The 466505-nt window shown below is 43.5% G+C and overlaps 3 protein-coding genes, 2 long non-coding RNA genes and 3 pseudogenes across 17 annotated transcripts; 3 read left to right on the plus strand and 5 right to left on the minus strand.

The window, feature by feature from the left end:
• The first annotated feature begins 37658 nt into the window (after window positions 1-37658).
• On the plus strand, window positions 37659-46976 carry LOC147000148 (uncharacterized). The gene is made up of 3 exons (XR_015046178.1): window positions 37659-37825; window positions 43528-43630; window positions 46773-46976. It is a non-coding gene; the product is annotated as an uncharacterized LOC147000148 (long non-coding RNA).
• Window positions 46977-50923: 3947 nt separating this feature from the next.
• Minpp1 (multiple inositol-polyphosphate phosphatase 1) lies at window positions 50924-82949 on the minus strand. Its single transcript, XM_021152344.3, has 5 exons — window positions 82145-82949; window positions 77689-77886; window positions 75150-75247; window positions 67078-67211; window positions 50924-52295 (listed from the first exon to the last, which is right to left on the minus strand). The coding sequence occupies exons 1-5, from the start codon at window positions 82761-82763 to the stop codon at window positions 51899-51901; spliced, it is 1446 nt and encodes a 481-aa protein (XP_021008003.1). The 5' UTR covers window positions 82764-82949; the 3' UTR covers window positions 50924-51898.
• LOC110286020 (anamorsin-like) lies at window positions 82914-124600 on the plus strand (annotated as a pseudogene).
• A 13775-nt stretch (window positions 124601-138375) lies between these two features.
• On the minus strand, window positions 138376-138766 carry LOC110286019 (nuclear transport factor 2 pseudogene; annotated as a pseudogene).
• A 34402-nt stretch (window positions 138767-173168) lies between these two features.
• LOC115029974 (uncharacterized) lies at window positions 173169-174207 on the minus strand. The gene is made up of 2 exons (XR_003835526.2): window positions 173932-174207; window positions 173169-173602 (listed from the first exon to the last, which is right to left on the minus strand). It is a non-coding gene; the product is annotated as an uncharacterized LOC115029974 (long non-coding RNA).
• Window positions 173555-448125, plus strand: Sgms1 (sphingomyelin synthase 1). Of its 13 annotated transcripts, none has more exons than XM_029472303.2 (11): window positions 174774-175089; window positions 212584-212662; window positions 278005-278093; window positions 333468-333510; window positions 357003-357084; window positions 404943-405087; window positions 408643-409482; window positions 425947-426064; window positions 441374-441527; window positions 445558-445724; window positions 446437-448125. In XM_029472303.2, the coding sequence occupies exons 7-11, from the start codon at window positions 408842-408844 to the stop codon at window positions 446614-446616; spliced, it is 1260 nt and encodes a 419-aa protein (XP_029328163.1). In that variant the 5' UTR covers window positions 174774-175089; window positions 212584-212662; window positions 278005-278093; window positions 333468-333510; window positions 357003-357084; window positions 404943-405087; window positions 408643-408841; the 3' UTR covers window positions 446617-448125. The 13 variants fall into 13 exon arrangements, with proteins under 13 accessions (XP_029328160.1, XP_029328163.1, XP_021006987.1 ...); XM_029472301.2 differs by lacking the exons at window positions 174774-175089; window positions 212584-212662; window positions 404943-405087 and adding exons at window positions 244385-244614; window positions 244740-244874; window positions 247001-247074; XM_029472300.2 differs by lacking the exons at window positions 174774-175089; window positions 404943-405087 and adding an exon at window positions 173555-173756.
• LOC110285284 (large ribosomal subunit protein uL15 pseudogene) lies at window positions 196762-197206 on the minus strand (annotated as a pseudogene).
• On the minus strand, window positions 312975-323771 carry LOC147000149 (uncharacterized). Its single transcript, XM_085834235.1, is given in 5 exon segments — window positions 312975-313068; window positions 315221-315368; window positions 317254-317413; window positions 319206-319721; window positions 319833-323771. Coding segments are annotated over 5 exon segments (4857 nt in total).
• Window positions 448126-466505: the final 18380 nt, after the last annotated feature.

Below are 466505 nucleotides of genomic sequence, written 5' to 3' on the forward strand. Positions count from 1 at the left end.
AGGGCAAGGTGGGCAGAAGTTGCTGGAAGACAACATTTAAAAACTTGATGTGGTCAATGATGGAATGAGATGCATGAGTAAGCTTTCTGCCCATGTTCGCACAAGTGTGCAGAAAACTATGCCTTTGAAAGAATTCTTTTTACTGTTTGGAAAGCTGGGCTAGGTGGACTACTGCTTCCATTTCAGAGAGTTTATCATCCCACTTGCGATGCTCATGCATTGTAAAGGATATGATTCCTCAGATGTTTTTCTTTTATCTCCTTTTCTCAAAAATATAAACAATATATGCAGAGTTTAAGTTTATTTACTGTAACTTAATATTATTAAAATTAGTGTTTTGGCATAAGAGGAATTTTCATTGTTTTACTCATTGCATTCAATATAATATTGGTTAAGCATCTGATAATATCAACAATAATTAATAATAATAGTAAACATATATAGGATTAGGTATCAGTCATTGGTGTCAGAAGATAATAGTTTCAGCCCTGTATGCAAGGTTAAAATACTCTTTCTAATTTACAAATGAGGAAACTGAGTTACTCTGACAGACAGTTAGGTCTCAAACCTGAACAATTTGTATTTTGATTGCCCCTCGCTACAGATATACCAACTCCTTGTTTCACGTAAAAACTTGCTTAGAACTGACTATCCATTTGGTAGGATGTCTACAACCCATGATATTTTTAGGGATATGTCTTAGTTAGGGTGACTGTTGCTGTAATGAGACACCATAATCAAAAACAACTTGGGGAGGAATGGGTTTATTTTACTTACAGGTTCACTTCACAGTCCATCACTAGTGGAAGTTAGGTAAGGGATTCAAGCCAGAACCTGGTGGCAGGAGCTGAGGCAGAAGCCATGGAGGGATGCTGCTTACTGGCTTACTCCTCAGGGCTTGCCCAGCCTGCTTTCTTATGGAACTCAGGACTATCAGTTTATGGGTGACTTCCCCTAATGTTTCCTACAGTCCATTTTCTCAAGGGAGATTCCCTCCTCTCAGATGACTCTAGCTTGTATCGATTTGACATAAAAACTAGCCAGCTTCATTCATTTTATTGCAAATGTCATGATTTTATTTTTTTTTCTCCTAAATTTAAAAGAAATTAAATATTTTGATAGGCCCCACGCTGGCTAGTTTTTATGTCCATAATGAAATCGATTGTTTTGAATAACTGACTTAAAACAAGAAACCTGGGGTTGAAGAAATATTTTTATTTCTTTTTCTTATTCCAGGAAAAAAATCAAAGCAAAACAAACAAACAAACAATCCAATCTTATTATGGTGAAATTCCCTATCAGAGGGACTTTCAAAATGATTTTCTTGGAAAGGGTGGTATTGCAACCAGGCTTCGGGGAGGGGGCAGCTGGTTCATCATTTGAGATGGCAACAAGGGAATGTAATGGTTGACAAGGACATTTCAGAGACAGGCAAAATCACTGTCAACAGCAGCACACAGGAAGATGGGAAAAACTAATCCAACATGGGTGGGAGAGGTGAGTGGTTGGGTCAGGGATTACTACTCTGCTTGCTTGCGGGAGGGATCGGACCTCTAGACAGCAGTGGGGAAAGCAACGTTGAGTCTAGGGAGAAGTGCAAAATCTACTTAGTGCTACAGTGCCGAGTAGACAGCCTTGTCTGGAAATGGAGTAACTCTATGGAGAGCCACCCAGAGGCTTGTGTGTGGAAGATGTCCAACATGGCTGTCAGGGAAATAACATTTGCCCTGGGCTAGTAAGTGCAAAGGGTGGCTGCTTTGTTGCAACATAGAAATTAGACACTTCTCAGAAATGGAAGTATGCGGGTGATGAAGGCACTCTCCTTGGGAAAAGTTGACGTACTAGGTGGAAGACTATTTCAGAAGCAGAATTTACAGGTATGAAAAGCTCCAGACTATCTAATTGAAAAATACGAAAGCTGTTCAGTCTGGGATTCAAACTGGAACCCACTTGAACTCAGGTCCCTTTTCTCTAAGGAGTGTTCTCTGCTCTCTACTCCATGGATGTGAGGTTGACCAGATGTCTCTAGGAAATGCAGCCTCTGTAGCCTGTCTTAGTTCAAGGAGTGTAGCCTGGGAGATGACACTCAAACATGAAGATCTGAGTTGAACTTCAGCAGTCACTTACAGAGTCTGGCATCATAGCTTGCACCTGTAATCTCAGCTCTGGGGAGGCAGAGGCAGGACACATGAGCTTGCTTGCCAGTCAGTCTAGCAAAATTCACAAGCTCCAGGTTTAGTGAGAGACTGTCTGAAAAAGTAAGGTGGATACAATTGAGAGAGACACCTGATGTGTCAACCTCTACCACTGTCATGTGTACAAAACCATGTGCTTGAGCACACACACACACACACACACACACACACACACACACACGAGTGAACTGGATCTTCCCTAGGTTCCTTCATTCATCTAAAATACACTTCGCATAGTTTATATAAAAGTTATTTTTCCAGTCACAGGGCCCCACCCCTAGACAAAGAGCATGGGCCATTGAAATTCTCCCACCTGGGCTGACAATATCGTAGTTAACAAAAATCCAAATTCTCAGCATGAGAAGCTCTTTCAAATTGTTGATGAGGGGAGCTCAAGAGACTTCCTAAACAGGGTATTGCTGTTGCCCTCGGTGGTCTCCCAAAGGTTGAAGGTAAGTTCCTACTGCTGAAGGCACGTGCACTCAGACATACGAGCCAGAGGACCTAAGATGGATCTGACCCGAAAGCTTCCTCTCTGAGGTTTCGCTTTTATGGTACTAGAAGCTTCCAAAGGAGGAAAGCAAGCAACAGTCCTACCCAGCTGTGATGCCTATGAACCACAATATCAAAAAGCACGGCATGATAACCCCAGAGCTGTAATAGTAGCACTCATATCTTGGCAGTAACCAACAGCTATCTAATTGGACTTAAGGCCCTGCTCAATAAGAGGGAAATCATGGTTGATACTGGAAACCTAGCCAACTACCTGGGGCTACCGAGGTCATGAATCTTGGAAGAGAACTTGGTACCATCACTGTACTGGGCCAGCATAATTCCTAACAACATTCTAAATATTTATCCTTACACCCACCAACAAGTGTAGCTCTCAACCCTCATCAACGAAACTTCTCTTTGCTACAGATAGAGGGTGTTACAGAAACCCACACTGATCAAACTGCATTGGACAACTGATGGTAGGGTTCCCAACCTGAACTGATACATCTACAACATATTTCCTGCACCTAAGACTCAGAGAACATTAAGGAAGAAGGGAAAGAAGGATTGTAAGAGCCAGGAGAACAGGAAGTCTACTGTGAGATTGTGTTTCCTAGAAGTGACAGGGAAGCCACATGTATGAAGTCTCAATAATGTGGCTGCCTAGATAAGACCTGAGCACGGACAACCCTGAGTGAGCATGGACAACACAAGTAGGCATGTTAACATGGTAGAAGAAGGCTCATGAAGCATCAACACTAGACAAAGAACTACAGCAGTTAAGGAAGGCTGAGAGTGGGAGAAACAGTGCTCCCCAGGGAGGAGCACACCAGCTGTTTACTGAACACAACTGTTTAGCCCTGAAATCGCGTACATACTAGTAACATTCTACTGACTGAACAGGTTGTCATTAGAGATATTCAAATATATAACAACAGGTAAAGAAAAGGGCCAAGAATAAAACTCAGGTGGCTCTCCATGAGTTCCAGGCCAGCCAGAGCTGTATAATATGGACACCCTATCTCAAAAAAAAAAAATCCTTTAAAGGAAAAATTTTAGTAATTTTTTCATCTACATGTTACAAAGAGAAATAAAAGAAAGAAAGGAAGAAAGAAAGAAAGGCCTTACTATAAGTTCTCAAGGATGGAAATTCAATAATTAGATTTCAGCCAGGCATCTTCTACTTGTGATAGAGAATGACTTTAAAGTTAGACAGCAATGGAATCTTTTGAATTTAGTTCATAAATACCCATAATTTATCTTTCATCCTCAACATATATTAAAAACCAAGTATTTGATGCATAGATGGAGGGATGAGATTGAAAAATCCAAAAATAAACGGGCTCATTTAGCAATCAGCTGTTTTTTTGACATGGGAACAGAACAACCCAATGTAAAGGAAGGGATGTTTTCAATGGCTGAGACAACTGGCTACAATCATTCAAAGAACTGAGCTGAATTCCTGTCATGTACTGCAGGAAAATTAACTCCAATAGATCAAGGACCAAAATATAGCTACAATGCTAAAACTTTCAGCAGAAAATACAGATGCAGTTTTGAACTTCATGATCATGTTTTAGATACATCTAAAAGTAAGATCAACCAAAGAAAAACAAGGAATAAACTGGTCTTCATCAAAGTGGAAAAAAAAATGAGGCTGGGTGTGGTAATACACATCTGTAATTCCAGTATTTACGAAGCTGAGGCAGGAGGATTGCCAGAAGTTAAAAGCCATATAATAAGCTGCAGTATGAGAACCAGGACTAGATAGTAAAACCCTGTCTCAAAAAATATTCCTGAGAATTTCTAAGAAGTGTGGCTGGCGAGATGGCCCAGAGGTTAAGAGCAGTGTTGCTCTTTTAGAGGACCCAGATTCAGTTCCCAACACCTACACAGGAGCTTCCAACCACCTATAACTATAGTTCTAGGAGACCCAATGCCCTCTTCTGGCTTCAGCACATTTGCAGTGCCTAGACATATAAGCAAACAAAATATTTATGCACATAAAGTGAAATAATTTAAAAATTTTTGTGCTTTAAAGATCCACTGTGTAGAAAGTGAAAAGCTGAACAAACCACAGAACAGCATCCATCATGACTGATAAGGTCCAGTATGCAAACTAGAGAAGATATAAAGAACTCCGACTATTCAACAGTAAGAAAACAACTCAACCAAAAATTAGACAACTCTTATGTGTAGGCATCTCTTCAAAGATGCTTAACAAATTTCCAGGCACATGATAAACTTCTCAAGGTCATTTGTGATTAGAGAAATGTACACATTAAACCACCACAAGATGCCACTCACAATCATCAAAATGACTATAATCAAATAAACAGATAATGACAAATGCTGACGTGGATCTGGAGAAACTTGAACCCTCATACACTGCTGAGGAGGGGTTAGGTTATACAAAGTTGCAGCCGCTTAGCAAAAAGTGTGGCAGTTCCTTAAATGCTTAAACATTCAGTTAGGAGATGGGCCAGCCTCCTAATCAGGTCTAAATTGAACCGCTGTGGATGGAGTGTGGTGTCTGCCCACTGCTGTGGATGGAGTGTGGTGTCTGCCCACTGCTGTGGATGGAGTGTGGTGTCTGCCCACTGCTGTGGATGGAGTGTGGTGTCTGCCCACTGCTGTGGATGGAGTGTGGCATCTGCTCACTGTTGTGGACAGAGTGTGGCATCTGCTCACTGTTGTGGACAGAGTGTGATGTCTGCTCACTCCTGTGAATGGAATGGTGTCTGCTCACTGCTGTGGACGGAGTGTGGCACCTGCTCACTGCTGTGGACGGAGTGTGGCATCTGCTCACTGCTGTGGACGGAGTGTGGCGTCTGCTCGGGAGGAGAGGGTTTCACTGATCTGGCTTTTTAACAGTTCAAAGCAATAGGAGCAAAACACCAAGTTGCATATGAATCTGGCATGGTGTCTGATAAACCCTTGTGTGTGCCCCAAATGTGAAGGTTATGGGCTATTCTGTAGATCCATTCCTTGTTTAGCCAGCTCTTGACATTCACCTTGGGAATATGTTTGGTATTCACTTGGAGAGGCAGGGGAATAGCCAGTAATGTAGCACTTCTGTTGTTAGTAATTACAATTTAACTATCTAGTAGTACTTGGCTCTCAGAAGAGGTTACTGCTAAATTTCTTCCCACCTAATGAAATAGTCTGTCAGTTACCTACTTTGTCACTAGAGATGGGTCAGTACACATACTTTATATTGGCATATGACTATGTGATACGATGGCAGTGCCTGGGTTTCTCTCTGTGAATGAATCCCTTTGCCAAACACAGTTCAGACTTGTTCACTACTGACAGGAGTGGAACAGATAATGAGGGATGCTTTCCCAGCTTGACAGCATGTCTTGCAGTTTAGTGGATTAGTGCAGCAGTGTGGGAAGCAGGAGGTGTAGGCCAGTGTCTCCTACCAGACTGTATGCCACCTCTGGGCAATAATGTTGGCATGATCTGAACCATCCAGGAGGAGGTGGGGTGATTAGAGGCTTGATATTCATACCCCAGATACAATTTGCAAAACACAAGAAAATCAAGAAGAAGGAAGACCAACACGTGGATACTTCATTCCTCCTTAGAACAGGGAATAAAACACTCATGGGAGGAGTTACAGAGACAATGTTTGGAGCTAAGATGAAAGTATGGACCATCCAGACACTGCCCCACCCGGGGGGTCCATCCCATAATCAGCCACCAAATGCAGACACTATTGCATATGCCAGCAAGATTTTGCTGAAGGGACCCTGATATAACTGTCTCTTATGAGGCTATGCCAGTGCCTGGCAAACATAGAAGTGGATGCTCACAGTCATCTATAGGATGGAATACAGGGCCCCCAATGGAGAAGCTAGAGAAAGCACCCAAGGAGCTGAAGTGGTCTGCAACCCTATAGGTGGAACAACAATATGAACTAACCAGTACCCCCAGAGCTCATGTCTCTAGCTGCATATGTAGCAGAAGATGGCCTAGTTGGCCATCATTGGGAAGAGAGGCCCCTTGGTCTCGAAAACTTTATATGCCCCAGTACAGGGGAACGCCAGAGCCAAGAAGTGGGAGTGGGTGGGTAGGGGAGCAGGGCAGGGGGAGGGTATAGGGGACTTTCGGAATAGCGTTTGAAATGTAAATGAAGAAAATATCTAATAAAAAAATTAAAAAAAAAAAGAAGCTTGAGCTTCTTAGTTGAACTGAAGACTTCATTTGGGCACCAGAAACCTTAACAAGTAATCTCACACCTTGAGCCACAAAGTGCCCTGAAAGTATGCTTTACTCCAGCTAGACACACATACACAAATTCTGTTTGGGGATATTATTTAAGACGTGAAGAGAGACATGATGAGGTTTGTTTAATGGCACACTGTACTGGAACACTGAGGATGTAAATTCCAAGTCATGTCATAATTTTTTTAAGATTGTGGAATTATCAAAATGCATATGAATCGAGTCTGGGTGGATGAGACTGTCCGTTACACCATTTCTTTCTTTGGGTTCTCAGGCATGGTTCTGGAACTGTCAGAAATTTAACATGAAACAGTAAACCTTTGGGGGTGGGGGTTGGGGAAAGAGATGGGCTAGCAATGCTACTCTTGTGAAAATACATAAAAATAAAACAAACACCCAAAAGCATTGGACATCAATATTCAAACTACAATTACTCTCTTTTTATTTATTTATTCACTTTACATCCTGATTGAAGCTTCCCTCTCCCCTCTCCTCCCATTCTCAAGCTCCCATCCCCCTTTCCCCATTGCCTCTTCCCCTTCTCCCCAGAGAAAGGGAGGCCTGTCCCCTTGGGTACCAACCCTTCTTTGCACATCAGGTCGAATCAGGACTAAACACATCCTCTCCCACTGAGGCCAGAAAAGGCAGCCTAGCTAGGGGAAAGGGATCGAAAGGCAGACAACAGAGTCAGAGACTGCCCCCATTCTAGTTGTTACAAAAGACCCACATGAAGACCAAGCTGCATATCTCCTGCATATGTGTAGGGGACCTATGTCCAGTCCATGCATGCTCTTTGCTTGGCTCAGTCTCTGCGAGCCCCCATGGGCCCAGGTTAGTTGACTCTGCAGGTCTTCTTGTGCTGTCCTTCCTCCCACTCTTCCACAAGACTCCCCGAGCTCTGCCTGCAATTCAGCTGTGGGTCTCTGCATCTGTTTCCATCCACTGGGCGAAGCCTCACAGGAGACAGTTATGCTAGGCTCCTGTCTGCAAGCATAGGAGAGTATCATTAATAACAATTATTCTTAATAGGTCCAAAGTAGAAACAGCCCAAATATCTATCAGTTGATTAAGAGATGAAGAATATGTGACAAATCCATTCAATGGAGCGTTATTTGGCCATGAAAAGAAACGAAGTACTGATACACATGACTACAACACAGATAAATCTTAATATAACATTTAAAAGGCAAGATGCACCCGTATCATTCCACTTACATGGCATGCCCAGGAAGACCATAGGGACAGGAATGGTTACTGGTCCCTAGGGGCTGAAAGTGGATGGCAGTTGAGGGTGACTACCAATGAATGTGGGTTCCTTTTGAGGGTAAGAAAAATGCTATAAAATTAGGCATTGATAATGTTAGTATAACTTTGTGAGTAGAGTAAAAAACCACTAAAATAATACCTTAATGAAATAAAAAAATAGTATTATAATAAGCCAAATTGGTCCAAAACTTTGAATCAAAGATTGAATGTGTTTTGAAGAAGTCTATTTCATATTACTTTTTTGCTAAAGCACAGATGTTTGCGCCGACCCTGATTTAAATGTGCTTGTAAGATACATGTTTATCTTATCCCTTCAATGTAGCCTGCTTTATAGTATACATTAAACAGTGTCATTTTATTTATTTTTTATTTCTATCTATTTTTTTAGACGGGGGTCTCGTGTAGCCCAGGATGGCCACAAACTCACTGCGTAGCTGAGAATGACACTGAAGTTCTGAGTCTCCTGGCTCCATGTCCTGAGCACTATACTTAAAGGTTTGTGCCTCTAATTCATATATAATTTTATACAGTGTTAGGGGCTGAACCCAGGACTTCATGCTTGCTAGGCAAGTACTCTGTGAGCTACACTGAGCTGCCAGTCCCACATCATATATAAAATATCAGTGAAACAGTTTAGCAATATAATTTCCAGGATATGGGAGATGCATGCACAAGGTTTTCTATTGGTGGGAGACAGAGCCATAAAGGATTTGAGAGCATTTTATCAATGTCGTCTTAACTTAGAGGGACGATCTTGGGGAGAGTCACATCAGCAGGACTTAGTGACATACCAGATTTTATCTCATAAATCCCGAGATGACTTACATAGAAATAAATAAAAATAAATCTGAGTGTCTCTATTAGAAATTTTATGTGCACAATTTATTAATTTGTCATGTAATTTAATTCATCCCGTGCTGACAACTTAGTAAATTTCCACTCCGTATTTTCACAGAGGAGGGTCACACCTCACATACCATGCACTAAAATAAATCCTTGGAGAATAATGACGTTACAGTTTTCTTCAGCCATGTCACTGACTGCTAGCCAGGTCCTGGCGCCCTTTCCTAATTCACCCTCCATCATAGACGTCGTTGTCTGGACTGATGTCTGCTTCCTTTCACCAGCTTGCCCTGGAAAAAGACAGTGGTGCCCCTGTAGTCTGTGGTCTGTCTCCTCGAATGTTTGCCTGACCTCGTTATCCAGAACAGTCTGCAAGTGTAGCCTGCCTCACAGTACCGAGTTTTCAAAAGGGGCAGGGTGCTCCCTTGAAAGTGACAAAGCAAAATAGAACCATCTGTCTAGCCGGGCTTGGAAAATACTGGAGCCAGGTTGCTCTGGTTCTAAAGAAAATTCATGAGCTGTGCTCTGGCCACAATCCTGAAACCCTGCTGGGATAACCTTTATACAATACTCAAAAGCCCGGAGGAAAGCCTGCTTCATTGCTGGCTTTCCTGCCTCCTAGATGCTCTGAAAGAAGAGCTTGGTGCTGTATGAGTGGCTCCAGGCTTAGGGCCAGCCACTTAGCCCATAATCACATTTTTATTTATTTGTTTTGTGTTTTGTTTTTGTTTTTGGTCAGGGTGCTGTTGCTGGAAATATGTCCAGAGAACCCCCACTAAAATTCTCTATCCGTGGGCTGGAGAGATGGCTCAGCAGCCAAGAGCACTGGCTGCTCTTCCAGAGGACTCTGAGTTTGATCCCCAGAACCTTCATGTCAATTCACAACTGCCTCTAACTCCAGTCCCAGGCAATTCAAGGGCAGCAGGCACCCACATGGTACACAGACATCCACGCAGACAAAACATCCATACATTACAATTGAAAATAATATAAAAATAGTTCTGAATTTTAAAAAATTGTATCTGTTTCCTGTCCATGGCAAGTCCCTCATTGTTCTGATCTTTGCTGAGCCCATCTCACAGATAGAGGCGATGGGAAGTAGCTGCTGTGTGGCTAACATAAGAGAACACGCTGGACAACAGCACAGAGCTTGGGACATAGTAGGTATTCAATGAATGCCCTATCTGTTGGAAGCCAGAGACATCAGCTCTGAAAGGATGCTCCTTATTATGCATGCCATAAGCAATGACGTATGCACAGCTTAGCAGTGGGTAAACAGCTACCTAGCCTTCCTCTAGGAATGAAACCTGGATTTTATTCACATGGTGTTTGAGCACTGGATTCCCTGAAGGCAGAATCTCAGATAAGACTGGTGTGCTTGTGTTCATTTGCAAGATGACCCAGGGAAAGTCACAGTCACCACTGGGGCCTGAACCCCTTCCTCTCCTCCTCAGGACCTTTCATGAAGTGTGCAAGTGCCTTGACGGCTGAGATGCAGGAGCATCTTCTCATGATTTCCCATCCCACCCTGGGCAAAATTTTCTTTCTGAACTGACCATGTCTACCTGCTGATTCAGCACCCACTGTTGCATGTTGCTTCAGGAAAAGCCAGGGCGAGAAAGCAACTGAGTGGGCTTAGAAAGGGACCAAGAAAAGGTTGGCCAGACCAGCTAAGAGTTTGCTGTGCAGAGTTAAATGCAAACTGAAAAGGTGGGGCTATTTGTCTATAAATGATTAGGAATTCCAAGGCAGCATCAGCAGAATGGCAGTCAAGCAAGCACAGGGTGTCTTAAATGAGGAGTTCTGTGCTCCAAGAAGCCAGCCCTGACTCCAGCCTGGGTCCAGCAGGCTAAGGATCATAAATGCCAGACTCAGGAAGAGATAGATGTATGTGCCCTGGATGGGAGATTGAACTTGAGTGAACTCATTCCTTCCTACAATGATTGGCTGAAGCTAGTCACGCTTTAGTCAGTAAGATGTAACTGAGAAGCCTAGTCAAGGATGCTACGTGCAGAGAGGCAAGCCATATAAAGGTTTTTTGCTTCCTCCTCTCTCTCATGCTGTCCTGGGAGGACATAATGGTAGAGACTATTGTGTAGCCATGAGCTATGACTGCCACACGGAGGACAGCATGGAAAGGAGAGGCTGGAGACCTTGAAGCTGCTGGTCTACCCCAGAGCACTACTTGTATCAGTGAAGACCAATGACTATTATAAGAGCAAAGTGACCAGCAACTAGAGCATTCCTAGCTCATCCACGCCTCCTCACATTGGTGCATCTCCATGCTCGTTGAAGCACTGTCACTCTCTGTATAATCTCTGTCCTTCGCTTCTAGCTACTTCCCTGTGTTCTTCATTGAGAGGACTGGTTAGGAAGGGTGTGTCTGTTGGTTCCCTCTGCCCACCAGAGGGTGACTTAACCTGTAACTGGATGCTATTGTGTAAGACTGAACCATCTAAGTTCTGCAGAGGATACTGGTCTATTTGCTTGCCTTAAGAGACAGAGATTATACAGAGTGACAGTGAATCTAATGTGGCTGTCACTTTGCCAGCTAATGACACTGGCAATGTGCTTCTCTGACTTGTGGCTGCCCTGGCCTAATCAAAGCAGCTCTTCAGGTAGACCTGAGTGCTGTGCTTCAAAGAGCATGGAGATGCAACAACATGAGGAGGCTTGGATGAGCTAGGAATGCTCTAGTTGCTGGCCCCTCCCTCTGTCTGGCCTTGGTGAAACCAACTCAGAGCAATGGAACCTGACTCTCCCTTGGCAAAGGTTGGGGCACCAACCCAGAGGCCAATTGGATTCTCTCTCCAGGAAGCATTAATGCCAATGGCAGAACCCTGAATATTCCATCCATTCTTGATATGTAGATTTGCTTTGCCCTGCGTTCATTAAGGTCAAACTCAAGAGTCTGTGATCTATACCAGTTCTTACCACACACAGACATACATGTACACTCACATGCATGAACACTCACACACATGCACACATGTACATACATGCATACCCATATGCATACATGTACATGCATGCACACTTACACAAACTCATATATACAGAAACATGTAACATGCAAATACACACTCATGCAAAGCATGCACACACACATGCAGGCTCTCTCTCTCTCTCTCTCTGTCTGTCTCTCTGTCTCTGTCTCTGTCTCTGTCTCTATCTCTGTCTCTATCTCTCTCATATCTGCTAGCCACAATTCCACCATATGCCACCAAGGATTCAAAGGGCAAATTCAAATCTGAAATAAAAAGGCAACAGAAAAGGTTGACTTATAAACCAACTTTTTTCATTTCCTCTGTACGCTCATGTTAACGGAGGCACTCATTACAAAACCGGTTCCAACTGCCCAAACTTCTCTTTGTAATGGGACTTTTAGTCCCCACCCACAAAAAAGTGGAATATACCTTTCCTACTCCCTTGAAAATGGGCCAGCCCTAGGATAAGCTGTGTATGACCACACACACACACACACACACACACACACACACAATTTATGAATTCCAAGCTGCTTCAAGTCCATCTCTCAGAGTCTTGTGACTGCCTTGTGAACCAATGCAGGCTGGCCTGCTGAAGGATGAGAGACATGGAACAGAATTGAGTCATTCCAGCCATCCAGAGAGGCTATAATGCTGTGAGTAAGCCCAACCCCAGACCAGAAGTAGAGTACAAATGTACCCCAGATGACTGAAAATTCATGACGGAGTCCAGCCACAGTGAATAGACCCATCCAGCTGTTGATAAACTCTCAAACAATAATTAGTGACTATTTCAAGCCTCTTGAGTTTGGGATAGTTTGCAATGGCTAACAACCTGTAAGATCCAATAGGCACTCAGACTTAACCAGTTACCTTGTAAGGGATTTATCACATACTCTGCATGTATGATTTCCTAGTGGGGCTTTTGTGGTAACCCCAAAAGCTGTTTGGGTTTTCATTTGTTTTATAAATAATGTGTCTCATTTCTACCTGCATGCACATATTGGAGAGACAAAACCTTGCAGGATTGTGCTATCTAAATGGCGTTTGGCAGCTGTATCTAATATAAAAGTGTTTGGTTTTTTTTCTGGCAGTAGCTGAGCCATGAACTAAACCATGTTGAAAGAGGTCACTGTGGACTTTAAGCCAGGACTGTTCCCACTGTGTTTACTGCTTATCCTGTGCTTGATAACATTAAATCAGTTATTCATGTCTGCCAGAACAAGTCTACTGCTTCTATTCAAGACCAGAATAATCTTACATTTATGAGTCAGCCCAAAACACGTCTCCTGCCCAACACATTCAGAAATCTTGAGTCAGTTCTAGGATTACTTGGAAAACTGTGTGAATAACTGTGTATAAAGGGGGTGCTGTTAGAAACAGTGCACTTCAGTAAAGCCACCCATGCCACAGACTGGGACAAGGTTGAGCAACGGGTGAGTTTGATTTTTTTTTTATTCCCCCAACCCCCAGGTCTTATAAATTAAACTTTGAAAAAGCTATACTTTAATCTCATAGAGAAGACCAGTAGTTTCTAGGATGCATTCAATATTTAGCCATCATTTTAATCGCACAGACGTTTCTAATAAAATATAATTCTGAAATGTCATTAATAACTTGACGAGTAGTTTGGGACGTCCTAGAAAAATTTTTTAGTAACTCATCTGAATCATGGATTGCCCCAAAGAGAAAGAAAATCCAGTTGTAAAACAGGTTTTCCAACCAATATATATTCTGCCAGTGCCTCTGGTTATAAGGCTAAACAGGTATCCTGCTTCCTGATAAGTCTGTTTGCTCCTATTGATATCTTGACAGAACAATTTTTCTCAAACCTACAGAGAAATAAATGACTCAGTAAGTTGCTTAAGGCTAACATATAATAATCTATTATTAACAAAGTCCAACCATCACTCAAGAGGTGATGGAGGCTGTAAGCTACTCACACATCTCTAAGTTAAAAAAAACTTTAGAAAACCAAATGGTTCTGTTTTTCTGTCCTTATCCACAGTATTTCAGGATCTCCAGGCAGACACTAATTTATCTATGGTTACTACAAATCTTAAGACAATTTCTACAGAGTAAGCTATCCCCCTGCAGGGCTTAGGGAGAAGTGGAAATAAGGTGAACATGGAGCAAAGGTGGAGGCAGCAGCACATTTTATTTTTCTGACCTTGTCCTGCAGTTGGATGCTTCTCTAGTAGTAAACCTAGATAAACTAGTTGGAGCCAGTTGGACCATGTTTGGTTTTAGTCTGTATTGAGCAACCATCTAGCAAAACCAGGCACTTTTCACTAAGCAGCAAGGCCCAGGTACAGACAGCTGCTCCTAAGGGGAAATGACAGTTAACTCTCTCCCAAAGCAAACACAGCTTACCCTAATTATGGAATTCAGATTTCCAACATCAAACGCCATGTGTACCTTACTTCCTGCAGCTGATGTTGGCTCATTAGTCACCCTTCAGATTAGAACCCTGTGGATGCCGGAAGCCATAGCTTCTGTGAGTCCTGTCTTGTCTACCTGGTCATATTTCATCTCCAAACCTGTGTCTTTTAGTCTCACTGCTAAGGTCTGAAGGGGAGAAAAAAGAAATTAACTTCCCAGCTCTTCTTGAAAGGAATACCATTCTAGTAGATTCTAGGATAGCCGTTCTCAACCTGTGGGTTGCGACCCCTTTTGGGGTCGAATGACCCTTTTACAGGAGTCACGTCAGATATTTACACTATGACTTATAACAGTAGTTGAGGCATGGTTCTAATTCAATGAATTCATAATCAATCCTTTTCTCTTCGATCTCTGCAAATGCTGGCCTGGATGGCCAGTGTCCCCGTAAGGAGATCCAAGGAGTCCTTAAAGTAATATAATCAGGTGGAGGTAAAAGCCAAGAAACAACAGAAAGCTTCGAGTTAAAAAGGATGCCACGACACTAGAAAACTAATAGATGAAATTAGTAGCAGCTCCCACACTGTTGGAGGCTGAATAATTAATTAACTGGCTAGTAAAAAATTAGCTCCTAGAATACAGCTGGAAGGGAATGAAAATACAAACACAGCCGGGCGTGGTGGCGCACGCCTTTAATCCCAGCACTCGGGAGGCAGAGGCAGGCGGATTTCTGAGTTCGAGGCCAGCCTGGTCTACAAAGTGAGTTCCAGGACAGCCAAGGCTACACAGAGAAACCCTGCCTCGAAAAACCAAAAAAAAAAAAAAAAGAAAATACAAACACAAACATAGCCATAGAGGCATCACATCAAATCCCATGTGAGAGAGAAAGCTATGGGAAGGAAAAGGCATACTGAAGAGCAAGAAGAATGCAATTGGCAACCACACTGGAGGCCAAACATCAATGTGCTAAAAGAAAGGACATTTGTATCTAGGACTCTATACCCAGTCATTTGGTCATCCAAAGCACAAAAGATATTTTCAGCTGCACAAATACATAGAACAGTTAGCATCCAAAAATTCTCTCCGAGCCTCTCCACCCAGCAGCTACTGGAAACAGATGTAGAGAGCCACAGCCAAACATTAGATGAAGTTCAGCAACTCTTGTGGAAGAATCGGGGGAAGGATTGAGGAACCCAGAGGGATAGGAACTCCACAAGAAGACCAACGACGTCAACTACCTAGACTGTTGGGGAATCCTAGAGACTGAATCACCAACCAAAGAACAAGCATGGGCTGGACCTAGGGCTTCACCCCCACCCCATAATGTAGCAGATGTGCAGGTGTGTCTTCCATGGGTCCCCCAACAACTAGAGCAGGAGTTGTCCCTGACTCTGTTGCCTTCCCATGAATCCCATTCCCCTAACTGGGCCACCTTGTCTGGCCTCAGTGGGAAAGGATGTGCCTAGTCCTGCAGTGATTTGTGCCAGGGGTGGGTGATACCCAGAATACTCAGAGGAGAAGGGGCTGGGGTGGGGGGAGGAGCTATGTGTGAGAGGGGGTCCAGGGGAGGGTGTGTGTGATGGGGATGTAACGTGAATAGATACACAATTTAATGGGAAAAAAACTCTCTATGGGAGAACTACCTTAGAATATGTTCCAGGAGGGAATGAAATGAATTTAAAGGAAAAGTGCAAACGTCACAGTGAGGAAGTCAGTTATTCATAAGACAGCAGTAAGGGCCAGTGCGGAGGTTCAGCAGCGGTGCCTGCTGCCCTGAGTTCCACCCCCAGGCTGCCCACGGTAGAGAAGCGATGTTTCCTTGGACCCCGCCCGACACATACACCACAGCACATGTGCGCGTACTGATGCTTGCCACCACTTTCTATCTCTTACCAGAGAATAAAACACGGCTTTTCAAAACTTAGAAAGGGAAAGCACATAGCAATAAATAATACACTATTAGCAATTTTGAGTTTAAAAACAAACTGGAACCAGCATTTCAGAAAGCACTAACAGGAGAGCTGGGGAGGAGAGTGTAGTGTGGAGAGTTCTTTACTTCTTGAATAGACATTTAGACATTACTGGATGTCAACATTTAATTCTGTTTTAAACGTTCAAAGGAAAACACCTGCAAACACACATATATAAAACAATGGAAGAAAAAAAGACTATATAAAAGTTAATAATATAAAAAAAAAAAAACACAGCGAAAGTCAGGACAAGGAGAAAAGGGTGCCAGCAAATGACAAAGCTACCGTCCTGGAAACATGTTGGGACCAGTGACAGGCTGGAAAGAGGTGAACGAATGAACGGCAAGCCCCGAGTGTGCTTTGACAGAAGCATCTGGGTCCGTGGAGCCTCACCACCAAGCACCCATACGCTAGCGTAGCTTGTCTCCCTCCTGAGCATCTCCCTCCTGCGCATGCGTGTCTGCGATGTGTTAGGTTTTCTTTTTCAAAACTTCCAGCACATGGATAAAAAGACATCAAAGGGACACTGCTTGCCCTCTGGGCTCTCTCTCACTGCCTTCGACATCCTGACCTTTACTAGGAAACAAAAATCATCAGAAAAAATATGGATGATATCAGTGCAACAATTTGCCTCCGTGGACATGGCTTGTACTAGAGCCGTGCATAAAGTCGCATTCTCAGCTCTGGTTTTCCAAGCTGCATAGCATCTGTAAACCTCAGCTTAGCACTTGAAGAATGCTGTGATTCTGTTTAGAATACCATTAACTAAGCATCCTGGCAGACACCACTTAGCACCACTGGGTCCTAGGATTTCTCCCATTCACCAGTTTGCAAAGTGTATTAGCAAGCTGTGTAACAAATCACCGCAAGTTTTGGAACTTAAAACCTTTTGTTGTCGAAGTCTGTGAATCAGTGATGTGGGCACCGCTTAGCTGACAACCTCAGCACATGAAGCATGTTCATGAAGTACAGCAATGGGCCTCAGAGCTAACAGAGAGTAAGTTCCGTGTGTCCCAAGTGCATTTTTACATTGATTTCCTTCAATCAATACAAAGCTAACAAGATTGACGTTTCAGCTGATAAAATACTATGTCCCACCCACAGGTAATAAATGGCCCAACTGGAATTCAAGCCTAGGCGTGTGTGACTCAGAAGCTTTCCTGGAAACTACTACTGGTGCTCATTTTTAGCAGTTCAGAGTAACTGAAGCAGAGGTCACATGGCTCTGACAGTAACCGGCAAGCCTGTACTCTGGCAAGCTCTGTGGCTTCACACTTGTGTGATGACTGCATTCGTTCTTGCTGCTTTTTTTTTTTTACACTTTATTTTCTTATCTCTTTCATGCATTTTTCTTTATTTCCAGATGAGATTCCCTCCCATTTAAATTGGCGATATTCCTTTTTAAAACGAGTGAAAAGATACCCACAGACTGACAGACAATACTTGCCAGTCCTATATCTGATAAGTTGTTAATATTTACAAGTATAAAGAGCTTATACACTCACCCAAATCAACTCAACTTAAAAGTGGGGGGACACGTTATAGAGACATTTCTCCAAAGGACATATATAAGAAGCGCAACAGTATTAGTGAGCCGGTTATTGTAATTAAGATCTTAATGAGATGCCATTGCTCCTTCCCAAAATAGATGTGATTTTAAAGGTAGGCAATAACAAGTGTTGATGTCACTTCCTGGAGAAGACACAAACAAGGTCTCTCCATTTCTCAAAGGTCCTGTCTCAGTTGGTTTTACTGCTGTGAACAGATACCAGGACCAAGGCAACTCTTCTAAGAGCAACATTTAATTGGGGCTGGCTTACAGGTTCAGCTTGTTATCAAGGCAGGAACATGGCAGCATCTAGGCAGGTCTGGTGCGGAAGGAGCTGAGAGTTCTACATCTTCATCTCAAGTCTGCTGGGAGAAGACTAGCTTCCAGGCAGCAAGGACAAGATTCTTAAAGCCAATGCCCACAATGACATACCTACTCCAACAAGGCCACACCTCCAAATAGTGCCACTTCCTAGGCTAAGCATATTGGGACCACCAAAGGTCCTAAAAACAGACCAAAGTATATGCCACCAAAGTTCAGTTTAGCGTGCCAGTAAGTTTATTGGGCTTATTGCAGTAAACAATGGGTTTACTTACAATAATGTAGGTGAGGAGTTACTTTAAAGAGCATGTCCCCTGCCCCCATAAGAGCTGTACTAAATACCCAGCAGGGATGGCATCTTTTTCATATAGAGAGGACACCCCGACTTCTAGTCCTTCTCCATCGATATGTTCTAGCCCTTTCCCAAGACCCCAGAGGCCAAAAACAATTAGGGCAAAATTATATACAAGTCTTTGAGAGAGGTGGCTAGATACTCATGGTGGGTCCCATGACCCTCTGTGTCCCATCTTTTTTATGAGAGGAGTTCAAAAGCCAATAAGCAGAGCTGGGATGATCTCTTCCAAGCAGGTTCAATTGAACTCTCAAAGGTGGTGGCAGTTTAACTCAGAGGATAATTTTGTTCAATGGTGGGTGGGTATGCAGGGAAATTGGAACTCATACATGGCCGATGGGAAGGTGAAATGGTGCTACCATGTTTGGTCATTCCTCACAAAGTTAGTCATAACTACTATCGGGCTCAGCCTGTTTACCTGGAGTTTACTCAAGCTGAAAGCAGGGACTCAGATATCTGCTTGTACATCAGTGTTCACAGCAGCAATATTCAAGTCAAAGGTGAGAATAACCCAGTGTCTTATCAGCAGATGAATGGACAGGCACAATGAGGTGATCCACACAGCAGAAGGTCACTCATCCATCAAGGAAGGATGCTACAACAAGGATGAACCGTGAAATGCAAGAGTAAAGTAGACACAAAGTGAAGATCTGTGTTGATTTCTCTTACATAAAAATATGAAATATTTAGGTCATGAAAATTAGTGAGGACAGAAAGATTGGGATTTTTTTCAGCAAAAATAGAGAATTGCTGCTTAATGATTAAAATTTCTAAGTTAATGAAAGTTTTTGAAGTCATGGCACGGCTTTAACCCTGGCTATTTAATTGATGCCATCAAACTGTACATTTTAAAATGATTTGAGGCCTAGGGAGATAGCTCCACGAGCAAAAATGCTTGGCATGCAAGCAACAAGGATCTCAGTTTAAATCACAAGAACCCATGTAACAGTGGGATATAAATTACAAGCGTGTGTAATTCCAGTGATCCCATGGGCAAATGGCAGGTGGATACCTGATATACATAGTGGCAAAATAACAAAGTGATCCTTCTGTCTCAAACAAGGTAGAAGGTCAGGATCAGAACTCAGGGTTTCCCTGAGACCATCACATGTGCATCACAGTGCGTGCACTCACACACACAAACACACACACACACACACACGAAATTTCAGAAATGGTTTCAATGGCAAATCAATGTATACGTGTATATGTATGTGCATGTTTGGGGGTGTACATGTGTGTAGTAGTATGCCCCAGTGTGTGCCAGCAGAAGCCAAAGGTCAATGTTGGGTGGTCTTTCTCAATCACTCTCCACCTTATATTTTGAAACAGAGCCTCTTACTGAGCCCAGAGCTCACACTTTCAGCTGGACTGGCTGGCTAGTGAACGCAGGTGTCATCCCACCTCTACCCATCCTACCAAAGGGGTTTACCTAGGCTCAGGATCATGCCAGACTTCTTTTTACATGGGTGCTAAGAATTGGAAACTCGGTTCTAACGCTCATGTAGGAAGCACTTTATCCACTGACCCAAATTCCGTGCCCCATCAATGGTAAATTATATGTCATTCATATTTTACTATAATAAGAAAACAGGAAAGGAAAAAATAAATTCCGAGATGATATTCTTACAAAAGAGAAACTGGGTTAAAATGGCCTATCTTTACTCAAGTCTGAAGTTACTAGAGGAGACAGTTTGGTTTTGTTGGTTCCGGTGTATGTAGGGAACAGGGACACTGGCTGCCTGCTTGTCTTACAATCCTCACAGGGTCCTAGCAATTCATTTCAGCCCTTCCATTTCCTGTGTCAGAAGATCCAAGTAATACCAGAGTCTCTAGCATTCTACAGAGTACTCAACAATGTCACATGTCCATTCTGACTAGTGTTCTCTACCCTGCAGTGTTCTCACACTAGTGCTCCTAGCTGGGGTGAAAGATACAGCCCAGAGATGCTGGCTGACATCTTGGTTCTTTGTTCTGTTGTCAGTGCTGGGGACTAAACCCAGGTCCGGGCACATGCTAGGCAAACACTCTACCACTTAAAGACCCAGCCATAGATAAACACTCTACCACTTAGAGACCCAGCCATAGAAGACTGCTTCTCAAATGGGCTCTCAGATTGCTCAGCTGACCACTTATTAATTAGTAGGGTTTTTTTTTTTGAATCGTCTCCTATTCAGTATCCAGTTGATTTGAATCTTGAAGCCACTAATTTTATATTAACCCATTGCTTTAGAGTTTCTATTGCTGTGAAGAAACACTATGACCAAAAAGCAAGTTGGGGAGGAAAGGGGTTTTATTTGGCTGACACTTCCACATCACTTTCATTACCGAAGGAAACCAGGACAGGAACTCTAGCAGGGCAGGAACCTGAAAGCAGGAGATGATGCAGTGGCCACGGACAAATGCTGTATACTGACTTGCTCCTCATGGCTCACTCATCCAGGACCACCAGCCCAGAGATGGCTCAATTACAATGGGCTGGGCCCTCACCCATCAATCACTAACTTAGAAAATGCTCTCCAGCCAGATCTTATGAAAGCCTTTTCTTAATTAAAGGTACTTCCTTTCAGATAACTCTAGCTTGTGTCAAGATGACTTAAAACTATCCAGAATCCCCATGTTATAAGGCACTTTCCAGCTGGACATGGTAGTGTGCTGGAAAACCCTGCTACTTAAGGTCAAGGTCTGGATTGTTCCTCTGAGTTCTGCAAAAAATAAAATAAAATAAAATAAAAATGGAGGACTCCCCTTTTCCAGCAGGGCTTCCCCTTCTCTGACCTGTCTGGGGAGTCTGACCCCCTAATACCCTCTACCTGAGGAAGGTCACATAAGCCCTTGGGAATCCTAGAGGTTTAATTTCCTCTTTCCCCAATTAAGAACCCATCCAGCAAGTACCTGGGATTCCAGACAAAATGAGGCATTCACAGGACTTAAGCTTCAGCCAACGACTTTTATATTCACCCTGAAATCTCCACTCTCCAAGGTTCATGTGTAGCCCTTGTATACAGTGTATGCACAGCAGCTGTTTTACTGAAGATTCTCTAAAAGAGCTGTTTCATTGAGTATCACCTGCAAGAGCTGTAACACTAACATCCTCAGAGAGAGAAGCTCCCCTCCCCACCCTACCCCAAGCTGGACCAGGATCCCGCAGATCCTATCTGGTCCAGAGTCCATACCACAGTGGTGCATACCCACAACCCCAGCACACACAAAACTGAGGTCAACGGACTACTCAAGTTCAAAGACAGACCGGGTCACATTGAGTACACCAGGCCAGCCTGGGCTACCCACAGCAGGGGACCATGGGTAAGAAACGAAGTATCCTTTCCAGAAAAAACTTCATGTAGTTTCAGGTATTGGTATTTCACATTCACAGATTAAGAAAGAGAAAGACCCTCAAATTCAACTACATGGGAGTTCCATCCTTCCTCCTCCTCACTAATAACTGAGCTGATCCCTGTTTAGCTTGTGTGTGAAATCGGTTGTCCCCTTGTCCTGGTTGGATATTTGCCAACTTGGCCCAACCTATCCTTGTTTGGGAAAAAGAACCTCACGTGAGAAACTGTCTCCATCAGACTGCCTAGAGGCAAGCCTGTGGGCACATGTTCTGAGGTGAGAGGACTGAGAGCATTTTTGGTGGTGTTATCTATCCCTGGGCAGATCATCCTGGGCTGGGTAAGAAAGAAGGCCGGGCAAGTCACGAGGAGCAAGTCAGGAAGCAACATCTCTCTGCTTCCTCCTCTGCCTCCTGGGTCCCATCCTGACTTTCCTTCATGGTGTACGTCAACTATATAAGCTGAGAGAAACTTTTTCCTCCCTAAGTAGTTCTTGGCCTGGTGCTTCTCATAGAGACAGAAAGCAGATGAAAAGACCTTTCTTTTCTTCTATGGTCATGAGGAGGAGAATGGCTCTGACGTCACGGTCTCCTAGCACAAAATTAGAGCCAAAAATCAAACACGGGATGGATGCATGCCATCTATCCAGTCTTTTCACGTCTAGTTTGTCTGAGACAATAGCCTGAGGACAAGGTGATAGTCACAAAGCAAATCTGCTCCAGAGAGCCTGTTTTGTGGGCTCTATATCCCTGCAACGGCCAAGCAAGATGTGCATTATCAGCCTTCCCAGTAAAGGAAAGAACTCAGGTCTGTTTCTTTCTTTCCTCTGAAGCTCCCTGGCCAGGTTCCCCTCCGAGGGTGAAAGCTCTCCTTTTGTGAACTCTGCTGTGCTCTCACAGAACTTCTAACCCTGTGTCCCTTGTGCATGTCTCGCTGTGGCATGGCTGTGAGGTGTCCTATCTCAGTAGATTTTTCTTTTTTTTTTTGTCTTTGTGTGGAAGAGTTATGTCTAATAGAAGTGTCTGTGACTTTAATTTTTTTCAAAGTCTTCTTTTAGTGATGGTTCTTGGACACTTGAACCTCCCCTCTAGCCCACCATCTGCCAGAGGCAATGGAAAAGAAAGGATACGGGAGAAGTGGACCTGTTTAGAAATGGTTTGTTGGAGCAACTCCCATCTGTGTCATCTGGAAATCGATAGTTCAGTTTATAGGTCAGCAGTGGCAGCTCCATCCACTCGTAAACACTTCATGAATATACCAATACTCTAGTTCGGTAGAGTAAACATGAGTCAGCAGTTGGTGGCACTACCCAACAGAGACAGCCAGGCCTAGCCTCGACACAAGTCGCAGGAGGGACCAGGAGAGACACCAAGAGAAGTTCTTGGCTGTGCCTCTCTCGGTGAAGCGAAGATCAGCAAAGATGCTAGACCAATAAGCGTTATAGAGCGAACTCTATAAGCAAACCTAGCGAGTCCTATTTATACTCCCTCCAAGCATCACGTGTCCTCTATGGGTCTCACCTCAGCACGTATCTTGTCTCAGCACAGGAGCCTGTGCCAGCTGACATTGCTCTGTCAATCAGCCCGAGTCTGCAGAAGTGGCAAGAAACTGTAACACATCATCAGAAGTTCTTTGGCAAGCTTCTCTCTAAGGAGTCCCAACAAATGGAGCTCAATTACAAAATATAAGGCCAACCAATATATGCATGTCGTTGGCGAAGAACCCTTCATCACGTGTCCTTTCACGTGCTTGCTTTAGCATAAAGTCCTTTCACCTGTGTCCGCTTCAGGAAAACACTCCTTCACGTGTTTGCCCCAGCAAAACACCATCTAACACAACTGACTTTCCAAAGAACCCTGAAGTTTCCACTTCAGGTGTTTGCCTCAGAGCCTGGCTCGGTGGATATTTGCTATGTGTATGAACTGGGCCACACATTCATGTTTCCATCTACCTTTCTAGCCTCCTTACCTGATTTGCTTCACCCCTCCGAACCTTTCCAGTGTCAACCTGACCCTGCTCTGTGATGAATTATACATTCAAACGGGTTTCGGTCTTCATGGCTGGAGTGCAGCACATCTCTTAGGCAGACTTCTCTAACTGCCCCACCTCTGGTGATCACCTCCTCCTTGGGTTACAGTCACCATTGTCCCTTACCCCATTCTCATTACTCTTCCCGTATCAATGGCTGTCAGAAAGTAACACAGCACTTTTTCAGATTAGAAAGTTGTAGATGCACCTTGCACCTGGACACATGGTTTTCCGGGAGAGAACAGTCTAACCCAGCCCTTGATCACCTGGTAGCTGGGTGCTCTTGAACAGTGAACCATTTCACACCAGATAAGGAAATCCTGATACAGTGTCCCCAGAACCAGACCCTATCTGGGACAGGAATTTTCTTTTGACATCCACCTTCCCACCCTCACTGACAGTCTTTACATCTTGGTTTGTTTCCTTTGCAGTCCATTTTTGGATTCCCATCTTTTCTCCCTCACATCTCCTTTGTGCATGATAATTGCCATTGGCAGTGTTTCTAGACAGGGTCTCTGTGTAGCCCAGCCTGGCCCAAGCTCTCACTGTGCTGGAATGACAGGCACACCGCACCCAGTTTAATTCGTTGATTATTGCTAATTATTGGGTTTCTGATTAAGTGAGATAATTGCGAGAACCACATTACCCGGAAAACTAATAAAATTACTGTGAAATTATCCTGCCTAATTGTTTTTGTATCGACTTTACTGAGCTTTAGTCTTCTAGTATAAAGTTCTTCTTCTGACGTACACAGTTCAGTCAGTGGCTTTAGTACACTTTCCGAGTCGCAGACCCATCATAAAGTTTTAAAAATATTTCCTACCCAGAAAGGAACCTTAAACATTTCTTACCCCATTCCTGGGAGACCTTAGCAACTACTCAACTTCCCGGATCTTTGTATATGAACTTGTCTACTCTGAGCGTTCATATAAATGGAGTCACAGAGTATATGATAGTTTAAGATTACAAAACACCAGGTATGGTGATATATGCTTTACTCAGATTAGTCAGGAGGCTGAGGCAGGAGGATTGTCAGAAGGTCAGCCAGGGAAACATAGTAAGAACCCATTTCAAATACACACACACAACTACACACAAAACACACAACCACCCCCACACAAAATCACCCCCCCACACACACACACACACTAAATTTGACAGTGATTAAGAAAGACACCCAATATCAACCTTTGGTCTTCATATGCATCCACACAAGTATGAACACACACACACACACACACGCACATTCACATGTGCATGAACATGCATGCACACCTACACAATGTAAATGACTTGAGCAGCCTTGGGTCCATATCTCCTCCCCAACGGACACAGTGAGGAACGAGCTGAGGAAGAGTTGGCCAAAGTCAGTGTTCAGGGTCCAGTTCACCACAGACACAATTCTTTATGTTTCCAGATTTCTACAGGTAGAGGAGTCTGAAACCACTGATTTGAGTTCTTTAGATCCCTGTCATTCATCCTCTCTGAAAGAAAATAGACCAAGTAACTTGAACAATAGTTTCAATTCTTGTATCCTTGGTGTCCCACCAAGATGGTGCCCTATCTCCTGTATCTTGATGTCTTGAGAGATAGGGCATCTGTGGGGAACTAGCTTAAGAGGTTCTAAGCCAGAAGCACTTAAATACTGTGGTCATTTAACTATTGAACTCTTGTGTTAAATGTGGGATGTTTACAGGAACTTTGAAAATTCAGGAATATCTGTATTAATTCTCTGTCTTCTGAGCTCCAAGCAGGTGCCGCCTAGTTAGTGGTAGTCAATTCTTTTTGGAGGATCAACATGCCTGGAACCAGCCTGGAACTTCAGCAATTTCATCAGACAGGCTGTTAGGCAGGTGTCCTAAGAAATTCTCATACAAGGTTAAGGCCTTCTATTACTGTTTTACTATAATTGATCTGAAGAATTTTATAATGTTACCCTTGTACCTTGATCAGCCCAACGAAGAAGAGTGACAGACAGTGTGATCTCATGGAAGGAAATCAGAAAGTAGGAAGAATTTCTGAGTACCTAGAAGAAACATTTCGGTTGAGTTTGAGGCCAGCATCCCTGAGGGCAGAAGTCAGGCAGCATGGATCACCCTCCCAGTCTCTCCTAATAAAATCTTGCGAGCTGGGCCCTGTGGCACAGGCCTATAATCACAGCTATTCTGGAGACTGAAAGTTCAAGCCTGCTTTAGTGAGCTCATGGCTTACCTGGGTAACTTGATGAGACCTTGTCTCAAAATAGGAAGTTTTAGAAAGGATAGCTCAGTGGTAATTCATTTGCCTACATTGCATAAGGTTCTAGGTTCAAATCCCAATACCCACCCTACCTGCCCAAAAAAAAAAAAAAAAAAAAAAAACTCACAAAAACAGTGGAAAGACAGGAAATGATAACAGCAGCATAAAATCTAGAAATGCTCTTTAGCCATCTACCATGTGTGAGCCTCCACCATGGGTACTGGAAAATAAATGAGTCCTCTGCAAGAGTGGTATGTGATCTTGTCAGCTGACCCATCTCTCCAGCACACTTTGGGAACTCTTTCTATGTTATTGCCATAAGTAATTACTCACTATATTTACAGATAAAAGTAGATATTTGAAAAATATGGTCTCCTAGTGTTCAGAAGAACTTTCTTTTTTTTTTTTTTAATATTTTTATTAGGTATTTTCCTCATTTACATTTCCAATGCTATCCCAAAAGTCCCCCATACCCTCCCACCCACTCCTCTACCCACCCACTCCCACTTTTTGGACCCGGGGTTCCCCTGTACTGGGGCATATAAAGTTTGCGTGTCCAATGGGCCTCTCTTTCCAGTGATGGCCGACTAGGCCATCTTTTGATACATATGCAGCTAGAGTCAAGAGCTCCGGGGTACTGGTTAGTTCATAATGTTATTCCACCTATAGGGTTGCAGATCCCTTTAGCTCCTTGGGTACTTTCTCTAGCTCCTCCATTGGGGGCCCTGTGATCCATCCAATATCTGACTGTGAGCATCCACTACTGTGTTTGCTAGGCCCTCAGAAGAACTTTCTAAAGTAAAAAATTTTTTAGATTATAAATAATATCCTTATATCATCCCCTCCCTTTTCCTCCTTCTGAACTCACTCATTTATACCCCTACTCTTTTAATTTCTTAATCTCTCTTTCTTTAATTGTTGTTATATGTGTGTGTGTGTTCATTCCTAAACGCATAACTCCACTCCCCCCACCCCCAGTGTGGATAACATTCCTTGGACACGTGTTTTGAGAGATGGCCACTTGGTGTCCTCTGCCCTGGAGACAACCGCTTCTCCCACTCGCAGCATCCCTTAGTTGCCTGGAGCTCTGTGACCAGGGGTTCAGGTCCCATTACCTTTCTTTCATCTGAGTGAGCTTGTCTGTTGGTGTCATGCTTGTTCAGTTCATGTTTTGGCATCCACGTTGATGCGACTTCATAGGTGTAGCTTCTGACATCTCTGGGAGACCCAATCTCACAGAAAACTCCTCTTCCTCTGGCTCTAACAATCTTTCTTTCTTTTTTTTTTTTTAAAGATTTATTTATTATATGTAGGTACACATAGATCTAGTTACAGATGGTTGTGAGTCACCATGTGGTTGCTGGGATTTGAACTCAGGACTTTCAGAAGAGCAGTCAGTGCTCTTAACTGCTGAGCCATCTCTCCAGCCCCCTCTAACAATCTTTCTGCATCCTTTTCCAACCTCATTTCTGGGCCTGAGGTGCAGGAGCTGCTTTGTAGATGCATCCGTTGGGACTGGGCCTCACAACTCTCCATTTTGAACATCTTTAGTTCTGTAATGGTCTCCATCTGTGGCAAACAGCAGTCTCTTTGGTTAGGGGTGAGGACTATGCTTGTCTGTGGTTATAAGGACAAATATTTAGAACGTGGGTATAAGGACAAACATTTAAAATGTAGTTATGGAGTACGCAGCTTTACTAAAGTGGCAGTTGTAGGTTCACCTCCCAGATCCATGACTCGTTAGCCCCGGGGAGTTGCCTAGGTCTCCAGTACCAGTATGGTATGATTTCCCTCTTGTCGAGAGGAATTGGAGCTCAGTTGGAGAAGTGTTGGTTACTACCAAGGTATGCATGCCAGCATTGCACCTTGAGTATTATCCATGCTGGTCATTGTTGCTGGTTTTACGTTCTTCCTTTATTTAGAAGCACCAAATGTGCTTTAAATCTACTTATGTAGCTCATTGTTTTTAGACAAGTAGTGGCATATTATAAACACGACTCTATATGTTTTAAATATTGTAGCACTTGCTTCCCACCAGAGCACAGAGAGCTTCCTTATTTTTTAATGGACACAGATCACTGTATGAACATGACATGGTTTATTCAGCGGATTCCGTATTGACAGACATTCTTAGTTTTTCTCTTTGTTATTACAAATGATATTGCAATGAAGTCTTGAGTGTAGTGCATGCCTTTGATGTCAAGCTACCCGAGTTTCATATGTTTGGCAGTGTGCTTTGGGGGTAGATTTCTAGAAGTGCAAATGCTGGGATAAAGAGTATGTACGGACATAATATTGCCAGTAATTAGTAAATTTCCTTGCTGGCTTATTTTGCATTTTCCGTCAGCAGTGTGTGTCACAGAAGCTATTTTCCAATAAGTTGGCCAATAAAATATGTTGTTAAATTCTTGAAGTTTGACCTCTGATAGATAAGTGATATCTCACTTATACGTGTTATTAAATTCCTACCTCTTACTTTGAATGAGGCAACTTGAGTGCATATGTTTAAGGGCAGTAGAAATCAACTTAAATTCAAATATACTTGCTCCTGCTGGTGGTGTGCTTTTTTTTTTTTTTCAAAGTGGTGCAACTCATCTACACATTGCAGGGAAAGGGTGTGGTCAATGTGTTTCACAGAGAAAACTCCTATAAAGCTTTAGTTGAAAGATTGCAGGCAAGAAAAAAAAATGTCTTTGCGTTGATCACTTCTGCCATTGTTACAAAATGCCTGAACAAATCAATCTGTAGAAGAAAATAACTTATGTTATCTAGTCACTCTAAAGGTGTCGTTCCACAGTGGATGAGACCATTGTTTGTTTGTTTGATTTTTAATTAGATATTTTCTTTATTTACATTTTAAATGTTATCCCCTTTTCTGGTTTCCCCTCTGAAAACCTCTTATCCCGTCTCCCCTCCCCCTGCTCACCAACCCACCCACTCCTGCTTCCTGTCCTGGCATTCTCCTACACTGGGGCATCAAGCCTTCTCAGGATCAAGGGCTTCTCCTCCCATTGATGTCCAAGGCCATCCTCAGCTGGAGCCATGGGTCCCTCCATGTGTACTCTTTGGTTGGTGGTTTAGTCCCTGGGAGCTCTGGGGGTACTGGTTAGTTCATACTGTTGTTCCTCCTATGGGGCTGCAAGCAGATGAGAGCATTGTAATGAACTTGTGATAAGGCAGGGTACCATGGTGGCAGGAGCATTGTGACCGGGAGACTGTTCTCTCACTACAGCCAGGAAGCAGTCAGAGACAAGAAATATCCTCCATAGACATGTTCTATGGCCTGACCCACCTCCTGGCGGCTCATTCAGCTATTAATCCATCAATGGACTAATCTATTGATGAGGCCAGTGCCCTCATGAGCTAATCGCCTCTCAAGAGAACCACCAGCTGAGGAGCAAGCAAGCTTCCAGCACAGACCACTTCAGGCCATTCTATATGCAAACCACAACAGTTATTCTTCAGAGTTCCATAAAGGACTTTAGTGGCTCCTTATAGGGATGTGCGCTCACTGATACTTTCACCTTCGGTGGTGTGTCACACTCAAACACAAACTTGTAAAAGACAAGAAAGAAGAAACAAAGATCCATGCATTTCACAGAAATACTCCAGATATTTGGATCTGGTGTCTGTGGAGTGAGGCCTTCATGGTTGTCTTTCCTGAGATGGTATTTGTATTTGTGTGTGTGTGTGTGTATATATATATATATATGTCTGCTTGTATGTGTGTGTGTGTATGTATATGTGTTTGTATGTATATGTGTGTTTGTATGTATGTGTATGTATGTATATGTGTGTATATGTATGTGGGTATATGTGTGTATCTGCCTGTGTATATATGTGTGTATCTGTGTGTATGTAAATTTGTACATGTCTGTGTGTGTTTGTGTGTATATGTGTGTGCTTGTGTTTGTGTGTATGTGTGCTTATAAGTGTACGTTTGTGTGTGTGTGTGCTTGTGTGTGTATGTGTGTGTGCTTCTGTGTATATGTGTGTATTTGTGCGTTTGTGTGTATGTGTGTTTATGAGTGTATGTTTGTGTATATATGTGTGTGCTTCTGTGTGTATGTGTGTGCTCCTGTGTGTATATGTGTGTGCTTCTGTGTGTGATTGTTGCTTTCCTTTTCTAAAGCTGCAGTGTTCTGTACAGACAGAAAATAAAGTGCATGGCTGATAAACATTGATCGAGTCCTTACTGAGTGCCAGGCGAAAAGCTGGCTGATGGGTGTTGAAAGCACAATAGCTCCTGCACCCCTGGACTGTAGGAAGACAGAGCAGTAATAGTCAATAAATCCACTTTGAGCTGCAGAAGGACAGAGGCTGAGGTAGAGCAGCTGAAGGAGTGCTCTTTGGTAGGCTGACTAAAGAAGTTCTTTGGTAGGCTGACTAAGGAAGCTCTCCCAGAGAAGCTGCTTGTACTGATTTGCAGCATAAAAAATGGGTCTGAGGCTGGCTAGATCTACACTTTTAAGGGCTACTGGAAAGTCTGAGTAGAAGGGCCAGACTCCGTGCCTGGTTCCCAGTAAATGCTGGTGCATTGGTGATAAGGAAGAGGACCATGATTTCCTGCTCAGCCAGATCTTTTCAGGCCCATATTAGGCTGAGTTTCATCAAACCTCTCATGGTGAGCCCAGCCCACTCTGACTCATTCATTTACAAATGACAAATGGACCCTCCTGTTTGCCAGGTACTGGGGATGCTGTGGTGTAACCAACCTACCTCCATGGAACAAGCACATGCTACTGCTTCTTCTCTGGACGGGAGGGGACCTATCCTTCTCTGATCTTCTCTCCAATCTCAGGCACTGACTAAAGCTGCCGGATTTGTAGCAAAATGAACCTGTAGCATCTACCATCAGCCAAGGAATTGAGAGCTGGCTGTGCTATCAGCCAACAACTGTATGCTTTCAGTCTGCTGAAAATTTCTAGGTTCGTGCCATATGTCGGATCCTGCTGCCATGACCTAGTTCTTACAAGTGTGACCTGTTTTTTGTTGGTGGTGGTGCTACCAACCAACTTGAAGAAAGTTCTTTTTAAGATAATATGCCCCTTATTCTTGGAGTAACTTTTGAAATTCTTACACTAATAGGTACCCTTTACATAAGTCCCTTTTATATACATGTTGTGCTGCAAAGCCTGTTCTTTTGTTGAAAACTCTTTTTTACTTAAAGTCAGTACTTCCTAGTCTGAGAATATTGATCATAGCAACTTAAGACAGGGTTCACTTATTGTTATTTAGACAAGTACTACAAGGTACCAGTTAGGTTTGAATTTCAGATAAATAAGAAATAATTATTTGGTAAAGCTACCATGTATTTAGGTCACACTTATGCTTAAAGATTATTTCCTAAAAACAAAATTTAAATGGGTGTCTTGTGTTTTAGTTCCTAACCCTGACTCTTACTTGTTATAGGTCTTTACTTGGTGTGTCTTTTGTTTCTCATAGAAAGCTATACAAAATATTCATTATGTCCTTTTAAAGATTTATTTATATATGTATGTATGTATTTATTTAAGTACACTGTCACTGTCTTCAGACACACCAGAAGAGGGCATCAGATCCCATTACAGATGGTTGTGAGCCACCATGTGGTTGCTGGGAATTGAACTCAGAACCTCTGGAAGAGCAGTCAGTCAGTGCTCTTAAACACTGAGCCATCTCTCCAGCCCTGCTTCCTCTTTAAAAAAAAAAGATTTATTTATTTTATTTATATGAATACACTGTGGCAATGATGTCAAGGATAGATAACTGCTATGCAGAAGAATCAGGAGTCAGAGTGGTCTAACTACAAAAGCAACTGTTTTTATACTTTTTATACATTTTTTTGTTCACAAAACACAGCTCTTTGCCCTGCTGAAACTCAGCACCACATGCTCTTCTCTCCTGGTGACTGACACCTGACCTTTATAGCTCTCTCCTGGTGACCAACCCTTGACCTTTGTAGCTAAGCCCACCAGGTGCCCGTGAAGTGTGCACTGATCACCCCAAGAAGAAAGTTCTCTAAACGCCATCATTACCGCAGCATTTGCACATCATCTACCAATCATCTTCCAAAGTGTCTGAGTCTCTGGAAGGCCATGGGCATTCTGAAAAAGGACCCAGCTCCTAGGTTTGCAGTGCCTTATATGGAAGAGCTCATTGAGGAATGAGCTCTTGGCATCAGATGCTAAATCAGGTAGGTGTGTACTGACTAGGGACAGTGGTTTTCTGTCTATGAAGAACATCCTTAGAGAGCAGGTATTAAAAACTGGCCTTGTTCACAGAAACCATAATCCTTCCATTGTTGAATTTGGGAACGACTTTATGAATTGCATTTTGGTTGCTATTTTTCTGTGACCTTTGACACAGTTGTATTATTGCATCATTACCTCTCTCGAAGCATCTGAAGATGAATCGGCCTTAGTTCACATTCATAAATAACCGAAGGCCAGGATGAAGAAACGAAGAAGCCTGAGCCGTAGCTCAGTAAACTTTGAACAAGCCAGTTTTAAAAGTCAATTTCATGAGGAAGTACAGTAACTCTAACTGCTAAAGATACACGTGCTCGGCCCATAAGGATGCTACTCTTTTCTTGACTTTATTCCAAAAAGTTAAAAAGATCATCTCAAAGTTACTTGTAATTATAATGAATACAGGACTTCTCTCGTCTTCTCTCATTTATGGACGGACAGACCTAATTGGCTAATTAAAAAGAGATACAGGACTCTTGTCCCTTGGCTGAACTGCTTATCATTCTGGACTGAGACTTATTTTTAGGCAGTAAAGCATTTGTTTGCTAAGGAAAGGAACACTCCATTCTCTCTGGCTGTCCTTTGACTTATGTTCTTTGGCTTTCCTTCTAAAACCTTGCAGATAAAAACAATTATTAGGCCAACACCCATTCCAAAAGGAAACATAACATGCCACAAGAGATGGCCATTTGTGCTGATCAATAAATGGTTTAGGAATGATTAAAAATAGTGCCGGATTTAGATGATTTCTATTGGCACAAACAATGGCTAAACCCAGTGGCCCCGCTCTCCTAAGGTAAAATGCAGAATGCGAACCTACCCAGCGGCGTACCCAATGTATCCTGTCACATCTGAGAAATGACTGTTGCAGTTTGCTGGGTCACTGAAGCCCATGCAAAGCTTGGGGGTCAAACAGAAGTCTATCAGTAGAATACCAAACACCAAGCCTCCAGCGTGGTTCTGCTCTCGGAGACAGAGGGATGTCTTTCCATCCCAGAAGCAGGCAGACTGGCCACAGAATGCATACAAGTGCCGGCTGGAGGGACATGCAATGCTTGAAAACAGGCTCCAGTCAGATGGCTGTGATCTGTCTCCTACACCTGACCTTTCTTGATTCCAGACAAGGTCCTTCTCACTCAGCCCCTTTTTCCTCAGCTATAAATGCAAATGACAGGAGTGTGTCTACCTCATAGACTACGGTGAGGACTGATGGGACTGTATAAGAACAGGTCAGCCTACGTACGGACTAGCACACAGGGGGCACCCAATGCACTGGCCCCTCTTGCTTTCTTCTTTGCTTCTCAGTGCTACATAGATGATCAGTAAGTTAACATGTACACAGAGAGCATTTTAGCTTCTGACCACAGCTTTTCCATTGACAGATTTCCGTGAATAATTGAAGTCCTATTAAAAAGGAACAGAGATGAGTAGACAAAAAATAAATGGATGACACGAACTGGAGACTTCAAATGCTTCTGTCTTCTTCTTCCAGTTGTTTTGGACGCCTTCTAACTTGACACTGTTGAGGGAGATAGCAGCAGCAGCAGCAGGAGCAGAGAGACCAGGCAATGCCTGCTGGGAGACTGTGACCCCCCCACCCCAGCTTCTGCCAGCCTGAGGATCTGGGCTGGCCTTGTAGAAGACCTCTTCCCCTTGCGTCCTTTCTCTAGCTCCTCCCTTGGGGACCCTGTGCTCAGTCCAATGGTTGGCTACAAGCATCTACCTCTGTATTTGTCAGGCAAGGATCCAAAGGAGTTTGCAGTCCCCTAGGAGGAACAACAATATGAACCAACCAGTACCCCCAGAACTCCCAGGGAGTAAACCACCAACCAAAGAGTACACATGAAGGGACCCATGGCTCCAGCTGCATAGGCAGCAGAGGATGGCCTTGTTGGACATCAATGGGAGGAGAGGCCCTTGGTCCTGTGAAGGCTCTGTGCCCCAGTGTAGGGGAATGCCAGGGCCAGGAAGCAGTAATGGGTGGGTTGGTGAACAGGGGGAGGGGAGAGGAGATAAGGGGTTTTCGGAGGGGAAACCAGGAAAGGGGATAGCATTTGAAATGTAAAAAAAGAAAATATAATAATAATAATAATAATAATACCTCTTCTCACATGGATAAATGCAGGCATGGGGCTGGATCAACACTTCATCAGCTTCAGCCTTTTGAAGCCACACCTGTCTGTTTGATAATTTTAACAGAAAAAAAAAAAAAAGAACAAAGGTATGTAGGGAACGAGGGAAGGAGGAAGCACTATAAATATATTGATGAACCAACTTATTCCAGGCAACATGTGGGCCTCACTTGGCACTCAGCAGGCATAGGCATTCTCTGGAGATGAATGCAAGCAAGCCACAGGACTGTTAGTCCTAAAGACAGAACCAAGAACAGCCACTTTGTGTGGTGCCGGAATGTAACTCATCCAACTCACCCAGCACATCTCCCTGAGCCTCTGTTATGTGACAGGCCCTTGCACATGTGGAAAGCCTACTCAACTAGAAAGGCAAATTCCCAGAATTCAAGCCTGTGGTTGGTGGTGAGCTCCTTAAATCAGCCCCGTCCTCTGCCAGGACTCCAACTTTCTCTTCTTCTTCAGTTCCTGGCTTTGAACCTGGCCCTGTTTTCTTTGAGGGAAGGTGAGAACTGAAGCCAGGAGAGAAGGCTGTGCTTGGTGTGGCTGGTTGTCCAGTGGCAGCCAGCAGGAGGGAGCCGACCTCTGCTGCCCAGTCCTCTGAACTGGGTTGGAAAGCAGTGATTTTGTTGACTGAGGTCACTACACTACACAACTTCGGCTTTCTAAAGTCCAAGTTCCTGACATTCAGCTGTCATTTGGCCCAGGGTTAAAGAAAAAATAAGAAAGGAAGGAATGAAGGAAGGAACAAAGGAAAGGAAGGAAGAAAATTAGAAGCTAATACCAACTAGGAAATAAAAAAACAAGTCATTTGCACAAAACACTCAGGGGTCAGGTAGCCAGCACCTGTGCGCTCTGCTGTGGGACATGACAAGCTGCCTCCCTTGAGAAACAGGAATGTGTTCAGCATAGGATTATCCAGATTCATAACAATCCACTCTGCCAGGAGCCAGGTGGAGGCCTAGGTGCAGACAAAAGGAGCGCACCAGTCATTTCTTTCCAAACCAACTAAGGTTACCTGTTGTGCCAACATAGAACCCACAACTGGGGGCCAAAGGCATGGTGCGCAGAGGGTTTCTGAGTCATACAAGAGCCCAACCTTGAGCTGTCCCTTTAAATTCCTAACCAGCCACTCCCGACAATCTTTAAAACTTAAATCCGATTATAACGACAGGCGTGCATTTCTTTGGAGCTTGAAATTGAACCAGTTCAATCATCGGGATCTTTTGTGTTCAAACACAAAGGCTAGAATTCAAAGAGAAAAACACATATAGATTTCAGAATTCAAGGGTGTGTGTGTGTGTGCGTGTGTGTGTGTGTGTGCATGCGTGCATGTATGTGTGTTCAAGTCACACGTCTTGTTTCAGGGAACACATGGGACCAATATTCTCCCTTTTGTTCATGACTGGTGTTTTCAGCAGCACTGTGCACTGGTTCTTAGCATGTCATAGCAGAAGCCTGATTTTTTAAATTGACTGAAAAAAAAATAGATCCCACAACTCATCACTTTCTTAAAAGCTTCATGTTTTCTGGATTTTAAAAACTTATTTATTCTGTTGGCTTAATTATTAGACAAAAAAGCAACAGATGTGTTATTTATGTATGTATTTATTTATAACAAGACAAGCTCTTCTTGCTCAATCAGGCAGGCATTGTTTTTTGCTATAAGAATCACCCCAGGAGGTCACCTCTTCTGAGTGAAGGGCAGGCATAGGTTTATCTAATGATTGCTGCTTTCTGACGTCATCATGACCACACTTAAACACATCTTTCCCAGTTTCTACCCTTTGCTCTTTGTGTAAGACTCAACTTCCATATCAAAGAGGTTGTACCCTCAGAATCTTATCTGTCTTTCTGTGTGGCACTTCAGAATATGGGATATGAACCAGCTCTGCTGTGAATGAAGATTAGAGAAATCTCCAAAGCTTTCCAGAACGGGTGTATATGACATGCCAAGGAGTCAATATCTTGATTCTCTGCCAGAAAGCAGAAAGCAGAGGTTCAAAGTCTTCTACCCTCCAAATTAGCCAAGCAGATGTGGCACAGTCATAGGCTATTATAGGGTAAATGCACTTGGGATTAAAAGGCATCAAGCCACATTTTTTTCCAGATGGGTCAACTTGGGTTCATAAAAATTCAATATTGTTTCCTCTCACTTGGAAGGTCATACAATTGAAAATCTATAATGGGATTTTTTTTTTTTTTTTGGCTTAAGATGATACAGTAAGTCAGACATGTAGGCACACATGCAACCCAGCTCTGGGGACCATGGGGGGGAAAGAGTTGCTTGCATCTAGGAGTTTGAGGCCAGCCTGGATAACATCCTCAAAAAGGAAAGTTAAATATAAATAAGGTCGGGGTAAAACTCAGTTGGATAAATGTTAGATAAAATAGTAGTAAGACAATTACTTAGAAACCACCGAACAGAGACAACGGGTTAAAAAGCACAGAAAGGCAGCAAAGAAGCTCGGAGGTCTGACTTGAGATGGGGAAATGGATCAGTCAAAGTCGTCTCCACACAAGAGTGAGGACTGGTGTCTAGAGTTCCAGAGCCCATAAAGGCTACGAGGCTGTATCGGTCCATCAGCACCTCCCATGGATGGAGGCAGACACGGGGATCCCCAGAGTGGGCTGGCTAGCCACATCAGCAAGAGTGATGATCTCTGGGCTCAGTTGGGAGACCCTGCCTCAGTGAATAAGGAAAAGAGAGCAGTAGGAAGCCCTTGAGCGTCAACCTTGGGGTTCTGCATGCATGAGCACAGATACACAAAGACAGATGCGTATGGGGAGGAAAGGTTGGCAAATTGGAAGGATCCAACATATGTCCAAAAGTCACACGAAATGGAAATGTGAGAGATGGTTGAAAAATATTTCATGAAAGAGAAACTGAGAAGTTTCCAGAATTGGAACTTTGAAGCCTGCTCCCCCATTCTAGGCTAACGGCAATGCCATAATCCAGAGTCTCAAGGATAAAGTCTGAAAGTTATAACAGAGGACAAGTCAATACAAAAAGGCAAATAATTAAACTGAAACCAACCAGTTGGCACATCACAAAAGATATTCAATAATAATGCCTGTTGGGAAAGGGTATCAGTTTTATGAGCCATCAAAGACTGCAAATTCAATGGTCTTGAGAGACCTCAGGAAGAATGGTGGAGAGGAAGCAGTAGCGAATGCAGGGAGTGGAGGAAGCCCTGAGTCTGTGAAGTTCTGAGTGGATGTGTATTGCTGTCATAGAGCTCCGGACCTATGGGGAAATGGCAAAGCCTTCCCTTCTGGTGAGTGTCTGTGTGTGAGCAAGAGTGTGTGTGAATTTGTGAGTGAAGGACCCTAGAGGCTCAGGTCAATGGGGAAGTGGCAAAGCCTTTCCTTCATGGGTACGTGGTGTGTGCATGCATGTGTGCGCGCAGACAGGTGTGTACAGAAAATGTCCCTCCTGGCTTTCTCTCCCTGGATCATTATAGCCTGAGCCCTGCTCTCGTAAAGAGCCTGTTCTTTACCAAGATTAGTTAATCCTGTCCCCTTGGTTCAGCTGTATACACAACCCTTGGCTCTTCATCTGTCTGTTCTCACCCTGCCTCCTTTCTCAGCTGTATGTGATAACGCTACCTCTCTGTTCAACTCCGACCTGAACCCAGCTTTCTGTTGGTGTGTGTCCGTCCGTATGTCTGTCTTTTCTTCACTCCATCACCACACCCAGTCAGGTCCATCCTTGGAGCCATGTTGGACACGGCAACCAAATGGTGGTGGAATGGCAGCTAGATGGCACTTTCACAGATTGTTGGTGGCAGTACATAGCAGCTTGTGTGCTCATGCTAACTCTGTTACCCAAGAAACCCATTTACAGTGTCCCACACATAGGCTCCAGGAAGCCTGCCCCCAGTTGGCTCTGATTGTGAAATAAAGCTGCTAATGACCAATGGCTGGGCAGGGAGACAGAATTGGGACTTTTAGGATTCCCCAGGGCAAGAAACACTGAGAAGGAGAAAGGATTTCCCCATGAGAGAGGGTGTAAGACCATGCCATGAAGGAGCAGGGGGTAAAATGGCTGAAATGTGGGTGCAAAAGGAAAGTGGCCCCATGGGAGGACTGCCCAGAAGGAAGCAGGGCAACAAAGATACAGATTTAGAAAGGGTTAATTCACTCTGGAAATCAGTCTGGCGGTTCCTCAGAAAATTGGACATAGTACTACCGGAGGATCCCGCAATACCTCTCCTGGGCATATATCCAGAAGATGTCCCAGCCGGTAAGAAGGACACATGCTCCATCCACTATGTTCATAGCAGCCTTATTTATAATAGCCAGAAGCTGGAAAGAACCCAGATGCCCCTCAACAGAGGAATGGATACAGAAAATGTGGTACATTTACACAATGGAGTACTACTCAGCTATTAAAAAGAATGAATTTATGAAATTCCTAGGCAAATGGATGGACCTGGAGGGCATCATCCTGAGTGAGGTAACCCAATCACAAAGGAACTCACACAATATGTACTCACTGATAAGTGGATATTAGCCCAAATACTTAGGATACCCAAGATATAAGATACAATTTGCTAAATGCATGAAACTCAAGAAGAATGAAGACCAAAGTGTGGACACTAGGCCCCTTCTTAGAAATGGGAACAAAACACCCATGGAAGGAGTTACAGAGACAAAATTTGGAGCTGTGACGAAAGGATGGACCATCTAGTGATTGCCATATCCAGGGATCCATCCCATAATCAGCTTCCAAACGCTGACACCATTGCATACACTAGCAAGATTTTGCTGAAAGGACCCAAATATAGATGTCTCTTGTGAGACTATGCCGGGGCCTAGCAAACACAGAAGTGGATGCTCACAGTCAGCTATTGGATGGATCACAGGGCCCCCAATGGAGGAGCTAGAGAAAGTACTGAAGGAGCTGAAGGGATCCGCAACCCTATAGGTGGAACAACATTATGAACTAACCAGTACCCCGGAGCTCTTGACTCTAGCTGCATATGTATCATGGCCATTTGCAGCCGGCCATTTCCTAGTTGGCCATCACTGGAAAGAGAGGCCCATTGGACTTGCAAACTTTATATGCCCCAGTACAGGGGAACGCCAGGGCCAAAAAGTGGGAGTGGGTGGGTAGGCAAGTGGGGAGGAGAGTATGGGGGACTTTTGGGATAGCATTGGAAATGTAAATGAGGAAAATACCTAATAAAAATATTTTAAAAAAAGAATTACATACTTCCTGCTGAAGAGTTGTCAGTATAAATCAACCACCTCATGTGATAATACTGTAAAAGGAGTGAAAATTGGGAACAGTATATTTAAGACATGGGCTAATGCACTAGGATACATAAGGTATTCTTTTTAATTATTTTTTTTCTTATTGATATTTTATTTGTATGGTGTTTTGCCTGCATGTATGTCTCTGCACCATGTGCATGAAGCACCTGAAGACACCAGAAAGGACTATATAGGTGCTGAAAACTGAACCCAGGTTCATCTAGAAAAGCATCGGGTGCTTTTAACCCATGAGTCATCTCTCTAGCCCCTCATGGGTAGGCTTATCAAAGAATCGTGCTAAGGTTTTCTGACAGTTAGGTCAAAAATGTCAAATGATTGTGATAGTAAATAAAGTGAAATTCTGAAGTATAAAAAAAAAAAAAGAAAGGGTTAACTCAGGAATACCAGACTCTACTCGTGTCAAACAGTGGGGTGGTGGTATGGTGATTACTGCCCCTCACAGAGCTACTGCAACAGGCAGAGAGGCATACTCCATTACATGGGGATGAGGTAGGATGGAGATCATTGCCACGAGGCAGTACAGGCAGCTTATGGCAAGTTGGTGGCAGAGCCCTGACGTTTTCATCCATCTCTCTGTTCAAACCACCTGCTTTATGGAATCAACAGGTTTCAGTAGTGGGACGGTGAGGTCTGGCCTATATAGATGACAGCTGTGTCACTGAGTGAGGACTGAGATGGAGGTCAAACGTAGATATCTTCTTTGAGAATTCTCCTAAGATTGCAGACATATAAAAATGGGGCTAAAACCTAATTAACACATACACAACATGCACATAAAACATATGAGCACACAGCATTTTTTACCTCTGATATGTAATCTCATGCCAGGGTCACAATTATTGCTCTGACAGGTGGTTTTTTTTTTATTTTTATAAAATCAATAAACATATGCTGCAACTTGGCTCTGCATGGAATTACAGCAAGGTATAGATTGCACCTTATTTTAATAACTTCCAACAAGGTGTGAGCTGTGCTGTCTTAGGGTTTCTGCTTCTGCACCATCATCATGATCAAGAAGCAAATTGGGGAGGAAAGGGTTTATTCAGCTTACACTTCCAAATTGCTGTTCATCACCAAAGGAAGTCAGGACTAGAACTCACGCAGGTCAGGAAGCAGGAGCTGATACAGAGGCCACAGAGGGATGTTTTTTACTGGCTTGCTTCCCCTACCTTGCTCTGCTTGCTTTCTTATAGAACCCAAGACTACCAGCCCAGAGATAGCACCACCACAAGGGGCCCTCCCCACTTGATCACTAATTGAGAAAATGCCTTACAGCTGGATCTCATGGAGGCACATCCCCAAGTGAAGCTCCTTTCTCTGTGATACCTCCAACCTGTGTCAAGTTGACACACAAAACCAGCCAGTACATGTGCCTTGCTCTGAAAAACTTCAGGTATAATTCTAGGTTATGGTTTAATCCGAGAATCAATGAACTTGGACCAGCAAGATGGTTCGGAGAGTAAAGGCACTTGCTTCCATGGTCAACAGTGAGCTCCATCCTGGAGACCCACATGTTGGATGGAGAGAACCGATTCCCACAAGTTGTCCTCTGACCTTCACAAGTACACAGCGGCACACACCTCCTACCCCAACAAATAAATAAGTGTAATTAAGAGAAAAGAATCAAGGGGCCTGTCCAACCCCTTAATGAACTTAAAAAAAAAACCTTCTAGACTAAGCATGTGGTTCGATCAGCTGGCATGGGAGACAGGAGAAACTGAAGAGGTTGGGCACGAGGCTCTCAGCCTAAGTTGTTTTTAGCTTCCATTTCTTACAACTTCCTGGTCTCAGCAATTACAGCCAGTGGCCCCAGGGGGCAAAGGGCAGCAGCATCTGGAACACATTTCTATTGCAGGGATGCCGTCAGAGAGTCCAGTAGTTCACAATTAGTCTGCACCATGGAAACAGACTACAAAGCCCCAGATAAACGTGTCCTAATTCCACTGCTAATCCTGAGGGAGCTGAAGCCAATTTAGATGGAGCCTAATGTGTTATAGGAAATATAAAATAGCGCCACTAACTTCCACCATGTTCTCACTGGCCAGATGGGCCTCATAGCACTAACCCCAGTATCAGGATGAAGTGGAAAACGTATCTTCCTGTGCTCCAGCGCTTCTCCGGTGTAGGTATGGTTCCCACCCAGTGCTATTCTATAAAATACAGAACCTATCTATAATCTAACACCACGTCTATTGCTGGGTAGGAGAATTATAGAGTATGTGATACGTTACATGAGATGATTCCCTTAGGACTGGCTCTTGTACACGTGTTTGAGCGAATGCCAATGAACACAGGTATCCATCTAGGAAAGTGCTTATGACATACATACACAGTAATCAGAGGTTTTGGGTGGTGGAAAGAGGTGTCTGAAGCAACTTGGAGGTCCGCTAGACACGCTTTTAGCACTTTTTTTTTTTTTGTAAGAGTGAGACTGCTGTGGAATGCTGTCCTCTGAGCATAGCATGGCCGTTAGCATCTGAATCAGCAGCGTTGAGTACTGGCAGGAAATGGCAGCAAGACTGGGCTACAGTCATTCATAGGAGGAAGGGGGAGCATCAGAGACTTACCAGGGAGGCCAGCCACGCCTTACCTCCTAAGCAGCACTTGTTCCCCCATGCAACCGCGCACAGCTGCACACAGCTACCTCAGGTGACTAGGAGGTAAACAGTTAGGCAAAGGGGTCTCTATCTTTGCAGTTTTTGAGAGGTCTACACTCGAGCTTGGTTGGGACTTCCAGTGATGCTGGTGTTGTAAGGGTCCTCTGTATTCCATTAGGTAAGCCTGATAAACTCACTGGTTCACAAAGCTAGGCACAGTGGAGCCATTCCTTCAGTGCTATATGGGGTAGGATCCTATCTAGGGTGAATACACTCCAGGAAACATTCCCACCACAGAGGCCAACAGCAGTTGGAGCTTGAAAAGGCTTTCCGGATTTTTCTCACCTCCAGCAGGTCGATGTCTGAAGCAAAATTAGAAGCAGGTGGGAGAAGCTCCTGAGTGTGACCCTGGAGACTTCATTCTCTTTATTAGAAAACCTGAAGCCTTGCAACATGGTTAGACAGTGTAGAGTCCACCTACTCCGAGGTCTGTATGCACATCTGTGAGTGTCCTGGATTGGGCTCAGGACCAGGAAAAAGACAACTGTTTCTATCTTGCCTTTTGAACGCCCTGGCTGATGGAGTCCTTTAACTCTGTAGCATGGTACTGAGATCCAGGGATTTCCCTCGGCCTACAGAATTTGGTTAGATTAAGGACACTGCTATTCTACAGCTAAAATAGACCAGTCAGGAAGGCACCCTCCCTCAGCATGATCTCCAACTATCAACAGCTTCTGGGGGCATGCCTACTCTTCCGCATTCTAAGGAAGGTGAGAGAAAGAAAGATCCCCTCAAGGAAGGGAAGCCAGTGGACAGACCCCAAGGATAAGAAAAGCATTCAGAATCAAACAGGCCTGTCCTAGCTGCCCCTGTCTGGTGACAGATTTCACCAATGTATGCTCAGACAGTGCACAGCTTCTTACACTGTGGGCTGCTACACCATATGGAAGTCACATAATTCAATGTGGGGAGAGAGTTGCCAAAAAAAAAAAATCAGCAATAGTAAAAGGTTTCTGAAAGTACAAACAAGATTAATAAACAAATCAATTGTGCAACAAGTCTTGGATGATTCTGGTACTCTTGCCTTTCTTGCCTTTCTGCAGCCCTGGTTCTGAGCACACACAAGGACTGTGTATCATGCGACGCCATCCAACACCAATGGGCACAGCCTGAAACACCTCAGTTCAGACATGAGACAGACGTGCGGTATGAACTGCTCTGTTTTTTTTTTTTTTATATATTTTTATTACATATTTTCCTCAATTACATTTCCAATACTATCCCAAAAGTCCCCCATAGAGCCCCCCACTTCCCTACCCACCCATTCCCATTCTTTTGGCCCTGGCATTCCCCTATATTGGGGCATATAAAGTTTGCAAGTCCAATGGGCCTCTCTTTCCATTAATGGCCGACTAGGCCATCTTTCGATACATATGCAGCTAGAGACAAGAGCTCCAGGGTTCTGGATAGTACATCATGTTGTTCCAACAATAGGGTTGCAGATCCCTTTAGCTCCTTGGGTATTTTCTCTAGCTTCTCCATTGGGAGCCCTGTGATACATCCAATAGCTGACTGTGAACATCCACTCCTGTGTTTGCTAGGCCCCGGCATCGTCTCACAAGAGACAGCTATATTTGGGTCCTTTCAGCAAAATCTTGCTAGTGTATGCAATGGTGTCAGCGTTTAGAAGCTGATTATGGGACGGATCCCTGGATACAGCAGTCTCTAAATGGTCCATCCTTTCATCCCAGCTACGAACTTTGTCTCTGTAACTCCTTCCCTGGGTGTTTTGTTCCCAATTCTAAGAAGGTGCACAGTGTCCACACTTTGGTCTTCATTCTTCTTGAGTTTCATGCGTTTATCAAATTGTATCTTATATCTTGGGTATCCTAAGTTTTGGGCTAATATCCACTTATCAATGAATACATATTGTGTGAGTTCTTTTGTGATTGTGTTACTTCACTCAAGATGATGCCCTCCAGGTCCATCCATTTGGCTAGGAATTTCATAAATTCATTCTTTTTAATAGCTGAGTAGTACTCCATTGTGTAAATGTACCATAATTTCTGTATCCATTCCTCTGTTGAGGGACATCTGGGTTCTTTCCAGCTTCTGGCTATTATAAATAGGGCTGCTATGAACATAGTGGAGCATGTGTCCTTTTTACCGGTTGGGACATCTTCTGGATATATGCCCAGGAACTGCTCTGTTTTTTACTGCACATATAAAGTTTTTACTGCACGCTAATATAGTGGGTTAATGGAAAACAGAGTCTTGGAACATATGCCCATACCATATAAAGTATCAAATTCGTATATCTTTGGATTTTATTGTGTTAGAAAGTTTGATTTTTTTAGTCCTAAAAACCACATGGTATTGGTATACAGAGAGAGAGAGAGAGACAGGTAGTTCAAGGGAATAGAATTAAAGAGCCACAATTGAACTCGCATACCTATGGTCACTTGACCTGTGACAAAGAAGCCAAAACCATCCAGTGGAAAAAAGACAGCATATCAGCCAATGTTGCTGGCTTAAGTGTCAGCTAGTATGTGGAAAAATGCAAATTGATCCATTCTTAAAAAGAAAGAAAGAAAGAAAGTTTGATTTTAAGAATTGCTGTTTTTGAGTTGTTGACCTACATTTCGTAAGAGATAGCTGTGAAGTTTGGCTTGGGATTAGGATAGAAATTCCAATGATTTCTGAAGTTACCTTAAAAATTGCCACTACCATCCTTTGCTATGTATTTATGCAAAGCAGAGTTCTCCATATAGATTACTCAAAGCACTGGTTAGCTCTGAGAGATGTTGAAGATGTCCTACATTCTGCAGTGGCAAGCATTCGACCATGATTTTAATTAAGGAAAAATAAGCACACTTGGGCTGGAGAGATGGCTCAGTGGTTAAGAGCACTGACTGCTCTTCCAGAGGTCCTGAGTTCAATTCCCAGCAAACACATGGTGGCTCAAAACCATCTATAATGAGATTTGCTGCCCTCTTCTGGTGAGCAGGCATACATTTAGGCAGAATACTGTATACATAATAAATAAATCTATCTTTTTTTTTTAAAGTACTGCTGCTCTTTAAAAAAAAAAAAAAGCACACCTATCTTAATAGTATGTAAACTTGTTTTTTTTAAAATAAAATGTAGAATTATATGTTTACCAAACAACTGTTTCTTATCAGCAAATGTTCGATTTGTATACATATATTATAAACTTATATTCTGGGATTGCATAAACATTTCTTGGGCAGAAAGAGGCCTATCATCCTAACACTGAGAGGCTGAGACAGGAGGACTGCTAAGCATCTGAGGCCAACCTAACCACATAATTGTACATGTCTGTTTTATTTCCTCAGTTGAAGTGATGAGATGAGAGCTACACCCAAGCTGTGCAAATCCATGGCTTGGGCTGAGCCCAGAGCATTTCTTCCTCTGTTCTAACTATCCCTAGGCTAGGCCTAGAAGCTCCTAGCCTTCGTATAATCTGATCTACCAAGTTGACTGACTCAATCTGGCTTCTCTCTGTGTCTCCCTGAATTGCTCTGCTTGGCCTCATACAAACATCAGCAATCTGTTCTAATCTTCTGGCTCATTGTCATTCTCTGGCTCATTCTGTTTTCACTTGTGTCTAGCTTGATCTTTGCAGCCTGCCTTTGTAAAACTGTCATACACACACACACACACACACCACCTCTCTCCTCCAGCCCTCCCCTCCCCTCCCCACTGCTCTGCTCTTACGTAGCCTCTCCTGTGCTGGTGCGAGTTGGGCATATCCTACCTCTGACTCATTCTGTCAAATCTTTCTCTGATTTGTCACTTTGTCTGCCCCCCAATTAGACAGGACTTTCAAACATGGCTGCCTCCTTCTACAAACTAACCTTACCTTTATTGTTAGGGATTAAAGGTGTGTACTAAAGTGTGTCTGTATTCCAGCCAGATCACATAGACCTAGAAGCTCTTTGAGTGTGATCCCTTGCCAGAGCAGCCATGTTGCTGGATTAAAAGTTCTCTACACATAAAGAGTATTAGGCTAGCCAGGGATACACAGAAGGACTTTGTTTCAAACAGCAAACAAACAAAAACTCAAACCAAATCAACCAAGTGAATGAACAAGCAAACAGCCCTAATTATTTTTCCAAAATATTTATTGTGTTGAAAGTTTCTCAAAGCATTAGGTGTATGTACAGCTTCGTGTGTGTACCAACTGCATATTCAGGTGTGTAGAAATCAGAGGTTGATATAAAGTGTCTTCCCCAGTTGATTTCCACATTACATTTTGGAGCTCAGAGTGTCAGTGAGGCTAGGTGGTCCTTGAGCTCTGGGGCCTAACCCATCTCTGCCTCTACAGCCCTGGGATTACAGATGTGTGCCACTGTGCCTGGCCTTTCACGTGGATGCCACACATCCAAACGCAGCTCCTCGTGACTGTGCAGCAAGCGCTGTTCAGAATGAGCCATCTCTCCATCTTCAGTTTCTACACTGTTGACATTCAGACAAGACAATCAGTATTGGCTACGGGCCCCACTCTTGTGATTGGCCAGCCTGCCACTCTCTTACAGTGTACTCAATAAACTTTTTTTTTTTTTCAAAAAAAAAAAAAAAAAAGTGAAAAAGGAATGGAAAGGAAAGGAAAGAAAAAGACAACCAGAACTGAGCTTGGTAGAATGAAATTGGAGAAAATAAAAAACTTCCACCCTCCTCTCATTTTCCACAGTGGCTGTTTTACATATAATGTAATAAAATATTCAAACAAGTTTCCCAGTCATACAAGGCTTACCCAAAAAAGGGTAATCCTTGTCATCTTCCCAGCTCTGTGGCCATCCATGACTTCAAACTCATGCTTCATCACAGTTAGGAACCAGGCAACGGTCTTGGAGCGTGGCCTGATAAGGACGTGGCATTTGCCTCAAAGGCAGCCTGGTGGCCACACGGAGAGATGAGGGTGAAGAAAAGTTTGTAGTGTTACGAACTGGCAGGCATGAAAATCTCATCTTGTGGCAGGCCTGCCACTCAAAACAACTGCTCTCAAACATAAATGTTAGCGTTGAATGGGTGTAAGTGGGATGCTTGCAAGTGAAAAAGGCTACCAGGTATACCAGGTGTTCAGAAGAAAAAAATCAGAATAATGGCTAAGAGACAATTCAGTGATCTGTGACACAAATTGAGGGTCATAGCCACAAAGAGCAAATGAATGAATGCTTATTTCCAGCTTAGGTTTGGCAGAGGGCAGCCAAGTTCCACGTGTCACTAGTGAGCTGCCTGAATTACCACCAATTTTCCTACTTAATATTCTGACTCAGCTATTTAACTCCAAAACTTTTTTTTTTTTTTTTTTTTTTTTTTGGTTTTTCGAGACAGGGTTTCTCTGTGTAGCCCTGGCTGTCCTGGAACTCACTCTGTAGACCAGGCTGGCCTCGAACTCAGAAATCCACCTGCCTCTGCCTGCCAAGTGCTAACTCCAAAACTTTAAGGATGTGGATGAACCGGTTCTGGAGTTAAGATGGATTCGTTGGAATTGTGAGCTGGTTATGACTGGAGAGGATGAAGCTTCCCTTCATCCCCATGCTTGTTTCTGCTTGTAGTGTCATAGTTAAGATCAGGATTATATATATAGGTAGTTTCAAGTGAGTGTGGGCAACTTCAAAATGACCACGGAATCAAAAAAACAAAGCATAGCACAAGGCACACATGCAGTTGTGGCTTAGAAGGATGGCTGCTTACCTTCTGTACTGGCTAGTTTTGTGTCAACTTGACACAGCTGGAGTTATCACCGAGAAAGGAGCTTCAGTTGAGGAAATGCCTCCATGAGATCCAACTGTAAGGCATTTTCTCAATTAGTGATCAAGGGGGAAAGGCCCCTTGTGGGTGGAACCATCTCTGGGCTGGTAGTCTTGGTTCTATAAGAGAGCAGGCTGAGCAAGCCAGGGGAAGCAAGCCAGTAAAGAACATCCCTCCATGGCCTGTGCATCAGCTCCTGCTTCCTGATCCAGTCTTTGGTGATGAACAGCAGTATGGAAGTGTAAGCCGAATAAACCCTTTTCCTCCCCAACTTGTTTCTTGGTCATGTTTGTGCAGGAATAGAAACCCTGACTAAGACACCTTCTAACCTCAAATATTTGTGTCATGTGTCTTTATATGGTTGACATTAACTACAGTCCTAGTTAATGATGAAGTCTAACGATTACTGTCACACTTTCATAATCTCTGACATTACACCAAGTGTTCAAAGAATCCCAAGTTATTTAGCCAGCCTAGGACACCAAGAAGACTCGCTTTTCAGATAACACCTTTGGATAAAAAAATAAGGTAGACTTATCTTTATGCGGCCATAGGTTAAATGTAGTACTCAAACAGAGAATCTACTCAGAAGGGATTAGTGAATTAAAAATACCAATTCAGGGTGACAGGATGGACCAATAGGTGAAGGTGGCTACCTTCAAACCTGGCCACCTGTGCTCTATCCCCAGACTTGAGTGTAGCCAAGCCACTGCAGCAAGTTGCCCTTGGATTTTCTTATGTGTGATGGACACACAAGCTGTCTTGGTGCTTGAGTATCTGACAACTTAAAGTTCACCCACAGGGCCTTCCTTACCTTTTTTTCAAACAAGGTGTTACTCCAACAGGGCCATTCCTCCTGATAGTACCATTCCTTATGAATCTATAGGCAGACGTTTTCATTTGAATCACCACAAAGGTACATCCACAAAACAAATGTAAAAAAACACAAAATTCTAATTTGTCCTAAAGATGGGGGAATCAGGAGTCATTCGCTCAAGAACAATACACAATCTATGACTCCTTTTTATGAAATCATTTTCAACTAACTCCCAACGATTTTCAGTTATGCATGGCATGGCGAGTACTCTAGACAGTGAATACGGAAAACTGGACCAGAGCAGCATATAGGTTCTCCAAACTGCTCTTCTCTTGTTGGGATCTGCAGTGTATGTTACGATGTTCGTTTAGGTAAAACAGGATTGGATAGATGTTCATTATTTTATTTTTATATCTACACTATTTAAAGGTGTGAAGAGACACCATGACCAAGGGAGCTTACAAAAAAACAAAAAACAAAAAACATTTCATTGGGTGTTACTCCAAAGTTGGAGACAGAGCTTAGGCGGGTGTAGGTTTTTGAAACCTTAAAAGTCCACCCCCAGAGACACACTTCCTCTACCTGGTAACCAAACATTCAATTATGAGTCTATGGGGACCAGTTTCACTCAAAGCTTCTTTGTAGGATTTGTATCCTCGAGGAAGGGTAACTGATTCTCCATCGTGTCTGCATTGGGCAGGGTCTTCTAGTGAACAGAACGGAGTGTGAGCATCTGTGGTACTATACTAGAATAGCATAGAACCAATATGAACTAGGTAGTTCCAAAAGTGGCTAGAGAGTGAAAATCTTTTTTGTTTTGTTTTGTTTTTCAAGACAAGGTTTCTCTGTGTAGCCCTGGCTGTCCTGGGAACTCACTCTGTAGACCAGGCTGGCCTTTGAACTCAGAAATCCACCTGCCTCTGCCTCCCAAGTGCTGGGATTAAAGGCGTGCGCCACCACTGCCCGGCATGCTGTGCACCCTCTTTTCACAGCATGGATACCACATTTAAAGCTCCCCAGTGTGGGTTTATTGCTTTAATTATTCATCAGTGCTACGTTTTTTAACCTTAGAAAATTCCATTCAAAAAGATTGGCAATGTCATATAATCCAGCGATTAGCTTAATTTTGAACATGCCTCTAGCTATGTATTTAAATTTTACTACTTGAGCGTGTATATGGGTGAGCACACGCATGCATGTGCACATGGGGAGGTCAGAGAGCAGCTTGAGGGAGTCTGTTCTCTCCAACCATGTAAAGCCAGGAGATCAAACTAAAGTGCTCAGGCAGGCATCTTCATCCACTAAGCCATCTTGCTGGCCCCTCTACTTATATTTTACAAAATAGGAGAGAGTATTAAAAATCTCTTAGCTGTATCCCTAAAATCCCTAAATTAGAGCAGTTTTACTGACCAGACCGTTTATCTGATTAAACATTAAAGCAACTAGGAAGCAGTTTAACTGGTATCAAAATGGTAAACATTTTAGCTTTCCTTTAAGGCCTAAAATTCATTTTTTAACCAATGAAAATTTGGCTGAAAATATCCGCATGCACATTACACAATGTTTGTCCAGACATATGCATAGCCTGACTATAGATTTCTTTTCATAAGACTCCTTTCCTCACAAGTAAACTGTAAAACTAATGCAGATTATATTGAGATTTTACTGACATGCTTTGATAAGATTAAGCATACAGTTTCACCCCAAAACCAAATCCTCTCTTTAAAAGGCATCATCTCTGAAGGGAATTCAAATCAGAATGCGATGCATTAAAATAGCCCATTCACTTGAAGAAACGAGGGAAGATTGCCCTAGGTTGCTTAGTCAAGCCAAACACTTAGAATTCCAACCCCCCACTACCAATGACTGACTGAATTTCAATGAGTGCAGAGATGACTTGGTAGTAAAGTCACAAGAATTTTATTTATTGTAGCAAACACTTTTATGGTATTTGAGAGAACTCAAAATTTCTTTGATCACGTTCAAATCTCTACAATTAAATTAGGCAAATAAGGTCTTTATTTAAAAAAAAAAATCCAAACCACCAAAAGGAACACTTTATGTAAGATCGAGATATAAAAAGGGAAGCCATGATGGAATGAAAAAGACAAGCAGGCAAGAGCCAAGGAGCGTCAGCAAGCGTCTGCCAGGCTGGACCTCCTATTATTACTGCTCACCCCAAACACGTCTGATGAAATGAAGACGATTCTGCAAGACCTACTTGGAGGTTAAAGGCAATTATTGACAGTGTTGAAATATTTTTATAAATAACGTCAACAAAAATATCCCACACTTTCAGTTTTGCTTCAACCTGGTTCTTGATAGCGTGTCAATTTCCTGTCTGGATATTATATCAGACCTCCTTCTGCATCAGGATCCATTCTACCACACTTATGACTAAGTGATGTCATTTGTGCCCTGCGTGAAGGAGAAGGAGGGAACCCAACACAGTCACTCAAGTCCTCATCTCTGTCAATCACTACACCTCACCCGGCAGCTACTGTGCTTTGGTATCCAACATTTTTGAAGTGTCATTTTCTAATACCGTTCTACGTCAGTATCTTCTTAGGTCATTAGGAAAATTTCAGCTCTGCCAACACTGGGAGGGACAGCTGTTGGTTTAAGTAGTTTTGTTCTGCAGAGAGCTGCTCCAGGGAGAGCCATGTCTTACCCGTATGTCCAGATCCTAAAAGAAACTATTATTTTCTGTGAAATACAGAAAGACCAGGCTTTATTGCTCTACGTAGTCTTGGCTGGCCTAGGACTCACTATGTAGAACAGGCTGGCCTTGGACTCACAGAGCTCCTCCTGTTGCTGCCTCTAGGGTGGCTACCTCCTGCAAACACAACCACCCCTCAGTATTGCACAGCCGAAGTTCCTCAGAGCTCATCGGACGTGATGTTCGCTTTGGGTAGGCTGCATTCTTTACTAGTTTGGCAGCTCTGAAGAATGTCCCGGTAGTGGGTCTTGAGCTCCTCATACAACCCGACGGGTCTCTGCGAGTGAGCCAGGGGCAGCACCTTCTCATTCAGCAGTAGCTGTATCTGGAATTGCTCCTCGGGGCTCTGCGCGGTTTCACAGTGGTAAAGCACGAAGATTAGGTTTGAGGCGTAAGGTACGATGTGACCACTTCGGAACTTGCGATTGACTTGCTCCTCGAAATTGTAAGCGGTCAGAGGCTCCTTGTCCTTGAAGTAGCCCATGAGGGAGAGGAGAGGCAGGAGCGTCTCTGCGTGTCCAAACTGGAGGATGACTGGAGAGGAGACCGGCTGAGACCTTCAACGAGAAATTGAAGGGGAAACTTAGAGATCTGTGCCATAAAATATAATACCTCTACTTAACAGTCACTCATTCTCTCATTTTAAAGTCTAATCTCATCTTTATTTATTTAAAACTATTACATCCAGTGTGTAAGTTAGGGGAGGCTCACTAGCTCCGCAGCTCTGGTGTGGAGGTCAAAGGCAAATGTCAGGTGTCACCTCTCCTGTTCCAGGAGAGCTCCATGGTCAGCCGTGCCAGGCAGGCACCTCTCCCCACTGAGCCATGGGGATGGCTCCTACCTTAAGAGTTCTTTCTATATGTAATGCAAGCTTATGGCTGAGATTCTGTGGGGGAGATGAACTATCTTCACACTGAGTGTTAACTTCTAGGAATTAGGATATCCAGGGTGCTGTAAATCTACCCCAAATAGAAAATAGATGACCATTCTGTTGACAAACGGCACTGACAAGCTCACAGTAGCACTTACTGTGAGGGTTGGACAAGCTGCCCCTATGAAGACCGATCCACAAAACGCTCCTGAAGGAGACAGAGTGCTTTAAGCGTTGTCTTTTATCTTTTCAAGTTTTCATTTTCCCAATATCTACTTTTTCGTGTGTGTGTGTGTGTGTGTGTGTGTGTGTACACCTCTGCACACGCACAGAGGCTAGAAGATGGTGCTGAGTGTTAGTCTCTATATTTTCCTTTGAGACTGGAGGACTCTCCCCAAACCAAAGGCTGCCATTTTTTGGGTGGAGCCAGAACCCTGCATTCCCCAGTAATGCTGTCCCTGTTCCCACAGGGCTGAAGTAACAGGCATTTGTGAGGATTGATACAATAAGCACACATGCACATGCATGTTGGGAGGAGAGTACAAACAAGGAGTTCAAAGTCCTGCTAAACACATCCAACCACAGAAGACAGTCAATCTCGGATGTGGCCTCGGATGTGGCCCATTTGAATTAGAGTTTGAACTTAAGAACACATGTGCTCTACCACTTTGCTTGCTACAACCCCGGCCCCGACCCAAACTGTAAATCTGAAGATTCTTTAAACTTAAATTAGAAAAAAAAAAAAAGGGCAGTTATCATTTTTTTCTTTTTCTTTTTTGGTTTTTCGAGACAGGGTTTCTCTGATAGCCCTGGCTGTCCTGGAACTCACTTTGTAGACCAGGCTGGCCTCGAACTCAGAAATCCACCTGCCTCTGCCTCCTGAGTGCTGGGATTAAAGGCGTGCACCACCACGCCAGGCTATCATTTTTTTCTTTTGTCTCCCTTGCTGCCAATAATATTATAAAATTAGATTTTTTCAGAAGTTAAGGAGCACCGTGCTTTAAAGTGTATATTGTGGGGCTAGAGAAATGGCTCAGTAGAAGACACATGCTATTCTTGTACAGCCCACATTTGCTTCTCAGCATCCACACCAGGCAGCTCACAACTGCCTGCAACTCCAGTGCCAGGGCATCAGCGCCCTCTTCTGGCCTCTGTGTGTACTGCATGCAGGTGTGTATGCCTACACATATATAGAAATGAAAAGCAATTTTTAAAAAAGATCTTAAGTTTTTAAAAAGCTTATTGGGGATTTTATGAACAATCAAAATGTTTATATGTTAGATTCATAAAGGAAATCATGTAAACCACAAATAAATGATGGTCTTTTGGCATTTGACCAAATATTAAAATAACTTATATTTTAAAATTATTTATTTGTAACTGTGGGCTTTTACCCACACCCCAGTTCCCAAGTAACTCGAAAGCTATTTATTTATGAATAAAGGCCTAGGCCATTAGCTAGGTCTGTTTACCACCTAGCTTGTAACGTATATTAACCTGTTTATACTATTCTACGCCTGCCACATGGCTTGTTATCTCTTCCTTAGAGTCTGGGTAGGGGATCCTTCCCTTGACTTTCCCAGAGTTCCCCCTTCTTTCTGCCAGATGTCCAACCTTCTAATCTTGCCTCAGCTTATTGGTCATCAGGTTTTATTGACAGGTAATGCTTTCACACAGTACATAAGAGATTATCTCTAAAGTATCCTAGATAGTTGGTGGCTAGAGAGCTGGATCAGTTGTTCAGAGCACTGGCTGCTCTTCCAGAGTATCGGGTTCCGTTCCCAGCACCCCATGATGGTTCATAATCATATGTAACCACAGTTCCAGTGACCCTAGCGCCCTCTTCTGGCCTCAGTGGGCACTGCACACATGCAAGCAAAACCTACACATAAATAAATTTAAATTTGAGACCATTTACAACAGAAAGAAAAAGAATAGTTTTTATAAATGCCACCATATCACCCTCTAGTACAGAACAACTTCCACTGTCAAAGTCCATAATATACAGGAAAAAAAGGAAAAACTATGATTATAGCTAAGAGTAAAGACTAAATGAGAATCCTCAATAGCAGTTCGGACATGACTTTGCTAATTAAAGGTGCCTGTAGGAAGTAATAACTATTTCATAGTTATATAGACTATAGTAAAGATGTGTTGTGTTTGTTTGTTTGTTTGTTTGTTTTCGAGACAGGGTTTTTCTGTATAGCCCTGGCTGTCCTCGAACTCAGAAATCTGCCTGCCTCTGCCTCCCAAGTGCTGGGATTAAAGGCGTGCGCCACCACTGCCCGGCTAGTAAAGATGTTTTAAGTTTATGAAATAATGTCAAAAAGGGAAGAATGAGCATGATTGTGTGTGTGTGCATGCAGCTGGAAGCAGATGTTCTCATAACTAAGAACAAGAGAGCATGGTGATGCTGCTCATATTAAAATAAGAGGTACTTAAAAAAATGGCCACATTAAAATCTGCAAGAAGCAATAAGAAGCCTTGCTTCTAATAAGGAGCAATGGAGCCTTTTCAAAGCTCCATTGGCTGATTTGCTAGGCGTGGCATAAGTATTACTCCTTGTCAAGGGCTCAGTGCCATGTTCATTTCTCTTCTCATGTGGGGTGGGGCGTAGAGAAAAGCAGGTAAGATAACAACAAGGAAACGTAATTCTGGCTTGTACAGATAGCAGCAGCATATGAATGTTGAGAAAGCCTCTCATCTCAGGGAGGGACTTGCTAAGAGGCAGTGTCTGGAGAGTCCGTGCACACACTGCTCCCTGCCCTGATAGCTCAGCCAAGTGCAGCAGCTGGCTCACACTGTGAATGCAGGGGCCCATGTGTAAAGATGAAGAGGACACGGCCACCTCGGTCAGCACAGCCACCTAAACTCACTAAAAAATACCATTCACTAAACTTACAAGGGGAGTTCAAGGAAAATAGCCTACCTCTAGAAAACTATTACCCTAAGTCTTATTTAGCTCTTTTTTTCATTTTTTTGAGACAGGGTCTCACTGTGTAGCTCTGGCTGGCCTGAAATTCACTATGTAGACGAGTCCAGCCTCAAACTCATCTGCCTGGCCCCCAACCGCTGCCTTCCAGGTGCCCCCACAGCTGAACACTGAGGGCATAAGAACGCACTCAGCAAGTTATTTGGAAGGAAGATAAGCCACTTCCCTCTGCAGTTGCTGGACTGACCCAGAGCAATAAATTAGCATGAGGCACAGAGCCGCAAACCAATGTGTGAGAGCTGGGGTAGCTCCTGCAGCAGGGGTCAGAGGTCATACTCATTAGTGGTGTAAGGGTTTAGAGTCCAAGAGGCCATTCAGGTTGGTTCTCGTTCTAAAATATAAGTGTGAATACCACACCGAAGGCAAACACCATAGCAAGTAGTACAGTCACTTGACTGAGCAGCGTATTTTAAAAATCACCAGATATTCCAAAGCACCAAACGTAAAGTAAAAGTCCAGGTAGCCTGTGGCTAAGTTTAATAGATACAATCAGAGCCAAAACAAAGGATCATCTAAAATAAGTGATCTGGGAAAAAAAACCAAAACATCCTCGTGTGTAAGAAATTCTTGTATAGAGTAGGACAAGCCATTTAAGATAACAGATAACACTCATTTACTTCCAAACCACTGCTGATTTAAATAATCTCAAGCCAGCTTTCACCTGAGAACAGAACAGTATTCCACCTGAGAGTTCTGCAAGACCGCGCAGTGTGTCAGTGCTACGTCACAAGGCTTCTAGTCTAGGAATCTGGATTCACCAACTTTAAAGGCATGTCCATATCAAATCACAGGGTGTAAGTTTTTTTTTTGGTTTTTCGAGACAGGGTTTCTCTGTGTAGCCCTGGCTGTCCTGGCACTCACTTTGTAGACCAGGCTGGCCTCGAACTCAGAAATCCGCCTGCCTCTGCCTCCCGAGTGCTGGGATTAAAGGCGTGCGCCACCACGCCCGGCAGGGTGTAAGTTCTTTACTTGGCATAAATTCATCCAAGGATATATAAAAGGCAAGGACCATCTACCTAAGATTTGTAGTCAGAAGTGGTATACAGTAAGAAAAAAAAAAGAAAACTGTTAAAATTTCTTGTTTCTCCTGTGTTCGTGGTTAAACCCAGGGCTTTGTGTGCATGGGGCAAGCATTCTACCAGTCCCTATACTTCCAGATCTGTCCTTGCTTTGACTTTAGAGATTGGGTCTCACCACAGAGCCGATATCTCCTGGGATTCACCATTTACCCAGGCTGCTGTCTAATATTTGAAGGTTCTGCTTCCACTTCCCTGGTTCTGGGAATGCAGGCAGGCAGTGCCTTGTATATCCAAAACATACACACACACACACACACATACACACATGTGCGCGCGCGCGCTAACCTCATTCTTGATTTTTTTTTCATTTCAAATACAACACAAAAAGAGTTCAATAGATAACTATGTTGAGGTTGTAAGGGTAAGAAGGCAAACTGAGCCTACTTTCAATTAAGCTGCAACGGGAAGAACATTAAATTAAGGTCAGGGAGAGTTCTCTATGCAGTCTGGTTGGTTCTAACTCCTTCCAAGTTAGCTGCTTGGGTACCTGGGCTGAGTCTGAGACCATGACAGACTGTGTTACATGGTTCTTCCATTAGAAACAGCTCAGAGCATTAACTGCTTAAGTCTCAAACATGCTTTTCTTCATTATGTTGTTTCCCATTGCCTGAATTCAAGTTAGTTATCATTGGGCATTTAAGTTTTACTTAAAGTTTAATTAGAGAAATAACCAGATGACAAAGCAACCTCAACTCGTCAAGGCTTTCCTAAAGAACAGCTTTCTCTCTCGCTCTGGCTGTCTTGGAACTCACTCTGTAGACCAGGCTGGCCTTGAACTCTGAAATCTGCCTGCCTCTGCCTCCCAAGTACTGGGGTTAAAGGCGTGCGCCACCACTGCCCAGCAAGAACAGCTTTATTCTAGAGGCTCCGAGAGTGTAGGAAAAGCATCTGAATTGGTTCTGAGATATGACTCAAATCACCTTAGACAATAATTAAAAATTATTTTAAAATCAGTAAGTTCAAAGTCAAGGGTCCGCTTATAACTAAGAATGCCAGAACGCTCTTCTTCACTTATAAACAAGATGCAGCAGCAGTATGGAAACTGATTTCTACTTTGTTGTTCAAATCTATTGGTAAAATATCAGATATACCTTTGTTCAACGACATCTATGGAAACATGTATGTCAAAAGGGGAACATCTCCTCCGAAAGGTTAATATAGTCCTTAAACATCTGTTCACGTTTACACTTGCCTGCCCTTTCATGAGACTTACTCAAATTTCTGTTTGGGGGCATAGATTTAAAAAATATCACTTTCTCTTCTAAATTACACTGGAACAACAAAAGTGTGTGTGAGTGTGTGTTGGGGGATGGGGTAAGGACCTTCAATTATGGGCAGCTCCGTGAGTTGTGGGGTTTCTCGTGCATTCACTGTGTGCTAGCCATTGTCACCCCCTAGTCTTTTCTCACTCCCTCTAAACCTTTCTTCTTCCCAACAATTTCTCTTCTTGCTTTCATCTTTTTGTTTGTGTTGTTTTTTGTGACCCTCTGAGTTTTACTATTTTGAATTTTTTTGATCAGCTTATATTATAATCACCATTCCAAATACTTCAAACCAAATATACAAGAGTATATGATCAAATCTTTATCAGAAGTCATCAAAAGTATGCTCACAGTTTTGATAAAGGCTCTGACTTTTTGAAGGGGGATATTTATTCTGGCTCATGTTCAGAGGGCTTAGTCACATTCACCCTCCTGACGAGGTAACTGGACAGAGCACTGTGTAGCAGGAGGAACCTGGCTGGGTAGAGCTGTTCACTTCACGGCCGATCAGGAAGAGAGAGAAAAGAGAAACCAGTAACTCCTATAAGGAAGCAATCAGAGTTAATTTCTAGGAACATGCTGCCACTGCTCCAAGCACTAAACTGAATAGGTCCATCAAGTTGTAAGCCAACTCCTGGCTCACGTTCATGCAGGCCCAACCAAGCACTTCATGAAAGTGCCAACTGCCCAGCTTCTGCCTTGACTCTATCCCAAGGACCGCAGAGAGTGCGCCTGGAGTTCACGGTCAACCTTTGCTGAGTCAGCACTCCAGAGCCAAGGTACAATGATGATGATGTGCCAATGAAGTGATGCAAGTGGGAAACAGTGTGCCTGTGTCCTCAATCTCTCCCTCCCCCTCTCCCTCCTTCTTCCCCCCCACCCCCTCTCACACACATCCACACAAATAACATCAGGAGGGCTTGTTGGAAAGAAGGGGTTCAGTGGGAAGGGACAGAACCAGAAAGGGAGATAGATAATTATGCTGAAGCGAGATCATGAACATGTGTGAAATGTACTAAGCTTGCCTGTGTGAGCATGGGCACAGGCAGCATCCAATGGCCACACCACTGAAGAATGAGCCCACTCCCTTCCTCGCCCCAGCACGCGCTAGCTGACTACAGCCTCTCAGCTGCAGTGGAGTCTCATGCTCTACCTTGTTTCTGACATGGGCTCTCTCCTGAATCAGCAGCTGAGCAGCTGGGCTATGCAGCTGGCCAGTGAGCCCTAGGGCTCTGCCTTTCTCTCAGTCTCGGTGCAGGGCTTACAGAAGTGTGCTGTCACATCCTGGTTTTGCATGGGTGCTGGGGATTCAAATTCAGATCTCATGGCTCACACAGTGAACACTTTACGCACTGAGCCACCTCCTTAGTTCCTAAATCAGACCTGAGAAAGGATAAGTCCAGTGTGTCAAGTGAATTACCTAACATTACCCAGGAAGAGGTGGTTTTGTAAATTGCATCCTTGTTTTAATTACATAAATAAATGAGAAGATTTTATTGTCTTCAATTCAAACCAAATTTAATCTGAAGTCTAAAATCACACCAAGAAATGAGACTGTATATGTTCAAAGTAGGTAAATGCCTTAAGCAATTCAAAATGCTCAGTGAGAAGACCTAATAATTGCATGTTTTCCCTTAAGCATATTCGGCTACATCTTTCTAAGCTCTTAATTTATGTTTCACACGCAACTGGCATTACACAAACTGTGCTTTCAAACATGATCTCGGAATATCAGATGGCGCTCCGGACAAATTTCACAACATGCACACTTACGTAAGAGCACAAACAAATGGTTGGAACTGCCAGAGCAATGAGACACTTTGAGAAGAAAATTACAAAAAGTAAATTTTGTTTACAAGTCTTCTACATTTGACTGCAGTTAATCTCTGGAGAAGTACACATTTGGCAATGTAAGCCTGGAATGAAAATGACACAAATGTGCTTTTTACGTAAAAATATGTAGAAATGAAGCTCACAGGATAGAAGAACAGGGATAAAGCTCTATTGTCCTCCCTACTAGCATTAGGAAGCTAGAATTATATGAAACAGTAGTTTCCAGTCAGACAACAGAGTAAGAGAGAAGGCAAATGGGTTGAACCCAGCAGCTGCCCAGGCTGACTGTTTAGCGTCTGCAGGCTGTGGTGGAGGCTGGAGGGCAGAGGCCATGGCAACCCTGAGGTGAGTGAGGTCCAGGGAGGGAACATTGGCGGGAACTCATGGAACAGAGGTACTGTGGGGCAGGGAGCTCTGGAGTCTAGAGGGGCTGCTCTCAACGTCAGCCACTATGTCACACATGGAACCACACATGGGAATCCAGGAGGAAGGCATCGGCAAAATACACTTCCAAGGCTAACAAGCCAAACTGGTGAAAGCTCCGATGCACGGGGAAGAGAGGACTCCTGGTCAGACAGATCAGCTTAGCAAGGATCAGCAAAAGACAAAGAAGAGGGCCGGAAGACGGCTCAACAGTTCAGCTCCTTGCTCTTGCAGAGGATCTGGGTTCTGTTCCCTACACCCATGCTGAATAGCTCACAAATGCATATAACTCCAGCTTCAAGGGATCTGACACCCTCTTCTGCCATGTGCAGGCACACGCACACACATAAAAATAAAATAAATCTTAAAAAGAGACCGAGTGCTAATGCCTTAGGCACACAGGTGAGATCGAGCCAGCTGTACTACTTCTATGCTGAGATGACTTTACGTTAACTGTAGTTCAATGCAGCTGTAAGAACAACACGAGGGGCTGACACATTGAAGCTTAGTAAGAGCACCTCTTTGGTCGTTGATTACCCACAAAGACATCTCTTCCTGTAAAGACTTGCATGTGACCTCACCATTGCAACCCACCTCCCTGAGCATTTTGAGTTTTACATACAGATGCTCTTATAGGAATGTCCTCCCATCTGGAACCTGGATTCTTGCAGACAATTTGAAGGTATGCATCTTTGCATAATCTCTATTGCATGCAAATGAACACCCTTAGTACTCAAAAATAGCATGAGGACTGCTCTGTACTTATGAGACCTGTGGTTCTGCGTCACTTGCCAGTGTTCTGAGAAGAGGGGTACCTGAACGTTACAGCAACACAAATAATAATAATAATAATAATAATAATAATAATAATAATAATAAAGGCCGGGCGGTGGTGGCGCACACCTTTAATTCCAGCACTCGGGAGGCAGAGGTAGGCGGATTTCTGAGTTTGAGGCCAGCCTGGTCTACAAAGTGAGTTCCAGGATAGCCAGGGCTATACAGAGAAACCCTGTCTTGACAAACCAAAAAAAAAAAAAAAAAAAAAAAAAAAAACTGAGCATTTTAAATTAATATCTAGAACACACATTAAGTGCGCTTGTTTTTCTCTGGTCTAGAAAAGGTGCCCACGATTTATTTTGCTATTATTATCCAAGTCAAACCATGAAACCAAGGAGTCACTGATTGGGTATGCACTTGTTGTGAGACACTGGTAAGAGGCAAGTATGTACAAACTCAGGTATATCTGCACACAATGCCTTTTGGTACTCAACCTCCCCCCTGTGTTTTAAGTTGGTTGAGAATATGGTTCTAAAATCAAGAGAGATCCTACCATACTACACTCACTTCACTGAAGGCCAGTTAGCCTTTTCTAGTTACCCTGACCTTGAATTATTCACTTTTCTAATTAATCACAGGATTCTAATCATCCCTAGACTTTGGTCTCAATCACTGTAAGTATCATCTTGACTAGGGTGTGAACAATCAGAACTTTCTTCTTGGTCACTTTTGACAGCATCGCCAACATCTACCATTCTGCCCAGGTCACTGCTGTGCCACAAGAACCTGCTGAACTGAAATGAGCTGAGTCTAGTCACTCAGTGGTTCCCAACCTGAGGGTCCAATGACCCTTTCACAGGGGTCACCTAAGAGCATCAGAAAACACAGATATTTACACTACAATTTAAAACAGTAGCAAAATTACAGCTATAAAGTATCAAGAAAATAGTTTTAGGGTTGGGAGTCACCACAACATGGGGAACAGTATTAAGGGTTCAGTGGGTGGGCGCATGAGGGGGGTGGTTAGGGGGATGGGGTCCCCGCTCAGAGACAAGGGTGAGAAAGCGATGAGGTGAAGAACTCTTGAAGGTGGGGACTGAGAAGGGGGACAACATTTGGCATGTAAATAAATGAAACAATAAAAAAATCTTTGATACACTATAAAAAAAAATAAAAAGGGTCACAGCGTTAGGAAGGGTGAGAGCACTGCCTTAACTGGTAGCAGCATTCCTAGAGGTTCTCAGACATTTATTCAGATTTTGCTAGAATCATTATATGACAGAGGATATGCTTCTTAATAAGCCAGCCAGTTCTGCTGAGCAAGGCATTTAAAGGTTATGGATCTTCTTTCCTTCCTTCCTTCCTTGTTTGTTTATTTTATTTTATTTATATGAGTAATATACTGTGGCTGACTTCAGACCCACCAGAAGAGAGCATTGGATCCCATCAGACCCCATTACAGATGGTTTTGAGCCACCATGTGGTTGCTGGGATTTGAACTCAGGACCTCTGGAGGAGCAGTCAATGCTCTTAACTGCTGAGCCATGTCTCCAGCCCCCCAGCTACGGAACTTCTAAAATAACAACTACAGAACCAGAGCAAAGTAAGTAAAGTATGGCAAAGATCACTATGATGTCATTGGAATTATTAACATGCACAAAGTTAGTTTAAAAACATGTGCCAACAAGGAAATTATTATGCAAATATAATAAAATTAAGAAAGGATTAATACAGTAAGGAGACTAAGCAAACACCAGCAATCCAGTCACATGATCAGCACTGTCCCTTCGGAAGAAGACTATATCGATGTGGAGTTAATAAGACCAAACTCAGGGGAAGCCTTGAAGGCAGTTTCTAAGACCTAGGTGGGAGCTGAGGAGATGCATCAGTCAGTGAGTGCTGCTTAGATCACCAGCACCCACATAAGAAGCTGTGCATGGTGGCAGGTGTCTGTAACTCCAGAGTTGGGGCAGGGATAAAAGAGGGTCCCTGGAGCTCCCTGGCCAACCCATGTAATTCAACCTGTGAACTGGCTTCAGACAAATCCTGTCTCAGAAAGCAGGATGGAGAATAGCAGAGGAAGAGGGTTAACACTGGTGTCTGACCCGCACACACACAGACACATGTGCATACATCTGAGCATGGACACACACACACACACACTCATATAGCTATTACACACATATACATGCAAACTAATTATATTTTTTAGAAAATAGGTATTACCCTAAATTGAGGTGGTAGCAATAAGGATAAAGAAAACGTAAACTGGAAATTTAATATAACTGAAGAGATGGTTCAAATGCCTCCGAGTCTCACAACCTAAGTTTGACCCCTTGATTCTCCATAGTAGGAGAGAACTGACTCCCTCAAGCTATCCTCTGAATTCTGCACACATGCTGTGAGGCACATGCATGTACACACACACACAGAACCCACAAGGCAATGACTAGATACAGAAAGTGAGGAGGACGGAGTTCAGAATGCCAGTGGCCCTGCACTGAGCTGTGTGGGAGGCACGAAGGTAAACAGTACAGGAGAAGCAGCAGCGCTGGAGATAACCCAGGTCTATACCACATACTCCGTCATACACACGTACAGCACCAACTATCCAAGGCACTGCGTTAGTTACTCAAGACAGAGCAGTATATTGAAAATGTCATAAACCCACACAAGATAACAATGAAAACTTGTCCATCCAAAAAACAGTTAGACATATGAATCTGAACTTAGGGAACTAGTCTATCATCTTTAAATATTCAGCACTAAAAAGATCACAGCCCCTGAGTTACACCCCTCAGCCCTGACTTTATAAAACAACCTAAAATCTGAGTAAATTCCTCAGAACTTTAAGAGACCAAGTTGCCCTGCTTTAATGTGCAAACTGACAAAACAGTACACATTTATTGCATCCCTGTACATGGGCGTCGTGGCACAATGGTTCCAATACTGCCATCTAATGTTAAAAGGAAGAATTACACAACTTAAAAAACGATTACAAAATCTGAACTACCCAAGGCATAAGAATCCATCAGAAGATCTCCATCACTGCCGAGTGGCCACACTGGATGGATCTGCTTTGTCACGCAGATGTTTAATGTTAGGAACGGCCAACGTCCTCCAAGGAGGCTCTCCAATTTTACATTCCAGTCAGCCATGAGTGAGGGTGATCCTTTCATTTTCCCCAGCTTAGGAGTGCAAGTGGCATTTCACTGAGACACTGATATCCACGGTGATAGATGATAGAAGATTATGGTGAACATTTTCTCATATGCCATCCATGTTATCTTCTTTAATGATATCTATGCAAATCTTTTGTACTTTTTTGGGAGGAGGGAGAGGAAGGAGACATTGAATACCTATTCAACCAATGAATGAACTTATATACTTTTTAAGTACATATTCTATCACTATACCTGTACGCCCTCTTTTATACCTTAAGGGGTGTGTGTGTGTGCATTTTCTTATTAAGTAAGATAGAATTCTCTGTACATTCTGGATTCAAATTACTATATGTATATAAGTTTTGCAAATATTTTCTATTTCCCAAATAGCATCCTTTGAGAAGAATAGTTTAAAATTTAAAAAATCTATTTAATGAGTTTTTATTAACGGATTATGTTTTGGGTATTACATTTAAGAAAGCCTCACTTAATCCAAGGTTATGACTGAATTTAATCTCTTATAATTAGGTCATTTCTATTATTTTCTCTTTCAGAAGATTTACGGTTTTAGGTTGTACAGTAAGATCTGTACTTCCTTCTTATTTGTAGTATGAGAGGTCTAAGTATCTCATTTTAGCATGGATACCCATGTGTCCTAGCATCATCTGTTACCAACGGCATCCTCTTCATCATATTGCCTTGGCATCTTTTGTTGAAAACCAATTTAACATACATAGTTGTTCTTCAGTATCCCTGGGGAATTGGTCTGCGACTCCCCATGGAAACTCACATATAAAATGAATGTTGTACTTACATAGGACTTACATTTATCCTGCCATGCACTTTCCATGATCCCCAGATTATTTCTAATAGCGATAGAAATGTTTCGCATTATTCAGAGAATATTGACAAGTAAAAGAGTCTATATATTCAGGACCCATGTGAATTTAGATTTGTAGTTAAATAAATACCAAAGTGGGAAACCCATGGATATGGAGGGCCTACTACATATGGGTTTATTTCACAATGTTACTGTACCCTCTATCTATCTGACTAGGACTCTATTATGTCTACGGCTGTCTGCTTGTTTTTGAGGCAGGGTTGTGTTATGTAACCCAGGACGTCCCTCAAACTCCTAATTCTGTCCTAGCCTCCAAAGTGCTAGGATTCCTGGGGCACACCATCACACAAGGCTTCCTGTAAGTTCTCACAGAAGTATGACAAATCTGGATTTTCTGTTCTTTTTCAAAATTATTTTCATTCCTATAGATCCTTTATATTTCTGTGTAAGTTTAGAACTAACTTCTCAATTCCTACAAGAAAACTTGTGAGATTTGATAAGATTTCCACTCATCCATAGCCAAGTGTTACGGTGTACGCCTTTAATCCCAGCCACTTGGGAGGCAGGAACTGTGAGTTCAAGGCCAGCCTGCTCTACGTAGTTCCAGTATAGCCAGAGCTACATAATAAAAAAGAAAGAAAAAAGGGGGGGGGGGAAGAATTCTATTCAACCAATAGCTGGGTCTTTCAATTCTGGGACTGGGGTTATTTGGAATTTCCTCATACTATCCTGATTTTTCAGTATACAGAAATTCTCATTTATTTTAAAACATTACAGATAAGGTTGTTTAAGAGCCTCCTGGCACAATTATAAATGCATCACCCCTTAGACTCAGCACTGAGCAAATGAACAATGGTCAAATGGAAAAGGTCTGTCATCTCGTAAAGTGTAAGAGCTGGAAGCCATGCAGAAAAATCAAACAGGAAGAAGTTAACTCCTATCCTAAGTATTATCTTTATTTGAAATCTCCACCCCCAGAAGCTTCTGGCTGGACCAGGAGACTGGCTTAGCTGATAATAGGACTGGCTGCCAAGCCCCAAGTTTCATAGCTGGAACCCATATGGTAGAAGAGAAAACTCAAGTCCTGCAAGCTGTCCCTTGGCATCCACACAATAAATAAATAAACATATATAAGTTAAAAACTGTTTCTGGTAGCAGAAACCAAATTAATCTAATTGGTGATTTTGTTTTATTAGGTTTGTTTTTTTTTCTCCTCTAACCCCTGTTAAACCCAAGAACATTTTACAAATTAGTGCTGTATGAACAAAACTCAGTACAAACCACACTGAAACATACCATCCCCAGCTTTTGTTGCCCCATTTTGGTCAACGTCTGTCAAATGAAACAGGGTTGAGGTCCCACCAAACATTTCTAACACGAAGCTTTAACTTCTGTTTGCTTGCTTTTGGTGCTGGAGACCTCATACCTGGCATGCACTCTACCAGTGACTGTACCCTCCTGCCATACTGTAAAAGTGAGTTCAAAAGTAGGAATGCTAGCAGAAGATTCTTCTCAAAGGACAGATTCCCTTTTAAAATAAAAGGCTTTTGCATATTCATAGCAGAAGCCATTTTACAACAGAAACTAGAAAGAAGTCACGTGCCACTGCGACAGGAAGCGGATAAAGGCCAGTGCACACTCGCTGCAACCTCCCCCGCCCCCCCCCCGCCCCCCCCCCCCCCCCGCACTACAGTGCACACGCAGCCGCAGCGAGATTGTTACAAAGGGAATGTGAGGGAAAACACCAGCATCAGGAGACAATACCAAGTGTGACTGCAACAAAACTAATATATTGATTGGGTAATATCAATTACCATATCAAGGTTTTATAAAAATATAGTTTTAAAAAAATTATGCATTGTATGGTATTTTCCAGAAGCTTACAAATCGTAAGCTCCAGATGCACCCCACAGTTTTTTTGTTTTGTTTTTCGAGACAGGATTTCTCTGTGTAGCCCTGGCTGTCCTGGAACTCACTCTGTAGACCAGGCTGGCCTCGAACTCAGAAATCCGCCTGCCTCTGCCTCCCAAGTGCTGGGATTAAAGGTGTGCGCCACCATGCCCCGCTTGTACTCCCTGTTTTTAAAGACGCTTTTACCTTTGCTTCTGCTCCACTGCTTTGTCCAGGTGTAGAAAAATGTCCTGAAATAGGTTGCAGCTGGACCGGCTGTTAATGGTGTAGCCATAGCTTCGTTTCCAGTACTGTTTCAGATCATTTAAGTATTCCAGAACCTAAACAGAAACATTTCAGAAGTGATTCTAATACAGTTCCAGAAATGTAACAAAGTCCTGTTAGTAATTCCCACAAAAGTTGCACTAATTCCATTAGAGAGCAGGCAGCAGAGCTTAGCATTCACGGCCTACGACTGCCGCCCCGGGCATCTGAGGACCGGCCTCCACGATCCAGCATCCACCAACACCTGTGGCACCAAAACTTTGCACCAGGGCTAGTGGGAAACGAAGGCCATGGGCTCTGTCCCATTTCTTCTAACTTATATTCAATGTGGATTTGTAAGAATTTTAAGACAAGAGCTCCTAGAAAATCTTGGTGCTAGTCAGAGTTTAGGAACAGAGTTAGACCAGTGTGCTGGATCCCAAACAAAACACCTCAAAGTCAGCAAAAGGGGGAGAGAAGATACAATGCACAGATTTCAAAATAAAGGGAACTAGGTAAAAATATGTTAAGCTACTCAGAGATAACAACACAATAGCATTAGGAATAAAAACAGCGGCAAGTGACCATTACAAATCACTTATGCACACGTATGTCATGTACTAGGCTTGAAGATGCAGATTCAACAACCAGGTATAAGTTACATAACTGACTTAAGAAAATCTGAGTAAGCAAATAACTAGAGTCAAAGATCTAAAGAGAAGTTGATGTTTAAAAGGCTGAGGACAGGTTTACCAGATGGCAGATCTGGATAATGCGAATGACTTTTATGTGAACATCTTAAACACAAAAGTTGGCCACAGAATACGGTACTCTGGGAACATTTGTGACGGGGAGCAGCTGGTCTGCAGTCTCTATAAAGACCTGCCTGACTGCCAACAAACCGCCTTCCGGAGACTTCTGTCTTAACTGTCCCATCACCATAGGCAAGCATATTGTTAGCATCTTTTATTCCATGTGCTTATCTGACATCAGAATCTTCAGTTGTGAGCAAACACCGGACATAAAACACCCACTATAAAAACCATCCAGTGGAAAAAAGACAGCATTTTCAACAAATGGTGCTGGCACAACTGGCGGTTATCATGTAGAAGAATGTGAATTGATCCATTTCTATCTCCTTGTACTAAGGTCAAATCTAAGTGGATTAAGGAACTCCACATAAAACCAGAGACACTGAAACTTATAGAGGAGAAAGTAGGGAAAAGCGTCGAAGATATGGGTACAAGGGAAAAATTCCTGAATAGAACAGCAATGGCTTATGCTGTAAGATCGAGAATTGATAAATGGGACCTCATAAAATTGCAAAGCTTCTGCAAGGCAAAAGACACCGTCAATAAGACAAAAAGACCACCAACGATTGGGAAAGGATCTTTACCTATCCCAAATCAGATAGGGGACTAATATCCAATATATAATAAAGAACTCAAGAAGGTGGACTCCAGAAAATCAAATAACCCCATTAAAAAATGGGGCTCAGAGCTGAACAAAGAATTCTCACCTGAGGAATACCGAATGGCAGAGAAGCACCTGAAAAAATGTTCAACATCCTTAATCATCAGGGAAATGCAAATCAAAACAACCCTGAGATTCCACCTCACACCAGTCAGAATGGCTAAGATCAAAAATTCAGGTGACAGCAGATGCTGGCGAGGATGTGGAGAAAGAGGAACACTCCTTCATTGTTGGTGGGATTGCAAGCTGGTACAACCACTCTGGAAATCAGTTTGGCGGTTCCTCAGAAAATTGGACATAATACTACCAGAGGAGCCAGCAATACCTCTCCTGGGCATATATCCAGAAGATGTTCCAACCGGTAAGAAGGACACATGCTCCACTATGTTCATAGCAGCCTTATTTATAATAGCCAGAAGCTGGAAAGAACCCAGAGGCCCCTCAACAGAGGAATGGATACAGAAAATGTGGTACATTTACACAATGGAGTACTACTCAGCTATTAAAAAGAATGAATTTATGAAATTCCTAGGCAAATGGATGGACCTGGAGGGCATCATCCTGAGTGAGGTAACCCAATCACAAAGGAACTCACACAATATGTACTCACTGATAAGTGGATATTAGCCCAGATACTTAGGATACCCAAGATAGAAGATACAATTTGCTAAACGCATGAAACTCAAGAAGAACGAAGACCAAAGTGTGGACACTTAGCCCCTTCTTAGAAATGGGAACAAAACACCCATGGAAGGAGTTACAGAGACAAAATTTGGAGCTGTGACGAATGGATGGACCATCTAGTGATTGCCATATCCAGGGATCCATCCCATAATCAGCTTCCAAACGCTGACACCATTGCATACACTAGCAAGATTTTGCTGAAAGGACCCAGATATAGATGTCTCTTGTGAGACTATGCCGGGGCCTAGCAAACACAGAAGTGGATGCTCACAGTCAGCTATTGGATGGACCACATGGCCCCCCTTGGAGGAGCTAGAGAAAGTACCCAAGGAGCTAAAGGGATCTGCAACCCTATAGGTAGAACAACATTATGAACTAACCAGTACCCTGGAACTCTTGACTCTTGCTGCATATGTATCAAAAGATGGTCTAGTCGGCCATCACTGGAAAGAGAGGCCCATTGGACTTGCAAACTTTATATGCCCCAGTACAGGGGAACGCGAGGGCCAAAAAGTGGGAGTGGGTGGGTAGGCGAGTGGGGAGGAGAGTATGGGGGACTTTTGGGATAGCATTGGAAATGTAAACGAGGAAAATACCTAAAAACAAAAAAAAAAAAACAAAAAAAAAAAAAAAACAAAAATCACCCACTATAACAACTGTTGGCTAAATAACAGCAGAAAGGGTCCATCTATCCACAAGGCCCCAGATAACCAAAAATCTCCACGGTGCTGAGAACTGTGTAATTGTCTCTTCATTTAAAATGCACGGTACATTTAGTGTGTGTGTGTGCCCATCTTTGTATGGGCAGGTGCATGTCAAGGGCAGAGGGCAGAGGACAACTTCAGCTCAGGCTGTAAGGTTGGGCATCAAGCACCTTTACCAGCTGAGCCATCTCACCAAGCCATCATCTCTAACTTTCAAACATCTCAAACACAAAAATATGCTATAGTAATATAACAATCTCATGTGTACCCATCATCCAACTTCAACAAGAATCGTTTAGTCAATCATGTTTCAACTATGCTCGAGTTAGCAATGAATTAGTCTCAAGTAAATCCCTGGTACAATTTGATTCATCTGTGAATACTTCACCACGTAAACCTACCTCACAGTGTGAGTTCCAAGTGGTAACAGATAAAATTATTTTTAATCAAATCACTGAAAAAAAAACTTTAAGACACAGTTATATAATTTTTTTTTAATTATGAAAAGTATGTGCATGTGTGTGTTCTTGAATGGTGCCTCTGGAGACTGGACAAAGCATTAGGTCTCCCACAGTTAAAGAAGGCTGCGAGCCACAGTGTGGGCGAATCTGCGTCCTCCGTAAGCACTGTAAGTGCTCTTAACCACTGGGCCATTCATGTAGCCACAAGACATATTTAACTAACTGCCTTTTACGTATAAAAGGAAACTCTTAATTTATTTAAACATGTATTTCAAATTGTTAATTCATGGCTGCTTACATAAGTTCTTTGATTACACAAAGCAAAAGGGATAACCCACAATACAGAAACCTGGCAGGCAACATTCTCATCAAGTGATCAGACATATCAAGGATGTGACAAACTGACATAATTCTTTATGATGGGAAACATTTAGAAGGATTTCAAGTAGAATTCTTGTCAAAAATGTTTAATCTGAACTTATGTTAAGTAAAAATTTAGGTATACCCAATATATTCTGCAAAAGAAAAAAAAAAAAGCCTAGATTCCTACGGGATGCCAGTGCACAGCAAATGAAAGAAAGCTGGAGTCCTTTTTCCAAATGGAAGGAGTCTCGACACACCACCAAATGGATCAGAGATCCTTGAAGAGACTCTGAATTTGTACTGGCTATTTTTGTGTCAACTTGACACAGCTGGAGTTATCACAGAGAAAGGAGCTTCAGTTGAGGAAATGCCTCCATGAGATCCAACTGTAAGGCATTTTCTCAATTAGTGATCAAGGGGGAAAGGCCCCTTGTGGGTGGGACCATCCCTGGGCTGGTAGTCTTGGGTTCTATAAGAGAGTAGGCTGAGCAAGCCAGGGGAGGCAAGCCAGTAAAGAACATCCCTCCATGGCCTCTGTATCAGCTCCTGCTCCCTGACCTGTCTGAGTTCCAGTCCTGACTTCCTTTGGTGATGAACAGCAGCATGGAAGTGTAAGCCGAATAAACCCTTTCCTCCCCAACTTGCTTCTTGGTCATGATGTTTGTGCAGGAATAGAAACCCTAACTAAGACAAATTGGTACCAGCAGAGTGGGGTATTCCTGTGACAACCTGACCATGTTTTGGGGAGGACTGTGGAAGGACTTTGGAACTTTGGGCTTGAAGATCCATTCGTTGTTAAGAGCTCTGTCAGATGTTGTGTAGGAGCTTGGAAGATAATGCTGAGAACAGTGCAGAAGATGGAGGCCTGGTTTGTGAAATTTCAGAGGGAAAATTAAAGACTCTCTTCAGGGCCATTGCTGTTTTTATTGTGAAGATTTTGTAGTTCTCGTTAGCTGGGGCTGAAGAATCAGCTGTGATTAACAAGATACTAGAACTACTAAAGCAAAAACTTTGCATTACTGGGACTATTGATGCTGGTTAGCTGGAGCTAAGAAATTAGCGGTGATTAAGAAGAGACCAGCATCTTTGAGGTGACATCTTGTGGGAAGTGTTTTCTGAAAGCACAAAGAGGCTGTGTTCCAGAGATAGGCAAGGTTGTACTCCTTCTGCAGTGGGACTTGGTAATGTGTAAGGGTCACCCAGGTGGTACTGGTTTTGAAGGCATGAAGGGGTCACACAGCAGCTCAGGCTCGGCACTGTGAGAGGTCATGGAAGGCCATTGGTGAAGGTGCAGCCTCAGTTGCAATTGAAGGCCCAGGACTGAAGGGGTCACGCAGTGATTTGGAGATGCCAGTTCCATGAGATGACCACCAAGAGCAGCAGCAGCAGTGGAGTACAGGCATCTGGAGCCCAGAGGACGACGTGTGTGCTACAAAGGGCATGGCTGGAGAAGTGACCCAAGCCCTTGGAGGAGCCCAGAAGATCGTGAGTTGGATCCCAGACGTTGGACGGTTGGAGATTGATTTTTGCTTTGATTGTGACTGTGCCCTGATATTTTCCCTCTTGAAGGAAGAAACTATTTTAGTGGAGCCCACAGTTAAGAGACTTTTAACTGTAAAAAGACTTTGGTTTTTAAAAGAGATGGATATTTTAAAGAGATTGAAAATTTAAGAATATGTAAAGACTGTGGGACTTTTAAAGTTATTAGATCTTGGGGATGAATAAGAATGTAAGGGTTGAGGCTTACTAGTGATGTGTTTGTGTGTCAAGTTGACAAGGGGTCAATTGTACTGGCTATTTTTGTGTCAACTTGACACAGCTGGAGTTATCACAGAGAAAGGAGCTTCAGTTGAGGAAATGCCTCCATGAGATCCAACTGTAAGGCATTTTCTCAATTAGTGATCAAGGGGGAAAGGCCCCTTGTGGGTGGGACCATCCCTGGGCTGGTAGTCTTGGGTTCTATAAGAGAGTAGGCTGAGCAAGCCAGGGGAGGCAAGCCAGTAAAGAACATCCCTCCATGGCCTCTGTATCAGCTCCTGCTCCCTGACCTGTCTGAGTTCCAGTCCTGACTTCCTTTGGTGATGAACAGCAGCATGGAAGTGTAAGCCAAATAAACCCTTTCCTCCCCAACTTGCTTCTTGGTCATGATGTTTGTGCAGGAATAGAAACCCTAACTAAGACAGAATTTAAGAACAGCAACTATAGAGGGCTTTATTAAGATGCCTGTAAAAAATTGTGCTTTGGGATGTTTGTTCTATGGTGTGATTACGATATATACTGTGATGCCTGAAAACATGATATGAATGGTCATCTATCCATGGCATGGAAGAGAATGGTCTTGTTTGGATGCATAAGTGCTCACTCTAGAGGGAGGACTCATAGGAATAAAGAAATACATAATTCTAAAAAGTGATGTCTTTAACATCAAAAGTTCCAGGGGCAGCCTGAGGTGTTTGACAGACGCTGGAAAGGAAAAGATGTACAGAAAGCAAGAATAAAACGTCTGAAAGATAAGGAAGTTAATAAGGGTGGTCGAGGGACGCACACTTGGGTGACAGGCAGGTTATGACCACCTCAAGGAAAGTGGTGTGTGTTCTGGAAGTGGGTGTGGTTGGTCATTACCAGGGGCCACATGGGCAGAGCCACTCAGAACAGGAAGGAAGCAGCCAGCCAACTGAATCACATCCCAAACATTTCCACAACTATGGCAACCTTGGCAATCAAGTTAAATGACATTTCTCTTTTTTCAGAAATTATCATTTCTATAATCTTGAAAGTGATCTCCTTCTGATCACCTGATCACCCCCTGGACCCGTGCAGTAGGAGGAGGGAGGAGAGGAGATGTGCTGACATAGGAACGGTGACCAGAGAGTTCTTTGTACTTACACTGGGAACATTATTAACGGTGTTCTTTACATTTTAAAAGTGTCCAGCCAAAGGTGGAATGAGGGAGAAGAAAGACGTCTAAAGGGAGCACAGGTCCAGAAATGAAAGTGGGAAACAGGGAAAAGAAGACAGGTACCTCGTGCTGTCGCTCAGATACAGAACAGAAACCTGGCTGGGGTGGGCAGAGAGTGGACGGGAGGAGGAACAGAAGAGGGCAGAAGGAAGCGGGGAGCAAGGTTGCTGCCGTCTACGTAGATGTCATAGCCAGACCCATAGACTCAGGTCTGTGGGAAACCGTTCTGAGGTAACTCGGCTTTACACTGGCCTCAACAATCCTTCCTCCCAGAAGCAGGTTTTTACTTGGAATGAGGGGAGGGCACCTGGAAATCACGGCCCTGGGTTCTATCTCCACAAAAACACTCCTGCAGATGAAATACAAGGTTCCAAAGACAAATCCTATGTTCATCCAAAACAGGGCACGTTAAAGGCAGGAAAGCTGGGAAGTTTCTAAGTAATGAGTCCTGAGCCCAGTACAAGAGGTCACTGTGGGCTGGGGAGTAATCACCCAGCACTGACTCAGCACAGAGGGGAAGAAACGACACCCCTGTACCCCGGCACTCAGCACTCAGCACCCTAGAGCGGTCATCCACTGAGATACTTCACTCCCCTCAGCTCTCCCGTGAGCCCCTCCTACTCTGGTACAAGAACCGTGGTGGCGTGACCTTTGACATGTTACTGGTCATCCGAGCCGCTATGAAACACAACAAAGCAGCTCATGGGCTTCAAATCCTGCTCTGTTTGGCAAGGAGTATATTTCTTTAGAATGTGGAAGCAATTCTTGGTTCCCACAGGAAACACTGGCATTTACATATGCGTGAAGGTAACTAAGGCCCAGAGGTCTATAATCCCGGACAATCCAGAACACTGTCGCACCCCTCCCTTTCTACATCGCAGCACTCACGAACCACACAGAATTTAGTCCCTTCAGATCAGAGGTCTTCCTATAGTCCTTAAAAGTCCATAATCAGGTGAAAGCAAGGGGAATGAAAACTGAAGTGAACGATGGCCACCAGCAGGTACAACCAGGTAGCATCTCAGTCACACATGGGAACTAGCTTCTCAGGAAAACTACTTAGGGTGGATCAGGTCTGTGGAAAATGGTTCTCTCTGCAGCTCGCTCAGCTTTGTATTAGCCTGCCACCTCTCCAAGCAGTCAGTTTTTAATTGGGATGAGGGGCACCACTTAGAAATCAAATTACCATTTTTCTGATTATTTACCCACTTAAGCATGTATTCTCCTTACTTAGGAATACCGGGAGTTAGTCCCGGGCAGTTTGTATACCCGAATCCTACCGATTTTCTGAAAAGCTGCTCTAAGTAATAACAAGAAAAAATTCAAATAATGACCAAAAACCATGAGGAAAAATACAAACAAAATACTTACCCTTGCATCATCTACGTCAAACACATCACACCAGGGAGAATGGACACCTTTAATGGCCAGGTCAAATGAACAGGTGAAAAAAGCTACCTGAATTAAGTCTGGGGAAGAGAACAGGTAAAATGTGTGAGTTACTAGTTTCTCTGGTTTTAAAAGGCTATAGACCCATAAAAGGTTATGTGCATAGTTAAACGCACAGCTGAAAAAAAACGGAGTTTCTGGAGAAGAGACGACTGGAGGATTAAAGCCTGGCCTGCACGATGCCAACAGACAGCTGCACCACTAGAGGGACCGTGTGGGAGACACTTCAATCCAATGAGACTATGCAGCCCTCTGGAAATGGAAACTGTTTTAGTTTTTAGAACTAGTTGGTTGCTAAGTGCAGGCTGCCTAGGAAACCCAACAGAGGGTTAGCCCAATGGCTTATTAAATAGAACTTGATATTGATAACTTCAGAGGGAGAAAAGGAGAGCCAAGGTCTTGTTTAGTTCTTAACTTGAACATTAATAACGATAAAATATATTTATTATCAGTTTTTAAGACTACACAATTGTTCACATTATAACTATTAGGTACATAACCAGAGACACCATGGAAGATTGAGATGGAAGAAGAGTGAAGGGGCGGGAGAAAGACGCTGACTCCAAGCAGAACACAGGAAAGGACAACCTCAAACCAGCAAGGAGGGAATGGATGGTAGCTTTTCAAACTTTGCTGCCCAAGAAATCCCAGCAGGTTTCAGAAAAAGGAACCCGGGGTTTTTTTTTAAACTGCTTTACTTAGGCACAAATGGGTACTAAAAGAAGGGATAGGTCATTGAATACTTGGGCTTCAAAAGGAGGCCTTGGTCAACACCAGTCAAGCACTGTGTTCTCTGGTGAACAAGGGGGTAACACTTAATGGTGGAGAGAAGACATGAGGTGCAAACTGCAGGGGTGCTAGCATTACTCCAGCTCATTTTACTGTTTGTTTTTTCTTTCCCAAAGGAAAATGGGACCAACATTAATTAATTGATATTATATGCATTCCGTATCAGTTCAGTTTAAAGAATTTCTGAGCCGGGCGTGGTGGCGCACGCCTTTAATCCCAGCACTCGGGAGGCAGAGGCAGGTGGATTTCTGAGTTCGAGGCCAGCCTGGTCTACAGAGTGAGTTCCAGGACAGCCAGGGCTATACAGAGAAACCCTGTCTCGAAAAACAAAAAAACAAAAACAAAAACAAAAAAAAAAAAAAAAAAAAAAAAAGAATTTCTGAGATAAATCTTTAACAACAACAAATACACTTTGGGGTTAGAAAGATGGACCAGCAATTAAAAACCCTGGCTGCTCTTACAGAAGATCCAAGTTCTACTCCCAGCACCCACACAGCAGCTCAAAATGCTCTGTAACCAGTTCCAGATCTGACCTCCTCCTCTGGGCCCCAGGCCCCGGGCAACACATGTAGTCACATATGTGAGTGCACACACATACAACACACACACACACACACTCAAAACACACATAAAAATCTTTTAAAAGGGAGCTGGAGAGATGGCTTAGTTGTTAAGAGCACTGAGTGCTTTTCCAGATGTCCTGAGTTCAATCCACAACCACATGGTGGCTCACAACCATCTGTAATGGGATCTGATGCCCTCTTCTGGTGTGTCTGAAGACAGCTACAGTGTACTCAATACATAAAAATGTATTTCTCTAGGAATAGACATAAAAGCCATTGGAAATGTTTCCCAACACCTAATAAGTCAGTGTGGCTTGTTGATACTGCGCATGTCTGATGCCATGACATGGCTCATTTAGAGTCTCAGTCTTAGCTCTCAGACTAGGAAGTGGTGTTATCTATATCCAGAAAGGAATGACAAAACAAACAAAAGACAAATCACCAAGGCAGGCCCTGGAGATTTCAACTTTTTCCTCCCTCCAATGCGTTCTAATCTTTTGGAAACTAATCCACAATAGGAGACACAATATCTCTGCTCTACCTACTAGTATTTACCAATATCCAATAAGTTGTAAAGTTCTAGAAAATAAGAAAACACTTCATTTTCTTAATTTTCCATTGTTAGGTGACCATGTTTCCTCTTATGGCCATCTGCTTCCACTCTCTAAAGTGTCCCCTACAGATGGCAAGCTCCAGGCAAGCACTCCACTACAGCAGTTCAACAGAGATCCCTCATGCCCTCAGAATCTCTACAGACAAAGCTACAAACCCACTTGACTTTTCACTTACTAAAACCTACCATTCTCCCACATTAACATGCAGTCCTAAAGTTTCCCAAAACTAAAGGATGTATATGTTTTACTTGTATGATTTTACTAAGAGATAATTCAGAAAAGACAACTTTTACACTATAAGTAATACTTAGAAATGAGGCTCTCATAAAAATAAGTGCCTGGTATATCATTTTCCTGACCCAAGACATACCATTTAGTTAACATAAATTTAACTATGGACCTGAAGAAGAGTAACTTTCTTTTTTGCTTGTTTTACATTTAACACCTCCAAACTACTTAAAACAGAATGTAAGGGAAACACAACATGAATATTACCTGCATTTAAACTGCTCACTGGCACTCGCAGAGTAGCTGCAACTTTCTGTAAGACCTTCTGCATTTCTGGTCCAGTTTTGAAAGCTTCTACATGATAAAGAGCTGTCGCGTTTCTTTCCACATCAGTTAAGAACTTCTCACAATGATCGAAGAACCTCATTAGTTTATCATTAATTCTTGGAGGGTCACACTCCATATCTGAAGTGAAAAGAGCACACATATGTAAGTCACTGGCATAAATTACAATTTCAAGTTACTGAAAATTTAAAGTGTAAAAAGGAAACATTTAACAAATGATTAAGCTTTTGTCTGGGAGGAAAAAACCAAAACCAAAACAAGCATTGATCAAGAGCATGGTACAGTGGCCAGTGGAGCCAGGAGAGGAAGTCAGATTCTGGGGAGCTGGAGTTAGGTGGATGTGAGCTGCCTGACAGGGGTACTGGGACTCAAACTTTCGTCCTCTGTAAAATCAATAATCTCTCTTAACCGCACAGTCATCTCCCCAGCCCCAAAGAGAATCATGTTTTGCTCCATGCATTTTTTTTTTTGGATTGGGGCTCAAACTCAGAGTATGCTAGGCCAACTCTCTACCCACTACATCCCTAGCCCAGCTTCTTCATTTATAACAATTATAATGCACCAGCAGATATGCTAGAAAAGACTTTTAAAAATTAGACTGAAAATAAATGACTTAAAGCAATGCTATACAAGGAAATAATTTACATAAAGTAAATATTTTCTTGCAACAAGAGTAACAGGGAAGCATGAAAATGCAAACCTGTTACTGTGAGACCCCGACTTAGAGCATTTCTCCCTGGAAGGTAAAGCCCCTGGACGTTCCCCAAGCTTGTTTTCCCTGATCTCTAAAAATACAGCCAGAAAGAAGCGCTTTGTTCTCTATAGCCAGCAAAAAGCCTTTTTGTTTCTATACTTTACAACCAGAGATGCCTGCCTTCCTGTGCCGAGGACACGGAGATAAAAATTCAGAAAGAACTCACTCCCCACTCCTGCCTTATAAATTTCACCAAGGACACCCAGAAGAGAAGAACTCTCTTCCCAACTCCTCCCAACTCTTCCCAACTCCTCCCAATTCCTCAGCTAGCTGTTAAAAGCCCCCTACTGTCAACGCTCAGGGTCGAACTCCCCTGCCCTACACAGAGGAGGGACTTCATCCTCAGCTAGCTGATAATAAAACCTCTTGCAGTTTGCATCAGGTGTGGTTTTCTCTCGGGACATTGGGGTGTTGGCCAGCTCATCCCGGGGGCTTGAGCGGAGGCCCAGCATCGGGGGTCTTACATTACTGAGTACTGTTTCAATCCAGCACCGGTCAAGGAAGCAAACTAAAACCAGCACTTTCCAGATTTTGCTGAGCAAAACTCCAAGAAGAGTGTTTCCTTGGCCGGGCAGTGGTGGCGCACGCCTTTAATGCCAGCGATTGGGAGGCAGAGGCAGACAGATTTCTGAGTTCAAGGCCAGCCTGCTCTACAGAGTGAGTTCCAGGACAGTCTGGGCTACACAGTGAAACCCTGTCTCGAAAAACAAACAAAACAAAACAAAACAAAAACAAAAAAAAGAAAAAAAAAAAAGAAGTGTTTCTTTACTTTCCAGATTTCGCTGAGCAAAACTCCAAAAAGAGCATTTCCTTTTCTCGGCTAACTTTTCCAAAGTGCCTTACTTTACAAAATATTCTGTTTTGACATAAACTACAAAACCCAGCAAAGCAACATTAATATTTCGGGTCTGCTGTTTCATTTCAGAAGCCAGAGGCTTGCCTCTGGTAGGCTCACCTGCCTGAAGCTCGCAGCCACCTTCCTAGTTAGCATTTACTAAGTTACACTATTTTCACAAGTTGGCAACAAATACTAACTGGAAAAGCTTTCGTTACCATGCTTCAACTGTTGGGGCCTTTTCCAAAGTAGACTCCAAATGTCGCCATTGTCATTCTTCCAGGAGGAAAAGAACACTATTGTTTCTGTGTCTGAACATGGAAAACCAAGCTAGACCACGTTATGTTGGATATATGTGCAAAAATACAAATATATATGTAAATATATTCCCCCAAATGGTAATTCTGTCTACTCTAATTGACAGTTGTATTTATAGTTCTTATACAAACATCCTAAATAAGAGAATTCTGTCATCTTATTATATGGTCCCCAAAAAACCTACCACTATCAAATCATTGTTCATTTCTACAAAAACCTAAAGCCTGATTCTATGGCCTTTCTCAAAAGCCCATGTACACAGTAGGGAAGCCACCCATCTCAGATGACAAGAGAGTTACTCTGTGACTGAGACAATGAGGGACAGCTTTACCCTGAGCTGTTCTGATCTCTGGCAACACAATCTGAGACAGAAATTCATTTAGCCTACGAGGTCCAATATATATTTACACAGTATACATTGTGCTTTTAGTGCCTGGCAAATACAGAAGTGGATGCTCACAGTCAGCTATTGGATGGATCACAGGGCCCCCAGTGGAGGAGCTAGAGAAAGTACCCAAGGAGCTGAAGGGGTCTGCAACCCTATAGGTGGAACAACAATATGAACTAACCAGTACCCCCAGAGCTCTTGTCTCTAGCTGCATATGTAGCAGAAGATGGCCTAGTTGACCATCATTGGGAAGAGAGGCCCCTTGGTCTTGCAAACTTTATATGCCCCAGTACAAGGGAACACCAGGACAAAGAAGAGGGAGTGAGTGGGTAGGGGAGCAGGGCGGGGGGAGGGTATAAGGGACTTTCCGGATAGCATATGAAATGTAAATGAAGAAAATATCTAATAAAAAAACTGAAAAAAAATTTATTGGTGTTCATTTAGTGTGCAACTAGCATGACTCAGTTCTCCCTTTCACAACATACACCCAGGGATCCGACACAGGGCGTCAGGCGTGGCTGCAAGCCCCTGAACCTGCTGAGCCATCTCAGCAGCCCTGTTGTGCTACTTTAAGTGTTCTAGTTTTGACACTAAAGTTCATTTGAATGGATTTAGGAAGATGTTCACACTAAAGTTCATTTGAATAGATTTAGGAAGATGTTCACTCAATCTAATGAGGAAAAAAAAGTAGCCATAGTTAAAAAGCACACTCAACAAATAAGCATACATACATACATCAGCCAGCTGAGTTATTCAAATTAGTAACACGACACACAACCATGTGGAAATCTCTAAGAGGTTTTTAAGTATTAGGGAAGAAATGGGAAACTGAATTTTTCTCAGTTGTTTGAGTCTTTGATGGCTAATGTCCTAGCTTCAGTCCTCTGACGTTCAAACTGATAAGCAGTTGCTAACACTTATCCACCCCCAACCCCCACGCTATTTTCTTCAAGTTATCTTACAGGGAAGGCATATGCATAGCGTTGAGAGCAAGCTCTATATAAGATTCCCTAGGTCCTTGTCTAACTGTATGAAAATCTGCAAATTATTTGGTACCTTTTGCTTCATTTCTTGTGCGTGAGATTGGCAGGGGACACAATTAGCAACTTCATAAAGCAGTGTTAAATGTCCAGTGTACAGGATGCTCGGCACACAGAAAACGTTACTGTTTGCCGCAACAGCTAAAACATTTTCCGAAGGAAAACTCACCACTCTAGAAAAGCCACAAACCTGGATACTGGGCCTGACTAGTTCACCACTATGTATGGCTTCTTCACCTGTGAAATGAGAATTCCACTACTTGTGCCCAGAGATCCCGAAGCCGTATAATGATGGAATAAGTAGGTGAGGCAATGTGCATGTGACCACGGACCACAGCTACAACAAGGGAAACTACAGCAAACACAAGAACGAAACAGGGTACCCTAACCCTAAGTAAGGCTTAAAGAGGCTTTGAGGAGCAGCTTCCTAAAAATTCCTTGTAAATGTCGAAACACAGAAAAAGATGTTGTTAACAACAACAATAACAACAACAAAAAAGCCAAAAAGTCCTGTGATCCCAGCACTCAGGAGGCAGAGGCAGGTGGATCTCTATGAAGCCAGCATTGTCTACAGAGCGAGTCCAGGACAACTAGGGCTGAGAAACCCTCTGTCAAACAAACAAACAAACAAACAAACAAACAAAACCTCCCAATTCTCACAAGCAGTTTGGGAGGAAGAAAGTTCTATATTATTAAGTGCGCCCAGGTGTTAAAATACTTGCCAGAAAGGGAAAAGAAGCTAGCTAGGGAAAAGAGGGACAGCGCGATTTGGGAATGGGGAATGCAAAACTGGAAGCGAAACTTTCTTTCCCCTCCTTCTAGCTGGGTCTCCAGCGTCCCCTACTGCACTCTTGCGCAGAAAATGCTAGGAATTCAGACCTGATGAGTGAATGAACAAGCGTATTACTAAAACAACAGAGACAACCAAGTCCACATCCTGGGTCCCGAGAACGCAAGCGGGAAAGGGAGGTGACAAAAAAGGGACACGAGGGAGGGCTGGGTGAGGGAGTCCGCAGTCTAGGGAAGGTGGAGCGCGCTGTCACCTGAGACGTCAGGAGGTGGCAGTCCTGGGTGGTGATGCTGCCACAACCCCTGGAGGAAGGCGGCGCTGCTGTCCACACAGCGGTGCTTGGAGCTGGTGATCAGCCGCAGGCGGTCGTAGTTCTCCCGGCTGAAGAGGTCTGGGAAGAGGGCAGCCAGACGCAGGGCCAGCTGTCGCATGTCCTGCCGCCCCTTCTCCACCAGCTGCCCGTCCATCCAGTCACCGTACCACAGCGGCCACTCGGCCAGCGCGGCGGCCACTTGGCTCCCGCCATCCCCGGACTCGCGGGTCTGCAGCAGCCCCTGCAGCTGCTTCAGCTTGCGGATCTGCTTGGTCGTAGGGTAGCGGGTGCCGTGACGGATGAGGGCGACCAGCTGCACCGGGGTGCAGGTCCCCGCCAGCAGCTCCGGGTCCCGCCGCGGCGCCACCGGATCGACCAGCAGCCAGGGGTTGGCATCTTCGTAGCGTGTCTTCGTGCCGAAGTAGGGGCTGAGCACCGAAGCCACCGGGTCGCCGCGCCCGGGGAGAGAGCAGCGCGCGAACGACGAGAGCAGCGCCGCAGCCAGGACCGCGGTGGGCGCTACCGAGGCCGGGAGGTGGCTGCGCGCGCCGCGAAGCATCGTGCCCAGGGGCCCCGAGGAGGGCGGCGAGCCGCTGCCGACCCCCACTTCCGGATCCGCCAGCGGGGGGCGGGAGCAGAGCGCACTTCCGGCCCGGGACCTCAGAAGGCTAGCGTGGTCTCCGGTGCTGCTGCCGAGCGAGTGTGGCCGATGGTCTCGGAGCTCCGGTGTGGACTGGTGGAGAGGCGGAAACTTCCGACGAGCGTGTGGCACCGGGCGCAGGTGGAGCCGGCGTCAGCTGACCCGGAGCGTGGGCGACTGTCGGGCAGCTTGGCGCCTCAGGAACCGATTCAAAGATTCCTGAGCTGTTTAGGTTTTATGGTGGGGTAAAAGAGCACACATGAATCCTTTCCTTTTTCTAGTAGGTAGCCCGGCTTCTACCAAAAGAGAAGCTATAGGAGATGGCTTTTGTCCCTTACGGTGTGTTTTCAACATGTGACCCCTAAACGATCAGTCTCAAGACCCCTCGAGAAAGAACATCTGTGGCCTTTGCTTAGAAGATACCTCCTGAAGCACACGCCCTCCCCCCCGACCCTCTTGTTAAAAGTTTGAAAATAAGCAGGACACCTCAGTGCCATGAATTTAGAAAGGGGCTTATTCCTTCAGAAATTTAAGTCCTGGGCTTCAATTTAAGTATGATTTTAATGTAGACTAGAGCTGACACAACACCTCAAGATTGTAAGCTTGTTTATGCCGAAGGCCATTGAGAGAATAGAAACAGCCGTCCTTATAATTTGGGCACGCTGAATCATGGCCTCACAGATGCACGCCATTATTAAATATGAGCTCATCACAGTATGGAGGAAACACCCATATTCTCCCATGTAGTTAGATATGCAAATCAGTTGAGATTTTAAAATGTGCGTGTGTGAACTAGCATGAGTCTGTACAACATTTGTGAGCCCACGAAGGCTAGAATAAAAGCGTTGGAGTCCCTAGAACAGGAGTTTCAGGCTGTTGTGAGCTGTCATGTGTACTGTGAACTAAACTGGGGTCTTTTTCAAAACCATTAAGCACTCGGTCACTGAGCCAGCCCCAACAGTTGAGTGTCTGTCAGGCCACATAGCTCCGAATCTTGGACTCAAAAATCGTGAATCTAAACATCTTGTTTGGTTTTTTTCCCTACCCAAACAGTATGTATGACAAATAAGGAAGAAGTATTAAATCATAAAATGATCCAAACCCAAGGAGATTTGAACCACATTGGCCACATTGGATCTTTCTCATGAGCACAGTTACTATCTGTACTTAATGGTACAGAAAATTGTACTGTTAAGCACTGACCAAGAAAAAAATTTTATAAAAATTCAGAGTAAATTCCAACTTGAATGCTGAAATTTTAAGGCTCAGGAGTGGGGGAATTCTAACAGAAGTGTGTGTGTGGTTTTTTTTTTTTTTTTTTGATATGTCATTTTGTAGTCTTAAATGACTAAATATTCATGACCAGTCTTACTTGTCACAGGAGGTTACTTAAATTAGTATTCATTGAATTTTAAGCCTTACACCTTATAGACTAAGGTGCTTGTGTTGTTATTTGTTTTCAGTATAATACATTTTTTTCAATTGTACTTTGGTAGTTTACAAAGCAGTAGGTTTCCTTGTGCCCTTTTCATACACACTTAGTTTTTGCTGAACCTCCTCCAGCCCATGTCCCAGCTTGGATCCCCTACTTAAACCCTTTCCCAGTGTCCCTCATTCCTTATCAAACGTGTTCTAGAACCATGCCCACTCCTCACCCTTACAAAGTTTGCTTTGTTCTTCCCGGGCCCCTTTTTAGTTTCCTAGTGTCAACAAGCACTCGCATCTATACACTAAAATCCAAACATGAGAGAGAATGTGGGGTATTTGCTTTCTTAAGCCTGGGTTACCTAAATGTCTTCCAGTTCTATCGCTTTTTCTGAAAATTTCATTTTTCTATATGGGTGAGTAAAATCCCAGTGTATATAGGTACTGTTGTTATTCATCTGTTGATGGAAATATAGGCTGATTTCATTTCCTTCTCATTGTGACTAGAGCTGCTATAAGTATGGCAGAGCAAGCATCTCCACAGTAGGGTGTCGACGCCTTTAGGTGTATACCTGAGTGTACACCTGGGATACACAGTACTTCTGTTTTGCAGCTACACCATAATGGCTACATCAGTTTACACTTCATCCCACCCTGACACGGTTCCTCTTTCGCTTCGCCCTAGCCATCATGTGCTGCCATTTGTTTTCTTGATGCTAGTCATACTTTGATGGAATCTCAAAGTAATTTTCATTTGCATTCTCTGGTCACTAAGGATGTTGAAGACTTTTGAAAATATTCATTGGCCATTTCTATTTCTTCTTTTGAGGCCCCTTGGCCTTTCCCCCATTTTTAATTAAAATGTAATTATATTACTTCCCTCTTTCCTCCCCCCAACGCCTCCCATGTCTTCTATAAGACCCTCAAAAATATATGGCCGCTATATATATATGTGTGTGTGTGTGTGTGTGTGTGTGTGTGTGTGTGTATGTGTGTATACATATATGTGTGTGTGTGTGTGTGTGTGTATACACACATAAATATATAAATACAACCTGCTGAGTCCACTTAGTGTTGCTTGTGCATATATGATTTCAGGGCTGACCATTTTGTATTACATAAGCAATTGGAGGGCTCAGAGCAAGGAGAGTCTGATTCCCCTCTCTCAGCATCATTAGTAGCCTAGTGTTCTTTGTCTAGAAGTGTGGCTCTAGGAGATCTCCTGTGTTAGCCTGTTTATTGGTGTTGTCATTGTTCAGGTCTTATTCAGGCAGCCATATTGTTGAGGTATCAAAGGTGTAGCCTTCTGCCATTTCCAGGAGACAGAGTCTCACTTCAGACTTCCTAGTCATCTGCCTCTTAACAGTCTTTCTGCTCACTGATTCTGCAGTGATCTCTGAGCTTTAGGTACAGAAGCTGTGTGGTAGATATATCCTTTGGTACACCCCTGTGCCAGTTGATCTCGGCATTATAACCAGTTGTAGTTTTCTGTAATGGTCTCTGTTCGCTGCAAAGCAAAGCTTCTTTGATGTAGGCGTGAAAGCTACACTTTATCTATGGGTGCAAGCTTTAGAGTGCAGTTAGGAATTATTAGGAATTAGCTAGGTCTAGTAAAGTAATGGTAGTGGGTTTCCCTCTATGTTCCATGACCTCTCCACTAGCCCAGGTAGGGTACTTGGCTAGGTTTCTATTACCAGGCATATTTCTCTCCTTTTGAGTGGGCAGCCTTAAGCCCAATTAGACAGTCAGGGTTATCACCAAGATATCAGTAACACTATTGCACCAATAGAGATAGCTTGCCAAGCTGGCATGTGTTGTTTCATAGACACTACAGCTGGATATAATTATTTATTGCATCCTTCTGTTGGCATCTCAAATAGTACTTACTGGCCTATGGAAGCCTGACAGAAGCAATCTTCTGAGTCTTGTATCTAAAGTGTGTAGTGTCTTCAACAAGAGGGTCATTACTTCAGTCTCTGAGAACCAACCATGGGTAACAGCAATAGCATATATTGGTTTGGAGGTCACTTGGACTACACTAACCAACAACTCAAATGGAGATTTCCCATGCCTGATTCTGGGCTACAGCATATAGGAAATTGAAACAGAACCAAGAAAGGGGAAACAGAAAAATCTGGAAATGGGGTTTCTATATAGGGAGGGGGAGGGAAGTCAAAAGAAGAGGGGCAAAGTAAGAACAAATACCATTAGGGATGTTTCATAAAATCTCCAGGAGTCATATTATTTCCAATTTACCTAAAATTACATATAACACATATAATACCTGTGTGTGCACACACATAAACATCTTAAATGAACTTATGCTACTTGGGCTGACGATCCAACCCACAAGAGCCATAGAATATCTTGGGGGATTTTTTTTTTTTGATTCAGTTGTTTTCTTGTTTAGTTTTTTGATTTCTTTGTTTATTCGGGCTATTCATCCTCTGTCAGGTGTTGCTTGATACGCACTCAGCAAGTGTTTGCACCACGTAAAACTAGTTTGCCTAATACATCTGTTTAATAATGATGGCCTTGAAAAGAATTGGTCATTTATTTTTCATGGTCAACTTTTGCATCCTCAGTAGCCACCAAGCCTTCTCTCATTCACCTTTCCTAATTAAGCAATCTTTAGTGTACCTGCTGTAATTACATACAAAACCTAGGATATAAGCAAATATCTTACACTAAATTTGTTCCAAAGTGAATATTATTTTCCTGCTGAATACCTGTTAAGTTTACTCTGCTTATATACGTAGGTGAAGCCAATCCCAATTTTTTGATGTTTTGTTAATCTGACAAGGGTTATTAAAGTGAGCCTTGGTCTCTTGAAAAGGGCAAAACTGGATAACTTCTAAAGAGGACAAAGGATCCACAAGCTCAGATCCAGGGTCCACACTCTGCGACTCACTAAGGTCGGACATTGATAAGTTATCTAAACTCTCTAAGCATTTGTTTTCTTATCTGAGCACTTTGGAACCTGCACTGTGGGGTTTTGACAGAGCTACGTGAACCCATGTGAGTGGGTACTCTTAGGTCTGTGTTTTATTAGCAATGTTTGATGTTGTTACTCCTGCACTGAGCTCCCCAGTAATTATGGAACCTGTATTTATTCCCAGTGAACATTAAATGACTTTTCCACAAGCTAGGTCACAGAGCTAATTGTAAAACATACTTAATAAAAATCCACCCATGTCTCATATGGCTGCTAATTCTTAGAGTAGTGAGGTTTGGTAGGATGAGAAACTCTGCTTTGCCAGGACTTGATTCTCTGACCAGTGTGTAAATTGGCTGTCCCTCGAGAGAGCTACTCATCATATCTATAATCAGGCAGAGTACACTTGGTACAAAGCATGGCTGCCTTTTGTAGAGATCGTGAGTGAGTCACTCTCCTTTGTAGAGGCTGTGGAAGCCACAGCAATTATGCTGACAGATCTGCCATAACAAGAGACAGCGTGGAAAGAAGTACGCCAAGGTATCTGAAGAGGTGGAGGAAAACGGAGCCTAGAACAGAGAAAGCTCATCTCCTCAGTGAAACTCATCTCCTGGGAGAGATGGGTGAATGTATGTCCAAAGGTGTAGATTGTGGTGGTAGGGAGATCTTAAGACCCACACCTCATAGCCCTGATCCCTCTGGCTCCTTCAATCCTCCCAACTCTTCCATGAGACTCTAATGTTTGGCTATGGGTGTCTTTTCATCAACTGCTAGATGAAGCTTCTCAGAGGACACTTATGCTAGGCTTAGGTCTGCAAGCAAGACAGAATTATTAATGGCGTCAGAGGAGGGCTCCTTCCCATGAGACGGATCTCAAGTTGGGTGCTATGCTTATTAAGGGGCTGTAATACATAACAACACAGACTCAGATGGTAGGCTGGTTTTCACATTCAAACTTTATTACTTTCCATGAGATCTTAAGCAAGTTAAACTCCTGTGCTTCTCCCTTTCATCCATTAAAGTGGTGGATATACATATAAATACACCTGATAGCACCTATGACATGAGGCAGAGTTAAATGGGACAGCAAAAATTGTGTGTGGGTTCTTATTCCACACTGTTATCAGTTATTTCTATTAGGCAGAATTTAAAAGTTTCTTATTTCTACTTATTCCCTAGTCAAGTAAACCGACAGATGGGCATTTTTCATAGATATCCATATCTCACAGCTACATTAAGCAACTGACTTTATGCCTTTGCCAGGAAAGCTACTGCTCAGCTATCACACTGCCCTTCAGTTGTATCATTCCTTTCTGTTGGATTTAATGTCTACTCGCTTTTCACCACAGTGACACAGCTGGAGGGTATAAGGATGGGCCTGGAGTAATGCATGTGTGGCTAGCATTTCCTTCAGCCTTGATCATACAGGCTGTTCTGATGACCAGTACTACAGACCCTAAGATACCTTTGCTTAAAAAAAAAAAACATTAGCTAGCCTCAGTTTGTTCTTCAGCACACCAGAGGTACGTTGACTTAGAATTGTGCTTGAGCTGATGTGGATAATTTTATTAATCTATGTACTGACTGGAAGATGTCTTGTCTGACTCTGTACTGTAAGAGATAAGGCCGGGCTGCTAAAAATTCACTCATACCCTAGGTACAGGAGGCTGGTAAAAACATTCACTCTGTCTTACAGTAAGTAGATTCTCAGCAATTTTTTGGTGAAAGGGTGGGTGGATTATTTGTGTGTTAGGTATGGGTATAAATGAGTGAATGAAAAGAGAAGTGGGCAGTGTACTGGCTGGGTTTCTGTCATCATTGCACAGGCTAGAGTCATCACAGGAAGGAGCCTCGGTTGAGGAAATGCCTCCATGAGATCCAGCTGTAAGGCATTTATTTCCCCAATAGTGATCAATGGGGATAGGCCCAGCCCATGTTGGGTTCTGGGTTCTATTAGAAGGCTGAGCAAGTTATGAGAAGCCAGCCAGTAAGCAGCACCCCTCCACAGCCTCTGCATCAGCTCCTGCCTCCAGGTTCCAGCCCTGCTTGAGTTCCTGTCATAACTTCCTCCTATGATGGACTATGATCTGGAAATATAAGCCGAATAAACCCTTTCCTCCCCAACTTGGTTTTTGGTCATGATGTCTCATCACAGCAATAGAAACCCTAACAGGCAGTGTGGAAAGCTGAAATATGGAAATAATTTGGATTTTTTGTATGCAATTTAATTATATCATTTTATCTTCTCAGTTGTCTCATGATGTTGCAGAACAACATTAATAAGATGCCGTGAATGTAGAAATTGAAACAGACTTCACATGCCTCTTCTAAAGTTACACAACAAATATTACGTTAAGTCAGTTATAGAATGTGATCAAAAGAATTGGAGCATCTCTGTGTTTCTTTTCCTCATATCTCTTCTCCTTTCTTACCTGCTGGATGCCCTCCCAAGTGTTGCTTGACTTTTCTGCAGTCATTTATTAAGGGCAACAGAAATCAGAGGTGGTTATAGTCTAACCCCATTTCCTTGGGGTTGTGTATAATCTTGGGTCTCTTAATTCCATGGCCTATTGTGTGGGGGAGGTAGAGGGAAGATTAGAAGGCGGGTGGATAAAACGAGATGTCTAATGGAGATGAGCTCCTTTGTAGGCAAGGTGAAATGTGAAAGCCAAGCAGGAGATACAAATGAAAATCAAACAGAAGGCGGCCTTTTAACACAGATCCTTAAGACAGTAATCTACTTTTGGGCCGTGCCTTACACGAGGATGTCGGAAGCTATTCTCTCAAGTGTGAGATCAGTGGTTATGACACTATGGAAAATTCCTTCTGCATTTCTTTTCTTCAGTCTGATATGTCTTCTGATAGCAAGGTGGTCTGAAGTGAGAAAGCTGACTTCACATCTGTAAGTATCTAAGAAGTTTCTGGTAGTGTTGTTCTCTTTCTAAACGATCTTAGCTTTTAAAGATTTATGTAGTTAAGCCGGGCATGGTGGCGCACGCCTTTAATCCCAGCACTTGGGAGGCAGAGGCAGGCGGATTTCTGAGTTTGAGGCTAGCCTGGTCTACAGAGTGAGTTCCAGGACAGCCAGGGCTACACAGAGAAACCCTGTCTCAAAAAACCAAAAAAAAAAAAAAAAAAAAAAAAAAGAAAGAAAGAAAGAAAAAAAAGAAAAAAAGAAAAAAAGATTTATGTATTTATTTTATGGGTAGAAATATTTTTCCTGATGCCTGCTGAGGTCAGAAGAGGCTGGTGGATCCTCTGGAACTAGAGTTACAGATGGTGGTAACCATGTGGGTGCTGGGAATCAATCCCAAGAGCAATGACTGCTCTAAACTGCTGAGCCACTTTTGACCCTTTGGAAAATGTCCTTACATTCAGTTAAGATGATTTTCTTAATAACTGCTCATGGATTTTTTTTTTACATGTTTTCATAAGAACATTCTAATTGTGACACATGCCTTTAATCGCGGCACTCGTGAAACAGAGGCAGGTGGATGTCTGAGTTCAAGGACAGCCTTGTCTACAGAATGAGTTCCAGGACAGCCAGAGCTCCACAGAGAAACTCTCTCTCAAAAAAAGCAAAACTAAACAACAACAAAAACAACTAAAAGAGTGTTATAATTGATATAAAAACGTTTGTAAATATTAAGCAGAACAAAGAATGAAACTGTGACACTGGCAAGAACACACACACAGTGCTAGGAAGAGAGCACCATACCAAGTGAAAGAAACCACTCTCAGAAAGACTTTGCTTACTCTAAAGGGAAAGAGGACGATGCAAGGAAGGAGAGAGGCCTCCAGACACCCAAGTCTCAAAGCAGACGTTACATAGATACCTGTTGTTGCCTCATACTGCACGTGATGTTCAGGAGATGTTCAAAGTCTGTAGTAACTGGAGACATTAACCTTTAGCCAACTTGCAACTGTTTTAAAACAGTTTAAAGAATGCTGCCAAACAACAGACAGACTTGACAGACTGAAAAAAAAATTAGAAAGAAAAATAACTTCTGCCTTTAAACACATTGTTTTTCTTGTTCCGATTCTTCGGTATAATCTGTTGCTGTTTCTATGAGGGAAAAGTAGATCAGCACAGTAGAGGAGTGAGAAGAGCACGGAGATCACCGCGGTCCCACGAGTTCCAGGTCGAGGACTCTAACCCATTGGTACTAGCCCCGACTCAGCGCATTCCCCTTCTCCCCCTGAGCAGGACAGAAGTAAGCCGCCCTGTCCCTGAAGGCTTCGGTCATTAGTTTACAAATTCCCAAACTGGAGGCAGGAAGGGAACAGCTGAAACAGGATGACTGAAATTTTGCCCTCTCAATTTTGCCCGGGACTAGTTTGAGTTCCAGAATCTCCAGGTAGCCACACAGCAAGACTGAATAGATGAACTAATGAGGGTCTCATTTCAACACGTGTGTACTAGCGTTTGGTTTCTCCGTAAAGATGGTAATCCCATGTCCAGGATACGGAACTAACATCTTGTTTACAGCTCTTGGCAACAGCTAACCTGAGCATGTATTTATCTCCTGTCTGCAACCTCATTGTTCTGACAAGATGCTTCTCTTCTGCTCCACGGCATTATCTACAACAGCCACGAAGCTGTCCAGTGCTTTATCTAACATTTTGTTTAATCCTGAGAACACAAGTTATTCCACAGGCCAAGAAGAGATACTTTTATCCCTGGGATTTGGTCTAAGGGCAGAAACTCCACTGTAGGCAAAATATTCTAAACAAGAATCAGGAAGGCCAAGCCAGGCGGTTGTGGTGCAGACCTTTAATCCCAGCACTCGGGAGGCAGAGGCAGGCAGATTTCTGAGTTCGGGGCCAGCCTGGTCTACAAAGTGAGTTCCAGGTCAGCCAGGGCTACACAGAGAAACCCTGTCTGGTAAAAACCAAACCAAACCAAAACAAACCAAACCAAAACAAAACAAAAAATTGGTCACCTCTCATCTGTGCCTCCTTTCCCCCACTTCAGACCTAATGTAATCTTACCTTCATGAAGTTGCCTATTATAGGCATTTTGTATATCATGAAGTACTTATCCTTCTGTGACTGGGTTACGGCACCAGGCACATTGTTTGCACAGCTAATCTGTGTGCCATAGCATTCTTCATTCATTTCATAGCTGAATAACGTTCCTTGTGTATGTACATCACATCTTGTCTGTTCAATTTCTCTGTTGATCGATGCATGTGGATGCTTCTCCTTTCGAGCATTTGTGAATAGTGTGGCTATGGACATTTGAGTACAAGTCTCTGTTTCAGCCACTGCTTTCAATTCTTTGGAAGTGTATGCCTATGAAAGGAATTACTGGTGATAAGGCAATTCTATATTCTACTTCTTAAGAAATGGCAAAGTGTACCTCACACTGAAGGTGCTGCTTTAGACTGTAATGCACCAGACCTTCACTTTGTCCACCGCTTCATCAGCACTAGTGACTTCTGTTTTTCTCTTCTGACACTCATCCTTACAAAGTGGTACCTCCTGGGGGTTTTGATTAGCATCTTTTCATGTGTTCAGTCACGTTGTTCTCAGAGAATATCTATTTACACTTTCCTCATTTAAAATTGAGTTGTTATGCTAGGCCTTGTAGCACACAAGGCCTTTAATCCCAATACTCAGGAGGCAGAGGCAGGAAGATTTCTATGAGCCCAAGGCTAATCTTGTCTACATTACAAATTCCAGGCCAACCAAGGCTAATAGCAAGATCCAAAACAATCAAAAATAAATACTTATCTAGTTATGGCTTTAACAATGTGGTGTATTATGATGACTGTTTTTTTTTTTTTAATGTATGAGCCACTCTTAAAATTCATTTAAACTCAGTGAATTATACTTAATAGTACAGAATCCTTTTCCCGTGGTGCTAAGTCTTTCTCCCTGGTCTTTTGATGAGAATTTTTCCACTTTGTTCACAAGGGAATTAATTGTTGGTCCATGATTTTGATGTACTTGTCCCTCTTCGTCATCAATGAGCTAACAAACACTCAGATAACAAATGATAAAAGAAAGGTGTCATTTAGCACTTCATGAGAGTAGAATAATTACAAGAGAATACTGTGAGCTGCAAGGGTTGGTGAAGGTAAAGTGCAGATTCAGTAAATGACTGATGGAAGTCACCTTGGGCTAGGTATGTTTGGGGGGAATTTCCGATTGATGATTCAGTCTCCATGCTTGAAGCTGGTCTGTTCAGATCGCTTTCTTCTCGAGTTTCTACAAGCCTGGTACATATTACCTATAGTAAGTTATGCAGCCTGGCGGGACGCAGCTGAGCCTGACTCCAGAACTTGACTGTTGTGATCCACTAAGGTAAACATGAACGCCCAGGTGTCTCGGAGTTTGCTCCCTCCAGGGTCCCGAGAGCGGGCGATCTGGATCCCATGGGCGTCCTCGTTTTAGTAGTTTTGAGGAACCTGCAGCTGATTTCTGCCGTGGCTGTAATCGTGTATATTTCTACCATCAGTGTGTAACCTTTGCTCAGCATTACCTATCGCTTATTTGCTTGATGGTAACAGAAGCTAAGATAGACTCTCAGTGAAGATGAGACGTGCATTTCTGTGGTGGCTAAAGATCTTGGACATTCTTCATGTTTGTCACCTAATTGCATTTTTTTTCCTTTGGAGGACCGCCTGTGCGATTCACTTGTCCACCTACTGAACAGATGGCCTGATTTCTCACATTTAAATTAATTTTTTTTTATTTTATACTTTTGTGTATGGGTGCTTGGTGTGCATGTCTGTATGTGCACTGTCTGCATGCCTGGTGCCCACAGAGCCAGAAGCCGCCATTGGATACCCTGGAACTGAAGTTACAGGTGGCTCTGAGCTATCGTATGAGCTGAGCCTCAAGCCCAGGGCTCTGGAAGAATAGTCTGTCATAACCACTGAATCCTCTTTTGCAGCCCAGATTTTTTACATTAATTTTTTGAGTTCTTTATAAGTTCTAGATATTAATTCTCTGTCAAATGTATGGCAAAGATGTCCTCTATGTTTATATGTTCTCTCTCTCTCTCTCTCTCTCTCTCTCTCTCTCTCTGTTTGTTTTTTTTTTTTTTTTTTCAAGACAGAGTTTCTCTGTGTAGCCCTGGCTGTCCTGGAACTCACTCTGTAGACCAGGCTGGCCTTGAACTCAGACTCAGAAATCCCCCTGCCTCTGCCTCCCAAGTGCTGGGATTAAAGTGTGTGCCACCATTGCCCGGCATGTTGTCTCTTTATACTGTTTGTTTGTTTGTTTTGTTTTGCTTTGCTTTGCTATGTAGAGGTCTTTTAACTTTATACAATACCATCTGTCAACTCTTGCTATTATTTCTTGAGCTATTGGTATTCTTGGAAATTCTTTGCTTGACTTTGTCTTGAAGTGTTTTCCTCTGATACTCTTAAAGTTTTAGGTCTTGATGTCTTTAATCTATTCTGTTGTGTTTTCAGACTGAGAGGTACAGACCTAGCTTCATTCCTTTACATGTGACTATCTATCCAGTTTTCCCAGTATGTCTTGTTCTTTGTCCACGATTAGGTTGCTTTAGTTACTTGAACTTATTCTAGGCCCTTTAGGATCTTATACTGTGCAATTTATCTGGTTTTATTCCAGTGCCATGCTACTTTTATTAGTATGGCTCTTAGTGTAGTTTAAAATCAGATATTGTAGTATCTCCAGAATTGTTTTTTGTTCTTAGGATTATTATACCCATTCAGAGTCTTTTGTGCTTCCATATAAACTTTAGGGATTTTTTTTTTTTTTAACCATAGTCCTGAGCAGGTAGTCCTGAGTCGTGTGAGAGAGCTGCCTGAGCAAGCCACAGAGAACCAGCCAGTAAGCAGTGTTCTTCTGTGCCTTCTGCTTCAGTTCCTGCCTGTAGGTTCCTGTCTTGAGTTCTTGCCCTGGCCTCAAAGCATGGACTTAAAACTGTAAGCTGAAATGAGTACTTTATCACAGCAGTGGAAAGCAACCCAGAGCAGTTTCTCAGTTACAGTACTGGGGTCACAGATGAGTTGACGGTGTAACGTCCCCTCTGTTTTATGAGATGTTATGGGGAGCACTGGGAATAGCTCATCTTTACAGCTCTGGTAGAACTCAGCACCAACTCTGTACAGTCCTGGACCCTTTCTACTTGGGAGATTCAGTCTTGTTGCCTATTGTAGATCTGTTTCAGTTGTTTATAACCACAGGTTTCATATTGGTGGGTGATACATGTGCAGAAATGTTGCCATTTCATCTACATTTTCTAATTTATGGGATTATGGTTCTCAAAGCATTCCTTGATTATCCCCTATATATCAATAATATTTATTGTTCTGCCTGTCCTTTTCATCATGAATTTTGTTAGTTGCGATTCTCTCTGTTTGCTAGTTTGTTCAGGATTTGTTAATCACGTTTATCTTTTCAAAGAACCATTGTTTGTTTCACTGAATTCATTGTATTGCTCTTTCAGTCTCCATGTCATTGATTTCTGCCTTGATTTTTTTCTTATTTCTTTGCATAGTTTGGGTTTTGTGTTAGTAGTTTGGGATTTGACTTTTTGTTGTGTTTCTAAGACCAGGAAGTTTGTTAGTTGATTAGAAATGTCTGATCTGTTGATGTTGGGCCTCAAGCCTCTGCACACCCCTGTTATATCTCATCCCAAAAGTTGTGGTAAGTTGTTTTCATTTTTATTCCATTCTAGAAAGTTTATAATTTCTTCCATTATTTTTTCAATGACTCAGCAACCATTTCATAATATATTGTACTATATTCATGTGTTCGTAGAGTTTCTCTTGCTGTTCTAATTTTCTTCCATTCCTGATGGTATATAGGAAATCATTTCAATTCCGATTTATGTTTTCAGACTTTCACAGACAGTACTCTAGTTTTTTTTAAAAAAGATTTATTTATTTATCATATGTATATGAGTACACTGTAGCTGTCTTCAGACACATCAGAAAAGGACATCAGATCCCATTACAGATGGTTGTGAGCCACCATGTGGTTGCTGGGAATTAAACTCAGGACCTCTGGAAGAGCAGTCAGAGCTCTTAACCACTCAGACATCTACCCCCACCCCCCAGTACTCCAGTTAGTACCCATCTGATGCCCTTTTACAGTACAGTAAACAAACGATATTTTTCCTGTTCTGCTCTAAAGAATGAACTTGTTTCCTGTCTCTCATGCCTTCCCTGCTACTGTGGTAGCCACCCAGTTCTCTATAAGCAATACTGTTAATGAGAGACTGAAAACTGAAAAAGGGTCCTCATGAGGAAATTGTCAAAAGCTTAGTTCAAAACTCCCAAACTAGCTAGGCAAGGAGGTGCACACCTCAGCACTTAGGAGGCTCAGTAAAAGGATTAGGAGTTCAAAGTCAGCCTGAGGTATGTGAGATTCTATCTCAAATAGCAAACATAGACTTTCCCTATGGCCCAGACTGCAGTCTCTTCTGGAGATAGTTCTGTGGTCTGCGGAGTAGAATGTTTGTCCCAAAGCCTTTGGGAGTATTCTATTGACATCTGTTAAACCCATTTGCTTTATCAAGCACTTTGTTTCAAGTTTTTTTCTCAATGTTTGTCTGGAAAATTGATCTTCTGATGAATCAGTTATTTAAGCCGCTCACTATTATTTTATCTAGACATATCTGTCTCTTTGTGTCCAGTAGTTAAGCATACCAATATTTGATTCATATACATTTATCATTGCCATATGCTATTGATGGATTCTTTCCTTTATTGAATGTACTGGCCTTTATCCTTCTACTTCGTTTTGCTTGAAATCTACTTTGTCAAGTATAATAATGGCTACTCTTGCCTACTTCCTGTACCTGTTTACTTGACATATATAGGTTTTCATTGTTTGAATTTTCTGTCTCAGACAAATATCACCTGGTTTTCTCATATGTGGATCCTAATTCTTAGTATTTGTGTGTATGTAAATAAGCACAAAAGTTCTGCTAAATCTATCCTTCTTGTTTGGTAACTTTTCATTCACTAATTTTATTTCTTTATATTGTGGCTATGTCTTCATTGATCTTGCAGATTTCCCACTTTGGTGTTTTTACTTCAAGTTTTCTACTTCATTTTGAAATTTGAAATTAAGCTTTAAGTTTCTGGTCCTCTTCTCCTTTGCTCTGCCATTCTGTACTCTATACCTGATTCGGCTTCTCACCATGTCGTCTCATAAGACTTTCAGAATCAAGCGATTCCTGACCAAGAAACAAAAGTAAAATTGTCCTATTCTACAGTGGATTAAAAAAAAACAAACTGGTAACAAACTTAGGTCCAGCTCCAAGAGAAGGCAGTGGGGAGAAGGAAGCTGAGTCTGAAAGGATTCACACAATGGCAAGACTGAGGGTTTAAACTGCATCATGGTCATCAGTCAGTCCTCCCAGATGGAATTCAACATTCTTAACCTGGAGACTTGCTCATTATCTAAATTGGGGGTGTGGTTTGTCCAGTAATAAAATGTAGAACCTTAAGTTTCTAGAATTTTTTTATGCTGTCCAACTCTATACTTGAACACTCCCATCGCTTTTCAATTAATGTATCCTGTATTTTTTCTATACCATCAAAGTCATCATCTGAGAGCTCTGTTTCAAGTTGTTATGTCCTTCTAAATGGACACAAGTTCCATTGTTAGAGCTCTCCGTGAGAAATAGCATTGAGGTATCCTCCTTTCTGATCCTGAGAACTCCTAAACAAGATAGCATGCCAAGATAGCAGCATGCTCTGCTCTGGCACTTCTCATCCCATCAGGTGAGACAGTATTAGTGAGGTTCATCTGTCATCCCTAGACTGCAAGCAGCAAGCAGGGTGAGTATTCTCTCTGTATGAATGTCCAGGATCAGTTCAGTTCAGCCAACCACTCCTGTTCCTGGCAATCACATGATGCCACTCCAGGCTCCCCTGAGACTCAGATATTCTCAGAACCCACGTCTCATGCCTACAGTAGGACATTGTCAAGAGTTCAGAACAGTACGCGGCATAGAAGTGGTCAGTAAGGCCATCACCACCATTAAGCTCAATGCACTATTCCAGTTTTCTTAATGGTCATCTTCCTCTAAGAGCCAGAGAGAATATCCACAGAACAATCAGAATATGATAGTCAAACTGGCCCTTTCCGAGTATTTTGTATTAATCACTGTTTTAAAAAGTCTGTCTCTTCAGTTGTAGCTCGTCCTCCAATGCCACATCCATTGAACAGGACTTTTTAAAATGGCACATTGGTGTTCTGTGTCCCATGAAAAGGAATCAGGGCACTGCAGGCTTCAGAAAAGAGAAACATAGAGCCTATCCCAGTGCGTCCTGTTCTTCTGGTACCTCGTGACACAATCCACAAGCTGTCAGCTTTTAGTACAATTCGGTCAACAAACCCATGCACACAGCACTGTCCTCCCTCAAGCACACGCCTTGGGCACAATCCCCAGCATGGAGGATGGACAGGTCCATGCACAGGGCACTGTCCTGCCTCAGGCACACGCCTTGGACACAGGGTGGATGGACAGGTCCGTGCACAGGCACTGTCCACCTTCAAGCACACGCCTTGGCAGCACTCTCTCTTCTGTTTAAGGCTTTTTCTGAAATCTGGAAGTTAGCATTAGGGTATGTTTAAAGGTGTTTACACCTTTGAAGACAACAGACAACCAACGAGGAAAGAGATTCACAGAGTGAGCAGCCCAGGCCTCCTGTCCATGGGCAATTCTACACAGTCCTAGAAGAGGCACTGTTGAGAGTCCTGCTCATTCACAGAGGCAACCAACTCCGCTAACCTCCACACACCCCTTCCCCCATTTCCTCCTTCCAGTCTCCCAATTGTGATCTTTTTTGATTACCTTAAAATAAAATTTCTGCCCACAACTCGTTCCTGAATAATCACTTTAGACAATGATGAGAAAGCGATGGGAATAGGGCACAGAGCCCAGCTGAATGGGGTTAGTGTCCTTATAGAAAAGATCCACAGGAGAAGCCTTGTCCTTCCACCATGTGCTGCTGGAGTAGAAAGACAGTCACAAGGAAGGAGATGGTACCAGTCACCTAATCTGTGCGTGTCTGGATCTTAGGCTTCTCAGCTCTTCCGAACTTTGAGAAATAAGTGTCTAATGTGTGTAGGCCACCTAGTGGATGTTATTTGTATTGCAGTGGCCCAGATAGACAAGAAGACAGGTAAGGTGTTGGTTGTAATTAAGCTTCCAGTTTCCTCAGATCATCCTTAAAGACACCTGTGTGTTCCTTGCAGATGTGAGCCTGCTCTTGCCAGCGGTAGAGGGGAAACAAAGCCAGCACTGCCACAGGCATCCTGAGGGACGTATCTCTTACTAACTTCCACTCAGGTGAGGTCAGATGATTGCATCACAGAGAAGAAATGTAACATGAGTCAGAGTAAGGCAAAGTTAGGGAGTTTTATGAAGTAGAAATAAGGAATGGTATATGGTGCAGATATAAGAACGGGCATTTGTCTCCCAAGGCAAAAGTAATGGGAGCCTAGAAAGGGGTGGGAGAGCCTGAAAGAAAAAAAAAAAAAAAGACATCTGTGTAGACCTCTCAAAAGGGAGTCGTGCTTACGTGTCTACAGTGTGTGTGTGTGTGTGTAAACATTAAGTTGAAAATTTAAAGTTCAACAATGAAGTAAAAATGTGTGATCTAGTTTACTTTAAGAGTTTAATGAAATTACAAGGTGATTTTTATGAGGTATATTGCTTAGATTTGGGGGCAGAAAGGGTGCTAATGTAGTTAAAGTCCAGGTCACAGATGGACTGGCTTGAAGTCAGCATAGTGCATTTATTTTATTGTTGATGCCCATGTGTGAGATGTCTACAGGAAAATGAACATCACACCTGCAGGTGATCCTGGTTTTACCAGTTGTGTTGAACCTTCTTGTGTTCAGCAGGAAACACAAGCGAGATGCTAGGGTAAGAGGCTTCCTTGACTTCTCATGCCTTAACCTCTCCTTTCTATTCTGTCTCATTCCTACTCTCTGATCAGCCAGTGTTAGAGTTCCCTCTGTTCTATAGGCCCAATAGAATATGGCCAGAGAATACTAGCCCAAACTGGGAAAATATGAAAAGTTATGTAAATTTCGCTTGTCACCTGAAATTAGTATGTATTTGCTATATGACGTACCACTTGTTAAGTCTATTAATTGGTAAGGATAAGTATATATCTCAGAGATAAAGCCTTGACTAGCATGCAAAAGTCAATGAGTTCAATACAAAATGTTATACAACCTTAAGCTGTACAAACACTGAATTTTGACAGTATGTTTAAACATATAGAATATGAGGCATGTATTCCACTTATGCAAATATATAAAAATGTTTTCTTACCTGACAAAACACAGAAGAAAGTCAGAACAGTCAAGATACACAGGCAATCTTTCTGAAAGCATCCCAAGAATTGTAGCCTCTTCTCTAAGTTTGACCAATGGGTGCATACTTGCAGTTGATAAGGTCCATACAGTGAGCTCTTACCAGCTGTTCTGGAAATGCTAGAAGTCTCTCCGAGCCAAGTCATACACACAAACATAAAGTACTGACACGTTTTCATATAGGGCTCAATCTAGGTATAGACATTTAAGTGGCCAAGAGTACCTTGTCTGTTTGTAGGTTACATACACGTTAAAGTTAAGTACAAAGTTCAGAGTCATCACCCGAAAAGTAAAATCCTCCCTCATCAACCTCAGGCTTTCTAACCAAGTGCAGCCTGACCTCATTCTGAAGGTGCGGCACTCGGAAAGCACCAGGGCATTGATCGATGCTGGTTGTAGGTACCACAGTAAAGAGAAATGCTCACCAAGATGCTAAGCCTTTGCTTTCCAAAGGAGCAGAGGGGTACAGCCTCGTGGGGAAAACTGACACCCAGCTGGCTCACTCCAGTTACTGTGTTCAAGCACTATGCAAGGTTAATTGGGAAAGGGCCTAGCTACCAAAGTTCTCTTGCCCTTTGCTAGTCATGAGAGCAGACCACCCACACAAGTCTCAGTCCTTTCTGACCGTGGCTAGCCATAACGAAAAGTAAGAACTCCAGGTTTCCACGAGTGTTTTAGGACCAAGATTAGTGCAGTTGCAAGCTCTCACGTAGCATCAAGTGCACACTCTCAAGAGGGACAACATTTCTTCAAGGTTCAAACAGGCTCAATTTCCCAGCCTCTACTGATTGGCCCAACCATAGCAAGGGCTTTGCTGAAACAATTCACTCAAAGCCAGACACAAAAGCTTACTATACATTTCACCTAAAGCCAGACATAAAGGCTTTACTAAACATTATACAAGGGTCAGTTTCCCACCCCATTTCTCTTTTCTTTTCTTTTCTTTTCTTTTCTTTTCTTTTCTTTTCTTTTCTTTTCTTTCCTTCCTTCCTTTTTTTTTTATTTCCTGAAAATCTGATAAAATCTGATTCACTTTTATTCCCTTTTAGAAAAGAGACAGACAGACGGGGGTGGGGGGAGGGTAGTAGGTTTTACTAGCTTCTATGATAACATGACTGCTTTTTATCATGCTCACCCCATTTCAAATGTATTTCAGAAGATTTTAGACAAGCTTAGCTGGGCATGGTGGTGCATACCTTTTGTCCCAGCACTCGGGAGGCAGAGGCAGGCAGATATCTGAGTTCAAGGCCAGCCTGGTCTACAGAGTGAGTTCCAGGACAGCCAGGGCTATACAGAGAAACCCTGTCTCGAAAAACCAAAAACTGAGAGAGAGAGAGAGAGAGAGAGAGAGAGAGAGAGAGAGAGAGAGAGAAGCTATAAGGTGTATGATGTTGTGTAGATTCCCTTGGCAACCTCCATTTTTCCTTTGTAGCCTATTTCACAAGAAGACATTACTCAACCCAAGGGTAGAAAATTCTTACTAGTTTCAGGTGTTGCTATATTCAAAATTCCTACAGCAATGTTTGGCGCATGATAAAACCTCAGTGAGTATTTATCAACAAATGAATGAACAAGTTGGTAGTTGGATGTCTATTGTATCTCATCCCTTGGACTGTAAACTCCACGGGAGGAGGCTCCCTCCATCCACTCACTGATGCATTTGCTGTGCCTAATAGAATCCACCTCAGGCATTGCATAGTTTTCAGTGGCTAGTACATGAAATGCAGTAAAAATCCATTCAACTAGGATTCCGGTAAGAACGACTGCATATTTTGATTTCCAATCTTCCGTGATGGACGTGCATGTTTAGTGGCCCAATATGCTCAGCATTCACAAGACCCCTGACTGAGTCCAGGTACCCACTTCTCCCTTAGAAGAAAATATCTCTTTGAAGAAAAAGGTTTTCCGTCAATAGTAGTTAACATGTTGTCTCACCTTCTAGGCGCAAAGATTCTTCCCATTTTAACCTTGTGTGTTTAAAATACCCAGTTCTGTCTTATCTGTGCACAGGATGTTATTTCCCCCTTTTGATGACTACAGACCAGTTAAAATGTGCATGTGTGTTTTCCTCCTCTAAACTTTTGTTAATGTTTTGCTCTTTGGGGTTGCATTGAGCTCAGTGCCTTTTACGTGCTAGACAAAACTCTGCCTCTGAGACGCAGACCCAGCCTTACTGGTTGGCTCTTATTGACGGTTTGGAGTTTATAATCAAAATGAGAGTTCTGGTGGGGGGTTTTCGCTCTCGTAAGAAGAGGTACTGCAAATGCCTCTGAGAATAAAGCTGCTCCGAATGACATTAAGATTCACGTCATGGAAAATGAAGTAATACAGTTGACTGGGGAGGAAGGTAATTTATCATTTTATTTGGCTGATGAATAATCCATGATCATAATTTTTCTAAAATTAAATCTGAATATATAGAGATTCAGAACACCTTAATGCCTAGTCTTATCACGTGGGTAAGTCTGTCTCATCAAAGTAAAACTCTAAAATTACCTCGATCCTTTATCCTAATTATCTAACATATCAATGGCTTCTTCTGCTAACAGTTTCATAATTCTTCCATAAAGAAATGCTAGTAAAAATGTGTAGCATAAAGGCAAGTAAGAAAGCCTGATTGTTCTTGCCTGTAAACTCAGTACTCAGGAGACGGAGGCAGGGGATTCACTGAGTTCAGAGTCAGCCTGAGCTACATAGTAAGACCCTAATTTAGAGCAACAACAGCAACAACAACAACAACAAAACAAGTCAAACATAAAGACAAAGGAAAATACTATAGTTTGTGGGATGAATCCTCAGTGAGCATGTGCTGTTGATATGAGCACAGCCACATCAAGGCTCCCAGTGCTTCACACCCACGGGGGTGGCAAAGCCTTCCTTGGGTCAGGCTTCAGTGGCAGAGCCTTCTGGTCCACGGATGTTAAGGAGGATTGACATTTAGCTAAAGTGGCATATGCAGAAACTATCACCCACAGCCTCTGATGACTGCAGCCTGAAACTGCTCCTCCTACTGAGATAAGCTAGCCCACATCCTCCCCATTCAGCTGTACATAAAACCCCACCTCTTTGTTCAGCCTTGTACTGTAAATCCACCTCCAGGATCAGCAGTGCACGCGCGTGCGCACACACACACACACACACACACACACACACACACACACATGCTGAATTCTCAGGCTGATGGTGTCTCTATTACAGCACATTGCCCAGCTAATCACAATCTTTATGTACACATGTATGCCCTTCATTCCCTGTCACCTCAGTTGGGTCAGCCTCAAAGCCAGGCAGGTAGTTGTAATCCCACTCCCGACCCCCATTCCTGGGAATTAACCCAGGACATCACACATGCCGAGCAACCGCAGTACCACTGAGCTATAGCCCAGGCTCACTGAGGAAAAGCACTAGAATAGAAACATCTCAGAGGATGAAAACTTTGCTTTAGGAAGAGTGGATGACAGAGTTATGAAAGCTTCATACAATTTGAATTTGTTAAATCTTAGCAAAGCCCCAGCTTACTCTGCATGCATTAAAAAAAAATAGACTATAATCTGAATAGCTATCTTCTGGGGTAAGAATAGATTTAAGTGACTATAGAAGACGGGCATTGCAGAACAAGCATGTTGATAATGACTGGAGAGATGGCGCAGTGCTTAAGAGTACCTGTTACTCTTCCAGAAGACCCGAGTTTGAGTTCCTGCACCTATGTCAAGCATCTCACAGCCACCTGTAACCCAGCTCCAGGAGATCTGACAGCTCTGCCTCAGTGGGCACCTGACTCCTGTGCACATGACCCTACTCCCCACAGACACACACATATACATAATTTCATTATAATAAAATAATCAAAAAAGCATCCTCTAGAATAGAAATACTGGGAGTATCTTGGGGAAAAGTGTTTACTGCTCTAGTTGGTGTCATGAATAGTAGAGTGGGATCTAAAACACTAGGTGGACTAAACTCATGCTTTATTCAGAGCATTGGACAAGTTATACTCTGAGAGTTAGGAAGAGTCACCTGAGTGAAGTGTGCAATCACGAGGAAAAAGCATTTTCCCATAGAGGCACAAGAATAACAACTAAAGCAAACTTGCTCCTATCATTTACACCTGGGAGGAGCATGAAAACATAATCCAAGAACACTTCCATGTTCAGAAGAAACCGAGGTTACAAGACCTGTATTCTGATTTGTTGGGTTTTCTCACAACCATTCAGAAATCTCACAAATCTTCATTCTTGGACTGTGTTCCAACAGAAAAGAAATAGAATATGGGACTTATTTATGTATTTATTTTCTCAAACAGTATGTTCTGAACATACTTTTTTCTCTTCTCCAAGTTTTTCCAGATTCTTCCCACATCTCTATCCACACAACGCCTGCCATTTTCTCTCTTTCCTCTCTCCCTCAAAAGAAAATAAACAGACTAGAAAATAAAAATCCAGTGAGGCAAAAGGAAGGGAGAGGGAGGGAGAAAGGAAGGAAAAAAAGAAAAAGAAAAAGAAAAAGAAAAAGAAAAAGCCACAGCAAAAACATGGAGTCCATTTTGTGTTGGCCAACAGCTCTTGGGCCTGGGCTACTCTGGAGGATGGTTGATATACCAGTGACTCTCCATTTGAACAAACCGATTTCCCCTCTCCCAGCAGATATCAAATGTGCACGTTGTCTATCTCTGTGAGCACATCTGTCCTGCTGTGTCTGAAAGATGCTGTTTCCTTGGTCCCATCCACACTCTGGCTCCTACACTCTTTCTGCCTTCTCTTCCATATGGATCTTTGAGCCTTGAGGAGACGGGTGATAAAAATATCTCATTTGCTGGGTGGTGGTGGCACATGCCTTTAAACCCAGCACTTGGGAGGCAGAGGCAGGCGGATTTCTAAGTTCGAGGCCAGCCTGGTCTACAGAGTGAGTTCCAGGACAGCCAGGGCTACACAGAGAAACCATGTCTCAAAAAATAAATAAATAAATAAAAATCTCATTTATGGCCGGGTGTTCAAAGCTGCCCAGTTGTGTCTCTGTGTTAACTACGATCTGCTGCAAGAGGCTTCTGTAGTGAATGATGACCCAACTTGAGTCCAAATCTAGAGCCAGGGCAATATGGAAAATCTTAATTATCCTGATGATTCATGGCCCTTTTTATTGCTGTATTCGTTACACACAGTACTGATTACATGAGGGCGTTTCCATGCAGGTTTACAGTGTACTTTGAGCATGCTCCCGGATTTATGCCCTACCTCATCCTCTCTTCTGCTTTCTTTCTCCTATACACTTCCTCTTCTACTTTCGTGTCACATATACATGTATAGCTTTACACGTCTATGTAAAATTTAAGAACCAAAAATGAGAAAAAAATGTGGTATTTGTCCTTCTGATACTGATCTAATTCACGTGATATGATTATTACTGGTTGTATCCATTTACAGGCAAATGACATAACTTCATTCTTCTTACCCAGAGGTAAACCTTCCCAGCAATGGACACCTAATTTTTAAGATCTATTTATTTTGCTATATAATATTAATCTATATATCCCCATTTCTCTCTTTCAAATTAATGGTCTCTTTTTTATTAACTGTTGTCATGCACATATTTGTATATACGTATATCTTCTGAAATACATAAATACAACCCGCTCTGTCTGTATAATGTTACTTGTATGTGCATTTTCAAAGCTGACCATCAGATATTTTAGAAAATGATCTGGTGTGCTCTTCCCTGGGGACGAACGTTCATCCCACTCACAGCATTCCTTAGTTGCCTATAGTTTTTCAGAAAGGGTCGAAGTCTCCTGGATTTTTCCCCTCTGCACTTTATCATGTCTGTTGCTGTCTCTGTTCAGCTTATGTTTAGGCAGCCATGTTAGTAAAAGTGTAGCTTCTGACATTCCTAGGAGACACAATCTCACAGCGAACTCCTGATCCTCTAGGTCTTACCATCTTCCTACTCCCTCTTCTGCAGTGTCCCCTGAGCCTTAGGTATGGGAGTTATTGTGTAGGCATATATCTTGGCTTCACAGTCTGCATTTTGATTGGGCGTGGTTTTCTGTAATGAACCCTATCTGTTACAGAGAGAAGTGTTCTTGATGGGGATTAGGGCAATGCTTATCTATGGGGAGAAAGGCAAATATTTAGGATGTAGCTATGGATTGTGCTTGTTTAGTAAAGTGTCAGTTGTAGGATCATTGGCCTTGAGTAGTCGGTTAGGTCCAGTACCAGGCATGGTTTCCCTCTTGCTGAGTCAGTATTATGTTCAATTAGAGAACCACTGGTTACCACCACTTGACCATCTTCGTGCTTCAAAGGCATCATAGCTGGGCAGGACTGTTGGTTGCGTCCCTCATTTGGAAGCTTGCATGGCTTCTTCTGGTACCATGAAAGTTGGTCCTCAGGGAGAAGGCGTTCAGGTCAGTTCCAGCCCAAGAGCTACTGAGCATTGTGTCTAAAGTGCATGGTGTCATCCACAATAAGAACTTACCTTCCGGCGGGGGGCGGGGGGGGTAACTAAAGGCAATAGAAATGAGCTGTAAAGTGTCAGGAGTCTCTTGCACAACCCTGAACAACAGCTAAAAGGAGGGGCTTCCCATGCCTGGTGGGTTTTGTTGTTTTGTTTTGTTATTTCTGTTTTTGTTTTGTTGTCAGGTAGTTTTGAGTCTTAGAGGGGGCATTGCCAGCCCAGATGAGAAATTTTCATTTAAACTATATTTATATACAGACTTGCATGTATTATAGATTTTTTAAAGGTAGATAATTGATTCTTTATGATGTTTTCATGTCTTGTTACTGTTATTTTGCCCCCCTCTCTACTTCTGTATTCATCTCTCTCCTCCTCTCTAACTAGAATCCCCCTTTTCCTCTTTCCCTGATCAGATCAGTTGTATCCTCCTATCTCCTCTGTCTCCCTCCTCCCCCCACCCTGGCAATAATCTACTTCACTTTTGACCCGTCCAGCAGGTCCAGTTATTCGAGGGTCTCGAGGGAAATTGGGGGGTAGAGAGAGACAAGAGCCTTGTGCGAATAACAACACCGAAACGTTCTGAGTTGCATCAAGGCCCCACTGTATTAGCCAGGCCCAAGGTTTAAATGCACAAGCAAAAGGGGAAGTGCCTTTCAGCAGGAAGGATGGGGCAGTAGAATTGCACAAGCACAAGGGGAAGTACAGGTACTTATCAGCAGGAGGGGTGGGGCAATAGAATTGCACATTCTTTAGGCAGTTACACAGGGAAGCAGGAACTTGGTGGTATCAGGGTGTGGTCAGGACATCGGTGATGACTTAGGGCTGGAACATTCTGTGGTTGTTCTCAGAATCGGTGTGTCGGTGGCCCGCTTTTGACCCCCTTTTCTTCTTGGGGGGAGAGGCCCAATTCAGAGATCAGGACAATTGTGTTGTCTTAATGGCTCCCAACACACTTTTATGGTTTGAGTAGTCACTTCAGGCTATGTACTCATGTCTGAAGATTTTGAGTAAGAAGCCTCCGTTAAAAGGGAACATGTGACATTTGTCTTTCTGGGTCTGGGTTACCTCACTCAATACGATCGTTTCTACTTTGTTGCAGTAAATCTTCACCCAAATATGCCCCGGCAATGAAAACACAACACAATTAATATGAATACATGCTATGTGCCTAGATTGGGCAGTTCTACCACTATATTACCATCTTCCACATCTATGAGGCCCCTTAGAACTTGTGGTTTCTCCAGGCCATGTGCTTCTGTTCCACTTTTCTTTTTCCTCCTCCTCTGCATCCTCTCCCTCTCCCATTTTCTCCTTCTTCTCTCTCCCCACCTTCTGCTCCACCTTCCCTTTTATCTGCTCAATCGTCATTAAGGTGGGAAGCAGGTTTACAGGAAATCACCTGAGTGCTGATTCATTCCTTGTTTGAAACCACTCACAGGAGAACAGAATTAACATCAAATATAATTAGCCCCAAGGCTATCCACAACACATTTCACTTTCCTGTAAAGCTCACAGTTTTCCTTTGTTTACAAATGAATAATAGTATTTCAGAGCATGTATGGACCACATTTCCATTATCCACTTGTCAGCTGAAGACCACTTAGATTGTTTCCACTTCCTAGCTATTGTGAATGGAGCAGCAGTGACCATGGCTGAATAAGGATCTGTGGAGTAAGGTGTTGAGACCTTTGGGCACATGCCAAGGAGTGGTATAGCTGGGTCCTATGGTAGACTGATTTTTTAGCTTTTTGAGATTCTCCACACTGGTCTCCATAATGACTGCTCCAGTGTGCAGTTCCATCAACAGAGAATGAGGGTCCCTAACACCCACACTCTCTCTAGCCTTTGTTGTCAGTTGTTTTGTGGATCTTTGCCATGCTGACTGGTATAAGATGACACCTCAGCGTTGTTTTGATTTGCATTTACTTCTTAACCATTATTTTTCATCTTTTGAGAACTCTTTGTTCAGTTCCTAGGCCTATTTTTGGAGGTCTTTTGTTTTTGACTTTGTGTTGCTGGCCTTGGGAAAATGGAGGCCTATTCCGGAAAGTCCTCCCCTAAACCTTTATTGTGTAGGGCTCTGCTGACGTTTCCTCCTAGCAGTTTCACCTTTCATAGTTGGTTTAGAGTTAGTTTTTGTGTGATAGATGCAGGTCTAGTTTCATGGTTAAAGACATTTCTTTTCTCCAGCTAGTGTTTTTGGTGTCCTTGTCAAATATCAAATGGCAGAAGTTACATGTACTCATGTTTGTGTCTTCAGCCTTGTTCCTTTGACCTTCATGTTACGGGGCCATGCTGTCTTAGTCAGGGTTTCTATTCCTGCACAAAATATGATGACCAAGAAGCAAGTTGAAGAGGAGAGAGTTTATTCAGCTTACACTTTCTCATTGCTGTTCATCACCAAAGGAAGTCAGGACATGAACTCACACAGGGAAGGAACTTGGAGGTAGGAGCTGAGGCAGAGGCCATGGAGAGGTGCTGCTTACTGGCTTGCTTCCCCTGCCTTGTTCATCTTGCTTTTTTTATAGAACCCAGGACCTCCAGCCCAGGGATGGTATCACCCACAATGAGCTGGGTCCTCCCTCATTGATCACTAATTGACAAAATGCCTTATAGCTGGATCTCATGGAAGCATTTCCTTAATGGAGGCTCCTTTCTCTGTGTTAACTCCAGCTTGTGTCAAGTTGACACACAAAACAAGCCAGTACACATGCCATGCTAGTTTTTATTTTATTTTATTTTTTTCGAGATAGGGTTTCTCTGTGTAGTCCTGGCTGTCCTGGAACTCACTCTGTAGACCAGGCTGTCCTCAAACTCAGAAATCCTCTGCCTCTGCCTCCCAAGTGGCCATGTTGTTTTTATTACCATGTCTCTATAATATAATCTTAAGGTCTGGACTGGTGATCTTTTCAGCATTGTTCTTTCTGCTGAAACAAATTTACAGCTCAGCTGAACAATCCTGTGGTTGTTTTTAGCTATTTGAGGTCTTCTCTGGTTTCATGTGAATTTTAGGATAATTTTTCCTGTTTCTACAAAGAATGAGGTGGGAATTTTAATTGTGATTGCATTGAACATGTAAATAGCTTTTGGGGTTGGAGAGATGTCTCAGTGGTTAAGAGCACTGACTACTCTTCTCAAGGTCTTGAGTTTAAATCCCAGCAACCACATGAAGGCTCACAACCATCTATACAGCTATGGTATACTCATATACATAAAATAAATAAATAAATAAATCTTTAAAAATTAATTTTTGGTAAAATGTTCGTTTTCACAATGTTAAATCTATTGACTCACGAGCATGAGATGCACTTTAATTTTCTAGTGTCTACCTCTTTCTTCAGGGCTTAAAGTTTTCATTGTTGAAATCCTTTACTTCCTGGGTTAGTTCTTTTCCCTACATATTTTATCTTTTGAGGATATTGTGAATGGGAGCATGGACAACTAATTTTTGACAAAAGGATCAAAAACATGGCGGGGTTTGGGAGGGACAGCATTCTCAACAAAGATTTCTGGCAAAACTGGATGTCTTCTGCCTGCAGCAGAATGTGATTAGGTCCACACTTCTCAGCCTACAAAAAAAATCATTTTTAATTTGGTTAAAGATCTTACTTTGAAACGAAAACCCCTGAAATGGCTAAAGGAAGACACAGGGAATTAGTTCAGGACACTGGTGTAGATAACACATCCTGAATACAACCCTAGATGCACACGAATCAGCCCCAGGAATGGACAGATGAGATTACACTGCAAAGGGAAGCTATCCACAGAGTGAACAGCCTACAGGATGGGAGAAGATCCTTACTGCTATACCTCAGGAAAGGGCTTAATATCTAGAACATGTAAAACACTACGGAAAACCCCACTAAATACCCCAAAGTCAAACAACTCAATGAATGGGCACATGAAATGAATACACAGTTAATGACCAATAAACTTACATAGAATGGCTGTGGAGTTTTGGTGAGGACTGTGTACATCAGATGTTTAAAGCTACCGTGTCAAGAAGAATCTATAGGCATGAGGTGTCTAGTCTTATCCTGCACCTTATTGGCAATGTGGCGAACACTCCTAGGGATCTGAGAGTGTTCATTCTCATTGTAATTCTTATTATGTAGCCTTTACTTATTATTCTGAGGTGTAGGCATATTCTATTCTTGATTCTAACTTTATTACATATTTTTAAAAATTTTATTTATTTATTAAATGTAAGTACACTGTAGCTGTCTTCAGGCACACCAGAAGAGGGCATCAGATCTAATTACGGATGATTGTGAGCCACCATGTGGTTGCTGGGACTTGAACTCAGGACCTTCGGGAGAGCAGACAGTGCTCTTACCCGCTGAGCCACCACTCCAGCCCCCTCTTTATCACATCTTTCTAGCAACTAAAACCATCTCTAAACACTGTCTTCCTGAAATTGTTTTAATCAAATCAGACACTCTACAGAATCTCTGCAGAAATCTGCTTAAAAGAATGGGTCAATACCTAATGATTGTTATATATTTAATAATATCAGGAAAAATATTAATGGCAGGAATATTTCCTCAAATATAATCTCTTTGGCCTGGCCTAAAGAAGAAAATCTGTCAGTCATAGATTTTAGTCGATGGCAGAACCATCTCAGGAAGATCACCTGCTAGTTTTTAGCTTCTCCTTGATGGCTCTTGGCATCAGGGTTTTTGTTTGTTTGGTTGGTTGGTTTCTTCGTTTGGTTTGGTTTGGGAAATAAGATTTCACTATGTGGCCTTGGTTGGGCTCAGACTTGCTACATTGACCAGATTAGTCTTGAACTCACAAAGTTCCACCTACCTCTACCTCCAAAATGCTGGGATGAAAAGTATGTGTCAGCATACCTGGCTCCTTAAAACAGCTAAGTTGTAACCAGTCCCTCAGCCCTGTAGACTCTTTAACTCACAAGTGGCCTTTTCTCGTTGGAAAGTGAGTCTCACAAAACACTCCAGCCAGTGCTAGAACTACAGTTAGTTTCTGCATTCGTGAGGTACATGGTCTAAACAGGATGTAGTCAGGAACTAGTTCTACATGGAATTATTTCAGGGAAATCAAATAAGGATGGGAGAGAGAGGGATGCGTGTGTGTGTGTGTGTGTGTGTGTGTGTGTGTGCAGGGACCAGGAGAGAGAAGAAAACATTTGATATGAACAACAAAATCTTTATGAAAAGAAACATCATAACCCGCCATGCTGGTTCAAATCTGTAACTCCTGCACTCAGGAGACAGAGATCCTGGGGCCAGGGAGCCAGCAGACCGGAGTAGCATGTCCGGAGCAAGAGTGGGGTTGAAGTGTGTTCAAACCTCAGAAATCTCATCCTGAGGTTGGCAGAACTAGAATGGCTCCTCTCCTTGGCCTAGGTCTTCATGACCTGGCACATGTAACCCTGTGCTCTCACCTCTTCCCCACCCCAACCCAGTGGAGGTCATGTAGCCTGGTAGCCACAGTAAATTTCCTCTTGCCTTATAAGGTCATGTTCAGCAGTGCCTGGAATTCCTCTTTATGCTAATGAGGCATCCTAAGCACCCTAGTCCCAGCCAATGATGTGCTCTCATCCAGATAGCCCCTACTCACTCTCCAATGGTCTTTGTCCCCCACTTTTCCAGTAAACAGAGCTGTCTCACTGAAGATGCCTCCTGAAAGTCTATTCTCGAGAATCTGTTCTTACTGTGCTCATTGCTGCCTGAGGTCTCTTAGCTCCAGGATGTCCTGCCAGGATCCCCCACTCAGGATCCACTGTTTGTGATTGTGGGTCAACCATGCCTACCTGTGAGGAAGCAGGGCCTGAAGTGGAGCCTGATGTCTTCAAGGCCAGCTTGGCTCTGTTCCCTATATACGTGGCCCCTAATTTCTTTATCAATCAGTCTAATGCCTCTACTTTTCCTGCAGATTAAAGGTTCACTAGCAATAGGTAGCGTGTGAATCTTTTCTAAAGAATAAACTCTTCAGTACAGATTTATCATTTACTGTGTCCTTGTTTCAAGAAGATAATTACCAGGCAGGAAATTCAACACAAAGGAGCTGGAAAATATTTGTGCGACTCACGGGAGGAACCATTACTCCAATTGTAAAGATTCCTTACAAGCATGTAAACATAGCTAAGAGTCACATCTGTAAAACTAAAGACACTGCTTCCTTGGCTTAATCCAGCCAACGTTTACCGTTATTTTAGTTATGTTCTCTGTAGGTAGGCACTTTGCTGCTTAGGAAACAACAACAACAACAACAACAACAACAACAAAAACTGTTCATAAACAAAAATGATTGTGATATGGCTTTGCTTAAATTTCTAGTTATGGAGCATTTCACACGAATCTATTAACCTTTGCTACACAATCACCTGTCTCAGCTTCCCAAATCTTTAACACGGGAAAGGAATCTATTCATAGCATCGATATTGAAGACATTTTGGTTCTATGTGCTTACTAGCTGACTAAGGAAATTAACCTATTAATCAGACAAGGAAGATGCAGGGAAAGCAACTGGAATTGTTAAAAATTGAATCACCATTAAAGAGAAAGCTTGCGCTCTGCAGTGGGACTAAAGAAAAAGTTCCATGCAGACTCCAACCCGTGAACACGCACCCTAAAAAAAGGTGCCTAACAACTCTGCCCACAGAAGTGTTTCCGTAGGTCACCCTGGGAGTCAGACAGGGGCTGATACCAGTGTGGTCAAAGGGGGCCAGGTTACACCTTCAGCTGGCAGCAGAACTTAGCAGCAGCATCCATGTGGTTCTGGTTTTATAGGCATGAGCACACACGAGTGAAGCTTTTGCCAAGATTCCAGAAGCTGGTTAAGGCATGGTTGGATTCCTGGAAAGAAGTTCTGGGGTCACTTCACTTCATGGAAGCTAAAGCCTAGGTTGTAGCAGAGCTCCCAGGATGTTGGAGATGCCAGGATAGTAATATTTCTGCCAAGATAGCTGCAGGATTTAAGTGGAGTCAGCCCAAGGGACAGGCTAGATGTGCCACAGACAGCGGAGATGGATGGGTGAGGTTACCCACACTCGTGTGGATCCTGGGTGACTCCATCACAAACTTCAGATGCCAAACACAGAGCTGCAGAGCTTGATGTTTGCCCTCTGGGCTTCAGTCTGGCTTTAGTTTGATCTTCCCTGGCTGTGTCCTCATTCTCCTTTTAGAACAGGAAACTGTACTCTGTGCCATTGTATGCTGTGAGGGTGTAACTTTCTTTTTGATGTCTCTGATATTCTCTACAATTTTGAACTCTGGTGGAACTGTTAAAGACCATGGGTTGAAGTTGGGTTGAGTGTGGTTTTTGTTATGAGCCTTTGCAAAGAAAGGTGGCAGGTTGTGGCTTTAAAGTGATATCTCTGGTTGTCAAATTGACAAAAGATGGGCTTGCGGGTGTTAGCCGTTAAAAATCTGCAATCAACTGAGAGATAAGCCTTTGGGCATAACTGTGAGGGACTTTGTGGGTTGGGATGAGTTTAGAAGATCTACCTGAAATGTGGGTGACACGATTTTATGAGCTGGAATCTGCACCTAAAGAAAAAGGAGAGAGTGCCTGGGCACCACCTTTTAGCTCTCTTTCTGCTTCCTGCCGGCAGAGACCACGTGACCAAACTCCTGTCCCTCTGCAGTGCCTGCAGTGAGACTGGAATCAGTTGTTGCACCGGAGTAGTCCACAGAGTTAAGCAAATAGAACTGTGAGCCAAAATAAACCATTTCTTCCTTGGATGAGGTTAATCTCTTTGATTAAGTAGAAAGAGAAGCCCCCCCACCCCACCCCTCCATCCCCAGAGCTAAGCCAATTGAATCAAATTTCAATCATACAAGCTAAGCCTCCAGCTTCCGAGGTCAACCAATTCTGAGCAGCTAGTTCATTCCTTCCTGATCTGAAATTCCCTGCAGGCTTGGGGTGGAGGCTGGTGGGTGGGGGCGAGGGGAGGTGTTACAAGGTTAAAAATCCTGCAAGGCAGACTAGCCCAAGGTCAGTGATTGTGGAGAGCTGGAATGTTGCAGATCCAGATCTAAGTGATCTTGTCTCTTTTTTAAGAGTTATCCATCCTCCACCTCTTGTGTTTGACCTAAAAACCAATCCTTGTAACTATTAGGCAAGTTCTTTTGGAATAAACAGTCTAGACCCCCTACTGAGACCTTCTACCACTCCAAAGGCCAATGATGACACCATCATATCTGTGGCCATAAAAGAATAAAGAATGCCTTAAGTATAGCTTTCTTTGCCCTGTTACTATAATCTATTTCATGCAACCATTTCCACATTGGAACATGGTATACAGGGGGAAGGCAGAACCAGTGTTTCCAGACTGACCTCACTCCTGTTGGACATGAGAACTGTTTTATGTCCACACTGTGATCAATATGCCGCTGAGCTTAAATGGACTTAAGTTTGATGCTGAAGGTCTATTGATGAGCAACATTACTTTCATTTCTCCCCTCCCCCCAAGCATTGTATTGTATGTAAATGAGCAATTAGAATATGCTAAAAAAGTTCTGATCTGTTAATCCGAGAAGGAGATACCTATTAAAATAGACCCTGGTGGGAAACCTATTTTGAATTACTCTCCAGAGGCCGGGAGAGGTAGTGTTGTGGTCTGAATGTAAGTCTCACAGAGTCCCTTGTTGGTGAATACTTGGTTCCCAGCTGATGTTTGGGAAAGCTGTGTGTGGTGAAGCCCCTCACAGTGAAGTGGTTCACAGGGGTAGGCTTGAGATTTTATACCCAAGCCTCACTTTTTGTTTATGTTCTGCAGCCTGTCTGTGGAAATATTGTGACCAGCCAGCTTCCTTCTCCTACCGCCGTGCCTTCTCTGCTTGTTGCTGTCTTCCTCACCATGTCAGACTGTATCCCTCTGGAACTGTTAGTCAAAATACCTGAAATTTCTACCTTACGTTGATTGTCTTCGTTAGGGTTTCTTTGCTATGTCAAAACATGGCTAAAAGCCACTTGGGGAGCAAAGGGTTATTTCTGCTTGTTACTTGCAGGTTATACACTGTCACTGAGGGAATTCAGAGCAGGAACCTGGAGGCAGGAACTGAAGCAGAGGCCAGAGACGAACACTGCTCACTGGCTTGCTCCCCATGGCTTGCTCAGCCTGCTTTCTCATCCCTGTCCAGGATCACCTTTTCAGAGCTCAGCATGGTCTACAATAGGCTGGACCCTCTCGCATCAATCATTAATCAAGAAAATGCTCTACAGACTTGCCCACTGGCATATCTTATGAAGGCATTTTTCTCAAATGAGAGGGCTCTTCCCCAAATGACCCAAGCTTGTGTCAAGTTGACAAAAAGCTAACCAGCACAGTTGATATTGTCTGGATATTTTATCATAACAACAGGAAAGTAACTATGCCATCTGAGTTAATAATATGCTGTATAAACAAAAGGCCTCTGATCAACCTCAGAGCCTGTGTGAGAGACAGACACAGTGATGTGGACTTGTTATTCCAGGGCTGGGGAAGTGGAGACAGGCAGGTCTCAGGCTCACTGGCTAATCAACCTACCCTAATCAGGTGAGCCCCATGCTAGTGAGAGACTCTGTCTCATAAACCAAGCTGAGTGCTGCTGTGGAGAACCCCTGAACTTTCCTCTGGCCTCCATACATCTGCATATGTACTCTCCCCAATGAAAACCAAACAGAAATATACATAAAATAACTGTTAATTAGGTAATTTTCAGAAACAAATGGATCCATGGTCCAAGCTTTTTCCTTTCCTTTCCAAGGCTTAATCATCCTGTAACAGAGAGTCTGAGTTGAACAAATCGTTAAAAAGGAAATGGGAAGGAAAGAAGTGTGTCACAGAGGCAGTTCCTCCATGGTACCTGAAGTCCAGGAGAGGTGCTGTTTATAAGAGATATTCACATTTCACATTCTTGATCAATGTGCCCCTCAGGCAACTTCAAGTCAAGCAGTCTGCTCATCCCAGCTGTAACTGAGAAAGCGAGACAAGTTATGTCAACTGGTACCCAAGCTTCCTTAGTCAGCAAATATAGTGCTGACTATCATCTGGTCCTGCCAACAAGGCTAGCTCGTTAGTCAGGAGGCACTACCACCTTCCGGTACTTTCAAACTCACTCCAAAGAAGCCCCCTGTCTTCAGAGGAGCTTGAGAAAGCCTGAGTTCCCTTCCAACAAAGGGTACTGGGGGTTAAAATTATCTGGGAATTGACAATGTGGGTCAGTCACAGAAACACTGTGCAGAGGGGAAAGCAAAGAGACACCCAAGATCGCAGCAGGTAAAATGCTGAAGCCGAGAGCTGTAGAAGAACCAAACCTCGGGTGGTAGCTAGAGAGGCAGTAGTTGCCTGAGATGCAGGCTCCAGGGAACTGAGTACAGAAGCGCAGGAAAGGCCTTTGTGTTGCCATGGAAACACCACATCTCATGAAATTATGCATTGAAGTGGGAAATTTTTATGTGTCTAAATTATGGTTCAATAAAACCTAAAGCAAATAAATTTTACTGTTTTACTAAAATTGTCTTGAAAAAATGTTGCCTTTGAAATTTGCATTTAACTGACCCAGATTGTCTGTTTTAATAAAGAAGAATGTCTTTATAAAAGAAAATTTATAGTTAGAGAATTTAAATGGTGTGTCTGAGAACAATTTAGAATAAAAAGAGATCAAATGAAAACAAGAGCAAAGCCAGGCCTCGTGGCGCACATCTTTAATCCCAGCACTCGGGAGGCTGAGGCAGGTGGATTTCTGAGTTCGAGGCCAGCCTGGTCTACAAAGTGAGTTCCAGGACATCCAGGGCTACACAGAGAAATCCTGTCTTGAAAAACAAAACAACAACAACAAAAAAAAAAAAAAAAGAAGAAGAAGAAGAAGAAGAAGAAAAAAAAAACAAGAGCAAATTCTAACAGCAGACAAATAACTATAGCTTTCTTCTGCGCCTCATGGTAGCAACTCAAAATTTCAATACATACATTCATTCACCAAGTGGTCATGAACCATATAGGCAATAGGAACCTGCTCTTTGTAGACTGAAGCTCATATGTTAGCAAGTCCATGTTCAATGTAAGGACTCTTCTGTATGGCATACACTAGTCAGAGAGCAGGAGATAGTGGCACAAAAGATAGTCTAAGTCCTTGTCTTGATCATTCTCACCTTCTAGTCTAAGACTCGATAGCAAACAGCCAAAATAACAAAATCATTCCTAATTATGATAAGAAATTAATGAACTACACAATTGGTAACTTGCTTGCTTGAGGTATGGAAGAAACAAAGAGTCCAGAAAAGGCAAGATAGGTACACTATCAAAAGATCATTCCAGATAAAGGGATTGGCAAGTTGAACATTCTGGAATGAGAATCCAGACAAGGGCCACACTGAGTGAGGGGTGGGCTTATATATTTTAAAAACCTACATTAATAAGGGTTCTTAAATGCTTCAATCTCCTTTATAGCCCACAGACCAAAGGTAGGGGAGGAAGATAGCTAATAGGACAAAGTGGGTGTGGACCTGTTTAGAAGTAGTTCTTTGGGGGCAGTTCCAATCTTCGTTGTCTACAGTCCAGTCCACTAGCAAAACACCAAACAAGAATCAGCAGCAGAAGCTGATCCAGAAGAAATTGTGAGATTCTGCTGATCAGCAAGAGTCAGACAAAGTAGCAAGAAGGAGCAGACTATCACCAGAAGTTCTTTGGGGCACTTTTCTCTACAAAGTTACTAAGTTATGACAAGTAAAGATCAGAGAAGAAAGCAAGGCGAACCAGTGCCAGAGCATCCACAGTCCACTGTCTGTTGGGTTACACGTGTATCCTTTCCAAACATCACATGTCCTCTCAAGTGTCCGCTCCAGCGAAACATCACATTACCTTTCACCAGGCAGCTTTCAGAAAACCACCACATATCTGTTCTCAGCAAAACATCATCTCAGCTTCCAGAAAAACATCACATGACACAACTGAGTCTCCAGTGAAACCAGACAGTTCCACTTGAGAGGGGAGTTGTGACAAGCCAGGTTCAGAGAAGTGACAAAAGTGGTCTGTGTGGGGACTCAAGGATTCTGATGAGGAATTTATTCTAAATCAGGAGAAGGTCACTGAAGAAGTCACTGCTCTAGTTTATGCTCCAAATGGGACTTTCTGGGGCCCGTGAAGTGGCTCCAAGTTAAGTGAAGGCTCTTGCTGCCAAGCCTGACTACCTGAGTTTGACCCCCAGAACACATGATAGAAAGAGAGAACTGACTCCCAAAGACTGTCCTCTGATCTCCACAAGTGTGCTGTGATGCATGCATGTCTATTCATACACACACACACAAATATATGTAAAAATAATCGAAAAAATTCAATAAAAGAATCTATATTTTATTTTCTCGAACATTTATGAGGTTGCTCAGATCCTAAACCTAGAAAGGCTTTGTGTTTCACAATGTATCTTCTATCTACATAGGTATATAACAAAATAGACACAATAAATAAAGTATTTATTGCTTTATTTTAGTTGATCAGCTGAAAGTATTGTTGATTCAACAATAATTTAATATCTATTTTGTGATGTCTTGATTTTACTGAGTTTTGTCAATTCTTCAGTTCTGTCATTATTTTCTCCTTCCTGTCTCTTTCAATTTCTTATCTAGAATGTTCCAAAACAGATATTGTAAAATATGGAGAGACACAAATGAACACTTTTATTGGAAAGAAATGAACCTTGCAAATGTGTTTTCAGCCCATGCTTGCAGCACCCACAGCGTGGAGGGGAATTGATATCTGAACGTGATGTGGGCTTAGGCAGAACAGATGATGCATTTCCTAAGTTTCCCCACATATTTATTATATGTGATAGACCTATCTACGCTGTGCAGTGGCGCTTTGAGAATAGGCTCCTCCATTTCCTGTAGAAAGCTCATGCATAGAAATGGGCCATCGAGTCAGCTCCAATTCATCTCAGAAGAGAAAGTGACAAATGCTGTTTTAACATTTTCATCCAAGAGCATCAAGTTCAATTTACCCCCGAAAAGGCCATCTCCTTGGCCCATACGATTTCCTTACCCAGAATGCTCTGAGTTGGCGTGCACCCATCTTATGAGCCATAGATCCGTTTCACACCTTGATTGGTCCCATTTGATCTGGAAGCTCTCTCTTCAAACATCTAAGCAGCACCTACTGGTACCACCACTTGCCTTGCCATCATCAGCAACTGTTGAGCAGAATCACCATATGAATGTCATCTCTTTCCAGTCCCACATTTGCCAAATGCAGAGATGGGGCTTAGCAGTCTCTACCAACCCTCTAGAGGTCAGGCCATGGCCCTTTGCGGGTTAAGCTTCCAGAATTGCCAAGACTGACTGCGTTGGACATCTTGCTTGGCTCTTGCAAAATGGGGCATAGGAAATGGGACAGAGAAATAAGAAAAGAAAAATGAATTCTAAATTAAGAAGATGAGTATGGATCAAGTTGGAATGAGATGGGCAAAAACTTGACAGTAGACGCTCCTCGGGTCTGGGGTCTAGTTCCTCTCATGGCCAGATGGCTTCTTTTCTGGCCCATCCTTCCCACTGGCCACTCTTCAGTTAACCTGTGTGTCTTTTTCAGAAGCACAGCTTAAGAATGCGTTCCTAGTGGTCAGCCTGGTGGCCCCGTTCTAGAGACCTTTCTAGACACAGACATGAGGTATGCTGGACTCGGGCTCCCTTTGGCCTCTGTCTTACCCAGTGCATGCTTGCACTCGGGGTGGTTTTTCTGGGCTCTGATGGCTCACCCTGCTTTCCATCCTCCAGGAGTGGCTCCAGATCACCAGCTTCGTGAGCAATGATGACTGTGGACAGAGACCAAATGCCTTGTCCCTTTTGAAAACAGAGGACAGGTCTGATTCAGGCTGCAGGACAGTCCGATGGTTGGGAGGAGCCTGACTTGTCCAAAGCATGCTAAGCACCTGTAGGGGGCAGTATTGCCCTATAACACATGTTCCTCCGTCTTCAAGGCTGTGCTCTAACCTTGCTAAGCATTTGTAGTTTCCAAATAATTTATACAATATTAAGTTATTTAAAAGGTAAAGAAATTGGTGGGGATGGATGATATGAAAATACTCATGAAAGTGATCATTATAAAATGTAAAAGTGACCTGTATTCAGTGTGATCCCTAGACCATCCCCATTTTTTTCCTTTTACTGAAAATAGATTCTTTTCTCATACATGATATCCTAATTGTATTTTCTAGTCCCTCACTCTACTCCTCCCAGCCCTGCTCTCCCAATATGTTCTGACTCTCATTAGATTTTTTTTTTTTTTTTTTTTTGGTTTTGTTTTTTTCGAGACAGGGTTTCTCTGTGTAGCCCTGGCTGTCCTGGAACTCACTCTGTAGACCAGGCTGTCCTCGAACTCAGAAATCCGCCTGCCTCTGCCTCCCAAGTGCTGGGATTGAAAAGGCTTTTAAGAGATAACAACCAAACATGACAAAATATTATAATATAAAACAAAACCCATCATATTGAAATTGGACGCGGCAACCCAGCAGGAGGAAAAGAGTCCAGTGAGCAGGCACAAGAATCAGAAGACTCACTTATTCAAACGCTCAAGAATTCCATAAAAATACTAAGCCAGGGAGACAAGAAGCCTGCGTCTGCGCAGTGGATATTTAGGCTAGGAAGGAACAGATTTGGGGTCCCACAGCACTGCAGCAATGGCAGAGTGCCCTGAGCAGCTGTGGCAGTTTTCTGGGACGATTCATCTCCTGATGAGATCCTAAAAACTGGATAGACTTCAAGGGTCAACTGGCCAGTGAGGGCCAAGTACTCATGGGAAATATAAACCAGCTGTTAAAGTCTGTCCATAAAGAACACAGATTTTGCTGGGTAGCAGTAGCCCACGCCTTTGAACCTAGAGCTCGGAGACAGAGGCAGGCAGATGGATCTCTGTGTGTTTCAGGCAAGCCTGGTTAACAGAGTGAATTCTAGGACAGCCAGGGCTACACAACGAAACACTGTCTCAGAAAATCAAAACAAAACAAACAAACAAACAAACAGATAGACTCCAGCTTTGGAGTTCATTGTCAGGTGTGTCCCAGGGATCACCTCTGCATAGCGCTGAGGTTCTGGCTGTGATAGTGCGAACCCTTCTGCCAGGAGGAGGTCAGTGAAGACAGCTGTAGTTAACAGTGAAAAAGTAAAGATGGCCTCTATGCTGTGTTCATTTGTCTCTGTCTCTTTCTGGCCTTGTGGAAGTGAATGAGTTACAACGGAATCCTTTAAGTCCCGAGGGGGTGAAGTCTGTACAGGAATACATGGGCTACCACAGTGACAGCCTGTCCAAGTCACTGGCAAGAAGCCAAACGTTGAAGTGGGCTCTTCTAGCCAGCTTAAGCTTTTCAGCAACATGAAGGCTCTTCAGTGAGGCCTGTGATGGATTCTGCAGCTGCTGAGATCTGGACCCTTGCAGCCATTGACGTAGAGGATGAGAGCAAGGATCCCATTGATGCAGATGAGCTGCTAGATCCAGAAGATTTGAAGAAGCCTGATCCAGCCTCCCGGAAGGCTCCTTCAGGTGGAGAAAGGGAAAAAAAGAAAAAGAGAAAAAAAAAAAAAAAAAGAGGAAAGCCTGTAATAACTGCATCTGTGGTCTTACAGAAGAACTGGAAAGAGTGAAGTCAAAAGCACAGAGCATCCGACTGTCCACCTGTGGAAATTGCTACCTGGGTGGCGCTTTCGACTTAGCCAACTGCCCCTACCTTTCAGATGCCAGCCTTGAAGCCTGGAGAACAGGTGCTCCTGAGCAATAGCAATCTCCAAGACACGTAGGAGGAATCTTAAGCTCACACACCTCGTCCTCCATCCAACTCCTGTTCCTCGGCTCCTGCCATTGCTTCCTCCCACCTCTGGATTCAACCACTCTGAAAACACTCACAGGGAGAGGCATCGGACAGAGCAGAGCTGCTGGGGGAGTGGGGTATGTGCTATGTAGTGAAAGACCAAGGTATGAGGAGACCTACCTCTTAGTAGAATTAGGAGAAGGGGGTGTGCCCTAAGGGACTCTGCTCCTGATGCTACCATGCTGACCCTCTCCATCCTTCAATCTAGCTCTCATTGAACACTTAAGCTGTGTAAGCTCCAGGCTCCACTCAGGGGTGCTGCCATCTTCTGATCTTCCTCAGTAAGTACATCTTGGAGCCATGTTGTCAGGTGTCCGAGGGCCTCAGGGGCACCAAGGAAGTCCCTCCTCCAGTTGGTGTGATCCATCCACTGTCCCTCTGCCCCTCTTATCTCATCCCGTTTTGCTCTAGTGTTATAACTATGTCCTGCCATCTTTGGTAAACAATGGGTATTAAACTTTCCTATTTCTATATAAAAATTTTTAAAAAAGAACAAAAGCTATAATATACTTGCAAAATACCTTATCCAGATCCATGTAGGCCCTGTGCTTTCTGCTTCAATCTCTGTGAGCTCATATGGGATTTGGCTTGGTTGCTTTGGAGAGCCTTGTTTTCCTGATGCCCTCCGTCCCTCTTTGGTTCTTACATCCTTCCTGCCTCCTTTTCCATGGGGTTTTATAAGCTCTGAGGGGAGGAAATTTGATGGAGACATACCATGTAGACTCTCTGAGTATGTCTGGCGGTGGGTCTTTGCATCTGTTCCTGGCTGGAGGAAGCCTCTCCAATGATGACTGAATAAGGCACTGATCTATAAGTATAACAGAGTATCAGTAAAATTCATTTTATTGATACTTTCCTTTTTTTCATTTTTAGACTGGTATTGTTTGGTTTTACAGAAGGCAGCCTGTTTTCTGGTTGAGCTAGGTTAAAACCCCGGAGACCCAGCAGATAACTCTGCAAGGGATGGAAGGAAGTTTACCACACTACCAGATACTAGGCTCCTGACACAAGGCCTCAGCTCCATAATTCTGTGGCCATCAGTCATGTAGGGCAATGCCCCATGCCCCTGGTATTCTGTCTGGACTCCACCCCCACAGTTACCTGGCAACAGTCAGGTAGGCCTGGCCCACTATAAAAGGGGCTGCTTGCTCCCTCCTCCCTCTCTTACTTTCTTACTCTTACTCTCTTATTCTTGCCTCTCTCTCTTGCCTTCTTGCTCTCCCTCTTCGAATTTCCTTCCCTCTTCTCTCCACGTGGCCATGGCTGGCCTCTACTTCTCTACTCTCTCCCTCTCTCCGCCTTTCTCTGCCTCTACTACCTTCTTAGCTCCCCTTCCTGCAATGACAATAAATACCTTAAAACCATGGACTGCCTCTTCTCATTGTGACTTGCTGTGCTGGAGCAATGGAGCAGGCCTTCCTTCCTCTAACGAGCCGTGCCTAATTTCACACAGGAGGTCTCTCTGCGTTCCCAGACATGGCTTCCACCAAACCAAGTCACCTGCCTGAGTAAACCAATGACTCTCCTCCCTGCAAGAACCAGCCAGAGTTCTCATCCTGCCCTTTTCCCTTCGACTCCAGGCTAAAGTCAGCCTGCTGGCCCCCCACTCCGTTCTCAGCTCTTCTGTGGCATCCAGAGGCATCTGCTGTGTCCAAGAGCCCAAGAACCTGCCGTCCCTGGCCTGTGGACCCCAGAGCCAGCTCTTCTGTGGCACCCAGTGGCATCTGTGGTGCCTGAGAGTCCGAGCCAACTCTGGCATTCTGCAGGGACCTCAGACTGGGACTCCCGACCCCCGAAGTGGGGTCCTGTGGCTTCTCACAGCCTGACGCCTGCCCAGCAGCGTGGAGTGAATGCAGTCAAATTTTTCACGTCCACCTTGCCCAGCCCTGGTCCAAACGTGGCACACCACTTTTAACCCACATCTCTAGGCTATCTAGTTCCTGGGTCTTGATTATCCTGGAATGTCTTGTATGGGTTCTGTCTCATAGAGTGGACCCTAAGTCAAATCAGGTATTAGTTGGTGTCTTAGGGTGTGAAGTCTGCTAGCAGACTACTGACTTCCAGGCAGCTAGGATGAGAGTCTTAAAGCCCATACCCACAGTGACACACCTACTCCAGCAAGGCCACACCTACTCCAACAGGGCCACACCCTCTGACAGTGCCACTCGCTAGGGTGAGCATATACAAAGTTGGTATTTCCATAAATGCTGTGCCACTGTTACCCTATGCATATTTTGCAAGCAAGACAGACTGTAGGTTTTGTGGCTGGGTTGGTGTTTACATATTTCTTTTGGTAGCCTGCCAAAGTACCTTCCTGAACCAAAGAGACCAGATTGCAGGGGTGAAGGCTCCATGTGGGCACCACTCAACTTCTCCCTGTTTAGTGAGTTGCACGGGTATTGCCCTCTGCAATGGGGCAGTTTATGGAGAACAAGCCTTTCTTTGTCTTAGCATCCTGGGTTGCTTTAGAATTTCCATGGGACCCCCTTCCACAAAAACTCAATTAAATGTAACCTAGTCCGGCTGCTGGAAGCCTTGTTTGGTAACAAGATATGGCCAGTTGAGACTTTGTATCCTTCATTATTAGGAGTCCTCAACAGGATCACTTACTTTTTTTTTTTTTTTTTTTTTTTTTTTTTTTTGGTTTTTCGAGACAGGGTTTTTCTGTATAGCTCTGGCTGTCCTGGAACTCACTCTGTAGACCAGGCTGGCCTCGAACTCATAAATCCTCCTGCCTCTGCCTCCCCAGTGCTGGGATTAAAGGCGTGGTCACCTACATATTTTTTTAGGAAGTTTCCACTGCACCAGGTTTCCACATTACCCCTCAGATGTCACTTAATTCCACCTGTCTTTTCCCTGTTCTGTCTACACTATCTCTCCTTCCCCTCCCCACCCGACGTTCCTGCTTCCATCCCCACCCACCCCCCAGTCCACCTATAAAATCTATTCTATATATCAGGGAGATCCATGTGTGTCCTCAGCCCCCTTCCTCCTTAAGTAACCTCTTTGGGTCTGCAGATTGTAGCTTGGTTTCATTTACTTAGCAGTTAATACTCATTTATAAGTGAATATTTCTCTTTCTGGGTCTTGCTTATCTTGCTCATTTACTTAACAGTTAATACTCATTTATAAGTGAATATTTCTCTTTCTGGGTCTTGGTTATCTTGCTCAGGATCATTGTTTCTATTTTTTTTTTTTTTTAGCTCCATCCATTTTTCTGAAAATTTCATGATGTCATTTTTTTTTAACAGCTGAGAAATACTCCATTGTGTAAATGTATCCAATTTTCTTTATACATTTTTCTGTTGAGAAATGTCTGGGTTGTTTCCAGTTTCTGGCAATTACAAAGAAAACTGCTATGAACACAGTTGAGCAAGTGTCCTTAGGGTAGGATGGAGCATCCTTTGGGTTTATGCCCAGGAGTGGTATAGCTGAGTTAGATTGATTTCCGATTTCCTGAAAAGCCACCACATCAATTTCCAAAGTGGCTGTGCATGCTTGCACTCCCACCAGCAATGCAGGAGTGTTCCCTGGCCTCCACACCCTCACCAGCATCTGTCCTTTGTGTTATTGATCTTCCTTGTAAACAGATGCAAGATGGAATCTCAAGGAGGCTTTGGTTTGTGTTTCCCTGACGGCTGATGTCAGTCAAATATTTAAGTGTTTCTCATCTATTTGAGTTTCCTCTATTGAGAATTCTCTGTTTAGATCCCTATCCCATTTTTAATGGAATTGTTTGGGTTTTTGATATCTAATTTCTCAGATTCTGTGAATACTTTGGATATTAGACTTTTATCAGATGTGGAGTTTGTAAAAGTCTTTTCTCATTCTGTAGGCTGCCACTATGTCCAAATGACAGTTCTTCGATTTACAGGAGCTTTCCAATATCATAAAGTTCCCATTTATTATGTGTTGATTTAGTGCCTGGGCTATTGGTGTTCTGTTCAGAAAGTCATCTTCTGTAACAATGCAGTCAAGGCTATCCCCCACTTTCTCTTCTGCCAGGTTCAATGTATCTGGTTTTACGTTGAGGTCTTTGATCCACGTTTTGTGCAGGATGATAAGTATGGATCTATTTGCATTCTTCTACATGAATACATCTAGTTAGACCAGCATCATTTCTGGAAAGGCTTTTTTTCCCCCAGTGTGTAATTTTGGGTTCTATATAAAAAATCAGAAGTCCATATGTGTATGGATTTATTTCTAGGTCTTCAATGCAACTCCATTGATTAGTGTGTCTGTTTTTATGACAAAACCATGCAGTTTTTATTATGATAGCTCTATAGCACAACTTGAAGTCGGGGATGGTAAGATGCAGCAGTTCTTTTAGTGATCAGGATTGTTTGAGCTATCCTGGATTTTTTTTTCCACATGAAGCTCGGAATTGTCTTTTTAAGGTCTGTGAAGAATTGTGCTGGAATTTTTGGGGGGATGCATTGAATCTGTAGATTGCTCTTGGTAGAATGGCCATTTTTACTATGTTAATCCTACCAGTCCCTGAGCAGGAGAGCTCTTTCCATCTTCTGATATTGTCTTCAACTTCTTTGTTCAAAGGCTTGAAGTTTTTAATCATACAAGTCTTTCATTGGCTTTGTTAAAGTTACCCAAGACGCTTTATATTATTTGAGGCCATCATGAAAGGTATTGTTTCCCTGACTTCTTACTCATCCCGTTTGAATATGAGAAGGCTACTGATTTTTTTTCACGCATCAATTTTGTAGCCATTCAATTTTGCTGAAAGTGCTTATCAGCTATTGGAGTTCCCTGGTGGAATTTTGGGGTCGCTTCATGTAGATTATCATATCATCTGCAAATAACAGTTCTTTGACTTCTTCCTTTCCATTTGTATCCCTTAATCTCTTTCAGTTGTCATAATGCTCTAAGTAAGACTTCAAGTATGGTATTGAATAGGCATGGAGAGAGTGGAAACCTTATCTTATTTCTGATTTTAGTGGAATGACTTTGAGTTTCTCTCCATTTAATTTGATATTGGCTATAGGCTTGCTGTAAATTGGCCTCTATTATGGCTAGGGATGTCCTTTGTATTCCTAATCTCTTCAGGACTTTTTATTATGAATAGGTGTTGGATTTTGTCAAAAGCCCTTTATGCATCTAATGAGATGATAATGTGATTATTTGCTTATTTCCATTCTGTTTGTTTATATGGTGGATTATATTTATTGATTTTCATATATTGAACCATTTCTGCCTTTCTGCAATGAAACTTACTTGATCATGGTGAAGGTCTTTTGTGTTTGGGTTTGTTTTGTAAGTATTTTATGTATACTTATGTATTTTATGCAAGTACTTATGTATACTGCCATACCATCTGCAAATAACAAATCTTCTATTTTTGCATCTATGTTCATAAGGAAAATTGGTCTGTAATTCTTTCTTTGTTGGGTCTTTATGTGGTTTGGGTATCAGAGTGACTTTGGCCTTATAAAATAAACTGGGCAATGTTCTTTCTGTTGGAGGATATTTAATCACACTGTGAACCCTAGATTGTGTTGTTCACTGAAAAAAAGAAAGCTATTTCTAGTTATGTGGCTCAGCTCTTGGCACACACATTTATCCCTCTGACTAGAATACAGACACAACCTTGGTACACACCTTTAATCCCAAACAATGAAGGTAAAGTTAGTTTGTAGAAGGAAGCACCCAGGTTTGAAAGTGATGTCTAATTGAGTGGCAGACAAAGTGATGAATCAGAGAAAGATTTGACAGAATAGGATATAACTATCTCTCATGAAAACAGAGAAGAAGGAGAGGTTGTTAAGAAAGAACAGCTCAGACAGGAGAAAGAGGGGGCAGTTTTTACTGTGATGCTTTTACAACAGCAGGTAGCAGAGAGAGAGAGAGAGAGAGAGAGAGAGAGAGAGAGAGAGAGAGAGAACAAGCGTCACACAGGTGAAGACAGAACAAGCCAGAGAATGAGAAGGAACCAGAATATTAGAACATATTGTCAAAGTTAGTACAAGGTCGAGCAGAGCAATTCAGGAGAAACTGAGAGAAGCCATTTTGAATCAGTTAGCATGGAGAGGAGTTTTAAGCTAGAACAGCTGAATTGACCAGCCAGCCAGAGTTCAGAAACAGAAAGAGTGAACTTATCAGCAGTAAGTTTCAAAGGCTGAAAACTCTCTAGGACTAGATAAGATTGTTCAGAGGGTAGAAGCTTCCAGGACTAGCAGATGGAGGCAGTAAGTCTCCAAGATGACAATTATAACAGAAGAATAAAAAACACTTCACATCTTTCTGTTTATTTTATAGAATAGTTTGAGGAATACTGACATTAACTCTTTTTTGGAAGTCTAGTGGAATTCTGAGCTAAAATTGCCTGCCCCTGGGCTTTTATTTGTTGGGTGACTTTCCATTTCACTAGGGGTTATAGATCTTCTTAATTTGTTTCTCTGATCTTGATTTAACTTTGGCAAGCAATACCAATGGAGAATTATTTCTTTTAGATTTTTCCAATTTTGTGGAGTCAGGTTTTCAAAGTATGACCTTATGATTCTCTGCTTTTCCTTCATGTCTATTGTTATGGCCTCCTTTTCATTTCTGATTTTGTTAATTTAGATATTCTTTTTCCCTCTTAGTTTAGATAAGGGTTTGTCTAATTTTGTTGATTTTCTCAAACAACCAACTTTTTGTTTCACTAATTCTCTGTATTGTTCTCTTTGTTTCTTTTTTACTGATTTCAGTCCCAAGTTGATTATTTCTTGGTGTCTACACTTGGACGTTATTTCTCTTTGTTTTAGAGCTTTCAGACGTGCTGTTAAGGTCGTGAGTATGAGATCTCTCCATTTTTTAATGTCAGCACTTAGTGCTATGAACTTAACTCTTAGTACTGCTTTCACTATATCCAAGTTTGGGTATGCGGTGCATTCATTTTCACTGAATTCTAGAATGTCTTTAATTTCTTCTTTTCTATCTGTCTTGACCAAATTATCACCCAGTAGAGAGTTATTCAGTTTCCATTAGTTTATAGATTTTCTGTTGCTTCAGTTGCTGAAATCCAGCTTTGATCAACAGTGGTCCATCAGATGCAGGGAGTTATTTCAATTTCTTTTTGTATCTATTGAGACTTGCTTTGTTATGTGGGAGTGTGTAGTCAATTTTGGAGAATGTTCCATGAGGTGAGAGAAGGTATATTCTTTTGTGTTTTAGTGAAATGATCTTTAAAAATCTATTAGATCTATTTCTAACATTTGTTGGGTCCAGTATTTCTCTGTTTAGTTTTTGGTGGTGAATGTTTGTTTAGATTTTTAGAGGTTTTTTTTTCTGTTTAATTTTTCAGTCTGAATGACCTATCTTTTGGTGAGAGTTGCGTATTGGGTACTATCAATGTGTGAGGGTTAATGTGATTTAAGTAGAATTTCTTTTAGAAATTTGGGTACCATTGTGTTTGGGGTATAGATGTTAAGAATTAAAATGTGGGCTGGTGAGATGGCTCGGTGGGTAAGAGCACCCGACTGCTCTTCCGAAGGTCCGGAGTTCAAATCCCAGCAACCACATGGTGGCTCACAATCATCCGTAACGAGACCTGGCGCCCTCTTCTGGAGTGTCTGAAGACAGCTACAGTGTACTTACATATAATAAATAAATAAATCTTTAAAAAAAAATTAAAATGTTACCTTGGTGGATTTCTCCTTTGATGTGTATGTAGTGTCCTTCCTATCTTTTATGGTTAGTTTAAGTTTGAAGTCTATTTTGATAGATATTAAAATGCCTATAGCAGTTTGCTTCTTAGGTCCATTTGCTTGGAATATCTTTTTCCAATTCATTACCCTAATGTAATGGTGAGGTATGTTTCTGGAATGGGTCAGAAGGATGGACCATGTTTACACACTCATTCTATTAGTGTGTATCTTTTTGTTGGGGAATCGAGACAAATGACTGATGATTGTTGATTCCTGTTTTAGTTGTTATTGTTGATAGTGTGTGTGTGTGTGTGTGAGAGAGAGAGAGAGAGAGAGAGAAAGAGAGAGAGAGAGAGAGAGAGAGAGAGAGAGAATGTATGTGTATCCCTTCTTATGATTTTGCTGGTCAGAGAGATTGTGTATTTCCTGTATTTTCATGAGTGTAGTTAACCTCTTTAGGTTGGAGTTTTCCTTCTAGCACCTTCTGTAGGGCTGAATTGGTTGATAAAAATTCTTTATATTTAGCTTTATCATGGGATATCTTAGTTTCTTCATCTTTGGTAATTGAAAATTTTGCTGTGTGTATTAGCTTAGGCTGGCATATATGGTCTCTTAGAATACATCTGCCCAGGCCCTTCTAGCTTTTAGAATATCCTTTGAGTAGTCAGGTGCAATTCTGACTGGTCTGCCTTATTGTTACTTGGTCTATTCCCCTTGTGGCTTTTCTTATTTTTTCTTTGTTCTGTATGTTTAGTGTTTTGATTGTTGTGTGCTGATGGGACTTTTTTTTCTCACCCAGTCTATTTGCTGTTCTGTATGCTTCTTGTACTTTTATGGTCATTTCTTTCTTTGGGTCAGGAAGATTTCTCTTCTATAATTTTGTTGAACATTTTTTCTGGCCCTTCAAACTGGGAATCTTCCTCCTCTTCTATTCCTATTATCCTTAGGTTAGTCTTTTCACAGTGTCCCAGTTTTCCTGAATGTTCTGTGTTGGTGAAGCTTGCCTCTGGGGCTCCTATTCTAACTCCTAATTTTCTCATTTCCAGGACTCCATCATTTTGTGTTTACTGTATTGATTCTCTTTCCACTTTCAGGGCTTGAACAGTTTTATTCATTTCCTTCCATGGTTTGTTTGTGTTTTCTTGAATTTGTTTAAGGGATTTATTCATTTACTCATCCTGTTTGTGTTTTCCTGGATTATAATTTCTTATTCCTCTTCTTCTTCCTCCTCCTCTTCTTCTTCAACTTGTTATTGATTTTTTTTGTGAATTTCACATCATGCTCCCCAATCCCACTCATCTCTCCATTCCTCCATATCCACTGTTACAATCCCCTCTAAAAGAAAAAACATAATAATAATAATAATAATAATCAATAATTAAAAACCTACCATCTTGTTATGGAAGCTGAAGTGTGTCACAGTGTGTCTGTTGCACAGCATACCCTAATAGCTTTACATGCAAATGTTCACTGCAGTGAGTCATTTGTCTGTTTTGAGGCCTCTGACTTCTGCTATGCTGTCAAAACTGGATCCTCAGAGAGACTCCTCTTTGGATGCCCTGTTGTTGCCCTGTGTCATGGAGATCGTTCAGCTTTGGATCTGCAGGACTGACCCCTTCATGCCCTCAGATATCAACATGGCCCCGGGTGGCAGACTAGAAATGTCACACAGCCTTTGCTGGTAACGTGGGCCATGGGCATCAACTCATAGGCCTTGCTGCTGCATGACCATGGACCCAGACAGATCCTCAGTGGCAGCTTGGGCTGTGATTTTACTGCAGCCTCAGGTGGCAGTGCAGGCTGCTCATATCCGTCTGTTCCTCACTACTAGAGTCTCCAGCTCTGCCTCTCTTCACTGTGCTCCATCCATTTTGCTTCTCTTTCTCTTCCATCTCTCCCAAACTGACTTGTTCATCTTAATGGCACCTGGAACTGTGAGTGTCTTCTGACCTGAACCACACGAAGATGGGCATGGGTTGTCTGGGTGTGTTCTGCCACATTCCCTTTTTTGATTTCTTTAAGGGGTTTATTAATTTCCTGTTAATGGACTTCTTTGGGGGGGGGTTGTTGTTGGGTTTTTTTGTTTTTGTTTTTTGTTTTTTGTTTTTTTGAGACAGGGTTTCTCTGTATATCCCTGGCTGTCCTGGATCTCACTTTGTAGCCTTGAACTCAGAAATCCACCTGCCTCTGCCTCCCAAGTGCTGGAATTGAAGGCGTGCGCCACCATCGTCCAGCTGTTAATGGACTTCTATCATGTTCATAGAGATAGCTTTAAGATCTTTTTCTTGTGTTTCAGCTATGTTGGATATTCAGGACCTGCTGTGCTAGGATAGTTGGGCTCTAGTTGAGACAGTTATTAATTGCATTTTTACACTGACATCTAGGCATCTGGATTTGGGGTAATTATAGGTCTCAGTACTGTTTTCTGGATTTGTCTTTGCTGGGTAAATGTTTTATTCCTGGATTATTGTTCTCTTTCTGGATTCAGAATGTGTGGTGGCTCTGTGTCACCAGTTCCCCTGGTCTGCTTGGCTGGTGTGTTCACAGGGAACTTGGGTTAGCAGGGGGTGCCTGCTGGTGTTAGGGGTCTTTCCCTGTCCTTCTCAGTTGCTGTGTTTCCAGTGAATGCCTACTGGTGTTGGAAGCTAGAGTAATGGGATAAGTTTGGGGAAGAAAAGTTGAGGAAGAAGATCTTTGTGATGTGTCGGGGATGGGGTCAGAGAGGAAAGAGAGACAGCAGAAGTTTTCCTGTTACAGAGCTCCCTAGCTGGGAGGTCTGTGTCTTGGGAGCAGAAAGTTCTGGGTCTAGATCATCTCTAGTTAAAAAGAAAAAAAAAAATCAAAGTCCAAATGCACGTGTCATTTGCTGTGTTGCTAGCTAACCATGGCTGTTGATTTTAATGTTGTGTGCTTAAAATGATGTAAGTGTTGAACACTGGCTTTTAAAAGTTCTAAAAATATTTCAGTAGCAGTGTCTTGAGTTTTTAGTGTAAACAAGAACCACCTCTTTATTGTACAGAACTGTCAACTCTAAAGAGAGATGCTTCTCAGAAGAACATACACGTGGGAAATATTCCAGCAAGCACAAAGACAATGTTATTGATTTGGATGCTCCTGTACTGAGTCTTTACAGGGGAGTTATTCCACATACGCTCAATCTCTCTCTCCCTTCCTGTGCCAGATTCCCTGGTGATGAACGGGCATAGAGAGCTATCACATGAATGGCCAGGTAAGATATGGGTTGGATATGTAAATAACCAACTCACAATAGACTAGAAAGTGGGTCCATCATAGATAGAAAGTGGGTCCATCAAGAGAAAACTTGATTCGTTCGCTAAATATTTATGAGTACCCTGTACTTGGCAAGCAGGGTGCTGAGTACATGAAGAGAAACTGCATAGTTAATGCTAACTCCAAGGAAGGTAATTCCAAAGATGGGAGGGAAAAGGCTACCAAGCCAAACCATCATGGCCCAATTAATTAAAGGAAGCCTTCTCATTCCTGCACACAGACTGCCTTTCCCCAAGGTGGGGTTTGAAAGATCAGCATTGGATGTGAGGAAGACAAGGCTTTTATAGCTCAGGGGTAGGGGATTTCCAAAGAGAGGACTTGGTGGGCAGAATAGGTGTGGTTACCGAGCATAAGCATAGCAAGCTAGTCCCTCCTGAAGCAAGGACATGATTGCAAGATGGGCAAAAGAAGGAAGTCACAGGTGGTCATAGAACCTTTTGAAACAAAGGTAGGATGTGAGATGGTTATAAACAACTTAACAACTTCTTGAAACAAAGATATAACTGTCATTCCTGAAACTGGCAGTATAGAACCATATGTAGTTAAAGTTACAGGTGGAGAATAGCCCAACTCTTGAGAAACAAACAGAGGTTTAATGATAAACAGGAATGAACCTAGTTTGTCTTTATTATAAGATGGCTTTGAAGCCTAAGATGGAAGCAGATTCCTTTTTCTGTTAAAATTCTTCTTACTTTCATGGAGCACACTGGGTGGGATAAGACACACACACACACACACACAGAGGAGAGGTGGGGGAATGGGTGACAGTGTTGTGTACCTGTAGTCCCTTGCTTAGGAAAGCCAAGCAGAATCACTTAACCTTGCTAGTTCAATTTGAGCTTGGTCAACATAGATATTTCACCATCTTAAAACAAACAAGAGTGATGGTCTCTTAAAAGTTTAATAGAGCAGGGCTGCCCTAGATCTGAGACTGTGAGGGCTTGTGTGAACAGGGGTTGTTTAAGTTGAGATATGAATGACAGTCTAGGAGCTAGCCATAAAAGGTGAAGCAGCAGACTGAGGAGAGAATTTCTGGTATTCAATGAATGAGGCTACTGGACAAGTATCTGTGTGACATTAGGCTTGTCACTTTTCAGCTGTTAGTGGAAGGACATGGTTACTCCAACAGGCATAACTATGAGTGAGCCTGCCTGCTCTGGAGAAACTCAACATTAGTTTTTTAGTTTATAGTCAACAGTCTATCACAACAAAGAAATGTATACAGGAACATGCTGAAAGAATAACTTCTCAAACTGCCTCTATTCCCTATGGAACATTGTCACTCATTGGCTTTCAATTCTTGCCACAGTCTTTAGATACTTTCTTTAATTACTTAGAATGATTCTTTATACCTTATTCACATGAATTGAAAACAAGTATGTATTTATAGATTCCAAATGTCTATTTTAATGTTTCAGCATTCTTGAAATGTAAATAAGAAAACTTTGGATTTTCATGGAGAGATGTATAAAGAGATACACAGATATATTTACACATCCCTAAATCACAAGTCAGAGAGAAAAGCCAAAAATAACAAAAGCAAAGCATTTTCTGCCCTACCCTGTCACCATCTTTGTTGCTGCTCTGGTGTTATGTGAAGCTGGGAGAGTGAGGCCTAAAAATGAGGCAGGCTGAAGGCTCATGCAATAGCCAAGTTTATTCAGAGCATCAGACAATTTATACTCTGAAGGTTGGGAAGACTCACACGAGTAAGGTGTTCAATCACAAGGACAAGCCACATATGGCAAAAAAACGTTTTTCCATAGAGGCATATGAATAACGACAGCTGAAGTATACCCACTCCTGTCTGCCACATCTGGGAGGAAACATTCCAAGAACAGTTCTGTGTTTTGAAGAGACCGAAGTTATAAGACTCTTGTCTTGTTTTCTTGGACTTTTCTCACAAGCACTGAGAATTCTCACACAACTCCATTCTTATATTCAGTATTCTGACACATTTTAAACTAAAACCACATGTTTTTGCTTGTGGTGAGTTATGGAGTTGGCCTGGTCTGAGAAGGTAGCATGGTCCAGAACCTCATTAGAGAGCATGGCTTCTACTCCTCTAATGGGAATACCCAGGCACAGCCAGGCCAGGCTTTGTCTTCACTTCCTGTTTCCCCCAGAGTTGCCTCTCTAACCTGTTACAAAGATAAAGAACAAAGCAGAGAGACGGGGTGGCTTATTCCATTAGGATTGTACAGGGTTAGGCCAAGGGAAGTCCTCTTGCAGAATACGCATTATAATAGGATTACTTGATCCAAGATCCAAGACAACCCAATCATCCTGGCTTCCTGGTTCTCCAATAACCAATCACGCCTCACTACTCTCAGCCACCACTTGTCCAAGTCTCTCACTGAACCTGCTCCAGCCACCTCTCCTCCCTCTTTTCCCTGAAATCAGACACACTCCTGTCTTGTGGGCTTCATGCTTGCAGGTTCTCTATCTAGAACACTCCATCTTTAAATCTGGGCTGCATACCCCTTTGCCTCCTCTAAGGCTTGACTCCATGCCACTTTTGGAGATCGCACAGTCTTCCCAAGTCCATTTACTACGGCGTACTCCTTTACCACTCACCCACACTTGTCATGCCTAAAGTCCATCTCTTTGAGTGCCCTCTCTCTAGACTACATCTCTGCAAATAGTAGAATGTTGGCCTTTTGTTCCCTGCTGATTCTTCTGGGCCCCTGAAGAGCCTGACACATAATAATCTATACGATAGTCACTGTAAAATTAAGCAACCGGGAAAACCAAGGCTTGGTTTGGTCCTCCCCCTCCACACAGACATTCCCCTCACCACAAAGCACCGCCAACCTATTGTGTCAATCCTTGTGTAGCCTTTCCTGTTCCTGACCACAGAACCTGCTTGGTTGTCACACAGTAATCAGTATCCATACTCCCGCCCCCCCCCCCCCCAGAGTCAGACACACATCGTGCAGGGGGCTCCTCAAGGGTCAAAGCTCTTTCTATAGACTTGCCTCCTGTGCTCTGTCCACACTAGGACAGGACAGCAAAGGCCTTTCAGGATTTTCTGTTGTGCTCACTGTTCTTGGTTGTCAACTTATCTACATCCAGAATTAGCTAACAACCCCTCCCCCCTCCCCACCCCTACCCCAAATAGGGCACACCTAGAGACTTTTGCTTAGTTGAAGTGGAAAGATCCACTTTTTTTTTTTTTAAACAAACAAATACTTCTTTCTTGCAGACATTTCAGGCACAGGTATATGGAAGAAGCCGTATTGCAGATTTTATACAGGGTGGATTAAGAGGCAGCTGGCATCTATCTTTCCCCCAACCCCTATGTTCCCCCAATACACAGCAATTTAGAGATCAATCCCACTGGAGCCTGCCATATGCTGTCTAGACGTAAGCTGGTATAACCAGGCAACCTATGGAGTGAGTGTACAGAAATCTTTACTCTCCCCTCACAGTGCCAGATGGCGGGGAGGGGGAGCTTTCAGGTGTGCCTAACTAGTCCTAAGCCCCAAATCCTGGGCTTGGCTCTAGCTTGCAGTTGCTATTTTGACAGCAGTTTTATACTATCCAGAGGTCTCAAGGATGAAAAGCTATATTTGTACTGGCCAAGACCTGTGCCTGGACTAAGAAACAGGGCAGAAACTACCATAATACTTAAGACTTACTGGGATTTGAAGAGTATGGGGTGTGTGGAAAGTAAGGAGATGGTGTGTAAATGCCTTGCACAAGTTTAAGAGGAGAGATAGAGCAAGATTCTTTTCCGCTGATTCCTTCCATAGTGTGGAATTTACACTCCACCCAATGGGGCCTGGCTCTGATATCCCAAACAGACAGTACAGCATCTCTTGCTTTGTTTGGGGAATGTGGGCACCTGAATGCCATTCATTCTGAGTATAGAGCATGCCCCTCCATTGGGGACTTCAACCCAGAGGGTATAGACATGGGAAGTCATATATGCCAAGGCCTTTCTAGCTGCTACAGAGTCACCTACCGTGCTACTAGACCCAAATCTACAGAGCAGAGGCCACAGGAGGTGTCAGACCGAGATGACTGAAGAGCCTCTGGTACAAGAGCAGCTTCAGGCCAGACCTGCTTTCCAAAGACCAACTGGGCTGGAGAGAACTCTGCCCTGGCCAGCAAGCATGAGAGCTTAGTTGGGACTGTCGCTTGAGTGAATTTGCTCCTTGCAGCAGATACTGTCAAGGTGAGGCAGAGATAGAGGGGGCACATGAGTGACATGAGAGACATTGGGCCAGAATGGTTGATGCCCAGCCAAGTACTTAACTAATTAAATCAAATTGTATCATGAGGCATTGAAACATCTGAACAAATCGGTATCTGGGCGGTTGGTGAGGCAGCTGCTTTCTTTTTCACTTCTTTGGGTTACTAGAGCAACTTGTCAATAGATTAACAACAACAACAGAATAAAACAAAACCAAAACCGGACAATCTTTTGCATTACTTAAGTCTTTCCAAGGCATCTGCTGGTACAACACAAACTTCTCCTGTCAGATGCAACTAGTCCAGCATCCAAATATCACACACAACCCCTTGGTCGCTGAAGCCCACTGCAGCCTGCACCCACTCCCACCTTGGCCCTGCTCCTTTGAATATGATATTTGGAGCACCTGGAGGAGTGAGATAGGATCGAGAACAGGAGGGAGGAGGAAACATTGTGTCTGCCCAGGAGGAGGTCAGCTGAAGTTGTGCAGGGCAAGCCTGAAGATGTCCTTGGTGCAAACCCAAGCAGGCATCTTTAATGTTCTTTAATAGAAACATCAGGTAGAAACCTGGGATGGGATCTGTATCAGCCTTAAGCTGCCCTACAACTATGCTGAAGATGCAGCTATCTGATGTAGGCTGATGGTCCTGCACCGGGATACTATCCTGAATATTCTGGAACGGAAGGCTAGATAGCGTCTCCACAATGGCAGCTTTCCCCCAGAACTGCTGTACTTCCCACATAATGCATGATGATGACTCAATGTAAATTGCACGTAGTTGGGTTCTGTCATTATCAAATAACTGACAGTAATGCCGAATAAAGCTGGATTCAATCTGCTCCCATATTGGCTTGTCTCTCATCTTAGAGAGTCACCCACCTCCCTGAGACCCATAGGGCTGGCTAGATGGCGGTAGAGGTGGATGCAGCTGCAACCCAGTGAGGTTGAAAAATCCTCTTCTAATCTATCTAGATTAGATGTGAGAAGACATACCTTTAATCCAGATCTTCTGAGATGGCAAGACCCGCCTCTGATTGGGGCCATGCCTTCTGCTGGAAGCCTATGTAGACATGGAAGAAGGAAGCCTTTGCTCTTTGCCCGCTTGCTCTACCCTCATTATCAAGTCCATTCCTTCACTGGCATTTGAGCCTACTTCTGCAGGATTCCAGCATTTATTGAAGGCCAGCGAAGACATCCAGGCTTGTGGACTGAGCAACTTTTGGATTTTAGGAACTTCCGTTAGTAGGAGCCATTGTTGGATTCACTGGCAACCTTTAAATCATTTCATTTTTAATGGATATTTTATTTATTTACATTTCAAATGTTATCACCTTTCCTGGATTCTCCTCCAGAAACTCCCTATCACATCTCCCCCCCCACCCCCCCACCCCCGTTCTATGAGGGTGTTCCCCCACCCTCCTACCCACTCCTGCCTCCCAGCCCTGGCATTCACCTACACTGGGGCATTGAGCTTTCACAGGACCAAGGGCCTTCCTTCCCACTGATGCCCAACAAGGCCATCCTCTGCTGCATATGCAGCTGGAGCCATGGGTCCCTTCATGTGTGCTCTTTGGTTGGTGGTTTAGTCCCTGGGAACTCTGGAGGATCTGGTTAGTTGACATTGTTGTTCTTCCTATGGGGTGGCAAACCCCTTCAGATCCTTCGGTCCATTCTCTAACTCCTCCATTGGGGACCCCGTGATCAGTCCAATGTTTGGCTGTGCGCATCTGCCTCTGTATTTGTTAGGCTCTGGCAGAGCCTCTCAGGAGGCAGTTATATCAGGTTCCTGTCTTAGCATCTGCAATAGTGTCTGGGTTGGTGTCTGTATATGGATTGGATCCTCAGGTGGGGCAGTCTCTGGATGGCCTTTCCTTCAGTCTCTGCTTCACACTTTGTCTCCGTATTTGCTCCCATGAGTATTTTGTTCCCTCTTCTAAGAAGGACTGAAGCATCCACACTTTGGTCTTCCTTCTTCTTGAACTTCATATGGTCTGTGAATTGTATCTTAGTTATTCCAAGCTTTTGAACTAATATCCACTTATCAGTGAGTGCATACCATGTGTGTTCTTTTGTGACTGGGTTACCTCACTCGGGATGATACTTTCTAGTTCCATCTATTTGCCTAAGAATTTTATGGTCATTGTTTTTAATAGCTGAGTAATACTCCATTGTGTAAATGTACCACATTTTCTGTATCCATTCCTCTGTTGAAGGACATCTGGGTTCTTTCTAGCATCTGGCTATTATAAATAAGGCTGCTATGAACATAGTGGAGCATGTGTCCTTGTTATATGTTGGACCATCTTTTGGGTATATGCCCAGGAGTGGTATAGCTGGGTCCTCAGGTAGTACCATGTTCAATTTTCTGAGGAATCTCCAGACTGATTCCAGAGTGGTTGTACCAGCTTACAATCCCACCAACAATGGAGGAGTGTTCCTCTTTCTCCACATCCTCACCAGCATCTGCTGTCACCTGAGTTTTTGATCTTAGCCATTCTGACTGGTGTGAGGTGGAATCTCAGGGTTGTTTTGAGTTGCATTTCCCCGATGATTAAGGATGTTGAACATTTTTTTCTTTAGGTGCTTCTTGGTCATTTGGTATTCCTCAATTGAGAATTCTTTGTCTAGTTCTGTACTCCATTTTTTTGATAGTGTTATTTGGTTCTCAGGAGTCTAACTTCTCGAATTCTTTGTATACATTGGATATTTAGCCCTCTATTAGATGTAGGATTGGTAAAGCTCTTTTTCCAATCTGTTGGTTGCCATTTTGTCCTATTAACATTGTCATTTGCCTTACAGAAGCTTTGCAATTTTACGAGGTCCCATTTGTTGACTCTTGATCTCAAAGCAAAAGCCACTGGTGTTCTGTTCAGGAAAATTCCCCCTGTGCTCATGTGTTCAAGGCTCTTCTCTACTTTCTCTTCTATTGGTTTCAGTGTATCTGGTTTTATGTGGAGGTTCTTGATCCACTTGGACTTGAGCTTTGTACAAGGAGATAAGAATGGTTCAATTTTCATTCTTATACATGCTGATCACCAGTTTGAACCAGCACCATTTGTTGAAAATACTGTCTTTTTTCCACTGGATGGTTTTAGCTCCTTTGTCAAAGATCAAGTGACCATAGGTGTGTGGGTTCATTTCTGGGATTTCAGTTCTAGTCCATTGATCTACCTGCTAGTCACTGTACCAATACCATACAGTTTTTATCACAATTGTTCTATCGTACAGCTTGAGGTCAGGGATGCTGATTTCCCCAGAAGTTCTTTAATTGTTGAGAATAATTTTTTGCTTCTTGACTGCAGTGTGTATGTTTGCATAAAAATTGTCAACTTTCATCACATATCCTATTTTAAGAGCAAATACTTTCAGAATTCATCGACAATGTAAAATAGCAATAAAAAATTATCAAACAATTATTATGTACTTTACATCATAGTATGGTGTGTTCAGAGGAATGGTCTCATATCAGCCTCAGAATGTCTCAGTGAGGTCAATGTTGTGTGGCCCTGCACTCTATAGCAGAAAATTAATCCAACGGAGTTGTTTGATGCTCAGGTTTGTCCTGCTAGCAAGTGGGGGCACTTTTAAGTTTAAACTATACCTGAACATAGGAGAAGCTAAAACCCACTAGGAAAAATATCACTTGCTAATGCCTCAGAATAGCCAAGCTAAGTGGGAACACAATTACCACTGAGCATCCCAAGAGACTCATGTGCCATGCTGCTCTCTGAGAGCATCCTTTACGGTCAATGTTTGTTGATTGACATTATTGTATTAAACATGTGCTTCACTGAGTGACTCTAGTGTCAAAGAAACTCATTTGGCTACTGTGAGGACAAGGTAAATAAAAACATATTCCTCACATTTATATAACCCTTTGAAGTCAAATTTCAGCTAATATGTGTATACAAAATTTGAAATACATAAAACCTAATGAGGGCATTGGGCACCTGCCTTTAATCCCAGCACTAGGGAGGCAGAGGCAGGAGGATCTCAGCAAGTATGAGGCTGGCCTGGCCTGATACTAAATGCCAGGAAGGCCAGGCCTATACAGAGTCACCCAGTCTCAAAAACAAAACAAAACAAAACAAAACAAAACAAAACAAAACAAAACAAAACAAAACAAAACAAAACAAAACAAAACAAAAGATGCCCAAGACTTGGAAGCATGAATCTCAGTTCCAGAAATGAAAGTGATCAGAAGCACATAGATTGTTGAGTACAGCAAAATTTATCAAAGCATTATCTGCATGGTGATGGGGTGGAAACAACAGGCTTGAGAGAAGTCACTAAATGTGTTTGGGTATGTCATTACACATGCATACAGTAGTCAATCATTGTTTTTGATATGTCATTAAATTTGACAAGGTAATCTTTCATAGTGTCCTTAGTTTTTCAATTTTAAGCAGATGTGCTAGTGTCAGACCAGAAAATACACGCTATGCCCTTTAGCATGTGAAATAGTATATAGAACATGGCTTACATATGTTCTAGGTAAAGTAGAGGCAATTAACGGAGGGAACCTAAGCAGCCGGGCAGAAGGCTATGGTGATTATTCCTGGTGGCGAGGTTCCCATGCGCTTTCCTTTCTTTCTTTTATTTATGTGTTTGCACTTTCCAATATTCAGTCATGTTCATATATCATTGTTTTAATAAAAACATTATTGTAAAACAAAAAGAATAAATGTGCCCCTTTTCAGCCACATTACTGAATCATAATGTTAAATGTAGTCTGGCTGACTCCCTGTAATTCATCACCCTGTGTCAGCCAGACCTATCCATAGACTGCTCATTCTATTTCTAAATACTGGAAGGACTCTGGCCCCGCCAGGATTTTCAGATGGAGGCTGAAGCAGAAGGTTGGCTCAGATAGAACAGACGCCAGACTCTCAGTGCTTCACGGTAATAGAAATGACTTGTTCACATTGATTGCTTTGGAGATAGATTCCTAGGATTTGGCTAGTAACATTTCCAAGAAAAATGCATGGATTTCTGATTGATGATCTCAACTCCTTGAAAAACATACTTGGAAGAAGATTTTTTTTTTTTTTTTGAGAATCAAGATAAAAGCATGTTAAGTTTCTGCTCTTGAGGACGATGGGAAGAGATTTTATATGATGGAGAATCTTTTTAAAATAAAGATTAATAATTTTTAGTTGTGTGCCTGCACATGTGGGGTGTGTGTATGTGTGTGTGTGTTGAGTGTGTCTGCTACAGCATGTGTGTGGAGATCAGAGGAGGACTTATCAATAGATAAAATGAAATTATACTCACCAAATGTGTGTGTGTGTGTATACATACACACACACACACACATATGTATATATAGTCAGCCAGCCCTCATATCTGTGGGATTTGCATCCATAGAGTTAATCAACTATAGAGTGAAAAATGTTTTTAATGAAATAATTAGCATACAGAGTGGAAGGTTTTATTATAGCATTTTCAAACTTACTTCATTTTGGTTGGTCCTGCCCTGCTCTTTGCCCCTGCCCTCCACCTGCACTCCTTCCTGCGTCATTATCCCCCTCTCAACTTCTTTTTTCCCCACAGACGACAATTGTGGTGTAGGAGTCAGTCCCCCTACAAACCACTTGAACACCGATCTCAGTCAAACAGGGATGGATTACTGAATGCACACCCCAAGACTGATTGACCAGGGGCAACAGCTCAGGCTCCAGAGTTGAAAGCTGCATGCTGGACATTTTTCCAGGCCAGCTTAGAAAGGCTAACACTACAAAAACCACAATGAGCTCACATGTAGGCGCTAGAAGTGCTGCCTGGTGGTCAGCCCTGACTTAAGCCATTTCAGACATAACAGTTCATACTGACCTTTAATTTGATGGGTCCTGAGTAAAGTTTATGGCTGTGCAATTTCTTAAGATTAGCAAACCTCGTAACATATAGAACATAGCAGGGTATATGGTCAGCATGACCCTGCTCTGAGTCAAGTTATTTTTCTGTGTCGATGACTGACAGGCATATTACAGCAACAGTATGAAATAGCTGGCAGCATGGAACAACATGGCGGCAGCAATGCTGGGGGTGTGTGTATGTGTCAGATCCAATATGATTTTACTCCTTTTCCTTTCATTGAAAACAGGTTTCTGCCCCCCTCACATAATATATGCTGATTTCGGTTTCCCTTCCTTCTACTCCTCCCAGTTCCTGCCCACCTCCCCTCCCATCCAGATCAGCTCCCTTTCTGTCTCTCATTAGAAAACAAATAGGCTTCTAAAGGATAATAATATAATTAGATAAAACAGAAGCTAACACAGTGGAATCGGACAAGATAAACAAATAGAAGAAAAAGTGCCCAACAGAAGGCACAAGAAACAGACATAGATGCAGAGATCCACTTATTGGCACACTCTGAAATGCCATAAAAACATTAAGCTGGAAGCCATAATAAATACACAAAGGGAAAAAGGGGAAAAAAAGGGAAAGGAAATATGCATAAATAAATATAAATAAAATAAAAATAATAAGATTAGTCTTTTTTTTTAGAAACAGAAAAGCCTGACAAGATGTTGACATTGTAAGACAAGGAGCCTCCAAAGACACCCTTGAGTTCATTTTCTGTTGGCCATCTACTGCTGGGCGTGGAGCCACCTGAGGTGGAAGATTGTGGTTGTATCATGTGATGCAACCTCACAAGGGATTTTACTGAGGAAAACCCATGGGAGGGCACGTGATTTTGGAGAGAGTATAAATAGGACTCAACGGACAATGATGGGGCACTTGCATAGGTAGCCTTGCAATGCTTCATTGATCTTGTGTCTCTGTCTTCACTGATCTTCACTGTGTTGAGAGAGGCACAGTAGAGAACGTCTCCTGGCATCTCGGCGGGTCCTGGTTGCTCTTTGTGACTCATGCCAATTGCATGGAGGTCTGGCTGTTTCTGCTAGATTATACACCACCGCTAATTCATTTGGTATCCTGACACTACTGAACTGGACTGCTGGTATTGAAATCCCTCCAAAGAATTGCGTCTAAGCAGGTCCACATGGCCTTGTTCCATTTATTATCTTTTCTCCCCTACCTTTGGATGGTGGGGAGGGGTGTGTGAAGCATTTGAGAACTCTTACTAAAAGTAGGTTTTTTTAAAAATCTAAGCCTATACCTACCCTTAAGAGTAGTTTGTTGGGCTGGAGAGATGGTTCAGTGGTTAAGAGCACCGACTGCTCTTCCGAAGGTCCTGAGTTCAAATCCCAGCAACCACATGGTGGCTCACAACCACCCATAATGAGATCTGAAGCCCTTTCCTGGTGCATCTGAAGACAGCTACAGTGTACTCACATATAATAAAGTAAAATAAATAAATCTTTAAAAAAAAGAGTAGTTTGTTTCCCCAGTGAGACTCCCTTGGAGGAAATTAAATTTTCATTTGCAAGTGGTCCACAGTTGGAGATAGCTTTTGGCTAGGGATGGGGGATGTGTTCACTTCCCCTCTGAGCTCTAGGGCCTCATCTGGTGTAGACCCATGCAAGCCCAGTGAGTGCTGCCTAAGTTCATGTGTGCATCTACCATAACAAGGCCTTCATACTTTGGTGTCCTCCTTTCCTGGTTCTTACACCCTTGTCTGCCTCTTCTGCAAGGTTCTCTACGCCATAAGGGAAGGGAGCTTTGATGGAAGCAGCCCGATTTAGGGCTGAGAGTTCCAAGATCTCTCACTCTCTGCATGTTGTCTGGCTGTGGGTCTCTGTGTTTGTTCCCATCTGCTGCAGAGGAAGCATCTCTGATGATGGCTGAGCAAGGCACTGATCTGTTTCCCTGGCTGAGGCACCCTCCTCAACTCCCTTGTGTTTCATCTTTTCCATTTGTCTCCCCACCACAACTACCCCAGACCTCTTTTTCCCTTCTTGTAGTTCCCATTCTGGCATTAGGACTTAATGCTCACCTTAATAAGCATGTAAGGTACAGTTTACATGAAGAGAGAACGTGCTGTATCGATCTCCCCAAGACACGGATCCTTCATGTCACGTAATTCCAGATTCATCCATTTCCTGCAAATGTTTCCAACTTCATTTTTCTTTATTGCTGAATTAAACTCCACTGCACACATGCACCGGGTTTTCATGAACTCACTAAGGTGTCTTGAACACCCCGGCTAATTCTTTTTCCTCACTGTTGTAATTAGCACAATAGTGATGTGCAAGGATCTGTTTACAAAGACATAAGAACAGAAACATCAGATGAGCCAGCTCTACCAGGCCAAAGGGTTGTAGGGTTTTTCTGTTTTAGGCTCTTGAAGAGCCTCTATGCTGAACTGCATGACGGCTGGACTGCTTTGCCCTCCTCCCAGCAGTGAATAATGGATCTTCTCCCCTTCTTGTTCTTGCCAGCATTATCATTTGTTTTCATTTTTAAAATTTATTTATTTTTATGTATATGGCACACTGTAGCTGTACAGATGGTTGTGAGCCTTCATGTGATTGTTGAGAATTGATTTTTTTAGGACTTCTGTTCACTCTGGTTGGTCCTGCTCTCTCTAGTCAACTCCCCTTGCTCAGTCCGTGCTTGCTCCAGCCCAAAGATTTATTTATTATTATACATAAGTGCGCTGTGGCTGTCTTCAGATGCACAAGAAGAGGGCATCAGATCTCATTACAGATGGTTTTGAGTCACCATGTGGTTGCTGGGATTTGAACTCAGGACCTTCGGAAGAGCAGTCAGTGCTCCTACCCGCTGAGCCATCTCGCCAGCCCCATCATTTGTTTTCTTTATGAGAGCCATTCCAATTGGCTTAAGAAGGAAGCTTGGGGTAGTTTTAATTTACATGTTTCTGATGGATAAGGATGCTGAACAGTTTTAGAGATATTTATTAGCCATTATTAGTTCTTTTGAGAACTACTTATTCAGTTTGTTGGTCCATTTATTGACTTGTGACCTTTTTGTCTGTCTGGTGTTTGGTTTTTGCAGCTTCTGATATAGTCTAGCTATTGCTCTATCATCTGATGGACACCTGACAAACATTTTCTTTTGATTTTGTAGGCTATCCATTTCCCCTGCTGGTGGTTTCTCGTCTAACTAAATTTTGCTTGAAGTCTATTTTATCAGACAGCAATAAATGCTGTACCAGTTTCCACTTGCTTTGCAGGTGAGTTATAATCTGTGAGTCTCACTTGTCATATGTCTTTGCTAGTTATGTGGATTTTTTTTTCTTTTAAAGTACAACAAGTATGTTGGGTCTTACTTTATTTTTCTTTTCATAATATTTTATTGATTATTTGGGAAATTTACATAATGAACTGTGATCACATTCATTTCTCAACCCTCCCAGGTCTACTATCTCCCATTACTTGTGATCTCTCCCACCCCCTCAACAACAAAAGCAAGTCCAATTTGTGTTGCTCATAGACTCATTGGTGCATACTCAAACTCCCAATAGCCTGCCCTCACCCCTGTCCGAAGCCATCAATTGTAGAGAGTATCCTTAACACAAATTTTAAGAGTTCTCTTTGATGGCTTTCCATCTAGGCTGTTACTTTTGGGAGCTGGGGGTGGGAATAGGAGTTATCACAGAAACCTTCTATGGCCCTGTTTCTCTGCTGTGAATCTGCAATCATCAATATCAGCACAAAGCAGTAACTTTCTTGCCCTTTACAGTCAGTGGGAGCATGGGTCATTGACTTCCACGTGGCCTCTGGCGTCAACATATGCCACGAACCTCAGTATGGTCTCTGGTGGCAGTATAGACCACGGACATCAACACAGCCCCTAGCTACAGTAGGACCATGGGCCCAGACATGCCCCTCGGTGGCAGCATGGACCGTGAACATCAATATGGCTTCAAGCAGACCATGGATTCTGTATGGTCTTTGTTGGTAACACGGGCGACAGACATCAACACATTACCTAGCTATAGTGGGACTACAGTAACATGGCCCACACACATCAAAATGGCCTTAGGCGGTGGCATAGACCACGAACATCACTGTGGCCTTTGGTGGTAACTCGGGCCATGGGCCGCAACACAGCGCCGGGCTGCTGTAGGACCTGGGACATCTATGTGAACTTCAGTGCAGCTCAGGCAGCAGACCATAGACACGAAAGGGGCCTCCAGGGGCAGCACAGGCTATGGGGGTCTTTCTAGGAGTTCTAATCTAGAAAATGAACCATTCTTCATCTTGGAGAGACATCCAGTTGTTGCTCAGAACCAGGGCGATCCTGAAGCTAGATAAGTGTTGGGGGAGAGGGGGAGGGGGAGAAGTACAAGCCCCAGGCTGCTGCACCCTGTCCCGTGAGTTCCACTCAGCAATGACATGCGTCCCACCCACCAAAGCTTTATCTCACACCTGTCACTATCACCACCTTCTTGTCTCAGCTCCGCCTCTCTCCATTACACACTGCTCCATTCCTCTAGCTTTCCCACACTGGAAACTGCAGTGTGTCACGTAGTGTGTGTGTGTGTGTGTGTGTGTGTGTGTGTGTGAGAGAGAGAGAGAGAGAGAGAGAGAGAGAGAGAGAGAGAGAGAGAGAGAGAGAGAGAGAGAAGAGAGAGAGGGCTATGGGACAAACATCTTCTCCCTGTCATCTGTGCCGGCCACTGGCTTGTCGCACTATCTGAGAAGGGTATAGACGCATCAGTCTCCTGTTCCGCCATCTTTCTTTCCAATTTCTTTAGTTCACTTTTAGAAACCACCTTCCCATAAGACTTGCCTCCACCCTCTCCCCCAACTTCCTTAGCTGTTCCAGAGTTATTTGGGGCTCTGAAGAGTTCTTTTCTGCCACCATGTCATCCTTCAGTGTCTCCACGAGTCTCTCAGATTCCCTGGAGCTCCTCGGCGCATGTGGGCCGCAGCCATGTTGGTGAAATTCTTTCTTCTGGTCTTATTTTTTAACCTGGTTCGTCTGCACTGGTTAATCAGTGGGCTAAGGCTATTTTCGTTTGTGGTTGCTAGTGAGAGAGGCTTACTATTTCCTGTTTTCTTGTCTTGTTGGTTGTTTGGATGTGTGATTGATCGGTCCTTCCTCCCCCCTCCCCCCACTCTGTCAGTATTAGAGGCTTGCTGGTTTGCTATGATGGACATGACTGGTTCTTTCCCAGTTCTCCTCTGCTTCTCACATGAAGTACATTCTATCCCAGGTTCTCAGGGATGCAACTTCCCTCTTCTTCCGTGTATAGTATTCCTTTAAGAATTTTTGCAGTGCTGGCTTCATTGTCATAAAGTCCCTTAGTGTATGCTTGTCATAAAATATTCTATTTATTCATTCATTTTGAGAGATAGCATTACCGGGTAAAGGAAGTTGGTTAACAGTTATTACCTTTTGAGGCTATTAAATTTGGTGATTGAAGACATGATATTATTCTGACATTCCTACTTTGGTATTTGAGTTAGTGTTTTTCCTTTACTGCTGTAAGTGTCATTTCTTTGCTTTGTATTTAAGAAAAATTGTGTGTGTGTGTGTGTGTGTGTGTGCAGGCATAAACATGCCATGGCACACAAATGGAAACCAGAGGACAGCACTTCTGCTTTATAGCTTGAATGACACTATTTTTTAAATTTTTAATATTTTTATTACATATTTTCCTCAATTACATTCCAATGCTATCCCAAAAGTCCCCCATACCCTCCCCCCCACTTCCCTACCCACCCATTCCCATTTTTTTTGGCCCTGGCATTCCCCTGTACTGGGGCATATAAAGTTTGTGTGTCTAATGGGCCTCTCTTTCCAGTGATGGCTGACTAGGCCATCTTTTGATACATATGCAGCTAGAGTCAAGAGCTCCGGGGTACTGGTTAGTTCATAATGTTGTTCCACCTATAGGGTTGCAGATCCCTTTAGCTCCTTGGGTACTTTCTCTAGCTCCTCCATTGGGAGCCCTGTGATCCATCCACTAGCTGACTGTGAGCATCCACTTCTGTGTTTGCTAGGCCCCAGCATAGTCTCACAAGAGACATCTATATCTGGGTCCTTTCAGCAAAATCTTGCTAGTGTATGCAATGGTGTCAGTGCTTGGAAGCTGATTATGGGGTGGATCCCTGGATATGGCAGTCTCTAGATGGTCCATCTTTTCGTCACAGCTCCAAACTTTGTCTCTGTAATTCCTTCCATTGGTGTTTTGTTCCCAATTCTAAGGAGGGGCACAGTGTCCACACTTTGGTCTTCATTCCCTTCCTCCCTCCTCCCTCCCTCCCTCCCTTCCTTTCTTTTTCTTTCTTTTTCTTTTTGAGACAGGATCTCACAGCCTTGGCTGACCTGGAACTCACTATGTAGACCATTTTGGCCTCGGACTCCATATTTTTACAGGTATCTCAGTTTGGATTTATCTGTCAAATTTTCAAGACTACCTAGGGTTGCGGTTTTGGCAGAACGCCACAAATTAAAGTTGCTGTGCCTGATGGAAGGGGACACCATTCCTATGTGTAAAAAGTCTTGCACTCTGCAGAAGCTTGGGGTGGGGCATGTCCGTGTTCTCAGAAGGAGGTGGGAGTGACCCCCAGCACTGATGGCAGCCTTTGCTAAATTATCTCTATGACATGACTTACCTCCTCGAGGAGATCTTGTTTGTATCATTTGCCTACAAAATTTTTCATATTCAGTGACAAGTTCCAACATTTTGATGACTCTTATGCATTAAAATGGCAATGAGGATAGCTATTATATATTTTCAGTTTGGCAGGGCTGGGGGGGGGGGATGTAATGAAATAGATCCAAGTAAACAGCAGTCCTTAGTTTTAAACCCAAAGGCAGGCAGTGATGTCAACTAGGTACTTTGTCATTATGATGACACACAGATATAAAATATTAATCATATATAACATTTAATTAATTTCAACCATACCAGTCTGTTGTGGTATAATAAATTAACATGAAGTCTGCCAAGAACTGCTTACCTTAACTATGGCCTATTAACTATCCTTAATTTTTTATGTCCTCATGAAACTTGAAAACTGTCTATATATCGACAAAGCTATTTGGTGGGTGCCTTGCAGAAGGATCTAGAGTGGGCAAGTGAGCTGTCCAGGAAATGGCCTACTGTCTTGCTTGGCTATGGTAGGTGCATTCTGGAAAGGCACGGCTCCAGGCTCTGCCCCAGGATTGCTTCTTACTACTGATGTGCTTTCTCCTATTTGTCATTGTCACAGTCCTCATTGATTTGGCTTGGTGTGAGTAGACACCAGAAGACCCTCACTGCCTATTGTTTGGTTAGCCTGGTGTGATTACTTGCTAGGTGATAGCCCACTCTGTTGCTAGGTGATAGCCCACTCTGTTGGGCAAGTTTTCTGAGGATCAACATGAAGATGCAAGTTCTTGAGATAATGCTGTTTGGATGAAGCAATGATTTTATGGAATTCCTGATTTGATTTAAGCTGTTTTAGGAAGTTAGCTTGATTTACATCATTTTTTGGAAGTTAGGGTAGTTGTTAAAACGTTTAAAGTTAGAGTCAAGAACAGAAGATGCTCCCTCCTCACAGACAGGCAAAAGCTGCATGAGGTAGAGAAAGGAGCACACCGAGCATCCGGGCACTGCAAGCACGTGTTGTAGAAGTGAGAAAAATAGGCTCAGGACAAGGAAATGCTCAAAGAAAGCTTTCACTCTAGGTTGGGCCTGAGTTCCTTGGTCTTGTGCTCTAGGAATGGGGTAATAGGTCCTTGGTGTGCACTATGAAATCGGCTATGAATAAAGAATAAACAACTCTATTATAAGAACAGAGAACAGATGATTAGCCAGTCTAACTGATCAAGACTTCAAAAATAAGATGTCAGACAAATGACCTGCTCCTTAGTAAATACCAATTGTCCTCAGTCAAGTATCGGGAGAAACTTGCTACTATAGACTTGGTCTGCTTAAACTTGGTTAATCTACGAGCTTATGGAAAGAAAGGTAACTGAGAATGGTTTGGTTAGCTATAAGTTTCAAGGAAGAAAAACACAATCAACAGTTGGGTTGACATCTCCTCTTACGTCATGATTTTAATCTGGTTTTTGAAGATTATGTTTTTGTGGTAATTGTTTAACTTGTGGCTATGAGATAACTTCCTTCTTAAATAGAAAAGCTTTTTTTTCTTAAGGGGGTATTAAAATGGTTAAGAGAAAAAATAAAATGCTAGAGCCTGTCTTTGCTTCAACCTCTCTCTCTCTCTCTCTCTCTCTCTCTCTCTCTCTCTCTCTCTCTCTCTCTCTCTCTCTCTCTCTCTCTCTCTCTCTGTCGTGTGTGCTTGTGTGTGTGCTTGAATTACCCCCTTTCTTTTCTCTAACTGCTGGCTTCCAGCAGCAGCAACCTCCACAGGTTGCTATGAGCACTGGCCCTTTCACCCTTTCACACCATACCCCAATGCCTGCCTCAGTTTATCCTGTGGGGTCAAAGCTGATCTTTGACAGCTACTCACCTATTATTTCTACCACCAACAAAAGAAACACTGCTGTAACAGTTGGTGTTTTTTAATGCAAAACTGACACCCATTCCCTCATATCTGCCCTTTGCTCATACAACCTCCCCACCCCCAATAAACACACACACACACACACACACACACACACACACTAAAACAAAAAACAAAGAAAACATTTCATCTCCCAACTGCGGCAGTAGTGAGGGTGTGTGGAGGGAAAGGGCATTAACCCCGCATCCGCACCACCTTACAGTAGATTAACAGTGGGGCTAGCTCTCCTGCTCTTGCCTCCTGGGCTGGCTCACCAGCACCCCTACCACCAGGGTCAGCTCTGGTGTGTCTTTTAGGTGAGGTGCAGGGTCTGATCCCCCAAATGCTGCAGTTGGTGAGGGGCAGGGCTAGCTCTCCCAAGCTCATGACTCTGTAGGCAGGCAGCTCTCTTGACTGCTGAGATGGTGAGGGGTGGAGGCATAACCTTGGTACCCATGCTACCCCATGGCAGACAAGGGATGGGGTTGTCTTCTGCTACTAAGGCTGGCTCCACTCTGCTGCCTGGGTGAGAGCAGGGTAGGCTCTCCCAGTGCTACTGCCAGTGAGAGGCAGGGCCAGCTCTCCAGAGTGCCAGCAGCCAGTGAGGGATGGGGCCAGTTCTGCACAGCTCCTAGACATCCACATGTTTCCTGGCAGCTGCCTGGATCAGGGATGTCCCCATGATCTCTAGTGGTAATAGGAACTATGACTCTGTAGCCCAGACATGGCCCTCGGTGGCAGCTCAGACTGGGACTTTATGATGGCCCCAGGTGTCCTGGCTGGCTACTTCTCTCCACCGTCGAGTCTCAAGTTCCATCTCTTCAAAATGCTCAAGCTGTTCCACTTCTCTTTCTCTCCCATCTGTATCCACCACACACTCACACACTGTGGTGGCTCCCACTGCAGGCGGCTACCCACCTGGCAAGCCCTTGTGGCACGAGAGTGTCTGTGTTGTGTGCCGGAGGGCAAGTCTGTGGGTGACATGGGGGTTCATGAGTCCCTCTGTGTGTGTGTGTGTGTGTGTGTGTGTGCATGTCTGTGTGTCTTCTTCCCATGTTTCACTGTGTGGTGGTAGGCAGGGTTCTGTGTGCCTATGGTCTGCTTGTACGGTGGGTCTTTGGAAGGCAGGTCTGTAGGCATCTTTCCCACTCTGCATAGCATGACATGGCAGAACACAGTTTTGTCTTCCTCTTCTAGCTCTGCACTGCCTGAATTTGATTTGATTTGATTTTCATGTGTCCCAGGCACGAAACAGCCTTGGCCACCAAGCCAGGCATCAAGCTAGGATGCACAAAAGACTGACATCAGCTCTGCCCCGACTGACATAAAAACATTACAACCACCAAGGTGTCTCGTTGCCCCGTTGCCAGGGGGATAGTAAAGGATTTTAAAGTGTACAATTTGTCTCAATACATAAGTCATTTTATTTAGAAAAAAAAAATCCCAGGGCTGAAGAATGAAGTTTCACAAGTTATTTATTTTGTCTCCTAGCAGGGTTTCTGGTGGGAAATAATGAATAGAATTGTGTGATGGGCTGTTAAATTTGAAATTATATCACCATTATAAAAAGGAAATAAAATAAATGGCCCATATTCCCTCCCTACCCCACACATAATGTAGCAAATATATAAAGTGAATGTAACCCTTCTTGGAGTGGTTTTGATGATTGAGTAATATAATATAACATCTTGTAATAGGAGCAATCTCTCTCTCTCTCTCTCTCTCTCTCTCTCTGTGTGTGTGTGTGTGTGTGTGTGTGTGTGTGTGTGTGTATCTAACCAGCCACAGTACCTAGATGAAAAAGACATCCCTGGAAGCTACACCTTTGTCCCTGGTCTCTTCTTCTCTTTCTTTGCTTCTTGGCTGCCGTCATCGATGCTAACCTATTCCACACAGCTCTCCCTACCATCATGGACTGAGGCTTTTATCTCTGTCTCTGTCCCCTAACCCCCCAACTTTGAAAGCAAGCAGCAGATCTGTGGCTGGAAGACTCAAAGAACAACAGCTTGTGCAAACCCCAAAGGGGCTGTGGTTATTGAAAAGAGAAGTAAGAAATAAAACAGAGATGGGCTTTTCATTTTCCTTGATTATCTTTCCAAAGGAGGAAACAACAGCCCCTTTCTACTTGCGGACAATGAAAACATGCTTGGCCCGGAGAAAGCTTCCCCAGTATCTTGAAGGAGGCAGGAGCCAGGGACACTTGGTCCTCGTGTCTCTTGTGTATCATAGACACTTTCCCTTGTGCTGCTGTCAAACTGTCTGGGGCATTTGTTCAAACGTTATATTCACCATATACACACTTGTGGGTCGAATATGGAAGTACCTCTAGGTGCACATGCTGACTGCCTGGTCCCCAGATGCTACTGCTGTTTGGGAGGAAGTGGTGCTGTTAGGGGGCGGGGCTAGCTGGGGGAAGGTACATCACCAAGGGAGGAGGAGGAGAAGGAGAAAGAGGAGGAGGAGGAGGAGGAGGAGAAGGAGGAGAAGGGGGGCTTATGCCTTTTTTTTCAAAATTTTATTAGATATTTTGTTCATTTACATTTCAAATGCTATCCCAAAAGCCCCCGATACCCTACCCTCGCCCTGCTCCCCTACCCACCCACTCACACACTTCTTGGCGCTGGCATTCCCCTGTACTGCGGGCTTATGCCTTTGAAGGTTATAAATGCTCCCTAGCCCGGTGTGGTGGCGCACGCCTTTAATCCCAGGAGGCAGAGGCAGGCGAATTTCTGAGTTCAAGGTTAGCCTGGTCTACAGAGTGAGTTCCAGGACAGCCAGGGCTACACAGAGAAACCCTGTCTCGAAAAAACAAAACAAAACAAACAAACAAACAAACAAATAAATAAATAAATAAATAAATAAATATTCCCTACTCCCTTCTCCCTACTCTCTTCCTTTCTCTCTGCTTCCTGGCCGCCATGATGGAAGCTGATCCACTCTACCCAGGTGTCTTCATCACCGTGAACCTCTCCAGCCACAAGCTAAAATAAATTATTCTTTCTTTGCGTTTTTATCTTAGCTACTTTGTCACAGCAATGAAGACTTGCTAACACGACGTTACCTGTTTCTTCATCTGTGAAATGGGGCTAAATTATAGTCTCTGCCTCATAGAACTATGAACATCGTAAAAGAATAGCTGTGCACAGTAAATGCAAGCGTGTATCATTGCCTTTCACATAGAGTTAACTGTTCCCAGATTAATGTGCGCTGGGATGTTCACATTAACCTAAATCTGTGGGGACCTCTTATGAATATTCTTGACAACTCACAAAGACCACGGAAAACTGCCTTTTAGAGACTATGCACTTTCCAGTTCACTTATGGTGTTTAGCATTACAGAGACATTGTTGACACTCTCCAAAATGTCGTCCTCTCCTCAGCTCAGTTGATGGTGTCTTCTTTAAAAATGAAACACGGGAAAGGGGGAGCCACAGGGCGCATAGTAACTTAAGTTGCTCCCAAGTTGGTTTGTTGTGTGTGTCTGTTGCCAAGGAAACAGGTTTTGCCTTTCAAATCAGAATGTGGGAAAGTCAGAGTGCTGCCACTGATTTAGGTCTCAATGTGGGAGGCAGGGTAGCCTTTTTTACTCCCTGTGGTACATGTATTACAGCCTATAGTCACTGGGTGTCAATGTCTTCATGTCTAAAAATGGAGGAAGGTAGATTCAGCCTACATAGTCTCCGGAAAAATGCTACTTCCTATGCTGAGAACAAATACTATCTCATTCTGGTGATGTCAGGTACCTAGAATAGACAGATTTGTAGATACCAACAAAAGTAGACTAGGGGATGGATGCCAAGGGCTTAGAATGAATATAGCATTTCTGTTTGAAATAGATATTAGTCCTGTCCATAAATATGAGTGCACTTAGTGTCATCAAATTGTATATTTTATCACAGAGACTGAATTTACCCATACACATACAACTGCTTCCTAGACAAAGCTTGGAGAGCAAGTAAAGTTTTTCCGAACTTTTTAGCTCAGCATCATGAGTTATTTGGTATTCAAAAGAAAGTTGGGATTTATGGACGATGGTCAAAATGTCCCCTCCCCCGTCCATCTTTTGGTTGATGTCACCTCTACTTTCCTTACACTCTCAATGGCACATCTCTGCTTGAAACCTTACTTCCAAGGTCTCTCAGAGGGATCCAGTGGGAGATAGTTCCAAGTTCAAGCTTCTGTACAAGTATCTGAAATGACTACATCAGGGCAGGGCCCAAGAGCCTTACTCAGCACACTTGCAGGGTGTGAATTTTTAGTGTGTCCTGTTTCTCTTTATCTCTCTCATTTTCCCTCCTTCCCCATCTGATATGGCCTTCCTAAATTGACTTGGAACTTCTAACACCCTCCCTCAGCCTCCACAGGGTAGAGAGTGGAGGGATAGACTACTATGCTTGGTTGAGGGGTCACAGTTTGGCAGTGTCTTACTGATGCTGCCCCCACTGACAGGAAATCATTTCATTTTCTTGGATGCTGTGTGCTCTCTTTGCAGTTCCCTCGATCCCGAGTCAGGAGTTCCTTGGTGTTGATGTTCCTTGGTCTATAATTGTTGACTAGAGGGAACCAGATTTATTTATTTATTTATTTATTTTTAAAGATTTATTTATTGATTATACGTAAGTACACTGTAGCTGTCCTCAGACACTCCAGAAGAGGGAGTCAGATCTCTTTACAGATGGTTGTGAGCCACCATGTGGTTGCTGGGATTTGAACTCTGGACCTTCGGAAGAGCAGTCGGGTGTTCTTACCCACTGAGCCATCTCACCAGCCCGGGAACCAGATTTATAAAGGAGAAAGAAAAATACTTTCAAAATAATCCTATTTCTAATACTCATGTAAGGAGTTTGGCAACAACAACAATAACAAAAAGCCCAGAGCCCTTCAAGGAAAGAAAACGCTCCCCTTCCTGTTTGTCTTTTTCCTCTTTCTGCCTCTGTTCATCAGCCTTCTCATCACCGTGGCAGCGTGTCGGACACAAGCTACAGAAGAAGAAAGGGTTGTTTAGCTGATCGATTGGAGGTTTTGGTTTATGGTGGCGAAGTGGATATGGGTGGAATAGCTTGCATCATGGTGGTCAGGAAGGAGAGGAAGGAGTGGGGAGGAAGAACATGAAGAGGAGGAAGAGGGGGAGGAAGAAGGGGAGGAGGGAGAGGGGGAGGAAGAAGGGGAGGAGGGAGAGGGGGAAGAAGGGGAGGAGGGAGAGGGGGAGGAAGAAGGGGAGGAGGGAGAGGGGGAGGAAGAAGGGGAGGAGGGAGAGGGGGAGGAAGAAGGGGAGGAGGGAGAGGGGGAGGAAGAAGGGGAGGAGGGAGAGGGGGAGGAAGAAGGGGAGGAGGGAGAGGGGGAGGAAGAATGGGAGGAAGGGGAAGGGAAGGAGGAGGAGGGGAGGAATAGAGGGAAATAGGGGAGGAAGAGAAGGAGGAGGGGCTCTGCAAATGGGTCTTCTTTCCCCACCTTCCTTCCAGCCAGCCCCGAATCCTGTGGGATAGTTCTGTGGCTTTCCCAGATGGCCTTCGCGACTCTTTATCCTTCCCCAAAGACCCTTCACGTCTGTACTCATGGGTGTGCTTTGTTGGTCCCCTAGGCCCTTCTCAATCCAGTCAAGTGTACAGCCAAGATTCACCAGCACTCTCTCACTCCTCGGCCTGTACAGTTCAGTCACAGGGAACGTAGCAAGAGCATCCACTTATCTGAGCACTGCAGGTGGACTACTGAGCTGATTTCTCTCATTTCTCCCACAAATGACCTCTTATGACTCCCTAATCCACAGGTAAGTTACTTCCTCAAAGGCTCATAGCTAGCATGGAGATTGAAAGCCAGTACCATCCGATTAGAGGCCACACGTTAATTAACCATCATTCTCACCTCCTAAAGTGAGGTTGTTCACATTCCTGACCCCCTTGTTGCCACATTCAGTAAACTACAACTTTATTGTCAGTTGAACCCACGGCTTCTCAATCTTCCAATGACAAAGGAGTAAACGTGGTATTTTAAATCTTGCCTAGTGTTGGCAAGCACCCCAAAAAGTGTTGCCGTTATTACTGAGGGAACCGGCCACCTGAGACTGTACCTTCCTAATCACTTCTTAAGGGAACTGAATGAATCTAATTGGAAACATCTACCTGATTCCCTATAGGGTTATGTCATGGAAGACCGAGCAAGAAAGGCACAAAAAAAATCAATAAACGAGAGAGCAGAGTTGAAATTAGAGAGGTCCAGGCCAGAAGACCACTAATGTAGGCGCTCCAGAGGAATGTCTGGGAGCAGTCGGGTAATGGATGTGTGAGGGAGGATGATGTACCGTTTTCAGAACGCAGTTCTCTCCCTTTAGACAATTGATAGTCCAAATTACAGGATATTATGTGCATGTTGGTGAAAGACATGTGAAAGCTGCTCTGTTCAGAGGGCAGCGCTGCAGGCAGATTTCAGGCCATGTTAAGGATTTAGAGTATGTGGCCACGATCATCCATTGATCCCAAAAGGAGATGGTCTACATCTGAAGAGTGAGAAGAGCCCTCACCTTCCTCCCCTCCCAGCCTTGAACTCAAAATCTTTCTGCCTCAGCCTCCTGAGTGGCAAGATTACAGGCCAACCTTCCCCCTGCTCCCCCCCCCATCTTTATTTGTATGATTTTGATAGGCAGAGAGGATAGATTTTTGCCTGGATGTTAGAGCTGGAGTCATTTAGCAAGCAGATAACCATGATGGGAGAGGGAGGTATAGCCCTGGAACACAGAGATTTACAAAAGGAAAGGGAGATGAAGGCAGAAGGGTGGAATAGGGCCAGACTGTGGAAAATGATTTCCACAGTTTGCCATTATAAGTGGAAAATTTCAGAAATAAACAATTCATAAGCATTTCAGGGCTGTTCTCTTCTGGGCTCAGTAAAGAGATGTCACACCTTGCCAGCTTGTTTGTGCCTATCTGTCCGCCCTCCTGTTTATCAGATGCACTGTTCGTCTACTGTTGGTGCTCAAGAAATCATTAGTAAAAATGACTCAGTGGGTGAAGGTGCTTGCTGACATGACTGAAGACCTGGATTCAATCCTTAGAACTCACAGTACAGAGGGAGAGAACCCAACACACACACACCACAAAACCACAAAATAAATAAATGTAATTAAAAAAAAAAACAAAATAGAAATTCTTATCTTAGTAATAGCTCCAAAGCAGAAGTATTATGACCAAAGAGGGGTGCAGGCATATAACACAGAAGAGCATATTACTGAGGCAATATTGCAGAGGACACAGGAAAACCGTCTATCTAGAGCTGGCTACTTACTCCCTGAGGCATTAGGTGTCCACTGTGATTCTTGGAACCATCCCCCGAGGAGAAGGGGGCGAAGCTTTAGCCCATGTGTCATCTTTGTTCGTCCTGTAGCCGTTCTCCCCAAGTGTGTCCCAAGGTTCCTCCTCTTGGTCAACCTCCGCTGCTCTGTCTTTGTTTTCCTTGCCTTCCCCAGCCTCCTTTACGGACCAGCTTTTCAGTTTTTGGTTTCTGCCCTGCTCTTCAACATTGTGGCATTGAGGGTCACGTTGCCCTTGACTTCCCTATATTGGGGGGAATCCTATGCTCCCTGACCACCCTAAATATTCAAAAGATGACATAACCTGGACACTAGAAATTTGCCCATGTCCCAGTGTTATGGCAAATTGGAGAGAGCAACAGATTACAAACTCATTGTGCCAGAAGAAAGAAATGAGACTGTACATACTTCAGAAGATCCACCGCTCTTCTCACATGGGCTTCCTGAGAATGCAGGCTTTGATAGCAAGACTAGAGATGCTAACTCAAAGAAAGCTAAGATTGTCAAGAACTATGAAGCCTGCCAGCTAAAAAGAATCCCAGTAATGGGTTTAGGGACACAAATCCCAGAGTCTACTGAGAGACAGACTTCACAGTGGTAAAACCAGAAAATTTAGATATAAATATTTACTGATGTTTATAGATACCTTTTCAGGTTGGACTGAGGCTTTCCCTACGAAGCACAAAACTAGATGCACGGTGACTAAGAAACTCTTAGAGGACATACTGCAAAGACATGGGCTTCCTTAGATGATAAGGTCAGACAATAGACCAGCTTTTGTGTCCCAGGTAAGTCAGAGGCTAGCCAATATTCTGGGGATTGATAGAAACTTTATTGAGCATATGGACCCCAGAGTTCAGGACAGGCAGAGAGAATAAGCAAAACCCTAAACGAGATCTTAACTAAATTGACCTCAGAGACTGACAATGACCAAGTAACTCTCCTTTCCTTCATTCTCTCCCTGGTATGAAACTCCCCTTACCATCCCCATTGTTTTTAACAAACAGGCAGAGGTCATGGCTGAGTTTGAGGATCACCAATTGCTAGACAATTTCAAAGGTGGCCAATGGGCTCATAAACATGTTTGACCTAAACTTCGAATTCTCAATGAAACAGGCCCTCCTGCCCCAACACACTCTCTCTCTCTCTCTCTCTCTCTCACACACACACACACACACACACACACACACACACACACAGACACACACACACACACAGTCTTAAAGGTCACTGGATTGCAGCATGAAATCACAGACCCGTTTGCAGTTGAAGATGACCCCAACCAACAGAAAGTCAGCCTCAGGACTCCCCCCTGTCTCCCAGTGTTGGGGCTCTTCCCAAGCCTCAGGGACACCACAAGGACTGGACAATGACAACCCCTCCCCCCTCTAAAATATAACAATAACTTCAAGAAGGCCCATGATTGAGCCTTCTAGTTAGCAGAGAAAGGGGTGAATGAGAGACCAAATCTTTTGGGTTCAGACTCCATCTTAGAGAACTTCAGCTAAAGTTGAACTGAAGTTAACTAACAGGCCAGTACCCTACCAGGCTACCCCACAACAAGACCTGTGTCTAACACCAGTTTCCAGGTTACCTCCCCCCCAAAAACCTTTGTCTAGCACCAGTTTCCAGTTATTCCCCAACAAATCTGTATCCCCAGGATACAAGCCCACCCCTGACACTTCACTTCCTAACAACCACCAATCAGGAAGAAAATAGAAGTTAAATTCATAGTTTGCCTTTCAGCACCAGCCAACTATGTTAAAGGCCATAATGGACCCCCAAACATATGTGTACTAGGCTACCACCTTCTTGCCTCTATAAATTCTTGCCTGAATCTGGGCTCGGGGTCCCCTTCCATTCTCCTGTGTCAGAGACACACTGATGTGGCCCAGCCTCGAGCCTGAATAAAGAGATCCATCAGATTTGCATTGCATCAGAGTTGGCTCCATGGTGGTCTTTTTGGGAAGTTCGTGAAAACTTCCTGGCACAACAACTGCAGCATGTAGGGGGGTGATTCAGAGAACAGGCAGTGGCAGTCAGAGATGGGAGGGCAAGGCTGGCTGTAAATTTGCAAGTAAATTACATTTGATTATTTATTTATTTATTATTTATTTATTTATTTAGTGTCTATGTGTGGGCATATGCATCACAAATGCTCATGTCAGGGGACAGCTGGGAGGAATCAGGTGTCAAGTTCCACTCTACAGGGCCTGGGCATTTGAACTCAGATTGTGAGGCTTGGCCTCAAGTGCCTCTACCTGCTGAGCCATCTCAGCAGCCCTCAATCCTTTTACAAAAGTGTGGTGTGTGAGAAGGATAAGAGCTCTGGAAAGAAGAAAAGTAGAAAAGGGCTTAAAATACTGGGTAGTTCCCAGAGGGCATAGTGACCTCATGGGTGTCTAGATTACCCCCACATTTGGCATCCCTGCTCAAGGTACACATGACAATGAAGTCTGTCTGTCTGTCGGTCTCTCTCTCTCTCTCTCTCTCTCTCTCTCTCTCTCTCTCTCTCTCTCTCTCTCTCTCTTCTCAGGATAGTGTTTCTCTGTGTATCCCTGGCTACCCTGGAACTTGCTTTGCAGACCAGGCTGGCCTCGAACTTAGAGATCTGCTTGCTTCTTCTGCTTTCAAGAAAAAGCATTTCAGCCTGAGGTGGTTGCACACACCTCTAATCCCAGCACTTCGGGAGGAGAGACAGGCAGATCTCTGAGATAGGGTCCAGCCTGGTCTACAAAACAAGTTCCAGGGCAGCTGGGGACACGTAGAGAAATTCTGTCTTGAAACAACAACAGCAGCAGCAGCAGCAGCAGCAACAACAGCAAAGGAAACTAGATGGTAATTTTAGTGCTATGTATATCAAGCACTAGAGATAAGGAGGAGTTAGCAATAGCCTTGACATTTCCACCAAAGATGCAATTTAGGTCAGTACCAAGACGAGTATGCTTCTCAAGGAGGCCATGGGACACCGAGACACCTCATAGGTAGAATACAACTCTGATGAAGTAAGTGGCAGGCATACCTAAGCAACCAGGTGATGAACTGAATCAAGACTCTTGGTAGAAGCTCAAAGAACTCTTTGAATTAGATACATTTCCCTAAGAACCCAAAGGACAAACAGGAGCTATTCTGATCCCCGGGGCACTCCTAATAGTAGGGTTAGACACTTAAAGCCATACTTCTTAATCCCAGCTACAATGATTCAAGATAGCCTCCCTCCCCTCCCCCCTCCCCCCTCCCATGCTTCTGACTAAAGCTTTGACTTATTGGTTTGGACTGCAGCCTGGACCTTGGGATTTTACAGGTTCTAAAATGATGAAAAGCAGCAGCCAAGGCCGTGGCCTTCAAATATGTGCAGCTTTATAGATTTGGCAACAACCCCTTGGCCTCTGATAGTGTCCCTTTAAGCACAGCGATTCCATTGTAGGTAGCCAGTGAATTAGATAATAACTCTCTAGAAAGCATTATACCACGTGGAGGCGCACGCCTTTAATCCCAGCACTTGGGAGGCAGAGGCAGGAGGATTTCTGAATCAGCCTGGTCTACAAAGTGAGTTCCAGGACAGCCAGGGCTATACAGAGAAACCCTGTCTTGAAAAAACAAAAAAAGAAAAAAAGAAAAAGAAAGAAAGAAAGAAAGAAAGAAAGAAAGAAAGAAAGAAAGAAAGAAAGAAAGAAAGAAAGGAAGGAAGGAAGGAAGGAAGAGAGAGAGAAAGAAAGAAAGAAAAAAGAAAGCATATACCAAAACCTGGGCTTTTTTTTTTTTTCTTTTAGAAAAATGGAGTGAACATTTCTGAGTGGATTTTTAGCATAAATACCTTTTATGTTTATTTGGCCATTTTAATGTACAGCCAGAGCCACAAGCCCCTGCTCTGTAGCTATTTAAACCCTGACACATGACTTTATTTTTGTATTTAACGTGCCAGTGCTCTTGTCAGTAACATAATACCATAAGTCAGATGAGCTATAGAAGGAAGAGTTTTACCTTGGTTCATAGTTTTCAAAGACCTGGCCAAGGGGGGGGGGGGGTCACATTTAATGATGGTCTTTAGCTGCAGAGTCCTGAAGTTTGTAGGATATTATATGGCAATGGTATTATAAGCATTATATGGTATGCTTATGTATGCATCTCCTCTGGTCTCCTTTGTATAAAGCCACTCATAGTTGATCGTGGCAGCTCCATGCTAATGATTTTTACCTGATCCTAATTTCCCAATGTCCCACTCCTAAGTATCACTGACACGTGAGGTTTCTAAACTCTTAGATCCTATAGTAGTCATCTTTATGTAGCTATAAGAATATCTCTGAGCTAATCAGTTTTAGAAGAAATGTTTATTTTTCACAGTTTTGGAGGTTGGTTGGTCCCATGGCATTTGGGCCTGTGGACAGTAGCTCATGATGCCGTCAATGGATGGGAGAGGAAGGTGCTCAGCTCAGGGCAGCCAGAAAGCAAGGGTAGAAGGGAAGACTGTGGTCTCATAGTCTCCTGTGAGGACACATCCCTAATGACTCACAGCCTCCTACTAGGCCTCATCTCTTGAGGATACTGACTTTCCATTAGCAACAATTTGGGTGTCCTGCCATTTATAAATGGGCCCTTGGGAGTGACTCAGAATATAACGTACCAGTACCTGATTGATAGGAATTGCCTTGAAATTGCAGGAGGCATACTCAAACCCTAGCTAAACCACAATGGTCAGTAACTGGAGAAGCAACTTAAGCCACCATTAAAGTTCTACTCAAGTTGTAATATGAGCTAGGTCTTGCTTAATGTTGCTTATCCCTGGAAGTGCAAAATGCTGAAGAAAGTAGAGGAGCAAGTCTATTGGTGAGGTGCTTTCAGGAGTGAAGTTTTTTTCCCCTAGGGCTGGAGAGGTGGCTCAGTGGTTAAGAGCACTGGCTGCTCTTCTAGAGGACCAGAGTTCAATTCCCAGCACCTCCCTAGCGGCTCCCAGCTGTCTGTCTAGCATCCAAACCCCTCACATAGGCAAACATGCAAGCAAAACACTAATGCACATAAACTAAATAATGAACTTCTTTTTCTGGTGGGAATGTTTAAAAGCTTTGGAATGAAACAAAAATCATCTGGAGGGCACTGGCACCCATTAATCGAAGAGCAATGCCCCAGGAAACCTGTTCTTCCTTGTGTCTCTACTAGGGTAATAGGTAGACCCCAGCTCCATGCAAATGCTGAATACAAGTGTGAGAGGAACATGGGAGTTGAGTCAGTGCCCCTACCCACAGTCTTCCCTTGTCTGGACCACCTATGTATCTATGTTTGTTTTATTAAAAAAAAAAAAAAAAAAAATCTCATATTACCTTTAAACTCTTAATCCTCCTGCCTCTGCTTCGAGAATGCTGGGGTTACAGGTGTGTTCCACCAGGCCTGGCTTGCAATAGTCCCCACCCCCCCTAATCTTTTCCTTGTTTCTTTGGAATGTCTTTGAACAATCATTTATTTTATTTCATGTGTCACATGTGTACCTGAGTATATGTGTGTGTAGCACGTGCGTGTGTGAGCCTGAGCACATCAGAAGAGAGCATTGGATCCCCTGGAACTGGAGGCACAGGTGGTTGTGAGCCATCATGAGTCACTCGCACTCATGTGAGTGTTAAGAGCTGATCCCTTATCTTCTGCAAGAGTGGTAAACATTTTTAACTGCTAAGCCAGCTTTCCAGTTCCCGGGATGCCTTTTAAAACTTCTAATGTGACCTTTAGGAAACTATAGAAGTAGACTTTCTCTCCTGACGTGCTGTTAAGCACAACTAAAAGCCCCAGACATTATGAATATAAAAACAAACAAACAAACAAACAAACAAACAAACAAAAAACAGACAAACAAAAAAATACTTGAAGATTATGAAACGTGAAAGGAAGAGAGGGACCTTCCAGGAAACTTGGAACCCAAGGTTCAATATAGGCAGTGGGTTCCTGGGTTTGTCTGTCTGTCTGTCCTAAATACCCGAAACTTGTATGTGAAGAAGCATCCAACTCAAGAATCATGACAGATCCGGATAAACGAGGCTGTGGCAAAAGCCAAAGGGAGCAAGCGGAAGCTGGCAACAGCCACAGCAAATCTTATGGTGTCACCGCACCTCAGTGACTTGTAAGATAAAATCACAATACGCTATAGTGCTCTACTTAAGTTCCTGAGGTCACAATTTGTGTGGCCTACCTCAGTGATCCCCAGTGGCTACATACATGCATGCAGGCAAAACACTAATGCATATAAAATAAGTAATTAAATTTTTTTTTGAAGGGAATGTTTAAAAGCTTTGGAATGAAACAAAGATTTGGAGGGCATTGGCGCCTCAGTGATACCCAGTGGCTACAAATCCCTGTCACCCCAGAGGCCCTCCTGTAAATATAGTTAGATTAAATTTCACCTTAATATCTCACAGTGCGTATTAAATTTCAACACATGAACCCAGCCCAGACTGTCTGCTTGAACTATCTATGGAACCTTCAAAAATTTATTGATGTCTCGGTCCTGCTTTGGATCTCGTAAATCAGGATCTCCAGGGGCGGGTAGATATTCACTGAAATGCTTTTTTGATTAAAGTCTGTTTTACCACCAGACAGAAGGCTCCACAAGGGACTGGAATCAGGCAAACGAACCGGATATAGTGGTAGAAAATGCCGGTAATCTCAGCATAAATAGGTGAGGGTGGAGGATCAGGAGTCAAGGTCATCTCTGACAACGTCTCAACGTGGATGGTAGTCTGGGCTAAATGAGGGCATATCACAAACAAACAAAACAAACCAACCGCACCCAAAAGAAAAACAAAAGCAAAACAAAGACCCAAAATAACCGCAAACAAACAAACGAACAAACTCCAACAACAACAACAACAACAAAAACCCCTAAAATCAAAGCCACAGAAATGAGGCAAGGGTGATAGAAATCCCTTCTCTCCCTTTGGCTAGGGTATCTCCCTGAGTCCATCCCCATCGCTCCAGAATTACCAGCCTCATTGCCCAGCGGTAGAAGAGATCAGCACACATCCTGCCGGGAGGCGCTGTCATAGTTTCCGGATTTGATGCTTAGGGTGCCTCTTCCTTCACACGCAGTCAACAAATTCAAGTGCAGCAGAAGCTGGCAAGGAGGCAGGAGCGACACTCATTCTTACTCATGCAGAATGAATAGAAACTGTTTTTAAACTACTTAAAATTTTTTTTTAGCCGGGCCGGTCGGTGTGGTGGTGCACGCCTTTAATCCCAGCACTTGGGAGGCAGAGGCAGGCGGATTTCTGAGTTCGAGGCCAGCCTGGTCTACAGAGTGAGTTCCAGGACAGCCAGAGCTACACAGAGAAGCCCTGTCTTGAAACAAAACAAAACAAAACAAAAAACTTAGAGGCGCTGACAAAGAAGTGAAAAAAAGATCATATGGAAGAGAAAGGACAGGCCTCCCAGCTTTTGACCTGATAAAATTGCTCCCTGGCCCTGCTCTCTAAAGGCTTTTGTGAGTCTGGGTCCCTGAATGTTGATGAGGAAGATATGAGACACTGGATTCGATACATTTCAAGTATTCTTAGGGCTTATTCTGAATCTGCCATCTGGTCCCCTCAGCAGCACAGTACAGGAGCTACTGTTTTAGACAATCACTCCAGACATTTTATGCTCTGATACTTTGTAAGAATATTAGCCCCCAGACCCTACTGTGTGTGAAATACAACTATTGCTAGTAACACTGCTTAATTAACAACAATATGGACACCATCTGGTCTATTAATTTTGTGGAAAACATCCTGATTTTCACTATGTGACTTTCATGTATGTGAGGGTTTGCCTGCGTGCATGCATGTGCAGTGCATGTCTGCTTGTTGCCTGTGGAGGGCAGAAGAGGGGATAGGATCCCTTGGAACTGGAGCCTCCATATTGATGCTGGGAATTGAGACCAGGTCCTCAGCAAGAGCTCTTAACCTCTGAGCCACCTCACCAGTCTCTGAAACATCGTTTTAAAAAATTATGTTATCTTTCTCATTTTTGGTATGAGGAATGTTTTTCCTCAAGTTCCTACTTGTTAAAAATTCTACAGGTGAAGCTATGTGGAAGAGAGACAGACAGGGTGTATGAAAGCGTACGTGCACAATATTGACTCTCCCATTATTCAGCTCTTCATGACATGTTCAGCGGACTGCAGATGTAGTTCAGTAAGAACGTGCTCTTTTAGACCTCAGAGTTCACCTCCTAGCGCCAGTAGGCTTTATCTTTTTTTTTTTTTTTGACATCAAATGCCCATGTATTGGTGGATTAGAAGAATTGATATTGTGAAAATGACCTTTCCAAACAGTCAATTTACACATTCAATGCAATTCTAATCAAATCCCTACAATGCTTTTTTTTTTTATTTTTATTACATATTTTCCTCAATTACATTTCCAATGCTATCCCAAAAGTCCCCCATAGCGCCCCCCACTTCCCTACCCACCCATTCCCATTCTTTTGGCCCTGGCATTCCCCTATATTGGGGCATATAAAGTTTGCAAGTCCAATGGGCCTCTCTTTCCATTGATGGCCGACTAGGCCATCTTTCGATACATATGCAGCTAGAGACAAGAGCTCCGGGGTTCTGGTTAGTACATCATGTTGTTCCAACAATAGGGTTGCAGACCCCTTTAGCTCCTTGGGTACTTTCTCTAGCTTCTCCATTGGGAGCCCTGTGATACATCCAATAGCTGACTGTGAACATCCACTCCTGTGTTTGCTAGGCCCCGGCATCGTCTCACAAGAGACAGCTATATTTGGGTCCTTTCAGCAAAATCTTGCTAGTGTATGCAATGGTGTCAGCGTTTAGAAGCTGATTATGGGATGGATCCCTGGATACGGCAGTCTCTAAATGGTCCATCCTTTCATCACAGCTACGAACTTTGTCTCTGTAACTCCTTCCCTGGGTGTTTTGTTCCCAATTCTAAGAAGGTGCACAGTGTCCACACTTTGGTCTTCATTCTTCTTGAGTTTCATGCGTTTATCAAATTGTATCTTATATCTTGGGTATCCTATGTTTTGGGCTAATATCCACTTATCAGTGAATACATATTGTGTGAGTTCTTTTGTGATTGTGTTATTTCACTCAAGATGATGCCCTCCAGGTCCATCCATTTGGCTAGGAATTTCATAAATTCATTCTTTTTAATAGCTGAGTAGTACTCCATTGTGTAAATGTACCATAATTTCTGTATCCATTCCTCTGTTGAGGGACATCTGGGTTCTTTCCAGCTTCTGGCTATTATAAATAGGGCTGCTATGAACATAGTGGAGCATGTGTCCTTTTTACCGGTTATGAGCTTGCCTAGCTAAGTGTTCTCAACACAAGGTACACTGGGTAAGCCAAAACAGTCAGACTTCGACTGGATTGTTTTCTGTAACTTTCATAAGGAGTATAAATATTTTCTAAAGGACATTTATCATCCTTGAAATTTGTTAGTCTACCTTCATTTCTTTTTAAAATATTATTTTAGTATGTGCATGGATGTGTTGCCTGCATGTATGTCAGTGCAACACAAGGATGCCTGGTACTCACAGATACTATAAGAGTATCATCTACTCTGGAGCTGGAATTACAAATGGCTGTGAGTTGTCACTGGATGCTGGGATGGAACCTGGGTCCCCTAGAAGAACAGCCAGAACTCTGACTTACTAGGCCATTCCTCCAGCACTGCTTATTCCTGACTTCTTAAAAGAAAAAAAAGTGTTTGCAATATCTTTTGGGAGGAGTGATCCTTTTATGGATCCAAGACTACCCACAACCCCAGATGCTGAGATCATAGAGGAGTGCTACCGTACTTAGCTCAACCTCTGCATTAACTTTTTAATGAGGTCAAGCTTTGAGTTCATGGGGCTGCAATTTAGGATGGCGATAAAACTTTATGTCCGTAGGGCTTCCAGATCAAGCAGTTAAAAATACAAGACACTGAATTTTATTTGACTTTCAAATAAGTAATAAAATGTTAGTGTAAGTGTGAAGCATGTGGTAGCCAAGAACTTTGATTGAGGGTAGATAGTGGGATGAGGAGGACGTGTGGGACTGCAGTGGAGAACTGGAGCATTCTGCTTCTGGGACACACACAATACTTGGGCTTGGGCTTTATCTGGTACAACTTGAGGATCACTGGATGAGTAGATGCAGTTTGGAAGCAAATAGGGGCTGGGTGGTTCCAAACAAGGATGATGATCAAGTTCAGACTCCAGCTTCTTTTGATTCACTTCTTCCATTTTTGCTGTCAAAATAGTAGTTTTCTGTGTTGGTTAAATCCCGCCAGCTTCTCAAAGGACAGGTAGCAATATCTGGACATCTTTTTGGCTGTATTACAGTGAGCGGGGCTATTATCAGCATCTAGATGATTGAGGCCACGGATGCTGCTAAAGGTTCTGGGACAGCTCCTTACAGCAGAATGTCAACTGGTCCAATGTCCACAAGGCTGAGAGGCTCCAGTCTAGTCTGGAGTGCACAAGATTTAGTGGCGATCCTATCAAATTACTCCATGGTTGTTGCTACCTTATTATTCAAGGCGACTAATGAAGGGAGAGAGTGTACAAGACCCAGTGGAAGAAATTTGATATGCTCCTTCAATCTCTTCTAAGGGAAGCGTAGAAAAAGTGCCAGTCTTCAACTGCTACAGCCCTCACTGCAGCATGGCCTAAATCTGAAGAGTTTGTTTTGGAACTATAGAATTCAGGGGATCACACCATGTCACCCTTCCTTTGGCAATGGGGCTTTCTGGGATTCGCTTATAAATGCCCCTCATTTTGTCTACTTCCAGGACTGCTCTAGTGCTTGACCTAGAAGAAAGCGGATCACTAAAGAAGATATTCACGATAAGTTGAACAGTATTCCATACTTTTTATTAGGCTCACTTCTAATTGTCTATAAAAATTTATAGACATATATTTATACTCAGGATCTAATTAATTTTCACGACAACCATGGGAAACAAAGAAGGGGTTGGGTTAGAGCATTCTCATTTTAAGAGGCAAGAATGAAACCCGCCTGGAGTTCCATACTGATTACTGGAAAAGCCAGGAGTTAAGAGGTGGCTTTGTTAGGGATATGGTACACACTGTACCATCTATTCATCTGATCCTTGTTAGTGAAGTGTCTTAGTTTTCTATTTGCCATGACATGAAGCTTTCCGTTGCCATAGCCAAGACAGCTTATAAAAGAAAGCATTTAATTGGAGGCTTACAACTTTAGGGCCGGAGTCCATGAACATGATGGGAAGAACATGTCTGCAGTCAGTCAGTCATGGTGCTGGGGCAGTAGCTGAAACTTACCGATTCGGAGAGAGGAAGGGGGGCATTGCTAACTGGAAATAGCATGAGCTTATCCAGTGACACACTTCTTACAAAAGGGTCACAGCTCCCATTTGTTCCCAAACAGTTACACTGAGGACCAATTAATTCGAACCTATGAACCCATGGGGGATGTCAGTAGTAAATGTCTAATTTGAAAAATCCTCTTAAAAATCTATGAGGTTGAAAATTGGCTTATTAGAAAGGGATAAAAAAAGACATTTCCATTGTTTGTATTTATCCTTCTTATACCTAACTGCAGCACAGAGAAAACCAGAAAATAAGTTATGACTCAGCAACTATTTACTAAGGGCTGTTTGGTGCCAACTCATGTGCTACATATCCCAAAAATCAGAGAGAATACATATCCATTGTATGGCATTGAAAAACAAAATGTAGGGAGCCGGGCATAGTGGCACAGGCCTTTAATCCCAGCACTCGGGAGGCAGAGGCAGAGGCCAGCCTGGTCTACAAAGGGAGTTCCAGGACAGCCAGGGCTATACAGAGAAACCCTGTCTCGAAAAACAAAACAAAACAAAATGTAGGGAAAGAGGTTTTGTGCAAAAGGAGAAATTGGGCTGCACCCCTCGTCTACCCAAGGTCAGTCAAACAACTCCAGTCTTTGTTGATCAGTGGAAACCAAACAATTAGTGAAGCCAGGAGTCTCAGGCAGAGGAACAGGAATGAACTCAGTGCAGATTCTTCACAGATCTATTCTTTAGGGCAAACACTTGGAAGGAGCCTTGTCATGGGCAGCTGGGTCCCCACTCACAGCACTGGCTTTCAACTCAGGTTGTAGGTTGGCCAGATGTATTTAAAAGGCTGAGGAGGCCGTGAAGCCTTGTCCCTGCTGCTCAGGCCATGTGGCCCGGGATTCTTCCACAGAGCCACATTTCCCTGGCTACCCACTGAAGCCCCTTGACCTTAGAGCATAGTGTGAGCTTTGACTACGTTCTAGCAAGTGCTGGTTGCCATTTACAGGTCAATGGGATAAAAGTGCGTTTTTCCCTTGGATTATTAATCGTTAGAAATGACCAACTTTGAAGTAGTCACTTTGGTGAGGGAAGTTTATGTCTCTGGACTTGTTTCTTGGTATTATTTTTAGCATGGCAGACACTGACTTGGGGATGATTCATTTTAACTGTTTCAACAGCATTATCCATACTAGTCCACGTACTTGAGAAACCTAACCATTTTTAATGAACGTTTCTTATGATTTGGTAAGAAATAGTGCTAGAATTCTCTTGTTTCTTAAAGTCATTTATTACTTCATATATGATGCTATGCCCGCCTGCATAAGAAGGTGTAACTCTTGCATGCCTGGTGTTCTCTGCAGCCAGAGAAGGCATCGGATCCCAAAGAAGTGGAGTTTCAGATGGTTGTCAATGGCAAAGTGGGGTGCTGGGAATTGAACTAGGGTTCTCTTCAAGAACAGCAAGTACTCTTAACTGCTGAGCTACCTCTCCAGCCTCCTGTCAAGGTTCTTCATGGTTGAGTGGACTAGAAAAGGAACATTTTATCTTGATTATTATTATTATTTTTTGTACAGTATGTCAACTCTGAAGCATCTCTTATGACCACGCCATCCACGTTACTTTCAAGGCGAGGATTTCTCTTTCGATTGCCATCCCTGTATTTACTTAAAGCTCTGTTATGTATATTTATGTGTGCTTTTTCTAAGAACCACTTTCTGAAATTGGAGTGAAATTTGGAGTATAAAATACTTGTATACTCTGCCCTTTTCATGCATTATGAATTACTTCTAAAACTTTCATAGAAAAATGTTTTCTTTTTCCTATAAAACATTTCAAAGATACGGGGGGGGGGGCGGGGAGGAGGGGAAAAAAACCTAAACTAACCCTAATGCCTGGGACACTTGTAACAAGTGTGTGTGGGGTGGGGAGGGAGAATTTTAAAGTCTGGATTCCTTGACCTGCCAGGCAGCAGCTCGCTTGCTTTGACCTTGGTTACGGCAAATGCAAAGTAACACAGCAAACAGCCAGAGGCTGTCCAGTACTTACTTCAAGACAGCAAGCCTCCTTTTTTTTTTTTTTTTTTCCCTCTTAGGTGCAAACTGATGAAAATAACCAGCGGGGCTACTATAATTTCAGCCACTCCCTTGCTCTTGGTTGACACTCAAATAGAGCAGGTTAGTCGGTTGTCACTTAAAAGCAGTATGTGTCAGGCCACCCTTTCTTATCTCCCTGAGAAGTGCGATAGCATAGTGTCCTAAGGTGAAGAGGCCAGAGGAGCAGGAGAGGACAAGACCTTTAAGAGCTCACACAGGAGCAGACACATTTTAAATCCGATTTTTCACTGTATTTGGGGACAGAGGACGCTAAATTTTCAGCGCCATACACGAAAAGGGGTCTCTACAGCTTAGGGAAAGCGGCCATCAGATTCACCTTGGGAGCTTGTTAACCAGGTTTCAGGAAGGACCCCACTAGTGGCGTTTCTGATTCCGTAGGTTTAGGTGTGGTCGTGAATGTGCCGTTCTAACGCATTCTCGGGTAGTGAGGATGCGGGCCCAGAGATTCCAGGACCCCAGGTGACACCATCACCATCCAAGCTAACCAGCAGCAGGAGAAAAGCATGGAGGAGAGCGACGGCTGTCCAAACATCTTTCGCCACCTTCATCCTCCGTCGCCGGGAATGGGTCAGAACAGGGAAGCAGCAGGAGGAGCGATGCCAGCGCCTTAGGAACGGGAACTCCTCTTCCCAACTTCCGCCCCTGGGGAAAAGCAGAAGCCATCAGCTCCAGGAGAGCCGCTCTCCAATTCTTAGCCTTTTAGGTTCTGGCTCTGGAGACAGCCGGTCCTCCGGGTGTCACCGGCGTCGCAGTACCCTCGCTGTACCCCCGCTGTAGACCGGCGGACTGCATGCAGGTGAGGGCGGGGCCCTGTGCCTGGTGGGGAGGCAAATGGACTAGAGTCTGCCCGGATCCCGGACCCTTCTTCGCCTACGGCCCCGGAGAGCTGAAGATGGCTGCCCCGGAGCTCCGCGGACAGTCACGTGTCTCGCAGGCACGGCCGTTCACCCCTCCCCGCCCCCAGACCAGACCCTGCAGGTAGCGCGTCCCGGGCGACCCATGCCACGGTGGTACGAGCGGTCGGCCCAGAAGGCCGGAGCTACTGGAGGCTGCTGTCTCTGCCGCGCGATCACCGTCCTGGTACCGGGTTCCACTGCCCGAGCTGGAGATCTGCTGGCGACCCGCACCCCGTGGGGCCATTGGGCATGCGCAGTGCTCCGGCCCTGGTGCGGCGCTCTCCAGGTTTTCGCCGCAGCTCCGAGCGGCGGCGGGAGGTGGGGCCCGGACGGACTAGGCCACCCCCCCCCCCCCCCCGTTCTTCCCGAGAACTCCTGGGCCTTCGCGCTGCTTGGGGCTGCGCGATTTAGGAAGCCTGCAGACCCCTGATTTTTTGGGGAGGGGGAGATAGTAGTTTTAAGGATTAGAGCTTCGGAAAAATGTCCCGAAGAGTTTGAGGTTCATCCATTTTAAATGATCAATCATAAGGGAGTCACAAGTGTCGCAGCTCTTGGGCTTGGTGGGAAAGAAAATGCCAGTGTAGTTCGCCAACAGCTGTCCCCGAAGGTAGTTTCTCCAAGGCTGAGTTTGTGTTCCCAGCCTTCTAGCCACCTTTCGCCGCACAACTCTCGGGCTGGCTCCTAATTGGGCTTCTGATCCCGGAGGATGAAACCCACCATCTTTCTCTTCTCGTGGTTGGGGGGTGGTGGGGGCGAAAGGGAACCGCATCTCCAGTTCCCGTTTCTAGAAACAAAAAGGACTTCCCCCCAGTCCCCACCCCCTGCACACCCCACGGCAAGCTGTCCTGCGGGACTCAGCTGGGTCCCCGGTCGAGCGTCCGCGGTCCCCGCCCCCTGGCCGCCGGGAACACCCGGAGGAACGGACTGGCGTCGCGCGGGAAGCCGACCCGGCTCCGCCGCGGACTGGGCATGCTCGGCAGCCCGAGGTTCCAAGTCAGAAGCCTTCTCGCCAGCTCGGCGGCGGCCGGGAGCAGCGGCGGCGGGCTGCCGGCTGGACGGGAGCAGGGAGAGCCGGTTCGGGCGGGCTGCTCGTCCCGGGAGCCTGGCACGCGGACGGGAGAGCTGGATCGGATCGGGTGCAGAGCCCGCACGCCGCCCTGCCCCGGTTTCGTTCCGCGGCGCGGGGCTCGGCGCGTGGAAAGAATTCCGGCGGCTGCCACGACTCGCGTGCAAGTGAGTCGCGGGGCGGGGGTGGAGGGCCGGCCTCCGGGTCGCGAGCGGCTGGATCTGACCCGAGACTCTCGGGCCGGGCCTGACCTCGGTTGACGGCGGGCGGGCAGCCGGGGCGAGGGGGCGTGAGCGCATACCGCGCGGTGTCGCGCGTACCTGGCGTGCGGTCCCCCGCGGCCGCTCGTGGGGGTGGGCGCGGGGGAGCGCTCTGGCGGCCGCGATCCCGGCTCCGAGGGGGCGGGCCGCCGGCGGGGCTCCCCCGCCAACTTGGGCGGGGAAGAAGGAGGAGGCGTCCGTGGGCACCTTTCCGAGGTGCTGCGTGCGGGCTGGAAGGCTGCCTGGTGTCACATTGAGGCGAGCGGACGGTAGCGGGGCCTGAGAGCCTTTCCAGGTGGAAGCCAGCCAGAGGTCCCGTAGTGCTTAGGGGTGGACCCCCCCAAATCGCAGCCCCACCCCCACAACCCTGGGCGGCAGAGTGACAGTTGGTACCTCCTGGCCTGATCGCAGCGGGGCCAAGAGTCCGCGGCTTTGGGATTCCCTTCAGCACGGCCCCTCGATGACCCCCAACGGCATAACAGGTGGGACCCCCCTTCCCGGAGGAGCGAGCCCCTTCCTTCCCAGGCGGTGTAACAGCCCCTGGCTCGCGACTATTCTGAGACCCCCGCGTGTCCTCACCGCGTGGGGGTGTTAAAGGGTAAGGCCTGCAGGGGCATCTGCGTAGCTCTGGACGCGGTTCGTCCAGAGGATGAGGGGTCTGAGTGATCATAGGCGACTTGTCAAGGGCACATCAGTAGTAGCAGCGCTGCCTCTGCCCGGATTTTAAACCCACACTCCGACTGTCTTCCTTCGGTGGCCCGGGTGTCCTGGTCCATCTAACGGATTCTGGATAACGCTTGATCCCTTTTGACTGCCGGGTGTAACAGTCGGGGTGGAGGATGCTGTTGACCTGGGGAGCTGAGAGAATCCGGGCAGGTGCTTCTCTGGATGTTTCATTTCACCTTCAGACAGGACCGAGTTCAGCGCTACACACATAAAAAAGACAGAAGGCTGGTTTCTGACGGGAAGTTTATTTTCAGTGTTCTGAGGCCTGCCTTCTGTCATAGCTTTCCTGAAATTTACCTTCTTCAGATTGGGGGTGTTTCTAGTTGGCTACCTGGTTATGGAAGTCGTGAATGCCTGTCTTGGTGTGTTGTCTGTCAACTCCTTACCCTTGCCTTCTGGGCTGACCATCAGCAGGGGTGGGGGCCAAGGGAGCAGCAAGGAGGAGATTGATGAGGTCTGATCCTGGTGGAAGTTGCCTTCGATTTGGGAGGCAGTTTGGGTCTGAGGAAGCAGGGGAGAGGATGTCCAGGCGTTTCATTGGTTAGAGTGTTAGGTGTCCAAGGAAGAAGCCAGCTGGGGTTGGGTGCCGATGTGGTCAGTTTTTTTTTTTTTTTTTTTTTTTTTAAAGGGAAGCCCAGGGATGTTTGGTGATTCAGCAGGTGGCAGGTTTCCAGCTCTGAAGCCTTGCCTTGGCCAAGCAAGCCAGCAAGCAAGCTGCAGAGTCTGTGCCCGCAGCTGGCGGTACCTAACTTTGGGGAAACCTCCCGGAGTGGCCTTCTTATTTGCACCAACTCTTCTTTCCTTGTTTCGCTTCCTGTTTCCTTCTGGATGCCCTGGTCCTTTTTTGTTTCCTTAATGCTCCTCTTAAACTACGGAGCACATTTTAACGTCTGTATCACAGACCTGCTGGGTAGCAGGAGATGGCCGCCACAACCGTTCAAGTCAGGTAGTTACTGCACAGAGAACCCCTTTCTGTTTCTGCTTCAGAGACCAAACATTTTTATTGTTAGTAAAATAAATACTTTTCTGCCACTTGTCACTGACATTGAACTACTTCACATACCAGGGAACTTAAAAAAAAAACCCTACTAATTCAACATATTAAGTTATTAAAGGCACACATTGTTTAAAACATCTTACTCGGAGAACTCTAGTGTCTTGCATGTTTGACCTGTATGTAGCTCAGTAAATGCTTATTCATATTTTAAAAAGTTTTTCATATCAGAAGAGCACTAGAATTACTAGAATTTCTCCTTATTTTTTTTTTATGTCTATCAGTTGGATTCTTTCCTGAACAATTTTAGAATAAAGAATCCACAGCAATGTCTGTGTACGTTGTGTGTGTTGGGCACTTGGGCACTGAAAGACCCTGGTGTTTTTTCCTAAGATGCAATTGCCCCTTGTTGACTATAAGTTCAGTTTTATATCAAGAGCTTGATACTTGTTCACATTTTCATTTCCAGCTTGGGGCAGGCACTTCTCTTGAGCTGGAGTCAAGGCGCTCTTTTGGGGCCAAGTCATAAAAACCTAAAGGAGGACTTGATCCTAGTTTTTAACTAAAATGTGCTCTGGTCACGTATCCTATGTTCTTTGATAAAACCTCATTCCCTGCAAAGCGTTTCAGGAGACCTGTAGGTTCCCGACTTTGCCATCCAGTGATAAACACTGCTGTAGAGAAGGTACAAGCTGCCCAAGGACTGAGCGAACACGCTGGCCAGTGTTGCTCTTCCGAGACAGAGTACAGATGGCTGTGTCTTTGCGTGTTTTGGATGGTAGCAGTCTTTTTTTCAGAACTTTCTTGGTAGATGCATGGGTGTTAAAGATTTTGGCTTGTTGGTTCAAACAAGAATATACATGCAAGGAGGAAAAAGGAAAGAGAATATAAATGTGTATTTATTGCTTCCTAATGTACTCCATTCCAATAGCTGTGCTGTAGTTTGGTCACCTTAGTTAGGATACCCAATCAGAAAAAAAGGTCAGGTTTTTTTGTTTGTTTGTTTGGATCAGTTTAGTTTGGTGTGAGGGACAGGGAATGAATGAAGGAGAAGAGAGGGCAGGTCCTGTGGCCAGGGAGATGGCTTGGTTCTGTAGTTGTGGCAATAACTTCTGGTTTCAGTAAAACTGAATTGAGCTAGTGAACAGGTGTGGCTTGGTGTTCGCTAGAATGCTTTATCTCCATCCAGAGTCTTATCTCAACGTCTAGACACACCGCCGCACACTGATGTAAACGTGCTCTCACACACGGATTCGCAGGTAGAGACACACAAGCAAAGAAGGGAGACACATACACGTAGACACACGCCTCCTTTAACACAAGCCAAGAAGAACCCCAGCTTCTTTCTAATCTGTCAAAGGCAAAACAAAACCTCAATGGAATGTTGCTTTTTGGAGGCTTGAATTACCTCATGCTATAATTGAGGAAGAATCCCTCTGCCTCAGTGGCCAGCTAGAGGAAGTGGCTTTTCTAGGTCAATGTAGATGAATGAGAACTTAAAATTTAGGTGTTTTTTTTTTTTTTTTCCCCTCTCAGACATGGTCAGTTCTTGGCATCAGATCCTCTCATTGTACAAAGCCCCTTGCCTGTAGTTGGCATCTCCATTTCCTTCCATTCCCTCTGCTGCAAGAGGAGTCTCTCACGGGGCGGAGAAGATTTTGTCCAGGCGGTGTGTATGCATAGTTGTTAAAGATGTTGTGTTACGCCGGGCGTGGTGGCGCACGCCTTTAATCCCAGCACTCGGGAGGCAGAGGCAGGCAGATTTCTGAGTTCGAGGCCAGCCTGGTCTACAGAGTGAGTTCCAGGACAGCCAGGGCTATACAGAGAAACCCTGTCTCGGAAAAAATAAACAAACAAAACAAAACAAAAGATGTTGTGTTACTGATGTGTCTTCAATGTGCATAAATGGTGCGGAGGCTGTGGATCAGGGGTAGGGTGCTTGCTCAGCAGGCACAGGGTCCTGGGTCCCACTTGCAGTACTGCAAAAGGGAAGCACTAAAACCCTCCAAAACACATTTATCTTGGAAGCATTCCAACATTTCCTGAGAGTTGACAGAATTTTTTTTCAATGTTTTATTAGGTTGTATTGTGTAAGTCTGTGCTTGTTCTATGTAGCAAGGTGTCTGGTACTCTGTAGGGTATGATTATATATTATCTATCTACCTATCTTATGTATGTGTGCATACATAATATAGATATTCATTCACCTAGTGTGTCTGTATGCAGTCACACACACACATATTCATATATGTATATATGTATGTCTGTGTGCATGCTAGTGATAGATGCAAAACTCATTTCCACCCTGTTCCCAAGGGCAACACTGAGTGAAGTGCTGGCTTCACTCTCTTCCTGATGTCTGCGGAAGGATCCTAGGGGTGGTAGTTTTGGAAGCGTGCTTCCTACCAGCGATGCAGAGTCTAGACCTCCTGAATCGGAAGGCCTCAACTCAGAAGCTGCTGATGTGTGTTTTGACGATGGAAGGGGCCGTTGGGGAACTGATGTTCTAGGGCTCTCCATCCAGGACCCTGCTCGGGGTGGCTGCGGAGTTACCAGCACAGGCTGAGTGACTTACTCTCATAGCTGCTCAGCTGCTAGGCACTTCCAAGCTGGTTTCAGGGATGATGCCCACATCCCTGTAGTGTTGGACATGAACCGCCTCTGTAGTTTACCAGTGGTCTGTGGTTAGCTAATGAGCTCCCTTTGTTTTAATGTGGACTTATGTGATCCTTAGTGAAGGGTGGTGGTGGGGGGGTGTTTTAATGTTATTTAGTTGTTATTCTGTTTCTTGGACCAGCTGTTCATTTTGTCTTGTGATCCTCCCTTCTTAGTTTCTGTTCCCTCCCCCACACTAGAGTTTCTTTCCCCCCTTTTTATTTTGTGAGACAGTGTTCCTAAGCCATTGATGAAACAGTGCATCCTGCCATAGTTTTGGAGAGGCGGGTTTGATTATGTATCATGTTTCCACAGACACATGAGACTTTGTCAATTTATCGGGAGTTGTAATTTATGTAAAGAAATCAATTTAAAATATGTACTTTTCCTTTTGACAATGTAGCTATCGTGAAAGTGCCACAGTGAAGATACCAAACATTTCTGTTAACCCCAAACTTTCCCTGGGTCCGTTTTGGAGTCAGAACCTTCCTGTTATACTCAGACTTGTGTAACCATGTAGCTTGTGTTTCTTTAATTTTATATAAGTAGTCCATACAATATGGTACTTTTTTGTGTCTGGTTCCTTTCATTAAACATACTGAATTAAAAAATATATGCAGGGTTTAAAATATCTTCTTTTGAACTGTGACACAACACATAGAACAATGGTCCTTCTGGCCACTCTTCCTTGTGTAATTCAGTAGTGTGATTGTCTAGGTTGGGCAGCTGTCAACACCATCCCTCCATAGAACGCTGTCATCACTCTAAACTCAATCCTGGCCCCTTAAGCTCAGCCTTCTAATTTTGAGACGTCTCACAGGGCTGGTATTTTGTTTAATTCTTTCCCAGTGTTCTTCCATTTCTGTGCCAAACCTTTATTTCTTCCTTAGAGATTTGCACCATGTTGATACAGTGGCCTGGGGCCCTCTTGTTCTTAGACATTGGTTAGATTATATTTGGATGGTTGCTCTTCCATATCCATTTTGGAATGCTTCTGAAGTTCTCAATAAAGTCTGGGAAACGTGATTGGTGTTGCTTGGGTTATAGTCTCATGGGGAGACTTGACATTGTTTCTATTTTGATACTATATGCTCATGGCCATCCTTTCTTTAAAACAATAACCGTTAAATAAAGTTTACTGGTTTTTTTTGTTATGGTAACACCTTTTCCTCATTATTGGCTTTGGAACTTAAATTCAGGGCCTTGTACATGCTAAACACATGCTGTACTACCGACCTATGCCCCCAGCTTATGGGACCTTTTTTTTTTTTTTTGAAACAGGGTTCCTTTGTGTAGCTCTGACTGTCCTGGAACTCACTTTGTAGACCAGGCTGCCCTCAAACTCAGAAATCTGCCTGCCTCTGCCTCCCAAGTGCTGGGATCAAAGGCGTGCGCCACCACTGCCCGGCGATGCTGTATTTTTAACAGTTGTTTTGCTGTTGTGACCAAACACCCAAGAGAGAAACAACCCAAGAACAGAGACATAATTGCACTCAGGGTCCGTGAGCATTCAGTCTGTGGTTGCCGGGTCTTCTGGGGGCAGCGTCTGGAGGAGATCCCATCACAGCACACAGGAAGAATAGAGCTACCAGGACGGGTTTAGGGACAACATACCCCAAGGACTGCCTGGTGGCCTACCTCTTTCAGCTGTGGTCCACCACCCAAAGATTTTTAAAAGCTTCCATAATAGCTCCACCCGCTTTCAATCAAACCTTCCACACTCATGCCTGTGCTTAGATATTAAGCCCTGGTAGGAACCTTGTTCCCACCTTATAGGCGTAGACAGAGGAAGGGTTTTATGGACAGGACTTTTAACAGTCTCTTCTTTTGCCAGGCTTAAGGGACACTGGCGATTTGTTCCTCCTCCCCTTTCAAGTGTCCCAAGCTCCTCCTTCCTCAAGCCTGGGCCTGTGTGCATCTGCTCTGTGGGGCTGTGGAGATAGATTGCTGATGCTCAGGGAGTGCTGAGATGTCATAGCCCACCCAACAGGGGCTTTAAATAAATCTAAGGATTTTCCACTGAGAAATGTCAGAAAGGCAAAGTGAAGGAGGCAGCTAGTTAAGTGTGTGGTAATCCCAATCTACATGTGAGAGCCTGGGCCACTGCCAGCTTCCCCAAAAGTATGGCTACTTCCAAGGAATTTTACAGTTGAGTGGGGAAGGATACACAGCTAATATACAAGAAGCAATTAGAGAAGTCTGTGACAGAAGGCTTATAATTAGGGTTAAGTGCTTCAGTGCCAGGGGAGTTATGGGAGAGAGAAACCCCCACTTGAGCTTTTGTTTGCCTTGGATGGAGGAGTAGGGAGGAGAGAAGAGAAAGGTGAAAGCCAGTATAGTTAACATTTTTAATGGGGACCACGAGGACCTGCTGCTGAACCACATGGTAATGGATGTTGCATCTGGATTTTTGAAAAATGGTATTTTAAAAAATATTTAGGCCGGGCGTGGTTGCACACGCCTTTAATCCCAGCACTTGGGAGGCAGAGGCAGGTGGATTTCTGAGTTCGAGGCCAGCCTGGTCTACAAAGTGAGTTCCAGGACAGCCAGGGCAATACAGAGAAACCCTGTCTCGAAAAACAAACAAACAAAAAAATTATTTATTTTGTGTTTGTGTGTGTTTGCTTGCACGCATGTGCATCTCAGTACATGTGTGCAGGTCAAAAGACAACCTGCAGAAGTCGGATCTCTCGATCTACCTTGTAGTTTTTGGAAGAGGAGCTCAGACCGTGAAGCTTAGTGGCAAGTGCCGCGGCTTTGCTGAACCATCTCACCAACCCCGGGGTCTGGATTCTGATAAGCAGTGATCGGTGGCTTGTCGATGTGTAGATAGTTAGTAGCTCTGAGTTGTTTGGTGGCTGAGAGCATGGAGCCAGAGTGTTTGGGTTTGGCTTCCCGCCTCACCATCTAAGGGCTGTACACAATGGATGGGTTATATGGACCATCTGTTAAGTTCTTTGATGGACCTAAGAACAGCAGCCACCATCCCGGGTTGTTGAGTAGTTGTGAGAAAGATGTAAGCTAACAATTGTAAGGCCCTGAGTGTCTACTACTCAGTGTGCCAGTTAGCTCTCTGTCGCCGTGACAGAGTACTTGAAACTAGGAGCTATCTTTGTCTTTTTTTTTTTTTTCCTCCTCCTCTTCTTCTGAGATAGGACCTTTCCAAATTACTTAGCCTCAAACTGAAGATTCTCCTGCTCTAGTCTTACAGGGGGCAAGGCGCTGTGACAATTACCTTTGAAGGATTCATTTGGGCTCATGGGCTCATGGTGTCAGTTCATGGCCATGTGGCTTGTGTATCATGGTAGTGTCACTGGGACCTTGCTGCCACCTCCCTTCCGTTCCCTGGTCTTTGTGATCTCTGAAGAATCTGAAGGATTAAGATGAGACACTCAGACCTTAATGTAGTAGGTAGGCAGAACTTATTACTAATTTTTTATGACTATTTTTTACATAATATAGGAGGTAGGCAGAGCACAGAAGACTTACTCCTAAGGTTGGAGTGCACAGTGAGCTAACGGACCATTGTGTTGATTTTCATGATTTAACGTCTTACTAAAACTTCTGAAACGGATGGGCTTCCTTAGGGGCACTCTCCTGCACAGGTGATTGACAGGCCCGTTTGTATTGAGTCTTATGGGGAGGGAGCTGTGGTACCTCCTCGTTCTTTATCAGAAAGATGCTGGGCTAGATAGTAATCTTGTGAGGTTTAGAATTCCTGGGACTAGGTTTAGATAGTTCTCAGTTCATGACTTCTGGGAAGTTCTGGATGTAACCTCTCCTCCCAAGGTCAGAGATATAGCTGAGGTTCCCTTCCTTTAGCCATTGAGCAAGAGGTTTCAGCTATAGGCCTGTTTTTGTACCTGCTATTGATCACAAGGGCAGTGTCCATACCCTATATCCAGCAAGTCGGCCGATTTCTGTCTTACTAACAGTGGGGACTCATAATAGAGGAGGCTGCTTACACTAGGAAAGAAGAGAGGAAGGAAAGGGCTAGGGTGCTCAGAGCCCCATTGCGGGGAGATGCCTTCCATGACCTAACTTCCTCTACTAAGCCACAGCTCTTAAAGAGCTCACCACTTCCCAGTGGCATCATAGTGTGGGACCTGACCTTCAAACATGGGCATCTGGGAGACAGCGGAGATCCAAACGTTAGTGCCAACTAAGACCCATATAAATATTAGCCACTGTCCTTTGCAAGTCTGTTGATAGTCCCACAGTCGTTCTCTATTTCTTTTGAGGTGGGTGAGGTTTCATGTGCCAGCTTTGGTTGGCTTTTGTCCAGAGGATCTGCTGGAGGGCTGTGTAAGCCACTCCAGTGGCCTGGGCTTTCTCTATGTTGTTGGCTAACAAGGCAGGGCAAGGTTGTAGACAGAATAGATAAGTGCCTGAGACATCACTGAGCCAGGTGTAGTTAGTGTCTGTTGTTCTGAATGGCTTTCCTCAGCTCTCTGGAATGGAGTGGGTAGAAAACAAAAACAAAACCCTAAGACGAGGAACATCCAAGAAGCAGGTCTCATTTTGCTGGTTTTCTTTTCTGATTAGACCTTTGGGCAGACCTACAGTAGGGATAGGGATTCCTTATGGGCTAATCCCAGACCATGTGCTTCTGCCTTGACCCTGGGATGTGGATGTCTCGGTTCTCTTTTGGAGACAGGAAAGTGAGACACAAGTCATTTCCCTGAGGGGGAATGTCCTGAAGAATTTCACATTTGGGGGTCCTGACAGTTGGCAAAAAAAAAAAAACCCAAAAAACAAAACAAAAACAAAAAACAAACAAACAAAAAAACCCCAGACCAAATCAAACCAAAGCAAACCAACCACCAACCAACCAAACCCCCAAACCCAAAAACAAAACCCAGTGGGTGCTGTTGGTGAGGAGCCAGCGTAGTTATGTCAGGTTGTCCCCAGCTGGGTGTTCCCATGACCTTGCAACCTTAGGTATTTATCTGTGTGAGCTCATGGACCTCAAGTTTCAGCTTGTGCCAGCTTCGCCACCGAGCTAGCTTGTAACTCTTGTTGGGCCGAGCCCAGAGTTTCTAAAGCAGGTAGCTTGGGGGGCAGGTGGCAGCCAGGAGTGTGTTTGGATGCTACCCCACTGATCTGGGGACGTGCTTTGGGAAGCATCACCCAAAGCCATGTTGTAGCAGCCAGGGACCAACTGCTTCTACCTTCCTAGACAGTGTCCTCATGGGGTCCTGTCCATTTGGGATGGCAGATCAGCCTCTGAGCCATGGCATTGTGGTGCCCCGCTCATCAGAGCTTGTGATATGGTCAAAAGCAGTGGTAAACTGTGGCGTCAACCATACCTGATCACGTAAATACCCTCCGAGTGTGAGGTGCCACTGGCAGCCTGTTCTATCCTTCCCTTCCACATGCCCAGATTGCGCGGGGGGGGGGGGGGGGTGGGGTGGGGGGGGTGGGATGGGGGCTTTCTGTCCAGCATTTAGACCCATGGGCAAATGAAGCACAGATAATTAAAGAGCCTAGCCTGGGTGTGAGGAGGTAGAAGACAGTTTTGGGTACTGGTTTAACTGTGTTTGTAGCAAGACAGAGCTTGGCACCTCTCAGAGAGAGGAGGTAAGAGGGCTACCATGTGGGCACACTGCTACTACTGAGTCTTCAGGAAACACAAACAGCTGCAGTTATCACAGCAGGTTTGCTGCTCTGCAGCCGACACTGCTCTTCCTGGGTTGGCAGGGCCTACAGCTACAACTGGAAGGAGCAGCTTCTAGCTTGGAAAAGGGTTCTTGAAAAAGACACGTCTTCAGGTAATGTCATCACTATGTGGTGAGGCCAGGTCACAGCTGTGCACCAGGCCCCCGGGGACAGTGCTCACTCACTGCAGCTTCTCTGCATTTGGCACAGTGTGCAGAAGGGAGCTGATGACATAGGGTGGCAGCTTGTTGTGGGCGGAGCATAAGCGGTCTCCTATATGTGTGTGTGTGTGTGTGTGTGTGTGTGTGTGTGGCGGGGAAGGGTGTCCAGGAGGGTGGCACGTACCATTGGCAAGAAGGGCTGGTGGCCAGGACTGTGCTTCTCCATCACCTGGAGACTCACAGGAACCTTGCTGGGTCACTCCTTTGTTTGTACAGATGCAGCCAGACCAGTTCTTAAGAATGTAAACCTAGGAATGATTCCTGACTTGCCTTTCAGTTTAGGTGTTAGTGGTGAATTTGACTTTCAGTGGCTAGGCTTTCTCTCTTATCCCTACCGCAGCTGCCCCCTCCTCCTCCTCCTCTTCTTCTTCCTCCTCCTCCTCCAGTGTCCTTACAAATGAGGGCAGGCTGAGCCTGTGTGCCAGCCAAGTGGCTGGGGAACCTTGGGCCTCTGCTCTTGGGCCTCTTTTGGAAGGGAAAAATTTGGAACAGCTGAGTGTTGGCCATCTAGTCCCCTGATATCATTGCTCCCTCCCTGTGACTGGGGCAGGCCTGAACAGTGCAGCCCTTGGATTTACATTGGCAGTTGTTTACTATCCCTTTGATAGTGAAACTGTTTATTTGAGAACTGTTTTCCATGGCCCCATTTTGCTTTGCTCATGCCCAAGCCACTTGATAGAAAGAGCAGTTAGAGGTTGATTTTTCAGCTCTTCCCGGCTTACATTTTGCAAGGGTGTTATAAAAGGCCTCTGCAGGGAACACCTATGGCTGTCAGCCAAAGCCAGGCTGCCCCAGTCACCTGAGAGGAAGGAGAGCAGGTGAGGGTGGTGATGAAAGGTGTGCCTGGCTGCTGGGTCACACTTCAGATGTGGGAACTGAACTTTGCCATCAGTGAGGGAGGTGGGGTCACAGGAGACCTCTGGATAACAGGAAGTCAGATAGCCGGGACACAGCAAGTAGTCTGGGTCCGAAAGCTGGCAGGAGGGTGACATAAAGAGCAGGGGGCTTGGACTTGTATCCTTTGGGGCTATCCACATGTGCGATGGAATATTAGCCACTGTGGTGTAAGAGTTGTGTGAAGACCCTTAGCCACGCCCATGGGGTGTAACTGGGCATCCCACAGTTGTAAAGGTGGCTGGGGGAAGTAGCAACAGAGGGTCCTGCTGAGGTCCCAGGTTAGAGGGAGGTGTGCCCTGCTTTTCCTCTCGGGGCGGTGTCCTGACCATTCAGTTGTCCAGAGCCACTTGGAGCGGTTGGCCCCCGTTTCTCTGTACTCCACTGTTCTCTGTCCATACTACCCTTGCATGTGACTTTACCATTGCTTGTCTCTGGTCACTTCTCACCTTGCAGACTCTACTGCATGCATAGCTAGCCACCCGTGAATGTTGTGGCTCTCCTGAGATGTCTTGGTGGATGGCCAAAGTCTCTGACACTTCAGCTTTAACTAGTGTGGAATGTATAGGTGTGGAGAAAACAAAGCCCAGGACACATGGAGTTTTCTAGGTCATGAGGAAGCGAACAGGAGGCACATGAAGAGCTCAAGAGGTGAATCCTCAGGCTGGGAACCAGCCTGGGAACACTTGGCCACCCATTCACGAGATCTGAAATTTGACATTTGCTTCAGGGCACCCTAAGTTACTTTGGAAGGCCCTGCAAAGTTACCAGCTGGGGGATGGGCAGGAGTCCCAGTTTCCTTGGTCCCCCAACCTGACTGATCCCCCCTTTGAGTGTCAGAACGGAAATCTCCAGAGCTATCAGACCATCGGAACAGTCAGGACTTTTGCAAGTGTACGCATGTATGCACTGTTAGATGGACCTGGCAGCTCCCAGGTCTGTGGCTGAACTCTTAGAAGACTCCACAGTGAGATGTGCCACTTTAGGTGTATTTAAGTATATGTTTTTAGGGGCATAGTAGTTAAAGCACTCATTGACTTTTCTGTGAAGGTGTCTGAGGGCCAGTTGGGTGAAAAGTTAAAAATCATATTCCTGAGTACCTGACTTTAGGGCTCTTCCTGTTTTTTTACAGGGACAATTGGGAAGTGACTACCCAAGAGGAAGGAGGGGGACGGACATCTTAGGAACCTCATAGGTGACACAGGGCTTGTTTCTGTCTTGTGGATGGCACAGGCTGAGTTTTCCCCAGAGGAAGTTAGAGCCAAGTGGTACAGTGGCCGATGGAGAAAGGGGCTGAGCTGTTAGGAAGAGTGGTAGATGGTGCTCAGAGCTGCTGTTGAGGTTTAGCTCGCTGTGTCCCATTGGAGAGGGCAGTCTGTGCCTTTGGTGGTCAGTGCTGTGACTTTCCAACCCCGAGGAGGTTCTTGATTGTTGCCTTCAGATGAAGCAATGTGGGGCAGCCTTAAAGAGTAATGGCGTAGACATGTACTCTCTGACCCAGCCATTCTGACTGTAGGGGTTTACTTAAAAAACAAACAAACAAACAAACAAACAAACAAACCAGTCAAGATCAGTCTTGATCAGTAATGCACCATTGGAAGCCTATCATCCAACGGTAGGGTTGGTTAAGCACATTGTGTCTATCCACATAACAGGCTAGCAGCAAACCTTCAAAACACACCCATGAGAACAAAGTATTTTGAAAGCATCATTGGATGCAAAATGTATATACTTCTTTTGTTAAGAAACTATTGATATGACATTGGGTGGCTGTCTATATAAGCCAGCTATGAAGCAAGCTTTTCACTTAGCTTTAGTCTAACAGGCAGTCGGGCCTTTGACTTGGCCATACTAATGTCCTGTGCCTCTCATTGTGGAACAGCAAGGATGATGCCCTTGCCAGTGTTCCTATGGTCTGTGCCCCATTTCAGGGGTGCCCGTCCTGACGACTTTGCCGTAGCTGAGGTGTTACTTGTATTATAGATGCGTGCTCTCCTCTTGCCCTCTTTCCCTTCCAGCCAGGCTCAGAGTGCAGGACGGACACCAAGCCTTTGTGAATATTGAGCTTGTATGTGCCAAGGTCCCGAGAGCAGCTCCTTCGTGACTGACTTCTTAGCCCACTTCTCACTTTTTTTTTTGACCCCTTCATTTTCCGTGTCCACTTACAGAACACAGTAGACACTATAGTCGCCCCGTTGGTGCCTGCAATGAATAGCTGCTGCTGTGTCTTCCTATACACATCCCCCTCCTTTTCTCCTATAAATATTGAATGTGCACCAAGTGAGCATATTACCTATGGACAGTGGAGTGCCCACAGGATCAGCACAGGCAAAGCCGAGTCCTGCCACACTGGAGTGTGCTATCTATAAAACCCTAAAACCTCTTATGTGCTTTTACGGTTTTCGGGCTCAGATCCTGGTAGGGTTTGACGTTGTAGTGTTGTGTCTTAATTTCGTAGCAGATAATGATTGGCGTAATGACTGTGTAACACTGGGCAGAGGCTGAATTTGAGCTGGGGGTTGCAGAAGATCCAAGCTTTTGTTTGTTTAATTTTGAGCTACTGTTTTGGGTAGCTCTGCCAATATAACTAAACTGAGAGTGTCAGTTTGTCTCAAACCCTCCAAAGTTTTGTTATGTAAGTGATTTTGTGCCTACTTAGAAACATTTTGATTTTGTTTCAGAAGCCCCTCACCCCTTCTTCTACTGGAGGAGGAGAACTTACCTGGATAATTTCAGACACAGATGTGAGATTGTGATCCTGAACTTGGGTTGTTCTTTTGTCTTTCCCCTAATATTTTTGTTTTTTGTTTTTTGTTTGTTTTGTTTTTTGTTTGTTTGTTTTTTGTTTTTGTGATCACTCGCTGCTTCCCACAGCCAGTTAGGTGAGAACAGTGCCTGGCCTTCAGCCTTGGCTCTGAACCATAGCAGTGCATTGGGATAATGGAGTTCAAGAAACCAGAACTGTTTCCTGACTCTTTCTCCATCTGTATCTCGGCTTTCACAGCCTGCAGCTAGCTCCAGTGACTTCCCTAAGAAGGATGTCAGACTCCTCGCAGGGTGGGGTAACTCGCGGGGAATGTTGCTTTCCTGTGTCCCCAGTGAGCTACATTTCCTGCATGCAGCTGTTGCTTATGAGCAAGCTCTTTGGGATTGTCAGTGAACATGCTGCACAGTGCTAGAAATTTCTTATCCTGAACCAGACTCAAGATACCAAATAAGTGACTACCATATCTTTGAACATCACACGCAAATATGTACAGAGTCTCTCTGCCTGAAGCCATGTTTGTTGTTGGCTGGAGAAGGTTTTGTTTTTGTTTTTCTAGGATATGTCTGGAATGCCCACTATCATGGGACAGTGTCTTCAGAAGTCACCATTCATACCTCTGTGCTGGGTCTTGCTCACAGTGTCCAAGCCTGCTGATGCTGTGGCCTTTGTCACTTTATCGCTGCTAACATTTTGAGAGAACTTTCTGCTCTTTGCTTCCCAGACTGAGACTGAAGATTAAATTTGGCCACATATGAGATGGAAGGCTACACTGCCAGACCCTGCCTCAAAATCAAAGCACGATAAGAAAGTACATATTTATGTAGTTCCAAAATGTAATAACCCTGTGAGGTGACTGAAATTACTCTCAATAGTTTTTCTTTGAAAAATACAAATATCTTTTAGTTTCAAAAGCTGAAGTAAAATACACAGGCATAAAATTTAGGGGATTAAGTATGTCATATGATTGTAGAGTGATCACCATTGTCTGTCTACAGAGCATTCAATCACTTGAAAGCCCATACTCACTAAATAGTTCCCGTTCTCCCTTCTGCACAGTCTGTGGCAGCTATGGCTTTATGTGTCATGAATTTGTGTGTGCCATGAATTTGACTATCCTATGCACTTGATATGGATTATATAGTATTTTCCCTTTTACATCTAACTTGTTTTTCTGAGCAAACTGTTTTCAGGGTTAGTGTATCTTGTAGCATGTATTCAGATTTCTCCCTTTAAAAGCTAAATAGTATTTCGTAACATCTGTCTGCCACATTGAAATGAACATGAACGAGTGTGCTAGGAACATGTGAACCTGACTCTATATACGTGTTGGTTTGAATCAATCTTTTCAGTAAACCTTTAAAAAGTGCTTTCTAAGATAACTGTTTCTTTGTTAAGATTGATTTATTTTTTATGTGCATTGGTGCTCTCTCTGTCTGTCTGCCTGAGCGAGTGGGGCAGATCCTCTGGAACTGGAGTTACAGACAGTTAGTTGTTGGGAATTGAACTCGGGCCCTCTGGAAGAGCAACCAGTGCTGAGAGCAACTCAACTGCTGAGCTGTCTCACCAGCCATGATGGATGCTTCATAATGGTCGGACACTTTACCCACTTTGGTTCCAGGCATCAGAACACCCAGACACTTTGAACCGTGTTGAATTGATGGCATTCTGTTGCCTGAGGTGGGAAGCAGCTCTGTAGTCTGTGGACTGCTTTTCCCAGCACACTTGGCAGCAGCTTTGAGCCAGGCCAGTCAGCCTTCTTGGAAATCAGCCTGGTGTTTTCTTATCTTTTGCTTTGACAGCTCTTGCCTGTCAGTACCTCAAGAGGAGAAATCTGGCACTAGTGTTTGCTTCCTCAGTCTGGTCTTAGATGATTAAGCTCTCAGCAGACCTGTGTGGGGCTGTAGATAGGAGTTGCAGCGGCTTGTGCATCTTCGAGCTTGTGTTGGGGCAGAGCATCAGCCTTTTTGCAGAGAATGGCAATGGGTTCTGGCAGGGCTGAGGCTCTAGCCTACATGGTATGTTTGGACAGCAAGCATCTTGATTTTGACTTGTATTTTTCTCCAAATCTGTGTAGGAAGGGAGGCTGGGTGGTGACCCTAGAGCACCCGATGCCCCTCCTCTCCATCCATGGGAGGTCTAGTGGTTTGGCTGTAGTCCATCTTTCTGTGCTTGTAGATAATTTTTGTGGACTTACAGGAAATTGAGATTAAGTTCCTATTTTGTGGGGAAAGAAAGTGTGGTGCTTTGGACTTTTTTTATTAAACTGATAAAATTTATTTTAAAATATACAACTCAGTATTGACATTTTTAAGTCATCAAACTAATTTATAATAGTTCAGTGCCTCTTAAATATACATGATCTCTTCTGAAGCTAAAAGTAATATGCACTCAACCAGTTTTAAATCTATTTGGAATATTAAACATGATGGAAGTAGAAAAAAAAATCTCTTAAGTAGTCCTCTATGAAAGGAAATTGTGACAAGTTCTTGATTAGACAGAAACCATTCCATCTCCAAGGGAGAATACTCAGTGTAACTGTGGCTTCATAGAATGAATTGGGTAGTACTCCTTCTGTTTCTATTTTGTGGAATAGTTTGAAGAGTATTGGTATTAGGTCTTCTTGAAGATCTGATAGAATTCTGCACAAAACCCATCTGGTCCTGGGCTTTTTTTTTTTTTTTTTTGGTTGGGAGACTATTTTGTGTGTGTGTGTGTGTGTTATAATTATATAGAAGAGTATTTTGAAAGCTATCTTTTTTTTCTTATATAACATTTTATTTTATTATTATTAGATATTTTCTTTATATACATTTCAAATTCTATCCCAAAAGTTCTCTATACCCTCCCTCCACCCTGCTCCCCTACCCACACACTCCCGCTTCTTGGCCCTGGCATTCCCCTGTACTGGGGCATATAAAGTTTGCAATACCGAGGGGCCTCTCTTCCCAGTGATGGCTGACTAGGCCATCTTCTGCTACATATTCAGCTAGAGATACGAGCTCTGGGGGTACTGGTTAGTTCATAATGTTGTTCCACCTATAGGGTTGCAGACCCCTTCAGCTCCTTGGGTGCTTTCTCTAGCTTCTCCATTGGGGGCCCTGTGTTCCATCTTATAGATGACTGTGAGCATCCACTTCTGTATTTGCCAGGCACTGGCATAGCCTCATAGGAGACAGCTATAACAGGGTCCCTTCAGCAAAATCTTTCTGGCATATGCAATAGTGTCTGGGTTTGGTGGCTGATTATGGGATGTATTCTGGATAGTCCATCCTTTCATCTTAGCTCCAAACTTTGTCTCTGTAACTCCTTTCATGGGTATTTTGTTCCTTATTCTAAGGAGGAATGAAGTACCCACCCATTGGTCTTCCCTCTTGTTGATTTTCTTGTGTTTTGCAAATTGCTTCTATTTCTTTAGGGGATCCATTTATGGGACTGTTTAGATCATTAATCTGATCCTGATTTAATTTTGGTACCGGGTATCTGTCTAGAAATTTGTACATTTCAACCAGGTATTCCAGTTTTGTTGAGTATAGCCTTTTATAGTAGGATCTGATGTTTTGGATTTCCGTGTGTTCTGTTGTTATGTCTCCCTTTTCATTTCTGATTTTGTTAGGATGCTGTCTCTGTGCCCTCTGGTTAGTCTGGCTAAGGGTTTCTCTATCTTGTTGATTTTCTTGAGAACCAGCTCCTGGTTCTGTTGATTCTTTGTGTGGTTCTTTCTGTTTCCACTTGGTGGATTTCAGCCCTGAGTTTGATTATTTCCTGCCCTCTACTTGGGTGTGTTTGCTTCATTTGGTTCTAGAGCTTTCAGGTGTGCTGTTAAGCTGCCAATGTATGCTCTCTCCAGTTTCTTTTTGGAGGCACTTAGAGCTGCGTTTTCCTCTTAGCACTGCTTTTATTGTGTTCCATAAGTTTGGGTATGTTGTATCTTGATTTTCATTAAATTCTAAAGTCTTTAATTTCTTTATTTCTTTTATTTTTTTATTTTTTAGTTTTTTCTTTCTTTATTTCGTTCTTGACCAAGCTATCATTGAGTATGGCATTGTTCAGCTTGCTTGTGTATGTGGGCTTTCTGTTATTTTTGTTGCTATTGAAGACCAGTCTTAGTTAGTGGTGATTTAATAGGATGCATGGGATTATTTCAATCTCCTATCTGTTGAGGCCTGTTTTGTGACAGATTTTATGGTCAATTTTGGAGAAGGTACCATGAGGTGCTGAGAAGAAGATATATTCTTTTGTTTTAGGATGAAATAATCTATATATCTATTAAATCCGTTTGGTCCATGACTTCTGTTAATTTCAATGGGTCTCTGTTTAGTTTGTGTTTCCATGATCTCTCATTGATAAGAGTGGGGTGTCAAAAATCTCCCACTATTATTGTGTGAGATGCAATGTGTGCTTAGTAAAGCTTCTTTTATGAATGTGGATGTCCTTGCATTTGGAGCATAGATGTTCAGAATTGAGAGTTCATCTTGGTAAATTTTTCTTTTGATGAGCATGAAGTGTCCTTCCTTATTCTTTTTGATAACTTTTGGTTGAAAGTTGATTTTATTCGATATTAGAATGGCTACTCCAGCTTGTTTCTTGGGACAATTTGCTTAGAAAATTGTTTTCCAGCCCTTTACTCTGTGGTAGTGTCTACCTTTGTCACTGAGGTGCATTTCCTGTATGCAGCAAAATGCTGGGTCCTGTTTACATATCCAGTCTGTTAGTCTATGTCTATTTATTGGGGAATTGAGTCCATCGATGTTAAGAGATATTAAGGAATAGTGATTGTTGCTCCCTGTTATTTTTGATGTTATTTTTATTATTGTGGCAATCTTTTGAGTTTGTAGAAAGATTACTTTCTTCCTTTTTCTAGGGTGTGTTTCCCCTCCTTGTGTTGGTGTTTTCCATCTATTATCCTTTGTAGGGCTGGATTTATGGAAAGATATTGCATAAATTAGGTTTTGTCATGGAATATCTTGTTTTTTCCCTCTGTGGTAATTGAGAATTTTGTTGAGCTAGTAGCCTGGGCTGGCATTTGTGTTATCTTAGGGTCCGTATGACGTCTGGCCAGGATCTTCTAGCTTTCACAGTCTCTGGTGAGAAGTCTGGTGTAATTCTGACAGACCTGCCTTTATATGTTACTCGACTTTTCCCCCTTACTGCTTTTAATATTCTGTCTTTGTTTAGTGCATTTGATGTTTTGATAATTATGTGATGGGAGGAATTTCTTTTCTGGTCTAGTCTATTTGGAGTTCTGTAGGCTTCTTGTATGTTCATGGGCATTTCTTTAGGTTAGGGAAGTTTTCTTCTATATTTTTGTTGAAGATATTTACTGGCCCTTTAAGTTGAAAATCTTCATTCTCATCTATATCTATTATCCTTAGGTTTGGTCTTCTTATTGTGTCCTGGATTACCTGGATGCTTTGGGCTAGGAGCTTTTTGCTTTTTGCATTTTCTTTGACTGTTGTGGCAATGTTTTCTATGCTATCTTCTGCACCTGAGATTCTCTCTTCTATCTCTTGTATTCTGTTGGTGATGCTTGCATCTATGACTCCTGATCTCTTTCCTAGGTTTTCTATCTTCAGGGTTGTCTCCCTTTGTGATTTCTTTATTGTTTCCATTTCCATTTTTAGATCTTGGATGGTTTTGTTCAATTCTATCACCTGTTTGGTTGTGTTTTCCTGTAATTCTTTTTTTCTTTTTTTCTTTTTTTTTTTTTGTACACTGTAGCTGTCTTCAGACACTCCAGAAGAGGGCACCAGATCTCGTTACGGATGGTTGTGAGCCACCATGTGGTTGCTGGGATTTGAACTCTGGACCTTTGGAAGAGCAGTCGGGTGCTCTTACCCACTGAGCCATCTCACCAGCCCTTCCTGTAATTCTTTAAGGGATTTTTGTGTTTCCTCTTTGAGGTCTTCTACCTGTTCACCCATGTTCTCCTGTATTTATTTAAGGGAGTTATTTATGTCCTTCTTAAAGTCCTCTATTGTCATCATGAGATGCGATTTTAAATCAGAGTCTTATTTTTTTGTTGTGTTGGAGTATCCAGGGCTTGCTATGGTGGGAGACCTGGGTCCTGATGATGCCAAGTAGCCTTGGTTTCTGTTACTTATGTTCTTGCCCTTGCCTTTCGCCATCTGGTTATCTCTGGTGTTAGCTGGTCTTGCTGTCTCTGACTGTGGCTTGTCCCCCTTGCAAGCCTGTGTTCTCAGGGAGGAATTTGGGTATGGAGAGCTGTGACACAGGGTCAGCTCCTGGGTGCAGATGGAAACCAGAAGGATCCTGTCCCTTGCTGTTCCTTGGTCCCTGTGTCCTGATGGCTCTGGGCTGGTCCCTCTTGGGCCAGGAATTTGAGCAGAATTGGTGGTACCTGTGCTCACAGATGTGTCAGTACTCCTGGGAGACCAGTTCTTTCCCAGGGGTATTTGGGTATGGAGGACTGTAGCACAGGATCAACTCCCTGGTGTAGACGGAAACTGGAAGGATCCTGTCCCAGGCTGCTCCTCAGTTCCTGTGTCCTGAGGGTTCGGGGGTGGGGGTTCCCTCTGAGCAGAAGTGTTGGTCTTACCTGTGCTCACAGGTGTGTCTGCACTCTTGGGAGACCAGCTGTCTCCTGGTGGTATTTGGAGCATTGTGGCATAGGCTGCTTTGTACTGTTATAGGCTTGATAATAATCAAATGCGGCTACCTGTCATCATGAAAAATATGCCAGTTAGTCAAGTGTATGTGTTTATGCTGCCGACATCTTCTCCATTTTCTTTCTGTTTACAGGGCCCCTACTGTTTACTGATAGCATTGTGGATAGTGTTTTTATATTAAAGGTCTATTTTCATGCTGTATGATATATGTGTGTATGTGTGTGCGCATATTTGTTTCGTTTTCAGGATTTATTTTGTGTGGGCACATATGCATGTAGAGGTCATAGGATAGCTTGTGTGGGGATGGGGGATTGGTTTGCTTCTACCAAGTAGGTTCTGGGGATCCAGCCCAGGTCACGAGACCTGTGAAGCGCTTTACCGTCTGAATCACCTCATTGACTCTAACTAATTAATGAGTTGAAAATTATCAGAGTTAATTAATGTTAGTGCTGGGAATGGAATTCAGGGCCTCATGCTCCTGTGCTGTGCTCCCATCTTTGACACTACTTCTGGTTCTGCCATGCTGAGTGGCTCTTCCTCTTCCTCCTTGATGGTCGTGAGCATCTTCATGTTCCCTTCTCCCCTCTGGATACGAGGCTCAGCACTTCTGGTTGTAGTCACCACTTTATAATAACCCTTGTTTTAGGCCCTACTTCTGATGCTTCTGTCTGCGTTGTACCTCTTGACTGTTTCCTACCGTTCAGTTCTCAACCCTGGTATATGCAGGCTGCAGGCTGCAGGCTGCAATGTAGTGTGATGTGGTATATGTCGGCAAATACACACTCGTGTGAGTATACCCACTCCCTTTTCTTTCTTGCTTTCTTCCTTCCTTCCTTCCTTCCTTCCTTCCTTCCTTTCTTTCTTAGGAATTTAAAACTGTAAAGTTGGGTTACATTTATTCCCACAGACTGAGTGACTCTCAAGGGCCCACACCTCATATCTTCCTAGAATGTTAGGCAGATTCCCAACATGCAGACAAGGAAGGATGCAAAGACCACATGGAAAATGTTAGCATTTAATTAACCTCCGGCATAGCTTTCAAGCCACCAGAACACAGGCACCTCCAACACCCTCAATCTTCTCTTCAGCTCTTCTGCTGAAGAATTTGGCCTTCACGATGAAAGGTTGCTTAGAGAGCTTTCCCTTGCCCAGAACTTTGTAGTAGCCTGATCGAACAACATCAATGATGGGAGCAGCTCCAGTCTTGTTTTTGCTGCATTGACCTGTGTCTGCTCACTGACCAACATCCACAGTTTATCCAGGTTGACAGTTGGGCAGAAGCTCTGGTTCCTCTTCAGGTGGTAATGCCTTATACCAACTTTCCCAAAGTAACCTGGGTGATATTTGTCAAAATTGATCCTGTGGTGATGCATGCCTCCAGCATTCCCGCAGCGCCTGGGTGCTTGCAGTACTTACCGATGCGGCCGTGGCCGTGGCTCACCAGGCCCTGGAGTTTCTGGGTCTTCCTCAGTCTGGATGGCATGGCAGTGGCAGAAAGCCCCACTCCATTTCTTTTGGGTGGAGGGTTTCAGGAGCATGAAAGGTTAAGCCAGGGCTTCTCACCTTCTGCACGCTGCACCCCTTAGATCCAGTTCCTCATGCTGTGGCGACCCCCAACCATAAAATTAATTTAATTGATACTTCAAAACTGTAACCTTGCTTCTCTTATGACTCGTAATGTAAATATCTGTGTTTTCAGGTGACCTTAGGCACCCTCTGTGAAAGGTCATTTAATCCTCCAAAAGGGGTAGAAACTCACAGGTTGAGAACCATTGGCCTTACTGGTGAAGAGAGGGCTCTGGTAATGTGTTTTGTGTATGAATGCACATGTGTAGAAGTCAGAAGACAGCTTGGATAGCGTTTCCTAAGAGTAGTCCATGTTGCTTTTTGAGACAGGGCTTCTGACTGTCCTGAGGCTCTCCGTAAAGGTTGGCTGGGCCCCCTGGCCTGATCATGTGGTTTTGAGTAAAATATGTCCTTACTGTCCAGGACATAGAGCTAGGACAGCTTAGCTTTTAAGCTTAAGACTCGGTGGGAGGGAAGCATGAGAAAAGCACAGAGCTTTTTGTTTTGTGCCAAAGCCTCTATTTCGGGAATAAACTCTGCAGGTCAGAAATATTGATGTGAACATTAAATCCGTTTCTTACCATTTTCTTGTTCTATATTTTACTTTCAGAATAGTTAATGCAACTCCTACTGGGATAAACAGTAGCATATATTTCAAGCTTTATGCTAGTCCTAATTTTAAAAAAATGGTAAATAATAACATTTCAATATGCTCACCCATGTCTTGCTTCTTTGTCTTCATATAGAAGACAAATTTTTGTACACTTTCACAGTAACAAGTGTTGAAAAATAAACAGTACTGGGGAGGTCCTTTTTTTTTTTTTTTTTTTTTTTTGTGGAACATATAGTTCAGTGGTAGAGCCTAGCAAACACAGGACTGTCAGTTTGATAGCCAAAATAAAACAAACATGCTTCAGCTGGATCTGACTGTACACACTTGGAATTCCAGAAGTTGGGAGGCTGAGACAGGAGGATCAGACAAGTTTGAGGTCATCTGGTTACTCAGTAAGACTGTATGTGTAGTTCACAGAAACAGACAAAATTAAAGAGAATTCTTATTTTTAATTTTCTCACATTTTGTTGCTAATCATACTATTAGTGTCCTTTCAAATGTTTTGTGTGTCAAATTAAAAATAAAAGAAGAAGAATTTTGGAGCCCTTGTCCAGCATGTGCTAGGCCCTGGGTGCCATCTCTAGTACTGCTAAAGAGAAAAACCAAGCAAATCCAGAAACCAGGACGTCTTTGACAATTACAGTGCTTTTAGCTTCTTCAGTTCTTTACCCTCTAAACGTCTCTAACCCTTCCTTCTTTGTGCGTGGTGCTGGGGATCGAACCTAGGACTTTGTGTGTGCCAGGCTTTCCTTCCACCACTTAGCCGCCGTAACCTCAGCATCTCCCAGTTTTGTTTCTATTGCCCTGAGTTAACATTTGGAAGTCCCAACCTTTACATTGTTTATCTCAGGACTAATTTCTTGGATTTTTTTTTCAATTTATACAGCTCCCTGCTAGAGATTTCTTTCTTGATGAGGTTCAGTCATCTGTAGTGCTCAGAAGTGGATGAGAACCGAGAGAGAGAAATGTCAGACAGTGGGAGGGATGTGCTAGGGTGTAAAGAAAGCAAAACCGAGGTGTTGGCACTTAGATGGGATTGGATGCCAGCCCTGTCAGTCACCAGCAATGGATGCTTAGCAACGTCTGCAGACGATGAGCAAATGGTTTGAGGTCTTGAACATGATTCTCATCTTTGAAGGGGCTAATGCCGGCCTACAGGTTTACTGTGGAATCATGTCTGTAGACCAGGGCACTGTGCACCTTGAGGTCTCCTGAGGAAAAAGTACATGAGTATGTCGTCACACTTCTGTTACCTTCCATTACTGTTTAAGAGGATGTGGAGATAGAGATGGAGACTGTTTAGCTCCACTGAGATTATCTTCGTCTTTTACAAAACATTTATATTTACTTATGTATACATAGGTGTGTGTTGGTGCATACAAGTAAGGGCTGGTGCACTTGAGGCCAGAGGTGGCTGATACCCTGGGGCTAGAGTCATAGGCAGTTGTGAGCTGCCTGATAGGATTGCAGGGAAATGAGACCATATCCTTTGCAAGAACAGGACACGATCCTAACCCCTGAACAATCTCGCCAGCCCTTGAGAACCTCCTCTTGTTATTCAGTTGAATTCTGTTGGCTGGACCTGTTCGTTTCCACCCCTCCCAAACCCCCTCTTCTGATTGCTTTTTCTGCATGAAACATTATGTTAAAAAGTAGATTACAGTAAAGATTTCTCTATCCAGAATTCTTGGAAATGAGTTAACTTGGCAAGAACCTCCCCCTCCCCCCAGAGAGCAGACGCTTTACATTTTATTTTTTCTCACTAAAGACTATTTTTCATCTTTAAAATATATTAGATGCTGAGAAAAATAGGGCCTAAAATGCATTGAACAAACATCTGAACCCAGTTTCATCGATATGAATATTTGGATGTGTTTACTTTACATACTTAGACACACACACACACACACACACAAAGTATTTATCGTGTGTGTATATATAATTTCACAAGAATGTTACATATTCATTTTTACAAGATTATAAGCTGAGAGACTGTAGTGGTTTGAGTGAGAGTCACATCCATAGGCTCATGTGTTTGAATATTTGGTTCTTGGTGGTGGAACTGTTCTAGAAGGATTAGGAGGTGTAGCCTTGTAGGAGGAGGTGTGTCACTGGGGGAGGGCTTTGAGATTTCAAAAGACTCACACCATTTTCAGTGAGCTCTCTCTTCCTTCAGCCTGAGGTTTGAGATAATGACCTCTCAGCTATTCCAGCCATGATGCCATTGCTCTGCATCAGGGACTCAAACACTCTAGAACCGTGAGTCCAATTAAACACTCTTTTATAAGTTGCCCTTGTCATGTTGTTTCATCACAACAACAGAAAAGTAACTGAGAACAGAGAACTTGCTGTCTGGTCACTGCTCAGTACTTAAGACAGTGCCCAGTGAGTGTCAGGCTCGAAGTGAACACTTTATAGTGTTTACAGTTCTGCGCTTTTTCCTTTCTTTTCCCGAGATGTAATCCCAACTCAGACAGCTGTTGCACAGCAACATGCTAGGCTCCAACAGTGACACTAATGGCTCCTAATAAGAACTACCCTCAAGGAATGCATTTCAGTGCCAAGATCCAAGATAGGAAAGATGAGATCAGAGGTAGCTAGTACGGACTGCTGTGGGGCTCACACTTGTAATCCAGCACCTGGATGTGAAGCCAGGAAGATGGGGAATTCAGGGTCATGCTCAGTACATAGTGAGTTTGAGGCTGGCCTGGGCTACACGTGGCCCTGCCTTGAGAAAGAGGAGGAAATAAAAAGGAGCTGTATAGAAACTAGAACATTCTCTGTGTATCTGCAGAGACATAGGATATCTGGCTGGCTGATTGTCTGAAGTCACCATTGGGATGAGATTTGAGAAAAAGAGATGGGGCAGGTTCCAGGGCAGACAGGACAGCTGATCCAAAGCTGAGCAGTTGGAAGAGGATTTGTAGAGATCAAAACTTTGTGGATGAGAGCTGCTTGCACTGTTTGCCCAGAGGAGGATCAAGAGAAGATACTGACCAGAGAACAGAGCTATTGGGCCTTTCTTACACATGGCAGGTAGCACTAGGTCCTAACCAATGGCTAATTAACACATTAGCTGAAAACTGATATTCAGGAGATTGTATGTGGGCTCTTCCCATAGTTTCTAGCATGTGGGTGCCCAAAAGACAGAATCTGCTGTGAAAGGAGTGGCTGGTGGCTGGGGTTCCTAGGTCATGGAGGATATGAGCTGGTTTCCAGAGTAGGCAAAGTAAAACTAGAGAGTGTCTTACTTTTTTGTTGTGATGAAACACCACAAACAAGGCAGTGTATAGAAGGAAGGGCTTCTCAGAGCTTACTATTCCAGAGAGATGAGAGTTCATTGCCATCGTGGCTGGGAAGTGAGGCAGGCAGCAGGCAGGCCTGGCAGCTGGGAGCAGCTAAGGGCTCACATCTTAAATCTCATGTGGGAATTAGAGTATCAACTAGGAGTAGTGCATGTCTTTGAAACCTCAGGGCCTAACACTAGTGACATCCTTCCTCTAGCAAGGCCACATCTCCTATACCTACCCATGCAGTGCCACCAACTGGGGACCAAGTGTTCAAACAGCTGAGCCAATGGACATTCAAACAAACCCAGAGGGGCCAAAGCTCGAGTGCCAAATGCTTTAACCAGCCATGCCTATATATCGAAGCTTCCACAACCCCCCGGGCAAGTGGTTATCAGCCTTCCTAATGCTTCCACCCTTTAAAGCGGTTCTTCACGTTATGGTGATTCCCCCAACAAATAAGAAAAATTTATTGCTATTTCATATCTGCAATTTTACTGCTGTTATGAATTGTGGTGTAAACATCTGTGTTTTCGAGTGTTCTTAGGCAACTCTTGGGAAAGGGTTGTTTAAGCCCAAAGGGTTCACTTCCCTCAGATTGAGAACCACTGCCCTAGGCTGTGCTCAGTCACCTGAAAGCTCTTCACCCCTGTGCCAGAAGAAGAGATCTGTACTTTAACCTGGCTCTTTTGTAAATAGACTTTTTTGGTGGTGGTGGTGGTGAAAGAGAGTTTCCTTATGAAGCCCTGGGTGACCTGGAACTCACTCTGAACTCAGCTCTCCTTCCACCTTGGCCAGCTTCCCGAGTGCTGGGATTAAAGGCTTGCACCTCACCACCTGGCCCTTTCCCCTCACCTACACACACGTTCTCTTCCATACCACTCCACGTGTGTCTTCTGGCAGCAGATGTGTGGCAGGCAGTTCTCCAGCACTTCGCAGCTACGAAGATGCTGCAGCTACCATAGCTTAAGGACTCAGCTCCACAAGACTGGCTCCCATTTCAGGTTCCTTTGCCCGTGTTTCTAACTGACTGGTTCTGCATCAGGACTTGCTGCCCCCCCCCCCCGGCCCCTCTCAGGTGTCACTCATTTGCACATTAACTCAGGGAAACACTTAGGTTTGCTGGTTTATCATAAAGAACATTACAAAAGACACAGAAGCTTCTCCTAATGGAAGTGTGTGAGCGCAAAGGCGCTGTTGCTGTGATAAACCGCATCTTGTGGTCGGGTCTTTGGGATTGGTGAAGAAGGAATTGGAGGATTGTGGCCGTGGGATTGACAAGCCCACGAGTTTTATGAGCAGAGCTTACTCAAGACTTTCTGAAGGGAAGCAAGGACCCGTATCTGGAGCTGCCTGCTAGAGGCCACTGATGTTTGATTTGACAAAGGCTCTGCCTGCATTTCTGCCTGTGTCCTGAAAGCTTGAGTGAAACTGAAGTAAAAAACAATGGACTGTTTGTTTGGCAGAGGGAATTTCAAGAGCCCATGATAGATTTCAGTGTGGTTGTTGCACACTGCATTTACTGAGATTTAAAGTGTGCGATAGAGCCGGGCGTGGTGGCGCACGCCTTTAATCCCAGCACTCGGGAGGCAGAGGCAGGCGGATTTCTGAGTTCGAGGCCAGCCTGGTCTACAAAGTGAGTGCCAGGACAGCCAGGGCTACACAGAGAAACCCTGTCTCGAAAAACCAAAAAAAAAAAAAAAAAAAAAAAAAAAAAGTGTGCGATAGAGCAGAAGTCAGAATAGAAACAGGAAACATGTAGTCTGGGAGGGAGAGGGATGTGAACCTAGCTAAAGTTGAAGAGAAGATATGGTGCAGACAACATGGCTGTAATTGTTAAAGAAATTAGTGCCGCTAAGGAGGAACCTGGGCTTTGCATTGTGACCATAGGAAAGGTCACTTGAGAGTAAAACCCCTCTTATCAGATTTTCAGGGTGCTGCAGTACAAATTTAGCTGGAAAGCTACTGCCTTAAAAGACAGAGCCTTCAGAGGATCCTGCTGGAAAATGGCTGTCCTGAGGGCCGCACATTTGAGAAATTAACGTAAGTCTCAGAACAGACTTTGTTGAACCTTGTGGAAATGGATAAAACTATAGGGATGGGCTGGAGAGTTGGCTCAGCAGTTAAAGGCAAAACCTGCTCTTGCAGGGAACTCAGATTTGAACCTTGGCACCCACGTGGCAGCTCAGAACACTTTGCAATTCCAGTTCCAGGGGGTCTGACACCTTCTGGCCTTTTTGGGTACCAGGCATACACATGGGAGGACAAACAAATTTGCAAGCAAAACACTTGTATATGTTCAATTGATTTCGTTAATAAAGAAGATGATAGGGACCTTTGAAGTTGGACTTAAATGCATTGTGCCATGGCTCTAGTCTGTGGGGGCCAGGGGCAGAATATTATGATGCAGATATAGCCATAGGTTCTCGTGGTTGAACATTTGGTCCCCAGCTGATGGGCAGTGCTGTTGTAGAAGTGGAGCCCAGGCTTGGGGCATGGGGAGGGGCTGAGCTTTGTAGCCCAGCTCTGCTCTTTGTCCTATCTCTGCTTTCTGGTCCACATTGAAGTGAGTATGTAGCCTGTTCCCGCTAGCACAGCCACTTCTCCCATCATGCCTTCCTCACGATGGACTGTGTATAGCCTCAAAGTGTGAGCCCAGATAAGTCCTCCTTCTCTTACAGTTGATGCTTACCAGCTTTTTGGTTGGTTATAGGAACAAGAGCAGCCCTTCTGATTGGTGTGGATCATTGCGTGTATCTGATTGGTACATCACTGTGATTTTGATTTGCATCCCCTAATTGTGGTATTGGACATTTGTTGCTTATATATCTTCTGCTCATGTTTTCTGTTGTCACTGTTATTATTGGAATCCTCTTCCAGGTGTTTCTTATACCTTACTATTTATGGTAACATAGCTGCCAACCTATCCCTGCATATTCTAAAGATCAAGGAATAAGGAGAGGAAGGGGGTGAGGGGAGACTCGACACACATACATATGAGTATATGCTTGTGTGTTTCTATGTGTGCATGTATAATCTCATTTTTGTTTTATGAAACCCATAGGGCATTAGTAGTGGCTTCAGGTTTATGAGCTGAGGAGGCCATGCTTGGGAGACATCTGAGAACCTACAATATGGTCTGAGCCAGTACCTGTAATGTAACTGACTTTGGACACATCATTTGTAACCTATGAGAGTCAGTTTCTTTATCTGTGAAGTAGGGATCTGTGTTACAGATCTCTCAGAAGAGACAAATACAAATGTATTCTTTAATGGGCCAGCACAGGCATGTGTGGAGCAAAAGGACTTGTCATACAGAGAGAACGTGAGCATTGGCCACCTCTGCTCTCTTCACACAGTTCACACTGTTCTGAGGTTCGTTCGTTCGTTCGTTCGTTCTTTCTTTCTTTCTTTCTTTCTTTCTCTCTTTCTTTAACAAAAATGACAGGAAGCAACAATAACTTTTCTTTGATTTCTCTTAACATCAATGGACTCAATTCCCCAATAAAAAGACATAGAGTAACAGACTGGCTACACAAACAGAACCCAACATTTTGCTGCTTACAGGAAACCCACCTTAGGGATAAAGACAGACACTACCTCAGAGTAAAAGGCTGAAAAACAATTTTCCAAGCAAATGGTCCGAAGAAACAAGCTGGAGTAGCCATTCTAATATCGCATAAAATTGACTTCCAACCCAAAGTTATCAAAAAAGACAAGGAGGGGCACTTCATACTCATCAAAGGTAAAATCTGAGGTAGTTTCTCTTTCCCCCTAGTTATCTGCTTTGAAAAATGGCCCCTTGGTAGGCATTTGCTCCCTCTGTGTCAGATACCAGAGCAAACAAGTGGCTCAGGCTTTCTCAGACCAGCCTCGGTGGCTCAGGAATGATTGGAGCACTCTGTTTTGCAATGCAGAACTACAATCCGAATTTCAGAGCTGCTACTGCTGCTCTGTTCTTCCTCAGCTTGCAAACAGGATCCGTTACCATGGTGACTCCTAGGCACTAACACGGACACTCTGTTCCAAAGTTCATATTTCATATGTAAAATACCTCTTACGTACAGCACAGGGGTGCTACTAGGAGCTGAGCTCACCTCCTGGAACAGTGGTTTGCCAGAGTCCATTTTGCCATTCACTGTAATGGTTGTTTAATCAAGAGTGGTTCCTCATTGGCCAGATAGTTTAGGATGATTTTCAGGAAACAAAATATGGTTAAAAAAAAAAAAGCTGCTATTTTAAATGAGTGATTAAGACTTCTCTGATCTAGAAAAGTTAAAAATGAGCCAAATGTTTTACTTTGAGTCCTTTCAGTTCCAATGTTTGTATAAAAATGTGTAATGCTTACTAATGTTCTAAAAGGTTGATCTAGTTGGCAGGGTTATTCTGTTTAGGGGAGTACCGAATGAGGACGCCCTTTTTCTTTTGAAGACTTTATTGATTATTATTTGTGTGTGTTGGTCTCTGTGTCTGTGTGTGATTGTGTGTATAGGCATGTGTGTGCAGGTGTCTATAGAGGCAAGAAGGGCACATTAGATCTAGAGCTGGAGTTTACAGGCCGTTGGGAGGCTTCCATGTGGGGCCTGGGAACCTAATTCTTCTACTTTGAATTAAGAGCAGCAAGAACTCTTTTGTTTTTTTTTTTTTTTTTACCCCCCCCAGCAAAAACATCTCTCCAGCCCCAGAACTAGGAAGTCTTGGTATTAGTAAAGAACCATTAGATACGTGTATGGCTGTCAAAATCTTATCAGGTCCTTCATTGTGAAGAATGAGGCTTTGTCTAAAATCAGCTCCTTGCTTTTTTGGCTAAGTAGCCAGAGAATCTCCCCCCCCCCATTTTATTTATTTATCATTAGATATTTCTTTATTTACATTTCAAATATTATCCCCTTTCCTAGTTTCCCCTCCGAAAAGACCCTATCCCTTTATCGTTCCCCCTGCTCACCAACCCACCCACTCCTGATTCCTGGCCCTGGCATTCCCCTATACTGGGGCATAAAACCTTCACAGGAGCAAGGGCCTCTCCTCCCATTGATGCCTGACTAGGCCACCCTCTGCTACATATGCAGCTAGAGCCATGAGTTCCACGATGTGTTTTCTTTGGTTGGCGGTTTAGTCTCTGGGAGCTCTGGGAGTACTGGTTAGTTCATATTGTTGTTCTTCCTATGGGACTGCAAACCCCTTCAGCTCCTTGGGTCCTTTCTCTAGCTCCTTCACTGGGGACCCTGTACTCTGTCCAATGGATGGCTGTGAGCATCCACTTTTGTATTTGTTAGTAGCCAGAGAATCTTCTCTCTTCACCTTTCACTGGTAAAAGTATCTGTATGATGCCCTACTATGTGTCAAATGCAGTTGTGTGGTGATCTCATTAATTCTTACAATAGCCCTTTGAAATAAAATATCTGCAGTTTGTAGGAGATCTCATGTGCTAGAGGACATTTGCCTGATGGGATAAACCCTTGTGGTACTGGAGTTGGGCTCTTCCTGCTTGCCAGGAGGACCAGGTCATCTTCACGTAACTCTGTGTTTGTCCTTGATGGAGACCATTCTCAGGCAAGGTCAACACTTGCCTACCCAGCTCCAAGCTCAGGTGATAGTTTATCAGTTACAACAGTGTTTCTCAACCTGTGGGTCTCGACCCCCTTGGGGGGGAGTGTTGACCCTTTCACCAGGGTTGCAGATCGAATTCATAACACTAGCAGAACTACAGTTATGAAGTATCAACAAAAATAATTTTATGATTGGGGGTCATCCAACATGAGGAACTGGGGTCATCCAACATGAGGAACTGTATTAAAGGGTCGCAGCATTAGGAAGATTGAGAACTGTTGGTCTGGAGAGTCCACTCTAGAAAGAAGATGTACTTTAAACTTCTGGGTGAGTTTCAAGTGTTGTCCCTGCCATCTTCTTTTAGAGCCTATGTTATCCTGGCCAACTTTCTTAGAATCTCAGCTTAACATTTCTTCAAGGACAAAATGGCTATGCTCCTCCTAGCCATGTGGGAAGAACTAGAAATAATGTAGATGAAATTACAGTCAGTTGTAAACCTCTATGTGGGTTCTTGGAATTGAACCTAGGTTATCTGGAAGAATAGCCAGTGCTCTTAGCTGCCAAGCCATTTCTCTAGCTCCAAGATAAATGATTTTTAAAGACATAAATACAAATTATTCAGAGATTGAATTCAAATGATTTCATTAGGTAACATTTTAGTTTTGTCTTTCTGAGACTCCTTGGCTTGTATAAAAATACTTTCCTGCCCAATTGAAGGAACTTTTTTTTGGGGGGGGGGGAGATGCATGGAAGGGGTGTTGAGACAGGGTTTCCCTGGCTGTTCTGGAACTAGCTCTGTAGAACAAGTTGGCCTTGAACTCAGAGATCTGCCTGCCTCTACCTCCCACGTGCTGGGATTAAAGGTGTGTGCCACCATCACCCAGGGTAAAGAGCTTCTCATTACTTGTATTTAATGCCAAAAAGTCTGTGATCTTATTTTTACTAGAAATGCAGATTATTATATAAAGTTACCATTTCCACCTTAGAAATTGGATTAACTAACTCTGCAGAGGATATTTTTTTTATAGAAAATATTTAATTTTAAATAGAAGCACTAAAAGGAAAACTTAGTTGCAGTATACAATAGTTCCATCTTACAGGTGAAAAGAGGAAAAAGAACGGCTGTTCTCTGGTAGAAGAACTGTTTGGTAGAGACTATTGGTCCCTCTGCTTTAGTTTTGAGTTTGACTGTGAGAAAGTTCAACCTTCCCCCACCTCTTTATCATAACAGAAATAAGGTAGGGCCTCACTGTGAATCCATCAGAAAGAAAACAGGCTCTGCATTTACCCTGTGTCTAGAAGCGGCCTTACCCCCATGGTCAGTGTGTAGTACTGGCTCGTCTCCATCATCCTTCTCAAGTCTACAGTGTCCTGTGACTAATATGCTCCATCTGTCTGGGTCACTGCTGTGGAGTACTGTCTATTTGCAGCAGTGTTGTGGCCACAAGGAGAGCTTTCCCCTTTGTTGGTTGAAAGCTTTCCCTGCAATTAGCAAAACAAGCATGCCTCTTAGAGCGAGCCTGTGGAAAGGCAGCTAGAGTCCACTGTACACAAACACTTTGGAAAACAATTTGGCTTTGCTTAGAGGAGTGAACTTGTGCAGGCCCCTAGCCTTGCCATCTTTCCCTGGGAAGAGCCTGCAGAAACTTGCCGTAGGTACCAGGGGACAAGTGCCAGAATATTATGGCAGCATTATTCACAACAGCTGGAAATTGAAAACTCCCAGGATCCTCAGCAGTAGAATAGAACTGGGAATTGTGAGCCTCTTCACACAGTGAAAAATGTGGAATGGTGGGGGGAAAAAAAGGGAATGAGGCGTAGCCACGTGACTCGATAGGGATGAATCTCAGCATCAGATCTTAAAGAAGAGGAAGTCTCAGGAGAAAATATACAGTGTGCTTCCTTTACATTGGGCTTAACTTAGGCACAATACAGTGGCATATTGAGAATACGTATGTGGTGAGACCATAGAGAGAAACAAAGGAATGATTGGTTCTAAACTTAGTCTAGGGATACGTCTTCGTGTTGGGGAGGTGCTGAAGAACGAGCAGAGAAAATGCGGTCAGCAAGTACATACATGGCCTCCCAAACAGAGGCCTACATCATGTGTTTGATTTCAGTACTCATCATTGCATGACAGTTACATTGGAACTTTCACTGAACCCCGAGCATGATCTCAGAGCTCCCATGTAGGGGTCAGGAGTGTGGGAATGGGTTAGCTGGATGATTTTGACTGGGGTCTTTCAGAGTTGCAGTGCGGACCACCTAGTGCTGAGGGATCTGTTTCTACGATGGCACACATGCGTGGTTGTTTTTACTGTTTGAGGAAGTATATTTTACCAAAAATTCGTCCCTCTCTGCAGAACTTCTTTTTGTTGGTGTGTGTGTGTGTGTGTGAGAGAGAGAGAGAGAGAGAGAGAGAGAGAGAGAGAGAAGAAGAAGAAGAAGAGGAGGAGGAGGAGGAGGAGGAGGAGGAGAGAGGAAGAGAGAGAGAACATATCAAAGGACAATCCATATGTGTCCTCATCTTCCAGGGGCTGGGTCTCTTTCTCGTTGTTCACTGCTGTGTCTCGACTAGTCATTGGTCAGTGGCTTGTGATCTTGCAGGGATTCTCCTTTCTGTGTCACTCCTCTTACCTAGGATCGCTGGGATGGCAGTCATGCCTGCTGCTTCTGGCTTTATTACATGGAATCTGGAGATTTGAACTCAGGTCTTCATGCTTGCATGGCAAGTGTTTTACGAGCTGTATGCCCTGCTCTTGAAGCACTTATTGAGTGTCTTCATGTCCTGGCAAACAGCTCCCCTTCAACAACAGAATAAGCTATGAGCTGCAGAGTCTTCAGGTCACATTTGGAACATTTCTCTGGCACTCCCCCAGTGTTGTGGCATTTGTGCACAGAAGCGTTACTCAGCATGGAAGGAGATGAAGTCCAGTGGTGCTGGGAGGCAGGGACCATTGGCCACCATTTTGGAGGCTGGCTTCCACAATTTCTCTATTTTAAACATATTTCAGAATAATAACTTTTTAGTGACAAAACTAAATTGATGATTATTTATTTATTTTGGATTTTTTTGAGACAGGCTCTATGTATGTAGCCTTTGACTGTCCTGGAACTCACTCTGTAGATCAGGTTGGCCTCAAACTCAGAGATCTGCCTGCCTCTGCCTCCCTAGTGTTGGAATTAAAGACCTGCACCATCACCATCTGGAGATGTTTATTTTTACATACTAATCGTACAATTATTACTTTAAATGAAAATGTCTCACCAGTCAGTATAGGGTGGAAATGTCTCCAGTGTGAAGTGCAGCTCTTGCGTGGGTGAGCCTGCCTGATGAGCTTGTGCCTGTAGTAGGGCAGTGGGTGGGAAGGATGGGGGCGGGGGGAAGGATTGGACTTCATTGACACCTGTTGTCAGGCTGGGTGATAGAGATGGGCTTACAGGTCTCTAGATTTCATTCTGTCTGCCTCTACGTCTGGCAAAAATCTGTGACTTCTGGTTTTGAAGAGATGTCTTCAGAACACAGATAATTATGAAGTTACATTCCATGGCATACCCAGGCCTCCTCTACTGTTGCCTGTAAGAGAATGAAGAAGCAGTTCACACTTCTCTTCCCAAACTCTACAAATGAGAGTGAAGCTGGAAATGGCCTAAGGAAGTCAAAATGGGATATTGTTTTTTCCTTAAGAATTTAAGTATCAGCGACATTCTCTTTCTTGTTTTAATGTTAACAACTTTCAAGTTGTTAACTTATTTGCTTAACTTTCAACCACCAAGTTCTTTGAGTTAAGATCAAGGTTTCTAAGCCGGGCGTGGTTGCGCACGCCTTTAATCCCAGCAATCAGGAGGCAGAGGCAGGTGGATTTCTGAGTTCGAGGCCAGCCTGGTCTACAAAGTGAGTTCCAGGACAGCCAGGGCTATACAGAGAAACCCTATCTTGAACCCCCCCTCCCCCCCAAAAGAGATCAAGATTTCTAGAAACTACCTTATGTATTTCCCCCTTAGTTTTGAGTGGCTGTAGAAGCGGCTGCTTAGAGTGTTCTTGGGGACCAAGTGCCCCAGTTAGTGAGTCTCCTTTGTGAACCCCAACATCTCTGGAAGGCAGTCCAAGCTTCAGGTGAAGAAGAGGCTAGGAGAGTGTTTCTCACTGTTTAAGCTAACTAGTGAAGAAGACAGGACTGCACACCCACTAGCTCTCCCTCCTCGGGCCTTCGCTCATCCCTTAAGCATCACCCCTTCAGCCTCTGTGTGCAGACATCTGCTTAGCAGAGAGGTCCTTGCCACCAGTGCATGGAGAGTTTGTGTTCTCCCCTCTGCTTCTGGGCTCCACTTGTGCGCCGAGCCTGTGCTCTGCTGTATTGCACTGTCGTTTCCCTTGGGTGGAAAGGAGAGTCCACCAGCAATGGCTTCCCTTGATTGTGGCAAAGACAAAAGTGACCAGTGTTCCATGTGATGCTTGCTGTTTACTTCAGTTAGGCAGACTCTTTTGAGAAAAGGGAGGAAAATGAATTATATGTATAAAATGCCAAAAATACACGAAGGTTATTGTGTCTACAAGGAAGTATAATTATTAGTAGTAATTATAGTAATTGTGGTGATTACAGGACTAATGGTACTATTAAACATGATTGTGGATGTCTTCTCTTAGGAAACATGTTGTAGCGCACACCCGCTCCATCCCTTAGGTGAGAGCGTTGCTTGATCTCTTGGCTCCGGGCTGCTTTTCGGAAGAGCATCATCATCCCTGGGGCAGAGCGAAGCGTGTGTAGTGAGACAAACTCTGGTTCAGAAGTCCAAAGACTTCAATAGGGATTGAATTCCCATTACTTTCTACTTGACTATCTTTGTTAGACACCGTCTTTGGCTCTTAGCTACTTTCTCTAGAGAGAAGTTGGTAAACTCACTGGGAATTCTAGTGGAAGATTGGGTGGGTTAGGAACCTCCAACCCAGAAGACCTGTGGTAACACGTACATCATACCCAGCAGCCTGTCTGGGGAGCACATGGTTGGACTTAGGATAGGCTGAGTCTGGCTAGCTTTGCCTCAGAGGAACTGAGGAAGACCCGCAGTTTCACTGTGGTTTTTGATTGTTAAAAACAAAACAAAACAAACAAAAAAAAAACAACCCCCCAAAATGATATGTATGATCTCAGAAATTCAAGGTCAGAAGGAGGCCTAGGCCTTTACAGCTCGGTCTTTTCTGAACTTGTTCTGAGTTCAGAATGTTTGGGCCATGACACCATCTAGAAATGGTTTCATATGAAGAGAAACTCACCATGGCACCGATATTCAGAAAGCCTGAAGGATGGGCATGATGGCCATACTTAATAACTAATAGCCAAGCGTGGGTGGCTGGTACCTATAACCCTGGCACTCTGCATACAGGCTGGGAGGGTCCAGAGGAATGAGCCAGCCTCGGCTATGTATCCAGACACGGCCAAAACAAACAATAAGAGAAGGTAATTAAGGACATGAAGTAATGGATATGTTAACTAGCTCTTTGTAGTTATAGTTACTTGATGTATACATGTGTATACATGTGGCAGAATGTCACTCTATATCCTAATCAAGGCAGTTTTTGTCAAGAATACCTTAAAATGAAGCCAGAGAGAGAGCAGAAAAAGTTCATGGTGAGGTTGCTTTGATTCCAAGAGAGTGAGGGAGGCTGGGATTTTCCATGGTCAATATGGGATCATTTTCTTTTTCACATTTCTCTCTGTTTTTTTAAGTTATAGCAATATTTTCACCTCGAGGCTTGCCATATATTAAGTACAGCTACTGACTGAAAGAACATTGCTTTATACAGTTCCTTGAGACTAACACGTTGCTTGCTGTTGCTTGCAGGGTGAAGGCAGAGAGAGCGGTGCCCCAGGACAGACCTCGCCATTTGATTCTGTTTAGAAGATAGCCACCGACTCTGAAGGTGAGTAGAGTCTTGTCTGCGGTTTTATACTATGAATTATTCTCAAGCCTGCTGGAGAGTAGACAGGACGGACCGTGTGCCCAACCTTTGAATGTTATTAGCGTTTTGTTAATTTTTTTCCCTGTTTGGGTAAGTTTGTCCCCTTAAAAAATATTTTGATTATTTTTGTTGAAACACATGGGAATATGTTGCAAATATCATGGCATTTTCTCCTAAATGTTTAGAGCTTCTAAAAATAATAAAAGCCTCCCATGAGTGGCATTTCAGAACTCTCATAAATTATGTGACCAGATCACATAAGTAAACCCAAGAGTGTAACAGAAATTGTTCCCTTTCATAATTTACAGAAATAAAAAGATTTTAACTATATCTAATTAGTGGGCAGCTAAGCAGTCTGAATTGGGTTGAAAAGAGCCATGTATATATAGAGGTATGGTGTGGGCCCGGCATTAGACATACTTCTTGTGCTTAATTCTTTTCCAGTAAGTCCCCCATCCACCTTGGCTGCCATTTGGTGGGTTGGGTGAGTGGATCAGATAGATGGTAACAGCCCTCCTCCTGATGAGCCTTCATGAGTAAACCAGTCTCTCTGATCTGTGTGATCAAATGTTGGTTAATTAAGAAAAAAAAATGAGAACATGGAAAGATCATGAGTGGTCATGTAAAATTGACATTAATAACGTTCAAGTCAACACCAGAGAGGCTAGAAATGATCCCAAGCTAGAAATTTTCCATGAAAGACTTGCTGGACTTTATAATTCTATAGTGATTGTAGTTATAAGTCATTAAACATCAGGTCTGACTGCAGGGTAGCTATTGGCTGTTCTGAATTCCAGGCTTTTCATAACTATGTGCATTATACATACTTAATTCAAGGTAACTTTGCAAATCAAACATACATATATCTCCCTTCTAGAAAAAAACATCTCCCTTCTAGTAGACACTGTACTGCTCCCTTGATTTGTAGCAGCATAAATACATTTTTCGTGTGTGTGTGTGCTCATGCTCACGCTCGAGTATGTAACAAATAACTGAGATTATATTTCTATATGCTTTGCACTGAGCCATCTACCACTCCTATTGTTGCGTACGGTTATGGAATGCCTATTCTCGTTGCAATCAGGCATTCCACTGGGAGGAAAGACCATGATTTATTTCTTCTAGCAGATGTGGATCATTTTAAGGGGTTTGCTCGTCCAGGCCACCCTCCACAGAAATGGAGATTGAGTGAGGTTTATCGTTACTATGGCTCTAATGGAGTAGCAGTGGGACACCCGGCCTTCGCACAACAGTGGGACAAACAGCCTTGCTGTTTGTGAAGAAGTCCTGACTTGATGGAAGATGCAGGCACACAGAGCTCTGTGTAGTTTCTTCAGTCCTGCAATGACTCCGGCTGCTCCTGTGACTCTCTGCTCTTCTCTGCTGGCTCTGGTCTCTGTGTCCTCCTCTGCCTCTGTTATTCTGCAATGTCCCCAGACAGACTGCAGACTCTCCCAAACAGGCCATCAGTGAATGAACAGTTAAAAGCTTAGTAGGTGCTGCTGTGAGCTTTTAAGGGGAAGAGAACGTCAGCTGTGCCTTGTACCTGAGTGCCTGTGTTGTGCTTATGAAGTCACAGTTGTAGACACAGAGGAGTTGAACTCTAGAGTTCAGGAAAGTAAATTCAAAGACATTCATAGACTAAGCTGGAAACAGGGATGCAATGAACAGTCAATTGGCACTGTGGAAATTTGAGTATATAACCCCTAACCAAGTATATCTGGCGTCAGTTTAGAAGAATAAGAAAGTATTTTCTATGGGAAAATGTTTTTATTGACAAATTGTTTTTTTTTTTTTGTAGAGTTTTATTCAAATATGGTCATTCCACTTTGCTGACAAATTGTGTTAAGTAACAGTAGAACCAGGCTAACTAGTTGCAACAAACGATCATATGGTTCACAGAGCTGAAAATATGTATAGCCTGCTTTTTTTTTTCCAAAATGATTACCAGCTCATGCTTTATGTCATTAAAGCAAAGATATAGTAAAGATAATCTATGTGGTCATATAAGAATCTAAGCTTATCAAGTTTGTTTATTCATTCATCTAACAATATTTAAAGTGCCACCATATTTTGTGTACAAAATGATGATAATCAGGTAAAGTTTGCACACTCTTTAGGGGGTGCTTGAGAATTTAAAAATTCCATTCTGGGTTTGTGTTTTCTATGAGGTATAACAAAATACAGTATGGAAACAAAACTGTCAGTTTCTCAATTTAAGATTAATATATCAAGGGTCAATTAGTTTTATAAATTTGATAATATAGGTGCTCTATACAACCCAGTGACCACCTTAGTAGGAAGACCCGTGTGGTGGGACATAAACCGATTCTTACAGCTTTAAGACCCAGACCGTTTGGGCGGCGATTCTAGGCTGGGTGAAGGCTGCCTGGCCTGAGAGAGGGAGGGAGCTGTTGGCATGCTTATCCCAGCAAGGGGAGCTGGCCTTTGTAATCATAACAAACCACGGTAATACCATGTGGAATGTAGAGTAACAAATCTGCCTGTGTTGGAATGCTTATCCTTCCTGGCTCAAGGTCATACATGATTATTTATGCTTATTAGGAGTCCGTAGACAGCCCCACAAGGAGCACAAAGCAATGGCTTTTATAGCTCTCTAAGAAATATCATTCATTGTAACCTAGTTAGCAGTTTTTATAAATGTTTGCGTGTGTGGGTTGGACACTTGGGCTTTCATGGTCTGCCCTCTCACCACCTGTGACTATCCCCAGACCAGCTAGGATTATGTCAGTGAGCCACCATAGACCACACAGGCTACACTTCCTTATTTCAGCCCAAGAGGTCTTTTAGGAAGCAAGCCTGGGTGTTTACTGGGATGTTGCAGTTGTAATTATTTAGTGCTGTGCTAAATTCAAGGGGACAGTAAAGCTTAAAGCTCTCAATGATGCTTTCCGTTGCCTCAGGAGCCATCCGACCACAGGTGAAATGTTTTTTTCCCGACTCAGAGGCAGGGGCATAGGTGGACAACAGTGCTTCCCTCTGCAATCTCAAGACTTCTGAAGGAACCCCAGAGAAGGACGGTTTGTGAATAGTCGAGTGAGTGTGTGAGGTGAAGTCCACACTGGTTTGTTCTGCTGTCAGACTTGAGTGCAGCTGATTGTCTTTGGGAGTTACAGGTTCCCCCAGAGGCTCACATCCTGGGGATTTGTGAAGGGCTGCTGCTGAGAGGAGGTAGGTCTTACCAGATAGAGAGGCGGCCCGCTGGGTGCTACCCTCAGAAGAAATAAGTACAGCCCAGAGACACTGCTTGGCTTACTAAGGATGTGAGTTCCTTTCTCTCTTCTGTAGGCTGCTCACCACGCTGCTTGTGCTCTGCCATTGTTGACACTGTGCTGCCATAACTGAGCAGAAGTTACTGTCGTGCTTCTGACCCCCAAGAACTATGAACTAGACAACCGTGTAGCTAAAATTCTGCCCCCTAGGGCTGGAAAGGTGGCTCAGCAGTTAAAGAGTACAGACTGCTCCTCCAAAGGCCCTGAGTTCAATTCCCAGCAACCACATGGTGGCTCACAGCCATCTGTAATGGGATCTGATGCCTCTTCTAGTGTGTCTGAAGACATTTATAGTGTACTCATGTTCATAAAATAAGTAAATAAATCTTAAAAAGAAAGAAAGAAAAGAAAAAAGAATCCTCCTCCCTATCCCCCATACCTCAGCTGGCTTTGAGTTTTCAGTCCTTTTGTCTCAGCATCGTAAGTGACTGGGATTACAGGCTTGCACCACTGGCCCAGCCTAAACTATCATTTCCTGAAGAAAAATAAAAGCCGATAGGTAAAATCACTTGTTCTGTGGTATAAGAAAAATTGGCCTGTTCTATACTGCGTGGAATTATCTCACCAAGAATGCGGTCCTTAGGAGTGTTGACTTTTCCAGCCCACCTAGTGAAAATGTACTTTGATTTATTTTCAAAAAAAAGAGAAAGTTCTGAAGTTCATGTCAGTGTGGCGCAGTAGAACAAAATGTGCTTGAGATGATTCTCTTGGCTGAACGTGACAGAAAACCCGACTCAGACTACCCACTTAGTGTGCAGGATGGATCTCCCTGAAAGAGGAGAGGCCTGGCTGGGGAATCTAAGGGATATGAGGATCCATCTTGGCTGTGTGCTTGCGGGAGTGGAGACCTTCAAGCAGCTTCAGATTCGTGTCAGGAAATGGCCTTTGGGGCAGTGACTTCATGTGGGTCTAGTGTGAGGCTGGGGGTGGGGGCTAGCCTCCCTACATGGTTGAGTTGTCCTGGTCACAGAGCCTGAGGGTAACTTTTCCTTAGGTGGAGTGGAAGTGCAGACTGATGGACAGTAGGTTGATGGTTGTCGCCTTTACTGATGCAGAAAGCTAGTTACCAGGATTGTGATGATAATTGATGTGCATTTTATGGTTTGCAAAGCATTCTTTTGTTTGAACTGAGAGAAGCTACATAGGGCAGCAGAATGAACATGTGATAAAGAACATGGATGAATTATAGGTGGGTCTGGCTGCATGAGCTTGACATGTTACTTAACCTCTTTGTGCCCATTTCTCTAACTGTTCGATGAGGTCAAAGGTTTTTACCCCTCAAGGTTCTGGGAAAGCTCAAATGCATGGGTATTTATGGGGCATTTGTACTAGTACCTCATGGGTGCTATACTCCCAATCCCCCAACATTGTGCTGACGTCCTCTCATGTGGACTGTAAGGGTCAGTATTGTCAAGTCTTGCCTTTGAGTTGACTGCAGGGAATTTGAGTTAATAATTAATGAAGGAAGCAGAGATGAGGAACCCATAGAACGTAGACCCGCTTATAGAAGTGCCTTCCTTCCCAAAGGCCAGTGTTGCTATTTACTCTACCGAGTTGAGCTTTCTCCATGTTCTGCTGATGTTGCTCCACCCTGGTGGGAAGGTACTCGAGTGGGGATGGCCAGGTACTTCTAGAGTTGGCATTCACTCAGAAATGTTGGTTGCTTGTTTAATCAAATCAGAGCAGGAGATGACAGATACCCTTTTGGGGTGGGATGGGATTCAGATGTGTCAGTAGGATGTTAGATGTGCTGTCTTAGGTTTGGACTATCTTATTGTTTCTTGGGCTTTTAGCCAGCTCTGTTTAAAGGGAGTCACTGTTTTCCCATTAAGAATATTTTTTCCACAATTGCTGAGAATTTTTCCTTTATAATGTAGGAGGCTCGCTCTTGGATCTCAGACATTTAGGGAGGGTCATGTTGTGTTTTGAGGACAACAACAAAGATTTCTTTATATTTACTGCAGTCTCAAGACTCTGAAAGTCGAAGTATTATTGTTAGCAATTTCCAAGGCAGCTCCCACATTTGTAGCTATCAGAGCAAAGAAAAACTTGGTGGAAAACAGTTTTGGCTCTCCATGCAGTGCTTTTAAGGAAAAGTGGTGTTAATCAGTATTTACAATGCTTATTTCATGGCCAGACTCCCAGTTCCCTTCATGACACTGCCCTACGGTACAGTTTCCACTGACGGCAACTGTCTGGTATGTGGGAGGAGCTCACATATGCCTTGAATGAGCTGTGCTTTTGCCTTGGGGGGTTTTATTATTTTTGTAGCCTTCCTTTTGACAAGAGGTCATTTACAATGAGATACTGTCAGGAATTCCAGATGAGTCTCACATACTGAGACTCCACTCCTAGTGTCCAAACACTCCTTTGTTATTGTCTCTTTAAAAGGAGGAGGTGGTAACGTTTGAGTATTGATTTCAACACCTGCTTTTATGATCATAATTGCATTCCAAATGCACACGTACTCAGAGGGTAAATGGATTAACTTTGAATTCTGTAGACAGATCCCGAACTTACCAAATGACTGTGGGAACCGCAGTAGGTTCTTAGATTTAACTCTCCTGGACTTTATTCTTAGCTCCTGTGGAGCCTTTGCCTTGCTGAGCAATGTGGGATTGTACGTTGACAGTTACTTCATTGCTATGGACCTGGGAAAGCAGGTCACCCTCATTTTCTGTAATCTCAGCAACAAAACAACATCGTTAGCCTCCGTGGGCTGGGCAGCACCTTAGCTCTTTGGCTGATTATCCTGTTTGGTATTTTCTCTTCTAAAACCTTAAAACATGTTTTTAGTTGGAACAGAATTCCATTCGTCCCCCTCTTTCCTTCCTCCCAAGCCACCCTCTGCATCTATTGATTGCCTTCTCTATCCCCAAGTTGGGAGCCTCATTTTCTTTGATTGTGCGAAACACAAATTGTACCACACAACTCCTGGTTTCGCTCGCTCCCTAAGCTCTGTGGTCAACCATTTTGCTGTTTCCATGAATTTGACTATTTGAAAATATATACCACGTGACGTAACACAGAGTGATGTGTAATAAGTGGTCCAAGAGAGAGAGGAACCCAGGTTCAATCCCCAGCAGGTTCCGTTCCTCCCTCTATAGTCCCTAGCGTCCCGTCCTGAGCAGTTCATAAGTCTGGGACTCAATTAGAGCATGCCATGTTCCCTGTAGTCTAGAGTCTGCAGATCCGATGGTGGCAGGTGTTATCACCTTGCTAGATACAACTAACTATAAAGAGCTTCCTGTCTCTGGCACAGTTGTGCTAAGTTTAAATGGTGAGGCTCACATGAAAGTATGTATTTTGTAAGTTGTCAAGCTTGATGTAGGATGCAAGATTGTCTTCTTTTAAAAGTTTAGGCTTTTGTTTTTGTGGTTTTGTTTGTTTGTTTGTTTGTTTTAAAGGGCCCAGTCCCTCTGTGCTATTCCTTATCTGGTGGTTTATCTTGGTTTGTGTAAATAGGACCCACGAATGCCTTGTTTTAGCAGCTTGGCTACATTGCATCTTGATTTAAAAAAAAAATCAGTCACTTTTTGAAGACTTGTATGAGTAAGCACAGCTTTATACAGGAGGGTTCTGGCAGTATGTTAACACATACTACTTTCATCTTGAAGGACTCACACCTGGAGCCACCCCTTGTCGTGCTGTGGGCGGTGCTGTGGGCTTTCTGTTTCTTTCTTAGCAGGTCCTCTCGGAGTAGTCCATGTATCATGCCTCTGATTGGCTTTCCTCCTTTCCCCAGCCCATATTCTGATTTTTCTTCTTTTACCTTCTAATTTTGCTAGCTTTCTAACAACTTGCGAATGGGAGGTAAAACTTCTGAGCTGCTGTATACCTGAGAGTGTGACACTCCTGTATAATTGATTGCCTGGCTAGGTGTAGAGTTCCTGGCTGGAAATCACTGAGCTGTTGATAGGAAGGGCGTTGCACACCTCCTAGCATTCAGGCTCCTTGTGAGAACACTAGCGCCTGCCGATTCTCAGTTCTTTACAGGGTCTCCTCTATTGTGTCTTTTGACATCGTTCATGAAAGCATTCAGCAGTTTAATGATCGCCTGCCGCAATTGGGACTCGCTTTTTCAGTTATGTTTGTTTGTCTTTTGCTGGTGTCCAAAGAGCACTGTGATGATTTTACCAAGGTGACAAAAACTAGGAGCAATTGGGAAGAGAGCCTCCGGGAGGGAGGGAGTGGCTCTGGTTGGCGCTGGGCCTGTCTGCAGAGGATTTTTCTTAATTGGTTAACTGAAGCAAGAAAACCCACCCTGAATGTGGGCTGCACCATTTGCTGGTGCGGGGTCTTCTTTAAGGAGAAACTTACTTAGCTGAGTACAGAGTATGGTGTTTCTTCTCTCTGTGATTGCTTTGTCAAGTGGCTGTTTATCTTGAGTCCTCAGGCAGACTCACCTGCAGGGATGGACTGTAGGTAGCATGGAGTTGTAAGTCCCTGCTTCTGTCTACGCCTGGGCAGAGCTCAGGAAGGCACAGAGTTCACAGCACCAGGAAGGAGCTGCTCATTCATTTTGTTTTTATGTTCCGTGCTGCAGTATTGGCTTCCCTCGTTGTTTATTCAGCTTCCTTCTGGACCTGCTGTAGGATGTTTGACTTGCCTCTGAACGCCTCTTCCCAAAGCTAACTTACATTTTTCTTGGAACCCTTCTAAAGTTGTTAATTTATCAGGTTTATTTTATTTTCTGTTGCTGATAGCCCCTGAGTGTTTGCATAAACTAAGTATATATTCAGAGATTAACCTTTTTACCTTTGAAATTTTATTTTTCTGCACCATTTTTTGCTTCAAGTTGCACTTTTCCCCTCATCTCTTGTCTTTCACGTTAGATGTTTTATATGCCTGATGGTTTTGGAATGTCTTTTTCTGAGGCAGAATGGGGCTCCACATATGTCTCAGTTAGGGTTTTACTGCTGTGAACAGACACCATGACCAAGGCAAGTCTTATATATATATATATAAAAAACCAACAACATTTAATTGGGGCTGGCTTACAGGTTCAGAGGTTCAGTCCATTTTCATCAAGGTGGAAGCATGGCAGTATCCAGGCAAGCATGGCACAGGAGGAGCTGAGAGTTCTATGTCTTCATCCAAAGGCTGCTAGTGGAAGACTGACTTCTAGGCAACTAGGGTGAGGATCTTATACCCACACCCACAGTGACACACCCATTCCAACCAGGTCACACCTATTCCAACAAGGCCACACCTTCAGATGGTGCCACTCCCTGGTCCAAGGATATACAAACCATCACAACATATTAGAAGATATGTCTTATTTTGGTCTGCTAAGTCTATTGTCTTCATTTTCCACCTTTAAAACATCTTGAAGATTTTACTATCTGGTTTCTGCTATCTTTGTTCTAGAAGATTTATGCCTTTTTCAAAGAAATAATGGTTTTTGTGTTGAGAATTTTGAAGAGAGGCACTAACTGTATTTGCTCATTTAACTCAAAGTCCATTTGGAAGTCTTAAAAACCCAAATCCAAACCAAATAAGCCAACAACAAAAGGAGGTCAGGATTTGCAGCATCAGGCTTTGGTCAAACACACCTGCAGGGCGAGCATCCACTCTAACTCTATTGCAAGGTGTGGTATACGTTTAGATGGTCCCAGGAGAATACTGGCTTTCTTGTTAAGTCTGCAACAGCTGCCTCGCCTTTTTGGGCTCAAGGCTTTTTATGCCAGGGCCTTAAGTACCAATAAATGTGTAAATGATAATTGGGCCTCCTGATTTAAAAAAAAATGCTTAAAAAGATTCTTATTGATGTTTCTAAAAGGAATTTTCCAGGGGCTAAGCATATAATCCTTAGATTAAAATGCAGCAGACACATTAAGTTGTTTCCCAGAAAAAGCAGAATAATAGACTTTAAATCTATTTGCTACTGGCCACCCACAAAGGACATTCCTAGCCCAAAGAGATTAGATATAAATACAGCCCAGGGAGCTGCGCTAAATTTGTGAGTTTTATTCATAGAGAATGCTCCCACAAAGCACACAGTCTCAGACTACCAATGGGTAGGCAAAGGAGTTTTAGCTTTAATTCTGAGAGCAGGTCTCTGCATATATGAAGCAGCTTTAGGAGGACAGAATGTTTTTTTTTTTTTAATAGGCTAACTGGCCATGGATAATTTCATAATTCTCTGGTGGTCAATTCAGTTGCTTCCTTTCTCTCTAAATATGGGGTGTACCCACTGTCTACATCCACGCACAGCTGTTTGGAGGAATGCTTTGGTCATTTTGCAGTAAGATATGTTTCTGGCCTTGACGGTCACTAGATAACAGGCCTTGTTTTCAGAAGGCTGTGGTGACACGCAACAGCCACTCCTCAACGCCTATCACTTCCATACCCAGACAGACAAGGAAACCCTGTCTCCATGCTGATTGCTAGGAAAACTTGCCCATCCATGTTCCTTCCTTTCGGATGTGTAGGGCTGAGTGCTGAACAGTCTACTTTCCATCTGAACTGGCCTGGACGCACTCTAGGAGCCTTTGTGGACCCCAGACTCACAGGTTTCCTATGCTTACAATGTCACTCTTGTCTCTTGAAGACTCCAACAGTCCAGTAATATTTTTTAGCCAAAATAAATATAAAGCCCAAATTCCTGCTTGTTAAGAAAGGGACCTTCGTTGCTTAATTAGTAACTCCTCTCTTGCTGTGGACTTCTCTGTCTTTGTCATACCCTTCAAGCCAGCCGCCTTGTTTCTTTCTATGGTATTGATGTGTCCCACGTGAGCTGTGCCCACCAGGACCTTTGATGCTAAGAGGGGCCCTGTGGATGGTGACGCACTAACTGAGCCATGCTCACCTCAGGCTTCCTGCGTAGTGCCATCCCCGTAGGTCATTGTAGTTGTTGCTTCTGCCATGTATACCCACTTTCAAAGTCTTGGCCTCAGTACCTCCTTGGCTTTCTTCAGCTTATCTGAAGAAGCTTGCATTCTCAAAAGACTTCTGAATTCTGAGGCCCAGCAAAGGGAAAACAATCCCCCCCCCCCCCCCGCTTTTACTGAAAAGGAGTACTATTATAGTTGTGTGCAAAAACCACCACTTTCTGATCTTGCTAGAATTAGTTCATGCTCAGTGCTTAGAGCCTAGCTCGGCACTATTTATAGATTCCTGGATAAGGAGCCAGAGAACCACTAAAGACAGTTTCCAAGCACATTTCGATTCTGTGCTTGAGGGACAACAGTTATTAGAATTTCATCCTGTAGCCAACATGATGTTGGCACTCAGTGTTTGATAACTGTTATTTGTATTTCTTAACGAATCTCTGTTGGCTGAAGGGGTTTGTGTGTGTGTGTGTGTGTGTGTGTGTGTGGAGAGAGAGAGAGAAATTATTGCATAATGGGGTGACCTCAAAAGTGCTACCAGGAAATAAAGGGGTTAAATTTGCGACACAGATTCTGATTAAAGAAGAAAAAAATATGTGAAGTATTATGAGACAGAGAATAGCCTTGTCATTTGTCACATGAGATTGTCATGAATAGACCCGTCATCTGGTTGAGAATTATCTACCCAGTTTCTCTATGAGAAAAATTGTTCTCCAGCAGAGGGTGAATGAAATATTCTGTCCATTGTGGGACGCCTCCAGCGTGTGGAGGGACGAGAGAAAGGGCGGCATTTATGGAATTTGACTATTCTGCCAAAAGGGGTGGCTCTCCAGCTGCGCTGTGATGGTTGCTGGGGGAGCTCTAAGATCAGTGCCATTGGTAGGGTGTCTTAGCCCATTGCTGGCATTTCATTAGATCCCTGTGTGGATGCCCCAGTTAGAACATTGTTTGGGTGATGATTGCTCTCCATAGTAAGATGAATAAGAGTTGGGACAGGGGGAAGAAGGTACATGGTATAGTAGTCAAGGTATGCCTGGATCATCTCTAAGTTCAGGTCCTGTAAGCACTCTGGGAGAAATTCTTTGTCTGATAATCACTCTTGAGCCAAGGGCCCCAACCTGAGATGATCCATTCCCACAGGCAAGCTCTGGATAGCAGATAATTGTTCTCATATTGGTGCTGAAGGAATCCAAGGCAAGGCCAGGGGATGACTTCTTGCCAGACATTCTCTTCTGCTGCTGCCTGTACGACGGACTGTGTTGGATCATCCCATGTGGCCAGCAAGTGCTTTGACTCAACGAGCTCCGCCATCTACTGGTGCTTCTTTAGGGTGGGTCTTCCCTTCCTAACAGGCCTGCCTGGGGCTAAGCTAAGTGATTAGTGGCCAGCGACCATCACAAAAGGGACACATGGTGATATACGACATATGTAAGTGAAAGTTGGATGTTTGAAACTGAAGGTAGAAACACCACTGTAAAGCAGAATTCAGAGACAAAACCAGAAGACATTCAATCAAATAAATTGTTTGGGACCATCTTTCCTGTGAATAGCTCTGTGAATAGGAGTTCTAGCGGAGGAATTACATTAACAAGTCAGCATGCATGAGAACCACTTCAGTACTGTCATGGCTTTAGTTACTGTTGGAAGGACTGACACAAATGACTTTATTTTTACTGTTGACAGTAAGACTCCTGATGTAGTGCAGGCTGTCCTTGAGCTTGATATAGTTCTGTTCTTGCCTCTCAAGTGCAGGATCATAGGTATGTGTCATCATGCCCCAGAGTTCATTTCAGTCCTGATGGACTGCTCCCACCGCCTCTGTATAGTTCCCTCCAGTAACATACCTGATAAACCATCTTGCTTGGTCTTGATGGGCCCCTGTCACTAGGATGAGATCTGTTTCCGTTGGTCTGATCAGCCCCATATTTGTATGTGTGTGTGTGTGTGTGTGTGTGTGAGGAACAGTCACAGGTGATAAAGGGTCAATGCCAGAAACCTTTTTGACCAAATTCAAGCCATCAGAAATGTCCCTGGAGTCCTCCAAGGTTTCAGCTCTGTCTATTCTGTGGCAATTCTTAGAATTGTAGGAATGCCACTCAGAGGACTTTGTTATATGTTGCACTACTTCAGAATGTCAGCTATACAGCAGATTCAAAGCTCTACAAGATAGAAATCTTGTAAGATAGAAAACTTACAAGGGCAAATGTCTAAAGAATGAATAGTTTGAAAGGCAGGTACCTGTTAGAGCCATTTTCAGTGGACTTGATGATAAGTGCCTCTGCTAAGGATGGACAAGATCTAGACCAGCTCTGGATAGAACATTGAAGGAAGTTAACTGACAGAACTGTTCACTTTCATTTCATATAGGATTTTAGGATGAAAAGGATCATTTGTATGTAATACACTAAGTCTATAAAAATTACCCTAATTTTACTTTTATGAAAAAGCTTAAATTTTCTATTGAAAATTGCCAATATTAGGTTGCTTTTTGTGTGTGTGTGTGTAACTCCCATTTCATCTTGCCTGTTTCTTTTGAAGGGATGTTTGTCAAGGGCCTTTCTACATCTGACTGGATGATAATATGCTTTCTGACTGAAAGTGTGTTTACATATTGTTTCCGTTTAGTATTGTCTTACTTGTCTTAACCAAGGTAATTTTTAAAGGCAAACATTTAATTGGGGCTGTCTTATAGTTTCAGAGGTTTAGTCCATTATCATAGTGGGGGAGCATGGCAGACATGGTGTGGGAGGAGCCAAGAGTTCTACACCTTGATCTGGAAGAGCCAAGAATTCTACACCTTGGAGCAGCCAAGGAGGAGACTTATCTTCCACACTGGGCAGAGCCCAAGCATAGGAGATCTTAAAGCACACTTACCCAGTGACACACTTCCTCCAACAAGGCCACACCTCCTAATAGTGGTACTTCCTATGGCCAGGCATTCAAACATCTGACGATGGGGACCAAACCTATTCAAACTACTGCACATATATATTATGTATTCTGAATCCTGTATTTTGGAACCATATTTGCTTGGATCCTGTAATGAAATCAATTAGGTGATGTTTCTGAATTTAGCTTGCAAAAATTTTAAGAAATTTTGCATCACTGAGTGGTGGTAGAGCAAATCTTTAATCCCAACATGTGGAAGGCAGAGGCAGTGCAATCTGCTCCGTAAGTGTAAGCCTGGTTTACAGGATGAGTTTTAGGACAGCCAGGGCTACACAGACACCCTATTTTGAAAAATAAAACCAAGAAACAAACAATAAAACATTGTATCAGTATTCATGGAGAAAATCTGCGTCAGGTTTTCTTTGTTGTTGAGTCTTTACCAGGTTTTTGTATGAGAGCAGTGCTGAGCTTCAGTTGTGTCTGACAGGGCTCCTTTTTGTTTTATTCTGTGCAGAGGTGTGAATGTTAACTCTTTTTGAACGTTTGGTAGGATTTGCTGGGATGTGTGTCTGGCCTTGGGCTTTCTTGGTTGGGATCCTCTGCTTAACAGCTTCCATCTTGGTCTGTTGTGTGGATCTGTTTAAGTGTGTAGCTGCTCATGATAGTGTATGTGTGTCTAGGAATTGATCCGTTTCTTTTGGATTTTCATGGTTTTTGGAATCTTGAGTTTTCAAAATAGTATCCAGTGAGCCTTTGGATTTCATTGTAATCTGTTGAAACTGCCTCTCTCTCTCTCTCTCTCTCTCTCTCTCTCTCTCTCTCTCTCTCTCTCTTTCTAATTAATTTGGTGGTAGAGGGTTGTCACTGTTTATTTTTTCGAAGGGCCAAGCCTTTCAGTCTCTGCCTTACTTACTGCTTTCATCTCCGTTGCATTAATCTGTTCTTTCCTCTTTATTATGTCTTGCTGTCTGCTGGTTTGAGGTTTGGATTATTCTTGTTTTTATAAGGCTTTAGGGTGCAACACTGGCTTATTTATTTGAGGCCTTCTTCATTTCTTTTGTGTAAGCAGAAGCTTTTTTGTGTAAGCATAAACTTTCTATTTTGTGTGTGTCTAAGTGTAAACTTTTCCTTGCCCTGGCCGTCTCTCAAAGCGTCTGCTGGACTGTGTCTTCGTTTTCTTTGCACTCTAGGGATTTTTAGGTGTCCTTGTTTCTTTAATGACTCGCTGGCTGTCCATGAGCCATGTATTTGGTCTCCGTGGATTTGTGTAGTCTCTGCCATTTTGCAGGTTGTTGACTTCTGGATTTATTGCACTGTAACCTGAGAAGATGGAAGGAATGATGTCATTTCTTTGTCAAACTCTGTGGCCTAGAATGTGGTCTGCTTTACACAGGGTTCCATGAGCTGCTGAGAACACCGTGCCTAAGGAGTCCACTGGATGCAGTTTTTTGTGTGTATTTGGTGAGTCCCTTGGATCTATGGTGTGATTTAGCTCTACAGTTTCTTTGTTGATTGTTAACTGGGTGACCTTTCAAAAGCTGTGGATGTGGCAGTGAGGTCAGCCACAGTTATTGTCCTGGGACCTTTGAGACCTTTTATATCCCTTTGCATTTGGTTTTGGAACTTGCCCATCCTTTTCTCTGCACTTTTCTAGGATCCTCTCACTTCCTTTGTGGGTTTCTGAAGTTGTTCTTCTTCTTGTCTCTTTGGAATCTGCTTTTTCTTTATTCTCATGCTTCCTTTCCTGGCTCACACGGCAGCAGCTTTTAGCTCAATATCTTACCTGAAGGCGGTTTTTATTTAGAATAAACATTGCTCTTTTCACCAAAACTGAACCTTACTTCTTCCTATTTTTGGCATGTAGAACTTCACATGATAGTTAGGCTTTTAACTCTTTATAATATTTCTCTTAGCCGAGTCACAAGAATAGAAATCCTTTTTTTAAAAAAGATATATTTATTTTCAGACTCACCAGAAGAGGGTATGAGATCTCATTGCATATGGTTCTTTGCCACCATGTGGTTGCTGTGAATTGAACTCAGGACCTCTGGAAGAGCAACAAGTGCTCTTAACTGCTGAGCCATCTCTCCAGCCCCAAGAATAGGAATCTTAAACTGTTTATACATTAGGAATTTATGAAAACCCATCTGTAAATTATATTTATGAGGAGCTGAAACAGAAATCAAGTATGACCATCTGTCCCCGTGACCAAACTTTTCTGTGTTTATATTATGGTGTGCATGTATGTATTTGTTTGCACAACGTGTGTGTGTGTGTGTGTGTTGGTGCATATATGCAAATGCATGTGGAGGGTGAAAGACAACCTTGGAAACCATTCTTTAGGTGATAATCACCTTGCATTTTGAGATAGGGTCTGCCACTGGCTTGGAGCTCACAAAGTTTGGAAGGCTAGCCAGTCAGTGAACCCTTGGAGTTAGCCTTTCTCTCCTGCTCTGGTGCTGGGATCCCAAATGCATGCTGGCATGCTTGTCTTTTGTGTTTTGGTTTCTTGAACATGGGTTTTGAAGCCCAAATGCAAGCTCTCATGCTTGCACAGCGAGCATCGGGCTTGCTCTCCAATTCTGACACAGATGCATTTTAAGGTGACGTTTACAAACATCTGTAGAAGCAGCAGACTTGTTTGGAAATGACCAGGTGTTTCTCTGTTTATTTGCTTCTTATTCTCGAGTTTACAGTGAATTCTTAAATGTTTAAACTTTTGCTAGGTCTGTCCAGTTTTTAAGGCTTTTTTAGGCAGAAGTCAAAAACTGCTGTGGTGGTTTGAATGAAAATGACCCCCTTAAGCTCATAGGGAGTGGCATTATTTGAAAGGATTAGGAGTCGAGACCTTGTTAGAGGAGGTGTGGCCTTCTTGGAGGAAGTGTGTTACTACGGGTTGGAGGGGGGGAAGGAGAGGGGTGGGCTTTGAGGTTTCAGAAGCGCAAGCCAGGCACAGTGTCTCACTCTCCAGATATAGAGCCCTTAGCTCCTCCTGCACCATGTCTGCCTGACACTGCCATGCTTCCTGCCTTGACGATAATGGACTAAATCTCTAAAATTAAATGTTTTCCTTTGTAAGATTTGACATAGTCATGGTGTCTCTTCACAGCAGTAGAAACCCTAGCTTAGACGACTGCGCCTGGATACCTTGATGATCCACCCTAATATGCTCATTAAAGAGCTGGGTAAGTCGCTAAAGTACTTTTTGTGCAGGTATGAGGACCTGAGACTACATTCTTAGCAACCATGTTAAAAAAATAAAAGACAAAACTCAGAGTGGTGTCAAGTAGCTATGATCTCAGTACTGGGGAGGCAGAGACAGGCGATTCCTGGAGCTTGCTAGCCAGCCAGTCTTATGGAATCGGTGAGCTCCAGGCTGAAGGAGACACTCTGGGTCCAATCCCCGACTCCTACCCCCACGCCAAATGCAGGGAGCAGTAAAGGCCCCTGCCGTTGATCTCTGGCCTCTGTGTATGAGCACACACAGTGAGGAACAGTGGCAGAAAGCAGAGCAAGGGAAGTCTGTCCACATACTGTGCCGGACGAGGCTGCTCCCAAGTTTTCTTTCTTCTCAGTGGTCTAGGATTGATCTGAAGTCCAGATGTATCTGTTCCAGTCAGGAGCTTTGCTGCATGGTGCTACGACTCAGCACGTTTGTCTGTTTGTAGCTATTTTAGCAGGTGTGGGGGATTATCTTGTCATGATTTTGGTTCCACTTCCCTGATAATTTGTGATGCTAAACATTTTTTTCTCTTTACATACTTTGCCATTTGAATAGCTTCATTGGAATAGACATTCAACTTCTTTTTAGGTATGCTTTATACAGTCTGCCTATTAACTCTTCATTACCCATATGATTCACCCACTCCTCTCCTATCCGATAGGTTCTGCTTTCACTTTGGTGAATGCTACACTTGTCATATAAAAGCCTTTTTAATTAGACGCCATTTTCTTATTTTTTTGTGCATTTGATGTCATACTTGATTTCTCTGAAGTTATTGTTTGAAATCTCATGTTCAAAACTTGAATCCTTTTTTTGAAGCAAAGTTTAAATTTATGAAGAAAATGTTTTAATATAGTTTTAAGTGGGCAGAAAGAGAGAGAGAAGAGAGAGGAGGTGGGGAGGAGGGATAGGCTCAAGAAAAAGGCATAGTATATATGGAAGGGGGTTAGAGCAAAGATGTAGGTGGCTGTGTGTGTGTGTACATGCTTGCTTGCTTGCTAAGCCTCATACATGCCAGACAAGTATTCTTTTTTTTTTTTTTTTTTTTTTTTTTGGTTTTTCGAGACAGGGTTTCTCTGTGTAGCCCTGGCTGTCCTGGCACTCACTTTGTAGACCAGGCTGGCCTCGAACTCAGAAATCCGCCTGCCTCTGCCTCCCAAGTGCTGGGATTAAAGGCGTGCGCCACCACGCCCGGCTCAGACAAGTATTCTATGACTGAGCCACATACACAGCCTGTGTCTATTCTGAATAATTTTTGTGTATGATGGATCTACTTGGATTCTTTTAATATCAGAGCCACTGATTGAAGAAACTAGTTTTTCTCCATTGTACATTCTTGGCACCCTTTTTGAACATGAATTGACTCTGTGTGTGTGACTTTATTCTCTGGCCTTTGGATTCTGTGCCAACAATATGCCCTATACCAGCACAATCCTGTTTTGATTACGGTAACTCTGTGCAATGTGTTTGAAATCAAGTGTGATGCTTTCAACTTACTTTATTTTTCTTTATGAAAGCTGCTTTAGGGCTGGTGAGATGGCTCAGTGGTTAAGAGCACCGACTGCTCTTCCAAAGGTTCTGAGTTCAAATCCCAGCAACCACATGGTGGCTCACACCCATCCGTAATGAGATCTGACGCCCTCTTCTGGGGTGTCTGAAGACAGCTACAGTGTACACATATATAATAAATAAATAAATAAATAAATAAATATAACTCTTCAATACACAAATATCTCAACACGGGCCAAAAGAAGAAGAAGAAGGAGAAGAAGGAGAAGAAGGAGAAGAAGGAGAAGAAGGAGAAGAAGGAGAAGAAGAAGAAAAGCTGCTTTATCTACTTGGGGTCTTGTAATTCCACATGTATTGTTAGATTTCTTTTTCTATTTTTGTAAAAGATCTGTTTGAGATTTTGATAGGAAGTGTATCACGTCTGTGGGTTTATTGGCAGTGAGAACATTTAACAGTGTCAATTCTTGTATTTCATGAACATAGCATGTCTTTCTTTCAGCAGTCTTTTATAGTTTTCTGTGATGAGTGTGTTACCTGCTTGACTAGACTTACTTTTAAATGACGTCCCATCTTCTTGGGACTAGAGAGGTGGGGTAGTAGGTCAGAGCACACGCCGTTCTTGTTAACTTATGTCTTGCAGTAGTCCATAACCCTTGGTTACAAATCTAACTTATAGTGATATTCTCAGGAGTTGCTGTATTTACCTAAAGAAGGACTGTGAGCCTTGAAGGAGAATGTCTTTGCCCCTCACCTGCATTTAACGCGATAATAATGTGATCAGCTCAGAGGGAACATCAGTGATGTCTCCTCTTCCCAGTTACAGAGAAGAGTGACAGCTGGCCTTGTCAGCACACTTGCAAGATGCAAGGCGTTGGTCTGTGTCACCATCCTGTGTGACTGTCAGCTGTCCTGAAGCTTACTTTGGTGATATAGTGCGTAAAAAGCACAGACAAATCCTCCCTCGCTGACTATAGCTATAGCAAGGGCAGTTATCTTTCTACATTTATAGATTCTCCATCCACCAAGTGGATACACTGTTTGCCTCTGGCAATTGTAAGGCTTATGTGTGTGTAAGTAATGCGTTTATATATTTGTAAGCATTCTATATGTAGATGTAGATTTTATAGATTTTAAATCTAAGCTATATAGATGGACATACATGTGCACATTACATATAGTGCTTGGCATGGTGCTGGACACGTGGTAGCACTAGTAAATGTTATGTTCATTAGGTTTGTGAGAGAGCTGTATTTATAATCCTGTGTTGTTTTGTGCTGGCTCTGATTGGTGCCACTTTCTGTATGCTAACCCTGTTCCAGAAACAACAGTGCTCCTTGCAGGAGATTGGAAAGGGTACCAGGCTCTCTTTGAATTGCATCCAAATTCCAACTTGCTTTTCTTCATCGCTATCCTTTTGATTTTTAAGCCTTATTTCTTAATGCCTATTCTGGTCTCTTGAAATCTTAGCTATTAGTGTTTGATATTGTTGGTTCATGATCCTTCTCTGGGACAAGGAATGGGAACGTCTAGAGCATGTGCAACACAATTTGATAAAGGCGAATTGTTGTGGGAAATATTAAAAAATTAACCTACCAACTCTTCGTGGTACCGGACCATGCTTCCGTGCTCCTGCCACCCCGCCAACTCTCTGCGGCTAGTTCTCGAAGCATCTGGCACGCTTGTCCCGTGAGCCACTAGTTCCCACTCTGCTAAAATCCCCTGTAACCTGCAGTCCCACACTCCAGTGACCAAATAGATCCGCCATCCTTGCAGTTTGATAACACAATACCCAGTAATCCGGTAAAATCAGACTCATAATCTTGTAGTTAACCAATTAGATTTATGTACCAATAAAGTCAAAATTTACAAGATGCCTATAAGTAATTTCAGAGCCAATTGATAATGATAAAGCTTTAACCCAATATTTCTAACCTTATAAAATCGTAGCTACTTATGACTGGGAATTGCCACGCAGGTTCATGTCTGCGGCCACGGCTCTTCTTCCCTACTCTGAGAGGCTCTGCCTCTCGCTATCTCTGTCTCTCTGTCTCTGTCTCTGTCTCTCTCTCTCTGCAACTCTTAGCTCTGCCTCCCTTTTCTTTGTCCAATCACAGGCCTCTCTGCACTAATGTAATTGGACAGGGAAAAGTTCTCCTTTTAAGCCTTTTACGTTTACTTATGGGAAGAAATTGTTTATAAAGCAAACTGAATTTATTAGGTGGCCATAATTTTTCCCCCAGTAGCTTGATTAGAAGCGTGATGTTTGCAATTGGCCAGAGGTGAGAACTGTGGTCTCTTACCCTCTTTCTTATCTTGTTCACAAAGTTCCCACTTGGAGCCCTAATAATATAATATTGAGGGTTCTTGGATTTTTTTCCTATCTCAAACAAAGGGCAAAAGAAACTGATTCTATTAAGGTCCCTGTGGCAAGGTCATATTATGTGCTTCAGGCTGACTGCGAATGTGTAACCTACCCAGGCTGGCCTTGAGCTCTGTATTCTCCTCCTCCTCCTCCTCCTTCTTCTTTTTTTTTTTTTTTTTTAGGTTTTTCGAGACAGGGTTTCTCTGTATAGCCCTGGCTGTCCTGGAACTCACTTTGTAGACCAGGCTGGCCTCCTCGAACTCAGAAATCCACCTGCCTCTGCCTCCTGAGTGCTGGGATTAAAGGCGTGCGCTACCATGTCCGGCAGCTCTGCATCCTACTACTCCCTGGAAGTCGTAGGCACACACCACCGTACCCACTGTTCATCATTTACTTTCACTTCTTGAAGAACATCATGTCTCCTGCAGTAGCAAAGTTATATAGGGGCTCACGATGTAAGACTGTGGCAGGCCTGGTGCTTACTATGTAGATCTGGCTGGCCTCAAACTCAGAGAGAGCCCTTTGCCTCCAGAGTGCTGAGTTAGAATTTACCATTTTTCTTGGTGGTGCTAGCTCTACTTACAGGCCTGTGTATGCCAGTGGGTCTCAATCTTCCTAATGCTGTGACCCTTTAATACAGTTCTTCATGTTATAGTGACCCCAACCATAAAATTTTTTTCATTGCTACTTCATAACTGTAATTTTGCTACCTTAATAAGTGGTGATATAAATATTTGTGTTTTCTGATTGCCTTAGGCAACCTTTGTGAAAGGGTTATTGGACCCTCAAAGGGGTCAAAGGCCACAAGTTGAAAATAGCTGGTTTATATTGATTTGTTTTTTTTCCCCCCCCCAGGATTGTTAAAATGTTCTGAGTCATCAAAGCCCTAAATGAATGTTCATTTTCTTAGAATTAGTGACAGTGTAAGGATAGACTTGAGACTCAATAATGGATTTCTTGGAAGAAGTTTCTCTAGTACTTGGCGATTTTTACATAATTGAAATATGCTTCTTTCCTGTCTTTGGACTTGAGGAACCCAGACAATGACGAATTCACTGCAGGTGGTGAACACTAGTTAAGTAGTGGAGACTTAAAGGATGTATCTTTTGGTTCTCCAAGTTTTCTTCAGGGAAGAACTGAGAATGCCAGACAAGCTTTCCCATAGGCCCCTGCAGGTCCCAGCACGTTGCCCAGCTATAGATCGCCAACAATAGATTCTTAGGTGGTTGTTAGGTGGCCGGCAGCCCTGACATAAGAACGGCAGTGGCCTAACCACCATGCTGCTTTTGTGACACTCTGGGTCCTAGACCCTATCTTGAGCCTTGTCACCCTCCTTTCTAGGAGGCAACAGGGAGACTCTGGGAGGCAAAGTCTCCTGCCCAGGATACCTAATAATGGCTGAAGTCACTCAGCCCTGGGGCCAGGCCTGTCTGTCACCAAAGTTTATGCTCATCATGATCACACGTTCCGACTGTGTTTCTTTTGCTGAGTCAGTCAGATCCTTTCATTCCCTTTATCCATATTGTTCACCCTTCTGAGAAAAAGAGACTTCTAGTCCATATTGCTCACTGGGTGGGTGCATCCTGTAGCATGAACCCCGATCCTTTTGGGTTTTAACAAAGAAATCCTTCCACATTGAGTTTTTTCCTGTGTGTAGGGGGGATACAGTCTCTGGAATGTAAATACAAGTTTGGATTTACTATTTTTATTTGTTTTTTAGAGTCAGCCTTTACTTTGGGGAGAGTTTTAGGAAGAGGAGCCTCAGAGTTGCTATGTGGAAGACAGTGGTGGTAGTTGTAATGATGTGCCTTTGATGAGGAAGGAAGGAAGGAAGGAAGGCAATTCTTACATGAGTGGAGGAAGTGGAGAAAAGAGACCAAAGAGTCCTGATGGTTCCCGTTGGCCGAGGAAGAAGATTGCGTCTTTTGGCTGTTTCTTCATTTTCTCCTTCCTGTTTCTAAGCAGTTCCATGGTTGTAAAGCATCATTGAGTAGCCACTGCTTTTTATCCTCATTCAGGTCTACGTGTCAGGGTTTCCACTTGCCTTGTGTGCAGAGGCTGGAAGGAGCAGACACACGTAGAGGCGATGCTTCAGAAGCATGGCCTCGATCCTCCTAGTACTCTCTGCTTACAAATCAGGATTGTGCATATTTGAGGGTGTGGCGGTCCAGGCAAAAACCGTTGGAATGCTTCTGAGGTTTTTACCCTAGTTGCCTCCTTTTCTAGTGAGCTGGGCAAATGTTCTCAAACAACTGACAACGCCCACGAGGCAGCAATATGAGTGAACAGAGGTCTAGCATCTTGTCAGATCTTGAAACTTTTAAACAATACATTAAATGAACAATATACAGAGATGTAAAAGTTCCCTGTTTCTGGAAAATGCAAGATCTAGGAGACGTGTGCTGGCTTAAGATGGGACTCTCTCTCCTCTTCTCCTCCATGGAAAAGCATGTTTGAAAACCATTTGAAGTCCATGTGCCTGTGTGTTTATGTTTTGTCTTTTCTGATGTGTCGAAAACAAGAATCCCAAACTGGGATCCTTCCAGGCTGGAGGGCAACACAAGCTGGCGACAAGTGTCAGAAGACAGGTAACATCGGGGGCTGAATGTGTCACATGCCAGGGAGCCTGATGTCCCCTCTAACTAGAGCAGATGCCGCTTAGAGCCTGTGGGGGAGTGCCTGTGACAGATTGTCCAGTTTTCCAGTTTTCATGGAAATCCGGATTTCTACGTAACTTAGTAAAAACCTTAACACCATTGCTACATGGATCAAACTAACCTGTCTTGTTGTTTGGTTTCCTTTGGGTTCATGGGTCATCATTTGGAATGTTTTCCATTTTTACCATTGAAAGTGTTATGTCAGCCGGGCGTGGTGGTGCACGCCTTTAATCCCAGCACTCAGGAGGCAGAGGCAGGCGGATTTCTGAGTTCGAGGCCAGCCTGGTCTACAGAGTGAGTTCCACAGCCAGGGCTACACAGAGAAACCCTGTCTCAAAAAACCAAAAAAAAAAAAGAAAGTGTTATGTATGACCCCAGGAACTCATCAATTAGTATGTTATATTTAAATTAACAATTTCCAATTACAAACTACAAACCTTCCAGTTGAATTTGAAGTGTAGTGTCTCTGCTTGCCTTGACTTGAACTGTAAGCACATACTATAGAGCCTTACAAAGCATTAGTGAAGGTTTATTATATGGGAGTTTAACAGCCCACAGGCTATGAATGTACAAGAATCAGAGATGGATATGAGCATAGGCATAGAAGCTGTCTACATGATATATTCTTATGTTCTCTGCTTACAGCAGCCTCTACCATTTCAAGCAGGTTGAAAAAACACTTGATTTCAGAAACAAATGAGTGACAGTTAAGGTGAAAGAGAGAGAGGTTGTGTGTGTGTCTATGTGTCTTGTGTAGTGAGGGGGGCCAGAGCAGAGGTTGAGAGATGGTGCTGTGGGTGAAGCACTCATGCAAGTATAAAGATCTGAGTTTGAATGCCCAGAACCCACGTAAAGCCAGGAGCAGTAGAATACATCTGCAGTCCCAAGGCTGCTCTGGAGAAATGGAAGCAGAGACAGGACAATTTCGGCTACTTCCCAGCCAGCTGGCCTTGTATATCTTGTGCATCTGTGAATAGAATGGGGCCCCTGTCTTAAAGCAGGTGGGGATCAAAACGGAAGTCTGCCCTCTGACATTCACACCTGTGCTGTGACATGCATGTGCCTGTGCTCACACAGCCAGTGTAAACATGCGTGTGCTGCATGTGCACACAGAGGCAAACTCGAATACAAAGAATGAGTCTCTGCTCGGTCTTATTCTCTAAGTTGTAGTTTCTCTGAGCAAGTTGTTATTTTTTATGTTTCCTGTTGGTTACACTTCTGTGTTTCCGAGAGTCAAAAGATGTCCAGATTTTCCCAATAGTGTCCTTATGGTTTTTTGTGGTTGCAAATGAGAACTTAAGAGAAAAAAAAATCCCCCCATTTGAAGAGTAGTGAAAACCCCCATGCATTTCAAGAATAGCTTTGAAAGGAAAGTAGGTTGCAAAGACTCCTGCAGACAGTGTACTTCGAGAAATCCACCGCGTCTTTGGCGCCTTAGTGAGGATGCTCTTGGCACTGTCCAGAGCCGGCCTGGGACGAGTGTTGCTTGCTCTACACTTAGTTCTGGGAGGGAGGGAGGGAGGGAGGGAGGGAGCATGTGACTTACGGATACACACTAAGTGTCAGTGTGGAAGAGGTGATAGCCTCTTGTCATTTCTCATGGGCTGAGCCGCCTCACGCTAGTATTAATCCCCAGCCCAAACAGCTCAGACATGGAACGTCATTACATCAGCTTCTAAAATTGCTCCCCAAGGAAGAGGGTGAAGGTTTCTGGGCCAAACAGAGGTGAAGGCATAGAGCCCGTGTTGTTCACAGGACTCAGTAGCTCATGGCAGAAAGGAAGGAATGAGAGGTGAGTTATTCTATTCTCCCAGTGGTGGAACTGGAATTCTGATTCATCTGTGGGTTGGCTCACAAGTCTGTGCTCTTGACCACTTATGCGGATGGTGCAAACAACATAAAAGGTAGCTTCCCCAGTCCTTCCCCAGTGTCTGCTCTGAACATGCAGTTGTAGAAGGATTTAGTGCTGCCTACATGCTTGTTACTGTCATCTGCTTAGAGGCAGCACAAGAGGCCTTGTAGTAGAATGGGTACTTTTGTTGTCTGTGTGCTGTCCTGGGGATTGGACCTTGGGCCTGTCCATGCTAGACAAATGCAGAACCACTGAGCTAGAATCCCATGTTTCTTTTCATTAGAGACAGAGTCTCATTAAGTTGCTCTCGCTGGCCTTGAACTCACTTTGTAGCCTTGGCTGGTCTTGAACCTATAAGCCTCCTACATCCTGAACAGCTGGGATAAGTATGAGTCAACCTGTCCTGTTGGCTTAGATCAGTGGTTTTCAACCTGTGGGTCATGACCCCTTTCACAGAAGTGTTTTTCTGGTATCTTGCATTTCAGATATTTATATTACAATTCATAACTAGCAAAATTACAGTTATGAAGTAGCAACAAAAATAATTTTATGGTTGGGGGTCATAACAGCATAAGGAACTGTATTAAAGGGTTGCACAACTAGGAAGGGTGAGAAACACTGGCTTGAGTTATAGCCCTTACCCCAAGGTCTGATCTCAGTATGTAGTTCAGGCTGGCCTTGTTCCCCATCCTGTGGTTGTTCCTTCTTCCTTCCCTCCCACTTCCCTCCTTTCTTTGTTTTCCTGTAAGCAGCATCTTAAAGCATAGCTCCTAAACAAGACCACACCCTCCTCACCCTGGGAACATCCTCTGAACACCCAGTATGTGTCTGCCAGCAATCTAGTTTCTGCTACTTCAATACTTGCTTTAGAGAAGAGGAGGAGGAGGAAGAGAAGGAAGGGGAGGGGAGGGGAGATAGAGGCTGGGTATGTATCTACACGACTTAGTTATCTGATTAAAAAAACAGATTAATGGAAAGTTTCAGAGACTTAACTAAAAAAATCCTTCAAGAAAACCCCATTGATGCTAACTGGCACGCAGCTTCTAGCATGGGTGGGAAAGTGTCAGGAAAAGGGCCAAGGGCATCACGGATCTACTCTTGTTTTCTTTTACTAATCTGATGATCCCTAATACTCTGGCCTTTTTCCTCAATAGGGTAAAAAGGTGTTTATTTTTTATTTATTTTTAAAATTTCTTTATAGTGTATTAATGGATCTTTCTTACTCTCTTGTCCTCTGTTGCAGTAGGCAGTATATGTATTGCCTATTGGCCGGTACTACATTTGAATTACAGAATTTGGAGTGGGCTCTAAACAAACTGGGTGTATGGGCACCAGTAAGAACATTCTGGGTTTTGATGTTAAATGCGATCTATCTGGTGGCCATCAGGGACACAACCTCCAGTGTAAAGCCAAGAGATTGTTCTTCTTGACTCTTAATTCTTTCATGGTCCTTAATTGTTCTACCTTCAAATGAGTTCTTAGAACAAATAGTTCCAGGCCAGTCCCGACAGCCATGGCTCTTCCATAAGGCAGCTGACTTCAGTTGTGCTTGAACTGGGACCAAACCGTGTAAGTCCTAACTGTCCCCCAGAGGTAGCCGGTCAAAGATGGGCTTTCCCATGTTAAGCTTTGTGGAATGAGTAGCTCACATAAAAAGTACTTGTGTATTCAATTCAGGTCACTACATCCAGCTGGAGTTTGACATGCTGCATGTTTTTATCAGAAGCATTTAATGCAAAGGATCTCCCAGGGCCCAGTTTCTTGCCAAGCCCCAAGCCCCTTCCAGCAGGGTTTGCTTATTTGGAAGCTCCACTCTCACTTTTCCTGATCTTGGCCCTTTTCCTGCCCTGTGATGTACACAGTTCAACTATACTTGTCACTTCCTTGAAGCAGCTCCCCCCCCCCCCCCCACACTCCCTGCTTCATACGTGACAGATCCTTCCCACCTCTTTGAGTGTCTGTCCTGTGTGGTGAATCCAGGAGAGCCAGAGTTTCCTGCTAATTCCCAGGGTTTGGTTACAGTGGAGTTAAAGTTTGTGCTGTTATTGCTGGAACAGGCACATGTTTGGGCCCAAGAGCATTGTGTTGGAGGAGAGGTTCTTGAGCTTGGCCCAATATCTGGTGTTTCCCAGGCTCGAGTGGTGTTTTTTTGGTTTTTTTTTTTTTGTTTTTTTTGTTTTTTAATTCCTCTAGGCCAGGCCTCTTCAGCCTCTCAGAGAGCTGTTCTTTGGCAGGATCTGGGGAGAGCTGGACTGGAGCAATGGGAGCAGGTGTCCCGGCCACTTGTGGCATTTGAGATCGAGTATCAGTGACTTCACTCAAAGCATACACAAGTGTAATCAGAAACGCTGGGCCCGTGGATTCCTGTAACTCAAACCCTAGTCACTATGGGACTGATTGCATAGGAAATGACCTTAAGAAGAACACTTATGTAAGAGGATTTAATGTGGTTTTTCATGTCATAGGATTTTAAAGAGGTTCCTTTCTCCCTGTGTAATATGGTCTTCAGTAGAAGCAGTGAGTGGCCTGTTAGCATGCTCAGACTGCTTGCCCTTTCCGGTGGGCATCAGGGTGCAGATTCACACTTGCATGTGGCCAGAGAATGATGGATCTGAATGCAACGATGCCTAGGAACTGACCATGCAGTGTCTCACCAGCTGTTAGTACATGTTCTACATGTCAAGTCTAGAACAGAAAGCCACTGTCTGGTGAGTACCTCTTAGTTTCTGCTCTGACCTTATCAAGGCAGGAGGCTGGTGCTGGGGATGAGCAGTCAAAGCTGTCATGGACTTTGGAGCTAAGATTTTTGCATTCTAGGAGGGCCATAGTGGTAAGCAGCTCGGGGCAGGGGTGTCTGAATTAAAGATGGCGGCACCTGGGTTGTGAGCAGATGCACAGGGAAAGATGTGCTGGAAACTGGGTCATTCCTGAGGGGGCAGTGCAGCCAAATGCATTTAAGCCGAAACCGTAGAGTGTGTAACTTTGCTCTGGGAACATCAGTGTTAAATGAAATACAAGAGTATTTCTCAAGGTGTAGTCTCCTATCTGTGCCAGAGAGATGATGGGGGCAGGTAATGGTTGCTCATGTGATGCCTGCTCTGTGTGTGTGTGTGTGTGTGTGTGTGTAGTATGCATGAAAGGAAGAGAGGATATGTGCAAATTTATGCATGTGTGTATGTAAATGAGTACTTGATGTGTGGTATGTGTGTGTATACATGTATACATGTGAGCATGTATGCGTGTGTCTTAGTCAGGGTTTCTATTCCTGCACAAACATCATGACCAAGAAGCAAGTTGGGGAAGAAAGGGTTTATTCAGCTTACACTTCCACATTGCTGTTCATCACCAAAGGAAGTCAGGACTGAAACTCAAGCAGGTCAGAAAGCAGGAGCTGATGCAGAAGCCATGGAGGGATGTTCTTTACTGGCTTGCTTCCCCTGGCTTGCTCAGCCTGCTCTCTTATAGAACCAAGACTACCAGCCCAGAGATGGTCCCACCCACAAGGGGCCTTTCCCCCTTGATCACTAATTGAGAAAATGCCTTACAGTTGTATCTCATGGAGGCATTTCCTCAACTGAAGCTCCTTTCTCTGTGATAACTCCAGCTGTGTCAAGTTGACACAAAACTAGCCAGTACAATTGACCCCTTGTCAACTTGACACACAAACACATCACTAGTAAGCCTCAACCCTTACATTCTTATTCATCTCCAAGGTCTAAATAACTTTAAACGTCCCACAGTCTTTACATATTCTTAAAATTTCAATCTCTTTAAAATATCCATCTCTTTTAAAATCCAAAGTCTTTTTACAATTAAAAGTCTCTTAACTGTGGGCTCTACTAAAATAGTTTCTTCCTTCAAGAGGGAAAATATCAGGGCACAGTCCCAATCAAAAGCAAAAATCAATCTCCAACCATCCAATGTCTGGGATCTAACTCACTATCTTCTGGGCTCCTCCAAGGGCTTGGGTCACTTCTCCAGCCATGCCCTTTGTACACATGCGTCGTCCTCTAGACTCCAGATGCCTGTACTCCACTGCTGCTGCTCTTGGTGGTCATCTCATGGTACTGGGAACTCCAAAACACTGCATGACCCCTTCAGTCCTGGGCCATCAATTGCAACTGAGGCTGCACCTTCACCAATGGCCTTCCATGGCCGCTTACAGTGCTGAGCCTCAGCTGTTCTGCGTGACCTCTTCATGCCTTCAAAACCAGTACCACTTGGGTGACCCTTACACATTACCAAGTCCGCTGCAGCAGAAGTACAACCTTGGCTATCTCTGGAACACAGCCTCTTTGTGTTTTCAGAAAACACTTCCCAAAAGATGTCACCTCAACGATGCTGGTCTCTTCTTATTCACCGCTAATTTCTTAGCTCCAGCTAACCAGCATCAATTTGACGGGCACTTGCCACTGGTAATATTCTTTCATTAATGTCTGACATTAACACTTGGCAGGTTTGTTAGAATTATCAAAACAAAACAAACAAACAAACAAAACCAAAATTAAAAAAAACCAAAACCAAACCCAACAATGCCCATGTATACATGTGTGCATGTTTAATGCCTATGTGCACATGTGTACATGTTTAATGCCTATGTACACGTGTGTGCATGTTTGAGACTGAGCATGTGTGTGCAGCAGATTGATGGCTTGGAGTGAAAATTTTCTCTGAGAACCCCAGGCGTGTTGAATTGTTTATAACTGCCTTGTTTCCTTTTTCCTATGTTGATAAAACTTCCTTTCCTGTGTTTGAGCAGAAGGTGTCAAATGTTTCCTGCTGTTTATATAATTGAACTGAAGTTCCTAATAATTTTATATAAGAGAGAGGTGGATTTTGTCTTTTCAAACTTATAACAGGACATAAATTGTATTTTTTTTTAATTTATTTTTTTTATTTTTTTTTTTTTTGCCCCACATGCCCAGTAAACACCCAGGTTACTCTGTGGACATTTGCCTGGAACTCACTGTGTAAGACTCCTAAGTTCTGTCTGTAGGAGCATTTCCTGTGCTCGGTGAACTGGCTCAGGTGACTGTTGCTGGGAAACCCTACTCGACTGTTGATAGGCAGTGAGAATAGGTTAGCACTGCATGAAGATCTCTGGGCAGCATTTAAGAAGGCTTTGACTCCTTTTTAAAGCTCAATTTCTCTGCCACAAAAATGGTTTAACTCTAGCACAACTCTGGTGGGTTCCTTGGTTCAAAGATTAGGTTCACATTGCTAAAGCTGACACTGCCCACTCCCTTCTTATCCCATAAGCTTCCTGTCTCTGTTGCCTGGGACTACCTTAGCCATCTCTGGGAGCCCATGGAAGATGATGGATGGATAGGGAAGGCAGCTTCCCTGGATGGAGCTGGGGGTTTAATTGTTGGTGATTTGAGTACTAACACTGCTTATAAAAACAAGTAAGTTGAACTAAAGGATTATCCCTAGTAAAACCACATTTTATGGGTCTTCTTTGACCAGCCCTTAAGAAGTGTTAGCATCAGGTCTTTGATGTGGAGTGGGTACCCTAAGGCATATTTATGTTTTCCTTAGCTTTGTGGTCTCTTTCTTCCAGATGTGGTCAGAATGGATCTCTGGGGGGTAGTCTTGAATGACTTCCAGACCAGTGAGATGCAGTATTAGGTCTGAGGCCTTTGAAATCCACACCACTGACACCAAACAGAACCCAGCTCCTCTTTAACCAGGAAAAGATGTCAGGTGTCATTCTGCATCCATGTGTGACTTCTTCCAAGCTGTTTACCTCTGGGGTATTGGAGGCATGACAGTTAAGCAGCTAGGGTAACTTGATCACCTTTCACGATGGTGATGGAGTCAGATGCCACAGGTAGGGGTGGATGTTTATGTGGTGCCTCTAAGTATAATATCCCTAAAATTCAAAACCTGATTAAAAAAAATAATCAAGTAATGAGAGTCAACCGAATATTAATACATAATTAATTGCCAGCCATACTCTGAAATCCTAGAGTCCTGAAGCATAGAGGCAGGAAAGTGTCTTGCTTACAGCTGGAACTTAGATGGATGAACCTTGGATGCTGTGTGATAGCTTAACTTCTCTGTGTCTCTGTTTGGTCCTTCACTTTTAAGGTGAGAGGAAGTGTCCAGGGTACCTGTTAGGGTGACTGTGTGAGAAATAGAGATTGGAATGGCATCTGATGCTTGCTGTTTATATCAGTTGCTGGTGGAACTGATATAATGTCCCTTCTCTTTCTGTTTTGAACGATTTCTACTGACCTCCTGTCAAGACCCCACACTTGGTAGGCAATGCTCCTGGAGTATCTTTGGGAGTTGGAGATAGAAGATCAAGCCCCAGGGAAGGTAGCCTCAGTGCCTGCCTGATAGAAAAGATTTGGGTTCCTTAAGTTCCCGTGAATTCACTTCCTGCTCCATCCACCCTGGGAAGGGTGCTTCATTGTGCTGTTGGCTGTTGCTTTGCTCTTCTGGAATTCATGTTCTTTTGCTAGTTCAGATTTCTAGATCAGAGTCGAGTTTCTACAACAAATGTGCCCAGTTTTATGTATAGCTTCAAATAAAGCATATTTTCTCCTTAGGAACATTGTACTAAAATTTTTTTGTAATCATGGTATTCTTTTTTGCCACAGTAAAATGGCCGTTCCCCTCGCCCCTCCCCCCATGTAGATAATCACCATCATTTAAAAATTAAGAGGAGTAGGTCATTGTTCTTGCTTTCGAGTAACAACTCTTCATTTAAAATTAAAAAGAAAATGTTGAAGAATTATTTTTCTACACTTGCAAATGACAACTACTGATTCTGTGATTTAAATCAGATCTAACAAAAGGTCAGCTCTGCCTTCTTGAAAGTCATCATTCATTGGCTCTTTCATGCTTCTTCTTGCAGATGTCTAAAGCATTTTTAATAATTAACTTCAAACCCATTGGCAAAGAACAGTACCCTCGAGTGAATATTCAACTGGAAAATGCCTCTCAGTTGTACCCAGTAGTGTTTGAACTGTGTTTGTATTTGAACGCTCGAGCAAAGTCAACAACCCTGCAAGGCATATTACTTCGCTTTTTAATATTAACTTTGCTTAGATTTGACGCCCAGCTAGCAGGAGGCGGGACGGCAGAACACACTTAGAGCACAGTCGCCACTGGAAGACTGGTGACACTGAGGACACTGGGGACACTGGGGACACTGGGGACACTTGTCTTCATGCTCTTGTCTCAGTTCTCAGATGCATTGACCCTCACCCCAGAATACGAGCGTTCCCCGTGGTTGATTTGACCATGATGCTGGTGGGTCCCGTGTTGATTGCTGAGCAAACAGGAAGGTAAATTCTCATCTCTCTATTTCCTTACTTTTTTCTCTTTCAATATTCTCAAAACCTTTAAGTTTCTTTGGGAATTTCTGGAAGGAATTACTGAATAGAAAAACACCATTTGGGCTTCATTTCAGGTGAACTTCACAGCTGTGACAATGTCTATGTGTTCCTTTGTGGTCGCTCTGATCACACCTGTGAAGGCTGTATCCTGGGCCCTGCATTCCTGAGGACACGTGAACGCCTTACCTGGAATCCACATAACCTGGCGTGTTGGTCCCCTCTTTTTTCCTGTCTTTAATGAGACTTTGCTGACTGCCTTTAATGAAGTACAGCTCTTAAGCCTGCCTGTCCCCTTCCTGTTTCCTCCCTGGCCCAGGCCTAATGCCTGACTAACACCACTGTGGAGTGCTTCTGTGCTGTGTGCCTGTTCGCTGCTTTGTTTTCTGGCCTGGAGCAGTGCCTGTTACCTAGTAGAAACTCTGGAAATACTTTGGCTGAATGAATCCAGTGAATGAGTAAGTGAAACTTACTCAGGGAGTTTGGTATGTGGGAGAGGGTGATTCTGGTGACCGTGAAATCATTAGGAGGCCATTGTCACCGGCCCCTGGGATTTAATGAAAACCCACACCAAGGGCTTGGAGAATCAAGGTCACTGTGCTAATGTCTGGCAGTGAAGGAGAGAGCGAAAGGGAACGATCTGGAACAATCTAGCTTGGCAATAAGAGATATTCTTTCGCTGCAACTAAGTTAAGAAATTGTGGGAAACGCTTCAGCATTTTAGAAAGCAAGTTGTGTGTATTAATAGGAAAAGAAATCAATTTATTTCTGAATGTGTGTTGGTCTGCAGGATGTTTTTTCAGAGCTCTAGCTTCCCTCCCCCACTAAATTGCTGATTTTACTTTGAGGTCAAATTTCCTAAAGTGTTTTAAAAGCTAGCCAGGAAGGCAGGCTTTGGCCTCTAGGGAATGTATATCTTTAGATGGCGACATTTTTCTGTATCTGGGAATCAAATTGGGATTACTGAAGATCTGAATACTTAATTAGCTTTTTAGGATCTTCAGTCACTAGCAGAATTAGTGTTTTAAATATGAAATTCATTGTTCTTCCACTTGTCAAATGCTTCTCGTGTACAGAAGGGTAGGCTTGGAGCAGAGGCTGTGACTGCATCCTGTGCTCTTCCGGCTCACTGGACCCCTGGAGGACCCGGCATTGGCATCTTCTCAGGAAGTTGGATAGTAAGCATCTTGTTTGTGAGCCAGGCTCTGTTGCCTTTCTTTTAAGATCTTGAACCTGGGGAGATGGTGGACTGCATTAGACTCTGAGCATTTCGAGTGTGCTTTAGGAGTAGGTAGACCATGACTCACTCACTGAATTTTAAGTTAGTAACTTGGATGATTCTCAGCAAATATCTAGAGGCATTGCAATTAAAAACTCAAGAGTTGATGTCTGTGAGGTTCCTGCTGATTTGAGCTCTTTCCTTGCCTTGGAAGCATTGATTTTTGTCCTGTTGCTTCTTACCTGCTATATGGAAGGCTGGGCATTTTAGGAAGGAAAGATGTTGGTGGTGTGCCCTTTGTGGCTCCATTTTGTAAGATTGTTTTCTTTTTCTATTTAGCTAGAGATATCCAAGACTGTTGTCTGCATTAACATTCTGTGCTCTAACTCTACATTTAGTGAGAAGAAGATGTGAACATACTGACGTGGATGGGTCTCTCTCTCTCTCTCTCTCTCTGTGTGTGTGTGTGTGTGTGTGTGTGTGTGTGTGCACGCACAGCTCTTTGGCTTTGCATCTTCCCAGCTACAGGGTGGTTGGCTCCACTAGCATTTGGATATTTAACCTATACTTCAATCATAACAATAAAAAGATTCTCAGCAACCATTACCACTAAGGTTTTCATTAGCCTGGGCTTCTTTTTCTGAACTGTGAGTCTCTATTAGGATTTTGGTGTGTCTCACCATGGTCTCTATAGACCAGAAAAGCCTATTATGTGTATTTGCTGATGCTGGGCTATTTGAATCTACATCTATTTGTCCCTGGCAAGGGAATGCTATTACTGCTCTGTTTTTTTGTTTTTGTTTTTTAAATGTAGCTAGCATCGAGGCTTATTTGTTTTCTTTATCAGATCCTTTAATTGGGTTTGTTTCTGCTGGTAGCTGGTATTGGTGCCTAAGGCAATATAGCTGGGGACTAGTGTCTCTCTGTCTGTCTGCCTGTCTGTCTGTTACTTTTGTAGGCACTCAATTTGACATACTAGGCAAACACTTGCTCAGTCAGTCATTGAGTTACATCTCCAGCCTTGTGTTGTTGTTAAGTCAGTTTTCCTGGGGAGTACAGGCTTGTGTTAAATTCTTTATTCTCCACCTTCTATCTCTCAAATCCTGGCATTACCAGCAGGAGCTACCACACCCTGCAAAAAGTTCCTCCGGAAGGAAGCAAGTTTGATGTCTGTCCAGATGTATGGTCATAAGGTGAGCTGATGTTTGTCCTAAGGTGTGATGCAGTCTACCTTCTGAATCTTCAGTGTAAGCTGTGATATCAGATGTGGCAGCAGGTGGCGCTTGGGGGTGGTGGCAACTGGTGACTGTTGCAACTGGCCTCACTGTGCTCCTGCTTCACTGAGCTTTACCGAATGGTTTGATTTCGCTGCTGTGAGCACAGCTGACAGGTAATACAAAGGCTTCCAGGTGGAGCTTCAGTAGCTCACAGTTAGATGGAATTCAGTGGTGTTTTGCCTTCGTCTGTCCAGATGACCATGAATACATGAGACCTGCTACAAGAACAGGAACTGTAAGTCTTTTAGTGAGTGCCATGAAGGTAACACAGCAGTGAGCTCATGCCTTAGAACCATTGACTCTCATCATTGATCCAGACATCAAAAGCAATGATCCAGAGGCATAACGTGGAGCTTCTCCATCTGCCTTTCTCTGTTGAGGTCATTTCAGTGTCCAGCAAGCTAAATATTTGTAGTTTGTGAAACGGAAGATCAAAGAGGCGTAGCTTGAGGGGAAAGTAGCTCCAGCTTCCCGAGTAGGAGTGATCATGAAATAATTATTTCCATGTGTTGAATTTTCACTCGTTGGCTACGGATTCTCATTTCAAATACATGGGAGGAACTATATCTCCATGTTTAATTTCATAGAGCAAGTATATAAACATCACTAAACTTGGTTCTGTCTTCCAGATAAGAGTCCTGAGTCATACAAAGGACAAACAGCTTGACCAAGGCCATGTGGTTAACCAGTCAATGACTCTTAAATCTTGCTGGCTCAGTCCAGTTCCAGGGCATTTCGTCATCAGTTAGAATACTCTTTTAAGTAGATTGTGAAACCTCAGCAAGCAAGGTTAATGGGGACTTTATTGAGGACAAGGGAAATTGACTTCATTGAAGAATATTTAATGAGGGCTTCTGTGCGTTCCAGCTGTGTGTGTTTTACTTTCTGTCAAATGCTTCTAGTATGTGGCTAGCATAGATCAACTGAGTGTGGCCATTGCTGACTTGCAGGCCATTAGATTTTACAAGCTGTGAAACACAAGGGTTCTTGAATAGGAGAAGCTATTCAACATTTGCCCCCAGTGGCAGTTGTTATAGAGTTGAGTTAGGACTCCAAACACAAAACGGAAATCAGTATTGATACCAAGTGTAAGTCATGTGGCCATGTGGATGCTGCAACAAATTATCATGAACTCAGCGGCTTAAGCATCAGGAGTTTGCTTTTTGACAGTTCTGAGGGCCTGAAGTCTATCTAGTACTGGCTTTAATGGTCTGAAGTGAAGGTGTGGGTAGGGCTACCCCTCCCTCTCTGCAGGGTCTAGGAGAATCTGCTCTTTTCTCTTGTAGCTTGTGGTGGCTCCAGAATCCCTTTTCTTGGGCTGACTTATTTGTCTCTGGGAGATCAGTTGCCTTTCTCCCCAACACCCCATGTATTTGGTATCAGACTGGTTCCTACATGTTGAGGACATTTTTGACTGTATATTGGGACAAACCAGGCCTCTCCAATGCAATATCTTTAGCCCAATTGCATTTGTAAAAGCCCCTCTCCCCAACCCCTTGGCTTGCTGCCCTCCCTTTTTACTTTGTAAAGAAACACGCATAGGTTTTAGGGGTTACGATGTAAATTCCATTCAAGAGGCCAATGATAGGCCTGCCACATGACAACAGGATTAAGACCTTTCATCTGTCCTGTACGAGTATGCACCTCATTTCAAAAAATATTGCTAACTGCTTTTACAGTTCACAGAGGGTAAAAATGTGTATATTCCATGGCCAAACAAATCTGAGGATTATTGGGTAGGATGTCTGTCTTTGAGGACATTCACAATGCAGTGAATTCCTGCTATAAAGAAAGTAGCTTAACTTTGTTGAGTCTATAATTCCTCGGACTTGGATTACAGAGTACTTCTTTTGGAAGGGCACACCTGTTCATAGTTGGTAGAGTGCCTGAGAATGGAAGGAAGCTCTGATCGAATTTTTATTCCCATTATTATTTCTAAAGCATGAAGTATATGTTAACCAATTATGTTGCTTTATGACTTAAAAACCAATACAAATATGTAGAGTTAAATGACCATTCACCCAACCATCCATCCATCCATCCATCCTTTGGTTATTAATATAGTCTTACTTGGTAGCTTAAACTGTCCTGGAACTTATTCTCAAATTGGTCTCAAGCAGTTGGCCACCTCCAGGCCTTAGCCTCCTGAATTCGAGAAGTATAGATTGTGAAGTCTGCATCTTGCGATAAGTGAGTTTTGGTGTTGTGCTTGAGGAGTTTTAGGGGTTAAAAGCTATGAGTTATAAAGTGGGTGGAGTTGTTCTGACATGGAATGGTCTAGAGGACTCTCATAGAGAAGGATGGGGTGGGGGTAGGGTGCTTGCAGAGCTCCTAGTATCTGCCATCTTGACATCCACATAAGAAGTTTGCTAACTCTTCTATAAGTGATAGGAGCTGTTAAAGGCAGCTTGAATAGTAGGGAGGGAAAGAGTTTTGGACATAAAACTACTGTGCACACCTTTAATCCCAGCACTTGGGAGGCAGAAGTAGATGGATTTCTGAGTTCGAGGCCAGCCTGGTCTACAGAGTGAGTTCCAGGACAGCCAGGGCTACACAGAGAAACCCTGTCTCAAAAAAACAACAAAAAAACAAATAAAATAATAAACAAAACAGCAAACAAAAAAACCAAAATAATAATAATAATTAAAAAAAGAAACTACTGCAGTTGGAATATGGGGTGAGGCTGGATGGTAGCGTCAGACAGTTTTAATATAAGCTTTAACTTTCTAATGATAATACTGTATGTTAACCACAACTAATATTGAGAAATGATTAATTTGAATCATTTTATTCAGCTTTCCTGCTTTTTATATAACGCTCCATCTCTGCATGCTAACATCCTGCATGCCACTGTAATATCCAAAATGAATTCAAGACCACCCAGTACCTTCCCCCTTCTAAAAGGACTTTCCAAACTGTACTAGCAGGCAAAGTGCAGAGCCAGATAAGGAAGCTGGCTGACTAAACAAATGTAAAAACATAGTTGTAGTGGTCAAAATGACTAAGCTTGCAACTGCCAAAATAATATTAGCTGTTCTCAGAGAAATAACCATAACAAGATAGCAGCTCCCAGAAAAATCCTCCTACCCCGCCCTACACTAAATTCTGAGGAAGACTGCAGATGGCCCTGACCTTGCTAGAATTCTCTGTGATGTTAATAGCTAAAAGTTGACCAAATCATAGTAACCCACCATGGGGACAGGCAAAGTGAGTCACTAGGTCAAAGGGTTACTTAGTCACTATACAAACCAACCAATGCCTGAAAGGGTTACTTGCTACACCAATGAAAACCCTGTTGCTCAAATCTGTCCCTTACAAAGGTATAAAAAGTGTTCTATCTTTGTTTTGGGTCTCTCCTCTGGCCTGCTTGCTGAGAGGGGAGTCCCCAACATGTTGGATCAATAAAATCCTCAGGCCTTTTACAGCGATGGCAGTCTCTGTGGTCCTTGTGATTAAGGGTCTTTTGACAAACTCCAACACCACATCCTATCTAGAGGCTTCTAGATTGTATTTCTCCTTTCTCTTTTTGGTGATGGCCTTGGCAGTGTTGAGGAGTACTGGTCAGATGTGTTTATACTGACCTACAATTAGGATTGGCCTCAGAATTTTCTGATTAGATTGTTTTTTGCAGGATCAGGGAAATGAGATATTCTTCTTGTTATACTTTTTGTTTGTTTGTTTTTGTTTTTCAAGGCCAGGTTTCTCTGTGTAGCCCTGACTGTCCTTGAACTTTCTCTGTCCACCAGGCTGGCCTTAAAGGCTCATTGTACTTTTTCAGGTGGAGAAAGCACCATGGTTTCTTTTCTCTCTGCTGGTGTTACCTGGGTTACCCCAGGAGGCTGAGACAGTGACGGCAAGCTTCTATGCTGTCACGTAGCACACACAGGACGAATTGTGCTCAGATGAAATATCTACCACTGGGCATGTCTGTGCAGAACTTTTTAGATTATTAAGTTACGGTAGCATGATCCACCCTATATGTGAGAGGCACCATTCCATGAGATTGGGGCCCAGGCTGAATAGAAAGGAGGAAGGAGCCAGGTAGTGTGGGGCACACCTTTTAATCCTAGCATTCTGGAGGCAAAGGCAAGCTGATCTCTGAGTTTGAGGCCAGCCTGGTCTACAGAGTGAATACCAGGATAGCCAGGGTTATACAAAGAAATGGTGCCTCAAAAGAACAAAAAAGGAGGAAGGAAGATATGAGAAGCTGTAGAGGCAGTGTGTGCACCTCATGCCCTTGCTTTGGGGCTTTGGGGCTGTCCCCGCCATGATGGGCCATGTCTGGAAACGGGCCAAGATATACTCTCCCTTACAGTTCTGTTTGCAGGGTGTTGTGTCACAGCAAGCACACGAGCAATTCATACATGTTGTATCGAAAAATTAACATTCTTAATGAAATTTCTTTATAGAAAAAGAGATACTGTCTCTAGTTGGCAGCCTCATAGCAAATTTTATTAGCTGTACTGGAATTCATTTATTCTTAGCTGGGGAGAGACTTGCAACTGGCTATGGAGTGAAGAGTTCTTTTCCCTTCCTAGGTTCCCCTTAATTTTTCTGCTTTGTTTTGTGTGTGTGTGTGTGTGTGTGTGTGTGTGTGTGTGTGTATTTAGGCTTTGTTTTAGTTATCGTAAACAGACACCATGACCAAGACAACTCTTATAAAGACAACATTTCTTTGGGGCTGGCTTACAGGTTCAGAGGTTCAGTCCATTATCACCAAGAAGGGAACATGGCAGTGTCCAGGCAGGCATGGTGCAGGAGGAGTTGAGAGTTTTCCATCTTCATGTGAAGGCAGCTAGCAGAATACTGGCTGCCAGGCAGTTAGGATGAGGTTCGTAAAGCTCACACCCACTGTGATGCAACTACTCCAACAAGGCCATACCTACTCCAACAGGGCCACACCTTCTGATCTTTCTCCCCAGCCTTTTTCCTGCTTCTGTGTAGATATGGTAGAGGTTTGGCTGGAGGGCAGCTTAGGGTAGGAATAGCAGTAAGGGATAAGGTTGGGGGTCCCACAGTGCTGACCTTCAGCACCAGACCAATACATTTTGAGTGTTTGGCTTATTTATGCAGGAGTGACCAACACTGATTGCTTTTACAGCTCACATAGAAGAGTTAGAGTCCACAGTTACTCCCAGGCTGAATGTAGAAACAGTGCAGTGCTCAGAGGACCGACGGAAGAGAAAAGACAGAAGAGGCCTTTATGTGCCCTGGACATGTGCATAGATTAGATTCTTTCCCAGACCAAGAGAGGAACTAGTAACTAAGCCATCGGTTTGCTAATAATCTGAACAAAAAAGTAGAAAGTCACATAATCCAAATAAATGGAGTCTAAATTCTTCATGTCACTGTTTTACTTATTTTCATTTATCTATTTATTTGTGTCATGTCACAGTGCCTGCGGCAGTCAGAAGATAACTTGTGGCTCTCTCCTACATGTACAGTTAAGAATGACCTTGAACTCCTGATATCCCTACTTACCAAACCTTCTGAATCGAATTACATTTTAATAGTTGCCTTCTGTTAAGTTCAAAATTACCTTTGTTGTTGACCTTTTAAAGTCATCCGTGTTTTTTTAGTGTCTAACAAGTGTGGTACCTCAGCGGTCCAGAGAACAGAGGGGGACGATCACTGAGCCCTGGTTGTTTAGTGAGCAAGCACGATTGCCTCTTTCTCATTGGCTGCTGGCATTTGTATCTCACAGGTCTGTGATGTGTAACTGAGGATATGTGTCAGTGAGCTTTCAGCTATCTGTAAAACTGCAAGCATAGATGCTGTGCTGCTCTGCCCCAAACATTATTCTTTTATTACTAGAACAAGTAATTGGACCAAGCCATTGATTCTGGTGTAGGTTGTCCTTTGACTATGGGAGTTCTGCCAGTCTCAGGTGCTGTGCCTCCTGCACTTGGGCCCACAGAGATAGAACAGCTTTCCTGTGTCATATTCTTTAGCAGCTCTCTCCTAGTGAGGAAGAATTAATTTAGTCCAGTGATGTGGCCGTGTTTGTGTGCTAGCCAAACTCTGGCGACCAAGAATATCTACTGGGCTCCTTTCTGAAAAAGCTGTGCTCGTTTGGAATATAAACCTTTCATTTACTTGAGAGAAAGTCCAAATAATCTTGTAATGGGTAAACTGAGGGTAAAGTCACCTGCTTTGTGAAGTTCAGGGTGAGCATGGGGTTGGAAGAGCAGTGCCCTGTATTCTGAGCAGGAGGGACTCTTGTTAAATTTGCTTTTCAAACTCCCATCTCTGAGGCTTTATGACAGCAGCTGTGTGCCTTGTTATGTTGCTGTGGGTGGAGTTTATTCAGCAGGAAAAGCTTTAGGAGCAGAAGAACACACAGAGAAGGCATCTGGGCTCCTCCCATGTGGCCTCCACAGCCAGGACTGCCAACCTGGGGACTGCCTGGCACCTCTTTTTGATTCTCCTGCCTGTGGAAGCCTGACAGGAGAAGACATGAGTAAAGTTTTTGTAGGAGGTCACTTGCCTGTGATCTGGTAACTTTGGGACTCTAATGAATACCATTTTGAATGTGCCAGGGCATAGGCACCATGCCAGTCCCTGTGATATTATAAAGCCCTCCTTGGTGCTGAAGGGCAGTGCCATCTCCATATGTGTGCCAGTGATGTAGCTGCCTTACCATCTTCAACTCTGTCTGCCAATAACAAGCTTGATTTTTATATTCAGATTTTGGTTCCCACTACTTTGCTAAAAGCGTGTACCATTGGTCTTTAGTTTTTTCAAAATAGGATTGTGGCATATCTCAAGAGGGAGATTTGACTTCTTTCCCACTTCTTTCTCCCCCTCTCCTTGATCAGTTCATGATATGCAAGACTAGATTTTTCTAGTACACAGAAAAAGCTTCCTATTTATTTTGCTTCTTGACGCTGTGCCTGCGCCCCTAGCACAGAATCTTGGGTCCTAAGCCAGGAAAACCTAGTGGCGCTCAAGAACAGAACCTCTCCTGAGTAGAAGGGGCTGCCAGGAGCTCATGGCTTGTTTCTAGGAGATTGAATATTACCTGGAGGGAAAACTCGGGTGACTGGACCTGTCATTTGAGTCTAATCCTACTTCTGATGGCTCTGCCCCTGGCTCTCTTATTTGAATTGGATACAAGTGACTTCCTCTTCTTGAATGTCTCCTAGAGCAGGTTGCTCATCCAAGGGTCAGCATCTTTATTTTCCAGGCTCTTTTCTGCATCCTCCATATCACCTTCAAGTGTGACAACTTGGAGCAGATGCCTGTGAACTTTGGAGATGCCTGTGAACTTTAGTATAACTTCTCTATGACCAGACACCACAGTTAGCCGAGTAAGGCATTTGCTGTGCACATCGTCAGGGGACCTGTTTGCAGTGGTTCAAGGTCAGTGTAGATCCTGAGCTCTGGATATCTTCCCTTAGGATTTAAAGGTACAGCAAATATTGTCTTCAACAAGTGATGGCATGATATGCCATGCATCATATTTTATCAGGCAAGTCACTGTGATATTCTTGAAAATATAGTTTTCAGTAGCTAGGTGTGGTGGAGCATGCCTATAATCCTAAATTCCCACTACAGGATGGCAGGATGGTCCCAGATGTGAGATCTTCTGGAGCTAGACCCTGTCTCATAACAACTACAACAACAAACAACACAAACAACAAGTACCAAACAACACCACTCCCTCCAAAAAGACCCCTCCCAAAATGTCAATAGTGGGAGTTTTACTGTTTGTTGATTTATATTGCTATGAGATTAAAAATAAAGTTGGAAAAAGTACCAACATTTAGAAAATGAGAAATTTCCATGGTATCTGTTGAATTCGGTTGATCTCTTGTGCGTAGCATCACTAGTATAAAATTTGAATAAAAGAAAATAAAGACCTTGTATTTTCATCTTTTTCTGTGACTGAAACATGATTTTTTTCAATTCAGTTCTTTCCTAAATCCTGCGTTCTCGGTTTGTTCACTTTCCCCCATATGTCCTAGCTCTTCCGTGAGAGCCCCTTCCTTGCTTGGCTCTCACCCCCTCATCTCCTTTACCCTCACTTGAAGCAAGTCCTTAGTGATTCTACCTCCTCAAAGCATCTTACACTAACCAGTTCCTGTTAAACCTGCCACTCCCAGGTCTTGCTGCCTGGGTGGCACCAGTCAGATTTCCCTATCCCACAACCTCAACCGAAAACAAACCTCCTTCAGTGCATAACTTCCCAATATGTTTGGAGTGGAAACTTAAGAGTTCTTTGGAAAGTTAGTTGTGTTGAATGGTGTTTTGCTGGGGCAAACACGTGAAGGAGTGTTTTCCCAAAGTGGACCCAGGTGAAAGGTAAGGTAGACTGGCGAGGGAACATTTCTCTGAGGTAGATGCAGATAAAGGATGCTCTGCTAAAGCAAGCACATGAAAGGACACATGATGAAGGATTCTTTGCTAAAGACACACTTGTATTGGTCTGCCTTACGTGCATGGTTGCACTCCATTTGTTGGGACTCCATAGAGAGAAACTTGCCATAGAACTTCTGGTGGTGTGCCTCAGATTCTTGCTGCTTTCACGGACTTCGGCTGATTGGCAGAGGGATGTCAGCTGAGACAGATACATGTGCTAAGGCAAGACCCATAGAGAACATGTGATGTTTAGAGGGCTCTAAACTGGACTCGACAAATAGTGATGGAGACAGAGCTTGGCTTGCTTATAGAGCTAGCTGTGCAATGCTTGTGGGGCTCCAGTCTTCTCTGATCTTCAATTCCCTGAGAGAGGCACAGTCGAGAACTTCTCCTGGTGTCCTGTTGGGTCCCTCCTGCTGACTCCATCTCTGCTAGGTAGTTCCACCACTGCTGGTTCTTGTTTGCTGTCCCCGTTCTCTTGAGCTGGACTGCCAGTGTATTTGTGAAGTTTTGCGAGTGGGTTGACCTGCTGCTGTTGTTTCCTGTGAACTGAACTGCTGATTTCCTGACAATGCAGATGGGATTTGTACCAAAGAACCTTTCTAAACAGGTCCACTTCCCTGTATCCTTTCTTTTCCACTACCCCTGGTGGGTGGTGGGCTAGAAGGGAGGTTAAACTGTTTAAGAATCATTATTAAAAATAGAGGTTGAAAAATTAAAGTTACACATGTTAGGTGAAATAATAGTTTCCTAGCCTCGAAATCTCATGTAATTTGTTGGTTACCCACACATGCCATGGTCCTCCTCTGTTCCCCTTTCCATCGCTTAGATTCAGCTATGGTGACTCGATTCCAGTTCCGTTGGAATAACCTTCACACTTCCCCTTTCCTGTCTCTATTTGCTTAGAAATAGTTGTTCTTCAATTTCTCCATTACGTCTCATGTCTAAGGTCTTAGGTCAGAAACCACCCTAGTATTGCCTCTCACTCACCCTCTGGTAGCCTACTCTGTTGGTATATAGAATAGAATCTCTGGCATGAAGTAGTTCTTGAGTGAAGAATCGAAAGCAATGATATTTATGAATATTTTAAGTGCTGCTTAAAAACTCTGAGAAAAGGACTGTCCATTGTGTGTGGCCAAAATGCCATGGCTAATATACCACACTGCCTTCCTGACCTTTCTTAGAGTTGTTCTTGCAAAGGTGTTTCTGGCCCACTGGATTATCTAAATAGGCATGTGGTATGGAATATACCCGCTCTTTCTGTTTTTAGCAGATGAAGACATAGCATTCCTTTATCTGGATGTTTAGGAATTTAGGCTCTTATAATACTTTTTACTTTTTCTTTAATATTTATTTTCTTATTCTTCGTTCTGCGTGTGCATGTGTCTTTGTGCATGAGAGTGAGTTCCGGTTCTCACGGAGGCCAGAAGAGGCTGTCACATCCCCCTGACCTGGAGATGAAGCTGATGACAAGTCACCCAACCTGGGTGTTGGGAACTGAAACTGGGTCCTCTGAAGAGCAGAAAGCACTAGCACTCATAACCACCTAGATATTTTCAACACCCCACCTCCCCCGTATTGATTTATATCAACTTCTTATTCTTTGGATTTTATGCCAGATCATAAAGGTCAGATGACTTAACATAAGATAAAGATGACATGTATTCATGAGGATAAAGAAATACAGGGAAAAAAGTAAAACCCTAATATAGGGTTGTATGATTACATTCAACATGCTTTGACATGAGTACGTTTCTCATCAGCCTAAAGTTTAAAATTTAAACATATAGGTCACTATAAGTTTTAATAAATACTTTATATTTGAGCATACATCGGGCTCTAGTTTTCTTTCAGTGTTTAGCTAACTTTTAAATCAACTTAAAAAAAGAGTGTATGTGTGTGTGTGTGTGTTGGGACCGCGTGTGTATGTGTACCATATACACATAGGAACCTGCAGGGATCCCCAGGAAGTGGAGTTCTAGGCAGTTGCTGAGCGCTTTTTCGGTGTCTTCTGCAAAAGCAACAAGTGCTCTTAATCTGTGAGCCATTTCTCCAGCCCCAGGTTTTTTTTACTTTACTGTTTTTATATTAAATTAATTTTAAAGATGATTTTTGTGATTTCCCATTGAATTAATTTTGCCAATGAGAAGTTGTCTTTTAAAAAATTTTTTTTATCAACTTGAAACAAGCTAGAGTCATCTTGAAAATAGGGAACCTTAATTGAGGAATTGCCTCTCTCATATTGGCCTTTGGGGATGTCCGGAGGGCATTTCCCCAATTAATGATTGATGTGGAAGGGCCTTGCCCACACTGAATAGTGCCAGCTTCTGGACCAGCTGTCCTGAGTTGCATAAGAATGTAATCTGAGCAAGCTACTGGGAGCAAGCCAGTGAGCAGCATTCTTCCCAGGAGTCAGTTTTTGTCTCTAGGTTCCTGCCTTGGCTTTAACTTAATGGACTACAACCTAGTCCTACAAAAATCTAGGATATGTAAGCCAAATAATCCCTTTCTTCATCAGAATGCTTTTGGTCATGGAGTTTTTTTTACAGCAATAGAAATCCTAACCAAGACACGAGTCCATCTCAAAGTGATAGAATATAAGTTGTTAAGAAGACATCGCCAGCTTTTAACTTAGTTGCATGTCATTCTGTACAGACACCAATCACTGATGTTAGAAACGTGGCAGAAGTTCAATTGCAGATTTCCTACTATTGTAAATAATTATTAAAAATCCCAGCAGTGTGGGCTTTATACCCACCCTTAACCATTTATATTCCTGGATGAAAGCACACACACAGCCTTAATATTTTTAAATAAGCCCTAGGCAGCACAATAGCTGGGCAACTGTCTGCCCACCATGTTGTTAGAATCTACCTTTCCATCGATAACTCCCAGCCATCACTCATCATTCTATGTTCCATCTGGGCTGCTCTTAGCTCCAATTGGCAAGCACACAGGACCACATTTTCTGTACTCCTACCCCTTGGCAGCCCTCTCTCCCTCTCTCTCTCCCTCCCTTTTTCTCCCCCTCCCTCTCTCCTTTTCTTCTGGTCATTCTTCTTCTATGGGCAACTTTTTCTTTCTCTCTTCTGTTGTTTCTTCTCTGACCCAAGCCCTTGGAAACTCAACTCTACTTATCTCTCTTCTGCCAAGCTATTGGCTGCAGGCATCTTTATTGACCAATCAGAATTAACTTGGTAGCAGGGTCCCAGGAGCTATGTATAAACTCCAGGTTTTGGGGGCCCCGCACTTAGCATTACAATAGACAGTTAAAGACAAAAACCTCAACACCCACCTCTACTGCTTACTGAGTCACACGTTCTGAGCTCCAGAAATTTGCCTTTTTCTTTAGCACTTTGCATTTTAAATAAGCTGCAGAAGCTAGCGCATCAGGGCCCCTATATGCAGTGAATCATTGCTGTTTTGAACAGGGTCTATTTGAGGAGGCTCATGGGTCTTTTACTCTCACCCACACGTAAGTTGTCATCTGAAGACTGCCCATCAGGAAAAAGTGCCAATATTGATTTTGTAAACCTTGAATACTGCTAGTGTCCTTTCCAAACCAAATACAGATGATCAACAAGGAAACCTTTCCTCAGACGGTTGAGTCCACTGGCCTTCAGAACAGTAGCCCTCTGAGAACTGACTCAGGTAGAAAGGAAGTGAGAATCTGATCTCTTCTTTCCAGCTGAGTGGAATTCTCTGGAAAGTCCTAGAAATAGGCTGGTGGATCCCTTTGCCTCCCCAGGGCCTTTATAGCTTTCCCTAGCTGCCCAGGGCACAAGGAGTGGACTTACTTTAAACAGGACAGGACCAGTTATAGCGTTCTTGGGATTACTGGTGTCACAGGTGAATTTCTGTTGAGTTCTAGGCCATCCTGGTCTAGATCATACTGTGTCAAGCCAACTAGAACTATAGAGTGAGATGCCGTTTCTATAGTAACAAAAAAGAAGCAATCCCAACACTAGCATTTTGTGTGTGTGAGCCCCAGTTTGGTGTTATAAGCTCATGAGATCACCTCAGAGAAGGCGGGAAAGGCAAGGTGTGGAGAAACCGATTCACAACAGGTTTGGTCTGGGACTGGACTCTGAAGAAGCTTACAGGGTTTATCTTCAATCCATGGTAGAGCTCACTCTTCTTTTCTTTTCTTTTCTTTTCTTTTCTTTTCTTTTCTTTTCTTTTCTTTTCTTTTCTTTTCTTTTCTTTTCTTTTCTTTCTTTCTTTCCTCTCTTTCTCTCTTTCTCTCTTTCTCTCTTTCTCTCTCTCTTTCTTTCTTTCTTTCCTCTCTTTCTTTCTTTCTTTCTTTCTTTCTTTCTTTCTTTCTTTCTTTCTTTCTTTCCTCTCTCTCTTTCTTTCTTTCTTTCTTTCTTTCCTTTCTTTCTTTCTTTCTTTCTTTCTTTCTTTCTTTCTTTCCTCTCTCTTTCTTTCTTTCTTTCTTTCTTTCTTTCTTTCTTTCTTTCCTCTTTCTTTCTTTCTTTCTTTCTTTCTTTCTTTCTTTCTTTCTTTCTTTCCTTTCTTTCTTTCTTTCTTTTTTTCTTTCTTTCTTTCTTTCTTTCTTCCTTTCTTTTTTGGTTTTTCAAGACAGTGTTTCTCTGTGTAGCCCTGGCTGTCCTGGAACTCACTCTGTAGACCAAGCTGGCCTCGAACTCAGAAATCCGCCTGCCTCTGCCTCCCAAGTGCTGGGATTAGAGGTGTGCGCCACCACCGCCCGGCTTCACTCTGCTTCTTCAGATTGCCTTTGTGGTACCCTCCTTACCATGCATGCCTGGATGTACACTGTTCTTGGCACATCCTTGGTACATCACATTAGGAACAGAGTCTAAATGGGATGGGCTGCCATGCCTACCTCGAGTGTCTGGACATCTGTAGTGGTCAGCACGCTCACAGAGTATATATTATCAGTGTAGAATGGTGTATGTTCCTCAGTCCCTGTGAGAGCCCTGACCAATGAATGGTTCCTCATCTAGAATCATGGCTTTGTCTGTGTCTAGTCCAGTGCTTCATCATAGCATGCACTGAAAAAGTTGCTCATTGGATGCAGGCAGTGTGGGCTTAATTATGTTCAGGAAGGGTTAGGGTTAGGGCTAGGGTTAGGGTTAGGGTTAGCGTTAAGGTTAGGGTTAGGGGTGGTGTCATCCATTTTGGGTTCTCTATTAGACTTAAACTTCCTGGTGTTGAAATGTGGGCAAGAGTTCTGACCCAGAGAATCATCCTGAGCTGTTTCAGTCCCACTTAAAAAAAAACGCTTTTATAAAAACTGTAGCCTATTCTTCCATTGACATGCCAATTCTATAAAAATAAACAGGCTGTGTGCTAAGTAGAATAGGTCTTGGCATCACAAAAGGACATAGGGACCTGAGAATCACAGTGATGTGTCCTCAATACAACCCCAAGTCATTACCTTAGCAAGTGGGAGAGTTTGTTATCTCAAACAGCTTTTTAACTCTGAAGCTTGTCTTTCAGAGAAAAGGTCATTTGCACATCATCAGAGAGCTATGGAAAGGGTTTGATCTGAAAATCAACTAAGGCAAGCAGAGGATCCCGGGACACTTGGTGACTAATACTAGTCATTCCGTTACAAATGTGAATTGAAATACAGTCCCAGAAGAATGTGTTTTGGGCATGATACTGCATGACCTGTAATGCCAGCACTCAGGGAGGCAGAGACAAGAGGATTGGAGTTCAGGCTCATTCTCATTTACATAGCAAACAGGCTTGCCTGGGTTACATGAGATCCTGCCTCAAACAACAACCACAACCAAATGGACAAGATGTCATGTTATTTCAAAGAATGGAGTTGCTACACTAAGCAATATAGCTTGTTAACTAGAGATGACCAGCTGCTTAACAGACTTCAAGAATTTGGAAACCAACTACAAGTTTGGGTCTCAGTAAAAGCATCAGGATGACTTGGAAAATTCAGCCAAACTTGGTTGAGCACAATGTAAATGCTGAAAGACTCAGAAAGTTTTTTGTTTGGTTGTTTTTGGTTTTTTTCCTTCCCCTGAAAGGCCTCTTGTGTCCGAATGAGAAACACTTTGTGGACCCTTTGTTTCCAGGGAGCCTATTTCTATGGAAAGGATTAGCTCTGAAGATGCACAGTGCACATGGGATGCGACCCAGACAGCTTCTAGTATATGCTCCAATTTGTTTATAGAATAGACTGTTGTATATTTGTGTCAATGATGCTGAACAAGCATACCACAAAATGTTTGATAAACAGATGTCAATGAGCATATGAGAACATTGCAGTCAAGTAGTGATGGGGACACAGGGCTTAAAGATATATGTCATAGTATTCACTGGATTATCTTCAGTGGAGTTCCATGTTGGGGTTTCCCTTCTTGGCCTTTATTAATTATAGAGCTATCCATGAGCATGCTTTCTGTTATTAAAGCAGTTCAATATAGTAAGCAAAACTATATTCAAATGTATGGGTAACTTGACAACTTTTTCCCCAAAAGAATGTGATGAATCTAGTCCTTTTAATTCAAAATAATGAAATAGCCAGTCATCTTAAGTCCAAACATTAGTGGTTCCAGAGAGCTATTTGCCCCTCCCATCCCAGTCTGAACAGAGGAAATGAGTGTGTGATTAGGAATGAGTAAGAGGAGGAGGACTTGGGCCAGCTCATCTGTGGAAAGGAATAAGGAATATTAATTAGTCCAAGACAGTGTAGAAACCACACCAACACAGCAGCATTAAGTGTTTGCCCAGGAAATGTGAGACTGAGAGGTCTTTCGTCCACTTGTGGGTGTGTTGCCGGAACACTCAGTATGCTCAGGCTTCCCTAACTACCTTATCCCAGAAGAGGTGGATTCAGGCGTGAGAAACAGCTTTCACATTTCTAGTCTAAGGGCTGATCCATGAAGCCATAACGCTGACTTAGTGAATTGTTTCATTAATTGTCTTTTGAGCCAGGGGCTGCTAGTGAATACCTTTATTCCTAGCACGTGAGAGACAGAGGCAAAGGCAGGGCAATGTCTGTAAGTTCAAGGCCTGGCTGGCCTACATAGTGAGTTGAGAGAAGTGGGGACGGAGTGGGGAGAGGGAAAGAGGGAGAGAGACTGATTTTGAATTTATGCTTTCTACAAGTCTGCCTCTCACCTATAAGTCTAGGGTCATCTGTTCATAGATGGATTCTAGCTGGACTTCTGTGAGTGCGGCATCCTGGGAAGTACAAGAGTTTCTGAACCCATGTAAGGCTCGCTCCCTATCTCAGAATATACTGTGATGTGGGTGGGGCTATGCATAATAATGATGGCTGTCTGTCTAATGTGTCATCAGCAACTTGTCATGCTCAGATGGACTAGGATTCTGTTTTTGTTTCTAAAGTCTCAGATAATCAAGTCAGCAAGAAACATAAGAATATTAGGGACTTAGCCTCCTAGTTTTCCAAGTGAATATGTATCCCTGTCTAAAGATTTCTTCCTTCTAAAGTTTTATTAATAAAACAATGAGTGTACAGGATTTCCAGCCCACTTCCTCTTAGAAAGAACAGGGCGGGGCAGCTTGTATCCCAGCAGGGACAGGAAGGGCCCCTGCTCCCACGTCTGGCCTTGGCTCTCTGCCCTCACAAGCTGGAGGGAGGGCTTCTGGGCGAGCAGATGTAGCCTCAAGTCAGTATGGTTCTTTGCCTACTCTTTGGACTGGGCCAATGGACCAGGGAGAGACACGGGTTTAGTCTGGGAGCTGACACCGGTAGGTTCACCTCTCTTTGGCTGCTGTGATTTTGTTGGGGCTGTGACATAAAAATGACTCTTTAAAGTCTGGAGGTATAACTCTGAAATAAGACTTAATATCTTAGATTCCATTTTTGAATCACAAGCTTGGAGATCAGATAACTATAAAGATGTTGAAAGCAGATGTTTTCAACAGGGAGCGGGGAAAATATTGTTCCCTAGGGAAGAGCACACCAATTGGTTATCCAACACCAAATCGTCAATTCTGAAAACATACAAACAAGTAACATTGTACAGACTGAGCAGGCTGTATTTGTATATTTAGGAATATATGTTTATATACATAATGTATATAATAATAGTTATCGGAAAAAGAAGCTATGAATTTGAATGCAAGGAGGAGGAGCATATGGGGGGGTGTTGGACAGAGGCAGGGAGGGGAGAAATGAAATAATTTTCCAAATAAAAGAAGGAATTAAAACAAATTGTTTGGGCTTTTGATTGGGAATGGACTAGAACAAATGAAACAACAAAACTCCTTGTAATGCAAGAATGATGATCTATGTGGCCAGTCTCTAGCAACTGTGAAAAATTCATTTAATGTGTGATGTTCGGATGGGTAAAGACAAAGCATCCTTTTTGACATAAGTGATAGCACTGGTGATGCAGCTCAAGCAAAGCTGGGCTCTGAGCTGTAGGCTTGCCCATCCCTGAGACTCACTGTGAAACTGCAGGCTCTTCCTGTGCACAGTTAAGTCCCCAGTGGGACCTGATATGTAAGGAGACTGAGTACAGGCTTTTATCTAGGGCTGAGAAGGAAGTTGTGTTGAGTTCAGCAGGAACAAGGAAATTGCCCCCTTTTATCTGATGAGACCCATCGCATAGAAGGACTTAAAAGAAAGCTACAGCAGCTAGATAGTGATGTTGCTTAGCTCCTAGAATCCTTGCTTGGCATGGATGTGACCCTGGGTTAGATCCTCAGCAGCCCATAAAACCAAGTGTGGGCCATGAGTGCCTGTCCTGTCAGCAACTGGGACGAGGAGGCTGGAGGATGAGAAGTTGAAGTAAGGATGGGGCCAGCTTTGTGAAACAAGAGATCATTCATCAAAACCAGACAAACAACAAAAAGATAAAATGTTCTAACTACCCTTACCCCATGATCCCAGTAGAACAAGGCGAAACACACCACTTAGAAGGTAATCCAAAACAAGGTATTAAGAGCTGTTACAGTAAGTTTTATGTAATAGATGAAATGTGAGCAACAGCCTTAACGTTTTCTGACTAATGGCAATTCTTAGATTATAGACTCTCATTTTATTGCCAGGCTGAACCTTTGAAATGAAAATTTGTCTAACAGGTTCCTTCTGCAGATGTGGGAATCGAGGTCCCTTGGGAGGGTGACAGACCTTTGAACTGACACATCACTATCCACAGAGCCCAGGCTTCTGGATGGTTTAAGACTAAGCCTCTGCACAAAGCTTGAGAGACCAGATTTTATAGGTGCGAAGTTTTCAGGCCAAGTCTAAAGTCACAACAGCAAAGGGATGTAAATGACATCTTGCCAGGGCCCAGCAAGTGTCCTTAACCTAGTGTGAGACCCCTTAGCAATCATTTGCCCACTGCCTAAGAATAGCCAAAGCACAGTGCAAAAGACTAGCCACTTCCTCCCATCGACATTGACACTGGTTGTTTTCAGTGGAGAGAACCATGGATGTTTTCAGCACTGTCCCTGTGTCACAGTAAGCTGGAGATCTCAGAGTTGCCGAGGCTACCAAAGTGAATGAGACTGGCTTATGTGACATCATTTTGTCAGCCTTGTTTCTTTTTCCTACATGGCCATATCTGTATATTTGATACTTTAATGAACATTTTTAAGTATTATATCTTAATTATTTTTGTGTGAAAAATATTAATGTTTAATATATGCACATTGTTCTATATGGTTCTTCCTAAATTCTTAGATTAAAATTATGGAATTTTGTAGCCGGGCGTGGTGGCGCACGCCTTTAATCCCAGCACTCGGGAGGCAGAGGCAGGTGGATTTCTGAGTTCGAGGCCAGCCTGGTCTACAAAGTGAGTTCCAGGACAGCCAGGGCTATACAGAGAAACCCTGTCTCAAAAAACCAAAAAAAAAAAAAATTATGGAATTTTGAATTTTTGTAATAGAAGTAGATCAATAGTCTGAACATTCATAAGACATGTACAGTGACAGCCTTCTTCCCAGCACAGGCCTTATCCATCTTATTTTATTCACATTGAGCATTTCTCATAGTGCTGACTTAGTGGGAAATACATTGTATTGGTTCTGGTTCCATTTCTGTTCAAGCTTATTGTATTCATTCTGGATTTATGCTTGTCTTATCAGTGTTCAAGTAGATGGAGATAATGATTCAGATGTTCTCTTGTCATTTTAAGTCCAAGAAATCTACACCTGATCCATGTGGCTCTAGAGGAAGATGGCTCTGCCTCGCCTAAGATTGAACCTGTGACTTTGGCCAGATACAGAGGCAACCATAAACCAAAACTCCTTAGCACACTGAAGCTTTAAAAAGAGCTCAGACTGCTCTACAGTGTAGCTGTAATGAACTCATTTCCTAGTAGGAATATGGTCTTGGTCTTTGTACAGTCTTGGAAAATGGTTTCTGACTCTTTGTCTCTCAACTTCAGAGCCTATTTGTTTTAAGTTATTGGTTTCTCTTCTTACTCGTTTTAACCCCCTTTTCCTTACATAGCTTCCCATTCTGAAGCCAACACTGACCTCAAGCCTGATCCTCCTGCCTTGGCTCTGAAGTGCTCAGATCTTAGACATGTGCTACCATACTTAGTTCACTGTCTTCATTTTTGACAGAGAGAGAGAGAGAGAGAGAGAGAGAGAGAGAGAGAGAGAGAGAGAGAGAGAGAGAGAGGTGTCTAATTGTACTGCTGCTGTGGTTTAAGTCTGTTTGGCGTATCTCAAGAGCTCAGTCTCTAGAGATAGCAGGATTGTTGTGGATGCAGTGCTCTGAGAGGTCACTCAGACAGTGGAGAGCTATGCAAGGGCCTGGGAGCCTGAGAGGCTTGGGTATGATGAGTGGGTGCCATCAACCCTAGTTGTGGAGCATACGGTGGAATGATCATATTCACTTTCAGATTTAGGTAAACCCTAGTTTCAGTGATGTTATGGGGATTCCTGTAGACTTTCTTACTTAGGTAGTGAGTGGCTAGTTTTATACTGGCTCAACATTAGCCATGCTAAAGGACCAGTACAAGCGCCCATATGAGTCCTTATCTACCAAACACTTGCACTCCTTCTCTTCCTCTGTTGAAGGATTTTAAATAAATCTGGAGTTGTGGTTACCTGCTTGCCCCGAGGTTTATATTCCTGAATGAAGTCACAGCCTAACTTCCATGTGGTTAATCCTGAGTTATTATGTACTAATTCTATGTTCTATCTTGGCTGCTCTGGACCCAGAGGGCTGCCCAATTGGGTCGTGCTCTGGACTGTACCATCCCAGCTTCTTCATGTGGTGGCTGTACCTCTCTGTTCTTCACTCTTCTCAGGCATGCCATAGTCTATCCTCTCCTCCACACTGTCCTGTCATGGTGGATCTCTTTCTTTTTTGTTCCTGGTCCCAAACCTGGAAATCCTAAAAATCTTGTCTATACTCCTCAGCTATTGGCTGTTGGTATCTCAGTTTGTTTGTTTGTTTGTTTGTTTGTTTTTTTAACAATCAGAACTAACTGGGTGCAGGTTCCCAGAAGCTCTGTGCAGAAGTTCTCATGAAAACATAATTAGCATCAGAATACAAGCAACTACATTCCTTCCTCCTTTTCTCATCTTTACGGACTATAAATTGGTGTCAGTATAGATATCCTGACATTGGGTAGATAATAAAAATAGATGTCCTGTTAGAACATTGGATGGATACAACATACTGAAAATGAGTGTTTTTTCAAAAGTTTCTCAACTTCTAAAGAACTTTTTTTTTTTTTTTATTTTAAGGGGGTGGGGGACTTTGTCCTTTTCAAACCCTTTCCTTATGCTTAATAGCTTTTTAGTTAAAGAAACCACTTGACATCTGCTTTTGCTTATATCCTACAGGTCAGTGGACAAAGGGATACTGTCTCAATGCTGAGGATGAAAATTCTCTTTATAATCTAACTTTGGTCAGAAGTATTCGTCCTGCCCTGATTCCCTGTCTGTCTCATTAAAAACTTAGAGTGACTGTAATATCAAGTCATAGTGTCATCTTCTAATTTCTTCACTTTATAGCATGACTCTTTTTGATTATTGTACATATATAAACGTCTTTTATTGTATGTTGTCTGATGAAGTGGGAATGTCTGGTTTTGTTGGAGACTCGGTTGTGCCGTGTGATGTTTTCCTGGAAGCTGTCTTAGGAACGGTGTTTTTCTGGAGGCTGCCTGGTGAAAGGGCAATATTTTGCTGGAGCAGATGTTTGAGGACACATGGTGTTTAGAAAGAATATAAGGACAACCCAATAGACAGCGGATGACACACTGGCATTGGTTTGCCTTGGAGGTCTTTGTTGGCCTTTGCTGATGCTGGTAGTCACTGATGATGCTATTGTATTTGTCCACCTTGCTTTCTTTGCTGATCTTTGCTTGTTGTGAATTCATAGAAGCACACCAGAGAATTTCGGATGGTGTTTTGGCTGCTACTTGCCACTTTGGCAGACTTGGGCTGATTGCCTGAACCTCATGGTTTCTTCTGGATTGAGCAGCTACTGCTGATTTGTGTTTGGGGTTTTGCTAGTGGACTGGACTGCAGACAACACAGATTGAAATCACTCCCGTCCCCCTTGTTCTCTTAGCTATTTTCCTCCCCTGCCTTTGGTCAGTGGGCTGTAAGGGTGGTTGAAGCATTTAAGAACCCTTATTAAAGTGGGCTTAAAAATATACTTGAGCCTATAGTCTCAAGTATTTCTGGCAAGTAAAAACTTTTAAATTAAAGTAAACTTTAGTTTTTACACATGTGATGTATGTGTGTGGAGGCCACTGGTTTATGTCAGGAGTTTCTTCTAGCTCTTTCACTTTACTTACTGATGCACAGTCTCTCTCTCTCTCTCTCTCTCTCTCTCTCTCTCTCTCTCTCTCTCTCTCTCTCTCTCTCTCTCTCTCTCTCTCTCTCCTCGATATTTATTTTCATGTGCATTGGTATTCTGCCTGCATGTCTGTATGATGGTGGCCGATCTTCTGGCAGTGGAGTTGCAAACAGTTGTGAACTGCCATGTGGGTGCTAGGAATTGAACTCAGGTCCTCTAGAAAAACAGCCAGTGATTTTTAACCATTGAGGCATCTTTCCAGCCTGGAGGCATGGTCTCTCGCTGAGCCCTCTTTGCTTCTTGAGCCCTGGGATCACAGACAGGCAGCCAGAACTGCCTGCTTTTTATTAGGTGTTGGGAATCTGAACACTGGTTCCATTTTTGCACTGTAAACACTTCATCTACTGAGTGTCTTCCAGCCCCAAACAACATGAACTCTTAAGTGGTGGTACCCTAAATTTAGATGAACCATCCATTTGGCTGTGGCTTTACGATTTTTTAAATAGAGAAACATATACTGTATTAATTGACTATAGGAAAGCAAGACATTTTTGTAGAAAGGTCTAGGGGCAGAAACTTTGATAGAGCTCAGTTGCATAGGCAGCTCACGTGTTGCTATGGGGCCAACCATTCATTTCACAACTTGATTAACCAGTGTTTATTAAGGAAGTATGCATGTAGGGGTGGCGCAATGGCATGGTGAGGAGATGGATTGGGATGGTGTTTGCTTTAAAGTTAATGAGGACCAGACAAGGAAATTGCAAAGGTCATTAGGGGGAAAGCCCGCCTTCCTTCCTAAGTGGGATGGAAGAATAAGCAGGATTAGTCATCCCCTCCTCTGTACCCTCTCCCATTCAGCTCTGCTTTGCCAAAAGCACTAATTGTATGGTGTCGTAATTATCTGTTTATGTTCTCTCTCCAGTAAACTAGCTGGCCCAGTCTTATGCCTCTCTGTGCCTTTTTAGCAGGCACAATGCTAGTGGGTTGTTTTTACACACATGATTCATCTGTCTGAAATAGTAAATTAGAAGACATTTTTGGCCGGCAGGTATTTCAAAATATTGGCAAATATTTTGAATAGGTGAAGGGGATTGGGAGGCATTTTTACCCTTGAGTATAAACGGCTCATTTACAAATAATACTAGGGGCCGGCCAGATGGCTCAGAGAGTGGGTAGGGACTCTTGCCTTTGCAAGCCTGGAGAATGGAATTCAAACCCTTGAACACACACATGTAAAGGCGCAAGGAGGGAGCTAACTTCACAAAGTTACCCTCTGATCTCCACACACATACATCACGTGCACGAACAATAGTAAAAAGTGAAATAATAATAATTCAGAAAGTTTGGCTTCTCATGACCCCACTTTTCTATGACTGTTACATTTCAAAAAGGAGTTGGGGTCTGAGGCCTCCCCAATAGCCACAACTAATGCTTACTCCACACACACCTGTTTTCAGACTTGGCTTGAGTGTGTGTGTGTGTGTCCACCTGCACGAATTGAAGCTAACAGTCAGCATATCTAAGGACACGACAGTGATACCCACATGGTTTCTCCTCCCTCCCTCCAGCATCCAGCATCCATATCCTGGAAGTTTTAGAGGAAATTCGCATCTTAGAATGGACAGAGTGAACTTTGTCCTTGCCCCTTTTCCTTTATGACTTGGATACATGAAAATCAGTGCTTCTCAATCTAGGGGTTGCAACGACCCTTAAGACCATAGGAAAAATACAGGTAATTATGATTCATAATAGTCACAAAATTATAGTTATAAAATAGCAACAAAATGCTTTTATGATTGGGGGTCACCACAACCTGAGGAACTGCATTAAAGGATCGCAGCGCTAGGAAGGTTGAGAACCACTGATGTAAGGGCTTCCTGAATAGGCCTTGAATTGCTATGGAAAGTAAAGTCAACCCCCTCTAAGCAGGAGCTCCTGAAGTTTGGGAGCCTCTGTGCAGCAACAGAAGCAGTTAACTAAGTGGCTGGCATACGGAATGAGAGAGCTTTACTAGTCATACTCCTAACAGAAGATAGCATCCAAAGACAGGCTGCTAAGCAGAGCTCACGTTTCTGGCACCCACAGAAAAGACGGGTGTGGCCGTCTGTGTTCATCTGTGACCCCAGTACAAAGTAAGTGGAGGCATCAGAACTCTGGAGTTCACTGACCAGCCGACCGAGCTGAGTAAGCTCCGGGTTCAGGGAGAGACACTATCTCAAAGGATAAAGAGTAAGTGAAGGAGACACCCAAGGTTGACCTCGTCCGACCTCAACATACACAGGAAAGAAATCACGCGAACTAACCAATAAACTGGCTAGTAAAATGAGCAGACAGTTAGAAAAGATGAAATTATCAATAGACATGTGAGGCCCATCAAGCCAGGGAAGTTACCTGGGACCTCGCCCATGTATGCCATCCTCAACACATAGTAACACAGCCTGGCCTCTGCACACACAGTTGGTCCACGGGTCACCCTGCCACTTACTCCTCATGAAAGAGGCTTCTGTTAGCAACAGATGGAGACTGCTATATCAACCCACAACTGATCAAATGCGGACACGTGCAATGTAAGCCCTGCCCTGAAGGCTCTCGGGGGGCATCGAGGAAGAGGGAACCAGGATGCCTCCTGCTAGATAATGGCCCCTGGACAAGACAGGAAAAGTGCATCTGTAAGTCTCACCAATATGGTTGCCTGAACAAGACCAATATAATGACAACATCAGTTGACATATCAATGTGGTGGACTGGGAAAATTCCACAAGGTCCCACTCCTCAATGAAGAAAGCTACAGGTGACCCATGATTACTTAGAGAGCAAATATCAATTTCTTGCAAGAACAACCTCTGACATAGGTTGTTCTAATCCCAACTGGTCATTGCTGGACCTATGGACACATGAGCAATGCGAAATAGACTCAGTGGATTGCTTAGACATATGCTTGTGTGTATATGTGTATGTATGTGTATGTGCATATAAATATACACATATACACATATACACACATACACACATACGTACACATATATACATGTTTTTATATATACATGTGTTTGTGTGTCTGCATGTATATATGCATATATAATTATCATATATATGTATATATATTATATAAAATTAAAGAAGAAGTCATGAATTTGGGAGGGAAAGGGACATGGGCAGAGTTGGAGGAAGAGAGAAGCTAGAGTGATATAGATGGTGTATTCACGTATGAAGTTCTAAAAAAGTATTAAAAACCATGAAAAGTGTTCAGCCTCTCTAGTCATTAGAGAAATGCAAATTAAAACTGAGATTCCATTTCATCCCAGTCAGAATGGCAGCCCAGTTGTTAAGAAAACAGCAAATTCTAGTGAGAATGTGTGCAAAAGGGAGCCTTTTATACACTGCTGGTGGGAATGTAAATCCGTCTAGCCATTATGCAAATAGGCACAGAGATTGCTCATAAACGTTTACATACAGATCTTCTAAGTGACTCAGCCCAACCACTGCTGGCTCCTTACCCGATGCCTCTCAGTCACTTTATCCCAGAGATACCTGCACGTCAATGTGCATCGTGGCACCTTTCACACCTACTAAGTGATGGAACCAAGCTGAGGGTTCAGCAACAGAGAAATGGGTGGAAGATGCTGTGGACAGACACTCAAGGGACTTATTTTTCACCACAAAAAAAAAAAAAATGGAGTTATGCCATTGGCAGAAAAATGGATGCAACTAGAGATAATTGTATTACATGAATTTTACATGAGTTAAGCCAGCTTCATAAGACAAATATGTTTTCTTATTGTTCCTAAAAACATCTTTTTATGTTGTCACAAAAACAATGAGGTCTAAAAATATAAAATGAATGTAGAGGTGAAATTCTCTAGGGAAATAAAGAGGAGAAATGGAGGAGGAAAAAGGGTGAGAAGGGGAGGATGGGGATAGGAGAGATAGGATCGATCCGTAACACATTCTGTATGAAGAAGCTTGGTGGATGTCTTGTGAACCTGTTGTGACAATGGATAGTATGCACTAGTTGTGTGGTTGAACACATGGCTGCTCCTTTTTCATCGTGAAGCTATGTTTGCCTTCCTGCCTCTTGTCTTTAATAGACTCTGAGATAGAATAGATTGAAGTTGACAAGAGTGAGATTATAATTATTTGTCAGTACCAATAACTAATACTTAATAAGTGCTTGCTGGGAAATAGGTACTGCCGAAATACTTGTGGTTAACATATTGAATTGGTCCTTGAATCCCCCAAAGCAAGTGTTACTTCACTTCAGATTTTGTGAATTTTATGTGTGTTACTCTTGGAAAAGACTTTGTGCTTTGAATCAGGGAGATTTTGATTTTCTTAGCACTGTCAGAGCTGGGCTTTTCCTAATGAGTGGTCTGTAGTTTAAAGCTTTCAACTGTTGGTTATGTTTTCTGTTATGAAACTTCCATAAGGCAGAATTGCATATTCTGCTGAAATATCAACATTGAAGGTTAGCTTGTTGGTAATTAACACAGGAGTTTTATTGTGTGCGGCATTCAGCATGGCCCTGGGGATGAGGGATGGACGTGACTATAACAGCAAGGGAATGAAGAAAAGGCAGACCCAGGGATACACAGCAAAGCAGGGATCCTGTGGCCTGGGCTCTCTGAGGGAGGAACTATAGTTTCCTGGATGCTCAGTGTGTTTGTTATGTACAGTTGAGTGGATGGACCAGATAACTGCACACAGCAGAGCACAGAGGAGGTGTTACCACATGCAGAGAGTGAGGAAGCCGGGGCTATGGCTTACACCTGGACCCAGGAGGCAGGTTTAGTTAATCTTGGTAGAGGCATGTCTAGACATAAATATGGGGTGGGGAGTAGCTACAGTGGATGTTTTTTGTACACACTTATCAACATCACATGTGGACTGGAAGAAGGCCTTGGCTCCCTCTAAACTTCAGCCTGGGGGCTTTGTCATTTTCCCTGTGGCGGAGGGTTTGGAATCCTTGACATGACTGTAGCCATGGCAACAGTTTGCATGTGTTACTTAAGCACATACTACTTAGTTTAAAACTCTCATTTTGGGGAAAGTCCTTACATTGAAACTAAAATTCTCATACTTCACAGTGAAAGATTTATTCATTTCTCTATTTTTTAATTGTTGGAAATATAAAAATTCTGTCTATAGCTTTTTAGAGCAGTGCATACTTAAAACGTTAATAGGGTTTCCTTGTTGTGTGTTTTCTGTTTTTCTCCTAGATTAAATTTTCTGTGTGAATTTCAGATCTTCAATTTTCACTGCCTTGTTTTCTCCTTTGATTCATGTATATATTTCTGTGTTTTAGAAATTGCTCATCTCTCCCAGCACCAAGCCCGCCTTAGATAGTGATCACAAAGTATCTCCCAGGGTTGTCATGCTCCAGCAGGTTACAAAGAGGAAAAGCAGAAAGAAGGGCGCTCCATAGAGAGGCTATCATGGTAGCACATCTTGGCCTATGTTCTGAGAATTAATGTGGACCTAGTTTATGGGTATTGGCCACTGATGAAGGATTCCAGTGAGCTGACACTTCCTGTCCTTTCAGTGATATCCTGAGGTCACCATTGATGCTCTGTGATGTTTCCTCGTATCTCTCATTATCATGTTGAATTTTCAGCTAAGTATATTTCACATTGCTAGTGAAATGCATCGAAGCTCTGTGGCTCTGCCACTTGCTGCCTGTGAAGTTGGGATTCTGTTGTAACTCCTTGCATGTGTGGTCATTTGTGAAATGAGCTAAGGGTAACAGCATCCACTTGAAAGAACTCCTGGAGACAGAGTGTTCATCCATGCTTAGCACAGTGCAAGTGAACACCACAGCTCTGCCTTCATTTATTTTAAAGTTGGCCATGTGCTGAGAGAGCACCAAGCCTGCTTCAGATAGGGATCACAAAATGTTTCCCAGGGTTGTCATGCTCCAGCAGGTTGGCTAAGAGGAAAAGCAGAAAGAAGGATGCTCCGTTAGAGAGGCAAAATGTTCTTCACAGGAGATGGGGCCGGAAGTGAGAACGATGAAAGGAAGAGCTGGTGTGGAAATGATCAACCCACAGGACTCCTGTTCAGTTCCTGGGAGATGGGAACCCACGGAAGAATCAGTGTGCAGCTGGATCCATGCTGACTCGTGGAAAAACAGGATTCCACTGGAGATTCAGAGGGACCTGTGAGAAGGTGTTCTAAGGGGTCCTAGACGATGGGCAGGCCAGCACCTCTCCATCACACTTGCTTTTTAAGTTCTGGGCCATTTGAAGCAAAACCAAAGAAAAACCAGGCTGCCCGCGCAGGGAATAGATTGGCTGCAGTGAGGAGTTCTCACTTGGAGAAAAGCCTGCAGAGACAGTAGTGCTAGGTATCCACGGCTGTGGTTCGTTCTCTGTGTGTCTGCGTGTGTGTGTGTGTGTGTGTGTGTGTGTGTGTATGTATGTGCGTGTGTGCACAGTTAGTTTGGATCTGTTCTAGGCAGGGAAAGACAAGTTCTCTGTTTTCCTGCTATTGCAAAGTTCTCTTTCCTTATAGCATGTGACAAAAATATTTTTTTCCTCTGATTTTCTTCCAGTTAACTTTGTGTCTGGGTTTGCAATTTTTCTTTCCTTTTTTCTTGATTACTTTTAAATTCTTTGTAGATAGGTGTGGTTAGAAGTAAAAACAAAAAAGTGAAAATACATCAGAAACTGAGTCGCTCCAAAATATGCACACATAAACAGGAAATATGCACCCTAGCAACTAGCTTGGTTGACTTTGGCTGGAGACCTTCCTTGTGTGACTGGAAGAAAGAGTCATGGAAATACAGCTGTCAGAGCGGTGGATGGCCATGCAATGACTTGTCTGCTTTCTAGAACGAAGAGAGGCTTTTCTTTGTCATCTCATCTGGAATCAGTTCACTCCTCGAGAGCGATTTGGATACTGTGGGTTTTCAGAACAAATGAACAGGTGCACCGCTGAGCCGGTGCCAGAAAGTGACTTTCTTTGGAATGCTTACAGACTTTATTAAAATGTGCTGAATGAGTTTGATACTTCACCATTCCCAGCGCAGCCTTACCTCATGCTGAAGGCATGGAAACGATGAGAGGCAGCTAGAGGTGATCTTACATTTCCATACAAAGTACAGCTCTCCATCCATGAGGCCGCTAGCAATGGCCGTCAGGGAGCCAAGACTGTGACTCACGAGAAGAGCCTGTTGTCCTGTCCTGGGGTTTGGCCTGTGTCTGGCCAGGTACTGCCAAAATAGACATGACTAACACAGGGAGAGCCTAGGGTCTCAGCAAGGAGATAACAGATCTGTAAGCTCAGGGCTGTGGAGACTGGAATTTGCACAGCTAGGTAATGGGGAGAGAAGTGCTGGGGTTGGAGATCTCTAGAATCAGGGAGCAGCTGCCTCGGGTAGTGAACAGAAAGAGGAAAGAAAGCAGGGCACTGTGATACTGAGTGTTTAGAAGTTTGAGCATGTTAGCCATGCTGCCAACAGGTTGTGTCGGCTGCATGACAAGGGGGTAAGGACAGTACCACAGAGGAAGGCTGCTTGCTTGCAGTACGGATGTAGTTGAAATGGATCCATCTTAATCCAATGGAGACCCTTGATTAACAGTTGGTAAGATCTACCAATAATTTAGCTGCCACAATGGAAATGATCCCTCTCAGATTATCTACTTTATAACAGAAGGGGACATGTGGCTCATATTTAGAATGAAGATCAGCGACGTGAAGCAGACTGACTGGAAGCCAGTCATTCTGAATCTTGCTCTCTGTTACTCCCCGAAAAGACCCCAGGACCCTTTGGAGAAATTACCTCATCCAGAACAGAGACAGGACATATGCAGGGTAAGGCCAGAACATTTTTATTGTGAGAAAGTAAAGGGATAAAAGTGAGAAAAAATAATTATGGCAAAAATACGTAGTAGACGGCTTGAAGGAGCCCCCACTGGCCAAGTCTGAGTACCAGTGTAAATAAAGTACAGGGGCGACATAGGAATATGTCCTAAGAAGAGCAGGGTGTGTACTAGCCCTAACTACTTCACCAGTGAACAAACGATGAAGAATGCTGACAATGAATGAATAATAGTGTGGAAAGAATGTTGCAGTCAGGATGCTGCAGCTGTCAGGACATATAAGGCATGTAAAGGAGGCATCATGGACACCTGGGAAGTTTTCTTCTTCTTATCTCTCCCCTGCCCCTTCTCCCCCTCTTCTTTTTTTCCTTCTTCGCCTCTTCTTTCTCCTCCTCATCCTTTTTCTTCCACCCCATCTGTCTTTTCCTTCATCCTATGCAGCTTACTGTATATCCCAGGCTGGCTTTGAACTCATGATCCCCCTGCTTCAGTTTTTCAAGTATGGAGATTATTACAGGGGTGGGAAAGGGGAATTTTGCGGTAGGTCATGATACTTGGATGGTCTTAAAATGTTTTCCTCTAGATGAAGCATTAGTTGCAAGGAGAATGGAGTGACTTCTTTTTATTGAACAAAGTGGGCATTACTTTGGGATGAGACTAAACTTGGCACCTTCAGATGTGATATTCAGAGAGCGAGCATCTCAGGGAACTTTCTGGCTGAGTATAACATAAGCCATTCTGATTCAAGCAGAATCACCAGAGGAAAGGTCAGACGAGCCAAGATGGAAAGGCCCCATTAATTTTAAAAGGGAGGAGCTCAATTCTTCTCGAGCGTTGTGAAGACAAAGGGGTGTGTGCTTCAGGTTAAAGAGAGGCAGCTGGGGGATGCGTTTCTAACCCTCAGCTGGATCCTGACATGGAAGAAATGCTATTAAAAAATCATTATTAGGGCAACTGAATATGGCGTCCATGGTCCTCAGTTGGTGACTTCATTGTGATTATGTGAGAGCATCCGTACTCTCTGGGAATACTTTCTGAAGTGTTTAAAGAAAAAGAGCCACGGTGTGTGAGACTGCCATTAGGCTCAAGACAAAAGTGTTCAGTGTGTATATGGAAGAAAGCAAGCAGATGTTCAGGGAAATGGGCTAAATGTTAGTAAACAAGTCCAGGGAAGTTCTACATGAATATTCTTTGTTCTGTTATTTTTGCAACTTTTCTGTCGATTTGAAAATTACTTTCAAGTTAAAAAGATTTAAAAAGTTGAGCGATGATGAATAGACTCACAGGGCAGAGGTGGGAGGGTGAGTGGAAAGGATGAGAGGTTGAGTTGCCTCTGAGTTTCTGCTGCAAGGGTTGCTTTTCTAAGTCAACTGCTTGCGGCAGGGTCTTGGTCACTCTGCAGACAAAGGTATTTCTGTATCTGTTGGGTGAGAACTTCGATCAGCAGATCTAAGGCAAGAAGAATCAGTGCTGAGTCCATCTCCCAAGGGCTGGGATTCAGGAGTCTCAGTAGACAGGGGAATTGAACCCAAGGCTTTGGCCTGCGAGGCCGTATTCCAGCCCCTCTCATTTCTTCTTTGATGTTTTAGCTGAGTAGATTGGGGGCAAGTTCTCTGACCATCGGAAACATCAGCTACTGCTGCATTTCCACAGAGCATTCTCAAGAATAGAAGTATTGTCTTCTGAAGAGTGTGAGGCTCCGAAAGGAGATGTACACTGTTGCTCTTTGTAAATAGAAATGACTGCTGCATGGGCTTACTACTTAGAGAGCTGATTATAGAGGAAAAAAGGGCTCAGGCTAAGCTAGAGATTTTTCTGAATTTGGGTGGTCTTTTCTCCTCTTAATGGTGGAAATTTTATCTGATTAAATGAGTTTCTTTCCCAAGTGGGTGCCTCTAATCCTTTGGTTGATTTCTTTATTTCCTGACTTTGTTATTCTAGGGAAATCTTTAGTGGCTGATGGAGCTGTGACCTTTTGAGCAGGGTACATTTGGAGCACAGAGGCGGGCATATAATATACGACAGCACAGGTAAGTGAAACCCTGTATCTCACACAATCTCAAAGAATCCATGGATCCGAAGATCCCTGTAATTCCTCCTCCTTTGTCTTGGGATTGAGGCTCTAACTCTGGTGGCAGAGAACTGATGTCCATGGAAAGGCCGTTAATTTTTGTGAGGGTCAGGAAGAAAATTAGAGAGGCCAGCTCCTCCATTAGAGGAGGCAAGCAAGGTGGCTAGGCAGAAAGACAAAGGGCACATATGGGAACTAACCTTCTCTTCAATCCTATAAACCCCGGGAGTCTGAACGATTCCAGGAAGGCTGAGGGCCGTCCAGGGCCAGACCACTTTAATTCAGGTTTGCTTTCAATTGGAGTCTTTATCTTCGGAGATTACAATGAACAAATATGCTTTCTTCTTTGCGGTTGGGCAGTCAATGTCATTGCTGCCCCAGTCAGTGCCAGTGAGGTGGAATAAAGACCTTCACCAAGTGCATTAGTTAATGTCATAAAGATAACTCAGAGGACCAAAATATGTCAATGACACATGAAGAAATGGAAGCAAAACAGGCCAAGAGCAAGCCCAAGTTTCAGTCCTCCACTACCCTCCTCATACCTCCTTCTCCTGTTTGTAGTTTGTAGTTTCTGGCTTCCCTACAATCTGTCTGTTATGGGCGGCCGTGCCTGTTGCCTGTGAGTTGTGCCTGTGTGTGTCTGAATTGGGGTCTGTCCCTTAGTTCATTAAAAAACAGAATATGGAAACAGAGGAGGGCTAGTTTACAAAACCTTTAACAGAGTCTTATAACAGGAAGAATTGTATTATATATCTTGGGTATCCTAAGTTTTGGGCTAATATCCACTTATCAGTGAGTACATATTGTGTGAGTTCCTTTGTGATTGGGTTACCTCACTCAGGATGATGCCCTCCAGGTCCATCCATTTGCCTAGGAATTTCATAAATTCATTCTTTTTAATAGCTGAGTAGTACTTCATTGTGTAAATGTACCACATTTTCTGTATCCATTCCTCTGTTGAGGGGCATCTGGGTTCTTTCCAGCTTCTAGCTATTATAAATAAGTCTGCTATGAACATAGTGGAGCATGTGTCCTTCTTACCGGTTGGAACATCTTCTGGATATATGCCCAGGAGCGGTATTGCTGGATCCTCCAGTAGTTCTATGTCCAATTTTCTAAGGAACCGCCAGACTGATTTCCAGAGTGGTTGTACAAGCTTGCAATCCCACCAACAATGGAGGAGTGTTCCTCTTTCTCCACATCCTCGCTAGCATCTGCTGTCACCTGAATTTTAAGAAGAATGAAGACCAAAGTGGGGTCACTGTACCCCTTCTTAGAATTGGGAACAAAACATCCATGGAAGGAGTTACAGAAACAAAGATTGGAGCTGTGACAAAAGGATGGACCATCTAGAGACTGCCATACCCAGGGATCCATCCCATAATCAGCTTCCAAACGCTGACACCATTGCATACACTAGCAAGATTTTGCTGAAAGGACCCAGATATAGCTGTCTCTTGTGAGACTATGCCAGGGCCTAGCAAACACAGAAGTGGATGCTCACAGTCAGCTATTGAATGGATCAAAGGGCCCCCAATGGAGGAGCTAGAGAAAGCACCCAAGGAACTAAAGGGAACTGCAACCCTATAGGTGGAACAACAATATGAACTAACCAGTACCCCGGAGCTCTTGACTCTAGCTGCATATGTATCAAAAGATGGCCTAGTCGGCCATCACTGGAAAGAGAGGCCCATTGGACACACAAGCTTTATATGCCCCAGTACAGGGGAACGCCAGGGCCAAAAAAGAAAAAAAATGGGAATGGGTGGGTAGGGAAATGGGGGAGAGGGGGGGAGGGTATGGGGGACTTTTGGGATAGCATTGGAAATGTAATTGAGGAAAATACGTAATAAAAAAAATATATATATATATAAAAAAAAAGAGGAAGAATTGACTTTCCTGAACCCTGCTGACCCAGAAGAGCATTTTACACTGCAGACGGTTGTTATCAAGACACACCCTGATGATACTCCCGATATTTATGTGGTTATTTGTTTTAAGGTTCTTCCAACCTATTGTCTGCTTGTAGCAAGTGATGACCACAGCGTTCACACGCACGCATACATTACTCTAGGTCAGGGCGTAGGGAGCATATCCTTTAAGGTTAAAGCAATGCACTTAGCTTAGTTTGCAAAAGCTTGTGTGGGAAATCCAAGACATAGTAAGGTGTGTTACATTATTCTCTTATGGGAAGGCTAAACTAAACAGGCTGAGTACACAGTAGGACAGCAGGCCAAATACACAATCTTAAATGATTTTGAGCAGTCTTACTAACTTGGTTGCAAGGCCCCGAAAAAGTTCAGATTCTCTGGGGTCAAGAAGTATTTTCAGAAAAATTGCTTATTCAATGTGATCAGACAACTCCATATACAGAGCAAGGATCAAAATACCATACTGGCCTTACTTACTTAGGGAGAGGGGGAGGGGAAAGGGGAGGAGGAGGAAGAGAGACGGAGAGGGCTCACAACCATCTGTAGTGGGATCCTATCTCTTCTAGTGTGTCTGAAGACAGCTACAGTGTACTTACATAAATAAAATAAATAAATCTTTGGGCCAGAGTGAGCCAGCCCGGAATGAGCAGAGGTCCTGAGTTCAATTCCCAGCAACCACATGATGGCTCCCAGCTGTACAGCTACAGTGCATTCATATACATAAAATAAATAAATAAATCTTTAAAAATAAATAAATAAAAGTTCTATTTCGGGGCTGGAGAGATGGCTCAGTGATTAAGAACACTGACTGCTCTTCCAGAGGTCCTGAGTTCAATTCTCAGCAACCACATGGTGGCTCACAACCATCTGTAGTGAGATCAGATGCCCTCTTCTGGTGTGTCTGACAGCTACAGTGTACTCATATAAATAAAATAAATAAAAATTTAAAAAAAAACTGAAAAAATGTTCTATTTCTGCTTTCAAGTACATGAGAATGTCTTCAATGCTATTATCCTGCTGTACTTATTTCTCCTCTCATATTTAACCAACAATAAGTGGTTATTTCATAACTTATAATTGGTGGTACCTGGCCAATCCCTTAGTGCTCTAAATGAGTACGTGATCTTCTTTCCTGATGTACAGGTTGAATTTGGATTATTGGTTATTAACTCAAATGGGGCTTTTATCTGAGAAGATCTCAGTTAACAAATACAAACTATCTAGATTGGCATCACCCGTAGATCCTGGCTATCTGTGAGGTGGATGCAGGAAGATTATTTTAACGGATGAGTTCCAACCCAGTCCAGGTACTGTCGTAAAACACTATCTCAATAAAAAAAACAAGCAAACATACATTCAGTCAAGCGTGGTGTCACATATTATAGTCTCAGCACTTGGGAAGCTGAGACCGGAGGGCTGCCACATTTTGTAAGTCATCTTATGCTCCATAGTGAGTTTTAGGTTAGTCTGTGCTGTACAGTGAAACCTTGTCTCACCTCACCCTGACCTACCTGATCATTTTAATTTTAATTCACCTGATAATTTTACCTTGGAATCTCAAGGTATAACTTCTCCAGACTACAGACCCAAGACCTTTTTTGTTTGTTTGTTTTTAGGAAACTAGTGTTTTTTTGTTTCTGGAAAGCTAGTGTTAGTCTTGGGATTCACCAGGAAAGCCAACTCCACCAGTTTGAGCCACATTTAAAGCAAGCTTTAGTAAATATTAAATACTAACTAAGAGATAGGCTTTGGTCAGGACCATTCCCTGGAATGTCCCAGCAGGAGTGGCCTTGAACCACGTGTTTCAGGGACTTATAGGGACAAAACTGTAGGCCATAGTACTTTGCCATGAGGCTTTATTTTTTTTTTAAGAACCACAACTCGAAGCTCAAGGAAGTTACCTGGTTTCTGGGCAGGTGGGACTTGCAGATTAGCTTTGAGCATTGCACTAGATATCTAGATGCTCAGCACTGTGGCTGGGGTCTGAGTCATCTCCAGCGGCTCCATCATTTTGCTGTGTCTGTTCTTCAAGGCTCTTGCCTTAATTTCAGTGAATTGCTCCTGCCACAGTCTCTCAGGCTTAGTATTTGTACCAAAGGCTATCTGCATTATGACCATTTTCAAACATAATTTTCTAGGTTTTATCTAAAATTGTCATATAGCAGAAATCTAACTACTCTAATTCCTGTCTTAGGAGTGCTCAAGTGATTAAAAAACAAATCAGTGTTTGGTACATATCCTCTATCAATTTTCTTAAGTCTTTTCCATCTTAAAAGGTAAATTACTTCTTTTACTTCACCTAAGGATGAGTACCTGACAGTTAGTGCCCCTTCAAAACTATACTGGCTCACATCTGTGCTCATGTCACATGTTCACAGTCCACTCCCAGTCTTTCTTGCTAATATGTTGACGATTTAGTCCTTGGGAGCCGGACTCCCTGCTCTCAGAGTGTCTCACTTGCATGGAGGGCTTCCTCAGCCCCAGTTTATTATGCCGTGCAATCTCCTTTCTGTCCAAGAGCCATTTTTCTTTCTATCCAGAATCCTAGACATATAAGATTTCATGGTGGTTCTCTGTCTGTGGACATCTTTCTTCATACAGAGCACAGAAAAGAAATGGTTTGCCAGTGTGAATTAGAGGGGACCTCTCAGTTAGTGGCACACCCCCAGAGTTTAGCAAGTTTCTATTAGGTGTATAAGGCACAATTAAAAGCTTGCATTTATAGGATGCTAAGAGGAGTTTTTGCTTCTGGAATACTTCCAAAATAGGTGTCAAGTATGATTGCTGGTTTCATAGTTTCTTCTTTATGGTTTTTCAGAACAAGCCCAATCGTATATCTCTTTAGATGGTTCATAGTTTTGACAGATGTTTGCCAGATTTGCGTGTATAATTAACAATGAAACTGGGCTGTAGAGCTTGTGGAGCGTGTCTCTAACCCACAAGATCTTTATCCTCTGCAGGTTACAAGGATGGCATTTATGATGCCAGCATAACCTTAGAAAGGCAGGCAGTGGTTATAGTGTTAGGAAATGCTGAGCTGTGACTGGACGCTCTCCAAAGGCTGCCTGTTTTTTGTTTTTTTTTTTTTTCCCTTCACAGAAAATAGAATGTTAGAAAGTTCTGCAGTTTTTCTGCCTTTGGATTTCAACTTGGATTGGTAGTTCCTTATGTCTTTGCCCTCATATTCTTCTTGTTGTTGTTAATTAATTTTTTGGTGGTGTTGCTAGGTTTTGTTTTATAGATGGCTGGGTTAGTTGAACATTCTAGAAACTCCACAAGGGGCTGGAGAAGTGAGGCATAGGACTGAAGAAGCTGGCCAGCCGTAACCACACTTCTCCAGGGAACTCTGGCAAGCCCTCTTGGCTTCCTGTCCCTAGTGCATGCCTCTTGGCTGTGGGGATAGAATGCAATAGCCTGTGCTTTGGGTCTGTTGGCCTGGGCCAGGTGGTCGCTGAGCAGCCGATGCTGATCCTCTGACATACTCCTTTGAAGGTTGTGATTAGTGTGAACCTGTAGTCTGACTAAGATGTTCTTGTTCATATGTAGAAATTCAGTAAAACCATTTCTAACATGGTTCACCCAAGTACAGTTAGTCTTACCATGAACCTGAGATTTTGGTCATTTCCAATGTTCATATCTGTTAATATGTTCAAGATTGGAGCTTGCTGGCTGTTGTCTGGAAGAGTGACTGCGAATGTACCTTGGTCACCAGGCCTAGTCATTGGACCAGGCAGGACAGCACTTGGCTCAGTGTGTTCTCTGGTTCCTAGGGCTCTAGCAATTTAACTCTGCAGTGACACTGATCATTCATCTCTTACCTTGGCTCCCGACCATCAGCCATTTATTTACACATTGTCTTTCTGCCTCTCTGTCTGAGACAATACACATATAGTTCTAAACAATGGTTTGAAAGGTTAAGATTCATTGAAATACTTTTGACTAGTTTGTTGATGTCTTGCCAGTTTACCTTAAAAATGCTCACAGGACAGTTTTTATTTGCCTCTATAATGGTCAGGTGCTAAGCGGTTGGAAACATGGGGCAGAGGAAGCAATACCAGCTTTATTGGTAGCCAGGCTACCTTGGCTGCATTTGAACTTGTTATCAGTCTGGATGGTTCTGGTCAATCAGTTAGCTTTGCTCAAGCGTGCTTTTCCCACCTGGTAACTACTTTGATCTGTGCATATGCCACAGCAGGGCTCCCAAATGTTTTGGTTTTATGGCCACTTCACAGTCTTCAGTCTCTGTCTCTCTCTCCCCTCCTCCCTCTCCATTCATATGTGGTTAGATGTTTGTGTATGAGCACATGTGTGTGCATGTGAGGTCAGAGTTTGATGATGGGTGTCTTTCTCTGTCACTTTCTATCCTGCCTTTTTGAGAACATGATCTCTCATTAGATCTGTAGTTCCCTGAGTGTGGTAGACTAGCTGACTAGTGAGCCCCAGGATGTTACTGTCTTCCTTTCCCAGTCCTGTGATTTCAGGCCTTATTCATGGACTCTTCTGGGTCAAGCTCAAGTGCTCAGACTTGCCCAGCAAGCACTTAACTGAGCTGTCTCCCCATGCCCTTTATATCATTAAGAGTTATTCAGGACTCCAAAGACCTTTCCTAATAAGAATTATATTCAGCATATCATGAATGCAGAATAATGGCGCCCATAGATGTCCATGTTCTAACCCCAGAACCCTTAGAACCTGGAGTGTGCTTTTAAGTAGCAGATGATACTGTAACTGTAATGAAGATCTCAAGATGGGACGGCATTTCTCAATTGTCTAGCTGTATTTCTAAACATGGTGTTAGAATATCACATGAACTGATGGGAACTTCCATTTAGGAGTGAGGTAGGAAGGCTGGGGTCAGAAAAGGAGACAAGAGATTGAAGCAGATAGCAAAGTACAGCAGAGCCAAAGAATTCTGCTCTGGAAGGTTCAGCACTCCAGAGGGGATCCCAACCTTGCCACACATTGTAAGATGAACTGTGGTCCTGACCTCTGGAACTCTGAGATGATAACAGCCACTTGTTACAGCAGTAGGTGGAAACTGAAGTGTTCATTCAAAACTAATAAACCCATTGTAGATGAGTGTCTTCCTCCCTCCCTCCCTCCCTCCCTCCCTCCCTCCCTCCCTCCCTCCCTCCCTTCCTTCCTTCTTTCCTTCCTTCCTTCCTTCCTTCTCCTCCTCCTCCTCCTCCTCCTCCTCCTCCTCCTCCTCCTTCTAACTTTTCTTTTTTAACAAAAAATGCCGGGGACCAAATCCAGAGCCTTGTGTGCACTAATCAGGTACAGGACCACAAACTACATCTCCAGCCTATAAATCAGTTTTCATGAAATACTACCCATTAGTTAATGCGGTTACTGCTGTTCATATTTTTGTAAATGTCTTTTCCATCAGTTTAGAATCTGGCTGCTTTTTCCTGTTTCCTCTGTTCTCAGTATGTGACAGTGCCATGTATCATGCCTCCTCGAAGAACTCCATGCTTACATGAAGAGAATGAATGTTGAAAAGACAAAGCCTTAGTGTTGTTTACTGTGAAATAGTTTATGCCATGTGGACTAGATAGTAGGGTTTGGGAATCTGAAGGGATCCCTAGAACCATGAGGCTGGTACTCAGTCTACCTCATGGCTAGAAACCTACCTGGAAAACTGGGAACTGTATTTCTTTTTTCTGAGCCTTAGTTAGAAAACTTAGAGGCTTTGCTTTTTAAGTAAAGACAACTTAAGAGCTTGGAGCAAACACATTTTGATATGGATTAAGTAAACAACATCATCCATATTTTTTTTTGTTGTTGTTAGAACAAATATTTGAGTATTTGAGTCCAGGTAGTTTATAAGGGATTTAAGTGACTTGGGCTCGTAGATCTGAAGTCTATGAAGTCTAAAAGCATGGGCCAGTGTCTGGTGAGGTGCTTCTTGCTACATCATAGCATGAAAGGAGCGCCCTACATAACGAGACAGCCAGTATGGGAACCTGGCCACCTGTGCTTCCATGGGAGTAACACCTTCCTGGTGTCCTCAAATCCTAATAACTTCACAAATGCCTCATCTCCAAATGTAACCAGTGGAAATGGGAAGTCAGAGCTTGTTCCCAACACATGTGCTTTGGGGGACATGTCCACACTGCAGCAGTAGACAGTCATCAAAATGTTCGTCTCCCTTCTTCTTGTCCCAGGATGGGCTAGGAAAAGCACATGTTTGCTTAGACTGCATCATTCAGAAGTAGCCAAAATAATACACAATTGCACGGAGGCAGAGGCATAATTGCAAGGGAGTGCATTTTTGGCATTTGTAGATAAACTGCACAAAATATCTTTTGTCTGCTCCGCACAGGCAGCTTTTGATAAATTGTTTGGTCCTTTGAAGTTAACAATAAGCTTCCTTTCCTTGGGAAGAGAAAAGTTGAAATGAGTTTGAAGCCTTAGCTTTGATTCCTAGTTATTTTTCATGGCTTTGAAAACACAAGGAGCGTGACCTTTCTCCTGGGGTCATCTGAAGTGGTTCCTGCTGTTCCCTGGCACCGTTCTGGAACTTAAGGTTCAGGTTCTGGGATCAAGGGCCTTCTATGTTGAAAGATGTATGGGGAGCAATTTGTGTTTAAAGGTCTTGATTTTGAGCTTATTGTAAAGCTTAGTAAAAATTTCACTAATGGTTAGGTGTGTATTTAATGTGTTTATAGAGTTGTATTTAAATCGGTAATTGTAACACGTCATGGTGACTGGGAACCTTGGGAGGTATTTCAGTTTCCTGCATATGACTGTGAGCTGTTCTTTCAGCCTGTGGGTTGGAGAAGCCCATGTGTTACTTACACTTTATATTTTCTGTTCCTGTCTGCATCAATTTGCAAGGGCGGTTTTGGGGTGGCAGAGAAGAGGGCAGAGAGGGCAACTTTGGTGGCTGGAGTCCTTGTGGGGTAGAGAGATCCTTGTTTGAGGACCACCACTGGGGTTACCTCTGCAATCTGGAGTTGGGGGACATTCCTACTGACTTTGAAGACCTTTTCCAGAGGCCCACAACTGTCCGCCCTTGCTAGTGTGTTTCTCTTACTATACAGTGTGCTGTGTAACTAGGAAGCAGGCTCTTTTCTAATTAAGGCTCAGTTATGAGTGGGAGAAGAGAAGCAGTCAGTGAAACTTGACCTTGTGGACTGAGGGCTTCATGTCTGAGGAACTCAATGTTTTCAGTGAACAGTACCACAATGGTGGCACTTATTACCATATATAGTCACGAGAAGCTGATGAGTGTGCCTGTTGCATGTTTTGTATATATTCTGGGTCATTGATTTGAAGTTTCCTGGGATAGCTGTCTTTGAGCTTAGCTAGACGGGACACAGTGGCTATGGTACCCTCTTCTCTCTTCTCTAGATGTTCATTCATCACTCCTGGATACTGTGGGTTGGTGAAGGTCAAAATGGTTTGTTTCTTGTTAAGAGCCAGTCCTTTGAAAACAATGGGGTTGATGACATCAGTGCTTAGAGGTGTTTGGAATCATTGGTGTCGGGACTTGGCGGTACCTTATTATACAACATCATTTTGATTTGGGAGTTTTTCCATTGATGAATCATTAAATATAAATAGTTTTTGTGGGCAGAAGCAAACTATAATGCAGGGTTGAGAGCTGTGTCTAAGTTTCATATCGGTTCCTTGGTCTGAGAGCTTCCTCCCAGCTAGCTCAGGAGAAATCAGATGAGAAGGCAGCCTCACAGGCTGGCAAAGCCAGGTCACTGCCTTGCTCTAAAGGACTCCTGGATATGTGTATGTGAGGGCAATTTGGAAGTTTGAAGAGGCTCTCTGGAAAGATACTGACTAGTTGGTTTTCGCCAGGGTCCTGCTGCCCCACTCCATTTCTCGAGGATGCCCTGACCTTCCATAGCAGCTGCTGCAGATTCTTGATGCTTCTTGAGTGCCGCATCTCTGCCAGCCTAGTTCTGGACAGATGCCCGTAGAAATGAAGTCATGAGACAGGGTTTGTGCTTTTCCTCCATCCTGCTGTCACAACAGCAGGGTAGATCCGCCTTTGCCCCAGCAGTGCTTATCTGCTCCTGAGCCCCAGTCATGTGTGGGCATGTCTTGTTTTCTTGTCCTCATCCTTTGGTCCTGTCCTTGTCCTCTCTCAGATACATGGGCATCTTCTCGCTAGTATTTGCTCACTTTAAGATATATTTCTTAAACTAGACTCCCTGTACCACATCTTTGATTGATTTCTTTCCTCTTAAGACGCATCTGTGTCTCAGCCCACTCCCTGAAAATCCTGCTGCTAATAATGTAACCTGATAGCTACACTTCCCTTGCACAGAACATTCTTTGACTCACCTACTCTGTGCCTGGGAATTTGGGGTATTGATGCCAGGAGGCAAAGAGATGGATCAGATAAGTGGGACTGTTGGTGTTGAACGGAGAGGGGCACAAGATATGGTTACAAATAGCAGTAGAGATTAGTAACAGAAGTATGTTTAGGCTAAAAGGGTAAAGGAACAATTCTGCCTCTAAGTACTGGTCCCACAGATAAGAAAAGGCCATGGTGGACATTAATTATAAGCCAGTGGTGGGTTCCTGTGCCCAGTATTTCTGATAGCATCTGAAACAAGGAGCTGCAATGGTGGATAGGCCTATGGGGGACAGCTGTCATAAGGAACTATTTTGGTCTAGGAGTGTTGCTGAGGTAACATCACTTGGAGGATGGATAATTCTCCATGTCTTTTGAGTCAGGCTTTGGTCAGAGGAGATGAGTAATCTTCAGTGATAACTCTTAGCCCTTGAGATCTTTGGTAGATCTTCCTATTTTGAGAGCATCTTGGCTATGTGCCTAATACTTAGGGGTTCTCAGATTTGGCTGCCTTGTTCCTGTTGAGGGCCTGGAGCACTGAGCCTAAGAACAGCATTTGCTTACAAGGGCTTTCCTCTCAGTCTTAACAAGACTGTGTTTGTGACCCGTCACCATGGATAGTACATGCTGGCTTTGTGTATACGTGTGAGTCTGCTCGGACTTCCTTTAAAGGCGATGACCATTGTCTGCTGAGAGCAGAAATAGGACCTGAAAACTGAACACAGCTTGCACGTAGTAGGTGAGGGGGAGAAAGCTGGTTTGTTTGTTTCATATTTTTAAAAGTCGGCATCAAGGCTTTGTGGTCAAGTCTATCCTGGAGTATCCTATGTAGCCCAGGCTGGCCTGGAGCTTGATCTCTTTGCTTCTGTGTTCTGAGTGTTGGGATTATAAGCAAGAGCCACAACACCCTGCATGGCGAGTGTTTTGTTTTTTCCCTTAAAGATGTATTTGTTTTATTATTTTCTGAGTGTTTTGCCTTCGGGTATGTCCATGTACCATGTATGTATCTGGTGGTCATAGAATCAGAAGAGGGTACAACGTCCTCTGGAACTGGAGTTTCCGATAGTGGTGAGCCACCATGTGGGTAATGGGAATTGAACTTGGCTCCTCTGGAAAAGCAATCATTACTCACGACCGCTGAGCCATCTCTCCAGCTCAATAATTGCCTTTTAAAAATTTGGTTGGAAGCCGGGCGTGGTGGCGCACGCCTTTAATCCCAGCACTCGGGAGGCAGAGGCAGGCGGATTTCTGAGTTCGAGGCCAGCCTGGTCTACAAAGTGAGTTCCAGGACAGCCAGGGCTATACAGAGAAACCCTGTCTCGAAAAACCAAAAAAAAAAAAAATAAATAAAAATTAAAAAAATAAAATAAAATAAAATAAAAATTTGGTTGGGAGAAAACTTTAGGGTAAAAGAAAATCATGATTGGCCAAGGATCTTTGAGGGAAGAATCTTTTTTGTTCAAAATGTGCTTTGATTCATCAGATTTGTGTCCTGAGTGTGAATGTGGTTATGTAAGTTACAAAGTTTTATAGATCTGTATACAAAAAAGAGGAAAACTAGTGAGTAGTGAAATCTGAAGAAGTCTGCAAGTTAGTGATTATTATTATTATTATATTTTAACCATTGTTTTGCAGTTATATAAGGTCCGGAGAGCTGTGTGAAAAATATACTAGAACTCTAATTTCTGCAACTTTCTAGTTTAAAGAACACAATGCATCTATTAAAATGTCCCAAAGTGAGCTGGAGAGATGGCTCCGCAGTTAAGAGCACTGACTGCACTTCTGGAGTTTCTTTTTTTTTTTTTTTTTTGGAATTAGAAAACTTTCAAAAATGTTTTTCTTTTTTTTTTTTTTTGATTTTTAATATTTTTATTACATATTTTCCTCAATTACATTTCCAATGCTATCCCAAAAGTCCCCCATAGCGCCCCCCACTTCCCTACCCACCCATTCCCATTCTTTTGGCCCTGGCATTCCCCTATATTGGGGCATATAAAGTTTGCAAGTCCAATGGGCCTCTCTTTCCATTGATGGCCGACTAGGCCATCTTTCGATACATATGCAGCTACAGACAAGAGCTCCGGGGTTCTGGTTAGTACATCATGTTGTTCCAACAATAGGGTTGCAGATCCCTTTAGCTCCTTGGGTACTTTCTCTAGCTTCTCCATTGGGAGCCCTGTGATACATCCAATAGCTGACTGTGAACATCCACTCCTGTGTTTGCTAGGCCCCGGCATCGTCTCACAAGAGACAGCTATATTTGGGTCCTTTCAGCAAAATCTTGCTAGTGTATGCAATGGTGTCAGCGTTTAGAAGCTGATTATGGGATGGATCCCTGGATACGGCAGTCTCTAAATGGTCCATCCTTTCATCACAGCTACGAACTTTGTCTCTGTAACTCCTTCCCTGGGTGTTTTGTTCCCAATTCTAAGAAGGTGCACAGTGTCCACACTTTGGTCTTCATTCTTCTTGAGTTTCATGCGTTTAGCAAATTGTATCTTATATCTTGGGTATCCTAAGTTTTGGGCTAATATCCACTTATCAGTGAATACATATTGTGTGAGTTCTTTTGTGATTGTGTTACTTCACTCAAGATGATGCCCTCCAGGTCCATCCATTTGGCTAGGAATTTCATAAATTCATTCTTTTTAATAGCTGAGTAGTACTCCATTGTGTAAATGTACCATAATTTCTGTATCCATTCCTCTGTTGAGGGACATCTGGGTTCTTTCCAGCTTCTGGCTATTATAAATAGGGCTGCTATGAACATAGTGGAGCATGTGTCCTTTTTACCGGTTGGGACATCTTCTGGATATATGCCCAGGAGAGGTATTGCTGGATCCTCTGGTAGTACTATGTCCAATTTTCTGAGGAACCACCAGACTGATTTCCAGAGTGGTTGTACAAGCTTGCAATCTCACCAACAATGGAGGAGTGTTCCTCTTTCTCCACATCCTCGACAGCATCTGCTGTCACCTGAATTTTTGATCTTAGCCATTCTGACTGGTGTGAGGTGGAATCTCAGGGTTGTTTTGATTTGCATTTCCCTGATGATTAAGGATGTTGAACATTTTTTCAGGTGTTTCTCTGCCATTCGGTATTCCTCAGGTGAGAATTCTTTGTTCAGTTCTGAGCCCCATTTTTTAATGGGGTTATTTGACTTTCTGGAGTCCACCTTCTTGAGTTCTTTATATATATTGGATATTAGTCCCTTATCTGATTTAGGATAGGTGAAGATCCTTTCCCAATCTGTTGGTGGTTTTTTTGTCTTATTGATTGATGGTGTCTTTAGCCTTGCAGAAGCTTTGTAGTTTCATGAGGTCCCACTTGTCAATTCTCGATCTTACAGCACAAGCCATTACTGTTCTATTCAGGAATTTTTCCCCTGTGCCCATATCTTCAAGGCTTTTCCCCACTTTCTCCTCTATAAGTTTCAGTGTCTCTGGTTTTATGTGAAGTTCCTTGATCCACTTAGACTTGACCTTAGTACAAGGAGATAGGAATGGATTGATTCGCATTCTTCTACATGTTAACAACCAGTTGTGCCAGCACCATTTGTTGAAAATGCTGTCTTTCTTCCACTGGATGTTTTTAGCTCCCTTGTCGAAGATCAAGTGACCGTAGGTGTGTGGGTTCATTTCTGGGTCTTCAATTCTATTCCATTGGTCTATTTGTCTGTCACTATACCAGTACCATGCAGTTTTTATCACAATTGCTCTGTAGTAGAGCTTTAGGTCCGGCATGGTGATTCCACCAGAGGTTCTTTTATCCTTGAGAAGAGTTTTTGCTATCCTAGGTTTTTTGTTATTCCAGATGAATTTGGAGATTGCACTTTCTAATTCGTTGAAGAATTGAGTTGGAATTTTGATGGGGATTGCATTGAATCTATAGATTGCTTTTGGCAAGATAGCCATTTTTACAATGTTGATCCTGCCAATCCATGAGCATGGGAGATCTTTCCATCTTCTGAGATCTTCTATAATTTCTTTCTTCAGAGACTTGAAGTTTTTATTATACAGATCTTTCACTTCCTTAGTTAGAGTCACGCCAAGATATTTTATATTATTTGTGACTATTGAGAAGGGTGTTGTTTCCCTAATTTCTTTCTCAGCCTGTTTATTCTTTGTGTAGAGAAAGGCCATTGATTTGTTTGAGTTAATTTTATATCCAGCTACTTCACCGAAGCTGTTCATCAGGCTTAGGAGTTCTCTGGTGGAATTTTTAGGGTCACTTATATATACTATCATATCATCTGCAAAAGTGATATTTTGACTTCATCTTTTCCAATTTGTATCCCTTTGATCTCCTTTTGTTGTCGAATTGCTCTGGCTAGGACTTCAAGTACAATGTTGAATAGGTATGGAGAAAGTGGACAGCCTTGTCTAGTCCCTGATTTTAGAGGGATTGCTTCAAGCTTCTCACCATTTGCTTTGATGTTGGCTACTGGTTTGCTGTAGATTGCTTTTATCATGTTTAGGTATGGGCCTTGAATTCCTGATCTTTCCAAGACTTTTATCATGAATGGGTGTTGGATCTTGTCAAATGCTTTTTCCGCATCTAAGGAGATGACCATGTGGTTTTTTTTTTGAGTTTGTTTATATACTGGATTATACAGCGCCCGCTACCCCGGCGCTGATCCGGCCGGATGAGGCCTGTGGCCCTACTCAGGCTGGTTTCTGCTTCCCTAACTAATGCAGTCTCAGGTCCCGCGTGCAATTGGATTGGAGCAGAAGCTGTGTTCCACTCACCAGAAGTCTTAAGATCCTGTGGCGGGTGTTGTGGGTAGCTGGCGAGTGTCAGCAGACCCTGCGCCCTAGCTGCCCCCACTTCTGGAGTTTCTAAGTTCAAATCCCAGTAACCACGTGGTGGCTCACAACCATCCGAAATGAGATATGATACCCTCTTTTGGTGTGTCTGAAAACAGCTACAGTGTACTTTCATATAATAAATAAATAAATAAATCTTTAAAAAGTCAGTAAAACTGAACAAAAATGGTTACTACCAAGTCTTGGCCAAGCTGCTGGGGAAATAGAACTCTTGGACACATTGCTGATAGAAATGTTCAATGACTGAGCTCATTCAAAAGGTCAGGTAATTTCTTATGGTTTCAGCCAGCATTTCTGCACCTGGGTGTGTACCCAAGAGAGATGAAAGTCTACTGGCAGAGAAGCCTCCAGGCTAATTAATATTCATAACAACTTTTTCTAAAACTCTAAAGCAGAGCAGGTTCCTCCCTGTTAGTGAGAAATGAGAAAGGAGCTGGTCCTTCCCTCCACGGAAGGTTCCTCACTAGTTAGTGGGTGGCTGCTCACTAGTCCTAAAGAACAACATGATGGAAGCCAAACTCACAGGGACGTGGAAAGTAAGATACCATTTAAGGAACATTCCAGAAAATGTGAAATACAGAGTTAGAAATCAGACCATTTTACCCCCAAGAACTGGTAGAGATGACAGGGAGAGAAGATGGAGGGCAAAGGGTAGTGGAGAAATCTAGGATGAGTGAACTAGCACACACTCACACATTCCGTCCCTCCCTCCCTCCCTCCCTCCCTGTGGTAGTGACAGTGCATTGGTCAGAGCTGACAGAGCTAAGCATCAAAATGGTTAGTTACTGTATGCAATTGAGACCTCATGAAATTGGATTTTCAAGTGGAGACACTGCCTCCATCACCAGTAAACAAGGATGCACTTTGGCTTTCCAGGCTGTGGAGGCTCAGCGTGTTGCCTCTTGCCTGGGGTTGGATAAGAACTGGAATTTCCTTAGTTACATCTGCTGCTTTGTTAGGATGTGAGGTTTTTAGCCCCCTCAGGACTTTGGCCTCTGTCACTGTGGAGGTGGGTACTGTCATAATCCCTGCAAACACAGTGCTCCTGGGACAGTGTAACAGGTTATGGGCCTCATTTTAGTGATTTGGGTCTAATGTGAACATTTAGTCAAATCTCATCCATTCTCTTCTGCTTTGCCTTTGGTAGAGTTCTAGTGTAGTCAAAATTTCATTCAGATTGTTTTAATCTTTAGCTGTAAGAACTGAGGTGAGGTTTCCAATCTCCTCCCCATAATAGATTCTAAAATGTAATGTGTGCATATATATTATATAATGTAATATAATGTGTATATAAATGCCATTAAGTGTATGTGTGTGTGCGCACACACACACATACACACACACACACACACACACACACACACCCCGCCCCAAGGCTTTCTCCAGTAGGAGGCTTGCGGTTGATTTACTAGATTGGTTTGATCTTATTTCTGTTCAGTAGGCAGCTCAGTTGAGTAAACAATTAAACAATTGCTGATCATTAACCAAGGGCCTGTGCATGTGCCTGTCATGAGTCATTGTGGGGTCACACAGGAGAAAAGGGAAGTCACCATCTGCTAAGGTGGACCAGAGCAGGGAAGGGCAGCTTGAGGTCACCACAGAGTGCAGAGGAGTCAGCGTCCTGCAGGGCCGTGCCTTGATATGTCGGTATGGGTTTGTTTGTTTTTTTTTTCCCCCCTTCAAAACCAAAACCTCTCAAACTTCAAGGATCCACTGACTGTCATTTTAACTAGGGTGATCTCTCACCAGCACCTTTGGGTGTCTGAGGTGGCCGTGAGTCTGTTGAATGGCTGGGGCTAGCGATAGATGACCTTCAGCAGTTACCCTGTAAGTTGTCCCTGTGTAGATTTATCAAGGGTCTTTAGGAGGCTTCAGGCAGTGTCAGGTTGCGTTGGAACTCATGGTAACTGAGGGAGCACAGGTTGGAGCCCCAGGTCAGAAGAGAGCTTCTCCCTCAGGTTGCCACACCATCCTGACAGTGTGCTATGCTAGCCTGAAGCTCCTGAGTCTGGCCTGCAGCCAATTAGGAGGATGTCTCTGTAGAGTCTCCTATGACCAACTTACTCAGTTGGTGTCCTAGTCTGGCACACACCACTGATGGCTGGCAGCAGGGGTTGTTGGTTGGCTGATTTGGAGACTAGATGAGGTAGTTGAATTTTCCTTCTCATATACATCAGGCTTAGTGTGGAGACACCCAGTCTGGATGCTGTTTTGTGTGCTGGGGTATGTATTAGCTGGTTTTGTGTCACCTTGTCACAAGCTGGAGTCCTAGAGGGAAAGGAGGCTCCATTGAGGAAATGCCTCCATGAGATCCAGCTGTAAGGCATTTTCTCAATCACTGATCAGTGGGAGAGGGCCCAGCCCATGGTGGGTGGTGCCTTCCTTCCCTGGCCTGGTGGTCTTGGGTAAGCAGGCTGAGTAAGCCATGAGAAGCAAGCTAGTAAGCTGCACTCCTCCATGGCCTCTGCGCCTGCTCCTGTGTCCAGGTTCCTGCCCTGTGTGAGTTCCTGTCCCGACTTCCACTGGCAAAGAACAGCAATGTGGAAGTATAAGGCAAATAAACCCTTTCCTCCCCAACTTGCTTTTTGGTCCTGGTGTTTCACTGCAGCAATAGAAACCCTAGGTAATACAGGGTGCGTCTCCCGAATCAGGCCCCTCCCCACCTCTCTGCTCTTGCACAGAAGTATGATCGTGTATCTTCTTAAAATGTGGTTTTGGTGATGCAGATTTGGTTTGATAAGGAGATCCCAGCTGCTTGCTTGCCTCCTCCCTGCTCCCCGAGGTCGAGCTGGGCTCTGCTGCTCAGTAGAGCTGCACGGAAATGCAGAAACAAGAAGATTGTTGTAGGACTCAGATCAGTGGCAACTGCAAGGCAAAAAAAGGACACAGCCCTTCTGTTCTGCTTGCATTCGCTCAGGCAGTGCTTTCGGATGTTTACATCGTTGTAGGAACTTTCGAAAGCTTGACTTTAGGTGTTCTTTGTATTTTAGAGACCTCCAGTGAGTGGTGGCTTCACCTCTCAGAAGGATGGATGAGCTCATGGCGATGGAGTTTGTTGATCAGCCCTAGCTACCAATGCGCTATGTCATCTCATGCTAGTTGTTTTTTTTCCTCTAGACCTGTAAGTGGGGCAGCTGAGTAACCCATACTTGCTGTTAGAACTATGGGGAGTTACGTTTGGTACTAGATCACAGGGTCTGCATGGGCGGGCCTCTGAAGAGCTTTGGGATTTTACACTACTTCCTGTGTGGCAACACTTACTCATTTGAGCTGGCTTGGGTCTGTGGTTGACCTGTGTGATCTTAGGTGGTCACCACTTTGTTTCAGTATCTTCCTCTTCAGAATACAGTTGGGTGAGGTGAACTGAGACACCAAGTAGACATTCTCTACCCTGCTTCGTTTGTGCCTTCATGTTTCTTTTCCACATGGCTTTCACAGAGTTCCTAACATCTGTTGTGTAGCAGGAAATCTGTACTGTATCCAACACAGCAAGGAAGGTAGCTCCAGACTGTCCTTTAAGAGAGCACACAGAAATACCTACCTGGAATGCTTCATTTCTTTTCCATTGTATACTGGACTTTGCTAGTTCTGAGGTGCTGGAGATAGAAAAGAAGAGTCCCAGCAGTGACCTCTGCCCTATAGTTGTTAGTTTCTAGGGATAGACATCAGCTACATTTTAGAAATAATGATTTCTTTACACTTGTGGCTTGTGCTAGGAGAGTGCCATGTGTAACAGATTGAATTTGTAGGGGCTGTGTGTGACCAGGAGGTCAGAAAAGTCCTCCTGGGTCATAACCTTCTGCTAGAGATCTGTACAAGGAGAGGGTGGGTGTCCCAAGGCCAGCGAAGGGGAAGGGGCAGGGGAAGGATTCCCAGCCCCTCGAAAGAGCCATAGATGAGGCTGGAAAGGTTTGGAGGTCTGTGCTTTGGTTGGGGTGGAGGGCACTATATGTATGGGGGAGAGTGTCTTCCCCCATAGGTGTGCCTGCTCTGCATTTGCCTGATGTCATTGTTCAGGTGACTCTATAGTAGGGACACCTTCCCTAGCTCTACCTCTCTTTGCAGCATTTAGTGATGCCTGGCAACCTAGAATTACAAGAAAGGAGTCAATGACACAGGGCTCTGCCCATCCCTACTGTGTCCAGAGGCCACAGCAAGTAATTGGATAAGTCATCTGTCCCCATCCCTACTGTAATAGAGGCCTAGGCAAGTGCTTGGATGAATCAGGATTTTACTTTTTGTTTCTTTTTGAAACTCAAATGAGTTTCCAGCTAACCTGAGAGAGTTGGGGCTACTGATCCTGTGACAGATTAAGCCTTTCATTTTAACTAAGGACAAGTGAAAAAGATTAATTTTCTTCTTTAAAAATAACCTAATGCAAAACAAAACAAAGCAAAACTTAATACTTGTAAATGGAAGATTTCCCTGGGCTGAAACTGTGAACAGCTCCCCCAAACAGCCCACCTTCCACCCCAGCTTAGCTCCTCTGTGCACAGTGGAGTATGGCTTGCTCGCCAGTCCTGATCTCCAGCTGCCTTTCCCATTCATTAGCAGTTATGAGCAAGCTAAGCAGCCCTGGATGATGGACGTTCCAAGTGTGAACCACAGTTCCCATTGGATGTTTCCTGCCATGGCCTTTGCAAAGTCAAAGAATCACAGGGGAGCCATCTGGATTCAGGATTCACCTGCATTCTCTTTTTTCCTGTTGTTCTTCTTCACAAATTGATATAAATACCTAGCCTCCACTTCCTCTTTTGAGCGACTGAACCAGACTTTTAACGAAAACAGAAATGTAGCCTTGCATCTCACAGATTTGGGGGCTAAATTATAACACACTCTAGTTCTGCTAAACTAATCGTTTGTATGGGATGAGCCTCTGGCTTTTGCTTTGCTCTTTTTACCTCCTGGGGACAGGTCTGGAGACCAAAGATGTATGAAGATAATATGCACAGAAACAGCATGGATCTCAGCATGTGGTTCGTGATTTTAAAAAGCTAATGCAGAAATATTTCTCTGTTGGTACTTTTTACAAGATGGGCAGGATCTGTGCTGGCCAATGAGGCTGTGCATATAATGGTCACAGTTGGAGTTAGGCATCTGTCTATTTAGATGGCGTGGCTGTCATGTATTAGCTGTTCACTGTTGCACAACTTACCAACCTTTCTTTAAAGTGACTATTGTCACAACAGTAGTATTGTATAAGAAGACCATTATTTGCTATTGTTTGCATTTATTATAGTGTACATAATTGGTGCTCTTATTAAGGGCTGTAGCCTGAGCATGATTGTCTACTACAGTGTTCCCCAGACTTGCCTGAGCTTATACCGTTCCTCAGGTGCTTGTTAAAAGCAAAGATTCTCAGGCACCACCCAGATACCCAGACTTGCTTCATCAGATCCCCATGGGAGAGGCCCGGCAGAGCCCTATTACACACCCTGGTTTCAGATATTTTGCATGAATTATTGGTGTGCGTCCATATTTGCTACTGTGTGTTCCAGTCTTGACCAGAGGAAACATGGCCTCTGGTCAGACTCTTGGCAAAGACTCTTTTTCTCAACATGTGTAACATATTCTCACACTCCAGGGACGTGAGACGAGTTCTAGCTACAGAGAAGAATGGTATCATGTGTGCAACTTGGCTAGCCTGGCATTCTTTCTCTCTCTTGGTGAAATATCCTGATAACCTGCTCAGCCTCAACATATGTATCAACATGATGAGCCTGTGCACAGTTCTGAGTGCTCTGTCCAGATGTGGGTGGGATGGTAACAGGAAGTGCCATGGCGTGCTCTCACCATTATCAGTGGAGAGCAGGCTGCAAGCTCTACTTTTTTTCAGTGGAGACCTGAGATCCAGATGCTGCATCTTCCCCCAGGGCACAGAGATTAGTGCACTCCGAGCCAGCTGTTCTGGAAAAACAGCATTTGGCTGTTTCCACACAAGCCTGCAAAATTTTCTCTCTAGCCCAGTTACTTCCTTGTTAGTGACAAAGAAAGGTGGGTTTGTCACATTTTACTCACAGGACTGGGGTTTTGGGAGTCATTGTAAATGGGGTTCCCAGCTTGGGGTTCTCATCTTAGCAAGGAAGTACTCTGCATTCCTGCGGAGATGGGGTGATTTTTTGCCTCCACGTTATTCGGTGAGGATTTAGAGTGATTGATCTTGATGCTTCTGTCCCCCTCCCTCCCGAAGGTCATGGTTTTACATGAATAGAACTTGACTATGATTCGGATGTGGGCTAACCTTGCCTTTCTGCTCTCATTATCCTCATGTCATAAGGCAGGCTGATGAGTGCTGACAATCTTATTTGAGTGGCAGGTTCATTTTCTGACCTGTGAACAAGTTTATCCAGGTTTGTGGCGATTGATATAACAGAGGAGTTTGTGTGTTCTGTGGCGCCCCTTAGAAAAAGCCTGTGAGGCACACTTGACAGTAGTAGCATCTGAAGACTGAAAGAGAAAGTGGTTTTGCCCTAGCCCCATGGCATTCTTAGTGAAAAACGTTGATCCACACAGTTGTACAGAGAAGTTTAAAAATATCATCACAGGGATGAGCAGCTGACTAGGGACATGGCTACTCATAGCTTGGGAGAGAATGCAGTCAGCTTGCTCTTGGTTTCTTTTGCCTTGTGGGTAGATGGAAATCACCAGGCACTCCTTGCGTCTATCCTGCCCTCAGCCTTTAAGCGCTTAGCAGTGGAATGAGCCCAGGCCTGTAGCTTCCTTTACTTCTCTTGCTGTTCTGTTTTGCAATGTCTTTTCTCATTTGTGGATCTTTCCATTGGGGGAGAGACTGGAGAAAGCTGCTCATGTTATTGGTTTACTGACTGTAAGCTTATGCAGGTTAAGTGTTTTTGATTGGCTGTATCTACAGACTGTTTATGTCTAGTGAGCAGCCTCTTGGGAGGATGTCGTTCTAAAGACCAATGAGGGCTTGGCCAATGATATGTTGATGTAATGAGGAAGCAATGCCTACTCCAGACATTTCCAAATTGCCAGTATCATGTGGAGGGAAGGTTCAGTTACCACCCACAAAGGAAGCCTTCTCTCCACCCAGTCCATATACATAACAAAACACAGCACAAATGGACTGTGAAACAAGACAGCCAATTTTGTTAAATACCTATATTCAAAACTATAATTGTGTATGTTATTATATATAATTATCTAGCAAGTAATCCTAAGCCCCCCAAAATTTTAATGATACCATGTATCTTGCCACGTTACTGCATTTTTCATTTCTATAAAAACAAATACATTTTAATTCAGCATTATAGTTTGTGCATATTTATGTATGTATGTGTGTACATGTACATGTATATGTTCATGTATATATGCTTGTGTACATATGTGCTACTTTGTGCATGTAGAGGTCAAAGGACAACCTTTGGCGGTCAGTTCTCCTTCCATTGTGGGTTCTGGCATTGTCAAACTTCAAAGAGATTTTTTTGTTTTGTTTTGTTTTGCTTTGTTTTAATCTGTTGGCCTTCTTTCTAACCTCTTTGAAAGTGAGGCTCCAATCTCACACCTTCTAGAAATGTCTGAGGCACCTAACAAAACAAAGTATCTTATAAGGACTTAGGAACAGTATACTGATGGGACTTAAAGTATCACTCAGTAGTTTGATCTAAGTGCTAGACTGCAGTGCTACACTCGGTTGTTCACATTTAAAAAGATATTTTGTGCTGGGCGGTGGTGGCGCACGCCTTTAATCCCAGCACTTGGGAGGCAGTGGCAGGCGGATTTCTGAGTTCAAGGCCAGCCTGATCTACAAAGTGAGTTCCAGGACAACCAGAGCTATACAGAGAAACCCTGTCTCGAAAAGCAAAACAAACAACAACAAAAAAACCAACAAAAACCGATATTTTGTTTTGTTTTTCTGTGTGTGTGTGTGTGCACACGTGCATGTGTCACAGCATGTGTGTAGAAGTCAAAGGACAACATCTGAGAATCAGTTCTCATCTTCCACCTTCTTTGAGACGCAGTCTGTCTTATTTCTGCAGCTGCACTGGGAGTTCTGGCCTAGCTGACCTGAGACCTTCCAGCCTTTTTTCTGTCTCGGCCTCCCTTCTCACTATAGGGATGCTGGGATTATAGATGTGTGCTACCATGTCTAGCTTCTTTCATGAGCTCCAAGGATCAGACTTAGAGGAGCACAGTTAGAGGCCTTTATGCATCTTCCAGGCTGGAGAGTTCAGATTTTGTCTGTATTCATGGTGGTTATTTACAGACTGCTTTACTCAAAAATTGCCTGTCAATTTTTCTTGGTCTCTGTATGAGTCATATAGAGTTACAATTACAAATGGATGTTTTTAATGAACTGGAAGAAGAGGGAAAAATTCAACGTACTGGATCAAGTATCCTCCCTAATTGAAAATATAGCAAAGTAGTTTTGTATTTATTGCAATTTTTTGTTTAGTGCTGGTAAAATTGATAATGTAGTAATTGTCTTAGATAATTTCCTTTGTTTTTACATTGATAGTGTGTGAACTGGTTATACTCACATTTGTCCCCTTCTCTGTGGTGCTGCTTACAGTTGGGAGGGAGGGGGAGTGTGAATCAGCCGCAGCTTTGGAGAACATTCAGAGGAAGAACAGAGGACAGCATTGCTGGAGCATAGATAGAAAAAGAAGAGGGCAGGAGATGAGACTACAGGAGCCAGGCTGCTCCGTGCAAACTTCAGTTGTCTGTAGAAGAGTTCAGATTTGTTCTCAATTGGAAGCACAGAACAACTGGTGCTTTTTATGAAGCTCTCCTTTGCCCTGTTTGAATAGTGGACTAGAGGCCTTCCTAGCAGCTGCTGACCCCGTTTCTCCTTCCTCCCGTCTCCCTGTGTCCTGTATCCCTGCACTGTTTTCTTGGGAGCACTTCACCAGAGCACACAGTGTGCTCTTTCTTCAACTGCTTGACTGTAAACTGTGACTGTGGGGCAGACATTGTGTCTTTCTCTACTGCTGGGCTGCCAGTCCCAAGCAGCAGTCACAAATCCCAACCAAAGAGATGACCAGGCCAGACACTGAAATCAGAGTGGGTCAGTCTTCCCACAAATGACAGTGTGGTTGATTACAGAAGAAAGTAGAAGCAGTTTGATGAAAAACCAGCAACACCTTGGACAAGGCGTCAAAGTTCACGCTTCTAATATTGGCAGTGGGCAGTGTGCCCCGGCTGAGACTGAGTTATATGAGTTGACTTGTCACAAAGCAGAATAGACGTAATGTTGCAATGAGTGTCATCCCATAAAGTATAGAAGCAATTATGTCAGTGGAAAAGGGATGGAGAAGACATGAGAGCTGTGTGTAGTTTGTGGTCTGTGCTGGATTCGTGCTGCACCCAGTGCCGGGAAGAGGAGATTATCAGGAAGGATGGTCATATAGTTGCTGAAACTGGAGTGTTCACAGAAGAGTGTGTGGCTCCCAGGGATTTTAAGAGTAATGTAAGTGCTCTGAATGAGTGGCCTGTCATTTGGGTGTCCTGGGAAACACCATAAAAATCTGGGCTTGAAATTGTCCCAGTGAGCCTCCTGAGATGTACTTTCTGTCCGAGCACTGTGAGCCAGGTGCCTTGTCAAAGGTGGCACCTTTGAGATCAGAACTTTTAGGTATGAGGGTCTGACCAGCAGTTCCTGCCAAAACAGGGCCAGTCCTAGGCAGTAAGTAACACAGCAGGGTTGCTGCTGGGAGGTGAGAGTCAGGTTTAACAAGAGCAGTGAGAGTGGGGGTGGGGGTTAGGGTAAAGCAGAGAGAAGTACTTGCAGGCCAGCACTTAATTTCCTTTTCCCCCTTTCAAGAATGAGTCTTCGAGAATGTTGCACGTGTGTACGGTGTAACTGGATCGTGCCCGCCATCCTGTGCCCCTCCTATGCCTCTCCGAGGCACTCAACGTTTTATTGGCTTCCTCCGGGTGGGAAGGGGGTCATTTTGCAAGGAAGCTTCAGAGGGCAGAGGGGGATGATGCAGTAGCAGGTCCTCCAGGTGTAGGACAGTGCAAGACAGTGTGTGCTCTTACTGTGGGTGACAGAGATGGCACTGCTTCAGGAATTTATCTCGTTGGGCATGCTTAATCGCCAGTAAAAGTGTTTCACCCTGGTTCTCTGAGACCCAGTAATAATAGGTCTCTCAGCTGTCCCCCCACGTATTCAGAGGACTGGCTAAAGAGCTCTTTGAAAGTCCACCCGCATCTTAGAGAATCTTAGAGAAGCATATTTAAAATTACATATCCATGTTTTTTCTTTTCAGAAATTAGGATATTTAAAAAGGATCATTATTAAAGCATAGATTCCTTTATAATCCTGAGCTAATACACCTACACTAAGGCCATGATCAAGGTACTGTGTTGTTGTAGGTCATTTCTTTGGGTGGATAGAAAGAAGAGGTTATTATGACTTGATATCATGGAAAGATTCGAGATCTGAATTAGTAGCATAACTAATACTTCAGAGTGTCTTTTGACATGGATATTTCTCAGCAGAGTATGTAAAGAATGCATCAGTTGTAAGGAGCCATTCAGAATACATTGTAATATTGATGGAACGCAAAGGAGAAGGCTAGTGCAGGTTGGAAGTGTAAAGTATTTAGACCAGGACAAAGGTCTTGCAGAAGGTTGACTTGCATGCTGTCTTCACTTAGCTTTTATTTGAAAACCCACTTGTGTGTAAATAATGTTTAAATGTATTCATCTTTTTTTTTTTTTTTTTTTGGTTTTTCGAGACAGGGTTTCTCTGTGTAGCCCTGGCTGTCCTGGCACTCGCTTTGTAGACCAGGCTGGCCTCGAACTCAGAAATCCGCCTGCCTCTGCCTCCCGAGTGCTGGGATTAAAGGCGTGCGCCACCACGCCCGGCGTATTCATCTTTTATAACACTTCAGCTGGTACTTATAACATTTCAAGGTTTCTGCACTTTGCTATAGGATATTAGTAAGTTTCCAGAAACAGGCTAAAGGGCAGCTTTTGAGTGGGAGTTTGGGTAGCATAGTTTTGATTCTCTAACCTAAATTCTCTTAATATCATGGAAAGGCCAGACACAATTCTAAGAAAAAGGTGTCTGTGAAGTCTTCAATGATTTCTTTGCTTTTCCACATATCGACATATGAACTTAGCCTAAACCAACGGTTTAAAAGACAGCCATTTTAATTGGTTAACAAAAAAAAAAAAAAAAGTGAACAGTTGTCTCTAATGTCCTCCTTCCTTGGCTGTAGAACTAGGTTAATTATAATCTCAGGTGTATGGTTTTTGATGTTGCTGCTGCTTTCAAACTGTGGAAAGGTGTAATTTAGTGCTGTCACCATTGCTTAAGCTCTGATACCGTGTCTACTCCCTGGAAGTATATGTTTGTGTTCTTACATTTTTAATAGTGAATATGCTATTAATGTTAACACTAGTGGCATCCTTGAGGCCTGGGAAGTATATGCCCAATTATATAAGACAGTATCATCATGGCTGGTAAGTCTGTACTGAAATGCTAACTAATGTGAGGCCTTCTGTAAGTTCTGGTGGTTTTCCAGTAATAACAAAACTTTGCTTCCTTACCATCTGAACCTCCCACATCTTAGTGCTTATTAGGTCTGGATGTTGTGCTGGGTGGGGCTCTGTAACTTCTCCGAAGAGCTCTGAAGGCAAAGTATTTGTCTGCAGGTAAAGAGGCTCGGAAGTGGGTGTTTCAGGTCTGTGTGTGTGTGTGTGTGTGTGTGTGTGTGTGTGTGTTACCAGCGCTTGCTCTCCTTCCTTCCCCTCCCTCTTCTCCTTCTCTATCTTGTTTTTTCCTTCTCAGTTACTTTATTAAAATTGTCTCCCTGGAGGTTGATGATGCAGATCTGGTTTTCTGCCATTTTTAGCCAACTGCATAGATGAGATTAAAAAAAAAATTCAATTAATTGGTTTTGAAGATGCTGTCTTAAAAAATAAAACAAAAACAGAAAATAACGACTATGCTGATGAGGATGTGGGAAAATGCGAGCCCTGCTGTGGTTTATGGTGTTTTGAAATGGCTGCATAGCTGCGCTACCATGGAAAGTTCTATGGCAGTTCCTCAAAGCATAAAAGATAGAAGTACACATGACCCAGCCATGCCACCCCTGGTTAGACGGCCCACCCATGTTCTTAGCAACATTATTTATGATTGCTAAGACTCCAAAGAAACCTCAATATTTACTGACAAGTGAACGGAGAAATAGAATACTCTCTACACACAAATTAGAATGTGTTTATTTTGCTTTTAAAAGAAGGAAATTGGGGTTGGGGAGTTGCCCCAGTTAATAAAGAGCTTGCCATGCATGCGTGAGGACATGGTTTAGACCCCACATAAAAGAGCTGGGTGTTAGTGGCCTGGGTAGCTGCTGAAGGCGGTGACTGGGTCAGTGGCCTGGTATGCTCACGGGTCTTGTATGTGTTGGTGACCCTGGTTACCTGAAGCCCATGGTCTGAGCTGCTGCCTAAAGGCATGTTAATGTACATGGGTGCTGGAGAGCTGGCCCACCCCTTCTACAGGTGAGCTGGCCCCACCCCACTCAGGCCACTGCCTGGCTCACCTCTGCCAATGGCTTCTGGTGTAGATATATGTGGAGAAAGACTAATCCTCTGGGGCAGGTGTTGGGGAGTGATGGCCATGTGTGTGTGTGTGTGTGTGTGTGTGTGTATTTATATACACACAACTCTATTCATACACATATACTACACATATTCACAAATAAATAGTAAAGGAATTTCAACTCATGGTTTAACATATATGACTTTAAAGCTATTTTGCTAATTAAAACAAGCCCACCAAAAAGGAACAAAAAAAGTTATTGTTCACTTAGTTCAGCCCCTAAAAACTTCCCATAGAATGGTGATTTATTGATGTACAGGGGTTGGGGGGGTAGGTAACGGGAAACTGGGGAATTATTGCTTAACAGAATTTCTCATTGGGGTGATGGACACATTTTGGTGATGTGAAAATGTAATTTGGGGGGTGGCTACATGGTCCTGGCTGTCCTGGAACCTATGTAGACTAGGTTAGCCTGAACTTAGATCCACCTGCCTCTGCCTCTCTAGTGCTGGGATTAAAGGCGCCATGCCCAGCTACAATGTCACTGCTTTTAGTGCACAGACTACATACCTACAAATTTCCAAGATGGTGGATTTTGAGATGTGTGTTTTGCTCCACTAACAATAATGTTAAAGATAAAAGGGATGAAATGGTTGGGTTGGAGCTCTTTCCTTTGAACATAGAACAATCATGTTTTATAAATATAGTTATCCTAGCACACTTAACAGATTGCTGGGATAAGACAGGAACAGTAGGAAGTCATTGAGACTGAATTTAGTTGTCAGTGTGATAGTTGGTCCTGATTGACAACTTGGCAAGATTTAGAGTCACCTAGGAAGCCCCTCTGGTTGTGTCTATCTCAGTGTTTCTGTAGGGGAATAATGAGGGTGGGGAAGCCACCCTCAAAGGGCTGACACCTTCCACAGTTGGTCCAGATATAAAGAGGTCTTAAGAGGAGGCAGTGTGTGCCTACTTTTGCCACTGCTTTCTAAAGGTGGTGTCTGTCACCACTCCTGCCAACCTTTGCTAATCTGGTACTAGACTCCAACTTCTCTGGCCAGCCATTGTGGAAAGGGTGGTACTTTGTCCTTTCTAGAATAGACGCTTGTTCTGGATATACATTTGCCTTCTTTGTTCTTCTTGTTATTGCTTCTGTCAAAGTTACCGTTCACGGATTTGGAGACTTAAGCTTTTCCATGAAGCATTTGCTGGCGAAGGAACTCGCTTCACAATCAAAGAGCTGTATTGGTGGACTTGTGCCCATGGAACTCACTGGTCTTAACCATGACCCCCATCTTCCTGCAGCATCTGGCTTGGTAGAATGGTGGCACGCCCTCTTGAGGATTAGTTGCAATGCTAATCAGAGAGCAGTACCTTAACAGGGCTGGACCAGAGCTTTCCAGAGGCTCTGTGTACTCTTATTCAGCATCTAATATATGGTACTCAGGAAGAAGGGAGTAGAAATGGAGATGATACCACTTGGCAACACCCCATTGGCCTCCCAGCCAGCATCAGACTCTGCTTCTGCAACCTTCTGACAAGGGCTAAATGGGAGCTGCCAGGCTTTCAGTACCATATTGGGATTTATGAGGCTATCTACTTTGGGGACTGAGCAGCTAGTGTGGTCCCTCCTCTGCACTTCCAGGGTGTCATTGTTAGACATCTTGGTTCCTATCTTATTAAGACAATCCAATTAATGTGCTGTAGAGTATGTTGGGGTTTTGTTTATTTTGAGATAGGGTATTAATAGATAGCCCTGGCTGGTCTAGAACTCACCTTGTAGACCAGGCTGGCCTCAAACTCATAGAGATCCCACTGGCTCTTCCTCTCCAGTGCTGGAATTAAAGGCTTGCCACCCCCACCCCCTTTAGGATGTATGTGTTCATCTCGAGAACCCTGTCTTTGGAATCTGCATCCTCATCTTGTTCAGTTCAAAGTGAGTTGGTTTCTCTCGGAACCTGACTTCCCTGAAAGCTGTTATCATCGGGGTAATTTCCCTCAGAGTGTGCTTAGCAGCAGCTTTCCCAGCTAGAGGGCAAAAGCAAACTGCAGACACACCCGTGGCTCACCCTCACACAGGCAAGCACATGCTAAGATTACCAGTAAAACTCGAAACCAAAAGATATCTGGTTGAAGTTATCTGGTCTTGTCAAATGAAGGCTCTGCAACTTAATACACTTTACCTTTTGGCTTATCATACTGAATATTACGGGTTCCATCCATCTGTGTGTAGGAATGTTCATTGAGATAGCACTGAGAAGGCCCCGGGGTTACTCCCAGCTTTGACAGGGGTTGGGCCCTGTGGATTGTACTGCTTTAAATGGGTCTTCACTTTCTTCTTATCCACAGGTATTTGAACTGTCATTGTGCAAAGTGCCAGCAACTAAGTAACGAGCAGACTGCACACACTATAGTAAAGATGGGTCCTTAGACTTTATTTCCTCTCCACAGCTTAGATATCTGGGCAGAATCTGTAATATAAAAATTACAATGTGATTACATTGTATTTTTCTTTCAGTGAATAATTACAAAAAATATACAGAAAAACAAAACAAAACCCAGCATATTCCTGGTAACCTTGCACGATTAAACGTTACTTATTCCAAGTGAAAAACAAATTATTCCCAGGGCCCCATGTGCATTCATGTTTTAAATAACTTGTTATAGATTAACAGAGTGTAAGTAAGGAAGGTATTTTTTTTCTCAGCCAGGGCTTTTACTGGCAGGCTGCAATTTGTGGTTAAAAAGAAAGGATCACCGGGCAGTGGTGGCGCATGCCTTTAATCCCAGCACTTGGGAGGCAGAGGCATGTGGATTTCTGAGTTCGAGGCTAGCCTGGTCTACAAAGTGAGTTCCAGGACAGCCAGGACTACACAGAAAAACCCTGTCTCAAAAAAAAAAAAAAAAAAATGCCAGGGCCTAGCAAACACAGAAGTGGATGCTCACAGTCAGCTATTGGATGGATCACAGGGCCCCCAATGGAGGAGCTAGAGAAAGTACCCAAGGAGCTAAAGGGAACTGCAACCCCATAGGTGGAACATTATTATGAACTAACCAGTACCCCAGAGCTCTTGACTCTAGCTGCATTTGTATCAAAAGATGGCCTAGTCGGCCATCACTGGAAAGAGAGGCCCATTGGACTTGCCAACTTTATATGCCCCAGTACAGGGGAATGCCAGGGCCAAAAAGTGGGAGTGGGTGAGTAGGGGACTGGGGGGGGGGAGTGTATTGGGGACTTTTTGGATAGCATTGGAAATGTAATTGAGGAAAATACCTAATAAAAAATAATTTTAAAAAAATCAATCAGGTAATCTTACAAACAATCTTAGAAGAATCCCAAATCTAAACTTGTAGATAACCATCAGTCAGTTTTACTGTGACTCCTCAGGATGCACATCTCCTCATGAACAGTTTCTTATTAGGTCATATCAGGAAGCAGAGGGCAAAAGAGGTACAAGCAATGAATCACCACGTTGATCAGTAAGTAGCCCAGTTTTAAGAAGAGAAGCATGCCCGTTGGTGCTAGTTCGGCTGCCGTTGTTCTTGTTCCTTGACCTCAAAAACATCCCTGGCTGAACTATATCTATCAAGAGTGTGCCTTTCTGAACTTCAAATGGTTCTCCAAGATTTTCAGTGTGAAAGCCACAAACAAAAACAGCTTAACCTAGCTTTACTAACAATCTACATTTCTAAATTCTTTTTTGAGGGTGGTGGTTAAACCAACATTCTGCTCCAGCAGCAATGCTTGAAAAAGATCAGTCACTAATATTGTAAGAGCCAATGACACCATCCAGTGAGAGCTGGGAACCCCCCACCCCCTTAGAGATTTCACACTGCTCATGGATTATGAAGGATGAGCAGATCAAAGCTCCACGGTAGTATGAAGTCCTCAGAACACGTAGTTCTGGCCACTCTGCCTCTCCTAGGTGCACCCATCATGGTGGGGTGTGGGGTATTTGGTGGCCTGAGCCAATGTATGGCTCTGAGAAATTATTCCATGCAACAGATCTGGTATAAAAGGGGGGTTTTGGAGGGGTGGCTTTGGGAAGGAGGGGAGATGAGTGAGGACCTGGAGAAGCAGTAGAGACATCAGCAGAGCCATAAAGGCCAAAAGAGAGGGCAGAGAGGCAGAGAGAGGCGAGAACTGAGAAAGGGAGAGAAAGAATGCCAGGAACAGAGGGAGCTGGGATGGCATGTGGGTCCCTTTACAAACCTGCCTCATTTGGTGGCCGCAGGTCATGATGTCAACAGCTGCTAGGTCTCTGAGGGCAGGCCAATGGAATTGCCTGTACACTGACAACCTGGGCCTTGTCTAGCAATCCTTTAGAATATACATTGTATTGTAGGACAGCTCTGGAATCCTGTCTTGTACTAGACTCTTTGTGTGCTTTGTTTTTCCTCCTAACAGCTTGCAAATTCGTTTGGAAAGACAGTTTGCTAAAATGTCAGTATCGCCCGTAGATGAACTCAACTCCGGTTATACTAATTGTTCTTGTCAGACGCAGTCTGAGATGGATGTAGTCCCCTGAAGTGTCCAGGCTCTTTACCATGATTTGGAGAGACTGTAGAGAAGAAGCGTCCACTGATAATTAGCCCTGTGCTGATGCTAAATAGAGCTGCTGTGTTCTGAGCCACTCTTCTGTATAGCTCAACTTTTTAAGCTGGGCTTCATGGATTTGGAAACTGATGAAGTTAGTTTTAGGCAGAGTCCAGCGAGCTCCATGACCCTTGGGCCAAGAGCCAGGTTCTGCTCTAGAACCTCTACTCTATATCATCATGCATTTATTGCCATAAGGCTTTGTTTTAGGTCAGTAGCATTATTCACACTATTTATAGTTAAAGAACTTGAGGCTCAGAGTTAATATCTTAATCGTAGGTCATTGAAAGATATACCACTCACTAAACAAAAAACCATATGGTTCTCCGCAAAGCACATTCCTTCTTGTTCCTCCCAGGCATGTCTGTCCTATCCACATGGAGATGATTAGCTTCCCTGAACCCAGCCCACTAAACTCTCATGGGGATACTACTGGCTGTGCCCCCTAGGAATGCCCAGCAGAGTCCCCATGGCTTCTCTTAGAAAGTCATGTTTACCTTGCTTAATTTCAAAGCTCTTCCCATCAGCTCCCACTCCCCACTGCCTTCAGCAGCAATTCTTTAATCAGCAGTAATCAAACCCCACGCGTTCTCCTAATTTGAAAGAGAATAATTGTAAATGCAGATCATTTTAATCCTGAATCCCCAATGAGGTAGCTTCTTACCCAGCTCTTTTAATGGAACCTCCCAAGACTCTGAGCAAAGGTAAAACCCAGATTGACAGAGGTCTGATGACTCAGCACGTACCTCTGAGCTGGAGGCTTGGACACCCTCCAATGGCCCAATTGCTTCAAGCATCTCTTTTTGATCTGCGTTTGTTTTCTAAAGAGTAATTTTGATCTTCCAGAAGGAGACATTTGGGTTTCTTATCACTGCTAAGGTGAACGTGGGCCCTGATACCCTCCTTGTCAGTTGTGTTTGGCCCCTGTCCTCAGTAGCCCACTTAAAGATACAGTAATGGTAACTGGTTGACTGTGACTACAGTGGCAAGAGGAATAATGAGGTCTCTGCCCCATTCCCTCCAAGGCCATCTTTAGGGTCCTTGCCTGAGGCTTAGGTTCAAATCGGGAGCTTTTCTAAGTAGCCCAGGTCAAGGAATGCGTTGGCCCATGCCCACTGTATGAGCACCAGTCCCTTCTGCAAGGCAGTCGGCTAAGTTGTCAGAGCTATGTGACATCTCTCTCCCTGCTCCGCTTAGCATCAGGGCCTCAGCTTTCTCCTTATTTTCAAATGAGATTCGAGGAGAGAGCTCAGTTTCTTGGGGTCCATTGGTTCAGTAGTTTGGTATCCCAAAGGGAGGCACAGGTGTCTCTTATTCCTGCCAGGACAGTTACTTGGTTACCACACTGAATAGTACATATGGTGGCTCTTTTAGAAAATGTTACTTGGTTTTCAAACTGGATACTTACATGAGATTTGTTTTTGTTTTTGTTTTCCGCCATGCAAGTGTTTGAGAATTAAGCTTCCTCCTGATTTAGGTGGATTAAAGGGCCAATTATCTTACATAACCTAATCTCAAAGGTTCCTAGAGTTGTGTGTGAAGAACAGAACATCATTTGAGACTGCACTTGCTGCTGAGTTGGTTAAATTCCTCCTTTGTGGGAGCTATAGCTGTGGGGTGCATAGAGGAATTGCTATACCCTTTGCCTGTTGTTTAGTCTTGGTGTTGTTTCTGTATCTTCGGTGGGAGATAAGTTTAAAAGATTACTTGCTTGTGTTAGATTCACAGGGGTAACTGGATATAATGGTTTGAATGAAAATGGCCTCATAGGAAGTTGCACAATCGGAGGTGTGGCCTTGCTGGAGGAAGTGTGTGTCGCAAGAGGTTTCCAGTGCTCAGGTCAGGTCCATTGTCACTCTTTCTTCTTACTGCCCAAGGATTCAGATGTAGAACTCTCAGCTACCTCTCCAGCATCATGTCTGCCTGCATGCTGCCATGCTTCTCTCCTTGATGACAATGGGCTGAACCTCTGAACCTGTAAGCCAGCCCCAAGTAATGTTTCCCTTATAAGAGTTTCTGTGAGCCGGGCGTGGTGGCGCACGCCTTTAATCCCAGCACTCGGGAGGCAGAGGCAGGCGGATTTCTGAGTTCGAGGCCAGCCTGGTCTACAAAGTGAGTTCCAGGACAGCCAGAGCTATACAGAGAAACCCTGTCTCGAAAAAAAAAAAAAAAAAAAGAGTTTCTGTGGTCCTGGTGTCTCTTCACAGCAATAAAACTGTTGGGAGGTTTTCTTTACCCTGAGTCTCCTAAGGGACCAAGGTTATTGCTGCTTTAGGCACACCCACTTCTGGCCTTGTGGCAATGAATGAGTAAATGAAGTATTCTTGGGTCCGAGGATAGTTAACTCAGTCACTGAATGCCTCCCAGCATGCACCAGGCCCTGGGTTCAATCCTTAATCCCTCCTGGGTAGTTCCTCTCCCTTCAGATTCTACTTGCTGATGAGGGCCTCTCAGACTCTGCCACCCTGACCTACTGGATAGACATTTATTTTTAGACTGAGGTGCATCCAGTGAAAAGAACTCTCAGGAGCCCAGCTAAATGAATCATTTTTTCTCTAGGACATTAATTTCATGGTTATTTTGAACACTGGAGATTCATAGTATCTATTAGCCAAGGCTCGGAGACTCTTTGAAGTAAAGAAACCAAGGTGACTACAGCTGAGGGATGGATTTCAGTGGCAAGTGATTGACATCCGGAGACTTAGAGATGTGGAAGAAGAGGGAAGCTCTGTGATGAAAGCGGTTTCTGCAGATATTTAAGAGGAACATGAAACCCTTAGTTCCCCAAACCTAAGAGTCAAGCTATGCGGGCAGTTTATCTATGCATGAACCTTCTAGTTGTTTGATTGAATAAGTTGTTCCTAGAAAAGTTATATTTAAATTACATTCTTTTATACACTAGACCAGTCCCTATTTTAAATCTCAGGATTCTCACTACTCGTGGAAATCTTTGATTTTGCTGTTTAAATCCTTAAATACATGCTTTTTTTTTTTTTTTTTTTTTTTTTTTTTTTTTTTTGTGGATCACGTTGACTTACATCAGACTCTTGGATTGGGTATTTCAGTTGATGCATTTTCTGACTTAGAAAATGAATAATACTGCTACCTCCTACTCCTGTCTGGGTAAAGAAGGATCGTATAGGCCCAGTTCCCTCTCTGTGCCTGTAATATCGCTTTTATAAGACTTACCAAGGTATAGGTAGAGAATCACAAATTCATATTTTGAGAAGCTTAAAATTTGGCAGGATCTGAAAGTGTTTGCCTGTAGGAAGCACAGCTTAGGATATGAATTGGAAAAACCAGGGCTGTTAGTCACACAGGCCTGTTTTCTTCAATGGAAGGAAATGAGTGGCACCCTCTCACCATGAAGCAAGCCATGAGTGAAGGCTGTCTGGCACCTTTGCTGCTCTTGGGTTAGGAGCCAACTGAGGATTAGTCCCTAATTCTGGGCTTTGTCTCTCAGTGATGAGAGCGCATCCCTGTGATGCTTTGCATGCTCCACTGACAGAATCTGTCCTTGTGCTTATCACTGCTCCTCCTCTAGGTCCCAGGCCTGAGCTCTGCTTATCAGCCAGTAGAACTCATTCTTAAAGCAAAAGTCACAGATGCTTCGACCTTGCTAGGGAGTTTCTGAGTAGGTATGCCCAAAGCTTCGTTGTGACAATTGTCATGTGGAAACCATGTCCACATGACAGTTTTACTGTGATTAAATGTGTAAAGAGAATAAACTACAAGGTCAGTCTCTAGATTTTGATCCAGCACCGGCAAAGATGGTGCTCACTTTCATTCTTATCTCTCTTGCTGCCTGTGAAGCTTTCAGGGGAAGGGGAAGAGGGAGGAGAGAAGGGGAAGGAAAAGGAGGAGGGCGAGGGGAGGGGACGGGAGGAGAAGGGGGTTGTCCTGACATTTCCTATAAGTCTCTTCTATGCTGCCTTAGATATGTAGTCATTTAATGTATAAGATAGAAATTTTGCCCCCTTTCTTAATTATGAGTTCTAGCTAACTTTTTATTATATAGACCTGACTGTATTTTAGCCGTCATTTAAGACATCATAACATTTGTTTGCACATTATCTTCCCTTTGTGCATTACAGGATTTTATCTACACACCCTCCTCTCTGTGTATTTGATAGGATTTTGTCTGTATTATATCCACCAAAAAACATTATCAGGGGCTGGGGAGAAGGACACTGGTCAGTAAAGTGCCTGCTGTTCAAGCAGGAGGACCTGTGTTTGGATTCTAAGCACCCACATCAGGAATCCAGGTTTAGTGAGAATTGCTATCTCCAAAAGGAAGATAGAGACCAGTAGGGGAAGGCGCTTGACATAAACCTCTGGCTTGTGGAAATACACGCGAGCACACACACACACACACACACACATACAAACCTTTATCTCTAGAAACTGAGAACTGTTGGTTATTAAAACAAACAAACAAACAAACAAATAGCATTAGCAGTGTGTGCACTCGAATACAGCTCTGCAATTGGTGCAGAGTGGACTTCAGTGTTACCCATGGATGTATGTAGGATGAAGAATGTAGTTTAGTCATTTATGTTAGTGGCATTTGTTTGTTACCATCCTCTCACTCCAGCAGAATTACAGGATCTGGCTTTCAGATAGCATAGGCCACTCATTTATAATCTGATGGATTATAGTTGACCACTTGCTAAAAACTATAACAAATACTTTCTAGATGTTACAATAAAGTATATTTTAAAATGGACCATGTAGTTTGAATTAAAATGGCCCCCATAGACTCATATATTTGAGTGCTTGGTCACCAGAGAGAAAGAATTATTTGAAAGAATTACAAGTATTAGAAGGCGTGGCCTTGTTGGAGGAGGTGTGGCCTTGTTGGAGTGAGTTTCAAAAGCCCATGCCAGGCCTTGGCTTACCTGCTGATCAGATTGTAGGTGTCAGTCACTTCTTGAGCACCACACCTGCCTGTTGCAATGTTCTCTGCCTTGGTGACAATGACTAAGCCTCTGAAACTTGTAAACAAGCCCCTCATCAAATGCCTTCTTTTTATGAGTTGCCTTGGTCCTGACATTTAAATGACATGTTAAATGAAATTTAATAAAGATATAAATGACTGTGACACACAGAGAAAGATTTCCTTACTGTGGTCAAGTTGGAAAGAGAAACAAATAAAGGGGTCCAGTAACCCTGAGTCTTAGGAGTAACAACGTGCGCTCTGGTCTTAAGTGGAGGAAGAAGTAGAGCCCAGGGTAACGGGGATGCATAAATAAACAGGTCTGGTCAGGATGTGGTCTGTTTGGTAACTCTCTGAGCTCTGGTTCTGCAAGGTGGTGTAAAGATGTGCTTGCTGCTGTCTTTGTATGAAAGGACCAGTCTGTTATCTACAAGGTGACCAGTCCTGATCCAGAGCCAGGCCTGGATCAGGGCCTCCCTGTCAGGGATAATTGCTCTTCTTTGGAGTAAGGAGGTGTCTGTCATTCAAGGCTCTGCTGTCCAGGATCCCAGAAGACTCAAGGAAAGGTTAAGGACTAGGATGGCCTGTCTCTAGCTTTTCAGCCAAAGTAAAGAAGACATCAGGCACACAATTGAGGCGCAGGTGTCAAGTGTCTGTCCTCGGTTTAGGTACTTGTGGACTCAAGTGGAGTCATTGCTTTTCAGCAAAGCCACTTCTAAGCATCTGTTCCAATTGTATTCAGCTTAGGTAATGTGGAAATTACGAGACTCTGAAGAACCAGACTTATGTTTGTGGTTATTTTTCTTCCAGGCATCTCTAGCAGACAAAATTTATTTGTAGTTCTGTGAGAAAGAATCACTGAGGACCGTCATCCATGAAGTAGTAGACAGCCTTCCCCAGTCAGACAATCCCAGAGGTTGCTCTACTTAGCATCTAGTACAGCATTCAATGGATGCCCAAGTCTCTTGTCCATCTTTAAGGCTTAGATTGAAAGACCCCCGTAGGGAGACCCTCACTCAAATCTCGGGACCGTCGCGCACCCAGTAGGACACTGAGACCGGATCTTGTGATCACACGAGGAATTTTATTGAAAGTGAGACAGAACGAGACAGGACGAGAGCTCAGGCCAGCATGCTGGGGTCGAGACTCATGCTCCAAGCAGGAGTAGAGGAGTTTCGACCCCGGCCTGCAGTTTTACAGAGCTTTTAAAGGAAAAAACCACAAACCAGGGGAAGGGAGGGGAGATCATAAATTCTTTTAACAGTTAGATCATGTGCTACCTTAGGCAATGCTTCTGGGGCGTTGAGACATTCCACAGAGGTCGTTGGAACATTATGATTGTTCCAGGAAAGGTAAGGTATGTTCCGGGAGTGGCTGAGGTCTGAGGACCAGGTGTTTATGACTCAAGTGTTTATGACCTTAACAGGTTGCCAGGAATTTTCCACTCTTCATTCCCCACTTCTTCTTGTGAAAAGCTCTAATCTTAGAGCGATTCTTCTTGTAAAACCTGGTACTGCTGCCGCAGGACCATGACCTGAACAGCACTTATTCTTTCTTTAACAAAGGTCACTAGCCTATTGAGAATACATGGTCCAAAAGTAAGTAAGAGCATAAGAATTATTAAGGGCCCAGCTAGGGTAGAGAGAAGGGTAGTAAACCATGGAGACTTATTAAACCAACTTTCAAACCATCCTTGTCTGTCTTCTCTTTCTTTTTTACGTATATCTAAGCATTCTCTAAGCTTGGCCATAGAATCCCTGATTACTCCTGAATGATCAACATAAAAGCAACATTCCTCCTTTAGGGCAGCACAGAGTCCTCCTTCTTTGAGGAATAATAAGTCCAGTCCCCTCCTGTTTTGTAATACTACTTCGGACAGGGAAGTTAAAGATTCTTCTAATTTGGTTATAGACTGTTCTATAGCTCCAAGATCAGTATCCATAGCTGTACGTAATTCTTCATAATATTGGGGGGTCTGAATCAAGGCAGCGGTACCTGTACCTACTCCAGCGGCTATTCCTAGTCCTAAAAGTACTGCCAAGGTTAAGGTGATGGGTTCTCTCTTCCAGCGGACTCGGTGATCAAACTCATCTACAAAGGAGCTATCATCATGATACAGGAGTCTAGGAACAAGTTGAACCAGAATGCAGAAATCCTTGGAACCATTAAAAACAGAAGTAGACACACAAGGAGTGAGACCTGTGTTGCAAGCCCATACTGTGTCTATGGGGGGCACTAGATACTGACCACCTTCACTAGACTGGACGTCCTGGGTCTGGTTACAGAGGTGCCGTCTGTCATGAGGCACCCGGCCTAAACAAAGTCCACTTCCTGAGACTGCTGCCAGAGTCAACTTCCTGTTCTCCCCCCAAGGGCATTGAGAGGGGTCTGAAGTTTTATTATAAATCCTGATCTGAGCAATTTCTTCATAATAAGGGGGGCTAGAGGCATAGCACAACCAGCAAGACCGAGTAATGTTGGGATTAGTACGATTGAGGACCAGGAATGCCCCTTGTATTAGGCTAAACAGGCGATTCTCAGTGTCTGGGGGCATGGGAGTGGTTAGATCCCGATCCAAGAAAGGAGTGTGAGTCTTGGCCAGATTGTCTGATGGAGACCCAGGGATGGTAGGTCTGGGAAGCGGTAATGAGGGCTTTTCGACTAGAACAGGGTTAGGTCCTACTGGTTGGCCTGGGGGGCTACTGAGGCTCAAACGAACCATGACTGACGACCCAGGCTTTCCATTATAGTCATAAAAAACTAATCCCCATCGCATGCCCCTTATCCATGCCTTGGTGTCATAATTTTTTCCTGTGTCTGTAAATTTGATCAGTACTCTATCTAGATCACTAGAGCGACAGTCAGTCCTTCTATACAGTTCCATTATGGCATGCTTTCCAGGCCCTGAGTTCTGGAAAGAGAACTCAGCCCTGTCAGGAACATGACCGCTAGCCCATTTCCAATCACCATCATTGGAAGTAACACAATTCCATTGGCCACAATAATAGGAGGCTGGCCCTCCACATAAGGACCGCTTACTGTGCTCTGGGCAGCAATAGAACCCATAGCTTCTTACTAGATTAGGGGGAGTGCTTCTAGCAGCTGGAATAATCTGTTTGAGGCAGAAGGCTAGATCTGGCCACCATGTCCCTGGTGGTGCTGTTTTGGAGGTGGTAAACAAGACCTGATCCGAATCAGGACCGAGAACTTGCCAAGTTAGAATCAGAGGCTGGTGTGGGTTGTGGTTCTTCAGGCCCAGGGTGACTCTTGCGACGCAAGCGAAGCTTAAGAGGATTGTCAGTAGTTGCCACCGTCCAGCTGTCTTCATGGTTGCCTTTATCCTGGCTAGGAGCCTTCTTGACGTGGGAGGCGTGAATCCAGGCGGCGATTCCGTCTACCTTTACTGCTGTGGGGGTTGTTAACAGCACCAGGTATGGTCCTTTCCACCGAGGCTCAAGAGTGCCGGCTTGATGTCGTCTGACAAGGACCGAATCTCCAACCTGGAACCCGTGGGGCACTGCTGTAGTCCCCGGTGCATAGGCTTCTTTGATCTGGTCCCAGATCTGTGTTCTGACAACTTCTAAGGCCTTTAAATGAGTAAACAGAGCAGAGGGTGAGGAAGAGTCAGCACAGGGATCCAATATCCCGCCAGACTCGGTCAAGGGGGGCGGTCCCCCATGCAGGATTTCATAAGGGGTGAGACCGAAACGTCCAGGTGTGTTTCGGACTCTAAGGAGCGCAAAGGGAAGGAGGGTCACCCAGTCTTTACCGCCGGTCTCAATAGCTAATTTAGTTAGGGTCTCTTTTAAGGTCCTATTCATTCTTTCTACCTGTCCTGAGCTCTGGGGTCTATAAGCACAATGTAACTTCCAATCAGTCCCCAATTGTGAGGCCAATCCCTGACTTACCTGGGCAACAAATGCGGGCCCGTTGTCCGAGCCAATTACCTTGGGGATCCCAAACCGAGGCAGAATCTCCTCCAGAATTTTCTTAGCAACCACCTGGGCCGTCTCAGATTTCGTAGGAAACGCCTCAACCCATCCCGAGAAAGTATCTATAAATACTAGCAAATATTTATTACCATATTTTTCTGGCCTGATTTCAGTAAAATCAACTTCCCAGTAAGCTCCAGGGCGGTTTCCTCGTTGCCTTTTTCCTTGTTCTTTATAAGGTCGGGCAGCGTTAGTGAGCGCACAAGCCCGACAGGACTCCACTACCTGTTGTACCACCGCATTTAATCCTTGGATCTGATATCTGGAATTTTTAATAAGTTTCAAGAGTTTGTCAACCCCTAGATGGGTGAATTGATGCAGTTTCTGGACAAACTCTCTTCCCTCTTTGGCAGATAGCTCGATATGCCCTTGAGAAAAATAGGGAAGCCGGTCCGCAGTCCAGATGAGCTCCCTGATATCATATTCTTCTTTTTGGTCCTGGCGTGCTATTTGATGAGGTCCTGGCGGGGGCTCGCCTCCCCCCACCAAGACTGCTGTTTCTTGAGCAGCTTGCTTTTGGCAGACTATACAATTAGGATGAGTCACTGGTGAGGGTCCTGACGAGGGCCCACTCTTTCCTGCCAAAGCCATCACCCCCTGGGCTGCCTGCTTTGCTGCTACATCAGCCATCTGATTTCCTTGGGCCACAGGATCCTGACCTTTTTGGTGGCCTTGGCAGTGGATAATAGCCACCTTTTTTGGCAGGTGGATAGCCTCCAGGAGGGCTAGGATTTTCTCTTTGTTTTTAATATCTTTACCAGCCAAAGTGAGCAGTCCCCTTTGCTTGTAGATGGCCCCATGGATGTGGGCTGTGGCAAATGCATAGCGGCTATCAGTGTAAATATTGATTGCCTTACCTTCAGCCATCTGTAGTGCCTGGGTCAACGCCAGAAGCTCGGCCTTCTGAGCTGAAGTCCCTTCCGGAAGGCTACTTGCCCAAATTACCTGCTTTCCGTCTACCACTGCCGCTCCTGCTCTCCTTTTTCCCTCTACCACGAAGCTGCTGCCATCTGTGTACCAATTTGGCACACCCAGCCATGGTTGGTCAGTCAGATCTTTCCTTGTTCCAGCTTCTTCAGCCAACACATCGGCACATTGATGTACAGGAACAGAGTCATCCACCAAGGGGAGGAGGGTGGCAGGATTGAGGATGGCAGGTGGAGCAAAAGTCACTCGATCATTTAACAACAAGCTCTGGTAGTGGGTCATCCGGGCATTAGTCATCCACCGGTCAGGGGGCTGTCGTACAATACTCTCCAGAGCATGGGGAGCAATTATAGTCACATGCTGACCCAGAGTAAGCTTATCAGCGTCTTTAACAAGCAGGGCTACTGCAGCAATGACTTTCAGGCAGGAGGGCCATCTGCTGGCAACTGGGTCTAGCTTTTTAGATAGGTAGGCCACCGGCCGCTTCCAGGGCCCCAGAGTCTGAGTCAAGACTCCGCGGGCTACTCCAGCCCGCTCATCAACATATAGGGTGAAAGGCTTAGTCAAATCTGGCAGGGCCAGAGCGGGGGCTGCAAGCAGGGCTGCCTTTATGCTGTCAAAGGCTTTTTGGTGTTCCTCAGTCCAGGTGAATGGGACTTTTTCCTTAGTAAGTGGATATAGTGGGGCTGCCAGTGTTGCGAACCCTGGTATCCAGAGTCTGCAAAAGCCTGCCGTCCCCAGAAACTCACATACTTGGCGCGGGGTGGTGGGGGTTGGGATCAACATCACAGTCTTTTTCCGAGCCTCGGTGAGCCATCGCTTTCCTTCTCGGAGGGTGTATCCTAGGTAGGTCACCTCGGTGCGACATAGCTGAGCTTTCTTAGCCGATACCCGGTACCCCAACTCACCCAATTTATTCAGGAGCTTCTTGGTTCCATCAAGGCACAGTTCCTGAGTTGAGGCTGCAACCAGTAAGTCATCTACATACTGTAAGAGAGAAATCTGAGGGTTCTGCGCCCTAAAAGGCGCAAGGTCACGGTGGAGTGCTTCATCGAAAAGAGTAGGGGAGTTTTTGAATCCCTGGGGCAACCTTGTCCAGGTTAGCTGGCCCGTGTGTCCTCCTTCTGGGTCCCTCCACTCAAAAGCGAACAATGGCTGGCTGTTAGGGTGTAATCGAAGGCAGAAAAAGGCATCTTTTAAGTCTAGGACAGTGTACCAAGTCCGCTCTGGCGGGAGGGAACTTAATAGGTTGTAAGGATTTGGAACGGTAGGGTGAATGTCCTGTACCCTCTTATTAACTTCTCTCAAATCTTGCACTGGTTGATAATCATTAGTCCCAGGCTTCCGCACCGGCAGGAGAGGAGTGTTCCAAGGGGATTGGCAAGGCACTAGAATTTCTTGTTTCAACAGTCTCTGTATATGTGGCCGGATGCCTTCTTTAGCTTCCCTACTCATAGGGTATTGTCTGACCGAAACAGGGGAGGCATCAGCTTTTAATTCTACCACGACCGGTGGTACTTGTTTGGCTAACCCCATCCCTGCTTGCTCAGCCCAGACTCCGGAAAAAGCGGATAGCCATTCAGGGTCTGGCAATTGCTTGGGACCCTGCTCATGGAGGCGATACTCTTCTTCTAAATTTAGAACCAAACACGCTATAGGGGTCTCTCCCCAGGTGACTTCTGGCCCCTTTGAGGTGAACTGAACTTGAGCCTTAAGTTTGGTCAACAAGTCTCGTCCCAGAAGGGGTGCAGGGCACTCAGGGATCACAAGAAAAGAGTGAGTTACTTGATTTTTTCCTATTTCCAAAACTCTCTTAGTAGTCCAGGGGTAAAATTTACTGCCAGTAGCTCCTATTACCATAGTCTTCTTACTTCCTAATTGTCCTAACGGTTTAGTCAAGACTGAATGTTCTGCTCCCGTGTCTATTAAAAAATTAACAGGAGTCCCCTCCACAGAGAGTGTTACCCTAGGCTCGGGGAGGGGATCCGAGCCCCGACTCCCCTAGTCTTCTCCCAAAGTCAACACCTTGGGTCCTCTTGGCTTCTTTTTGGGGCAATCTCTGGCCCAATGTCCTTTCTCTTTACAGTAAGCACACTGGTCTTTTTCAAGTGGAAATCTCTGTTCTCCTGGAGGTCTTCTTGCCCTGTTGCCCAGGTACCCTGACTGTCCTTTCTCTGACTTTCTTTCACCTACTACTGCGGCCAAAATCCTAGTTAAGTTTCTCTCCTGGCGGCGATCACGCCGATTCTCTCTCTCTTCTATCTCTTTCTTTTCTCTCTCTTGTTTCTCTTCCTCTGTCTCTCTCTTGTGATACACTTTCTCAGCTTCCTTCACTAAATCCTGTAAAGTATAATCTTGGAGCCCCTCTAATCTCTGTAACTTTTTCTTGATATCGGAGGCTGACTGACCAATGAAAGCCATAGCCACGGCTGCTTTTTGTCCCTCTGAGGAGGGATCAAACGGTGTATACCTCCTGTAAGCCTCCATTAGTCGTTCCAAGAAAACAGAGGGCGGCTCCACTGGACCCTGAAGAACCTCTCTTACCTTGGCCAAATTGGTGGGTCGCCGTGCGGCCCCTTTGAGCCCCGCCACTAGAGTCCGGCGGTAGACCGTGAGACGCTCCCTACCTTCCGCAGTGTTGTAGTCCCAGTTGGGACGGGTCAAGGGGAAGGTTTCATTTATAAGATTGGGGAGATTAGTGGGGGTCCCATCTTGTCCTGGGACATTCTTCCTGGCTTCCAGCAGGATCCTTTCTCTCTCCTCCGTGGTGAAGAGAACCTGCAAAAGTTGTTGGCAATCATCCCAAGTGGGCTGGTGGGAAAACATGAGGGACTCGAGAAGCCCAGTCAAGCCCGAGGGATTCTCTGAAAAGGAAGGGTGATTAGTCTTCCAGTTGTACAGATCAGCTGATGAGAAAGGCCAGTACTGCAATGGGGCAAGTTCGTCGGGGCCTGGTGGGGGGCCACCAACATAGGCACGGAGGGGTAAGGTAACAGTGGAATCGGGTCCATGTCCCCCCTCCGGACTACGACCTCTCCGGCTCCGTGTCCCCGCCGCAGGCCCTACCGCTCCGTCTCTCTCAATAGGGGCCTGGGCAGGGGGTGCAGACGGCGGCGGGGTCTGGGCAGGGGGTGCAGACGGCCGTGGTAGAGGGTAAGGGGGTGGCTGTGACTCTGCCCACGGAAGGTCCTCGATCTCGGGGTAGATCTTCGGGGGTGCCGAAGGACCAGCCGAGGGGCGGGCTGGCTTAGGTTTGGTTTCTGCAACTGCTACCGTCATCTCGGAAGGTCCCACGGCCCAAGGCTTAACCCAAGGTGGGGGATTCTGGACCAGGTCCCGCCAGACGATGACATAGGGGACTTGGTCAGGATGTCCTCCTACTTCCTGAAAAACAAGGCGCTTGACAGCAAAAATAAGAGGCAGGTTAAAGGCTCCCTCCGGTGGCCAACCTACTCCGAAGGTCGGCCATTCGGAGGAACAAAAAGTCTGCCAGGGTCCCTTCTTAACATCTACTGACAGATTGTGGGCCCTAGTCCTTACTTCAGTCCAGTGATCAAGAGTCAAAGTCAAAGGGGTCGTCACTGTCTGTCCCATTTCGAGCTCGACAACACACACAATAAAAGCAGACACAAACACAAGAGAAAAGAGAAACCAAAACCGACGTTGACCATGTGTCGACCAAAGGCACTGAAAAGAGTCAGTCGGCCTAGAATCAGGACGCTGACACAGATCGTCAAGGAGAAGGACTATCTCCTGACTATTCCCACGGGGGTCCACCAAGCGTCCCTGGTCCTCCCCCTGTCCTCCTGGGACGTCTCCCAGGGCGAACGGACGGTGGACAACTGGGTACGTCTACCCTTATACACACTGCTCTCCCTCCCGGAGCGCGGTCTTGCTGAGCGTCCGCAAAACTGAAACTGCGATCGCACCAAATTTCAAAACAGAATACAGACACAGTTTTGAGACAAAACAGAGAATCTTACCTCTACGTGGGTCTAGGACCCCTGGGTGGTCGCGCAGATCCCGGACGAGCCCCCAAATGAAAGACCCCCGTAGGGAGACCCTCACTCAAATCTCGGGACCGTCGCGCACCCAGTAGGACACTGAGACCGGATCTTGTGATCACATGAGGAATTTTATTGAAAGTGAGACAGAACGAGACAGGACGAGAGCTCAGGCCAGCATGCTGGGGTTGAGACTCATGCTCCAAGCAGGAGTAGAGGAGTTTCGACCCCGGCCTGCAGTTTTACAGAGCTTTTAAAGGAAAAAACCACAAACCAGGGGAAGGGAGGGGAGATCATAAATTCTTTTAACAGTTAGATCATGTGCTACCTTAGGCAATGCTTCTGGGGCGTTGAGACATTTCACAGAGGTCGTTGGAACATTATGATTGTTCCAGGAAAGGTAAGGTATGTTCCGGGAGTGGCTGAGGTCTGAGGACCAGGTGTTTATGACTCAAGTGTTTATGACCTTAACAGGTTGCCAGGAATTTTCCACTCTTCAAGATCATTGTTCCTGGCATCAGTTAAAAATGTTTTTGAATAATTTCGTTCATTGACTAGTTATAGATTTAGGGTCTGCTCTAGGTGCTCTTTTCATTTTGATTGAAGCCTGTCCAAGAAACATGTCTAGAATAGATAGGTAGGATTCCATTGTCTTGTATTGTGACCGTGCCCTTTACCCCACAAAGCAGAGTGCAGAAAGTGCTATAACTAAGGCTGAGCACCACTGTTCTGACAGAGAGATTTCTGCTAATAATCAGATAAGGTTTTAGGAACTTACTAGTTTGTTTAAGGGGGGCGGGCACTGAGGATACTATAGTTTAAGTGCGAAAAAATTAAATACTATGAAACATTCTAATTTATCTACAAATAACTAAAATGAGGTGGTTTCTGAACTGAGGAGTCATTTTAAGAATTGGTATAGACAAATTGTCTAGTTGTAATTATGAAGTTAGCAGGATGGAATATTACCATGTGGCAGCCTCCGAGTAGAGAATGCTTTCCAGTTGTAGAAACACTGTTAGTGTCCCTTTGTTTGGCAAGAGGATTTAAATATCAGAGCCTGGCCCTATGGAAACTGTAAGTCAACAGAATTTTAAGCCCTTCACAGAAGGCGTTTTCGTTTTGTAAGTGAGTAATCTGACTCACAAAGGAGAGACACTGAAAACAAGAAAGCTGCATTTCTTTAAAAGCTGGACCTAAGCAATCCAAGGCGCTTCTTCCGGTTAGTCTCAAAGACAACTCTAGCTAGTGTGGTGATAGGAAGTCTTTCCATAAAAATCCAACATCAGCCGGGCGTGGTGGCGCATGCCTTTAATCCCAGCACTCGGGAGGCAGAGGCAGGCGGATTTCTGAGTTCGAGGCCAGCCTGGTCTACAAAGTGAGTTCCAGGACAGCCAGGACTATACAGAGAAACCCTGTCTCGAAAAAACCAAAAGAAAAAAAAAATCAAAAAAAACCAAAACAAACAAACAAACAAAAAAATCCAACATCATGAACTGTGTGTATTTTGGGTATTTTCTTGGTTGCAAAAGACATCTTGTGCTTTACCTCAAGAAAGATTAGGATGTAGGATGTAGATCTAAAACTCCCAGGCCAGGAACAGTCTGGGGCCAGTTGATTTCTGTGTGCCCTTGGCTCATGACATTAATTGTTCCTCCTGACCTTTCACCATGCCCCTAGCTTCTCTAGCCTTGCTTGTTTTTGGTTCTTGAGGCAGAGTCTCATTGGCGAAACCTATCATTTACGTAATAAATACAAACCACAGTGCTTGGCCAATTCATAAATGACTCTTTTCGAGCCTAGAGTCTTTCTGGGTTCAGTCAGCTGTGTCTGTGCATGGGGTTGTACCAAGCAGTGCAGAAATGGCAGTTGAGAGACATCTGGGCCTGAGGGTAGAGCAGAACTCCCCAGCAGGAGGTAAGGAGTAGATGAAGACATATCCTGCCTGCTACTTGAGGAAGTTGGTGGATTTTGGTTTAAAACAAATTCCTAATCTCCCTTGGAACTGAACTTTTACATAACACACACACACACTTCTCGGGTGGGACTTGAGGAAAGGGCAGTGCCCAGGACTGAAGCTGTAAACATGTTCTCTGGCCCTGAGATAATCTTCTCAGCCATTGAATTTAACATTGTCTGGGACGTACTGGAAGTGTTAGTTGATCTTACATTCTTATTTGTTTGCTATTTTTGCCTCTTTAAGAAACACAGGTTTGTGGTGTGTGTCATTGGCACAGTTTGTTATGGTAGCTTGGTTTGATAATTCATGTGGAATTTTCTTTTGAAGATATTTCTTCAAAGTATTTCAAAAGTACTTTAAATTACCAGGTCCTCATTGTTCTTTTTAATTTCCGGCAAGTACTTATTCTTTTCCACATCTTAAAAGAACTCAGCTTCAAAAGGCTAGGCTCTTAGATTTGCTTCTAAAACTGTTATTAAGTTGTTGGACTGTATACGGGCTATTTGGATATGATATAATCTGTGTTCATGGGACTTTCTGGCAAGAGAGATAGTGTCACTAATTATAAAGGAAGGATGCTTAGGCTATAAGAGATAAGAGTCAGTATACAGAATCAAAAGAATTAACTGTTTTCAACCTTATTTTGGTAAAGGAGAACTATACAATAGTAGACATCAATATTCAGATATAATATGAAGATATTTAATTACCTAAATTTAAAACTTACATGATGCACTTATAATAGTTTGGTTAAAAGTAATTAAGACCAACTATGATTAGGTAGATAATTTCTCTATCACTGTGAGTTATTTCCATCATTTTTTAATAGGCCAGAAAAAAGAGAGACGTTGTTACAGGGACCTGAAAGAACAGTCACATAACAATGCAGTTTTTGAAATGCAGGTAGTTTCACCAGTGAACTGAGAAACTCGGTTTGGTTTAGTATAACTTGGTAGCCAAGAGCCGCTGGTAGGCATGCACCCGGTGCTGACCTGAGTCCGTTGCATTTTAAGCACAGAGGCACAAGAAGCTCTGATCCAGTACATGCAAGACGCCCATTTGTGTAGAGATTTAAAAGCAATTCAGCCGGGCGTGGTGGCACACACCTTTAATCCCAGCACTCGGGAGGCAGAGGCAGGCGGATTTCTGAGTTTGAGGCCAGCCTGGTCTACAAAGTGAGTTCCAGGACAGCCAGGGCTACACAGAGAAACCCTGTCTCAAAAAAACAAAAAAAAAAAAAAAAAAAAAGCAATTCAACTTCCATCAAATTAGAGGCGTGGCTTCCATCAAACTAGAGGAGTGGCTTGTTGCCGAGGTCATTCCAGCAAGAAGGGGTACTGACACTTGAGCTTGTAAGTGTCTCAGTGAAAGCTGTAGGAACCAGAGGCATAGTCAGCCTCCAAAGGGTACCAAAGGGTACCACCTCCAAAGGGTGTCCACAGGGTACAACACTGGAAAGACCAGTGTTGATAAAGAAACCCCTTTAAGACTGTGAACAGAAGTTCCAGGAAAAAAGCCCAGCACATGTTAAAAGATTCTATGAGGCCAGTTGAATTTTGCAGTTCTTGGGCCAAATTATGTCGGACCCTTAGTAGTTGGGTCAAACTTAACGTGTTTATCAGGCAGATCCTTTTGTAATACAGTGACAGGCTTCATTGCGATTTCCTTTCATTAAATTGCACTGCGGCTACTCTAGAGCATGGTGTTTGGGGTTGGCTGATTTCATCTTCCTGGGCGATGGTCATTCATATTGGGTCCTGGAACATGAGAACTGTATTTCCTTTGTTCAAGAAGATCCTGCTCATTGTCCCCATCAGTGAACCACAGGAGTATTTGTCCCCTTAGGCTTAGCTCATGGGTCCGGATGAGGCCCATAACAGGACAGTTGTGTTTGCTGATGTCCGCTTTCCTCAGTGGTGTCAGCTGTCATCTCTGTGTAACTCTACCCTTAGCCCAGGGAAATGATGAAGTGCCTGTCTTTCCTGGAACTTGGTCACTCCGGGGGTCACACCCCAAACTGCATTGCTGGCAGGCGCTTGTCAATTCTCTGTCATTCAGTTGCGCTTATTTCACCCTTTCATGGAACATAGTTGCTTTTACTCTTTCCTTTAGCTCACAGTCTTTCTCTCTTCTCTCTGGAATGCAGGCCCCTGCCCCACCCCACCCTCCACTGGCCCCAAATCATCTCCTTCCTCTCATTTTAGCAGATTATAGTATATAGCTCTGCCTTCCTCCTAGGGCACCTCTGCTCACAAAGCCCTCTAGTCAGCTCTTCTTTACTGAGGAGTAGAAGGAAGGGGGAAGCCTGTGTGTGTCAGAGACAAGCTGAGAAGGGCTGAGCTGCCAGAGCTCTTGAGGAAGTTTTTTAGTTTCTTTTACAACCCAGCCCAGTCCCTCAGAGAAGAGCACACTCTCTTCCCCAGGAGAAGCCTGGAACTCTAGGAATGCTGACAATTTCAGGAATTCCAGGAAAGCTTGGGAGTGTACATCCAGTTCACCCATTTGGTTTCTTGGTTAGTCTCTCACAGCCAAGGCCATGCACCAAAGCTGAGATGTAAGTACTCCTTAAGGACACTGGAAAGCTCTCCCTGTGAAGTGGGCTGACACCAGCTCTAGGTGCTGGCAACAGAAAGCCTTTGAATTGAATGGGGCTAGCACAGTGGTTCTCAACCTGTGGATCTTGATCCATTTGGTGGGGGAAGGGTGTCACATATCAGATATCCTGCATATCAGTTATTTACATTATAGTTAATAACTGTAGAAAAACTACAGTTATGAAGTAGCAATGAAAATAAGTTTTATGGTTGGGGGTCACCAGAACATGAAGAAGTATACTAAAGGGTGGTAGCAATAGGAAGGTGGAGAACCACTGTTCTAGAGAGAGACTATACTTTTTAGCCCCCAGAGTCAGATATTATGCCTCTGACACATTTCAGCACGTTATAAGAGATAGCAGGGATGTAGAGGCTGTTCTTCAAAGCCTCTTTACTCTTTAAAGCCAAATTCTTAGATTTCCATAATATACTGTTTGTAAGAAAGCCTTTTCAGGGTTGTTGTTGTTGTTGTTCTAATAAAATGTAGTCTTAGTGGGAAAATGTATCTAAATTGCTCTTATGCCATTACTGGTCTTTCTATATTATTCATGTTTAATTATATATCATCTCCCTCCAGGAACAAATAACTGAACTATGATTGGCTTGTGTCAGGCTTCAAAAGCAAAGCACACTGCTGCAGCTTCCACACCATGTGTGCTTGGTGCAGAGTTGTGACACAATGGTGCTCACTGTCTCTCAGGGCTGCTTCTGAGCAGCACTGCCTGTCAACAGCTGGCCAAAGGCTAGTGAATCAGATTGCCACTTTGCAACAAACAAACAAACAAACAACCCCCAAAACCCAGTAAACAAAAAACAATGTCGCATTCCTGATGAAAGAGATTTGAAAGGGCTGGCCCTACGAATGTAGACCGGGAGATTGTACAGCCTTTAAGTATGGCTGTACCAGGTTCTGAGGAATAGGAGACACCCCTGGGCCCCCAACATTTTTCTGCCTGTCACTGGGTTTGTGTCTAGACCAATTTCTACCTTACTTTTTTTTTTTTTTTTTTTTTTTTTTTTTTTGGTTTTTTGAGACGGTTTCTCTGTGTAGTCCTGGCTGTCCTGGAACTCACTCTGTAGACCAGGCTGGCCTTTGCTTCCCAAGTGCTAGGATCAAAGGCATGCGCCACCACACCCGGCTTTCTACCTTACTTTTTAAAAATGTATTTTCTTTGAATTATAATTACATTTTCCCTTTCCTTTCTTCCAACCCCTCTCATGGGATCTCCCCATCAATGCTCACCCTCAAGTTCATGGTCTCTTTTTCTTCAGTTGTTTGCATGCCTGTGCGCACGCACACACACACGCCCACCCCTGATCATTCTGTGTAATGTTATTTGTATGTCTGTGATCTCAGGACTGACCACTTGGTGCTGGATGACCACTTATGGGGCTGCCCCCTCCGGAAGACCTTTTCTCCTGCTCTGTGCTGTTCCCAGTTGACTGTATTTTATTTTTCTAGGGTTGAGGCCTCATGAGCCTTTCCCCTCCCTGTTGGTCTATTGGTGTCATTGTTGTTTAGGTCTTGTTTAATTTCCCTTTTTAATTGGTCCCCAATTAAATGTTTAAAGTCCTAGCTGCAAGGATAATTGGGGATTTCCACTCTATAGACATTTGTCCACACTTGTCTGTTAGTTACCATGCTTGTCTAGTCCCAGAAAGGTCTTGTGTCTTCACAGAGCACCTCCACTGCAAAAGTAAGCCTGTGGCTTTGACTGTGCTTTCTATGCTGAGTACCACCATGCAAGGAAGCTCCCCAGGGCGCACGCACTGCCCTCCCTCACAGTTCAGCTTCTGCCCTCACAGTTCTGTTCCTTTATAAGGAGTGTTTCCAAGCCTCCTTTTCCTTTCTGTCCTCAAGCTCCTGGCTAACAAGACCCTTATTACCATTGCATAGAAGGAAGGGATACTAACATGCCTTCTTAAGATCAGAGTCCAAATAACGTGGAACTGGGAAATGAGAGTGTTATTGAATGTCCTGGGACAGACTCGGATGATGGGACGCTCATCACGAGGCTAGCACGTCATGGCCAGTGTTATAGCCCAAGTGGTCCAGCACACTTGACTTGGGATGCTTTTCCTCTCTGCTGTGACAGTGGAGAAGTTATGCAGCCTCTGAGCTGTCTACTGTCTACTAAACTGACGAGGTTGAGGTTTCTAGGCTCCCTCCAGCATCCACCCAGTTCTTGCAGGGATTGAATGTAAGGGCATGTCATGTGGCAGAATACAATTGGAGTTGAGGTACAATTTTATATTTATCATCAGGGATGCAGGAAGACCTTTAAAAACTCCTATCTTAGCTGGTCGTGGTGGCGCATGCCTTTAATCCCAGCACTCGGGAGGCAGAGACAGGCGGATTTCTGAGTTCGAGGCCAGCCTGGTCTACAAAATGAGTTCCAGGACAGCCAGGGCTATACAGAGAAACCCTGTCTCGAAAAACTAACAAAACAAAACAAAACAACAACAACAAAACAAAACAAAAACAAAAAAACCAAAAAAAAAAAAAAAAACCCTCCTATCTTGGCTACAGTACAAACTGTCTTTAACAAGTAGCTACTGGGCTGGTGAGATGGCTCAGTGGGTAAGAGCATCCAACTGCTCTTCCGAAGGTCCGGAGTTCAAATCCCAGCAACCACATGGTGGCTCACAACCATCCGTAATGAGATCTGACTCCCTCTTCTGGTGTGTCTGAAGACAGCTGCAGTGTACTTATATATAAATAAATAAATCTTTAAAAAAAAAAAACAAAAAAACCAAAAACAAAAAAAACAAGTAGCTACTACTTTTTTCTCAAGTGGTATAATTGAAACTTCCCTTTTTTGAACTATGTTCCTGTTTTGACCCTGTTTTTTTTGAAATTACTTATTATCAAAAGGAAATATTGACAGAGGCTTGGCATGTTGTTCTCTGGGTAGCTGGTGGCATTTGTGTCCATCAGCAGCTGCCTGTGAGGGACACCGTGCTCTTCTGATGTCTCTCGTTGCAGAGAGTAAGAAGGCCACTTAACAGGTTTCTGAAGTACAGGTTGGGATGCGAAAGGTTTCTTTTGAAGGCTCTTCTCTGGGGTATAGATCGGTAAGTGCCTGCTTTCTGGACATGACCATTGGGTAATCTGTAAGGGCTGGATTCTGAATGATGTGTCTTCTGATTTTAGTGACTCCTGGGCAGGAACAGCGCATCAGACCCTAGATCCCATCCCACAGCTTCTTTCCTGTGAACACTCTCCTTTGTTTATAGCACCTGTGGCACGGTTGTCTCTTGGTTTCTGTGGCTGGGAGGGGACCAAAGCCAGACCTTTGCTCTGGGAATTGGCCGACCATGTGGGGTAGTGCATTAGGAACTTGGCCCAACTTCCACCACATACTGGTGAGGTTATCTTTACTTTATTGAGTTGTTTGTATACCTGCAAAGAGAAAACAGAACTCCCTTTGGCAGTCTCCTTTCTTCCTTCTTCCTCTTTCTCTGCCTGTTATCTTCATAGAGTCTGGCTTGGTAACTGAAAGACCCATTCCCTGCTTGTCTGTCAGGAACAACTTCCCTGACCTGAAGTCTCTGGAGACTTTGCCATTGACACCCATTAGCCAAAGTGCTTTTCTCACCAGCATGGCAGTGTCTTCCTGAATAGTATATATAAGCTATCAGCCAACTACCATTTCCTTTTTGTGGCCTTAAAATGTTTTATTTTGATCCAGTTCTGGGGATTCTCAGCCTCCCGCAATAACAGTGATCCCAAGTAACTTGGCCTCCAGGCAGGACCAATGTGTGGGGTTACAGTTAGGTTTGTTTGGTTTTCCTGTTTCTGTGTATGAGAGTAATTCAAGTGTATATTAATTTTAAAATGTGGTTTACTTAATGTATTTATTTTGAGACAGGGTCTCAGTTTGTGAGTCAGGTTGGTCTTAAACTCACTCTGTTACCTGAGCTGACCTCAGATTTAACAGTTCTCCTACTTAATTTTCTGAGTGTTGGATTAAAAATAAACATGATCCCCTGTGCCTGCCTGCCATGTTGTTGTTGTTTTTAAAAAGATATAATTTTATTTTTTATATGGTACATTGATTCACATGCATGTATTTTGTATGTCATTATTCACACATACATGATGAAAGGATCATACTTTATTTAGTTGAGACAATCTTTGATGAAGGGATGAAGCCTTTTGTTCAGTGAATTCATGGCTCTGTGCAGGATTTTTGATCACACACCTCTGTGTGCTCCTTGCTTATCTCGTTCAGCTGCTCTTGATTGTATTGTGATTAAAAGGAAAAGACAAACATCTTGCTGCCCTTTTCTGCCAGAGTTTTAATCATTATGGGTTAAAAACTGTACTGTCCCCCTGGATCTGTTTCTACAGTAAGCTAGCAGTTAATCTGAATCAAAGGGGGATACGCCATTAAGGTACAGGATTGGGAATCCAAGGATGTACCCTTAGGTGGTCCTGGTGCACAGCCTTTCCTAGCTCCAGGCATAGGCTTGCTCTGCCTATTGTCCAATCACAGGTTTATATCTGCATCAGGATAACCAAGGTGAAGCTGGCAGGGAGTCAAGAAAATCTATTTCACAATGGACAGACAACGAAGGGTAGTAATGGACTGTTAATTATGAGGGATAGTAATGACCAATGGACAGATAGTAAGGGTTGTAATGGTCTTATCTCTTTAAATTATTATTATAAGCAGCTCATTATGTGAAGGTTTAATTATGCACTTTATATGTTCTAATTTTCTCCTAGACTGGAAGAAAGACTGATGAAGAAAAGTAACAGCATGATTGAGGTAAATGGACGTTTAATTTTTTTATGCTCTAGTATTTATTTACTGTCTTCAGAGAAATCTAAAGCAATGATCATGGTCAACTTGCATATATAAAGGTTGCAGAGATTCAGCAGTAAACACATCCCACTTAATTAATTTAGCTGTGGGTGTATATTGAACATGCACTTACTTATTCAAAACATAAGCATTACTTTTGCCTAGCCCAGAGTAATTTTCTTCCAAGTATTTAATGGCATGAATTACATCATACTTTTCACTGTAAGAGTTGTGTTTCAGAGTGTTGGCTGCACTTCTCACAGCATGGTATAGTAGGTTAGCTGTTTGCCACCCAGACTTTTTGGACTTTTTGTATGGTGCTGGCACCTGAAACTTGAGTCCAGACTGCTAATGTCCATTTGTGTACTGTCAGGACAGTTGTTGGCATTATTCTTCAAGATAAGCATTGAGGACTGCCATGGGGAACAGTTCCTATTACTGCTTTTGGGAACTCAATATTTTTTCTCTTGTTTCCGTGCTCATTTTATTTTTCAAGCAGTTGCATACACATTGGTGTCTTAGTTAGGGTCACTGTGCTCTGCTGGAACTCCCATCACTAAAGACTTGGTGAGGAGTGGGTTTATATCAGCTTATACTTACATATCACTGTTCATAGTCTAGGGAAATCAGGACAGGACCTCAAATAGGGCAGGACTCTGGAGACAAGATCTGATGCTTAGGCCGTGGAGAGGTGATGCTTTCTTGCTTGCACTCCATGGCTTGTTCAGCCTGCTTTCTTATAGAACCCAGGATCACCAGTCTAGAGCTGGCCCCACCCACACTGAGCTGGCCTCTCTCTCATCACTCAGGAATTAAGAGCATACTTTACAGGCTTACCTAGAGTCTGATCTTAGGAAGGCATGTTCTTATTTAAGGCTCCTTCACTGAGGTCAAGTTATCTTCTGTTAAGTTGATATAAAACTATCCAGGACAAATGGTTAGTAGTTTCCCATGGCCCCTTTGACTGAGGGTAGACACTCTCAGCTCTTTTGGTTGTATTTTCTGGTATTCGTGTATCTCTCTGTCTCAAAACATAGAAAATGCGTTAAGTGTCACTTTAGTGGTTTCTTTAAAGACATTCGATTTCTGCCCTGCTTCCTGTTGAATGAAGATTTAAAGATGACCCATGACTGTTAGGGTTCACTTTTCCTTCCTGCTGTTCCCACCCCTTCTCTTTTCCTTCTCTTCTTCCACCACCTTCCTTTTGTTTTATTAGGAGTGGGGAGGGACTGTAGGCTGACACTGGCCTCAAACTCAAGAGTCCTTTGACCTCAGCCTCTAGGATTATTAGATATATACCATTATGCCCAGATCTCTGTTTGTCTCACTGCAATTATGTTATAGTGTGTGTATATGTATGCAAATATATATAATTTAAAGACCAATATGACCACACATAGTTTTGACTGAGCTCTGTGATGTTTGGTGGTGTGTTCCAGCCATGCTGAAGTTCTGAGGTTCCCAGCTGAGCCCTGCTCTCCACTTTCCCTCTCTCCTTTTCCTCTGCTTTTCCCCCCTCTCTTTCCCCTCCATTCCTTCCTCCCTCCATCCATCCCTCTTCTTCTTTGGCTTTGGAGTTTTTCACTTAGCCACTAAGTCTGACAAGTCTTCTGTGGACCCCCATTTCCTTCATGCATGGTTTTGAGCAGCATGCCCCTCTGTCTGCCCTTTTTGATTTCTCAGAGCTTGGTGATTACATTTAGATAATCCAGGGTAACCTCGCTATTCCCCTTTTGTTGTGATTTGAAAAAGATCAATCACATCATTTACGTCTATTGACCATATTTAGTATGAGGTAGGTAATGGCAATATACATCATGTTTCCTAAAAGGTCTGGAGACTTTTTTCATCTTGGTAAATTGTAACTTACCTATAGAGTAACAGGTCTTTCTCTTCCCAGCCCCTTTCTCTTTAAGCCTTATTAATGGAATCTGCTGTCTTTGAGACTGCTTACTTTCTAACAACCTGACCATGCATGCATGAAGCAGCACATAATAGAATCTTCTTTTTAAGGATTGAATAGTATTCCATTGATTATATAACCATGTTTTCCTTATCCATTTATTTAGGTAGTGCACATAGAGTATGGTGACTTCCATTTTTGGCAATTATTAAAATAGCCACGGTGAATATAGGTATGCAAATATCTCTTCAAAATCCTGTTTTCAGTCCTTTCAGATGTGTCCCATAAATGGAATTACTAGACCATATGGTAGTTTTCTGTTTAATTTTTAAAAAGAATTGTCTGTGTGTTCTTCATGCCAGTTGTAACATTTTATATTTCTAAGAGTGAACAAGGGTTCCAGTTTCTCCACAATCTTGTCTGAAGTGAGAATTTTTTTTTTTAAAATCACAGCAATAGAAGAGTGTTTTTGTTTTAATCTCAGATGTGGGATATGGGGCTGCTTCAGATTGTCCACAGCAGCTATGATTTGCCTCGTGCTCTAGTAGGGGTGTGCTTTTGACAGCTGCAGATAGTTTTTGTGAGCGTGTGACATATGAATTCTGGGAACTTTTCAGGGCATATATCAATGCTAGAGACCCCATAAAGGGGGCTAGCTGCTGATTGGATGCTTCTGGTTGTGGTTCGTTGCAGTTTGTCAAGTAGGCAGATACAAAGAGAAGAAAAGAAGAAATTAGATAGCCTTATGTTGAAGAGCAAACTTGCTCCAAGGAACTCAATGTGCCTAATGAGCAGGAAGTACTCTAACAACATTGTGCCCCCTTCCTCTCTAGCCTTCTTTCTCTCCTACCTGGTGTTAGGGGTTTGAAAGGGATGAGGAAGAAGAAGGGTGGAGAAAGGTGGAAGAAAAAGGAACCCACGAAACAGCAAAAAAGTCAGGTGATTGTTAATGGCTGTTCTTATGTGTCGGAGGCCGTTTCTGCCTGTGCTTTTGTCTCGCTTCACCTGATGCTTAGTGATGTTGAGCATACGTTCATGTACAGTTGACCATGTGCTTATCACCCAGGGAGAAGTCTGTGCAAGTGCACTGTGCACTGTACACTGTACATTTTTGGTTATTTGGATTTTTCAGTGTTAAGTGCTAAGAGATCTTCACATTTGGCTGTCCATTCCTTTCAGATGTGTGGTTTGCAAATGCAGTCCATCTTTCACTCTGTTAATTGGTCCCTTGCCATTTAACCCTGGTATGCTTTGCTTTGTTGGCTGGGTTCTCAGTGTCATATCCAAGAACTCCATTGGCAAACTGCTTGCCGTGAAATCTTGTGCTTGTATTATTCTCTTCTAGGAATTTTAGTTTCAATTCTTACTTTTTACAACTCAAATCCATTTTGACTTAATTTTTGTAAATGGTAGAAGGTAAGAATCCAGACATTCTGTAGATTTTTAGGCTGGCTGCTATCTTGGAATCCTGTCCTTAGTCCTGATGGAACCCTTGCTGGCTGTACCTCCGCTCCTCAGTCTCTATTGTCACTCTGTCCTACCAGCACACACAGCACAATGCCCCTGGTGTCCCTTATCTTCTGTGGGAAGGCTTCTGGGGCTCCTGACTGTATGGATTGTCATTATCATGATGCACTATTATTTTAATGGAGACCTGGAGTAAAGGGGACACCCGTAATGGCCACCTACAATCTCAAAGTGTGGCTTTTAAAAGTCACATTTGAAAGTCTTAAAAGAGCTACTCTAGAAATAATTTTCAAACCCATTTTTCTGTGTTGATTTTATTTACTTATTTTGTAATTCGCTTTGTGGTGCTGGGAACTGAGCCCCAGGAACTTAGCCGTGCCCAGCAAGTGCTCCACCCTGCAGCTCCATCTCCCAGCCTGTCCGCTTCTTTTTGGAACCCCTGACATGTGACTGGTGCACTAGTACCCAGAGTAAACACTAGCAGTTTTACTCTCCAAATAGTATTTCAATTTCAAGGTAAACTGAGACTTTTGTCATATAAAGCAAGGTGAGGCTTGGTGGAAATTTGAATGTTTTGTTTCCTTCTTGTTGAGATAAATCCATGGGGCTTTGGATTTATATGTTGTCTGTTGTTTTTATTAAGAGGTGGTATGGTTTATATAATGTAAATGTATATCTCTGCATTAACCTGAAGCTGTAACCGAATACTTTTACAGTGGCAAGAGGGGTCTAGGGTTTAAAATTTTTGTTTTAGTATAGTTAGTTGGGACAGCTGCTTTTTTGCACATCTGGTTTTAGTTATTGCAGGTGGAACATGGTTTCTTTTCTCTTTTTCTTTCTTTCCTTTTTCCTTTCTTTTTTTGTATTGCCTTTGCTGCCCTGGAACTTGCTATGCTCAGCAAGCTGGCCGTGAATTTATAGAAATCTGCCTGTCTCTTTCCCACAAGTACTGGGAGTAAAGGTGTGCTCCACCATGCTGGGTCAAACACGATCTCTTTTTTTTTTTTTTTTTTTTTAAAACATAAGACCTTATCTTTATTTATTTTTATTATATGTAAGTACACTGCAGCTGTCTTCAGACACTCCAGAAGAGGGCGCTAGATCTCGTTACAGATGGTTATGAGCCACCATGTGGTTGCTGGGATTTGAACCTTGGACCTTCGGAAGAGCAGTCGGGTGCTCTTACCCACTGAGCCATCTCACCAGCCCACGATCTCTTAAAAGATGTTACAACTAACCAAAGTGGAGCATCTTTGCCCTTTGAGCTGTCTCTTCTCAGTACGTGTGGGTGTGATTCGGCAGTTGAGCGCATGCGTGCCTGGCATCTGTGATGCTCTAGATTCCGTCTCTGGCACCACAGAGGGGATGGGAGAGTTAAGCCTGTTGGTATAACCAGTTCAGTAGACTGGTTATTTCAGTGTAAGGTTCAGGAGTGGCGTCTTGATAATTTGTGATTGAGGTTTAGAATGGCCTTGAGTTTCACCATCGGCTTTAGATGAACCTCAAAAAGATTTAGAGCCTTATGGATTATAAAATGGGAGGGGAAGGGGAGGAGAGAAGCTGAGTGTTTCAGTTACATTTCTGTAGCTGTGGCTGTGCAGACCGGGACTAAGGCAACTTATAAGAGAAAGCATTTGATTGGGGGCTTGCTTACAGTTTGTGGGAACATGTGTAGGTAGGCAGCCCTGCCTGCTGAAACCGTAGCTGAGAGCTTACTTTATTCTTCTCCTTCTTCAAGTTGGAGACAGAGATGGGCCTGGCCTGGGCTTATGAAACCTCGAAGTTCACCCCTGTGACACAGCTCCAGCAAGGCCACACCTCCTAGTCCTTCCTAAAGCAGTTCTGCCAACTAGGGACCTGACATTGAGCTTTTGGGAGCCATTCTCATTTAAACTCACCACAAGGGTTAAGGATTTAGTTTTTAATTAAGGAAAATGAATTATATGTGCTTCATGCTAATAAAAATGAAGGAAGTACAAAATCAAAAAGCTGAGACACATGATATGAGGTGTGGGGGAGGGGCGACTGCAGAGATTTTTCAAGTTGTTTACCCTCATAATGCTGTTACTGTTACTGAGCCAGCCTCCTGCACGTGTAAGGTTAGGGCTAGCTTTGGGATCTTATGGTGCTGTTTCAAAGTTAACCTTAAACTGTCTGTCCCTTTGGTCTGAGATCACCTTTGAGTTCATAGGAGTGTACCATATTGTCTGGCTTGGAAACTTAATACCTGATAAGACCCTGGCTGAGAAACAGCACACATGAGAATCGTTGTAAAAGAGCCAGTTGCTGGATGTGAAACTGTAGCTGTCAGAGGTAACAAGGAAGAGCATGGCCTGAGCCTGCCATGCCTATCTGGATGACCCTGAGTCAGAGACACGTGCTCAGTGGGCGTGGAACCAGTCTTTTCCACAGGCCAGACAGTTCTTTTTCCTGGAATGTCACTCCTTAGCTCTGACTCAGCCTCTGCGATGGTCCTTCCGGTTGCCTGAGGGGACAAAAAAAGCAGCAGTGATAAGCTTGACTCTGGCCAGGTGCTCTTGACAGGGAACTTCTGACTGGACACCTCACAGGCAACTTCTCTTGGGACAGAGCAGATGGTGTTGAACCTTGGCCAGTGTGTGCCCTCCAAATAGGCTTCCATTGGCTTTTGTACTTAACATGGCCATCCCTGAGGCTGTCTGGGACCTGGTGGTAGGTGTGTGATCTGGACTGTACTCCATTGTCTGGAAATGGTACAGTGTGCTGCCTCCTTTTGAGATTGGATTTTAAAACATCTGTTTAATTCTTGTGGAACTATACTTTTAAAATATGTGCTACTCTTATTTCAAACAGTCTTACTTTATATCATATTAGGATTAAATATTAATACTTTCAACTTTTACTATTTTCATCGCTTTGCTGAGATTATTGTCATGAGAACTTATTTAAAATATACTCTATTTCTGATGCAGGCTCTGCTGTGGTGTCTGGTGTCATTTTTACTGTCATTCTGACCTTTTCCAGTGTAAACCTAGGGAAGCTGATCCTAGAGAGGAAAGGATGAGGTATTGTCTAGAGGTCTTACGTAGTTCACAAAAGTATTTCAGCAGATGAAGCCTTTTTAATAGAGGTCACATGGCACTGTGGCTTTCGCAAGGCCCCAGGGTGAAACCCCAGTACTGTAGAGGTGACCAAATGGAAACAAACCCCAAGCCATCCTCCCGGACGCCATGTGTGGACTCAGTGGCTGTCGGATCTCACTGGAGGAGTTGTCCTGGGGCATTCAGACTTGAAACTTAGGGACATGACATCCGTACTTTGTTGTCTTTGTTTAAAATGAGGGGACTCGTGATTTTAAAAGTCTGTGTGCTTAGGCTTCAAGAATGTTAAGGAGTTAGTTGTAGCTATCCATCCTGACAAATACTTTAACCATTTCTTTCTCCTTCTACCTCTGGTATTGGGAAAATACCAGAGGTATTCCCCTGCCCCTCTTTTATGCCAGTCAAGTACCTGGCCATGAAGCCACATCTTCAGTCCCACTGATAAATATTTAAAATCTTTACTAAAATCCTGGACATAGGTATGGCAGGTCAACTTGAGGCTTGAAGCCGTGGTGAACCTTGCCTGAGATCATGTGGTTAGAGGATGAAGAAGTCCATACTTGATGTTAGATCTGTCAGACTTCATTGGTCAACTCTGCCTCGCTGGCTACACACAGCAGTGACATTAAGGAGACAGCCATACAGAGAATGTCCTTACATTTCACACCCATACAAGAGCATTCTGAAGCTCTGGTGACAGCATTCTCCTTGGAGAAGTGGTGGCTTCTATCGGCCCTGCTGCTTCCTTATTGGGGGCAGGGCGCGGGGGTTGGGGGGACATTTCTGATTTAGGTTAGAAGGTATGTCTGCTTGTGAGCTGTGTCCTCAGTGTAGACTTCTCTGGACGGTGGCAGCAATTGGGTCAGTTTGTTTTTGTACTTGTGTCACATAGCAGGTTGGGACTGGAATTTGACCTCAGCATCCCACAGAGGAGGTTGGTTCTACCATTCTTATACAAATTTCATAATTCTAGCTTGTGTACCTGTCCTGGGTGACAGTGAAATGCTGCTCTTCCACTCCTTACCACCCTCTCCCTCTTCTTCCCACTCCTGTTTCCTGTTAACTAATACATAATTGTTTTGAAACAGGCTATGCTTGCCCAGTACCATGATGAGAGGCATGCCCCACCAGCCTCAATGCTTCGCTCTTTATCTGATTCTATATAAAAATCTGCCATGCGTGTCCTAAAGAAAATGGCACACACTTTTTATTCCCTGCACTCAGGAGGCAGGGGCAGGTGGGTCTCTGATTTTGATGCTGGCTTAGCCAGTTCCAGGACAGCCAGGGCTACATAAAAAGTCCTTTTCTCATACTACCAGGAAACAAAATAAAAAGAAAATTAAAAAGCACTACTTAGAAGTTGCCACTGGTAATATTTTGGTGCGGAGGCTTCTGTTCTTATTCCTGTGAATATGTATGCTTTTTAAAATAAGATACAAAATTAAAACCATTGTTTTATATATGTAATCATCCATATTTATTTTACCCAGTACAATGCATGCATTTCTGCCATAGGCTTAAATGTCCTTCTGTAATGAGCTTGTGGTAACACAGTCTTCTCTGTAGATAACAGCATGGATGCGTCGGCCTGGTGTTGGGCAGATATGATCCTTATTCACCCGAGGCCACGCTGGTGTGTATCAAGTGAGAGCTGGTCATCCACTAATCTTCATGTGTCTTTAAAGTAGCTGACAGTGGTTATTAATGATGGTCAAGAAAACCCAGTTTTAGTCTCATTCTCTATTACACAGTATAACAGTTTCCCTGGAAGACCCTATATAAATGGGCAAGAACAGAAGGGTATTTTGTTGTTGTTGTTGTTGTTGTTGTTAAGCTAGGGTATTTTAGAACCTCTGTTTTCTTTCTTTGAAATAGGCAGCCTCTCTATGACAAGTACCTGAGACCTCTCAATTCTTATTTTCAAGTGGTTTAGCCCTCTTGTTCACCATACTAGTTAATGAAAACTTTTCACATTCCCCTTTGTTGACTAAATATTTGACACAGACGAGCCCTGGTTATTTAGACCAGTGGGCTGTACTTGGCCAAGGAAGCCCTGGACCTCACGAGAGTTCCTGTTCTCGGCCTTGGCTTAGGCACAGAGACCAGTGATCACCATAGACCAGAAGACAGAAAAGGAAACAGCTGAAATCTGTGGTCTGGGACTTGGCTCAGTGGGAGAAAGATAGTAAGCTCTATAATTAAGTAAAATGCCTGTGTGCATATATCTAATAAGAGTGGGGGAAGGAGGAAAGAGAAGCAGGCGTGGTGTGTACTGTGTGCGCATGCGTGTGTCAACATATACGTTCTTGTGTGAAGTAGGGAGTCCCTGAAGTCATGAGTGAGAAGGGTCCGTCCAGCTATGGGTGTGGCCAAGTAGTTTGGGGCTAGGGCATCCTAGTCAAAAGGTTTAGGAAGTACCAAATTCCTGAGACTTCAAAGGATGCATGCAAGCCAAGCTGGCCCAAGCGTAGCCATGCCAGAATCTGCATTCTTTCCAAGTCGTTCTAAAAGGAATTGTTCTTCGTCCCAGAAAGGTTTCCAGTACCTGGGAAGAGTCTTATACATTACAAGTGATGAAAACTTGGCTGTGTTGGCTCTCAGACCAAAGTAATGGATAGCAGATAGGTTAGAGTAAGTGCTGCCCACACTTAGATAACAAAACTGTAACAGTACAACTGCTATCGCTAGGCTTACGAGGCTAACAGTATCTCAGGAGCCACTTCTGCCTTTTCCTTTTTAATAAGACCTGTTTACCTTCAAAAGTTCTAGTACTCTTGTTTTAAACATGAAACTGTGATAGTTTTATGGAAGTTGACACAGGCTGTGGCTTGGGAGGATGTGTGCATGACAGATAAAACATAGGCTGTTTCCCTCCATTTGGCTCAGCGGCCTTCTTTGGGGTTTTGTGAGCTGAGCCTGCAAGAAGGCAATTGACAGAGGTCTTCCGGATCCAAGGCTCCCTTGGTGAGGTCACTATGAGTTCCTTTGCCCACTCCTGTCCTTCTGTCAGGCTGGGGAGTAAGTAGCTGATGGCTGATTCCCCAAACACCTGATATATTGTGGTGGTGGTGGTGGTGGTGGTGGTGGTAGTGGTGGTCCAGGGATCTCTCCCACCCCTGCTGGTGTTGGGGAGTGGGGGAGGGTAGCCTAAGGGGGGTGATGTGCAGGGGTTTTCTTCCTCCTTGGACTGATGTGTGTGTGTTGGGCAAGGGGTGAGGGGAGGTTCAGTCTATAAATGCTGTTTTGCTTTCTTGGCCAAGATGAAGAAAAGATGTTTAGAAATTAATCTTGGATAAATTGGTTGCCAGTGAGTGCCATTCATGGTGGTGTGTGACTCTCATATTTATCCCTAGACTCTTGATTGAAGCACTTTGCTGTTGGGGGCCTCCCAGCGTTCTTTATTGAGTTCAGTGACTATACAAATCTCATTTAGTACTAATGTTTCCGTGGCATTTCGCTCTAAAACCAGTTTGTGAGGATGCCCCAGTGTGAAGGATACATGTCTAGGCAGAGGACAGCCCTTGCTCTGTGTTCTATTGTTTAAGAAGGATTCCAGTTAAGGGCAAGAAGCTAAGGTGCTACTGGGTTGACATCCATGGGAAGTAGTCAATTTTAAATAGTGGGATTTCAAATAAATAAAAATTGTTTTGTTACCTTCCCCCTCTGCTCCTGAGAGCTTCCTATTGCATAGTCAAAGCTAGGTTCACACTTGTAACTCTCCTGCCTCCATCTCAGAGTGCTTTGTGTATCAGCCTTAGTTCCTAGCAGAATAGAGCGGATGCTTAGAGGTTTATCCATGCTTGTCCTGAACTTTGATTAGCATTTCCTGCAGGGCTGGCATGCTTGTTACAGTTGACAGGCCTATGTGGACCCACCTTCATCACCTAGGATTTATGCCTGCCTTTGGGAATCACTCAGGCTATGTATTCTGAGGGTATATAGTTACACAGAGGTTGAGGACATTTGGGTGGAAAAAAAAATGAAGCCTCAGGACAATGAGAAGTTCTCTCAAGTTCTTAACTGAGAACTGGCCATTGCCTTTAGTAATGCTTTAGGTTGTTGGTGATGTGAAATGATGGCTGTGTGTGAAATGGAGGGTCAGAAGCAGCCTGGGAGACTATGAGGAGATAGATTCCTAAGAATGGGCCACAGCCATCTTCTCTGCCTTTGAGGCATGTGGTGCAGCTGGGTTCCTTGTGCACAGGCACCCATGACACTGCTGGGGCTATGGTTTGGGGTGTGACATATGACAGGCTTGAGAAAGCGGGCAGTACACAGTTACTGAATTCTCTGTGCTCTGGACACGGATATCACTAAGAAGTAGCTGAGCAAAGTGTTATCTATCACACAGCATAGTGACTCTAGTTGACGAAATACTGCTGATGATTTCTGGAAATGGATTTGAAGTCTTTTTACCACAACAAGAGAAATATGACGGTTAATGCGTATGCTGATTAGTTTGATGACGTCATTCTCAGGGCAGGAACAGGCTTATCAAAGCGCCGTATTACACAGGGGAATTATATGCGACTTCTACCACTCATTTAAAAAACAAAAACAAAAAAAGAAAAGAAAGGGAACATGACTTATTTTGACTGGAGCTAAGAAACAGGCTGGGTAGAGATAGTTACTAAAACAAGTTTTTCTTAAAATTACTCAGTTCTTGAAAAGTTTTAACTGAATTTGTACTTTTCTATTAATATAATATTAATATTGCATGTGTGATTATGAGAGAGAGAAAAAAATCATGCATTTTCTCTAAATGTATTTAGCACTTTTTGTTTCCCGTGTTGGGGGCTGATCAGAATGCCTGGACACTTTGTCACTGTGCTGTTACCCCCAGAGCCCCCCTTTTATATACCTCAATTAATCCTTTCTTGTCTTTTACTAGACTGAGAATTTCAATTATAATGAATAATCTTTTGTTCGTTTCTCTAGTGACTATTGTCTTACCTGGAGTACAGCAGAAGTGTAAAAATACCATTGAATGAAAGTACGACAACATCTGGGTCTGTCTTATTCTTTCCTTTCATACACCTTTCCTCACACAGTGTTAAAATTGTTTAAGTTGCTAATGGTAGGACAGGGGGGTTGATGGCTCAGTGGATGATAAACTCTGGGTATGAATGGAGACCTGGCTGCAATTCTAGCCTTTGGAAGGAGGGGCAGAGGATCACCAAAGTAAACTCAGGTAAGAGTCTTCATGTCAGACACACATACACACACACACACACACACACACACACACGCACACGCACATGCACACGCACACACGTTAGCAGGTTAAATAAAATTAAAGACACATTGTTTTTAATTCAGATTCTATGAAGATTTTAATGCAAACATTCACAGACCATGTTCATAGGAAGCTCACGGTTCCTCTTCCTCTTTGAAATAAACTAATGAATTGCTATCGCTCTAGAGATAGAGGATGTTTCTGTTGGGCATGGTGGCTAACACTGATAATTTTGGCTCTCGGGGGAGGCTCGGGAAGGAGTACTATAAGTTTGAGGACAACCTGGGCTATGTAGCAAGGTATTATGTCAATAAACCAAACCAAAAGTCAAAAAGAAAAAACATCCCTTTCACCCTGGAGTTTCCATATGCCCATAGATAGCATCAGTGCCCATTCCCTTCATATGCCCTTTCTGTCATGACCCATGCTAATGCAAATGGGCACAGATTTGGGGCACTGGCTCTTCCAGAACCTCATTCAAGTGTGTGTGTGTGTGTGTGTGTGTGTATATATATATATATATATATATATATATATATATATATGTGTGTGTGTGTGTGTGTGTGTGTGTGCTGTCTTCTTTAACTGTACATAACGCATAACGATGCTTTTGACATTCACAGTTGTTTGTGTTTGCCAGCGTGGTCCTTTCTGGTCTTGAGTAATATTTCATTTAATGAGCTTATCTGTTTGCTATTGGTGTACATTAATTAGGGTGGGCTTCACTTTGGGACTATTATGAATACCATGAACATAATTGCACACATAGCATTATAAACATACATTTTCCTTTCTCTGGGCTATATACCTAAAAACGCTTCCTTAATGCAAGGTGGGACTTGGTAAGGAGTTGGCACACAGCATTTGGTAAGGGGTTCTACATTGTAGCAGCCTCACAGTAATGATGCATTGTAGCCTTCTGACAGGAATGAGGGCTGCTCCAGCTCACCTCCACATCACTGCTCCTCTTGCTCTCTTATATGCCTTGGCTGTTGTTCATGCATGTTCATGCATGTATGTCAGACTTCACAGCACAATGACATGCTTTTGATATACAGTGAAATGGTCAGGTATTTCCTTTCCAGTAAGAGTAGTGAAACTGGTCTTCCATTTTCACGTGCACATTTCTTACCTCCAGACTCCTCATTTTTACAGCCACTCTGTTATAACACTTCATGGAGTGTTTATCTGCTGACCACAAGTTCTCTGTTTTCATTTATTTAAAAGTGTTGTTTCTTCTTTAGTTTCAAGTGATGCCTTTTTTGCTTCATACATAACTCTAACTGACTGTCCTCCAACACCTTTCATTTTCTAAAGCTATTTTGAAATTTTTGTTGCTACTTTGGGGCTTCATTTCTAGGCGAGGTTTTTCTCGTGGTTAATTGAGTTTCCTGCTTTAGGTTATTGCTGTTGGGGCTTAACTCAAAAGTTTTATAGCCATTTTTAACAGTTTTTCAGCCTTATCATCTGTATCTTACCTTAAAAAATGTTTTATCATTAACAAAAATCAAATATTTTTTCAAATGACAAAGCATGGGAAAAATGGCCAGGTAATTTTTACTGGAACCAACCAGAGAGCACGTGGCCTGCTTTTACTGTGTGAATCTGGGACCAATTTCTGTCTTCCCCTGGCCAGATCACATTGCCCACGCTACAGGCATCAAAGCCTCAAATGCTATGCAAGATCTAACTGCTGGTTTTAACTACCCACGTCCTGGCTAAGCAGAGGCAGTGTAAGCAGCAGAGCTTTCTAGTGGATCTCTGTCTGCTTGTCTGTTTGAGACCTGGGCATTCAACAAAGATACCTTTCTGTAGCTCTGTCCTCACAACCAGGAAGCAGACATTGCACAGAGAATGTCGTGGGCACGAAGAGTAACTAAGTTCATGCCACAGAGATGTGTGGCATGTGCCTTCACCTTACCTGGGATGTTTGAGATCCATTTCTTGGAAAAAGGGATTGGCAGCTAGAGAAGGAGTTAGGACATGGGAGATTCTTGAAGGCACAGGACCGGTGGAAGACAAATCAGAACTCATTTGTTTGACTCCGCTCATGACAATCTCCTTTTCTTATTTACTTTGAAGTATTGGGATGATTTTTGACCATAACCATGCAGGTAAAATATATAATGAGACAGGGTAACAGTGTCATGGGTCACAAACAGCATGTGTTACAGAAAAGGGCTTTTCATCCACTAACACTGAATGAGTACATCCTTATTACCCCATCCCACACTATTCACCCTTCTCCTCTCCTCTACTCTGTTCCATAACCCCGCCGAACTCCTTGGAATCTAGCTTAGGGGAATATGAGTCCCCAGGCACTTGTTGCCAACTGAATGACTATGTTGTGGATGTGCCAGGCTTGTCAGGGCAGCCTGTGTAGCAGCAGCATCCTTTCTGTCTGTTCTGTCTGTTAGCCACAGGTGTCCTTAGAGAGGTTGGGAGTCAGCAAACCACAGCCTGTTGACTGAATCTGGCCAATACTTGCTTTTGCTAATTTCATTTTAGTGCAGCACAACTGTGTCCATTGATTTTGGATATACTCTGTAGCTATTCTTACACTGTAATGTGTGAAAGTCGGGCATTTGTAGAAAATATCATATGCTAGAAAACTAAAAATGCTTGCCATCTGGTTCTCACGGATGATGCTGTTCTGCCCCTGGCCTTAGCAGAGGCCATACCCTCAACCTTGGATCACTCCTGTTTTGATCTTGTTCCAGCTCTTCTGTCTCATCAGTGTGTCCTCCTCATATCCACAAATGAGCATCTTTCTGTCACCCTGTCGTCTAGCCCTTTCTTTCTTCTCTCCTTTCCTCATAGTTACTGCAGGTGACAGCAGTCAGTATTGGGACCGACTCTCTTAATAAGTGCCTTTCTGTCAGCCTTTCTCTCTCTCTCTCTCTCTCTCTCTCTCTCTCTCTCTCTCTCTCTCTCTCTCTCTCTCTCTTTAAATCCCTTTTCACTTAAATCGTGGTTACCATTCACACTTGAAAGGTTTTTGTTTCTTGGTTCAGAGGAGCCAAGAGGAGAAAAGCACACACTTTGGTTGCAGTCGAGGAAGTACTTAAAGTTGTGCCTCACCACTGGGGAGGGTGTTCTCACTCGACGCCCCTCAGAAGAACACCAGGCTCCACTGAAGATGGGCATCAGTTCTCATCAGCCCGAAGGCTTTGGGGAGGATCGAAGCAGCTGGGTGTTAATGTGTGTGTCATTTGCTGTGTTCTGTACAGCCAAGAGCACTAGCTGATGGGCTCTTTCACTTATGTGTGTCTGTGAAAAAGTCAACTTTCCTTCTGAATTGATTGTGCAAAGATGGTGATTTGTGAGAATTTTTTATTGTTCTGAAAAAAAATGCTTCAATAACAGAAAGACACTCTTGCTTAATTTTGTATACATAAGAAAGCATAAAGTTCAAATTGCATGAATTCAAGTATCTATAGAAAACAATAATACTGAATGAATGCCTTTTAGAATGCATTTTTAAAACTAGAAATACTGCATTTTGAGGACAACAGTAGAGATCAATAATAGATGTAGACATTGTAGGCATTTTTATTCCCAGGTGGCCAAGCTAGGGGTAGGTTTTTGTTACTATTCTTTCTATGACAGAGCTGTCACTTAGAACATTACAATACAAGCTTTGTCTGACTTAAGATAGCTTGTTGGATTTCTCATTGTAATTCAAAAGTGAAATGTGTGAAGAAGCCTGGAAGCCTCTGTGCATGCAGCTGCCCTTGCTCCTGTTGCGTAGGGAACTTCCTGGCAGCCTGGGTCCTGAGCATGCGCCATGACACTTCACACTCCGCATGCCACCTTACACAAATCATGAACCCACTGCTAGGTAACGTCCCAGGAGTTCATTGAAGGTGGTGGAATAGGAGATGTAGCCCACCTGCATGTTCCTTCCCTAGGAAGGAGACCATGTGATCAGTTCATAAAAGTGGAGGAAGCGAGGGCTCCCGCATCTTGTCTTACCACCTCACAGGTAGTCTGAGCAGGGATTGTTACATTTTCTTATGAGCTGTGTGAGTGTGTGCATGCCTGCATGCATGCATGTGTTTGTATAATATATATACATAAATACATATATATATGTATATATATATATTATACACACACACACACATATATATATATGTATGTATGTATGTATGTATGTATGTATGTATGTATATATATAAACTTAGACCTGTCCTGGTAGTGTAGAGAGATTTATTTTAGATCAGACCTTTGCTATACATAGAGCTTTACCATTTATTAAAGATGAAAACATTATTTGCATACTAATTGAAATGAGTGTGCTTGTTTATTTTCACATAAAGAATTAAATCTTGGCTGAATATTGGATACTACAAGATGAAAACATCTTCAATATTTTTCACAGTTGATTGATATTTTGACTTTATAATCATCAGTGCCAAGAATGCTACTTTGCATAGCTGTGTAGTACAAAGTGGCAGTAGTATGTTTTGGGCCATTGCAGAAATTGGAAATTCCACTCTAATCACAAGGCAAAATAGGTGGCTTGTTTTAGAATGGTTTACAGGTAACAGCTTAAGCAGCAGTTTTTAAAATTAAACACTCTAACTACACTTCAAAGATGTGCTAATTCTGAATTATATGCCAAGGAAGGATGTTGGCTAAACATTAGCAGTCTTTGTTCTCCATCGTTGCAGGATTATGTTTCTGTAAGGTCTGAGAACTGCAGTAAAAGTACTGCAATAGATCGTGGTCTTCTCACCTCCGAGCTGAGACCCTTTTGGTGGCGCTTGTTGGCGTTTGTGTGGTGTGGTGGCATGCACAATGTGAAGTGTCATGGTGCAATGCTCAGGACCCAGGCTGCCAGGAAGTTCCCCATGCAACAGGAGCAAGGGCAACCGCATACACAGAGGCTTCCAGGCGTCTTCACACACTTCATTTTTGAATTACAATGAGAAATCCAAGAGGTGGTAAAGCTGTGGCTACCGAAGAAGGCTGCTGCCTCCATGGGGAGGAGAAACCCTTGTGGAGTTTTGGTTTATTTCTTCACAGCGCTAGGGAAAAGGAGAAAGTTGAAAGGCTGCATCGATTGTCCTGTTGGGAAGGTTCCATAACAGCATTGTAAACTGGCATGACCCCATGTGTTTGGATTGCTTCTCCAGCTGCCTTACCAGCCCTATCATTACACAGAAAGGCAAGCTGCTCTTTACTTATAAATACAGAAGTATCTAGGCCTGAAGACAGTCCTAGTGTGCATTCCTATTAGCCTTCTGACACACATACTGGAAATATTTCTGCTACCTCTGTTGGTTGTTGGTTGTCAAAAGTGTCAGCGAGCTCCGTCTCCTGATAGCCTGCCAGGCTCCTCGTGTTCCACGCCATGTTGCTCTGGATCCAGATAGCCTGCAGATGTTTGTTGACTGAATCCGACTTTAGGAATCAGCATACGTTAAAGGTCTAAGCAGTCTTTTGCTGGCGTGTTTCCTGTGGCATGTTTCCTGTGGCGTGTTTCCTGTGGAAGCCCTCTTTGGGGTTTTTTCCCCTCACTTAACATAGGGTAAAGAAAGAGAATCAGGTCATTCAAAAGAAAAGCAGCCTATTTTAGGCACACTGGGTGTTTTATGTGGTGGTATTTTTCCTTCCTCTTACCACAAAGCTTGGCTTTTTAGAGACCTGGAGGGGCTTCCTAGTGTCCTGAAAAGGTAACTCCTATTTTTCTTCTCACACTGAGAATTTAATATCACTGCTGTCACGTTTTCATGTCTAAGCTAGCATTTGGGAGAACTCAATATGAAGAGGCATAGGAAACAGGAGGTCAGAACTGGACTGCAAAATATCCTTGGGCAGATCAGTTAGTCTTTGGGCGTGTGCACTATGTCTGTCAACTGCAAGGCTGGACCTGCGTGAGCATCTTAGGTTTTCTACCTTTGTAGAGTGTGTGACTATGGGATGACCTTTCTGCCTTTTGTTTGTAGCCGGTTGACATGAAGATGAGAGGGGGTTGCTTAGTGACTTATTTTCAGCTGAGCACATGCTGCTCGTGAGTCAAAATTTCCTGAGCTCCTTTGTGAGGGTTGTAGGTACATGAGATTGTGGAGATTTAAGGATGGCTATATCTATATCATATTTATATCTATATTTATATCAACTATATGTCTGTATAACTCCATGTCTCTGTGTATGAATGTTTGGTTTTGAGAGTTCATATTAGGAAAATTGACATAAAACTCTTGGTATCTTTATTTTAATTGTGTTCTTAAAGCCACTAAGAGAAAGTCTCAGTTTGCCCCATCTCTCCAGACACCTGCTTTAAACAGTGTTTAGGTACAGTGAGTGCATTGTGTAGAACATGTTCTTGGTTATTCTGTTACGGCTAGGTTTGTAGAATAGCTTGTAAACTGGTAAGAATTCTCGTGCTGGCCTTGATGGCCCAAGCTTTGTCCTGCTGAATAGCTTTTGAAGGCCAGCCAAGAAGCCTGATCACCAGTTAGAAGGTGATTTTGTTGGTCAATGGGACAAATTCTATCCTTGATATGGCCAGCCTAGGAGAGGCTCTCTGAGCCTTCCTCTCTCTCCTCCTCCTCTGCCAGAGGCCATGAGAAGGCATCATGAACCTGTTTCTCTTCCCTTCTGCATTGATCATCTAGAGCCCTGTGGTCATCAGTCCAGCACTGCCTTTGCAGATCAACCTACCTACAAGTGATCTCCCGGCTGCTGTGGAGCAGGAATCTGGGCTTGAATTAGCTAAGTGTTAATTAATCAGGCTGAAGTCAGGGTGTTAGTGTGGCTGCTGTCTTATCTGAGGTGCAGCTAGGGGAAGGATTTGGGTTTTGTGTGCTCTTGGGCCAAGCACCTTGGTTTCTTCTTGTCAGCAGAAGTTGCCCTCTTGGGCTCTCATTTGGTGGCTTACATCATGGCAGCCTGCCTGTTCTTCATAACCAGCATTCGAGAGAATCCTGTAGTAGAATGGATATAGTCCTCTCTAGTATAACATGCACATTCTGTAATTTCTGAGATCCTACCAATTATAAGTAGACTATAGGACATATTCAAGAGAATAAGATACAGAGATCACAGGGCTGCTGTGGAGTCTGCCCCACCTAAGCCTGACCAGGACCTCATTTCTCTTTCTGTCCTCTCTGTGGGCTCTTCTACTTCACCTTCCTTCCTGATGCACTCCCTCCCCTCCTCCTTTCTTTCTTGCCCTCAGAGACTTCTAGTTCCCTGAGTGAGCTTTCCTTCTCCTGTTCCCTGCTTTAAGAAAGGTAGCTCAGTGAAAGGAAACCGGAGCTCAGCGGGGAGCTGTGTGCTGTAGAGTCCTCCTCCCTCTGAGGGTGCCTTTCTGCATGATCATTGTATGTTTTGTCTTAAAAAGACCTTAGTGGGCCCTGTGCTCTTCATACAAACAGCAGGTTCTAAAACTTGATGACGTTTACGGTGCCATCCTTTCAGGATTTCTTGGGGATGTATGCTAAGGAGTTTGAGTTTGTAGCATTAGCACATTTGGTCCTTGAACTCTTTGGCCCTCTGATCTCTGAGTGTTGCTCTCCTCTTGTCTTCAGTAAGCTGAGGGTGATCTTGTTTGCTCTTCTAGGGCCTTCCTTTGGCATGTGTCTTGTCTTCAGCTACTTCTCTTAGCATTGAAATAGCCGTGTAGTATTGTGGATGAGAACATGGATTGAAGCTGCCTGGCTTTGAGCCCCAGGCTTGACCATGAACTGAGTTATCTTGAGCAAATCATTCAGTTTTCCTTCTGAGTGGATACTGGTAATATTTTCTAACCTCCCTCCCCGCCCCCTGCTCCCATCATCTTCTAATTGCTGCTGCTGCTGCTGCTTCTGAGACATATGTACAGATGTCAGACAGACAGTTTCCCCTTTATTGCTACAAGCAGCTGTATACCCCAAGCCATTTCTGAGTGACCTGGTAAAGTGGCCTGCATCATTTCTGAGCTCCTGCAGATACTAATTTTTGTTGTTATATGGACCTTATCCTATTACTTGCTCTGTTTGCTAACACTGAGGATAATTTAACACTTAGGGAACACTTGTTTTCCATAGGCCTTACTTGAGAGCATTAATTATGTCTTTGCATCTATAGTATGGCATCTAGCTACAGTACTATCACCCCCATTCTATTGATGAAGAAGTAAGGTACGCAGAAAGTGTACATTGAACTCAAGGTCTTTCAGGAGTCGTTGGAAAATCTGATTCTTGTGCTCACAAAGCACAGGCTTTCAGTGACTCAGAAAACTGTTTCCCAGAGAGAAGCCCCAGCTTCTCAGAGGAAGCCAGCTCCCTGAGAGGAAGAAATAGGAACCCAGAGCAATCTTAACCTGTTGCTGTAAGTTTCCCCACCTATCTAGCTTTAGGTTAGAGTGTACATTCCACATGGAATCTATTGGGCTATAATTATAACTCAGTGCTATGATGCTTGTCGAGCAACTGCAGTGCCTGGGTCCAGTGTTCAGCACCACACACACACACACACACACACACACACACACACACACTCACAAGAAATGTATTTGTTTTAACCAGGCTTTGCATATCTGTTGTGGTTTTAGCATTGTGTTTGAAGCATAGTTATGGTATGCTAGGCTTGTGCTAGCCTCACAGGGACTCACACATTTGGATAGTCCTTGTTAAGTGGGTCAGTGGGTCATCTGACTTCCTTGCTTAGTTCTGCTGGTCCCCCTATTGTGCTGTAACCAGATGTAAACTTCATCCTTGTCTTAGTAGGGTCTCTCTCTCTCTCTCTCTCTCTCTCTCTCTCTCTCTCTCTCTCTCTCTGTCTCTCTCTCTCCTTCCCTCCTTCCTTTCTCTCTCCTCTCTTTGCAGCTGCTTCTTATCCCACCCAGCACATGAGCTCTGTGGGAGCTAGAATTTTAACTATGCAGTTTTCCTTTCCTCAGCACCATGCTTGCCAAGTAGAGGGTACTCAGAAATATTTTGCATGAATCAAGTTTTCTCTTGATGGACCACTTAGAGTCTAGCACGAGTTGGTTATCTACACTACTTCTGTCTTCGTTTAGGGTTTCTATTGCTGTGAAGAGACACCTTGACCACAGCAATTCTTTTTTTTTTCTTTTTAACAATAAAGCCAATTTATTCAAACAGTTGACTTAGGCATCTGCAATGGTGACATCAACCTCCACTCCTGGGCAATTCTTATAAAGGAAAACATTTAACTGGGGCTGGCTTACATTTCAGATGTTGAATCAATTATCATCATAGATGGAAACATGGCTGCATGCAGGCAGTCATGGTGTTGCAGGAGAGAGTTACTGAGAGTTCTACATCTGAATGCACAGGCAGCAGGAAGAGACATTGAGCCACTGGGCCTGGCTTGAGCATGTGACACCTCAAAGCCTACCCCCAGTGACACACTTCCTCCAACAAGGCCACACCACCTAAAGGTGCCATACCTGTGAGTCTGTGGGGTCATTTTCATGCAAACCACCACAATCCTTCAAAGCTCTTCCCTGCTCCCAGTGCTGGCAGAATGAATGGGTGGTCCACTAGTTGCTGACATTACTTTTAATCATTTGGAACAGCTGGCATATTGCCATTCTTGATCATAATTTTAATTCTTTCACCTAATTTATTAAACTATCTCTTGCAATAGTAAATAAGGTGCTTTGCCTCTTGCATCAAGGGGGACTAAACTCAAAGGAGACAGATGTCCTCTGCACATGGTCCATGGCTGTAAAAGCAGAATGCATCATTGGAAGAGTGGTAATTTAGAGGCATCCCAGATACCTTCTGTAGATAACAAGTTCTGATACTTCTGCTTTAAAGCAGGCATGGGCTTATCCACACTGCCCTCACCGAGGCTGTAACGTGGTGCTGAGGGAGGCCTTGGAGATGAGTTGGAAATGAGTCATTTTCTCCAGTACACAGAAGGAACTCAGTACTGACCCGGCACCAACAGCCCCCTTCTGCTGGCGGATGTCAGGAAAGGCTGCCAAAGAAGGGGGGTAATCTCCGAGTAACACTCCATTCTGATAATAATGTGTCTCCTAGGAAAGACAGGGAAGGTTCACTCATGATACCTCAACAGGATGGCTGCCTAAATAAGACCTGAATAGAGGTAACAGCAATAGACATGCTAATGTGAAAAGGGAGGTGGATCTCCTGGGCCCCCACTACCAGAAAGAGCTACAAAGGAATAATGACTGCCTGGAGAGGGACAATTCACCTTTCCCAGGAGTGGACCCCTAATGGTTAAACACCAAGTGCTGTGCCCTGAAATCCTATGCATACAAACTATAGTAAACAGACTCACCAGGTTGTATTTATAGCTGATGACTAAAGGAAAGAGGCCATGAGTTTGAGAGGAAGTAGGAGTGTATGTATGGGAGGGGTTGGAAGGGCTGAGGGAAGAGGGAAATATTATAATTATAGTTTAATTTTTAAAAATTGCAAACATAGCCGGGCGTGGTGGCGCACGCCTTTAATCCCAGCACTCGGGAGGCAGAGGCAGGTGAATTTCTGAGTTCGAGGCCAGCCTGGTCTACAAAGTGAGTGCCAGGACAGCCAGGGCTATACAGAGAAACCTGGTCTCAAAAAACCAAAAAAAAAAAAAAAAAAAAAAAAAAATTGCAAACATAATATACATTTGAAAAATAAGTGTTAGGAAAGTTTGTGTTCCTGTGACCTTTTTCCAAAGTATTTGCATAAAGAGTCTATGAATTTAATGTGTTGCACACTAGTTTTGCCTTTTATAACAAGGAAGTTAATAGTTTCTGTCGTAATCATGCTAGTAACATGCTAGTTGGGATTTTCTTTTGAGGACACACTGTACAATGGGTCTGTACACTCATCTCTAACGTCTGTGACTGCTCTGAGCGGTGGCCAGCCATATAAAGCCATGAGTAGCCAATGAGCATGTTTTTCCCTGTGCTGGGACTTCAGTCTTCCCCTGGGCAGAGGTCCTCCCCCAGGTTTATTGCTGTTGGCCAGTTCTTTCTGACTAGGGGAGCTCCTGGATTCATGTGTTTCTTCCTCCTCCTCCCTAAGTCCACACTGCTCCTCCTCCTGGCTTGCAGAGCTTGGAGCTTCTGTCATTCCTTCAGTGACTGTGGCAGCGCCATATGGATGGAAGCATGTTAGCTTTCTTGTCCTTCTCTCTGCTCTGAGCTAGGAAACTTAACTGAAGGACCTGTCTGCCAGTGTCATCTACCCAGAGCCACATGTGCTCCATATAAAGTGGAGAATGCTTGCATTCTATTGGGGACAAGTGGGATGTTTCCATGATGTGATGTTTCCATGTGAGAAGACAAAAAACAAAAGTCCTATTCCTAGTTTGTGACCCTACCTGTTACACAATTTAAAAACGGATATGAAATACTGTTCTGAGTGACTTCCTCTTAGAACAAACAAACGAACACCGAGCACTTTGCTGAGCACAATCCATTCTTGGGCGATCATGAACACATCTCCAGGATTTGATGATGAACTCAATCTTGGGCAATACAGGATTTGTGATTGCTAAGTGTTGAATGTCCCTGTTGCCAGGGCAACACCTTTGTTGGATCAAAGGATGCTGACCATGCCCTTTCGCTTACTTAACTATCACTCCCACACAGACCACACAGACAGTAAGGGATCTTTAATGCTCATTTAGAAATGGAGAAATGGCGGCTGGGGGAGGGGAATCCCTGTGGCTAGTAAACGGGAGACTTCTGAACCATTGGGGTTGTGTTGTTTTTATTGTTACTTGTGTGGTACATTCGATAGAGTTTATTTGTAAAGACCATACAACTAATGATTCTTCTACCCGGTAACAGGTGATGGAGACCTACTGGAACACGCGGAGAAGCTAGTATCTTGCAGGAAGCCAAGATGAGGAGAGTCTTTTTAAAATAATCCGTAAGTAAAATTTTGCTAGTTCTTTGGCATTCATTTAATGACTGCATGAATCATGCTTAAGATGTCGTATTAAAAGGACAGTGCAATCACATGACTTAAGTGTGTGAACATGTCATTAAAAGTAGGTATTAGGGTGAAATGTTGGCTCAGTAGTCGAGAGCCCTGGCTACTCTTCCAGAGGACTCAGATTCAGTTCCCAGCACCCACAGGGCAGTTGTCACTTGCTGTAACTCCAGCTCCCGGGGACCTAAGAGTCTTTTCTGGTCTCTGCAGTCACTGCATGCATATAGTGCATACATAGATGTACAAGCAACTACAACACATAAAATTTAAAAAAAAAAAAGATTAAGACACATTTAAAGTAAGGATCTAGAAACCTCAGAGCAGGATTGGAACAGCTGAGAAGGTTGGTTAATGTGTGAAACTTGCTTCGTAGAATATGTCATTTTTAGTTGAGTGTATCAGGTCTGGTGGACAGAACAAAAGTGGCAAGTGGCTGGAGGATTCCTTGTCCTAGGTCAGCAGTTAAAGTAGGAATGGCCCCTGGAAAACACAGACGACCTTGCTTTCAGGGGTCCCTAGAGTCCACTTCCTTAGGTAGCTTTTGTGGGCGCAGTAGACGTAACTAGGAGCAGAATTGCTAAATGAGTAAAATTTGATCCGTAGCCTGAGACTCTTCCCTCTCCACTGTGTGTCACTATCCCTGGAGAGACGGGACACAAGCTTCTACATCCTTAGTAGGAAACCAATGACAGATCCTACCGACCAAAGGAAGAACACCACAGAAGTCACACTTTGTGAACCAAAGCATTTATTGGGGTTACTTACCGAAGTGTGGCTGAGGGCTTACATATGGGAGCAGGGATGAGTCAAGGGCAGCTACAGCTACATCCTTGAAAGCCACCACAGTGTGGTCCATGGTTCTCAAAAGATGGGACCCCAGAGTTCTCTGCTTGACTCTCAGGCAACTTAACAATAGCCTGGGCCTCCTCAACAGCCCTTGCTGCCTATATAATCTTGGGAGACGGATGGACCTAGGGCATCTGGTCCATTTCCAGAACTCCTAGGGACTTCTGAGTTGTTTATTTCCTGAGTTTAAATGAGCTTCTCTCTAGAACTTTGAGTCTTAAAGGGCTTCCTTTACCAGTTCCAGTGCCTTGGGAGCATGGGCGTCAGTCACACAGTGCTATCGCTCTGAACCATGGTTAGTTATCTGGCGGTTACATTTGCCAGGTTTACAGTTCACTGTGGCAGTGGAGACCTCGGATGATTTAGTCAGGCATTTCTCCACCCACATGCTCTTGTGCTACCTCGGCTCATTCATCTGTGTGGTGGAGCTGATGATGGCCACAGGTACACAGTAATATATGTGCTTTCTGTGGGTTTACTTGGAATTGTGATTTACAATTTATAAGCCTTTCAAAAGCTGGGCCAGCTCAAACATGGCCCCTCTGTGAAAGGATGCTGCTGATAAGTAAGTGTCAGCGCTGTGGCTCTGCCAGGACGGCTGCCAGTGTCTGTGGGCTTCTTGCGTTTAGAAACACTTCTACTGTGGTTGATTTTAGCCAGTCCCATAGAAGCCACCAAAAGTGGGTTTGAAAGTGACACACACCCCATTATATGCTTTTCTGTGAATCAGACACAGTCCCAACCAGCACCAGGAGCCCAGCTAATGGTAAAATAGTCAAGACATAATTAATTTCAAGTATTTATTATTTTTATTTTTTATTTATTATTTTGTTTGTTTGTTTGTTTGTTTTTGTTTTTCGAGACAGGATTTCTCTGTATAGCCCTGGCTGTCCTGGAACTCACTTTGTAGACCAGGCTGGCCTCGAACTCAGAAATCCACCTGCCTCTGCCTCCCGAGTGCTGGGTGGGATTAAAGGCGTGCACCACCACACCCGGCTGGTATAATTTTTTAAATGCCAAGTTTACGTAATTTTTAAAGAATTTGTTTTACTCTTGCTTATCTGTCTGGATGTGTCTGTGTTTGTGCCCATGGAGGCCAGATGAGGGCATTGGAGTCCCTGAAGCTGGAATGATAGGCAGGTGTGAGCTGCCCGCAGGGGATGCTAGGAACCAAGCTCAGGTTTCCTGCAAGAGTAGTAAGTGTTGTTCTCCTCTGAGCCACTTTTCCAGCCCAAGCTCCTTTACTTTAATTATTATTGTGGCCAACTTGCCAGTGGTCCTGAGAAATTAACAGTCTGCTGTGAGGTGCAAGCTGGCTCCAACACACCCACATGGGCTCCTGCTGTTTGGAAGGCATGGCAAAGCCCAGTTCTTCAGTTCCTGTCTTGTCTGGTGACAGCAAGGTTTGGTAAAATCCACATTCTTGTGACCACATGGCTTCTGGAGTGGAAGGTCAAGGCTAAGCCTCATTTTGGGCTCAAGCCTCTGTTATCAGGGGTCCCACTGGCATTTTTGAATGGTGAGGTCAGTTTTTGGCTGACCCCTGGCATCCCTTGTGTCTTCTGGCTGCTCTGTGACAATTCTTGGAGACAGGTCCCAGCAGCTTGCTAGCTTTCTATTTCCTTATCCCTCCCCCTCTGTGACAGCTCCAGGCTCAGGTGGGCTGAGCACCTCTGTATACTGCATAAGGTTTTGCTCTTGATTCAGAAATTCAGTGTTAATGGAACGTAAATTGCTTCCAGAGAGACACCACTTTCACCTTGGCTGGATTATGAAATCTCATAGGGTGTCAGATAGAAAAAGGAGCAGGCCAGGATGGGACTGGGCAGCGTTTTTTCTGGAAGCACTTTCTTTTTCAGTTTCTCTCACTTGCCCTTTAGAAAGGAATAATTGGAGCCTAGAATTGCTAAGTAACCGTGGAGATTGTGCTGGTTGTTTTTATTCAAGTCTCTGCCACCTAGCTTTCAAAACACTTGTTATTAAGCTGTTAAAAAAGAAAAAGAAAAAAAAAAAAAAACCTGGGGTAACCTGAATCAGACTTACATAATCTTAAAACATTCATTTCTCTTATTTCCTCTTAAAAGGCATTTACAGTCCACAGTGAACCTGGGGATTAGTGAGCTATTCCATAATTTATTCTTGTCCATCTCATGTGGAAGCTTATGGTTAAAACCAGAGAGAGATCCTGGAGTGTGAATTACCACCCAGGGCTTCCTCAGGACTGGGGGGTCTTTGTAACAGAAAGAAATCCCAGGAGTTAACAATAAAGTGTTTCATAGATAAAATAGTCGATTTGTTTCATTATCTCTCAGGATAGCCCTTCTGTGGTTTCCGAGTAGCCCAAGGATCAGTGTAAAGTGGTGAGATCTGCTCTGCTAGGTGTGTGCGATCTTCAGCTGAGTTCCTGTTGCAGTTCTCTAAGAATCAGTAGTTTTCTGGGTACCCGATGACATGGGTTTTGAGGGTAAATTCCAAGACAAATAAGACATACTAATTTCACTTCAAGAATCAGCAATGAGGGCCTGGCGAGATGGTTCAGTGGGTAAGAGCACCCGACTGCTCTTCTGAAGGTCCGAAGTTCAAATCCCAGCAACCACATGGTGGCTCACAACCACCCGTAATGAGATCTCATGCCCTCTTCTGGTGCATCTGAAGACAGCTATAGTATACTTACATAATAAATAAATCTTTAAAAAAAACAAAACAAAAAAGAATCAGCAACGAGCCGGGCGTGGTGGTGCACGCCTTTAATCCCAGCACTTGGGAGGCAGAGGCAGGAGGATATGAGTTCGAGGCCAGCCTGGTCTACAAAGTGAGTTCCAGGACAGCCAGGGCTACATAGAGAAACCCTGTCTCATAAAACCAAAAAAAAAAAAAAAAAAAAAAAAAAAAATCAGCAATGAAGCCTTACCCAAGAAAACAAACATTTCAATCGGTAGTTGTAGGTCTTACTGTGCAAACCATAAAGGAAAGAAGATCAGTGAGGGTTTCAGCAGCAGAAAACATTTGGATTGGGCGTTTGCAACTAATTAATGTCTCTATCTAAACTATGGGAGTTAGCATTACTGATGGGAAAGAAGTGCAAAACTGTGGACGTTATTAAATCAAAACCTCATCAGCTTCGAAGTATTAGTTGAGGCAGCCCTGGGACCTTGGGTCAGTTTTGGAATTGCACGCCAACGATGGTGAGGATGGAGGGAGGCAGGATCGGGAAGTTTATAGAATCAGCACAAATTCTCACAGAAATGTAGGACTGCTAATTAAAATAAGGTGCTCTAGTTTGCTTCTTGCGAGAGTGTCCCCCCCACCCCCTTCCACCCTCAGTAGTTGTTAACCTTCTTTGGCTATCACCAGTTCAAATGAGGCATTTAGATAAAATATGGAGGATCGATCAAGAAGAGTTTTCCTTCCTTTTCTTCTTTAAGCATGTATATAACATTGCCAGTGTCGAGGTATTCCTACCTGTGGGGCCAACCTCTGGGAACTCAGACCCTAATGCATATGCTACCCACCCATCAAGAAGTAGACAGTGTCCTGCAGTCCACGACAACTCCAGATCGGTACCTTGGGAACTGTCTTGGGATGGCTGCCCTTTCCTGTGCACTGGCCTCTGATTTCAGGTGCCATTGGTTTCCTTTAACCCGGTGAACGGCCTCTTCCTCCGTGTGCACTGCGATCTCATTCAGTGTGTACAAGGTGTAAGTGTGTAGTTTTTCACTTAGACAATTTGTACTGACTTGCTAGCTCGCTTGTGTACATGCCTTGTCTTTTAATTTCACTGATGACATGTTAATTTATATCTGCTGTCATATAAATTGTTCAACGTACAGTTGCAAACAAAGTTAAGCCTTTCATTAGTGGATTGTTGCCTTTGATTTCTGTTTTTCCCTCTGGTTATTTTCTCACTTTTCCATGGTGGGTGATGTGTTAATTAAAGTTCATTATTGGTCTTTGAGTTGCCTCTTTTCTTTGTCATTTTATGGCCTGCGAGAACCAGTTGGTCTTGGCTTATTAATATCTTAATTTGGGTAATTTGGAGTTGACCTCTCCAGACACCCATCTCTTTCCCTGACACCGTGTCAGGGATATTTGGTGTACTTTAATATTTCCAGTAACTAGTCCTGGCCTGGTGCATGAACTCAAGAGCTATAAATGCAGGAGCTAAAATTGTTGGTATCAACAGACCAGTTAGGCAGATAGATTCCAAACTCAAGAATGTCACACATAGGTGACACCTGTTGCCATGACAGCCACATACCTTCCCAGAGTCCACTTCCCACATATACCTGTGAAAAGGTTATATCACAGCCTAAATAAAAGACAGACCCTTCCCACCTTCAACCCTTTTTCCCTTGTCTTTCTCTCTTTCTTCACTTTGTCTCTAATAAACCTCTTCCACATGGAACTGCTTTGGCCTGGTGTGGCATGTCCAGACGTGAGCTGCCATTCTAACATTTCAGTAATAGCTTGTCTTACTACCAGTCTCTGGGTTTGACATGGTATCATTTAGGTTCTGATTTCTTCAGGACTGAATTCCACGGTTTTCTTAGTTAGGGTTTCTGTTGCTGTAGTGAAACATCATGGCTAAGCCAGGCAGTGGTGGCACACGCCTTTAATCCCAGCACTAGGGAGGCAGAGTTAGGCAGATTTCTGAGTTGGAGGCCATCCTGGTCTACAAAGTGAGTTCCAGGACAGCTAGAGCTATACAGAGAAACCCTGTTTCGAAAAAAATAAAAAAATAAAAAAAAAAATAATAAAAAAGAAACATCAGGGCCAAAAGGCAGTCAGGGAGGAAAGGGTTTATTTGACTTACACTTCTAGATCCTAGTCCATCATCGGAGGAAGCCAGGACAGGAACTCAAGAAGGGTGGGAACCTAGAGGTAGGAGCTGATGCAGAGGCCATGGACAGGGTGCTGCTTACTGGCTTACTGCTTCCAATAGCTTGCTCAACCAGCTTTCTTATAGAACCCAGGACCAACCACCAGCCTAGGAATGGCACCACCCACAGTGGGCTGGATCCTCCCCCACCTACAGCGGAATCTCCTGGAAGCATTTTCTCAACAGAGGCTCCCTTCATTCAAAGAACTCCAGCTGTGTAACGCTGGTATAAAGGTAGCCTGCACACTGCTGTTCCAGTCCGTTACTTCTGACTGCCTCGGTACTATGCTTTCAGAAGATCCAGACTGTGCATTTATCTGTTCGCTTACTTTGGCTATTTTGAAGATTTGATTTTTATTCCTAATTGTATGTGAATGTGTGTGTGTGCCTCTGTGAGTTTGTGCACGTGAGTGTATGCTTGTGGAAGCCAGAAAGGGCATCGGATCCTATGGAGTTTAGAAGCAGTTGTAAGACACCCAGTGGATGCTAGGAGCAGAACTGAGGTCCTCTGCAAGAGCAGTAAATGCTTATAACAGCGGAGCCATCTCTCTAGCCCCCTTATTTTAGGTTTTTTTTTTTTTTAACCATGTTTTACTATGTAGCCTAAGCTGGCTTTCAAATTGCAGTGGTTCACTGCTCTCAGCCTCCCCAGTACGAAGAATACAGGCATGCACCACCATACCCTTCTTTATTATTAAAGGCATTTCTTAGACCCATGTCTTCTAAAGTTTTAACACATAATCATGAAAAGAAACCATGTCAACCTCAGACAGGAAGAGGAGCACACTGAGAGCTGTCAGGTTCCTTTCTAAATGGCTGGCTTCTTACGTGTGGTGGCTGTGTGGGTGTTGATTTTAATATAATTTTCCATAACAGATACCATAAATACATCCTTCCGAATGTATTAAATACATGATGACCAGTTAAAAAATTCAAAATTTTACAGTTTATACTACTGACTCTAGCCATTGTGTTTATGATGGCAGACCTGAGAGTCTCCCCCAAATCAGTATCAGTTTTAAAACCTCAATTTTTCTATTAAAATACTATAGACTGGGGAATTCAGCATAGGTGGAATTTCTCTCTTATGAGGGTACTGTTTGCATGTTCTCAATGTTTTAAATGTTATAAACTATCTTGCAGTGTAGTAGATAAGAGTAAGTCTAAAATCATGTGTACAAGATAAAGGACCATACCATAACAAGGTGCGCCATAAGTGAATTAAATCGACCTTAGGTTTTTGTTCTGGATAGAATTCCAGATGCATTTTCCATTTTTTGAATGAGGTCTGAGTGCTGTAGTAAAAATATTATTGATGTTGAATTTCTGATCAGTCCTGAGTCAAATGAGCTATTAAGAACAGCTCAGAAATGCCAGCATCTATTAGATTCTGGACATGATGTCAACAGCTAGGCAAAAGTTCACTAACATTAGACCTTTACCGAAGGTTTAAAATATAATTTATAACTAGGTGGAGAAATGCCTGGACCCAGCGTTCACACTAGGCGTAGAGTGGAATTTTCTGCTAGATGCCGATATGTATTCCTGAGTCCCAATTCTAGGAAGTAAACTCACTTTCTTCTTGTGGAATTCATTCCTCCCACGAATCTAACTAGGTAATCTGCTTGTAGACCAGGATGGCATAGATACATGGCTCTAACTAGAAGTTGTAAAAAATCTTTGTTGAGAATTTTAAAAAAAGATTTATTTGTTTCATATGTGTGAGTAGTATACTGTTGCTGTCTTCAGACACACCAGAAGAGATCATCGAATCCTCATTACAGATGGTTGTGAGCCACCATGTGGTTGCTGGGAATTGAACTCAGGACCTCTGGAGGAGTAGTCAGCGCTCTTAACCACTGAGCCATCTCTCTAGCCCCTTTGTTGAGAACTTTAAAATTACAACTCTAAGAGGTGGAACAGTTCCTCACAGTGGCCGTGCTGGTGATTGAGTGGAAGGTAGGTTCCAAGGTATCTCTTGACCAGGAAGAGTTCATTGCACGTTGGTCCTAAGGCCCAGTGACACTGCGTCAGGTGTTCCTGTTGCCTGTGATTCTCGTTCCGTACATCCATCCACCCACCCCACCTTGATGCTTGGCCTATGCTGCTGCAGCTGCTATTGTCTGTTACACACAGGCTAAAGAATGCTGACTGCCTCCCTTGGTTGTTTATATTTAGAATATTTACCAGTGCCCTTTGTCAGAGATTGCAGCCATGAAACATTTAATTGGCTAATAGGGCATCTGGTTTCTGACATACCTTTCCGGGAAGAGTGGCAGTGTTTATTTCCACCTGTCGCAAAAGCAGACTGGTACTGACACTAATTAAACTTCTGCCTGCATGTGTGGCAATGACCCTAGGTGCTTGCTTTAATACAAATATCACATGACTTTTGATTAGAGCACTCAAACATCATCTTACGGTGTGTGTAACTAGGTAAACAGAGAAGTATTTGTAGCTATAACAAACACAATGAGAGATTTATATGAAAGAAGATATCAGTGCTTTGGCAAATGATCAAACGGGTACATGTTTCTTCCTGGAAGGGAGCTGGACTGACTGACTGACTGGCACTCTCTCTTTAGTAGGCTAGTGTTAGGGGAACTGAGAGTTGATGCCACACCGTGTTGTGTAAACTTCCCTTCCTTTCAGCAAGTACTGGATTTGTTTCCTGAGAAGCCGTCTATATTGTTGGAATGTGTCATAAAGAGCGAAGACATACATCTGACACTTGGGTCCTGTTTGCCAGCTGGTTTAAAGAACTGTAATAGTTGTTTGTTCTTGATACCTTAGCAAAGTTTTCTTTTTCTCTGTTGTGTTTGTTATATAACTTAAGCAGCGTTGGATCAACAACAGTGACTATTTAGGATCTGCTAAGGCCTTAGGGACGTAAAAAACTCTGAGCCTCAGATGCAGTCTTACCTGGTAGGAGAGATGGTAGGGAGCTCACTGGAAAGGAAGGCATGACTTATGAATGAGGTCTGTTCCCCTTGGAGGAAAAGAGAGGACAAGAGAGATCTTCAGGGCTTGGGCAAGTGAAGGAGTTCTGGGAGAAAAAGGCCTAGAGGGTCTGCATTGGGAGTTTGGGAAGGTCAGACAGCCCAATGTGGGACAGACATGGCTCTGACTGTGTGCCCAGTGCCCGGGAAAGTACTGGGTTCTTTGGCAGTCTAATGTAGAGACTGAGTTCCATGGGGTAGAAGCCTAATTCTGAGGGGTTTTCCCCCATAAACATATATATATATATATATATATATATATATATATATATATGTGTGTGTGTGTGTGTGTGTGTGTGTGTGTGTGTGTGTGTTGGGAAGCTTTGCACTTTGTCTTGTCACTGTAGGTCTAGAAATATTTATCCCTTTCTTCTTGAAAGCCTACCCTAACTATATCAATAGTAGTGGCCTTGTTTCTGGTGCATGAAGGCTGTGGAGAATGTCTTTATGCTCTTTGAGCTCTGATTATAGCTGATGGCATTTAGGCAGGTTTTCTTCTTCCTGGGTAGAACATCTGCTCTAACCGGCAAGCTTGCTATAGCAACCAATGTACTCTCTGGTATATACTATGCTAGTATATAATGCACAACCCACATAGCTCACATAGTACAATCAATAGCAGTAGTTTTCTAAATAAAAAAGAAATTAATACTTTTAAAAACACACTTAAACTGGCTGAACATCTCCTGGAAGGAGAAGATATTCTTTTTTATCACCTCTGAAGTAACAGCTCCGTGATGAAGAGAGGAAAGGCTTCAGGCTTGATGACATACTGAACTTTGACATCTCCCTGTAATGATGGTGATGTGTCAGAAGGCTCTGTGGGAGGGGCCTTCTACCCAGAATAGCAGCTGGACAGCATCCAACCCCAGGGACTTTGGCCCAAGGGACTCATGTTTGAACCACGAATGGCAGAATTGGTCCAGGTACAATGGGAAAGCTTCCTGTCGTGCCTGCTGATAAGACAGACAGTTGCTAGGATGTGGAGGAGGTGTGCAGAGGCTTGCAGAAGTTAGTTTCAAGCGTTTGGGAGTTAGCTCTATGGGAAGTGTAGGGGAACTTTCACTTCAGGCTCTCCTTCATGTTGCTAGATATAAGAAGGCCTTTCCTGCTTCCGCCCCCTTTGTTATTCCCAGTTGAATTGGCAGAGAACCTCAGAGAGATGAAGCTGCTCTGGCCATGTAGTAGAGCCCAGGCTAGGCAGGCTGCTTCTCCATTCGTGCTCCAGGGTTCTTAGAAAAGAGCAACAGTTTCGAAAAGCCCACTGTCATTTAGATTTTGTTGTTAGCTTGGTGTCATTTTGAAGAAATCTTGGGACTGTGGGATGAATGGCTCTAATGAATCACAAGGAGATCTGGGAAAACGGCTCAACCTGTAAAGAGCTTGCTGTGTTTGCTGTCTGTCCAGTAGGTCTTGAGTTAAAATCCTAGAACACACCTAAAAAAGGCCAAACGCTAGAGCCTAGGTTGTCATGAGTGCTTAAGTAAGGGCTCTGGGAGGCCAAGCCTGATAAACCTGAGTTTGATCCCTAGGAAACCGTATGGTGAAAAAAGAGAACTGACTCCTTCCTGTATGTTGTCTCTGACTTCATACATACATGTTGGTACTTCTGCCCCCAAACAAACAAACAAACAAACAAAGGAACAAATATTTGGGGGGTGGGGTCTGGGCAAGGTGACGCACACTTAAATCACAGCCCTGGGGAACTGAAGACACGCATCCCTGAGACTTCCAGCTAACTGGGGAGTTCATGCCAATGAAAGACCTTGTCTCAAAACGCAGACCAGCTCAAAAGGGATGTACCTGAGGAAAGAAACCCAAGATTTCCCTCTGGCCTCCATGCATAAACATACCCATAGCCATGCATGGGCTTGTGCCTATGTACATACCGTACCATACCTCCCCCCCCCCCCCCATACACACACACAGACAGAGACAGAGACACAGACAGATAGAGAGAGACAGAGAGAGAGGGGGGAGAGAGAGCGTGTGTTAAACCCAAGAGTTCTTCTCTAAACCTAAGAAGTAATAATCTGCACCTTAAAAACAAATCTCTTGAGCTGAAACATGCAAGCCTGACGACCCAGGTCCAATCCTTGGAGCCACATAAAGGTGAGAAGAGAGAACAGACCGCAGTGGGAAGAGAGAACAGACTGCAGGAAGCTGGTCTCTGACCTACACACCTGTGCTCAGTCACACACAGTAATAACCAATAAAACACCTTTCTTCCCGTCAGAAACTCAGCCGGTATTAGTGATTAATTCACATTTAATAGATCAGGACCCAGGGAATTGAGAGTTCTGCAGTCTCCTATAATTTGTCAAATTTCAGCTGTTTAAAGTTTCTTTTAAATGCTTTTATTAAAATATGATGTTTAAGCCACAGTATCTAGAAAGAATGTTTAATTTATTCATGTTTAAGTGTATTTAATTTTGTCCTAAATAAAATCACTCCTTTAAGATTCTTTTTTCCCTAGTAATCCTTTTGTTTTAATTATATAATATGAAGTGCAAGAAACTTAAACTATACGCCTAAGTTTCTCGTGATTTAAGAGACTCAGAACATACAACACCAACAACTGTTTCAGCTCTAAAAGTCTGTGTACTTTTAGTATAAAAAATGTTTAATTAAAAGCCAGTTTACTCACTTAAGATTTCTTTCCTTTTCAGTTTAGGAGTGGAACCCCTGGTGTATGTATGTTTAGCCAGTATTCCTCACATAGTCACATTTAGCCCTGCCTCCCCCTTAAAAAAAACAAAACAAAAACTAACCAAACAAAAACCTCTTTAAACATTTGAGTCAGAGTCTTCCTAGATTGCCCAGGCAGGCCTCCTGCTCCTACCTCTGGACTAACTGGGATGACAGGTCTCTGTCACCAAGCTCTGCCCAGTCTATGGCTGTCTACAACCGAGGAGTTCCAGATTCAAGACTCAGCTTGTCTGAGTATCTGCTCTGCGGAGCACGGTACTAAGTGCCTTGCATGGAGGGTCACCAATAATCTGGCCACCTCTGTTAAGTGAGAATGTTCCAGGGCTCATTGCAGTTCATTAAATTGCTGGTCAGCTCTCAAGGCTGTTTTGAAGGAGGGCTCAGAGCGCTTTGCATCCAGTACAGCCTCACCTCGGGAATTTGTACCAGCAGAAACCCATTAATCCTGGCTTCAGAAAAGTTTCTTAAACTTTAGAACTGCTCAAGTTCTTAAAAGCTTAGACTGGGGTGGGGGCTGTGGAAGGCTGCTAAACTCGTCCTAAATCAAGAATGGAAGGTTCCGCCTTAACCAACAGTGAAGGCGCTTATTGGTTAGGCTTGCACCGGGGCTGACTCACTTCATTAGCTGTAGCAGAGGGCCACGCCCTACATTCCAAAAACCCTGTGCAGCCTGAGGCGCGCGGGCCGTGCTCCTGTAGCCCCTTGAGCTCACTGTCCTCTGCGTCTGGCTGTGCTTCTCAGAGGCGGCCTGTGGGGACAGCTGGCCACTCCCAACCGCTGGCCAGCTGCACGCAGAGCCCCGCGTAAACTTATCAGGAACTTTCCAGGAGGCTGTCTTTGGGAGGAGAGGTACGTGTGGCTCTTTGTGGGAAGGCAGTTCGTTAAAATATTCTCCAGGGTGATGCGTTGTAGCAGCGCCAGATGGTGGGACTCCAGGAAAAGTAGGCAAGGAGCAAGCCGCGCCTGGCTTCCACAGAGCGCTCTGTGATCACCAGTGGGGTTTCCTCCGCCAAGCGATGTCAAGGGAATGGCTCACTAGATGGGCTTCAGCGCTAAACTAGATACTGCCTAGTGGCAATGCGGTTGCTGGGACTGTGGTTCTGAATCGGTAGGGCAGGCAAGGCAGGCAAATCAACTAATGCGCCAAATGCGGTGTGATGCTACTAGCCCTGAAGTTCCAAGTGTATAATCTACAACCCGCATACAAGTGGTTTCAGTTTGAGGTTGTCGGACTTCCCTAAAGTAGGGTTTTGAAAGGTGAGACTGTATTTACGGCTTGGGTACTGAGATTTTTAGGAGTACATGCCTCCTCCAAACTCACCTCTCCATAAGGTCTTCCAGCCAAAATATCTCGGAGAAGCTGGTGACTGAGCTCTGTACAGGGTGCCAGGAGGAAGCACGTGCTGCCAGTGTTTTCTAGACAGTGTTTATTCTGCAGGCTGCTGCTTCTCTTAGTGCTACAAGGTGATTGCACTAGTGAAAATAACCAAGATTGCATGAGGGTTGCTTTTGTCTTTTTTTTCCTTTCTTTTGCTGTGTGTTATTACTTGAGTTGTCCCCAACAGAAATCTGAGCAGTTTTCATGAATGGGGCAAATGTTCATTCTACTTGTAGCCTCTCTGAGTCACTCTGTGTGTTCCTGGGGATACATCCCAAGGTCTCCCCTGTGATGTATCCCGCCAGTTAAGCTAAATCTCAAATTCTTGGTCATGTCGGTTTTAAATTTATGTAAAAACAAAGTTGGTAAGCGTCTTTAAAAGATCTGGGCAGCAAATTTATTTGTATTGTACACATAGATTTTTATTTTATTTCTTGGTGGTGGCCATTGGATCTAGGGCCTCTCGTGGAGCTAGATCTCTCAGCCTTCAGGTTACAAGGACGTCTCTTGCCTTGCCGTGGCTTGGGAAGGTGGCGAGCTGGAAAATATCTTTTGATTTTTTTAAGGAAACATACAAACCGACAGAGATGCTATCGGAAGCGGATTTAGTGTGTACCAGATAGGCAGGCACTCGGCGTTCTGGTGGCATAGGCAATAACAGGGTCATTTTAAAACTGACCCATGGTTGAGAGTGTGAATTAAGCCAGGGACATTATCTCTGCACTCCTGCATCTTATACAAGGTATAGACAGATGCTTTCAGTCAGTGGAGGGAGAGTAAAGTAGCATTCTATGCAGCTGACCTTGTTTAGGTCTGTCAAGGAGACTTCTCTAGAAAGAAATCACTTCTAAGTGGAATATTTAAGACTACTTGTTGATGATTGGAGACATTAGTTAGCCTCTGAGCACCGAGCACCTTCCGCAGGCTCCTGGGCTAATTGTTAAGCCAGCTGTGCTGCCTTATACTGATCCAGTGTCTGGGTCAAAGGTAACACTTGGACGGCTTGAGGAACAACAGCCTCTGAGGTAGCCCAAAGGACACCGCTGGCGGTTGGAAGGCCCCCTTAGGTGGTGAATGGGAAATGGGAAAATAACTTGTTGACTTTTAAACATCTAGAATCTAAAGGCATAATTAAATCAAAATGGTCCATCTCATCTACAAAGCCTGGACACCTAGGGGTGATCCTTCATCTCAGTTGTTGAGATGTTTCTCAGTGGCTAAGAGGGAGGTGAGTTACCCCTGCCTTGTATTTAAAGACTTGGATGGTCACTCTCTTTGTTAGAAGTCACCATCAAGCATTTGTCATTTCCCCCTGTGGTTCTAATAGCTTTCAAACAGTGCCAGATTTCCTTATGTGAAATGATCCTCGGGATAATTTTGGTTTGAAACATTTTCCAAGCGATCTAAAAGGTCCTTGGTGCCCACCGTGCCTGAGTCTCAAAGTTCACAGAACAATAAAATATATTTACTCAGGAAGCTTGAGGTTTTCAAATATTAACTGAGCAAGCAGGAGATTCTTGATGGGTATTTTGATACACGTGGCTGCCTCAGGGCTATTGATCTTTGTTGACTTTTTTTCCGGAAGCTCTTTAGCTCTGAATTTGTGCTTCCTGCTCCTCAGGAAGTACACACTGGGTCTTTCCAAGTGTGAAGCCAAACACTGGATCCCCGGCTTTCCGGGAAATGCTTTTTCATAAGGCACACCTGCAACGTTTGATATGCCTGGTGGGAATAGTTTTCAAGTTAGGTTGGTCCTTCGTTTAGTGTTAAACTTGCTTTTTCAAATGATGAGGTAGGGGCCAGAGTGATGGCTCCATGCATACGCATTGGCTGAGAGTACACACTGTGTTTGTAGAGTTCCTGAGTTCATTTCCGGCACCCATGCCAGGCAGCTTACAACCATCCATAACTCCATCCCCTAGGAGATCCGGTGCCCCTAGCTTCCAAGGGCATCTGCACTTATGCCCCCCTATACATGATTATGAATAATTCAGATAACTTTAAAGGGGGAGTAATGAGGGAAAGGACATAGGAGTGGATAAGATTTAAAGTTAGAAGATGGGCAAGGTGCAGTGTCTCTCAGCAGAGGTGGCCTTCTGCAAGCACATCGTGATGCACGAAAACAATGCCACCTTCTTGGAAGACCCACTGGGGTACCTAGTCCAACTCACCCCCACCTCTTCGCCTTTTCCATCTGTCTTACTTGGAACTCCCCACCTCTCCAGCCAAAAATGCCTTGGCCACCTCCTCAGATCTCTGCATCCTAGCTGTCTGAAGTGACAATTATGCTCTAGGATGTGGAAAGGGAATACCAGGGCTTGAGGGTGTAGCTCAGTGATAGAGCATTTTCAGAGCACCCATTAGGATCTCAGTCACCTCCTTGCACCAAAACAAACAAGCAAGCAACAGGAAGAAAAAAAAACACACACACACAAGAAAAGAACTCACAAACAGAATATGCTAGTGTGGTGGTCTAATTGCATGGGAATAATCTTAGAACAATCACAGGAAAGAAGGATGTCAGAAAGTAGGTTTTCAAAAGCAGGTAGATGGTCAGTTCTAAAGGCATTGGACCAGAGTATGTGGTGTTGTCTAACAGAACTGTAAAATATGTTTTTGAAAAGATGGGTGAGGATACAAAGAAAAGATAAGAAAGCCAGCGATGAGAGCTGGGGTGTTAGCCCATGCCTGTAATCTTACTCCTTACAAAGCAGAAGCAAGCACATCTGGAGCTCAGGGCCAGCCGGGGCTTCATGGTGTGACCCTGAACATCTCAGTATCGGACATGTGCTTGCTAAGGAACTTGTGTTCATTACCTCACTTCTTTCTTAATGGAGGCGTCAGGTAAGTATTTCAGGACAGTGACATAGATAGCGCTATGGATATGTGAGCTGGTCGAGAGGACAGTAGTGTTAGACTGAAGCAGCAATCCTGATGGACATGACTTGATAAAGCTGGGGAGCTCAGATTGCTAGAGGTGGAGTACCTAGAAGATGCTGTTTGCATAGTTCTTGGATTCACTGCAGCTAACAGCAAAGAACTGGGACTCTGGACCAGGGAACCAGGTCTTGGATGATTTATTGAACACCTTGGGCCTCCATTTCCTTAGTCACAAAACAGAAATAGAAGAATACTTACCACATTAGAGGTGGAAGACACTGAAGGATTAAACTTGAAAATTCTCTGGAGAAGTGCTCCAGAGCAGTAGCAGATGTCATGCCCTACCCTCGGTGATTCGCTGTTGCTGTGGCCTGTTTTGCTTTCACAGGACTGCTTGAGCAAATGGTAGCTTGTCCTGGGTTTGCATTTAAATCTACATCCAGCGTGCACAGTGCAGTCTGTAATCATTTGAGCAGCAAGTCAAAGACACTGAGTATGCTCATTGTCAAGCAGCTAGATAAGATGTTTAATAGAAAGATGCAGATAGCCTACACCAAATTCTGTATATGCCCTCTGGTGTTACATGTGTTTGCCAATGAAGAGCTGTAGCTTGGTTTTAAGAGGAATATGTACTGAATTAGGGTGTAGCAGACTAGTTCCTGAATTTAGTACAGATTTTTCTTTGTGCAATTTGGTCAACTGACTGTAGTTCTCCTTAGGAGACCAGTGTTACCCTCTAGAGGACATATGATAACATCTGGACATAGTTTTTGCTGTCATGACTGGGGATGAGTAGAGCCAAGCATGCTGCTATCCATCTTACAGGCACAGGATGGTCCCATGACAAGGACTTGCCCTGTCCAAACTGTCAGTAATACAGGGTTGAGAAATCCCGCCTTCACAGTTGAATGCTTGCTGTGTTTGTGAAATTGGAATAGCTGTTTTTGCTTGGGCCAGTATCACCAGCTAGCTGAAAGAATGTAAAAATAAGCCTGCAATGAATAGGTCACAGAGAAGCTGTGGAGTTAAGTGGAAATCCAATGGCCTGTGGCTCTGAAGGGAACTAGCTGCTAATAGAAATTAAGAGTCAGGATGTGGAGCCTGAGGTAGAAGACCAATTTAACAATTTTTTACTTTATTATCTTATGTATATGAATGTTTTGTCTGCATATATGCATCACATGTGGACAATGCCCAAGGGACCAGAAGAGGGGTCATACACCCTGGAACTGGAGTTAGGAATGGTTGTGAGCTGCAGTGTGAGTGCTGATAACTGAACCAGGCCCTCTGGAACAGCATATAATACTGTTAGCTGTCAGACTATTTCTTCAACCCCAGGAATATAATTTTCGGAGGCCAGTCTGGCCAGTGCATAGAGAAATGACCTTGTCCTAGGATGCACCATTCGGCCTTTGTCAGTCTGACTGAGGGTGGGCTTGTCCGTATGCTTTGGAGTTCAGATCACCTACGTACAAAGCCTGACTTGGAGTGTGGGCTTGCTGCTCTCCCTGAACACCACAGGGTGTATCTTAACCTCGCATGGTGCCATGTCTGGCTATTCAGGTAGACTCCATCATGGATGGCTGCTCCACACCAAGTGTGCATCCTTATAGCTGGAGCTTGTTGCCCTCTCAGTCAGCAGGTACCATCGTGACAGGCATTATAGTTTACTGTTCTCACAGTATTCGGTTGCCATTTTTACCTCAGCGCTACCTGGACTGTGTTTTAGCATAGGCTGATTAGGGCCCCACCTTGGGCTGTGGTGAATCCAAGAAGACTCCCCTCCAAGCCAGGCTGGCTTCACCTGCCTTGCTTGTCTACTCCAGGAGTGCCCTTCCTATCCAGTCCACAACACAGGAATATGATGGCCATCCCTTATACTGTTACCTTTTGTGATAACTTATAAATATTGAGAAAAAAAAAAAAAAAAGGAGCTGGAGAGATGGCTCAGCGGTTAAGAGCACCGACTGTTCTTCCGAAGGTCCTGAGTTCAAATCCCAGCAACCACCTGGTGGCTCACAACCATCTGTAATGAGATCTGGCGCCCCCTTCTGGAGTGTCTGAAGACAGCTACAGTGTACTTACATATAATAAATAAATCTTAAAAAAAAAAAAGAACTATTGAGAAGAGAAGACTATCAGCAGGTGCCTAGTCACAAAGGACATGCAGGGCTCTGCTCTGTGAGTGACGCACACATGAGTCAGGAAGGCTTGCAAGGCGAGCGAGCAGGCCCTGTCACTTCTCATCTAAATTGTACAAACTACCAATAGCTACAGAAATCCCTGATCAAAGCAATTCATGACTAATGAGTTGCAGAATTTTTAGTGTGGTTTTTGTATTGCTAAACATTCTTGGAAGTGTATGAAATATACTTTGGTTTGGTTCTTCGGATCATAGCATGGACCCAATATCTTGAACATTTTAGTTTCTGTGGTAGTTTTAAAGTTTCTATAAATTCTAAATTACTACTGCTATACTGAATTGATCTCTTATAGTTAACTTCTGTTCATTGTGATTTTTGTATGTTGTATATTGTCTTTTGTTGTTGGTGGTTTTTTTTTTTTTTTTTTTTTGGTTTTTGGTTTTTTTTTTGAGACAGGGTCTTTCTGCCTACTATATCCTAGTTGTCCAAGTGCAGTATAGTCGAGACTGGCCTTGAACTCATGACAATCCTCCTGCCTCTCAAATGCTGGGATTACATGTGTGAGCTAAGGCTCATGTGTGAGAATTCAGTGTGGATTCTAAAGTGCTGAGCTGCTGGATAATCAGTCCAGGGACCTGAGAGAGATGCTTCTTAAAGCCTTAGCTTGTGCTCTAAGGAGCAGACATCTCAGCAGAAAGAGGAATCTGATACATTTGCTTTATGTCCATGGGAAAGTCAGAGATAGGAAGTCGTTTCTTAGCCGAGAGCCAACAAAGAGAATGCTGTTTATAACTTGAACAGGGCTGGACCTCAAAGAGATGTACCCTGTGAATTCCATAGGCCTGTAAGACTCCAAGGGAATCCTCTTAGGAAAAGAGCTGAGGGATGGACTGGGGTGTCTGCTCAGGGAAGCCGCACGGAATGATTTCCCCTGGATTGAAGAAACAAACAAAATCCAAAAACACAAAGCAAGCCTTCTAATATCACCCTTTCCTTAGAGTGTCTACCCACTAGGTTTGGATTCTCATGATTCCATGCCATGTCGGTCCTGGGCTGTCACTCTGCCCAGACTCATTCTCTTGAAAACTTAACAAGGTCATCTGACTAAGTCGTGTGCCCGTGTAGGGTAGTGACATGTTCTTAGCCAGCAGTGTGCCAAACTCTGACTAAATAAGGGAGTCTCTTTTCTCAGTGAAGTCTTCTCTGTATAGCTAAACGGTTGGGGGAAGATGACTCAGCTGAGAATTCAGCCTTTAAAGAATGTAGATGTTACCATGGTTAAGTATGAAACGTACCTTGTACGTTTATGTAAACAGAACCCAAATATAGCTAATATGGTGAGCAGCCACCACACCGGGGACTGGAAAGGAGTGCCTCTCACAACTGAGCTCTCTAGAATTTGATTCATACCTCATTGAAGAGGATGTGGTCTTGACACATTACATAGACAAGAAAGTAATATGGTGCCTTGCTAGTTTAACTTGCTACAAACCTACCTTCAGAACTTAACTGAAAATATTTCTTTAGAAGGCCCAAGGATGGCAATTCAGAGGGAAAAGCCACCCAGGAAGCATCTTGCTCCAACACTGTTGAAGGCAGTCTGCTCTGTTGGGACCCTGGAGCCACAAAGTGAGCCAGGAAGTGTAGCTCCTTGCCCTAAAGTGTCTCCAGTGTGGCCAGCCCACAAATGAAAAAAACAAGCAAATATGCAAACAAACAAACATGTAGGTCGGGTCCCAGATTGGAGTTTGTCAGTCAAGCAGTCAAGGGCAAATTTGTTCCTGAGAGGCAAATAGGCATAGTGTTCCCCATGACTATTTAGGGAGAGAGCCTACTGCAGGAACAGACACGACAGTCACAGCAATCTTCAGGCTACCTTGCAGTAGAATGTGCTTCCCTGGTGTTCCCAGGAACTTTCAGAGATGGTAGCACCAGCATACTGATTAGGATATAGTTATTTCATGTATCAATAATTAAGTATTGAAATGAGGCGGAAAGGGGGAAAAGATGATGTTAAGTGTGAATGTGTGTTTGATAGAGGTATGATATAATAAAGGAAAAACTAGCATAGATGCAGAGAAAGAAAGGGCATTTACAAATGCCTATTCAGGCAAATAGGGGACAAATCGTAATTGAGTAATTAAAGTACCAGAGTGTACATTAAAAGTATTTTAGGTATTCCTTAGTACTGATATGGGGAGAGAAGGTTCTGTCTCCACAGGATTCCAGTTTCCTTCTGTTCATCCTGGCAGTTGTTTCACACTTCTTAAAACTTCTAGTTTGTTCCTGGCCTGTCCCTGTAGTGACTCAATACTGAAGGCTGATTGAAGATTAGATTTCTGTTTCTTGTTTGCCTCTTAAGCCTTGGGAGGCATTTGGAGCAGCTTTTATCAAGTGTCACATGGCCCGGTGACATTTCACATGTCTTGCCTAATGCCTGTGAAGGTACATGACACAGCTGAAGCTGGAGTTGCCTGTGAAACCATTGGAGGATTTTATCTCTCGGAAGAGTTTGATAATACACTCCAGGGCTCTGGTTTTATTCATACCAGGTAGGTGTTCTGTTTACTCATGACTGCAGTTCTTGCTGACGTGAGCTGTGGCTCCTTTTGCCAGGTTTCTCTGTGGTCCCTTGCATTATAAGACAGTGCAGTGTGTCAGTCAGTGTTCTGTTTGGTATGTTAGACATACCCAGCCTTACTTAACCTTGACTCCCAGTTGTCCTGTCTCCTCTCTGCCTTGCCTTCTTTTCTCCACTTCTGGGCCCTTCTTATGTTATCCGAACCTCATAGCAGCCCTGAAGGTCCTGATACTCATTAGTTGGATCTGAGGATGGTTCAGATATTAAGGCTTGTTAGAAATTCTTTTTAAGTTTTCTGCTTATAGTTTAAACTAGATTTTGCTGGATAACTGCATAAAGCAGAGTAAACACTTGTAATCTTACATCCTGGTAACCAAGATAACATAAAAAAATAAAAGCAAACATGTTTGTGGTTAGAACACAAACTTTACAGAAGCTATTGATGAGATGTATAGGCTGCCATCAAATGTGTTAATATACTTGTGGGATTTTTTCCCCCAGAAAGGGAGGGAGTATTTGTGGCATATCACCATTTGCTCTTAATAGAAACGCTAAATTTCATCTATAATTCTGCAGCTAAGATTTCTATACTTAGAGTATTTTGGAGATCTTGTCTAACCACACATGGAAATCTTGGGTTTTGACTTTAGCAATGGTTTGGTATTTCATTAAATGAATGAAGAGTAATGAATTCCACCTTTGTTTCTCCACCCATTTTATAGTTGCCAGATTATTCCTATGTGTACGCTCAGCTATTAGATTCCATGTATTCTGCCCTATGTATACATTTTGCTGCTAGATTTGTTCATTTAATTCCTGTAAGTAAGATTTCTGGACCAGAGGTTAAATTAACCTTGCTAGATAAACAATGCCAAACTGGATTCTACAAAGGACACCAAATTTTATTTTAAACCCAATTTGCATTTTTAATTTTTGTTCTTGATATACTGGTAATAATTATACTAACTTATGAGCCACAGTAACGTCGTAAGGTGTCTGTCTGTCTGTTTGAGACAGTCTTAGTGTGTGATCATGGCTGGCCTGGAACTTACTGTATAGACCAGGGTGGCTTCAAATTCAGATCTGCCTGACATCCACAGTGAAGAGATAAAGTGTACTCTTTAACATACTCACCTCCTTAGATGTTTATCATTCTTTTCCTTTAAAAATACTGGGAATCTTCTCACAGCTATTTTGAGATTCAATGCAGTATTGTTAACCAAAGTTGCATCTTTCCACACCCCCAGCCCTGTAAGTCACACAGCATTAACTGTGCTAGCGTGGGAAGTTAGAGGTATTGTCTCTGTCCTTTTGTTTCTTTTTAGTTTGGGTCAGGGCTTGTGTTCTGTCCCTCTTCTTTGTCCCTTTGGTTTTATTTCCATAATCTGGCTCTGCACTTGATTTTCTTCTCCTTCCCTCTCATTTCTCTCTGTCCCTTCCCTGAAGGGAATTGTCTGTTACACTGACCTACACGAGCACATTTAAAGCGCGAAAAATTACTCTTACTTAATATACATTACATTTATTCTGCCTTTGTTCAGGCCTCTTGTTTTCATTAAAACCATTGCATTTATTTTAGTGTTAGGAATATTAGACATCTTTTTTATAACTGAAATTAAAAAATAAAAGAATGTTGCTGGCTGAGAAAAAATGAGCAACCATACTTTGTGCTATTTGAGAGACAGAGCAATTATAGGTTAGGGTTACAGGGCATGTACACTGGTCCTTGTCAGTCCTAGATTCACGAAGACCTATAGAATCCCAAGTCTATTTCTAAGGAGCACTCATCATCGGTGTCCTTCCCTTGCGTTGCGTTGGCCTTCATCAGCTTATTGGCATTGATGAGCTCTGCAAGTCTTTGCCTGTTAACATCAGAATGTAGTCACCCTGTGAGATCATCTGTGGGATCAAAAGTTACAGGAAATTCTCATTTCAATATCCTGAGCCCGTGGACTTTGACCTGGTTCATGAGACATCCTTGGTAGACTGAATGGATTCCTGTGACCAGGAAGAACAAGAGGTGCAGGGCAAAGGTGAGCAAGAATAGAAAGCTTGACTCCAGATTCATTTGAGACATTTTAAGTCCACTAAATGGATCTCACAGATACAACCCTAGAATGTACAACATCTCTCTTTGCTGCTGTCTTACCTCCTAGTCAGTTAGCGTCTAGACATCTGGGGTGGGCTCCTGAGTCATGATAGCCTCCTTACCTCACACAAGTGGAAACGGAATGTACAAACAGTTCACTTATGTCTAGTGTTGATGGAACCTTTACTGTGTTCACACAATAACTCTCCAGATGGCTAGTGATGGCTATTCTCTTGTGAGTAGTATTAGAAAGATATTTCATATTAAGAGAAAAAACCTGCCTCTAATGGATTTCTCTCCAGATTTCTTCAGTGAACAAATTTAAAAGGATTCTAATGAATAAGAATTAAACTTAAAATGTTTTGTTGCATTTTATATAAACTAAGCTTCAATCTAAATCCCAAGAAAATAATAAGTTCATTCTTGATTATTCACACAACTGAGCAGATTTTAAATATTTTTGACCGTTCAAAACTTATATTTATAGGCATACCATGATACGGAACTTACTTGATTTGGCATATAGTATTTTCTCAAATATTGATAACCTAATTTCTAGTAGAATTATGGTCTCCTTTTTTCCCTGTGGACCTGTGAGTTTCTAGCTCTGTTTACTATTACAGTTTTCAGAAGGCAACTGGCTCAATTAATAATATTTAGCAAAATAAAAGCCCACAATTGGAAAAATATGTTGAATTTTCTGAAAGTTGATGCTGCAAGACTTTGACTTCCGTTACTGGTCAGTGACTTTAGCACAGCAAAAACAGCTGGGTGCTGGGACACTAGAGAACAGATTTGGTGCTCAGAAGGACCACGGTGTTCATCAAGCGCACATCTCAGGACACACTTGGGAGACCATGTTTGAAAGATGCTGCTAATTAAGCTTTGACCAGACAATTTTGCTACATTTTTTTTTTTGTCATAAAAGATAAAATGGAGCTATTTAGACTATGTCTCTGACAAGGGAAGGCTCACAAATGGCTTCTCCTGTCCCAACGGTTTTGTACCAGTTTGATTCATGTCACATCTTCAGCTTCTAACTTATTAACCGCGTTGACTAAATAAGGCTGGCAGAAATGTACTTGGTTATTTTACTTTGACATTTTGCACAGGAGGATAAGTGAGTATGGTAGTGGGATCCACTTAGGAAAAAAAAAAAGAAGAGTTTCTGGAAATAGTTTCCAGGATTTATTATACTCAGACAGACCTGAGGGTAAGCAACCTTTGTGGCAAACCAGGTGTCCCTGGAGAAATGCAGCAAATGAAACAGAATTGTGTTATCAGCTGTGGCAAATGTAAAAGGTATAAACTGACAGCTACTTCTGTGAGGCATGTCTCTGGTTATCACTCAGAAAGAAAACCCAGTGCAGCACATGTGTCAGTCATCTCTGTTCAGGTTGCTGTGCTAAAGTCACTGACCAGTAACGGAAGTCAGGTCTGGGGAGGTAGCTCGGTGGGTAAAATACTTGCAAAAGAAGCATACAGACCTGAGTTTGGCTCCTGAATACTACATAAAAGCCAGGTCCCTGCAATCTAGCATTCCGAGATGGGGACAGAAGGACCCTGGGGCCTCACTGGCCAGGCAGCTGAGCCAAAATGGTGGGCTCCAGCTTCAGTAACAGGATATTGTCTGAAAAATAAGGCAAAGAAGTGACCTCGGGCTGCACATACATACACTGACCCATGATGTACATGTACAAACACTAGTAAGATAAAATCGTTTCTCGAATTGTGCAAATTAAGAGGAAATATTTTCCAACTTGTCAAAGTTGAAAGTGCCTCTTAAATTACCAGTAAGAGAAGGGGCCCAGTTTAGAGCATGAAGCCTTTTAGTGAGGTAGAAGACAATTTTCCCCCCATCGCTGTCCCAAATGTCAGATAATTGACCCTGGTTTATGTTGTGTGTTTCTAGGTGAAGCTAGAAATCCCACTGAGGTCAATTATTAGCTATAAGTGTTTCTAACACAGCATTTGTGTTTCAGGAGTCTCGCCATTGGTCAGATCAAACGTGTTAATTATTGGCATCATGAGGCAGCACAGTTGCTGGGCAGCAGCATGAGGACTTGGTCACAACACTTTGAGCTGTGCCTCCCGGGAGCTTCCTGCCCAGGCACCCCCTGGCCTTGGTGTGGCCCATAGGGAGTTTGATTACATCAACCTTGGCCATAAGGTAGAATCTGAGGGCATTTGTTATTTCTCAGTACATTCTGCTTAACACTGACCCTGAGTGCCCCTGGGGTAGGGTAACTTCATGTCTGTAGTTTTAATGTAACTAATTTTGCCCTCATAAAATTATGATTTTCATGTCAGATTTTTACTGATACGACGTTGGGCTACATTCTATGCTAGGTGTCTTTTGTATGCAGCATGCTTGCTCATTATGGCTTCGGTGCCATGACCCTCCGTTAGCAAAGGCTACTGTAGTTCAGAGTAGTTGAGCAATTTGTCCCAGATCTTAAGGCAAGTTAGTTGAAGAGCTAAAGCTGAAGTCTGGGTAACCTGGTTCCAGAATCTCATGGCCTCTGTATTTATCACCCTTTCCCATAGGAAAGAATGGACAGCTACAGTAAGTAAACTTGAAAACCTTGCAAAGAACTCTAGAAGTACCACCCAGCCATAGCAACTGTCTTAGCAATGTGATGTCCACATTCCTTCTTTGAACTTTGATTGAGACTCCTCTGTATTTGAAACCTGTCTTCCCAAATATATATGCAATTCTCTGTATGCTTCTCATGTATCTTACTGTATGGTCATTGTTTGGCCCCGCATTTGTATTTGTTAGTATCTCCTGAGTATATGTGTCACAGGTGTAATAAAACACAGTGTTTTATTGATTACTTCATGTGGACCTTTCTTTGAATGGCAAGACTTATTTCATATGTCATTTACCTTGATTTATGTTGTGAAAAGTACTAATTAATCCTCTCCTGAAATGTAGGGTATTAGGAAGAACAAAGAGAATACATTTACTTTCCCCTTGTCTCTACATTCTCCTTGCTTCTCCACCCCTCCTTTGATGGAGAACTCATTAGAAGCAATGAGGGGAATCATCCAGGCACAGCATCCCATTTCTTTCTTTATTATATAGAGGGGGTACATGCGGAGCAGCTTACAGGAGTTGGTTCTCTCCTTGCTCTATATGGGCCCTGGGATTGACCTAAGATCATTAGGGTTTTGTGCATAGTAAGTTTATAGTAAGTACCTTTACCCATGGAGCCACCTCTTTGGCCAAAGTATGCAAAAATAATACTTTGGTTTTTTTCTCAGTTTCATGCATAATGTCATGAGACTTTATCTGAACTGGGCTCTGATTTGTGCTGACTATGGCTACCTCTCACCCTGGGACCACACCCATGTTTCACTGACAGCATCCTATCCTTCATTCTTTAAAGTGGTGCCAGAATGTAGAAACCTTCCGAAGCAGCCCACTGCCAAGTTCTTGGAGGTTTTAAAGCCACATTTCCTTTTAAAATAATGAAGTTGTCTCAAATACTGGTTTGGTAGCATTCTTCTCTCACCTGATTGCTCTTATCAAGCCCCACTAAAACATTCAATTTAATTTTATAGAATTAACAGCTCATTTTCCCCCTCATACTTGCATTTTATTAGTTAATAACTTAATTAAATTCCCGTAATAGCAGAAACCAGTACAACCTGAGTGAACAGGTTTGGAAGCAAACACAACTGCGTCCTGGTAAATGTTGCTCAACAATACGGGATAGGCATTGCCAGACTTCAGTCATCTCACACTACTGACAGTGAATGACGGATGGCTTACTCATCTGCCTGTATTCCCATATGGTACAGAGGGAGGAATTAATCCAAGCTGAAGATTAAGTAGAAGATGAATAGTAAGACAAGCATGAACTATAGTGGTTTAATACCTGCTTGGAGGAGTTATATAAGTCAATGACATATCTCAGAGACCCCAACAACTTAACTTGATTTTACTCTGAATTGTGTATAAGTGTGAAGGGTACAATCCCTGATTGAGAAAATGCCTTCATTAGGTCCAGCTGGAAGGCATCTTCTTAATTAGTAATTGATGAGGGAGGATCCAGCCCGTTATGGATCTTGCTATCCCTGGACTGGGGATGCTGAGTTCTATAAGAAAGTTGGCTGAGGAAGCCATGTGGTGCAAGCCAGTAAGCAGCAGCGCCCTTCTGTGGCCTCTTCATCAGCCCCAGCCTCCAGTCTCCTGCTTTGTGGTCTTACCCTGGCTCCCTTCAGTGTAAGCCAAACACTTCCCTCCCTAGCTTGCTTTTGGTCATCGTGTTTCATGGTAAAAATAAAACCCAAAGTAAGGCAGAACTTGGTACCAGCATCGTGAGGTATTGATGTGAAAGACCTGACCATGTTTTGGGAAAGGATTGTAAGAAGGTCTTTGGAACTTTGGTCTAGAAAAGCCATTGAGCGTTGAGAGCTCAGTGGGCGGTTCTATAGGAGCCTGAAAGTTAAGAATGTTGAGAACAGTTGCAGGCCTGGCTTATAGGTTTCAGAGACACTGGAGACACCTCTGGGCCTTTTGTGTGAAGAATCTGTGGTATTTGGTCAGCTGGAGTGGCAGAGTCTGCTGTGATTAACCAGCGACCAGAACCACTGAAGTGAAACCTTTCCTTTGCCAGGAAAGGTACTACAGGTAACAGTAAGCCATTGATTGGTCAGTCTGTTTCCTGGTACTGTAATGAAATACTAGGGCACACTGCTTAGGAACAAAAGGAGCATTTACTCCCCAGTTTTGAAGGGTGGAAACAAGATCAGCAGCCCCAGGAGTTGGGTGCCCGCTGAGGATCCTTCCGGAATGACGAACCTGTGCAAACTGAAGGGCAGACATGAGCTAGACAGGAATTAGTGTGGGTTTTCCCTTAGAAAAACTCAGTCTGTGCCAGGCTCCCTTTGGATCCTGCTAGAATCACCTTTTCCAGCACAGTACTCTCAGTAATGATCTATCTCCCTGTATGCTATGCCCTCTAAAGGTCCGTGTCCCTTCCCAACATCACAGTGGGGACCGAACTCCCAGCACATAAACCCTTGTGTGGCAGATTAGTACCATGAAAGGGTTTGGTTTTGTTTGGGTTTGGGAGGGGCTGAAATCACAAGAATGTAGGTTTGTGGTACGGAGAAGAGGCAGAAAGTTTCTTCCCGCCCCAGAGCTTGTAACGTCTGGACAGTGGAGTGAGTGTGTTACATGTAAGCTAACTCAGGTGCCACCCGACAGCTCCACTATGCTCTTCCTGGTAGATGAAAGCTATAAAGTAGTCTGTGCAAATTAATTAGAAGACAGGCTTCATGATACTGGGTTGTTACAGGACTTACTTTAAGGCACAGTCACAGTCATTGAACATCAGTGTTTTCTTCATCAAGCCTTCCTATCCGATTGGTTGCTAAAAATGTGATGCTGACAAACCAGAGAATTATGTAGAGTGGTTCTTAAAGATTGATCCAAACAAAGGAAGGGGTAACTGTGTGGCAGCATATGTTTGTCTTCCCAATGCATATTTAGTTAATATAACTTCAGACTTACTTAGTTTCCTTTCTGTTCTATAATGTCTGGTTCCACAATTTGCACAGATCTGTGTAAATTGAATTGAGTTTCTGGTTGGTAGCAATCCTGCCTTGTCATGTGCAGTATAATATGGTACAGGATGCACGTGTAATTTTAGCCCGGAGCCCTCAGTGATGTCATTCTGTGCCTTGTCCTCCTGGAATCCAAGTCTCCTAACATGGGAATCCATGGGGCTTCTGATGGAGCGTGAGTTTTAGGCTCAGGCCCTTCAGGGATCAGCACTGAGTCTTTAGATACAATCTGTTGACTAGATTTGGCCCACCAGATGGTGGAGGGATTTCTGGTAGCCAAAAGTAAAATGGAAAACCTCACAAGGTACACGTATCTAGGAGGTAAGTGGGGATGGCTCAGCTTCCAAGCAAAACAAGTTTCTCTTCAAAACTCAGAGGAAAGATGTCACAAGGGATTGGAAACTATTGTCTCCAAAGTATTGGGTCGCATGTGGCTTTCCTTGTCTTTTTGTAGGGTCTGTGGAGATAGGATGTCTCTCCAAACATTTGAGTAATGAAGACCTTGCTCCGGGAAGATGGGCTGAGCATAGTGTCCCTTATAAGATCAAAGGAGTCCTCATTTGGGGAATAGACCGTTAGCATCTGACCAGAAAAGTCTTGGTTATTTGTGCCAACATAACAATACTTTTTAAAAAGTTTTCTCTTTCTCTCTTCCTCTCTCTCTCTTTCCGTGTGTGTGTGTGTGTGTGTGTGTGTGTTTATACACAGTGCTTCTGAGTCTAGGCAAGTGCATGCAAATGGTTAGAGGACAACTTGAATGATAGTTCTCTTCCCTTTTCTTTATCCCTCTATAGCCCAGGCTGTCCTGGAACTTGCTGTATAAACCAGGCTGGTCTTGAACTCAGATATCTGCCTGCATCTGCCTCCCAAGTGCTAAGCTTAATGGCCACAACCACCTGGCCATTTTTCTCCTTTTGTCATGTGGCTCATCTGTAAAAATAAGTCACTCAAAAAGTAATAATAGGCCGGGCAGTGGTGGCGCACGCCTTTAATCCCAGCACTTGGGAGGCAGAGGCAGGCGGATTTCTGAGTTCGAGGCCAGCCTGATCTATAAAGTGAGTTCCAGGATAGCCAGGGCTACACAGAGAAACCCTGTCTCAAAAAACCAAAAAAAAAAAAAAAAAGTAATAGTAATGTGTGATGGCATAGAGCAGCCATAAGCTATAGTTGCTAGCGATTTTCCGTATTTTTATACATCAGTGGTTTTTATAGTTTGTTTTTATAGTATGCTAAAACAGACTTTCCTGTCCCGTGGTTGGTGGCAGGAATTGATAGAAAGGTCATTGGACCTAAGACTACCCAACTCCAAAACTTTCATCTTGTTCCTTATTTTCCATAATTATATATATATATATAACTTCCAGTTAAAAAGTGGGACCATGGAATCCATATGAGCATCATAAAACAGTACAGTGGCAGCTGACCAGCATGTGCTGCTTGGTAGGATAACTGAGTAGGGACACGTTTCACTTCTGGATACTCTAGTCTGAGTACGTGACTCTAGTGGAATCAGGAGAAGACTTGATGGGCCCAACTCACAGAGATTCTACAGAATACTGTGTTTTTAAGAGTTGCCCAGGTCATGAGAAAAGAAAAGGAAAGGAAAGGAAAGGAAAGGAAAGGAAAGGAAAGGAAAGGAAAGGAAAGGAAAGGAAAGGAAAGGAAAGGAAAGAAAGAGGAACCTGGTGGGGAGGGTAAGGAGATGCAAAACTAACTGTTGCCAAGGACAGGGTAAGCGAGAATAGAGGAGGTAAGGAGATTGAAAGAGCAAGGGCTATACAGCCCTTGATTAGACGCGTGTTCAGTTCCTGGTTTTACTCATTGTGCCCTGGCTCTCTTACGTTGACACAAAGCTAAGGAAGGGTATACCTCAGTTTTCTGTGCTACTCTTGCAGCTTTAAGAACATTATTTTCAGAATGACAGGGGAATGGAAAGCCCTCAGCGGGATAATATTGCTTACTGTTGTCTTCTGATTCGGTAACCAAAGTCTCAGCTTTGAGACAGCCTAACTCTGAGGGCTTTCAAAATTGTAGTCACCTGGGAAGAAAGAATGTTTAGCCAAGTATTGCAGAGGTGAGTCCCAGTCCATCCCTACTACTGTAAAAATGCCGTACAGTGCAGGGCTGTCTGCCCATCCTCAGGGTAGAAAAGCTGAAGGCTAGCTCAGAGGCCAGTGCAGCAGCATCTTCAGAGGCTATTAGCACCAGGCCCTTTTGGGGTAGAATGGAACAGGGCCCTCCTGGGTCTTGTTTTTTTTTTTTGTATGGACACTGGTCCCATCTGTGAGGGTTCTATCATGATGACACAATCACCTCCAAAAGCCCCAACCCATTGCACTGTTACCTCAGGATATAAATGGAAAGGGATTTCAGTAGGCATGTAGCACCACATTGAACTCTAATGTTTTAAGGCCATCTGTGTGTAAATGTAAGCATTTCCCCTGAGCCAAACCCCATGGCCATTTGGTAGTTTTTATTTTATGTTGGAAACAAAATATCTTTGTGCCTACTGAAAACAAAGGAAAGCATAAATATGACAACGGTGTGCTTTGTAAGGACTCGGTATCTTGTGGACATATTAGAGCCATATCTAGAGAACACTATGCTCAGGAAGTTGTGACAGACTTGTGACGCACTGCTCTTTGGAGTTCAAACCAAGCAGGTAATCGTGTACCCAGAAAAGGAAAACTTTGTCTTTAGGGAATGTTTCGATTTCCTCAGATAATGTTTACCTTCCAGTCTGAGATTTCCCTTCTGGCTGGATTACACTGTTTAACTCAAAGCACAAGTGAGGAAGCCATCTCTCTGCTCTCTTAACAGATCGTTGCCCCGAGGAAGGGCGTGTGTGTTAGGCCATAAAGAAGACTGGAAGTTTAAAAGAAAATTCCATAGAAATTGTGAAACTATGACAAGTGGAATTATTTTTAGACTTTGTGAAAGGAGAAGTAGGAGAAAGAGAAATTTTGCCTTTCCTCTCTAAGCAATAGAGTGATATGGCAACCCCGTGGGTTGGACATGGAGTAAGAGACTTACATCACTCATTCCTGGGCTGCCTTCTCTTCAGCAGTGCAGCGTGATGACCTAAAGTCTTTGATAATTCCACATTACAAAACACATTTAATATTTTCAGTGTCTACTGGAGAAAATGTTTTTATTACAAATCTTTGAGTCTTTGTTATGCGAGGTTGTTGTGATTTCCATGGTTAATAAGTGTGTTTCTGGATCTTGAACTTAAGCAGGCCATGATGGCACACACTTTTAATCCTACACCTGAGAGGCTGAGTCAGGCTGGGAGCCTCACGTTGAAACCCAGCCTGAACTTCATAGTGAGTCCCTGGCTCAAAACAACACAGAAAAGAACAAAAAGAAAAGGGGAGGAAGGGAGGTTGACCTTTGCCTCTGATTTGTGGGCATTCCGAGTTTTGTAGCGACACAAAGTGCTGTGTGCCAGGATATTGTGCAATAGCAGACAGTGGCACTCCACTTACCAGCATGTGACTCCCGAGAGCATTCGATAGAACTCAGTGCCCTGGGAAGCCCTGAGTGACAAGCTTATGCACTTTAGTTTTGTAAGACCAGACTATTTCAGGGGTTGTTGTTGAGAAGTGTAACTCAGATCTGTCTGCTAAATTTAGCTTGTCACTTCACTGGGTCTTGCCTCTCACTTTTTGCCTATCACGCTGGATGAGCGCATACGTGCAGAGAGCTTTCTGGAGTGGAGTAGGTAGATAACGTGTTGGTGTGTAGTTTTATTTGGGGAAGGCACCACCTTTAGGACATCCATTTTTTTATAGCCTTTATTGATTATGAAAGTAATATGTGAAACTGTTGCATCTTTGTATTTATTACTTGATGTAATAAAGCTTATTTTCATTAAAAAAATTTGAACTGTGAAATTATGCAGAATAAAGTCAGAAGAGATATTAGAACATAGACTCAAATCCTTGCTTTCTGTACATATGTATCTAAGATATATTAACCCCCAAAGCAGGACCATGCTGGGCATAATGGCACATGCCTTTAATCCTAGCACTCATGAGGTAAAGGTAGAAGGTTCTCTGTGAGTTTGAGACCAGGCCAGTGTTACATGGTGAGACCCTGTCTTGTAAAACCAAGCCAGCCAACAAACGAGCGAAGCATAACTGTACTGTGTAGGACTCTTGCTGAATTTAAGCTTCATTAAAACTTACAATATGGAACCCCACAGGCACTTTCCATGTCCCTAATCATTTCCCAAGAATGCAACTTGTACACGAGAGTGCTAATTCTGTTCCAATTCCAGAACTAGCCTATTTTCCAAGACTGGCTGGAGCCAACCGAAACCCACGGGTCAGAAGTCATATATAATCCCAGTTCTTAATTCACAAGATTCTTCCATGTTAAAGTTACCAGGAGAAAATATATGTGATTGTACATAGATAATCTGTCTGATTTTGTCTTGTTGTCTCAACTTTAGTTGAGTCAGGAAAGGTTTTGGAAAAGGAAAAGAAAACAAATTACCTTCCCGAACTTGCGTTTTCTGACTGTGGTGCAGAGGAGCTGAGGTGGTCAAGTGATTTGGGGGGAAGTTGGGGGCAGGAAGCTGGGGAGGTGAAGGAACAGGGTGCCCAAAGCACTGGGTCCTTCTGACCATGCAACAGGGAATGCTAAAACTACCCAGCCAACTGGGAGTTTCATTATCTCCTGAACCACCTGTCTCCCTTCTTCAGTGCCCTCTGGCCCCAGAAAGGGGAATTGGTAGGAACGGCCAAGGGTGGAGCGGGCAAGCTCTCCTCGGTAAGGTAAACTATTCACAGAGCCTGTCCTGGTCAGCCGTGGCTGGGTTCTTTTCTCTCCCTCTCTCTCCTTGGCTCATTTGCTGGTTATAGTTCATTTTACAAAGAAAACACTTTTCTTTTATGGTGAAGTAAAACTTTACCTCAGCCCTCCAACCCAGCCCCTCTTTGGCTGCAGACCAAAGCTGGGGCCTTTGCTTGGTAGGCAAATGTCTCCCACTCAGCTAAATTTCCCAACCCCAGATTGCAGCAGTCTAGCAGTAGTGACTAGTATATAATCTAGCAGTAGTGACTAGTATATAATCTAGTAGTAGTTACTAGTGTACAATCTAGCAGGAGTTACTAGTGTACAGTCTAGCAGGAGTTAGTTACTTTCTCACTTCTATAACAGTATACCCGACAGAGACAACTTAAAAGGGTGGGAGCCAGGGCCAGGATATAACACATAAGAATTCCCCCTCCAGTAGCTACTTCCCCTATAGACCCTGTTCCCTAAAGGGATCAAGGGCCAAGGCCTTTAAACACAGGAGCCTGCGGAATGCATGACACATGCATACCATAGCAGTGGTGGTGGGAATTCAGAGCGGTGATGGACGCTGTCCATTTGTAGAACATTCATCATCTCAAACTGAAAACTGCAAACTCTTAGATAATGAGGAAAAGCAGGTTCTTAATGCCAAGAGCAATTTAAGCTGAAATGAGCTGAAAATAGCAAGAGAAGTAACACACAGTCGCCGTGCACTGTCTCTTCTTTCTGCTGTCTGCCCACTGTCTCACTGAAGCACAAGAGATGGGATATTTCACTGTGGCAGGGAGAAGCTCCCAGCAGCCCCTGCAACACATCCCTGCATTGAGACCATTTCCCTCCTGAGTGGTCCTGCAAACAGTGTTCTTAGTCAGTGCCTCCTATACCACACAGGACTTAGTCTTACTGGTGTATTTATTTGTGTATGTGCCGTGTGTCCTCGAGTGAAAGCCAGAAGTTAGTGTGGAGTGTCTCTCATAACCTCTCTTCACGGAGTGCTAAGGATTCAAATGCAGATCCTTCTGCTTGTGTGACGAGCACTTTACCAGCTGAGCTATTTACCCCAGCATCTAGGTCGTAAATTCTCAGTTAAATGTTTGTCTCATGTCCCTTCGTTTCAATAAGAAGACCAGTCCACTCAACACCTTGAACGAAGCTCAGAGTAAATAAGAATGTTAGTAAGTAAATCTCAGTGTTGACGGTCCAGGGAGGCAGCATGCTAATATTTGGGCACTGGGTTCTGAATGGTCTCTGAGCCATTCATGCCTCAGTCCAATGCAGCCTCTCATAGTGTCCAGGTGGGGCTGGGGCAAGTAGGTGACAGCAGGAAGGTTTCCACACTGAGTCTCATGACCTTAGAGGAGCCTTAGTATCACAGACAAACTAAGAAACTTCAGGCATCTTTCTAGTCTGGGTTTTTAGGAACCTGCTGCAGATTGGTCAGGCCATGTCAGACTCTTTTCTAGAGCTCATGGTTGCTGTCTTCAACTGCTTTTACAATATTAGGAAATGTTTTCTGTTGTTTCTGTTTTGTTTTTTCAAGATAGGTTTTCACTGTGTATTCCTGCTGTCCTGGAACTCACTGTACACCAGGCTGACCTCCAGCTCAACCGAGCCTCTGCCTCCTGAGTGCTGGGATTAAAGGTGCGTGCCTCCACAGCCATCAGGGTAGGTTTGATTTTGGTTTTGTTCTAAATCTGTATTCTAGAAACCCGACTCTCCATGTGTAGGAGCGGACCAGAAGAGTCCGTCTGTGGCCTCTGCTAGATCTTGGTCACCTGCCGAGTCTTTCTGAAGAGCACTGGAGTGTTGGCACTTAGGAAAGTCTCAGGGCTCCAGAGGGAAGGAGCTTACCCCCTGGACTGGTGGCGAAAATGCCTGCTGTGGTCTTAGGGGAGGCAGCTGCTCACCAACTTCCTTGATGCCCTGCCAAGACTGCTGGTATTAACAGGGTTTATCCAGTGTCCCAGCAACAGAGATTTCCAAGAAGATGGGCTATGGTAAGCCCATGGCAGCCTGACACTCTTCCAGGTGGCCACTCACATTTAAAGGGACATATCACCCTGGACTTGAATCCTTAGGCAACTCTTGTTCTGTTTTTCCCTCTTTCTACTTTCCCTCTGTGTTCCAGCTCTCACTTTTTTCAACGACTAGCATGGCATCTAGTTGTGACATATAAATCCTGTGTAAAAAGCTAGAATTCTGTGTTCTCTCCCATTGTCTACCCATCTTCCTACAAGAATCGCTATGTTTCTGGACCATGTACATATATAAATGTAAGTATATATGTCCACTTATCTGTGCTAAGAAAACACATCTTAAAATAAACCCTATGACAGGTTGCTGTGTGCAAGTCATGCTACATTCATTCAAGTGACATGTATTCCATGGTGAAGGGGCACCTTCTATTGCTAGACCACAGCAATGGATTGTAATGAAATGGATGAAATACTTGAGGAAAAACTCTCTTAAAAATAGTGCAGCCATGAACATTCTATGGTTATATGTGTGCACATGCATGTGCATACGTGTGTGTGTGTGTGTGTGTGTTTGAGACAGCGTCTTGCCATGTACCCCAAACTGGCCTGAAATTCATTTTTTAAGCCAGGCTAGCTTCCAACTTGCCATCCCCCTGCCTCAGCTTTCTAAGTGCTGGGATTATAGGTGTGCACTGTCATGAACATTTCTGAATATTTATCCTCATTCATTTTTTATAATATTTCCCATAATTAAGAAATAAAACATCTGAGCCTGGCAGTGGTGGCGCACACCTTTAATCCCAGCCCTTGGGAGGCAGAGGCAAGCGGATTTCTGAGTTCAAGACCAGTCTGGTCTACAGAGTGAGTTCCAGGACAGCCAGAGCTACACAGAGAAACCCTGTCTCGAAAAACCAAAAAAACAAAAAAAAGGAGAAGAAGAAGAAATAAAAAATCTGAAGCATAAACATTATTAAAGATTTGGATGAATGGCACTAGGCACATGCTCAGGGGTAGAGCAAGTCCCTGTCATACTCAGGTTCCCCGAGGTCTGTCACAGCCCTTAAGACCTTGCCTTCCTTGCATGACGTTTGGCTGTTGCTTTAATTTACACTGGACACAGACTTAACCTGCTTTTTCACACATTGATTCATTCCATTCCATATGTCCTACTTCCAAGAAGGACTTGCTTATTACATAAGATATAATTCTTTTCTTTCTTAGTTAGAGCTTGCTTTTCTTATGGTCTGGGATGCATAGTGTTTAGTACACTGTTGAGCACAGAAACCTTGGGGATATTTTGTTAACCTCGCATGCAGTGTGCTATTCTGGCATTCTTGTGGGTACTTGTTTGGTATCTAGTAGCTCTTAGATGGGAGCTGAGGTAGTTAAAAGATCTGTTCAGACTCACTCGGCACTAGTAACAACTCGCCATATGTATTCATCCAGCCTTCGGATAGTAAGAGCCTTTTCTGGGCAAACTGCTGTGCTGCTCAGCTGAAAATTGCGTGTTAGAGTGGCGTACTTACAAATGAGACCTTCTGATTAGTAAATGGTGTGTATTCCCTGGGCTTTGTTAAACAGTTCAGCCCTTGCTGCTGGGATTGGCTGTAAAGGGAGAGACTGGCCTGGGTCAGATTTTCTGGCATGTCGGTGTCAAGACCCTGCTTGCTTGCCAGCTCCGTGCTCATACAAAAGAACATGCAGTTTACTAGCTAGATTGTTTATTGTGTGTGACGACTTAAAATGCTTAGTTGTGGTTCTTGCTTTAAATGAAATAAGTGACGTAGGCTTCTTATTTTTTTTTTCCTGCTTATCTCTTTCTGGTGTGCACCAGGTTTGAAATGGTTGTTTTTTGGGGAGTGGAGGGGTTATCTGGCTTTACAGAGGAAAAAATGTGAGAAAAGAATTCAGAAAGACACAGAAATGACTCCACTATCACTTGAGAGACTCTTCTGGGGAAGATAAGGGTGTGTGAGCACTTGTGTCCTTATGCGGGGCAGGGTGAGAGATGGGTGTGTGAGCACATCGGGCAGTATAAAGGCAAAGGTGTAAGGCTGAATGATCATACCACAAGCTGAAGAGCATCATGGGATGCCAAAAGGCAGCACATGCTTGCGAGGCAGTGAGTAGATCTTTCTCCATAGCTGAGAGGAAGAGGGGTAAGAATTAGGATGGCCCACAGGACACCTCTAATCCCCACACTAAGGATAACTTCCTGTTTCAAAGCCATCCAGTTTGTGTTATTTGTTATAGCAGCCACAGAAAAGGCAGACACCCGCCAGGGCCCATCAAATCTCAACCTATTTCATGTCAATCCAGAGTCACACAAAGAAAGGGGGCTTCTATAACAAAAACACAAACGTGGACCAGGAAATTCTTGGCCTGGTGGTGTATGCCCATAGCCTTCTGCTTGGAAAGCTGAGGCAGGAGGAGGCAGGAGGATTAACACCTGTACTATACAGTGAGTTTCAGGTAGGTTGGAGCTACTGAATGAGACCATTTAATCACGTGTACTGCAGGATGGGGGGTGGGGGTGGGGGGGAGACAGTGAGGGAAGACCTTCCATCAATCAGCAAAGCAGAAGATGTCAGAACCTTCCCAGGAAACGCTGTAGAACTAACTGCTCCTCTTAGCAGATACCCATATATTAGTGTCACTGCTGGAACAAAAGTCCTTGACAAAGGCAACTTAAGCTTCTGGAGAAAGGGCTGGTTTCTACACACCGGTCAAGGCATAGTCCGCCATGGTGGCAGGAGCTTGAGGCAGCTGGTCACTTTGCAGCCACAGTCAAGAGGATGAGTACCTGTTATCTGCTCCATTTCCGCTTTTTCTTCAACCCGAGACCCCTGGCCATGGAATGGTGCTCCTCACAGTTATGGTGGCTCTTACCACCCCGGAGAGCCTCAGGAAAACACCCTCTCCGACCCCCGGAGAGTTGTCTTCTAGGTGATTCTAGGTTCTTTGGTTTTTCGAGACAGAGTTTCTCTGTGTATCCCTGGCTGTCCTGGAACTCACTTTGTAGACCAGGCTGGCCTCGAACTCAGAAATCTGCCTGCCTCTGCCTCCCAAGTGCTGGGATTAAAGGCATGCACCACCACCGTCCTGATGTGATTCTAGGTTCTTTCAAATTGACATCATCAATATGAGCCAGCACAGGCTTTGGAAGGCCTGCCTCTTACTCAGCCTGTATTCCAGTTGGACTCTGCATTCTAGTCAAAGAAGAGCCTCAGGCTACAAAGATATTAAAGAAATAAAAATAGGAAGTAGTGGGAGTATGAAAAGTGATGGTTTAGAGGGGTTTCGTTGATGCAAAGGGTATTTGCACCAAAATATTAAAGCAAGAGAGTGAACTGAATTATCAGGATATCTGGGGAAGGATATTCTGAGAGGTGCCACAAGTGCAAAGACCCTGAGAGAGGGGGCGTGAGAGGGGAGCACACCTGGTGCACTTGAGACCTGCTCAGGTGGCCAGTGCAGTTAGTGGGGTGAGACAGTGAACACCAGCATGGCAGGAAGGGAGCTAGAGAGAGGTGGGTATGTAGGTGGCAGGGACCCGAGCATGGATGCTGAGTGTAACAGAGTCTTAAGCCTTTCCTTTAACAGCTACAATCCATAGGATCTGAACACAGACATACAAAGTGGTTAAGGGGGGAGTGGGAGGACCCCACAGTAGGAGCGTTATGGATGGTTTGATTATGTCTCAGTGAAACTCTCTTAGACTGGGCTCTTATAGACTGGAAGGGGTTGTGAGATGTTGGGCATATATATGTTTTGCCAGAGAAGAAGGTGAGTGAGATATCCTGTTACTAAGATCAAGGAAACATGTTGAAGGGGAAGATTTTTAAAGGAGCAGAAATTCCGGGGCTCACAGAATGCCAGCAACAGTCCTTTGTACACAGTAGGTGCTTTGTAAGTGGTGTGATCGTCGGTCCTTCGCTCCCTTGATGCTGGCTCTCTGAGAGGGAAAAGCTCATTACATTTATAAATAGATAGATGCAAGCTGTGTCTTAGTGTAGTGGATGTGGCACTGGCCCTGCCAGAGCCTTTGGGAATCTCCTCCCTGGATGCTGATCAAGTCCCTTTAGTGAACAGGCTCTCTCTGTGGTATGCATTGAGCTCTCTAAACCCAGAACTCTCTGAGGACCCGGGACTCTCCTCTTAAGTATATGGTACGATTTCTCTGCCGTGTAAGTGAAACCTGGTTTGTAATCGATACCCACAGGGCTGTCATTCTCATTTTAGGGTAAGAAAGTAGTTCCCAACATACTTTGAAAAGCTGTTGTTTGCTATCGTAAGGTGCTAAAATCTGCCTTCCTCTACACACTCTAATACCCTCCCTCTTCTCTCCCTCCCGCCTTCTTTCTCCAGTCCTCCCTTTCTTTCTTTTTCTGTTACTGAAGATTAAGCTGAGGAGGGCCTTGCAAATGCTAGGCAAGTGCTCAGCCACTGACCCACATCCCTAGCCCTTAAAATCTGATTAAATAACACTGCCAAAGAGGATTTAGATAGCATTGAAAAGAGGGGGGGGGTCATTTTCTATAAAAGATAAGTATTCATACGGTTAAATAAACTGCAGTGTTCAGTTTTTAATTCATTGCTGTTCAGATAATGCATAATTTTTTTTGTGTAATGTCAGTTTTTGTGTCCCCTTTTAATAAAGAATGAAAACTCAGGGTCCCTCTGTGAGCCCTTTCCTTTCAGAAAAGCAGTGGGATGCTTAATTCCTTCTGTAAAGTTAAGAAATTAAGGGTGTTTTTTCTGGGGAAGGAGCTTAGCTCTGTTGGTAGAACATTTGCCCAGCATACACAAAGCCATGGTTCAATCTGCAGTAGTCAAAAAAAGAAAAACAAACCAAAAATCAAAAATTGAGTGTGGTGCCAAAGGCTGTAATCCCCTCAGTCAAGAAGTAGAGGCAGTGGCTACAAAGTTCAAAGCCATCCCAGGTGACATAGGACCTGGGCTACTTGAGACCTCTCTCACTTAAAAAGAAGAGCGGGAGAGGGAGTGGTGAGGAGAAGAAAAAGAAATAGTAAATACGTTTTGGGGTTTTTTTGGGGGGGGGTTGTTTTTGGGGGAGGGTGGTTTGTTTTTTTTTTTTTTTTTTTTTTGGTTTTTTGAGACTGAGTTTCTCTGTATAGCCCTGGCTGTCCCGGAACTCACTTTGTAGACCAGGCTGGCCTCGAACTCAGAAATCCGCCTGCCTCTGCCTCCCGAGTGCTGGCATCAAAGGCATGCTCCACCAAGCCTGGCAAGGAAATACATTTTTAAGCCCAGAACATAGTCCAGTGGGTAAAGGTGCTTGCCCACCAAGCCGAATGGACCTACATTCAATACCTAGAAACCACAGGGTGGAAGAAGAAAACCTCTAAGTTGTATTTTGATCTCCACATAGACCCATGACGTGCATATGCCTACACACAACCACACAAAATAATAAAGAAATACAATGCATTTTTAAAGGTGTAAGCAAGCCTTAAACAGAAGCCCTGAGTGCTCAGCGTTTTACCTTTCCTACTGTGGGGTCTGGATAAGAATGGCCCCTTAGGCTCAAATTCGAATGCTTAGTCATCAGGGAGTGGCACTATTTGAAAGGATTAGAAGGTGTGGCCTTGTTGGAGGAAGTGTGTCTCTGGGGTGGGCTCTGAGGTTTCCTTAGTCCCAGCCACACCCAGTGTTTCCTCCAGATTAGGATGTAGGTCTCTGCTACTGCCCCAGTGCCTTGCATGCAAGCTGCCATGATAATAATGAACCAAATCTCTGAAACTGTAAGCAAGCCACCAATTGAAAGCATTCTTTCATAAGAGCTGTCTGGGGCATGGTGTCTCTTCACAGCAACAGAACAGTGACTAAGGCCCCTGTTCAAACAGATTTAAAAGCAAGAAATGGTGTAATTATGGTCTGCACACAGTTCTGAAGCAATAACTGGAAACAGACCAGGGTAGCACCGTTATAGAGGTGGGACTCGGCCATCATAAAGCAGAAAGGGCTTATGCGGACTTGTAGCCATGTAGTATGCATTTTGTTCTAAGAACACGACTTCAAAGATAGGAGTCACAGTCAGGGCTTGAGGGGGATGGGCTCTGCACAGGTCCAACACGGGGCCAGTCTGGTGAAGAGTGGTGTTGCCCAAACCTTCATGATTGAAGCGGAAGTGAGGGATGGTTTCCTGGCCTGCTCAGCCGTGGAATGCACAGACCTGGGACTTTGGTAACACTGCCTCATGTTTAGATGGTTCGTCTTTGCCAACTCAATAACCAAAGCATAACGTCTTCCAGTGTGTAATTGTTTCTAGCTAATGAGATTGAGTGTGTGTGTGTGTGTGTGTGTCCCTAGCCCGATACATGGTATGTGTTTTATATATGTATAGAACTAGAAGATTTGTAAGCCCTGTTTATTTAAACTCTTTATTAGATTCTGAAGAACAGTTCATGTTTGTGATCTATATCATGAAAAAAATCTTATCCTGTGATGTATTGCTTATTTTTTTATTTTGGAGTATTTTTTTCTGTAGCTTTAAAGCTATGATTTATATAATTGTACCGTCTGTGTTACTGGTAGAAACTTTAAACACTTGTGGACCCGAGAAAACATTTATACTTACTTTGAACTTCTGTTCTTTCAGTGTAACACACCGTAGTGATGGACATGTAGGTCTTCCTAAGAGGACAGAGCTTATTTTGTCTAATGGAGAACAGCCTACCCATGCTTTCTTGAGGTCGTATCTATTTAAAATTATTTTAGCACACTTTTTGTTTATGAGTTTGACAGTGTATATGTTTATAACTCAATTGTAATTTGGTAATCACCATTGATGGTCTCATTTCATTGTACTGAGATAAAGCTTACTAAAGTTTTATACACGACAAGGATGAATTTCCAATGAGCCTCTTAGGGCTAATCTCTCTAGGAAATGATGGTCTCTGTCATTTAGGCTTTTTATTCTTCCTTGGGGTCCTAGAAATGGTCTTGTGAGATTGCAGGATAGCTCGGCTGTATAACAAGAACTGCATTACTAATGATATGTACGTTAAAATCATAAAGGGACTGGGAAGAGAGTGTCACTTGATGGCCCAGGAAACAGAGGTTGTAAGTCTTGCAGTTTCACTACCTGGTTGAACTCCTGTTGGAGGAACGAACACTCCTGTGTCCTTTAGAACCTGGTGGCTCCTGAGGCAGCCTGTCATCTCATTACTGCTATGCTGCCCCCTGGTGGCTCATACCTTAGCTCAAAGGCAGTCTCTTGGCAACCTGATTCTGTGCTGTGGGGAGGAGACTTTGCATCATGAGAAAGGATCTCAGCTGAACTTGGGGCTTGTTTCTGTTTTTGTTTTTAAAAACTGTTATTTAAGAACTGTCTGTTTTTTTTTAAAACTGTTAAAAAGGGTTCAGAAAAATGGGTATTAGATGGTTTTGATTTCCAGATTTTAGAACCAAAGAGTCCCAGCTAATAGGAGAGAACCAGTGAATGGTTGCTTATTTTTAGGAGTTGGCACACTTGCTGCCTGGAAAGGACCCAGAGCTGGTGCGGGGTAGGTGTGCAGAGGGAGAGATCTGTTCTTGCTTTCCTTGAAGTCCTTCATCCTGTTTGACCACGAAGTGAAGAAGAGGGGCAGGCTGGACACGGTGCCATGGGTGCCCACAACATGCCCCGAAGAGCCTTTCATTCAGAAGTCCCCTTAAATGGTCCCTGGTCTGTAAATAGTTTGAGCTTAACTAGCTATCAAAGAAGCAGGAGAAGTGTATTTTGGGAGAGATGCTTAAGCTTGATTTCTCCTATCTGGGCCTGTGAGCTGTTGCTAATTTTAAACCTGGTGTCAGTCCCCAGGGTCATGTTCTCTAAATGAGGTTCTTTGTCGGCTTCCGTGGGTCAAGTTAAGTGTGGTGTGGTAGACTTTCCTCAGTGCGATGGAAGACTTGGAAATAACCAACCAGTAGGTATTTTGTTCCTCAGTAGACTAGGGAAACTTACTTTGTACACGTAGGATATAAAGGATTTTATATTAATTAGAAAATTATTCTCTGCCTGCCTGCATCACCTTTTGACACAGGACAGTCTTCAACAGAAAGAGTCAAAGCACGCTTTGAGACAGCTGCTTTTACTGTTTGTGGCAAATGAGCTAATTATGGCACTAGATTTCCAAAGTTCATAGGTCGTTTACAGCCATACTTCAGAGTCAAAACAATATACTTGAAGAAAAAAAATTCTTAAAAGAAAAGTAATTTATAAATCAAACATTTACTCTTTAAGGACATTTTGATATTGTGTGAGAGAAGGTGGGGGCAGGATATATTTGACATCACCTTAGGGATTCCAGAGGGATCCTTACCGGATGAAAGATAATTGTTAATTACCTGTAACATTATTCTCACTGTTTATCCCTCATTAAAGGGGCACCACTGCCTGTTACAGGGTAGCAGTAGGATGTAAGCTCACAGCTTGGCTTGTGGATGTCAGTAACCCAGAGCGAGTGTGAATGTTCTGATTGTGGTACAGGAGGGGGTCAAGGCAGGGCCTCAATGTTGTGACTGGAGTGATGTGGAGGAAAACAGAGCCAGGATGTGACATTGACAACAGGATGGATCATTGTCTTTTTTTTTGTTTGTTTGTTTTGCTTTGTTCTTTCCTTAATATGAAATAATAGTGACATATGATACTATTTCTGCTGCTGTTTTAGAATGCCTGGTGTACCCTTTTAGTCTGGCAAATCGTTCCCCTTCTACTTCCGGTGCTGTTGTTGTTTGTGTTTTGTGGGGTTCCCCCCCTCCCCGAGACAAGGTCTGTCAAGTATATAGTTCTGGCTTTCCTGGAACTCACTATATAGACCAGGACAGCCTGAAACTCACGAGATCCATCTGCCTCAGCCCCTCAAGTGCTGGGATAATTTTTTTTGAGTGGTTTCTATGACTATTTCTTTTTTTAATTAGCTATTTTCTTTATTTACATTTCAAATGTTATCCCCTTTCCTAGTTTCCCCTCTGAAAACCCCCCTATCCTTTCCCCCCTCCCCCTGCTCACCAACCTACCCACTCCTGACTTCCTGGCCCTGGCAGTCCACTATACTCTGGGGCATATGACTTTCTGTGATTATTTCTACACAGAAATCACTACACAGTTTTAAAAGATATCTTTTATTTTCATTTTTGTATTTGCTTGGGCAGTGTTATGGGAGAAGCTTTTTCTGCAGGATATAAAAGCCACAGCAAATGCATGTGCACCCAGGAAGTCTGCTCACCTCCAAAAGGGAACCAGTGACAAACCTAGTGATTGCAGCAGAGTCCAGCTTGGTGAACTAATGGGGCTTTTTAGGGTTCCTAAGAGGAGTACAGCTGCATTGTGAGAAAAGCCACCCTAGACTCTGGGGCCCTCAGCATTACACGCACTGCTGGTCAGGGCCTTCCCCTCTAACAGCTGTTTGCTGCCCCATCTGAGTTCAGCCTTCCCAGGCCTGTTACATTTACTCCCTGGGTCTCGTAACTGCTCTCCTCCCTCATGCTACTTGGAAGGCTGTTTGAATGACTATCTATATCCAGATGGCTACCTTAGAACACGCTTTGGTTTGGGTTGTTATGGCACTGGGAACTGAAGTTAGGGCCTCACACACACCAGGTAAGCACTCTCCACTGGCAGTACACTATCTTCCCAACCCGCTTCGGTTTTAAAACAACCTAAGCCAGTTGGATTTTTTTTTTTCTCTACCGCCTCAGTTTACTTTTGAGGCAGATTCAGAGCTACACACGCGTACTTTTATGTTCAGCTAATGAGGCTCATTGCGTAGAGATCTGAGTTCTTAATTTTAAGAGAAAGAATGGAAAGGCACAGAGTGAAGTGCGATGGAAATGGAGAATTCTTATTTGGCAGGTAATAGCTCTGTGCATATCTGCTCTTGCGAGAACTGCTGGGATTTGAAACATTGGTTATGCTCTGACAATGTCCAGTGCCACTAGACTGAATCCAAATCCAAGAATGACAGATTAACAGGCAGATCGTACAGGGGTCCTGCTGGGTCTGGGCACAAGCAGCTGATTGGTTGAGTGGGAAGTGATTCTCTTCAGGCTTTGATAAGACTCAAATCCCAAGGAAAACTGTAGTGATGAGTTTTCAGACAGCTATGCAAAGTGTCTCCCATCATAACAACCAAGGAAGAATTTTCGAGTGGTTCATTCCATTTCGTATCAGCCTAAGTAGGCAGATGCGGCAGGGACTCAGCAGTAGGTAATGCAGTTCTCCTGGGTTGTTGTTTCTTTCTGGAACAGCGGGAAATACCTGAGCCTGGAGTCCTGTCATGCGTGGAGATTTGGGCTTTAGTTTTATCTTTGTTCGTGGATTGGCTCTCTTCTTGGTACTGTGTTTTGATGTGAGGGATTTGGGGTTCTGTTTATGGGGTCTAGCTATGTCATCAAGCCCATTTCCTGTTTCTGGAGAAGGCTGATGCACAAAGCATGTCTTCAGCTTTACAGTGTGGCCTTCATATTTTAAAACTATATACGTAGAAGAGAACAGAAGTTTTTTTTTTCCTCTTCCAGACAAAAGTAAATGTACTTATCAGAGAGAGTTTAAAATAGTGGGAGGAAAACAAGCAGACCATTATTTTATAATTCTGTTATCCTGAGACAACAGGAACTTAACAAATAATGCCTTGACTTTCATCCCAAGGTATTTATCATGCATTTGTATTAGCAAAATTGATGTTTTATAGCTGGTGTTCCCATCATAAAACTCTAAATATCACTATAGATATAGAAATGGGGTACAATCTTTACTAGGGACTCAGTCATCTGTTTAATGTTTTGTTTTTGTTTTTTTTGTTTGTTTGTTTGTTTTTCGAGACAGGGTTTCTCTGTATCGCCCTGTCTGTTCTAGAACTCACTCTGTAGACCAGACTGGCCTTGAACTCAGAAATCCCCTTGCCTCTGCCTCCCAAGTGCTGGAATTAAAGGTGTGAACCACCACTGCCCAGCCCTGTTTAATGAATTTTTAATGTATTTCTAATTTTTGTGATAAATGATGTTTTGGAATCTCTGATTACTGAATATTTATGGAAATACCCTTTCATGAAATGTCTGGGTTGGGGTAGACTCTGCTAGCATTGGGGTTCTCTTAAGTAAAGGGAACCATGGTTCATAGTACATGGCTGCATGACTGCTTTCTTGCCATTATATCCTTTAATTTTGTCAAACAAAAGTCACCTCCCCCTGGTACATTGAGGGCTGCTACATTTCAGGGTCGTTCAAGCATCCATGGGAGCAGAGAGTTCAAAAGAGAGACCATTAGATAAACTGCAGGACTGTAGGGCAGCCAAGAGAAAGAACACTCTACAGATAGTGTGAAATCTAAGCATTAAACGCTATTAAATAAACAAGATCAAGTGGAGACTGGAAGATGTCACCCAACGCAAAACTTCTCAGAGCCAAAGTCTTAGTAGGCTGGGTAGACCAGAAGCCAGAGATGTGCGTTTTCTAAAGCCAGCCATCCCTGAAGCTCCGCTAAGTAGGTCAGCGTACACTTAACTGAGTGCTTTCATAAGGGATGGTTTTATGTGTGAACCAAAGCTGGATTGTGGAATTGCGAACACCGCATGGAGTAGCGGTTGAAAAGAAAGACCAGTGTAAAGGTTATAACATCAAAAGGAATCCTTAAAGCCCCTGACTATAGAAATAAATATGTTGCTCCTTCAGCCTACATTGTTCCTCTAACCTTTCATACGTAATTTTATAAATTCTCCTTACATAAATTAACTCTTCAAGTGCCAAATAAGAAAATGTACAGCCTATTTGAGTTGCTTTGGAGAAAGCATTCAGCAGATTTCCAAATTGCGTCAATGGAGAATTAAAGATTTCATTCACTGAAGAGGTCAATTAGGTTATTGTTGACATTTATGGAATGTTCTAGTAGGTTTGGAAACCTTTATCTGAACTTGAGACTTTTGTAAAATGTCAGTTTGTTTCATAATAAAGTGATATGAATTATTGATTTGTATTTCATTTTCTAATTAACTCCTAATTCTACTCTTTTGGGGAAGATACTGTAAATGTTGAACTGTTGTACAGGTTTTTGAGACAAGGTCTTGCTATGTAGCCCCGGCTGGTCCCAGGCTCACCATCCTCCTGCTTCAGACTCCTGAGTTCTGGGATTGCTGTCATAATGCTTTTAAACCCCTGTGTCCTGCTTAATTCTGGTTGGTGGTAGGTTTTTGTTAACACCAACACTATTTCATTTCTAGACACTATTCCAGATGGCAAGTCTACATAATGGCTTCTTTTGAGGACGTATAAACAAATACTCCTAAATGATTTTGTAGTTTTGCCTGATTAAATCATCTGTATATTTCCAGAATGACTGCCTTAGCTTATTATTCTTCCTTGAAGATCTGGCTTTCATAATTAACTATAAATTCATTATATGGTGGTGTGGCATATCATTGAAAAGCTTTTATAGTATTAAAGAGAAAGGAACCATTTTAAGAATTTGAGCCCAAATATTGTATAATTATTTTTCACTTGGTTAAAACCAAATAGAAAGTCCTGCTGGGCTTCCGTCCTGTAGACAGCATGTGCTTAGGGTCTGCCTTTAATGAAGTAGAACACTGGCCATTGCTTAGCACTCTTTGGCCGCCATGCTCACGTCTGGGAGGCTGTTGACTGTCCGGCAGCGAGATTGCCCTGCACAGCTCCTGTGCTGTAGAGCCTCGTCTTCCCTTTGTATAGAATTCTAGACCAGTCACCTTCTGACTGGACTTCATCAATAAAAATTATAGATAAATGAGAGTTCTCTCAAATTATGTAATATTTGAAGAGGAAATGTTTATTTCATTTTTATTCTTCTGTTATTTCTTCCCTATCTTGTACAATAAATCCAGTAAGCTAGGCCATGTATTAGTTCAACCTGGCTTTTCTGGATGATGGTGGTTGTTACCCAAGCTGACCTGTCTTCTAGATCAAGCTGTAAAGATGTTTGCCTGTCTCCATTTGGAACTGCTTCACTGCATCTCTATCGAGTGAGCAAGGCCAGGAGAAAAATGAGTTTTTCGCTTCTGCATCTACAGCCTGGCCCTGGAGTCTCTGAACAAAGTTGTTAGCAGGTACCAAATGAAAAGCTAAACCTCTGTGTAGCAGGTCCCTTCCACAGAGGTTACCTTGCCAGATGCCTAACCTCAGCATCAGCTCCAGGAAAACAGCCGGAGTACTTGTTTTCAAGCTTCAAAGCTTGCTTAAGAGTAAAGGTTTATGTCCGCGTAAAGCTGAAAACTTATCTTTTGCCCTGCGTTAGAGAGATGGGACATCAGGACAGTGCTCCTGTAAGCATCTATGAAGTGTTACTGTGGCCGCGCTGGGCATTGGGAAAGAAGCTAGGACATTATTTAAAGAATAAGATGCTTAATGAAGAAATCCAAGGTTTTTATTCCTTTAATGTGGCTGGAGTCTCATAATGTGTGAAGGTGGGTGAGGTACTTATTAGGCTTTTTTGTTGTTGTTGTTTTAAGTCAAAATAGTCTAGGAACAGGTAAAGGACTTTGATAAGTCATCAGTGTTGACTGCCTGACATGTTAATTCTTTGAGCACCATCCAAGTGGCCTCCCCCACAAACACAAACAGTTAGATTCTGTTGTATGCTCGGATGGTATTGAGGAAGGAATTTGGGGGATGTAGAAAAGCAGAAGGCTTAGGGAAGACTCTTACGCATTGTCAAGATGAAGACAGGATTCAAGTCAGGGGAAGTACGGGGTATGTATTCAGGGGGGAGTGCTTTTGTGGTCCTCGCTAGCTATAGAATGGATGCTGGCCTGCCCTATAGCCTCCTTAGGAGAATTCCTGTGGCTATCAGAAACTTCTTGATGGATTTGACCTTGCAGAATTCTTGTTCTTCTATGTAGCCCATGTTTGATGTGTTTGCCATGCCAGAAAGATATTCATCTCTGTATCAGTGGTTCTCAACCTGTGCCTAGTCACCCTTTTGGGGTCAACCAACCCTTTTACAGGGGTTGCCTAAGACCATCTGCATATCAGGTATTTATATTACATTTCATAACAGGAGCAGAATTACAGTTATGAAGTAGCACTGAAAATAATTTATGGTTGGGGTCACTACAACATGAAGAACTGTATTAAAGTATTGCAGTGTTAGGAAGGCTAAGAACCTCTGATCAACATTAAGTTGTCTCCTATAATTTGATTTGTTTCTGTTTTGAAGCTTGTCATCACTTAGTAAGAGATGGTTTGTCTACGTCTCAACAGAGAGAAGTAATGAAATCTTAATCTTGGTGTAGTCTGTGGTCCTGAGGGTTTCATATAACGGTACACTTCCTGTGGTGGCCAAGAAATGGGGTGGGATGAGGAATTTGGGGAAAGCCAGTATCCTTTTCCCTTAGGCCTAAACTTGAAATTAAGATTTTTTTTTTCTTTAGCATTGTCGTATAGATGTTAGGGGTATCCTAGATCTGCTGAGAAGTGTTTGAGGAGAAAGGCCTTGAGTCTCAGGCCTAGGAGACAGATCTTATGTCCCACCCAACCTATGTAAGGACTCAAGGTTGGTACACACACCTTCAGCACTCACGGCTGTTCTCACCACATATGGGGTTCCTTCCCAGTGGCTATGAGTGTGAAGAAAGTCACATTTTTCTTTCTTTCTCTCTGGAAAATGTTCATATTTTCATTGACTATTCAAGATACTTTAAAAGAGTTTTCAATATTAGTGACATTACTGGGTTAATTTCCCATTAAATAGTTTACCCAATGCTAGGGATATTTGTGAAGATATCAACCAGTTATTGATTGGGTAGCCTTTGAGCCCTGGGGACATGGAGTCTGCAGCTGGCTGCTGGAAGTGGCTGCCTTTGCAAGGTTCTTCTGGGTGCCCAGCTGCTTAAGGAGAGTGTGTCAGGAGAGGTATAACACACCCAGAACACTTGAGAGCACCTGGGCTGTGTCCTTAGGCTTGGTAGTACCATTGGTGCTATTAAAAATGGGAGGTTGGAAAAGTACATGCTGTCTTTCCTCATTCTAGAATCAAACTGGGGGTTCAGTGTGAGACTAGTTGGAGAGAAGGGCGGCAGGAGTGGGTCAACTTAAGGAAGTCAATGTGAGAAGCCCCTCTAAGCGCTTTCTCTGTTTGGGAACGCCTCAGAGATTGATCGTCCTAACATGTATATAATGGAAGCGGACAGCATGCACTGAGTGCACTTGGCTGAAGAGCCTTCTAAAGCCCAAGATACTTCACCAGACACTCTTCCACAAAGACATTCTTAGGGAAGCAATGTCACCAGTAACTTCCAGCTTCTAAACTTTTAGGTCAACGGAAAGGTTTCTTTGGTTAACACAACAATAATCACTTCAGAAAGAATCTAGCCAGTCGAGTTCATTATAGTGTGATAAACAGAGGCTGTTGAATACTTTGATTAATAATTTGAAAAGGTATCAGTAGGCTGTAAGTACCAACAAACCCCTCTGAAAGTCACCACTTAGAGAGCTCGGCTGCTTCATCTGCTTTCATATGTAGACTCAGTCATTGACAATAACCCTATGTAGGAAATACTTTGTGGTTACTGTACCCATTTTAAGCATGAGCAAGCCAAAGCCCAAACAATAGGGCAAGCAGGGGAGGTGCTGGGGCTAAAGCCATGTTTCATAGCTCTGTTGTTTTTATATATGAAGTTGAGTCTTCTGCTTTAAGCTTTCCTTACCTTTCTAAAATGATTGTTTAAAAAAAGAGTAGTATGCGGTTATTAAACAAATCAGTGGCAGAAGACTGGGGACCCACTCAGAATCTAGTATAACTTAGCTGCTTTGTCTTCCCACTTGTTTCCTGCAGTGCTGTGCGTTAGCCGAGGACTAAGGTTGTATTTGTTTTGTATTGTATGCACAGGTAGACCCTGCCTACTGTTGTTACACCACTGGTTAATTATTTTAATGAACATACACACTGGACTTACAGCCCCTCTCTACTCTCAGTTGTGGGCAAGTCCATTGACTTTTATAGAGCTCATCCTCCTTTATAAATAAAAGGTGGATCAAGTTCTCTTCTTTCAAATTATGGGGATCACTAGAAGTGTTGAGGGACTGAGGGTAGACAGATCAGCAGAGCCTTGGCCCTGGACTCTGCCTGTGTGTCAGCCCAGTCAGCCTAAGTAAGGTACTCTTTTCCATATTAGGGTTCATACGTGTTTGGAAAAAGTGACTTTTTGGCAAAAAAAAAAAAAAGTATGTAAAATGATTAGACCAGATGATTTTATGCTTAGCATTTCTGTGATTTTCTTCCATGATCTGTTAGTTGTCACATATTGTGCACATTTCAATATTCCTCACCAGAGAGATTAATGGATTAAACAGGTTTGCCACATTCCCTCACATTCTATGATGGAAGTATGTTAGATAAAAAGAGAATCAGTGGTGTCTGCTGTTCAGTGTCTAGAGCCCATTGAGTTATTCTTATTAAGTTCTCTCCTGGAGAGCCATCCACTGCTCTTAACTTCACACATTTTCAGATACAGTTTAATGATCTGTTACCTGAGGAAGACAGAAAACCAGGGAATGGGCAATGCTTGCCCTTCCACGTTCACTATCCACATTGAGCCTCTTTGCATTTTGAAGGAACTGATCTGGAAGTCTCATGGTCCTGACCTTTTCTTTTGCTCCCACAGAAGGAAGAATCCTGTTCAGAAATGAGGCGAACTAATGTTTGGACACCATTGCATGAAGTGTTTTAAAACTGCCCTGACCATCTTGCCAAATGAGTCTCTGCTCATGAGACCCAACAAGATGAACCAGCCAAGGAGGGATAGTGTCCTGCCCTGTATGAACAGTGACTGCTGACGTCTGAGAGCAAGCTGGGGGTACTGAATGTTGTCTGCCAGTACCATGAAGGAAGTGGTTTATTGGTCACCCAAGAAGGTGGCAGACTGGCTGCTGGAGAATGCTATGCCAGAATACTGTGAACCTTTGGAGCACTTCACAGGCCAGGACTTAATCAACCTAACCCAAGAGGATTTCAAAAAACCCCCACTGTGCCGAGTCTCCTCTGACAATGGGCAGCGACTCTTAGACATGATAGAGACCCTGAAGATGGAGCACCATATGGAAGCACACAAGAATGGCCACGCCAACGGACACCTCAGCATTGGCGTTGACATTCCCAACCCTGATGGCAGCTTCAGCATCAAGACTAAACCCAACGGAATGCCAAATGGGTTTAGGAAAGAGATGATCAAGATTCCCATGCCAGAACCGGAGCGCTCCCAGTATCCCATGGAGTGGGGCAAAACTTTTCTGGCCTTTCTTTATGCACTTTCCTGTTTTGTTCTCACTACAGTGATGATCTCGGTCGTCCATGAACGAGTACCTCCTAAGGAGGTGCAGCCTCCACTACCGGACACGTTTTTTGACCATTTTAACCGGGTGCAGTGGGCGTTTTCTATTTGCGAAATTAACGGCATGATCCTTGTAGGACTCTGGTTATTTCAGTGGCTGCTCTTAAAATACAAGTAAGTAGAGTAAACACTCTTGAGATCCAGCCATGAAGGGGTTTGACATAGGGATGCAGTTATTGGAAATGAAATTTACCAAGTGTTGAAATCAAAGCTTAGGAATTCCCTTTCCTTTCCTTTCTGAAGCCACACACCCATGGAACTAATTGAAGCTCCTACAGCTTTGAGAGGATGTTGTATTTGTTGCCTGTTTACTACAAGATTGCTCCAGAATTAAGACCATGAGCAATGCTAGTCTGTTTTCAAGCAGTAGGAAAGAAAACACTTAGACGTCTTCAGACGTCTGTTGAGTAACAGAGGGGGAAACACCTACCTAGTCTTGAATGGTGTTTACTCAGGTGAATTGTTGCCAACCTCCCACCCCTGTCAGACCTAGAACCTCATCACTAAGTATTCACAGTTTTTGACATGTTTTAGACAGATATTCTACAATGACTTTGGTTGGGAAAAACCTGGTTATCTCATTTAATTTAAGCAGGAAGCATGGTGCAGAATCTATTTGATTCCATCTTACAGGATGCATGGATAAGTACCTGTATTCAGTTTTAGTTGGTTCCAATGTGATTTTCACGTCCCAAGCTCTAAACACAACGGGGACCGCCCAAAGGGAGCTGTTTACTTAGGCACACCTCGTCCCTTCCTTTAATTAACTGCGATTGTTCATGCTGTCTGGTTGTCTTCTGAGAGTGGACCACCTTGTGGCATGCCTGGATGATGTTGGGAATTACAGTTTCTCCCTACCCATTGGATGTGGAAGCATCAGTAGGAGGGACCACTGGGCCCTGGCCACGGCCCAAGCTTACTGCTATTGTGCCTTGGGCAGTGTCACCAAATCCACAGAGTGAAAAAACGCTATCCCTGGGACTGAGGCACTCATCCCTGGAACTGCCACTCTCTGTGTCTGCTACTGATGATGGGGCCACTGAGTTTCTGAGTTTCTCTGTAGTAGACTGAGTTGCCTGAGCCCAAGTATGGCTGGCTATTAAAAGGAGTCATATTCCATTAAGAAAACAAAATGCAGGTGGAGTGTTCCTGTTGAACTTTTCTGAGTGGTTTCCTGGTGTTGGATAAACTCTCTCAGCTTATGAAGTCATGTGTCTTCAAGCAGAAAGAGTAGGCCCCTGCTGGCTTTGCCAGGGGACCATCCTCCCTCTGAGAAGTCACTGACATAGCAGCCATGTGTTTACTTGGATCTAGCTTGACAGTTTTATAAGTGAAGTAGAAGTTTGAATAGAATTGATGGGCTATGCTACCTTGGAGGTGTTGGAGAAAAAAAAAAGGAAAAAAAAAGTTCTGTTGTTGTTGTTGCTGCTTCTTCTTCTCTACTTTGGTTTTAAGAGAAGCTGGTTTGAGAGAGAGTGATGTTCAGAGTTCCTGACATGCATGCTGTTGTTGACTGACACATTTTAGTCCTGTTTCTCCCTTAGGAACATTTTAACCTTTCCCCTTTGCCCCAGTAAAGGCCCACTGAAAATATTTCCCACGCTGCTCAAATTATGCTTCCTAATTTTTTTCCCCTTAAAATTTGCTTTATTTTTGTGAGTTTACTTTCTGGTTTTTCCATCAAAATTTGTACACACAGGCAATTTTACTGCCCCAGATATAACTCGGTAAGTCAGACTGAGTCTTTCACAGAGTTGCCGTGTTTTATCATTTCAGTCTTGCTCTGAGGAAACGTTCAAATCACAGGAAGAGTTCATTTAAAGGTTTTCTTTCTCTAGCAGGGAAATTTTTCACAAAATTGAACTTTCTAACTCTAAACTCTTTAAACTTTCTAATTCGGTATTCTCCTGGTACTTATGGCCAACACAGCGATCATTTATTTATTTATTTATTCAAATTCTCCAGCAGCAGTAAACCAGCTGGGATGTGTTCTGCAAAGCTAATTCAGAGCAGGCCTGGGTCCTTGCTCTAGCTGTGGCTTTTCATTCGAGGTGACTTGGATGAACCCTTTCATCTCAGGAGCCTTATTCTTGTCCAGCAAACAGCAGCTTCCCAGTCAAGGCTTCTGCTGCCCTAGAAAACGTTTGAAACTGGCCCTGACTTTGCTGGGTAAGGCGCTGTGATGGAATTTGATTACTCGGGTAATTTTATGTATCCCGTTTAGGCCTCTGTAAGGCCCTCACTTCAGCTTTTTCCTTTGGAAGCAGATTGTCGCCCTAAGTGTCCCCAACCCTGACTGTGTCCTCTGTCCTCTCCCAGTACTGGTATGTTGCACTCCAGGCATGGGTGGGGAGGGGCAGGGCGGGGCACTGATAGTGTAGGAAGTATATGGGGAGGAGTATCTTCCCGGGCTCTTATCAGAAAGACGAAACCTTTGGTACTATTACATTGATACGACAACCCCACACCTACTCGTTTCTAGTTAATTGGCTATCGCTATGTGACACTTTTTTTCTCTGAACCATTTTGAAAACATGGAATGTTCTCCTTAACTTTCCTTGTGTTTGACTCCTATGAGTTTGGCCCCTCTCTCTGGAGTCCACCAGCCAGCCAATTTACCATGAACCATTTAACTCAGCCCCTCAGAATCAAAGCTGTTTGGCTGGTATTAAGTTCCCAATAAAGCCCAAATTCCCCCCAAATGATTCTGACTTTAAGAATCCTAGAGTCCTTTAAATGCCAGCCTGTTCCTTCTTCCTTTGGACTTTTCTATCTTTGGAGAAAAGACAAAGTTGTCAGGAATGATGTACTAATTGAAAAACGAGACCGCTGGTATTATGGCCGATATCCACCACCACCACCAAGCCCTTTAGAACCAGACTTTCAGGGCTCTGAATACCTTGATTCTGAGTTTGTGACATTCAGCTCTGTCTTATATTGTATACAGTTGTCCTTCACTGTGAAAGTAGGTTCTGAACTTTTTGGTTTTTAAAATTGTAAATAATGTTGTCTCCCCATTTAGAATTGGACTTTCAAGCCACTGACTAGGAAAAATTCCCGGGAAATCTCTGCCTTTGTGTCAGACTTCACTGCAAACCAGGTACCCCTTGTTTTAAGAAAGCACCATGACGAGCATTCTGAGCTTGCAGACTGTAGAGATGAGGCCTGGGACTCTGTGTATGGCTCTCCGCTAACATGGAGGCTCCTGCATGTTCCCTGCGGCTCCACTCTGTGAGGACATTGCCAACCCTTGACAGAGAAGGTGGCACTGTAGTGTTCAAGTCAGGTTTCCTTACTAGGCTGAGTGTGTAATCTGGGTGCCTCAGACTCTCCTCGACCAAAACCAGATCTGTGAGCTAAGTTTCCTAACGTGGTCTCCGTCTCCACCAGCGTCCCTCAGCCCCATCTCTAGAAACACAATACAAACTCATTTAGCATTGTCCAGATGACTTCTGTCAGTTCTGTTTGTAGGCATGTCTCTCTTTTCACTTCTAACTGGGGATCCACACTGTGGAATCAGATGAAGCTCAGGGCTCTCCACAATAGAGTTTAAGTCTGACCTTAATGCCGCTCCTCCAATTCTCTGTAAACACCTGAAGCTCACATCACTTTCCACTCTGTCAATTTTATATCTCTCTCCTTTTTAATTTTCTTAAAGGAGAAAAGGACACAATGTCCCTTACTCACTCTTGTATCCCAATGCCTGTGACAGAGCGTGGCACACGTAAACATAAACGTAAAATGTGTTCATTTTAACTCCATCCCTTCATTCAACTTGAAGTCAGTGAGCAACCTACTGTCTGCGAGCTGGGCTGGGCCCCGGGAGCACTGAGCAAGTAGAGAGCTCTAGTGAGGTGATGTGTCCGTGCAGAGTGAGGCAGGCAGGCACCAGCTGAGGCTATGACAACAGCCAGTGTAAGGGACCTAGGGAAGGGGAGTCAGCAGGAGGGCTCAGAGGGTTGGAAATAGGGCCAAAGTGATATTTTCAGACTGGTTAATTATGAAAGGCCACTGGTGAGAGAGGAGTTTAGTAGACACTTGAGTCAAATGAAAGACACTCCCAAGTAGGTATTTGGGGAAGAATGTTCTAGATGGGAACCATAGCAAGTGTCTGAGGCTGGGATTTATTTCTCTGACTCAATTAAGTATTTGTAATGGCCCAGTAAGCTGGGGAGAGTTGTGACGTAAGACTCTAGTGAATTATGGGCAGGGTCTCAAATGGAACCAGTAGAGTGTGTAAGCCACTGGTGTGTAATGCTATAAACACAACACTTTGGAAGAATTATGTAGGGTCAGCAAAATGAAACGATCAGGTAGGGCACTTACTACCAAGCCTAAACCTGGAGTTTGGATCTCAGAACCCATATGGTGGAAGGAGAGTAGTGAATCCCATGAGTTATCCTATGACCTACACACACATACATACGTACATACATACATACATACACACACACACAAATAATATGCTAACATTTTTTTTAATTATATGGCTACTTTGTAGCTAATAGGATAGAAAGAGTTAAGTCCAGAGAATTGTTTGAGACACCAGTTGCCATAGTGGAAAAAGCTGGTTTGTTACATTGTTTCTCATACAAAGCTTTGGATCTGCTCCTGAAACCCTGGTTTTTATATGTGACTTACAGAGGGAGGATTCCACTAACTCACAGATTCTCACAACTGTTGTTGGATAGATTTTCTTTGGAACACAGTCAAGTAGCTCATATCCTGTGCTGTGTTTTCTGCTATAGTTTGGGGGTCAGACCTTCCCCTCAGAAGAACGGGGTAGTCATTTGGGCGAGGGGCAGATTATCTAAGTGTGAATTGAATATACCTAGTAGCAACCCATTGGTAGTATAAATATTTGAAGAAAAAGGAAAAAGAGTGTTCGATTACAGGGTGGACTCAAAGGAGCTCAGTGGCAGAGGTGTTTGGTGATAAGGAAGAGATCATCATGACCTGCAGGGTCACAGTGGGATGAGTTGCTATGTGGAAATGATCATTGAATAAAAGCTATGAAAACTGATCCCAAAGGGAAGACTAAGAGACATGATTGGACAGACTCTGCCTATGTCCACTTGATATTTGCATTTAAAAGTGTCTCACACATGTGGTTCCCAGTGTCGCTCTTCTAGGCTGGGTTTTTAGTGTTTAGCAACAGTTTGCATTCTGTGACCAGAGATCTCTTTAGACAAAGTTAGTTTGGGGTTTTGGTTTTTTTTAGACTTGTGTTTTTATGTACATGTGTTTGCCTGCATGCATGTATTTGTGCCATGTGTGTACTTGGTGCCTGAGGGTATTGGATTCCCTTGAACTGGATTTGTTGGATGGTTCTGAGCTGCCACGTGGAAACTAGGAGCTGAAATCTAGGTTCTTTGCAAGACCAGAAGTATTCTTAACACTGGGCCTTTCTTCTCTTTCAATTTTAAAAATATGTGTGCGTGCGTGCGTGCGTGCGTGCGTGCGTGTGTGCGTGTGTGTGTGTGTGTGTGTGTGTGTGTGTGTGTAGTGTTTGTGTGTGTGTAGGGGGTTGGGGGAATGTAAGCAGTTGGAGCTGGTATCTGAGCCTAGCACCTCCCTCGTGTTAAAACACCTCTTCTACCACTGTGCTATACTACCTCACATTTCAATCTCCAACCAAAGTTGTGGTTTGGGGAATCTTGTCTATTTGGTAGATTTTTGCCACCATAAGACTATAACATTCCCCTTTCTTCTAATACTTGAGTTTAGTTTCTGAGAACAGGCTCTTTGGGGTGATGGCCACCAGTGTGTATCAGATGCTAATTTAATCGTATAGGTCTGTCCACTAACATTGCCTTTCATTTCTGGCTCACTTCCTTCAGTGCTTTTTTTCACATTAGCTGAGTATCAAAGTACTCATTCCTCTCCAGTCTCCATCGTAGTTTATGACCACAGATACTGTTAGCACAACATCTTGTCTTTGATGCTGATGACTAAGTAAATTCTTAAAGCACTTGATGTAGAATATTTGATGGAAATAGTTCTTTCCAGGTTTCTATTCATGCATTCACACATACACACACACACACACACACACAGCAGGTTATGTATTCCTTCCCTCAAAGAAACAGTCTTGTATGTTTACTATTATACACACAGAGAGACACACACAGTGTTTTCCAAGTTCCTCCATCAGCCATTTTCTAGGATCAGGTCACTTTACTTAGTCTTATACTATAATAGACCAGAAGGCTCTTCTTTAATTGGCCTTCCAACCTCCTTTTCTGGTTAGTTATTTACCAAGCATTATTGCAAAGGGTATAGGCAGGGGTCTCAGAAATCTCCTGGCTAGCAGAGTAACAGTCTACAAGAAGCAAGAAGCTAGTTTGCTTCAACCCAACTCACTAGTCATTGTTGGTTCAGCCTTCTGGGGTCTGACCCCTAGTAGTTTACTATAGGCACATTTAAGTACAGTACAATTTGATGAAGATGTATTCTGGTGCTAATTCATTCTGTTCCACATGCAAAACAAAGCATACATAAATCTCTTTGAGGAATGAATAAAAAAGTGAGCTAAATATAGATCAGATGTTAGTACACTGAAACTCCTTGTAAAGTCTATAATGATGGGTCCTACAGATTCACTGAGAAATAAGAGCTTATAATAAGGGTCTGGAGGAGGACCCAGCCACACAGATAGTGCCAGAGGTCAACAAGATATTAACCCTAGCCTCGTGGTTCTCAGCCTCGTGGGCAGATAGCAGCTTATGTATTCCTTCCCTCAAAGAAACAGTCTGTGTGTTTAACATTACAGTCCCCCTAGTGCTTGCCCATGAGTACAAAGACCTCCGTGCCTCCTACTGGTGTACTGGGGGTACAGCAGAGAAGTTCTGTAGACATGTATTCTAGGGGAGTCTTTCATTGATCTCATAGCAATGCCTCAGATGTTCAATCTCAGGAACCCAGACTCTTCCATGGGGCTGCAGTAGTTTTAGACACCTCTCCCGTTATTTGATTGGCTGGTAAGCCATCTTAGTTCCCTCTCAGTAAATAAGAGAAGAGCTCAGAATAGTCCTTTCTACTTCTTTTTTCATTTCTCTTCCCACGATGTATGTATAGCCAAAGCTATCTTTACTCAGTCTCTTTTATTCTGCAAATCTTCTTCCATGTAAAAAAAAATCTTTCCATTCAGTTCAGTTAAGGGGCAGATTCCAAAATAGCTGTTGTTTGAGTAACAAATTTTTACTTGCATTATATCACTGATTCAATAAGCCTTTTAAAATACATGGTGCTATTCTTTTCTCTCCATGAAGGTGACTGAGACTTAAGGTCTACTCAGTTGTCCTGCATCCCATAAGAATATATATTAGGAGTGAAGGCTCTTTGGTATAAGTCTTCTCCTGAACTTTCCCATTATACCACACACTCGCTGCAAATGTATTTTCTTAGCACATAAATAGAATGAAATGGATAAATAGAGTGAAAACAGATGAGCAGAGTGTTTTTATAATAACACAACGTGCTGTTTTCATCTGGAAGACATTTGAATGTGAGGCCAGGAAGTTCTTGCCAACCCTTATAGCTGTCATGTCATGTCTGTTCCCTGTACATTGTAGCAGATGTACTTAGTTGGGTCCTAGCTGCATGCTGTCTTGTATGTCAGAACAACCATTTTGGAACAAATGTCCCTAATTCTGTAGTCCTAATGTCCCACCAAAGTTTATTGTCCAGGTGTCGTAGTTAGGGGTTTATGGCTATGAGGAAACACCATGCCAACTCTTATGTAAGAAGATATTTAATTTGAGGCTGGCTTACATTTTCTGAGGTTTAGTTCATTATCGTCATGCAAGAAGCATGGTGGCATACAGGCAGACATGGTGCTGGAGAAGGAGCTAAGACTTCTACGTCTCAATTGGCAGGCAGAAGGAGACTATGTACTACCATCTCCACAGTGACACACTTCAACAAGGCCACACCTCCTAATAGTGCTACTCCTTATGGGCCAAGCATTCAAACACATGGGTATATGGGGCCATTTCTATTCAAACCACCACACTAGGCCAGTCCAACTTTGTTATCTGGCTTCCTGGTTTTTGACCAAGTTTGTGTGTTTCTTGTTGTTGTTGCTGTTGCTCCCTTTTGATTCTGACCCATCATCTCTCTAGACTCAGGACCTAGTTGTTTTCCCACTTTCCTGGGGACCTGCTCTGAACCCCTGTCCTCCCAGGTCACATGTACCCTAGCTTCTTGTACTCTGCATGGCTTCTTCTGTTTTTTTAGGAATGTTGTGAGACAAACTGTGGCGCCAGGGAGCAGATTCAGTCCCACATAGTATTACCTGGGCTCACCTCCTCTGACTTTTTTGCCATTATAGATTCCATGACCTAAATAGTCCAGGCCATAGGAATTGGATAGAAACTAGATTTCCCTGGATAGCCATTAAATTAATTAATCTTAGCAATTTGACTAAGTTATTCTGTATTAGCCTTTTAAGAATCAAATTGAGATTTTTTATTTATAACACTGAATCCAACATAAGGGATGATCTTGTGTGGAGTCAGGTTAATAATGGTAAGTGATACTGTTTTAATATGCCCCCCTACATTCACATGTTGGAACTTAATCCCCCAAGTTTATGTTAATGATCTTTGGAAGTGGGGCCTTTAGGAGGTAGCTGGAACTAAATGAGTCAGGAGGGGGTGGGCTCCCACCTGTCTTTAAGCAGAGAGGCCCTGGATAGCTGACTTGTCCCGCTTTTCTTTGTGATCTCTAACATGGAAGTAATGTAAGCAAGGAACCCTTTACCAGATGCTGATATTGGCACAAAGATATCAGACTTTTTAGCTGCTAGACAGACTCATGGGCAAATAAGTTATATAATCTTACCTTGGTGCCATGCATATACATGGATATATTATAATCTTACCTAGTTGTTTCCTCAACTGCAAGATAAGAATGGCTATAGTTTTTCTCCCATATTGTTATGATGCTGAGGAAAAATAGATCCACAGCATTTCTGTAGAGTCCTTTGTGCTCAGGCTGATGGTGTTCCTAACTCCTCCCTAGGAAAGAGCCTCTCAGTCCTTCCCAGTTTTCAACCCAAACATCCTTGAGTTTTCTTCCTCCATACTGTTTGTTTATCCAACACCTAGTCTGTAAATCTGAGCCTTCTCACTGCCTCTGTCACTGCCACACTTCCACTGTCACATCCTACATGAGGTGTCACTGGAGCCTCTGCTGGTCTATTCCCCTGGGGTCAGTCAGTGGTCAGTGTTTGCAACTCCCAGAGAGTATCAGCATCGTTGCTCTTCTGCCTCGGGTATCACTGAAGCCATTGTCGTCATGGTGACCTAATGGTTCTGCTAAAGCCAGCGCTTCCTTTCTAGACCACAGTGCCCTTCTCAACTTGGCTCGGCACTTTTTGGTTTTGGTTTGGTTTGGTTTTGACTTTGGTTTTTTGAGACAGGGTTTCACTGTGTAGCCCTGGCTGTCCTAGAACTCACTTTGTAGGCCCTAAACGCAGAGATCTGCCTGCCTCTGCCTCCCTCTGAGCTAGGAGTTTGGGTTTCTGGATTCATTCCACCATCTTGCCTGTAGAGATGTCTAAATGCTAGGTGAGTTCCAAATGTCCTCTAGAAAGCATTGCTTTGAATTTCTTTGCAAGTTTGGCCTTGCCCTTTCATCCTTTGGACTAGCCTTTCCTTTGAATGTTCCTCGCAGTAGCCCTGAGTGAAAGTCCTGGAGTTTTCCTGGTATGCCTTCTGGTGTCTTGGAGATTCAAAGGCTATACTGACTGGGGTAAGTTCTGTGTTGGTGACAAGAAAGGGAGGGGGAGGAGAGAGGTGGCAGAAGTAAGTCTCTGATCTCTAGCAATTTTAAGTCCTGTTTGAATGGAGCCACCTCAGCAAACATTTTAAATGAAAATGTGAATGCAAAAAAAAAAAAAAAAGCCAGATGTGGGGTGGAGGGGCAGTGAGCATCTGCGCAGATTAATTCCAGCAAATAAATGAAAGGGCTTACAGGGCAAATATGTTTGGACAGAAATGGGGAAGGGCTGTCAGGAGTGAGAGACGAAGCTCTAAACAGGAGGAGTATGGTCCTCTGGTGCCAGTGCCTCTGCTGTCAGTGCTGAGATCATTGGTGTTAGAAACACACATTATTTTGCTTTCATTGAGTTGTGAATGGGTTGTTAATGCTGTAAAGAAGTTTTAAAAACATAAAAATAAAGACAGGATAAAAAGAAACGGGGCTTCCTTAGAGGAGGTCAGCTCTAAACTGAATATCCATGGCAGGCATCTAGAAAGGGAAAATACAGACAGTCCAGGCAGAGAGTCACTGTCACAGAGGTCCTACCTACAGTGGAAGGGACTTTGCAGGTAGTGCTCAAAGAACTTTGGATAATAAAACAGAAGTTCAGAGATTTACTTTGAAGGATGGGAGTGGGCTAGGTGGGCAGTGGTGGACAGAGGCGAGAAAGACCTAAGACTGTGTAGACCTAGTGAAGAACATAAAGTGTGTGCATGATGAAATTGACAGCCACTTGATGGGTTCAAAGAAGGTGACTGTTCGTGGGGTCTAGGGTAATCTTACTGTGACTGTTATAAGTAAACACCACAAGCTAGGTTCTTATCAGCAACTGCTTATTTCTTCTTTCTGGAGGCCAAGAAGACCGAGGCTAATGGATCTTGCCGGGATCTCTAGCTGCTCTTTGTAACCACATTCTCCCATGTGGTAGAAGAATGCCAGCCCACACTCTTTGATCTCTCTCTTTTTAAAAAAAAAAAAAAAATATATATATATATATATATATATATATATATATATATTATTTTATTTTTTTAATTAGGTATTTTCCTCATTTACATTTCCAATTCTATCCCAAAAGCCCCCCAGACCCTCCCCCCGTCACTCCCCTACCCACCCGCTCCCACTTCTTGGCCCTGGCATTCCCCTGTATTGAGGCATATAAAGTCTGTATGACCAATGGGCCTCTCTTTCCACTGATGGCCGACTAGGCCATCTTCTGCTACATATGCAGCTAGAGTCAAGAGCTCCGGGGTACTGGTTAGTTCATATTGTTGTTCCACCTATAGGATTGCAGACCCCTTTAGCTCCTTGGGTACTTTCTCTAGCTTCTCGATTGGGAGCCCTGTGTTCCATCCAATAGCTGACTGTGAGCATCCACTTCTGTGTTTGCTAGGCCCCGGCATCGTCTCACAAGAGACAGCTATATCAGGGTCCTTTCAGCAAAATCTTGCTGGCGTATGCAATGGTGTCAGTGTTTGGAGGCTGATTATGGGATGGATTCCTGGGTATGGCAGTCTCTAGATGGTCCATCCTTTTGTCTCAGCTCCAAACTTTGTCTCTGTAACTCCTTCCATGGGTGTTTTGTTCCCAATTCTAAGAAGAGGCAAAGTGTCCACACTTTGGTCTTTGTTCTTGAGTTTCATGCGTTTAGCAAATCTCTTAAATAGATGCTTATCTCATTCCCAAGGCCTCAGCCTTAGGATGTCATCACTGATGATCAGATTTTAGCTTGAATTTGAGAGTCTCACAAACACCAAGACCATAGAGACAAGAATTACACTGAGACGGATTGATACCAAAAAAAAGTCACTGGAAATTGGGATGAAGTGGAGGGTTAAGGAAGAGAAGGTGTAAAGATGATTGAATAAACAGGACATGACACATGTATTGTTTGATGCCTTCATGAAAGTACTAGATTATTAGTGGTTTCGTAGTTATTGTGGAATAAGGTGTCTTAGGCATGGGTTCTATTGCTGTGAAACAACACCGTGACCAAAAAGCAAACTGGGGAAGAAAGGGTTTTACTTGGCTCACTCTTCCATATTGCTGTTCACCACTGAAGTCAGGACAGGAACTCAAACAGGGCAAGAACCTGGAAGCAGGAGTTTGTGCAGAGGCCATGGAGGGGTGCTGCTTACTGGCTTGCTTCTCGAGGCTTGATCAGCCTGCTTTCTTATATCACCCAGAACCACCAGCCCAGGGATGGTACCACCAACAATAGGCTGACCCTCCCGCATCAATAACTAAGAAGATATATTACCGCCAGATCTTATGCAGGCATTTTCTCAAGTCTCTCCATTCTAGTTTGTGAGTCAAGTGAGACCAGCCAGCAGATAAGGAAATTATCAAAATGTTTTGTAGAGTTCTAGCCCATAGAAAATATCACACAAAGCATGAGATGAAAAAAATGAATTAAGTTTAAAATCTAACTAAAGTATAATAGAATCTTAACTCACCTGTGCGTAGTCAAAATGGGATTTCTAGTGCTGCTAAGCATGTTTTTTTCCTAATTATTTTGTCTTATGTAATTATACTGCAGTTTAGACTTAATGAGACTCAGTTTTGCCTTGTATGAAATAGGAATTGTAGCCATGCATTGCTGGGTCATTTTAAGAAATAAATGGGGGAGTGGGTGGAGAAATGGCTCCGAGGTGAGGAGCACGGGCTCTGTACAGCACTCACAGCAGGTGACTCAGAACCGCCTGCTATGCCAGTTCCGTAGTAGTACTGTAGTTCAAGTAGTACTGTAGATCAAGCCTCGAGAAGCAGTTCTGTAGTTCTGCCTACAGGCCTCCGTAGGCTCTGTAGGCAGCAGGCACACATGTAGTGCATATACATATATTCAGGTACTCACACATATGAAACGAAGTAGATGGTACAAAGCTTAAAGGCAGGAAGGAGAAATTTGACAAAATTCCCCATGTTTTTCTAAGCAAGTTAAAGTAAGTATCGCGATACCCCGTTCTTAGTTCTGTTCCATAGCCTTTCCATCCATTGCTAGCCTGTTTCCCTTATAAGAAGGAAGGTAGTGTCCTTGGCCTCCTCCTTCTGATGAAGAAGCAAATTTCATAGAAGATTTACAGAGATGACTGAGGTCGCCAAGAAAGTCTTTGTTAAAGGTAAAGCTAGCTAGCCCCCGGGGATGGCGGTCGGTGGTCCTGCTGTGGTCCAAGGAGGCGGTGGTCCTGCTGTGGCCCAGTGATGCTGGTGGTCCTGCTGTGGCCCAGTGATGGCGGTGGTCCTGCTGTGGCCCAGTGATGGCGGTGGTCCTGCTGTGGCCCAGTAATGGTCTGCCATGGGTTGCATGCTCGAATCACCTTGAGCTCTGCCCACGATGGCTCCCTCTGATTCCGCATCACACTGCATGCCATCTTCCTCATTTGCTGCCTCTTAGTTGTGAGTCTGATGCTTGGTCCACTGTTTTGTGTATGGATGTATTTGTTTCTAAAAGCTAAGAGCTTCCAGAAAGCAGTAGGTGATAAAATCTACATCCAAGAAATGGGTTAGAAACAAATGGAAAAAGTACAGGAAATAGTATGAACTCTGGGGGGTCAGAATGGTCATTATCTATAATTTCTTTAACTATGTTTGTCTTTAAGAGCTTGGAAAACAGAGTAACTTAATTCTGAGTCCATCAGCTCAGCACTTTAGTGATAGAGTTAAGGGTCAGCAGTTGAAAGCCAATCTTAACTACACAGGGTGTCTGAGACCTGGGATTCAAGAAACTGTGTTTAGGTGTGTGTGTGTGTGGAATGGAGACAAGGAACATACCCTAAAGATGTTTTTGTGCTGATATACTTCTTCAGGCAGCCCGTGTTCTACTTTAAGCCAAGAATTATGAGTGTCCTGCTGCTGTGCATCCATGGAAAGACTGCTTGCGGAGCCAAATCACTTTCCAGTATTAATTGAACTTTACAGTGTCTTCCTTTCTTCGGCCATTTTTCTTTTAGATTTTTAAACCTTTGTACTAGGTGCCAGAGACTGTCTGATACTGCGACATTCAGTCTGATCATCGAGTCACAGAATCAGATTCTAAGTCCTGGTTCCTTTTTAAATTTTCGATGTTAAAACATTCAGTAGCAGCCTGGGGCCATGGCTCAGTGAGACAGTACTTGCCTGTATTCCAGGCCTGAACTCAACTATGTTCACCCAAAGCCCCGGCCCAACACAGCTTTATAAGTCACCTGCACTGGAGGCAGCATGCTTTTTCAGCAAGTCTGAATTATATGTAAAATATCAACGCCTGTACTCATATTTTTTATAAGCAAATTTGGTAGATACAATATTTGGGGGGAGCAGAAATGAGCCTGATATGCAGTAATAAGGAACAATACTTATCTGTTCGCAGATATAATCTGTGATACAATAATTATTCCAAGTGTGAGCAGATAGGAATGCCGACTTTTGAACATGAAAGACATATTTCTGGGCATTTGATGAATACCTTGGTGTTGGGGAATTATATCTGGCATCTAACTCTTGTTAGCATTTTCTTAATCTCTAGTAACATCCCATGAACCTTCCTTCTATAATTCTTTTTCTTTTTAGAATATTATTTCTATTTTTGAGATTATAATATAATTACATCATTTCTTCCTTCCCTGTCCTCCCTCCCATCCCTTTTATATACTCCCCCTTTGTTATCTTTCAAATCCATGGCCTCTTTTGGCATTAATTGTTGTTACCAGCATATATGTATATACATATATATTCCAAAATACATAAATGCAATTGCTCTGTCTGTATAATATTACTTGCGTGTATGTTTTCAGGACTGCCCATTTGTTATTGGATTAACCAGTTGGTGTGCTTGTCTCGGAGGAAGACTGTGTCTCCCACCCGCAGCATTTCCTAGTTGCCTGGAGCCTTTGTGTTAGGGGTGAGGCTTCGTGGTCTTCACCCAGCCACTTTTCGTGCCTGTCGGTGCCATCCCTGTCCAGCTCACGTTTAGGCAGTCATGTAGGTGAGGCTCATGACTGTGACTTGGGACATTCTTAGGAGACACAGTCTCACAGCAATCTCCCTGATCCTCTGGCTCTTACAGTCTTTCTGCTCCCTCTTCCACAATGATTCCTGAACCTTAGGTCCAGGACTTGTTTTGTGGATATAATCCCTGGGACTGGGCTCCAAGGTTCTTTTTCTTTTCTTTTCTTTTCTTTTCTTTTCTTTTCTTTTCTTTTCTTTTCTTTTCTTTTCTTTTCTTTTATTTTATTTTCTTTTCTTTTCTTTTATTTTCTTTTATTTTATTTTATTCTACTTTGAGATACATCATGAATTTAAAAACCTTTGAAAAAGAATTCTAATTGTGTGAGACTCTTGAGTTTAGGACAGGAGTGCCCGGGAGCACAATCCTTTGAACCACACATACTCTGCTTTTAACATACAGCCTGACCACAACAGCTCACACTGTTCATTTCACCCTGGCACTTCCCTCGTGGTATTCTTGACTGACATCTCTAGACTTTACTTTTCGTTGTGCTGTGGCTTTCATTAGACTTGAAACCAGTGGTACCCACCTCTGCAAGAGAGCTTTACGTAGAATAAATTCTTAGCCCATCGGGAGAGATATGAACAGGTGACTAAGAGAAACAATTAAAGCCAACATTAATACAATAGTTTTGACCCAGCTTCTGAAACATAGAGAAGGCAACAAAATACCCACCAGTCCTCAGTTAACTTGTGTGGAGTGTGTGTGCCAGTGAAAGGCAGCTAGAAGAGCAGAAAGCTGTCTTTGCTCATATCTGTATGTATGTATGTATGTATGTTTATGATCACACGGTACTGGGTCACTCAGTTCCTCTTATGAAAACAACAATTAGAAAAAACAACCCATCTTGAGCAAAAATAGATACAGTACACAGTATATAATAGTAGAGTGACCAGTGTTCACTGATCTTAAGGGAAAACCTATCCCATGTTCCTAAATTTTCCATTTTATTTAATTCACACTTCCCCAGGGCAACTTGAACTTTCCAAGCCTGAAAGAAAAGAATCACAGGATGTGATTCTGCTCCACTGGCCGGCCGGGAGACAGTTAGAGAGGGGTCTTGTTTAAGGATGCTTAGGACTGCATTAACAAGGTTAAGTCCAAGAAACAGATGGGCTTTGGTGCTAGAAGAGTTCATAGGACTTGGGATATTCATGTATTCATCCCATTCACTAGAAACTAGTGCTTCTTGTTCTTGTTCATATTTTGTAGCTGCCTGTCTATTCCTGCCCTGTGTGAGGGATTTCCAGATTTCATTTCTAGAGCTCTTGCCCCATTTTATTTATTCTGAGGCAGCAGAGTCACCAGGAGCCTTGTCAGGGTTGGACTCTGTCTTCCATTGTTCTTTTCTTTGATGGTCTCCTACGCACACCGCTGTAGCAGTTTAGCGGCCGACTTCTTAAACAGCAGAACATCTATAGTTCTCGTTCTGATGCCATTCTCAGAGATGCTGAACATTTGCCACCTGCACTGCACAGGCTCTGGCCATTCTGAATGGGCTCCGCTTGTCCATCATTTGAGCAGCAGCAATGCAGACTTAAGGCCTGTGAGGCCTGATTTGTAGCACTGTGGATCACTGTGGTTCCTTTTGGCCAGTTAATGGCACATTGGTTTTTTTGTTTTTTGTATTTTTGGTTTTTCCGATGTACAACTGACGTTAGTCTACGATGCCCCGTCCAGGTCCTTTGCTAGTGATACTTGTAGCACTCTGATTTCAAGCTCTTGACGAGATTTCTGGGTTTGTTTTGTTGGGTCATTGAAAACTGAGTAAATGAAACTGCGGAATTTCTTGACTGAGAATCTGCCCTGTTTTTCCCTTTTTCTAGGTCTATTATTAGCAGAAGATTTTTCTGCATAGTTGGCACGCTGTACCTGTATCGGTGTATTACAATGTATGTAACTACACTCCCAGTACCTGGCATGCATTTCAACTGTTCTCCGAAGGTAAACTACTCCTCCCTGTCATTTCCCACTTTTGTTTGTTTCTCTTCTTGCCCTGGGGACCTTAGACTAAGGCCAAGATGAAAACTGATTCAGACTCACTTCTGGGAATGTCCCTAAGCTATAGGACCAGACAGCCACACCCTTCTTAGAATTCCCTAGCTTCGCCAGCCCCTCCCAGCTTAGAACCAATGGGAGCTTTTTATGGGAGTGGAGCTCTTTGTATCCTGCCAGCCTATTAAATATGTTCTCCTTCTCTGTAGCTATGGGTATGCTCTCTACCGAGACAGACAGGCACACTCCCAGCCCCTGGCAGTCCTCTGCCAATTCCTATGACACTGTTCTTGGGAAGAGCGTGGGGCCCTGCATCTGCTATCTTTTCTTGTAGCCCAGAAGGTTTTGAACCTGTCCTTTATTCCTAGAATCAAGTAACTGTTACCTCAGAATAGATTTTTTTTTAACTAGAAAGCCTTTGGAATCTCATCAAATAGGAAAAGACTTAATTCTTTAACATATTAAACCTCTTTAGTAGTGCAATCAGAAAAAAAAGGCTAAGTTCTTGCCTTGATTTCTTGATTTTAATATACATATGTATATATATATATTAAATATAAGAATATAAAACATAGACTTAATATAGTTAATGTATATTATATATACAAAATAAAAAAAATACTTTGAGATCATTTATCTTCATTAAATCATGTGCTGAGAGAGCCAGGAACTTTTGGTTTCTTCCCTTTTAAGTCTCTTCCTGCCAAAGGATCATCCTGTCAGAGGGGCTTTACAGAGGGGACTTCAATGCTCACTCTGGAGGGTTTTTTAATGGAATCTTTATGATAGGGAGTTCGGGATCCTTTAGTTTCCCTGCGAATCTTCTCTCTTCCCAAACTTAGCGGACGTTCTCACAGAGGTGGCTGGGTACTTTCCTGACTCTGTCGAAGGGTCACTGAACTCGGGAGAGTGGATGTCCCAAGCACAGAGCCTTGTCATCAGCCCTTCTTCTCTGAACCTACTCGCGCTGTTCCTCAGCCCTTCCCTGGAAGCCACCCTCCCATCCTGGTTTTATCCTTTGTAAAAGCTCCCCACAACCAGCTTGCCCTTGTAGAATTCATTATTTATTTATTTAATAGTTGGAAATACTGAACTATTGAGAGTCCAGCCACTCTTGTTAAGAGTCTGGTTGATAAACAAAATGTTCTATACTGTAAACATAACAATTGTGATACACACCTAAGTGCAGTTGAACTGTTTGTTTGCCTTTTTTTTTTTTTCCCCTAAGATAGAGTTTCTTTTTCCTGGCTGTCCTGGAAATAGACCAGGCTGGCCTCAAACTCACAGAAATCTGCCTGTTTCTGCCTCCTGAGTGCTGGGATTAAATGTGGTCACCAGCACCACTGAGCTGATGGGTTTTTCTGTTTTGTTTTTGTTTGTTTGTTTGTTTGTTTGTTTGTTTTTTCCTGGCTTTTTGAGACAGGGTTTCTCTGTATAGCCCTGGCAGTCCTGGAACTCACTTTGTAGACAAGACTGGCCTCGAACTCAGAAATCCGCCTGCTTCTGCCTCTTGAGTGCTGGGATTAAAGGCGTGCACCACCACGCCCGGCTGCAGTTCAGTTCTTAAAAGAATCTGTATATTGGTAAACTTGCTGCAAAGAAGTAGAAAGATGTGGATTCTGAAGATAAGTCCCGCATCCAGGGACTGCTTTCCCCTCCCTAGTTCTAGTGCTGTGCCTTTGTGAGGGTGTCTGCACCTCTTCTCAGCCCTTCAAGTCCAGAGAGGTGAGCCAGAGTCACCAGTGTACCTAACCACAGTCCATGGCTAAGAATAGCCCTCAGGTTTTGTTGGTAGAGGCAGAGATCGCAGGCACGGCATGTAAACTAACTCACATGTGTCACCCAAGTGTGGGCCAAAGATCCAAACTGGTGCAGTGATTCTTCAGCAATCTTCCTTCTAGAACTCAGCATCTTAAAAAGGAACAGTCGAAGGAGTCTTAGCACACCTTCGTGAGCAGTAGTTAAAACTCAGACTGACTTATTTTGTAGATTAAGAAAAAAGAATTTAAAACATAGCTTTTATTTATTTATTTTTTAATGCAAGATTTAGCCCAGGGAATACAACTTTTTATTTTGTCCTGGAATTTTCCAGTGCACTTAGTGTAGAGAGACTGAGTGTAAGGACATCTGTTATACTCAACACTCAGATTCACTTCCTGTTACAACTTGTTATTGTTGGTTCATCTACCTTTGTTTTGGAAGTGTCTATATCACCACAGATGTAGCATGCACTGCAACACTGGGCATTTTATTGCATTATACTCTTAGTAGTCAACAGAATTCATACTCCTTTGATATTGGCAGTTATCAGTTCATGGAATTAGTCCACTTGTCTTGAAGGCATTTTTGATGGTCTGTTTGCATTCATTAGGATCCAGACTCTTTACATGACAGTTGCTTTGTCTGTCTGTCTGTCTGTCTGTCTGACTCTTTCTCCTCATGGCAGTAAAATATAGAGTGCAGACCCTTGGTCCTGATGCCACCCACATTCACCAGTTTCTTGTGATGTCAGCTCACTTGTTGCTCTCCCTCCTCCATACTTTCTCTCAACAGGAAGTTGTCTTTGAATACTTGATAAGGTTTGGTTTTAGCAAGTTTGGCAGGAATTCTTCATTGAGAGAACATAAAGCCGTCTGAATCTAGATAGAAGAGCTGGATAGAACCCTCGGGTGGCAGATCAAGTCTGAGAATCAGTGTTCTGCCAGATGATGGAATGATCCAGTATGGGCCAGTATCCAAAAGGAGACAGGGATGGCACTCAGAGGCCTCAGAGACCAGCCCTGCCCATTTTAGTCACTAGGGGAAGGGAATCCGATTCAGAAATAGCCTCATTGAAGGTCCCTTGTTGTCAAAGGCATCTTCACCACCAAACTGCCATCAGCCTCTAAGACCAAAGTGGGCGTGGTACTGTCTTGTTCTTCCACTGAGAACTGGACAGTCTGCATTAAGCAGCTTTATGTTTTAGGAGCTCAGGTACACGGGATGAGCCAGTAGAGATGCACTCCATTGAAAGCACTCTAAAACTTGCCTGGTTCAGGCTCATACCTGATGGAATGAAATTTTGGAATGGTACCATAAAAGGATCAAGATAAGTCACTAACCCTGAGGATGGGAAGCACACACCAGACAGCTAGGAGCAGTGTTTGTTTATGAGGTCAAATGGCAGTAATTAGACAGAGGAAAGACAGGGAAGGACTTCATTGACTGCGCTTACCACTAGAATACTTGTAAGTGGGAAGCAAAAGGGGTTAGTGACTTTGGGAAGAATATATGTTCGTGGGAGACAGCCAAGTGGTGATATTTCTGATGGCCAGGTTTGTAAGTCTCAAGTTGAAAACCAGGGCTAGGATTTATCATATTCTGAGTGATGGTAAAACCTATAATATAGATGCAAAGTCCACAGACATAGAATACTTAGTGCTTATATAGTGAGCTGGATATTCAGGATCTGAGGTCTCTTCAGGCCTGATATTAGTAGGTTCTTTTAAAGTCTCACTTACTACTAAACTTAATGGAAGTCAGCTAAGCTTTACGTCAGAGCTCCGCTGAGTGAGGAACTTAAACCTGGTTCCACCGTGGTGAATGGGGTTCCACGTTCACCCCTATACTAGTCTACCTGACACTTCCCTCAGCATCAGGCTTGAAAACAGACAGCTTATCAGAAAATTGTTGCAGCAAATGGACAACGGTCATGGTAGAAGTCGCTCTCACGAGAGTGCACGAGCTTTAGCAGCAGTCATGAGACAATGGGTCGGCAAGTAGAGCAGGCGTCCTGTCAGATGTTGCTGCAACAGTGATAAGTCACTGGGAACTCGGAGGAAAGGGAAGTGGATCTGCTTACTTCCTGAGTTAAAAATGACAGAAGCACCTTCCTCTACCCATGCGGTGTGTGTGTGCCGGGCTGATGCTGGAAGCTGACAGCCCTGTTAACACAGCTTTTCGACAAGAGCTTATGCGGATCTCCCCCACCTTCCTCTTCCTATCGCAGCTGTTTAGGATTTACTTTAAACAAAAAACAAAAAAAACAATATAGTAACAGTTGATAATCTTTGATTTTAGGTCAGTTTGTGGTTTGGCGGGGGATGGGGGGTGTTTTTAACTCATAGAAAAAACAAAGCACCCTGTTGTGCTCACTCCCCAGATGTGCACTCCCCAGATGTACACTCCCCAGATGTGCTCCATGATAACTTTTGGGCAAGTTGAGCTGGTGCTGACTACTAAGCCTTAACCTAAGCCACACGCTGGTTCTATTGTGGTTTCTGTGCTGACCTTAGATATCAAAACGGAGATGACACCTCAGCCAGGACATTTGGCAGAAGAGTTTCATTTGAATTTTATTCCGACCGCCAACCAACGGGTCTCCATCAGACAGGGACCTTGTTCGTGTTTGGTGCCATCTGATGCTTCTTGTTGAGTGGGGCAGCTTTGGGAAGACCTTCACAGTTTGTGTGTCTGCTGCTGTCCCCTTGTCTCAGTGTGAGATTTCAGCCATCAAAGCCCCCTGGTCTTGTTGCTGATTTCCCTTAGATGTTGGCCTCATGGACCCCCTGCCTTGGACAAGTCCATCCTTGCAAGGCAGCAGACTCTGCTTCATGGCAATGGCAATTATAGTCATACCCTGTTCAGAGGTGGCAGCTGGCATATCTCACAAGCCTCCCACACTGACACACTTTGGTCGTCTGATGAGCCTTTAAGCAACCTTGTGAGGAAAGAGCTGGTTGCAATACAAAAGTAATTTGGTGTCACAGAGTTCAATCATGTGGAGCTTTGGTAGTCTGACTAGCCCTTGGCAGCCTTCTGTGGACTTCAGAAAGAGCTGGTTCCATTGCATAGGTAATTTGGTGTCACCGAGTTAAGTCACGTGAGGCATAGGGATATACTCGCTTTTGCTCAATCTTCTGTCTACTCCTGTTTCTTGTCAGTATAATTTTCCTTTTTTGTTTTCACTTTTTTTCTGTTTCTCTTTTCTCTCTGTTGCTATTCTCTCTTTTCACTTTTAGGAGCAACAGTGACAGCAATGTAGTAAAAATTTGTCTTTTAAAAATTACTTTTTCAAAGACAAAAACCACATGGTCATCTCGTTAGATGCGGAAAAAGCATTTGACAAGATCCAACACCCATTCATGATAAAAGTCTTGGAAAGATCAGGAATTCAAGGCCCATACCTAAACATGATAAAAGCAATCTACAGCAAACCAGTAGCCAACATCAAAGTAAATAGTGAGAAGCTTGAAGCAATCCCTCTAAAATCAGGAACTAGACAAGGCTGTCCACTTTCTCCATACCTATTCAACATTGTACTTGAAGTCCTAGCCAGAGCAATTCGACAACAAAAGGAGATCAAAGGGATACAAATTGGAAAAGATAAAGTCAAAATATCACTTTTTGCAGATGATATGATAGTATATATAAGTGACCCTAAAAATTCCACCAGAGAACTCCTAAGCCTGATAGACAGCTTCGGTGAAGTAGCTGGATATAAAATTAACTCAAACAAATCAATGGCCTTTCTCTACACAAAGAATAAACAGGCTGAGAAAGAAATTAGGGAAACAACACCCTTCTCAATAGTCACAAATAATATAAAATATCTTGGCGTGACTCTAACTAAGGAAGTGAAAGATCTGTATAATAAAAACTTCAAGTCTCTGAAGAAAGAAATTATAGAAGATCTCAGAAGATGGAAAGATCTCCCATGCTCATGGATTGGCAGGATCAACATTGTAAAAATGGCTATCTTGCCAAAAGCAATCTACAGATTCAATGCAATCCCCATCAAAATTCCAAATCAATTCTTCAACGAATTAGAAACTGCAATCTGCAAATTCATCTGGAATAACAAAAAACCTAGGATAGCCAAAACTCTTCTCAAGGATAAAAGAACCTCTGGTGGAATCACCATGCCGGACCTAAAGCTTTACTACAGAGCAATTGTGATAAAAACTGCATGGTACTGGTATAGTGACAGACAAATAGACCAATGGAATAGAATTGAAGACCCAGAAATGAACCCACACACCTACAGTCACTTGATCTTCGACAAGGGAGCTAAAAACATCCAGTGGAAGAAAGACAGCATTTTCAACAAATGGTGCTGGCACAACTGGTTGTTATCATGTAGAAGAATGCGAATCGATCCATTCCTATCTCCTTGTACTAAGGTCAAGTCTAAGTGGATCAAGGAACTTCACGTAAAACCAGAGACACTGAAACTTATAGAGGAGAAAGTGGGGAAAAGCCTTGAAGACATGGGCACAGGGGAAAAATTCTTGAATAGAACAGCAATGGCTTGTGCTGTAAGATCGAGAATTGACAAGTGGGACCTCATGAAACTGCAAAGCTTCTGCAAGGCAAAAGACACCATCAATAAGACAAAAAAAAACACCAACAGATTGGGAAAGGATCTTCACCTATCCTAAATCAGATAAGGGAATAATATCCAATATATATAAAGAACTCAAGAAGGTGGACTCCAGAAAGTCAAATAACCCCATTAAAAAATGGGGCTCAGAACTGAACAAAGAATTCTCACCTGAGGAATACAGAATGGCAGAGAAGCACCTGAAAAAATGTTCAACATCCTTAATCATCAGGGAAATGCAAATCAAAACAACCCTGAGATTCCATCTCACACCAGTCAGAATGGCTAAGATCAAAAATTCAGGTGACAGCAGATGCTGGCGAGGATGTGGAGAAAGAGGAACACTCCTCCATTGTTGGTGGGATTGCAAGCTTGTACAACCACTCTGGAAATCAGTCTGGCGGTTCCTCAGAAAATTGGACATAGTACTACCGGAGGATCCAGCAATACCTCTCCTGGGCATATATCCAGAAGATGTCCCAACCGGTAAAAAGGACACATGCTCCACTATGTTCATAGCAGCCCTATTTATAATAGCCAGAAGCTGGAAAGAACCCAGATGTCCCTCAACAGAGGAATGGATACAGAAATTATGGTACATTTACACAATGGAGTACTACTCAGCTATTAAAAAGAATGAATTTATGAAATTCCTAGCCAAATGGATGGACCTGGAGGGCATCATCTTGAGTGAGGTAACACAATCACAAAAGAACTCACACAATATGTATTCACTGATAAGTGGATATTAGCCCAAAACTTAGGATACCCAAGATATAAGATACAATTTGCTAAATGCATGAAACTCAAGAAGAATGAAGACCAAAGTGTGGACACTGTGCCCCTTCTTAGAATTGGGAACAAAACACCCAGGAAAGGAGTTACAGAGACAAAGTTCTTAGCTGTTATGAAAGGATGGACCATTTAGAGACTGCCGTATCCAGGGATCTATCCCATAATCAGCTTCTAAACGCTGACACCATTGCATACACTAGCAAGATTTTGCTGAAAGGACCCAAATATAGCTGTCTCTTGTGAGACAATGCCGGGGCCTAGCAAACACAGGAGTGGATGTTCACAGTCAGCTATTGGATGTATCACAGGGCTCCCAATGGAGAAGCTAGAGAAAGTACCCAAGGAGCTAAAGGGATCTGCAACCCTATTGTTGGAACAACATGATGTACTAACCAGTACCCCGGAGCTCATGTCTCTAGCTACATATGTATCGAAAGATGGCCTAGTCGGCCATCACTGGAAAGAGAGGCCCATTGGACTTGCAAACTTTATATGCCCCAATATAGGGGAATGCCAGGGCCAAAAGAATGGGAATGGGTGGGTAGGGAAGTGGGGGGGCGCTATGGGGGACTTTTGGGATAGCATTGGAAATGTAATTGAGGAAAATATGTAATAAAAATATTAAAAATTTTTTAAAAATTACTTTTATTGTAAATAAATTTTATGACAGACACACTGAAAGTATGTACTAAAGAGAAATTTTTAAAATTCATATTTCAGTACAATAGTCCTTTATGGTTGTTTTTCTCACAAGTCCAACTCTACTATCTGTGCATTTATCACTTTGGTTAAAACTTGTATTTGACAAGTGCACTTTGCACCATTTTATAGCTCCTTGGCAGCTCCAGTTTCCTTACTGAGGAAATGTTGTCACTTGCTCAGATTGCAAGAAAATGCAGAATTGTTGATATGATTTCAGTTGATTAGAAGAGATTATTTTTCCAAGCAAACATCTCTGGAGAACCTGTTATGGGTGGACATAGTGTGGAATATTAAGGTCACAAAAGTACATAGCAAGTGTCCGGTCCATCCCCACCCTCACTCCCTGGGCCTCCAGAGCTAAGGGTCCTGTGTGATCTCAACAGGTCACTCCCTGGCTTAGTCACTCCTTCCTGTATGGATATGGGGGTTCTGGTTGCCATGGAAGCACAGGAAAGCAGCCACTGTGCTGAGCATGCATGCAGCTAGAGGTGTGTCTGAGCCAAGGCTCAGAGGGACAAGTCAGAGTCTGCCAAGTGGAAGCAGCGAGAACATTGGTAGAAGGGGACCATACAGGGAATTTAGAATAACTTGAGGTTGAGGGAACACAGGGGTCTCATCATCTGGTCCCAGTGGCCTGAGATGTAGCAAGGCAGGTAGGCTATGGGCAGATTTAAAGGGCCTTGAACCCTTCTAAAGTTTGGATTTCCAGACCATAGAAAGTCAAGAAAGGTTTTAGTAGGAGGTTTTGATGTACTGACAGTTAGTTGTCTTTTAAAAATACATTTACCCAGTCATGCAGTAGGATGTTTGGGTGAGAGGGACATAGACTTTGGTTGGTGCTAAGTTGTGTTATCCTTTTTTGATGTCCACCGGTGGTCCACAATATCTTGTCCTCATTTAGTTCTCAAAACAGTGACTGGAGGACCTGGATTCAGTTAGAGGCATGTGGCTCTGCCCAGTGTTTCAGAGTAGACAGGATATCTATCTGGCCACACATCTGTAGTAGGTGATGCTTGTTCATGGTTGTATGAACTAGAGGTGAGGGATGTCCAAGCCAGGCCCTGTGTTAACCAAGACACTGGAAAGGCAAGGAAAGTCTTACAGATATTAGGAGACATACACCATGAAGAGGAAAGGCATTAACAGGGGAGCTCCAGACAGCCGCAGAGGAGACTTTACCCACTGGCTCAGGGTGCAAGAAGGTGGACAGTGACATTTTCACCATGGGGAATGTCTCAAGCTACCTGGACACGAAAGGCCACCCATGAGCACTCTAAAACACCAGGCTGTTGTGCTTGGGAACTCTCCCTCTGGCTGTGTCATTTTGCGAAGCTTTGTTTCTTGCTTTGGCAGTGCTGAGGTTCGAGCCCCGGGCCTGTCACCTGCTCCTCTTCTCCCTGAGCTGTCCTCTCAGTCCTCAGTGGTTATGCTTGAGACAGTTTGAGAATGACGATATGAGACTGTAATAAATCAAAAGGAGCTTTATATAATGTCAGAGGCAACTTAGGAAAATTAATAGGTGTAAAAGAAATAGATGACTATTTGGTAGCCTTTGAGGAAATAATTCAAAAATCATAATCTATAATGGGTATGTACTGAAGCTATTAGGTGAAGGTTAAGGCCAATAACAGGTATACAGCTTTTAAAAATCACATTTCTTATTAACTATAAAGGGGCAAAGATAACATATTTAGTAGAGAAGTCTGGCAAGCATTGCAGTGGCCAGGTGGTCACACCAGTAGCTGGGCAAATGGCACCAGGGCTTCTTCGCAGGTGCATGGGATGGAGACCACAGCCGTTGTCTTTGTTCCGCCAACAGCATTTAATTTGAACTTAAGCAGACTGCAGCATTCAGAGAGGAACCGAGGATGGAGATGAACCTGAAGGTGTGAATATCACAGAAGAAAACCACACAGAAGAACTATAGTGGATGCTGACAGCTGAGCATGCCAGGCCACCTCAGCTCTGGCCTCTGAGCTGATCCTAAATCAGTCGGGAAAGGGAGATGGAGATATTGTTGGAGCTGTTGAGGGCTCAGACAGAGAATATGAAGTGTGATTGGGGTTGAATCATTGTAGATTTCATGAGCCTGATTACAGGAGAGAACTTCTTATTTTAGACTTGGAGTAAGGTATTTTGATAAAATATTTACAGTTGATGAGCCAAAATGAAGGGCTTCCTTATTCATTCCACTGTTCTTTCCATATAAAACATTTTAAAATAAAAGCATGAATACATTTTTGGTAACCTCCACTCACCAACCAGGTTGATTAGAGGACTTGAACACTCCCACCCCCAAACTTAGAGCAATGTCATTTTGGTATAGGGACATTTTGCTTTAAACACTGGAGTGTAGGTAATAGCTGATCTATATTCGAGGTTTTTATGAGGCCTTTGGATACTGTCCTTATTAAAGGATGTGAAAAAAAATATTTTTGGCTGGGGTAACAGGAGGCTAGTGGCAGATGAGTGTTTTGTTGCTGATGTTGCTTAGAGACCCCCACCCACCCAGAAGCCTGCTCAATGGAGGAATTGATGCAAACGTTTGATAATGGGGAAGGAACAAACCCTCCACAGCCGAGTGGAGTTAGAACTCTTAGAAGCCATGTAGGAAGAGACAGTCCAGCGAAGCCTCTCCTGCTGCTAAGTCGTGGTGGGTGGAGTGTGTTTGTGGAGGGAAAGCCTGTCTCTTCAGGGCTGGGAGAGTCCAAAAGTGTCTCTTGAGTGATCAGGAGATGGTCACAAATGAGCATCCCACAGGGCTGCTGATTCAAGGAGAGCCATGTCAGTTTATAGCCGTTGAGCCTGAGACCCTGCCACAAACTGCCTTACTTGTTAGTAGTGACGTTGTCTTCAATTTCTGTAATATCAGCAATCACTTTGAAAACAACTAGAACCCAAGGCTAGAGTAAAAGAAATGATTCCTACTTGGTTAACTTAAAAGCTGATGTTGGACTCATGACATTTATAGGGAAAAGAAAGGAGTAGAGAGAAAAGAATGGATTTAAACACATTATATGCACATATGAATATTAAATAAAGTGGTTTGTGGGGGCAGAGAGTTTCCAGACCAAGTGTCTCTGGATAGCCCTGGATGTCTTGGAACTTTCTCTATAGACCAGGCTGACCCTGAACTTAGATAATCCCCACCTGCCTCTCCTGAGTGCTGGGCCCAGAGGTGTGCACCACCACCACCACCACCAGGCTTAAAGTATCTAAAATAAAGTTTGAGATAGATTTGTGTTCATTGTTGTTCCTATAAAGTGTGTCTGGGGAGCCAGTGAGATGGTTTAACACAGAAAAGCATTTGTCATCTACCTGTGTTCAGTCGTCAGAGCAGTGGGAAGGTGGAAGGAAAGGCTCAGCTCTGCAAAGCTGTTGTCCAGCCTCCATGTGGGTACCCCAGCACACCCATGCACAGCCATCCCACCCATACACGCAATTATAGGAAACCAATGAAGTATATTTGTAAGCCAGATGATGGTGCATACCTGTAAACCCAACACTAGGGAAGGCCATGAGTTTCAGGCTGGTCTGGACCACATGATGAAAACCTGTCTCACACACTAGTAAAATCTCTTAGAGACCAATATAGCATCATATAAAGCAGGAGAGCATGAACCAAATTGAGATCACTTGATTTTAAAAGGCATAGGAAAGGTAAAATGGATTAAATTTTATTAGAGTAGTAGCTAAGTATGAACCTGGAAATGCTGCCCCTTGCTGTTTCTGAAGGTGTTTACAGCCATAACATCTCCTAGATAGAGAGAGCCCTTAGTTCTGATCCCCAGTCAGTGTGTGCATCCTTGGGACCAGTCGGCAGCCTCTGTTTACTTTCTCTTCTGCCAGATGGACAACATAACATCATTGTTAACCAGTGAACAGGCTTCAGATGTGATGAGACAGTTGATGGGAAAATCTGTTAAAACTTTAGAATCTCTGTAAAGAACATATGGTTCTTTATTCTGTAGCACCACCCCACCATGATGAGGAGCCAGTGAAACAAAGCAAGGGGGAAGAATCAGCAGCTTCGAGCAGCTCCTCCCGCTGAGGGATCTAGAGGGATCCACCCTTCCGGTTGTTTTATTTCCCACTGGGGCCTAAAGAACCTTTCATATTTTCCTATTAATTTGTAAATATCTCTTCTTGGTTTTGGACAGAAGCCTGTCCACCAACCTCCAGGAATGGCTTGCTTCACAGGCATTTGGGGAGTTGGCTGGGGGAGATCTTCAAGCGCGTGGATTTCTTGGTGGCTGCACAAGGCAGGATGATGGGGTCTTCTCATCTGTCTGTTTCTGTCTCTGCCGGGTGGTCCCTTACCTGCCCCGCTGTTGGTTTGGGTGTTTAAGAAGGAGTTTTCAGGGATATGTGACCAATAAAGAATTATCTGTTTTGGAGGAAGACTGTTGTTTAGGGACAATATATTGTAATTTGCCAGAGTAGGTAGATCTCGTAAATAGGTTCCATAAATCTTTATACGGGATCCTTGGCAGATCTGGGTAGCACAGGAATATGACACTAACAGTGTGCTCATACTTCTGTGAGGTGCTTGGGCTTCTGCAGGAAGAGTTATTCAGTATGAATTCAGGGCTTGGTTTAATCAAACTCTGGGCATGGTGGTTGGCACAGTGCTTTGCTAATTATGTGGCCGTGCATCATTTAGTGACACGGGTACTTTCTGGTGTATGTCACCAGGCTGATTCATTCTTATGCAAACTCCATACCCCTGAGATTCCTTCTGTGCTACAAAACTAGGCTTATAGCACGAGACAGCATTGACCATTCAAGGCAAGTGTAACCTGATTTCAGTATGTATACTAATCCTAAAACGATACAGTACAAACTATAATGGAGCTTCGGACAGTCACCATGAATGGCACTTGCTGGCCTATAGGTTGCTCTAGGAGGGCCACGGAATGAGTATGAAGTTCTAGAACAGGACTGTGCTGCTGTAGGCCTAACAGACACTGCACAGATAGGCTGTACATTTATAAAGACTGTTTCCCCTCAGTAATAAGTTGACACTGTAACTCTTTAAAAAGTTTTGATATTAGTGTTCTTTTATAAGGTTACTTACCTTAAAATACATTGTAAAACTGTACAAAAATATACAGATACACATTAGCTTAAGCCTACAGCAGATTCCCTATAGACAGGAATCCCTCAAGCACTCTATACAGAATCCCCTCAGCACTATACACGGGATGCCCTCATCACTGTGCACCGGATCCCCTCATCACTATTGATGTTCTTTATCTCCATGTCTCTTGACCCCGGCCCCATCTGGGCTCCTTTTCCTATTTCTTTTTCACTCTTAACGAGATCTCACCACATGTGTAGCTCTTTCTTCATATTTTCCTCTTTTACTAGTGATATGGCAATATAATTTCTTTTCTGTAATTCTTGTTGTTTGTTTATTTGTTTTTTTTTTTTCCTGCACAGTCATCTCAGGCTCCCAAGTGCTCAGATGCCAGGCAGCATTAGGTGATTACCTCATCTGGCTATAATTTTTTGGTTTGAGGGGACAGAGGTTCATGGTAGGCTGGCTTTAAACTAGCCCAAAATGCCCTTGAGCTCTGATATTCTCTGTTATTAATTTCCTGCTGTGGAACGTGAGAACTTCCTGTCCTCTGTACCTTTTCCTCCCTTCACCCTGCCATCCCCGGGGCACAGAGCATCTTGTCCTGTCTTCCCTCTGTGGTTGTGTATCCTCTGTAACTCAGTAGACAGCACTTACCCGGTTACAGCTTTGTAAACAATCATCACCCCTAAGCTGTGTCCCTTTCCTGTAATTACAGTACACTAGTTTGTTTCCCACGGAGCCAGCTTTTGCCTTGTGTTTTCTTTAGTAGTTTTCTATATATTTACCCATCCTCGGCTTCTGCTTTCTAGTCCAATGTCATGGCTAGCCTGTGAGTCTCATGCCCCCGAAGACCTCTGTAAAGCATCTGGGCTAGGCACTATGTGACTCAATGTTAGAGCCACACAACACTGCCGCTCTTTCTTTGTTGCCATTCCAGAAAGGCCTGGTTCTATCTTTCTCTTTACTTATTAACTTGTTTGTAGAATGCATCCTCTGCAGGTCCTGGAGAAGAATATAGACATGGCAAACAGTCTAAAGTCTTATGTATATAAAAGAAGGTTTAGTTACATGGCTAGGTCTAAAACCTACACTGGGAATCATACTGCTTAAAAACTTGGAGCCCCACCCCACCTCCCACCCTTGAAACAATCTTTTTTTCTAGAGTGCTCTCTAAGCGTCATATGCATGTAGGTCTTTCATCTAAAGCTCACCATAATCTGAGGACTTCGGTGTGGCAGTACTCAGTTCTGATGTGCCACAACATGGGATCCTTCAGTGTAGTCTACTTCCTTCTGTTGTGCTGAGCATTTTAAGGTCCCTTTGAATAGGGATGGGATGGTCATATCCTCTGTGTGGTCTGGCAGCTTGCTCTTCCAAAATAGAAATCCTAATTGCTTTTTTTTTTTTTAATTATAATGAAACGTGCATTTTCTAAAGCTGGGGTGTTAGCAATTAGATATTGAAAAGGGGATTATGGTGATTAAATTGGCCAACTAGGATGTAAAAGGATACTGCAGGGGCTGGAGAGGTAGCCCAATGGTTAAGAGCACTTGTGGCTCTTACAGTGTTTGATGTTCCAGCATCTACATGGTGACTTAGAACCATCCATAACTGCTGTTCCGGGGGACCCTCTTCTGACCTCCAGGGGCACCAGGCACACACTTGGCACATACATATACATGCAAGCAAAACATCCATGCACATAAAATCAATAAATCTCTGAAAAAAAAGGGTATCTCCAAAAGAGTGCTACAATCATGAGATACAAACATTTGCATGCCTTCTTTGATGGAACAAATACAAGTTAAGCGAGTCATTTAAGTCATTTATTACTCATCCAGCCCAGACTTGCATCTCAGGCAGCTAGATTACTTTATAAACTTCTCTTACTAAAAGAAAAACTAGCCAGGTCTGCCTGTGTGATTTCAGAGGGCTGAAGGTACATCGTTTGGAGTCCCTTGTTTCATGCTTTTGACCCACCAGCTTCCAGTTACTTTAGCTAATAAGTCAGAACTGTCATCCTTTGGGCAGAAACATATCTGTAAATAAATGTTCGCTCAGGATATACACTTTCTTTTTCCAAAGAAATTATGGCAAATCAACCACAAATTCTTTCTGGTTTATCGTGGTAAAGCAAGTTGGATGGCGGCACATGGCTTAGCGGTAGGGTCTAGCATGCTTGAGGCCCTGGGTTAGAATCTCAAACCCCCACACCTGCTGAAATGTAATGTTGAGAAAGTTTGTATTGTCTGTGTCTCGATGATAGCAACGGTCAAGGTGAACTAACGATGACTCTCACTTTCTCTTTTTCTGGTAGCTCTTTGGAGACTGGGAAGCTCAAGTGCGGAGAATAATGAAGCTCATTGCTGGAGGTGGCTTATCCATCACAGGCTCGCACAACATGTGTGGCGACTATCTGTACAGTGGCCACACGGTCATGCTAACGCTCACCTACCTATTTATCAAAGAGTGTAAGTCTAAAACAACCTTGCTTTGTAATTTTCTCACCTGCCACGCCCATGGTCCTTTGGAAAATCAGTTTGGGCAAAGTTCCTTAAAGCCAGACTGAGGCCTGAGGACCACTGCCTTATCTTATCCTTGTGCACCCAGGAAAGCACTTGGCTACACTTCTAGACAAGAAGTACCTTGTCTGTGGATGTCAGCTATAATGTTTGGGTGGTTTTACATATATGTAAGTGGAATCATTTATATATAGTAAATACATTTTAAAAATCCCGGTGGGAGGGATTCTATCTGCTTTAGACCATTTATGTTCCCAGATTAAAGGCAGACAGACAGACAGACAGACAGACAGACACACACACACACACAGCCTTTATATTTTTAAAATATGCTTTAGGCAACACAATAGCTAGGCAGCTGCCTACCCTCCATGCTGTTAGAATCTGCCTCCCTAACTATAACCCCGAATTATCAATTACTATGTTTCATTGTTCCATCTGGGCTGCTCTCAGCTCTAATTGGCCAACCCATATGACCACGTCTTCTTTACTCCTACCCCATGATGTCTCTCTCTCTCCCTCTTGCATGTTCTTCTTCTTCCATGGCCAATCCTTCCTCCTCCCTCCTTCCTCCTGCTCCTTCTAGGCCCACCAAAACTCAACCCCACCTATCTCTCTTCTGCCAGCTATTGACTGCTAGCATCTTTATTCACCAATCAGAGTTAACTTGGAGGCAGGGTCCCAGAGGCTACATGCAGACTCCCAGGTCTTGGGGTTCCCACTTAACATTACAATAAACAATAAAAGAAAACCTCAACAGTTACATACATGTATATGCATATATGTGAGTGCTTATATATGTGCATATATGTGTATGTGTATATATATTTGTATATTTGTGTATATGTAAATATGTATATAGATATAGATATATGTTTGTGTGCATGTATATGTGTGTATTATCTTAATTAGGGGTTTATTGCTGTGATGAGACATCATAACCACAGAAGCTTTTATGAAGGAAAATGTTTAATTGGGGGTTGCTTACAGCTCAGAAGTTTATTCGTCCATTATAGCTGTGGTGAGAAGCAGGGTGGTACACAGGCAGATGTGGTGCCAGAGAGTTAGGTAAGAGTTGTACATGTGGACACACGGGCGGGCAGTGGAAAGAGCTAGTGAGCCACCAGGCCTGATTTGAGTTTCTAAAACCTCAAAGCCTGCCACCACATGTGGTTTGGATATATAAAAAAAATTAAATATAAAAATAAAATAACTTGTATATAAAATAAAATAAAAATTTTGAATTCAAACAACACATATAAACATGTTCTGCTGCTTTCTGCTCTCGGGTTGTTTTGAGACATGAAACCTGGTTCATTCATTTTAATTACTGTTAGGATTTCAGCCCTGTAATTGAACAACAGATTACTTCCCTGGAAAATTCAGTTATTCATAATTTCACTGTTAGAAGCTGTTCAGTGAGGCAGAGTGTTAGACGACCGGGCAGACACAGACCACAGTCTGCAGTTAGGAGCATTGTAACTCTTGAAATGTGTCTGCTAGGAGCTGAGAGTAGTCCTGAAGAAGAAAAGGACAGGAAGCAGCGCCCAGGTCAGAAGGAGCCTGAGCCACAAAGCAGAGGCTTGGCTTCTGTTTGCGGCAGATGGGGACACTTAAAAGTGGTTGGAAACATGGGGACAGTGTCAGCTGAGTTTTCCTTCAGAGAAATAGCTTTCAAGAAGTTCTAGAGAGACAGGCTACAGACCAAGAGACAGTCCTCAGCTTCTGATGCAGGTATGCAGAGGAGGTGTGGCCTGACCTGTCTGTCACCCTTGGGGTAAAGTGCGGGCTATGGAAGAGCTTGGTGAGCACACACAGGACAGGCAATACGGAGGAGACAGGAGGACGCAGGCTGCCCAACCCTGCCGTGAACCAGAAGGAACTGTTATGAAGTGGGATGTTCTGCAGGGGCCTGAGAGGGAGGGAGAAGAGATGTCCTGTTTATTTACTGTGTGATCGACTGCAGTGAATTCTAGAAATGTCTATCCACAGGGCATCTGACCTTTATACCACAACATAACCAGCCATAGGAAGTGGAAACTTTAGGAGTCAGTTGCTTGGGAATAAGGGTGCTCGCCCCCTACTGGTTCACACCTGAAATTGTTTTTCATGTTACTGGACAGTGCAGAGACCTTGTAGGAGTCCCTGATTTGGGATCCTGGAACTATCGGTCCCCCGCATTCTGACTGTGGGGAAAATGTTTAATCCCTATATGTCTTTGTTTCCTCATCTTTAAAATGAGTCTTTATTTCATGAGTGAGGAAGAAGCTATAAAAAGTAAAATAAGTGGTGTGCATGGATACTCAGTGAGGTTCACAGAAAATGTGTAGTAGCTGTTCTTGGTGTATTGTTAAGGTATGAATATGAGTGGCCAATTCCTGCCCCCAGCACCCAATTTAAAATTGCAAAAACAACCAAAGGGGACCTCTTTCCTCCTCTTCCTTCTGATCCCCTCGGCTTTTAACAATTTTCACCTTTATATAATATGCAACTCTGTGGTTATAGTGTCTTACTCTTTGTCTCCCCTTCTGGCAAGGGTTCCCCCCACAGAGGCAGGCCTTTGCTTACTCCCTTTGTTGATTCAGACATCTTGAGTAGGACCTGTCCAGGGAAAGATAGATGCCGAGTGAATGAATGGCAGTTGGATCTCTTGAGAATCCAGTAAAAGTCAGCAATACCTTCTTCTCCAAAATCAGGACAGTAGATCCATTCAGAGCTTTGTCTGAAGCCCCAGGCCCTCTAGACCCCTACGCATTGAGAATGTGGAGTACAAATCTCACCGTCTTTCGGATGAGTGTGTAGTTATGGAACCTGGGAAGCAGGCTGGTAGCTGTAGGGATTATAACTGCATGGTCCCTGCCTAAGCATTTGTGGCACAAACATGAGATAAACAAGGACAACACCAAGGAACATGCCAAACTAGATGGAGAAAAGACCATGAGGTTCCAACTCTACACAAAGAACTACAGACAACTGAGTAAAGATGGGAACATAAGAGGCATCTCTCTCCAAGGAAGAGCACAGCAAACATTGTCCAGCATCAAACCATCGGCCATACAAGAAACTGTATATAGACTCAGTAGGCTATAATTAGGAGTGTAAAGTTATATACAGACACATGAATGCATGCAATAACAATCAGTGAGAAAAGAGGCCGTAATTCTGAAACTGAGTGGGAAGAGATGTATAAGAGGGAGGGTTTGGAGTGAGCAAAGAGAAGGGAGAAACTAAATTATAGTCTCAAAAACATATATTTAGAAAAGGAATCAGTGGCACAGAAGGAGTTGGATTTACATAAGACACTAACCTCAGTGTATCCATAGGTTGCACTCAATTAATGGCCATTGGAAAGAGCCTAGGGAGAGAGCTCAGGGCGTAAAGTGCCTGAGCTACCAAGCTAAGAATGTGTGTTTAGCTCCTTAGCACCCACACAAATACCAGGGAGGCATGGCAGCATCGTTATAGTTCCAGAGCTGGTGTGGAGGTGACGGGGGGTCCCGGCAGCAAGCTGAGTAGTTAGACTACCAGACTCGGTGAGCTGCAGTTTCACGTCGAGAGCTTCCTCAGTACATAACATAGCATGATCGAGAGAGAAGCTCAGTTGCCAAGCTCTGGCTCCTACATGCATACGCACACCGCAGTGTCAGGGGACCATCTTTTAAAGATGGAGCTCAACACAGTGACCTGTGCATATTTGGTCATAGTCACCTTTTATGTTACGTTTCTGCTTATATGAAGTAAGTTATGGCCCTAGATAAATTACTGCTGCTAGTCATATTTCATTAAAAGCCACTTCCTTCTATCCCAAGTTATAGAGAAACAAAAAGTCCTTTAGTTTGCTGGCCCACAAAAATGGGCTTTCTGGAGGAAAGGTGTAAGTCGGTCCTCTAGAATGGCGGAGGCGTGGGTGAGTGGTATTGGTGGTACTGGGTGAGTGGTATTTAGGACCAGGACTATTGCACATGTTTCCTCCTTCTAGATTCTCCTCGGCGGCTCTGGTGGTACCACTGGATTTGCTGGCTCCTCAGCGTCGTTGGAATCTTCTGTATTCTCTTAGCGCATGACCACTACACTGTGGACGTGGTGGTGGCCTACTACATCACCACAAGACTCTTCTGGTGGTATCACACGATGGCCAATCAGCAAGTGAGTCACCCCTTCCCTTTCATCTTTACTTCTCCTGTCTCAGTCTTGGTGCTGCTGGCTAAGGCCGGAGTAAGAGGTGTTGGAAAGACTGGGAAGCTGTGAATCTTTTTCAGTTTCTCTTTCTTTGGAGCAACCACCTAAGGTGGTGCTGGCTTTTATAGCACCATTCCTCTGCAGAGCCAGTGTGCAAAGTGCTGATGTAATTGACACAGATACCGCTTTCTTCTGAAACGTATGTGCTCACTATCTGTGAAAAAATAATCTCCAAGCTGGTATCTGGACTTATGGTGCATTCCTAACCTTTGGTTGTGATGGGCCGGCCCATCACTAGTTTCATAGTTACGTTTAACTAAGTTATTAAATATATTTTATTTATTATATTTATATATGTTATATTATTATAACATTTATAAATATATATTTATTATATAGGAGCACAGGAAGTTAAGATCCATGGAGAGTGAAGAAAGGGCTGACTGAGACATTTAGTAGGTACAAATTGAGGGAGTCTCAGTTTCCCTTGCTCTGCTGGAATCTGACCTGTCCAGGGTATAGTGTGGTGAACTCAGAGTGAAGTGGGGCTGTGTGGGTGGGTGTGGGGCAAGTCTGGGATCCTTTGAATTTTAACATGGGAAATATTTTAAAGGGAAGACAGTAAGATTCAAAAACAAACAGACAAACAAACAAACGTGTATGTTCTTTGCTTTCCTAGGTGCTTAAGGAAGCCTCCCAGATGAACCTCCTGGCCAGGGTGTGGTGGTACAGGCCATTTCAGTACTTTGAAAAGAATGTCCAAGGAATTGTACCTCGATCTTACCATTGGCCCTTCCCCTGGCCGGTAGTCCACCTTAGTAGGCAAGTTAAATACAGCCGGCTGGTAAACGACACATAACAGCTCTGCCGACTAGGGAATGAAGAACAGTCCGAAGTGCTAAGAACTCCATGACAGAAGATGCCATAAAGTAACCACCTCCCCCTGCTATTTCTCAACAGTCACCTTGACTCAACCTATTGCGTTACCTGCTCAGCACTGTGATCTTTTTTTTTCTCTCCAAAGGACCCGCGTTGGACAACAATAAAGAAAAGTTCCCACATCATGCACTGTAGACATTTCCTGTTGTTAAGCTTGGGGCTTCTATAACAGGCAGCCACCGTGTCCCTCTGTGTCATTCAGCCGCACCACCGTGTGCTTCTGTATCCTAAGCTCCGGCCTTTCCAGCCATATCTGGAAATAAAGTGTGTTATTTTCTTGGGAAAACATACTTTTCATATCTCTTGCCCCAAAGACAGGGCTGTAAGCCATTTTCTAGTAAATGTCTCTCTGAAGGGTCCTAAGTGTCTGCATGGGAGTTGATTTAGAATCTCTCTGCCTATTGCACTGATGCTCGGCTGAAGACGATAGGTGCAGAGAGGTTTGCTCACCTGGGGTTTTATACAGTCAGCAGAGACGGTGTATCAAAAAGTGCAAAAAAAAAAAAAATCTGTTATAAAGTGATTTTTCTAAGTATTTCCTAACTTTATTTTTCAAAATGATGTTATGAAAACCAAATTTAAAGATTTTTACATGTCACAGAAAAGAGAGTTAACATTTAAAAGTGCTTCTTGGGAGAGAAATTTGTCTATGTTTCTAGTGCCTTTCTTGTCTTGATTGTATGGTCGGTTGGTAGGCAATCTTAAATGTTTTTATTTATTCCATGAAAATATAAATGTATGTATACACTACTAAATTTTACATTTATAGCTAAATTAAATCAGAAGACTGCTAGTGGTTTTAAAATTGTTTTGAACTGAAGAATAGAGGGTGTGAATTAGAGTACCCACCCATTCACATATTGTGAGCAGGCCGCACTGACAGGTGCCGCTGAGATTATGCCATCTGTTTGGTAGTTTGGTTTTAACTACTCAATAAAAACAGCCATGAATATCTTTTTTTAAAGAGAGTTTCGAAAATGATCACTTACCTAAAACTTGAAAGCTATAAATTAGTTATCCATACTCTCATGACAGTTTTGTTGGTGAACAACAACAAGATGATCTATTTCTTTAAAATATATTTGTGCAGAAACTGCATGTAATTCTGAGTTTTCCTCCTGACATACATATGTTTGGGGAAGTATTCTACTCTATACTTGCCAACGTGGAGAACAAAATAGTTTTCTAAGAGCGAAGAAGTATATATATATAAATATAAATATAATATCCATTCTGTATTTTATGTGCAGCAGGATTACCTTCTGTAGGTTTTGTGTGTGTGTGTGTGCACGTGCACAAGTGTGTGTGCACGTGTGCATGTATGAGTGAGTGTGTGTGTGTGTGTGTGTACTCACAAGGTGATATTTGTATTGTAAAACAATAATGGTGAAGGAAATAAAAAGGCTTTTAAATTTTTGTTTGTTTTAAATCTTTGTAAAGTTATTATTCCAGAGAGTATACTGATATCTTACAACTTACCTAAATCATAAATTAATCAAAATGCACTTTTTAATAAAAACTTATACTGAAAGTATGTGGCTATTATATTGTGTTCATCTTCACATAAGTCAGGAAGCTGTTAAATCAATGTAGGAAACCAAGCCCCGGATCTCTTTAGAGCTTGCTTGGCCCAAGTCTTTCTTAGTCATCTACCTCTCCACGCAGGACTTTTAAAATGTATTTTAATTATCAAAAAACCCCTGCATGTTTTTGTTTTCCAGTATGTAAAAGGAGCCACAGATAAGTGAAAACCAAGCTGTTACCACTGTCTGCCAGTAACTGAATTCTCCAGTTCTCAACCAAATCGCTCACTTTTTCTCTGTAATGAAAACAGTGTAGTCTTTCCGATGGAGGGGTGGGGAGGGTCTGAAAGGACCCGCAGTGTGCCATGTGGACAGTTCATGGCTCAGCAAACTCTTCACAGATAAAGATGGTACTAATCCTTGATTTAAAGCAAGGAAGGGCTTAAGAGAAGAGGCTTGTCTTTGTCAAAGGGTAGCCCGGGAGAGACAGGAGTGAAGCCAATAGCGCCTGACAGCGGGGAGTTTGTAGACTATGCCTCCCAGGCCTATGTGATGAAGTCTTACAGCAAACCGATCAAAATGCCCCACCTGGCCCATCCTCACCTCTCTGGGGTTGGTGTTAGCCAGATGCTATGTACTGAAAAGGATGCAGGATGGCTATTGATATGAATTACCAACACATGCTAGAAACGGGCTCTTTCCCCCACCCTCAGGGTTTTTGTTGTGGTAAAGCAATGGTTCTTAGTGCTGCAGCGCTTTAATACAGTTCCTCATGCTGTGGTGACCCCCACCAGAAAATTATTTTGTTGCTGCTTCATAATTGTAATTTTGCTACTGATACGAATCGTAAATATCTGACATACAGGATGTCTCTGCACAGGTTGAGAACTGCTGTGGCTGAAGCTTGAGCCAGGCCCTTGGAAATAATATACCAGTAGCTGTTTCCCTGACCTACCCACCTCGAGACAGGGTTTCTCTGTGTAGCCCTGGCTGTCCTGGAACTCACTCTGTAGACCAGGCTGGCCTCGAACTCAGAAATCCACCTGCCTCTGCCTCCCAAGTGCTGGGATTAAAGGCGTGCGCCACCACACCCGGCTCCCCACCACCATTTCTAAGACGAGGGTTTCATGTAACCTAGGTTGGTCTTGAACTCCTAATCCACCTTCCCCGCAATTTCCAAGCACTGGTGTTACAGGTACACACCACTACGTCCTTCCCTGGCCTCTCTTGTAATTTTTGTTTTGTTATAGGGTCTGAAGTTGCCCATGCTGACCTTGTACTAACTATATCTCATGTAGGCTCTAAGCATGTAAGACCCTTTTGCTCCAGCCTCCAAAATAACAGAAAGGAGTATGCCATTATGCCTGCTGAAACTTAAAATGATTATGTTAAAAATGCATACTTAGGAGTTTATTTGCCTTGTATGTGCCAGGAAATTACCTTGTGTGGTTTATACAAGTACATACTGTTTATTGAGCAGTACACCCCTGTTTCATCTATCAAGGCCATTTGTTCCCCTAGACAGTTGTTTCATTTTTATACACATATATGATTCTATGTGACTACAAAATCTAGGAACACAAATGAGAGAGAGCACGTGCTATTTCTCATCTTCAAACAGGCTTAATTGGCATCTACCTGCTGCAAATCCCAAGGAACACAAAGAGCAATGTTGTATCCTGAAGGCAACAGTACAGGATAAAGACAGGATAACTACCTGCAGTTTCTGCCCTGTTTGATGAGCTGAATCCCTAGAAAACTGCTACAGTTATTTTACGTGTGAGTTAAGCATGCTACATGTGTTATCTTGGTAACCCTCATTTAACCACAACTGTCCCTATTTTATGAGTATACCAACCAGGGACTAAGACCAGAGGCACATAGGTAGTAAGAGGAGTCCCAGGCAGTGCTGTAAGCTATACTGAATGTGGGAGCAACCTCTGCAGTGGGAGAAACCTCTGCCTATGGGAGTCAGAGTAAGTACAGTGACTGTTAAAATGGCCTGTGTCACAGGAGATAAACAACCAGGAGGCGCAAGGGAATTTGACCAGTTTGCTACAAATCATGTGTTTTATTTCTGTCTGAAGCACATACCAGGTTTGATCAGTTTGATGTTTCACAAGCTTGCTTAGAACCACATAAAACGAGAATTTATGCTGCTGAAAGTTGACACCCACCCCCATTATACAGAAAGTCAACAAGGTTTTGAATTCACTCCAGATTTGTATGCTATGCAAATCACTTAAGAACCTTTATCTTTCCCTGTGGTCAGGGACCTTACTTAAAGAAAATAAAACTCTTGGAGTTTTGCTTATTGTCAGCTCTTTCAGAGTACAGGTTAGAAGGAACTTATGTGACCCTTGTCATCAAAGAAATTTGATCTCAGTAAACCAGCTAATGACTCCTTTAAAATATCTATATTTTGTCAGCATGATAATGCGCACTTGTCGTCCCAGATATCTGCTCTTGAGGTTGAGGCAGGAGGATTAGTTCAAATCTCAGAATGCCTTGGTAGCATCACTGAGAGTTGTTTCATTTAGTCAACGGTCACAACCACTCAAGATCATTACCAGGATCCCCTTCAGCAAGCAGTTATCTTTTAGCTCAATTAAAGAATTAAGAAGTAGGGCTGGAGAGATGGTTCAGAGGTGAAGAACACTGACTGCTCTTCCGAAGGTCCTGAGTTCAAATCCCAGCAACCACATCGTGGCTCACAACCATCCATAATGAGATCTGATCCCCCCCTTCTGGGTTGTCTGAAGACAGCTACAGTGTACTTACATAACATAAATTAAGTAATCTTAAAAAAAAAAAAAAAAACAAAAACAGGACAGCCAGGGCTACACAGAGAAACCCTGTCTCGAAAAACCAAAAAAAAAAAAAAAAAAAAAAAAAAAAAATTGAGAAGTAGAAAATTAAGAATCCAAAGACTGTTCACCTTTATGTACTGGTGTCCTTTATGAAGATACAAGGTTTTTGTTTCATGTTTTGTTTGGTTGGTTTGGACTTTGTTTTATTTTTTTGAGACAGGGTTTCTCTGTGTAGCCCTTGCTGTCCTGGAACTGGAGACCAGACTGGACTTTGAACTCAAGAGATCCACCTACCTCTGCCTTCTGAGTGCTGGGATTAAAGGTGTGCAGCCATGCCTGGCTAGTTTTTGAGCTCCATTTTCTCTTAGCTTGCAGATCAGGTTAGCTGGTGGTGAACTCCTTGAGCTTTTTGGCTCTGAATGTTCTATTTCCCCTTTACCTTCAAAGGATACCTTCCTGATATTGAATCCTAAGTTGCACTGTGTTGATCTTTTATAGCCCGCATTTTTGTTTACATGGCTTCTCAAAAGAGGTCTGCTGTCATTCTTGTTTCTCTGTAGTTGAGTCTTTCCACTTGCTTCCTTAAAAATTGTCTTTGCTGTCTGCAGTTTGAATAGGACGTACCTAGGTGATAATTTGAACCTGGAGTTCAGTAAGGTTTTAGAATGTTCTCTCTCTCTCTCTCTTTTTTTTTTTCCTTTTGCATTTCACATAAATATCAATCTTGCTTAGTCTTCAGCAGTGTCTGTCCCATTAATCAGCACATCACAGACACTCTTTGTGTTACAACACTCATGATTTCCTGTGGCCCTTAAGTTTCCATCTTTGCTTATAGGACTCCCCTCTTCCTTGCCTGACTTTGTCCAGTTGTGTCCTCCATAGACTTAAACTTCTCTAGATATTCCTCTGTGTGTTTCTTGAATCTCTTTCTTTTAAAAAAATTATTTTATGTATATGAATATTTTGCCTGAACGAATATATGCGTACCACATGAGTGCCCAATGTCCTTAGAGGTGAGCAGAGGGCAATTCTAGTTATCAGATCCCCTGTAACTAGAATTGTGGATGCTTGTTAGCCAACATGCGAGTGCCAGGAACTGCACCCAGGACCTCTGTATGATCATCAAGTACTCTTAGCAACAGGACTGTCTCTCTAGCCCTTGACTCTCAGTCTTAGTCTTGATTTGTGTGTTCTGTCTCCAGGGTATTTATGCCTTTTAGCAAACTTTGTAAATGTTTTTGCTGATAGACATATTAGGTTGGGAAATAGGAATTTAGTTTTAATATATTTGTTCATCAGTATTGTAATTAAGACTTGCAACTATAGATGCCAGAGGCCCCATAGTTTTTTGATAGACTACTACTTTGGATGTTGATCTTGACTGAGCTTCCTCATAGTTTCATAATGGGTGTAGGCTGTGTTCCCAAGCTTGAATTTCACAAGTAAATATTAAGCGTTCTAATCTACCACTTGTCACTCAAGTGTTTTGTCTCCTTAAGTCAGATGGGAAGGTTAGAGGGAACTGGCATAGGATGAAGGGCCCCAAGCATTTCTTATGCTGACACTGATTTCTATTCCACCTCCAGCAATCCATCAGGGTTGCTGCAGCTACCTTCCTGAAGGCAGAACTTGGTCATTATTCTAGACACACTTACATATATTATGGTGTGGCAGTTGAACCTGTGATTTCTGTTTTGTGGTGTGTCCAATAAAAGTTGTTCTCTATTTGGTCCAGCATTTTTTCTCTATAAAGATGGGAATGATGGCTCCCACACTTTTACACTGCAGAAAAGAGACACTGGTGATTTCTTTTGTAGACAATAAGTGGTTATCTATAAAGTATTGTTAATGACTGAGACCACAAACTTGTCTGCTAAACAATAGTTGAAGAACTGCAAGCGACTATCAGAGTCTACTTTGTGTTCCAACTGTCAACTCAGATGTCCAGTAGATCAAGAGTAGAAAGTGACACAGTTGTGAAAATTAGACCAGTCATAGTCTAGGACAGCGGTTCGCCACCTCCTTCCTAGTGCTGTGACTCATTAATGCACTTCATGACATTGTGGTGAGCCCACAATCATAAAATTATTTTCATTGTTACTTCATAACTTTGTTTTTTGCTACTGCTATGAGACATAATGGAAGTATCTGCTATGCAGATGGTTTTAGGTGACCCCTGTGAAAGGGTCGCTCAGCCTCCAAATAGGTTGTGACTCACACATTGAGAGCCACTGTTCTAGGACCTTGTAATTGACATTCATTTAGATTATTACCAAGACCCACCCATTCTCTAGGCTTCTTGGCAATCAGTCTCCAGAACCTTTGATGTGCTGGTGCACCCGGTGATGCCCATATGGGACCTAGAATGCAAGCCCAGCTATCACGAAACAGAGCTTTTTTTTTTTTTTTTTTTTTTTTTTTTTTTTTTAAGATTTATTTATAATTATATCTAGGTACACTGTAGCTGTCTTCAGGCACACCAGAAGAGGGCGCCAGATCTCATTACAGATGGTTGTGAGCCACCATGTGGTTGCTGGGATTTGAACTCAGGACTTTTGGAAGAGCAGACGGTGCTCTTAACCACTGAGCCATCTCTCCAGCCCCAGAACTGGAGCTTTTATAAAGCAAAGGACACCATCACTTGAATGAAGAGTCAGCCTACAGAATGGGAAAATGTCACTTATATGTGGCAGAGGATTAATGTCTTGAAAAAAAAAATCCTCAAGAAAACTAAACATAAGTGTTAAGAGAGAGGCTCAGCAGTTAAGAGCACTGGTTGCCCTTCCAGAGGACCCAGATTCAATTCCCAGCACACACATGAGGAGACACAACTCCTGTCTAGAGTCTATACTAGAGTCTGTAACTCTAGTCCCAAGGACATCCTGTTTTGGCCTCTGTGGTCACTGCATGTATGCAGGCATATATGAAGGCAAAACACTCAAACACACAAAGATTATTTAAAATAAAAAACCCTAAACACCAAGTAATTAAACTATCCAATTAAAAACTGAGGCATGGAACTAAACAGAATTCTCAAATCATACACAACACACACACATCTCTCTCTCTCTATATATATATATATATGTATATATATATATATATATATATATGTGTGTGTGTGTGTGTGTGTGTGTGTAATTATCTCTATACCCGTAGATTATTGTATCTCATATATATATATATATATATATATATATATATATATATGAGAGTTTTTTTTGTAGTAGTCAACATCCATAGCCTTCAGGAGAATGCAAATTAAAATTAGTTTGAGATTTCATCGTACCCCAATCAGAACATCTGTGATCAAAATAAGTAAATAAATGACAACCTGCAGGCATGGATTTGGGGAAGGAGAACACTTATTCACTGTTGGTGGGAATACTAACTGCTGCAGACAGTATGGAAATCAGTGTGGAAGTTCCTGTTAAACCTGGAAATACATGTGTGGTCCAGCTAGACCACTCCTGGGCATATACCAAAGGACTCTATATCTTACTGCATAGGCACCTACTCGTCCATGATCCTTGCTGCTCTATTGACAAGAGCCAGGAATGGAAGCATCTTAGATGTCCATCAAAGGATGCATGGAGACCATAAAAATGTGAGACATATACACACTGGAACTTTATTCAGCTGTAATGAAATCAGGAAAGTTTCAGGGAAATGGATGGAGCTAGAAATAATCTAAGTGTAGTAAACCCAGACCCAGAAACACTGCATATTCTCCCTTATGTATGGATTCTAGCTTTGAATGTATATGCTTAATTTGGAGTACCAGGAGGAGCATAATAAGAGGCCATAGTGATGGATGGTGAGGGATGGAGAATTGAACATAGATGATTAGAAGGAGGAAAGCAGAATAGCAGAGCAGGAAACATTAAATAATGGAAGGGCAAGGCAGAGTGTGGAAAGAATATCTTGTGTATTGTTTGGATGCATCACCTGTCAATTAAAAACCTATGGCCTATAGGAAAGGCTAGAGTAGAAGGTGGGCCATCCAGGAAGCAGAAAGAATTCTGGGATAGAGCCAGGTACAGGAATGCATCCCTGGAAGATGTAATTAGACGGACACATGGTACTTGAGCGCAGGAGTAGTATTTAAATTATGACCTAATAAGAGAAAAGCATAACTCTATGGCCAAGGTATTTATAAATATATTTGAGTCTGAGTCTTATTTCTGGGAGTATGGGGCTGGAAGGAAGAACCAGGCATAATTACTACAGTAGAGGAGGGAGTATGGAGAGAGATAAAGCTAAAGACATATAAAAAAGGCATAGGAAAACTCAACACAGAAACTTCTTTAAGTGTGTGTGTGTGTGTGTGTGTGTGTGTGTGTGTGTGTGTGTGTGTGTAAAAGAATTTAAATAGTTATCCTATAACTGGTAACAGCAACTCTATTACTAGGCTCCATAGGTCATCAAGAACTCCAGTGCCTAGTATGAATAGGTACCTCTTTCAATTTATTGGTCAGTAGGGTTCCATACAACCCTGCCCCCAAACATCACAGGTTATTACCACTGTCCTTTGTTTCCCTCCAGAACATCATGGGCCACTCATACTTTGTTCCTGAATATACTGCATTCTTGTGTCACAGAAAAGAAATCAATAAAACTAGTTCTGACCTGGACATTTCATCCCTGCTGGCTAGCTTTTATAGTACGTATGCTCTCGGAGAAGAAGATCAATCAACACTCTTATCCAGCTGTGAACCCTGAGAGCTTCAGCCATGACTGGACTGGTAAAATATGCCCACCAGTGCAACAGTGGCATGAATGTAACTGATCACTTTCTTGATTGGTTTTGAGGCCCATGGCACAAGATGAAATTCATGCCTGATACTGCTAACTGAGAATCTGTGGCTAAAAACAGCATAGACTCTGGAGGAGAACTGACTACTTCCTGCTACATGAAGATGTTAGTAAAATGCCCCTAGGTAATTATCTCTATACCCATAGATTACTGTGTTTCTCATCTGTCGTCAGAGAAGCTCCTTTTTTTGCAATACAGAGACCCACAACCAGTACATTCAGAAAACAAGAGAGTGAGGTGGGCTCAGCCCAAAAAAGGACATCTGTATCATACCCATTTGCAGCACTCAAGGATCATAGTGAAAGAGAGGGTGCAAATATTGTAAAAGCAAGAGGTAGTGAATGGCTGTAGTGAAATAGTGTTTAATGTACAAACACACAACTGTGATGCATATATGAGACCTGACCCAGATCAAGCCAGATAAAGTCCAAGCAAGAATGGACAAAGGAATCATGAAGTCCTCATCCCTTGCTGAGAGTCTATTGATGACCGATGGCTGCTGACGTTGGAATGGAAAAACAACGGAGGAAGATAGGGGAGGAAATTAGTGGAGAGCGAATGGGAAGATGTGATGGCTAGTTTTATGTCAACCTGACACGAGCTAAAGTCATATGAAAGGAGGGAATGTCAACTGAGAAAATACATAAGTTCCGGCTGTAGGCAAGCTTGTTGGGCATTTTCTTAATTAACATTGAATGTGGAAGGGCTCAGCCCATTGTGGGTAGTGCCATCCCTGGCCTGGTGATCCTGGGTTATTTAAGAAAGCAGGCTGAGGAAACCATAACAAATGAGCCAGTAATTGTCGATCCTCCAAGGCCTCTGTATCAGCTGCTGCCTGCAGATTCCGGCCCAGTTTGAGTTCCTATTCTGACTGCCTTTGATGATGAACATGGAAGTGTAAGTCAAATAATCCCTGCTCTTCCCAAGTTGCTTTTGGTTATGGTGTTTCATCACAGCAATAGTAATCCTAACTAAGTTAGGTGGGGTAGATTTGATCATTTACTTTTTAAAATAAAAATCTAAAAAAAAAAAAAAAAATGAATCAACATATGTTCTTGAAATAGTCAAGAAAAAAGCTCTCGCCAGTCGGAGGACAGTGACCTGCCCTGCAGAGAGCGCCATCTTGGCTCCGGGACTCCGCCGAACTTAGTCTGTACAGGTCAGAGTGGGGACCACAGAGGCAGACAGCTTCTGGGACAGGCAGGAGCCACAGAGCCGCTGAGGCAGCACCCTTTTGGGGCCGCAGACTTCCGGCACCCTCCCAGCCGGAGGACAGAGACCTGCCCTGCAGAGAGCGCCATCTTGGCTCTGAGACTCCGACGAACTTAGTCTACAGGTTAGAGTGAGGACCACAGAGGCAGACAGCTTCTGGGACAGGCGGGAGCCACAGAGCCGCTGAGGCAGCACCCTTTTGGGGCCGCAGACATCCGGCACCCTCCCAGTCGGAGGACAGTGACCTGCCTTGCAGGGAGCGCCATCTTGGCTCCGGGACTCCGCCGAACTTAGTCTGTACAGGTCAGAGTGGGGACCACAGAGGCAGACAGCTTCTGGGACAGGCAGGAGCCACAGAGCCGCTGAGGCAGCACCCTTTTGGGGCCGCAGACTTCCGGCACCCTCCCAGCCGGAGGACAGAGACCTGCCCTGCAGAGAGCGCCATCTTGGCTACAGGACTCCGCCGAACTTAGTCTACAGGTTAGAGTGAGGACCACAGAGGCAGACAGCTTCTGGGACAGGCGGGAGCCACAGAGCCGCTGAGGCAGCACCCTTTTGGGGCCGCAGACATCCGGCACCCTCCCAGTCGGAGGACAGTGACCTGCCTTGCAGGGAGCGCCATCGTGGCTGCGGGACTCCGCCGAACTTAGTCTGTACAGGTTAGAGTGGGGACCACAGAGGCAGACAGCTTCTGGGACAGGCAGGAGCCACAGAGCCGCTGAGGCAGCACCCTTTTGGGGCCGCAGACTTCCGGCACCCTCCCAGCCGGAGGACAGAGACCTGCCCTGCAGAGAGCGCCATCTTGGCTCCGGGACTCCGCCGAACTTAGTCTACAGGTTAGAGTGAGGACCACAGAGGCAGACAGCTTCTGGGACAGGCGGGAGCCACAGAGCCGCTGAGGCAGCACCCTTTTGAGGACGCAGACTTCCGGCACCCTCCCAGTCGGAGGACAGTGACCTGCCCTGCAGGGAGCGCCATCTTGGCTCCGGGACTCCGCCGAGCTTAGTCTGTACAGGTCAGGGTGGGGACCACGGGGGCAGACGGCTTCTGGGACAGGCGGGAGCCACAGAGCTGCTGAGGCAGCACCCTTTAGGGGCCGCAGACATCCGGCACCCTCCCAGTCGGAGGACAGTGACCTGCCCTGCAGGGAGCGCCATCTTGGCTCCGGGACTCCGCCGAACTTAGTCTGTACAGGTAAGACTGAGGACCACAGAGGCAGACAGCTTCTGGGACAGGCGGGAGCCACAGAGCCGCTGAGGCAGCACCCTTTTGGGGCCACAGACATCCGGCACCCTCCTAGCTGGAAGACAGTGGTCTGCCCTGCACAGGAGCCCTCTGCCTCAGGAGCAGGGAGCACATTTGGATCCAGGACTCCACTGAACTTAGGAACTTAGTCTGCACAGCTGAGAGTGTGTACCACAGAAGCATACAGCTTCTGTGACCTGCTAAAGCAACACAGCATCTGGGAAAGGTCCTGTTTTCCGCCTTCTTCTTCAGCCAGGAGGAGGTCCAAACCCCAGATATCTGTACACCTTCCCTTTAAGAGGAAAGCTTGTCAGCAGGGAGTGCTCTAACCACTGAAACTCAGAGGAGAGAGCCTGTCTCCCAGGTCTGCTGACAGAGGATACTCAGAATCCCCAGAAGAACAACCTCTGAACAGAGACAACTATAACAACTCCAGAGATTACCAGATGGCGAGAGGTAAAGGTAAGAATCTTACTAACAGAAACCAAGACCACTCACCATCATCAGGACCCAGCACTCCCACTTCGCCCAGTCCAGGGCACCCCAACACACCTGAAAAACTAGACCTGGATTTAAAAGCATATCTCATGATGATGGTAGAGGACATCAAGAAGGACTTTAAAGAACTACAGGAGAACATGGCTAAAGAGTTACAAGTCCTTAAAGAAAAACAGGAAAACACAATCAAACTGGTAGAAGTCCTTAAAGAGAAACAGGAAAACACATCCAATCAGATGATGGAAATGAACAAAACCATACTAGACCTAAAAAGGGAAGTAGACACAATAAAGAAAACCCAAAATGAGGCAACACTGGAGATAGAAACCCTAGGAAATAAATCTGGAACCATAGATGCAAGCATCAGCAACAGAATACAAGAGATGGAAGAGAGAATCTCAGGTGCAGAAGATTCCATAGAGAACATGGGCACAACAATCAAGGAAAATGGAAAATGCAAAAAGATCCTAACTCAAAACATCCAGGAAATACAGGACACAATGAGAAGACCAAACCTATGGATAATAGGAGTGGATGAGAATGAAGATTTTCAACTCAAAGGACCAGCAAACATCTTCAACAAAATTATAGAAGAAAACTTCCCAAATCTAAAGAAAGAGATGCCCATGAACATACAAGAAGCCTACAGAACTCCAAATAGGCTGGACCAGAAAAGAAATACCTCCCGACACATAATAATCAGAACAACAAATGCACTAAATAAAGATAGAATACTAAAAGCAGTAAGAGAAAAAGGCCAAGTAACATATAAAGGCAAGCCTATCAGAATTACACCAGATTTTTCACCAGAGACTATGAAAGCCAGAAGATCCTGGACAGATGTTATACAGACACTAAAAGAACACAAATTCCAGCCCAGGCTACTATACCCAGCCAAACTCTCAATTAACATAGATGGAGAAACCAAAGTATTCCACGACAAAACCAAATTCACACATTATCTCTCCACGAATCCAGCCCTTCAAAGGATAATAACAGAAAAAAACCAATACAAGGACAGGAACCACGCCCTAGAAACAACAAGAAGGTAATCCCTCAACAAACCTAAAAGAAGACAGCCACAAGAACAGAATGCCAACTTTAACAACAAAAATAACAGGAAACAACAATTACTTTTCCTTAATATCTCTTAATATCAATGGACTCAACTCCCCGATAAAAAGACATAGACTAACAAACTGGCTACACAAACAAGACCCAACATTTTGCTGCTTACAAGAAACTCATCTCAGAGAAAAAGATAGACACTACCTCAGAATGAAAGGCTGGAAAACAATTTTCCAAGCAAATGGTCTGAAGAAACAAGCTGGAGTAGCCATTCTAATATCAGATAAGATTGACTTCCAACCCAAAGTCATCAAAAAAGACAGGGAGGGGCACTTCATACTCATCAAAGGTAAAATCCTCCAAGAGGAACTATCAATCCTGAATATCTATGCTCCAAATACAAAGGCAGCCTCATTCATTAAAGAAACTTTAGTAAATCTCAAAGCACACATTGCACCTCATACAATAATAGTGGGAGACTTCAACACACCACTTTCACCAATGGACAGATCATGGAAACAGAAACTAAACAGGGACACAGTGAAACTAACAGAAGTTATGGATCAAATGGATCTGGCAGATATCTACAGAACATTTTACCCTAAAACAAAAGGATACACCTTCTTCTCAGCACCTCATGGTACCTTCTCCAAAATTGACCACGTAATTGGGCACAAAACAGGACTCAACAGATACAAAAACATTGAAATTGTCCCATGCATCCTATCAGATCACCATGGACTAAAGCTGATCTTCAATAACAAAATAAATAATAGAAAGCCAACCTTCACGTGGAAACTGAACAACACTCTTCTCAATGATACCTTGGTCAAGGAAGGAATAAAGAAAGAAATTAAGGACTTTTTAGAGTTCAATGAAAATGAAGCCACAACATACCCAAACTTATGGGACGCAATGAAAGCATTTCTAAGAGGAAAACTCATAGCTCTGAGTGCCTCCAAAAGGAAACTAGAAAGAGCACACATTAGCAGCTTGACAACACACCTAAAAGCACTAGAACAAAAGGAAGCAAATTCACCCAAGAGGAGTAGACGGCAGGAAATAATCAAACTCAGGGGTGAAATCAACCAAGTGGAAACAAGAAAAACTATTCAAAGAATCAACCAATCAAGGAGCTGGTTCTTTGAGAAAATCAACAAGATAGATAAACCCTTAGCCAGACTGACTAGAGGGCACAGGGAAAGCATCCTAATTAACAAAATCAGAAATGAAAAAGGAGACATAACAACAGATCCTGAAGACATCCAAAACACCATCAGATCCTTCTACCAAAGGCTATACTCAACAAAACTGGAGAACCTGGATGAAATGGAGAAGTTCCTAGACAGATACCAGATACCAAAGTTGAATCAAGATCAGGTTAATGATCTAAACAGCCCTATATCCCCCAAAGAAATAGAAGCAGTCATTAATAGTCTCCCAACCAAAAAAAGCCCAGGACCAGATGGGTTTAGTGCAGAGTTCTATCAGACCTTCAAAGAAGATCTAATCCCAGTTCTTCACAAACTATTCCACAAAATAGAAACAGAAGGTACTCTACCCAACTCATTCTATGAAGCCACAATTACTCTGATACCTAAACCACAAAAAGACCCAACAAAGATAGAAAACTTCAGACCAATATCCCTTATGAATATTGATGCAAAAATCCTCAATAAAGTTCTTGCTAACCGAATCCAAGAACACATCAAAACAATCATCCATCCTGACCAAGTAGGTTTCATCCCAGGGATGCAGGGATGGTTCAATATACGGAAATCCATCAACGTAATCCAGTATATAAACAAACTCAAAGACAAAAACCACATGGTCATCTCGTTAGATGCGGAAAAAGCATTTGACAAGATCCAACACCCATTCATGATAAAAGTCTTGGAAAGATCAGGAATTCAAGGCCCATACCTAAACATGATAAAAGCAATCTACAGCAAACCAGTAGCCAACATCAAAGTAAATGGTCAGAAGCTTGAAGCAATCCCTCTAAAATCAGGGACTAGACAAGGCTGTCCACTTTCTCCATACCTATTCAACATTGTACTTGAAGTCCTAGCCAGAGCAATTCGACAACAAAAGGAGATCAAAGGGATACAAATTGGAAAAGATGAAGTCAAAATATCACTCTTTGCAGATGATATGATAGTATATATAAGTGACCCTAAAAATTCCACCAGAGAACTCCTAAGCCTGATAAACAGCTTCAGTGAAGTAGCTGGATATAAAATTAACTCAAACAAATCAATGGCCTTTCTCTACACAAAGAATAAACAGGCTGAGAAAGAAATTAGGGAAACAACACCCTTCTCAATAGTCACAAATAATATAAAATATCTTGGCGTGACTCTAACTAAGGAAGTGAAAGATCTGTATGATAAAAACTTCAAGTCTCTGAAGAAAGAAATTATAGAAGATCTCAGAAGATGGAAAGATCTCCCATGCTCATGGATTGGCAGGATCAACATTGTAAAAATGGCTATCTTGCCAAAAGCAATCTACAGATTCAATGCAATCCCCATCAAAATTCCAAATGAATTCTTCAACCAATTAGAAAGTGCAATCTGCAAATTCATCTGGAATAACAAAAAACCTAGGATAGCAAAAACTCTTCTCAAGGATAAAAGAACCTCTGGTGGAATCACCATGCCGGACCTAAAGCTCTACTACAGAGCAATTGTGATAAAAACTGCATGGTACTGGTATAGTGACAGACAAATAGACCAATGGAATAGAATTGAAGACCCAGAAATGAACCCACACACCTATGGTCACTTGATCTTCGACAAGGGAGCTAAAAACATCCTTTGGAAGAAAGACAGCATTTTCAACAAATGGTGCTGGCACAACTGGTTGTTAACATGTAGAAGAATGCGAATCGATCCATTCCTATCTCCTTGTACTAAGGTCAAGTCTAAGTGGATCAAGGAACTTCACATAAAACCAGAGACACTGAAACTTATAGAGGAGAAAGTGGGGAAAAGCCTTGAAGATATGGGCACAGGGGAAAAATTCCTGAATAGAACAGTAATGGCTTGTGCTGTAAGATCGAGAATTGACAAGTGGGACCTCATGAAACTACAAAGCTTCTGCAAGGCTAAAGACACCATCAATAAGACAAAAAAACCACCAACAGATTGGGAAAGGATCTTCACCTATCCTAAATCAGATAAGGGACTAATATCCAATATATATAAAGAACTCAAGAAGGTGGACTCCAGAAAGTCAAATAACCCCATTAAAAAATGGGGCTCAGAACTGAACAAAGAATTCTCACCTGAGGAATACCGAATGGCAGAGAAACACCTGAAAAAATGTTCAACATCCTTAATCATCAGGGAAATGCAAATCAAAACAACCCTGAGATTCCACCTCACACCAGTCAGAATGGCTAAGATCAAAAATTCAGGTGACAGCAGTTGCTGGCGAGGATGTGGAGAAAGAGGAACACTCCTCCATTGTTGGTGGGATTGCAAGCTTGTACAACCACTCTGGAAATCAGTCTGGCGGTTCCTCAGAAAATTGGACATAGTACTACCGGAGGATCCAGCAATACCTCTCCTGGGCATATATCCAGAAGATGTCCCAACCGGTAAAAAGGACACATGTTCCACTATGTTCATAGCAGCCCTATTTATAATAGCCAGAAGCTGGAAAGAACCCAGATGTCCCTCAACAGAGGAATGGATACAGAAATTATGGTACATTTACACAATGGAGTACTACTCAGCTATTAAAAAGAATGAATTTATGAAATTCCTAGCCAAATGGATGGACCTGGAGGGCATCATCTTGAGTGAAGTAACAATCACAAAAGAACTCACACAATATGTATTCACTGATAAGTGGATATTAGCCCAAAACTTAGGATACCCAAGATTAAAGTACAATTTGCTAAACGCATGAAACTCAAGAAGAATGAAGACCAAAGTGTGGACACTGTACACCTTCTTAGAATTGGGAACAAAACACCCAGGGAAGGAGTTACAGAGACAAAGTTCGTAGCGGTGATGAAAGGATGGACCATTTAGAGACTGCCGTATCCAGGGATCCATCCCATAATCAACTTCTAAACGCTGACACCATTGCATACACTAGCAAGATTTTGCTGAAAGGACCCAAATATAGCTCTCTCTTGTGAGACGATGCTGGGGCCTAGCAAACACAGGAGTGAATGTTCACAGTCAGCTATTGGATGTATCACAGGGCTCCCAATGGAGAAGCTAGAGAAAGTACCCAAGGAGCTAAAGGGATCTGCAACCCTATTGTTGGAACAACATGATGTACTAACCAGAACCCCGGAGCTCTTGTCTCTAGCTGCATATGTATCGAAAGATGGCCTAGTCAGCCATCAATGGAAAGAGAGGCCCATTGGACTTGCAAACTTTATATGCCCCAATATAGGGGAATGCCAGGGCCAAAAGAATGGGAATGGGTGGGTAGGGAAGTGGGGGGCGCTATGGGGGACTTTTGGGATAGCATTGGAAACGTAATTGAGGAAAATATGTAATAAAAATATTAAAAAAATAAATTAATAAATAAAAAAAAAAAAAGAAAAAAGCTCTCTCCCAAAAGATGCAATGAAAGTTGGAGCCCTCCAATGTTTTTTTACAACGATAGAGGCATAAATATAGTACAGGACATTCATATATATAAACCAAAGGTGAGTTGGTCTTCAAAAGGAGTCTCCTATACAGAGAGGTTCATATTTATAAGTACTTAGCTGTCTGGATACTCTTTGCCCATCTTAGTCAGAATAACTAAACATACCTCAGCTACATTGCACATGGTTGAGTTAAATACAAGAAACAAACTGCATTAGAATATTTAATAATAATAATAATAATAATAATACATCATTTGGATGAAGCATGATCTCGCTACTAAGATGTTTGTTTAACCATTGACTTTGAGTTTCAGGAGACCATAGCCACATCATTGCCAGGTCTGTGGGAAGTATGCTCATTGATCTGTACAAAGAAGCCTTTTGACTTCTGGCTGGCGATCAGCTGTGAGAGAGGACTCAGAAGGGACAGAGTTGGATAAAGTATGTCACAACATACAATTTCTATTCATAACAGATAGATTAGCAGACAACACTATAACCAGTTCCACGAGCCTCCTGGATTCCACATCAGCTGGGTTTATAGGCATCGACTAACCCCTTCGACCCACAGGTTTTATGGATGAACATGTACTAGAATGGCTTACAAAGGAGTCTTTCCCACTAGGGCTGCTGCTGCAGGTCCTTTGGAAGTGGCCCTGACATGGGAACCTCAAGCACTTCCCTGTGCTAACACACTGAGCTCTTTCCCAGTGCCACTTAAAAACAGCAGCTCTGAATCCTCGGGCAAGTGGATGTCAGAGTTTCCTCTGAGGCTCCTGGGGCCTGGGATCTTGAGAACAGAGGGATGCAACTGTGGGAGGAGGAGGAGGAGGAGGAGGAGGAGGAGGAGGAGGAGGAAGAGGAGGAGGAGGACTGAAGGGAGGAATACATCCAGAAGTCCTTGTCCTACAAGACATTGTGCCCAACAATGGCAGAGGTGGTCGAGACATGGTGGACAGGGGTGGGAGTGGTTGGGGGTAGGGATAGAAAGCATTCTTGTCAAGTCCCACTCGACCAGCAAGAAAGCCGCAACCACCGGTTCTTCTTAAAGCAGTTTACTCAGGCAGCTTCTTTCTTAAAATCCCCCAGCCTCTCTGGTTACAAGTGTTTTTCTCCCTTCCGGCCACAACCACGCCCCCACCAATCACCATAGGTCACATCACCTCACCAGCAGGCTTGCTCAGCCAATCAGGGATTAAGGGCGGGCCATCCACCAAACATGGGCTTGTTTACTGCCTGGAGATTTTCATCCGGCTGGCCTGTTTACAGCCTGGAATGGCTTCCCACACATTCTTCCTTCAGAAGAGAAAATGTCGGTGTGTTCAGCTCACACAGCCCCCATGTGCTGTGAACACTCGTCCAAGCCCAAATCCAAACAAAAGTGAAAAGGAGACAAGGAGGTTTCTGAAGTATCATTTTTACACATGGCAAGAATAGAAAATTGAGCTTGGCATACGTCTGGGACAGCAAAACTATCGCCAAGTTTGTTCAAATGCAAGTTGTTCAATGCTGAATCACCACTGAAAACCAGAAGAAATGGTGGACTGCCCCTGCCCTTAGAGACTCCATTACTTCTCTTAGACAAAAATGAGGAACTTTTCTGTAAAACTTTACCTCGTTCCATTTTGTTATGAGATATCTAAGTTTTATACTGAAAGCCTGTATACCCATATAGAGTCTCTACCATTATTTTATTCTACTTGTTTTCCACAGATCAATCATTTCTGTTTCTCTTTATCAATTAGTCTAGATAAAGGTGCCGGTTTGCTTCTCCCTCAATGACAATAGGCATATCTGCCAGAGTCCAGCCCCGGCAGGGTTCAAAACCCAAAGCAGGACATGTAGAATAGGCCAAAGGAGACTTGGACTAAGAAGGGCTGCTCACACACCCTAGCAATGAGACTGCTCAGGCCATCTTTATTCATAGACCTGCTTCTTCACAGCTGAAAACATTTTACATCCATTTTCCCGTTTTCTTATGTACAGTCTCTTTTAAGAACTCCCTGTGCTTACCAATAA

Source organism: Mus caroli, unplaced genomic scaffold (assembly GCF_978045245.1).
Source record: "Mus caroli unplaced genomic scaffold, Mus_caroli_1 scaffold_20, whole genome shotgun sequence".
In the NCBI taxonomy this organism is placed as follows: Eukaryota; Metazoa; Chordata; class Mammalia; order Rodentia; family Muridae; genus Mus; species Mus caroli.

Bases quoted from the DNA above. Each gene is read 5' to 3' on its own strand.
- Sgms1 (XM_029472300.2), top strand. From the start codon at position 408,842: ATGTTGTCTGCCAGTACCATGAAGGAAGTGGTTTATTGGTCACCCAAG. The intron at 426,065-441,373 runs GTAAACTACTCC...TTTTTCTGGTAG, and splicing joins ATTTCAACTGTTCTCCGAAG to CTCTTTGGAGACTGGGAAGC. The intron at 441,528-445,557 runs GTAAGTCTAAAA...TCCTCCTTCTAG, and splicing joins CTACCTATTTATCAAAGAGT to ATTCTCCTCGGCGGCTCTGG.
- Minpp1 (XM_021152344.3), bottom strand. From the start codon at position 82,763: ATGCTTCGCGGCGCGCGCAGCCACCTCCCGGCCTCGGTAGCGCCCACC. The intron at 75,248-77,688 runs GTAATATTCATG...TCTCTTCCCCAG, and splicing joins AGTGAGCAGTTTAAATGCAG to ACTTAATTCAGGTAGCTTTT. The intron at 67,212-75,149 runs GTAAGTATTTTG...GTTTCTGTTTAG, and splicing joins TTGACGTAGATGATGCAAGG to GTTCTGGAATACTTAAATGA.